Raw genomic sequence first — 498283 nt, forward strand, 5'->3', positions numbered from 1 at the left:
GATACAGCTTATGGAGCTTTAACTATGAACACTAGCTGATGAACAGAAGCTAACTTGTAGATTTAAAAAGTCTGTATCAAATCATACAGGGTATACACACACACATTGCAGAGGACATTAAATGACGCTAATTACACAGACAACATGTTTCTTCATACACATCCATATATGAATGGAACAGCAGAGTTCTAATATAACGGAATATTACAATTTCTCTTTACAGCTTGTATTCACTCATTAAATGGGTGTTTGGTAACGATTTTCTGTCGCTATAGAATCTTATGGTCAAAATATCAAATATTGCAGCTTTGCTGCTCATAGCCTAAGTGACGACTCAGGTCACAATATACTATAATACACAAGGAATACACTGTTGTTTGTACTGTATTTTGGAAAGAGACTACCCATGACTGGGCATGGGAAGCATGATATCTCAATCTGCTGATCAAACTGGAGGGATGTGGTGTGATGGGACGTGACATGTTGGTGCATTCATGATGAATGTGATGCAGAATCTGTGGTGTTGTCTGCCGCAAAGTTAGCGTGGAAAACAAAGTGCCTGCTGAATCGGTCTACAGAATGTCAGTAGTGTTGGGTGGCGCACTTCAATTACATGTAAATATCACGTTTAATATGCTTCATTGACCAGGAGATTAGAGAGGTGTTGGGTGATCATCAATTTCATGTAAATATCATGTTTCATATGCTACACTGGCATTGAAAAATGAAGAGATTCTTCAAATACATGTAACCTTCACGTTGCATTGACTGTAATACTATATCTAGATATAGAGTAAGGAATAAATACTAAATGCAAAAAGACATGAAGGAAAGCAAAAATCTCACGCAGAGTAAATGCTACTCTATGACTTACATACTGTACAACTGTGTCTTTGAATGCAACAAATTCAGAAAAATTTGAAATTACTTCAGAAAAAGAAAATAACTCCACTCAAATCATCTGACAAATAGGAACATAATTGCAATTTACAACAAGAGAGGCACAACTATTAAACAAATGGGAAACATTGTTTTATCTGTTATGTATAAAGTTAAAGTTATCATTTGAGACAAATCTATCAAAATACAGAATTGATTGATGGCTACTTTCATTCTCAGAACTTAAAACTTCAGATTTAAAGCTAATAAGAACATTAATTTTGTTTATAACAAGGAAAAAGAAAACAAATGAATTACTTCTTGTTTCGGCTACTGGGAACATTATAGGCAAGGTTTTGGTCACATGGTGATTATTAGAGCTAATCAACACGAAGTGTGGCTGGCATCCTCAACATCAGCCAATTATGATATCAAAAAGAAAAGAAACTGTGTTGGAACATCAGATAAACACAGCTGATTATCTGAATTTTGTCGCTGTGAAATTGTGCACGAGACCAAAGACAAAGAATTGAATCACAGCAACATAGGACATGCATAAGGATTCCATCACTTGCAAGATATCTGTTGTGAGTTGATACTTCACTCCTTGAAGACAGTTCATCACGGATAATAACTGATTTCACACAAAGTCCATGGCTTATTTTGATTATTCGTTTGTCACACTGTACTGAGTGTCATCATTCACACTGCTGATTCACACTGCTGATGCTCTGGCCTTGATGCTGGTTTCAATATTATCAACTACCTGCATGGCTGCCTCGGGAATACGTGTACCTGATGGATGTGAAAAGAAACAGAGGGTCAACTACAGGACGAAATTCCAATTCTGGCTTTTGTGAGTGACACACAGATACTTCAAACAGTGAGCATAAAGGCATCAAGAAAACTGATGTTATTAAGCTATATGGCTACCTGAAAAATCTGCAAGAAGAAGGTGAATATCACCCATTCTTTTGTACACATACAGCATACAGGAGCTGAAAAATGTAAAATCTGTTATTTTGATCGACAGTTTTACCTAAACTACAAATTAAGTTGAGAAAGAAAATCCTGTAAGGCATTAACAAATATTGTGTGTTTCTGTTAACATGCTCTCAGAAAATAGCGTAGGTCGGTCAGTCAGGAGCTTTTTTTACTTTTTTATTTGAGTGGGACCAATAAAAAAAATTTGGCAAATTGTGCGTGACTTGAAAATGCAAAAGACCCAAGTCATTGACAATGACATAGTCCCCCTTGTAATTGGGACTTTGTCACTGGAAGTGACTAAAAAAGTTTGACAGATATAGGTATGCCATGCCCTGGCTTTTTAAATGTCAAAATTCAAATTATATGCAAGAAACTGGTCCAGGCAAGTCTGAGTAATGGCTCTTGACATAAAAAAGTCAGAATGCCAGATGTGAACCAAAAATGTCCTCATGTTCAGTAAAGAAGAGACTTCCTATAATTAGCTATTGATACTGCTAAAATTAAAACGCCCTTCTTGACTGGTAAATCTTTGTATGATCAACATCTGTATCAAGTGTCATCAAATTTAGTGCAGTCATTCAGAATATAGATCTCTCATTACAAACATTGTTCAGCCAATCTGGGGTGCCTCCCTAATCACAAAAGGTCATTAAATAAGTCAATAAATAATTTATCAACAGGATGTCACTATTCAATTTTACACTACTGGAAGATCAATATCTGATCCATGTTTCATAAAATTTGATGCAGGATTTCTGGACGTATCACACTAATAAGGAAAAGTCATTAAATATGCAAATTAGAAATTAATTAACATGATACTGATAAATGTCCTTATACACAATTAAAGCAAGATGAGCTCAACATCTATACAAATCATAGCTGAAGAAGTATTTCTTGACGTATCAGCCTAATTATGAAAATTCATTAAATATGCAATTAATTGACATGATATGATTAATGTCTTTGCATGCTACTACAACACTTTGATATCAACATCTGTACCGAGTTTCATCAAATTTGGTGCAATATTTTTGATCATAGCACACTAATTAGGAAAGTTCATTAAATATGCAAATTAGCAATTAATTAACATGATACTGGTAAATGTCCTTACACACAGTTAACTTAAAGCAAGATGAGCTAAACATCTATATCAAGTTTCAACAAATCTGAAGAAGTATTTCTTGACGTATCAGCCTAATTGTTAAAATTCATTAAATATGCAAATACGCAATTAATTTACACGATATGATTAATGTTTTTGCATGCTGCTACAACACTTTCAAATCAACATCTGTACCGAGTTTCATCAAATTTGGTGCAATATTTCTGGACATAGTACACTACTTAGGAAAGTTCATTAAATATGCAAATTAGCAATCAATTGACTCAATACTGACATTTGTCTTTATGTGCTATTAGAGCTATGTGTGACCATCATGTGTACAAAGTTTCGTCAAACTTGGTGCAATCTTTTAAGAAACAGAGCTCTTTTTCAAAAATCACTAATTATGCAAATTAGCACTAATTATGCATGCCACGCCTGAAACAATGGACGTGCATATGTATGCCATAGTATATTATCCTTGTACCAAGTTTGAAAGGACTTGGCTCAGATATGTCTGAGATATCTGCGTGGACGGACGGACGGACAGACGGACGGACGGAACCCAAACCATACGTCGCCTCGGACTTCGTCCAGGGGGACTAACAATGTAAGGGTTGGAGAGTTTTAGCAGTTAGGTTACATAACATGTTTTTGTATGTAGCCTAAAAAACTGCTGAATCCTAATTTCAAAAGAATTTCATCTAATGAAATAGAAACCTTGTTTGCAGAGGCACTATAATGCAGTACTTTTCACATCTTGATTCTTTATACCTCGCAAATCTGGCCATTATAATCTTACCTGGTCCAAAGATACTGGAAACGCCAACATTAAAAAGGAATTCGTAATCTTGAGGTGGAATAACTCCTCCACAAATCACAACAATGTCCCTGGCAATAGAAAGTAATACATGGTCTGAGGCTATCACAAAAGTACTACAGTATGATTTTAAAGATATCATTACTTCAATGCATTATGTGTACAGTCATTCAGAACAACAGCTTTTTTCATGACCCCTGCATGACCTCACATCTCAGTAATTTTGCTGGTATCTGATATTCAAATTCAACATTGAAAGAGGCAAGTGCAAGTGAGGCATATGCATATTGGGATCAATAAAACATAGAAATACTTGGTAGAAAACTTGGAAGTGATCTACATGTGGGCTTACCCTCTACCAAGCTCTTTCAAGGCTTGGATTAACTCTGGTACCAACGTCTTGTGTCCTGCAGCCTGGGTGCTGACACCGACAGTATGTACATCGGCATCAACTGCCTGCTGGGCTACTTCCATAGGGGTCTACATTGTCACATAGAGACAAAAACCAAAGATAAACATAGGGCCAAAGTCCCTGAAGCTACTATAGACATAGATACAAAATTAAGTATTTCCTGACTGTATGAAATTATCTCACTAAGGTCATCCTAGGGACCTGTAAACCAAATATTAAAGCTGTCTGACCAGCGGTTTTGAAAAAAACAAGCGACCCAACAGTCCACAGAGCTCTACTGTGTTATGTAGAGAATAACTTTTTGTGACACATGTATTGATGAAGAAGGTGGATATCTTTGATAGCTCATTTCAGGATGGCCTGACCAAAAATGGCAAAATTAGCTGCAAAAATACAAAATTGAAGATTTCATCATAATTTCAATATATTACATTAAGATAAAGCCTAGGAACCTGTATACCATATATCAAAGCTATTAGATGAGTACTTTTGAGAAACAAATATTTTGACAAAAAATGGCAAAAATTGACCCAAAAATACAAAAATTGAAGATTTCATCAAATTTCAATGTATCACACTAAGACAACCCCTAGCAACCTGTATACCAAATATCAAAGGCATCAGACAAGCAGTTTTGGAGAAACACATTTTTTGACCAAAAATGGCGAAAATTGCACCAAAAATACAAAATAGCAGATTTCATCATATATTCAATATATCATATTTAGTTCATCTGTAGAAACCTGTATACCAAATATCAAAGCTGTCAGACGAGCGGTTTTGATGAAATAAAGTTTTGACCAAATATGACAAAAAAATTCCTTAAAAATACAGATTTGCATATTTCATCACAATTTGAAGAAATCTAAGTTGGGTTATCCCTAGGGACCTGTATACCAAATAACAAAGCTGTCTGACCAGCGGTTATGAAGAAGAAGATTTTTTACCAAAAACACCTTTTTTGCCGCTAATTTGCATATTTTCAACAATATCAAAAAATTAAAAAAGTAGTTTCTCATAATCATATTTTTCATCTACACAACAAATATCAAATCAGTAAGTACTGCGGTTCTTAAGATATTTGAGTGGACGGACGCCTCACAAACGGACATATATACATACATACATACAGACTGACGCCGGATGGATACCCATCCCAATAGCTTCTATAGAATATAGTCTATAGTAGCTAAAAATGATCATAAGAAAGGCCAAAGAAGACCTGACTTGGCTCTGATAGTAGAGTGAACATATTCTGTTTAGGTCAAAGATTAAAATTTGACACTTTCCGCAAGAAGTTGAAGGATCAAAGCTCAACGTAATTATTTTTTGATAAGTGAAGAACTATTCATTAATGGATGATCTTGGGTGCATCAGGAATTCAGTAACTATCATACATGTTGTCAGAGACAATATCTGCACTCATTCACAAGGTGTCCGCAGCACCTGTGTGGCAAAACTAACCTGGAACAGAGGTCCAATGTCCACATCAAAGCCAATGTCTGCAAAACCAGTGGCAATGACCTTGGCACCACGGTCATGGCCGTCTTGACCCATCTTTGCTACTAGGATCCTGGGCCGACGACCTTCTTCTTCCATGAATGCCTAGAAATGTTAAGTAAATACCATCAGGTATGATGAGAGCATCAAGAAAAGATATTGTGCACAAAACAACTGATGCAATTTGCAAACTTTTTCTCAAATCAAAAATGTTGACTGTTGACCATTTCTTTTTTTCAAAAACCTCTTGAAAATAAAAAACAGGGGCAACATCCTGTCAATACTTACACAGACACTCCAAGTATAAAGTCAGCATAATTTTTTCTCAACTGCAGCTTCTGATGACAGTTTTAACTTGTGATCAACTCTGACCTAAATTTGTAATCTCAAGGATACAATTGCACTTCTTCCTACTCACCTCAACTTTTTTGGTAACTCTGGACAGTTCATCTGTTTCACCAAACTCACTCTTATAGACTCCAGAAGCCATTCTGTCAGTTGCTCTGTGTCTTCCGAACACCTTTTCCATGGCATCGGTGATCTCACCAACTGAACACCTTGCCCTTGCAGCCTAAATGAATAAATCAATCAAATACACTGCTTTCAAAGAGGTGGCATTTGTGTGCTTTTGACAGGTATTGACCAACAGATCTCTGGAGGGGGTCGTCAGATGGGACTTGGAACATTTTTCTCACCTTACAGGCAAGGTTTTGGTAGGGAGATTATGCATATTCTTTTTTTAGGAATCCCTCTAATTTTTTCAGTCATGTGAAAATCAGTGTCACCTTGTAAAATTTGGTACTAGAGAAAAATTTTACCTACAATTTACTGAGATTTGAAATTCAAAATGGCCACCATCCCTGTGTTAACCCTATGACGAAAAACTAAATTTTCAATTTTCACAAAAATAAGCCAGTAAAAACTTCTTTGATAAAATCGATGCCAGGTAAAATATCTTCCTTTAATTACTTTGACCACTGAGTACTCTTCTACCTGTTTTATGCCTTTGTGGTAAGAATTCCCAACACCAACTGAATTGCCCTTAAGGGATGAATAAAGTTGAATTGATTGATTGATTGATATCTGATGTGCAACACATACCTTGATAGACAGGTCCATAAGATTACCCTCACCAGTATCACAACACCTAGTGATTGCATTCAAAGCTTCCTCTGCCTGTCAACGACAGAAAAATATCACTGAAATTTGTAGTAAATGTTGCTTTCTCTATGCAAACATTTACAGTAGAATTTTAATTAAATGATATTCCTCTATAGGCTTTACAGTACATATTGCTCAATCTACAGACTTTTATATAAAAAATGCTCCTTTTTAATTTTTTATATGATATACTGGTAATACCTTTCTTTGTATACTCACAGCTTTAGGGTCTCTAGTTTGTCTGGTATTCTTCAATCTTTCGATTTGTTCTTCTCTAACCTTTGTGTTGTCAATGGTAAGAACTTCAACACCCTCCTCCTTGTCAAGCTTGTATTTGTTGACACCAACAATCACCTCTGTAATGACAGATTCATAGAGCTGAAGCAATGAGTAAACCTACCGGTACATTATATACTGTATAATCTATACTGGTTAAAATGCAAATCAGTTTCTTTGTTGATCTTGATCATTTTCCGTTATGAATACAAATTTCATTTCCCTTTCCTTTCCTAATGAACTACTCATTTGGAGATAGATATAAGACAATGTAAACTAACATATCTGATGTTGCTAAGTTTGGAAGGCTACTGATGCAGGTGATTATCTTACTAACAACAGGGATGTTTCAACATGTAGTCACAGAGCTCTCATTTATACACAAATGGTGACCCTTAGTCTGAGATTTTAGACAAAACTCTGAGCAAATAAGAACCAAGAAAGGTGACATTATGTGATTAACAATATTTACATCACATAACTGGCTCTGATGAAAGGCTACATAATGGACAAATTTGTCAAAACCTTACTCCACAACAAAATGTGCAAGGCCATATTAAGCAGTACATGACATACAATGAGCCCTTTAAAGCCGCACTTTTCAATCCCAGGTTCTCGCATTAGTGGAGTTCTCCTCCCAGTCAAATAGTTGGCCAGTATGATGTTTGATTTCTATTACATTAATTACACAAACTGATTTCAATCTTTTATCACCTTTGGTAATCTTGCCAATAGAGCTTATATAACCGTTTGATTGACGGTCGGTTCAAATTGCCAACGGTCATTAATTTTCCCCAGCACCACACTCGAATTTCCTTGAAAAATGTCTTCCAGTCACGTTAGAAATCGAATATAACCATGATAACCACAGGGTACGATCGGCAGCAGCTTCGTGCTGACCGCTTGGCAGTCTGTCAGCATTTTTGCAGTCGGAAAAAACTAAAATGTGGCATTTTCTGGAGCCGGTGCCCTCAAGTTGCCTGTTTGGTGTCCACTTACACAATGAACGCCACCATAGGTTGGTGCCCTTTAAAAGAGAGGCTCCGCCTTTAAGATAATTCACGCCTCATTATTGAAAGACTTAAAACTTTCACCCAAATTTTCCTCACAGAAACTTTAAAACACGGAAAACCATGCCAAATTTGGTAATGGGGAAACAAACTATCCAATTTTTACCAACAATTGAAATTCAAAATGGCTGCCATGCCTGTGTTTACTCAATGGGGAAAAACAAAATTTTCAATTTTCACAAAAGTAGTAAAGTCGGTTAAAACTTTATGTTTTCCATGAGCTTCAAAACGAGTCCACACAAGTGGTAGACCAAAAAATGTATCATAAACATTTGAGAGTCTGAATATCTGTCTCCAAGGCGCAATCTAACTTAAAATAAATGTTGTTGGTTGGTATAAGCTCACCTTGTTTAGAGTCATTCTTAGTCAATTCTTGCTTGTCTCCTGGCTGCGCACTCTTCTATCTTAAGTTTAGGCATTCCCTGAATTACAGCTTCTGCCATCCCTCCAAGTTCCTCCACCTAGCAAAAATGTTCATCAATACAACCATGGTACAAACATCAATTTTGCTGTTTAATGACTATGGTGACACTTTCACTTACAACAGTACAGCTGCCACAATGTTATTCAGCAATAACATACTTTGCATGGATACCCTTGGAATTTGAAGATTAGTTGGATATGATATTTCATATGTAATGAATTGGGTTTTTCTCTACTCTGGTAGCATCAAAGTAATACGGGATCGGTTGGAACCAGCCTGCCTTTTAAACTTTCAAGATTTTTGAATATTTTTCAGTGGAATGGAATTTCCTTGCGTCAGCCCTATACAGACAAATGTAAAGTGTGAAAATTTCTTGCATCAAAGAGAATCAGTTTGACTTAACGACAAACTGCTCTGAACACAAATCACCATGTTGAAATGAAATGAAAAGGATTAATTTCTGATCAATACCCTTATCTCATAATTTGAAGTGATAAAGAAAATTTTAAAAAGATTTACAGGTCATCACATTTTGAGTGATCTATGAGTATAGTATCACTTTATAAACTCTTCTCTTATTACCTCATCAATAATTTTTTTAGCTTCATAGCAAAGTTCATCTGTTAGGCATTCCATCATGTAGGAGCCGCCCCATGGATCTGCAATCTGAAAGTTAACAAAAAAAAGTGTTGAGGAAAGCTAAGGTAAGCATTTCTATGCAGTAGTACCCTGTTGTGTTGATATCCATGTCTGCTTCAAATGCCTATCTAAATGTTTTTACTATATTGCTGCTCTGCCATCCCTTTGTATCTGAGAATTGTACACCAAAGACAGTTAATCTCGTGTGAAATATTGCATTACCATTGTACCAACAGACAACTGCATTGGTGTGTATCCTTTATAAAAGACCACATGTGGAACTGTCGGATACAATGATCTCATATACTTTTCTACAAATGTGTGTTCAACAATACTGCACATCTTTTTTTCAACACTGTCGCAGATAACTGAGAGATCAGAAAAGATACAAAATACCCAATGCCTGCTATGCACAGACAGTCTTGGCAATTTTCAAAGCCAATATTCTTTACCTTTGTAATGCCACTCTCTTCTTGGATAATGATCTGCGTGTTCCTGGCAATTCTGGCACTCTTGACCGTTGGCAGACCGAGAGCCTCGTCGAATGAATTGGTGTGCAGTGACTGTGTTCCACCGAACACGGCTGCCATGGCTTCAATTGTTGTACGAATTACATTGTTGTATGGATCCTGTCAATTTAGATGGGTTTCACAGAAGTTTAGATGTTACCAAAACATCAAGCAAAACCTAAGCGAGGGTTTTGTGTGATGGATTAGCTATGTATTTTGCAGAAATGCTAAATTTTCCTCATAAGAATCCACTCTCTTAATTGCTCTCATGACCAAAGTTTCTCTTATAACATTGGTATGACAATATTGTGGTTTGTCAAACTTTGGAAAAATTCAAATGATACCTTGCCCTCCGTATGATTCAGGAGAGCTATGAACTGCATATCTACGCGCCACAACTGTAGTCTACAAAATAACTTATTATATCAATAACTTCACGTGATATGAAAACCTAAAAGCTCATCCCATGCCCCTACTTCCCATAAAGTGATCCAACTTGGGTCTAGAAACAGTAGGGATGTGACAAAATCTGTTAGTGAAAGGAAAATCAAGTAAATTCACACATATGGTTTCCATTCTTCAATGCACATGTCAATACTGATGCTGACCCTTTTAATTCGACCGGAATCTGAGATAATAAATCTAGGTAAAAATTGAATTTTTGAAATATATTTGATCATCACAAACTGTTTATTTACACTGGTAGATCACTCTTACATGTAACATGTACTTACTTGTTCAGTTAGTGACCAACAGAGGTCTGACTGTGACACCTCAGCAACATGGACTTGCCCTTCTTTGGACTGAATTTCTCCTTGATCAGGTGGGCCCACAGTCTTCTTGCAGCTCTCAGCTTGGCTATCTCCATGTATAAGTTCATACCAATGCCCCAGAAGAAGGACAACCTTGGGGCAAACGCATCGATATCCATACCTGCTTTGATACCTGGTTGAGAATTGAAATCAGTGTCTTTGATGAAAAGGTGTCCTGTGAATTCATACAAGCCACACTGAGTTCTGTAAAGCCTTTGTATTAAAGTAACTTGGCCATTGCACACAGACCAGTATGCAGATACAAACTGAAATATTGTGTACATTACAGAGCATTTATGAACAAGTTTATCATTCAATTCTGCCCGTTTACAATGTAGCTTTAAAATAATAAACATTAAATCCTAGTTTGTGATGTTTTGATTGATGTGATGTACCTCTTGCCCCAACTTTTTTGTAATTTAGAATATAAATTTGTATCATTTTCATCAAACAAGAGACTTGTGAAACTTCCTTGGGCAATTCTAATGAAACAATAACTTGAACAGGGAAGCAAAAATTGTTGTATTATGTAGAATGAAGAGCACAGCTTTATATCATTGTTTCATAAGAAGAATAAAATTACAAAATACGTAATGTGACACATTATGGTATATTAAGGGAGAAAAAATTCACAAGTATTTGTGGTATGAATAAATCATTCTGAAAACTGTGATCTAGGTGAACAAGATCCTTCTCTGATCAAGATCTGGACAATTTGAACATCAAACTTCTGAAAACACATGCAGCTTCTCTGAGCATTCCTATCAACAAAATTAGAGAACCACAAACTCTGGACTTCACAGCTAACTCAACTATTTGCAGGTGGTATTTACCAATACACGGTAATATTAAATGCTTGGACACCACAAAGGTTGCCTCTCACCTGTTCTGCAGTACTCTATACCATCAGCAATTGTGAATGCAAGTTCCAGGACAGCATCAGCACCTGCCTCTTGCATGTGATATCCAGATATGGAAATTGAATTGTACTTGGGCATGTGCTGTTGAAAAAGAAATAACCATTCAACAGAATATGCCCGAGGGACAGATATTCAGATTCTGAAATTTTTCCAAAACTTTTTCTGATTTACCGCTTGTGGGGGCTCATTTTAGGTTCTCAGAATAAATAAAATTTCACTGTCTTTGGAAAATCAGAGATTTATTTTTCTCCATAGATTTAACACAGGGATATCAGCCATTTTGAATTTCAAATACTGTATTGGTAAATGTTGGGTAATTTGTTTCTCTAGTTCAAAACTTTGCATGGTGACCCCTGAAAGTTTGAAAGAGGGTGGTCGAGAGTTTAAGTGAGGAAAGTTTGACCAAAGTTTAAATCTCTCATTTTCGAGGCACATACTGCCTTAACTAGAAACTTCAACATTTTTCACCAGATGCTATAATGATTTTGCTGTGTGTGAAGCAAAAATAAATTACTCTGAGCTTAGAAGACCAAGGTATGATAATATTGTGTTTATCCATATTTCTAGATTTCATTAATGCCTTCGCATAAAGCTGGTCAAGAATTACTTTTAGAGTTACTGAGAATTTGAAGATAATCTTATGTAATGTGGAATTTGGATTTGGCTAATCTGCGATAGTAAAAGTTTTTGCACTTTTTATGGAATTTTACAATATTTCTATACTCAAGATGAAATGTTTGAACTCTGACCTACCTTGGAAGTGTATGCAAATATGTCAGCAATGATCTTCATGGATGGGGTTGGTGGAAAGATGTACGTATTCCTCACCATGAATTCTTTGAGAATGTCATTTTGTATTGTGCCTGTCAACTGGTCTTGAGTGGCACCCTGAAAACCAACAGACATACAAGCATTGACTATTTTGTCAGTGGAAAAATCAATGCCATAACATTCCATAGATCATCTGCATGGCAAGGCTACAGAACATAAGGATCATGCTATAGCATATTACAATCAAATACTGCATTACTGTCAATTTGTATTTTATCAAAGGCAAACCGAGTGAGCCAAACAGACTACTATCACAAAAAAAATCTGAATGCAGTATTCAGGCATTTTAGAAAGACACTGTCACAACATCTATGTGTAAATTTAGAACAGCTGTCATCACCATTGCCACTGATTCTCTAATATATATAATGTGCATTTTTCTGATTATAAACTGAAAGATATGTGGCTTGAGGTTGATCCTGGCCTTCATGAAGGGAGTGTGATGAGCATCCTCAAGTGATGGATATCACCCTAGGGTAATGATTGCCCTCATTGAAGGGCAAGTGATGAGCTCCCTCAAGTGATGGATATCACTCCAGGTAATGATTGCCCTCATTGAAGGGCAAGTGATGAGCTCCCTCAAGTGATGGATATCACCTCAGGCCACTGCTTGCCCCTCACAGAAGGGAAATTGGCAAGCTCCCTCCATATTGCTCAAGGGTACTGCTTGCCCTCATTGAAGGGAAAGTGGCGAGCTCTAATTAAAAACTAGAATGATATGAGACACTACTATATTGGAATGACGATATGGCACATACCGGTATACAGCATAAAGCATTGAAAAGCTCAACTTCACCTGTTCCTCAGCAGCAACAATGTACATTGCCATGACCGGCAATACAGCACCATTCATTGTCATGGAAACAGACATCTTGTCTAGAGGAATTCCATCAAACAGCAGCTGCCAAACAGGGGGTGAAAATGGATCATATTAATGAGTAAATTTAAATTAATTTTCATAAAACTACTATATATTAATTAACCATTGGTGTTCTCCTGAACAAATTGATAATAATATATTAATTAAGATATTGGCAATATTTCCTTATTTATGATTTTCCTTATATCATGTGGGTAATTAAAGTACTTTTTCTCTTATGAGCTAAAGGTACAGAGATGACATATTATACAACATGCCAGGTAGCATGGCTATATTGGCCAGAGTAACTGATCTAAGCAAAAATTAGGAATCTGGGGAAAGTTAGATGCAGTCTCACCTTCATATCTTCAACACTATCTATTGCTACTCCAGCCATGCCCACATCACCATGGACACGAGGGTTATCAGAATCATACCTGTGAGAATGAAAGAGATGAAAGACTTGTTGTCAATGTAATTCCAAACTTTACACCAAGTCAACGCACATGTTTCTCTTCAAAAGAAAATACCAGACTTCAAAGCAATGTTTAGGTCTTGTTTTCTGTTTGCTAGACATAGAGAACTTGAGTGACAGAATAGCAACGCTCATGACAATATGTGGATATCAGGTTTTGCCAATGAAGAGAAAGAAAGATATCAAACTTCAGTATATGTCAATGCATTTTGAAGTCTATGACCACATACCTCTCTTCTAAAGAAAACACTAGGCTGCAAAAGCTACATCTGGGTTTTGTCTTATCACTGCCAACCAAGGAGAACTTGAGTACAGCCCATGAACATGTGTGGATATTAGGTTTTGATGTTTGCATATTGTTGTTCCTGTGACTAAATTACTCATATTGTTACTGTATTATCAAGGTGATGACTATCAAAATGATTTGGTTCTTTTTTTTCAACAACTTATGACAATGTCTACATTTGACTTACCCCCTATGTGTGGCAAGATCAAAGGCAACGCTAAGTCCCTGTTGGCCAGCTTTGATGTTGTCTCTGTAAAATTTGTTACTTTCTTCAACAGTACTGAATCCAGCATACTGAAATGGATTTGAATGACATTGTGAATGCATACAGTTATGATAAATGCACTTAAATTTGACAATATGCCTTGAAATGTATGAATAAAATTTACCGAGTTTCTTTAGTGACACAATGTTATTGAACATGCTGGTGTTATGAATACTACTATTACAGAAAGATGAAAAAAATTAGTGAATGGACATTTTAACTTTATTTCATGGCAATTCTGACAAATATGTAGAAGGGCCACTTACACTTAACCTTGGCACAACTTATCAAGTACCGATCTTATTTCGAAATTTCAAATATTTTTCACGAATTATCATCTATTTTTGAATTGACATGATTAGAAAGATAAACCTAGATCTGCAAATGTCTGAAAATATCTGAAATCAGTACTACACTGGTTATCACTTATCACTTACTACTCAACATCAAACAACAGAATAAATTTGTTTCTATGCAACACAGTTTCAAGATTAGCAGTGAGTCAACTTTTGTCAATTTGGTCTCTCACAAAGTCAAAAGCACTCCCCTTGACATAAGAATCTTTTGGATGTTATTAGTGACAGTATAGTTCTCAAGAAATTTCAAGAAATGTGTGTACTGACACACAGAATTGACCAATTTTAAGGATTTGAAGGTACAATGCTGAAGAGTCTACGAAGGATGAAGCAATGTATCAATTGCTCATCTGTAAAGTTTTCATTGAATAAGCCTGTACATAACTTAAATGATTAACTCTACATGAACTGACAGCATCAACATCTACAGAAAGCATGATCAAGGAATACGAAACTGAAAACGGATATGCAAAGTTTAGAGCTTTGATACATACTTGTCTGATGGTCCATGGTCTCTGGGTGTACATGGTAGGGTAGGGTCCCCTGGTGTAAGGGTATTTGCCAGGGAGTTCCTCTGGGTGACTGACTGTATCCTGTCTCGTGTACAGAGGTTTCAGGTCTATGCCCTGAAGAATTGGAGAAAGAACAACACCGATTGAAATTTGCTTGGCAGAGTAGTGTGTACTATATCATTAGAATCATTTATTGTACATTTTTCAGACACATGTATATTTTTATACATACCATATTCTTTTATTTTGCACAGAAGCTTCTACATGTATTTTAATTCTGTGTCATGCAGAATTATGCCTTCATGACGCTTCACGAACACTGAAAAAACCATGACTTACTTCTGGTGTATGCCATGTTAATTTCTCCACAGGATCTGCTCCTTTCAGCTGTTTCTTTGCAAGCTCTCTCCATTCCGGTTGGAGAGGTTCTCTGTGTATGTGTCTGTTGGTTGCGATACCTGGAGCAACAGTCTGCAAAGGAAGACAGTTACACAAGTCAATTGAGTAAAATAGTTCAGTGTTCTAGAATTGCTATATGAACTAAACTACAGTGGATCTTACCACAGTGTTGTCACTTTGTCTAAAATATCTATATTTGTGTATATTTTGTTCCCTTTGACCCATTATTTCCTGTCATATTTTACCTTTTCCTTTCCCTGTAGATAAGTCCACCCGCCCTTTTGAAAAGACTGGGAGTGTACCAGGTCTGTTGATGAAAGAGTTGAATAACGTCTAGCAGCAGTAAACATTTCAAGGCTTATTATCCAAATTGTAAACATTTGTATGATGCACATTCATAACAGTGATCATAGCTGATGCTATGTTGTGAATTACTGGAACATTTAGTCTATACAAATACACTGCATAGAGGGCTGATGCAGATGACAGGGTCTAAAACTTCCCTCGCCTGAGTGGTGCAAAGGATGTTTCTCTGATCAGAGTTATACACAAATATAAGTTTCAGAGTGTTACATGTTTTGCACAAAAATAAATTTCAGAATGTTACGTGTCATTATAGACTTTCTTTTTTAGGGTCTATGGTGTCACCTGTTGATCATATGTGCAAGTCAGCAGTTGTATAACTGTGGCATATCCTATAGTTGCAACCATGACTGGGCATTGGGATCTACCCTTTTTAACTGGGAAATACTCTGAAGGCTACCCTTCGATATGAGTTCAATTGAATCTGAACCATAGTTCTTGGACCTATGGTTAATGCATGAGTTGAAATGGTGCTAATCAAGGCAGTCCTGGAAAAGGGCTGAACTGTCTACAGTAAATAGAATCAAACACAGCAAAGGCACACTAGACCAAAAGGGGAATTCCTCCAAATCAATAGAAAAACTGAAAGAAGCACTACAATTAGTCTTAAAACTAAGAAAAACTACAATTAAAAATAAGATCTCCCAATCAGAAGAATTTCTCCCAATATGGAGAATACTTTTGATCGAAGGTTTCTGTGCAATTTTAACCAACATTTGAGAATTTTTGAAAAGTGACCAACCCTATACCGACATGTTGATTCACAATAAAATTTGAGTGGCTTTACCATTGTTCTGAAAAAATTCACCATTTTCTTTGCATACTTTCGAATTTACTCTATAATACTGGCAGTTATATCATATGAAACCTTGAAATCTAGTTTTTGTTGTTGTTGGTATTGTTATTTATGTTTATATTAGTCATGTTGTTGTTGTTGACCAATAAAATTCAGCGAACATATTATTGTGTTGTTGTTGTTGTTGTTGTTGTTGTTTCAAACGTAAGGGACATGTCCTAAGGGACGATTCAGATTACTTCCAGGGGGGGGGGGGGGTGGGGATTTTCAGGGGGGCCACCCATTTTTCCCACGAAATTTAGGGGGGCCAGACAAAAATACCACAATCTTTTAGGGGGGGCCAAGGAAAAAAAACATCAATTCAATATTTGCCCAGAATTTCTGATCTCTACAAAAGAGAACCATAGACGCTACCTGGGTGACAGATAAACTCAACATGTTTAGTTAAACTCCTTTAGCTGCCAAATTCGGTAATATTCACAGTGGTTTTGTTTTATGCATCTACTGCAGTATCTTGTTCTCCTCCCTGAAGCGTCATGAAATGTCCAGTATTTAGCATGTCAACACAAACCATACAGTGAACAGTCAGGGTTGTTTTTGTTGAAAAGAGATCTCGGATCAAGTCCAGACTAGAATTCATTTATCAACAATAACAATGGTCATTTATGTTCACACTGGTATGTTACTAAATACAGCATTGGGTGTTCTATGTAGTGATAGAATAACAAACAAATGCTGATACACAGAGATGAACATTGAACAAATGCTAAAAATTACAGCAAATGTCTTTTTAAGGTTGGGTTTACCTTGTAGCTTGTAAAGCAGTTGAAAGTTGTATGATAAAGAAGTGTTAATTTATGCAAATGTATGCAAATCACCCGATTTCTTGGCTTCTTTTGCCTCCCAATTTCAAAATTTCCAAAGAATTTAACTCCACTCCGGCTGGGTCAAATTTTCTGAAATTTCACATTATGTTTTTTACATGCTATATAACACAACGACTATCAATTGGTTTTGTTTGGCAATAAAGCTCTTACATTTTTAATAAGAGGCATTTAAATTTTGCTGATCATGATTTTAATCAATTATTAGTGTGTCAGTCTTTAAACCCCTACAATGTTAAAATGAGGATGGATAATGCCAAATAGAATAGTTGTTTTTTGCTACATATACTCTCCTTTCAAGTGAAATATTACATTTCAGAAAATACTGTCTAGTTTTTGACTTACATTAATTTTTATCATTAATACCAAAATTGAGATTTTTTACCCCAAATATACACCCTCTTCATCCTTTGAGTAAACTACTGCTACCATACTAAACTTTAGAGTCTCTGCTTGTTGAAAATATATGGTATGAGGGGGTTTCCTTGTCATCTTTGATGAGAAATATTGCTTTGAAAAAAACTGTATTGGCAACATACAGCTCCACCTTAATTCAAAACAAAACGACTTGCTACTCTGCCACTTCTTAAAGTAACATGGTCACGTTGGTTCTCTGGGATTTTGTCAGTGTCAGTGTCTGTGTAATTATCATATTCAGAACCAACACCATCATCATCACTCTCAATGACTCCATTGACAGAGGTTTCCAATTCAGAGTCACTGCTATCTGACTCTGACTCATCTGTGACATAAGTTGTTACAATATCTTTCCCTGACAGTTTTCTTAATTGAATGAAGGTTGTGCATGTATATGTGCGGTTATAATTTGAACTTTTTCAGCTTTAAATTTTTTTGTTTTGGTAATTTATGTTTATCAAGGTATTTTTTTAATTCTTTTACGTTTAAATTTTGAAGGTTCCCACTCAAGAGCAACTTTAACCAGTCATAGTCCTCGTATTTTTTATCCTCTCTTCTTTTCTGCTCCTTTTTTCTATGTTTCATTCTCATCAATTTTACCCTTTCTAAATTTTTTAAATGTTCTACATAACTTTTTACAGTGTTTACATCTACTATAAACTTTTGAAATAAATTATGGCCGTCTCATCTTCAAGTTGCTTTTCAGCGAATAGTTTTTTAATGTTTAAAATAAAAATATTATGTATTACTGTCAAAATATATGGTGATAAATTTACAAAAGGGTTGATTTTCCAATTATCCTGTATGGACATCCAGAAGATCATGTGGCACTGCATCAATGCTATGGTGTCGGATTGTTGAAATATTGTGTACACAAGAAATTTGCTGTAGTCCAAGAAGTGATCTCAGTGTGTATGAGGCTAGGAGAAATGTGGATAGGCTCACACATTGTGTATTGATGCTAATACTTTTGTGTCCCATTCATTCTGATATGTATAATCAAAGATTTCACAGTGGCGGCTGGCAGAAAAGGCAAAAAAACAAATTAACATGTATTGTTTCGTGTCATCTGAAAACATGTGCATCATGACTATTTTAAATTAAAGTTTGTTAAAAAAATTTGAAATATGAATGCTCTGTCAATTTTGAAAAATACTGCTGACAAAATGTGAACTTTGACTTACACAGGGTAATCTGCATTTTAATATGAACATTGGATTGTGAATGGAATGAGCAGAATAACATGTGAATTCATGTTCTGGATAAGGTGTTTTGTTCAAGAAATGTTCTAAAATATTCCTCAGCAATTGTTGCTTTCAGTGGCAGCTACTTGGTCTTATGACAACCAAATTAGAAAAAAGAGAAAATTAAAAAGAAGTTGGCTTTCACCAATTTTAATTCCTAATGTTTAAAACTTTCACCGTGAGTCTGCAAATATTCAGCATCATCAAATGAAAATGTATGCTGAACGTCTGCATGTACATGTACATCTCACTTTCCAGAAATATATGGATATCTGCAAATGATGTACCATTAAACTTCAAGATATATATCACTTTGCCAATTATCTGCTCCTCTGATTTTCTGTTCACTATTTCTAACTGTCATCTTTGCTTGTCTTTGTGTGCATCATATTTATCAGTGAGACATAACGAAAAACGTATTCATATTTAGTAATTAACTTTTCTTCAGAAATTTACAACCAGATATGTTTATTGCTACCCTTTCCAAAAGTGTGCCACTTGCAGTCCCTGCAAATCATTCTTTTTATAGTCACATAACCCTGAAATGATTTGTTATATCATCGATTATATGTCCACTACAGTTCCTGCAACTTGTTAGACTGAATATGTCTATAATGTATAAGCATCCATGTATATATTAGGGGGGCCATGGAAAAAAAACAGGAAAGATGAGGGGGGGGGCCATAGATTTTTTCTATAATTTACTAGGGGGGGCCGTGGAAAAAAATCACCCAGAAAATAGAAAATCCTCCACCCTCCCCCTGGAAGTAAATTCTGAATCGTCCCTAAGAAACACTACAATTAAGAACACTATCATTATTTGATCCTGTGCAACTCTCTTCAAACGTACACACTTCATATACTTGTGTAAGTATTGAAGAGAGTGTACGTTTGGACAGTTGCATAGGGTCAAATAAAAAAGTATTTCGAGCCCTGCATATACATAAAACATTTCTGAACTTCAAAAGAAGAAGCTGTACATTGAGCCATGGAGCTCCTTTTTTGCTCCATGATTGAGCCGAGCCAGGTTTACCAGGACGTGTGAATGTTTGACAGTTCGCTCTGTAAAACGTGAACGACCGTGAGCATTTACTGTTTGATGACTTTGAACGACGTGCAAATAGCGATGATGATGTCCAAATAATAGATATACATGCCCTCGGTTTTAGCGAGATCATTGACTTTGCTAACCACAACATCCACGGTCTGCCTGACATCATGAACCACACTACCATTTCCGGTCAAACTTACGACATATAGAATATTTTTCATTGCATTACCTTAGTGAACTGTTGCAGGAGTTCTCTCCTGACAAATGGTGCTGCTCGTAACATCTTCGAACTTTAAAACGTTGCACTCGAAGGTTTATTGCCTTTCACTTTGCTTTGACCTCTTCGTGCACTTACGTGAGAAGACGATCTTCTTAGGTACCTCTAAGTTAGTGGAAAATAATCGAAAAATAAGAAATGGGTGCGAATACGTGAAAGTTTCAGAATGTTCCAAACTGTAAGGTTATTCAAATAATTCTGTTAAGGTATTTTCTAGACGCCAAAATTAATAATCCGAGCTGTTATCACTCTACCATTAAAACATTTGTAAATAGTTGGTGACATTTAGAGTCCCCAGGTTCGTCAGAATCTAATACCTGGCATTTCACTATTCTACCGCTTGCGGGCGTCAAACAAACAGGTAAACGTAGCCATACCCGGGAGTCATATCTTTCTGGAACACAGACAAGGAGCCTCAGACACTGAGATACCCGAAACCAAAGTTTCACTTCGGGAATAATTTTAACTTTCATGAGACAAACCTGTTTATTAATAGGGTGACACAACGCCACGCTCCGGGATTGCTGCAGTTCCCGGAATTTTGCGTAGAAATCGCCCAGGTAAAGCACAAGCGCTCCTCAGGCTCAGCTGGGAAGTCTGCTAATAGATCGATTTTCGGCTCGATCTATCGATCCCGTAGTCGATATGCCCGCCATTGCAACCTAAATACTCACTTAGGTTACAGTGGCGGGCATATCGACCACGGGATCGAGAGATCGAGCCGAAAATCGATCTGTTTAGCAGACTACCCAGCTAAGGAGCGCCTGTGAGGTAAAGTCATGCGCTATGGAACCATACATCCTCACACAGTCGCGTGTGATTCGATACACGGTAGCCGCTGCATGGTATGCATGATAGGAAAATGGCTAATGCATACTACACAGCGGCCGCCGTGTATCGAACTGTGCACATCCCAGCTATAGCAGCGACAAGATCAATGTGAAATTGCTTAAAGTCGTTACCGAGAACTAAAGACAGGTTGTCTGAAGTATGATTTACGTAGGTTACAGTCAACCGCATCCCCAATCTGCAACCCTCCAAGACAGACGAGCTGACCACCCTTTTCGGTTTTTGTCACACTTTGCTGCCTGCATACAATATTTCAAGCACCTTGCATTTAAATACCATGCAGGGCATAAGCTTCTTTTTGCATACACTTATTGTGTACACTTTTTTCGCCAGGTGAGCATGAGGGGAAGTCGCCTTATCCCAATTTTCTTCCAATAATCAGTTTTGTTTTTGTTTGTTTGTTTGTTTGTTTGTTTTTAAGAGAAGCGATAACAAGTGTTTTGCCACGTGAAAATACTGAAATGCACAACCAACCACCGCCTCTATGGACTGAAGACATAGTTTTTTGGGGGGAGGAGGGACTGTAAAATAACAACTTTTGAAGGTGTACTTAAAATTTTTTAGGTTGATAGGGGATTATTAAAAAATCAGAGACAATTTTCTTGAATCCCACCCAATTTCACTTGATGTCTGTGAACTCGGGCATAATACAACAGACAAAAGACTCCTAAATTTTTTTAAGCCAAAGGGGCATTTTTCCCTCCTGGAATTTCTGATGATGAATATCGTCATGGCTAATCGTCTACAACATGAATAAAAGTTATTTCAATATTTGAATTTCTAATTGCTCTGGGAGAACGCTGAGGGATCATCCAGTTTTCGAACTTTGGCAGGGGTCAGCATTGTATTGCCATGCTTTTCCCATAAAAGGAAAGGGTCAGCGACTTTTTAACGGGCGTAAGGACCAATCCCCACCCGGGGAGGGGCTCGAGAAAGTTAATCCCCTGGGCTCTTCGATTCCGAACCCCCGTAGATTTTAATGTTGTTTTCCAATGCGCATAAGTTTTAAGGGCGATGATATGAAGACGTTCGATGAAATATCCACATAGTAAATATTCAAGTAACATAAGCGACTCGGGGTTCTGTTCGTAACACTTGACTTGTATATTGTGATGTGCCGGGCTAAAAGGCAGGTAATAACAATAATGCAATAATGCAAGCGACGTCGACCAACAACGGCGTGTGGCGTTATAATGTAATGCTCCTAGGGTAGGTTATTCCTAGGGTTACGGACTGAGGAAATATCAGATATAATATAATAAATATACAGATTAATAACTCACAGTTTGCGATGAATTCAAGTTGTGTATCTGGGTAGCATTTCAAGATTCTGCGATGCTCTCCCGATGCCATGGTTGATAAAAGATGCATAATTGTTCACCACCCCACTCAAACTAAGATTTTTTACATCACGCTTATTCTCCAGTGCTATTCATATTTCTATCGTGCTCATGATAGTTTTTGAATATATCGGCTTTGCCAAGTCTAGGGAGTTTTGTGTCGATGCCTCTAAATATATTTTAGGAGCATGAAGCTACGGCTGCGAAACTGGTTGGGTATTTGTCACCGAATCAAGGCTTAAGCATCTCATAGAGGATTATTGTTTTTTATAGTGATACTCCGGGCAATTTTAATTACTGCTTTTTGTCCTTTAACCCTTTCACCACCATGGTTTGTCCCAGATCCATTGTTTTCTATGGTAAAGTTGGACCTGTATACAGGGAACTGGGGGTGAAAGGGTTAAAAGAAGGTAATCATTAATTCATGAGTATCTGAGGCTCCAATCCCGTCCTCTGGTAGTTCCGATCACTTAAAACTAAGCTAACAACTGCACAAGTCTCAAATTTGAGTCCTTAGACTTTTGAGACTTGCTGTGTCAAGCCTAACGATGAAGTGATTTTTCGGTGATCCAACATGCCCATTCCGTCCCTAGATACTCTTTGTTATGTTACAGCGTAAAATCAAAACAACGGCCAAGGGGTAGACATTCGATGTCCATGGGGGCGCTTTTAAAATAGGAGGGATTCCAAGAAGTTGCGTTTGAACAACAAATTTCAGCCGCAGAAGGAAGGAAAAGAAAAAAAGACTCAAAGCAGACACGAAAACAGAAAATGTACAAACATAATACCTTCTGTCATTTTTTAAATTTGAAACGCGCCCTTTGGAGCTCCAATTTCAAATTAATACATTTCATTGCATTTTTTCAGAAGACGTTCAGGCTCCGTTATGATAAATATTATTATTCACACTTTTCCTAGTATTCACATTTGATATTTTTATAGTCTTACTTATAGTGCTTCAGGTGCAGGCCACACCTCTTTACGGCTAATTCGTGCCCCATACATGTATGACAGCAACCGATTTCGTCTGAGGCATCGCTTCCTCAAGCATTGAGTTCTAAATTATTCATTTATAAAACTATTTGTTTCCATTGTACGAAGTAAAAATTTGTTGCTGAGCATTAAATGAAAGTAAACTTTTATCAAAAGCACTAGGAAAACTGCTGAATCAACATATTTTGCAGGCTTTATGGTACAGATAGGCCCTGCGTGAGATGCTTTGTGTTCCCGGCGTTGTACGGTCTGCCGGATACTCAAAGCATCTTACGCAGGGTTAGGTATAGATGTTATGAGTGATCTTGTAATTTTACTTCGAAATCCAGTGATTGCGCGCGTTGACACCACTTTTTGAGTGTTTTTCAAAATGACTTTTGTTTCTAAGTCTTTTGTGAAAGTGTCAAGAAGCTGTTATACTATAATTTCAAGGATGTTTTCTACGTGTAGACTTATCTTATCATATCATGTACCATCAGAGAAGAAAGCACAGGTTCCTTGCAAACTTTGACTCACAAGGCAAGCCATGAGCGCAAGTTTTATGTAGAACTAGAAGTTCCTTTATGCTAGTTCCTTTAGCTTGAAACAAAGCATAAAAAATCTTGAAAACAACAAAATGTGATCTAGCATTGGTGCACCACAGGACTAGTCCCATGAGTAGATGGGCTGTGACGTGCGAAAGTGGGTATGATAAAGTTTTTCATGAAGATGATTTTTCAGGTTCATGGGGAATTGGCGGGCCGGCCATGATAAAACGCCCCCTAACTGTCAATAGGGCTGTAGCATTTACATTGTAATTTTCGATGGTTAGAAACACGTTTACACAGTTTATACCGCGCTTGTGTTCAGTTTGTATACGTATAACGCGTGTGACGTACGCAACATTGCGTCACAGAGCTGAAGGTCTGAGGTGCTAGCTAGGTGGTTCTCGGATCTGATCATTGATAGATTGAGTCACGGTCATTTTCGGTCAGACTATGCAAATTAGATTGTCATGAATAAACCAATCCGATGTCCGTATAACCGGCGTTTTCCATTTTTGGAACTCATATGTCATAGTGTATCAGTACGCATGCGCATTATATGACCTCGGATAAAATTTCAGATCCTGCTGAAGATCACGTTCTGCGTCCTGTGCGTAAAATTACTGTAAGTTTTTACAATATTTTTCATCGATATCAATGTCTAACGATTACATCCACTCTATACTATAACTGTTGTCAAAATGTTGAGTATTTTTGGAGTCAAATATGATGTACTTTTTTGTTTAAGGCGAGAATAGTTCAGTTGCTGTCGCGTGACTGGTTAGAGTGTGGCGGTTTCGCCGGTTCCACAGCCTTGGCGTACGTGCACGTTCGTCAACCCACCTCCTTCTTTCGGGTCAGGGTCCGCTTTTTATTGTACGAACGTTTTCCTGTTCACTTGACACGCGGTCGCTTGGTATCATTCGACAATATTCAGTAAAAAATCTGTAACCACTTTTAAGGAGGATCACTGCATTTACCATACTACTGTACTACGTATCGAGCGCGAGACATGACGATCGACCCTATGGGCCTAATGTACGTGAACCTCTTTTAAGTTCTACGTCGTCGGAAACAGGTTGATGTTCTTCAACAACTTGCTCCCTTCAGTGACACATCTCTTTACATTCTTGTTTGATCCTCTACAGTTTCATTCAAACGATAGTTTTGCCATATACCGTAAAGGATTTTTTACACTTCCGTCACATGCATACATGGAAACCACATCAGCAGAATGGGGTCATGACGCGCATTGTGACGTCACAGCCATTCACACTATTCATACCGAATGTACGCGTCCAAAAATTTATCGTATAAATGTATTTGAAGGTCATTAATGATGTCAGATATTCGGAAATCACCGTGTTTCAAGGAAATTAATTCTTTTTATTGACCTTCTCGACCAACAAAGACATTCGCCATCGGATTTTATAAGCAACGCAATAGTAACTTGTATAAGAGTGGAAGGTTTCGTAACGCTGACATTTGTGAAAGTGTTGCGTAAGCCGTAGCCGGGATTAGTCTGGTCGCGCTCACACACCTCAGTCAGTCACGCACTCCACGTTGTCTCACCGTTGTCACTCGCCTTCTTCCTTTCAGATAATCATAGCAATATGGGTGACGAAGTTCCAAAGGGAGATGCCACCAAAGGCAAGAAACTTTTTATTCAGAGGTGCGAACAGTGCCATACAGTGAACAAAGGAGGTAAACACAAGACTGGGCCAAATCTCCATGGTTTATTCGGCCGGAAGACAGGCCAAGCAGCCGGTTTCTCCTATACGGATGCAAATAAGAACAAGGGTATGTATTTGTGGGTCGTCACTGAAAGATTCGTCTTGGGTGAATGCTTGTAGAGAATTAGCAACGATGTCGATGCAGAAATGTATTGTATATTGTAGTCATAATATGTTTGTTGCAAAGTAGTTAAAAATAGTAGATCAATCTCAGAAATATTTCAAGGTTGACCTAACAAGCAATGCCAAATGCAGCTAATTAATACTACATCAGACACATAAGAAGCACATTATACTGTTTGATCTTGTATATAAGTGTTGTGAGTATGTACAATTTACTCTCTCATCAGGTATCACCTGGGGTGAGGACACATTATGGATCTACCTTGAGAACCCCAAGAAGTATATCCCCGGTACGAAAATGATCTTCGCCGGTCTCAAGAAGAAGAAGGAGAGGGCGGATCTTATTGCGTACCTGAAGGAGTCTACAGCAAACTGACCAGAATTGCACCATTAGTTGTCACCAGCAGAGTTCCCTCAACCATCCCATAACCTTGGCGATTTATACAGGAACTACAGAATTTATTTTTGTGTGTGTGCAGCTGACTTAAAGACGAAGTGTTATCAAATTGCAACAATTCACAAATGTGCGTCTCATGGATACCGGTCAAATCACAAGAAATAAAAACCTCTGTTAAAAGAGTTGTTGATTTTATTGCTTTATTTTACATATTAAGTGTAAATTGGATATGTCAAGGACCCAGCAACAGTTTTATAAATCACCAAGGTTAGTATCAGCCAAAGCCAAAATTTATTTATGAATGTCTGACAAATTTTAGGTTTCAAAACAATAACATTAACCTTTTTATTTGATGTGAAAGGTAGCTGCTTAATGTGTGTCGTGTTTGTATTTATTCTTCTCAAAGCTTGTTTTTGGAAGTTGAGCCAAAAAAGAGTAAAGCATTATTTGAAAGAGAGCCAAAGAAATGGGAAAGTCCTGGGATGTACAGTTTTTAACTTCAACCCCAAATTTAAACTTTGGCATGTACAGATTGTAATCGCTAGATATGTCAGTGATGTTTATTTTTTAATCGGTGCTTTTTAGAACTTCAAGTTCTCAGGACACACATTTTGTTTCTGTACAATTCCAATAATTAATTAAATAAAGATTGACCTCAAAATGAAATACTAATGTGTTTTTCACAGTATGCCTACAATTGTTTTGTCCCTTTTATGAGTTTTACTTCTCTGAAATGTGAGTACATGAAGGTTCTCTGGAAGTCTCTTTTGTAGTGTACTCAACCTTGTCAAAGAATACCTGTTGCACATGCGTTGGAGCCTTACATTATATGCATATAAAGACTTTCAGCTATTTGTCTTTCGAGGGTAACTGCTGGCCCTACCAGTGATAAAAGTGCAAAGGTCATTTAGGTCACTCAGGGGAAAGGTCACCCACAATGGGCCATTGGCAGAAGAAACCTGTGTCACCAGCACCCTTATTCATCCACTGTACTAGGTGGAACCCTGATATGTTTCTCGCTGACGAATCCCTTAACATTTTAAATCTTCAGTTCTGTTGCAACAAGCATTCTTGGAAACTTATATATGGTAACCATTTCCTTTATTTGCAATTGTCAAGTAGTTTACAGTGATTGATTACAGTGTTAGTCTGATCATAGCCGTACTCAGACTGCAAAACCCAAAACACATCTATGTTGTCCTAATATTACTTAGCAAGAGTTTTAGATGAAAAAAGCCTTGGTCGTTGCAAACACTAATACATATATAGAAGCATAGATGGTAGAAGAAAGTCTAGTTCTTTTCTCTATTTAAGTAGTTTGGAGCGGCAGACAGGTACATATACATTTGATTATGAAAGGAAATTGATTTTCTCTTTGAATGATTTTCCAAAGCCTGTAGTATATCTGTAGTTAAATGATATGGGCCACCATTGGCATTCAACCAAGATCTTTTAGCGTCATTGCATACAACATCTGATCATTAAAAAAATACACAAGCAGGCTGACAAAGGATTTTGCCTTTGTCATGTGGCCTCCCATAAATATAACTCCCAACGCAATGTTAGTTACTAATCTAGCTGCAAGGTCATGTTGAAGGTTTAACAACAGCTACAATCAACAAAGCTGACAATACATTGTCCTGCAGTGAAATTCCATGCCTTTCATTCCAAAGGGGAAGTTCTTCACGTTTAGGATTGATTAATAAACAAATGATTTCATGACATTCTTCCAGAAGGAGATTCACAGAGAACTTCTACAACTTATCTCAAAGCTAATGCTCTAGTCACAAGTGATGTACATGTACTTCAGCATGCGGATAATATCAAGGGCATGGTAGCTGCAGTCGTAGGATTTAATACCTACAGTTGTTATCATTGCTGTTGGTTTAATTTTTTTACTCACTGTGTTTATGCAATTTAAGTACTTGCTGAGGAAGGTCCTTTAAATGGATTATTTCTAATTTCGTTGTCTTTGTTGGACTTATTCCCCGTTCGATGTTCACAAATGCAAGACATGCAATGACTTCATTGAAAACTGTGAAGCTTATCATGCAACATACCAGACATACCAACACATACTGGTATGTTCTCTTCTGTATACCATGACCCATAGACAGATCTGAGATTTGTACAGTTGCGCAAACAGACATCATCGGTCTGTGACTGTAGTTAATGGCATATTGCACTACTGCAGTCCATTGTAGGCTACTATTATGCCTTCATAAATCTACCGTCACATCTAGGGTAATAAGCAAGTGACCCATCGACAGTTTGCAGAACATCCACATGGAATATCAGGATGTCTACATATGCATTGGTGCTGATTCAATTTTGGAGACAACATTGATTTGAGAGCACATTAAACACAGACTCAGCTTTTGGCTCAATGTGTCCTTCGGCAGTATGCATTGTCTGCAGATGCCAAGATTTTCACCGTATCTATTCCCTCAATCATCAGAACAAAACACTGTACTGGCTTAGAGGATCCACCAGTCCACAGCATCGTATTACAGGTTTGATAGATTTCAGACTAGAGTGCTACTGTATGTGAGAAATGTCTCGGTGAAAACACAGTTCCATTATTTGAATGACATCCTCACCTGTATTTTAAAGGAAATTTTTCACCATAATTCTTTCAAATGTCTTAACAACCAAAATGTAAAATGATTTCAAATTGGTGTACCACTGACAGTAGTCGTGATAAACATTGTTGCTTGTTGAAATTTTAGATCCTGTGTGTCGTGTCAGATGAGAATGTGTATACAGCAAGGTCTGGCAGTTGTTATAGTGTGACAGCTGTGTCACTGACCTATGTTACAGTGGTGACCAGTAACTGATAAGCATCTTTTGCATATGTGCAATTTACATAAAATTTGTTCAAAAATGTATTATCTTCAAAAGAGAAAAAGTCTTCAACAAGTATTTTGAATGACGAGAATTCTCTACACTCATTCATAAAGTATTTGTATCCATGTGGAATTTTCCCACTCCAAACCTGGCTTTACTGGCTCCTCTGTCCTACCTTACTATAGTCTAGGATCTTGCCTTGGTTTCGGTATATGATATGCTTTTAACCAAAAACCTACCTACCTAGGTTTTGGTTGAACTATAGTTAATACTGTAACTGAGGAGAGTTCCTAGACAAACCTTACCAGTAAACACATGGACATGTAGACACATTGTAATTGCTCTGTATAATTTAGTTGATATGTAACTAATTTTTATCATACATGACCAATTTGCATTTTTTTCTATATCTGTCCTAGAGAGGACAAAGAAAGTTCACTGACCTGTTTGGAGGTTGTCAAGATGACAGATGAGGAAAGTCATGGTACACCATACATAAAACGTCTCTTCTGTGAATATTAAACACAATTTGCAGATGTGTGGCAGCAATGTGTAATTTATCTTCTATTATTTTTATTTCCTCTTACCAAAATGAGCATAGTATACCCAGAGTATACCGCTTTATAAAACCTATTTTTTCTGGACGGATGTGTTTATGCACTAACTTTGTAAAATGGTTTGAAAACAAGAGTCTTTTAAAGGATATTCCTTCTGAATCTGATCTTGACATTTAATTTGTTGTGCCCCTTGGCCGGCAAGAATGGGCATTGGTAGTATTCCTCTACTACCAAGTTATATAAAACTTGACAAGCTTGAAGTATTAAAGAATTTGAGCTTTGTATGTTATTTTTAGATTGGTGTTTGAGATATTATTTGTTCAAGAATATCAATCTAAATAAGTACTGTGATATAGCACCTATAAATGACTTGAATCTCATTTCACAACTTTGGCTTGTTGGAACTTAATTCATTCAATCAGAGTACAGTGAAACCTGTACTTAAAGACACCTCTAATCAGAACACCTCTTCATTAAGGACAGATTGATCAAAGGAAAAGCTACACTTTGAATAGAATTTCACCTTTCAATTAAGGATATCTGTATATTAAGGACACTTTTTCCTTGCCTGAAGGTGTCTTCAATAGACAGGTTTCACTGTAATTGACTTTGGAATTTGTGTCAAAGGTCGTATCACAAATCACACCCGCCAAGAATAATCATCTGGCAGTATTCAAATGTAGGTCATTTTATTGAATTGGTATTTTTTGATCTACTTTTTAATTCCACACTTGTTTTTAAAGCTTATTGCACGGGATGAAAATCTGCTTAGATACATGACGCTGTCAAACGTTGACGTTGAACGAAGACAAGGATCATAGAATTCTTAGGAATATGATAGAGCCACAATTGTCAAGATGATGGTCTTGTTCATTTTAGTTAGGGTCTTAACTGATCAACTTATGTACAAAGTAAAGAACAGCAATATGACACTATGCTACAGGTGTGAATAGAAGAGGCAAGAGGTAAAAACTGGTCATTTAAGTTATGTGACCTACTTCTTGCCCAACAGGAACTGAAACTTATTGCCACTACAGAAGTCATAAACTAATCACTGCCACATCAGTGTAGTTAAAGATTATTTCTTTATTGCTATAAAACTGTTATACATATATTACAGCCAGCCAAACATGACAATTGTGCCTGTGGACAGGCAGCCATTTGCCTTCCAATAGAGGATGTGGCAATGTGCTGCAAGATAACTCAATGCCCACGGATGGGTTATGATATATTTTTTTGCACTGTTGTTACATAGTTTCATATAGAAGTGTTGGATCCAGCTTTATTTGTCATGTTTTTATTTTCTTTCTGATCTAATGTTGAATTTTGTAGCTCTTGTATGGGAGGCAGTCCAAGGATTTGTAGTTCTGCTGTTGTCATCAGACTGGTAGCCTTGGCAACAAGTCCAGGCACAAAGTTCACAGCCACCACACACTTCCTGGATGTACATGTTCCCTGCACTGACATTGGAGGAGCACAGTTGCATGCAGCGATGAAACAAAAAAACATTTACAATCAGTTTACATCCAATGTTGTCTTTATGTTCATAGCAGCCAATTCAGCAAGTAAGTATCTGAACACGTAAGGCACTGAGATGATCTGGATGTGATCAGATGATTGGCATATCCTGCAGTACCATTGAGATGACGAATTTGAAGAACCTCCTTCAAGTATTACAGATTTCTTGTGTTGTATTATACCCTGTAGACTGCCACACTTTGTACACAGTTGGGTCTAGGGAAAGAAAAATGAGGAAGGTATGATCAAAAAGACAATTTATTGTTACAGTCCTTCTCTAAAAATTGTTTAAGATAGAATTTACCTTGGGGACAGATATTTGGACTCAAAAAATTTTACAATTTTCGGGGGGTTATGATCAGGCTCTTGAAGTACGAAAAAATTTCACCGGTTCAGTTTTTTAAGAAAAAAAATTTACTTTCCCCATAGAGTTAACCCAGTGATGGAGGCCATTTTAAATTTTAAATATTGGTAAATATTACATAATTTGTTTCTCTTGTACCAAACTTTGCCCAGTGACCCCTGATTTTTATTCTTGATTTGGTATGAGACTGGTTTGAGTTTCACGGAGAAAAGTTTGAGCAAAAGTTTAAGTCTTACATTTCAAAGTGCATACTACCCCAAGTCTCACTTTTACAAAGACAACATATAAATTATTACATATGTACCACAGATTACCAATTTGTTGGCAGCGAAATAATGTTGGTATTTTCACAGTCAGAGATAATATAGTCCCTCTATATTTTTTGCATTTTTGAAAAAACTGTGACACTTTTCTGAGTATTTTAGCTTTTGATTGAGCTAATTATCACTGCTTTAAATATTTTACTAATTGCTTGCTTTCAGCAAAGTATTTCACGTGTTCTATCAACTTCAGTGCATTTCAGAAACAGGTCACATGCCATTAAATGTTACATAGAAAACCATGGTAAGAAATTATTTCACGCCAAGGTCACCAGTACTTTTTCTCGCTTCGCTCGGAAAAGTACTGGTGGCAGAATACACCGTATCCCTCGGGAAATACCTTCGGAACTTTACAGAGTGCCCTCCAAGGCCATGGGGTTCTGTCATAATACGCAACCTATTCGGAGCCTGCTATTTGAGTAGTTCCTATTGCTGTATAGAAATATGGTGTGGGACTAACAAGACACTATTCCTCCAGGACAGAAAATGATTAAACAAACTGTCAGCTAAGAGTAACATATGAAAAAAAGTTTGGCTCTATGAGAATTTTTAATAATCATAAACAGAATATTTTTAATTCAGAATTAGCCAGCAGTAAATATAATGACACGGAAAATTTTGATATATACACAGTGTGTTCATTTTTGTCAGACAATGCATAACTTTTGTTGTTATTTTTACAGAAATTCCTTTCATTTATGATAGGGAATACATCTTTGAATTTCCCCTTTCAAATTGCCAATTTGCAACATATTTGAAAATATTTTGGCAACCATTGGTATACATCCTGAGCCTGACAAAGACACACAACAGAGACATCTTGCAAAATAAAAGAGGCCTACCACCGAGTTGTCGGAACAGTTCACAAGTCTGTCTTGCAACAGAAATGATGTGCCGTGTGAAAGAAGGGCATCACGTTCCATTTCACCGAATCGTATCCCGCCAGCTCGTTTCCTTCCTTTGACTGGCTGATGAGTCAGAATATCAATGGGACCAGTTGTACGCACCTGTGGAGAAGTAAAGAACAGCAAGGGGATGTTTTCACAAGAACATTTCAAATTAGAGAATGTCTGGTGTTGTTTGTGTGAGCTTTCCCATCCCAATAAGTACTGTTTATATCTCAATACAACAGAAATAACACCAGCTGATCACAAACTAGCTAACCATTTCTCCAAAGGGGTCCTCTGCTTCAGACTACATTTTAAATCTATGATATTACATGCAGAGTTTACACATTTCACTTGATATTTCTTATTAACACTTCATGTCTTTCAAGAGCTGTCTTCTTTTTCGGTTTTATATGATATCTCATTTAAACAATACTCACAAGATTGTAGAATATTTGATTCACTCACAGCCACATGACAAATTCAACTTTCCTTTTAGAGGATGTTCTTCCATTTATTTACAATGGAAAACACCCTGAGCATCTGATTGAGGACTACTTAACCCTTTCACCCCCATTTCCAAGTACCTAGGTCCACCTATCCTCTTGTAAACAATGGAGATGCACCAAAGGCTGATGAGGCAGGGGTTGGTGGTCAAAGATACTCACCTGAAACTTGTCTTCCACCATATGTCTGAGTCTCTGATAGTAGACAACACCAACAAAGATGTCCGCCTCTAACTCCCTACCATCAACACCACTGTACATACGTTCATTGCCGTAGTAATTGTAACCAGCTGTGGGGTGGAAATGAGTCAAATTTTAGCTTGGATGGCTTGCCAATGCAAAAAGAAAGAGAATGTGCTGTTGATGCCAGTTGTGCTATATCCTTGCGTGATCAAGTTACAGTAAAGTATTCGTTGATATTTCTGAATCAAGTTTCATGAGGAAAGAGTAACTTTTTGAGTTCAACATTTACTTTTACTGCAGGCCAAACTTGTTATTTTAAGCAAACAGAGTATATCTAAGTCCATAAATGTCAAAATTTTGCTTTCTGTTTATTAAATCTACCAGATTGACAGTCAGAGGTCTAGTAAGACATATACCACTGTGGACCTTGTGAAAATCAAATTTGTGTTCACATGCAATATTACTGTTAGGTTTGTCACTGCTAACTAGATAGACTTTTCTACAGTTGAAAACTTTTTTCCAGGCTGCATGTCTAGGGCATAACAAATTGAGCTATAAGACGTCCATCAAACCTTTGTCTTATTGCACTGACACAAAACACCACTGCACTAACCTTCCTTGAGAAGTTTACCAAAGTAGTCAATGGCAGGTCTGTCTTCAGAGAATGTAAATGGAGTACCATCATGGCGGAGACCGTGTAAAGATCCAGATTTTCCAGCCATGCTTTCAATCATCATTCCTGGAATGAAAGAATATTATAATATGCTTGGCTGGAATCCGGCAATCTGATTGGCTGGAGCCGGGGTTAATATTCTCAACAAGAAGACCTGCGCGCCGCGTAACATTTTTGAGCTCGCGCAAATTTCGAACGCCAACTTGAGAGTTCAACGCGCCGTAATGTCGAACAAGTCTATGCAGATTGTTTTTGATCGTTAAATTTTAGGCTAGTGCAGCTTGACGAACCAAAATATGAAGAGTTTCTGTAAGCAGCGGAGGCTATGTAACAACAAAATGATTTTTAAAAGTTTTTTGAGCGTTTTTTAAGTAAAATTCTTCAAGTTCGATGTCTAATCGCGATATCGATGCGTTGCGTAACCGTAGTTTATGAATGCAACTGTGCACGCGCGCGCGTTCTGAAACGTTCTTTTTTAGAGTTTGTATGAGGCTGGGCGCTCCTGAACTGTCGTTCCAACTTCGGCCCTAAATAACGAAATTGTCCACTTGTTTTTAACTTCAACATATTATAATGAGGTTATAAACGGTGCGCTCGGGTATTTGGTTGCGGATATAAGACCTCTGGGGTGAAAATTAGCATATTTGGGTGAAATAATCACCTCGCTTCGCTCGGTGATTATTTCCCGCCAAATATGCTAATTTTTACCCCAGAGGTCTTATATCCGAAACCAAATACCGTCGCTTGCCGTTTATAACCTCTAAAAAGAAAAAGGTGAGAAAGAAAAGTGTAAGTAAACAAATAACAAAAATTTGAGCTTTGTCTCAACACATCACTTTGATTGATAATGGGTTTCATCAAGTCTTATGACAGTTTTTGTCTCTTAATATCTGGAGTGTTATGACATCATACAAAATAATTATATGATTAATTAAAAAATATAATGAAGAAGAATTGGTTTGTACAATACAAGTTGAAAATAAATGTTACATTATTTGTATTTTTCCTGTCACTGTGTTATTTTCTTCACTTTCCAAAACTTTCACATGATGTCTTTGTTCAAGTGGCAGGGATACAAAATTTCAATGGAAGATGGGCGGTTGCTGGTTCTACCTACCTATTGTCATTCGTGAGGGGAAGCCGTGGGGGTTGAAGATAATATCCGGTGTCATCCCACTCTCTGTGAAAGGCATGTTTTCAGCTGGCCACAGCTGACTGCATACACCTTTCTGGCCATGTCGACTTGAGAACTTGTCACCAATGGTTGGATTTCTCTGTGAATAAAAAAAATCATACGCATACATGTCTTTTGACCCATGATACATGAATGAAGAAAGTATGTGACAACTAACCTCTTCATGGTGTAAATAAATTGAAAGCATACTATTCCTTGAAAGAAACACCCATGTCGTAAAATCTGATTGTTCTTACTAGCGTCAAATCATATCAAGAAATCTACAAAATACTAGAAGGGGCAGATATAGATTTTTTGTGTTTTTTTTCGTACCTACTTTTTGCTCTCCCTGGCCTTTCGAAATTGTTAGTAAATTTACGAATTGGGTTCAAAAAATATTAGTAAGCACAAATTATGTTATTCTGAACCCACCAATTTTCAACAAGCACTTCTGGTACTCAATAGATGATTTTAAGGGGATAAAATGATGAATGATTTCATTATAGACAAAGGAAAATGAAAAATCCCTTTTTAGTTTTTTTGACAATGAACACTCATATTTTGATACGCATTTTCAAAAGATCCATTGAATAACACAGTACATCATGGGTCATGAATGCTTGTAACATTGAAATTTCTTCCTTGTCTCAATAAAGTGTGTAATTTTGGTCAACCAGCCAATGAATGTTATTCAATTACTCGATCTTTATTACACAACATAACATTTTCAAGTATATTGTGACACAAATCATAACTCCCTTTGTGTGTGTAGTCAGTGGTTGATGATTATATATATTAATATATGAAGCGGTCATTAATATTATCAAATATTATCAGTGTTTGCACAAGTTTTAGATGCTAGAAAATCTGTCCCCTGTTTTTCATATTTGGAAAGCTCTGTTACTTTGAAAGTATGCATGTCATCCATAGGTACTAGGTGGTGCCTCTATAGCTGCAGTCATTATGCCATGTTCATCTCTAAAATTCTTTTAAAACAACCACTGATCGGAACATTTGGCAGTCTGTGGTTTTGCACAAATTTTGTCTCATCTCAATCAAATTTAAGTACGCAAACTGAGACTGTGATCCTGCTAATGTTTTCTTAGAGACAGTTACACTTTTAAAACGCTGCAGATGATCGTCATTTATTTTTTTGTCTGGATAAACTTTTTTGTCATGGGACTGTGCACAGCATTTTCTCTGGCTCATAGAAAACTATCAGTATTCATAACATTTGCTGAGACAGTTTCTTGTAAAATATTTTGAAGGAAACCTATTAAAATTGGCAAGCTGACTGAAAAATTCAATTTGCAGATCGTCAAATGACAAATCTATGACATCTAAGATTTCCGGCTCGCTTCCACCTCCATGCACAGACAAACACTTTGCAGTACATCGTTCAACCATGCGCGGTCCGGACTGCAGTTCTGCTGTAGTTCGACTATCTTTCAGGCTGACTGTTCTTGATCTCTTCTAGCTCGGCGGTTTCATTGTTTCGTATTTTTTTCATATCAGTTGCCGTTTTTATGCCCAACTTTCTTTTCCAGCTGAGGATACTATGAATTATCTAAAAGCATTTGTAACTGCCCGCTTCCCTCGATCCGCTTCAACCGTCCATTCGGAAAGTTGACAGCATGTGAGTGTTTGGGTGTCTCGAAACTACCGTAATGGGATGGTAATGCATGACACACCACTATAAGAGTACAAGACCCGGGGATCTTGAAACCTTTTCGCGCATGCTCATGTTATCACAGGTCAAAGTCCAAAGCTTAGCTATCACCATGTGTCGATGCGCCGATGATAGGGGCAGCGTAGGTTTTGAAAGACGAGATACGACAGTATTTCCCCGGAATTCACAATCTTGACCGAAAATCAGGCTTCAAAAATAACAAAATTGTTCGTAAATGGCCGATCGGGCATTCATTTTTTTTCGTAAATTTTCATTTTTGTTCGTAATTTACAAACGTTACGAGCGACAGCGAGAGCACAGCTACTTGTTATTTTACCTACATTCAAAAGTTGAAATGAAAAAATTGTTTTTTATCTTCTTTGACAGACAACTCCTTATCATGAGTTGGTGCCATGTTACTTTGCCAAAGAATGACAGAATCAACATAGTGGGTGAAATCTGGGGATAATGCTAAAAGGACAAGGAATACCAAAATATAACATTACAATGTAATTATGCAAACACCCTGATATCAGGTTATTAATGACTGACTAAACTGACCTGGATTCTGAGGATGATGTAGGCCTTCTGACATTCCTGGTTTCCGAGATCATCACCGCATAGTTTGATATTATCCACAACTGCAACTTCGTGGTGTCGGAAAGTGATCGTACGAGATTCTCCGGTCTCAATGTTTATGTATCTGGGGAAAAAAATTACACTGGTTATAAACAATGCAATTTTGAGTTAAATTTTACTGTATTAATACTTTGGATAACTCCTTATTCTGCTTAAAGACAGAGTCGCCAAGAGGTTCATAGCACATCTTCTAGTGAAAGGGAGATGCCTGTCAAAGGAGGTATGATAGTTTTTATATCTGGTAAAGATTTAGGAAATAACCGAAAGTAAGCCTATCAACATGTAATTAGTGCAAAATGTAAAATGGATGAGTATTTATTTAATATGCAAATTTTATTTATTAGCCTTGTTTTGATATTAAAATTTTAAGGTAATGATTCCTTTTTAATGACATAATGTGGAATATTCATGTATTGCGCATCTTGCATTTTATGTCCATATGGATGTCATGTACTCCAGAAATTTTGAAGGGATGTCATGTGTTCCTAGAGAGAAATTTTGAAGACAATGACAATGTGACAAGTTCACATATAGGAAATGAAAACTCTTACATGTTCTCTTAAAGGCAGGGGGAGCCTATAAATACCCCCTATCTCCCTGGGGATTCATAATCCAACATGAGTGGCACATGGTAACAACGTCAACGAATGCTCCCGAAAATCTGGATCTTTCAACAACCATGGTGTAAATTAAAGCACTGTTCCAACATATTACGCTTTGTGAATACTTGTGGCATCACCCTGTTGGCGAAATTCTCTCATTTTTTCCATTTTAAGTTGATTTTTTATGCCAAAACTGCTTCGATGCTGTGTTCGAAGCGTCCAACAAACAATAGATGAAAGCATTCAAACAGCTGCCAATCACGAGGGGACGCGGAAAGGTACAAACGATCAAACATTTGTTGTGTACATCGGATCGATTACGATGTCAACAATGAATAAACGATTCTTACCACTGAACGAAAAAACTTGACCAACGGTTACTGAACACGCGCCTCAATGAATTCAGACACAAACGGACTACTTCATGGTTTCAAGCAGATTGCCTCTCCCTTTTTGTTCGTTGATATGTGTACCTGTAGGCCTATGAATGGGTGATGTGTGTTGACCTGCAGTACGATATTTTACGATAGATCGCTTTTGGAAGTATGTTGTGGCCTAGCCCTGCGTACGATGACGTGTATTCCCGGCGTTATACGGCCTCCCACCACAGCTCTGCTGATTACCATGGACAAAACCGGCAACATGCGGATCCAATTTGGACGGAGCACGAAAAACTACTTTCTAACTGTTTTCGGCCGAAATCAACTCGATTCCGATCTACATGTATGCAGCCTACCCAAACCACTCAACCGCTCACAGACTGCGAAAAAAAATGCTCTCGTGACGTCCAAAACCGTTGTTTGCTCGCGATGCACGGTCAATGGCTCATGCAGTGGACAGGCATTGGATACGTTCATGCCACGATTACATGTATACAGGTGCCCATGAGCTTCATTATTTCCTGTCGGGTCGGGGCGATGAAACTAAATCGTGATTGATTCATCTCTGTCGGATTTGACCAAAAAGAGACACTTGCCATAGATTATAGCATCAAATGTTGACCGTTCAGACTGAAACATGATAAAAGGTCTGAAGATCGCCGTGATCGGTGATGTCTTTCTTCTCTATACGTTTTTCTGAGCTAGTTTTTTACTAATTGTTCGAGTATTAGCTGACATTTTTTTGAAAACTTAATCAATTTTTCTTTCCAACCAGGGCACAACATTACCTGTTTTACTTTCATGGTAACCTAGGATGAATTAAATCGCAGCTTAATAGACTCTTATGTTCTTCCTCGATTGTCTGTGACTGATTTTGCAGTCCCAATATCGATATTGCGTTCGCACTCGGGTGTCTTGAAACTTACGTCATTCACTGAAATAGTTTTCGGACAAACTCAAGAAATTCGACAATTACTAACGAATAGTCGGCAAAATTTACAGAGATAAGCAATAATAATTATGGTCATTTTACCGTCTTTTTTACCATTTTTGCCGTCTTTAGCTAAGCGGACTCGTTTGACGGAAGCAGTATATAACGATCTGAGTTCCCATATTTTTACCCTACCGTACGAGTGTAGTATTCGAATGAGTGAGATAATAATCTTACGCTGTTCGAGTGGTCTGGAGATTTTTATAATATACAATAAATTGACCTTATCAAAAGTACTCTGTTTTACATTGCTTGGATATTGATATTTTTTCCGTACGTTTTGACTGTTGATTTGAAGTCTTTTGATTCTCCATTGTCAGCAGCACATGTACGGTTACAACCGTCATGTGATGATCAGAGTGTGTTTGTAAAGTTGTCGAGAAGTTGTTCAGAAGAAAATCATTTTGTATTTAGAGGCTTCAGTTCGGGATTTTTCAAGATAAACAAATCATTATACATTTCCTACGTCTTTGAAACGGGGATTACGGTAATGTGATGAATGTGATGAAAATTTGTGAACGTCTTTGCAATGTGTTCCCACGATGAGTGTGAACTGATTCTTGTTAGTAAAAATCGTAAGAAATGGTCCAGTGACCGTGATAAAATAAACACAGATGCAAAACCATTGCGGAGGAAGATAGTAAGAAATTCACATTGCAATATTTGCTGTCGTATTTCTCAGCAGGAATAATAAGTTTTTACACGTTGTGTATAAGAACAGCAAGCAGGTGTTCGGCGGTCAATTGCTTCTATCATAATGATCTTGATCGCAGCTATTTGGCGAGAAGACAGCGGGTACTTATAATCTCGCAAAATTATTGATATCATGTCTTTGTGTTAAAAATTTTCGATTGGAGGCAACTCAAATCAACAGCCGTGATATATTCGGAATCGTGTTCTCACTGGACACCGAACTGCTGCTATCAACAGTACGATATGTACCATCGGCGGTAACACATTGGTCGTAATCTTGTCTAATTCTGCCCCGACGTTTGTGCCGTCCAGAAATTTCAAAGCTAGATATTTTCACCCTGACATATAATACAGCGACCTTGCACACTAATGATCATTCACTGTCTCTGTTGTGGTTTGTTGGTTTTTTAATTTGCTCCGTGGCCCCGGTAAGATTTTTTCAATGCGATACACAGTTTGAAATTTTTTCAAGGTAAATTTAGTATATTCCCAGTTTGTGGGGTAAAGTTTTCTGGAGTGAAAGTTTGAGTTGACGCTGATAGAGTAGACGTCGAGCCCGGCACAGCTGACTGGGACCCGGTCGGTTGAGGGTCGTTTAGTCCAGAAACCTGCAGCAGAGTTCTGTATGATCACCGTTCGGCACTTGGGTGATTTTTGGTCAAAGTAATGCAGTAACAATGTACGCCAGATTCTTTGTGTTGTTTTTGTCACAACCGTCATACGCGTATACGGACGGTTTTCGATTAAAAACGGTAGTAATATCCAGTGCTCGTAAATGCGTGCAAAATTTATTCAGTGACTGTTTACGCAGCAGTCGTAAATACGACTAGGATTTACCTCCACGTAACAACTGTAAACATCGCATCAACAGTCCATACAAAATTTTGTGCTGAATCGAGGGAGATAACAATTGCGGTAGAAAAGGTCAGTCCATCATCCGTCAAAGTTGTTGATCGGAAAAATCTTCACTGAGCGCCAACTACTTGAGTGGCTGTTATAGTTGTACACGTAGTTCTGTGGGCTTTCCACTGTCCCTTGTTACGAGTTATTTTCAAAGTGCGTCAAGCTACGAATATTTTCATGTACTGAGTTACAGACATCGGTGAAGTACCGGGTACATTGATTTTGTTCAAAACCACTGCCTGTTTGTTCCTCGTGTTGTTTTTTGTGTCCCTAACGTCGACTGGCTCTATGTGCGTACAAACATAGCAGTCGGGATTAAGATTTCCTGGATAAATAGATTTATTCCGCCTCTGACGCAAAGATACACACTGTTTTACATGTGCCACTCCTAGGCCCTGGGATCGATTTCCATACCTTTAAGATAGTTTGCGCCTCAAAAATCAAAGACTTAAAGTTTTGCTCAAACTGTCCTCAATCAAACTTTCAATTATTCTCTTTAAAACTCAGATAAAAATCGGGGTCACCATGCAAATTTTGGTACCAGAGAAACACATTTCCAACATTTACTGATATTTCAAATTCAAAATGGCCACCATCCCTGTGTTATCTCTATGGAAAAGAATAAAATTTCTGATTTTCACAAAACTAAGCCAGTGAAAATTTTTTATACTCCATAAGCTTCAAAATGCCCTTTTGAAGGACTTAAGAGGTCATATGAGAGTTTGCATTGTCAGATTTCCTTGACATGACCACATCATTATGAAATATACTACTACTTTGAGTACATACTGTGGCAGAAAAGCCACCTGAATTTGGGCAAACCCTGTCATGCAACTTTATTTACATTTGCGAGGCATCACACTACATACAAATGTGAAGGGAATGCAAGAAACAAACAATACAATATGACGTCTCTTACCCACACAGCGGATCATCCGGCTGCAGAACTGCTCCAACGGGAGGGAAACCATCAATGTCAAGGCGACCTTGAGTTCTTCTATCATCAGGCAGGCAACCTGAAAATGAAGTTATCAAGACCATATATTTAATAACCAGTACACTACTGGCTCATTTCGAACATCCATGTAAAACAGTAAGATCCTAAAGGTTAGCCATCTCAGAGAAAAAAGATGAGTTACAATTGTACAGAGGTACCAAGAAGATCCTAAATGACTTTTGTAAACACTCCATAAGTAAATTTTTTCCTTAGATTGAAAAATGCAACAAGTTTAAAACAAGGAAACTGTTAGAAGTAGAATTTAGAAACGGAAATTCAAACCATTGAGGATGACAAATTCAAAGATACCATTGAGATTTCTTTGACCTGTTATCAAAATGCATCAATTTGTCAAAACAACTAATTTCCTAATGAGCTTTGAACAGTTTCTGAAAATTCATCATTTGCCTTGAACAACATGTTTGCAATGAGTTTCAAAATTTTCTTGAAATTATTTATTTTGGCTAAAACACATTATTTTCTCATATCGCGTTATGTCATCACATGGAAAACCCCAGAAGTCAGCATTAAAATCTCACCAAAGACATGTGAAACCCTCTTGCTTTTATCACCAGTCATTTTCTTCAGATCCACTTCCTCCGTCTTGTAAATAGTGCCGTGTGCAAAACCTCTCTCGTAGGATGCTTTGTTGAGAATCATGGCATCTTCCATATCGTAACCCTGGAAACCAAAGCAAGCAGCAGCTATCCAATCAAGACAATATTTGTACTACGGACCAGAATTGGCTTGTGAGAAAAAGAATGGCTTGATTCATTGTGTTGGTAAACAGAAGTACTAATATATGTCAGGTGTGCGGTTATCAATGATTTCCCAGAACTATGAAATAGACAAATATGTCATATATGCTTATGGCCCAACGCTGATATGTAATCAGATGTAGAGAGGTCAGACATGCTAATGACCTGAACAAGCTGTTATAATCACTATATTTACAAATCCTCACTACAAGGGACGTCATTTCAGTAAGGAATTGCACGAGTCAATTCTGATGAAAGTCATCTAGCACACAGCATTTCTACAGTAATTGGTATTTTTACTTTATCTCATTTTTTTCACATTCTATATAACATGCCAGAGAAACTACAAACATTAAATAGTTAAATGAATGTGATGGTTTTGTTTAGCTTGGTATTCACAAAATACTTGTTCCAGTATTATGTCATACTTGCTCCAAGATTATCTCCTCTCTTAATATACACAGTGTGACCATGTCCTCAAAAATGTGATTAAATCTCAAATCTTTGACAGAAACTCACTGTGTATGAGATAACAGCAACCACAGCATTGGTCCCCACTGGGTAATGATCAAAGCTATAGTGATCATATGATTCTGTTCTCACTATGGGACTCTGTGGCGTTTGTAGTCTGTAAAGTTTATTGTCCGTTCTGTGCTGGTAAGTATATACTGGGGTACCCATTGTCTGCTTTCCCATCTGGAAAAATGTAAAAAATTTACTTGTAAAAATGTGATAAAAATGCTGCATTGAAGATTTCCAATGAAGATTGGTAAAGTTGTAAAGTACAGTCATACCATGATTGCTAATTAAATTATTTTGGCAAACTTCCAGGTTTGAGTACTGGTGCTTTTTGAAACTGGGGCCCTCTGTATTTGGGTCAAAGGTCACCTGGTATGCACGCAACTCCAACTGATTTCAGTTTTTGAGTAGCAAATGCAACATGTATAATGGCACATTTGGGCATTGTTTACTGCTGATTAGATAGATTACAGGTCACAGGTCAAGGTTATATGTATGAATTTTAGGATATGTTGGTTTTTGATGTCTGCTTCACAAGTATATTCAAACCTGTGACGCAATTGTCACACTTGAAACCATTGTAGATCTCTATTTAAAGTAGCCATTTTTCTGTGTGACAACATGCCACATGAATAAGAAATAGTAATATTGTTTATCAAGGTGTATTAGAAAAAGATTCAATTAATGATGTACTTCTACTAGTCAGTCACATAGATGCACCACATGATAAAACCTAAATGGTCTAGTTTTTGTTCACAATTATCATTTGATTTGTCTAAGTTTTTAAAATCACACAGCCAAATTATTTATTAATGTAATTTCCACTTAATTCAGCAATCTCACAATAAAGGCTATTTACCATTGTACTTGCTATGTAATGATTACTTCACAAGAAGATGAATGTCTACAGTTACCTGACACTGGTACATGTTACGTGGACTCTGATTGAAATCTGAGAACGGAGTAAGACTGGCAACAGCACTTAATAGACTGTTTTCATTCAGCTCCATGTGTGTTGTCAACTGAAAATACAAAATGTAGTCGACAGACATAGGTTAATTACACAGACAAAAGCAGCTGTAGCTTTGATAACATTTTCATTACTTTTGTTCCAGAAAAGACAAATCTTTTCTAAATTTCCCCTATTTAATTAATTGATTAACCTTGTTCAAACACCACTATATGTACACTATTGAATATCATTGTAGACAAATGAAATCTTGTCCTGACTAAAATTGATTTGGCAAAAATGAAAAATACTGAACACCATACAACAACAAGCAATATTGAAAAGTTGAACATTAAAGAGTGTTTCAACATTTTTGAGCAGCACACATCAAAATTATGGCTAATGGAACTTTTACAAAGTATATCTAACTGATTGCCACAAAAGTAATGCCCTGGAAGTATTAACCCTGTCACAACCATGGAATGACCCATTCCCATTGTTTTCCACTGCAAAGTTGGGCCTCTATACAGGGAAATTAGGGTAGAAGGGTTAAAATAGCTATATTAAATACATGAATCTCTATATTTTATTAGAAATTACCTTTTTCTCATTTCTTTTTTCTCACATTTGCATGTGATATACTTACCCCTTCATGAATCTCATGGGGATTGACTGCAATATTCATGTACACCTTTGAACAAAATGATACAAAACACCAAAAAGTCATTTGGGTTCACTTTGATTTTGAAACCATAATATATATTCAAATGCTTCACATTACCTCGTTCTGGATCACACATGATACTGACAAGTAAAACAGACATAATGTGATAAGTCATACAGATAATTTTTTCTAACCATAACAGCATGATCTGTACTCATTTGTATGGTATTAAAAAAAAAAAAGCTCCACATCAGCAAACTCTTCATGCACTTTTGTTCTGTCAATATTAAGGTAACTTCGATGCCATGAACTCGATACTTTTAGAAATTCTGGAGGTTCAAAATTTGTATTACGAATGACTGAATTGAACTACAGAACACTGTTATTAAGTCCCACTCCTTTTGGCATTTTCATGGCTCCCACACAAGCTAACACAGTGGTAATCTAGGTGACATGTATTCCTTGAAATTCAACATTTTGATGAGAGATAAATGCAAATTTTTGCATGAACTGAGTTACACTGGAAATGCCGAGTGAAGTTCACTCAATATGGTTGACTATCATAGAATTTCCAAATAAAGTAGTGAATTAAAACCAATAAAAGTATAATGATATAAGGTCAGTAAAGAGGTCAGGAAAATGGCTGATCACTAGAAAAGACCACTAACAGTAAAGGGTTTCTGCTTGAAGTTCCTCAGGAGCTTATCAGTTGAACAGCTTTCCGAAATTTCCAAATTTTCCAAGCACTTACCTGTTCAAATGTACCAATCATCTCTGTTGTGTTTGTCACTAGGTTGAGCACAGGTCTCATCAGCCTTGCCGGTGTTGTGAACAAATAAATCCCTGGATATTGACTGGCTTTACCAGTCATGGGTACTAGGATAATCTCCATTGCTGACGGTACCTGATGAAGTGGGAAAGTGTCATTCAAGGTTTCCGTACGTTATACTGGTATGTATTACAATATTAAATGTTGAGTTTGGCCAGGTTCTGTCATACATGATCTGTTGAATACAGTGTTCAAATGTGCAGACCTTGTCTTAAAATTGTCTGTTGTCTTATCTTACTATCAGTCATACTTTCGCAGAGCTATGGACCACTTGGAGACAAAAATTGAAATCTTACACAAGACTTCAATTTTCTTCACAGCAAGACAGATTTTAAAAGAAACTTAACATATATATTCTCAAAACATTTTCTCATTTGTCAGGGCACACTTGAGGCATAGAATTCTTGATTTAATAGTGTTTTTTTTGCATGAAATTCGTGTAGAAAGCAGGCATTGCCATCTTGACAAAACATCCTTCTGTGGCCACTTGACACAATCTTAGTGGTCAACTAATGGGTTTCGCAGGGTATGTGGTGAGATCCAGTTGTCAACTATAGGATTTTTCCTGTCCAACTAGTGGTCCATTCCCCATTGCCATTTCTATCCTATCCCTGCTCCTGGGATTCAACAACAAAACATCATGTACAGCGCCCTCAACAGACAATCCTTTCAATTTAGGCTCTTTCTACAATGTTTCATGAATCACTGCAAACTGAACATACTCACCCTTTGTTCACCTTTCACCTTCAACAGCCTCAATTTATCCACAAACTCTGACGCAGTCTCCTTGGAAACCCGGCCAAGGACACACCCATCCAAGACAACCTCGTAACAGAGAGAGGCACTGGTAGGTGGTGGACTTTCTAATGAGGTCATACCTAAGCTACAAAGCAGCCTATTCAAATGTGCTGTCAGCGGTTGAACATTCACCACCTGTAACAAATGTTGAACAGACCAGCAGCAAGTTTTAACTACTTTCAGAAAGGACAATCACACACTATAATAGAAAGTAATTTTCACAGTTACTTTGCACATCTAAGTGTTGGCAATGGCAGTGCATTACAGCTATTCTGTTTGGATAGTGAAAACAAACTTGATTGAAAACAATTCAAAGGAGTGTAAAGCATGTGTTTCTGTATACAGTCAGGATGTTTAGAACCTGAGTGCCACAAAATATTTCCAAGTCAACAATGCAGAAAATTGCATTTAAATTTTAAAAGACTATTGTAGTGTCTAATAAAATCAATATAGGTTTATAATCATTTGTTTTGTGGTTAAAATTTCAGAAATGGGATTTTTTATCCATATTTTTACTACCAGTCAGCGATAAACTCTCAAGCTTGACTTCATGACAGCAAGACAAACATCATTGCACTCATAATAGCCTCACCTGACAAGCAGCAGTCATGTGGTTGAGAAGCCCACACGGTGCACCATCAGGAGTGTGTACTGGACAAAGAAAACCTTCAAATATAAAAATCACATATTATTAGTATTAAAAGCAGAACAATTCTGTCAAAAAGGGACAATTGCTATAACGGACACCTGTCAATGACAATATTGCGCACTACATATAAATGGCTTGACAGTGTCAAAAAGTTGGCATTTGGACGTGGTTTTGCATGAAGAACAACACATCGTATTTTATAGACAGAACAAAGAATGGAAAAAAATACTTGAAAGACACCAAAAGTTATTGCCACTTGAGCTTCAAAGCATCTATCAGCACAGGTATTCACTAAAGAACAGTTCTTACCCCAGGCCTCGGGAAGCAGTTTCCGCACAGATGTCGTCCTCATTTCTGCAAAGAAGGCACCCCTGTGAATGCACCGGAAGTGGGACACGTAGCGCCAGAAATTGAGTTTATCAGCAACTACCGTCAGACCGGTTGCCTGAAACAAAACAAAACAAAACTTCTACATTACAAAATTTGAAAAATCTGTAATTACCATGATCATTAAAAAACTATGAATATCACTATAGGCATGACAACACACTAGGAAAAGGAATATTTTTGTAAGTTCCTATTAGTCATTTTGTCTGCTTTAATTTTTTAATCTGTATTTCTGGTGATCGTATTTTCAATCAATATCCTTCATTTCCGTGCACAATGAATTTATGATGCACAAGACATGATGATATGAAATTTTGTAAAAATCTTTCAAATTTTTTGTTTTTTGATATAGCTATTTTCTGCCATAATGAGTGACAAATGACAAAATCTCATCCACACAAGGGTCCTAAGGTATCAGATTCAGGTAAAACGTTGAGATGGGGGTTGGGGAGGTAAGCTCGTAAAATATAATCTTGAATGGACACCCTAAGTTACTGACATTTGTAAACTACTTCCAGCTTGGTTAAGTCTTCCTGATACATTTGCACAAAATATAAATTCTGATTTGCTACAGAGTAGGGTTTTAACATTTATGAGATGACTTTGTTTCCAAACTGGATATGTCAGCACCTACCTGCATGAGCCCAAGACCAGTCTTTGATTGAAGGTTACCGGTTGCTATCAGATACTCCATAGAATGTGATATGCTAATGGTCTTCCTGCTTGCTGAGTTTATGACAGCTGGTGAGGACAAAAAACAGCATCGTGAAAGACTAAAAAGTTGACAATAGCTGTACTAATAAATCATTTTTTTTTGTAAATAAAAATGTTGTTGTATGTCTCTTTTGTACCAATGACATTATGAAAATATGAAAACTCAAATTCAAAACCAATACTAACAGTAAATGTAATTTTGACCTTTCAAACATAGTCATCAATATTCAGACTACAAATATGCAATGTATGGATGACCAATCACATTCAAAGGACAAAGTCGCCCTTTTTTGGACCGTTTTGTGAAATCAAGAAAACATGGAATACTTGCATAAAGTCACTTTAGTGTACAGAATAACGATACTACATAAAACTGCAAAAGTGTCAAAAATTACCCCTTTGCTGAAAGCAAACAGGTGACCTCTAGTTCTAGGCAAAATGGATTTTTCCTATTCTGATTTGTTTTCCTATGACAAATATACATTGCTACAATGTAAGGGAAAGCTGCTTTTCTTTATTTATATGAAATGCATCACCAATTAAGATTTCATTACAAAAGCTTGAATGAGGTCCGAACTTTTGTAACAGTGTATGCTCAGCCATAGTTGTGTGTGGAACTCGATTTTTTGGTACAGACCATAAACGTTTCACTGAACGATTAATCTTGTCTGGCTGCAAGCAGAGTTGAGGTTGTGCACAGATGGCCAGTACTTCAGCATGTTTCAAGAAGTCAATTGACGCACACTACTTGTTATATCAAACAAAATTCATGAAAAAAGCTCAAAAGAGAATTACTTTGTCCGTTTCAAAGGAACCTGTGGAATGATAGTTTGACTGGAAAGTTCATTGAAAATTCAGCATGTCTGGTAACTATAAACTAGTCCCACAGTGAGGAAAAGGCTTGTATACACATAAATTTTCTAAGTATTTCAGAGGATTGTGGAAGGTTTAGCCCTTTACGGGTCAAGTTATTCAAAATCACAGTACCCAAGTGATCACTGTGACAGACACTGAAGTGATAGTGTGGGATACAGCATGGCTATCGGGTCAAATCTGTACAACTCATCAAGCTTACATATGTGGTATTGGTACAGGTCAGTGGAAATATTTATGTATTTTTACAGGTCTCAGAGTGGTCAAATCTTTTTAACAACATTATGTTGAGTTTTTTACATGTAAGCTTTTTGTACAAACTTGACCAGAATCTGAAAACAACACAGCAATGTGGTAATAAGTAGATATTATTCCGTAATAATTTTCTTCATTCAGTGAAGGAAAAAGCATGTGACGTAATGACATTGTTACCACAAGTCATAGATGAGTGGTGACACTTTCATTATGCCTCCTAACTTTTCTCATGAATTTACAATTTGTGAATTCCTGAAAGACAGGTGTTTGTCTTCACTGAGAGAAGTAGGCTGACAATGTACTAACTGAGATTTCCACATTGACAGCAAAAAAAAATACACATCAAAATTTGAATACCAACATGGAATGAGTTTTAAGTTGACCAAAGAAACTTACTGGCATTAAGTTCAAATGTTTGTGAAGCATTACTGGAAAGCCTCTCAATTATGTACCTCAACGACAACAACCAGTTTCCTAATTTTTCCTGAAATGATATGAAATAAGTTACATTCAAGCAATCTTACTTAGTAAGCATGGTTCATTTTTAGGGTGGTTGATAACAAACTATAAAACAAACACCAAGTTTCCTCTTACAAAGGAACTTTAAGAATACTGTTTTTAAGGAAATACAAGCATGATGGTAAATTGATGATATGTCATCAAAATTTATTCCTCTTTCAAAAAACTATGAAAGCAAAGCCAATCAAATCTCTAATTTTAACCCTTTGACTACTGCAATGTAGTAAAATTGCTGTACAAAACATACTGTGTATACGTACAGGATATTGCAGGAATTTTCCAGCACTAAAGGTATAGAGTAAGTCACTGGGACGCTGGAAATTACTGGCATTAGAGGTAGTCAGAAAGTTAAAATAGGTGGTTAACCCTTTTCCTGCCGAGCGCCCCTGTCCGTTATCCTGCCAAGTCGGTCAAAACCGGCCCCCTTTTCCGTGTCTACAGAAGATAGGCTCTCCTGCACGCTTTCCTGCCAGGCATTTGGCGGGAAAATACCGCATTTTCGGGTACGATTACCGACCATATACGTGTTAGACTTCAAAAATTTTTGCATGCCCGTATAGAGGGGCAACCGCTGATGAGGTTGTGTCCAGAAAATGACGAGGTCACGGGCGTTGTTTGCCCCGGGGGACGTGCACTTTTATGCCCTTTTCTAGCTTACTTTCGCGGAAGTAAAGCTCGTTCGCCGGCACGCACGGCCACACACGGGGAAACGTCACCTCTCTCGTGGGTTAGTAGAAGACCCAGGGGTTAGTGCTATGGGTGCGGCAGCACCCTCAAACCTGTCCTGTTTCCCTGGGTTGTGTCACTTGGCCACGTACTTTGAACGACTTGGAAGAGTCGCACATTGCAGTCTGCTTTGACGTAGTGTCAACGACATAGTTCCGCCATTGAAGGAAGGCGTGTACGTAGTTTGGCCAGTTCAGTGAACACTTAGCTCGTTAGTGTTACCGTTTCCTAACACGTTAGTTGTGCAGTTGTTACTAAGGTGCAGTTTGTACCACCTTAGCTCTGGACAGTGCAACTGCTCTATGCACTAACCCCAACGACAGATGGTTGGTACAACGTCTACGTCGCACGAGCACAGCCTCCGTTGGGCTGTGCCCCTCCCACGTGATACAACGCACGTTCATCCATTACTATAGCGTCCTTACGGATCTGCCAAAAACGAAAGTGGGGGTAAAAACAAAACAAACGAAAATATGCGATCATAGATAGTATTTTATTCGGGAATAATTTACATTATGCGAACAATAAATCTCGGAGTCTGTCTCGACGTCCGAGTGCATGGTCCGTGTTTCAAAATTACAATCGGGGTGGCAGATCCGTGTTTCAAAAATTATAATAGGGGGAATTGTACAAAATAATCCGTCTAAACAAAACAAACGAAAATATGCGATCCATAGATAGTATTTTATTCGGGAATAATTTACATTATGCCGAATAATAAATCTCAGAGTCTGTCTCGACGTCCGAGTGCATGGTCGTGTTACAAAGATTACAATCGGGGGATTGTACAAAATAATCCGTGTTTCAATTTACAATCAGCGGGATCGTAAAGCACAAACAAACGGCACAACCGTGCTCAAAATGTGATCATGGTCCGTGTTAAGAATACAGTCAAGCCACTGTTAGGCGAAGCTGTCCCCTGTCCGTTATTTACATCGGGTTCTCTTGCTGATGGGTGTCGTCGGGGCTGTGTGAGTAGAGGTCTGCACGCCAACGCTCCTCTTACCTCGTAGCATCATGCGATGATGAAAAGCCGCAAAACACTCGCCCTCGTGAAGATGAACCCCGCACAGACTACATCCTTGGACGTCTCAGACAGTCGTCCGCTCGCAGTGGTCTTACCCTCTCTGCTGCATACTTTACAGCATCTTCTGCCGCCCCTCCAAACGGCTGACAACGTGCATCGGCTGATTTTGTGGATTGATGTACGAGGCAAGAGAAACAGTGGCCTCGACCTCTCTCTCACTGGGCTGCGATCGCCCACAATAACCGCCAATGAGTTGTTTCCCGACACGCAGATGAAACATCTTATGGGTCAGCTTACTATCAGGGTGTACATGCTTGAAGCATATATATGCATTTACCAGGGCAACATCAATCAGGTAACATGCCAGATATGTCCACCATCTGTGGTTCTTGCGCCCAGTGTGAAAGTACTTGCGCTTCTGGTTGGCTCGGTCGACGCCTCCCATGTACCGGCGATAATTATACAGCGACAGAGGCACTTGTCGCCGCTCGTCTCCCTCCCCCACTGGCACGCACTCCAAGGGTGGATAGACCGTATTCAAGATCAGCACCTGAGCGTTACTATCCTGATAAGCAGTGATGTTAAGACGAGAGTCCGTTCTGGTCGTGGCTTTCATATCCCCAACAGACAGAGGAAGGCGCTTCCTCTTACCCGGCGGAAATTAATTGAGGGGGCATGGTGCGACGATTACGGCGGTTAAAGCTCCCGACCATGTAGATCCCGGTCTCCATCAGCTCTCTAGCAGTAACGACCGTGCTAAACAGGCTATCACAGAATAGGCTGTGATTATATCCACAGAATGGCTGGACCAGCTCCATCGTAATTCTTTTCACCACACCTCGCTCCTGCCGTCTCCCGTCAGTCCGATCCCGATATTTCACACCTAGGTACGGTGCAAAGTTAGCGATGTATGCAGTGGTGGAGTCGCACAGCTGCCATATCTTGAAACCGTCTCGATCAGGCTTATGCGGTAATCTCTGCTTAAATTTAGAACGGCCCTTAAATCGCACCATGCCCTCGTCGATGGAGATCTCTCTACCCATCTTATAATTATTTACGCACCGGTCAACTATGGGCTCCATCCATGGATTGATTTTATACAGGGGATCCTCCTGACACCGACGTCGGCGGCGTGCCTCATCAGGATCACGACGTGGATCGTTCTCTGGGTCTGCCAGATGAAAGTATCGCATAAGCTGCTGAAAGCGACTGCGGGTAATCACAGTAGAAATACCCTGGTTTCTCAGAAAGGGATCGCTAGACCAATAATCCTCCACTGATGATTTACGGTCGATACCCATACAGACTAAGACGCCAATGAACGCCTGCACCTCTCGGTAGTCAGCGTTACGCCAGTATTTATCTATTTTCCTAGCGATATGTCGCTGGTGGAATTTGGCGTATTTATTAGTCTCGTCCTTGGCCAATCTGATCAGTGTAGCTGGAATAAACTTAAAAAAGTAATCGAGCTCACGGGCGTGGCTGGGCAAGGTGAAAGTCGGTCCTCTCTCATGGTCAAAATCGGTCTCCTCAAATATATTAGCATCGGTAGTCTCCGACATACGCCAGACAGGAGGGTGTCGTCCTCCGCCAACACAGCAGCAACGTCATCATCGTCGTCAGAGCTTGCCTCACCTACATACTGCCTGTCATAAAAGTCATCGTCCTCTGCCGCATCCTCGTCAACCTCCGAGTCGGACTCAGCGGTGATATCACCGTCGTCTGGGCGTCTGGGCCTGAACTCGCCCGTAGCGGCATCAAGGATCATATCTGGCTCAAAATCAGGTGGGCTATCCTGATAACGAACCCTCCGCACTATCTTTTTCGGCGGGGACATCGCAGCACACGAAACTATGGCAGGAGCGGGCTCGGCAGCCTCTGCTGATGACGAGGACTCAAGCTCTTTCGCACTGGGCACAGGAACCTCTCCTGACGCAGGATGAGGGCTCATAGTAGCAACAGGTGGTGTCTCTCCCGGAGCAGCCGGGGGAGAACCAATGGCATCAGCCGTCTCATTACTCACTGTCTCACTAGCAGCAGCAGACGTAGTCTGTGCAGGTGAAGTATCTCCCACAAGAGCAGATGTAGTCTCTGCAGGTGAAGTAGTCTCTCCCGGAGCAGCCGGGTGAGAACCACTGGCAACCGGTGACCCGTCATCATCCTCATCGGCAGAACGATCGGTCTTACGTTTACGCTTACCACTGGGTTTTCAGCCGGAGATGGCTTCGCCTTACGGGAGCGTTTCTTGCCCGACTTCTTAGAACGTTTACTAGGGACATCACAACGATCGCTACCACTACCGCCCGGAGACTCTGCATCTTTGAGCTTCAGTCGTCTGCTCGCCTTCAGAAAACTTTTGCGGTCCGTCAAGCTCATGTCTGGAACAGTGTCGACAGACTAGCAGGTCCCTCCCTTTTAAAGCCACAGGGAAACAAAGCCCTGGACATGATTGGACGCAGGGGTGTTAATATATGCATCCACCTGTTATTATAATGGACCTACGGCAATCAGTCCACCAACCGGCGCTGACATTCCTACCCGTCATGTAAATTGCCTGTCCAGCACCATTTGATATGCTAATAATACTCATTTTGCGATGCAAATCCCTCGAGCACTTAGCATAACATAGTCAATGTCATTAGCATCTCAACTTGACATTCCGTCCAGCTGGGTACGTGGCATGGCGCACTGCCACCCAAGGACGTTGGCCCAAGCCCATGTTTAGTACGGGTGGGAAACCCGTATCTTTAACCTCATGTCCCTTCTAAGTACGCCTGCGCAGGGCGTATTGTCATCCAAGTCGGTGACAAGCCAACCCGACAGATCGCCCATTAAGCAGTAATGGACTGGCCGTCTCGTTCTTGTACGGCAACGAACAGTGCTTCAGCGGCTTGTTTAGGTCATAACCGTCGCCTGCCGAGCGGCTTACCCAACTAAGGCGGTCAAAGATGAAGGATGCCAAAATTGTCAACGGCTGTCTCGGCCTCGTCCGTTGGGCAAACATGGCTCCTTCAAATAACGTGGCCAGCACGTCTACGTCATCAGCGGTGATGACGACCCGTCATTGACGCCCGAGTGCGTAAAACTCGGAATATACCGACAGGTACCTCTACCTGAGTCGGTCATACTACGGTATAAACCAAACACAGGTCTGCCAACTCCCGTTAGACTCGGCCGTTAGCCGAACTTCACAGGGACAACATAGGCGTAACAAGTCGGTGAACAACGGTTCACGCACCTAACCGCAGCCGCCAAGCGTCGGTGAACAATGGTATCAAATTTTGAGGCCATGTTCCTGAATGGCAAGGCTGAGGCGGTGTGTTTCGTTGCACGGCTTGAACGTCTAGAGCCAAGTGCAGCCGACAACGTCCGACATCTGAGTGGGTAGTCTTTTCGAGAAGGTAACAAGTCGGTTAAAAGCGGTGGTTACCCTTCACAAATGTCGCTCAAGTCCGTTCGGATCAGTTCCATGTCAGGGACTAATCAAGCCGAGTCCGTCAAATCCGTCCGCACTTCCCGTCAATCAGGACCAAGTCCGTGATTTTCGTCTCGCACCATTGGCAAAAAATTGCACCGCCAGCTGAGGCGGTCTTAGGCGGTTGCCTTAGAGAAAGCCGAGTCCGTCAAATCCGTCCGCACTTCCCGTCAATCAGGACCAAGTCCGTGATTTTCGTCTCGCACCATTGGCAAAAAATTGCACCGCCAGCTGAGGCGGTCTTAGGCGGTTGCCTTACAGATTAGCGTTGCCGAGACGGTCAATTTCGGCCGCAATCTATGTAGTGCCTCAGAGCCAAGTTACCCCAAACTCCGCTAGAATACGTCAACGTGCTAACCTGCCAAGTACGCTACTCGTCCCCCAAAAAAAAACCAGTCCCCCACCGGGGTGGGGACTGGCTGGGTAGCTTCCGCACCTTTCCCTGTCGTTGGACTCTCTGTGAACCCATTTCGAGAGCAAACGCCGTTCCTCGCCCAAAAACCTGTCCTCGAACGACCCCTAGTGCGAGCAAGGGTTTGCTACACGTAGTTCCGTCGACTAGGCAGGAAAGGGGGTACCAAAAAGTAGCCCGATTTCCACCGCCTTGGCAGGATAACGGCCGTGGCTGCTCAGATTCTAGCTACACCGAATTTCAAGCGGATTTTCACCGACTTGGCAGGAAAGGGTAAAGATTAAACGAGACATTGCTAAGACAGTCTAGTATGAAGTTAATAAGGCGATTGTTTCTTTGCAAGGAATCCGTTACACCCTTTTTTTTTGGCCATGGAAAACGATAGGGTAGTCCCAAATATATGCTGATATGCAGTAGCTCTGAAGGTTATAGCCACTTAAGGAGTCTGAAACTATGGTTATCACGTGACTGATTAGCTGCTTGGAAAAATATTGAATAATGACAACAAGTTTAAGCCAACCAATAGGCCCAAATCTTCTGAGATATGGCACACTGCTCCATAACTTTGGTTGTGTAGGGTTTTAAAATACATTACTGTACATTGATCACGGTTGTGAAATTCAAAAATGTTACCTTTAAGTACATGAGGTACAGGTGACCTCCAAGAAGAACTTCCTGGTTCATGGGACTATCAGTGTTATCTGCTGCACATTCTCCTCTGGCAAATGAAAATAACTTGCGCACCATGGAACTGAAAGCACAATACAAACAAGTATGATAAGAGCACAGCAAAACTTGCAATAAAAATACAAATACGTAAAACTGCAAAACGCAAGGTTTGGATAATATGTTTGACAGGCCACTCAGACTATTGAGTTAAGTTGTACACATGGATAAGAATATTTTGCACTATGGCTGAATCACCAGCACAAGTGCAGATCAGTGGATCCAGACAGCATTTCACATTAATTACAAGTAACCTTGGGAGTAATTATGATTAGGGACAGAGTATATTATACAGCTAAAGGATCCTCAAGAAAACCTTTCATGTAAAAATGTATGTGTCTGCTAATTTCAAGAGTGCCAATTGACAATATATAAGAGCAGCATACTCATTTAAAGGAGATCATTTTCATAATTCTATGCCACCGTGTTTGACAAGACAATGATACTTACACTATGGTGTTGAACTTGTCAGAGTCATCACTGAGATGTGTGCAGATGCACTGTTTCATGAGATACTGTCCTGCCTCCACATCACTGTACCACTCGGCCAACCCTAACTTGACACGGAATGTCTCACCAAGAAAACGTAGGATACTGGCCCTTGAAGTGAGACCCTGGTTCTGTGCCTGACGTAACATGGCTGTGATGCATCTGTATTCAAAAATGGGTGCAAATTTGTGAAAATATTTGGAACGCACTGAACCAATAATAAAGAGAAACACTTCAATAGAACTCGTTGGACCTGCCATATTGTTGGACAGCATATCATTCCAGGCAAAACACCAGTATGTTCAATTAATTTATCATTTTCATCAAAGAACAAAAGATACAATATACTCAAGTAAGTTGAATCTTGTCAAGTCGTTGCACTGTATCAGCATGACACTTTGTAGTATCTCATTATAGAAAGTTACAACTGCATGATGGCTGAAGGTTAAATGCTGTTACAAGTTTAGATATCAAGATCTCTTTTGATATAATTTGTACTGGTTTTGACAAAGGGAGAAAAAGTGCAAGCATTTGTGACACACCTTCTGGAGAAACAAATGCTCAAGTTATTTGCAATCATGTCATACTTATTGTGATGCAATTTATCAATGAAATGTATATGGGGAAAATTTTAAATGACGGAAACCCTCATTTGACATGTTTGCTGCCACAAATGTACAAATATTGCCGCGAATATGAAATTGTTATGGACAGAGATACACTACAGACACACTGTTTGAATGTATTAAAATACTAAGATCAATTATTGATAATTGAGAACTGTAATGTTAAACCTTTATGACCTGCACTGTAAAATTACTGGTTTTGATTAATAGTCTTAAATACCAATACAGAAGATGATATGTGATGACAAGCGGACAGAAACCCTACCCCTTGTAGTATGTGTTTGTTTCTCTTCCCTTTATCAATTCTTGATAGACATACTGGTCTGTGGTATCAATCAGAGCCTGGAAGACGCATGAAATGTTTTCCTTCAACACATTGCACCAAATAAATCATGAATCAATAATTCTTGATGTTCCCTATCTACAGATGCAAAGAGAGTCACAAGTACAGCTTTCACGTTTAAAATATTGGTTGAACAGGTTATGAAATCTACTGAACTAAGAGATCAGGAAAATCAATCACTTATTGATCATGACATCCATATTTCTCATGACAAGAACATTGTATGCACTCATTTCGTCTGTGAGATTCACTGCAAACACAAGGCAAACAGCTAACACTTGAAGGATTTGTGTGATGGAACCTCTGCTATGGAGGAAGAGAAATTACGCATATAGAGCAATGATCTAGAATGTTATCTAATCAGACAGTCTCACCTTTAAGATGACTACAACTGGAATGAAAAACTGTTCTTTGCGGAATGTGAAACACAACATGGCTGTGCCGTTGCTAAGGTAATGGACCACAATGTTCTGCAAGGGAGAAATGGAAGAAGTATGAAGTGAGTTGAACATCATGGTGCTACAAATAATCATGCTGAGAATTGAGATTACACGACTTCTCTACCTATGTGAGCATCACACCAGCTTTACAGTGGCTAAGAGCTGAATAGGTAACTGTGAAAGCTACGATTTGTGAAAAAGTGGAATATTCTCTAAACATCTCACATCATGAGTTCTGTTCTGTTCTGAAGTAAAGTTTAGTGTTGGTTCTGATTGTGCAATTGCAAATTGTACAGAAGTCAGTTGTCAAAGTGGAGAAACTTCAATGGTAGCCCGGCTACAACATAACATCAAAGTAGTACACAAGAGTTTTTTAATCCAAATTCAAGGGAAGATCATAATATTGTTCAAGGCTATGATGTTATTCTCTAAAAAGGAACGATAGCCATGATATACTTACCATAGCACTTTGGTCATTCTTGACACATCTCATGGATACACCATATTCTGTGTACAGTTTTCCTCTGGATTTCCACGCTGGTCGGAATATTGCCATCGCCTTGGTGACATGGAGGGATAAATAGAATGTTGAAGGATGGTTTCCAAGTTTGGTTGTGTTTCATGTGAAAAACAATATAAATTAAATTTTGTGCGTTTTTAATATAAAATACTAATATGGAATTAATTGCGATGGTTGTGAGGGTATGGTGCTATCAGCTATGAACCAAGCTTGCTCTATCTGCTATATTGACATTTCGACAGCACCATACTGTACATGTTTACAAGGGCTTGGAAAGTCATTCTTCACAAAAACAACTGTCGCAGGCAATAAGTAAGGAGTATATGCTATGTTGAAATTGAAAATATGTGTAAATGAAACTGCTGTAAGATTTATAAACTCTATGTTGGTTGCTGAAAGTTCTCCTAGCCCTAATAACAACCTTGGTTTGGCCAAAATTCACTGTTTTTATGCTGATTGTGGATCTCTTTACATGAAATTCAAGGTGAACAGGTTCAAGTCATAAAAAACCCACATTTAGATTACAGAGTATTTTCAAGAACTAGGAAATAAACATCAACTTTGTTTTCATATTTAGGAGAGGAAAGGGACATCAAAGAGGTTCCCATTACAGTTTACAGCAAACTGGACCATTAATTATACGATGTTAATTCAGAGAGGGTAATGTAACCCTGCAAACTCCAGTGAAAGTACCTCAATCTATATTACTTACAAAATTTCTCCTGGGCAGTACAAGCATTCTGATAACTCTCTCAATACCATTCACAATAAAGTAACCTCCCATCTCTTCAGCTTCTTCATGTTTCTTAATGAGCTCAGCCGGTGACAGCTTACTAAGATTACAATGGTCACTCTATAAAAAGAAAAACAATGTCCTTTTTAAAATTACTGACACAGAAATCAAATGTGAATGCATATGATATTATGCATTTTTCAAATGTGCATTATTTGTCTCTACCGTGGAATGAACAGGGCTAGACAGCAAAATATAGTTATTGCTTTTACTTGTCTTGAAGTTTGTGATCAAAAGTTCATTCTTGTGTGTGAAAGTTGAAACAGACACAGAAAATATTAGATGCATTCAGTATTGAAACGTATCTTAAACACCTTTTTGACAACTGTAGAACTTACAAATTTCTCTTTGTATTTCTTATCCAGTTATTGATTTCTTTGATTGGCACGTACCTTGACCATGATGGGCACTTCACCAAGCTGGATGTCCAGAGTGTTGGCTGCCTGGCCGTCTAGTTTCCAGCACACATAGGCTCTCAGCTAGCTTTGTATGTACTACCTCTCTCTCTGCACTGTTCGAATAGCAGAGAAGATTCAGTGAAAGTTTTGAATACACTGATCTGACAAGCACATTTTAGTGAAACAGATGAACAGCTTTGGGTTTTGGGCATTTGATCCATGGCGCCACTCTGAACAGAGTCTCCAATATTAATTTGCCAGGAGCTTGAAATGAGGACAAGTTTGTCAGTGTTGCACATGTGGCTGTTGTGCACAGCCAAGCCATAAATATAATCTTTCAGTTTTCTTTGTAACACCTGCAGTCGTCTACCAATATGTATTTTCGTCATTCTTGCATGCATAATTTCCAAAAGCGCAAACTACAAATGTGCACAAATATTTATTTTTGCATATTAATGAGAGATAAATGACATCATTTGCAAACTGCAAAACTGTTACAACAGCTTGCACTTGTACAATACCAAGCTTCAAGGGTCAATTTCATCGACGAAGGTCGAGACATAAAGAAGAAAATCATTCCAAAAATTAACATCTGGTAGACATACCTCTGAAGGATAAACTTTTAAAGTTGAGGCATGGAGGTTGCCCTGGGCAACAGCTGGAACACCCACTGATACATCCTGTAAAAAAGTAATACGGCAGTTGTGATACAGATACATTACAATCTACCGTTGAGCTTTCATAGTATTTCTAATACGCATAATAATTACTTCCCAACCCATTATTTCATACCGCTGGATACTTTTTACCAGAGTTTTTAAGTGGTTGAAGCATCAGAAAGCCTTTCACCCTTTCATTCCCATTTCCTATATATAGAGGTCCAACTTTGGCATAGAAGATAATAGGATCAGTCCAAAATATAGGGGTGTAAAGATTGAATTTTCAGAAACTGCACAGACCTGCAGTTAAAATGGTAGCATTATGACGCACACACAAAGAGCTGATAATATCAATTCAACCAAATCTTCCTTGGTAATGCTTTGATTATGTTCATGAACAAAAACTGCAATGAAATTTTTGCACACAACACGATGACCGTGACTGAACCAGAACAAAATCTTGTACAACTTACCGTAAATGACAGAGATACTCTTTGTCCAGACTGCAGGGAAAATTCAACAGGTGGTATGTCTTGAATGGCTAGTTTCAGTCCTTCTTTCAACATGTAATTGAAGGATTCTATGTGCGGTTTGGTCAGGTTTTGAAGAGCCTGTATGTAATAGAAATTCATTCAGTCTGACAGTGTTACATTCATTTGTACAAAAGTAAACCTGACAGTATCAGGGAAGCTCAGAATCTACATAAATCAACCACATCCAGAGGGCAAGATGAGGTGACTAGCACTCTGCTTCAATTGTGAACCTTTAGCAATGCATCTCTAAAGCATGCAAAAGAGACAACTTTTGATGCATTTGAAAAACCTGTGGTACATATGAAAACTGATATTGACTGGGAACAATGATAGTTTTGCAATGAGGAAATTTTCCCACTTGCCAAAGGAGAAGATATGGAACATGACTGTGTGTCCATAAGCAACACTGCACAATTGCTTTTTATGATGGCCTATGTGTCAATCATATTTGTAGGTATGCTCAAGTGACCCTGCAGACAATTGACCTGTCATGTATTGGACAAGGTGTGACTGGGTCAGGTGTACTCCTATTTATTTGAATTGCCCAGAAACTTTCAAAGCCTTTTGTTGACAGCAAAGACTTTTTATTTTTCTGTCAATAGTACAGTAAAACAAGCTTGATCAGGCTTTGATTTTACCCCTTGTTCGTTATATGCAAATTTGCAGCCTCAAAACTCATGGCCATGACGGTGTGCTTTGAAAACTTTCCAGCTGAGAAAGGGTTATGAAATAGTCTGTAGTCTTCTACACTGTTACATAGCTGCAGCTCATATTATTGTAGTACTTTGATCGAGTTTGTTTGGTCACAGTCCCTCTATAGCTGTGGTCGACAAATAGTCAGCTCGGACTATGGGCCACCAAAATCCCTGTACACACAATGTGAAGGGACTGTAAGAGTATCTCAAACCATACACTCCGAGTTCCAAAACGAGTCGGACTTGCAAGTCCGAGTACTCGGACTTGCAAGTCCGAGTAAAACTGCTTACTCGGACTTGTATACTCCGAGTACATGGCTTACTCGGACTTGTATACTCCGAGTACATGGCCTACTCGTACTTGCCGCGCCGATACGTGTTCCTTTAATAGTGCATATTTTGCCATACCGGTCAATAAACGATCTGTCGAAAAAATGTATTTTATTACGCACGGAGTTTACGGCTAGCCCGGATCGATATGTCGAAAATCTGCTCTTTTGAAAAAAAGAATTTCATTTTCACGATGTCTTGTAATCTGTTGCGCAATGTATATATTTAACCACGGTCCCTCCACAAGGAGCGACCGTGATTTTACCATCAGAAGAAAGCTACTGCCACGGCCAGCAGCGAAGTTTTTTGAAAGATGACTTAGACATAACATTTACAAACTTCAGGCAAGTCCAGCCAGTTACTCAGTTAGATATCGCACAATCGTTTGATTAGCGAAATAAATGCATGACATCACAGGTCAAGTCAGGTCATTGTTTACGACCAAGTGGTCACTCGCACTGGGTTCATACTATACACGAGCGCACTGTGCTCATTTTATTTTGAAAAAAAATATTAGTTTAATTATTTTATCAAGACATAAATATGCCTAAAATGCTTGGGAAAGTCTATCATGGCCTCGCAACGCTAGCAAACCAAGGCCATGACGTCACAGGTCGACAGGTCATTCATATTCGATAATGGCGTCCGTGTTCTAATACATGTAATTCGCCGCGATGCATCGCGGTGATCATGAAACGTTGTTGTGCCCAATTCAAGTCATGTATCAAATCAGGATCTGATCCGGTAATGAAACGAAAAGACAAGACAAACTAATAATTTGCGTGACGGTAGCTACACTCGACAACGACAATGACTTGAGCCACGGACCGTGCTTGAGCGTGTTGTACAAGATGGTATTTTACACAGATCAGAGAGATCGCGTTAACAACTCTTTTCTTTGAGCGACTGGAAGTACATGTACTGTATACGCTGTTTGCAAATTTTTATCACAAGATCGAATATTTCCTCTGTTTTTCCAGCATTGTTTTTCTATAAGCAAGTGTAACTCGGCGTATTCAACTCCGAGTAGGCCATGCACTCGGAGTATACAAGTCCGAGTAAGCAGTTTTACTCGGAGTATGCAAGTCCGAGTACTCGGACTTGTAAGTCCGACTCGGTTTTTGAACTCGGAGTATGCTGTTGAAAGCACTCTTACATACCTCCACTGTGGGGCCATGGTTGTTGCACCTAGAAATTGTAATAGTTATCTGACTCTGATCTAAATAAAGTGAAGAGGGATGTCTCTCACTTTGGTCATTTCTAGTTGTACCACAAGTGCTATCTGTGATCACAGCGGTGCTCGTGGCACCTATTGATTGCACTTAGGTCAAGGGTCATCGCCACAGAACCGCTGCGAGCCACCTCATAGACCTTTCTGGTCAGTTTACTATGACACCGATAGGTGTGGCTGATTTAGCCACCAAAATAATGAAATAGGGTACTCTTTGAATAAATCAACCAGTGTACCTACTATATTACTGACTATCTATGACTCATCCCCTACTCCTACCAAGTATTTTGACAGTGACAACATGTGACATCTTTTGGTGAGCTGTCAACGGTTTCAGCTCGTATGTGAACTTTTGACCTCCAACATATTCAGTGCATTGAACGTGAAAGGGCAAACAGCGCCCATAAATCGTCGATGGCATACGGGAAAATCGTTGAAAATACATGTTCTTATCGTCAAGGTAGCTAGAAGGAGTAGAGAATGAGTCATAAATGGTCAATGATTATGTGAGTAAAAGTTGATTTATTCAAAGACTTGTATGTCTAATTATTTTGCGAGCTAAATCAACGACACTGATTCGTGTTGTAGTAAACTACCAAAAAAGTCTATGAGGTGGCTCGCAGCGGTTCCGTGGCGATGACCCTTAATTCGAGCATGATCGATAGACGCCACAAGCACAGCTACACAAGTGCATGAGAGACGTGACACCAGTTAGAAGTGACTATTACAGTAAAGATTATGGATTTGGCTCTGTCTCACATCTTAAAGCAGGTTGGCTATCACTGATAAAAAAAGCTACCCGACTACTAGCTCTGCTTGCACTTGTTTGTGTTGCTGGTGCTGTAATGTGCACGACTGGTGATGTACATGAATAGCTGGGAACGAAGGGTCCCCTACATCCAGAGCTACATGTAAGGGATGTAGCCTAGGGTGCAGGGCTGAGTTAGACATTGCCCTGTATAGCTCAAAGCTGTATTAACGGCCATCTTGGAAATCGCAAAGGATTATGGGGCGACCGCAGTGCTGTTGGAGGGGCAAACCCGGAAACATGTCACTCAAGCCATAGAGTTCTAGCATACACATCGTATCAGATACTCCGCTATTTCCGATCATATCGTCTGCAGAACTATTAATTAAAGTTCAGATTTAAGTTCTTTTACTTGTTTTCTGTCGAGAAAAGTATTATTATTACCGTCCAGCCGTTTTAGAAGATTTTTGAAGACCCAAACGACATCGTGTGTTGCTCCATTGCCAGGGATGCCAAGGAAAGGCGCCGACTTATTTTTTTAGTTTAATAAAATGTTCGTTTTGTTTGTGTTAGTCAATTAATCGAAATATCACGTTTCCAATTGAGTAAATCATAGACAGTCTCGATTCTTCCGTCTATCATTCGATATTGACTGACTTATTCTTTCTCTTTTTTGTGTTCGAAAAGCTTCTTGATTGGCCTACATCTCTCAACACGGGGCAATTGAAAATTCAAAGCCAAATACTTGGCCAGGTTGTATATTTTACGAGTTTGCTCTCATCAACGGTCGCGATGAAAAAAATTACAGTGTCTCTGAAGTCGGTATCATTGCTCCGTCATGTTTACTGTTGGTTGTACGACTAGTTTGACAGTCAGATATTTTCTAAACGATAAAATTTATATTGCCATTCAATATTTTACGCACGAAGTTGCATGTGCATTTAAATACGTCCATTCGGAAGCAAAAACCTTAAAATTTTACAGACTTTTGATAGTGATGACTTGCTCCAGGCTGTGAAATATCTCCAGTTGGCGTTTCCCGCTAAAAGATGCGATGTTACCAGCATTCGCGTTTAAAGGATAGATATTTAACACGACTGGAGTAATTAAAACAGAGTGATGGCATCGACCTGAAATCGACATCATTATCGAGCGTTAACCGTGAACCATTAAATAAATGTCGGCAAAATAAAACATCAAATAGCTAGACTTGTCACGAGGGAGAGGGGGTTACACAGTCGCTAAACAGATATCGAAAATGTACATGCTTTCCCGATATTTGATTAATGTGATAACGAGAGTAGAACAAAACCAAGACTGTTGAAGTTACTCTTCATATGTTTGTTTCAGAAGTTTGCTAAAGTTAGAATTATACTTACCGAAAATGGTCGCCGTAGTCTACTGTTAAAAAAATATGTTCTTCAACACCACGTTTCTTATGATCGGTGATGTCAGATTTTATTATTTTCGTAAGTACAGACTAATGCACTAAACGCCTTTGGATTCTTACCTGCTTGTCAATACTACATTATAAACAATTATATATTTCCACTTACTCGTAGTTTGAATGACAAATTTGTCGATCTCAAAAATGTTACCGTTCATGCAATAAATCTGTCATCACATAAAAAACCCATGTTTCGCTTAAATTTCATGATTATGGTCCTTTTTATTAATTTGACGATTGAATTGTTTCAGCGGTGTTAATTTCCGATTAATTAAACGATTTCAAATCGAAAATATTTTTTCTGGTGGAATTTAGAGCTGTTTTAGTAGTTCTGTAGAAGAAATGGTCGGAAATAGCGGAGTATCTGGTACGATGTGTATGCTAGAACTCTATGGCTTGAGTGACATGTTTTTTGGTTTGCCCCTCCAATAGCACTGTGGTCGCCCCATAATCCTTTGCGATTTCCAAGATGGCGGTTAATACAGCTTTTAGCTATACTATGCTGTGTGTTCCTGGCGTTACTCGCCTCAACCACAGTGACGTGGTGGAGGCGAGTAACGTCGTCGTGAACACTCAACATCGTATGCTGGGCTAAGTTTGACAGAACAGTTGGATCTCTTGATCATGGATGTAGCACACCTCCATCATTGGATTAACCCCGCCTCCTTTTTTGACATAATTCATAGGCTTTCGGGTATCTCTGTCTGTGAATGTGCTTTCTGTAGTTAAGCAGCTTAAAAACTCACCAAACAGGCTTCGTTTTCCTTTCATAATAGTCGGGCTTGGCACTGCAGTTCAGATAACGGAGTACATATTGTTTACAGTTTACATCCACACACGTGGGTGCCGACTGTGTAACTTCGTATCTATTTCACAGTCGATATTGAAATCACTGTCTCTTCACAGAACAGAGGAATACGCAAAATATCTTACATTATACCTAAATATGAGAATCACCTCACCTGGTGTTGTTTATCCGGTGGCTTTCCAAATTTTGGATCGGTCAAGTGTTTAAAGCTGGGAGCAGCCATTTTTACAAATGAACACGTGTTGAAAATGATCTCTAGAGGGCGCTGTATCGTCGACCCCTGTAAGCTTCTCGAAATGCAATGGAAATTGTGTTGGAAATGTGAAACTTGTTATCAGTATCAAAAAAAAATGAGAGCTATTTTAAACATGGTTCACTTTTTTGACGAACTGAACATTCATTCATTTTCTGAGAGATTTTACAACAGCATTGTTTATGTTTGCTTGTAAGTTTTCACAGATTACTGTTTTGAGTCCATTTCATGAAGAAATACTTTCTTTTATGAACAAAACTGTACACCCTTTATTACCAATAAAATTTCAAATTATCAATTTTATGCCTGCAATGACAGAAATAGGGGTTGCAAAGAATAGAAACATAATAGTACATAGAAATTTGAAGACACAAGCCATGTGTTGAACCACTAATATTACTTTGTTCGAGAAAATTATAGTACAAGATCACACAGTACTACAAATAAACCACATTGCTCCTTGATTTGTTCCTTTGAAAGCTGCCTGTCTGATCATTTTTTTCAGTTCTTCATATTAGCAACAATAAGCACTGCAATAATTATTGAATTATATTTGATAAATCTACATACATATACTACAATAAAGTTTCAAAATATGCTGCAAATGACCACAAAAGTCATTTTCTACAGGGACTGCAAATGCCATATATTTGGGGAAACAAGAGTTGACCAACTGAAGTGGTCTTCTGTAAGAAAAGCCAAAATATACAATTGGAAAATAATCAATATTCTTTTGTTTGACAAAACAGGACCAATTAACTAATCTTCATAGTTTTATATATGCTTCAGAGGACACCATGGTTAGAAAATTTTATACAATTGCCATCTTTCTTAATCAAAAACAAGTTTTTTTACATTATTCTAAATGGGAATTGAGATGAATGGTGCACTTAATAGGTCCCTTATTTTGCAGAATTTTAAAACCAGTCTACAACTTGTCTACACACAGGAGGCATGTAAGACTTCACTAAGAAGTCTTTGATTGTAAAATCATAATGGGATATCATTGGCACAGTGGATTAGTAAACTCTAAGTTTTGTATTTCAAGGCATAGTTTGCAAACTGAGTTAAAAAAGAAAATCAATTATAAAGAGTGTTTTCATGAGGAGTCTTTCAAATCATTGTGAAGTCCTCATGAGGGACCAATTTCATCTTGTAAGATCAAACTACACACCAAATCTGTTCTCGGCAGTAAATCATTGAGATTAAAATTATTTTCAAACCGAAATCAATACTGGATTGGACGACAAATTTCCCATGTTCTTCTGCACCCTCTGAAGTATGTTGTATCACTTTATCATTATTGTATATTTAAATGTCAACCTAAAGTTGAACTGATTCAGGGATAAAAAAAATTATGTACAAATATTCCAGATCAACAGCAGCATTCAAAGCTTTATTGTTTAGAAATGCATCATAACATTAAAGTCAAGGAGATAATAAAAGAAATTTGTATGGAAATGGAAATGAAAACAAACTATTTAACAACAAAGTTTTATATTGTACCCTATTTATTGAAAAACTGATGAGCAGACACTTGGGTAATCCATGTCAAGAAAATGCAATTGGTGATATGTCGTGCGCCATGCTAGGGAATTTCCATAAAGATGAAAAGGGGCACACAAACTATCTGTGAAAAACTGAAGAAACTTTGCAAAGAACACTACATTGATTATGTGTCACACAACTGTTCGACAGAATTCTAGAAAAGCATATAACTGATCAAGAGATATTTTTTGAGCTGGACCCTAGAGTCAATTGTCTCTTGTATGTTAAGATATTGGAATCAAAACTGAAGAGATTAATTCCATATGGAAACTTTTGATCCTCACTGCGTGAATCATTCATACTAGTCCACCCAGTTTTGACTGCAAAAAATGGTGCCCCTTCTGAAAGATAAAAAAATAGAAAGCATTTTAATACTTGGTCATAGGATTAACACACATTTAACAATTCACAGATTAATCTATCAGAGAAACTGATATAACTGGATCAGTTAAAGACAGTATTGAGCACCTGAAATAGCTTGAGATACAATCTGTGAATCCAAAAGGTGGTGGTAAAATGATGCGCATAAATTATTATTCAACACAGGACATATATAACAATTTCAGTGTTTCTGTATAATTTGGAATGAACAAATGATGTTAGGCTTACCTCGAGCTGTTTTTGCTTTTCTGCCTCTTCTGTGAGATACATATTATTTCTAAATTCTTTCCTTATATATTTTTTGTAGTAGTCCACATCGGTGTATTTCAATTTTTGTCCTTCGCGCAGTAATCTTCTGTACAAAGTGAGCACAGCAACCCTCGACCATTGGACTGTCACTGTCATTGTCTTTTGAAACAGAGGGATGAGATTGTTAAAATTATGATTCCTGAAATTCTCCCTGCAGCAGACGGTCACACAAACAGCTTATTCTGCTCCAAACATGCACATCCAATATCCTTGGGAATTCCTACTTAAGACGTCAGACTTCTTTGGCCGCTGAAAAATAAAAATTAACCCACATTACTGTTAACAAAAGAAATAAGTATCATTATAAACCACTAACTTCATGGTCTACAACGATGCAAAAGATGGTGACTGGTCACAAAACTGTTTTTTGAATTATTTTTCTCTAATACCACATCATTTAAAATTTGTCTTAAAGATCAACCCATCCAAAGGCAGGCATGATGGTGAACAGAACCCCACATTCATATCTAATGCTAACTTATGATCATGAACTTGCAAAAAGGGAACAGTTACTGCATGGTGATCTCAGACTGCTGGCTCTTTTTGAAAATCATGTTGTTTTTTTAATTCTGAAAATGTGTAAATTTTGTCATCAAAATCTAAAATTGATAGCAAATGACATACTTGTGCTTATTGATGGTATTTGCATTTGTAAAAATCAGGAACAAAAAGATATTTTCTTTTATTCAGAAACAGACATCGACAAAAGTGTCGTCATCTTCACCATTGCCATGATCCGTAATGTTCCTTTGCGATCGTATTAAAGCATACTATGATGACTATCACCAATGTACATGGCATTTATGCAAATGACATGAATTTGATGACATAGTATTAGGTCAACATCCTTTGGAGCACCTATGATTTCAACTAACAAGTGGTAATTATCTTAGTATGAAGGCAAAATGTTTTCGGTTCGTTGGATGCACTGATGAGGTGAGGAGAGGCTGGTTGTTGACCCTGCGATCACTTAAAGGAGTTGTTGCTAAAATTTACAGTTCACATGGTAGCGAAGCCAACGTCTCCTCACTATGTTTCTTGCTGTTTTGATTCTATCGCTCGAACACCCTACACATCAACATCCATCCTAGTAATAGTACTAGGCAGTAGGCTACAGTCTAGACGGTAGACCAAGTCTGGCTACAGTGTGGGTAGCAGTGTAGCTAGTGTATAGTTAGTATGGTTCATTTTGTGCCCTGTGACAATGTTTGTGAGCTGTGTCACCATGCTGCAGCAATACAGCAGCAGCACTTAATCGCACTCGTCTAATATTTTGAAGAGTATGTAATAATTTTGACTCGAAATGACCTCTTCTTTGAATACTTTGTTCTCACCTGTGGTGACTGCACAAAACGTGCAGTATCGATGTACACCTTGCCAGTCACTGCCGCACATGCAAAAGTTATACATACCGCCCCCTGTGGTCTGTAAGGGAGAGGAACAAGGTACTAAGTTTGTTCTCGTCGTTCCACGTTACTTTGTTCAAGGTCAGGAACTGTATTTTGGTCAATAAACGTGATATTTTAATTGAAAATGAGACACGTCGTACATTGAGTAGCGTTATATATCCGAGAGGATTAAATTGCAAGCCTAAATTTGACAATTTAACCGCTCATTCATGTTCTAAATGCATCGGTAGAGTCCATCAAAACCAACTCTCGGAAATCGCGTGATTGTGTGAAAGCGAGGCCATAGCAACAGATTTTGAATGTGAGCTTCGCGCAATATATGAAGGAAAATTGTTTGTGGGATGAAAATCTGTATTGATTCTGTTTGATTTTATTTTTGGTTGATCTATACTGCTATTATAAACATGTGACATAGCATAGAAGTGTGTTATATATGTATCTTTCAATCCACGCTTATCGGTGTAAGGCCTCACGACATGGTCCTTCGAGAAAGTGAGCAACAAGAAGTCCCTCCAGAATTTTGACAAGTCTAGACTTGTCGTCAGACTTTTAAACATACCCGTCGGGTAATTTGAATACCTCAAGGAACACAAACGTCGTCGTACGTACATTGTTGTGGTTAATTAGTGCAAGCCGCTAAGATGGAGCAGACGGTTGGTATGACAGTTCCAAACTACAACGTAGATGACTTCTTCGATGAGCCAGACAATGACGGTGAGTGTCTCATAGTATACTGATTCTGCATTACATTTCAAATTCAGAATGATATCTTGGCGAAAATTAAATAGCTGTAGCACTTCACCATACGGTATGCTGGAGACAACACCAACTCAACGTTTTCCGAAGTTTGATACTCTAAGAAGAGTTCAAAGGACTATTGCTCAAGCGGGAATTCTGAATTTTACAAACCACTGAACCACACAGATTCAACGGCCAGTGTCAAGCAATACTCTTATCACTGTACATTGTTAGAATGTGTTTACATTCAAGACGCCCGATGACTGACCTATAAACGACCTTGTTGTGTAACCATTATCACCTAGTACTGTCTCACATCTCATCACATTATAGTCCTAGCTCTGCATGGCAGGGCTGTGTTACCGGCGTCTTTACGGCCTCCCACCACAGGCCGTATAACGCCGCGGTGGTAACACACAGCCCTGCCATGCAGAGATAATTACAGCCCGACAGTATATGCTACTAATACTACAACTATTTTACTATAACTTAACCCTTTGAGCGCCAAAGTCAATTTTTGTCACCTAAGAAAATATACTGCAGTCAATTGTTTTCAATTTTTGTCAAAATTTTGAGAACAAACTGTAGCCAATGAAATGTGATGTCCATTTGGTCCAAAATTATCAAAAATTACAGAAAAATTCAAAAAATTTGGTTAAAATGTTGCACTAAAATTTTGATGGGAAGAATTACAGCACTCAAAGGGTTAAGTACATATGTCACCTTTCCTGTTATTAAGAAATGTGTAAATTGTGGAGATATATTTATCTACTATCTACTTCACGGATATATCAATACAACTTTATCATGTTTATTTGTACCTGTTCAACTCTAAACACTTGTTTATTTTGAGTCGTCTTTTTTTCCCCCAACTAAATCCCCAAGTTGTGATTAGCAACATCACCTTTTATTGCTCTGACCATGGAGGTACTTCTACCTCCATGCTCTGTGTGTTCACACCCTAGTGCGACCAAGTAAACAGTAATGATCAGACTGAGTGAAACTGTAAAACCACCCTTGACATTGCTAGTTTTCAAATGTTATCAACTAATCTTTAAAAATTTAATAAGAATTGAATAGCGTTGATCGCGATTTCAGGGTTGTTACTAAATATAGCTGCACGCGTGCGATTTCGGACAATGCTGCCAAACTTGTACTGCCAAAATTTTATTTCGGACAAACTTTGTTGTTGCATGCGTGGCTGTTGTTGCAGCTTGAAGTCTGAGCCATAAATTACCACAAACTAGCGTAACCATTGTAACGCTAACAGGTTTTATTTTTGTCGTTCGTGTGGAAAATGCAGACAAATATTTATTTATGCATATTAATGAGAGAGAACAGTGATGTCATTAACGATCAGTGCTATTTGACCAAAGGGGACGTACTTCAATCTTAAAGTTTAGCTTTTTAGAGGGTTTTTTTTGTCTTTTAATATGTGCATCTTCAACCAGTTATGTTGCACGCTTTGTCAAACCAAAATCACTCCCTTTGTATAGTGACCATGGTTTGACAATTGATTGATCAACTAAACCGTACCATTTGTATTTGATATTGTTTCGTAAATAATGTATTACTGTAAGATTTGCTTTCTTGTTTGAAAGTGAATGGAGAGAACTCTGATGTACCATACTTTTAAGATCATTTGATGTGTTGTGTGAGAAACTTCCTTTGTACAGTTAGTTCAGAACATTATGGGCCAAAAGCATTTTGGCCATATTTTTGCTGTACATATTCCAGTTGCAATAAGTATAGCTGCCAGTAGAGTTCTTTAATCTAATGTGTTGTAAGTCAGTATGCAATAAGTTAGTGGACAACAGTACCCTGATGATACTGTCATCTTGGTAATTGTAGATAACAAAGCAGAAGATGAAAGAGAAGGGAAAGTCAAGAGGGACCCAAAGCTGAAGTTGGACTTGTACAACTTTGAAAGCCCAGAAGCAGAGGACAGTAGATATATCTTGACAAGTCCCCGCTCTCTAGAAGCGTGTGCACGTTATGGCATCAGGGTAAGTGTAATGTAAATGGAACATGTTTGCAGAGGAAAAAGTTAATTATGTAATTATGTACAGGCAAAAGCAAGAAAGCATGTGTTGTGAAATGGAATTATTTGGTAACTATACTGTCTATGCTAATGCTAATAAAACTACCATTGGTAAAAGATTTCAGTGTATTTATACACCAAGAAAGTTTTGGTATTTCCCCTCCCTTCCCAAATTAAAAAATAGTCTTGAAGACTTTATGCGCACAGTTCTTTATAAATTCCATATTACAAATAATCAAGGAAATATTAACTTTTCTTTTCAGCCTGTTGAACTTCTACTGAAATCAATTGAAGATTTTGAAGATGAGTATGGGCCACTAGGAAAATCTCAGAAAGCAATTCGGAAGATTTATGAGGAACATGAGCAAGATAGACGGAGTAAGTTGATAATATTAGTAGTTCTAAGTTCGGCGTTCTCCAGAGTTTGAAAAATCAGGGGTAGCCAATTTACATATCACTCACAATTTGCATATCAATATGTGATTTGCATTTCTGTGAAAATGTATTGTTTTGTTTGATTATTATTATATAAATGGATTACTAAAAAACAGGGATGACACACGTACACTCCTCAAATTTCCGCATAGACAACCTCGAAACATTGTTATGCCGCATCACCTAATTGAAGCATTGTTGCTATCAGTAAATGGTTCATGATTTGTAATTTGGAATATGAAATGTTTGTTTTTAATTTTCAGCAAAGTTAAAGATATGTCGAACTGAAAGAGAAAAAATCATCCTAGAAGATGAAGACAAGGACAAAACTGGTGGTCCTACAGCGATTGATAAATACTTTAAAAAGTACCCAACAAGGACATCCTCTCCTTCAAAACCTATGTACAAAAGTAAGCAATATTCGATATCATCCCTGGTATGAATTGATTTTTTTGACCCAAGAGCTGGTGACCATTTGTCTGACATGAAGACGGCAAATTGTCTCCCATCACAAAAACCTGTAAAGCTATGTATGTACAGCCACAGTAGTCACACATTAAGAAACATGAAAATATGTATGTATTCTCTGACTCCATTTCATCACATTTATCCACATAAACAGGACAGATTTATTAATGGAATTTCATAGAATCAGAAAACACTTATTAACCCTTTTATAGCTATATTACAGCTGACACAGAAGTAGGCTAGTCCTATGGTGATCAAAGACCAATAGTAACAATAACAGATTTACAACTATTGCCGTCGTCTTACCTCATACCAAAAACATGTTTTGTTTTTATATTGAAAGTTGAATCTCTACATACAGCGCTTACAGGCAAGCCTTGCCACTTCGATGCCTGGTATGCATGTTTTTTTACACACACTAAACGTTTTCATATCATTAACAGGAAGGAACCTAATGACTGGATTGTTTGTACAGGATAAACAACAGAAAACCGACACCGAAATATATCTGACATGTAAGCCTTGAGACAGATTACTATCACCAGTCTGGGGTGCAAATTAATGTCTTTACGACCAGATGGCTATTGACTCACACACACATCCAAATATAAAATGTTGTTTATCCTGTACAAACAATCCAGTCATTAGGTTCCTTCCTATTAATGATATGAAAACGTTTAGTGTGTGTAAAAAAACATGCATACCAGGCATCGAAGTGGCAAGGCTTGCCTGTAAGTGTTGTAAGCTAAAATATATAAAGAAAGAAAGGAAAAAGAAATACTGTGTTGCCTCATCATTTTGTAATAAGACAGTTTGAAAAATAAATCTAGAAATAATTTTTTCTAGCAGTTTCATTATATGTACATGGTATTCTTCCTCTGAAAATGTTTACTATAGGTATGGAAGTCGGTGGTGGTGACACTGGCAGTCTACAAAGGAAAAGAACGGCATGGACCACGTCTATAGGACATGAAAGAGTCACACCGGAAGAACTTGATAATAGGTAATACTATCTATCAGTAACATTTGATGTTCACTGGTCCCAAATATCTAACTTTTCACACTCAAATTTCAATATTCTGATTTCACTCTTTTCCCTCTGGTATTACTATCCAGGGCTAGGGAGCTTTATGACCTTGGAAAGAAAAAAGATGATGAAGATCTCAAAGAAACTAGAAAATCCAGGTTGGTAAAATTTCTACTGGTGTGCTTGTCATCATGTTCGGATTACAATAAAATTGTCCTGAATTCATTTATGTTTGCCTTTGAAGGTAACACATGTTTATCAAACTTTGGTGGGAGAACAATGTAGAAGGGTTAGTACTCCATTTTATGGTAAAAATTATTTTTTCTTGAACAAGGTTTTGTTTTTAATTCTCATCTTCACTGAATCACCTTTTATAAGTGCAGACTTTATAAGGTAGAATGTGCCTCGAAACTTTAAGACTTAAACTTATGCTCAAACTTTTCATAAAGAAAGGTTCAACTAAATTTCTTCCAAAATTAAGAATACAAAGTAGTGGTCACCTTGCAAAATTTGGTACCATGTAGACAAATTACCTTAACATTACTGTTATTTGAAATTCAAAATGGCCACCATCCCTGTGTTAACTCTGAGGAAATTAACTTTTCAATTTAAATAAAAGTAAGATGGTGATTACTTTATCTACTTCAAGAGCTTTAAAAATGAACCCTATAAGAGGTAGAACAAAAAAGTTTTGTAAAATTTGAGAGTCTGAATATCTGTCCTGAGGTGCATTCTTCTTTGAAGTGAGAGATCTGCCACTTGAGAGCACCCTTTGCATTTCCCAGAAGAGATACACCAAGTATATCCACTTTGAACTCAAGACTCACGAGTGAAGATTCCATTGCTCTTTGGAAGGAGCAATCTCAAACATCAGCCCTTCAAGTCTACACTGCTTTAAGATCGCAACACATTGCAGTTATCCAGTAATAGTTGTTTTGCCATCAATTCTTTATTCAGGTCAAGGACAAGGTACACCAATGAGGACCCCTTTGCTGTCAGAGACAAGGGCAAATCATTTTCCAGTACATCACTCAGACCAAGTAGTGCGGCTTCATCGTTTTCAAGGAAAAACGTATCAGGAAGTAGCAGCGCATTGGAACTCGTTGGCACTGGCCTAACAGAGAAGGTAATCAGATGAATTGAAACCAGATTTAGGTGAACTTGGTAGTTCATCCTTTGGTAGAAAGTATATGTGTGCCAGGTTAATGTATGGTGTACTGTCACTGGACTGACAAGTAGGGTAGATTGGGTCAGTGGTATTTTTAACCCTTTTATCAATATGGTTTAGCCCAAACCCTGTGTTACCAATGACGAATGTGAACATTTTGACAGGGAATGGGGGTGAGCAGGCTAAAGTTTTGGCAAATGCCTGCAGAAGCCTTTTCAGTTTATGTTCTTTTACCAGTTTGTCAAAGATCATAAAACCAGCTCATTGTGAGAAAAGCTACAGAACATAGAGTGACTAGTAAAATGTATTATACATGGTATGTTTTGTAATGGAATGCAACATATTTGTGGAGCATCAGCTTTCAGATGTGCAAGTCGACAATTTTCTGAAAAGGGAATGACTTTTCAAATGCATAAAACTCCATGGCAATTTTACTGTAAGTTACCCTTTTTTCTGATATCATTACGACTCAAACCACTGAATTGCTTTGTTGGAATGTGTGTATGTATATATAGCTAGGTATCTACTTATTGTTTTATTTATTTATGTGTTTGTTTGTTTGTTTATTTATTTGTTTATTGTTCTTATTTATTATTATTTATTTATTTATTTATTTGCGCATATATGTTATTTCATTTATTCATTTCTTACTAAGGATCAAAAGATTGTCAACTTGATGAAAGCTAAACTTGCATCAGAGAGGGAACAGGATCAACAGAGGGAATTGGCAAGGCTTACTTGGGATGAAGAACATCGCACTGAAAGACAAAAGAAGCTGGAATCTGAAATTCAGAGACGCAGAAATATGGCTGAAGTACAGAGAGACAGAGAAAGGAAAAAGGTTGGTTTTAGATTTACCACCGTGTTAGCCACCACTTACCACATGAATGACATAGGTGACCATGAATAGTTTGAAAGGTTCATTGGATGTTTGTGTGAACATTTGTTGTTGATTGTGAACAAATCTCATCTCCTGGGACTTATCTAATGATCCAATCCTCAATGAGCATCTCGCAAGACAATTTTTCCAAGTTATATTTTAGATTTTTTGCACATTTTCATCTATGTTGGTTCACTTTTTCAGAGAATTGTTGAGAAACAGAGGAAACTTGCAGAACTTGAGTTGGTATCAGAAGCAAGACGGGTTGTGGAATACAAAGAAATGGAGGCTGAAAGAAATCTAGAAAGGCAAAGGCAGGTTGAGGTATGAGCAAGCAGTGTTCTTCACAGCTTGGAAAAACAGATTACTGCTAAATATTAATGCACAGTTTTCAGATTCTTTTGTTTTGGAAATGTGGTTTTTTTGTATGGTAATTAGCATATGAATAGATTGTGGAGGCCGGAAGAAATCTAGAAAGGCAAAGGCATGTTGAGGTATGAGCAAGCAGTGTTCTTCACAGCTTGGAAAAACAGATTACTGCTAAATAATAATGCATAGTTTTCATATTCTTTTGTTTTGGAAATGTGTTTTTTTGTATGGTAATCAGCTTATGAATAGATTGTGGAGACCGAAAGAAAACTAGAAAGGCAAAGGCAGGTTTGAGGTATAGCAAGCAGTATTTCTGTGTTACAGAAAAATCAACAGGTGCTATTGAAAATGAACTTACCCTTTATGGAGCTTATAGACCACAGTTCTTACGTGTACTACTACTAGACTTAAGGATGATAAATACCTTTTAGACACTTTCAGATTTTTATTTTTTCTCAATCGAACATGTCCAAACCCAATAAAGTATACATTTTCTGAAAGCCCTGATATAGAGCTATCCGACCAAGCAGAGTGCACGGTCATTATTTGCATAAGAGTCACGTGACAAGCGTTTGCTGAACCTTCCAAAAACGGTTTTCCCGGCCTTACGCGAACACGCTGCAAGATTTCCGGTTGGAATTTCTTCATTGACAAGCCTTGACAATATCCTTCAAAACCGTGTCTGCGATTTTTTCTCGGAGGCTCCATTCAAATTATATGGCGTGATAATTAAAATTCCTTGAAAAGCACCTTCGTCCAACACCTTTAAGAGCGCATTAAAAAATAACAAAGGCATATAAATGAAATCCCAGACACGGATTTTGAGTTCATTATGTTTCCAATGGACAGTGTGAATTTCAAGCAGCTAGTGTTTGTGAGCGCGAGGTGCCAAAGAAGGGTACTTCATTCACACATTGAATTCGAGAAAAACGCAAAAAACATGTTTTGATACTTCTACGCTACGGCATTTGATAATTAGACTTGCACGAGCCTCAACACGGGCATACTTTGTTACCAAGTGATGATGTCGGCCGGGAATGACAGTTGTTCAGAGAAAAAGTCCCAGGAAAATAAAATAAATCGCGGAAAACTACCAATTTTTGGAGCCTTGCGTGTCGACACATCGCCACAGCGAATGGCTTCAGTGGGAAAAACAATGACGTCAGCAGTCATTACTGATAGCGGGCGTGTCCTAAATTCATATGCAGATAAGCTTGTTTGCATTCCCCAGATCACACTCCCCTCACACGCTATATAGACATTGCAGAACCGTAGACTTGACATAGTACTATCGCACTAATTGCAAAGTTAATTCTAGGACGCGCCATTGCGCAATAAAATCTCGAATGGCCCTCATTTCTACGTTTGACGCGCCACTAAGGGCGCAACATTATATGAATGGGTCGATCACGCACAGTTCACGTAGTTCATACAGTCGCGTAGCTCCCCGAAGGTCATTACCTCAGTCATAGTGTGACATGTAAAACGATTCAGTTACCTATCAACCTTTGCAATTAAATACCCACTACAGCATATATGGTGGTACATAGGAAGCTGGGTAGAAAGGACTGATGTAGGGGCAACGGTGTTTTGGAGCCGTACGCATGTGGCATGGCCGATGGATATAAAACAATGGCACTGGAAAGCTAGTCGACACTCGGATTTTTAACGCCGGTATACAGGTGCAGCCAACGGAGCTATTCATCGAAAAAGCTATTCCAGGAGTAATTTTTGAGGGCAGGGGAAATTTTAATTTTGCTAGGGCAGGGGACATGTTTTTAGGTGGCAGGGGAGCAAATTTTAGTTTTTTTGTAGGGCAGGGCAGATATCGGTTGATTAAGGACCTTTTTAAAAGTGCATTGTTCGTTGGCTGCACCTGGGTATAGTTGATGAACCCAGGATGATCGGGCAGTCCCTTAAATTGAAGCGTTTGCAACGTCTACCGTCCATACAAACGAAACGTTGAACACTGCAAGGAAAACATCTATGATCGTTTTGAAGAGCAACACATTTTAGGTCGGACACATCTCGTTTTCCAGAGTAGCCAGGTCTTTGCATAGAACAACACCGCTGTGTAAAACCCTTTGGCCAGAATCAATGATCGTAAATTTGCTAATACATAAGAGTTATGTTTAAAAGTTGATGTATTGATCACTTTATTTAGGTCGTACGGGTTACAGTCTCGTGCTATATCAGTGTATGCGTAGCCTAATTGTCGATGCGAGCAAATCGAGGGCCACTCTCGGAGAAATCCTACCGGTGCGCTAAGCTTTGATCATGATCGTTTCCACAGTCAAAATCACAGTCCTTAGCAATTTGTACAGTCGTTCAAGTCCGACATATCAATAATTCATCACATAAGTTACGTAAACAATTGAATCAAACCAAACGGTTTGCTGTTGCATTATTGGGCCTGCTGCGTACGTACAAGGGACAACTTCGCAGTAGGCTTGGTCGGTTACAGGGGGCCCGATCTCCAGTATTCTCCTATTCTTGACTTGATAGACTATAGTATTTTCTGCAGAAAATTCAAGGTTTTTACATGTGTGATGATGATGGCCCCGATTTTCTAAAATGGCCCCCTTGGGACAGGAGTTGGGGCCAACAGTGGCCCATTGTTTTTAAATCCTAGAATGAACACTGTGTAATTGTTTATCTAACATTGCGAAAAAGACGTCAACCACCGTAAAGCGGCGTGTGCAGGCTCCGACCAACCCTAAGCAAAGAGTGATAAAACGTCGCACTGCTGAGAAATCGTCGTTGACACGATGTCGTGACCACACTAAGAAAAATGACTTGCTTTCTGGTGTAGACTATGTCTAGAACTGTACGAATACTTGTTTATTGGACTAGGCTTCGACAAACATTTAATTACAGTTTATTGTTTACAGACGGAAGTAATCCTGGTGTTTGGAGAAGTCACAGCACGTCATTATGTAAATTACTAGTGCAACGCAACGTTGTGTCACTCAAGATGGATTATGGAAATAGCAATGCAAATGTGTCCACAATGTTTACAAAAGCTCCCCGATTTAACCGGGATAGCCACGTGCATTTGTTTTGATTTTTAAAAATCGTGAATTACACTGAAACCATTCCTTATCTTGAACTGGCGACACATCTCAATTCTGGGTCTTACTTCAAGGCGTATTCTCAGAGAATTTTGAAAATTTGACAGAAAAATGAACGATTTGGTATTTATCATCCTTAAAATCTTTTGCAGTAATGGTTCTAATTTTTTTCTACAGACAAGCAAACTCTTGATGAAGAAACAGATAGACGAACAAAAGAAGAGACAACAAGTAAGAGAGAGACCATTGCTACTATCCTGATAATTTTGCAGTGCTGGAGAAATTTTGACTGGGAAAGTCAAAGAAAGCATACTTTTGAGAATTATTATCTGTATGATACAGGTGTCATCATACCAATCAATAGAATTTCATATTACTCCTTTGCCACCAAAGTTTTTTTTGCAAAAGTGTTGCTGTTGACATTAGTATGTTTAGACTTCTATGGAGAGAACAACAGATGCCATGGTTATAATATTTCCAGCAGAAGGATGTCCCCTTTACATAGAGCAGGAAGTACCTGCTTGCCCAGGCTAAGTAAATTTTTAGCAGGCAGATGAATTTTTAAGTTACCTGCCCAATGGACAGATTGAAATACTTTCCAATTTTTAATTTGCTTTTTGGGCAGGTACTATTTTACCTGGGCAAGCAACTTTTTAAACTACCGTAGTCAGCTCCATGTCGGATTCTTTCCATCAATTCACCGTTTTATTTGATAACCTTATATTTAGTACCCTATAGTTTTTTCCCACTGGTAATGCAACTATTCACACACACCAACTCATAGTAGATTCCATTGTCTCTGTTGTTAGCAACACTTGAAGACCTCCAAGGACAGGGAAGACGATGAATTCCGAGACATGGTGAAGCATCATCTGGACTACTCGCTGAGTAAAGCTGAAAGGATCAAACAGATGAAAGAGGAGGATGAGCACAGGGTAAGTTATCAGTGTACCAAGTAGATTTACAATAAGTTAGAGATAAGTTTATATATTGTGCCCAGAATGTGATATAGATGTTTTCTTGATGGTTAGAGAAAAAGTACCTGAATTTGTTTGTCTGTCCTGAGTGGATCAACACTCAAAATGAGTTGTGATGAATGAAGCAGTTTAGTTAGAATGAAATTTTCGCAATAACTAAAATGTAGCAAGCACATGATTAAGTATTCCTATCAAATGGAAGGGCAGCAGAAATTACATGATGTAGTGAGGCCATTATTGGTACCCCAATGCATGATATAAAACCCAAAATATTTAGAGAATGAAAACAGACAAGTACAATATGAAGAAAGGTATTGCCAATAATCACTGGGTTTAGTTCAGGTTGAAAGTGTGCACAAGTTTACATTGACTTTATGGGAAAGACTAGTGATATTTATTTAATGCATCATCTGGTCAATGGCCATCATCAATGGCAGCATCAATATAGATGGTATTAATTTTGACGTTTCAAATTACTCTGACTAATGGTAGCTGTTTGAACTTGAACAGTTTTAAAGATTTCTTTTACATTAAAAATCCAACGAAGACAAAGGTTAATGTTCATGAAATTTTATACTGGTAGGACAGTTTTACTGTTTAGATATGACAGCAGAAAAATTCAAAGATTGACAATGGTAATGAACATAGAAACTCTTTTTGAAAAGATTTGATGTGGACTGTAACGGTTGAAGGGTTTTTAATGTCACATCTCACTTCCTTTTCAGAGAGTACAGCTGAGAAACAAACAAGAAATGGAGAAATACAAATCAAAGAAGGCAGAATTAGAAAAACTTTCTAAGTAAGCTCTATTAGTCAATCATATTATGACTTGTGTGTAAAGGCAAAATGATAAAGCAACATTGCCTAGCTAATTATATAAGTCATGCCAGAGACTCTATTTGCCAATAGTAACAGCCGCAGATGATTATAACCATGTATTAATATTCTAAGTTGCAAACTCCACTGTTGATTTAATGTTATTATGTATTTTCAGATTATTATAGTCACAGATAATATAATAGGGATACTATCTTCTATTCACTCAATATTTAAAAAAATGTTCCCAGAATTCTTTTTCATCAAGACGTTGTACTTGTGTATGTGTTAATTGCTTGCCCTCTGTCTTGTTTCAGGGAGGAACGATTACTGTTGGCCGAGTCACTGGAAATGAAACACCACCTAGCCTCACAGAAATATGCCACTCATATACAACAGAGGGACAATGAAATCATGCTCAGCAAGTAAGTGGCACAATATGTAACATTTAATGATACAGAGATAACGGAAGCTGTTCAGTGACAGGGATGAGAAGTGGATGTACACTGTTAAGTGGTCTTGCAGCCCCCTTAGAGACCAACTATACTTGCATGAATCACCTCAGAGGGAGTTAAAATCAAATATACTTACTAAAGAAATTATAACAATTTATTTAGTGGGTTTGGACATTTAAAAAAATTCACTTGAAATTCTCATATGTTTCATTGTTCATTTGAAAGTTCTGAAAATTCTCTTGAAATGGCAATAATTATTGATAATATCTGGCTGGGCCAAGACTTGCAGCCAATATGATAATGCCCTGTATAATGGGCTAACAAACTTTTTGTAGATCATATGTCTGTGTTATGTTAATGTCTGCTTGATCTGATACCTTTATTCTGATCTATGAGTTTGAGTGTACGTTTGATGCACAATGTATGTGATGCCTTCTTTGAAGAAGTGTACGTTTATGATGACTGCGTCTCTCAAACAAGCTAAAAGTCTCTGATAGTTGTCGCAATTTCCATTACTAAATTTTAAGCAACAAGTAAATTTTAAAACAACCCAGCGGTCAAAATGGGAAATTGCAATAACTTGTAGTTACGTTTATTCCCCATAGACATTGATGGCGACATGAGCATTTGCCCATTTAGAAGCATCTCTCTCCACTTGTATGTTCTCACACTGCAGTGTCGAAGGCCCAGGTTTCATCTAGGATAGGATAGTATTCATTTACACAGTACCAGGATAATAAAACTTAGAAAATACAATGATAAAGTCCCAGCGGACCATACGGCTGAGGCCAGGGATTGGAACTAGACTATTTGGATAGTCTTCTTTGTTGACCTCAGAATTTTTTTTACCTGTTTTATAATAGTTGTATTTAAAAAACTGTTTGTCGTTTGCCGTCTAGTTGCTCATAAATCTGCAGGGTTTTTGTTCAGAGCTGTACCCTTGTATATTTTACCAGGGTTCCTCAGTCAAGTTAAAGGGATCTACATGTATGTCAATGCAATCCGAACAGGGGACAGAAATGTTACCAGGGATTCAAAATTACTTACTAGTTATTCAAACCTCTAGCAAGAACACTGAGTCAGCAAGAAATGATGAGAGACTCCAAAGATATGACGTCTGTCATTATTATACTGTTGTTGTGTGACATAGAATTCACTGTTCTTTAATAATAGGCAGTTTGGCATATCAGAACTAGAACTACATTTAGTTGTCATGGAAATGACTATGGTAACTAACTACAATAATATAAATCATAGATGGATTTCATGTTTACAATCGAAGGACAGATTGAGAACAGATAGATTTACAAACACCGTTTGTTTCAACATTTGATCTTTTTGTATGAACATTGATGTCTGTGTCCATGTAAATTATAATGTGTAGTATTCATTGTGCTCTGAAATGTAATATTCTAATTAATTGCTACATCACAGAATGAAGAAAGAGCAGCAGGTTAGGAAAAGCAAAGAATCTAAGACAGCTGCTGAACGAGAAATGGATGAATGGAGAGATGCATTGCTAGAACATCGCAAAATGGTAAGATACAAAAGCATTGTTTGTGGTTTTACAGTTCATGTATGTCGGTATACTTGTAAGAAAGAATAGAAAATATATTTGCAGTTCCTACGAATGCATTACAAATGTATTTTTATTTGCTATTTTGACTTAACATATTCTATGTTGTATTGAATGAAACCCACTTCCAAACCAATGGTTCAAGTCACAGTTAATTTATTGATCAATGAATTACTTGGAATGCAAATATGACAAAACAGTAGATCTTTCAACTAGCTAACCAGTCAGATAGTTAATTGAGCAATTAATAATTAATCAAAGAAGGCAACAAAGCCAACATTGAAAAACGGAACCATGACAATCGTTCAATAAAAAAATTAATGGCTGATTGTACCCATTCATGCAATTTTTGCATTCATGCAGATTTTGGAAAATCTTTTGCTTCCCTAAAGTTTGGAAACAGTACTTGAAGCAAGATTGTCGCATTATTTCTGCTGTCTCCTCTAATGGCTAAGGTGACCCTAAAACAACAAGATAGAAAAATTTCCCACGTAACATTTGAATGTAAATAAAGCTAAAGATTACCTTAATTCACCTGTTTTATCGGTTGAAGTTTCACTGTTCAATATTGAATATTACCACATTCATTGCAGTTGGATGACATTGCTGTCAGGAAATCAGCCAAAGTGACTGAAGAGAAAGCAATGAGGGCTCATGAAGCCAGAAGTCTCAAAGAAAAAACTCAGAAGAAAAACTTACACAGGTATGATGTAGCAATTGTTGTGAGTAAGATGGTGTTTTATGATAATACGTGTGTTTCATTGATGTTCATGTAACTTTGTATATAAAGCTACATGTAACAGTATCTAAATGTTTTTGTTTGTTTGTTTGTTTGTTTGTTTGTTTGTAGTGTGTATTGTGTGTATTTGTTGTGTAGGTGTACACATGTTTGTTAGTCTATAAGTCCTCATGTTGTTTAGAGTATAAGCATTTATGGTCTATGATATAAATGTATATTTCTGTGTGTGCTGTGGTGAGTGCGTGTATTTGTGCAATTGAGTTAGGGCCAATATGTTATTGGAATGTAGTAACCTACATCTGTGAATATAACTGATTTTTACTTGGGTAGCTCGGTAAATACAAGTGTGCTGACAACACTATACTGTTACCATGAACGAATATGGCCCACATGCATCTTTTACCATATTTGGATATATGCTGACTGTAGTGACTTCAATCCAAAATTTGCATGTTAAAAGTTTTCACTCAGGAATACAGATGTCTAATGTCAGATTTTTTTGCGCTATGTCATACAGAGTTAAGGAAGATGAGGAACGCTGGAAAAGAGACACCGAAGATTTGCTGATAATCAAGGACAGTGTGACAAAGCGTGTGGCAAGTGACCGAGAAAGATCTTTGGAGAGATCTAGATCAGCTGCTAGAGCATCAGAAGATTTGAGAAACAGAATCAGGGATGAATACGCAGGGTAGGTCTTTGTCACAACTTCTGTATCTCGCGGTTGTTTTCTTTGTATTTGAAGCTTACAATGTCAAAGTGAGAAAAGATTTGATGGTTAAACTGCCAATATATGAATGTTAAACCTGAGTGAGGCATATTCCTGATGGAATCAAGTAGATATGAACAATGTAAATTTGGAAAGGCATATACAAATCTCTAATTGTACCATGTCAAAAAAGTACATTCTTTCCAAGCACTGAAAAATAGGTGTCTGTAAGGATCTGCGGGAAAGTTATCAAGAATACTTATATTCGGTGTTCGTTGACAGACCTAGGAAAAATCAAGACATAAAGTTTGTGGCTGAAAGTTGACTTTTGCACAAGAACACATCAAGTAACAAACAAAACTGAAATGTAAAACTCTTCATTCCAACCAAAACAAGCATTTATCATATCAACCATGTAAGTACATATGAGAGGTGCCCAGAGGTGGTGAATGTTAGGGAATATGAAAAGGATGTGCTTTATCACTCATTTCTTACATTTGGTCAAAGCATAGTTCTGTGTCATGTGTTTTTTGGGTCAGGTATAAGTAAAAGTTTCATTTTTTGGTTTCTCTTTTGTTTTCCAGTGGTTTTGACAAAATGGCTGAGAAAGCCAGGCTGCAAGCTAGGATTGGTACAGGTGTACAATCAGCAACCAAGAACATGTCAACATTATCACTCGGCTGAAATTCTCCTTCCTCAAAAACTGTGCTTTCAACAATCATATGTGTCTATACAATACACTGTCTTGCCAGCATTATAATATATTGAGCAATGATTTCCAAACTGTTTTATATTTCATAACTTAAATTGCTTTGAATGAACTACCATTACCTATATCTGTATCAAATCAATCTATTAAGAATCTCTACGGAGTGATTTTACATGAGTTGAATCCATATTTTCTATTTATTGTAAATTATTTGTAGATAGTTTATTATACCTCAGTATACAGGCTACTTTCTGATTGGCTTAAAAAAATAACATGACTTTCATTAATGACATTTTCATTACATACGACCAAAGAACTTTCAATTTGTAGTATGTTATTGTTGGACATCAAAAACGTGCTTTTAAAAGATGCTTTCAGAAGATGGAGTAGGCTGTTTAAAGGATTACACTCGTAAAGCAAAAGTCTACAGGGTAATTGTAACATATCAATACAATGTTTTGATTGAAGAATATAGTGAGCCGGATATCAGATTTGTCACCAGCTTTTCATTCCTTGTGTTCAGTTGGTAGTTGATAAACAAATAGACCAAAGCTGCTGAAATTGACGAATATTGGTAAAATATGGTCAGTATTATTTTGAATTTTCCAAAAGATGGCTACTCTAGTGTTATCAATTGTACAAAAAATGACATAATATTTTGCAATAGTTTCACTATCTGAAAAAACTGCAGTGTGTGCTTCACCTTGATTAACTTTGTGCATAAAGAAAGAGAAGATGAGTGCTCCACTTGCATGTTATTTACATGCTGTATTTTGGATGTAAGCAAGAGTGAAAAGTTGCTGAAGGCCTTTTGTGACACAAACCAAAGATAGTTGATTGAACTGACACCATGAAAAAACTTATTGTATGGCTTTTTTGATCATTTTTCAGAAACAAAGTCCAGTCATTGTTGATAAGTTTTTTGATGTGAACACATTAAGTAAATAAATTTACTGATTTGTTTTAATCTTTGATCCCAGGATTTGTAAATAAATGAAGTTTGCTCTTTCTTTGTACATCATTTAGAATTTTGCCCTTGTACAAATAAAACAATTTTTTACATTTGTTTGGGTCTGAGTTACTAATGTTACTCTGCTTTGAAGGAAATGCTGTTTTTGTTGCAGTGAACTGTGCAGCAGTTCTCACCAGATGTTGGTATTTTCATCTCAGAATATCACACCTGGTGAAATTGGCACAAGAAATACGACCTTAAATAGCCAAAATCAAATCTCGTAAATGTACAGTCACTGTTGTTGATAAACTGGCTCAGGAATGCTTATGAATGAAGTTACTTCTTTCACTGCTTATGTTATGCTACTTGTAAATTTCTCTCTCTGATCCAGTCAGCTTTCATCCTAAACTCTGTGAAGCGGTTTGTAATATTTGTATGGATATTGATAATATGATAAAAGAACTTACTTCTATTTCAATCACACAAGAAAACAACTAATTTAATACTGTACCCCACAGCAACTTGTTAAGATGAAATTCCAATTAAACACTGAAGTATACAAATGGTTAGGAACTTTTTAAGCGCAACATAATCAACAGATGGCCGACATTCTTCAAACTTATAATTTCAGTGTTATCATCATCATCATGATTGTTACTAGATACGCTTTTTATAATTTGTTCACATACAATTAATTTTAACAGATTGAATTAGTTCCAAGAAAATAGAAAATTAATTCTACACTTAATTTGCCTCAGTACCTAGCTGCATGATATGTGGCCTTGATGTTATTTTATCCATAAATGAATCCACTATTGTTTGTTTTTATCCCTGAAAACTACAGTTTGTAATTATTTGACTGTAAAGGAAGTCTTGTCTCAGACCCACAAAAAGTGGAAATATCCGCTCATTAGCATTTAAAGTTTACTGACCTCTAGCTCTCAGGGCCTCAGAGGGAGTTCAAAGGTTGGTGAGTGTTCAACACCAGCTGTAATATCGCAGCGGTGCTGTGTATCGATCGCGCAAGTGTCATCGCCACATGACCCTTGACCCGAAGGCGATCGCTGTGCTATATTGCCAGACAGGATCAGGACCGCAGTTCAACGCGAGCACAGGTAACTTTCGCACAATCGTAAGCTGAATCAGCGCTCGGACGTCCAGTTTTGAAGGTCAAATATCTCTGAAGTATTTCGTGTTTAGCAGTTTCACCGCAATATTTAGCCAAAAAAGTATGGAAAGACTGAAGACGATCGCAGGACATCTGGCTTCCTCACCTGGGTCGAGCGTATCCATTCAATCCAATCCGACGAATGCGCTCTGTGCGTTGAACCAGACTGGCCCAGATGATGTGGTTGTCGTCTCGGCAAAGAGAACGCCAATCGGGAAAGCCAAGAGAGGATCTTTTAAGGTAGAATTAACAAATGTAGTCCAGCTTCCCGCTCTTACATTATAATGATACTTTGGAGATGATACTGTGAGGGTTTCTTCATAGGCTTGCAGCGGAGAGGCTGGTAGGGGTGAAACAAGGTCAGCAGTCGCCGGTAGCGTCGTCTGATACGCCGTCCAGTGCTGATTTCTCTTTCAGTTAGTTATACTGGAAAGGCGTATTGAATCAGCTTTTCATCTAGTTCCTTTTCGTAGCTTTGTATTTGGCTTTTTGTGGTAGTCTCACTGTGATTGGCGTGACCTTTTGTCACAATCAATCAATCATCAGATTACTCAAGTGCAAAATACATGAAATATTACACTCAGGGAGTGCGGTCAGCGTTTGCAAATTGCAGTTGAAGAGAAAACAAAAAGCTACTGGTCAGACCGCTCGGTCAGAAGGACCAAAAGTACTGAAACACTCCTGGTACTTCGTGAAAACTGTTCGTCCTTCAGACCACATCCATGTTCAGACTCAGATTATAGGCAAATGGGTCAAAATTTGAGTTTCCTTTCAGATCCATACATGAATGCAGGTGAACGACATAATTAATTTCCGTAACTAAGGGAAAGGTAGTAATTAGTTAGTTTTTTTTTAAATATTTGTCATGATGCAAACAGCATGAAGAGATATAAGAACAATAATTGTGTATTATATGGCCATATCACACTGTAATCACCACAATTCTTGTAATCTTGATAACAGAAACATCGGCAGAGTCATCACCGATGAAGAAGATGATGAACTTCTGGCTTTACATTTCACTTTGTTTCATCTTAATCACAATAATCACAGTAGATTAGCTGTTTGCATGCATCCTCACTTCAATGTGTCTTCCTGATACAAAAAAAACCCATTTGAACAGTAAGGGAATACCAGATGAAATCCTTTTAAGGAACTTAAAATTTTGGGAAAACATTATATGCACGTTTGGGGGAAAAAAGTAGATACCAGTACTGATTTTCTATAATGCGCAGCCTCCCTTTAAAAGGGTGCCAACTATGCCGGCGTTCATTGTGTAAGGGGACACCAAACAAGCAACACGCGGCCACACGCCCCTGAAAATGCAACTTTTTAGTTTTTTCTGGCCGCAAAAACGCAGACAGACTGCCAAGCGGTCAGCGTGAAGCTGCTGCCGATCGAACTCTATGGTTATATTCAAATTCTAACGCGACTGGAAGATGATTTTTTAGGAAATTCTAGCATTGGTGGTGGGGAATCAATGACCGTTGGCGATTTGAACCGACCGTCAATCAAACGCTTGTATAAACTCTGTTTGCAGGATTAGCAGAAGGCGCCAAAAGGTTGAGATCAGTTTGTGTAATTAATGTTATAGAAATAAAACATTGTACTGGCCAGGTGTTTGACTTGGAGGAGAACTCCACTAATGCGGCCAGGGATTGAAAATTGCGGCTTTAAGCTTCTCTTTTCCCCTTGTTAGAGCAACATGATTCCTTATACCGGTATGTTTAATGGCAAAATTTTGACACTCATATTTTGCATAGGCAGTCAATGTTGAATCTCTTAAGTTATCTAGCTGTGACTTCAATGAAACAATTCATAAAACTATTGGAGATGGGTGAGTTACTTACTAGCAAATCTTAATCATAAACAGAAATGCTCACCATCAACATTTTAAGGTAGCAATCTAGGTTGTTCATTTCAAACTGATGTTGTGGTAAAAACTCAATGCACAATTTTTCTCTCTCTTTTTGCTACACAAACTATTCCTAAATATGGAAACTTACCAGTTTGCAACAGTTGTAAGAAAAATTGAAGAACTTTCATATCATGATATCTCGGTGAAAGCGGTCATGGAGTCTGGTCAACTACTTGATTGTTGGCCATTTATCTAAAAAATGTCACATTGTATGTATTGTTTGAAATTGAGCATTAATCAAAGTATGATCTGAAATTTGTGACTGATGAGGGACATCTTCCCGAATGAGGAATACAACCAGCAGTCATCAAAGTTTTGCAATGTGGCTGGTTGTCACAGCCATTTTGAGGCACTGGAAAACAGTTGTAAGATCAGGCAAAAAAGCGGCATATTATGTGCTAGGCAGCACATAACTGCCATTTAGAATTGTGTATTTTCCATGTGGAAAAAATTCAATTGCTGAAAGTAACCTATCTAGTTGCTGGAGCAGTCAGAAAGGAAAACAAGTAAAACGCAAAAATAAATTGTCCCAAAATGATCATACCTGGCAAAATCTGTAACATTCCTTGTTGCTAAAATTTTAGGGTTTGTAGTACCTGCCAGTTTTTAGTTCGGCAACCTGAATTTCTGCCTGCAAAGAAGAGTGTATTAAACTTGAATTTTGTTTATGGTCATATTTTGGCTGAAAGCACCAGGTGGTGGTGAAATGTACCACAGACTGGCATCAGCGCAATTTCTGCCATCCAGAATGTTTTCAAGTTGGGTTAAAAAGATAAAAGTCGAGTCACACTGGTTATATTACCATAGACCCTCGAGAAGTGTTTCTAGAAGGTCTAATATGTTATTACCAAACAGTTTACAATCTTTGATCTGATAAGGTCAAATGTTTTATTTGATTTATGGTTTTCCACGCTAGTAAAGAAACAGATCCTGGCAAAATGCTGTGTTTGCAAAAAAACAGATTTTTATAAAGAAAGAAACAGTTGTTAGAGGAACAATGAAATGATCCAGTAAAATTTATTTAGTCTACGGTTTGATCTTCAGATTATAAAGGGTGTGCACTAGTATAACTTTATACTTTGATTTGGAATGTAAAATTTATTCACAAAATATTTTGCAAATTTATTGCTGGGAGACATTACAGTAATTAAATTGTGTGACTTGGTAGTGTTCTTCCAAAGGTATTGGTGACTACATGTATATACATTTTAGCAAAATCATTATAGGGATTTATTACCTTGATCATTTATTATCATTGGTAATTTAGCCTACAGAATACACTAAAATTGATTTCTATTATCTTTTCTGAAGGACACGTACTTGGATGACTTGTTAGTTGCTGCCATTAAAGGTGTCCTGGAGGAGACTAAAATAGATCCAAAGTTTATCGGTGACATCGCTGTTGGCAATGTTGGTTCTTCAGGAGCTGCTGCGTTTAGCAGAATGGCCCAGTTCAGAAGGTATACTTTTACAAAGAATTGTTTGATTATTTGAAGAGTGAAGGACCGGTTGGTGTAACTTTTGATGATTTCTTTTCCAATTTTTGTTTTTAACGTCAACTTACAGTTTTTCATTATACTCCCCAATTAAAGCACAGTGTTTCGTATGTCAACTCAGCCTGTACATGAGTATAGGCTGCATTGTTATTGGTGACCATATGGTTATTGATGCCCTGCAGTACTACTAGCTTTTAGCAATAGAATTTCCCTGAATCTTCTGATTGCATCTGCATGCTGCATACATGCATGATCAATCACCAGTTTCTGCATTCAGAAACTTTGCAATTTGTGAGTAAAGCACTCTTGACAATACACAGGACATTGAAAAGAATCTCTTAACTCTGAGAACTACAACTTGTGTAACTATGCTGAACCCCACTGCCCAATCCATACACATATATACAGTTTCTAGGGACTGTCAGCAGTGACTATAGTACACTTAAACATTTCCCGCCCAGTTTCCAATGGGAAATCAACACAGCACTCTAATTTATATTAACATACAAGAGAAGACATAAATTTATTGTTTTAACATTTATTTTTGATATTCTAATTCTAGCGGATTGCCAGAGACTGTTCCCCTACATTCAGTCAATAGGCAGTGTTCCTCAGGTCTCCAGGCTGTTATGAATATCGCCAATGGTATTAAAGTTGGTCAGTACGATGCTGGTCTTGGCTGTGGGTAAGCACTTCAACTGTACATTATACCACAACATAGTGAAGCATGTGTTTTTGTTAAAGTTTAGATATATAGGTAAAATTGGTTTGTGAGCTACCATACCATTTCTGCCATCTTCTTATAGGATTGATTTTGATATAGTGGAGGAACTCCGGTAGCTTGACCGGTAAACTCCGGTTATATAAGGGTATATGCCTTAACAAAAACACTAGAAGTAGAATGCTTTTCCGGGTTCTGTCTATCGTTTTGGTACAGACAGACCCTAGACGGGAGAGATTGACCCTGGACTGGAAAAATGCCAACTTTAGTGACATTGTTTACCTTGATCTCAGAGATCAGATATTCTCAACCAATATTGCTTTCAAAGTCAGTACAGATTTAAAATGCCATGAGAGACACCTTGCCCTCGCTATGTTTCATCACTGATATCAACATGTGCATTTCCAATTTATTTTACAAGCTGATCCGATGTATTCAGTATTCAGACAATCTCAGATCAAGTGTTTTCTGAAGTTATCGTCAAATCATCAGGATGATCAAAATGACTTGTTTCTTTTCAAACAACACCGTTGCTAATGATTTCAACTTTCAACACGTTTGGTGAAAATTACTTGTTTCATAGAATAGAAAAGATACAATTGCAGTCAAAATATGAATGGTACTTTTCTCATCTGTGCATTCCTCTGTCATCTCTTGCAGAGTTGAGTCAATGTCATTCAATAAACAAGGACAGGCCCTGCAAGAGGGCGTAAATCCAAAAAATTTTGAGAATGATCTCGCCAGAGACTGTATGATTCCAATGGGGTGAGTAAGGCTGGCTGATTGTGATCCTATTCAAACAGCTTCTCAGAAACTGCTTGATTCAATGGATATTCAGTTTGCAGGTTTCTACGAAGGCTATCGTAAAGGTTTGTTGAAATGTGATGAAATTTTTGTCAGATATTTGGTTAAAATATGGGAGCAATTGAAATGGACCAGCAGAGTAAGTGTACCAGCATAACTCATGTTAGGTTGAAAGATCTGTCACTTGAGGGCGCTCTCTAAACTCTAGGGGGGGGGGGGGCGAAGTGTAGAGAGCACCTCAAGCAACAGATCTTTCAGTCTAATCTCACATTTGAGAAGCACATCAAATCCCATTTTTGTTCGCTAAAATCAGTGATTTATGTATTTTTCTTTCCCTTTGGATGGGATTCATAATACGAAACTGGTACATTGAAATAAGAGGATATTAAAATATGCTGTTTTGTCTCACCTTTTCACAGTATAACCTCAGAAAATGTTGCTGAAAAGTATGGTGTGACTCGAGAAATGCAGGACAGAATGGGATATGAATCACAGGTCAAGTACGTAAAATTAAGGCTGTACGCACTTCAAAACTGAGAGGTTTACACTTTTGTACAAACTTTCCTCTAGGAAACTTGAACCAGTCTTGTTCAAAAGACAAGCAGTGGTACTTAAGAAATAATTCACTAAAATTTGACTGATATTATAAATTCAAAATGGTTGCCATCCCCACATTAACTCTTGTGAAAAATGAAATTTTTGATTTTCACAAAATAAGGTGTTCATTAAGGTGTTCAAAATGAGCCCACTTAGGGGGCATTGTCAGCCTATCAGTTGGGTAATGTAAACATTTGATAGCCTGAATCTTTGTCTCCTAGGTGCATTGTACCTTGAACCATTCTGTCCAAAACTCAGCAGCTTGTGCAGAGAATTCACAGAGAATTTTTACTTAGATACAATTCCAGCATAAATTGAAGTAAGGGTGACCACTGTTTACCTTTACCTTTCTGTAACCGATGAAAGGTATAAAATGCCATACAACTCAAAGCTCAGACACCACAAAGAAGTCCGCTAGTACTACCCAATATCGCAATGTATGTTGTGCCTCTAGTAATGGTAGTATTACTGCAAACAATTACAAAATGCAAAATTAAAATGGGGAAAAAGCTTGTCACATACAGTGAATTACTAAACACATTTGCATTGTCTTTTTGCACGTAAAATGTATTTCAGTTTCTACAATATTTGTTGTAGATATATTAACATGCAAATATAGTAATATTTTGCAATATGTACAGCTATTCCTCAAGTTAAACCGGTGTGCGGGGTATAAAAGGCCCCTAACTTATTGAAAATTCATAATGGCGCTTGAGTGACAACTGGCAATAGCTAGGTAGACCGCTCCGTGAAAATCGGCCTAAACGATTCTCAAACATATATTATTGGCATACCATGAACATAGACTGTTTCATAAACACCTAGGCCATACAGGTATCTGCAAAGTTTCACAAAGTTTTTTAAAACTACGACGATTAGGGGAAAAATCGCTTTCTGAACAAAGGGAATGGCCCTCAGGAGACAGTCGTTCCATGAATCAAAACAATTGTCAATCATTCGGTGACGCGCAGAGGCGTAAACTGGTCAAACATTTGCTGTGCATACGAGAACAATTACGATGTAAACAAACTATATGTAAACTTAGACTTATATCAGCGGGTGAAGGATGAAAACTTTGTGTTGCCATCAACTCTTTTGCTAGCGTTTATGGTGCAATGACATCACGAAAGTGAACCATTTTCAGACGTGACTTAGCAAGAGGACTAGTCCGTAAGCTTACCCGTAGTACGATGTTTTCTAGCGAAAAGCGCGTAAGCAGAGTCCGTAGTTTGCAATGAGAATGGCATCGAAAATAACCATCAAAACATGCGGTAGCCTCCATGATCAATTTAATTATTGTCAGTCGAAGAGATCCACGTTTTTAACAACTTGCCCCTTCCAAGTCTACGGCCGAACTTGACGGTACTGAACAGTTGTTTGGGATATATATGCTGGCCCCGAAAACGGCCGTATGTACACGTGTTTTTACACGTGGAAATGACATGTCGTGTTCGGAGCACTGGTACCAGTAAGGTTTTGACATACCGATTATCCCAGTTACATTTGGACTTCTGTGATGAGAATTTAACAAAAATTGTAAAATATTTGAACAGTTGAAACATTCAATCTTTCAGTTCAAGATGAGCAAGTAAGCACCATCAACCAATCTTGTAAACGCTTTAGGATACGCATGTCTGAGGACAGCTCATTGATTCCGCGCTACATCGTAATAATATTTCGTCAAAAGCTGGACTTTAATTCCTTCAATAACCATGGAGGTAGAAAGAAAGACGGAGAGGAACCCAGTCTGTCATTGATTCCAGTTGAAGGTTAACAAACGTTTCGAGCAAAACTTGCAATTGCTCCGAAAATAAACATAACTCGTGATAATTTTTCGATATCACCCCGCCGCCAAGCAACCAAGCAACTGACCGTGATCGCTATTACAAATATCGTGATACACGAGATTCAAGGAAGTCTCGACCCTTCCGTGAATTTCCTTTATTTTTTGCGATCGGTCATGACGTCGCCGTTTACCTATTTCCTACCATTTTCCTGACGTGTTCCTTTTCCTTCCTAGTTTTTCTTTCTTTCTTTTTTCTTTCGAGTATTGTCATGGCATAACTGAAACGAACCGGGAAACGAAGGCTGCAGTGTACGTACCCAAGCCTGAGTGTGATTGAGAGCAAACAGATTACGCAGATAATGTGAACGATCGCAACCGTTGCCAACAGACTCATTATGCAGAACCATGCCCCAAAACGCCCACCCAAACTTGGCACTAATCCTGATCCCGGTCCATTTCGAGCCGGGCTTTAAAGACACAAAGACTGGCAGCACTCCTTTAAATGTGCATCAGGAAGTTTTAAACTTACAATATGCAAGCAACTGTTACCACAGAATAACTTCTGTTTTATTGTAGAGCAAAGAGGGCAGCTGATGCTGGACATTTCAAAGATGAAATTGTTCCCGTGACAACCATGATCAAAGACAAGGATGGAAATGAACGTGAAATAACAGTAAGTTGTTGCTATAGGTACCATACCAGCAATGAATCGCAACACTTCCATGTTGGATGCCCAAAATTTAGCTTAGGTGATAGAGGTTACCTACAGAAACTGAGACTGTGTAATACCAATGATCATTCATATTGGGAGACCATCTGACCCTGAAACGTTAAACTTTCAGAAATTATATACTTCTGTAAAGGTTCATAACATGAAGAAGGCTATTCTAGTATAGTTGTTTTGGGAGGATAAATGTTTAATATTTCTCTAGACATATAAACATATACACAAAACAGTTTAAACTGATAAAATCTGTAGCCTTTAGTTCTATGAGGACCAAGTCGCAGAAAACTTCGTTGGGCTCTCTATTTTAAAGCTTTTAAGTAAGAAAGATTTTCATTGTCTTAGTTTTTGAAAATTGAAAATTTTATTTTTACACTCCCATATATGCATATGTATATATGCAAATGGGAGGTATTCGTATAAGGTGGCAAAATGGTGTCTGTACGTATGTATGTATGTATGTATGTATATATGTATGTATGTATGTATGTATGTATGTATGTATGTATGTCTGTTAGTCCGTCCACATCAAAAACTCCTAAACCGTAGCACCTACTGTCTTAGTATTTGGTGTACAGGTGCACCTAGGGGTGGAGATGTGAATTTGTTCAAATGAACATGTCAGTGCCAAAAATATGCAAATGAGGGGGAAAAAAGGAAAAATCCTGCAAATGGCTAAAACTCAGTAAGCATTGGTCAGATTTGGTTGAAACTTGGTATGCAGATTTCTTTAGGTATTCTAAATTATGTGTACAAAAATTTGGATGAAATTTGCATGTTCGTATTTTTAGGGCATTTTTTTTCGTTTTTAGTCAAAAAATCTTGTTCTCTGAAATCGCTCGTCTGATTGGTATGAAACTTAATATTCATGTTCCTCAGAATGACCTCAGTCATGCTTGTACAAATTGTATTGATATTGTCATATTTGTAATTTTGGGGCAATTTTCCAAATTTTTGATAAAAAATTTTTTAATCCAAAAACTGCTGATTTGATAGCTTTGATACATGTATTTGGTATATAGGTATCTAAGATTAATCTCAATATAATATATTGAAGGTATGTTGAAACTGGCAATTTTTTTTATTTTTGGGGCAATTTTTGCCTTTTTTTGGTCAAAAAATTTTTCTCCTAAAACTTCTGATCTGGTAGCTTTGATATCTAGTGTACAGGTTCCTAGGGTTTATGTTAATTAGATATATTTAAAATTGGGATGAAATCTGCAATTTTGTATTTTGGGGGGCAATTTTTCTCATTTTTGGTCAAAAAATTTGTTTCTCAAAATTTACCAGTCTGATTGCTTTGATATTTAGTAAATCGGTCCTTAGGGTTTTTGTTAATAAGATATATTGAAATTAAGTTGAAATCCGGAATTTTGAATTTTTGGGGCAACTTTGCGAAACTTTCAGTTTTACAGGGATATCTTTCATTTTGTATTTTTAAGATTTTTTTTTGGTAATTTTATACCTACTGGAACTAAGAGTATATAATGTGGTGATTTAGTAAGCATTTGATATGGTAAACTGTATTTGGTGTTGAAATGTGGTAAAAAAATCCTGGCAGATTTTGAAAAAATTCCAAACAAATGCCAATAAAAAATTCAGCCAGAGAAGGTTTGACAAAAAGAAAAGGTTGGAGAGTGGGGAAAAAAGAATGTACAATGGATCGGATAAAAAAGATAATGTACCTCATCGATCTTCCAGACACCATCCCTTATCAAATGGTCCACCCCGATGTATTTTTGTGCACAATTAACCATGCAGTGTATTTTAGTTTAAGATGCCAAGTTTATAGGTAAGGATTTGAAAGGAATAGTCAAGTTCACCACAGTTTAACTTTATCTCTTGTGCCATCATCCTTGTGTAATTGGTTAAGTTTGTAAGTTGTTCCAGATGTGAATGTACCAGCTGTTCTGGAAGAAAACATTGTTTACTTTTTCCTGTAGGGTTTCTGAGTTGATGATTGTATGTTGAAATTTCTCCATGTATCTGGTGTATGGGCAAAGTGTAAACATTGGTTGCATGTTATGTATTTCAGTCTATGTCAAATATTGTAAATGAAAAATCAAGAACAGTTTACTGTGTGCTTGTAAAAAATATCATATTTGTCAATACATAAACTGCCTTGCAGATTGATTGTCTAAAATATTATCACAGAAGTAGAAAAGGAAAAGAAACTAATCAAATTGCTGTAACGTATTCACTCTCAGTGCCTGTATAGGCCTATACTTAACTATTTTATCACACTCAGCTGTTTGTTATATCTTTATCACTCTCCATGGGCCAAGGCACACTTGGGGTCAATGTCATCACTCTGTGCCAGTCTGTGTATGTCAGTCTGTCTGTATGTATATCCATGTTTCATACAATTGTTGACTTGTTTTGATAACTATATGGGAGCGAACAGTGATGTTGTCACTATTTTTCTCTTTAGAGTTAGCACAGGGATGGAAGCCATTTTGAATTTCAAATATTGGTAAATGTTAGGTTATTTGTTTCTCTAGTGCCAAACTTTGAAAATAACCCCTGATTTTTATGCTTTATTTGACAAGAGAATGGTTGACGGTTCCATTGAAAAAAGTTTGAGTAAAAGTTTAAGTCTTTCACTTTCAAGGCATGTACTACCTTAATGATTTTTAAAATGTTTTACGTACAGAAACATCTCAGGGATAGGCAAATCAAATCAGTATGTATTGGGCACTAGAATGGTATCACTGTTGGTTCAGCACTCACAAAGTCCACTGTGCTAGTCTGGCATACATTCTTTCACATACTCCTTGTCCTTGTCACAGGAATTGCAAAAATTGCTTGCCACTGCGATAAAACAAAACAATTCTGTCCCTGGACCATGGGACTATTGATTTGTTCAATATAGGCATCATAATGTTTAAATTCATAGGTATTTGTCCCCACATCTTGTAAAATAATAGAATGTGACATTTTTTAAAAATCTGGTTATATTCTGCAATTTTTCCTCATGTAGATGGAACATCAGCTAACCTTTTATGCAATTAAGTCACAAAAATGACTTTGTGCTATTCAATTTTAGGTAACTAAAGATGAGGGCATTCGACCCTCCACATTGGAAGGCCTGGCAAAACTGAAGCCTGCATTTAAACAGGGAGGAACCACAACAGCAGGTAAGTGAGAAAAATACTTGGTAATCTTAATTCCAAATGATGGTATCTCATTCACAAAAACAATTTATATTATGAAGTTTATCAGAAGAGTGTCAGAAAGATTACATGTGTAAGAAGCATGAAAATTGTACTTTGTAACATTGATGTCATGACATCACTATATTCACAATGGGACTGTTCTGTACTTTAATCATTTACCTGTGACCTCTGAACTTTCTTTGCTGTACATAAACCACCAATGAACTGAATATATCCCCTTCGATCGAAAAAAAAACTAGTTTCAAAGAAAAAAAGTTTTGTACAAAAAATGGTTCTGTCAAAAGAAGTTTTATATGATATCATCCTTACAAACATGCAAACTGAATTTCAAATCTGTGAAACAGATGCTTCTTCTGAGAGAAATTGATGGTTAGACCAAAAAATGAGAAAACTACACCGAAAATTTAACATGAGCTGAAATATCTCAGTGAAGTCATCCCTGCAAACCAACATGTTAAATCAGACAAGCTGTTATAGGGAACAATACCTTTAGACCAAAAATGAGTAAATCGGATGAAAAATTGTCACGTATTTCACTTTCAAATTTTGTCAACATTTTAAAATCTTCTGAAGAGAATATATCAAGAAACCGAATAACCTAATTTTAAAGCTATTTGACATGTGTTTTCTAAGAATCAGATGTTTTTATCAAAAAAGATTGAAAAGCATCAGATTCCTGAAAATCGAATTTGTAAATTTCATAATCATTTTAAAAATGTGAATGAGGTCATCAGTAGGTATCGATAAGCCAATTTTGTCAAATAAGTAACAGTCATTTTCCAGATATCCAAAAATGTCAAAAACTCAGCAAATATGCAAATTAATACAATTTATGCAAGCCTTACCAATTAAACTCCTTCTGTCTCTCAAAATCATATCAGTAGCTACACATCTACATCAAATTTCAGCTGGATCAGTTCAAGAAATCATCTCCACAGACAGACACACATAGAAAGACAAATGTACAGACAAAAAGCCAGCAGTACAGCTTTGCTTTCTGTGTAAACACCTGAGCTTAAAATTAAGTCATTTTCTTTTCACATGGAAGGCAACTCAAGTCAGGTTAGTGATGGAGCAGCGGCAGTCTTGCTTATGAGGCGTTCTCTGGCCAACCAGCTTGGACTACCGGTCTTTGGTCGCTTCATCTCCTATGCTGTGGCTGGTGTACCACCGGATGTCATGGGTATTGGTCCTGCATTCGCAATACCACTGGCATTGGAGAAAGCTGGTGAGTACAGTACAGTTTCCATGTAAAATCATGACAGATTTAAAAAACAATTGTGATAAGTATTTCCTGTAAGATTTGTACCAAGTAATTTATACCATACAGATTATTGTATTCATTTATGTTGCATATTGTAAAAGGTACTTTGCATAGACCTAAAATTGATAAACTCTACTTTTACAGGATTGACTCTTGATGATATCGATGTCTTTGAGATCAACGAAGCATTCGCCAGTCAGGTAGGTGACATTCGCATAACTGTTTCAACTTCTTACAGCTATGGCGCTCATAATTTCAGTCTTCTCAGAAACCACCAGGAAAATTTGCAAAACAATTAGGAAAACCCTAGTTTTAGGCAATCAGATACTCTATTTTCTATTCCAATTATTTTGTAAAGAAATCGATTTACATGATTTGTAAAAAAGCCATAGATAACTAACTGTATTGACAGCATGCATGCAATACATTTATGCAATAAATTCCTGTAAGAACAAAGGAAAGGTGAAATTGTCATCAAATAATGAAGTAATTTTCTTGAACTTTAAAAAAACGACATCTTTAAACTGTAAAACTCTTTATACTGCTTATTACAATGCAATAAAGTTGCATAATAACATGATAATACTTTAGATAAAGACATTTGCTATGTAAAGAAGGCTGTTAGAGCTGTTAGTCCTCAAAAGATTCAGTTTTAGTACTGGGCTCTAATAAAACTGAGTTTTTCAGTTGTTAAGACTGACCCCACAATATTTTGGTATATGTCACAATTATTATGTAAGGAATGTCTGTCTAATGTTTTATATGATCCTAGTTTAATTCAGATATGCAAGTTTCGTTAAAAGTCTTGTGTTTTCTTGGAGAAAAATTGCACCTTTCCATTTTTTACAAATTCCAAATGAATAATCTGTTGGAGTAATAGAAGTCACGATAAATCCAGTTCCAAATGGAAGGGAATTTCACAGTGTATTTATTTGTATGATTAGACCCAGAGATTGAAAAATAAGTCTTTAATCAATATATATCCTTTTTGTCTTTCCCGTACAGGCTACATATTGTGTGAACAAACTTGGTATACCAATGGAGAAAGTGAATCCAAATGGTGGCGCTATTGCTCTGGGACATCCCCTTGGCTGTACTGGCGCCAGACAAGTAGCAACTCTGCTCTATGAACTCAAGAGGCGAGGCAAAAGGTATAATGCAAGAGCCATGAATCTTTTTAGCCAGTTATTGGCAAAATGTAGTATTCCAAGAATATGGATTTTTGTTTCACAGAAATTAACATATTGCACATATTTTAAGGCACTTATGTGATACAATCCTTTCAGTATAAAAATGTACAAAAGTGGTGATGTCAGCATGCAGTTCTGTAGAAATTCATTCAGTTTAAGAAATTTTTCTTCCAAGATGTTCTTATGAGTGGAATTAATCCTCAGATTACATTACTACATGTATTCAAGTGTGACTGCTCAGAAAACCATCGATGTACTGTTCGGTATCGTAATTACTTTCATTCCATACTCACATAAGCTTTGGATTTCATTGATTCCCACAGGTCATACGGAGTCATTTCCATGTGCATAGGCACCGGAATGGGAGCTGCTGCTGTGCTGGAATATCCAGGACCCTGAGACTGACATTCCATGGAACAGGGATCTCAGATACGGACAATCATCCCATCAAGCAATGATCAATATTGCTCTATTGTGAATGAAAAAATGCATTGGTCTCATATGAATTTGGTTAATAGAGGCAAACTACTGTGATGCTTTTGTGATTCTGTGATGCAGCATTGACGTCGGGAAATTTAAAGGGGCTGTTTGCAAATGGCGTAATTGTTCTCTCATTAGTATGCAAAAATAAACATTTGTCCACATATCTAGATTTCACCTTGGGATATTATGATGTAAGAATGATGCAATAACTTCCAAGGGGACTGCGAATGTTATGGTGGACACTAGAAAAACTAAATTAATAGCTCAGGTTATGAGCTCCAATAACAGCCAGACATGCAACACTGACGAAATTTGTCTGAATTTTTAACAACATAGTCCAATGCCATGTGCATCAAGATATATTCAGTAACAAAATTGCAATTGCAAACAACCTGATTACAATGGGTGCAATCAATTCCTGCAAATTTCACTTTGCAGCCAGAAATATCAATACATTTCATGATTGTGAATTGTATTGTCAATTTCAATACTTGACTAACTCCATCATTATTTAGGGTTAATGCCATATATAAACCAACTTGGTCATTTTTAGATACTTTTTTACAAAATCAATGCGTAAAATATCTTTCTTCCAACCATACTTCCCTACTACAATGGATTTAATTAGAAATGAAATTGATTTATTCTTCATACAACTCCTAATTTGAAAGCTACTCAGTGAGGTTCAAGATACATGTACTGGTTGATTCATAATTTTTATCTCTTTGTGAAGAAACTTAAAATGATTCTCAACTAATAGCTTCATACCAGCATAGAGTATTTCACCTGTTCAACACCATGGTTTGACCCAAATCCAATGTTATCAATGGCTATTGTAGATCTGTTTACAGGGAATTTGGGGTGACCAGATTAAGTGTACACAGGGGCAATGCAATACTGTCAGTGATACCAGTAAGAAGCTTCTAGACATGCAAAGTCACAATATTCTGAGGACCAGAGTGTGATTATTGACAAGATTTTATGATTTCTGGTTCTTTCTACAACTCTCATATGGACAATTTACAAAAGTTGTTGAAGTGCATTCAATGAAGTTACGGGTATTAGCATATGTACTCTGACTTGCATCATGCAGGCAAAGTAGAACCATCCTGACCATGATATTACACAATTTATATTAAAATTTTGAATAATTGGAAATAAATTCAGTATATTTTCAGTAACTATTGTCACATGTGTTGATACCCCATCAGTGGAAAATATTGATATTAATTATGGGTAATGATGAAAAGTTATTGTCTTTGCGTACGTTGCTGGGCATTCATTGAAACTGAAGGATTTTTGGCATTGACAATGATTTTATGCAGCTGATCACGTCCAAAGCCTTCAGTCCAGTTGATTGACACCGTTCAAAATGGAAAGTCTGGTATGAAAAGGAGTTCTCTGGAATATATTTCTTAGACAAGATATCATGCTTTGGTGAGAATCGTCTCTCTGCCAGAGTGACCAAGGAACCAACTAGCAGTATGGTCACAAAGTCTTTCATTAAATTTCAGAGTATTTTATCTGTGAAAGTGTTTACATAGAACCATACACATACAACTTCTATGAATTTGTTACTTACACGTACCTGAAGACCAGTGTGTTGGGTAATTTTGGGGAAAATGATGTTTTGAACAAAAATTAGAATATTGGCCCAAAAATTTACGTATGCAATTTCTATCATCATCCAGAAATAGTCTTGATTAGATCGTCCAAATAAACCTGCAAACCAACTTTCAGAGCTATTTTAGAAATGGTTTTAGAGAAAATTGACGTTTATCTACACTTGCTCCAAGTCTGTGGGCATATAAATATCAAAACAGAATAAATTGAAGGAATAAACTTTAGCAGACTGTCAGGCTAAGTGGTAGGCCGGTGCTTAGATTGTGGGGTGAACACCTTGCTGTGACTGCTCTGAAGAGACAAGTCAAGTGACTTGGGGTCAGTGTAACATTTATCCAGAAAAAGGGAAGACTGACTCCCAAAAAGTTGCATAGGCAAACTTTGGTATAGTCATACACATCTCAGGGAAGTGATTCCAACCAATCAATATTCAAAATTTGAAAGCCATCAGGTTTGACCAAAAATGATTAAAACTGGCCAAAAGAATTGACATTGCATTGAAAGTTTTCTGAAATTGTAACATAGAGGGCGCACCAAACTGGAATCATAATTAATAAAACACATTTCATACTGCCACATTCTGAAGCTATCATCACAGACTTCTGTGGATGCAATAATTATTTGTTCATGTGGTATTTGGAAGAAAGGATTTTTTACCCGTAGTTTTCATTTTAAGACCATGTGTAGACCTATAAGCCCAAGACTATTCATGGTTCAAAAGTGCAACACTGCTTGCACCCCCCCGGGTCGCACCCACAAAGGACCATCTCCCCTCACCTAGCACACTCATACCCTTGCCTGTTACAGTTTGGAATTCTATGGCATAATGGCCCCCTTAGCGAGTGAAAATCTCTCCTACCTTCTCTGCTGTCATTCGTGTCACTGGATAAATACAGTGCAATTTGACATCTATGGCTCCTGATTGTCCTTCGGGAATGTTTCGGAATAGATGGTCCTGAAAAGCTTTTGCTACTTATTTTTCTGGGCAATTATTGTGATTAAATCTTTTAAAATTTAATCATTATAAAACCTGTTTGTGTTAATGGTGTTGCAGTCAGAACTACAATCACTTAACAAACACCATTCTGTGCTATAACAACAAGTAAAGATTCAAAATGTCAGCAATGAACCACTCATAAAAACACCGACTGCATCATGTATCTGTCTTGTAGGCAACTACCCATGCTTTTAAGTCATTTTGAAAATTATATTCAAAAAGTGGAGTCAGTGTTCAAGATAACACGCAATCGCGAGATCATTCCTTTCTGTACAAATGAACCTGCAGGGAAATGCTTATTCAGCAGTTTTTCTTTGTGTTTTGATAAATATATTATTATTTACCGTCACTTCGTGGTCAGCAACATACTTTTTTCTTCATACAATCCCTGAAAATAATTTGTAAGGCATATTTTAGATCTCTGCCCAGCAGTCTTTAATAATACATATTTGAGGGCTAAAGTGTATCATATAGCAACGTAACTGCACAAAATCAAAGCTAGGGTACAGCGTATTTCTATATGATGTATATCAAAAAGTACAATGGGGACACTTCATTTTCTGATCATATTACTTGTCTATTCATTGTACTACAAACTATGCAATTTAAGAAAATTAAATATTGTTTACTTTTGTGTGGTCAGTAACATACCTCAAGAACAGAAAATAATCAGCCATATTCAGAGAAAAGTCCCTCCTTTATAAATTAATACGATGCTGTTCCATCCCATCCTCTCCCTTTGCCCAGAGTCCCGTCTTGGGGGTTGAATTCATGGACATGTTAAGCATGCTTGAACACAAAATATTCAGTTTATCAACAAAGCCTGTATATGTAAACACTATTGTTCTTTATGGAATTAGAGTTCAGACTTATTGAATAAAATAAAATAAAATAAAGTCATTTGTCAATGATACAAATGCAAAGTTAGGCTGTATTCACAAATACTGGCTGGGGGGGGGGCGTAGGAATCACAATTGAAATGGGTTTTTTTAAAGATCCCCCTCAAAACCCTGAAAAAAGTTCATCCCCCGCCCCGACATCTACATGATCAAAACTTTACAAGAATAAACCGAAGGTATAAACTTTAGCAGACTGTTGCATGTATCAGGGGGTGAAGTTTGGCAGCCAGTAACTGCTGCCTAGAAAAATTAAGTGACTGGGGAGGGCAGTCTAAAGTCCCTCAAAAAAGCTATCATATAGCCAAATATTTATTAGGGCTTTATGTGCAGAAAAAATGAACATGTATTCTGCAGTTCTGTGTGCCGATTTTCAACACTGTCTGTTTCTGACACACATAAATATTCTGTAGTGGTCATAGAAATGTTGTTAGCAAAGCCATATTGCTATTATCAGTGGACTGTTTGGATTTATTAGTCTAAGCTGGCTCTCAAAATGTGGATCATGAGAGAGTATGTAAATTGTGAATTTGCATAATCATTTTGCCAAGTTGTGAAAAACTGAGCAGACCTACTGAAAAAAAATTAAAGTACAAGACATATATGACCTAGATGCTACTTGTAAGTTTCACAAAATTTACACTACTAGAAGATTGAAATATTCCATCAAACAAAACTTTTAATCTCTGAAATTTTGGGCGTAATATTGATTATTTTGGTGAAAAAAAAGATTCCATTTATTCATACATTTTTCAAGAATCTTTACTGTTCAAAATTTAAATTTTGTGAATTGTTCTACATATTGATTTTGAGCAATTTTCGTGAAAAAACAGTGACTTTTCATCGTAGGTTTGTAGAAAATCAAGCATGGTGACACTATCTTTATTAATCGTGTCTTTGTTCAACTCCCCACAGCATGTTGAACTGTCCAGTATTCAGCTTGCCAACACAGCGTGTACATGTACTTTGCATTTGTATCATTGACAAATGACTGTATTATATTTTATTCAATAAATCTGAACTCTAATTCCATAATGAACAATAGTGTTTACATTTACAGGCTTTGTTGATAAACTGAATATTTTGTGTTCAAGCATGCCCCGAATTCCACTAGCCCTCCCCAGGTAATTGTGAACACAGCCTAGTACAATACGTTTGTGGTGGGTGGTGGTGGATTCGGTGCGGTGTTGTTGATTTGCCTAGTGAGCGCCCCCATACGCCCACTTACTGAATCTTCAAAAGCAGACAAGATGGCTGCCCACTGTGAGATGAGAGCCGTTTGATATCGGGAAAGGTCGATCAAAGGCTATTTTTCGGTCAAGATGGCTCTACGGAAGAAATTTCGGTCATTATTACCGGTAAGACATTAATTTTACAGACTGTAGTATACAAAAACCCTGTCTCGAATATTCTGTTAATTTTATAACGAAAACAAAGTATGATGTACACTCCCCTGTGATTGCCCCAAATGTATATTATTACATTGATACTTATTATGTCGGTAATGTGAGTGCAGTATGAAAGCTTGTCAACCTCCCGTCAATAGCTGGGAATTGTAGGATACTTCGAAATACGCTGTTACAAATCTCCTTTTGAAATTTAAAACGCTATATGTTTTGTAGTACACGTTAACAGAACAAACGATCAGTGATCTGTCGATGGCCAGTAGTTAAGTTGTACAGCCTACAGGATATCGGAGTACATCTGAACAGTGGACTTACGTCCATGTTTACAGCAATACCGATATTCAAAGTAATATTTTTTGTGTGACAATTGACTTCTTTGCCTTACCTATACTAAATTGCTTTGTAAGACGTGAATATTTTACATGTCCATTTTATTTTAGTTTTGCTTTTTCCTCAGCAGTACAGCATTTACATTATTGTCTTTTATACTGGCTTTAAGTTTAACCACTGTGGCAGCACACATCACAATCCTTGCACACTTCAGTCTCTGCTAGTGTTTGTTTAGGGGAAAAATGAGCAGAGTCACGCCATAAATTCCAACTATTGCCAGCTATTATATACAGTGCTTTAATAACTTAATATGTGAGCAAAGAAAAGACATCCACCGGCATCTGAAGTTTAAGTGAAGTAATTTTTCATTTATTGATCAATGAAATAGAGAAGAAAGATAACTTTGTACAATTTTTATTCACACATTAACTAGAGTGCTGGATCAGTGACAAGAGAAATGTTCAGGGAAAGACATTAGAGCGTAATACTACTGTATATTTAGTTACACACACCGCTTCTGGTATGCTATGAGTAGTATGCATTGTTTAGGTCAGTCGGTGAAAGGCCCAGTAACCTCACCAAGCGCTACACTCTACAATCGGTGTCAGTTTAACAAGGAAAAACTTGAAATTAGATTAGACTTGATACCTGATAATCTGGTTTTGTCTTCAAAATCTATGTTTAATTTGACCATATTATCAAATTATTTAATTCAATTCACTTGTTTCACCAACCCAAAAAATAGCTCTGTGATTATTGTATGTACATAGAAACTTCTAGTATTTGTTTTGGTTTGTATGTACTATGTAGCATCGTAGCATCACAATCTGGCATTAGTACAGGTTCTTAGTTTCACCTGTATAGCGTAGAAAGTTATTGTGTAAAGGTAACAAAGTGCCTTATCACAGAATTATTACATCTGACTGAGTAAATGGACATGCTACTTTCAACATTCACAGTTAATTATGACACACCATGAAGACCTGCCTAAATTTCACTGGTAGAGGGACCATCCAAAAATCAAAATCATTATCAGTGTAACTAATGAGTCCATGTAGTAGTAGGATTTTCAAGGTTCTGAGATCTGTTGTGATATATTAACAAACCTGATATTTGATTTTAGAAATCAAAGCAGAGAAGTTCTCAGGAGGACGAAGACATCAGTCAACATCTTGAACCTGTATACAAGTACAAGGTATGTGACCTTTGACCCCAAACACATGGGGAGGGGGGAATTGACAACATTTACACAACAGTGAGATAAAGAATAATCTCTGTGAAATACAGTTACTGTCAAGCTTAATTTAGAAGATTTTGTCTTGTCAAAGGTATCGTACTCACCAATTTTATGCAATCACTGTTTAAGTCCAGCCAATGTATGTTAACAAATATGTCTTCAATAAATTTTGTAGCTCAGACCAGTAGTTGTGGAAAATGCTGAGGATAAATCATCAATATTGACACAAAAATGCAGGAATGGTATAATTTACAGGCTAAACATGGGAATCTATTTGCCGAAGGCAGATGACCCCTTGCCCAAAGTAAGAAAGACAAATGGTTTCCTTCCACAACGCAAAGAAATCCCCATGTTGAGTGTTTATTATATTTATATCATTGCTTCTCCTCAACCCATAAAACGTTTATTTTACTTTTTAGTATGGTTTTGATTTATGAATATCTTTGCAATGGAACACAGTCATGGGCAAATAACCCATGAATTACTTTGAAATTGTTAAGGAGAGTGTCATAATTAATACATGTGCACACACTGTAATGATCCAGGGCAAATTAATTGTTTTCAGAGAGGTAAAATGTTTTTGGTTGTAATTTGAAGTGAGAGGAAAATTAATTTATTTTTTTCAGGTTGAGCATGAGCAAGTTGTAAATTCACGACACTGTAGTCCGTACAATTGTGCAACTACAAAGTTTCCATCTTTGAGAAGTCTGACAAATGTTAGTTACATTTTCTAATATTTTGAGCAACGTTATCATGTTCCATTACCTGAATGTTCAGAACAATATCGCATTTGAGCATAAATATGCTCACAGTGCATTTGGTTTGATTTCTTGTTGATGTAAAATAAAAATGAGAAAAGGTAGGTGCAGGCGATTGATGGTTTTTAAAGCCTGTTACATTAATTACGACACTTTCCCAAGAAAATAACGGAGCAATGAAGCAATTGATAAACCGGGTACATGACACGTTAAAATCACTTGTATTCTGTTTTAACTTCATTTCAGGAGGATGAACGTGAGTTTGCTAATGATCCGGCAGCAGATGCAGAAGTGAGTGTACCATTTCACAACTCAAAATCATTTTATATACTGTTAAAGTGCCAGTAGCCCTAACTTTTGGTGATTAATTTTGTTTTTATTGTCAACAACCATTTCCCTTTCTACTCCCCAAAGAATGTAGAGACACACAGTATTCAGTCTGTCAACTCTATCTGTACATGTGTAAACTGCATTATTATTGCTCTGTTTATAAGTGAATTCTTGTTTTGACAAAAATTCCAATGTAAACAGTAGGAGTGTATTCTACACATATCAACATTGTTACAAGCTTTATAGTGAGTGTTTTAGTATACTTGGGAGTAGAACAAGAACCTTCAATTGACTTTCCAACAAAAATGTGAAAAAATATCATCAAAAGTAACAGCTACTGACCCTTTACATGTGAATTAAAAAAAAAAGTGTATGTGAATGCTAGAGAAAATAGATGATGTGAGTGTGCAATATTGAGTATGGACACTGATATCATGTTTTATGATCCACCAAGAACTGACAGTATTTACTGATTCTGCTTTCTCGTATGTTTTCAAGGTCATTGCCAGCATTGAGCAAATCTATTTCAGTGATGATTCTTTTGACTCATCAAAGTATGAACTTGAGGTAAGTCCATTAGTTTCATCTTTCAAACTGTTATGCAGTGGTAACTTACAAGAGTTACTAGTATTGCTGTACCTAGGGGTTACAGCCTGAAAGTGGTAGGGATTTTTATCCCGTAAACCTTGTCTCACAAATACATTGCATTGTCATAAAACATATAGCAAGCAACCAAAACGTTATTACAGTAAGATCAACAGCAAAAAGAAATTGTGTTTCCTGTAACATCGTACAGATAATTTTTTAGCTTTTTTATTTTGTATACTTACTCTAACCTAAAGGAAATAGAAAAGTTGATAAATTTACATGTTATGTTATCCTAGAAAATACGTAAAAAATTGCTCACTCAGAAGGTTTATAACTGGATCACTAGGTTGACAGAATGCAAATGATTTTACGTATGACTCTGTGTCCAATTCAGTTTCTCTGGAGATTTACATGTATACTCAAAAGTAAAACACTAGATGATCAGTGCTTCCTGGCAAAATTACTTTAACAGTTGTTTAGAACATGTGAATGGATTCAGTGCATATCCCTATGGTGGCTGTGAGCTCTCTCTCTCCCTCTCTCTCCCCAGAAACTTTCCGCTGAATGGGATCCTGATAGAGTGGATGAAAAAAGAGACACTTTGAGAAGACAGCTGCAATCTGTAAGTGATGTTATTCTGTGTAGAAGTCATAATGGTAGTAATTTCAATTACAGTGACTAGTGTAGACCACCGAGCCACATCAGGCTTACTAGTCACCATCAAAAAATGGATAATTTTTAGGACATCTGTTCCTGGACAGTGTCATGAATAATAATTTGAGGACAACAAACATGTCTATGAAAAAATGCACTCTTTGTTCAGTTGTTGTTATAATGCAATGGTCTAACATGTGAAATCTTTTGATCAACAATGAATACTTATTACAAGTGTGTAACATTGACGTACGTACATATGATTCAATGAATACTTTCTGAAAACGAGTAAAAGCTTGATAATTATTGCTTGTTATCCCACTGAGAATTTGTAAAATTTTGTCATGGTCGACTGATAGAGATGACTTCCAGTTGTGAAAACTGACAGACGTACCGGTAAAGTGGCTCAGAATTTTGCCCAAACTTTGCCAATATGTATACACATAATGTATGAACCAGCTTCAACATAACCTGCTAACTTGTTTGTAGCATCTCTAGCATGCCATACGCATGGTGAAATGCAAAGTTAATTGCATCAGTGCAACTTGTACATCAGTCTGTATGTATCTTGTGTTCATTTCACAGGTTTCAAAGAAGGTGTCTGACTTAGTGTTGGAGAACCACTCAGCCTATGTCAAGGTAATAACAGACTTACAGACAATATGTTTATGATTGTCTGTTGAACTTGACCTGAATTCCAAGAGACCTTGAGGATGAGGATAGATATCAGTCTTCAACTGTGACATATGTGGCTGTACATGTGCATGTGGAGAGTGTCATGCTGGGTGTGCTCATCCAGGATCCAATTATACATGTGTCACTATACAAGTAGTTGGTGCAGTCATATACAAAGCTACTTTCATTACACTGCAATTTCTGAAAGGGCCAGTAGCTGTAATTTTGGTGATTTTTTCACTATTTTTGTTTTAATGTCAACTACATTGTCTCATGCTACTCCATAAAGCATGTTGAGATACACAGTCTTTAACTTGTCAACTCTGTCTGCATATGTGCAGACTGCACATAGACCCTCAAGAAATTCTCACGTGTCTATGGACTGCACTGTTATTGTTGACAAGTGAATTGCAGTCTGGACCAGAATTCAAATGTAAACAAAGATAGTGCATTGGACAGAACAGGTATAGATGCTGTGTTGGTAGGCTAAAGAGGTGTTTTAACGTGCTATCGGGAGTAGAACAAGAGGTTACAATTGATCTACAAAACAACAATAGTGAACAAAAGTCATCAAAAGTTAAAGTTACTAGCCCTTTAAGACAATGATTGAGAGAAACAGAAAAACATGGTTTGAACATCCCAATTCTGACTATTTGAAATGTTTAGATGAAATGTGACAAAGCAAGCATGGGACTGACTACATTAATGACAAGAAATCCTTTTTTCATTGGTTTGGATATAAACTGCTTTGTTTCAAATGAAAGTTGTAATGTGTGACCCAGATTATTGTAAGTAATGTGTGTGGTTCATTCTTGTTCTCAGGAATTGCAAAGAGTTATGGAACTGAAGAAAAGTTTACAGACGGCCAATGTCATATGTGCTAATGGAAGGAGGTATAACTATTGGAAATTATCAAATTGTAAACTGGATATTTTTCAACTTGTGAAATTTCAAATACGTGCAAATGGAAGGAGGTTTAAAAATTGAAAATCATGAAATTTTAAACTGGATACTTCTTAACTTATGAAATTTTAAAAATGAAGAAGTTTGTGGTGACATTTCTTACACATTTATGCATAGCCTCTGAAAAAGTAACAGCTTTTGAAGAGTTTATTATAATAGAAATCAACGCTTCAAATGTGAGTTACATATCACAGTTTACATTTAGAAAACATTTTTATGTTTGTGTTTGTAAGATATAGTTTTGCAAGAGACCAGTGAATGTTCATGAAAGTCACCACAAATTTTGACACAAAATACAAGAGAATTGGTATATCTCTCTTCTCCAATTTCATGTCATAGAGAAGTGATGTATTGCATCAATGAGAAATGTCAGACAACTTATCTCAATAGTATTTGCACTGCCAAAGCCAACAGCTAATATATTGTCTATGAACAATATTCAATAATTGAGATATGGGCAAAAGTTCACAAGATGTTGATAGTTATAAAATTTATTTGTGATTAGTAAAGAGCCTTTGTAAATTTAAATCAGGTTGTAGCATTATTATAATGGTAACACTAGAGAATATGTTTACACTTTTTTCCAACAGGCAACTCTCACAAGCCAAGACTGATTTCACAGTGGCATCTCTGAGCATCCTGGCAAAACACAGGAAGAGATTACAGCTTATAAGTCTGATGAGATCACTGCACACCATCAAGACTTTAGTAAGTGAAATAACAAAATTGGCACCCTAGAGATGTCTTATGACAAGTGCAGTAAAACAATGAATGGATGAATTTTTTAATCCTCAGATTTCATGTCTGTTCTAACAGATTAATATAAAGGATAATGGTAAAGACAATGATGTGAAAACATTTATGTACAGTCTGCATTGTTGAAGAGAGAAATCACATGAGAGAAAAGAGACGTTTTCAAACTTCATAGCTTTAGAACAAAAGATGAGAGAGGCATCATTTTGACGCATATTCCCAACTGACTTTCCGCTGTTGATTTTTCCTCCCTGTAGCAAAGAACTGATATTAGACTGCGTGAAATGATGGAGGTGAGTCTGATGAAAATATTGTCTTTTCCTAGCATGTTGAAAACTTGTCCTGTATGCAGTAAAAATTTCATAGTTTGGTTGAAATATATATGGGACCCCTAAGATTATGCTGATTCTGAAACTTTTCATGTAGGTCAAGCATTCTTCATTCTTGCCAAATTCCAAAGGTCAAAGTGTTAAAGGTCACGCAAATAACCTTTTGAATAAGAGTGATGTTTCACTTAAGTCTGACTTGATATGCGGCATTTCTTGACCCAAGGAAATGTGATAACAAATGCAAGGTATGAAATATAGTGATACTCTTGTTGTTTTGTATAACTTCTTTCACCAATGAAATTCAAATTGACATTCTTCATGTAGGAAGAAGATTATCCAGGCGCAATTCAACTATGTTTGGAATGTCAAAAAGCTGCAAGCACTTTCAAACATTTTACATGCATCAGGTTTGTACAACGTATCTTTGATATCAAGGCTGTTTGGAGTTTACATACCATTTGAATTTACATTTAAATGCCATTTGAATTTGCTTGTTTAAAAAGTTTGCATACTTGAATCTGTAGTAACTGACATCTTTTCTGTTTCCCTAATCTTAAATTTTCGTAGGATTGATCACATTCAAAAGAACACACATTACATCTAGAATATAATTACAAGCATAGATACCAATGAATAGATAATACCCGTGTGATAAAAAGAGATAGCTAATGATGATGTTTGGATAATATTGTCTGATTGTGTGTTTTGTTCTGATGTATATGAATATTTATACCAAACACAGAATATGAAATCATGTATTTTAATTTTCAACAGCATCATTGCCTTTTTCTACTCCATTATTTTCTTTTTTATTCTTCATTTCAGTGAATTGAACTCCAAACTGCAGGACACACTTGAAATGATAGAGGTAATGTGATTGTTGTTGCATTAATCGTATTCCCAGGTATCATGTTTTACTGCTAGTTTGTAGAGTTGGACAGATTTACATTGAAGTTGTGAAGTATAGCAATAAAAAACTGTAATACCATAGTAAACATTGTAATGTATCAACTCAGAAATATGAAAGTGTTTGTCTCATAATGTGTCATTTTATTTTATAAATTGCATGTACTGTCAGTTCTAATCTGATGATATTTTTGCTCTATTGACAACAGGAACAGTTGGACCATGCGCTGTGTAAGACTTGTTCCAACTTTGATACTCATCATTATGACAAAGTACAGACTGCCTATCGACTCCTAGGAAAAACTCAGGTATATTTTATCTGATTGTTGTTGAAATAAAGTCCATTATGGTAGTTTGTGCCTCAAAAATGACAGACGAGACCTTCTGCTCAAACTTTCCTCCATTTCAACCATTATCTTTCAAAATCAAGAATAAAAATCATGGGTCGCCATGCAAATTTTGGTACTAGAAAAACAAATGACCCCATATTGTACCAATATAAGTCTGTAGTTGAAGTCCTTGCAAATGCATGTGTCAAAATTGTCAATTACAATGTACATGTAATGGATGCTTAATTGAAAGTTTATGTACCGTTCTGACTTCCCAAAAACAGTCTTCTTCACACTAAAATATTACTGGAAAACTACTGAAAATGTATCTGGAAAGTTTAAGAATTTTCAGTGATTTTAGCGTAAACATCTCTCACATTTATGCGCAGGGTACCGTAGACAAAATCTTGTCAATATATGCAGGCACAGTCAGGTTCATTTGTAAATTCTTCATATATGTGGGACAGCTGTCATAAAGATCAAGTGCAAACATATTCATATACCTGACGTAGCCCTGTAATTGATGTAGGAAAAAATAAAGTCCCAACCAATCACAGGGCTTAGTGTACTTTCTCTTTATCCACTCACCTTCATCTCAGTAACCTTTGACCTTTTTTCCTTTGACCAATGACAGACTGCAATGGACCAGCTCCACATGCATTTTACCAGTGCAATACACAACACGGCATTTACCATGGTTCTAGGTTATATAGAACTTTGCTCTGGTAATGAGGGCATTAACTTCCAGAAAATGCCATACAGGGATCTATGTGGGGTAGGTATCCCTGTGTTAAGTCATCACATGTGTAAAGATTTGTCATTCAGATAGCCTGCCATTGTTGTATCCTATAAAAACTGCTACATACCACACGGAAAAGTGATATCCTTCACAAAATATTTCTACATCAATATTTTGAACTTTTAAAAGATTTACCAAAACCATGTGCCATATGATCTTATTGGTAGCTGAATTTGGCTTTCTTTGAAACTGCACAGCAGTACAAGGAAAATGGTTCTACTCCGCAATAAACAGAATGGGCTTTGTCTTACAGGTCCAGCACACCACAGAGATCACATAATTGCGGTACAGACCAAAGTGTACAAATGCGTACAGAAACACACATATTTCTGTGTGTGTTTGTGCATGTGGGTTTGTACCATAGTCCATTCGAATTCTGGGTTTGGCCCATTGATGTGCCTTTGACTGAAGAAGTTAAATGTAAAATTGTCCTCACAGAAATTCTCATGACGTGAATTGTCATGATACTATAGTAACGTGACTTCTTTGTTTGTTTCACATTTAGAATGTGACTGTTGAGATGTACATACCGTGCCTGGTTGACCTATGCAAGGCATTGTGGGAAGTCATGAAGAGCTATCACAAAACTATAGAATGGCATGAAAAATTTGACCCAGCAACGCAACCAGTCAATGCTTCTGAAACTGGTAAGTTAGGAAAAGTTTGACCCAAGCACACAACCAGTCAATTGTTACTTATCGTAAATTTCCATAGCGGAAGAGCATCTTGCCAAACTGCTTTATACATGGTAACTCCCCATAGGTCCATTCAACTATCCCTCATAGCAAGTGTCAGCAGTTTTAAGAATCTGTTAGCAGAATAGTTAGATTTTGTCCTAATGGCGACAGCAAGCTTGAGCAACTTTCTTCTGGAGTGTTTGCTCCAAATAGCCACAATAAATATCACCAGTAAATTAAGTACATCATTCAATACTCTTCTCATAGCTTACAACAGGGTAGGATGTCATGGACCACTCCATGTATCATACCTACTGACATCCTTGAATTGATAAAGGATTAGAATTGAAATGCATATCTTGGTCATCTAGTTATTCACCGTCTTTGAATCTTAATGCTGTGCAGTTTGTGAGTCAAAAAATCACAGATGTACTTTTGACAGAGTGCACACAGCCATCTTGTACTTTGGCCTAGATTTCCCACAATTTATTACAAAATTTGACAGTTGAATGACAGTATTAAATAAATACACATATTTCTTTGAGAACTATTTTTCTCACAGTGCTGATTTCATCAACTATTCACCACTATTTCCTGTAAACAGGTCCACAATCATCATTTATAAGAACGGGTTTAGGCCAAAGAATGACAATAAAGGGGTTAACTGTCAGTCAACTCACCTCACATAATTCACTTTGATTACAGAGGGAGGGTCCAGTGCCAATGTGGAGGCTAATCTTAATAGAATGTATATCAAGAAGAAGTTGGAACATGGATTGACAAGAATCTGGCAAGTAAGTTGGGCATTATTTCCACCCTTACTTGGTAATTATTAATGTCACAATAGCTGGGCTGCTTGATAAGGATATTTTGTTCATTTGTTTGTTTGTTTGTTTGTTAATCATTTCAAGATGCAAACACTTTCAGTACCAGGTAAATTGCGTCTTGAACTGTCAAAGTTCTAAAGTGTTGTCTAACTTCATAGTGTGATTTTTTTTCCCACCAAACTGCAAAGTCATGAGTGCTGCTCCACAAATGAGAGTATCCAATAGGCTCGGGAACTTTTTTTTCTAAATTTTTTTTTAAATTTTATTTAATATGCAGATCAACGGGCAAACCCACTAACAGATCTGCAAAACAAAAACATAATAGAGTCACAAGATAATATACAAGATAACTGCAAAAAATAAATGTCACCTGAAATTGAAAAAATACACAAATCAAAAAGCAGTTCATTGACTGGATAAAAAAGTTAAAACTATAGTACAGCATAGAAATAATCTCCACATTACATTTGGAAGATATTTCGTTAAAAACAGACATGCATCTGGGCACTGTTGTGAATTAGTGTCAAACTTGGCACAAAAATGTTGATTACTTCAGTAACACTTTCATATTTTTTGGATTTTTTTGCTCTGTAGGATGTACAGCAGAAAGTTAAAACCTATCTCCTTGGTACAGACCTTGCATATTTCAAGTTTGACGATTTCCTCAACGTGCTGAATCTGATCAACCGACTGATGGAGATTGGGGAGGAGTTCTGTGGCAGCAAATCTGAAGGATTGCAGGATTCAATACGACAACAAAGTGCAAACTATTTCAAGAATTATCACAGGTAGCGATGATCAAATCAAATTGTACGAAAAGAAATGGCACATTGCATTTACAGGAATGGTTGAAATTCACAACCTGTCTGTATGGTGCAGCATCTAATCTTGGACATATCATGTAATAACTCCAGGTTTTAGTAGCCACAATGATTACAATTTTCAGGTGAACATGACTCTGATCACATTTTGTTTTCAATCTGAATTCTGATTGTATGCAGAGACACAAGATAATGAATGCATGTTCTTAATTACTACATGATTGTGTAGCCTGTATGATAAGTTAAGATTCTGTACAGTTGCCATGCTTGGTGAATTTAACTTCCCAGCCCAGACCTTGCACAGAATTCAATATGGAATCACATTTCCAGAGTACCAACAGGTATAACCAGAGGACATTCAGCAAAAAGACAAGGGAAGACTTTGATTTTTGTCATTTCTATGGTTCAGACTGTGAATGCATTCTCAGATGTCGTTACCAACCATTTTGGGTTTATGCAATGATAAAGTAAAGTAAACCCCTATATTTTGACTTTTTTTGACAGAGCCCGAATGGATGAGCTGAGGATGTTTCTTGAAAATGAAGCATGGGAACTTTGTCCTGTCAGATCCAGCTTCAGCATTCTGAATTTACAGGTAAGACTGTCAAATTGGTATTAACTCCAGAGACTTTGTCCTAGAGTGAGATCATGTTTTTCTTACAACTTCCGAACTCATGTGCACTCTGGTAATCTGAACAAAGAGCTTGGATACATTAAAACATAGTCAGCCTATGGCCATTATAGAGACTTCCCCCTTGCTGTTTATAAGTTTTCTAGTATGCATCATAGACAATAGAGTCTTCCCCCTCTACTGTCTATGTATGCATCAAGTACAGGCATAAAATGCTTCCAGAGTTTGTCTCCTCAATATAGGCAACAGTGACAAATAATATTATATTATATCCTGCTACCATGCGCCGTTCCGATTGGACGAGAGCTCATTTCACCGATGCTAAAATACTGTTTTAGCACTGATAGCGGTGGTAAAACGGGCCCCTAAACCAGCATTTTCGAAAATTGCCTGATCGGTGCATTTGAACGTACATATCTAAACCATAGATCCTCGAGAAAAACCCAAATAGTCCACTTCAAAGACCGAAGACTGAATTTTGAAACACAGATAAAGTTTGGGTCTGTAACTCACCTCTTGGTGTAAATAAGTTGGGATACATGATGAAAGACATCTCTGAAGCAGCACATTCGGGGTGTGATGCACACAAATATTAGGGCGACATAGCGCACCGTGACCTTTGCTTGATATATCGGGAGTGGAGACGTGATATATCCTACTGCTCGTTCATACACAAATAAATTGACACTTCCTCACAGTAATGGTATGTCAGATATTCTTCACCAAAGTTTGGGCTGACAGTGGTCCTAACGATGTAGACCAAGAAGTTCAAAATAACAATGGGATGACTCCTGGCGACTGCGACAATATTTGACATCAAATGCAACGAGCAGTGTCAGCGTCCAGCTCTCCCTGCATCGAGCAACACACTCAGAATCTGCACAACTGTTCATCACAGTTGCAGTCATCGCAAGTCTGGATTATTTCAAAACTGCTTGTTTTCTGGTACAATTAACGTCCAAATTATCCATCAAAAATAGATCCTGTAACTTCACTGTGCCACCTCTGAATGTCGCGACGGTCAACATATACCGTATACGCGTATGCGGTACAGAATGAGACAAATCTATTTTTAGTATGCCAAAAAAGCCAGGTCTATTGTCCTTATGTAAATTTACGAAAAAAAATTGTTACTTTTTTCTTTTGATTTGAACTCTTGACCCATTTTCTGTGTGACTGCAGCAGGTATTTTTTGACAAGTATAGTGTTTGTGTTGCATGCGAATAAAATGCAATGTTGATATAACGTAAAGCGTATTTATCGTAGGATGCTGTGTGCTGTACGTAATCCCAACTTATAAAAATGCTCGGTCTCGGGCGCAGAATTTTCAACATTCGATCTCTCAGACGTCCGTTTTTAGCTCCCATATTCGCATATATGCAAATGGGAGCTATTCTTTGCATTTGGGGCTTAGAGTGATGAAAATACCCAAGTGAGACAACAAAGACTCGCAAGTTGATATAATATAATAGCAATAACCCCCTTTGTAGTCGGTATACACTTGATTTTGGTACAATTCGCTCCATATAGCACTTGCCTATCGGCTTGTGCTATGTGTCGCGCATTGTACCAAAATCTCGTGTATACCCTCCTGCGGCGGGGTTATTGCTTAATTTTAACATCTTAGCAACAAAGGTAATGTTCTCCTTTGGGCTGTAGATTTAAAATCACTCTTATTTCATGTGGGAAACATAATCTTGCAAATTTTATAATTGTTTTATAGCCAATGTAGCGCAGCATTTTCAGCCAGGACAATTTTAGTATTGTCAAGCATTGGTATTGTGAAAACATATCAACAAAATACTGACTTGTTATCGTTGACCGAATCAGTTGCAAGGAGTTTACTCACAATTATAGCATTTATCATGAAACAACTCATGGAAGATGTAATTTCCAGACATAGCATAACATTTAAAATGTTACATTGTTGTAACAGGTGATGTTCAATGGCAATGTTATTGAGTCATTAAGTGCAGGGTGTTTCACTGAATTATAACACTGAGTAAGTCGGCCAATTTTTTTGAATCAGCCATTGCCAGTCCAACTGTTGACTGTTTGTTGTCCATTTCCACCATGTCCACCACAGGAGTTCAAGTCCCTCAAAAAGTCTGCCATTCAGGTTGATGTGACCAAGGAAGAAACAAACAGTCCGTTGGACTCGCCCAAACACCAAAACCAAGAATTGGGCTATTTTGTCAAGTACGGTACTCATGGCAATCCATTTGAGGTACAGATTGAAGAGGAAGAAGGTGAAGATGTGATGGCAGCCAATGGGGTAAGACATCCAATATCCATATATGGATAATCAATGCATGTAATATGTGATGGCAGCCAATGGGGTAAGACATTCAATATCCATATATGGGTAATCAATCCATGTAATATGTGATGGCAGCCAATGGGGTAAGACATTCAATATCCATATATGGGTAATCAATCCATGTAATATGTGATGGCAACCAATGGGGTAAGACATTCATTATCCATATATGGATAATCAATCCATGTAATATGTGATGGCAGCCAATGGGGTAAGACATCCAATATCCATATATGGATAATCAATGCATGTATATGTGATGGCAGCCAATGGGGTAAGACATTCATTATCCATATATGGATAATCAATCCATGTAATATGTGATGGCAACCAATGGGGTAAGACATTCATTATCCATATATGGATAATCAATCTGTGTACTGTGATGGCAACCAATGAGGTAAGACATTCAATATGTGATGGCAATGGGGTAAGACGTCCAATATCCATATATCGATAATCAATGCATGTATATGAGATAGCAACCAATGGGGTAAGACATTAATTATACATAAATGGGTAATTATATTATATCATGCTACCATGCGCCATTCTGATTGGAAGAGAGCTCATTCCACCGATGCTAAAATACTGTTTTAGCACTGATAGCGGAGGTAAAACGGGCCCCTAAACCAGCATTTTGAAAATTGCCAGGTCGGTGCATTTGAACGTACCTATCTAAACGATAGACCCTCGAGAAAAACCGGAACAGTCCACTTTGTTTCAAAGACCGAAGACCGAATTTTGATACACAGATTAAGTGTGGGTCTGTAACTCACCTCTTGGTGTAAATAAGTTGGGATCGATGATGAAAGACATCTCTGAAGCACCACATTCAGGGTGTGATGCACACAAATATTAGGGCGATATAGTGCACCGTGAACTTTGTTATATATTGCGGGAGTCGAGACGCGATATATCCTACGGCTCTTTAAAATGAAGATAGTATTCGTTCAAACACAAACAAAATTGACACTTCCTCACAGTAACGGTATGTCAGATATTATTTACCAAAGTTTGGGCTGTAACAGACCAGGGTGTCCTAACGATGTAGACCAAGAAGTTCAAAATAACAATGGGATGACTCCTGGCGACTGCGTGGAAATTTGACATCAAATGCAACGAGCAGTGTCAGCGTCCAGCTCTCCCTGTATCGGGCAACATACTCTGCACAACTGTTCATCACAGTTGCAGTCTGCTTGTTTTCTGGTAAAATGAACGTCCAAATTATCCATCAAAAATAGATCCAGGCTGTAACTTCACTGTGCCACCTCTGAATGTTGCGACGGTCTACATATACCGTATACGCGTATGCGGTACAGAATGAGACAAATCTATTTTTAGAATGCCCAAAAGCCAGGACTATTGTTCTTGTGAAAATTTACGAAAAAAATTGTAACTTTTTTCTTTTGATTTGAACTTATGACCCATTTTCTGTGTGACTGCAGCATGTATTTTTTGACAAGTATAGTGTTCGTGTTGCATGCGAATAAAATGCAATGTCAATATGAACGTAATGTGTATTTTTCGTAGGATACTGTGTGCCTGTACGTTATTCCAACTTATAAAAATGTTCGGTCTTTGGCGCAGAATTTCCGACGTTCGATCTCTCAGACGTCCATTTTCTGCATTTGGGGCGTAGAGTTATGAAAATACCCAAGTAAGACAACAAAGACACGCAAGTTGATACAATATAATAGCAATAACCCCCTTTGCAGTCGGGTATACACCAATCTGATTAATATCCAGCTGTAGTAATGTGCTCGGTATTTTCGCCCTTACCGTTGTGGTCGTTTACTTCCGCGTAGCCTCGCCTCACTACATCTGAACGTGTGTCATAGCAAATCTCGTTGAACTCACGCACTTCAAAGTAAACTACTCAACCAATCACAACGCGGCTTGCTTATCGCTTTAGGCTACGCATTCTGTTATGGGCAATCTCACATGCGCATATCACGCAGTGGTAGTACATAAGCAAAATGGCGTTTCAGCAGTTGATGTCCACATCATCCTCAGCCGAGCAGGTATGCGCAACTGATTTGGATTTTCGGGTAAGTAGAGCTTAATTATGTTGTGAGACAGTAATTCCCAACCACAGGTTCTCGTTACATCTATTGCATAGATGTTCGAGGCGATCGCAGGTCGCCTTTGGCCGCCTCGAACGGCTGTCCGACTAACATAACAGACACTCTGATTGGATAGCTGTGAGTGCATGAGTTCAATGAGATTTGCTATGACACAGGTTCAGATGTCGTGAGGCGAGGCTACACGGAAGTAAACGACCACAACGGTAAGGGCGAAAATACCGAGCACGTCACTACAGCTGGATTTTAATCAGATTGGGTATACACTCGATTTTGGTACAATTCGCTCCATATAGCACTCGCCTATCAGCTCGTGCTATATGTCGTGCATTGTACCAAAATCTCGTGTATACCCTGCGGCGGGGTTATTGCTTAATCAATCCATGTACTATGTGATGGCAGCCAATGGGGTAAGACATTCGGTTTTCATATATGGGTAATCAACCCATGTATGTGTATTTAGCCCGTATATAGCCAACGAGTCCATGTATGGACATTTGCTGAAACATCACATGGAATATTTTATTGATAAATAATAATCCAGTTAGTATGCACATGCTGGGGAGTAGATACCTGTTGATGCAAAACCTAACATGTACATTGTAAATGTCGTCCTACTACCTTATTTTCCTTGAGTATGTTTGTCTTAATATTCAACATTTCTTGTGCTCTGTGACAAAGCTATCACTGAGTAGTAGAACTCGAAATGTTACTCCCGAGATTGTGAAGCCAATCATGGTGACAAGTATTCTCATCAGGAACTGTAAGGTGAACAATTTAGTAAACCTATCAAATGACATTGTCTAGTTCATTAAGTAGTAAAATTCAACAACATGTCTGAACTTATCATCAACATGAAGTCTCCAATCCCCATCCTCTCTCTCTTTCTAACAGTTTCCTTAAAGTTGATACATATGTGTATGTGAAAATATTTCTCAAAATCATGATACTCTTTTGCCGAGCTGAAGATGGTTAGCACCTTAAATTTTACAGACTAAAACTTGTGCTCAAACTTTCTTTAAGGAAAATTTAAAGTCTGCTTTTTCAAAATCAAGAATGAAAAACTGTGGTCATCTCGCAAATTTTGATACCTAGATTATTAAATTATGTATAATTTACTAATATCTGAATTTCAGAATGGCCACCGCCCTGTTGAAACTCTTTTGAGAAAATTTAAGCTTTTGATTTTCACAAACAAGATAATGAAAACTTGGTTTAATCCACAACCATCAAAATTGAGTTTGCACAAGCAGCATACCAACAAAGTAAGGTAAAAATTTCAAAGTCCAAACATTAGTCCCCACAGCACATTCTAGATTTGAGATACATGCACATTTATTAAGTGCATTAAGCTATCATACCCCTCTTTAGTCTTCTTTGTTTTACAAAATGTAGTGATTCACCAAATTATGTCAGAAGTTGTTGAAGTGGTGTTAGCCTCCTTAGAGAACTTACTGCTTTGAGTGTGGTCTTGCAGAACAGCTCCCTCTGTGTTCAATATGAAAAAGTTAACTAGTCTGTCATAATCTTTTGAACCATGCCCTGACACACAAAACCACCACCCTAACTCACCCTACCCCTCCAACCGGTGACCTAAGGCATCACTTTAAGATTATTTCGGAGAAGGAAGCAAATTGTCAATGCTGATAACAGAAATAGTATACTATCAGTAGAATCATGACAGACGTGAACGGATGAAATTACAAGAAAGTTCAAATTGTCAGAAACTCTGATCTAAGGTTTACGTGACAGCATTTCTGTCTTTCACTTTGAAAAAGTGAAACATTTCCTCCTCTGATATCACTGGAACCAACGTCTCAGATACATTCTTTATAATCAGTTTTCACTGATATTGAAAACTCTGCCAAAACTTCAGTAAGCTATTTTTCATTCCATTCATCCAGGAAAGTAAGTTAAACAGTGCTATGCTAAAGTCTTTTTATTAATACCTTGATAGTGTGATATTTCTGACCAAACACAGAGAATGAAGAGATGTTTACATTGAAAAAGGTAATATTGAAATATAATGTAAAAGAAAAGATCATGAAGCTTTCAAAATAACTACTAGCAATATAGAATCACTAGTCCAGCAGATTTTCTTGCATGAATATTGAAATGTACTTCGAAGTTTTGCTGCATTTTTTGTGTTGTGAAAGTGAAACAAGGTGATGATGGAAGTTATGTAGCTTGGTTTGAAAATGCTAGCAGCTTGACATGTGGTATGTAGACTTGGTTCTATACATTTGTCCAAGTGTGTCCACCATCATTAAAGGAATTTTGTTTGTTGAAACATGTCTGTGACCTATCTACTTATAAATTTTTGTTCCAAATTTCACAGGAGATGTTAACATGTGTATGTACCGGTATACGGCCAGACCTTTGTATAGTGGCCATGCAATCTGACCAAGGAAAGATGACCACTAAATGGAGGTGATTTACTATGGAGGAGTGTGTGTGGCATGAAAGATGGTGCACTGTGTGGTGAACACGGGGAAAAATTGTGCCCGATATCAAATCATATACACATAGGTTGCAACGTCAAAGCGATACCAGGCCCAGTAAAATAAAACATCTTTTGCGTTTTGACTCAATGTTTTTTGCAATTCAATCAGAAATGTTCACCATTGGTACCAAATTAGAGCACTTGCAACTGGCCACAGACTACATACGAGGGAATGGTTAAACAACCCCACCCGCCCCCATCCCACAGCTAAGTTGCTGGTTGATAATTAGAGTAATTAAATTATTATTATGAATCCAATGCTATTGTTATATCCCATTTATGTCTCAAATAAAGGGCTTTTCACAGAAAGGCATGCCAAGTGCAGAAAATATATGTCAATAGTTGAAAGGGGTGGGCTGTTAGATCTTTGGGGAGAGAGGGGGGAATGGAGTCAGAATAAGGATGTGAAATTTTTTACCATGTCAAAATATTAAATTTTATTTACAGAGTTGCCAACTCATGGATGCTTTTGTATTCCAGAACTCAAACGGATTCGGTTTTGAAGTCTTGTGAACTTTTTTTCCAAAACAATCTGCAAGGCTGCAATGTTTTAACAATTTCTGGTGTACAAGTTTCTGTGTTGGCCTTTCTCTTTGTTGTGTTCATTCTCTTCTGTTGTGGCCATTTTCTTGTTTAAGCTTTCAAGTGAAACTGTAAAAACAGCTACACTGTAGATAAAGTGTAATCAACTGATCAGCGATCAGTCTAGACAGAGTTGCCCCATGCTGGTTTTCTGTAATAAATCAATAAAACAAGCTAATCTTTTATATTGTACATACAATGTGTCTTTCTCACATACCGAGTTGTGGCATCGGCTTTAACCCACTGTAAATATCATTATATACCTACAGATTGATTTACAGAATATGCTCTTATTCTAAATCTATAACTTTTATCACTATTATTACAATACTACTGGTATGTTAATATTTCCGTTGCATTAATACCATCATCATTTAATGAAATGTAGTAGTCTGCATTGAAAAACATGCGGTCAGGTTATGTACTGGAGACTTGTGATAAGCCAAACCACAACATTGCATCCTGGAAAGCAGCCGGAATGGTTGTTTCACAGTGCAAAGTTTCACTTCATCTCCTGGTAATTTCTTGAGGGATTTCCTGAACTCAAAGAGATGTACATCCTGTGCTACTTCACTTACTATTTTCATGACCTCCTGACAAGACAGTACAATCAGCACAAGTACGGCTTTGGATGCAAGCCTTTTGCACACAAGCCAGAGGGTCTTTCCTTGGGGCCTTTGGTAATGTGCTCTATTCCCATGGTTAATAATGACTGCCCATAGTCTGACAATGCGAGAGAAAGTACCTTTCATGCCAGCAGGCAGCCAACACACACAGCCTTCAGAGAAAATTTGCAAATAGCTTTCTCTTGTTTCAGGAGTGTTTTTATTGCTCTTATGGCCTGTCAAACCTGAAGATACTGTTAATTGAGAAATGAACCATGCAGAATTATTTTCAATCACTTTTCGTGAAATCAAACTCACACTGACATGCATACTTACATCCTATGAATAATCTAATTAGTCCTTTGAGTGCTGTAATTTTTCCCAACAAAATTTTAGTGCAAATTTTACAAATTTTTATGAAGTTTTCTATAAATTTTTTGATAACTTTGGACCAAATGGGCATCTCTTTTCATTGGCTACAGTTTTTGATCAAAATTTTGAGAAAAATCTGAGAAAATGATTGTCTGCATCTGAAAAATATATTGTCTGGCGTTATATTTTATAGAGGCAACAAAAGTAGACTTTGGCACTCAAAGGGTTAATTTGTCTCAAAGTCTGAGTAAAGCTGCTTTTTGCCAAGTCATGATGGCCTTGTTTACAGCCACCACATCTCCAAAAAAGAGGACTATGGTATGCCACAGCCATCTTCATATATCAATTGTAAAATTAGTGGATATTGTTCGTAATATGCAGGAAATTGGTGCAGTGTGCAGTGTAAGAGCTTATATGTATCTGAGCGTAAGGTAGTATGCACCTCGAAAGTGAAAGACTTAAACTTTTGCTCTAACTTTCCTCAAGGGATCTTTCAATCATTCTCTTTCAAAATCAAGAATAAAAATAGGGGGTCACCGTGCAAATTTTGGTACTAGAGAAACAAATTACCCAAGATTTACCGATATTAGAAATTCAAAATGGCCGCCATCCCTGTGTTAACTCTATGGAGAAAAATAAAAATTTTCGAATATCGAAAAACTATGCCGGTGAAAATTTTTTTTTAATCAAGAGCTTTAAAATGAACCCCAACATGTGGTATATCAGAAGAGAATTGTAAAAGTTTGAGAGTCCGAATGTCTGTGCCCGAGGTGCGTTCTACCTTAAAAGCAGAATGACATTATTCAGACTTTGCAACACCACTTTTAGTAAATTAGAAGTCAGAAGATAGAATATGTTGTGATTCAATAATCTGGACCAAGAAAATGTTGCTACCTTTGGTGTAATAATGATGATGATAATCTTTATTTCTCAAAGAAAGCCTTTCATGCAAAAGCACATGTCAAGGTGCTGTACAGCACTGACGTATTTAGTAAAATAACAGTTTCTCTGAAAAAGATGTATTTTTACACAAGATTATAAAACTATTGAAATTATTACAACTTTGGAGTTCTGGTTGAAGCTGTGGGCCACAAATAGAATAAGATCTGCAACCATAAAACGCTGTACTGCCATTGGCTAAATTATGTAAACTGAGTGCACCTTCAGAAGTGGACTGAGGGGTCTAAACTAGGAGTACAATTGTTTAAGAGCTGTCTCAAATAGCATGGTGTAATATAATATAGTGAAGTAAAAACCAGTCTTACAGTTCCTGTTGCATAGAAATACCTATCAGAACACAGAAATATGCAGTCTGTCTTGTGGTAAAATTACACTGCCTGCTGTTTCTGCAGAGTCACAATGCATTCCAAGAAAAATTGCATGGTAATGTCCAGGTTCACAGCAAACCCTGTTGATCATGAAGGACCAAAATCAAACAGTAGTATCAGCCTCTTAAAGCCAGGCTATACAGTGCAACTCGTGTTTTCTCAGTTGAAAAAGAACCCTTGTGACTGAATGTAATGCATATGAATGACAAATATATGCCGAAAAATTACACAGCAGTTTAATTTTGGTTTGCACTGAAATGTCCATGTCACCGTTTCTGATGAAATTTACAAATATCATGATTTCAATCACTTTTTTGAATGTCAGTCTTTCAGGCTGTGCCATTTTAGAATGAGAATAGATAATGCAAAATAAAATTGTCATTTTTATAGTTCACATGTTGACACACGTACACGTGAGCTAATGTCGCACAATGTCTATCTGTTTGACTGTGTGTCTGTGTGTCTGTCTGTTGGCCTGATATCTCAAAAATGGCTTATCAGATCAGAATCAAATCTGGTACATAGATTCAGTTTGCAAGTGGCAAGAACTGATTTGCATTTGACAGTGTGGCGTGCATACTTTATGCTTGTTTGCATAATAATTGATTGAATTTTGTTGAAAATTGTTACAAAAGTTGATCACACTAGGATATATCAGCAGTGAAAGATATTAAGGAGTGACATGAAAGATAATTGCTAATTTGCAGGTTTAATGAACTTTCCTAATTAGGAATATATATCTGAATTGAGTAAAGTTGACGAACTCACTATATACATTGAAGATACCATGAAACAACATTAATGAAAATCATTTAGCATTTTTACTTTAGCTAATTACTAATTTGCATATTCAACAGTTTCCTAATAAGGTGTATATATATCGGAATTGACTTGATCAAAGTTTACAAAACTTGCTGTGTATATTGGAGATATTATGATATGATATTATTGAAAATCATTTTGCATTTTTACTTGGAGATATTATAACATAATATGATTGAAAATCATTTTGCATTTTTACTTGAGCTATTACTAACTTTCCTAATTGCATTTATATGTTTTGATTGTCTCAATCAAAGTTGACAAAACTTGCTATGTACATTAGAGATACTGTGATATAACATTCATGAAGGTTGTTTTAGCATTTTTAAATAACTTAATAACTGATTTGCATACTTGATGAACTTTCCTAATTAGGGATATATATCTAAATAGACTTAGTCAAAGTTGACAAAACATGAGTGGTAATATGATAAAATATTACTTAAAGTCATAAAGCATTTTTACACCAGCTTGTTACTAATTTGCATATTTAATTAACTTTCCAAACATAAGACTGGAAGGACACTTCAGAAATTTATGAAACTTACTAGGTATATTGATGAGACAATTAAATTGTGTTAGTAAATTTATAATTTGCATATCTAGTGAGTTTTCACAGTTTTGCATATATAGCTTTAAGGACTTGACCAAAGGCAATTACACTTGCCATATAAAGTGGTCATACAATGACAACATTCAAAGAAATTTAGTATTTTTATTTCAGCTTATTACCTATTTGTATACTTAATGGCCTTTTGAATTAATCTGTGGTGAATATTGTTCATGATAGTGATCATTACAGTTTCAATGAAGTTGCAAACATGTGGCAAAAGTTTCAGTTTACTGGCAACTGCAAGATATACTGAAACGTGAGCATTTTCAGTTCATATCTGGTCCTACATATACGCCAGTTTCAAATGTGATATTAAATTTCATAAAGTAGTATCAAGTTTTTGATTTAAATTAATTGTTATCATTGAAACTAAACTTAAGATTTTCTACCCAGGATATGTACCCCTTTCACCCTTCAGGTAAACTATTTCTACAATACTAATACTCTACATTTTGAAAATACATAGTATGAGGGGGTTTCATGTAATCTTTAATAAGTAAAAATTGCTTTGAAAGAAATGTGTTGGTTAAGGTAGAATGTGCCTTGAAAGTGAAGGACATAATTTTGCTTAAATTTTCATCAGGGAATCTTTCAACTATTCACTTTCAAAATCTAGAAAAAAAATAGAGGGTCACCATGCAAAGTTTGGTACAAGAGAAACAAATAGTCAAGATTTACGGATATTTGAAATTCAAAATGGCCTCCATCCCTGTGCTTACTTTATGGAGAAAGGAACAATTTTTGATTTTCGAAAAACCAAGACAGTGAAAGGTTTTCTTATTCAAAGAGCTTCAAATGAGCCCCCACAAGTGGTAGATCAGAAATGTGTTGTAAAATTTTGAAAGTCAAAATATCTGTCCCCAAAGCACATTCTACCTGAATTGCAACACCACATTAAGTCTGGTGATGAAAGGATTAACATGATTACACATCAGCAACTCTGTTCACTCTACTCTCAGACCTCAGTTCAAGTTGCAGCTTCTGCCAGAAAAGTTGCCTGCCCATTCTGTCCTCTGGCCATATAAGGTATCGTTTAGTCAACAACATGTTGCGCAGAACACGAGGCATCTTCTCATCAGGGATGTCTTCAAGGAGAATCATGACTATCACATCTCGCTTACTCTCAAACAAGTGGGTCTGTGCCATTCTCATCTCAAAGTAACACCACTCACTCTCAGCGAAGTGTGGCGAAAGTATAAGGACAGTTTTATGGCTGTTGTCTATGCTATCAAGAATGTTCTCAAAAATGTCCGTACCTGGCATGAAGTCGCGCTCATGCAAACAGAGTTTGAAATTTTGTGGATCGCCGTGCTCAAGATGGGGACGTAATTGACCCATGACCCAGTCTTCATCTTGTCTGTTATACACCACAAAGGCGTCGTATTTCTTGTTATGTTCATTGTCATGGTCAACTGCCAGCTTGTAACATCCACATCTCAGCTTTGTGAGAAATATCGCAAGTCGTAAGTACCATCGATAGCGCACAATGAGGATTATACCGATAGCTATCAGAATGATGGCGCAGGTTATTGACGCTGAAACAATCATGACTGTTTCACACTTTGTACCGAAGTCCAACATATCGAGGGTCTTTAGTCGTATTTCCAAGGGTCTCTCACAGGTAATGCCTTGTACATCTTCTATCCAGACTTTTGTGTTTGTCCTCATCCAGTGAAGAAACTCTTCAATGTTGCAGGAACAGTCTAGTGGATTGCCGCTGAACTCAAAGGTTTCCAAAGTCGGTGCAGTGTCAAGTATTCGAGTGTCAATTCCAGTCATGCCAAGTTCATGCAGAATCAGTGTCTTTAGATGCAAAAGCTTGACTTGTATGTCTGCCTTATATTTCACATCAATGTCACTGGTCTTGATAGTTATTTCTTCCAACAACGGATACTTTGCTAAATCAGCAAAGTCAATCTCAATGTCAAATCCATGGACCTCCATTATCCGCAGGATCTTTAGTGGAATGCTTTTAGGAAGGGTGATGATGTCTCGGCCTCCCTGGATATCCAAAACTTCAAGTCTAGTGAAATTGGCAATTGCAGATTCAACCTCGGGTATTACCCATGGTAGGTGGTAATCGTTACCGATTTCAAGTTCAGTGATAGTTGAAACGTAATTCAGATTTTGGACGACCGGCATGCTGTAACTGATGCTCAATTCAGTCAGGTTATTCAGGTGTCTGAACGGACCATTGATTACATCGAGAAGTAAAAGGGCATTGTTTCGAAGCTTTAAGATTCTTAACGAAGGAAGTGCTGAAAATGTACTATTGGGTATGTGTAGTATATAGTTCCTTGTCAAGTCCAATTCATTGATGTTACTCAGGCCTTGGAAGCTGTCTTGGTGAATACTCAAGATTTGATTCTTTGTCAACACAAGTTTTTCCAGCTTTGGAACGCCTTCGAAGGCAAAGGGTGATATTTCAGTCAGATTGTTGTTTCCCAGATCAAGATATTTCAAAGATTTCAGATTTTTCAGGGCTGCCTTGACGTCTTCAATGTCGGATATTTGGTTATAGCCCAACCGTAGTGCTGTCAGATTGGTCAAACTGTAAAAGGCATTTGGTGACAGTGTTCTCACCTTGCTGTCATATAGATGCAGGTATTTTAGATTATTAAGTCCTATGAACGCATTCTCAGGGAGTATGGTTAGATTATTCCTTGACAAATTCAAATCTTCCAGTTCGGTGCCATGTAACCATCTAAAAGTGGATGGCCGTAGCTTCAAGAAATATTCCCGGCATGGGCCTAATCTTTCCAGCTTCAGTGCAGATATGCTTGAATCTTCCAAGTCACGAAGCATTCTCTCCAAAGAGTCAGAAAGTAGTGGGTTGTGGCTCAAATCTAGGCTGGTAACCTGTTTGAAATTGAGTAATGCCCCTGACTCTGGAGATTCTATGTTGTTAAACGAGAGATCAACATGTCTCATCTGTTTGTTTGGCAGCCAGACTTTCCTCAGTAAGTCATCTGTGATGTCACTCCGTTGAAAGGACAAAGTTTCCAGTGTTAGAACGTGAATAAAGTTTACCTGAGTGCATTTTGAGAAGTTTAACTCGTCAAGAATGATGGTTTGTATGTTAACCAAAGGGTTGAAGTGTGTATCATCCAGACATTTTAAGTGATTGGAACCTAAATCCAAAGTACGCAAACTGATCAGATCATCAAAGACACCATTTGGAAGTCTTGATATGTTGTTACTATTGAGGTTCAATACCGACAGACTGGTCAGGCCACTGAAAGATGCTTTATAAATTGATTTAATAAAGTTGAAGTTCAAATCCAGGGATGTTAAATTTGAAAGCCCGGAGAAAATATTACCTTGGACACGGTCCAGGTTGTTACAGCAAAGATCCAGTGTTTGTAAATTGTGAAGATCTCCAAAAGCCATGCTCTCCAATGTGGATATGTTGTTGTAGCCGAGTGAAAGTACCACAAGCTCATCCAACCCGTAAAACGATTGAGACTTGAGTGTAGTGAGAAAGTTACGGATCAGTCCCAGCTCTTTCAGGTTGCCGAGTTTGGCAAAAGCTCGCGGTTCAAGCGATGATATGTCGTTTCTGAACAGTTGCAAGTGAGTTGTCCAAGACGGAAATGTCGGAGGTAGCTTTGAAAGCTTGTAACAGGTTACACGTGTGAGATGATGTACTTTGCATGTCAGTGGTAGATCAGCTGTCAACACCTGGCTTTGAAGATAGATGGTAAGATACAGAAGAACTGGACAGATTTTCTGCAAATTCATAGTCATAGCTGTCAGGGTCAGAGAAGGACAAATTTGAGTCACACACTAGTATCAACTGTGATAACTGTCTGTTCAAGGGCACCCTAAGTTGCTTCAATTTATCAGCTCTAAAGTCCTGAAAGGGCTTAGGGGGTTTCAGGCCACTCCCTTTTTTACAACTTCCTTCCATGTTTCTATTTAAGTGCTGTGGAAAGAGAAAGTGACTTTTCAAGTTGATACTGTTGAATTTCCAGATAATAAGGAAAAACATCAGCCCAAATAATGTTACAAGAGAATGGAGTTATGAAAGTAATATTGCTATCTTGAAATGGCCATAGTTATTTCAGATCAGATTGGATTACAAAAATTAGAATTGTATTAAAGCATGCTGCTGGGATAACTGCTGTTTTCCTTGAATCTTGCTCATCAAAGAGGCCATTCATGAACTTGGATCTAATTTTTCACACTTTCTTCAGTTTAAAGTAGATAGGGATGTATTTTCCTTGAAAAAGATATGATTACTTCTTGTGTTTACATACCTCCACAAGTGTCTGCAATGCATTGATTTGATGATCGAGACTCTGCAGTCAGAGATGTTGCACTATTCTCATTTAGGGGAAATAATTCTTTTTGGTGACTCTAATGCTAAAACTGGTAAGCTACAAGCTTTGGTTAAACATGATGATGTAGACTTTTGTCCAACATCTATGGGTTATGTACCTGACATGAAAAGGATTTCAATGCATAATGGGAAATCTTGTAGTAACTATTTTGGTAGACAACTTATGAATTGTGTATTCAGATCAATTTGTCAGTTTTGAATGGTAGAAGGGTCGGTGATATACATTATATGATATGATACAATGAGGACTCTAAAAATTCTGTGCATTCATTTTTACATCATTTTCAGTATGAGAGTGACGATGCCATACAAGACGATGAAAATGATAATGAAGATGACTCGGATGATAGTGACGTCCCAGAGGAGCTGAAATTAGAATACGTGGATGAGCAGACAGGAGAACAACCCACAAACAAGTAAGATAAAAAGATATCATGTTAGTAAGGGTCATCCGGAAGTGAAACAGGCAGTGGAATTTGAATTTACTGGTATTGCTTCTATTTGAAAGTTCAATATATTATTATACACCAACATCTGTAAGCTATCTCTGTATCAGTGGATGCAGAGTACAGTAGCTTTGACACAGAATCCTATAACTTTGGGTTTATTGGACACTTACCTCGAAAAAGTTTTTAACTTGTAAACACTGGGAAAACAAGACAAGATTCACTATTTTTACAAAAAAAGATACATGTAGCTATTGACAAATCATGCAGTGAGCAATGGCCAGACTAAAAGCTTTGAATTTCTGTCAAGTAATCCTGCAGAACTATAATTTTTTTTAAGTGCACCGCACTACATCATTGAATTTTCATTGTCTGTGCCGAGCAAACGTAGTGAATGCTTTCCTAGTCTGCATGCAATCCCACAATGCAGTGTACAACAGGGCATTCTGAAAACACCTTACTTAAACTTGAACAACTTTTGAAGCAATGTAACAGTATTTTTAACCGGTATGTTTTTTTACCAATTTTTTTGTTTATTTGCTTTTTCCTGTGTTGATTCGGTAAAGTTAGGTTTTTCAGAATACTTCAGAATAGAGAATAACATTGGAATTTCAAGATTTGACCTTTTTTAGTGTGTACACAATTTTGGGAAAATCATGATATTTAGCCATGTTATATTAAAAAGGCTTGACTTTTGTTCAACTTAAAATTAAAACAGCTTACTAAGAAACAGTTTTCCTTTCAAACTATAAATTATCAGCTTAATGTTTGCTTTCAATTAAAAACAAGAGGCATCCAAAAACATTACTTTGTCATGTGAGACCGATTTAAGCTTTGGCCTCCCTACTATAGGAAAGATCTGTTTTTGTCTTTGGTAGTGTTCAGTGGTCATATCTCGGTCAAATATGACCTGGTCTATTTCTGAATGCCATCAACCTTCCCTGAGGTGTGAAATCTCTCTCCATTGAGATGATCTTTCACCAAGTATGAAATAGAAATAATTGAATCATACAAACAAATGGCAGATGAAATATTGTAGCTGATTTGAAAATATGACATCCTATTTCATGATCTACAATCTGTTGATTCATTTTCAAGAACATCATTTTCTCACAGTGGATTTTGTCTTTAACATGAAAAATGCCTTCAGAACTCTATATCTGTCATATCTCCCTCTAGGTTCACCACCAGATCTAGGAAGAAATCCGACAAGCCGTACACAAAATCTCCGCCGCCCATCGTGACCAATACAACTCTTAATGTTCTCAGATTCTTTGGTAAGATTTAATAAAAACAACATTATCTGTACATAAAGATTTTCTTGACAGTTTTGTGCCTTGCCCTCATCACCTCTTGCTTTGCTGTGTAATATATAGACATTTTCTGATGATGTCCATACCACTGAATCAAGACATGCTTAATCAGTTTGTCAGAAAGGTCATCTCTTTTAGATCATTAACACTGTTTTAAATCAAAAGCTTTGATCAACATGAATCTTTCACAAAAGTTCTAGTCAGTGGCATTTTTTAGAAAATTCCTCTGTTTTAGCATCCAAATGATTACAGAATCTTGCCCAAGTCCCATAACATCATGCATTTTCATTGTTTTGTTGTTTTTTCCCCGTAGGGAAGTACATGCAGATGATGAGGGTGTTGAAATCCATAGCATTTGATGTGACTATCTGTATGTCGCAGCTCTTTGATTACTATCTCTTTGCAGTCTACTCATTCTTTGTCAGCAATTCGGTAAGTGTTGGTACTTCTAAAAGCGTCGTAATTTTGCTGGTAATTTTGATTGATGTACATGCAACCTCGACGGGAAAAGTACGTCTTAGGCAGTAATACAAATGATTGACATGTTATAATTTTGATATTTATGATTTTGCTGTGACTGGTGATTTTAACATTTCACAAGAAGAGAATGAAGTTCAACGAGTCGTAGAGAATTTCGTCAATTATCATTGAAGTTCACAGTTTTGAAATTAGGAAATCTGTGCCTAATTAATATTTTACTTGTAAAAAGTTTGTAGCAATGGTTAATTCACATCTCAAACCATCAGATTTTTTACAACATTTGAAAAATCAAACATCATATATAATGGTAATGGTCACCATTTGATGCTGCAATTGTGAAAAGAAACTGCAAAATTGAGAGGAAAAAAAGAACTGCCTTTGAGGGCAACCTTCACAATTCAGTGTTTCATGATTGTTTTGATTTTTTAGCAGACTTGTTCCAAAGGTTCTTAACATTCTGAATGTTAGCAGTCTAGGGAGTCAATAAAAAAGCAAGGCACTTAGCCTGAAAACTGAATCATTCTGTGCGTTCATCAGTTATCAAACTTTTTCACACTTGTACTCCGTAGCTAATTTTGCGAGAGTACTGTTGATGAACGTTAAATCTGTGAATCTTTGATTGATTGGGTCATTGAATTACGAAGTTCTCAAAAGTTGAACCACCTTTTTGTTAATTTTGCAAGATCTGGACAAAATTGCTTGGTCAAGCATTGGTTGTTGTGTTAAAATGATGTTTACACAATATTTCAAAAAGCCAATGCCACTTTAAAACCTATCCATCAATATTCACCGAAATTTTTACACTTCAAACTTACATTTTAAGATACAAAGGCAAGGCCTTACTCTTCCTGTTTCAACAGAATGACAACTCTACCCGTGTTCTAGGAAGTCGACTAACCACATCATTGAAGAGAATTCAAGATAATTTAATACAACAGACAGCTATACCAGGAATGCCTTCACCAACAACACCAGAAGACAAAGTAAAAATATTCTCTTTACTTAGCATACCATCCACTATTGCATCCTTTTTCCAGTTATTAATCCTTTGAGTGCTGTAATTTTTCCCACCAAAATTTCAGTGTAACACTTTACCAATTTTTATTAATTTTTCTGAAAATTTTTTCCTACTTTTTGATCAAATGGACATAATTTTTCATTGGTTACAAGTTTTTAACCCAATTTTTCTGAAAAATCTGAAGGAAAAATTGTTTAGATCTGAAAATGCAGCAAAAAATGACTTTTGCACTCTAATGTTTAAATATGTGAATATCTTTGTCAGATTAGGCAGTGCGCAACCAAAAAAGTGAAAGACCTTTTGTTCAAACTTTCCCCACTGAAACTTGCAACCAATATCTTTTAAAATCAAGAATGAAAGTCAAGAGTCACTTGGCAAATTATTGCATTATGGAAATATTACCTTAAATGTAACAATAATTGAAATTCAAAATGGCTGCCATCCCTGTGTGATATCCCTAACAAAATATTAAGTTTTTGATTTTCAAAAAAGAAGACAGGGAAAATTATATTTACTCCAAGAGTTTTAAAATGAGCACACACAAGTGATAGATCAGAATAGTATTGTTAATTTTTGAGAGTCCGAATATCTGTCCCTTAGGTGCATCCTACCTTAACACCAACAGATTGCTTCAGTAAGAAGCTAAGAAAGAATATTTAGATGTCTTTCATATTGCGGTTAGAATCTCATGAACTTCACACTTTTCATTGCTAAACTTTAGAACAAGTCCACATTGTGGACTATACAGTGAGTCAAGCTATAAACAAGGAATTTGGTTATTAAATAGTTAAAGACAAAAGTGGAAGAATTGCAAAGGATCAGTGCCCATTTTGAACGTTTGTTGTGAAATCATCAAGAAAACCAGCAGAATGACTCCCTTTTAATCATTGAATTTGGTTCATCCCCATTGAAGTCATCCATGTGGTTCAATCCATCTACAGAGAGAAAGGGATGTAAAACCACTGACTTAAATTTCCATCTCTCCTTTCAGATCAAGCTTCCCTACCCTCATCTGTCACCAGTTGTAGACATGACAGATCTGAACAGATTGTTTGGTTTATCAGAGAGAATTGTAGCCACTGAATCCCTGTAAGTAAACAGTCACTATCTTTCTATCACAAATTCTGTTTTCTCAATCTCAGTGTAAAGTTTACCAGTTTGAAATACATAGTCTTACGTTAAAGGTATACTGTCACCTGTTCCAATTTTTCCACAGTTACCATGGAAAGAGAAAATCTAACCAATCACGGATTTTAAGCAGGTGGCCACTTTTTAAAAACAGCGCCTCACATGGATATTTTGAATACCAAGAAACGCCCCTTTTACCATATATGGGCATATTTAGATTACAGGTGACTGTATACCTTTAATTGTACTACTGTAAAAATTGTAGCACACCAATCATAAATTCAATCAGACCGGTAGTATGACCACATTTACTCGTACAGAGGTTTGTGTGAAAATCAGCAAAGACTGTGTTACTGCTAAAATTAGTTTTAGAAATCATGTGCTGCTTACGTATACCATCACTGACAAGTGAGCTTTGTGATCAAAATGTACATCTTATGTCTAATGAAAGATTTTTTTATACAGAAGTCAAATTGGATATTTTTTATCAGTGTTCATCGTATTTCACAATCATTTTGATTCCAGGTTATTCCTAGCACAACAGTTTCAGTTTTTACAGCCCCACTTGGAAGCTATGATTCCGGCATCCAAGAAACCATTCCTGCAGCAGTTTTATTCCCAGGTATGACATCCACTGGATTTGAAGATAGGTCGCTAGAGGGCGCCCCTTCCTTCCATACAAAAGATGAAACCTCCCATTCCAGTCTGTACACTTGCATGCATGATGTAAACACCCAGCTCTGATTCTTGGAATGCACAAAAGAAACTTTTGTAAATATAAATTCAGGATATTTTCAAGTTCAGTGAAGTCACAGTTTCATCGATGTATTTCAAATGAGCCATTGATAAGCTTCTTCTTTCTTATCTTGTCAAATCCTGTATGTAGCACTACTTTTTCTGCAAGATTCAACTGAAGCAAGTCTGCATAAAATGTTACATGTTGTAAAGACAGTTTACACAGAATCAAAACATAAAACAATAGTAAGAAGAGTCACTGTCAAGTGTATTCTTTGATTGTTTATGAAATGTACGTTTACAAAGGAATGTGAAGTGGACCATATTCAAAAAATTGATAGTGTAAAAGTATTAAAAAAATGTTTAGTATTTGATCCTGTTCCACCCACACATCTTCCAGTCTTTGCGTCAGCGTTGTTTAGCAATTCACAAATAAAGTTCAAGGCAATGTTTGTGAAATGTTCAGTAACAAATCTTTCCCACCGATTCTAATATGTGTTCTGTACCAACATTCTGGGCAGACGATAATGGTGGCGTCTGAGTTGCGGACTCCGGTGTATCGCAGCGTGGCTACCAAAGCCATCGATTTCGAAGACATGATACAGATGATGGCCAATGTGAAATGGGATATCAAGGAAATTATGTCACAGCACAGTGCCTATGTGGACTGGTTATTGGAGGTAAGACACAACAGTGAGTTGGAGATGAAGAAATACGTACCAGAAAGGCAGCACATGGACTTCAAGGAATTTGACAAATGAAGCAAAGGCTTCCGATAAAATTCTTTAAGTTTAGTACATGACCAAGTATGCATCTTGAAGGAGAAAGTCATAAACTTTTGCTCCAACTTTCCTTGAGAAACTTTAAACCACTGTCTTTCCTAATCTGGTATAACAATCACAGTTCACTATGCCATTTTGATAGAGAAGCAAATCACAGAGAGTTCTATTAAAGTGTTAACACCATAGGGAGAAATGAGTTGACATTTTCACAAAACCTATACAGTGAAAACTGAATGAATCCACATACTCAGCTAAGTATTCAAAAAATTTAAGAGTCCAATTCTCTGTCCCCAAGTGCATTCTGTCTCAAAGTAAAGTTGAATGTCACTGTTTTTAAAAAAATCACAAGTTTCAGAGTATTCTGTTTCATACCTTAGTCACACGTGGTAATTTCCATTTTCACAGGAATTACAAGTGTTTGACCTCAGAGTGCAAGATGTGGCGAGGTAAGATTGAGACACCTGTCCATTATCTCTACTAATAACATGTCTATTCAGGGAGTCACGTCAGTTGTGTTTATAGTGTCTGTTCAGTTACATATGAAATTCAAAACCTTTTAATGACATGCACTTCATTGTAAATTTTACATGCAAGATGCTTTTTCTTTTAGTCCCCACGGACACCGTCCGGGGGACTTATAGGTTTGGTCATGTCCGTGCGTGCGTCCGTGCGTGCGTGCGTCCGTGCGTCCGTCCGTCCGTCCGTCCGTCCGTTCACGCAGATATCTCAGAGATGCAAGAAGCGATTTCATTCAAACTTGGTACAAGGATTACTTCATATGTCATACAGATGCACGTCGATTTGTTTTGGGATACGATCCAATATGGCCGCCAGGCGGCCATTTTATTACGATTTTTTTCATGTACAGAGCCATAACTCAGACATGTTTCTACCAATTTTATTCAAAGTTGGTGCAAGGACATTGACCAATGTCATAGATATGCACGTCAATTTTCTTTGTGATACGATCCAATATGGCCGCCAGGCGGCCATTTTGTTACGATTTTTTCATGTACAGAGCCATAACTCAGACATGTTTCAAGTGATTTTATTCAAAGTTGGTACAAAGACATTGACCAATGTCATAGATATGCACGTCAATTTTTTTTTGTGATACGATCCAATATGGCCGCCAGGCGGCCATTTTATTATGATTTTTTCATGCACAGAGCCACAACTCAGACATGTTTCAACCGATTTTATTCAACATTGCTACAAGGACATTGACCAATTTCATAGATATGCACATCGATTTTTTTTGTGATACAATCCAATATGGCCGCTAGGCGGCCATTTATTACAATTTTTTCATATACAGAGGCATAACTCAGGCATATCTCAACCGATTTTATTCAAATTGGTACAAGGACATTGACCAATGTCATAGATATGCATGTCAATTTCTTTTGTGATACGATCCAATATGGCTGCTGTGCGGTCATTTTGTTACGATTTTTTCATATACAGAGGCATAACTCAGGCATATCTCAACTGATTTTATTCAAAGTTGGTACAAGGACATTGACCTATGTCATACATATGTACATCGATTTTTTATGTTATACGATCCAATATGGTTGCTAGGCAGCCATTTTATTACGATGTTTTCATGTACAGAGCCATAACTCAGACATATTTCCACCAGTATCATCCAAAGTTGACATTGACCTATTTCATACATATGCTCGTCAATTTGTTTCACGTCATGTAGCAGTAACATGTCAATTATTGAAGTTTCGTAAGTAGGCTGATATGTCAAGAAATATGTACTGCATCAAATTCATGAAACTTTATACAGATGTTATCCGATGTTAAGCTCACATTGCTTTAACATTGAAAAAGACATTTATCAGTGTCATTTTAATTAATTTGTAATTGCATAAGTAATGAACTTTCCTAATTAGGGTGATATAGCCACAAATTAATACAACGTCAAATGTGATGAAACTTGATACAGATGTTGATCTCCTAGTGTTGTAAATACTGCATCAAACTTTATGAAATATGGTACCAGTGATAATCTGTTAAGTGTTAGAATTGTATGCAAAATGTTTTGCAACATCCTGTTGATTAATTCCTAGTTGACTCATTTTATGAACTTTAGGATGGTGGCCTACATTGGTTTTATGTTTTCATCACCATGGAACTCATTCTTGGCCATTGAGCGCCATCTGTATCAAAGTATTTTTATCACAGACCTAATTAATGAAGAGGACTCTATCCTCTCTGAGGACATGTAATCAAAGTACCCATTATTAACAAGTGGGGACTGTGTCATCAACGATGACTTGTTTTCAATAGATGGGTATTTTTTTATGATCAAAACATTTCTATATGTCAGTGTGCTGTACGTATTTACACACCACTGTCATAGCAACTAAAATGACTTCAATGTGTTCCCCAAAGTAACCTTATAGCCATCAGCAGTATTGGATGATAAATGGATGAAAATTGTGACATTTACATAAAACCCAAATACCTTTTTTAACCAATAACTCCGTTGACTTTGCTTTCAGGAGAGTGCCTCTACCTCAACCAGTGTACTACATCCTATGGGAGCACATCATCAGATTGTGCAATTGGACATTTGTGGAAGGGTAGGTGTATATCTTCATAAATTTTTAACAGTGACATTTTCAAAGTTCAGGAGGGGTGTAGGTAGGTAGGTATTTGCAGTTTTAGATATGCTGAAAAATGGTTTGATTGTGCTGTGCCATATTACAATTCAGCTGCGTCCTAAGGGTTCATTTCCACTCTTGTATCATTGTTCCCTAAAAGAATCAAGTATTAAACCATATTTCTCTGCAATAGCACCAATGGTCTTGAGTATGTAATTTCTTTAGAAAGTGGGATTAGTGTTTACTTAGACCCTACCCCAACATGTTTAAGAATGAAGCAGCTAGCCTATGATGAAAAATTAAGCATACTATGATCACATGGCCATCATCATGGACTTACAAACCACCAAAAAGATAGATGCCCAATTTTCGGTTGCTTCAATATTGCAACACTGGTTTAGTTGTCAACAACAAATAAATGGAGAATGAACAAGACTTTCATACAAGGTCATGGTTTCAAAGTTCTTAATTTCCCATTTCCAAAAACACCATCATGTGTGGAAAATTGGGGCGGACACTTGCCCTTACACTGTCTTGGTTTATTACTTTATCAAATGTTAGCGTTTGGCATCGGCCCAAGCATGGACGCTAACGCAGAGAAATCCTGTACCACCATAAGTACAGACGATCTCAGTGTTTTCCAGATCTGTAAATTACATATGACAGTTTGTTTCATTCTTTCATAACAGATTTGCCACTGCTAAGAAATGCAGCAATGAAGGACGAGCTCTGATGCAGCTGGACTTCCAACAGTTTCTGATGAAACTTGAGAAACTTACCGATATAAGGTGAGTGATCTAGTGTTACATACATGCATACTGTCAACTGTAAGTCCTGCAGGCAAAATATAGCATTCTTGTCATTGGAAATTCTTTTGTAGACCATTTGCAGTCAAATAATGTGGTGTTTGTATCACTGTTACAGTGTTTTGTTAAGCATTCAGAAATGTGTATGTAATACATCGGATTTAGAGTGTAGTGTATCTATTAAGGATGGTAAGCAGCTCAGTGTTTCCAGGGTTCCCAAGCCATGTTACTGACCTTCCTTGGTATATCAGTGCAATCAGATCAGGGGACAACAGAAATGTTTAACAGAGTTTCCAAATTATTTGGCAATGTTCTAGCCAAAAATACTGGGGTGGATTGTAATCCTTTCAATCAACTTGAATTTAGTTTAATTTCTCCGTTATTCCAGTGACAAAAAGATACGGCCAGTGGAGCTTTAAGCCTATAAAGATTAACTTTTGAAATTATTTGTCTGTTTGTAGACCAATACCAGACAGAGAGTATGTAGAGACATACATCAAGGCATTTTACCTGGCAGAAGATGATATGGAACAATGGATACGTGATCACAGGGTGAGTTGTATCATCATAATACCAGGTGATGGAGTTAGAAAGTCGTGGACAAATAATGTTGGGCTTTATAAAACCACTCATGTGGATAAAAAATCATAGGTAATGAGGAGGGGAGGGGGAGAGATAAGGAGGAGGGTGGACAAGTGACCAGGTCAATACGATGAAAGAAACTCGCTAGCTAAGTACAAATAGAGTTGCACAAAGTGAAGAAAAGTATGGCAGACAGATAAACTCTGATAATTGGAAAATCATGGAGGGGGATATGCTCACAAGGACCAACAGGAAAGCAGCTGGCAGGCAAATGCGTACGAGTTTCCATACAGAATAAATTCTGGTTTGTGCTCAGCCATGTCATTGTGGAACCTTCTGGTTGTTTACAGTGATGCAGATCTCCTCCTTTCCTCTGGATAATCTATCATTATTATCATCATCACATCTCTTTTGTTGTTTTCTTCGGCAGGAATATTCATCTAAGCAATTAACCAACCTGGTGCTCAGCGGAGTCGGGTCTTTGTTCCAGAAGAAGTCAAGACAGAAGCTAGTTCAAGTAATTGAGGAAATTGACAAACTGAGAAGGTGAAACGGACACATCTGAAATAAAAATTTCAAGTTTTATGTGTGTGAAGGTAGACAGAACTGAAATCTTTGTAGTTTGATCAGTTCTTGTTTTTAGTTTTGTTCATTTCAGTAGATGTGTCAATATAACTGCAGCATGTCTACTTCACCACAGCGGTGACACAATCGTAGCAATGGCATCTGCTGTATGACTTTGATTGCATCTGACCCATGCCATGGCAAATATGGCCACGGCAATGAGCCAAGACAGCACATCAGTTGCAGTGAGAACTGAATGGGGAGTTTGAAGATTGGTGGACCCAGACTGCATTTTGTATTAATCACTGGTAACCTAGGGAGTCATTAGGGTTAGGGTCAGGGATTGAGTCACGACCCCCGGGAAAGCCTTTTTAGTTTGTATCCAAACATTTGTATCAGTAATGTTCACCAGTACAACTGAGCAGAGACATTGAATATTACAGTATCGTACTACAGTAGAAACAGAAGTACATGTAGTTTACATTTATTTTGCTCATAACGAAAACTCGAATATCTTGAAAATTACAAATTTCATGTCAGAAGAAATTTGCTCTGTGCAAGTGACATACAATAAGTTTCTTTCAGAAAGAAATGGATTTTCATCATTCATTGACCTGAGAAGTTTCATGTTTCAGGAGATGAAAGAATCTTTATAGTAACTTTGTGAAAGTAACATGTATAAGTTTCATACAGTTCAATGGCGTTTGGATTTCATTGATCAAAGTCAATGTTGTTACTGTCAATGTCTCCGTGGAAATCAGAGATCACATAAATATGTATACCAGATATCAATGCCATTGAATGTTTAAAGCCGTTTCTTGATGTTATTTTTGTGTGGAGAGATTTTTACGTACAGCCACTGTACAAGTGTAGCTTTTGTATTTGTTTACTGTGTTTATATTATTGCTTCAGGACAATACGGATTTCCAGTGCCACATTGGGTACAAAACTTGTATTTGTCATGATATGAAGCCTTTGTAAGTTACATGAAAAAAATCAACAAGACATATAAATTATGCTCTCACAGTTATGCTAGTCACAGTGCAGATTTGAATCTACCAATCAAATGCCTTATACTGAGCCTAAGTACCATATGATGATACATAGCATCCTGACAGGGTTTTTAGGAGCCTTGGTATTGACCTTGAAGACTGGGTCAACTGTGACAGTATGCCGTGCAAAATCACTTCTTCATTGAGTACTGATGTTAACCATTTTATGAAAATTAAAATGTGCTTTTGTAGGACACATAATGATATCGGTCATTCCCAACTTTCTGAGATAGTAAACAGGGGGTTTTCAAACAAATTACACACTTTAAAAAAAAAACTCAGTTAGCTGTTACTCTTGATGTGTTATCCTGTATCTTTGTTCTGTTTGTAACTTAGGTACATTTTGTTTTTCTAATCACAAAGTCATGGTGATATACTACATGTTCAGTGTTCCAATACTCTTTGTATGTCTGTAATGTCCATTGTTATTCAACATACTTTAGGGAAGATAAATAGAAAGTTTACTTGTCTTTGAAAACAAAATCATGAAAATATTATCAAGTTACAGTGCATAGTTGCCCCTCCTTGTACTTACTTTATAATGTTGTAGGGTATGACTACCAATACAGGTTAACTGTATGTGAAGTCCATTGTTATGACATGGAGATATTCCTGTTTCAGCATGAAGGAGTGACCAAATTAATTTACAAAATCACACTGACATTTATGGATTGGAGTGCCTAGGGAAATCTGGTGGTCAACTACATTCCTAAAGCTGATAATTTAGTAAAGGACGTGTATCTTACAGTCAGTTGCAGCAAGAATACTTTTAGGACCAGTGTTAACAACATTGGTGGTCAAATTCATTTGCAACTAGGAAAAAGTTCTTTTCTGAATTTCTTCCTTTTAAGAAAGACTTCAGAAAGACTGTGACGTGACATTATTTGTTTGAAAGTCATGGAAACTATATTTACTGTATCTGCAAGGTGTTAAAGGCCATGGAAATCTCACATACAAGCAATTTGAGTATCAGCAATGAATTTTTTATAGATTCCCCATGACAGAAACAGCTTGATGTATTTGATTACAGAACATTTTAGAGAAATGTCAAGGTCAAAGTTACTTCATTTATTATCATGACCACAAAGTTTTGTTTTGGGCAGAAAGTGACCATTGATGCCTTGTGGGTAATCACCATGGCATCATATCCAGATCTACTGGGTAATCACCACGGACTGCACAGTTGGCTGCAACAAGGAATTACAATATGCTACTCCGGATATGAAATTCGATTATTGTAGTAATTTCTTGTTCCGACATTGAGTCGTTCAAACTCTGGGCAAGAAAGCCCAGTTTTTGTATTGCCGTGATTTGTATATTTTACGCCACTGTCTTCAGCTCTTGCAACATGAAATATAACCATAGCACAAAGATGCTGCAAAACATAAGTGCTGTCATACCTTTGCTCACAATAAGAGTGCATTTTGCAGGATTCTCTCTGGTCTGATGTTTGAACGACCAGCAATAGTAGAAATAAACCAACAGATGTAGCAATACAATTAGAGTCAACTATTTTTCCCCGTAAATAATAATTGTACATTAATGTACCTAAGATATATAAGATATTACTATTCTGTACAATTCAATGTATAGTGTGTGATCAATGCAAAAATTCAGCATGAGAAGTAATGATGATATTAAAAATGTAAAAGTGATAGGACAACATAATTAGGATTTCTTGTTGTTGGTAAGGGTGAGCTGAAGTGTTCACTGTGTATTGGACAGTATTGTAACCATGTTACAAGATTTAAATAAAACCAAAGTTACAGTGAAGTGATTGTGTCCTGTGTCAGTGTTTTCACACTTCAGCTTTACAAATGCACGTTCAGCAGCTACAAGGTGATCAGGTTTGATTTCTGGCAGAAAAATATCAAAAGGCCACTTGAAATATTCAAGTCTTCAAAGTATGGAAGCAGAAGACACAATGAACTTAACTCTTGTATTTTTTACAGCAGTAATATCTTGGCACAACTATAATTACAACTCTTGCACAAAGAGCACATACAAAGTCCCCCTGAACAAGTCCACAGTTGTACAGTACTTCTTTAGTTCCCATCTTTCATAGATAGCTCACTGTGATTGAATAGGGAAATTAAGCTTACTGCTTACTGTTATTGAATAGGGAAATTACATTTGGATCCCTGCCTTCATAGACTTTTCATTTTAAGTAATATCAACTGTTGAAAGAGCTAGAAACATTAGACTTTTTTTGAGCTAGAAACAAGACTGTTCAAGCAGGGAGGTTGATAGCGCCCTCTATAGTCACAACAGCATAAATCCTTTTGGTTTTTTAGCCTTTCACCTGTTTCCCTCTCTAGACATGAAAACAATGGAGATTGGTTCAAACCACGGCAGTGAAAGGGTGAAAATGGGCAAATTGACATTGAACACCACTAAGAAAGCAATTGTACCACTGTCATAATATCAACTTGTGCAGTGTCGGATTGCTCATTTTGAAAGATAATTTAAAGTTTTTACTTCACCTGCATTCAAAAGTGGAGGTACTCAGTTTCAAAAGGCTACACATGTATTTTTCTCCCTAGAGTTCATTGCATGCATGTATTTTTGGTTACATTTGCAGTATAAATGGCAAGTAGCTGTAACTTTGATTTTTTTTCCTTTTTGTTTTGATCTTTTATTGTCATCTAGTTTCTTGTTGTACTCCCCAAAGCATATTGGGATACAAGGTGTTCAACTTGTCAGCCTGGACGTGCACTACTGTCGTTGACGAATGCATTCTGGTCTGGACTGGAATTCAAATGTAAATGATATGTGCATTTTACACACAAACTCTGTTGACAAGAAAAAGTAAAATGTTTCAACTTTTTTGGGGAGGAGAACAATAACTTGCAATTGACATACAAAACAAAAATAACAAAAAGGTAGTAAAATGGCCATCAAAATGAGCAAAGTTAACATGTAAAAACTTTCAATGCAACGCCTTAGATTTTCTAAATTTTTTGAATTCAAGAAATGAACCGGAGTAATACAGGATGTGTAATTATAAAATATGTCGACTTATTTTCATGTGTTTGTAAAATTGTGGAATGTCTTGATGTATATGATTCTGTTTCACCAAAGTCTGGCAATCACAGATTTTGGTACAATAGCATTCAAATAAGTGATACATCCTCTGACCAAAATTTTCAGTTTCCATGGTGAAAATATCTTTTACTAGGCATCAAATACAGAAACAACATGTCCAATAATCTCAGCATGCCAATATTTTGGATCAAGAATATCCAACTTTCAATGAAGCTGACTTCAGCGTTAAACAAAGGAGACAAATCTTTACAACAAAAGCACTCTGAGACCAATGTCTTCAGTTTTATAATCTTAAAAAGATTTTATTTCTAGCAGTTCATAGTTACATAGTGATATTCATCAAGCTTGCAGCTACTGAAATTACTCAGAATGGAAAAGGGTCAATCATAACATTATGAAATTTATAGACATACTCTCTCATTCAGGCATGGTCAGTTAAAAAGTGATGGTCATTTCTTACCAGGGTATTGTCTAGTTTACTGCATGTGATCAAGACTTTCTGTAATACTGACTCTGAGTAGAAACCCCTAATGGCTTGTGGGTAAAATAATTGTTTGTGAACAAGGAAGTTAAGCACAGGCACACCGAACAACCTGCACTGTATCCCATGTAAGCCTTATATCCCTATCAGCCTGTGTGGTGTTCCTTTTCTAAACAGAGAAGTAGAGTAGTGCCAAATTTTGCTAGTCAATGCAGGAATATTCCATGGGGACAGGTGACAAGATACATACACTGGTGGAGATAGACAATGGTAGCATGGCAAATGTCAGCAGAAAATGAGGTTTACGGTTGCATCAAATATTACAGTCCTTGTTTCTGTTAAACTGCAGCCCATCACTGTTTCAATGATGTCACCGGAGTTACACTGATGGAAAAGAATCTTAATTTTGATTGACACTTCAGAAGAAAATTTGTCATAGTGACACAGATGTCTCTCCCAACCCCCTCAACGTATGGTATCTTGACAAAGTTTATCTGGTCTACTGCGTTCATAAATGTTCAAGAATAGATGAAGATTGCGGAGATGAGAAATAGCTCTATGACTTGGTCACTGACTCCTGTCCTTCAAAACGTGGATATTTATTCGTCACTTCCTCCCATGTGATCCGTCCTGTGGCCAAGTCACTGACCACACCTGGTAACTCTGATAGCTGCAAGGGACAAATAAGGCGGTTATCGCATTTCTCAACTGTTTGGTTTAACATTTGATAGTAAGTATATTACATGTATAAAGAAGTATGAATCAATTTGCCATGATATTTACTACAAACTTTTTCTACAATTTACCACATTACTTTTTTCGCGAAAAGTTAGTTAACTTTACGACATTTCCACCCTCATCTAACAAGTTACCTTTGCTTGTCACATGACTATTACAACACAGAAAGGTAGAAATGGTAGCAAGATTAGTGTTAGCTCATGTCGTTTAATCTATCAGCTGCAGCTAAACACTGTTATGTATTGCCATGTAGTAGGCGAAGCAAACCATGAAGTCCTGACGTACTTTTGCACAAACTGGAAAAAAATCCAAATTTGAGTTCTCAATTTACTTTTTTGCTCCCTTCCACGTTTTTCAATCACAGCATCTTTATTAAATTGTGGTTTCTACAGACTGGTGTCTTAACAGAGACAATCACCACAGCCTGATAGATCATACAACCAAAACCAAGTTCAATTGTCACAGCTACTCACTGGAGCCCGTATCTGATCCATACTGTCCCTTTCTCGAAGTGTAGCTGTGTTTGGTTCTTTCAGACTGTCAAAGTCAATAGTCACACCAAATGGTATGGCTATTTCATCAGTTCTTGCATAGCGACGGCCGATAGATCCTGAACTGTCATCAACCCTGTGAGAGATTCCTGCTTTTGACATTTCAGACGCTGTGAAGATGAACAAGCAGAAATTATTGTTACGGCCATTCGACTAAGTATTCATATATCATACCAATACTTTAAATAATTTAATTATTCAACTGTTATTCTCAAATTTACAAAGCAGCAGACAAACTTGCGGAATTAAGATTTCAACTTGAAGACCAGTCAACTTTTAGTAGCTATGAGACTATTGTATACTAGTTCTGGTGCACTCACCATAACAGCTGGGAATGTATTGATATTCGTGTGTGATTACTATAAGTATCACCAGGTACAAACTACATGATCATTACTAGAATAATATATTCTGTGTGGTCAAGGCTACTCTCGCTCAATGATAGAAATGAACACTTTAACCCTTTCACCCCCAGTTCCCTGTGTACAGGTCCAACTTTACCATAGAAAACAATGGATTTGGGACAAACCATGGTGGTGAAGGGTTAAAGGTGAGATCTCAGCTGGAAGTTTGAAATACTGAGAGAAAGACATCTCTATTGGTATACAGGGTCTGCTGACAGAGGTACTAACTTTGCTCAGTGATGTCAATTGCTAGGTAACTTTGAGAGTAACAACAACACTCTTAGCCGTTTCTCTTTGCTGGAACTTGGGTTTACCATCAATTATCATATTGGTTGTACAAGGGGACAGACACTAGAAGCACTGCAAAGTGTCAGAAAAGAATCAACTTACCTAGCTTCTGTACAAATGGCCTGAATTGTTCATTGTTACTCAATGGTAGAATTGAACACTTGAGAGGTGAGATCTCAGCTGGAAGCTTGAAATACTGAAATACAATACATTTCCATTGTTAATTAACAATGCCTGTGTTTTTTTAGCAAACATATTGACCATATAATGCTTGATTTCCCAAATATATACATTAATTTATGAAGAGTGTATTACAGAGCTGCAAGGAAGAATAATTGATATTTGCTTGTTTCCAGACATCATGCTGTCTATTTTATTGTTCTGGACTATAAAATGTTGCTGCCAACTGCATAAAGTTTATGATTTAGGTACGAAGTACCCAACCTAATCTAGCAATTACTCTACATGCGGGAGTATCTTGTCAAACTCTTTCTTTGCCACTCTGTAATGTGGATTTGTTGAATGTACAAATCAACTTATAATGAGTCATTATCAATGGTGAATATTCATTGGACTCAAGTCCTGTATTTAACACAGATATCGAAAGAGTACAAATACTGCACACAAACACTACTTGCAAATGAATAGATGTTGGTTTTGTTGAAGTTATTGGTAATGAAGGTGCCACTCTGAACAAGATTAGTCACCCTGCATTTTCTTTTATTTGATTGTACAAGTCAAATCGATCTTTCTATTCTTCATGCATTGTTGTGCCAGGGTATGACTATGACCTTGTTGTTGACCAAAAGGGGGTATCGCCAATTCATCAACACATCATCAAAACACAATTAACCCACTCTGGGGTACTAATTTATCAACAATTGAGTAACATAAAGGGTCCTGTATAGAAATCTGGGAATCACAACCAAGTTAATATATAGGTCCATGCATCAAAATCTAATGTCAGTTGAAGGGTCCTTAAAATAGCACCAATGTTAAGTTGATTGGATAATGAATCAGATAGGTTCAGTTGAGTTGTGCCAGGTTCCATGCATCCAAACCTGTGTTGTTAAGTGGCCTACACATGCAAACTTAGGTTAAAAGCTGAGGGGTCCCATGCGTTGAAATCCACATACCCTAACACTTACTCATCTTTGGTCATCACTTTCCCTCACTACATAGTTGTGTTAAGTTAAGTGGCCTACACATGCAAACTTACATTAAGCTGAGGGGTCCCACCATTGAAATCCACATAACCTAAACGCTTACCCCTCTTTGGTCATCACTTTCCCTCACTACATAGTTGTGTTAAGTTAAGTGGCCTACACATGCACACTTACATTAAGCTGAGAGGTCCACACATTGAAATCCACATAACTTAAACGCTTACCCCTCTTTGGTCATCACCTTCCCTCACTGCATAGTTGTGTTAAGTTAAGTGGCCTACACATGCACACTTACATTAAGCTGAGGGGTCCCACACATTGAAATTCACATAACCTAACCGCTTACCCCTCTTTGGTCATCACCTTCCCTCACTGCATAGTTGTGTTAAGTTAAGTGGCCTACACCTGCACACTTACATTAAGCTGAGGGGTCCCACACATTGAAATCCACATAACTTAAACGCTTACCCCTCTTTGGTCATCACCTTCCCTCACTACATAGTTGTGTTAAGTTAAGTGGCCTACACATGCACACTTACATTCAGCTGAAGGGTCCCACACATTAAATCCACATAACCTAAACGCTTACCCTCTTTGGTCATCACCTTCCCTCACTGCATAGTTGTGTTAAGTTAAGTGGCCTACACATGCACACTTACAATAAGCTGAGAGGTCCCACACATTGAAATCCACATAACTTAAACGCTTACCCCTCTTTGGTCATCACCTTCCCTCACTGCATAGTTGTGTTAAGTTAAGTGGCCTACACATGCACACTTACATTAAGCTGAGGGGTCCCACACATTGAAATTCACATAACCTAACCGCTTACCCCTCTTTGGTCATCACCTTCCCTCACTGCATAGTTGTGTTAAGTTAAGTGGCCTACACATGCACACTTACATTAAGCTGAGGGGTCCCACACATTGAAATCCACATAACCTAAACGCTTACCCCTCTTTGGTCATCACCTTCCCTCACTGCATAGTTGTGTTTAAGTTAAGTGGCCTACACCTGCACACTTACATTAAGCTGAGGGGTCCCACACATTGAAATCCACATAACCTAAACGCTTACCCCTCTTTGGTCATCACCTTCCCTCACTGCATAGTTGTGTTAAGTTAAGTGGCCGACACATGCACACTTACATTAAGCTGAGGGGCCCACACATTGAAATCCACATAACTTAAACGCTTACCCCTCTTTGGTCATCACCTTCCCTCACTGCATAGTTGTGTTAAAGGTCTGGTGAAATGGTCCCGTTCGTGTGACAGAATATCTGCCAGGGGTCAATACTATTACACTCGCAACAGAATTGCAACCTAAAAGTACGCGCAAGTGTTAATTTTTTTATATTTCTATGCGCGGCTTTCATGGGGTCATTTTGCGACACTCAGGTCACGCCCACAGCGAGGATCATGGTTGGCCATCGCGGTCCTCGTGGTCCGGTATTTTACCCGTTGTTCTTCAATTGAATCGCCGTCCCAACGACGCGTTCCGTGTTGCTGTCGATTTGTATCATGGAGGACTCTACCTCCCGGGCTCTACCTCCATGATTGTATCGCGATCTCTACGTTCCGTGTTGTTGTTCGTTTTAATGGAAGTCTCAACGTTCAGTGTAGCTGTTCATGAAACTGATTTGCATCACGGTCCCCAACCTTCCGTGTGCATTTTAATCACGGTCCCATTTACGTTTTAAGTTACTGTGGATTTGCATTGCGGTCCCGTTGTTGTAGACTAGTGCATTTTAATTAATTAATGGCAGTCACAACGTTCAGTGTTGGTGTTCATGCAGTTGACTTGCATTGCGGTCCCACCTTTTGTGTAGCGAGTAGCGAGGCAGGCTCAGCCGAGGGACTGTGGCCGATCGTACGAACCAGAAGAGACAAGCACATTACAACACGACGGGAACTTGAAAGATTACAGTTGAGCCGTTCATGTTCTTGCCGCTGTCACAGCCACCAAAAGAACAACGTCTTCCCATAGTGAAGGAGGACACTGTCCTGATCATGTAAGCGGAAACCCTAGAAGTTACCCCCCGTGGGGAGCTTACGGAGGTGTGAAATACTTTACTTCCCGTTATGAGATACGGCGTCGGGCAAACTTTGGAAAGCCGAAAAAAGTCGACTGGAGAGGCTCGGGGGACACGCCCACATTGCATTTTTCTTTTCCATATTTCATAATCACGCGCTAAACGAAAAAAGAAATGAACGTAACTGTCTTGTAGACCATCAACTGTATTTCTGTCATTTTGCTACATGGCATTTCACAGACCTTTAAGTTAAGTGCCTACACATGCACACTTACATTAAGCTGAGGGGTCCCACACATTGAAATCCACATAACCTAAACGCTTACCCCTCTTTGGTCATCACCTTCCCTCACTGCATAGTTGTGTTCCAAGACAGAATACATCAAACGACCGATTCCAAACGACGGCTCTATGACTGACGGCGTGATTTCTTCAACTGCAGAATAAAAAAAGGTAAATTTGTAAATAGACTCCATCACTTTAATTTCTTCAGGGAAGAGATAGGGAAAGGATGTAAAGACTTGAAAACTCTCCCGCTTTGGAGTGGTAAAGAGCACAGGAATCATCAGTCAAAACTTCATATATCATTTCACAAATTCCTCACATCATATTGTTTTTCAAATAAAACAAGTGTCCTATAAAATGACTCACGCAATGTGTTTACAAGAACATTTCAGGAGCAGACTACAGCTAGCATCCAACCGGTATAGAAAGCATACACTGACAAAATCTGGCAAAGAACATTTGCTGTTCTCCTTTTTTCAAGATAGGAAAGACACAAGTACATTTGTTCTTGACAAGACTAAATTCAGAAAGTTCTATTTTAATGGGATCAAAGTCTACCTTACCATGTATTTTCTTGTCATATCTCTTGATATTCACCATGTCAGGTTTGATTGAAACTGACTTGCCGTCAATTTTGTAACTCATCTCCCTGTGTGTCCATAGAAACATGATCAATTAGTCATTAACCTGTACATCTAAGTAGATAAGATGCTGTTCAGAAACAACCACATCTTGATGTTGCCTGAAATTATGATCAAATTGCTGACTGAAATGTTCTATAGAACAACTTATTATAATTTAGATTTCCAGAGTTGTGGGAGAGATGTGGGAACTAAACTGTCAATTTAGAGTTGATCAAATGATGTAAAGTTGCATTTATTGATCAAAATCAGAGCAACTTAACTGCCATGAATTTTTTTCTAAGCTTTAGAACAATGTTTTGTCATGGAATATTCCAGAATTCCAATTAACAATTTACAGTTGGATGTGGTAACCTGTCAATTTGCTCTGCTGCCTGATAGTCAAATATTTCTACCAAGATTAGCAGAGAAAAGTGATTGTTATAGCCTTGTAGTGAGGAGATTGATATCATATCAATGATGACATCATCTGTGACGATAAAGGCATATCATATCAATGATTTGTGATGATCAACACATTTTTTCCATCAAGTCATGTGACTATGACATCATGTAATATCAATAACAACAATGATGACATCATCCATAACAATCATGATATCAATGACATCATTGACACATCAATAACATCTGTGATGATTTAAGTGTATCCAAAAATGACATTTGTAGCATCTGAAACACGAGAATACACATCCTTTGGGTTTCACAGCACATGTTACGTTCACTTTTCTATTGTGTACAGAGTGTTGTGATCAAAACTTCATGATAGCGATGGTAATAATGCTGGCCACTACTGGCAAAGTAAAATCAAGACATATATGCCACACCATGTCGTTGGAAACTTGAAATGTGTAAAAATTTTCCTTCATAAGAAATGTATTAAAATGTTCAATCCCCTTGAAAGATTTTTCGTTGAAGTTGAGTAATACGTAGTTATGGTATTTTCCTATGTGGACATGTACAATATAGTACAGTATACGAGATCAGCCTGCACAGGCATAGGTGTAGGTAAGTTAAGGCATCATACTGACTTCATTGATTTTTCCATGTTGCATACTTTAGTTTTGAGGGGAAGGGATGGGTCTCGACCGAAATGAAGGAATTACGTCAGCTAAAATTATCGACAGTTTCTGACAAAACAGATTCCTAAACTGGTTTTCTATTTCCAGTGAAGAGAACTCCACACAGTAGTGCTGATACCACAATTGGTGTATGGAACAAAATCAGCAAAATGATCTCACCCATTTGCATTCAATGCAGATTCTAACTCTTGCACATCACATTCATTAAAATTGGAGAGGAATTCCATGATGGCCTTGGCGTCCTTCTTGAATTCCTTCCCTATGATGTTCTTCTGTGGTTGTGCCTCGACGACCTCAACTACTTTGTGTGCAAACTAAGGAAACTATACCACATAGATTGTGAAAAGCAACATACTGTAACAACATGCTACCTATCTTACACGACCTGGTGAAAAAATTATGTGGGTCTAACTCTCTTAAAGATCCATTAGCTGTAACTTTGGTCATTTTTTAAATTTTGTTTGTTCTGTGTATCATCTGCAGTTTCTGGTTTGAATCCCTGAACCATGGAGAAATTCCTAATATTTAGCTCATAAATATACCCTATATGAGTATAATCTGCAGGTCCAGACCAGAATACATTTATCAACAATAACAATGTCCATTTCACATATACAGGCCGTGTTGGCAAGCAGGATACCGGGCATTGGTCATGATGATCGGATTATAGTAAAATTCTGTAGTTGATACATTGAAACAGAGTAGTGAAAATTTAGTCAAAAGTTACAGCTAATGTCCCTTTAATTGGTCATGTTAATTCTATTGTTACCATGAAAGTCAGATCTTACTTGATATTTTTCATGTCCTTTGCTCTCCTGCTCACAAAGTTACACAAACCTGTGAGCTGAGTAGAGTAAAGTTTCAATCTAGCCTCATTGATGAAAAGATTGATATCATACGAGTCAATGATATCATCTGTGCGTAAGGCTGCGATTTAAACATAGCATCTGAAAACAGTATTTTTGACATCAAATGATCTAAAGTTTCTGAAAGCTAAGTATAAGTCTACTTTCTTGCTGTTTGATTTGTAAAGAAAACACTTACTGATGCTTCTTAACAGCCTGAAGATTAAGTCAAATCCTGACGAATGAAAACCAGGTCAGAGAACACAGATAGGTACTAGGCTTTGAAATCTGAATTAATCCTCTTTCTCTCAAGTGTAATTTATTTCTATGGTTTGTCTATGGAGAACCCCCTTCACTATCAAATTATGGTACAACCCTATTGCTTTCTGTGGAATAGTTGACCCTTTACACTTTGAAATGGGGGATGAGGTGGTTCAACTGCACTGAAAATATTACATGAAATAGAATAAGGAAACACAAATGACAACTGGAAAGGATATAGGTTCTGGAAGTCTCTTCTCTGCTACAAGTGGTACTTTGGTAGACTTGGTATGCTGCTTGAGATCATAACATGAACGATCTGCACATCCAACACACTCTATCCAACCCTGCAGTAAACGAAAATTTTGGAGAATTGACCAACACAGTTACAAATCCCCTGCAAAACTTCACAGTACTGAGATTTGAATAATATGCAACATCCATCAGTACATGTTAGTGACAACATACAACATTTTCACTGTATTTGTCATTGAACTGTATGTATATAGACATGGATATTGATTTTGTATAATTATCTAGGAAATGGCTTTCTTCCGTTTTGTACCTAATTATATCAACATGTGAAAGTTTCTATGAAACTAATCTGATGAAATGTTCTGTACCACTTTGGCCACACACTCATTGAAATTTTGAATACCTTTTGTCCCCAAATGTAATGGCTTCAGAGACTCCAACATGACTGACAGCCTATCAGACAGCACAGAATTTGAAATTTCTCATTTACGGCTAATCACACATATTGTGATTCATTTCATACTTCCCATGTGACAACCAGTCAGGCTGATTCACATGACGATAGATCAGAAAGATTTCTACTCACGTAAGATGTCTTGCATTCAGCGTCCCAGCAATCACAAGCATAGTGAGCCATCTCATTTTCCAGATGCTGACGGAATCTAAACTTTTCATGTCTAACTCCAATTTTCATGCAGAATAGATAAATACGCCCCATGAAGTATCCAAGAACATTGTTGGCAATTATGCCCTGCAAATAAAAGTTGACATTTTTTAAGTTAACCATTTAAAGATTTCAGTGGCATTAACCACTGGAAGACAATAATTCTGTAAACAAGAAAACGGGTCTTAAATATCTGCTCTCTCTTTCTTCATGGTGCATTTTGATTTCTCCGCAAAAAGTCAACTAAAAGAATCGTATACAAACGTTCAGATCACAGAACAAAATCATCAATTTACTGATAGTTGAAGTTTAAAAAGACCTTTGCAGCCCAGCTCATTTGCATAACAATGTACAGTGGAGACCAGAACTCCCCACTCAAAAATTAAAATATTCTGTAATCATTAACAGTGTATTGTTTATTCCAAATTTGTAAAAAAGTGGCTCAAAACTGACTACAGCAACCTGAAATTATTTTAAAGCTTATAAAATTTCCTTTCCAATGATATATTGCTTATGGGGAATTCAAGAAAATTTCTTGACACTTTTCCTCATCAAATGAAGCTGGCAGCTGATTTATTGCGCAGTTTTACACTTTCCTTTTCAGGTAAGAAGTCCCAGATGAAATAAAAATAAACAAAACACATAATTGAGTGTTTCTTCTTTTTTTTACATGATGTTATTTTGAAAATCAATGTTTTTCTAATTTTGCAATTGTTGTAGCATCATAGAGACGAGAATTTGCCGTACATATTATTATATATCATCAACCAGCTTGTGCAAATTTCATGGCACATTGAGGAAATGTTTGCATCATTTTTAAACGTATTATAAAGTAAAAGTAATATCGAACACAAAATTATCAAATTTACAACAAAATAAAAGTATTTATTTATAAAGTGTCTTTAATTCAAAAAAATGAGGGTACGATAGTTCTCTTTTTGGCGCCTGTACCGTGTACGTCCGCCTTTCTTTCCAATAAATTCTGGGGATCGAAGCTCAGACAGTATCCGCTAAGGGGACAAGTAAGCATCTAAACTTTGAAATACTACTTGACTGGCTTGGCTTGCATGTACTGCATCATATGGCCTTTGAATTTTATTATAGCCTAATCAATCGACAGCTGGCGAAATGACCGTAATTTGCGGGAAAAGAAAATTGAACGTCTGAGGTCAAGATGAGGTCGAACTTTGAACGTACGATCATGCACGGTTGAGGTCACCGGCGGGCACATCGAGTTCATTATCATTGACATGAAAATACTTCTGATATCGGTTTTTGGCATTACTTTTGCGATCCCCGGTACTTGTAATCTGTCCTCTGTTGACCAGTAGTCATTTACATCTGGCATGGTGTGAATTTCGATCAAATATTTTGCTATGAATGCCCGCATCTCATCAACCTTCGTCTCATACCAGTACTGGTTTACGTCGGCGCCGGGCCATCGACACAGAGTCGCGTAGTGGTTGATTTCATCAACAACTTGTTGGCGGAAAGGTGGCGGAATTAACAAAAAAAATAATCTAACAGCTGAGCTCCGATGCCTAAACTATGATAAGAAACAGATTCAGCGACCAGAAAATTCAGAAGATCGAAATTTTGTACCACGAGGCGACCCTTGAGATCTCACACTATTTATCGGGCGCTTCCGGTTATAGTTTGCATGCAGCATGTACTTGCCGTAGCGCTGCATCGATCTCACCTACGTCAATGTCACTCACTGTTTCTACGTTTTGAAAACGGATGAGCTCCGACACCTAAACGATGCTAAGGGCCAGATTCAGCGACCAGAAAATTCGGAAGATCGAAATTTTATACCATGGGACGACGATGGATCTCACGCAAGATATCGGGCGCTTCCGGTTACAGTTTGAAGTCCTAAAACTGGAGTATTTGCCGTAGCGCTGCATCGATCTCGCCAACGTCTATGTCACTCACTGTGTCTACGTCTGAAAAGCCTTCAAATTCCTCCTTTTCGTCATTGTCAAGGAAAATTCTCATGATTTAGGTATTCGAGCGACCGACATCCGCGATTTTTCAGTGAGGGTTGACGCTACGGCAGGACGTAAACAAAAATTTAAAATTCAAACTTAGCGACGCGTCTGAGAAAACATCGATCGATTTTGTGCAAAAACTTTTAATGGCAACCTGTATATTTATGAGCGGGAAAATGTAGCCTAACATGTGCTTAGTACGTCATCAGAAAATGATGATACGTTCATCACGGAAAACCGTTACGTTTCCCGCATTTTCAAATCGACCCGGAAGTCTGGAATGTTCGGGCGCTTTCGGGCGCTTTGGCCGCACCCCCATAGGGCGTTTGAGGGCGCTCTGGACTGCAAAGGGTTAAAAAGACCTAACCAGTTAAAATTGCGCACACTTGGTTGGACGATTTTATATAACAAGATATTACAAGGAATCAGCATATGCAGTTCTATTCTTTCTGTTTCTATAAAATTACTCATCATAGATTGCCCACTTGCAGAAAATGGATAGACCTCAAGACTTCTCACATCTGATCACTTAAAATCTGTGAGATGCATTCTGTGTCAGAGCTGCCAAAGTTAATCAGAGTACTCTGAGTGTGAGTGTGCCCCATCCACCACAGAAAGGCAAATAAGCTGAGATTTTCCAAACATCTATCCCCTTTATACAGCTAACCCCAAAAAGTTACAAACAAAAGCTGATACTGACACAAACAGTGGCAATGAACTTGAATCCAACCTCACCTGTGAAACAGCCTCTCCTAGTGTCATTTCCTTTGCTCCTTCACCTGCCATCTGTCCACGGGATGAGTACAAACTAACTTTGACGTCTGCAACATCACTAAACTTTGGATGGTTCTTTTCATTGGGATCTACAAAATGTTCAATTTCTGCCATTGCAAACTCCCTAGGTATAGGAACATTAATCAACAGTTAAGTGACTCCCCAGGACATACATAAAGATAGTACCAATTGACCGTACATACCCATCGTTCAGATTGGTGTAAAACCAGTAGACTAGGGGAATGTTTTCAGGAGCATGAAGTTATATGGCAAATTATATTAATGGCTTTGGTAGCTGATCGTAATATAAAAATTTATACTTTTCACTATTACATACATAGTTGCCAACAATATCAGTCGGCAACTCATTTAACTCTTATATTGCCAAGTTCGTTGTTCACCATCAGGTCAAGTTGGTTAAAACTTGTGAAACAAAACATGTACCATATGCTGTATTTTAACAAAACAAATGAGCATTTGAAGGCTCCTGAAAACACGGATACTGTACACACGATTTTCCCGGACTGAAGCTGCTATAATAGACCAAGCCAAGTAGGTGAAATACTTTAGGTTTTGGCTCAATACTGCTTTTTACTGACTTTGCAGATGGGCAAGTGATACTGTCTGGCAAGAAAAGCATTAAGACGGTGGTAATAATAATATTTACTCCTGTGCAAACGGGGATATTTGCACAAAAATCATTCTGATCAGTATACCCTGAAAGAGGTAGCAGGACATTTGACCCATCCCTGACTTTTTGTGTTAACTTTGACTCTGTATAATGCTACATTATTTATGTGTATTGATATTGGACACACAGAAATTTCACAATATTCCTAAACTGACTCAGAGAGTTTAGAAATCTCAAAAGTTAGACAGTAAACTCTACAGGTACTACATATGAAAGACTTTAAAAAGTTTTACTTTCAATTACTATCCATCTTTTCATTCAGGATATTGCTTACCCACCTTACTCTTATAAGTCCGGATCTCGGGGAGATTTCATTACGGAATGCATTCCCAATCTGTGCGGAGGCAAAGGGAAGCTTCCCTTGGTTGAATTCCAGGAGTCGCTTGAAATTGACGAAGATGCCTTGTGCCGTTTCCGGTCTTAAAAACCTGGATGGGTTACAAAAAGAAAGGGACATCATGTTCCTGGTTTTGTATTTCTTTCGTAGGACATCTCTCTCAATTCAATTCTTTTCAAATCAATGTTAAATATCAGATACTTGGTTAAAATGACAAAAAGTAATCACTCCAAATCTTGCTAATTTTTGCAAATAATTCTCACCTAAAAGATATGTAAAATCACATCTTTCAGGTACAGCCTTTTAACCAACAACTGACAAAACACTGAAATTGACCTATGACCTTAGTCCTGCAGGTCAATTCACCCTGATTTTCCACTCTGCAGAGATATCTGTGATTTTCAACCTACTCACCCTGGAATATTTCCTGCTGGGCCGATCGATGTACTGAACATCAAATTGAACTCTATTGGGTCACTGAGGTCATTGCCAGTAACTGGGGACTTGACATCGTACAGCTTGAACTTTTGACCCAACTCTTCCTGGCTGAAATTATCGGCTTCCCTGATCACTTGTTCGCACTCCTGCCTCTTCTCTGGCGTGATTTTCTTATCCATGAGTAGCTTTTCCATGTGAGCTGAATAAAACGAAGTCATTCATTTTCAAAGTGGCGTAGTAAGATGTGCAAGACTTTTTGTAACATCTCATTCTAATGCAAATATCAGCTTTTGATTCAGAAATTATATAGGAATTTCAAAACTCGATGGGTCTTGAAATATAATATAATGCAGTCATCATCTGTTTTTCTTAAAATTTAGTAAAATTAATGCATAATTACAGGTCAAATATTGATAATACAAGAGAGATGAACATAAGAATTGATGCACGTCTTATCACACTTCAGCAATTATGCTGTCAAGCTATTGGGCTGAAGATTGATTGACAACTGACTACAGATGATTGACAGCCACTTCCTCATGAAAATACTCACCTTCAAGAAGATGGTCAGCCCTAAAGCACTCTCCTGTCTTCACATCTTTGACCATAAAATCAGCAAATCTTTCAACATGTCCAGAAGCTCTGAACAGAAATATAGATACAAGATAGCATTAAAATCACATGGACAATTACACACATTATTTTTTAATCTTGCATGTTTGTAAACTTGACACATCCGGCATCAATTTCAGAATACAAATTGTAGTTTACAGACACAGACATTACAGGATGGGCACAAGTTGAAATGGAACAGACTGTAACTACCATGACTTTTGAAGAATTTCGGTTATATCTTGTGTGTGATAATTACTAGCAGATACAGATTCTGTACAAAGAACAGACTTTAACAGAACAGTACACAATTTACAGAGTGCACTGCCTTTAACCCTTTCACCAGCATGGTTTAGCCCAAACCTATTCCTCATCAAAGTTGAAAGTGGACCTGTTTATTGGGTATTGAGGATGAACAGGTTAGTGCAACACTGGTAATAAAGCATTCACAATGTCAGAAGGCAAAGATCTGAAGAAGTACAGTTCCTTTACCATTTCTTTAAATCACCCTGGCTGATTGTTCTTTTTAACTAAGAAAGTTCAATATACATAGAAGATAGCTGGAAGTGGGTGCAAGAATTGTAGGAAACTACTGAAGATTTATTTCTTCATTCTCACCTGAGTACTGGTTCTGGAGTCAACATGGCACAGTCTACTTCCAGCATACCCTCTTCAATAATAAAGTGCTTCCTCCACAAGTTCAGTATATTTGTTTTCATTGCACAGCCCATGGGACCAAAATCAAACAGGCCAGTAACACCTTCATGGTTCAAAAAATATTAAAGTACATGATTAGGTAAGTAAGTAACTGTTCTAAATTCTGTTACATTCAACGACAAAGAGATGCACACAAATTTTGATAAAAACAGTCAAGAGAAACTGCAAACCTATGGGAGTTTTTGCCCAAAACGGGACGTTATATATCTAGACTGTGTGTAGTATTCCCTAACTTTGACTCGGTCATCACCAAGTTTATGGAAGGAAACATTGTGTGTAGTAGCTGGTGACATCCTACAATAAAGTACCGTACCTCATTTGCATTTCAAAGAGTGAAATAACCATTTGCTCAGCAAAAGTATATTTGCTAAGAAATACTTTTCAAAGCACTTTACAAGATATCAACTTTCTAATGCAATGTCACTACTAACACCTGCTATTCAAATGAGTTGATAAAATGATGCCAATGGTAGATTGATTGATTCTCACAGTTTTCAAATTTTTTCCACCATCACCAAGCTCAATAATGCTAGTATGATTCATCTACTCATTTGCTTTACCTCCATATATTGCAAAAGAGTTGTCATAAAAAAATCTCCTTTTCAGCAAGTCCTCCATTTTCAGCCGATCAAATTTCTCTTCTTTGGCTTGAAAGGCCAGTTCCTTAATGCCATAAGAAAGGAAAAAGAAAGGATGTCATTTTCATAAGAAATTATTGACATCTATTTCTAACAAACTAGCGTATGTTGAATTCTTTATTCAATATGTGATGTGTAATTCTAAACCCAATACTAATTTTCCTACGATAAAAAGTTTGAAATAGAACTACTGTAACCTACAGATGTCCAGCTTAAAGGTTTGTTTGTTGTCACTAGTACGACTTCTGCAATACACATACTCTATACTGACAAATATCCACAGGAGATATATTCCTGTTTAAGGTAGTTTCCTGCTCGAAAATGAAAGCTTTAAACTTTTATCAAGCAAACCTACAACAATTCTCTTTCAAAATCAAGAATTGAGAATTGAGGGCCATCGTGTAGATTTTGGTACTAGTGAAACATACTACTTACTGTTTACGGACATTTAAAATTGAAAATGGCAGCATCCCTGTGTTAACTCTATCCGGCAAAATAAAATTCCCGATTTTCACAAATCAAGTCAGTGAAAAATTTCTTCAAAGTTCAATCCATACACTTCAAAATGAGAAGCCATGTGACAAGCAAAAATAATATTGTAAAAGTTATAGAGTCCATATATCTGTCCCCGAGGCCCATCGACGTTAAGGCTTTCATCTATAAATATTTAACAGACGACTACAAACTCACTTAGTCCATCTCTACCAGCTTCTATTAATTCTCTGCAAAAACAACAAAAACAGAAGTTACTACCTTATCTTCCAATGCTTTCCTTCTGGCTTTCAATTCAACCACTGCTTTTTTGATGTCAACTTCAGCAGCTTTTTCTTCCTTCATTTTACGAACAAGGTTGCCCTGGAGTACGAAAAAAATAGTTTATCATCTACATGAATGCTAAGTACCTCTTCTTGTTAAATTACTACATGATGATTTTCATAACTACTGTAATTATTTTTTGGACAATGTCATCATGGGTGACCAAATCTGTGGTTTGCGCCCTCAGTTTTATTCACAAATGCATGTGTGCCATAAAGAATGCATGATGGAAATAGGAAACACAACTGCAGGAGAATTGGACTCATGATGATATTGGTAAATAAACTATCAAATACTGAGTGGCTTTGCTTTGCCCTGTTACATTTGTCTTGGCTGAAAGTCAAGGGTGGGGGGGGGGGGGACTCTTGAAAAAGTCTGAACTTACTGTATCAAGGTCTACTGGGATTGTCCTACAGAAACTTAGAAGTTTGTTCAAAGCCCAGGAAAAGCAAGTTTTTCAAAATTTCAGAAAAAGCAATCGCTCCTTATTTAAAGCTATCTAGGCAGAATTTACTCTGTATCTAATCCATGGTTTTTGTAGGAAGAGAGGTATAAGTATTCCATGACAATTAAACCTTTTCCTGCCGGGTGTGTTCCATATCATTCCTGCCAAGATGAAGAAAGACAGCACTGACTTTCACCTACATGGCAGTGTCTCATAACAAGACTGTGTAATGTGCTTGTGCTGAGCTTGGTAGTTTGACTCTTAACAAAATCCAGCCAAACATGGCGCGTATCACTAAACTTGGCTGCCTGTTATTTTGACTGACACTTTTGAATTCCATTGACTTGGCAGGATAACAACCCTTGAATGCCAGCTACTAGGCACTCTGGAAATCAGTGCAATTTCCGCTGACTTTGAAGGATTAGGGTTTTAGTGCTCAAGAACACTGTGCTCTAAATTATCCTGATATTCAATGATACACACATTCTGTGTGCCTTGAGAAAATTTTACATACATCAAGATGAAAAATCACTGATATTAGGAAAACTTAAAATTTTATATAATTCCTCAGCTGTCAGATCAAAATAGTTTGGTTAAGTTTTAATGCGAGTGGTACACTGTTCAATTTCAAGATTTGGCAGGAATACACCTGGTACCATAGAGCTCCATGTTGGTACACATTACCTCAATTAAAGCAATACACAGAGGAACTTTGGGTGAAGAATGAAGAGACGAATCATCTGCTAGGCCTGAACAGCCAGACATTACTGTAAAAGGGATGAGTTGCATCAAGAATTCAGATCATGACACATGTCAAATTTCGACAAATGTAATCTCCATCAATTGATGGTGCTAAGGTTAACTTACATGTAAGTGAAGGTGAAAATGACATTGGGTGTGGAGGTCCCGACCCGGTCGCGCAATTTGTTTGCACTTGACGTCATCATTGCATGTGAATATTACTGTAGTTGAACTCTCTCACACGAAAATGTAGCAGAAAATGTTACCGGCGTTATACGACCCCCCACCGTATAACGCCGGTATCACACAGCCCTGTCAAGCAGAGCTATAAACGAAAATGTAGCCCTGCGAGTATGGCGAGAATGTCCGGCTTGACTACGCCGCGGAGTTGGGAGGCGGCGTAGCCAAAGCTGGACACTCTCGCCATACTCAGGGCTAACGGAAAATTGGGAAATGGAGCGCAAAATCATGTACAACATTATAATAAGAGTGTCTTTCGTGTGTAAACAACGGGATGTGACTACAACCATGGAGGTGACACCTCAATGGTGCGGCAAAATTTTACAAATGTAGGTAAATAATGGATAATTGACAGATGGGACATCCGTGCTGTACACCATATACACATGGAACTTCAGTTCAACCATACGGTCAATCAGCAATGAAGCCCTTCGACCTCCCTAGATGGACATGCGTCGTGCGCACACACATGCTCGTTAACGAAAGCAAAAGACGGAATTATGCAATTAAATGAACCAATAAAATACACCAAAAGATCAGAAGTTACAGCCATAATCACATACTTGCTCTTGGACCGCCACCCTCAAGGGGGCCAGGATTTCTTCCACGTTTGCAGCGTCGACTCCAGACATCTTCAAATAGTCGTCCCCGTACCGTATTTTCAACGTCCTCAGCCTCTCTCTGGCCTTTTTTGAACCCCAATGTGAAGGTAACTTGGTCCCCTGATATGCAGTATTACTGAATTGTCGATGTGTCAATCGTCTTGATACTACACACAGGATTTCTGATGCAATAAGGGCTACACGCATATCATTTCCATAGCCTTGCTGTCCATATGTTGAACCCGGCAAAATCCCACATGGCGACCTAGCTGTTTTTTTATCCTCTTTCAACAATAATTATTTTCCTCATTTATATGGATGCATAACTTCCTTCAATTTCATAATCTGCAAAATTTGGATACGGATTACTGAAATAATCGAATGTTTTATTCTAAATGAAACCAAGACTGCTGTGAATAAGGCATATTCTACATACACCAAATATTTTTTTAGAACGAGCCTAATTAACTTGACTATCTCTTTTCCCTTCCTGCGAGTTTCAATGCGCCACCTACGGTAAGGTGTAAAATTTGAGACGTGGCAATACGTGGCAAGCAGGATGTAGATGAACCTATTGTCTCCCTCACTGGTATTGTTCGCTTTTTTGTAGGAAATAACTCATCTTCTTTCCAGAGCATGCAAGAACCCACGACCATGCTAATTTAAGGTCGTTAACCCTAAACTTCGCCAGAAACTTCATAAAATAAGTTTATCGAGATTGCCTATAAGCTTACTGTCGCCATTTTCTTCAGACATACAAGCATAGGGTATTAAGTAGTCATTAATGATAATAAAGATATATGAAAATATTATTATTGTTTATTATAAAGAAATGTGGGAAATATGAAAATTATAGTTGTTGTTATTATTTTTATTATTATCATTATCATTATAAAGCACCATTGGCAATGTTGAATTCCTACCTAAGTTCGCCAGCCTAGCGAAAAGTACTCTATCTACATACACTCGATAGAGTACTTTTCGCTGGGCAGGTGAACTTTGGTAGTTCAACATTGCCAATAGTGCTTCATAATGGTGATGATGATGATAATAATGAAAATAACAACAATAACAATGACATATTTTTCATATTTCTTCAATAATTTTCATATTTTCCATATTTCTTCATAACAACAACAACAACAACAACAATAATAATAATAATAATAATAATAACAACAACAATAATAATAATAATTGTATATTTCTTTATTATCATTAATGACTACTGAATACCCTATGATAGAAGATTACAACGTGATGTTGTGGCGCTGTGCAATGGCAGCAAAAATTGTAAATTAAAGATAAGATTTCTTGTTTACTTTTTTGTTTTCCTTTATCTAGAATATCTGTTCATTTTTTCTCGTAACTACACGGCAACCAATTACTGCTAGTGACTTTAGGGCCTAAATCCAATATAACTCTGTAATATTCAACATTATATAGCTTAGTCAATACCAGAGAAATTTGTGACGTCATCCCCAATTATTACTGATAATGTATCTAGTATAGTGGCTAAAGATGTGTTCTACATCGACAAATTCCCCGGTATTGCCAAAACTATAAATAATATCTCTAATGTAGACCATCCCCGCCCATAATGGACTCGAGCAAACTTTGCACTCCATAATGTACTTGGCTTTGCCACGCACATGATGACTTTGTTTTGCAAAGTTTCCTTTCGTCCATTATGGACCGGGAGGGAGTACAGTACATTATTGTGTTATTCTACCTCAGACCTAATAACAACTTTTTAAAGAACAAAAATCTGAGAAAATGAGCAAGGCTATGTCTGTTGTCAAACAATGTACAGAATAGAATTGGAGATCATGTCGACTTCCCTGATAATGTTTTTGAAGAATGGACTCTGAAGGAATATCACGTTGCTGAAAAACAAAAGGCCTGACTGTAATGAAACATAGGGCCAAAGTCCCTGAAGTTACTATAGACATGGATGCAAAATTAAGTATTTCCTGACTGTATGAAATTATCTCACTAGGGTCATCCTAGGGACCTGTAAACCAAATATTAAAGCTGTCTGACCAGGGGTTTTGAAAAAACAAGCGACCCAACAGTTGACAGAGCTCTGCTGTGTTATGTAGAGAAGGTGGATATCTTTGATAGCTCATTTCAGGATGGCCTGACCAAAAATGGCAAATATAGCTGCAAAAATACAAAATTGATGATTTTATCATAATTTCAATATATTACATTAAGATAAAGCCTAGGAACCTATATACCAAATATCAAAGCTATCAGATGAGTAACTTTTGAGAAACAAATATTTTGACCAAAAATGACAAAAATTGACCCAAAAATACAAAAATTGAAGATTTCATCAAATTTCAATATATCACACTAAGACAACCCCTAGGAACCTGTATACCAAATATCAAAGTCATCAGACAAGTAGTTTTTGAGAAACACATTTTTTGACATACATACATACATACATACATACATACATACATACATACATACATACATACATACATACATACATACATACATACATACATACATACATACAGACTGACGACGGGACGCCGGACGGATACCCATCCCAATAGCTTCTATAGTCTATAGTAGCTAAAACAACTCTTGAGGAACGTTTAGGCAATATTCAAAATATCAATTAAAAGTTCTGTGTAAAACATTTCCAAGATTCCCCCCCCTAAAACAAAGCGATCACTCCCCTAGCAAGGAAAGCCTCGTATAAAATAGTCTGAAATCGTCATGATTTCATGAGTTAAACTCTTTCGCCTCTCCTTCCATATCTCACTCTGTATATCACTATTTCTACATACCAGCTGTGGAATGGTAGCAGAGTCACGCCCTTCTCACGATTTCGGATTATATGCAAGTGATATCTTGCGTTCCTTGTATGGTCGAGGCTAAAGAAATCTCTTATATCAACTTGCTTTGTTGCATATTTTACACTTGAATCTGGTTGTAAGCTTTTATGTTTACAGACGCTACATTCCATTAGGCACGATGAGAGTGTTGAATGATGTATTGTTTTAATACTACATCCCTCAACAGCGGTTCTTCAACTTATTGAACATACTATCCAGCACCAAAGTACACGTACATTTATATGATGTACATTTAATACTGATTGTCGCACGGGTCCTTCTCTCTACCTTCCACTGAATAAATGCACGTTGAATGCAAGCGAACTAAGCTGCGCCCTCACAGTCCACAGTACCAGTCTCTTTTCACATTCTGATACAAAAAAGATGATTCATCGTCGTAAACCACGCCCTCTTCGGCGAGTCTTATCACCCAACGCTTGATTTTTGCGAAGGTCACCGGAGCGGAAATTATTGCTCTGGCCTGCGAGAATGAGATGATTGTGCCAACCGCCCATGTGTATCCTCTCATATCCAATAGCTCAGCCAAATTGCAAATCATAGCGCATGTCACATTTTATTTCTACATTTCAAACCCTGGTAGCGTCATGTTTCATTTTCCATTTAAGTTGTCTTTATAGCCCCATTAGCCGTAAGTTTTATATATTTTCCAGTAGCTTTGTAATGTTTGTTAAGTAAATGCAATTTCTTGTGTTATGCTCCCAAAATCACGGTGAAATGCGTGGTGATATACTCATCACTGCAGTCTGCCTGAGTATTATATATATATATATATATATATATATTATATATATATACACACGCACATAACACACGCGTGTTGTGAGTGCGTTATGTATAAAAGCCTCCATGTCCCCAGTAAAAGAGAGGTACAAATATCTCGTCGCTCCCATTCACTTAAGAAAATAGGGTTTCGAACGTGAAATATTAAAAATCACGTCAAGAAATACTGAAGCTCTGGATTTAATGGGTGGAATTTTATCTACGAATCACGGTAAAATAATGTGAAATAAATTGAAATGCCGAAGAAAGTTTTACATGATACGATATCAATAGAAAGAAATCAAAGTGCCGTGTCGAGCATTTAATGTTACAAAATGTCTCTCTTGTTCAGCCTTCCTCTCTGTTTTCACCAATTCCGACAATCGCTGTAACGGATATTATATTTTACTCTCTCTCGCCAGTCTACAGTGCAATATAGAGAGAGAGGAAAGATACGTTTCGTTCGAACGAACATATGCATGAGGCAACCCTATGATCAACTTGCTTACATTTGCAAATGTGTTATTTTTACTCGCTAGTTAGCATAAGCTGGTATAACCCTGCATGATTTCTGGATCTCCATTACTAATCTAATATCCGAAGATGGATGGTAAGGAATGTAACATTGGGCAATATAGGCGAACTTTACAGCAACGATTATGCAATTTCGCCTTGTTTCATCCCATTGTACCATCCATAAGTTTGAGCATTGAGGTTTGGCTTTGTTTCCAAGTTGACGGTACGAAAGTTTCTTTTCATAATTATCAACGGGTTTACTTAGAAATGGTATTTTTACGACTCGCGAAATCAACTTCGCATCAAAGTTCACGTATTTTTTTAGAGTGCAGGTTTTTTCCTAAACAAAAATTCACTGAACTTTTGACGATTATCCGTCGTGAGTTCAACTGTCTGTAAATCATCACAATTTAAACTCCATAAATAGAACTAGCTAAGTTAATGGAACTATTCGATAGCCAAAAGGAAGAAACATTTAATTACTTCCTTTACATTTTACATCCAAAAAATTAGAGCTAATGAGATTCAAGCTGTTCATACAGCGCCTTAGTTACAAGATCGGAAGTTGACTATGAGGAAGAAGTGACAGTATTTGTGAATGAACCCTGTCTTTGTACTACGAAATACCGCTATCCTTGATATGACGCAAAACTTCGCAATTTGCGTTATACTGTTTCTAAAGTGGCCCTCAAGGAATACACTTTGTCATGGCGTGACACGTACGGAATGTGCGAATGACGACCACTAATTTACGTGAAAAAAGTACAGTTACAACGTCATCAGCTTGTACGTGTTTTCCCCGATGACGGCCCGGGGTCGAAATGATCTATATACGTGTGATTCCGACTCTCTTTCAAAATGTTATGACGTTTTGACGGCAAAGCATTGAAATCCATTGAAATCAGTAAAAATCACTTTGGAAAAAACATTGCCCCTACCTATGATTTTGAGCATCAATTAAGTTTGTTCCGTCCATATTACAATGTTGTGTCTGGTTTTACTCCCATTATGAATGTTGATCCACTTTCAACTTGTAAACCTCTGTTTGTGTGTTTTGTTTAATGTTATTGTTGACAGCTGAATTCAAATCCCAATTAGAATCAGTAATAACAATAATTATCAACAATAACGTTACATATTGTACACAAGATGAGCTGCGTTTAAGGTGCCGCTGCACGTAACACAGCATATTTTGTTCAAAATCACTTTTTTAAAGATTCATTGCATTTTAAGTAATTGTCGAACCGAGAATAAAATGTTGGTTGGGTACGTTTATCTTTTAGCTTGTCAAACAGTCGTAATTTAGGTGAGAAAGATGTGTTAATATATGCAAATCACCCGATTTTCTCGCTTCTCTTTTCTCCCAATTTCTTTCCAGAGAATTTAACTCCGCTCTGCCTCGGTCAAATTTTCCAAAATTTGCACATTATTTTCTTTAAATACTATTTAACAAAACGACTATTTTGTTTGGCAATAAAGTTCTTAACTTTTGAATAAGAGCCATATAATTTTACTTATCATGATTTTAATCACATTTTTTGAGTATCAGTCTTTCAACCCTGCCATTTTAGAATGAGGATAGACAATGCAAAATAAAATAGATTATTTTTTATCGTTAATACCAAAATTGAGGTCTTTTACCCCAAATATACATCCCTTCATCCTTCGAGTAAACTATTGCTACTATACTAAACTTTAGATTCTCTGCTTTTTGAAAAGATATAGTATGAAGGGGTTTCCTTGATGAAAAATACTCCTTTGAAAAAAACTTTGTTGGATAGAACAGTTATTTTTTACTATGGTAGAGGGACCTGAAAAAGCTATGGTTGATGTATGGATCCTAATATATATTCACTGAAACAAAACAAAAAGCCCCCAAAACAACAACAACAACACCAACAACACCACCACCAACAACAACAACACAACAACAACAACAACAACAATAACAACAATCCCCGAAAAACACACATTAATGTAGAATGCGCCTCGAGGACAGATATGCGTACTCTCAATACTTTTCTGGCCTACAGATTGCTGGTCCTCATTTTGAAGGGCTCGGGGTAAGTAAAGTTAACACCATGTTATTTAGTTTTTTGAAAATCGAAAATTGAATTTTCCCCATTAAGAATTAACATAGGTACTGGATAGCGGCCATTTTTAACTATCACTAAAATTTGCAAGGTGACCCATGATTTTTATTCTTGATTTGTTGAGAGTATGGTTGAAAGTTTGACAGAATTCGTGGTCGGTCTATGTTTTTGGCGACGTCAATATGGCATTATTTGGCCTATTGCTTTAGTTCATATGTGCATTGGACCAATAGTGTACGTTGGTAAGTGCTAGGCGAATCCTCAACTGTCAAAAACGTTCTTTCATATTCAGGCATATACACCTAAACCATACATATAAGCACCCTGACAGGACAGGACAGACTATATTTAATTCCAGTTTAATTCGCGTCTCTGACGCGATCAAACATTGTCCAAGGAAAGCCTTTAATTCTTTCAAAATCAATAATACTATTTTGTGGTCGTCATACGCTCTTTTTACCGTTCTGAGAAAAACAAATTACCCAAATTTACCGATATTTAAATTTCAAAATGACCGCTATAACTATGTTAATCTACGGGGGAACATTAATTTTTTTCTATTTTCACGAACTTCATTTACTCAAAAAGCTTAAAAATGAGTTGGCCCAAGCATCATGCCAGCAAAAGAGTCTGAATATCAGTTCCAGAGGTGCATTCGTTAATTGGCAAAACTGGCCGAGAGTTAATTTTCTCTTTGCCACCTTTGTTTTTTATCGAGTTGCTTCTGTTGCAAAGCTTCCGTTTGTTCCACTTTACATGTAATTAATCATGTTTTCAAAACTTTTTATGATTTCTGGTTTGCCAATTTCCTGAAATTGATCGATAAGCTTATTATTCGGCTGTAACTCTTAGTTGAAATATATTACTACGTTCTATATACTACTGAAATCTAATAAAAATTAAAAAAGAAATAAAAAGCAGGGTTAGTTAAAATATATTACTACGTTCCTTATACTACTGAAATCTAATAAAAATTAAAAAAAGAAATAAAAAGCAGGGTTCCCAAATGGCATTTAAATACAGTCGACAGATACCAACTTCAGACAAGTGAAAATAGTCTCTGTACTGTACATGTCTTTTGCTTAATTTTCTTGTCGATGACTTATGGTCATGTGTTCCTTGACAAGAAAACGAACTGCATTGTATAATACCAGATATCGCGGTGAGAATTCACACATCCTCAGAGTGCGTCACTTTTCGCTCCTTACATTCGAAAGTGTGAGACGATCTGTCACGACATTTGCGACAGATGACGCATAATTGCGGTGAAGCGACAACTCTGCAGGGAATTGAAAAAAATGAAACCAGTTCAATCCCGAAACTTTGGGAGCCTGTAGTATCATCGAATTGCTCAGCAGTGTTATCTCTGCAATCTTCGAACATTTAAATCATCTATGCCTTTGAAATAGGGATCGTATCGATTTTTATTTAGGAGATATAGTAATATGCCCCCTCCGGACCGGACCTCCTGGACGACAGCCAACTTTGCACAACATAATCCACGAGGCGCGACGAAGCCGAGCACATCACGGAGAGCAAATTTAAAGTTTGCTTGAGTCCATTATGGGCCGGTAGGGATACATTATTGGTATTATTTTATGGTTTTGGCAATGCCAGTGAATTTGTTGATATAGAAAACTTCTGGGGCCACAATACTTGATAATTAGACACATTATCATCAATAATCTTAGGGATGACGTCACAAATTTCACTGGTATTGACAGAGCCATAATATATTAAAATTTAGCCTCAGTATGACGACAGTGCCATAGCAGTATACAAAGTTGTGACTGTATATATGACATGTTGTCATACATTAGCGGGCTCGATTAGTCAGTAAGGTTCACGCTATTAGTATAATGATATAAAGTACGTTTTATATTTTTAAAAATTGAACAAAATGGCATGATATAAACTTCGCTTAGTTTAGCACTGAAATTGTGCCCTATTTTGGACTAAAACCAAATAACTAATTTGTGTTATAACTTTTATATTTTACCGCCAGTATTTTTATTTGTTTAACGTATTTGTTTTCCACCATGCCCAATACTATAGCAAAGACGAAAATGAAACGAAATATTGTGTGCGAATATGGAGAGTCTCAAGGGAGACATTGGTTCCTGGTATACAATATTCATTTATAATCATCATCATTGAGATTATGAAATATCGATATATTTGGCATGATAAAACTAAAAGTAATATACATTTGCAACCTATTTACGGCTTGATGACACGCCCTTACTTTATGATGGTACCCATACAAGTGCAATATTATTCCAATACGTGCAATACGTTGAAATAATAAACGTATTCATATCGCGATCATACCCACCCGCGTTCTGAAACATCCGTTTACTCTGTGATGGTACATGTTCTCATCGTGATAGTACCATATGCATTTGCTGCGGTTCCGTAGCTCTACCACTCCCTTTGCTGGTTGTGTTGGGGGAGTGGGGCAACCAGCAAAGGGAGTGGTAGGGCTACGGAACCCCAGCAACATATACATATACCTTTCGATGGTATCCATGCAGATATTGCAGTGGTATACACTGTGCCTGTATACATTGCCATGATACCAATTTAGTTCTACTCCGTTTACACCCACTATCAAACACAGAGATGTTAGATTGCTTTGATACCCACTGCACGACATCGTGATCTTACACGGTGATGATAACAACAGTCACTCGTGAGCTATTCAGCTCTGGGACTATTCGCCCCATAGACGTGTGTACATAAGCGAGAAAAAAAACCCGCTTGTGTACACACGTCTATGGGGCGAATAGTCCCAGAGCTGAATAGCTCACCAGTGACTGTGATGATAACAATTCACATTGTGACGTTAAATCGCGATGATATCCATTTACTCTGTGAGGTCACATCCCGATGACAAATGTGATATCTCGTGATAATACCCATTTACATTGTGACGTCACATCGTGATGATATCACATCGTGATAATACCCATTTGTCTGACATCGTGATGATATCCACTGACATTGTGACGTCACATCGTGATGATATCACATCGTGATAATACCCATTTGTCTGACATCGTGATGATATCCACTGACATTGTGACGTCACATCCTGTTGATACCCAATATAATACATTGCGATGTCTGTCTCTTAGGCCATAGTACTCATTTACTTTCAGTGATGCTCCTTTTCCAGATGCTATCCTGTCGCATCGTTATGATCAGAGAATTTACTTTGACGAGTTGCATAGTTTCCGTGCACCGTACCTCAGTGACACATGTTCAGATCTCTTGAATTTTTCAAATAACTTTCTGATCTACAATTTTGTAGCTCTTGGAGAAAGTAAAGTTGATCAGCTTAATTTTGATGAAAATCGAAAGTATAATTTTCCCCGTAAAGTTAACACAAGGATGGTGGCCATTTTGAATTTCAAATATCAGTAAAATATCGGATGATTTGCTTCTCTAGTACCATAATTTGCACAGTGACCCCTGACCTATTTGTTATTTTGAAAGAGAGTGGTTTCTTCAAGGCAAGTTTCAGCAAAAGTTTAAGTCTTTCACTTCCGATACTCATATTACCTTAATACCCCCCGTACATTTCATCAAGCAAGTATATCGTGTTGAGTTCATTCGTGCTTGACTTTTGAGTAAAATAGATGTAATTTGTAAAGATTCAAGACGCAGCAAAGTAATTCATAATCATTTTCGTGACGACATACGAAGATCCTGTACCGTGAACTTAAAACTTGAAAATGAGAGATGTGAACTTTCTCTTATTCTTTAACTTTGACCCATTCACCTCATAATCAACAGTACAAAATCCTGGATGCACATTTTGATTTAGAGAGAAGCGTGTGTAAATTGAATTTTACGGACATTTTAAAAATCTAACGGCGCCAGTCTCTGTTATAGGAAATATCCCACCCCCAATCCATTGACAACTTTCTCTTTTCAACAATGCTTGACATACGGTCCCAAATATGAAGCATTTGCGAGGAATTATACGATTTTGAAAGTGTGAAAATTAGTCATCCAAGGGCATGCATTTCCATGAAGAGAGACAACTTCCCATTCATGTTCTAATCCATTATTGACATGAAGACCTTTCAATCGACGATGTGGATCTTATCCTCGAATATATGAATTATGACGATTGATATACTAGTACAATGACAGAGACACGCATAGACACGATGTATTCCGGTGATGGTATTGACATCGGAACTTGTTCGACCATTTCTCTAATGTGTGGACCATTTGATATCGTCGGGAGGGGGGAGGCTTGGAAGATTAAAAAAATATTTCGAGAGGTTGCCTTGTAAATAATCTAGCCAAGGACTATACAGAAAAACAAAAAAACGAAGAAAGATTGCCAGCAGACATAAAAAAACAAATAATGCATCGACAGTTCATCTTTAATTTTCTGCGTGCCCCTCTGGCACATCATATTTACATATCTTTTAATCTTGTTTTACATGTACTCAGTGTTTCAATTTGAAACGTTTAGTAGCATGATCAGTTGATGTAATTCTGCTACAGTTTCTCATCCTTACACCTGGAAACATCTTGAATACTCAATTCAACTTGTCCACATAGCCTTGCCGGATATACCTTGTGTCCATCGTTGCTCTTATCCGTACAATCGTACAAAAGTCGTACATAAAGTGGTTCCCGACCTCACCTCACTGTTGAATGTTCCCAGAATTTTCCTTTTTCAGAGTCCAGAAACTTTAAGTATTTTTGCAATGCAAGGTGACGAGGGTTGTGATTTATCGATGTTATAGGATACACCAGTTAATATCTTCAAGTAGAAGCTGCATTCCAAAATGAGTAGCCATACCCTAAATTTGAACCAAGGTATCACACAAACTTCTGGAACAGAAATCTCAATCGCTACTGTATCATACGTATGCAGAAGCTATACGTTTTTATTTCTTTGCATTGATTTGCAATGCTTTGCATAAGATTGTGAAAAGAAAATGGAATTTTTTTCTATGGGGATATTCATTTGTCTCTGTTGATAAGGTGATAATGGGAAATCGTTTTGTGTCTACATGTTTTGAGTCTTCACACTCTGTTAAAAACACTCAAAATGGCAACCTATAAATAACCCCATTTCAATAAGTAAAATTCAAAATTTTCTGTATCAGGATTTGGACATCCACTCCTAACCACCCTAAGTAATTGGACTTAAACGTGTCATTTCAGTATTCCACCAACTCTATGTATTTAGAGTCTTCCAAGAAATCTTTAGTCGGTTTGTGCCACATGCTTTTAGCCTACTACCTAGAACAAATTTATCACTACTAGGGCAATGGTAGTGGTTTTCTTAGGGCTCTGTCACACCCTGGACGATTTAGCCAGCGTATGCCGACGTATAAAAAAATTCTCTAAAACGCTGGCTAACGATGTATTTTTCAATTTGTGGCGTATACATAGCGTATTCATAACGTACTCACAGGTTGAAATCCGTTTTGGGTGAGATAGACAATTATCTCGACGCATAATATGAGCCCGAATATGAGCAACTTTAAATAACGTGTGTGAACGTGTGCCAACGAGCGCATAACCTATCTACAACCTATGGCTCTCGTGTGCGGGACACATGAGCAATACGCTGGCATAAGTCGAAAAGTTTTGTGCAATGGCATGCACAAAATACCAGCGTGCTTCAGCGTGCTCTTAACTTATGCAAATCCTAACCATAATGTATTCGACTTACGCCCAGCATACGCTGGCAAAATCGTCAGGGTGTGACAGGGCCATTACAGATTGCGACCTGGTACCTCGACGACTTTGTATTTGTCTCCATCACTAATTTTGCTGCAGTAAAGTCTGCGTCTATTTTCTTTCCAACTTTCCATATTCCTGAAACAGATGTTGTTTACCCAAAGTCTAGTTCCACATAAACTTTGTACTAGCCTGCTCTACACTTATTTCCTTATTTTGTCCTGTAATGTGAAGAAAAGAACGGTGAATGTTGGCATTTCAGCGCGCGTAGAAAAAGGGAGATTCGTTTCAGAGCTGAAGTGAGGGTTGGCGGGATTCGAATTCATACATCTGAAAAAAGTCATTCCAGTTGAAGCTCGGAGAAAAAAATAACGTTCCAAAGTCAATCTTTCAAGACCCCTCCACCAATATTATACCGTCCATCCCTAAATAATTGATTTTCATCTAGCTCCTTTGCATCTCTCCTAGCTGTTCTGAGTTTAACTGATACCGAGTACCAATGGGATAAAAAGTGTATTATTTCTCCATTATTACACATCTTCCATAGCAACATCTATATGGTCCATTTTCCAGTTATTGGCTGGAATCAGCCTTTCGAGGAGACAGCTCTTCCAACCACTGAATCGTGGGTATAGCGTGCGATGGGCACTGCAAGACGCCCTCATCGCGCTAGTCATGTTCGGAATGTAAATCAACACTTTTGCGAGATTGATCAAGATAGCAACTACGATAGTTGCAGCATCCGGTAGTAGTATGCGCAGACAACAGTGTGACAACCGGAACTAATTTACGAGAACATGAGTGAACATTTCAAATTTTATTTAATTGCTGTTCAACTGTCGAGCCAACAATAGGTCAAACCGTCGCGGTGTCTCCCTCGTTCCATACATCAGAAGGCAATGCATAGATATGAGGTCGTACTTCCGGATCAGTGCGTAATAATGACCATTCTCTATTATCTTCGCTTGATTACAATCTCGTTTACATATGATTAGCTCTTAGGAATTGGTTTATCTTGTTGTAGAAGCTCTATCCAGGATCGCATTTTATTGAATATCTTCTTTACCGTACCCGTACCGCCCGTAGTTTTAGGTATCTATCTTTCAATTATTAGAGCTCTATTAACTGTAACTTTTTTGTATTTCCCATCGTTTCCTCTGTAACATGATCATGTCTGAGAGATTAAGTTTTTTGATCAGATTGGTCGGAAGGATATATCCATATTTAGAACATTCTTCTGACTTGGGCCTACTTTTTCAGATATTTGAAGAGCGTTTGAATTTCTATTTTCACGCTTTTGAATATTGTCTTTGTAAAAACAGCAAGGTGAGAATTTTTTTCTGGTTTTTGATATATGCGTTTTATTTAAAGCGGCAGTCCTAAATCCCTGGTTCTCACATAAGTCGTTATTGACATTCAATATTTACATGGTGTTAGCTCTTTATTTTCCCTTGAAATATTTATCAAGTCGGTCAATTCGCTTTTGATAAAGTTGATAAATTTTATACCTGCCCCGTCAAAAAAATAAAAAAAATAAAAAAATTGATCACCGACCTAAAGAGTTATAATAAATAACTTATGCATAGTTGGTTTGTAAAGAAATTATCGGAGAGGTTATAAAACCACGTGCTAAAATTTCCCCTTCTTAAAATGTCATCGTTAATTTTTCCCTTGACGTAAGCCATTTATGTACTTTGAGGTTTTGAAGTTGATGGCTTTCGAATTACACTTTCTGTGACTAAGGATCCTAAATTTGTGGTTGGCAAAGTCCGACGGTTGCCTGGCCTTTCTGTTTGTGTAGTTTAGGCTACTCATAGTCGTCCTATAAGTCCGGCACTTGTACTCGTGCTTACCAAGCCCTCATCGGTTAGCATCGGTTAGAAATGGTCAAGTGAGGAATTTGTTTATTGAATACATTTTTTGATGTTGTTTTTATTTTCAAAACCAAATACACAGACAGCATGAGAAGAACTGAACGAAGTTTAATCAAGAATGGCTTTTACAACAATTTGAAGCAATTAAAAGTATATTAAAGCAGCAGCTATGTAGTGAAGTAGGCCTACATAAAATTACATCTTTCAGTCTCCATTTCGCGATATGAATTTCCATCTTGCTACTACTTTTTGCAATACCTTTCTCCACATCCCGTATTTGTTTCAACATTGTCCCAAATCTCGGAAAATACAGGTAAACAGTTCTGCATTTTCCATCGATACAAATGTCGTTTCCGGTCCCAACGATCAAAAGATGTTTGTAAAATCGAAGGAACCAGAATTAGCCTGGGCTATGTGCTGAAGAGTTGGAACACTCTGAACAGCCTATTGCTGTAATTAGAATATTTTGAAACATGGTACAAAGTAAATGAAACTGGCGTAGAAACAAATTGTCTAATTTACCGTGGCAGAGACCGGAAGAAGCTACTCGAGGGATATTATTTTATATTATTTTTGCTGTAATATAAATAGACTAGCACATATCCGAGCGGGCGCCGTCCGCTGAGAAAGTGCCAGTGACGGCGCTGTGCGTAGGAATATAATCATGAGTAAGTAAAGCGGTTAGTAGGCGGGAACTGGCGATGAAATGCGATCACTGCATTGTGATGGAAACGATAACGTAGATCATCCTTCGTGACCTTGAAATTACCACATAAGCTGCGGGAAATCTCACTTTTCCTTCTCTTGCCGCACTATCTATCTAGCTTTGCCGTAGACCGAGCTTAGCGGTGCTCTGCGGTGCCGCGATTTGCCAAATTATCAGTTGTTGCAACGCGCACGTGTGATTTGTTTACGTTGCAGTGTCACTTCATAGTACTCTAGTCACTGCAGTCAGTTCGGGTTCGTGTGATTGAACGCCCAACTTCCCGATCTTCCATTCTCCGCTGCTGGCTGTCAACTGCACTTAGTTATATACTGTGGATTTCACTTCCTGCGTGTCTTATAATTCTAGTATGCAGAAGGATAGTATAGAAGCAAGGAAACATGGCCCGATTCTTACGGATTCCGGCAAAATCCAGAAGGTAAAAAGTTAAATGGAGTGTTCGCCGTACACATAGATATAGATATGTTGTGAAGTTGTGACAGCTAGACCTGAATCGCCTGGGCTTTGTTATGTTGCCGGGTCCATTTTATGGCCTATATACACTTTGCGAAACCCGGAACCGGTCAACGCGTTCGTTCTACGTTGTTAAGAGCTTAGGAGACCGATATTTTTTCACCATCTCTGTCACGATCATGTTTTTCTCTCCGTCAGGGCGGCGAAGACAAGACAGAAGAGAACGTGAACGTAAAAGTGAACGGGTTGAAAGCCGAGTCGCATACGCCATCCGAGCGGACCAACGCCGAAACTAGCAAGGAAGATACACAAAACGAAAACCAAACAAACAACAACAATGTTAGTGACACTAATGCCGACTACGATCAAGAATCCGGGAATAAGTACAAGAAAAGTAGCGAAAGAAACGAGAAAAAGGTAAATTTTGCGAGTGTGGGCGTTGAGTTGGGGCTGAACACAAGCCTAGGGGTGTACTGAAAGGCCTCCTTAGAGTGGTGCGAAATTCACACAGGGAAGTGGGGCAAAAAGGGGTTTTCGGTTCCGCGCAAATCTGTATAAATATTACAATATAAAGCAGACGAGATTTCATTTGCGACCGATGACTAGGGTCAGCCCAGGGCGAACCAAATACAAGTGCACATATCAAGATAAAGTGTGAATTTTGTGTACAAGTTAAGTACATAGGGGCTTTGTTTTCCTCTGAAAAGGCATCACTTTGAATGAATGAAGGTACGAATGAATGAAGTATGTTGCAGATGGCAGTGCGATTCAAAAAGCAATGCATACTGTGCCTTTGTCCTGCCTGACTGTCACATACCCCTGCCATTGTCTACAGCAGTTGCGTTTCCTCTTTCAATTGGGGCGCTAAATAGAATAAGAATGCCCTTGTTCTAATTTAACTGATGCTAAATGGCAAGCAATTTTAATTTCTAAAGTCACCATTTACACACTGTATGAGGATGGTGCAAATCAATAGAAGGACAGCAATTTATAATTATACTTAGAAACCGAAATTGAAACTGCGCACACATGCACATTTTGTATATTTTTTAACTGCCTTTAAAAACCTCAAACATCTTTAAATTCTTTCTCTCCCAGCGTCTCTAGTTTTAATATGCATTTTCTAGACCAATGAAGGTGATAGCAAACTTCTTAGTTTTCTCCAAACAAATACTAGTAACTAGAACTCTGTTCTGTTCTGCTGGCATTTATTTTTGCTGGTATGAGAATTTTTCCCATGAATTTTATGTATAAAGTGATTCATTCTGCATGCTGGCAGCAGGGCTGCGGAAACTTTAACGAAAACTTTGCATAACATGCAGTACAGCTCTAGACATGCTCAGCCTCACACACTGTCAAAGTCTTGCAGGTGTATGTCAATATACTCCATTGTTATCAATTGTAAAGGCAGGCTTGGCTGTAGAGTTGCGCTGGTCCCAGAGATTCTGCTGTTTTTGCTCAACATTGTGCAAGAGAAACATTATTGTAACAATTTGTCTAAAGGGAAGGTATACATTTTGAACATAAAATTAAATTGCTTTAAATCTGATGCTTCCTGATGCATCACCAGCAAAAAAACAAAGTAGGTAAAAATGGCATACATTCTCAAGTGGCACTTCAAAAGTTCAAATATAGTCTAGGGTGATGACACAAATTATCAATGCAGCACAAATCAAGACATTTACCCTTCATCGTAAGCCAGCTCATGCTTATCACTTATGGCTCTGTGTGAAGTGTCAGAAATGTCTGGAAAACCATACATTTGGAGCAGCCAATAGGCGCTGTTGAATCCACCTGTCAGGGTGCATTTTGTCCTGTGATTGGCACACGTGTTTGATCATTGATAACCGTGTAATGAAACCGATCATTCAGACCAGCCCTCTCATGTTTACATGAGTTCTGACAAAACTGCATAGATATAATGTCAGGATTTTGTTATCAGAAAGTATAATGCCATAAAGCTGAAATCAAACTGTAGGCTTTCAGGAAGTGTATTTTTGTTATCATTTTGCAGCTTTTACGTCCTTAAAAATTATTTTAAAGCCATTGTTGCCATATAATTATTCATTCCAGGTTCATTGGAGGAGACTAGACTAGACATGCTGGTAGCAAGGAATATTGTAACAAACAAAGTAATAGGAATACAAAATTACTGAATTTAAATTATTCTTATATTTTGTTTAAAAAAAATCGAGATAATGGAATTAATACAAAACAAGGGCGGAAGTTATGTCTGTGTTTGAAATCTTTTGGACAATGAAATCGTAGTAACTTCAAGATAAGCAATCTTTGCTGCACCAAATTCATTCATTTTTCATAAATAATCATTTAAATTTTAATAACATGTATCGAGGTATAAGAAAGATTGTATGGGGGATTCAGGGATAATACTTCATTACACAAAGTTATGTAAAGAGGTCGCAGTGTATTACTATTAGCATATAGATGTCAAAAGAAGTTTGTGTTCTCAGGTATTTTTTTTTACAATGGACCCTGATTCAAGTCTGTACGCCTGAATGAATTTGACTCTTTTGTTTCTTAACATGACATAAGTACATACAGTGAGTGGGTGGGGGTTTGGGAATGCAGTAACAATTGCCAACATTCCATTTGAAAATATCAAACTAGAATACCATGTTGCCTGGGTGGAGATACTTGAAAGATCTCATTCATGCTACCTTTAAAAAATATATGACCTTGAAAGATCTTCTTTTTGGCATGATGCACTTTGGTGGCGGGATTTAGTTCACTATTTACTGTAAATATTTTGTTTTTAATATCGGAGCAGTTTCTCAATATCCACTATGGAAGATTGATGAATCTGTAGATGTGTAGACCTCACTTCTCTCTACTCTAGTTCATTTTATTGATATGGCATCATGTGATATCTACAATACTCAATCCCAGAATGCAACAGGGGAATGATACTTACTTACCGGGTACTAAATGATATACTTTGGGAAGGGGGGGGGGGGGGTGTTGCCTTGTTGGACTGTATGTCCGTGATATATATGTCAGTGATATTAGATATGATTACTTGGAACATTGTACCAGACTTCAGACAACACCTTACCACAGTGATCTGTGGCATATTTATAGTATTTAACCCTTGTCCGATTATCTATATACTGACATATTTGCAAATATCCGCAATGAATGAAGGAATCAAAGGATTATCCCACGGTGGGAAAAGTCAACCACTTTCCATCAGCAAATCAGTGGAATATCACACAGAACACCCGTGTTTCAGCAGTGTTTGTTTATTTCTGAAACCTGTGAATGAAATATCTGATTTCTCTTAAATATACAATAAAAGGAAGTGCTGGGGGGATACTCACCAGAAGGGAAAACTCAAGAGTTTCGTAATCTGTGAAATTAGTTCTGTGATGTACAGTCTAAGACTCTTGGATACGATGTAGTTCTAAAAGTTCAGTGTTTATTTTGCCAAACACCATAAGTTGTTAACTACAAATGAACATGAGCATTTTAATTACTGTTCACACATTTCCCATATGACTGCTTGAATTTTAGGGATTTGAAACTGTTTAAATACTGTTGAATTTGTTTGTAGGTGTAAGGTTAAAGGGACAAAGTTGGCCATGTTTCATGAATTTTGTTTGATACGAGATACTACTCATATTGTTTGACACATTGAAAGATTATGAATGAGTGGCCATGCATATATTCAATCCTGGTTTTAGACACGATATGTGAAACCATGGCGAAATTAATGGTCATGACCATTAATTCATTTTTGCAATGGTTTCATTTAATTTATTTAAAACCAGGTTCGAATATATGCATGGTCACCCATTCATTCAGTGTCTTTCAACATGTCAAACAATATTATAAGTACTATCGTGTATCAAACAAATCTTGAAAAATGTCCGACTTTGTCCCTTCAATGGGATATGTCAATATGTGAATCGGTAGTGTCACTGTCAGAAGACATTTTTTTTCATTTACATATTTCATTGCCAGGGCTGGTTGCTAAGCACCAGAGGTTAGTACTGGTATCACAAATTGTCGGTTGACATTGTCAATTATTGCCGTATCGATGCTGTGACATTGATTTTTGTGTGTTGCTGCTTGCTTTACAGCTGTTTGTCATGCACTAGGCAAACATGAGACATATTGTACTGTACAGATAACAACGAATGACTTGTCGGCGGTCCAAAAATTGATCTAGAGGAGGAAGGGAAAGGGGTTTTAAGAGGGGAGACAGAATGGTGTGTTTTAATTTGCCCTTAGTGGAAGTTATCATTCAGTAAATCTAAGAATGACATTGATGTAAGGAAATTTTATTCTTCCCTTCGCCGCCATCTCTTTATTTAAATCTTTTTGTTGATAAGTTGAAGCTTAATGCCATTAATGAGCCATTTTCATTGCAAAATGGACAAAGCTTGATTGTCATGGCAGGACAGTTTTATGCACCTGAGTTTAATATCACTGTAATTTAAATCACTAGACAAGGTCCATAACCCTCTCACAATGATAGTGTTAAGAGTCTAGCCATTTAATTCAGGACTCTGCAAACTGCAAAGCACAGCAGAGGCCCAAATTAACTGGTTTGATTCTAGGCTGTTTGTTTAATGCAACAAGGTAAACTATGCCAAACTATGCATCACTATTGAAAATGATGGATTCGTTGCAACACTTTCTCAAATGCAGAGATTTGAATAATGTATTTCAGATGAACTAATACATATCACAAACAATCTAGACAGTTTCTGAATTGCCATATTGTAATGTTGAATGAGGTTTTTTTTCACCCTTGATTTTTTAGTTTGCTTTATGTACGGTGTGTAAAGCACAGTAGAAAGTCTTATTGTGTCAAAACTGGGAACAGTGGAATGCCTGGCTGTTATCCTGAAGAGGGCATGTTTTATGGTATCTGTCAGTCAGTTGAACTTGACAGTCCATGGCCAGACCTTTGTTGCATCCACTGTTACTCTCTCACAAGCAAAGTCAAATTCTGAAGGGTGAAAAGTGCAGAGTCAGCAGTATTCGCAAATCCGATTTCTGGATTGAGTTGTTCACATGCGAATGTTAATTTTAGCAGGATGTTAAAATTGTAATGCTAGCCTCTATCCTGTCTCAATTCAGAGGAAGTACAATTCTAGGAACTGGGAAGCCAGGGATCATGCCCTGACATTCCTGAAGTCTCACAATGCCTTTGAGGCCCATGGATCCAATTTCCATGTCTCTCAGACCCCTTGGGTGGGCCTTTTTTTTGAGGTGTAATTGTAGCGCCTGTGCATATCTGAGTAAGGGCAGCTCCTGTGAGCCTAAAATGCGAGCTGGGATTAACGCCTGTCAGTGTTAACTTTGTCACCCATGTCTTTTCTACATGTCAGAATACATTGCTGTGTCATGGAGGTCAGTGTGTGAATCCAGGGGTTTGTAATCTTTGTGAAGTCGGAAATTCCCTACTTTCTCCTGTCCTTGCAGTTTATGCAACCTATTTCCCACCCTTGTGTGTAGATTGAAATGCCCCCCCCATGGCCATTACCATGGTCGCTTTATGAAAAACAGTACTTGGTTAACTACTTGTTTGAGAATTTTATCCCTGTGTTAGGAAGACAATTGATGCACTGGAAAACACAAGCTCTCCAGTGTGACCTGAAAATTGACTGGTGTAGGCTTTGAAATCCCTATACATCTCAAAGCAGATTAAGACAACCCGCTGTGTACAACCAGCTAATTGTTCTTTGTTGGCAATTACGGTGACCACTGGAATTCCCAATCATGGCCAAAGAAAGCAAATTGTCATTTTTTTAATGCATGATTAGGCAGAGGTGAAAGGTTAGAGGGTAGGTTGGGGTCAGTTTAATGGAGTTCTGCATAACTTCTGCAATTGGTACTGGGTTGACTTTCAGAAGTGATCAGTTCTGTATTATACTGAACACACAGTATGACATGTATGACATGTCCAAAAGTAAACCAGTAGCAAAACAATACCTGGCATGGAATAAAGGTCCACTTCCCCCCTCACCACATTATGCATATTTCTCCCCCACCCCCTTCTCATGATACATGCTGCAATGTGGCAGTTAATCCATCGGTCAGATTGCACAATCATTTTCAGCAAGCCCTACAGCAATTAGGTCTCATTTCAATGCATATCCTGCCCTTTTGCTCAACCTATACTGAGGCTAGAACTTCCCTACAAAGAACAGAAAGTTGTGATTGTTTCAAGCAGCCTTTGAACCAAGATTCGATTTAGATTTCCATTCACTGTTATCCGATTCTGACTTTGTCATATCACCATCACCAAATGCCATTTGCGTCTTGTCTTTTTGCAATCTGGAAAAATCTGCTTTGCTAATGTAAGAGTGTCACTGCCAGTATGGTTGGGATACGATTGCTTCATTGAAAATCAAATGAATGCCAGTGAGTATGATAAATTTGTGAATCTTGTGCTGAAGTCAATAGAGTGTGTATAGCATTGTTGTATTCCAGATGTGAGTGTAAACATGGAGGGGCATCCACTTATTGGTTGAGACTGGTGAACTTGAAACTGAAGTCGCCGATCAGTGGAGCTGTATACATGTGATAAAATAATATACAGTGACATCAACCCTATTGCAAAACCACTAGACCATACACAGTTTTGGGAGATCACCAAAGTCACATGAGGAATTTGCCAGCTTTTTTTAAAAGATTCTACAAAGTATTTTAAGGAAGAGCTTCTCAGTGAGATTCACAACTATGGAGGTGTCCAGACTGAATTTTAGATTGATGGGGGAGTCAGCCATAATCTTCCTGTACATCTGTCTCCCACACTCAATGTGAATCTCATATAAGCATGACTGAAAATTTTTACTTTCCTGTTAAACCTAGATTGAATTTGCACCATTAAATTGATTATGAAATAGTGTTGATATTTAAGTTCTAGATTCAGACCTAAAAAGTGTTTGAGTTGAAAAACACTACCACAATGAGACAATTTCAAATGAAGTAAGGGAGTGTTAATATATCGGAAGATGATCGCCATGTTTGCGTTTCACTTTGAACAGGAAAATTCAGTGAGATTGTAGAAATCTGATACGCCTACAACACAAAGGGATATCCTGAAATTTAAAGCTAATATGCCATGTCAGGAAAAAGAATTGCGCTTTTTATCATGGGGGGGAACATATAAAATCTTTACGTAACATCATCTTACTATTGTGTCAGAATTGTACGCTGTGCAAGAACACAGGGAGTCAAGTACGATGGGCAGGTGAGCAGGCACTTTGCCCTGATGCATAGGATGGTGAAAATGACAGTTATAGATGACTTGAAAATTCTGAGTCCAGATGTGACAAGGTTTTGCATTATACAATTCACATTGAACACCTCCCTCCCTAGCCCAGACAAAGGAAGTCCCAAATCTTTCATCAACAGAGTGAGACTCTTGAATTCATCCAGTACGGCTGATATGTACTGATAATTTTAGTATCTGATATATGAAAACGTAAGGGGGAACATTCACGTTTTATATAGTTCTCAGTACAGCTTAATGTCGTTTCCAATAAACCAGTAATGTGGCGCAGAATGAAATGTTTTCTTTACCAGACTCATGGCATTTGCTTTGAATCGAATACTTCCTATTTATCATGATATTCCCATTCAAATGCAAAGTTTTAATTTCTTCTGTGTATGTTGTTTCAAAAATAAATGTTTTTTCTTCATTAAAATTTTAAGAAGTCGAGTGGACAAATCGGCATATATTAGGTAAATATTTCATTAATATGCAAAATTTTCATGTCGGTACGTCTTCTAAAGGTAAATGTTCGCTTGTTTTTAAGAAAGGAATCCAGCAGACATAATAATTAAGAAAGTGTGTCATTGAAACCCATTTGACAATAAATATAGACAACTGCATGTTTTGAAATACCCTGAAGAAATGACTTATGTTGGTGTTTAATTTGAACTTTCAGTTGTTGTTTGTGCATAATCCAGGCATCCATTTAATGTGTAAATCAATTTCACTTGGCATTCCTGTTGGGCCTGTGTTGTAATTTAAGAGTGTAGGTTTGCGTATGGTGACATTGATGTGGAATTGAAGAAATTCATCACTGTATCTGTGAACCCTTCTGGAGTGTATTGAGCGGTGGGAAAAATTGCGAGACGTTTTTCAGTGAGTCACTTTGAGTGATGTGTTTTTTGTGTAAGCGCTCCTACATAATCATGTGATTTTCAGTTTAGACTACAGCTGTCAGACAAAGTGATCGCTCTGGTAGGCTAGTTTTTCACTCTTTTAATAATAAAAATCTTGACTTTTTCTCAATGAATACATTACTGATACTTCAGAAGCTGTGCAAAATGAAATGTAGTGGGGAGTTTTGACACAGCTTTCAAATTGTAAGTTACAGTATGTGTTACGTAAGAAAATTTTTGATTTGTTGAAAATGTCCTCCTGCCATATTATGCACAAACTGAATCATCTAGTTTGTCTCTGTGGTTTCACGGATCACATTTGTTCTTGAATGAACCGATTCTTCCACTTCGACACATCAGAGAAGAGTTCTTTCAGAAAATTACAGGAACAAATCCAGTGTGTCTGAATAAAAGTTTTAGAATAAAAGTTGACATTCTCAGCGTGGGTATGTCATGATAAAAACTTGATCTCTTCCTTTTGTATTATGGTTTTTGTTCATCTGAAAGGTAAGGCTTATCAGTGATAAGACAAAACCGGGAAAATTTTTTTTTTGGAATGAAGTCTGAAAGTGTGTATTGGCTTAGAGTAGATTTACCTCCAAGGTTGCGATTTTCTATGAATCACAATACGGACGCAGTATCAGGATTATGCTAGTTCTGGCATGTTATGCACCCACAGTTCACAATCCTGAGTTCATCTTTTGAAGTGAATTGAGAAAGATTGCATAAGGAAAGTATCCTAACTAGTGTCTTCCGGCCCAGGTTCAATACATGTACGCCAAGTCTGCAGGCTTCCTCAAGATAATTTCAAAGTTATATTCAAGACAATTGTTTATCATTTTTTCCGTTCTGAAACACTTAATTTCCATAGTTTTGAATACCCTTCTGTACTATAAGTGCAAAAGCTCTTTTTGATGAAAAATTCCTTATTTCAGCTTCTGAGAACCTCCTCCCCACCCACTCACACCCACACCAACAATTATTTGCTTTGCTGTTTCAATTGTGAAAGTGTCCATCTCACTCCTGTATAGATGATAAGATTTATGCAATGCAGCATGTACAATGTACAATATTTAGCATAGACAAATTACAATGTACAGTATATAGCATGGACAAATTAATTTTAGTATTGGCTAAAATTCTGTCAGTGTACATAAACATAGGACATTTCATTCATACAGGCTTTGGTGTTGAACACCAGGCGTTTTGATTTGATTTTCAAAGCAGAACAAGAAACTGTCGTACCGACTGAACTGAATAAATGGTGACAGCTTATATTGAGCTTGAAGCGGAGAAATCAAACAGGCAACGTGTAATTGAGAACAGCGTTATCTTCACAATGTGAGAATTCAGTAATTTATGTCAACAGGGAGGCATTTGTTTATAATTCTTCAAGTGTCTCTGATAGGATTTTGGCAAATTCTCCCTTCTCACAAAGGCATACTGACCTCAGGACTCACTCATCAAACGTAAAAAATATAAATTCTGAAAAGTTGGGGAGATTGTACGATAACCGAAGGGATAGAGTTGCTGTACCAATATCAGATGATGTGTGAAAATAATCCTTGGGCGTTATATTGTCTTCCATATGTTTGTACTCAAAAGAAGTCATTTGTGGTACAGCCCGACGTTTTGTGTTGAAACATTGCATACATGAAATTAACTACCATACTTTTGTAATCTGAAAGTTGTAGGATTCCTTTGAAATTTTTTCGTCAAATTAAAAGAAAAGAAAAACAAGTCAGCGACTGGCGCGCTACTTGAGCTTGTTGCAAATCAATGATGCCCCTCACAAGCGCAAGTAATTAACACATACTGTATCTATCTCATGGGAATATTTGCTCTCTGTACATAGCCAATCACAGCATGGATACTTCAAAGAATTGGGTCACGTTGCTTCTTCACATACAGTGATTTTGCTCAGGCCAGGGAACACAGATATGTAGTTTGTGGGAACGACAACAATTGGTCTGGCATCTACTAGCGCTGCATTTCTTTACCATTGAAAACCCAGGCAAATATCTGGACATACTCAGTAAAAATCTCTGGCTCGTTTCCCAGGGTTCTCCATAAAAGATTTTGAGTGATTGCTTTGTTTTCAAGCAGTTTTGCCATGAATTGTCTTATGTACAAATTGATTGAGCACCCATCTCTTTTCCAACCTGTCGAGAACACTGCTGCCGTCATCAAAGTCATTGCCAATGAATAGCATGATTTCTTCCTTTGTTGAAAAGATGCAATTTCTTACATTTTGGTAGGGGAGCTGATCCATTGATACTCTTGGATTGAATGAAATTATCCATTTTGTTCAACAAGTTATCGCCTATAAACAGAGCAATGTGTGAAAACCCTCATCAGGTAGCATGACTTTCTCTACAATGTGAGGGATACAGATGATGCCGCAAACTCAGTTATCAATGCAAAAAAGAAGAAAAAAACAAAAAAACAAACCCCAATAATAGTGTGGTTATGGTTTGCTGAAGTTGAGAGCATCTTATTTACTCGTGTACTGTACAGGGATGAATTTGAGCTGCATATTTTCTGCATACGTCAGCATTTTGTTGGACATCAAAAATAATTTATGAGTTGTCTTGTGTGAACAGTTCTAAAAGTTCACAACGTTACATATCAGGTATTCCATGGATATACTTGTACACTGTACTTCAGCACTAATGTAATGATGGAACGCGTCCCGATTGCTCATCTTGGTTACAAATTAATAACCCCTTCCCTCAGTCAATATCCACAAGTTCTCTTGTCAGCTCTGTTCTGTCTGAATTTTTAATACAGTGGTAATGTGACAGACAATATATACTATACATTGTTGGGATTGTATTCGCCATCTTTTCTTTGAGAATTTGTGTTTGAAGCCACCTAAATTTGCATTTTGAAAAGAAAGTATGTAACCTCAAATAGTACGGTAAGGTAAGGTAGATATTGTAAAATTTGTTCCAAACAAAAGTGTCACTGCCGATGTACATGTAAAGGACTGCATGGGTCAGCTTGATGTATTAGCTCCAGTCTATGGAAATATCTATATTCTATTTGTTATTACATATGTGTAAACCAATTCAAAATTATCCTTTGGTTAAAGGCCCACCAGGCAGGAAGACGACAGTGAGACTTACCTCTTCAAGGCAAATTTTAAGAAAATGTGGGCATGAAATTTTATCAAAAGCTAGAAAGTTTAATGCTGAAACTTTGAAACCCACCAGTAATCTAGTTTATATGCAGGTTGCATTCATACAGCAGCGAGTGGACTTCATTTGACATTTTCCTTTTGTGTATACACAAAGTTTGTAGATTTTTTGTTTCACTCCTGTAATTTTCTGTGTGTATGACAGATGTGTGGGCTGTGCAGACAATAAATTATCCAGTGGCAACATTATGACACCCCTGTACCCATCATTGTTTAGTTTGCTGTTGTGTGCGATAGTTTGATGGGACCTCTGTACACTGTAGCCTTGGTTGCACAAAAATGACTTCATGTCAGATTCTGAACTACCAAGATTTTAAACCCTCTTTCACTTGATCTTGAGATCTGATCAAGTTCACTTGTGTAATCAATCATTGGCTTGATTTTAAGTCAGTCACACAAATTTTTGCACTGTCTGGGGTCTTGTGGATGTTAGACCAGTCTTGGATATTTATAAATGTACTTTGCACTGTCACAAGCTACCAGTGCTGGGTAGAATTATTGGTGTCTAAATATGCATCTGTTGACTATATCATGTATTAAAAATTTACAGTTTCGAAGCAGTACTGAGGAGAGAAGAGTGTAGAGTGCAGTTGTGTGATGGCAAATTATATTCAAGATTTCCATCACCTATGTATGCATTCAGTGGTGTGTGAAGAAAAGAATTTAGAATGTGTTGTTGATATTGTGGAAAATAAGTAAGCGCGGCATCATATTCTTTGTGTAAGGCCTATAGGTAGAAAGTATGAATTGCTGTTCATACTGAATCCAAGAGGTATTAAGCTGCAAGGAATAAATGCTCTCAAACAATAAAAATTTATGATGTCTTCCATGGTTTCATGATTATATAACAACCGACACATGGCATGTATTTTAGTAGATTCAAGGCTTGGGAAGTCTGAACGAATTGAACTAACGCTGAGGTGAAATTTTCTTTACATCACCAAGATCTGTACATTTATATATATGGTAGTTAGAGATTTATCGAGCTTAGATTTGCAGGGATGGGCAGTCTCTTTGATCAGTCCTCGGTCCTCGGGGAAAATCGCCAGGCTGCTGTTTGACGTTTTCTTCTAGACTGTCTGTCAAATCCCTGTGCTGAACTTTGTAGCCTTTTGTCAGAATAATTTATCAAATACAAAATGATACTTAACTACGGCTGATCCCTAATGACGGCAGACTTCTTTCATTAACATACAAAAATGAAATGTTTGCTCGATCAGTTCGGTGAGACCATCGGAAATTGTGCACACAGGATTTACGATTTGATTCTATGTGACTGCAGATGTTACTATTTAAATTGTTAAAATCACGAGTCAAAAGATTCAGCCACAAGCTGCAGCAGTAAATGTAGCAGCAAACACTAAAAATTTATCTAATTTCTGTTGGTGGCAGCCAGTGTTGCATGTGCGCGCTATATTTAGTAACAAGCCTACAAATCGCGATCAGTGCTTTCGGTCTCCACCGGACTAAATTGAATGACTTCTCAAAAGGAGTAGACTCTTAGACTTTCTTCTGTGAGTAACACACCATGTTGTGTGCTAACACATATTAACTGTCTCAACTAAAATAGCATCTCGTATGTGCCATGAGGAAACTGAAAATGTCAGATGTGCGATATTTGTACACAGAAGAGGTGGAAGATAAATACAAAATACAATACAGCCAAAGAAAGCAACATTAACACAGTATCAGTGTCCCTCCTGTTTACTAATTGGGTCGTAGATTTAAATATCGTGTTCTACATATATTGTAAATTTAAGGAATGTTTATTCAAAGGATTTGCACCTGACAGAATGACCTACACAAGTTGTGCGGTATGTACATGTAATGCATGTTTGAAGAGTGTGTCCTAAATTTTGTCACAGATTTTGCAGTGGCAAGTTGTGCTAAATTTCTGGTTTTCTGCAGATATTTAATGCTTCATATGTCTGAGAGGTAGTTGTGAATAGTCGGTATAAACAAGTGAAAGTTTATACTTTTGTAAATATTTGTTGAATAAATCTTTCAAATGGAAAGTCACCCTTTCATTTACATTTATACCTTCAATGAATGTAGCCCTACAAATTAATGTTTCAAGGTAGTCTTGGATAGGCTATTAAGGTAGTATGTGCCTCAAAAGTCAGACTTAAACTTTTTCATTATCTTTCCTCAATGAAACGTCCAGCCATTTCTCTTACAAAATCAGGAATAAAAATCAGGGGTCACCATGCAAAGTTTAGTACAACTAGAGAAACAAATTAACATTCACTGATATTTGAATTTCAAAATGGCTGCCATCCTTTTGTTTGTTCTATGGGGAAAAATAAAGTTTTTGTATTTCGAAAAACTATGACAGTAAAATTTTTTCTTTCTTCAAGAGCTTTATAATATCTTAGCTTCCACAAGTGGTAGATCAGAAAAGAATTGTATAAATTTGAGTCTGAATATCTTTGCCTGAGGTGCATTCTACCTTAAAAGACCAGTGAGTTTTCTTTCAGTCCTCAACATATGTGTACAGTATCCTTTCTGAGAAAAAGTCGTTTTTCATTTGCATGATTCCAAATATGTAAGGACTCTTTACAGCTGCTAGATAGGGCAGCGAAAGTCTGTCCTGTTAAGAAGACAGACACGGCCTTACTACATATGCATGGAGTTTTTCGAGGACCCTTGTTCCCCCATGGCCAACAGAAGGCCAAAACTCACGCTGTTTGTTTTATATAAGAGCTTTCACTGTCTGCTGAGGTTCCCATGTCCCCTAGCTGATATGTGTTTGAATGCACTTGGCAAAACACAAATTTAGTCATGATTTCAGTCTGTCCGTTTGTACAAGCATAAAGCAAACAGCTTCCTGATAGCCCTTTCTGAGGACATGCGTTCAGAATATTGATCTCAGAGCTAGACTTGTAATGCCTTCTTATTAACCACACACAATTTTAAAAGGACAACTTGTCGTGTTTTGAGTACTTTGTCTTTTGGAATCTAATTGTGCAAACAAAGCGGTGATGAATTGACTCCTCAATCTTGCAGAAACATGATTCTATTCTAGTTTGTTCGATCCTCATCATGTTCCAGCTACTCTAGAAAATAAAAAAAACAGAATTATAGTAAATGAGCCTACCAAAATGTGAATTTCTGTTCCCATTGATCTATGCACAGTGGATGTAGTTTCTAGCAGGTGTGTACCCAAGGACTGTACTAAGACTGGGTCAAGCAACTTGTGGGCTGTTTTAAGGATTTCCGAATCAAAATCAGGGATGTAATGATGTTAAAGATGCATTGCATTGTACTACAAGTGATTTTTGTGTCTTGCCTATTAGTTTGTCTGGTCATAAACAACCTTTTCTAGTGCAATTCTGTGACTATATATATTGCTTATGCCTTTTGTTTCAAGTGTAGATCTTCTGGTGTATCAGGAAAATGGAAAGTTTTCACAAAGTACAGCTGTGACTGATTTAATTCTAAGTTTTAGTAACGCGGTAAATTTTGTATGTCAAATGAATAAAGAAAAAAATTGACAAACAAACAACCATCATTAACAAAAAAAAATAAACATTTTGTATTTACTGATGTCTAACTCCTCAGTTAACTTTTCCTAAGCATTACCAATCATAGTCTGTTTGAAAGATTTTCTGTGTTATGTGTACCTGACATCAGTGTACATGCAAAGTATACAAAGGTCATGTTTTGTGGGTATATAGAGCAGCATGAAAGGAGACTGTGAGGGGACAATAGCTGTAACTTTGGTTGATTTTATGATATTCTTTTAAATGTCAACCATAATTTCATGTTCTACTCCCCAAAGCATGTTGAGATGCACGGTAGTCAGCTTTTGTCAACTCAGCCTGTACATGTGTAGAATGCGTCTTAAGTTATGAGACATGAATTCTGGTCCGGACTAGAATTCAAATGTAAACAATAACAGTGCATTTTACATGTATAGACACTGTATTGACAAGCTAAATACTAGTAGTAGGTGTTTTAACATGCTTAAGAACTTGAAGTTGACATTCAAAACAAAAACCTGTGGAAAAACCCCTCAACAGTAAAAGCAACTGGCTGTGTCATTTCCAGATTTTCGTTCCATAAAAGAAATGCACTTTCTCATTCCTCTACCGAAAGGATGTTGAATACTAAGTGTTTAGCCATTTGAGCAAAAATTCATTGAATGCTTGTACTTTGTTATGATAATGATAAGTGAATTCTAGCCTTGGCAAAAGCCAGTTGTCAACAAAACAGTGGACATAACACAGGCAGAAACACTCGGTATTCCAATGTGATTTTTGGAAGTAGAACAAGAAATTATTCAAAGACAGAACAAAAAGACTTGAAAATAAATCAAACGTTGCAGCTAACGGAGCTTGAATATAAAAGACCTGTTTTGTTTGCAAGTTTTCCCAAATATTATCCGCAATAACTGGTGGAATACGTGCAAATATTTATTTCTTTGCCACTCGGTCATTCATTTTAACTTTCTCTTGCCTAGGGATGTCTCTTATTGATGTGGAAGTAAACACTGCGGTTAGCAGGACATTCCATTGGCTTGATGGGCCTGAAGTGACACGATTTGCTCAAAAGGAAAAGCCGTCGTTAAGTTCTGCCCAGTAAGGGCTCTTTGAAAAGGATGTGGTTTTTTCCAAAATGACTGTTGCTGTTTAAGAACAGGCCTCTGATCTTCTTTTCAGGAAATTGATACATGACTTATAGTCGATTCTCTTCCACAGAAAAAAAGAGAGATTCACTATCTCCCATTCTTCATAAAGTAGTACATTTCTTGTTTGTTATCTGGCCAAGTGAACGAATCTGTGTTCGTAGCATTGACGGCCAATTCACAGGTGATCGTATGGAAACATGTTGACACACTAGTGAATAGAACGTTCTGTGGTTAGCTGATACAATGGTGTGTACACACATAAAGAAAAGACACTCCGAGTATGCAGTGCCCCTATTGTCAGCTTGGTGTATTCATGCGGAAAAGCAAACTTGGCTTGATAGTATTCAGAATAGGAGTCGTCCAAGAGCTGTCTTCCATGTTGTACTGTCTTCAGTGTAAGTTCTTAATCCAAGGGCTTGAAATGTGCTACCAATGCACCTCTCAGATGACAACCAGTGTTGAGACAGTGTCCAAAGTGCAACATCTAGGGTAAAATTTCTGAGACGTAATCATGCATCGTGGGATTGTCCTGCTCTTTTTGCTACGAGGAGATATCTAGAGAATATGAGGAGGAAATGGTTAATATACCAACCTACCAGGGTTTCATATTGCTATTATCAATAAATAAAATGATTGATCGATCAATAGAATAATTTATACATGCTTTCATATTTCATTAAATAGATAAAAGTTTGAGGAATGTCATGAAAGTCTTTTGGTATTTCAGAAAAATAATGGATGTTAAGATCCAACCCCATTGCATTACTCCCCACTGCTTTAAGAAAAACGCACAGGGGAAAAATTGCTTATTTGCATATCAATGTATAGTTTGCATGTTCTTTTGTTGTGAAAATATGTTCTTTTCACATATGTATAATTTGCCCAACAAACGGCGGTGGGGGTGTGGGGGTGGGGGGAGGGGTTTGCCCACCACACAAAATACCTTGTTTTGAGGGAGCCTTTGCTCAGTATATTAGTACTCTTGGCAGGTGTAAGAAAAAAACAACTGTCAAATACTTTTTATGTCAAGTTTGAATAAATTTTTTATCAATTTTCACTAACAACAGAAGCATCTGTATATATTTTTTCATTGATAATGACCTAAGTTAACGTGTATGGCAAGTAGATGTGGTATTATACCGGTATGACAATGCAATTTTTCTCTCCATTTTCCTTTTCACTTCAAATTACCAAACTGCAAATTACAGTTTCTTTAAAGGAAAAAGCAATTTTGTAGTGGATCTAAATTGGATTGGAATTATGTCAAGAAATCTGGGGGAGATGAATGTCATTATACAGGGAATGAAATTTTTTTTGCTGAAATTGTAGAATATTATTTGCAGTTCATTAGATAATTGTATACTGGTATTAAAATATTATGAGATCTCCCTGAGTTGTTGTGAATATCGCTGCAAGGACAATTCTAGAATATCTGTATGTGCCTACATACACTGAGTGTTGTGCATACACAACAAACACTGGATTTAGAAAGCCATGAAAAAAAGCAACTTGTATGGCAACAGTGAACCATACCAAAAGGGTGCTGCTTCCAATGGTTGGATTGACATGGAACAAACATTTTTATTTGGAAAAAGTACACCTGTTTTTGTAAGAAACTTTTGAAAAATACACTATTGAGTATTCTCTGTCAGAATGGATGGATTATTCTGGAATAGCACAGGAATCTTTGTTTATTTGGAAACAATTTCAGCGCTGTTTTTGAACTTTCAGATTGCCTGTCAAAGAAGTGTGTTTAATATCAGGCACAGCTTGTGTGTAGGTGTACACCGGGAATGTCTATTGTGGATGTGGCAAATTACAACGGCTGTGACTGATAGGGCCAGAAGCTGTAACTTTTCATGATTTTTGTTTTTTTGAATGTCAATAACAGTTTCCTGTGCTACTCCCCAAAGCATATTGAGATACAAGGTATTTGGCATGTAGGTGTAGCCTGGACATGTGTAAACTGCGTTGTTTTTGCTCCGGACTAGAATTGAAATGTTAACAGGGCATTCTACAGACTTAGATGCTGTATTGGCAAGCTGAATTATAGGCAGTGTAGTAACATGCTTTGGAGAGTAGATAGAACAAGAACTGGCTACTAAAATAAAAAAGATAGTAAGTAAAAAAAAATCATCGAAAGTTACAACTACTGGCCCAGTAAATAAATGATGAAATGTGCATTGAATGAAAGATATTGGGGAAATGTTTCATTTCCAGAGTGGGTGTTTCATGGAATTTCAGGAAATGTTGCAATGACGTTGCTGTCAGAAACCACATGCCACTTCTCAGAAGTAGTTTGCTATTGCATGTTAAAAAAGGTTTCATTAAGTGATTTCCATCGTTGGTAAACTTCTGCAAGGTTGGAATGAATCCCCTGGTGTCTTTGACCACCCAACAATTTGATTGATTAATTGGTTTTTTTTGGACAAAAGTCATAACTGGTTAGTTTGTGGTTAATTTGATGTGCATAGGTAAGGATAGATCTTGCTCGTTTGCACGTAAAATAGTGTCTGACATCGTTTTACTGGCTGCGCAAGTTGGAACTGATGCAATTTCACCAGGTAGAAGTGGCGTATGTGGTATGCACCAGACAAAAATAGTATGCTTCACTGTCTACAGCTCAAAATGCCAGTGTTTGTCTACAGCATTGTAAATTGGAACACCCTTAACTCAACTGATAATTTACTGATCTGCTTCAGTAAAGTTGAAGTTTTCAAGCTTGCTAATGCCAGTGGGTTTTTACACAAATTACCACTCATGATTTGCTTCTGCATATTTGATAAATTACATAACTCAATGAAAAATAGTATTCATGACTGAAGAATGATTTGTGAACGAACACACTAGACAGATTGCACTGTCATCTATGCGTATTGTACATGCCTAAAGAATGTCAATTTTTGTCTTTCGCATTGTAAATGTAAGTGTAAATTCAATTGACGATTTATGGATCTGTCGTAGTAAAAATGAAGTTTTTATGTTGCTGAATGCCGTTTTGTTCTACTCCAACTATTTCCCATGTTTCACTTCAGCATGGTCGACTGGACACATGGACTCCATGATAATTTTTTGTTTTTGAATAATCATTCATGGATACTCGGGACAGCCTTCACTGTGATCTGTTCACATAGCCCCCAGAGCTTGAAAGCCTATCAGGTTTCTCGTAGTGCAGCGTGGACATGTCACCGACAGTGGAACAGTAACCCGGCATATTATCAGGTTCAAAGGGGTCAGTGCTTGATTCCCATTAAAATTCAAAAGTCTTAATCAAGTTGAAACAGTTGATATATTTCCCTGGCTCGTTGCTCTTGTCATGGTTTACTTGCTCACGGCGGTTCACTTTTAGATTGCAAACACATTTTGTAATGTAGTTGCAGTTGGTTGACCTCTAACATTGGATGAAAAGCTTAGACTGTCCTGTTTCGGATGACCTTGCTGCACTTGATACAGGCTGTGGCCACTATTCTTTTCAAAATGTTCGATTTACACAGTGTAGACAAATTGTTGAAATGTATTTAATGGTTCCCTGAGGAGCCGATAACAAATGTAACCCTTCCCTGCAACTGAATTTGGAGCTATTATGAAGTTATGCTTGTAAATATGGGAAAAAAGTATAATTCATCTGAAAAACCCTTCGCTTTTATGATACCCTGTTTAATGTCAATTTTAGATCATCAAATCAAATTCTGTTTTGTGATTATTTCTGCTCAATGTAACTACTGGCGCATTGAATCTAGTTATTATGTAACATCTTCCGGAAAGAATGACTCCAGTTTATATAGCGCAGCAACTTGTGTGTCTTCCGTGTCAATCTCAGAGTATATTCGTACACATCAGGTGATCCTCCACTTAAATGACCATCAGTGGAGCCAGGAGTTGACATGCTGTATCAGTACCCAGCCATTGACTTACCAACAACTGGCTTACTAACAACCAAGTGATCTTTTGGCCAAAGACATCTGTTTTGGACTCTATAGTCAAACCTTATATGCAAGGCAGTTGATATATAGCATAATCTGGAGGGCGTCCAAGAGAGCATGTTCCTCCCAGATAGCAACAATTAGGAGGAGAGCCTGGTGTCCACCCCTGACCTCCTCTCATTCAGAGCAAATATTAAAACTTGTAGAAACCAATCATTCATAGCATATAACTGGAATCTCCATTAATTCACCTTGCGCCCACCTCTCCCAGGTCTGTCAAAATGTGCACTCCCCTCTCCATCTATTCCCGCACCCATCATTTCCTCTATCCCTGCACTCATCTTGCTACATGAATGTGTCCCTACATCCACCTATCTCTCTTTCTCTCTATCCTAATTGCACCCACCTTTTCCTGTTTTCCTGCACCCACCCCTCCATTTGTCCCTTACCCACCTCTCTCCATCCCAGCACCCACCTCTCTCTCCTAGAAACCACCTCTTCATGTGCCCCTGCACCCACCTCTTCCTCAGCTGTCCTGACACCCACATCTCCTGTGTCTCTGCACCCACCTCTCTCTGTCCCTACACCCACATCTCCCTCTGTCCCTGCACCCACCTGTCTGTCTGTCTGTACATCATCTCTCCCTCATTTCTCTCAGCATCCAAGTCATCCAGTATCCAATATAAGATAAGAATGGATTATACTTCTAAAAAAACTGATCGGAAGCAACTACTTGTGATTTTGTTATGTAAAGAAACAATTAACTGAGCTGGGATTGTACACATACATTACACCTAGAAATAGAAGAACCCATGAAAATCATGTCAATTGACTGCAGTATCACATGAGATTGATTCAAGGGAAATCTTAGCATATAGCACGTTGTGCATAAGGTGAACTATGCCCTAGTCATGTTTCAAAATTAACCTTAAATAATCAGCTGCGGGATGTGTAAATACCATGGCAACTATCCATTAGATGATGAGGTTCTGGAGTTGTCTCTAATAGTTGACAAATAAAGTGCTAATATTAGATGATCAATGTATAGATCTAGAAAGATTTGCAAGTCTCTTTCATTAATAGCTGCAGTCTTTTTTTAATGAAATTAAGGCGATACTGAATGCAGGTATGGTTAAATAGCATATTTCGTTGTAAAATATATTTGATTAGCACTGTGGTACTGTAGCAGATGCGGTTTGTATACATTTCCCTCTCCGGTAACTATGTATTTGCCATGTGATATTGAGGTCAAATTATTCCTTGCTCATGTTTTATAAGCGGTTTTAAAAGGAAATCGATGTTCTGATACGGTATTTTGTGTAAACTATTTGCTCTGTAAATTTGTATAAAAACCTGCGACATAAAAAAGATCAAATAGAGCTGGCCTCAAAATATTTTTATTGAGCGTTGTAGTGAAGAGTCAAGATTTTTTCACCTCAGATTGTCTGTCGGTCACTGTTAGTTTGTCAATTGTGAATGAAACAAGCAGGGGAAATATTTACTGCTGGGTGTATCAAATGTTCTCTCTCTTTACTGTTAGAATGTTATTATATTACTTCCAGATCAGGGTTCTATGCTTGTCACCTTTCAACTTTGACCTCTCACCCCAAAATTGATAATAATCTGAAGTGAAGGTACAGAGATAACTCTTACATCTCATAAGGGAGATTATTTTCCCATGAACTGCTTATCAACAGTGCCATGCCACCATCTTAGATTTTTTTGTCTTGAGAATATCTTGTGATTTCATTCAACTTTTTGTTTACTGTTATCAGTAAAAGCTTGTGTCATAGTTCAGCATGTAGAATTACTACCGGTAATCCCCTCAATAAGATATTATAAAAAATGAAGTACAATGTTCAGTTTGATTGACCTAATTATTAATATGATTATGCTTATGGGAAATTTCTGCCATGATAATGTTGTGTTTTGTATGGAATGATGCTGAGACGAGGATGTAACTCATGATGTTAACAGTGAATAATTGAGGCAGGAAATCTTGTTGCAAAAGTTTGCAATAGAATCTGTTTGATCCGAAAAAAATGTCACAAAATTTTACACTGTGCATTTGCACTTAAAGGAAACCAAATGTCATCCTGAATTTCGATAAGCAAGATAGTCTTGTGCAGCCAGTATTGGAGCTTGCATTTGGTCTTGGGCAGCTGTGATGTCAGAGATCCCTGTACTGTGCTGCCTGATCCTGATAGCTGAAAAATGTACAGATGGTGGGGCTGGCTATGCTGACAGTACTATCACTGCTGGCCAGCTGATATGTTCAGTAAAAAGTCATGAATTTTTGGCGGAGAGCATATCTGCAAACTGCCCTCCCCTTTCACCTTCCAATCATTGTGGTTAAATACATGTTGACAATTTATTATCTGGTAATTGCTCCTTGTACTAAACTCTTTGATTGGAGATAATAGTCAGCATTGTAATACTTTGACTCACTTTTCAAAGTGAGCATACAGACTATTTTGTGTTTGTCAGTGTTCAACATCTTCACAAATTATAGCCATTGTGTGGGCAAGCCCTTATATCCTGCTATGCATGTGTATATAGTTGATGATAACCTGCAGGAGAGTAAGTGAATTTCAAATATTGTGTGAAAATTGCAGTGGCCTGCATTCAGTATATGAAGCCATTCATGATGGACACAGCTGAATGCCATGTCCACACACCAATCATTATCGGCATGCATGGACAAGTAAGAAATGAAAGCTTGTCACACAGAGATCATGTTTGTGGCATGCCAGGGATTATGAAGTGTTCTTTGTATGTTTCATTCCTTTGCCTGGGGTATCATTCCACCCTTCTGGAGGGAATTCTTCATTAGAACCTTTACAGGTACACATTGGATTTGGATAACTTTTCCATTGTTCTGCTTCTCCTATCCCAATAAAAATACCAAATATTCCTTAACGAAGCAGAAGATATTTCATAAAACGTGAATCTCCATATTAAATTATGCATTTTCTGTACACCATGTGAATTCAGTAGCTGTTGTGAATACAATATTCCAATGATGTTTTTGGTATTTACTGTTTATCTCCCTGACCTCATTAAATTATTGCACTCAGAATGAACCGAAATGAATGAAATGGTCCGGCCTTAATCCCACCATTTTCTGCGGAGAGGGTCATCCATAAAAGATGGCGAGCAATATTGGAGTATGGGAGGAGTTTGAAGTGTACATGTCATGCATTGTGTTAAACTGATAGCGGTGAATTAGGATGCGTCTTGTATGTAGATACTTGTCCGAGGTATGTGAAGGGGTCATTTGTTTGACCGAGATAGACCTCAGTTCGTTGGAGAAGTAAACACTGGAATTCCTCAGCCTCATAATTTATTGCCTGACCTCAGGTTATAGTTCCATATGCCAGCTGAAAGCCACACATCAGTCTAATTCTTCATCACAGCGAGCGCCAGTATGGTTGTGAAAGCCATTTTGTGTCTTCATCCTTCCCTCCTAATTGTCGGCGAGCTTCTTCCCAAACACTTTCCTGATTGATTTTGTTTCCATGGTTACCACATCATCTTCATCCTCTGTGTCAGATATGACTGCTGAAGGTCCCCCTTTGTCAAGTCTTGATTGAAGTTTCTAATTGTATCCGACTCTCATAATTCTAAGAAACAAAAGAGACAGAATTTTGAAAACAAAGAATGAATCGTGAAATCCTCATCACCACGCATAATTAAAATACAAGCATGATGAGGTTTAGTATGGCCTTTATGTGAGAGTGAAAGAGTGCACCCAAGTGTAGGCCTCAGTTCCATTGACGTACACACATTCAAGATGTTAGAAGGACGTATATCACAGGGCTAGCTCCACCCCCAAGAGCTCCTTATCACTGTCTTCCCCCATTTTTTTCCACCGATTGCCGTGCGTTATTTTGGCCTGCTGACCGTGGTCTGTGTGGGACATGGAACAACAGGTACTCCACATACTCGTCTTTCATTGTGTCATGCGTCCGTTTTCAAATCCGGCCAAACAAACCACCATAATACCGAGTGCACTGACTCTTTGCATTAATATTATAAGAATTGTGCCAGCTGTAATGCAATGGCCTCTGTGTTATACATACACACACCCATTGCTATGTTTGTGAACGTTTGATTTTCAACAGTGAAGTTCATTTCCAGGATCCTCTGATCAACAGGAGCTGATGAACCATGTCATTCATTGTTATACCTGAGGACTCTCTGTCTGTTGTTGACTCAAAGATTATAGTGTGACCTATATTGCATTGATTGCAGCTGAGAGTCAATTTTAAATGAAGGCTATGATGCATAACAAATGTGTTGGTAGATCATGTACTGTATAGGGAACATCCCATGTAAATATGTGTGTCAGATATCCCACAATTCAGTACTGTGGAACAGTTGTGATTAAATTGCTGAGTGTATAGTGTTTGAGCAAGAAGGTCTAAAACACTTTATATTAAAATGATTCCCCCAGTGTTGCATATGTGACATCAATATGTCAGTGAGCGTCAACAACTGATCTTTGTTTTTGGACAGCTGACACAAAATACCCCATAATTTTTTAGGGCGGTCGGGTCATCTGAATAAATATTGCTGCAGTCTTTCTCTGCCCCGAGCTGACCCAGATTTCAGTGTGCATGTAGGTCAGGGTAGTATTAATGCGATTGGTCAGCCGTCATGAAAGAAGTGAATTGTATGGAACTCCCTATGCTATGCATCTTTCGGATAATCCTTTAATACATGGGTGCAAAAATTTTAGATATTTTGACCTGATGGACTCTCCAACTCTACATGGATACTTTGCCGCGACGATACCATGAGAAATAAACATTGTGGGTCAAATCTTTTGTGATGTGGAGATTAATGTGTAAACGTCATGATCCTGAAACCAACATGGGAATTATCTGTAATTTTTTTTTCGTTTTTCACAACGCCCAAATTATACTTCGTACATATGATGAAAGACTGTATATATTGGAAATTTTTGTTGTTGCAACACTGCTCTACTTTGTCCAATACTTGATACATCTGCTATGATAATCCAATACCCAAGTTACGACTATTTTTAATTTAGAATTTCTATACTTAGTTGTCTCTGTAGGTTCTATATTTAGCTTGGAGTCCATCGCCCTTCTCATTTCTCAAAGTGTAGGTTTGATGATTTGCCGAGTGCAACATCCATACATGTACATTTCAAGATAAGAGTGGGGATTTTTTATCCTTTCAGGTATTAGTTAATAAACCACTGTATATAGAAATTCAAATCAATACATTCTGATTGAATAATTAATGTATAATTAACTGAATTAACAAAAGCAAAAAAAATAAATAGGTGTCCTGAAGACAATCTTTCGAATTTTAGATTTCTAGGAAGTCAATTCACGATGTTCCATTGTTAATCTTTAGTATTCTGATACTGTCTTCATAAATATGTTCAAAAAATTTTTGGGTGTGCTTTTAATTTAATTTTATTCTGATGTGATTCAAGTCTGTACACAGAGTTCACGTCTGTTTTGCCAGACCGATTTCAAAAATATCCCTGTAATTTGTAACTGTAATGTCGGTAATCGTATATGTAATGCATGCAATCTGCTGGCAATTTATACAAAAGCTCAAGCCCTTACAGCCGATTTCAAAAGAATTTGATTTATTCAAAAGTCCTCTGTGCTCAGCAGGTCTATTTTTGGCAAGGATTATGTCTTGTCTTTGTAAAAAAAAAAGAGAGACTACAACGCTAGCTTTGTGGATGTTTTGTCAGCAAATTTTAGTCAGAGGGAATCATATTACATTAAAAGCAGGGTTGCATAGACCTGATTAAAGGTTAGAATTTATAATTGAGAGTTGACATTTCGTTTGGATGTCATGGGAAATTTTCCTCTGAATATTAAATGTACTGAATTTCAGCGTGGGAATCTGAATAAAAATAATCTTGAAACTGTCTTCTCGCCATATGCTGAATGTATATATTTTCACCTTGGGCAAAAGTGCTGTGACCGAATATTTGACAGATTTAATCAAAATTTTCATAAAACCTGCAGGTCAATTGAAGTATGAGGAAAGTGTATTCTTTGTTGCTGTGTTGTGTATCTTAGAATTCTAACATCAGTGGTCATCGTGTTCAAACAAGAATTCTACACATTTTCATTGGTGGAGCCCGTATGGTGAATTTTTGGGGTGATTCCATTTTGGCACAATTAATATCACTGACTTTCTCTTGTTGGGGATCAGGACTACACACATTCCTGAGATGTACAGAAGTCACTTTTAATTGTCCGACATTCCACAGAAAATCTGTATTTGATCGCGTCTGAGGGCACCAGTTCACCATGTACAAGCTGGGCTGACTGAAATTGGCCTTGCAGGGTTATCAGGTACCAATGGTCCTTGACTGGTGATCTTAGAACAGGTCATATCAACTTTTGCAATGGCTTGTCATATACTATGGTTGGTTCTTTTTGTGCTCTCGTGAACATCTGAATATACAAAAAATGGATGTACTAATTTCTAATGTATTTGAAAAATTTCTAATGATACTTTTTCTGTCTGAAATATCAGGACTCTAAAACTGAAAGGAGAATAATTCATGTTCAAGTGAAATTTTGATGTTGCAGCATTCATTGATATATATTTATTGCTCACTAGACAGCATATAAGTTTTGCAGTGTTAATGTTTTGATTAGTCTCAAAGTAATGGATGTTTTTTTGAAAGTAAATTTTTTCTGGATTGACACCCATTTCATTGTCTAGGTACAAGAACTCATCAGATTGTAGGTTGTATTTTCTAGAAATTTCTGGCACAGTCCATCTTTCAAAGAAGCTATTCAAACACAGTTGTTTAAATGTCTGTAGGTCTCAACAGATGATGTTCTCACAAATAATCTGATGGTAGAACATGTTATTTTTTGTGAAAATTGTTCTCGTCTCAGAAAAACTCAGACACCTAATTTAGATTTGTTCAAATTATGATGAAAATCTTGTCAAAAATGTTTTAGCTTACAAAAAATGTCACTGGTTCTATATGTCTGATTGCATCAATATTTTTGATAGGTTGAAAATGTTGGTAATTTATGGTAGTCATTCTGATGCTGAGTTGATGCCTCCCTTGTGATGTTCCTCACTCAGAATTATCTATAGTGTGTGGGATGTTCTAAATTGTGCGGAAGGAAATTCAAAGGTTGGTGATTCTGTTATGTCAATATTACAAAATTGACATGATAACCTGGTGTGAATATAGAATCCCGATGCTGTGACGGTAAAATGCTTTCTGTTCAAAATAATCCTTAAATAGCAGTCAAGAAATCGCAAGGCTTTTAATACATGGCAGACAAAATGTACAGTAAGGCAAAAAGTGCTATTAAAACTTAAAAAAAAATGGAACTGCATTAAATCTGTCATTAAATATTATGATGGTACTGTGGCATTTTATTTTTTTTTCGGCCCAGTGGGCCACACCCAACTGTGTGTGAATTCTTTAACAAGAACCAGACTGGTGAAATAACATAGCATGATTGCGTTACTCAAGCTTGTCGGAAAAACAACCTTTAAAAAGAGATTCTTGAAAGCCATGTAAAACTTAAACCATGGTGAATAACCCAAGTGGTACGTAACCACTTAGATAGGTAACTGTATACCTGTATTTTGCAATCTTTCTCATCACTGGCTCATTGAAGTTAGGCAAACCAAGGTGACTGCAAAGTGCGGGAAAAAAAAGGCAGCTATATTGTATCATGGGTCAAGTTGCAGAGTGTAAAACTACCTGAAATATAACGCAGTACAGAAATCTGTACATAAGTCTATGTGTTAAACATTGTCCCACAAACACCTAATACATCTTGATCCATCGTAATTTTTGGCGAACAAGGGGGACTTCGATGCTTCATCATTGTTTGATTTGTATTGTTGTCAGACACCTGTTGCAGTAAATGTTCAAAAAAATGAAAAGGCTTTCAGTGAATTTTATTGCAGAAACACTTCTTTGGATGCTGTCACACTGCAACACAGTCAGCCTGGTGTATTCTTCCTTTGACAGCCTTTGACTTTTTAAATGTGATTTTACAATGACCCCCTGACCTCTGCAAAGCATGCTGGGAAGAACTGTGACATCACATGCATGCCAGAGTTTGATACAACCATTGAAAAAGAAGCCGCCTGTGTGTTGAAAAAATATCACTGTGACATCCTGCAGGTACAGATTCTGAAGTGAAATTTAAAAATGAAAAACAGGTCAAATTGTAAGTTTTAAATTAATGTTTCCACAGGAGATTTTATTTCTCTGCAATGGGTTTGTGTTCTGGTCATCTCCAAAACTCTTACTATTCTCCACATCCCCTTATGATACCAGAATTCAGGTAGTTTTGAGCCTCGAAATTGATAGATGTAAACTTTTGCTCGAACTCTCCTCAAAAAAATTTACCCCATTCTTATTCAAAATCACGAACAAAAGTCGGGGCTCAAAATGCGAAGTTTGATTGTACGGAAACAAATTACCTTAAATTTACTGATATTTGAAATTCGAAATTGCTACCATCTGTGTAGTAACTGTATGGAGGAACAGGAAATTTTTGAATTTCGCAAAAATATGCAGGTGAAAACTTAACTTACTCCACAAGTTTCAAAATGAGGCCCCAAAAGTGGTAGACACAAGAGGTTGAATATCTATCCCTGGGGAAAATTCTACTTAAATCAGAAAAATGTATTAATGAATAAACATACACATGTCACCCAGGAACATAAAACAAAAATACAATTTTATTACACAACTGCAGGGTAAAAGCATGGTGCAGATGCTTATTAATTGATCCATATAGAATTGTTTTACATGATTTACCGTAATTTCCGAAGGCCTGCATGCAAATGAACAATTTTATGACAGGGACTGTCCAGATAGGTCAAAGCTCCACAAGCTGTAACTGTTGATGTATTTTCCATTATGTTTATTCTGTTTGTAAAATACAGTTTCATGTGCAACGCCCAAAGTCATATCAAAATACCAAGTATTCGACTTGTAAACACATCCATCTAACTCCTCACCTCTCTTTGGATCATAATAGTGGATTTGTCATGGTCCGCCAGTTGCATGCTACAGAAGATTTTCTCGAGCATTCCGAGGTATTTGACTTGAAACATTTGCTAAATACTGGCCATTACAAATGTTTAACTCAGAGTTGATGATACAAAGAGAACTCGTACAGTGACCTCGGTCAGGTCACTGATAACCAATGTGTCTGAACATAACCAGATTACAGTGTTTCCCCTGGGTTCCAAAATCTTGTAGCAAATTTGGCTAGAAGCCCTAAAAAATTATTCGCCAAACGAGATTTCAATTAGCCAAGCCGATACCACTGATCACAAATGACGTCATTTCTTTCTCATTAATATGCAAAAATAAATATTTGTCTGCATTTTCCGTAAGAATGACCGAAATAAACCCTGTTAGTGCTACTATGGATACTAAAAGTAACACCAATTTATGGTTCAGATTACAAGGTGCCAACATCATCCACGCATACAACATAAAATTTGTCCGAATTTCAAGCGACATCACGCGAGCGACACTTGTCCAAAGTTAGGCGTATGCAACTATATTCAGTAACAAACCTGAAATCGCTATCGTGCGATACTGTACATATCGCTACAGACAACGGCACGAAACCTGGTTCAGCATACTAGTTTTTTCAAACGAATCTGATATCCATTCTCGTAGCAGTTCGAAAGTAAAATACTCTCAGACTTGAGAAATATGTGCATTTTTTTAGACTTCCAATACATTTGCTTTACGCTTGAAGTTTAGCAAGCGAAGCTCGGCGCTCGGACAGCGCACAGCGTATCGATGGCGCTCGGGTCAGGGGTCATCATCAAAGACGTCAGTGTGTATTCACAGCAAGCTTGCCATGGATCGCGGAAATCACGGATCATAAATCCAAATGTTCACGTCTCTATTATGTAAATAGAACCGTAAAATATCAAATATATACCATTTTGATATGGAGGAACATCTTTTTGTTTCACTGACGATCAAGTTAAATGCTCAAATATCGCGACAAGACTTAGCGTATTTGCACGATGTGAATGCGGAACTAGGCGACTCAGCGGACGAGCGAGCGCCTTCTCTGAAAGTCCGATGTCACGTCACAATACACCACGGTCCGTGATACACTGAAAATTGTTGCGAATTTATATTTAAGGAAGCCAATTCACACAAGTTTCTAACGCCAGTAAAGGTATTTTCTTGTTGGCAGCAATACACCACGAACAGTTTCGCTATTCAGGTGTGCCTTACTCGCTCTACGTTCTAAAAAATGCCATGTGTATGCATGCCGTTACCTTCCTTTCCAAATTCACGGTCGACTTTCGTACATTGATCATAATCTTTCTTTCCATTTCATAGCTTTACTTGCGCGGAGAATGTGTGTTGTAGGGTGGTTCCCCCATATTGGTGGAGCAGCCAAAGTCAAAAAGGAAAGTTTGCCGTTTTTGCTTAGTTTCACAGTCACTACGATCCTTCAGTGTTGACGATGACATGGCTGTCACTGCACGGAGTTATCACACATTGCGCGTAGTCAAACCCAAAACTTCGCAACATTTTAGTCAACTAGTCATGATATACATGCGGTACTATTAATTTGTGAGTTATTTCGTTACAATTTATTCATACTGTATGTGTTACAAATAGGATCTCCTGACGCATAAGGTCGGGGATGTAGAGAGATAAAGCATGACGTCTCAAGTTGAATGCAGGACATCGATGTGCGCGCGGACAGACAAAGTGATGACATCATAGTGCAATTTTCGATTCGCAAGTTTGGCTAACTTTTGCCAAAATCTTCTCGCCAAACGCTACTTTTTTCTCGCATTTGCGATTTGGCGAGTGGGCAGCGGAAACACTGGATTATCCTTTATTACCCTATTTTCAGATCAGATCTATCTCTTACTGTGACCAGAACATTCAGAAAGTGCTGAAAAGTGATCGATATCGAGATACTGATGTCAAGAACCTTACTGTTAAGGCGTCAGTGGGATGTTGTCTGACCTAATCTTATGCACTGATACCATTCTCAACTGACAAAAATTTTCATCACTGCATGTATGAAAAAGCTTGTTGAGCTCCTGTCTGGCAAAACATACCTATTCAAACTATTTTAAGTCAGTCAAAGACCATATAACATGAAATGTCTTTTGCAAAACCCTTGGGTCTAATGATTTTGCCAATGCAACATAGAGTGTCACGTAATCTCATCATCACCAGAGATAATGTCACTGAATATTGCCAGGTGAGATTAGAATATACTCACGTATCAGTAGTTTTTCAGTGTGACACTGACAGTAGTGAAATGAGACTTTTGACAAGGATTACGCCAGAGAATGTACATGATCATTAGTCATCCCTGGTTGATAAAACAGGTGAAGTGAAATTTGATCATCATGTGTATCTTCTGCACATATCTGGGCTATTAACTTTCAATATTTGTAATTACAGTCATCAAAAAATTCCAGTTGCTGAACCTATCAGTGAATATGTTATGTCCTAAAGGTTACACAAATTCAGATAATCACGTCTGTTGATGTAGCAATCGGTCTAATATTTCACCAATTTTGTACATTTGAGAACATATGCACTGGGGTTTTCTATGTTGAGGTAACCAATTTGCATAAAATACTCATTGTCACATGACTGTCACATGACTTATTTGCATGTGTCAAATGGTCGTACACTGTAGGAATACATATCCTCTGTAGGATAATTGCATGGAAGATTCGCTCTGCAGTACCATGGTGAAAAGATTTGAGGTGATTAGCTCGCTTGGTTCCCCTCAGAACAAATTTAGCGTCCCTACCTCTATTACATGCTAGCTATCAGTCACAAATTTTTTTTATTTATTTATTGTTTATCTTTTGTATGAATTCCATCTTTATTATCCGTTTACTTCTTTTATTTTGTAGCGGCTGACCACTGCTAGTAAAGTTGCTCCATCTCCCAGCAAGTATATGTACAGGTCTTCCTCTTATGCTTGCTCTTATCCTACTTCAAAGCAGGTATAGTGTCGTCTTTACTGTTTGCCTGCTTTCTGCCATGCCTGTACACATGCCACCGTAAATTAATCCAACGTAATATAATTTATTAAACACAATCACCACTAATCATATGCATGATACCTTTGACCTTTCATGTAACAATATTTGAAGAACACAGACTTTGCTAAATGTAGACATAGACTTGGACATTAAGATTAAAAAGTTATTAAAATTAATTATTAAAAAAATGAGATTAAAAAATGAGTTTTTTGAAATCAGATGTTAAATAACTCTGGCTGCTTGTACAAGGGTAATGATCAATTCATTGTACAAAAGACATTTAATCAATGACCCATAACCTAAGGTTTGTGTGTTTGTTAAGTATTACCTTCCCACTCTCTTTCATGTAAAGCTCTTCATGCTCTCGAGACTGAAACCGTTTCATATTCGCCCTCTTCCCAACAAGGAGGCACATTCCTCACTGACACTTGGCATTGCCTTCAATAAAAGATACCTGTTATGTTTTACACACAAGTATATGTTTTGGGTTGATTTGATAAGTTGTAAACCTGTTATTGCAAGAAGATATGTTGAGAAATGTTGTTCATCAATGGCATTATTAAGGCCAAAAGATCTTTATGTGTCCGTAAGTGAAAGTAAAAATTCAAAGAAAGATGTAATCTGTACAAAAGATACCATTCAGGCCATTTAACAATTTCACAAGTATTGAAAACTAAAAATGTTTGACAGGAATGTGATATTACATTTGTACTTTCTGTACCTTATGTTTTACAGGAGAATGCAGAAAAATGAAAAAGCTGTTGTTGTTTCCGTATTTCAATTTTTACAAAGAGTTTACATATTCAGATAAAATCTCAGGGTATGCTTAAATTCACTGCATGAAGTAGTATCAGTGACATTTATTGTTTCTGAATAACTGGTCAATACTTGCTTGCCCTGTTGAATATCTTTTTCATTGATTATGCTTTCCTTCTCAAACACTGCTACTCAGAGTGTCTGCTGGTCTCATCTGTCGATATCGTATGCACTTGTTCCAATCAATCATGCGAGTTGAGAAACTTCCTTGTATTTCTGATTGAGGGTTAAAAATTGTTCCTTGTAGTCTGCTTTGACAATTATCAATTTCCGTTTCAATACTCGATGTACATGCATTTAAAAAGCATGAGAACAGTGTCACGCGGTGGTGTACAATTTCATTTCCTCTTAAAAAACGCCAGGACCAGACAATTCATGTTTCCTCATAAAAGTGAGCTATATGCTGAATTTAAAGCCAGGGTGTGCTGGTCAGATTATGACTTGCACACAGAGAACTCGGCATTACCAAAGGATGGATTTTTTGTTTGAAGTTTAGAAGGGTTTGGAAGGGAAGAATGTATGATATGAACGCTAAATAAAACCTTCCTTCACAATTATCAACATTCCATGAGGTAATTCCATGTAAATTAAAGATACTGAGGAAAGGTCTGAGTGTGTATGTGTGCAAGCCAGAGGGAGCCGTGATGGTATTGTTTTTTTCTCCTTCTGTACATCACAAGAGTATCCGGAAATATTTGGAGTTCCACCCAACCCCAGTGGTACGTCCCCTTTGTTTAACTTCTGTGCAAGTGTTTACAAAGAAAGCCTTCAAGATTCCTGGAGCGGAACATTTCCATTGCCGGTATTGGCAGAATATCAAGGGATAGGGCATTGGGAATTAGAGTAGGAGAGAGGAAAAGGCAGATCTCTAAGGCTGTGGTTTACTATAACATTAGTACCTGTGGTGTTGGTTTTCAAGGTTCCAACTCCCAGTCTCTATACATGAACAGATAAAATTTTGCCTCAGAAAAACCAAAAACAGAACCAAAAAAGCTAACAAAATTATATACATCCCACCTGCACCATCAAAATACTCCCAAACCAACACATACCCTAATTTTTTAACCACCATTTTACTCTGTAGAGGTCCTTTTCTGTTAAAAACAAGAGATTTGGGCCAAACCATGGGAGTGAAAGGGTTAAATTTATTGGTATTGGCTAGATTTCTAAGTGCACACATTTTTTATCACACCCCTTTGAATTGATGTTTCATTTACAAAAACCATTAATGGCGAAGTTTTTAAGAAATCTGGTCACGAGTACTCAACCATACAAAGATTGATTCAGTGCGGTGTCATGGCAGCCAATATAAGTTCATGCTGCCAATATTGACAACTGTATTTCTATATTTCAAAGTAATTAATCCGGGAGAAATAACCCTGACCTGTGATTGGTTCAATCTTTTTGTCCAATTTCAATTTTTCCCTCAACTGCACACCAGTATTGAAAATAAATACAATTTTCAAGGCTTGAAAGAGACCCATCAACTTCCCTGGTAATTTGCATATTCATGTCCGGTCGACCCTGAATGGTCCAATTGCAATTTTGTACCTGGTACAAGCCTCATCCAGGCAGAGAAATGAGAGTGCCCGGAGGTAAATATGCTAACAAACCAAATTAGGACCTACAAAATAGAAAAAACACAATAGACATACAGATACATACAATGCGTCTAGATTTCAATTGGGGCAAGTTGATTAGATTATGTTCTCTTTGGCATTCAAAACATGTTCTGCAATGAATGGTTCTACAAGCCCCAGAAGATGTACAGCCGGGTTTTGACAATTTATCTACAGGCAGCCATTTATGAAAAAAAAAAATTAAAACTCAATCATCCGTTCACAAAAATTTCAGTACAGACTTTGGTTGTGCACACCTTTACGGAAACATCGTCAAGGTGGTCCAAAGTTCAAGAGAGGTAAAAAGAATTTGACCTGCATTCCTCGGTCATAAAATGTTATGGTGCTGGTTGATTCACATAGAGATAACAGGCAACAAGTGTAGACATGCTAAATACCAAATTTTGTGACACTAAATGAAACCGTTTGATTGACTCACACTCTCTAGTAAAGTCTACCACTTGTATGGGCTTTATTTTAAATCTTATGAAGTATTAAAAGCCTTCAGGGACTTATTTTGGTGAAAATTAAAACTCTATAGGGGGAAAAACAATTTTCCCTATAGAGTTAACACAGGGATGGGGCCATTTTGAATTTTAAATATTGGCAAATATTGGACAATTTGTTTTTTCATATATGCAAATTTTGCATGATGATTTTATACTTGATTTCCAAAGGGAATGGTTCAAACTTGCCTTATCAAAAGTGAAGTTGTTCAAATTTGAGGCATGTACTACCAGATACAGTGACCATTGATACAGTTCTCCCAAACTGTAAGAATCACCTTTTACAGATTCATATCCACTTTGTATCCACCATTCAGTGTTGTACAACCTTCAACATTACATTCATTGGTCTTCCAAATTTGGACTCTGTGGTGGAAAATGGCTGAAGGTACTTATATGTGCGTACGGAATTTGTTGGGTACTGATTGACACCATTTACTTATATGTACACAGCTTTGCTTTCAGTACAAGTGTCTTATTCTTCATTCTACGTTTTTCAGTCATGTTTCATCCTTTCTCGGTAAAGTGGTCCAAAGTAAAACTTTCTGCAGAACAAAAATTGTTTTACCATTTGCTTCAGGTTTTATAAGGAAAGTCACCTGTTGCTAAGTGACATGAAGTCTCAGCTCTCCATAAGTCTGTAACTCACCTAAAGAGAGGACAAGTAATAACATGTAGATTGACTACACCCACTTTGAAACTTTTGAAAGTAAGTGACCCAGCAAGGGGTCAAAGCTGTTGAACTATGACCTTTTTAAATGGCGGGTTTCTTCTCTTATCTTACCAATAGCATTTGCGAGTCAAATGAACTAAATTACATCTAAATATAATTATTATTTTGCAACTTTATTTTCTGGAGAGAAGACGAAGTTTTGACCAGTCATTATTACTCTAATTGGATCCTTGAAATTTGAAGACTTTTGGTGAAAACTGCAGAAAGCAATCTCAGCCATCTTCCGGCCAAAATATAAATTCTTTATTTTCCATCGAAAATCCAGTTAGGGTGCTCCAAAAATGTATTAGTTTGATAGTGATTTTGTTTTTAGCTCACATTTTTTATTTACTTTAATCCACAAGAAACATTAAAAGTGACAGTTATTTGTAAAATTAAAAAAAGTTTATGGACTGGTTTTAGTGGAGTGTGTAGGTTTAGATACTGAGAACATATTTTTTCTCGATCTTTGCAAACACCACAGATAGCCAAAAAAGAGCCATATGAAATAGGTTGTCAAATGTTCAGAAAATGAAGTTTAATAGCTTTGTCAGTTTTTATAGCTCTTCCACTTTTTCACCAACTTTCTACTGTTCCCTTGGTGTGAATTTTGCCCGATAGTTGGAAATACCTACAAATTTCAGTATTTCTTGGTCTGTTGAACCCTTACACCCATAACTCAATTTATTTTTGTCGATAAGTTCACAGTTGTCAGTGATTGCGTAGAGGAATACTTCTCGTTTTTGTGTTGCTCTTAAGTATTTTCCTGTTCTGCAAAACATTTTGCAGTGTCCACATAAATTATTGCATGTGGAAGAAATTGAAAGTAACTGTCTTAAAATTTTTCAGAATCTCTTACTCTTTACTCTTCCAGAAAAATTTCCAGTATTTTTGTAGTTGTAATTTGAACGAGTTCATTGAAGTGGAGTAACTTTTTCTTTGTTCATAGCAGAGAAAATTAAATGCAACATTTTTTATGCCTTTTGGGCCAGACCCTTGAGATTACGACTAAAGTGCTGCTCCCAAATTGTTTGATCTCTACTTCAAAAATCAGAGAATCATTGAGCCCCCTGCGTTGTGTTATGTCTTTGCTGTTCAATCCCCCCTAGGCATTTGCACGAGGTCACATAGCCTTTGGAGAGTTAATCCAGTTTGAAAAGAGGAGACAAAAATGTCAATGATCAGGTATTTTGCAAATTTCTCCTCTCCCTGGGGCTGAATATAGAGTAAGAAATTCATGCACTACATGGTGAATGCCAACGGTACCATGTTACTGGTACAGCCTACGATGCATTAGCTGCTCAGGGGTTTTGCAGTTATTCTGGAATGCTCTAGCTTTGGGAATAGAGAACAATAGAAACTATGAAAAGGTCATGGCCAAACTTTGAATCATTGACCCGCATTCTGAACCACAAGAACAAAACTCTTGAATTCTTTCTCTATAAATAGTACATTTAAAGCTATTGTGAAACTCCGGTAAGTAAATATGGTTGGAGTGGTCAACTGTAGTTTGCCGTTGTTCACCTCTAGAGTTTAATACCCTGTAAAATGTTCTGTCCCTGAAAAAGTGACAGTACAATATCTATCGTTAATCATGTAAACTTCTGATTCCCAGCATAGGAGTGCAATTTATCCCTTTCAATGCCATTTCCCTACACAGTGGTCAAAAATGGAATCGAACCAAAATCATGTCAAGAAAGCTACCAAGGAATAGAATTCCAAAATCTCGTAAAGATTTTCTCAAACTCCAAAGTTTATGACCTGATCACAGATTTATATGGAGTTTTTAAAATCCCGAAGACAAAGCAAGTGTTGATGTCTCATTATTCACAAAAATCACCAAATTTAAATCATCGCCCTACAAAGTTGAGAGTGGCAGCCATTTTGAATTTCATGCTAGTATATTTGGATTTCATGGCAACTGTGAAGAAAGGATTGTAAAATTTTGTGTAAATTTGTATTCTTGGTGTTGGTTCTCTTTAAATGTGTAAGTGTGTGCTCTGTACATCTGGCTGGGTAATCAACCAAGCTGAACAAAGATGGGTCATACCCATTCATTTTGTCATTCCCTTTTGATCATGTGATTAAGAAGTCTATGATCATGTGATCTTGCATCCTTCTACCCATAAAACTGACACAAAAGTTCATCATAAACTTGCATTCCATGCTACCCAGTTCAGCCGCAGCCTTTCATTCAAGCTCACCTCCTCATTCAGCTTGGTGTCTTTCAAGGACGATTGTGTTTAATCAGCAATCTACAGTTCAGTTGAGAGAAAAAATCCACATAAAAGGGCCTTCTAACCAACGCCTATGAAAATTTATGGTGTTACATGTAAAACTTTGGATTGGTTTACACCTGTCAAGCCTTATCATGTAGACTATTGCAAAGGTCACTTCAGGTCATCTGGCATATCAGCAAAATCTCTTCAGCAATTATATCCAAATCTACCATATCATTATCTCCTTATAGAAGTGCTAATTTCAATATATCTTTCCGTCCATATTTTGTTCTAAGTGTACTTCATCATTTGTTGGTGCAGGGTATATTGTGATAGCAGGCAGTTCGAAAGAGCATCCCAGACTTTTAGTACATGAGTGTCCATATTTTGATAAGTTGAAGTGTGGTGCAGTTTTCATTCCAGAAATCCACAGCCCTGTGGTTTCCTGGTAAACATTACCCCGGAAATGTAAGGACAAGTGGACTTCCTGCAGTCAGAGTGTGTGTAATGTCACAAAAATGTTGGCTGAGAGGATTTAGAAAGCTTTGATATCTGCCAGCTTCAGATCCTCACCTGCACAACTAGTTTGTATTTGACCTTTTAATGGTTTTGAACTTCTTCGGTCAATTGTAGGAATCCCTTTAAATTTCATGAGCCAGTCTGACAACGAATATACGTATGATGTTTAAGTTTGTTCGGAATAAAAGCAATACTTTTTGAGTCGGTAGGGGATTGAATTGGCTTTGCACACTTTACATTGCTTTTGCTCACAGCATCATGTTAAACATCAGTAAAATTTCACCATTTTCTTGCTTTTTTCTGCATCCTCTTTACAGCCTCAACAGAGTCAACAGAGGGCCTCATATGCAAGCAGTAAACGTAACATGTCACCACAGGCACCACCGTCGGCTTGGCAAACCCATCCAACCACCGCTGGGGGATGGGCTCAGCTGGGCTTCCCAGCGCGCCCGGCTCCCCCATCAGCACGTTATCCGAGTCCACATCAACCAGGGCCTGCGCCTGCCTATGGTGCTTATACTCAGACTACAGTAAGTGGCACCTCTCACACACACACACACACACAAATGTGCATCATTTCTACTTGCGGTGTTCATGCAAGCTCATCCTTATCACCCCTATGGCAGAGCAACTCACTTTCAGCCGTTCATTCACCCCTATCTCCCTGTATGTTGGTCCAGCCATGCCATTGAAAACTTTGTACCAAAGTTCAACATAATAAAGGGTCAAGGCAAGCTAGAGAAATTCAATGCATAATCAGTGAGAATTCGATTGCTCATGGTGAAATCATTGGCCTTCTCTTGACAAATGATCCAAATCTAACAAAATAATTTGCCCCAAGAGTACTAATTGTAAACTGCTTCTTTCATAATTCACCTGTCTAATTAGGTAAATTTCATGTTTGCAGGGTAAAATTAACAAGTCAAACCCATCATTGACTTTATAGACTTTGTGTGAACCTGTGGATGGTGCTCCTGGTAAAAGAAGTTCACGCATTTCCCTACAAGGGTGCTTGGCCACCCATTGGGTGAAATTGGCCATTCTTTTGTCAATCCGAGCAGTGGGACCCCTCCGCACAATTGAAGTGCGCATTGTCCTGAAATAATGCTTGAACATAGCCTGTATTGTCATTCACACAGCATGCAAGGTCATGTGTCTATAGGGAAGCTATTACCGAGGCGCTACAGAATGAAAGAAAGGAATTTCTCGGTCTGAATTCTCCCCTCCCCATTTCTTTCATGCTTATATCATGCCAATTACTCTTAATGTTCCCAAGGATAAATCAGAACACTTTATGCTGGAATTACCCTTCTGGTGAGGTGATTCAGCGAAGTAAAATTGTCTTATTGAGCAGTTACGTGTCTTCACTGACTTTGTTTGAACTTCTGCATGATGTTTGAATGCTGCTGGTGCTAATTGGCAATCAAGACTTCACAAACACACTGAAGGAACAGATCTGTCCATTCTATAGTGTTTTGCAGCATCCGTGGCTTATGCTCATGGCAAGAAATAAGTACATTATCTAAACTTTCACACTGTGTATATTCAAGAACCAACAGGATTTGATAATTCACAGCGTGTACACACAGAAACGATGCTTGCTGTGAAACGCCAACCAAGGCTTCTGGTATGTTTTGTGGGGAATGAAGGTGTTTTGAGTGAAATCTAATGACGCCATGCCAATTTTTGCTTCTTCTATTTTACAGCTTTCTAGTGATTGAAAGCTGACCCAATGCAACTTTTCAGTAATATTTTAATCATTAGTAGGAATACTGTGGCATATAAATCATTCATATGAGAGTATTTATAGAAGACCTCATTTTTGCCGTGAGCAATTACATCACTTGCAGTATTATCAGGTCACTTGTATATCAAGAATTTTCAGTAAAACTGACAGCTTAGAAATAATCTGACCGGTTCAAAAATATCTGTAATTACAACCAAGCTTTCAAATTCAGATTTCATCGATGATAATATTTTATCAGCTCAGAAGTAACAGAAAGTGAGTGGACCTCACTCATGTTATAAAGACTTAAAAACATTCTTCCACTGGATTAATTTTAGAAAAAAGAGACAAAAGGACTGTGAAACATCCTTTATGAAAATTAATCGGACCGATCACTTTTGTATTGTATTTGTTACCCATCCATATGGAACAGACGTGGCTTTTACTAAAGGTAGTATGCGCCTCGAAAATGAAAGACTTAAACTTTTGCTCAAATTTTCCACAAGGAATCTTTTAACCTTTCTCTTTCAAAATCAAGAATAAAAATTGGGGGTCACCAACAAATTTTGGTACTAGAGAAACAAATAACTGTAGATTTACCAATATTTAAAATTCAAAATGGCTGCCATCCCCATGTTAACTCTATGGAGAAAATAAAATTTTTGAACTTTGAAAAAATAAGCCAGCAAAAAGTTTTCTTTCACCAAAAGCTTTAAAATGAACCTCCACAAATGGTATATCGGGAAAAAATTGTAAAAACTTGAGAGTCCGAATATCTGTCCCCGAGGCGCGTTCTACCTTAATACCAAACATGCAAATGATTGATACATCCTGTATGTGAAAATATGTGCGTAGAAGTAAATTTCTGTCCAAACATTTTTCTTTTTATGTAATTATGAAACTTTTATGCTTTCAATTCAAGGTACATCATTTCATTACCATGCCACTCACACTCAAGTGACAGGATTTAGAATGTAATGTTGAACACTTTTATAAAAATATTGGTGAAAATATCATCAAAAATTTTCTGTTCTTCTTTCGTTCTGGAATCAGCAATGCTGTGAATTTTGCTAACATTCAAAAATGAAACTGATTGCAAAGTAGTGCCCTCATCACCCTTGAAATCATTAAATTTGCCGGAAACAAAAAAATGCAAAGAGTTAAGGTAAGAAATTAACAATTTTGTGGCAAGAGTCTAGCCTCCTTGAACTTTACTTATGACATAATTATTTGAGGACAAGTTTGCCAAGGCCAGCTGTTAAGTTTCTTACGTCCTTGGAAGTTTTGTGGAGTGATGCTGATATTTCCAACTGTTAAATTGTGCCTTCTGTTTGAGTTGATCTGTGTTGAAAGAGACTGTCAATCACAAATGAGCGTTTCCATTAAAGTACAAGATACTTCTTTTATCAACGACTTGCATTAACTCCAGTCATGGCTAAACTGTATTCATCACTTGTAGAAATGCCCTTCAAATGGAATTAAAAGTTCAAATTGTCTCTTTTCTTGAAGTTTTCTAGTAAGTAGCAGTGATTGTCGATCAGTGACAGAAGTAAGTGTAAAGCATGTCAGTGATGGTATCAAAAGACAGCATAAATGTCAACCTGCGTGATTGTAGATATTGGTGGTAATTTAACTGAACCAAGCCAGGACAAAGTGACATTGAGCGAACACCCGGGTAGCTGAAACCCCTTTCACTGCTTTACTGAAGAGCGCCTATCAAGGGTCCAGTTGTTCTTATTTTCCAGGGTTACTGGAATTTGAAGAGGTTAAGGTTCTGCCCTAACCTGCCCCCGGAATGAAAAATGAACCTCTGCTTGTGCCTTGAAGTAGAACAGTGACTTAAAATCAAGATACTGACTCAAAGTTTACTGCGTAAGCTGTAAAATTTAACCTGACGTTATGAGCGCCTCTTTCACAAAACTAACTGCTTTATGCTCTGGTATGTTGGGACATTACTTCTACTGAGGTTTACCTTTGACCTGCAGTTTGTATACAGAGGTAGCCAAGTACCAGGTATTTCAAGTCAATATTCAGGGACTGCATTTGTTCTCAGATGTTACTTGATCTTTTTAATGTTTTGTTCGGAAAGAATTAGAATGATTTTAATTACTAACTTCACGGTAAATGATAAATCTGATTGAAATTAACCCTTTGAGCACCAAAGTCAATTTTTGCCACAATTTTTTCGAATTTTTCCCAAAATTTTGATCAAAAACAATAGCCAATGAAAAGTAAGGTCCATTTGGTCCAAAATTGTCAAAAAATTACAAAAAAATCACTAAATTTTGCACAAAAAATTTGTTGGGAAAATTTACAGCACTCAAAGGGTTAAGGTAGTTCTATGACTCAGGGATCATAATCTGAAGTAGCTTGGTTTCAGAGTATTGTGTCTCAAGTTAAACTTTATAAAAAGGTTCAATAAATCACCATCACAGATGTGACCTTGTTTTCTAAAAATGGCCAAGATCAATCAGCAGTCAGTCGTTGCCATTGTTAGTACCAGCATTGTAAATATCAGAAGTATTTGATGGCTATTAATTTTATAAATTGCCATGGCTGGAGAAAAAAGAAAGAGTTTTGCCTTGTCCAGAAATCAGTCCATGTGACAAGTGAGTAGTTCAGCCTTCACACCCTGAATTACACAGTATTGTGTAGTGTATTGTGCATTTGACAAGGCCCAGTTTACTATACCTGAGTGTTTAACATGTATTGCTGAATAGTGTGGCAGTGCATTGTCACATTCACCTGTCTTTTGGCACTCCCTACGACTGACCTAGTTTAACTCTTATAGGTGCTCTTTACTAGTGACAGAATTTCAATTCGGGCTTTATGTTTTGCTGCGTTCACTCTTTTGTTATGTCAAAGACATGAATATTGTTGGCAGGTTAACCAACGAGTACCGATATTCTAGTAATATTGGTCAAGAGCAGTCGACAGAATGTTGTCATGGCAAGAGATTAACAAGTTTGGTTTCTGATCAGGAAAGAGCAGTAGGGAAAAAATAAATACACTTTCAGTTTACTCTTTCGGAAGGGAATTTCCTGTTGTAATGCCAAGGGGTTTGTTATATTTGGCAACCGACTCTGGCCTGAATGCGCCATTGTCCGAAGCTGTGTATTTTAGGACTGACTGCAGGAATTAACTTTTGTAGTGGATTCACTGTGGTGGAGCAAGCTGCCACCAGATGTGCACACTTGTGGCACAGACTATGAATAAATCCTACAGGGAAAAATATGCTTCTGATATGAATGACAAGAGGGATTTGTCAAAAGTGAATGTCCTAAAGAGAGTCAGTTCAAAAATTGCGCTAGCGATGACAAGTGTTTAATACTTGTTAACCATATCTTCTCTGTTTTCCATTAGGGTCAAGTTCACTGTCGTGATAAGGGTCAGAAAGAACTGCCAAGGGAAATTGGGTTTAATGTGCGCTATCGCATAAGCAGTTGCCAGAATGGAGGAATGATATTTCTGTGGAATTTGAAACTTCAGAAAGTGGCACAGGTCGAAAAACCAACTGATTGTTGCTAAAGGCCTTTCTTTTAACAGCTCCTTTGTGCCTGGGTTTATGTCGCTCTCGATGTTCTTAGAAGTGTTAGGTTTCAGAGATTGTGGAGATAGGCGCACACCTATAATGGTAGGCTCTTTGCAGGCAAAGTTACACCAGTGGACATCCCTTGTCGAAAAGAGGTCGGCTTTCATTCTGAATAACGAAGATAAATAAACAAACAGCAAAGGCTTACTTTTCCTGCTTTGATGCTAAATATACATTGCCACCAAACTCTGACAGTCAACCGAGCATTCAAAAAACTGTAGAACATAAGTTTTGGTGATGCAGGCTACCATGACGCTTTGCGGGGAAAAGACAGTGTAGTAGTTCTGATTTGTGAATTTTAAGTTTGATGTAGACAACAATTTATGATTTTCATGACTATTTCATGCAAATTTCTTAACATATTTGTGTCTGTTGAAGTGGAACTCACATTCCTGTTTTGGTTGTGACTTTAGTGAAAAAATTAATTTGCACACCGGCAAAGACCACAAAATTTATTTGTATATATAGAAAAAGACATGTTTGTGCCATTAAGGCCAAAGTACTTGTTGTAATTGGTCAATTAGACATAACTGATGCTTGAAAGTAAACTGTTATGAATACAGATTATGCACACGAAGTACAGAGAATGTCAGACAGAATCTCGGCTTTTAGAGCTTGTTACATTGTGAGTTGGCATTTGGCAAAACTTTCAATGGTAGTTGACCTTGAGAAAGACCTTAAATTGAGGTCTATAAAATAAGCAGGAGTCTTTCCTAAGTTTAGTATCCAGGTAGGCTGGGCAAAGAGGGCAGTCCTATTGTGATGTAAACGGTAATGGCGTGGCCAAATTGTCAAGGGCGTGCTCTTTTTCTTCAGAACACCCTCGATCGATAGATTTCAAAGAAGAGCAAATTTTTGATAAGGTCTGAAGAATAGGATTCTAGGCTACCGGTAGGTAGGAACACAATCATGTCAGTTATTGGTCGTCAACAGCAAACTTAGTGACCTGAAACTTATTCGGCATTTTCAGATGAAGAATAAGAACGTACCCCATCAGAACGCAGTCAACTAGAAATGGCCAAACGAGGTTTGAATCCAAATCAACCCGTTGATCTCCACTAGAAATGGCCAAACGAGGTTTGAATCCAAATCAACCCGTTGATCTCCACTTTGTGCGTCAAAGCCCTTCCCAAAGTACCAATATACCTCTGTAAGGTTTACTGAGCATGTTTTATTTTGTGATTGACGCACATTTTGCTTCATGCTGTGGTTGTGTGTTGATCATTGACTCCCTTCTTTTAATCAGTCTTAGGCCCCTCTTCCAGGTTCCCTGGTTCGGTAATGGGATAGCCATCTTACTGAAAGATAATAAGTGAACTACAATGGGGTGAGTGGTAAAGTGGTGACTTGTAAGAATACCAGTGATGAACCACTGTACTTTGAAAAACGCCAACCATGCACACAGACAACTAAACCGTCAATGACCCATTAAAAGTGCAGAGCATATTTGACTATTCCCTTCCGGGTACATGAAGTACAGTGTTGTCAGTATCCAAGGAATCAATCATTTGGAATGAAATCATGCGTTTATTCACAAAATTCAAACTTAATCATCATTTATCGTTGAATTAGCAATATGTTACTGGTATGTCGTGGTTTTCGAAAAATGTGGAATTGATTAACGTCGCCGAAGTAGAACCAAAGCAATATTTTAGAGAAGTGAGCACTGGAATCTGTGCCATACCCAAAGTAGACAGCAACATGAAAGGCTGGGTTTGAACAACTCTTTGTTATATAATCATGTTGAAAAGGCTCCCAGCGACAAGTTGTCACAACTTGCATGAAATTATAATATGACACAGAACAAAAAGTAAACAGTTTGTCTTGTTTCTAACAGAGCTGCATTGGCTTTGATAGACATGTTGTGCAACTGCCATGAGATGTGTGTTGTTAAGCATCCGTTTCCTGAGGGATGATGGCGTGTTTTTTCTCTTTGACTGTCCAGCTGATGTTAATTCCATACTTGGGTTTACAGTATGGTTATTAACTTGAGGTCATTCAAGTAGCAACAAGTTACTAATAAAAAAAGGGAGAATGTGTAGCATCTCGGAAGCTGTTATCCAGTTGGTTGGCTGAGTCTTACTCCTGTAATTGAATTATACAAAGAGACTCCCTAAGTTGCTGTGAATAGTGAAAATCGACCAATCAGATATAACCTTCCAAGCCAGCTGCACATCAGCAGAAAAAACCCTAAATAATATTTTTTTTCTTGTTCAATTACAAATCAAACAGAAGTATTGCAACAAATGAGGAAGCTGCTGCTCTGGGCTGTGCTGATTTCTATTATGGTATCGATAGTTTAATCATCAGGTGCCTCACACTGTATTGAGTTGACACTTAATTCAGACAGAGGAAGTCAGGGCTCAGTTTTGCTTCTTCCCTATTCTAATAAACTACTCGGTGCTTATTTCGTACAATGTGTGGATTTGTAGTTTTACCTTGGAACTATCTGTCAAAAAGGTGGCGGAAGAATTTTGGCAGCAACACCAGGAATATTAATTGGGATCTGTCTCAGTGCTTTTGTAAAGACTGACACCAACGTAAATTATAGCAAAGTTCCCCATTCATGTTGTCAGGGCACCCCATTATAATGATACTGTCATATCGGGGGAAAACAGAAATGGTACCAGATTCCCCAAAGCATTTATCTATGAACCCAAAATTTAGCAAAAATACTGAATCCATTCTGCAAATTTCTGCCTGTAGGAAGAAATCCCCCGAAAATTGTATACTGTTAGGTAATGTCAAGTAACAATGTGTTTTGAAAGTGCTCATTGTCTCATTTGGCAGAAGTATGGCTGTAGCACTGCTCCCACACTCTTTGTATAGGTAAAACAGTGTCACATGGCCCAGGATCTGCCCTATAGAAAATCTGTCAATACTTCAAATTTGTCTCATCTTTATTAACTTGTCCAGTTCACGTAGAAGGCATATCACATTGCCCGGTCAGATGGAATCATTTTTGCTGCACGTTAGTGTACTGAGAAGGGTTTTGCATAGCTCTGTCAGGTGGAATCATTTTTGCTGCACGTTAGTGTAGAAGGCTTTTGCATAGCTCTGTCAGGTGGAATCATTTTTGCTGCACGTTAGTGTACTGAGAAGGCTTTTGCATAGCTCTGTCAGATGGAATCATTTTTGCTGCACGTTAGTGTACTGAGAAGGGTTTTGCATAGCTCTGTCAGGTGGAATCATTTTTGCTGCACGTTAGTGTACTGAGAAGGCTTTTGCATAGCTCTGTCAGATGGAATCATTTTTGCTGCACGTTAGTGTTGAAGGCTTTTGCATAGCTCTGTCAGATGAAATCATATTTGCTGCACGTTAGTGTTGAAGGCTTTTGCATAGCTCTGTCAGGTGGAATCATTTTTGCTGCACGTTAGTGTACTGAGAAGGGTTTTGCATAGCTCTGTCAGGTGGAATCATTTTTGCTGCACGTTAGTGTAGAAGGCTTTTGCATAGCTCTGTCAGATGGAATCATTTTTGTTGGACATCACTCCCATGGATCCTAGACAAGTCTGTTTGTGGCAACTGTATCACTCTGGCCTGATGTGGAATCTTAGAGAAGCTTGCAGCCAGCGTAGAAAACAGGAATGGCACACATCACGTGTTGTACACACTCATGGTACTTTCATGCTCTAGAAAAGTTACAATTTATTTCTTTTCATCTTTCTCAAGACTCCTCTCTTGCGTATAACCCAAACTTGATCTAAATAAATCTTTCAATATTTACCTTTATTTTGTATAATGAAAATGAGTACAAGGTTAAAGAAAGTGATATTGTTTTCATTGAAAATAAAAACTTCCTGCGAAAACAAAAAAGTTGACTTGTAGTGAAATAGATAAGATGAACAGAAGGGGAAAGGTGAAGCCCTGTGTTATATTGGGATTTCTTAAATGTTTAATCTTGTGGGAATAAGATTGCTTTGTCTATCTCCAATGTGTCAAAGACCATCTACATTCTGGAGTTGTGTTTCAGAAAATGTGATAAACTTATAGAGGCACCGTGGTTAGATACTCTTTCTCAGTGGTCATGTATCATACCGTTGCACTGAAATAGCATAGGTATTACTCTGTTCTCGTTGTCGTTCTCATGATAATAGGATTGTTCTATTTGCTCAGGTGGGGGGATGATGTGCATATTAATGCCGGCCCCTGGGCCTCTTTCAATTCTTTCGAAGTTACCTGTCCGGGCAGGATGTGAAAAATTCCAGGCAAAATAAATAGCAAAAGGTTGATTGAGCGTGAAATATGCTAATTTTGTATGCAGGACTGATGATTGATGGAGATGTTGGTTCTGAATGTAGCTGATTGATGGATATGCAAATGTGTGGATATGCAAATTTGCATCACATGACATGTTGTAGATGGTGCTGTTAATTAGTAAATTACAGAGTGAAATCTTGATAGCTAGATACACAGATATACTAGAAGTGTGCAAATTGACCTGCAGATGATTGATGGCAGTGTTGAATTGTTAAAGAAGCTGATTGGTAGATATGCAAATGTTCTTGGAATATGCAAATTGTATTGTTAACAGAACGTGATACATGGATGCATGTGCGAATCCCTAATTGAAGATGATAGGTGAATATGTAAATTTACCAGGGAATATGCAAACATCATTTGAATTGATATTGTGAGTGCATAACAGTCAGTGTCTTGCATCTGCCAAAGAATGCAAAATCAGGATATTTTCTGACTGAAAATGGCATTCTTTTTAGTTGACACTGTGATGAAAAAGCTGTAGTTGTGTACAGAATATGATTAAAATCAGTCTGAGGTTTTCCGATCTAATCTGATGGTCTGTGCTGTCCTAGGTATTCTACCAGCTCAGCAGTTGGTCTGGATCAGGCACAGTGAAATATGATCATAGTATGAAACTAGGAAATAGTGAATTACAAAACACCATGTGATAACGATTATAGATTACTCCTAATGCAATCTGTATAGTATTACTTTTTACCCGTGATGTTATAGGATGTTTTTCATGTCATGTATATAATCTAGTTCACTTGGCAGATATTACTTGCAATTATTTGATTCTAGACAGTTTGTCTATCAGGAATTGCACCAGTGATCACCACTGGCGAGCCCCTAAAATGAGGAATGGATGGTAGAAAATTCTGTTGTTTGTATTGAAATGAGTTTAAACCCTCCCTATAATGTTGAAAAGAAAGAGTCAATCAAAAGTATGTAGCAGAGGCAGCAAAATGTAGTTCTGTGGTATTTATTAATGGTTCTGACTTTTTAAGAATGATGCCAGTTTTGCCCTCTCGCTTTTTAGCTATCCAGTCAATTTAAAAAATGAGCACTTTGAAATTTGACACCAAATTAGCTATGAATTGACATTTTTAATCTCTTTCAAAGAGAATGATTCATGAAGATGAATCTACTTCTGTTTTTCATCAGATTAACGTATCACTTAGTTTATCATGAACTTCCTACATGTATGCGATAATTTCAGGCTGTAAATTACATACTGTAAGAACACCCAACCCCAACTCCCAAAGGTGGTGATAATTGCAGTTTTTCAGTGTAGGCCAAGCGGAACAAAATATTCTTGTTCTTTTGTGCGCAGCTGAATGTCTCATTCACGAGTGATTTTTGCAAGAATTTGGCGTGTTACTTCATTGACAGGGTATGTTTAGCAGTTATAGCACTTGTCAGGATTTTATAGACTGGTTTTGTCAGCCAGTGCCAAGATCATCAATTCTCTGATGCAGCAATGCAAGCTATCATCACCTGTCTGCACAAATTGTAGCATAATAATCAAGATGTATGGAGGACAAAGTTGACTTTTCCAGATGACATGCATTTCAGTTGGTTTTTAGGCCATTGCAGTCAAGACCATGACCGATATGGCCTGTGTATTTATATCTCAAGAGCGCCTCCTATTGCCCATAGAGAGAGAATAACTCCTGATTGGCTATGGAAAATCCCATATTAGGTAATTTGCTGATGGAATTGTTCAGAAAAGAAGAAATACCATGCTATTCTTTTTAAAGCAGTCAGCAAAAAGGGAAAGGGTATGAGAAGTATTTACACCCACACATCATGCATAATAATAGATAGCAACCAACATTTTGTCAGAAATTTTATTTTCTAGACTGACTTTCGCTCATCTGACAGGTTGGATCCTCTCAGTGCTTTTCACAGGCCTGCACTGAGATTTTCTCAGAGGTAAGATCAGTGGCTAAGTTTCAACATTCTTGTAACCACTACACTGGTGCCAAAACTTGAAAAACTGTGAGCATTTTCCTAGTGTTAGTTGGTGTTCTTTGCTGATTGATGACATAAAAAAGGGCATATTTCATACAAACTAAATCATCTGCTTTTGTATAGATGCTACAATATGGTTTAATGTAAAATCAAACTTACGGTCAGCACTGCGATGAGAACACTAGTCTTTTCATGTCTAAGGGAGAGTGACCGTACAACGATGTCTTGCCTTGTGCTGTGCGAAGGTATTCAAACACAAAAGTGAATGAATAAATGTGAAACTGCTGGTTTTGTTGATATGGAATGTGTGTGAGTAAAGTGTGTTCAACGATATCGCTGCTAATTGTAGCATTCCAGGTCGTAGGACAAAAGTTCGTTGACCTTGTGACATCATTACACCTGAAAAGCTTCTTAGAGTGTACACACCTGTCGGCATGCGTATCTTTTTTCAACTGATGTCTCTTTCTTAACTTTCCTTTATCACGTCAGGCAGGTCTGAAAAAAACCTGATGAGTGGGAGTTCAGAACAAGATCCATACAGATTTTCTACAATACCAAGAATTTGGATTTAACTTTTGTATATTGTCTCTGTTATGCGAGTGAATGAAATGTATTATCATATCTTGTGAGTGTTTGTAAGACCATGGTTCTGCAGGCGCAGTAGTCAAGCCGTGGCATTATCATGGCATAATCTGGTTAGTAGCTGTCAAACTCTCTGCGACTCTGCAAAGAGACTTTGCTCAAATAGAAGGACAGAAAATGGAGTTAGACTGGCATACATGTATTTGAAGATCAAAATGTTGGAGTCTCCAAAAAGGGGGGGATAAAATAATGATGCCTTTTAGCAAGCAGGAAATTGCTCTTCAAATCACTTATTAAACACGCTTTGCAATCCCATAACATGGGTGGAAGATTACTTGTGAAGTAGGAATGTCATTGACAAGTCACGGAATTCTACAGCACACGTAGGACATTATCTTTAATCCAGAGAGAAAATTATATGTCATATACTCCCCTATGATATTCTGTAGCGTGGTATTGTTCATTTCTGTGTGTGGGAGGAAAAGGAATTGAATCAGGTGCAGAGGGAAGTAAATACCCGCATTGCCTTGTGTTGAGTTAAAGCCTGAAATTTTCCAATGGCATTTTGGCAGCCATATTGGAGTGGAAATACAATTCAGACTGCATGTTCGGAAGTTAACCATGGTTGGATTTTGATTGTGTCTTATTGCTCAGAAAGTCAAAATTAACATGACAAATTCAATAAAAAAGTGCTTGATAGAAGATTTTCAGCACCTACTTTAATTTGCCATGTTAACGATAAGTAGACATGGTATACTTATCAAATTGTTGAGGAAAAAATATTGGTAAGTTCTTAAATATACAATACAAGGTTGACATAAATCTACTGAGGCATTTAATGTTTGCATTATCAAGAATAAAAGTGATCAAAAATATTACCAGCCGCTTCAATTTATGTACGCTGAATAACTTGAAGATTGTTTTGTCAACATTCTTTCATGCAGAGTTTGGCAAATGTAGAGGTGCCCAAAACTCTCCTACAGTATTGAGCTTGTGTACCCTTAGAACTTTCCAGACTTGTTGGTCTTTATTTCATCAGAAAGTTTTCGTAATCTAAGTGAACCACAGCATGCAACTTTTCCACTTGCAAATTACATGTTTTGTACGTTTTCTGTGATGTGTACTGCCCAGCTCACTTGTTTTTGCAACCTGTTGTTATGGTAACAGGCAGCTGCTAGTCAGACCTCATTAGACAGGCTTTAAGATTGAAATGTAAACCTGTGGTTAAAAAATCCCCTCAACATGCATTCTCGCAGGCCAGAGCAATAATTTCCGCTCCGCTGACCTTCGCAAAAATCAAGCTCTGGCAGATAACGCCGGGAAACTGCGGAAGTATGAATGGGGGTTAATTAATTATTCATGAGAACATATCATCAGAATTAGCCAATCACGAATACGTTTTACAAAGTCATGTCGGGTCGTAAGCTCCTCATTGTCTGTGTGTACACAATCGAGCTTTCAGGGCCTGAGATCCTCTGGTTCTGTTGCACCTCTTCCGATATATGTTGCATTAAATCCGACAGCTTTCAAAATTTTGACTGTTTTTCTGTCATGATCGAGAGCAACTGCGACACCATGTGAATACTATGGCTTCGATAGGTACACAGACTACGGCCATCAACGAACCCTACCCGGTCCCAGTGCAAGGTCGTCCCGGTACACTCAGTGTGACTATTTTCGGACGATCTCGGTTCGGACATTCAAAGACATGCTGTTCGTTGTACTCACTTTGCTCCGTATTGATAGCGTTTTACAATTCATGATACCGCATATTAAGTCAGGTGACGCTGCTGTCCCGTTTTGAATAGTTAGTTTTTTCGGTAGAAGCTATTTCGGGCGCTATAAAACTTCGCGAAGTTAACACACCGTACGATCTAAAGCAACACACAGAGACAGCCCATATCCGATGTAAGCACCATACACGTCGAAATATAGTTGCGTCGTCCATGGGTTGAACGTAACTAATTTATCACAAAATCTTTACAAACAGTTTTCTCAACACATCGAAATTGAAAAACGAGGGTTTGAAGTTTCAAAATATCAATATTTAGCCCCTATAATCACATTCCAAATACGACGTCTGATTACTACGCACTCACTATGGAGTCAACAATTTGGCAACTTTGACCCCCCAAATACCACTTCCGTCCTGTTAACAGTTTTAGGATAAACACAATAAAGTTTCGAAGGGTATGGTAATAAGATTTCGTACTGCTCGTTATTTGTGAAACGGCTTTGGGCGAAATTCACTATACCCTGTCCGAAAATTGTCACCAGGTCACACTGAGCGAGTGTACGCATAAGCTTATACGTGTTCGTACCCCGCTGAACTGCAAACCCATGGAACAGACTAAACCTCTCTTGATTTGATTCCGTTGTAAGCGTAACTTTTGTGATGAATTAATGAAACATAATCGGACTTGAACAACTACGCAATTTCCCGAGATCTGTGATTTCGGCAGTGTTGAGACGATCGGGAGCCTAGCGTACATTTGTGATTTGTATCGCGGAGCACCAGCTCGAATGAAAGGGCCCAATATACCATTCATACGTTTCTAGCTCCATGTATACCCACAGCACGATAAGAAAGCTTTCAGTGTGAACCTTAATGAAGAGATCGATACATAAACGTTTATACATAACTTGTGGTAAAGTAAATTTATGATCAATAGTTTTGACCAACGGGTTTTACACAGCGGTGTTGTTCTACGTCTGGGTCGGACACTGTGCATAGCGAGGCGTGGGGCCAGCTGCTCCAGTTATGCGATACCCTTCGATATAACGCCCGTGAAACACGATGGGCCGGACGGCCTGCCATGCCTGGTAGCATACAGACTTGCCACCGCTGGTCCTTGTGCAAAGAAACCCATCTTTTCCTTGTAAAATAATTATCAATGGCGTCTTTTTGGTGTGAATGGAGCGGTTGAGTCCAAAAACATTAAACATTTACACATTGCGCGCTCTTCGTTCGACAGTGAACGCTGTGTGGTGGTAAGCACCAAGATCAGCTCTGTAACGGGCAATGTGATTGGCTCGTAGGTTTTTCCTCGACTATCATAGAGCCTTGCAGCAATGCGTGAACGCTAAACATGGCCAGTGATACCACGGCCTTTTCGGCGTTGGGTGATAAGACTCGCCGAAGAGGGCGTGGTGTACGACGATGCTCAACATGATGCACAACATGTTCTTTAGTTCAAACATTATGAAATTAAGTTTCTCTGTGGCCTAGTGATTGGTTTCAGTTGTACATTTGCTCTGCATACTCACTCTTCTGTTGAGAAACCGTTATCTTGTCAAGTGCTTTTCATTCATAAACAGCGCATCTTGTGTTTGATTTTAGTTTTGTTTAGCTGTGAGTGGATCGTTTTCGCAAAGTAGACGCTGTGGTCATATCAACATGCCTGTCATAAATCTTCAGTTCTGTTCCATGTTGGCAGGTTTGAGTTGTACACTAGCTTACCGGAGCTGAGTCATCAGTTTCTGAAAGAGCTGCACCTTAAATTTTATAGATTCAAAAGTCCAGAATGTGAGTTCTGATTGGTTGGAAATGTGCAAGCTTACAGATTTGTTGGGGCTGGTTTCTTTATACAGTTTGTAGCAATTTACAGGCCTCTTGAAGTTACATAGGTCAATGAAGGACAGCGTAATAAACATCAAGTAGTAAGGAGTTGTTCAAATTTTCTCATGCTGCTTCCAATTTTTTTAAGGGAATCCTGCCAGGTTAAGAAAGAATTCCAAAAAGTAAAAACAGAACGTACAATGATAAAGTGAAAATGCTAACGTTACCTTTCGTGATATAACGTAGCAACTTAAATCTGCCTGCAGACATTATGAATAATTTACTATGATTATGATATTTATAAAGAGATAACATTAGCATGGAGGATTTGCACTAAGCTTGGAGATAGATAATTTTATCTCTTTAGCTGTCCGTAGGGAACACCCCACATTTACATGGACATATTATAAAAAGGATTTGAAAACGTCGGTCACACAACATTCTGGGATTTTAGGTTTCAAGAACTTCTATATTTTCACTTAAAAAAAATACAAACATTTTAGGAGACTTTTGTTAACAGAATCCCATGTTAAAAACTTGACAATATTGAAATTCATCAACATTTAATTCACAAAGACATCAAGTGACCATGCTGTCGAAAGTTCTTCAGAGCAGAAGATAATTTTCAATGCATGTAATAATGTTACAAATATTCATGACTTTGTAAATAATGAATATTCAAATTTCTGTGTGCTAGCTACTTAATATTCATAACCAACTTGTAACCTACCTGAATATGTGTATTATCACCTCTTGAATTTGAACATTTTGTTATAATTTAATAACACCAGTAACTACACAGTAAAGAAAGCATAATGTAGATCTGTGATATTCAGCATACATGTTTTGTTCTGGCCAGGAAGTTGTCAAATGTATCATTAGCATTTGCATAACACCCTTCCCATGTTCTGCTGATCATTTACAGACTCAGTGCTTACTATCAGAATACTCTTATCAGACACTTGATTACGATTGATAATTTCATGTATCCACTGTGTACATAAGTTTCCTATTTGAGTAGCTACTCAAAGCTCTGTTCATGTTTAACATCAGTCAGCATGGAATCTCTAGGATGAGACATATCTGCATCTAGCACATTTGACCTGCTTTGCAAATGCTGGTTTCTGTTCCTCAAAATGTACATGATGATGACAAATGCAGTATCTTAAAGGGCAAGCAACGCTAACTTTTGATGAATTTTTCGTTATTTCTGTTTTTACTGTTAACCATAATTTCTCGGTCTACTCCCCAAAGCCTGTGGAAATACACAGTATTCAGATTGTCAACTCCGCAGCATGCACATATACAGACTGCATTGTTATTGTTGACAAGTGAATTCTGGTCTTGACTAGAATTCAAATGTAAACAATAACAGTGCATTTTAACTTATAGACGCTATGTTGACAAGCTGAATTGTGGATGTTTCAACATTCTTTTGGGAGTAGAACAAGAACTTGCAATTGACGTACAAAATAAAAATTATGAAAAAATCATTAACAGTCAGAGTTACTGGCCATTTAACGATTGAATCAAAGGACTTTGTATAGTCCAGCTAGTTTATTTGCTTCCTGCACAGATATGGATAGAGAGCTTGCACAGAGAATACGAATGACGAAAATGTTTTCAATAACTTTGCAGATTTTGTGTCAATTTTAGCAGATTTAGTGTTCTTTGATGTGATATGTGTAATTATATTATCCCTCACTGCAGTTCTCACTATAGTCATATATGCAGCCTTCATGAAATTTGTGTGAATTTGTGTTGCCATTCCATTTTAAACATTTCTGGCAATATTAACTAGTGCTCTGTATTTGAGCACACGGAACAAGTGAGACACACATTAACTTCATAAAAATCATCAGTTTTGTAGTCATCTTACGTTATAAACTTGTGTGTCAAAGTTGCAAATTTAAAGGTCTGTTCTATCATTTAATTTTGTTCATGATGAGTCTGTCTCTCTTTTTTTTCATTTGCATAAAACTTGGTAACAATAATTATGCAGGCCAGATGACTTTGCCAGCATAAATAAATAGTCAAAAAAGTTTGTACAAGAAATGTTTCAGGTTATATGGCTTTGTATTTTGAGAACGAAAGTACAAATCTTAATTGCAGAGAAATACTGAATAAAATTAATTTAGTTGTATGGATGCCATTCATGTAATGTTGGATGCATTTTACATTTTTAAAAAGTGTTTGTTTTGGCTAATCTATAGATTTGATTCCAATTCTGCCTTTTCTTTTCACAACACTGTCACCACTCTGATCAGAGGTAGATTTAAATGATGTTCCCCAAGTTTTTCTGTGTTCATGTGTTCATGTGTCATAGTTAATGTTTCAACATACTTTTGGCAGTAGAACAAGAAATTATAGTTAATATTACAAACAAAATAGGTGAAAAAATCATCAAAATTTACAGCTACACGTACTGGTTGTCTAACAAGAAAATGTAAAACTGTCGTACAAGCATATTATGGTGGGTTGTATGGAGGGAGAGAAAGCATGAAAATTAAAGGGTAGACGCCTATGCAATGCTATGATATGGGATCAAAGGATGGTTCATTCATCTGCAAATGTGTTGTCACAAAGATGGCTGTTGCTGCTGTCGGTGACATGAATCAAATATCTTAAGTACGCCCACCTTGTCAGGCCTTGAAGTGATGCAAGGAAGTCAAATAACGGAGGGAGGCTTATATTATGTCTTGCTGTTCTTTAATTTGTCCAAGTTGCCACCGGAAACTATGATAAGCTGCAGGTTGATAAATTGAAGTTAATAATTGGTTCGCTGAGTAGGCGTTCTGACTCTGCATTTTCTGCGGCATATTCAATAAGAAATTCTGTCATATCGTTTTTCCACACTTTGTTGGTCTCTGACACTGTCTGTGTAATAATTGCCTTCAACCTACAACATCCTAGGACATAATGAAAAAGCTGTCAAATTTTGCTGTGGTAATTTTCTTTTGTTCAAGAGGCCAAAACATGTTGGCCAGTATCTATCTAACTTATTGTTTAAGTTTAATTAAAAGTTAAAACTTTGAAGTTTGAAAGAACTTGGTGTAGATAATTTTTTAGACTAAAAATAATAAATTTCATTAAAACCCTTTGAGTGCTGTAATTTTTCCCACCAAAATTTTAGCACAACATTATAGTACTTTTTACAAACTTTTCGGTAATTTTTAAAAATAATTTTAGACCAAATGGACAGGACTTCTTATTGGCTACACTTCTTGACCAAAATTTCTGAAAGTATCAGAAAATTATTGTCCAGGTCATATTTTATAAAGGTGGGAAAAATTGACTTAATGGCATTCAGTTGGTAATATATTTGTGTCTTGAGTGGCTGCTAAACAGAGTGATCTAAATACTGAATTTGGCAAGTACATTCTTTTGGTATGTATGAATGTTAATAAGAACGCGAAAAAAATCCCAATATGAAAAATGAAATAATCTGGTGAATTGTGGGATTTCAATGGATTTGCTGGTATCTGAATAATTTGTCCATGGTCACACTTTGTTGAAAGAGCGGGCCACTGTGTTCTGAAATCATGGTTTTGGCAGAGCCAAACAAGGACACTGAGTACAGTTAGGTTAACTGTTTGTATATTTGTTTAGCACCTCCTTGTCATTTCTAACTAATAAAGATCAACCTTTGCTTGTTGTGGCTAAAATAGACCAATTTTGAAGTAGTACTTTTGCTGTCCGGAAACTGACAAATTTTTGCCGTCCTGAAAGGTAAACCCGGTCAAAGTTGAGAAGAAATATTTTGTGTCTTCAGCGTTTGACCGCAAAATTGTGTTCTGTTTACGTCGGCATTTGTGTGGACTTGAAAGCAAGGCAATTGATCTCCCCCAGATAGAGGTGGCTATTGTTCTAAATAATATCCCCCAATCAACGCAATCAATAGATCCCATCGCAAAGTATGCAGAATGTAGGCCAGTGTTGACAGAAGGGGGTGGCCAGACAGCAGCTGGAAGAGCCACTTCAACCGCAAGCAATACCAACAGTGAACTATGGTAGCTCACTCCCAACGCAGTGGACAGCAGCAGTGCCCGAAAAAAGAAAATATGTAAAAACCAAAGGCAAAGCACTGCTAGCTTGTAATGCCGAGGGAAACAGAGAGATAGAGTGACTGAAATAGTGTATCACTTAATGTGCCCCAGTTGAAAGAGAAGCAGGCTGTCAAAGGGTAACTTGAGAGCCGGAGAATGCCAGAGAAAATGTTCTCAATGAATGTCGGACAGCAAAAATCACACCAGCATCAGCAGGTATGGTCATGGCTATAGCATACTTCAAATATTTCACATGATTTTGTCAATACACAAGCGCTTGTCGCGATACACTCTGTGCTAACATGCTCTTTACTCAGTTATTTTCAGTATGTCTTTTGATATACAGAGTGCGCTTGGCAAGTGAGCTTCGAACCGAGTGATATGACAGATAACACGTAGGCCATTTTCATGCTATCGGCCGATTCCGGAGGATTGTCTTCAGTTTGGTAAAGGCATGCAGTAGAGTCAGTACAAACAAACCTTTTGAAATAAAAAGAAGTTCAGATACTGTATTTTTGAGGCCTATACATTTGTAAATGGTGATGTTTTGCTCGCGGAGTGTAAAATTTTTGAGAAACAAATCCTTTATCAATTCGTTAAGACTATGTGGCAGTACTGTTGACATATTGAGGTAGGGGATATGTACCGTGTGATCTGAAGGTTGGTATTTAAATGCAATCTATGACCCAGAATGTTATCTGTCAGAATGAGAAAGCGCAGGGATGTGGGGAGTTTTGGTAAAATCTTCTCAGAGGCTAGCCTAGCCTTGGGCCATCTTGTGTGTTCATGGGATTAACTTTTGGCCAGTGTCTTTACACATTTAGAGAGGCTGAAGTGCACGGCAAGTATGTTTTTGGAAAGATGATGTCAAGTGTGAAGAAATCAGAACAGAGTCGCATTGTTTGTTATTTTGTAGTCTGGTTTTCTTTTCTGCCTGTTTGCTCACCAATTGGCTTTCCTGGGTTTGAATTGACCGCAATGCCGATTGATTATTTTAAATGAGGTGAAAAAGTTTGTTTACATATATATAGATTGTAAATTTTTTTTACTGTTTTGTTTCAAGTAGACCACCCACCCTTTTTCTCTTGGCGCTGAAGAATCTTTTCAACTAGGAGTGTTTCAGGGGAGAATGCTGAATATTTTGTTTATCGGTTGGAAATTGTAACTTACCTTGCTTGTCGCATAGCTTTGCTCTATCAGATTGTCATGGTAGTCATCGTCGCTCAGTCCATCCTGCTTCCGAGGGTGTTCTTGAATGGGATCATCCATGAAATGTTCGGGGGGGAAAGGGGAGGGTGGACATGTAAAATGATGACCCCAATGCAAGGGGTTGTCATCTGTAGTGGTTATTAAGTGAACAGGATCCAAGACATTCAGTTACAAATAAATATTTGGGAGTAAAGTAAACAACACATGCATAATATTTCAGGGCATATGTTTGAAAGAGATGCAGTAGTCAGGGCCTCGCACACAAGAGATCAGTAACTTTGCCAATCAGAAGGTAGAATTAGTGCTGCATTTCACATGCCACTAGGCGCGATATTAAGAGATAAAGAGATTTGTCGGTAAGAATGACTTGATCACCATGAAGTAACATGTCCTTCGTCATACTTGTAGCCGGAGGAAAACATTGTGGACAATGTACATCAAAATTTTGCTTATTTTGGAAAATGTTCTCTTGGAAGTTTTTGAATCCTGGAGGATTTTCTTCAAGGGGTGTTTTACGTTGCAAAGGTGGTAATGTAATTGTCTCCTGTGAATTGGGTTATCAGGTTTTTGTGCAGGAATGTGACAGATAGTTGGATTGTCATGGCGACGGGAAGATACGGAGCACTGATAGAAACTCTATCATGATAGTAGCCCTGAGCTGTGAAGTGACCCAATGACTGTCTAACAGGTCACACATTGCTACTGCATCAAGTTGCTGTGAGCTGCGTGGATGCTGGTTGGAAAAGAAACAAGTTTATTATATAATCGCTAGGCTTGTTCCTCTGGAAATGCAAATTATATGAGATTTAATCATCTGTAGCTGATATGGCGGCAATGTTTACAGTCGGTGGTACTAGATTGTGTTAGGCTCAGTCAACATAGCTCTTGTCTAAATGTTAATAGGACAGTGGTTTCTTATTCCCACCATAATCATAACTTAATTTCAGTTGATCTAGAGTGTATAAAGGATTTCCTTCCACAAGAGTATGATAATCACATAAATTGATTTCTCTGGAAGTTGGGATATCGCTGTATGGAAACTTACAAGAACATAACAACACAAGGATTTTCTATAGTGTTGTGTATTTCTTGGTATGTCTTTTTCAACAGTTCTTTTGGCCAGCGACTGTTTCCATCAGCTGTGCATTTGACAGTTCTTTGTTCAGCATCTGAAATTTCTTCAGCGGATGGTGAAGAAATATAAACGCTATAATGATTTGGTTCAGTCAAGATAGGCAAAATAATTTACCTAAGGATTGTAACAGTGAATCTTAAATATATGATTTCCATCTTTCTTATCAAATAGTATTATGTGGTAAATAAATTGATAAATAAATAAATAATTAAATAAAACATATGAATAAATTAATGGATTAATGGAACAATTGAAAAACCATCCTTGAAAGTGTAACAATGGCACTGTTGTCTATAGGATCACAGATCCTGTTCTTTGATACTGCTACAGTACCCTCATTCCCCACCTAACTGTCATAAAGACTTTAACCAAATAAATCACTTATCCTAACATGGTAAGGTCAGATGTTTGACAGAGATAAAATTGAGAATCGGTCGTGGTTACTTTGACGATGGCCTTTTGACTGATCATTTTAAGAGTCAAATGTAGATTTGGTTGGGCTTTTTTTTCCGTCCTTTCTCAGGATGACTTCTTTAATAGGGAAAGCACGTACTGCTCAACAGTTGGCCATTGTTGATTCATAGCCTCTCGATAACAATTCCACAGTCGTTGTAATCTTTCACCTTGTTGCCCTACTTTTCTGACCAAGCCTATTTTGGTTTCATGTGCAACACCTGTTTAGCACCTGTTGGCGTTGTACTCAATGTTATTTTCCAATTTAGAACCGGTGTGAACGTATGCATACATCAACTGCATCTCAAACTGAATGTCCTTGTAAATTTTTCCCAAATGTAAGAAGTTTAACACTTCTCTGAATTAACAAGTTTAAATGAGGTAATAAAACTGAGTTCATACTTGTAGAAAAATCACCAACCTATGTATTAAGGTTACAGGTGCATAAAGTTTTGCTCTAACTCTCAATCCAGTAAACTTTAAACCACTCTCTTTCTTCAGAAAGAAAAAAAAGGGGGTCACAGTGCAAACTTTGGGATTACGCAATATTTTTAAATTATTATGGCTCCCATGCCTAACCGTTAACTCATTGGGAAAAATCAATTTTTCAATGTTCACATAAAAAAGGGGTCGAAACTTAATTTATTCGATGCAGGCTTCAAAATCAGTCCACACTAGCATGAGACCAGATTGTAATTTGTACTGTACAAAAAACCTTGTCCCTCAGGGCCATTCTGCCTCAAGGCATATGCATAGGTAAGAATGCTTCCTATCCAAGAGAATGGAGCTGTGGTTGTACTGGTACCCCAGTAATGAACAGAGCAGTGTCCCCGATGTGCACCAGTCAGTTGCTACTTAGATACTGTATTTGTGGTATATAGTTACCAGTAGATTGTGGTTCACAAACTGGTCGCTCCCGTTCCAATGTTAGTAAGTGTCAACCAAGGCCAATCCCATAAAATTTTAAGTCTGACAATATTGATGACCACCCGTGACCAATTGGTTTTTATAGGCTCTAATTCTTGTTGTGATTTCTTTGACAAAGTTTTGTTGTATATCTTCAGGAGGTTACCCTCACTGACCCAACAGTAGGATGTTCACCATACCTGGCCCCTACCAACCACCATGGCAATGACTTGCCTTGGTTTGAATTTCCTTCTGTGAGTACAGCATGTTGAGTTCGTCCATAAAACTGTGAAAAATTGTTCAGTATTTTATATGCAATTGTTAAAAGGATTCCATCTGATATCAGATGCACACAGCGTAGTGTTATTTAAAGTTTTCAGATGCCAGACCCTCGGTACTGGAGGGTTAGGTCACAGGATGTTGAATTGCATTGTGGGTATGAAGTCAAGAATTTGGTTTGTGTTGTTTTCAACTTCTGCCAGTTAGGAATCATTGTAGATGTGGTCTACAATTCATATTTCAGGAATTAGGTTTACTTTCAAGTAAATAATGCCTCCAAAATCAGAAACTTTTCTCCGATCGAAAACTTCACTTCAATAAAGAATTTCAGTAGCACACTACTTCACGATCACCTACTGGTCAAGGGAACCTGCAGTAGAGGAAACCTGTTGAAAGATATGGTTCCGTCGCAATAGATAAAAGATTTTTACATTTTACGAATTTTCTGATTGGTCTAACAAAGAAATATACTGCACTATACAAACACAGACAACTTTGTGATACCACTGTGTTTACATGAGTATATATTTGAAATGAACGTCAGCTTGCCACAAAATATATATGTAGAGAGAGAGAGAGAGAGAGAGAGAGAGAGAGAGAGAGAGAGAGAGAGAGAGAGAGAGAGAGAGAGATAGATAGATATACACACATATAAGTATATACACACACACACGTACACATACCCACACACTCATTCAAACAAACAAACAAACACACACACACAATCACACATACATACACACACATACACACACACTCACACACACACACACACACACACAAAGGTGAACAAATAATTTTGAGATCCGCTTGAAATTGCTGAAAAGAGATCACTTGCCAAGCCTTAGTTTCTACTTGCCTACCAGTCAATATTTTTATTTTCCAGCTGAATAAAGTGCCAGTCTTTTGGGATAGAAGAAACAAAAAATTCTACAAATCAAGTTGTAAGAACTACTAACCTACAAATTTTAAGTCAAAGTTAGTGGTTTGTGAGAAACTCTAATTGCTATGGTCAGTGTGGTGTGTTCAGTGCTGTTTGTATAGGCAGTTAATGTGTATTTGAAGGCATGGAAACCAATGTTTGAGTAACGGTGTAATGAACACACTGTGTTTGCTATGGTTTTATGTGTTTGGCTGTCCCTGTAAGCGTATTGCATTTTAAGTTGACATGGCACTTTATGTGAATATAAAGTAAGAAATGTGTCATGTGTTAAACTTATCTCTAATTTTCAATAAGATTGTTTAACCTTTAAAGTGCCAAAGGTCAAGTTTTCTCACCATATGGAATATAACACCAACAAGTTTTTTCAAATCTAGACGATTTTTTTTCAAATTTTCCCCAAATTTTGGTCAAAGATTGTAGCCAATGTTAAGTTACGTTGATTTGGTCAAAAACTATCAAAACAATTACAGAAAAGTTCATTCAATTGGTTAAATGTTACACTGAAATTTTTTGGGGAAAAATACAGCACTCAAAGGGTTAAGAGTAAGGGCCGCAGATAAAACACCATAACATTGACTACACAAAAATTCTGTTGGCATACCAAGGCCATATATTTGATATGTGAACCTGGGCTAAAATGTGTCCAGCTCTGAATATATCACCACCAGCTGTAGGCATTCCAGAAAATTGAAATGAGCCACTATTGTCTAACTGTTTTTATGATACATTGTCTTATGAGAACCTTTCACATTCGCTATAACCATCGATTGGTGAATAGAGATTAAAGTTCAATTTTGCAAGCCAGACAGAATTATTTTTGGATTCAAACACAGAGCATGTACATGCAAGTTGTGAATTTCAAACAAGGAAATTTATTAATTCAATTCGTAAAGGCAAGGGCATCATCACTGAGGAAGCGATTGTTCTGAAAATCTTTAGTTGCACCGAGAATGACAAACCAAACGGACACGTCATAGCATTCTTTTAGCTATTGACATTTTAATGACATTTAGGAATTGTACCAGATGTATACATATAAATCACATGTAAGTCGATGGGTTTTTGTCTTTTTATCATAATGATTTGGTATTTTGATATGCAAAGAAGGAAGTGATCTCCTCGTGTCATGTCTTTTGTTTGTGTTTCTGGGGTCAGAGATATGGGATGTCATGCATACTTGCTTTGCCTAGGTTTGCTGTCGTGCATGATATTTGATCGAGTGTTTTATATTTGTTCAGAAATATTTTTGGCACATTACACAGTCAATCTTTATACAGGTACTATTTGCTATTCTTTGAAATAGAGAAATGGTGAGAAAAAAATCGTCTTACATTCGTGTTGAAAAATTATTCAAAATGGACAAGTTCAAATTCATTACATAATAGGGTGAGGTACTCAACATTGTTGTCGGAAAGGAAAAGAATTTAGTTGAAAAAAAGGGCATAGAAATCTTATTCACTATTAGAACTATAATAAAGCTGTAGTATCCTGTAGCTACTTATTTAATGGGTCAAAAGTCACGAAATTTTGTGTATTCGTTCCCTCTGACAGTAGTTGCTTGGTAATGTTGGACACTTTTCATGCATTTTGTTGTCAGCTGCCTATATTTTACTTCCAAGATGTTTGTACGTGTAAGTCCGATGCACATTTTCACTAGAAGACTTTTATATTTTATAATTAATTATTTTTTCTTGATAATTTTTAACAATGGATGTATTAAGATGAATTCATAAATTCATGTCCTGAGAAAGTATCTATTATTTGAAAATTTTAGCATTATTAGGGCCATGGATACAATCGTACATCAACCATACATATATGTCCATCTGTGATCAGTACAGCACCTTTGTAATTTGGACATATCAACATAGCACCTTTGTAATCTGAACATATTAGGACAGCACCTTTGTAATCTGAACATATCAGCACAGCACCTTTGTAATCTGGACATATCAACATAGCACCTTTGTAATCTGAACATATTAGGACAGCACCTTTGTAATCTGAACATATCAGCACAGCACCCTTGTAATCTTGTCATATCAGCGCCTAGGTTTCTCTCAGCTATTATGATCCATTTTAGACAGGTGTTATCGCTTACCAGACCTGTAGAGTTTAAAGAAAATACGTTCTTTTACTTCTTGTTAGCATGTCTGTCGACGTGAACTGTTGCCATCCTACCTCTTGCTTAACTTATGAACTGAAAGTGCAAAAATGGTGTCAGGAAAAGTATGTTTATCACCAAAACAGCATTGCAGGTCCCAGGACACTTTCACACGTTTTAGACTGGTTCTGAAATGCAACCATTAATTTCAGTGTAGATTTTGTGCCAAAGTATTCACTGGTAATGGTTGGTTTGGTAGGTGTATGAGAACCTCTGGGCAAGTTTGTTAGCATTACCTTGTTATAACCATGTGGAGAAAGAAAGAGACCCCCAAAAAATTGCTGGATTGCACGTAATAGACTGGAAAATGCAGTAGTTCAAGCGTCTGGACGCATAGAACTTGCCCTGCACTGTGACAAATGAATTTGCCTTTCCGGTATTTCCAGGAAAGTAATTTGGCATAGGGGAGGATTGCCAAACAATGCTTGAAGGACCCCACCTCATACTAGTCCAGTGCTGCCTTCAGATTTCTGAACTTTTTCAATCAATTCAAGAGTTGCGCGAAATTTTCCTGAAACGTGCACCGCTAGGCTAATAGTACATGTGCTATGTAAAATTTTTGTTCAGTCATTGAGAACTGTGACTCTTTGAGTTTGTGGTGCACCAAACTGGTCCTTGGACCTCCAGAAAGCTGGATGGAATTGCTTAGCCCTCCTTGCCATATAGGAAGGCAGTGCCAGTCCATTGCTCACTCACTGTACAATCACATGCAGAATCTGTGGTTCACTACGGTACATGCACGTTGAAGGACGGGGATTAGGCTGCTGGTCATTATGCAATACATTATTATTCAGTGCAATATGCGTTTTGAACGTTTCACTTTGTTTCAAAGTGGAGACATCCGTCTGTGACAGGACACGTGACTTGACAATCCCTTAACACCCGTCTCTTCCCATTCCATAGCTATACTCCCCCTGAATGGAATTAATGAAGCTACTCCATATCCAGAAACAATCGGCGTGTATTTTAGGACAAATACATGCAGAAACTAATAGCCTGTACCAAGTACTTGACAGCACACAACTGTTCAGTGCAGAGTCTGCTAAATATAGCGATGCAATCAGCTCCTCAGTGCCCGAGGGAGACTTATTGTCTTGTGTTATGTAACCAATAAGTGATGGAAAAGGTAGGCTGTGTGAGTTTGCATGTGTCTTGCATTACATAAGGTGGCTCTTTTTGTAAAGGTTTGCCTTAGTATGTGAGTACAGTGTATTCAGAAACAGTTAAATGGTAATAATGATTTGAGAGTCTCCTCTGTTAAAGAAGATTCTATCATGTGATTGGTCCATCTCTTCACGCTGTACCCCTTCTCAGTGCTTGTAGGCCTTAAGCAGTCTTGCAATGGACATGCATTGCTGTCCTTTAAAGGGGAACAGTCATTCCTTTTTGAGCTTTTTGTCATGCATTTTGTTTTGATATGAAAATTAGTTCGCTTGGTTTGACTTCTTGAAACATGCTGAAATACTGGCCATCCGTGCACAGCCTCAACTCTACTTGCAGCCAGACAATCCAGTCAGTGAAACGTTTTACAGTCATTTGTAAAAAAATAAAATTCAAAAATTTAAGTGCACAACCGTCACCATGCATGGCTGAGCATATTACACTGTTACAAAGTTTAGCCCTCATGTAAGATTTTGAAATGAAATCTCTATTGGCAGTGCCTTTCATATAAATAAGGATAGCAGCTTTCCCTGACATTGTGGCAATATATACGGCAAGGCAGAATAGGAAAAATCTATTTTGTCTGGAGGTCACAAACAAAATCATGTTTGCATTCAGCAAATGGGTAATTTTTGACACTGTTGCAGTTATGTACTGTTGTCAGTACACAACTGCAGGTATTTATGTATCCATGTTTTCTTGATATCACAAAAAAGTGAAAAAAAGTAACTTTGTCCCTTTAAGGTCATATGCCCCTTCGGGACAGATATTTTGTCTTTCTTAAAATCAGAATTTTGAAAAATTTCCCCATGAAGTGGCATAGTAGATAGCGGCCATTTTGAAATGCAAATATCAGTAAGGTTTCAGTAAATTCTTTCCTCAGTTCCAAATTTTGCACTACTACCCTTAACTTTTATTGTTGATTATGAGAAAGAATGCTGTAGAGCTACCTTAGGGAGGTTTAAGTGAAAGTTGAAATCTTTTTAACTTTGAAAGGTAAGCTATTTGAAAAAAAGATATCAAGCATGTTACTTCTCATTGCATAGAATCTTCAGTGGCCACTTGCATAAAAAAGACTGACAAGTACTGACATGAGTACAAGACAGACTGGCACTGGAGACATTGTAAACCTGTCCATGTACATCTACTCTGCATCGGTCATTTTACTTAATTATCAAATTTGTGATTCCTGATGAAAATATCAGTTTGCCATCCATATGAGTGCTTTGTTGTTAAAATTTAGCATGGCTAGTACATATAGCTATATTCCTTTGAAAAAAATTGTACCCATAAGGAGAATTTCACAAATGTTAATTTGATGTTCTGTGACAATATTTTAGCAGGTATGTTCTATGCTCATTCTTATCTAAATTACATTGCCGCCCACTCCCATACCTTTGGTTTTGTCAAGATGCTTGTCGCCCACACATAATCCACGCCCTCACCGTATCAAGTGATCAGCAGTAAGGCATCAGTGCTTTTTGTAGAGGTGGAAAATGGCGGTGTAGGTTCTCGTATTGTTCTGTTGTTTAAGTTGCCATTACAACAATATGACCTGCTAGGAGCTAGACAACGAATTGTCTTAAAATATGTTGGCAACATTGGCATAAATAAGGTTTCCATAATTGAGTTTCCTGATCAGGTCCGAGAGATACCTGTATGACTTTGTCTGATTTGTATTGTCATTTATTGTGTTTAATGTTGCAGGGAATATTTCATCTCAGCAGTTGTCAAAAAATCAACCTACATTGTGTGTAGTCATATTAAAAAAAAATTTAACCAAATCTCTGATATAATTGTATCATGGTAGGGTATGACTTGTGTCGCACCTAATTATTGTTTAGGTAGATGACAAGTTTTCCATTATATTTTTGAAAACAATGCTTAATAGTATTGACTAAACTACAGAACCTCCGTGACATTTTACTGAATTCAAGCGGTAGTTTGCTTTTAAGCAGGTAGTAAACTTTGTTAAAAATTCTGTGAAGATAATTTCAAAAAATGAAATTCCTGTAATTTTTAACTTTCTTATCTTACACAAAAATTAACCATGTAATTTCAGACAAACTTTTTTTTCAAATTTACCAAATATCCATATTTCAATCATTTCATCAAAACTAGTTTCAGTGTATTGTCTTTGAAGAGTACTTCAACTGAGGTATTTCCGTGAGTCAGCATTGTCTGTAACATTTACAGTGTTTAAATACACTTTAAGTGCAGCCTGACCTGCCTCTTCCCTTTGACCCTGCAATTACGGGATTCAGTGGAGATACATCCATAAAAGAAAAACACCACCACAAGCCACAAAATAGGTTACCTTTGAGGAAAAGGTGTTATGTAATGGTGGATTGTGTGTTGGCTCCCAGTTGTAGTGGTTTTTACTTCATTGTGGAGCAAAATCAATACTGATACTTGTTCAACAGCTTCAATCAATATTGACCTGTATACATTAAAATTGTATCACTTGTATGATAAACATGCATCTTTGCTACCAGTAGACTTTCTGTTTGTGTATTTTGTGGAGCCTGGAGTCCTCCCGGTGTCCACGGTACTCAAGGCTTGGATTGACTGGTTCTCGTGAAGTCAGTACACATATCACTTTCGGCAAACTGCTATTTCTGTTTGCTCGAAGGCCTTTCAGTTTCACCAAGCTTGCCCCTAGCCTCATTTTTCTGCAATGGACAATTCTGAACAGACTGTCATGTCATGTCATCATGGTTTGGGATGGCAGTCTTCTGTAAGACATTGTGCTGACTGAGTCTTCATCAGACGGCAGGACATCATTACAAAGCATACCTGCCTGTCACATGTTCCACTTGTAAAGCAGTAATTCCAGCTAATTTATTAGGAATTTTATTCTGGTATAAGACAGTGCAACTGGCAAGGCTGTCTAGGGGGCTTGGAGTTGTGGTAAACTTCTAAAGAAGCTAATTGAACTCCAGTCTTGTGTAGTGTAGGTATGTTTATAGACCTATACCTGTACCTCCCGTGGTCAAACCCATTTCCTTGGGACATGAATTCTCGGAGGACATTTTGGGACATGGTAGAGGTATGCAAGCTGATCCAGCATTACTATTTTTGATATTTAAAAATTACAACTTAGGTGTTTCTGTTACAATTTGAATGTTTATCATTGTAAAGTGCCATATTTTTATGCATTTCAAAAAGACAATCATAATTGAATTTTAATGAATGTCAGAAATTAGTGCTTAACCCTTTGAGTGCCAAAATCAATTTTTTCTTTGTGCGTATAATACATAATCCAGACATTTTTTGTCAGATTTTTCAAAAACTTTTATCAAAATTTGTAGCCAATGGAAAGTGATGTCCATCTGGTCCAAAATTATACAAAAATTACAGAAAAAATAAAAAAAAATTTGGTAAAATTTTACACTGAAATTTTGGTGGGAAAAAATTACAACACTCTTAGGGTTAAGTGTAAGCAAAAAATTTTTTTCATGACGTGCTAACAAATACGTCAAAAAAATAGTTTTCTATAATAAAAATTTTCAAAATGATATTAGTCACCATTTCTAGCTAAGGCTATGTAACACTTTCCAGGTATTAGAACTGACAGGCAAATACGAAAAAGACACTTGACATACTACAAGGTTATGCATTGGAAAAATTGGATCTAAACCAAGAACTCCAGTGTCGTAGTCATGTGCCTTGTGACATCACTGATAACCAAAATATTTCAATGTGGACCAACCCAGGTCACGAGTTAACTTTGGTGAGACCTTGCCAACATTCCTACAGTCATACTTTTTTTTTGTTTTACTCAGATGTTGCATTTTGTGTTTAGTTACCTTGATATAATGGAGATATGCAATACTGAGCTGTCTCTCTTACACTGTTGTAAATTGACCTGGTGAATTATAGCCAGGTGGGCAGGCAGCCAAAAAACAGGCAGTGCATGCTCCGCCCATCTTGCCTGTCCCAATCCCTAAGGATTTCAATTTTCTCATGGCTTTTTTAGGCATTATCTTTCCCCATTGACCTCATTTTAATTCTTTTGATATGACTTGAGTACGTAACGTAAAAGAATTATAAAATAAAAAATTAAATATTTAGACTTTTAGAGGGTCACTTTCTTTCAGCACCACTTGGTGCTAACTTATTTCTATGTTCTTGTGATACTGTTATCAGATTATAAATAAATTTAACTGTAATTAGACTTTAGAGTGCTTCAGTTTTTTCAACAGCATTTTATAGAAAAAAAAGATATATGTGTACATACTGCTTGAATTGTGTACGTGCTGACATGCAGGGCAGAACGTTATCTGAAGATGACAGAGATTACAATGAGAAAAAAAATCAATTCGGCATTCCAACCATCTTGTGGTTACTGAAAAGCAAACTGGGTGAACTTGGGCAAAGAATGCCACTTCCCATTGGCACACCTTACGGAATATTTCACATGCTATGTACACAAAGGTGACAGAGGTACGGGAGTGCTGATTGATGATGCGAGGGACCAGAGGCCACATATTTTGGATGATTCATGTTGAGGAGACATCGGTAGCATAGCAACCTTGACTGATATTCTTTGCTTTAATGTGATAGCTAAAGTATTTTCAGAGAACCTCTACTACTAAATAGGTGGACTCTGATAATTGCATAGTCCCTCTGGCCGTGAGGCTGCGTCCCCTACCTGTGAAAGTGTTGCGACCCAGCTGTAAACACAAGAAGATAAGGTCGGCCAATAAGCCATGCTAGCCACCGAATTCCGGCTTTGTTATGGTGATTTCAGACCACCCAATACCCCTTGCTTTGCCAGTGGGATTTACGAACTTTGTAGTTGGTATTGTTGTGCAAATATACCCGGCCAGAAGTAGTACAATTTCGCAAGGGTCTTGGTATTGCCCCTAAGCGAAGTGTACACACGGCATATTCTGGCCTTAAGAGTTGGGCAGTGTGCGGGCCCAACGGAATGGCAACCACCTTAGCCAGGAGACCCGATGTTATTCCGGCCACATCTAATGTAACTTCATCTGGTAAACCAGTAAGTGTGTTTGTTTTGCTTTTGTTTTGGTTTCTGTGCACACACACTACATGTGCGTACATGACAGTGGCCGTCATCATGAATTTGTCGTGGGAGAAGTAGGGTGTAGGCTTGTTACTGTGTGTGTATATGTTGGCAGGGAGATTGTGGCAGGTGTGAACAAAATACACACATCAAGCTTGTCACAGTAGATTTGTGTCGTAGATCTGTTGTTGACATTGTGGATTCTTCAAATGGGACTGCCTTGACCTGCCCAAAAAATTAGGGAAATTGTCAAGCATGGCAGGCTGTTAATGTATGGAAACGAATTACAGTAATACCTGACTATGACTGATTCCAAAATATTTAATTACTGTCTGGTTATCTTTTCATTAAATTTAACTGTCTTCCATGATTAGAACCAAATATCAGCTAAATCCAATATGCATAACTCAGAACACATAGATATCAGTGTGTTGTCAAAGTCGCCCTATGGCACTGACAGAAATGGGCCATACACACACAGCTGACAGCTTGTCTTATGAACCCCTCACTCTGTCAAGACCTTGCCTCCCCCGTTTCTTAGCAGAGACTAGTCCAATGAGCAGTGTTCTTTAGCTTGTTGGTGGATCTCTGCACTCCAGAGCCGGGGATGAACAGTTGACAAACTGGTTGGCCCTGGTTAAATTTAGGTCATGTGAGATAATGCGGTTTCATTGGGCGATTATAGAACCTTGTTGGTCATTAAGTTACTCAGTGTTAGTTACCGAGTAATGAATTCACATGACAAGTCAGCCAATATGTTGGGGAGCATAACTGGTGTTATCTTACCTTGTTTTAAAAGTCACCTTTAAAGTCACGTCTATGATAGCAGCTGCAACTGCTGGCCTGAAATGAGTGCTCGGTAAATGAAGTATACTTTTGAACGTTGGTTTTAACATTTAGAGGGCTATGAGTTTTGTCTAGAAAGCACAGTATACTATTATCAAAACATGTATTTTCGATGTGTAAAGTAACCAATGTTTTGCTGTTGTCTTAGGATCTTAAAATATCAAGAGTGTATTGAATTATTTAGGAAACTGTCATTCATAAGGTCTTGAACCCACAAGGAGACAGTCAGAGCTTTGATATGCTAATGATGTGTTATGTCATGCAAAGTGGAATAATTTATGAATGAATATGTATATTTCATTTGTTTCATTCAGTTCATAAAATCAGCTATTTCTCGTGGGTATTGAATAATACCTCGGGGTACTTTTGTCTGGAATGAGGTCAAAAATCTACATGGGAGTCTGCTGGTACCAGGTAGATTGTGAATAAAAGTTTGCTAAAGTATTTCTCTCACAGTGCACCCCTGAAGTGTGAATTATTAGCGAGAAAATTTAATAGTCAGGTTATGTTGATAAATTTCTCCGAGGGAGGCAACTGGGTATGATATTCCCAAGGTAGAATTTGAAATTTGATGACAAGCATCTATGTAGAGTCCCTCAGGCAAGTATATGCAATCGGCCGCATTAAATCAACAAGCGGCCACCACCCCATTCAGGCATGTGTTTGAACATGGTTTACATACAAGGGCTGGACCGCTACTTGTACAGCAGTATTCACACCTTACTGGATGCACGCACACATCGTTCGGCCAAGGTCAAGAGCACTTGGCAGGTCTCACATTACAATGATAGATCTCACTTTCGAGCATTTAACATGCTAAAACTTGTAAAAACCCACTTCATGCATCCCCATGCAATGTATGATAAAATAAAATCGTGCTGGTATCCATTGTGAATTTAAAAAAAAAAGGAAAAAAAAAATAACTTCAATACCATTTATAGTTACCAAATGTTTTAATGTGGATGTTGATATGGATATGATATGGATAATCATTAATAATAATGAAGTCATGTTAACATGTGTTAAAAATTGAAAAAAAATTGGGCCATGGCTATTCAACAGTCCAAAGATTGTGACTGATGTGTCATGGGAAATATGCCCCATTATTTTACTTTGACCTCAATTCAGGACCATGCAAAATGTTTTATGACATTTACAATAAATGAAGAGCAGCTATTTAAAGAGGTTTCATATTGAGTATAACATTTACATTGTTGACATGATATAGATGAATGTAAAGTGTGCTTTTTGTAATTTTAAACATACATACTTTAATTACAGTTTGCAAGTTTTCTTTATTCATTTTGTCCTGTACAAAGTTTTGGTCTGTCTCTTTCGGTGAAACCATGTAGAGATAGTTTTCGTCAACATTCTGAAGTATACTGTGGTGATACTGTGTTGGGTGAACTTAAATTTTGATGTTCTTGTCCTCCATATTTACTCTTTCATTTCACTTTTGTCGTTCACTGTCCATTTTCGGATTCCTTTACATCATATAGATACTACCACAAATATCTTGGGATGCTTTTGTTTGTTACTGAATATGGCAGATCATGCACTTCACAGCCCAGATGATGGACAAATGTAATTCCTGATGCTTGCACATTTTGTGTCAGTCACCTCAATCGGTAGCCAGTTCTGTCAAAGCTAGGTTTCTTTCAGTGTCCATGTTCTTAATCTGAACATAGCTATAAGATCTGTTGGGACTGATTCGCATAATACATTAATGTTTCCAACGGATATGCACAACAGTTTAGATTGTACAAACTTGCCCCTCTCTAGAACTTTTGAAGGGCCAGCAGCTCTAACTTTTAATGTTTTTTCCCCCACAAATTTTGTTTTTAATGTCAACCATAGTTTCTTGTTCTACTCCCAAAGCATGTTGGGATGCGCTGCATCCAACCAGTCAACTTAGTCTGTACATGTGTAAAACACATTGTTATTGTTTTTGTTGACCAGTGAATTTTTGTCCAGACTAGAAAAAAATGTAAACAATAACAAAGCATTGAGCACGTATAGTCACTGTGTAAGTTAGTGTTTCAACATATTTTTTGGAGTGGAACAATAACGTGCAACTGACATGTGAAACAAAAATAGTGGAAAAAAGCATCAAAAGTTACAGCGTACTGCTACTGGTCGTTCAATGAGATTCATGTTAAGTTTGAAGTGTTCAGGTAACGTGGAAACAATGCTGTTGTTCCAAGTAGTTGTGCTTTCATTTCATGGCAGCAGTGAAAGCATGGTTGATACATTCCTATTGTAGTATTCAGCTTGAGAACGTCTCACAATCGTGCCTGTCATCACGTACACAAACAAAAATGACACGCAAAGACCGGTGGCAAACTCTATGTTTCTTTTAGACATTCTAGTTGCCGAGAGGAATAACAAATGTGAACTTTGTGCATGATTTGTAAATCCTAGCTTATTGCTGTTATGTCTTTCAGATGATTTACATTATTTACCTGTATTTTGCCCATATCCACGTTTTCTGTTTTGTTTTGTTTTTTTCAAGTTTTAGTGATGTTTTTGAACACGGTTGCTGGTCTGTTTATCACAGTTTGTATCTTGAATATCTAAGCTTCTGGTTTGCGAGTGGTATTTCTGTTTGAGCCGTCATGCCTTAATGACAGCCAGCTGTCAGTAGTGAAGCCCTGCTTGTTTGCTTATTCAGGTCACAGTGATCAGAAATGGGGGTCTGCTTTGGTAGCTAGCAACCGTGGGAGTCCACTTGGCCAGATTGTCTTTCTGTAGCTACGGGTATTGCTAGCATTGTTCCTAGTGTCACAGTGGTTTGCAGCAGTACCTGTTTTGCTTTCAATTTATGTCAGCACTCAGGCCGGTCTAAAACCTGGTTAGTGATTTCATAGGATGCATCTTAGGGACAGATATTCAGACTCTTAGCATTCTTTTCTTATCTATCACTTGTTGGAGCTCATTTTAAAGCTCTTGGAGTAAGAAAAATTTTCAGAGCCGTAGTATTTTCTAAATTGCAAATTTTTTTTCCCCCATAGAGTTAACACAGGGATGGCGGCCATTTTGAATTTCGAATATTGGTAAATGTAAGGTAATTTGTTTCTCTTGCACCAAACTTTGCATAATGACCGATGAGTTTTTTCCTCAATTTAGTAAAAGTGTGGTTGAAAGTTTCATCAAGGTAAGTTTGAGAAAAGTTTAAGTCTTTCACTTTTGAGGCACTGCTACCTTATGGCCTGGGTAATCCATCACAGAGCCACGAACATAGCCTGTTATATTCTGGAGGGTCAATGCCAGCTGTAGTGTCTGTATGGAGTGTCCACATCATTGATAGCATAATACATCTACTAGCATCAGTGTCAGTAATAGAATCACCTAGGTATTGGAATAGCCATGTGCCATGACAATAACCGTGATTGTGAAGCACTGTATGTGTAAAAAAAAATTTCTGTCATGCCTTGTACAGTTCTCTGAAAGTCCGAAGAAGTTATATCCATTCTGTTCACAAAGGAAGACTTTTTCAGTAGCACACAATACATTGTCATGGACTACCAGCCACACAAAAGAGGCGGAAACCCGATCCCAGTTTAACTTCTATTTGGGTCATGAACAATGACAGAGAGTTAGAGACGTGTGTGTGAATGTGCCATGGTCGGTGACACTGACAGAGGAAATGGTAAATTGAGAAGGAGGTTGAACTGCGGTAGAAAGAGACACTTAGGCCATATGCAGAACACCATGACAGTGGTTAATATTGTTGAATCGTGTGGTCAAATAGCGTTAAAACCTGGAGAATCAAATTAGCAGAAGACGAAATAAGGATCAAGACATGGTCAGACATGCATGTAGCAGAAGCAAAAAAGCCTGTTGATGAGAAGAAAACAGAAAAAATTTACCTGATTAATAGCACAAGTAAACATTACAGACGAAACGTACAGCTTTAAAGTTTCTTAATAAAACACCCATAGCAATCTATTTGCGTTAAGTCCAGTAGTGACAGGCTATTCAATTATGGAATGTAGGTCACCTTTAAATGCTTTGCGAGTGAAGAAAGCTTTTCACTTTTTTTTGTGCCGGCCATTCAAGACATTTTTAATGGCTCTGTAAAGCTTCAACAATCTGCAGGGTCAGAGGTCGCATAACTCCTAAGTCTTTAAACAGTGTTCGGTTCGGCCAATACAGATATATGCATGTTTATACGGGACGTGTTTCCATTCTGGAATTTCATTAGGGTGAGCCTTACATAAGGCAGGCTGATGTAGATTCGGTGCCTGGTGACAGTGCGATAGGTTTGTTGACTAAAGATGCAAACTGCACCAGGAGTACAAACTTGTGTTTGCCATAGGGGTTGGTACCGATACCCGTTTTGATCAACCGTATCTTTAGATCACAGAAAGTTAACCACAAACTGTATTCTGTAACAAATCTTCTCATGAATTAAGCTTTGCAAATGTAAGCTGTGAAAGTGGAAAATTCTGTGCAAGAATTATTTGCCATACAATTTCATTAATGTATAATAAAAACACTTAGTGTGTTGCTATAGCAGTGTCAGCTATATCACCCATCATAAACAAAAATTTTTTCTGCTGATTTTGATAAAGAAAGTGGTTGATTTTTAGCTACTATAGACTATAGTCTATAGAAGCTATTGGGATGGGTATCCGTCCGGCGTCCGTCGTCAGTCTGTATGTATGTATGTATGTATGTATGTATGTCCGTTTGTGAGGCGTCCGTCCACTCAAATATCTTGAGAACCGCAGTACTTACTGATTTGATATTTGTTGTGTAGATGAAAAATACGATTTTGAGAAACTATTTTTTTTAATTTTTTGATATTGTTGAAAATAGGCAAATTAATGCCAAAAAAGGTGTTTTTGGTAAAAAATCTTCTTCTTCATAACCGCTGGTCAGACAGCTTTGTTATTTGGTATACAGGTCCCTAGGGGTAACCCAACTTAGACTTGTTCAAATTGTGATGAAATATGCAAATCTGTATTTTAAGGAATTTTTTTGTCATTTTTGGTCAAAATTTGACTCACATTGTATGTAATTCTTGTACTGTATAAACCCTATCAATTCACCCAGAAAAAAATAATTAATATGATTTTAAATAATTGAATTAATTAGGAAATCATCAAAGCCAAAATAATTTTAGTGTAGAATTATCAGAAAGTTCAACTTTTTTTGACAGTTCATAGTGAAATGCTTACCATCTTGGAGGATTAAAACATGTAGAGGCAACTTTCCTGAATCCCAACTTTGACATATTCTGAACCGTCATTTATTGTGCCCTGTATGTTATCTAAAAGAAATTGCTCAAAATAGTCAATAGAGATAGAGATAGAGATAGAGAAAGTTCTAATTTCCATTTATGGTTGACTTGGTAAGGATAAAATAAAATACTTTTTGAGGAAAAAAATAGAGTGGTCAATTAAAAGAGTGGTCAAAGTGATAGGGTTTTTATGGTAAAGCTGGCTGTATAAAGATTCCTCATGTGCTATTTATAGCAATTATGCAATCTGTGTAAACAGTGCAATTAAAGTGTAACATGATTCCTTATAATGCTTTTGATGACCTTGAACTTCTTAAGTTTCAAACCTTTGTCTCTTCAGTGTGCTTTCTCTGAGTACGTACAGTCTCAACTTATTAAACAGAACTCACAATGTTAATCAAAGATATCCACCTTCTTCATCAATACATGTGTCACAAAAGGTTATTCTCTACATAACTCAACAGAGCTCTGTCAACTGTTGAGTTGCTTGTTCTTTCAAAACCGCTGGTCAGACAGCTTTAATATTTAGTTTACTTGTCCGTAGGATGACCTTAGTGAGATAATTTCATACAGTAAGGAAATACTTAATTTTGTATCCATGTCTATAGTAGCTTCAGGGACTTTGGCCCTATTTTTATAATAGTTGGCCATAGTATTTTAAAATTTGTACCTGTTAAATTCTGATGGAAACTGCACTGTGTCCACCAAAGCAGAGAATAAGTATGTGCAAATTACACATCAGAACTTTATGGAGAATTCTTGTATTTGTTGAAATTTGCATTTCTCTGTGAGATAAGCCAACCGTATGCCATTGAATCTCTTGATTGATAACTTAACAGCCAATCATAACTCACCATAGAAACTGATAACGCTTCCTTCCTCACATCTGCCGGTTGGTTGAATTAGAAATGGAAATAGGTCAATTGTTGTGGTGGGTATTACTGTGACAGTAGTTCCAGTGTTCTGTACACCATCCAAGCACCAACACATAGTTCAATTGCCAGGCACCTGAAGGGGCGTCAGTGTTATAGTTTGTGATCTCCATCCTGATAGCATTGCTAAAAGTTGTAAATCTCCCATGTTAATGGTCCTGGTAGGCAGCTTCGAACTTGAGGCTGACAGATAAATATATTGAGATTTTTTTCACCTCACAGCATATGATAGGAAGTTTTATCTTTAGCAATCATTAACACATGATATTGATTAACTGTGATAAATGCTTTGCAAAATATTACAAAAGAATTTAGTCTAAAAGACTCGTTCCTGTTCCTTCTTCTCTTCAATATATTTGTAAGTTATCCTTGCAAGCCACAGCTTGGCTTAATTTCTCATCGGAAAAAGTTTTCATCTGAGTCAGACTTTACTGAAATATATGAAACATGGTTATTCTTACTCCTTGTCTAGACTTGACACATTTCAAAATATTGATGTTTATATGATGTTCACGCATACATAGCAACAATAGCTATGCTACACACACTTGGTAAAACATTTACCACAAGGTAGCTTGTATGAATCGAAAAAGTTATCCAACCAGCCGGACAAAGATTTGTGAGAATTTGAATCCGAATCCTAGTCTTAATCTTCAAATGGTGAAAATTTGCCATGGTAACAGCCAATCACCAGCTGATTACATGAGAATTACGGTAGTACGGTGAAATGGACAAGACATTGCTGTGCTAGGCTTTAGTTTCAGTAAATTAAACTTTTTAATAGTAAAAAAGCATTCACAGATATTATTTCCAGAGTTCATATCAAGTGGAAAGGTCATGTTGATATCGGTTTGAAGGGAAGATATTTACTATAACAGAAATCCCAGTTGATTTATTCCTGCAGAGGAAGTATCCAAATGTTGAAAATAATGTGTTCCATGAGGAAGTGTTTGATCACCCTGTTTGTAATTTGGTAGACGTTCAGGTCCATTGGAGTCACTGACATTTTTATCAATAGTCAGTATAATGGATGATTTGCAATAATTGGTCTGTGTGAATAGCTGTATTGATTGATTAATTGACAATTCGCAACTGGGGCGGATGTTTGGTTGACATTTCGGGGGGAAAGTGTCATGGTCAATTTCAGTACTGGAGCTGTTTTGCAAATTGTAGGTCAGTCTGATAATGTGCATCATGAATTTTGGTTGATTTTCACACTGATATAGATGTATGAGTGTACGCTGCAAAAGCGCTGATCGCAATTGACGTCATTTTTCTCTCATTAATATGCATAAATAAATACTTGTCTGCATTTTCTGCATAAATGACCAAAATAAAACCTGATAGTGCTACAATCACTACTTAAAGTCACACTAATTCATATAAATTTATGGCTCAGACTACAAGCTGCAACAACAGTCGCGCATTCAACAACAAAATTTGTCTGAATTTAGGCAGCGTTGTCAGAAGTTACACGTGTGCAGCTATATTTAGTAACAAACCCGAAATCGCGATCAATGCTATTACTTCATATTTGCATAAAAATGATGATATTACTGGAATATCCAATTGGAATGATTCAGTTCGATGGAAAAATGCAATCAAAGTTTGACAGTTTTCAGAGTAATATATTATGGGCATTCATGTGAGTAAGCATTGACATATTAGCGGAGGGATGAGATCTTTATATTCTTTGAAAATGCTTGCGGACATGTTGGAGGAACCATAGGCATTGACAGCAAAGTGGGATGGATCTTTTGGGACTCTAAACACAATGATAAACACTGTTACAGAAAGATGAACTGGTTCAGTGTCAGGGATGGCCAGAGGTCACTGAAGAGTACGCCAACAGCAGCCTTGGAACAGTGGCAGCAGTGAGAAAAAAGCGACACAAAATAATATCATTCTGTCTGAAAGAGCCAGTGATGGATTTTTCACTTTTTGGCTTTAATTTCTACAGTTTCTTATTGTACGGTATTCCCAAACATGTGTCGAGATACATAGTATTCAGCCTGTCAACTCAGTCTGTACATGTGTAAACTGCATTGGTATTGTCTACAAGTGAATTCTGGTCCGGACTAGAATTCAAATGTAAGCAATAACTGCATTTTAAACGCACTGACACTGAGTTCACAAGCTAAATATGTGGGTGATGCAGCTTTGCTCTTTGGAGTAGAACGAGAACTTGCATTTGAAATATGAAATGAAAAAATCGTGAAAAAATCATCAAAAGTTAACAGCTTTAATACTGGCCCTTCAGCCTTTCAGAGATTTTATTTAGGATTGTGACAGAAAGTTGGCACAACTGTTGGCTCACTTAGTCTAAAGAATCAAACAAAGATGAATTGCATTGTTTGTTGTATCAATCAATAAATAGAACTTCTCATATCAGTGACAGTTCCCAGGTAAAGGTAACCTAGAGTGGTCTTCACAAGTAAAGGTTGACTTTAGACATAATATACGAGAAGCTCGTTTATAACTTCAGCTTTCTGTAGTATCCTTTCTTTCGGTGGATTACTAACTTGCTCTGACTCCTTGAACAGACCAAAGGTCCTTGCAATCTTTCTAGGACAGAGAAACCTCCCTACGGGGCTGTGAGATTGATGTACTAAATATGCCACAAATCCTGGTTTACTCTCTCTCTCTCTCCTGTTGTTTGTTCACTTGATGCCAAAGTGCCACTCTTCAGCCATTTCCCCCTCTGGTGGGAAAGTTTGTAGTACGCTTCAGTTGGCTCCAGTTATGCCAGCAACTTTTTAACCGCAACTTTTCACCAGCACGATGAAAGCAATACATACTGAGCTATGTAATAACATTTTAGAGTCTATGAAAGCAATAACTTTTTAAGCTCTGCGAGAGTGCTCCAAGCACACACACCAACTAGCGAAAAGGTTACGTTGCACAACAGATGTTGGAATTTCCAGCATGTCAGGTTCTCTCTACAGTCACCTTGTCAAGTTACAGACTGTTTATTGAAACCTGGTCAATAAGACTGATTCCTGATGATGTCACAGGGTCAGAGTTCTTGTCATGTGTGGAATAATACATATTTTTCTGAAAAATTTCAGGGAGACTTTCATAAACTACTCTTATGGGAAAGGTGGAATTTGTGATTAAAAGTATAAAAATCACAAATGCTCTGGAAAGTGAGTCAATATATGTACAATGACCAATTTGGGCATAGAGACAGGCATTTCTAGTGTGTGTGGAGAGAACACACTGATTTATGTCTTCATGGCATTATTTTGCAACGAAAACTGGTGCAAAACATCGCCAAAAAGTAGGCAAAGCTCTAGGAGCCATTGGTGACATGATTGAATAGTTTAGTCACTAAATTGAAAGCTGGCAATTTTTGTTGCAACAAAAACGGGCAAATGTAAAGCACTGTCTGTTGTAATATTTACTATGCTATGTTTTGTCATCACCCAATAAACAACATCAATAGTTATGGTGAAACCATATAATAGTACTGGGTATGTTCCTCAAGTGTTTTTGATGAATTTTGCAGAAGTATTCCAACACTGATCAACAATACATTTTACTGTGTTATAGTGTGTTGTTTTGATTCAGCTCAGTTAATATGGCATAAATTAAACTCTGTAGTACTTTAATGTGTTATATATTTATTATACTCTGTCACCTTGTAATTTCCTTGCCCCCACAACTAGTTTCAGCTGCTTGGAAACAGATTGCACACAGCTAATGGCAGACCATCTTCCAGAGCTTTGTGTGAGCAGAGATGACAAAAATTGACCAGAAATGCTCCTGATTTGAGCAGATCCTTCAACTTTTAGCTTTTCTGCCTGATCTTTGTCAACATCCATGCTTACAACCAGTACAATGACTCGTCTTAATGTAACACATACTTTGAGGGAGTTAGGGGAGGTAGCTATAATGGCCGATGGCCTCGGGTTTTCAAGTTGTACTGGTATCAGGAGTTGCTTTTGTGTCTCAAGCCTTGAGAAATGTCTCTACTGTAACATCTCACAGGGTGTGAAAAATTGTTAATCTGCACTTATATGTAGATTAACATCTTCAAGAAATTTGAAATAGGGAATTTTTTTTTGTCAGTTGTGATAAGGATTTTTTTTGTCAGGTGTGGTAGGGTACCTTGCTTTTCGTAGGAGGGACTGCGATCTCCACAGTGCTTACACAGGGAGAGAGATCGGTGAAAGCATTTACAATAGTGTTGGAATGGTGACTGTTTAAGTTGACTGGAATGTTGTTTGATAATAGCAGGGAGGGTTTTTTTTGTGATTCGGCTATTGTACAGCAGGTGCAAATTAGGGGGAAATTACAGCAGGGGCAGTATGCCAGTCCCACTGTCCAAACTTTGCAGAGTTTGGATAGTGAATATAAACTGCTTTGATTTGCCATAGAGATGTATGCCATGTACAAAGTGTGGTCGGTCATTGTCATCTGTCCGACAATCAATGGCAGGAGGTACAGGTAAATCTTACTGGAAAGGCCGATAATCTCACATGGCTTGGCTGTTGTAGTCAAACTGAATAATGGGCATAAGAGGTGTATAAGTAGGAGAATCTTTGTTGGTGGAGGGGATCAAAAGGAGGAGGGGTTTGAAATATGTGGGGATATCGAAGGCTACTGGAGGGAAAACGTTTCTTCATACTTCTCACACTAATTGGTAGTGTTATCCCTTTGGTAAATAGATGAGTATTGGATGAAGAATGGAGGCCATCACTTTGGCCATCGGTGTGTGTGTGTGTGTGTGTGTGTGTGTGTGTAGTGATAGGCTTTTTGGCTGTACAGGGGTCAAGCAGGCTGCCTCAAGGACAGACAACACTATTTTGATACAAGTCAGGCTCTTGTCAGGGAGAGAGAAGCTGAAAAAGGGGAAGAAATTAGCTTTTGTCATCACTGGAGAGATTATATAAGGCAGAATTTCCACTATAATGGTTTGTCAATGAAGGCATGTTTGTGTTTCTATTGTAGTGGGCCAGTACCTTTGTATTGGAGAAATGCATTAGAGTTCTCTGAACAATGTAGCAGGGGTTTATTTTTAGATGACAGGGGTCAGCAGTTAATCACAATATCAATCAGAAATATTTATGAATACTTTTGAGCTTATTATGTTTTGTATAAATGGACGCTATTGACTACATAATACTATGTACAATATTAAACTCGGAAGTCTTTGTATATTTTGGCTCAATTGCAAATGAAATGGCTAAGTTGACTGACTATATAGGAAGTTGTTGATTTTTTTAACACAAACATGCCTACGCTCCTATACGAGTAAAAGTTGCAGTTTACAAAATGCAATCTTTATGGAAGCATAATGATAATTAACTTTGGACTTTAGAGTCCAAATCAAGTCTTTTGACATTATAGGGAAATTTTCACATGTTGTTTGACCTGAATTAAGTAATTTTAATTCTTAGTTGCTATCAGGATGATGTAAATTAGATGCCTGCCATGTTTTAAAGTCAGGCCAGGTGCAGGTTTACCTATACTGTAGAGGCTTTCATACATCTTTGGATAAGGTTGAATGAGGCAACCATACTCAAGATAGTCTGTCATTTCTTTCCTCCACTGAGCTCACATCTCCCCCTGACACAGTGGCAACGCTTAATGAGAGGAAGGCAGTGGGAAGGTCACATAAAGGTCAAACAGTTCCTCTTCCACTGCGACATATCCCAGATAAGATAAATCCGTTTGGGTGCTTTAGATGCTTGATTGAGGTGAAACCGCAAAATTTTTAACACAAAAAGGTCAACCTCTAATGAAAACGGCCATGAGAGATACACATTTCACATTTTAGCTAGGGATAAAAATGGAAGATTTAAACTATGCTGTGAATTGTGTTATCTTTATGAGGTTTTATGGCAGGAACTCCCTGCATCGGTTGTCAATATTTTCAATCTATTTGCAATGGACTTCGGGACTGAAGTGGATCCATAGAATAGCTTATATTTTGGTATCAAGAACTGCAGTATTTGACCACATTTATCAATAAATATCTGAACAGTGAATACATGAACTTCCCAGTCAGCAACTGAAAATGAGGAAGAAATTTTTGTTTAAAAAAAAAGAAGTGAATGCTCAAAAACTGATGACCCTGGAAGAGGCAAATTAAATATTGACATTAAAAAAACCGAAATGTGAGGGAAAAAGAAAAACTGTAATACCCGATATTTGTGTGATTGTGATTGTTTTTTTACACAATAATTATACATAAGTTTGATCAAATGACAAAATGTTGAGATTTAATGGACACTTTACAAAGGGCATGTTGCATTAATCACCAGTAAGTTAGGGTAGCCATCAAGGGTTAGGGTAGACAGAGGCCCCCCAAAAAGACGTCAGTTCTTGTCAAGGTATGTTTGTCCAATGATCTTTAGTCAGCTTTAAGAAGTCAAATTTATCAATTTTGAAGTCTGGAAGTGTATTTTGATTTCAAAGATATATTTGATTTGAATCAAACCCTTGATTCATTTGTCTTTAACTTTTAATAATTATCAATAAATAGGATAGCATGGGTGTGAACGGGGTACTTTAATATGCTGTGGCAAATAAAACCAATGTGTTTTTGTGAAAATAGCATTGCAAAGCATAGGCTTAGGGGTTCTAGCTGTGAGAAAATGTATGCACCGAAGTAGAGGGAAATTTGCCATACAATTGCATGCACAAGACGGGGAAAAAATCTAGCTGTTGTTTTGCATGCTGTGTGCCACCTTATCATGATCCGTACCGGATTTGCTGTTTAATGAGACGTGGTTCTCACCAGGAAATAAATAATTAGGGAAAGAAAGGAAAGCCGACAACGAAACAAAAGGCAGGTTGTCATGGTGATATGCAGAACGTTTAGCAAAAGAGATGGCAAGCATTTAAAATATGTGAAGGTAGTTGCAACACCGCATTAGTGGGAGTGGTTCTAACAGAATGAGCTTTAACTTTTTTCTGTGAAGTGGAAAATGATAGGAGTGGTTTGGAATTCGCTAGGGATTGCAGTTTGCTTTGATGTTGAGCAGTGTCAGTGCTCTTGTGGTCATTGATCTAGACGACTGGGTCATAATGGGAATTACAGAGACTTGACAATTCACTGCGTCATCTTGTTCTCACACGGGACGATCTCATTGAGGTCTCCTCTTCTTCTTTGTGTGTATGCCCATCACATCATTGCTCTGGGGAATATGTATGTGTCTTGTTCAAAATTGGGTGGGACACGCTTTGAAGTTAAAACTATACATGTGCTTTGTATTTAGAAAGATTTGGCACCGGAGGAAGGAAATGGATTATGTGTAATTCAGGGGGATTTATATTTCAAAGTCGAAATTTGCCAACCTGGCTTTACAGAGTGTAACAGTTTCACAGAATATTCAAATAATGTCATGACTTCAGGTTTCGATTTCTGCATGGTCAGTGACATATTACCAAATATTGTCACTCGAAACTAAATAAATCTTACATGGCTTTAAATTCTATCAGTTAATGTCTACAGTGTCTCAGTCGTTGAGATAACGATGCAAAGATAGTATATGCGCAATGCTCATATTTTCACAGTTTTCATTGTATATTGTATCTTATCGCCAGACATCTCTGTTTCGCAGCTTTAGAATTGAATCGAGTTTTGAGATTTCAACGTCATATTTTTTATAATCATAAGTGCTCAGGAACTGAAATATATAGTTTATAGTTTGAACTTTGAGAAGGAAACTGAAACTATGATTATTCTTGTGGTAAATAATATATGCGATCAGTGTTTGAATGCCACATGCTGGTTTTAGATAGACACAAGTGAGTATGGCAAAAGTTAATGGTTTCTAGCAGTGAATATGTTGAGAAGAACATTGAGAAAGAGAGAGAGAGAGAGAGAGAGAGAGAGAGAGAGAGAGAGAGAGAGAGAGAGAGACAAACTGTCATAACCTGGTGGAATACCAAAGTAGAGTCCTTAGTTATAATAATGATTTTGAGTACAAGTATTTGAATTTGTAGGATAATGAGTTGACAACGAACATAATTTCTGTTCATGAGTATTCAAAATTGGCACGCATTCCTAAAGCAGACAATCTTTTATTTCCTATTCTTGAATATTTATGTAATTTTATTATAATGTCCTCTCTATTATATAGTGGAGTTTCTGCGATTTCAAACAAGAAGCTCTGTCTCTTGTATTCATACGACCAAAAAAGTTACAGATATTGTAGTGTCTGGCAAATGCTTTTATTGGATTATATTGTTCCCATGACAAGGGAATGCCATTCCGAAGAGTCTGCTGCCATGGTAACCGCGGTCAGCCATGTTCTTTTTTAGGGCAGGAGGTAGCTTATTAGTCCCCACGGACACCGTCCGGGGGGACTTATAGGTTTGGTCATGTCCGTGCGTGCGTCCGTGCGTGCGTGCGTGCGTGCGTGTGTGCGTCCGTCCGTGCGTCCGTCCGTTCACGCAGATATCTCAGAGATGCAAGGAGCGATTTCATTCAAACTTGGTACAAGGATTACTTCATATGTCATACAGATGCACGTCGATTTGTTTTGTGATAAGATCCAATATGGCCGCCAGGCGGCCATTTTATTACGATATTTTCATGTACAGAGCCATAACTCAGACATGTTTCAACCGATTTTATTCAAAGTTGGTACAAGGACTTTGACCAATGTCATAGATATGCATGTCGATTTGTTTTGTGATACAATCCAATATGGCCGCCAGGCGGCCATTTTATTACAATTTTTTCATGTATAGAGCCAAAACTCAGGCATATCTCAACCGATTTTATTCCAAGTTGGTACAAGGACATTGACCTATGTCACACATATGTACGTCTATTTGTTATGTGACACGATCCAATATGGCCGCTAGGCAGCCATTTATTACGATGTTTTCATGTACAGAGCCATAATACTCAGACATGTATCAAGCGAATTTATTCAAAGTTGGTACAAGGACATTGACCTATGTCACACATATGTACGTCTATTTGTTATGTGATACGATCCAATATGGCCGCTAGGCAGCCATTTTATTACGATGTTTTCATGTACAGAGCCATAATACTCAGACATGTATCAAGCGAATTTATTCAAAGTTGGTACAAGGAGATTGACTACTGTCATACATATGCATGTCAATTTGTTATGTGATACGATCCAATATGGCTGCCGTGCGGCCATTTTGTTACGATTTTTCATGTACAGAGCCATAATACCAGTATTGTCCTTAGAAGCCGGGTGCCGGGTAAATAACCCGGCTGTTTTGCATTTTTTCCCGGCTACTTTTAACGTAATTAGATTATTTTTATAGACCTGTAATTTCGGGATTGCACTGCCAGCTGTTAGACGGCACACGTACGATTAGCAGTTTCGCGATCCCTTTCCCCGCATGGAACTGCACAAACATAAAACAGTTTCTAAATACCAGTTTGTGACTTTTTGAGCCCGATCTTTTATTTGTTAAATAGTGTGATTGGCTGATGGACGCACCTATGGTGTTGTCTTTGTTACGAGCAGTGTGTGAAGGTCATCTTAGGTCATATTTAACGATGGCGTGAAAAAAGAGAAATGTGGCGTCGACCACTGGCACCTTGCCGATGGAATATTTTTTCCCGAATAAAGCCCGTTCGAAAGGTATACTTGATTCCAACAATATATTTAGTTTATGTGTGAAAAACTTCAATTTCGCTGAATTTGTGAGAGAAAAGGGCCGAAAAGATGTGATTTTGATCGACGATTCGAAGTTCATGAGACAGTGCAGCTAGAATTCCGCCGCCGCGCTGGCTGCCAACGTCACTTCGAGCTTCCAGTATGATCTTCTCAACAAATCAAGTTATTGTCAGAGCAATACCAACGTATTGTCTAGATTTAAAAACAACGAGCTAGAACTGATTAGTTTAAGAACAAACTGTTTATTTGAATGGGTATTTTTTTCATTGATTACTTTTACGTACAAGAATCCACGGTCACAGGCATGTGTGTTGCCAACCGGCGCATCATCGGCTTCACAGTGGCGCTGATCTCCTGTTGTTATACGTCGTGCATTCCGGCATGGGTTCAATTTCACTGCACCTCTCTAGCTCTATGTTCTCCATGTTGGGTTGCCGGATAGTGTCTTTCGATGGATCCTCTGCATTATTTTTTTTCACGGACTCGTGGAGCAAATTTGAAAGAAAATAGAGTTGTTTCCTTCCGACGCCATGCTGCATATCTGCTTTGAACAAATTTGGGGACAGCGAGACGCGATGATCGCGCACGGTTTGCATTTAATTTGTTGCAACATTTCTGTTAATCACTCACTTTGTGTCATAAGTTTCAGAAACTATCGCTCGTCATAACAATGAAAAAATGCGTAGAGACTCAATCCAATGCGTAAATATTATTACGTATTGGATCGTCTGTCTACGCATTTTTTCATTGTTATGAGTTTTCTATGTACGCATTTTTTTTTTGCGTAAATGCGAACACTGTTACAGTGAATTATCTTACCAATGTTTTTTAACGAAAGCGAATGTGTTTTTATTAGAATACTGTCGGTATTTTGAATTTTCCATCCTGATTTTGGGAAATGAGCAATGAAATGAGCAGACTGCAGGTGATTTAAGATTAAATGTTAAATCTTCAATGCAAATAAAGCCATAAGTGTGTCATAAATAATACAAACAAAACAAAATCATGTTTGTTTGTTTTGTTGTATGTGAGCCACGTCTAAGACACACAACAAAAGTACTGTTTCAGTCTCAGCTAAATGTCACTTCAGATGCCACCAGAGAACACCATTTCCACTCCAAAATTTCATTTTTCTCCTTCGCGAGAGGGGGACACCCCCCTCTCGCGCTCTTCCCCCCTCGTTCGCTACGCTCACTCGCTGCTCGCGTCGCTTCGCTCCCTCGCAGTCAACCCGTCTACTTTCTTTATTACCCGGCTACTTTTAAATATAAGGACAACACTGTAATACTCAGGCATATCTCAACCGATTTTATTCAAAGTTGGTACAAGGACATTAACCTATGTCATACATATGTAGGTCTTTCTTGTATGTAGGTCATTCTTGGCCATTGAGCGCTATCTGTATCAAAGTATTTTTATCACAGACCTAATTAATGAAGAGGACTCTATCCTCTCTGAGGACATGTAATCAAAGTACCCATTAACAAGTGGGGACTGTGTCATCAACGATGACTTATTTCCCAGAAGGAGTTGAATGAAAAAAAAAGAACCTGATAAGACTGCTATTTGGATTTTGATCTCTGAGAGTGTCCCACCTATAAGTGCGTGTTTTAGGATTGTCAAAATATTTTGATCTGCAGAAAATAAAAAGGTTGTGGGGAAAAAAGTTTCAATATTTAGGGTGAGTGCATACTTTTTGATGAATCGATATCGTAAAAATAAAGAATCTGGCATGAGACCCACACAATGTGCCTTTGAGGTGCTGTTGTAGCCACTGTGGGTGTTCGTTTGATCTTTGTATGTCACCGTGAAGTAAGCTCAAACGTTAAAACTTGCTGAGTGTCATTTACAGATCAAGCAGATACTGCAAACAAATGTACTGTTGGTTTTCTCCTATCTTTTTAAAAGCAGTTGGAAAGTTGAACATTTCTGGAAGTAACATGTTGCTACCTGCTACCGACCTTGTACAAATGTACAGCCAATGAGGAGACTTGTTTCATGGGGGGATTGTGTTCATGTAGATGTGAAAATCACTGATTGGCTGGCTGTCAAAATGCTACATCCAATGAAAATTGCTATTGGTTATAGGTTGTTTTATAGTCACATGAGAATAGTCTTAGGTCTGCTATCAAATGGGCTCTAGGTATGAATAGAAGGTATGTTTTGAAAAAAATAGATTATGACATTATTCATATAGCAGACGCATCATTGTCTGAGAAACTAGAAATACACAAAAAGATATGAAAATGAATTTGATGTAATATGTTTAAGATTTATAAAAAGTATACTCACACCAAATCGTTCCAGCAATTGAAAGAATATAAAATTTCCATTCTATGACTCATTTATAGAGAATTTATTCAGTGTTCTTTAAGTCAGCCACCTACATTTTTTCATGTATACATGTTACCGTGAGTCGTGGTTTTGGTGAAGCAACTTTGTCCAGTAATGTGGAAATACTCACTTTACGTTAGCTGAATCTTTTTTCATTGTCTTTGTGAGTTGCTGATATACCATTGGCATGTTAGGCACACGGCAAGCCAGACAGAAGCCAAGGGAATTGATTCCCTTTAATCTCCCAATCCATTTGTAATGATTGACCCAACATGGGTTGGCCTGTTAAGGTCAAAGGTTAAGCAGTAAATTCTGGAAGTGAGGGAGGAAAATAAGATTTATAAGATCAAAAGAATGATATCTGTAAGTCAGTGAATTGACTTCTCTTTATTTAAATCAAATCGCAGGGATGACAGTCTGGTCGGAGTGGGCTGGTCAGTCAACTCCGGAGTCTGGTACTCATTCCAGAATGTCAATTGAAGAACAGATCATTTGAGATACATAAAGGTTTAGTCATTAAGACCTTATCTGTTACAATGTTGCTGGACAGGAAATGTCACTTCATACGGTCAATTGCATGGATGAGGTCACTTGCCTCTTCTAATCTTGACCAGCTCATCAAAGAGTGAAATTTTTAGTCATGTCTGATGTACTCTGACCCAAAGTTCAAGAAAGACACTGTGAAGGCAGCTAGGATAGATCAACAGAGGATGTTCAACTTGAGTAGAGACATTGATGAATTGGGGACAATCAGCGCCAAATCCGAGCTGACTGATTGGAAATATATGTCATGGTGATAGCTCTATCTGCAGAGCAGTCTCAGTGATTGTGGAAGTAGGTATGAGTGATTACACACCACAGATAGCCAGCAATGACAGATATTTTAAAAGATTCCGTGTCAGAACATCTTTTCTCTGCTAACCTATGTATTATCATATTATGGTTCAAGTCCTGATAGGCTGAAAATTAGGGTTTGATTTTGTGTAATACTGTCATTTGATTTTGTCGCACCGAATCAAGAACCAGATTATGCAAAAGCTGTATTTGTAAAAAATATACGGTACATTTCCGTAAAAATTCGAGCTTTTTCGGGACTATGACATCAATGATTTCTACTTTGGATATTCTATCATTATCATAAAAATTTTAAATTGACAAGTTCCGTTGCTGACACAAAAAACTCAAAGAAACTATTCACTAAAAAAATGAAGTTATTTCTTTGGGGGTGCAGCCTGCGTATTGTAAGGACCCGGGTCAAAGGTCTGGGTCAACATACTGTGAGAGACACTGTTGCTATTGACTAAAACTTATTAGGTACACATTTGACACATTCCACAGACCTTAGTGGCCTGGACATCTGGGGACAAGGTCTCATCTGAAGTCTGTGATAAAATAATAAGTGGTCTCAAGTCGTTGTGTTTCAGACATGTAGAAACACAACCTTGTCACCATTTAGAAGAAGGGCGTGCAGAAAGTTTTGTAAATTTTTTTGTGACTTTCATTTCAATGTTCAGACTTGCATTTCTCAGGGTAGATGAATTATCAAGTACCCAACAATAAGTATTTGCCCTTTGGTTTTAGGTGATACTACTACTCACATGTTCAACTTACACTGATATTTGGGGGGTGGGGTGGAGGGTGGGGGTGGGGGTGGGGGAGAGAAGACTATGCCTGTGATGTGAACCTGGCCAATTTGTCAAACTGGTGGAAACAGTGCAAGGGTCTTGACGTGCATTATGTGTGTTCCTGTGTAGTATCACATAGTAGCTGCTTCCCAGGTCAGATAGTGTGGTCTCTTGAATGGCACCGCAAACTTTGGGGGCAGGGTGGATCCAATGGGATGCATGTGTATAGTTTGAACTTTGGTAGCCTCATTTCTATGAAAGGTATGCTGGTAGCAGGGTAATGGCCATTTAAACCCACATCCCGGATGAGCTTGTGGTTTCTTGTTGACCACAAGCCTGGCAGAGGATATGTATGGGCCGTATACATGTAGTACAGTATAAACCCATGTTCAATGAAGGATCATCATGGATCATAGTGGATATATCCGGTGATGAAGATAGAATCCACTTAGTCAGGTCAACTGGAAACATGACTGAGTATCACTGAAGCTGACAGCAATAAATCCGCAGAGTAGAATCCCAATTTGTTTGGTTTCCGTCATCGTTAAATGTCAAACAATCAAGACTGAAATGCAAGAGTAATTATTGCACATCTCTTTCCTGTCCCCGGCTTGTTTCAAGTCATGCTATGAATTTTCTGTTTCATCGAAGATCAAGGTGAACCTCGGTGAACACTAAGCAAAAACGTGCATTTTTCAAAATTTTCGATGCTGTACAATATCCTACTGCGTCACCCAATTGCTGACAGGGCATTCGTGGTTGCCATGGCTACGAATGATGACATTTCCATGGGAATGCTATCCACTTCAGGTTCTTTTCTAGATTTCACGCTTCTGGACACTCTTCTCGCACGAGTCTGATTGGTGCTGGCATGAACAGGATCTTGAAGGGAACAAGTACCGACATGAAAGCAAAGCAGCGCTGTATGAATTAATGACAGTGCACTGCCTGACATTGCAGATATATATTACATGTTGAAAATCACTGATAACGAAATCACCAGTCCAAGATCCTAGGCCACTGATCTATGTACTCAGATTTGCTGCACTGTCAGTCCCTGCAGACCAGTGTAGTTGGTAATATCCTGCGTATGCACCATCAAATAGGATCTAGGACATGACTTAAAGATTAAAGGGCCATTACCTGGAATGTTTGACGATATTCTCATTGTCTTTCTGTTTAATAAAACACAAAGTTTCTCAAGTATGTTGAAATGCAAAGTGTTAGCCATTTCAACATGGCAAATTGTGAAAAATATGCAAGTTAATGTTCACAAATGAATTCTAGTCCAGACAATTAAAATCATTCTCCATAATAACACTGGACTTTACACATACGAAGGCAGTATAACAAGGTGAAAACACTTTTCCGCAAGATTTTACAAGTAGAACAAGAAACTGTATTTTGCTAACAAGAAACCAAATATTGGGAAATAACCTAAAAACAAATGTTCGGCTTCAATATGAAGCTTTAATTAAACATTGCAATAGAGATTGGTTAATGCAATCAGATTGTAGATGGACTTGCCCAACGATGTATTGCAAGTATTTCTGTTGTATAATACCACTTTCATGTTTTTATTAGAGCTCACAAGCGTTCAGATCAAAACAGAAACATTGACAGTAGGCAGCATGTGGTCAAAGTGTGAAAGAGTTTCTATGGCTTCCCTGTTGTATCACTACACTCAGCTGATTTGGCTTATGTAATGTGTATCCACACTGGGTTTTTCTACTGGCGGATAGCTTACATAACCATCCTATTGCCGTGCTATCATCACAAAGAGCTTTCCATGGTTCGTTTTTTTCCTCCAGCAAGAGGAAGGAACATGAAAGAAGAAACACCCATTTGTCAGTGTCGTGTAAAGACGGACCATCAAATTAACTTCTTCAGGTTTCTGTGCATCATTTAATGTACCAGCACAACATAGAAATGTTTGAAATGCAGGGCTACGCTTATTTTGTTTCATGCTCATCTAGTGTCAATGGTATATTGTAATTTTGTGGACAGCTGGTCTCCCATAGGAAGTTTTGATGATGGCGTTCACAGTGTTTGCTACAGCCATCATGCTGATATGTGAAAATTACACAGAAAAACGTTAAAATTTCCCATCAGTATTTTTATTTTCAGTGTTTATACAAACATAGCTCATACAAGGCTAAAGTATCTCTTATTGTATCATTTATCTCTATTACAGACATATATACCATCTCGCAGTATGCCTCCTCCTAGCCCTAGTGCCGGCAGTAGTGGGTCTAGCTCCCAGCATTCTACTGGTGATCAACTTAGTAAAACTAATCTATATATCAGAAGATTATCTCCAAATACCACAGATCAAGATCTTTATAATATGTGCTTGCCGTAAGTATCTACAGTTTTATCAATTGGACACACTCACGACTGTTATCTGTCTGTCTTGTCACAATTCTGATTCACCAGGATTTACCAATGCAAGTTTTCCATCTATTATGTTCCTTTGGCTATCTGTCTTCCTTTCACGAACATTATCTGAAAATTGTCACATTCACATTACCATTTATGAATGCTAAATAGTTCATTAGCATAAGTAAAGGGTCATAAGTGAAAGGTCATTCATTAGCCCTTTCACCTTTGCACTACATGATTTAGATGGTTTCAATTGACCTTTTTACATCATAGGGAGAATGTCAGTTCCTTTTTTTCGAGTTCAGTTCTGTTCAATCAAAGAAGGTGCAGTGTGCATGATTTTCAAGGGTGAATTCTGACCATAAATGAAAGAAAAGCAGACATGGAGAATGTGCCTGCATTGATAAATATAAAGTAGGTTCAACCGAAGTTAACAGTGGCTGTATGCAATGATTGCAGTCATCTGCCGTCTTTAAATTCTGTCTTTTAATATCCCACCAATGCAAAGGAAGATCACTCTGTGTAGAGTACAAGCAGCCTCTCGGAGATTTTTTTCTCAAATTGATCTGGTTGAAAAGTACAGTTGAGGTCATATGAACAATGAAAGACACAACTACTAGATGTGTAACACTTGCTGTTACCCCCATGGGATTTGATACAGACACTCTAAAGCTGTTGATGTTCAAAGTGAACAAATTTCAAGTCTGCTGATTTCAAAAGGCTGTCGAGATAGTCAAATCTAGGGTTGTCTTACACGAATCAGAAAATACGGATCAAAATATATTAAATATTTACACAGATCACAGACAGCAAACATGAAAGAAAAAGAAATTAAACTCTGTTGATTTATCCAGAAGACGTTTGATAGACATGTAACTTTGACCGACTAAGATTAGATCACAGATAAGGAAAGGAAACTGAGAACAAGTGTTCATAATTCATTTCTTTCTCAGTTTTTATACCTCCCTTCAGGTTACTGTTAACCTCAATACTGTAGGATTTGGCATGGTGCTACTTTTTGCTGTACGGTTGTCATGTCAGTTGTTCAAAATCAGACTCCCAGTCTGAATCATATTCATGGAACTTTTATATTTGACAACAAAAAGTTTAAATTTGAAATATTTTAATCCTTTGGTGCTGTAATTTTTCCCACCAGAATGTGTTAAAACATTTTACCAATTTTCATGAATTCTTCTGTAATTTTTTGAAAATTTTGGACCAAATGGAGATCACATAGTTTTTTATCAAAATTTTGGCCAAAATCTAAAAAGAATTGACTAGGGGGTATTTTATAAAATCAGCAAAAAATGACGTTGGTGCTCAAAGGGTTAATATAATGCCAGGTATTTCCAAATGAAAAAAAGTAATTACATAGGCTTGGACTGCTTTACCGCTGATTTGTTGCCATAGATACGGAAGTCCTGCCCCGCCTTAATCTACTCCACAGGAGCAACATACATCTGTTACTTTGATATGCTCTGTGACCAAACCACTTACAAAAGAAAAAAGTGCTGTGGCCTGCTGAAAACTAAATTAAATCCCAGAACGTTAGCTTCAAAAGCACTCGGTAACAAAGGTCGCCAAAGTTTTATTTTGATAGAGCACGTTACCTAAGCTCATTGCTTGCATTGGGAAAAAAAGCAGTAAATCCATACATGTCAATAGGGAATGGCATTTGCAGTATGTTTAAACACAATCAGGGGTATTGTGTCCTACGTTGAATGAAACGGACATGGATTGGCCCTGTAATCGGCTGTTGAAATGAACAGCACTCGATACTTTTCACAGTTGAGAGGAAGAGTTCACGCAACTTTAAGATGCTGAATGTATCAAATGCAAGTTAAGCAAATATTGCAATCTAAACTGAGCCCGGTTTTTTCGCAAAAGTCTGTTTCATATCGGCAAACACCTTCCAACAGAAGTGGCAGTTGGTTGTGAAAACTGTGACCAACAAGATTATATGAATGGGAAGATTTTATATTTACTTTTGTTGTTTTATTGTCAACAATAAGGACAAAAAATGACGGGGCTTTGTTTTTGTTTTGAAACAAAAATGCCGCTTTATTGCCAAATTTTTTGTAGGGTATGAGTATCTCAACAGTGCATGGACTGAAAAGTAAAAATATACATATTTAGAGAGACAAGCGCATGTATGTCAATAATGAGATATAGACATTGAGAGATTCGTACACTAACAGATATGTGTCAAGATAGAACTATCTAGAGGTTCATAGATATTCTATGAAAGACGAAGGTATAGATACTGACACACACACACACACACACACACACTCACTGAGGGCAAATTCAGCAATCTTAACATGTTCAGTGACATTGTACATGTTACATGAAAACACTGGATGTACATTGCATAGGCAATCTAATCCAAAACCAATTTGTGTCCATACATCCTGTCATCTGACCTGTGACCTGAAAGTGATCTGAGAGGAGCCATGACCCCAGTGCTCTGATTATCCCGCCAATACTGCAAAGAATGGTCTTTGGTCATTGTCATGACCTTGGTATGAAAAGGTCGGAGCCTGGGTTATCCAAATTCCACTTCAAGGTGGTCCACAATCATTTCACATTCAAGGACTTACAGGCACTGGGAATGTCCCCGGTAGTGTGTCTTGCAGGTACACCCCTTAGGTTACCATGGATTATCAGGAATTGGATATTTGAAGTAGCGATTCAAAACTCAGGTGATGTACTTTTTCTTTTAAAAACCATGATAATTGTAAATTTTCAATGTAGAAATGGCTAATTTTTTTCTAATAAACATGGATGAAAATAAGGGTGGGACTTTCTTTCAAGGGAGATTGGCACCAAGCTGTCTGATACGGACTACAAAATAAACCCAACATGGAATTGGTACATAAAAGAATAACTCTTGATCTGAAAGGAATTCTGCCCCCTTTTCCGAGCTAAAAACAAAAAGGTTTCCAGTCGGCAAATATGTCTCTGATTTGATATCACAATGCATTTAGCAAGCTCTAAATCAGGAATCTACATGAACGCGCAGCCGGACTGCTTTTTGTTGTGCTTTTGTTACTGTAAATTTGTGAATTATGGCGAGTGACACAATATGTTGAATGACTTTCGATGTCAGTAAATCAGTGATCGATGACACGATGATAAATGGTTGTTCTCATTCCCATGTATTCTCTTGCTTTGTGTTGATGGGCACCACACCCTCCAGGGGTGCATGTTCTGTCTTTGATCCACATTCCCCGACTGCGTCGGCCGGCCCAAAAGTCACTGACATTACATGCTATACTGCAGTGTGTACATGTTATGAATGAAAATGTCTTGTCATTGTTATTGTTGTTTAAGTGACAGAGTCACTGGTGCAAGTTTCCCAAGATTTAGTTTATATCGAACCATCTTCAAATCGTGATGATAAATACTTGGTTTTCATAAGTTATCCATTAAAAACTTTCTTTTAAAACTTAGAATCAAAATGAATTACAATTTTGCAAGTTGTAAACGTGAACTTTAGCAATTCCTGAATTCCGGACACAATGTGCAAATGCCTTTGCGTGTACAGAGACTTCAATTGATTTGATGGTTTCTGATACAGTTTATTCTTGCAATTCAAGAAATGAAATGGTCACTTCTAAAAATCATTATTTCAAGTGTTTTGGACGACAGACTGAGAAAAAAATCAAAGAAAGCCGACCCAAAGTACCCGGAGGGATTCAATGTTTGCTAGATATAGCTACTTTTATGATCATTCAAATTCCCTGTTCTGAAATTAAAATTTACATTGGCACATATAAACTTTCAGTCTCTGGTTGTTCGTCCTCCTTAGAATTTTTTTCACCTTTTTTTGATCAAGCTAAACCATCCGCACCCCCGTCCCACATATTTCAGTCAAATCATGTTCTCAGGTCACTTCAAGTGATTGCACACACATGGAGTCCAATGCTATAAAGAAAATTAAGACAAACAATCTTATGGGGCATTAGCTTGTACTGTAATGTGTAACTTGAAATCAGAACAATGGCTGTCCAAGCAATGCACAGGCTTTACTTCCTAGAGCCATTCAAAATTAAATTAGTCTGGAATCTACAACTCATTGAGAAGGGCATGGGTTTTCTTAAACTCTGTCTCGCCACATCAGTCAGTAAATGTTACTCCGAGACTTTCATTTCCTGGGGAGGATGCAGAGAACAGCCGACCGATCCTTTGAAGACTAGACTTATGGCGCTTTTTATTCACTGTTGCACTGTGTCTCTCTTGATAGGAACTGATATTTTTACTATCAGTTTTGCTGCATGCTCATTGGTTGCAATAAGTTGTTTTTATATCTGAATATCCAACCACATGATCTAACCGTAGTTTAGCCTTGGTTCTATCAGGATTGCCTGGATGTAACATGTTCAGCATTTAGTTTGGTCAGTCATTCATCTTGATTTGTTCATGTTACACTGTATAGATCCATGGTTCGTTGTACGTGGCCAGTTGAAATTGCATATTCTCCAGAGAATGTTAGGTTAACCATGGGTTTGTTCTCTGTCTCAGTCTATATGTACTTAGCATGTAGTTGTATCCTGATTATTTCTGGTTTCCTTTAAAAGGATTTGTATTTGGTCCTGATTGGCCTTTGCCCTGCTCTTCATTATGTGCCAGGTTCTGATTGGCAGGTCATAATAGATATTACTCCGTCCTTATTGGCTTGTTCTGAGCACTGTTGTTATTTATCTACGTTGATTTTGTTTATTTCATTGGCTCTCCTCGTTGGTTCTCTATGTTGATTGGTTCAATATCCTCATCCTGATTAGCGTATTCCATACAATATCTACATCCTGCATCCTGATGAGACATGACATTTTCAGTAAGCCAATCACAAACCCCTTACTTCACGTAAGTCCCAGGATTAACACGATTCACTTAAACAGAGGTATGTACACCTGAACATATGCCAAGAGATGTCTGCATTCTAAAATCACAAATGAACGCACTGGTCATCAGTCTTGTGGGGTTTCACTCTGCCTACTCCCCCCTAGGGCTCTACCCAGACACTCTCAAAACATACTTAGAGCATTAGTTTATTGAGTCAAGTACCTTGTGTCTGTGCTGTGATACTTATCGACACAGCATTCAACATAAATTACTCATAGGGAGTTGACCTATAGGAAAACGCTTGAAGTGGTGGTGGAGAGGTGGATGTATTTAGAAATAGCATGTACGGGTGTTGACCTCCATGTCTCTCTGGACTTTTGAAGGGCAAGGAACAAATAAAATATGTTTGATTGATTGATTGATTGATTTACAGAGAGAGAGTCAGAGAGAGACAGAGACACAGAGCTGCCATATCTCCTACATCATATGCTTTAATTTGGCTGATGTGCAGCATCTTGGAAGCTGATATCCAATTGGTTGACTGAATCTTACTGTTATAATTAAATAATACAAAAAGACTCCCTAAGTTGCTGTGAATAGTGACAATCGACAGATATAACCTTCCGAGCACGCTGCACATCATGTGCTTTAATTAGGCTAAATCATTCCTCTCCCTAAATCATTTGCCAACCTGGTGACAACACTGCAACACTGCCTGTGACCTCAGCTACATGCTGGTAATAAAATGTGTAAGTCTCAGTGCGGGGTGTGTTCAGCGATGTTATCTGCAGTTAGACTACCTCCATACCACCTTGACAAACAGGGACAAAAAGTCAAGTTTCAGTCTCAGTAATGAATGAATTTGGAGCCAGGGTTGGTCCCCAGTTTTCACATTGCATCAGACTGCAATTTCAATAGAGACTTGTAGATGATTTTTGGGGATCACTATACATAATTTATTGTTTGGACCACCATTGTTTATAGATTGGTTGTTACCAACTCATCTCCGGCTATTGAGCTATGATGTCAAAGGATGTCTTCAATTCAATTTTTACTGAGACCAAAAAGATAAATCCATTTCATCACTTATAAAAATTCTTGTACTGACTTTAATTAATAGTACTCTTTGGCTGTGACAGCTTTCAAAACAACATTTTTTACTGGTGTAAATTTTCACTGTCGCTTTTAACATTTTTGTTCTCACCATGTTGTGATTGTAACTCTTCTTTTACACAAAGTCATTCTTTTTCTGGTATGTATGTTATTGTTTATAAGTACACGGATCCTAGGTGGAGTTTGATATGTTTTGGGCCCCACCCTCCCCATTGACTTGCCTCACCCATTGTGTTACAGCAAGCAAGTGTAACGTCCTTTTCAACCCTTTTTTCTTTTTTTTCCAGATTTGGTAAAATAGTATCAGTGAAAGCAATATTGGACAAAGCAACAAATAAATGTAAAGGTAAGAACAGCGTGATGAAAAAAGCGATTCAAAAATATCGCATTATCAATCGAGAAGTCTGTTTGAAGTGTTCTCTGTTGTCGTTTTTGATCTGTGAAACACTGTAGGAGCCATGGCTTTGATACGCAATCTAAAAACTCCAAGTGAAGTGATTGTATTTTAGAGGCCCTCTACTGCTGTCTTCATCACACAGAATGGCACTTCACTGACAGCCAGACTGTTCTTCAACCAGTCAACAACCAGAAATTTTGCGGTTCTGGCATGCCAAATTCTCCTCACATGTGATATAAATAAAAAAGTAGCCAACAATTCCCCATTTAATGTCAGAAAGTCTCATCTCTTTCATTCAGAAAGCACAAAAATTTGAACCATGCCCCCTTTGTCATCGATCTCATCTCTCTTGATAAAATGTATGAAGCTGTTTAAGCATTGTCCTGTCAGTTATGGATGTAGATCCCTCATTAGCTCCTCTGACGAGGCAGGATTTGAATGCCACAGGGCTCTTAGGGGTTCAAAAGTTAACATGTATGGTACCCAACTAAATTTTTTTTCAAACATGCTTTGTACTCAGGTTCTCACAACAAAAAAGTTACCCTAAGTATTTTGTCATGGCAGCTAGCGACACACAATGCAAAATGATTGATTATTTTTCAAAAACTGAAACAGTTCCAAGGAGTATGTACTTTAGAACACTGTCACTCTCAAGAAATGCTTATGGATCCAAAAACAAAAATTACAATAACAGTAAAGAAGTCTGACAATTGTGATGGATAGTTTTTGATGATCTCAGAGCCATCTGCCAAGTTCTAATTGCTCACATTGTTGGCCAATGAGCAGCATACATACATGTCATGTGATCAGTTATCGCAATTCATCTGTTTAGAGAGGGCAGTATTAACTCTGTTTCATCCATCATGGAGCATGCAACTTTGAAGGAAAAAAGCGCAGTTGACGTGTGTTCCATGTTGAGCCAAACAGTAAAACACGAATGCAGTTTTGCAGAGAAGAAATGACCAAGATTTGTGTATATAATTTCATAATTAATTGTCTCTCGTCCGTTTTTCACAGGTTATGGTTTCGTAGATTTTGATAGTCCCGGTGCTGCACAGAAAGCTGTCAGTACCCTTCAACAACAAGGTATAGAAGCACAGATGGCAAAGGTACGTTCTGTTCTTTTTTAGTAGGTTTCATGTGTTTCAAAGTGTCATTTTTAGGCATTATATTTTGCACAATTGATTGTGGATATTGCCAAGCTTGTTTGATTCCTGATATGAATATTCATTCTGAGACCACAAAAGGTTTGCAGGGACCAGTGAACTTTGCGTGTCCACTGATGCAACATACCAGTGAATAAAAATACACTTGTATGCAGGACTAGCAAACTAGACTTCAGGACTAGCAAACTAGATTGCAGGACTTTCAGGACTCAGCAAACTAGAGTTCAGGACTAGAAAAATAGACTACAGGCTTTAGCAAACTAGACTACAGGACTAGCAACCTAGACTACAGGAGTTGCAAATAGACTGCACTATTAGCAAACTAGACTACAGGACTGGCAAACTAGACTACAGGAGTTGCAAATAGACTGCACTATTAGCAAACTATCCTACAGGACTAGCAACCTAGACTACAGGAGTTGCAAATAGACTGCACTATTAGCAAACTAGACTACAGGACTGGCAAACTAGAGTACAGAACTAGCAAACTAGACTGCACTATTAGCAAACTAGACTACAGGACTGGCAAACTAGAGTACAGAACTAGCAAACTAGACAGCAAGGACTAGTGAAGTACACTGCAGGACTAGCAAACTAGACTACAGGATGAGCTACTTAGAGTGAAGGACTAGCAAACTAGACTACAGGACTAGCAAACTAGACTGCAGGATGAGCTAATTAGACTTCAGGACTAGCAAACTAGACTTCAGCACTAGGAAACTAGACTTCAGCACTAGGAAACCAGACTCTTGGGATGTTTGGACCTACATTGATATGAGTGTTAAGACCAACAAATACTGCTGGAACTGGCTCACCTCTGATAATCGTTTCTCTTGCCACATATAATGTCAAATGGCAGTATATCAGATTTCAGCATCATGTGACATTGCATCACCATATTGCATTGCAAAATACCACCTAATATTAATGTACTTACCACAACTACATGATGTTTCAATGCATATCACAGTACCGCACTGTACATCTCACTGTACAACATTGGTAGTAGACTGTTACGTCTATAGCTCATTTGTTTGTACACAAAATCGCAAACTTGCCCTATCAAACATAGTGCCACAGTCAACATTAGTAGTATCCAAAACAATGTCTGCTGATTCTACACTCACAGCAGCTATTGCGGATGTTTCATCATCGTCTAGAAAAACTCTCTGTAACTGCTCCTTCTGCTTTTCCCACAGCAACAAGAACAAGATCCTACCAACCTGTATTTATCTAATCTACCAATTCACATGGATGAGAGAGACTTAGAAGGTTTACTGGCGCCGTACGGACAAGTCATTAGCACCAGAATTTTACGGGACAGTCAAACTAACATGAGTAGAGGAGTTGGTTTTGCCAGGTATGTAAGACCAACACTAATATCATAGAACTTAATCTTAGTTTTGAGGACAGATGCTAATGCGCTTTTAGGTTTTACCTACAACCAAAAACTTACGACTCTGTAAAGAATTTGATCACAGTTTTGAGCTGGTTTAATGTAGAATGGGCCTCTAGGACAGTTTCCCTCACTCACATTTTTACAGTTGTTTTCTTGGGCTGCTGGTTGTTTACACTCATTTTGAAGCCCTTTGGAGTTGATAAAGTTTTGAAAGTCTTGTTTTTTTTGTGTGAAAATTGTTAAGTTAATTTTTGTCCATAGAGTTAACACAGAGTTTAGCAACCATTGTTAAATTGTACTGCTGTACGGTCACCTGTCATGCAATTATGATATTCCCAGTTCCATTTACAATTATTTCTTCAGATGTTACATGTATTTTCTGTGTCACCAACAATGTGTTTGTACCAGCAATGCCTGTGTTTTTCTTTGTGCAAATTCTTTGTGCAAATTGATATTTTTCTGTCATGTTTCTCAAAACAACAGCTTGCATACTTTACTGTGAATCCAACAAGCCTTGGCAGCATGGTGTTTTGATTTCTGCTCCGATGTTATGTGAATTGGTGACCACATGTCCCAGTATGCAATAACTCTGCCCCTGTCCACGCATTGTATTTTTTCTGTCAAACTCGCTTCTGTTACTTTCCAGCCCATGGTGTCACTTCAACCACTTCAAACTGTCGGCCGTATATTTTCTTGAGTCTGGTTCACAGTCTGATGTACTTCAGTGGACTTGGCTTATCAGTGAACGGAAACGTTTTGATTAATTCTACAATTTATATGCTCTCCTTGGGTTGGGTCTAGAAGTGGCTTAAGAATGTTAAGGCCAGAGACTTGTACATTTGTGTAATGTTTTATGTCAACATGCCACTGATTGATAGCCCCTCATCATGAGGCTGTAACCCCCTCCTCAGACTACTTTGGTATAACCCCATTGTTCTTACCGATATGGATGGACATATACTAGGGGAGCCTGTGGTGGAAAGGGGTTGGAGCTTTGGCTTATACAGTGAAACAAAATTCGACATAATGGTTACAACAAAATTATTGTAAGGAATATCACAGAATATTGATATAACTGAAAAGTTGTAATGTGGCAAAATTACTGTCAGAGATACCACAGACAAAAAAGTTAAGTAGGTGACAGTAAGGGGGATGTTATCTTGATAAGTAATTTAAGATTTCACAGTAATAAATCTTTCTGCCACAATCTGCAATTACTTTGTATTGACCGTAACCTTTCCTGTTTCCTTGTATAGAGTTCCAGTTTTGTTATCGGAAAAAACATAGGATGAGGCCAAACCACGGTGGTTCAAGGGTGTGATATGTGCTAATGGAAGAAACCATTGTCGTAGTAGTTACAAAGGTTGATGTGGAAATGTTAACCTCAAGTTCATATGTGACTTCATTTTTGATTTTCTCTCTCTTTCCCAGAATGGAGTCAAAAGAAAAATGTGAAAACATTATAGCCAAATTTAATGGAAAATATCTACCAGGTGAGAGTCGCGTTCATGTCTCTTGTTTTCATGTCTGTTGGTTTTAAAAACATCTACTCTATTCCTCTCCCATAGAATGGAATCCACTGAAACTTGTGAATCCGTAATAGCTCAGTTTAATGGGATGCTATTCCGAGGTGAGACGACTTGTATGTTAATCTGATGTGGACAGCTTTCTGTCTTGGTACCATTGGCTTACCTGTACTAACATCGGTGGCTGTCTATGTATGAACAAATTAGAGCATGAATCTCTGCTAATATAACTTTTTTTGCAGTTAAGTAGTTTGAACATTCTGAAAAATTACTTGGGAGTTGATTTCTCTGTTCTGTCCTTGGATAACTAATGGCAGAGACAGGGTTTTATCTGCACCGTGGTATGCCCCCCAGCTGCACACATTCACGATCCTTTACTCAACACTGATCTAACCTTCCCTAATGTGTGGTTTATTTCATCAGCGCATCCTTGTTTTGAAGCTTCAGTTTTGCTTGAGTATGATTTTTGTGACCCAATCACTCCATGTGTTCAAAAATGACATCATTCATCATTTTCTGAACTCTGATGTTGCTCACTGCACACCAACTTCTCAGAGAAGGCAAGACTGATTCACATGAATAAGTGTCATCACAAGGGGGCGCTGTTCATTACCTTTGACCTACACAGCTTTCAAAACAAACAATTAAAAACAATTCCAGAAGGTTCAAGTGTGATGTGGGTCCTGATTAGATATAGATATTCTCCATAGACACAACATGCTATGTCTTCCAGTGTTGACCTCTGACATACATTAAAGAAAGGGTCATTGACTTTTGCCATGAATATCTCTAACTGATTGTGAAAAGTGAGTAGTTTGCCTTCAAATATCAATAATTGTAACTTAAAACCAGAGTTCTATCAATGAGATAGACATTCATAAGATAGACACTTATAGAAAAATAGGGTTTCTGGATGTAACAGAGATTAATCAGTAATGCTGCAGACTTCAGTATGCAGAGAAAGAGCCCGGAAATTTTCAGAATGCTGAAGGTTAATTATAAGTTCTCCTCAGAGAGAGAGTTTGTGGAAGTGACTTCCAAAAGGTTTGGGGGCTGCTATTGGTTAAACCAAGACTTGTCTTGAATTCAAATTAATGTATCTGGGCATATGGACATGATAAAGACACACCTTTTGCCATACACAATTGTAGTTGCGTTTTAATTAAGTTAATTGAGAAAAGTTATAACAGGAAATGTGTAAGTCTCAATATATTCAGTAGTTTAAGTTTAACATTAGACTGCATGGGAGTGATTCTAGTAATAAATATAGTAAGTGTGGGTTTGTTAAATTGATAAATGTTAATTAGAATTATTTTTAATACTTTTAAAGTATTTTGTAACTTCTCCAGTGCTAATGTGTGATTGGTATCTGATCAGAAGATTCAGAGAGTGTGATAATGCATGGTGTGTGCTTCTCAAAGTTCCGATGTACAATATATACAATTTTTTTTCAGAGTGCATCAGACATTTTTAGTCTTACTAATTCTCAGGGATAACCAATTAGATAACTTAAATTGCAAAGTATCCAGGAAAGAGTACATCACACCACAGTGATGCAATACAAACCTAAATGCTCTGTAAATATGTCACTTTCTATGCTGAATACCATACATCAAATCCAACACATATGTGAAAACCAGTGTATTGTAAAAATTGAAAACCCACCCACACCCCTCCCCCATTACTACCAATCTCTGTTTATATTTATACCCTCATTATGGCCAACAGATACCTGTATGTGAGTAGATGAGAGTGATATGCGTGAATCCATTCCTCAGATGTCCGCGTAGCACCATCCCAGCATGTTGCATGTTTTGTGCATTGTCAGGATAGGCTATGAGAAGATCAAGAACACAAAAATGGCATGATTTCGAGAAAATTCTGAGGTTTAAAAGGGAGCTAGGACAAAACAAATTCTTGTGTCCTTTGTTCGACTCATTCTATGATACACACCTTTACTATTATATTGACCTGTGTTTACTTCCTGTGAGAACTAAGTATCGAACTGCAATTTGGAACAGAAAGTTGGCAAAATTTGTTTTTGTGACTCTTTAGCAAGCTTTCCACCATTCCAAAGAACAAGAGATACCACCCAGAATATAGCCTAGAATAGAGAAATCAGTCAGATTACTTAGTAACAGCATCACATGCCATAGTCTTGCATGTCACTGGAAATTTTGCTTGAACAACACTGTAAGTCTGTGCTAGCAAATTCCACCATGGTTCTGATAAGATGTTGTTCCTTTTTGCCTTGTAGGACAATTAGAACCTCTTCTTTGTAAATTTGCCGACGGCGGCGTCAAGAAACGGAACCAGTATAACAAACAGCAACAGGAGATGAGACAATGGCAACGAGAGGGAGAGTCTGCAGTAGCACTTTACGACCAAAATACAATGCCACAAAATGGGTAAGTCTCATGGCTTGATTTTCTGTCCCTCTCTGGCAAGATAAAGATGGCTTAATAACAATTATGTTATAGTTTTGGCAATACCAGTGAATTTGTGATGTCATACCCTCAGATTTTTATTGATAATGTATCCGATTATCAAGCATAGTGGCTCCAGATGGTTTCTACATCTACAAATTCACTGGCATCTTCAAATCTATTACATAATATCAATAATGTACCCCCTCCCCGCCTGTAATAGATTCAAGCAAACTTAGCACTCCATAATGTACTCGGCTTCGACTCGTACATTATGTCGTGCAAAGATTGCTTTCATCCATCACGAGCTGGTAGGACATACATTATTGTTTAATTATAATAAAAGTGAACTGTATCTTGGCCTTTTTGCTGCTTATGTTAATATTTATGTCCATGCGTATATGTGTGTCATCTTTTGTGAATATTTGATACAGAACCAATGGCCGGCAGGTGGTTCTGCCTGCATCAGATTGCCAAACATGTTAGGGGCATACCATTAGGTCTTGGTGTGGGGTAATTCAAATTTTGCAAAAAATAGGCTTAGTAAAAAATTGCGGCAATTTTTTTAGAAATCTCTCTGCTGTCAGTCACAAAAATATGTAACCTGAATTGGTTTGTGGCAAAACGTGTGCATGCTCAGCCCAAGTTCTAAGGAAAAGATGCGTCATAACTTGAAGACAAAAAGATTGCACATACCTGTTCTGAAGATGCCCCGATGAGATCTAATAGTGCATCACTCAGACAAAAACATTACCATGGAAACTGATTGATGAGTTTTAGTGTTTGCATAAAGTGTTAAATGTTTAAAAAAAATTATTGACTAAATTGTTATCAATAATCATGATTACAACTCTTTAAGCTATTTAATCTCAATGTAATTGACATTTAATACTGTAACTCTTCAACTTTCTCTCCGTCTATTAATACTTAAGCTATAGTTAACTGCTTTAACCAGGTGTGCTGTGCTAAAACTGACCAATCTCCTTTCTTTATCAGTTATCCTTTCCATTCTAGCGTTCCAACCAACCGAGTGGTGCATCCAGGTCTGATGACGACACCACCATACTCCATGTCGGTGCCGACCTCACAAGTCAATAGTTATCCAGTGCACACCGCGACCAGTGGTTGGTCTGTTCATCCGCAGTACGTCATGCAGCCGCCTATGTCACCAGTAAGTGTACAACAGCCATAGAGAGCCAGGATAGCTCTTTCAAAATCAGGGTTATACCGTGTTGCTTTAAATGATCTATACTGTTGATTTTTGTCTTCCTCTCTTGGGTGTCTCCTCAGACTCAAGGGAAAAGTTTCTTCAAATTCAGCAAAACTTTCTGCACTATGGCTGTATATCCATGTTAATTTGTTTTGCAGTCCAATCCAATATGGCTGCTCTGTCCCCACTTTGAAGCAGCTACGTATCTTTTCACTTAATGAAGGAGGGTGGAATTAAGGCTGCTGATAGAGTATTAAAATGAGTTTCGTTTACATAATTGGAGCATTGATATTGATTAGCAAAGAATAAAAAAAATTTGCTTGAGTGAAACAACAATGTTATGATTACTCTATTATGTATGCACATGGTGTAACTAACATTAGCTGTTATGCAAATTCTATTGTATGTATGAAAAGCCCTCAAAAAAGTACTTTTGTATTGCCAGGGAACCGTCATGACTCCAGTGGACCATAGCATGACCATGCATACAAATTTAATGCCTCAAATAACCAACCAAATGAGTCAACTACAGTTATCGGGAGCTTCAGCAGCTTACATACCGCAGAACCAGTATGCTACGATGGCACCTGGACATCATTATCAACAAATGATGCACACTGTCCCTATAGAGGTAAGTCTGATACACACCAAGGTACTTTTATGGGAATGAGCAAATCTTGTGTTCCTATGCCATTTCAAAAATGTTCCCGTACATGAATCTTATTGGATTATCATGCCGTATGTAAGAGTCATTGATATTCTGGAAGATTCTCTGGTCATAGATTTGCAAAATTTACAGGATTTCAATCAAATGTTCACACCTTGGACTCCCCAAATTTTTTTTACGATCCTATCTGTCATTGTTGACCTTTGAACTGCAATTCACATGTAAAACAGGGCAATCCAATAATGAGTGTGTATTTCATGTAATTTCCTTTGAGGTCAAAGGTCATGCCAAACAGCGCACACAAAACAATGCAAAAGAGCCTTTTTACAGCCTGCAACTCCAAAATGTTCATTACAGTTCAAAGGTCAATCATAAACAACCACGCCAGTGTGTGTTGGACCATAAAATGTTTGTAAATTTTGGGATAAATTTGAGTTGATAAATCAGTCTGTTTGTGCCTCACCAATCAGGATCACACAGGACAGCCCCAGCAAGCCAGCATACAGACGGCAGGCCCCGGATCAAGTGCCTCACCGGGCATAACTGACGACCAACAGCCTCCAGCGCCTCAGCAACAATATTACGCCAAGTGAAAATAAAGACAAAATGAAAAAAGTCACATGAATGGATTTATAGTAAGTGTTGTGTCTCATTTCCCAGACCATTGCACCTGCCAAATGAGAGACATACTTTGTCATTTGCTTGTTGTTTGGCCAGTGTCATGCAGCTGGGCTGTTAGTGACTCACATCAGACACTGCACCTGCTTATGGTGGCACACTTGTAAAGGGTTATTAAGACAGCTGTACTAACTAAATTTTCATGAAACATTTATAATAGGTTTTCTTATAGGAAAAAACTTGCAGCTTAGCTCTTCAAGTCATCCATGAATACACCACAGGGCCCAGTAAAATTTTATTCAATAACCTTATGTTTTAGTTTTATTTCATCTCAATATATTATGAACCAAACTGAATTAGTTAGTATGATCCAGTTCCAATTCGTAGAGTGACATATTGACGCTTTGTGTATTTGTAACATCAATTCTTGTCAATATGGCTTTGTATTTTGAACATAACATATAAAAAAGTACAGCCTTTCTTTTAAACAAATTAGGTTTTAAAAAACATAGCACTGGCAGCATGACATAATTGTATTCTTTTATGCATTTTTAATGCTTAAAGCGCCGCGTCGGTTTATAAACCGACACGGCATTCTCGCTCTCAGCGCCACGTCGGTATATAAACCGACAGTGGTTGCGTTGTATGCTTATGCCTAACTTAGCTTTGCATTGCCGAACTCAGCCAGAAGAAGGGTATTCCTGACCCTTTGAACCCAGTTTAGTACCATATAAGGACTAAAATAATGACATCATGCAGCCTAACAATTGAAAATTCCAGTAATTTATGCGAACTTTCTTTAAAAGAGGTCAGCGGTTTTCATGAATATTTAATCAGGTCTGCAGTTTCACCCGTACGCGGATACGGCCACAGTGCATTGAACGAAACACGTACGTACGTTTTGAAAGCTTTACCATGCCGTAGACACGGAAGACAACTATATTATGCCAAGCTACTGCCCCCTGGGTGATAGAAATGACAGATTTTACAGTTTTTTTGAGAGTATTTTACGAAAAAATGACGCGATTTGCTGACCAAATTGATCGCGATAGTGAACTTCGAACGTATCGGCGGCCAAGATGGCGGCACTGTGTGATGCCGAACTCTCGACATGGAACCCGAGGTTGAGGTTTTCGAAGCCCAAAACTAATACAAGATCGAGAAATTTGTAAGGATTTGGTTAAATTGAAGTGTATTTTGTCGATTTTCAAGCGTTGGACTGCCAATAAGCTCCTTTAAAACTGTTGATTTGACCTCCTTTGTATATTTGACCTCCGGCCGGCCTGGAGCGAGACGGCCATGACAGTCAACCTGGTTTGTAAATGAAATGTAGTTGTTCCGAACTGTTGACATTGCGAGACATTTCCTACGTGTTACGCATTTTTTGAACTGAAATAAACCGGACATGAATCTTTTTTCTCGATACTTAGTGGTTTCATTCCATTTCGTGGCGGATTTTGTGGCATGCTTGTCAAAATACGTGATCAAACTTGGCAAACGGATTGACTAGTATTGTATGATAGTATGAGTCTGTGACTCGATAAGCCACAGATAGTTACACATGCGTACGTGAATTAAACTAATGTAAGTTAGGTCAAACACCAAATTAATCGATAAAAAGGTCAGTGAAATGTGTTTTTGTCTTCAACTCTTCATTATAATTATACTGGCGTTTGAAACTATACAGAGTCAGTTGAATATGCCCTATAGTTGTGTGCATGTGTTGCACAATAGTTACCCCTCCATGTACAATATGGAACCTTGGTGTCTCTGTGTATGCAATTAATTGTTTGTGTTTACAGGCAAACAAATTGATTTCTTCTAACTTTGAAGACAGATTTTAAATAACAACAACAAGAAATCATATGATAGATGGTAAACTGTTGACAAAGTGGATATGTACAATGAATTTTTCTCTGGAAAATCATTTCCACTCGAAGAAATAAAATATGTAAACAAGCAAGCAAACAAACAAACAAACAAACAAATACAATAGACAAGTAAAAGACAATGCTTAGGCAATGCAATCATGCCGTTGCTCCATACACAGTAGCTGTCAATCTACATTTAGTGTACTGCATGTAAATATTTGTATTTTGTAGAGATGCATTTGCACAGGAAGCATTTGTATTATTTTGAAAGACACTAATTGTTTGTTTGTTTTTGTTTATTATTTACGTATGATGTTACATGATGCTGAAATCGTGTACCTGAATATATATGTGTCTTTCGATAACATGAAAATTCTATTCAAGTTTGAAGGCCGTTGATGAATTTTATACATTTTTAGAAACTTTTTATCATTTTCAGTGAATTTTGAACAAAAAACGAGCATTTTAGCCCAATTTACACCTTCAGCGTGTAATTTGAAACTTTTCATTGTCATAGAGAGCTTCTTCATATCCTGCGCTTTGGAAATAATAATGGGTTGTTAGGGTTTCTCATCACAGAAAATGAACTGCACCAGTCTGAAAAAAGCGTAACATGTTGAGAAGTTGGGTTCAAAAAGTCCTTGGCCTGGCAGTTGCATTGCATAGAAAGTCTATGGCACTTTAAGGGTTAATATTTCAAGTACTGTTCTGAGCATGTGAATCAAGTTGTAATGACTCGGCAATAATTATAAATTTTCACAAATTTTGGGAAAACAAAGCATGACCTGAAAAGGTCACAGAGCGGGGATGAAACATGACCCAAAAAGGTCACAGAGGCCGAGGGAAAAAATAAAGTTCTGTGTTCTTTTTTTCCCACCTTGCAGAAGAGGATGGATGAAGAACGAAGGTAAAAGGGAGACAGAATGGAGGCTGACGAACATTGTGTGCAATTGAAAAGTAGAGAACCTGTACAGTGAGAAAAAACAAACAACCAGACAACCTCAGTAGGGTCAAAGGTTAACTGCAGAAAAAATCATGTAGGCTTTCAGATGTTTTTAAAAGAAAATGAGAGAAAAACAAATTATGTGTTATTTTTTTGCTGCAAATGATCTAGAATGATACATCGTGATTTAAAAAGATGAATTAAAAGAGAAAATTACTATAGTATATTTTCTTATTTGAAGAGAGCTATTTTTGAGGTTTTTCAGTCTATGTCTGTGACTTAAAAAAAAAATTTAAGTTCTTGAAATTGTCAAGTGAATTACATGTGATTTATTTGTAGCAGAGCAACTTGTCAAGGTTTTGTTTGGGGAAAAAATGAAAGAGAAAAAAAAAAGAAAAAAAAATTGGTTTATCGTTGTCATTGGAGGGTAGATGATGTAAACTTCTTTTGTCAAATTTTTATAGTGAAATTTTTGAGAAATGACAGCTTTTCATGGATGACTGCTGCAGAGGTGTCGATGCAAAAGGTGGTCGAATTCTTCCTTTTTTTTTAGTCGATGGCAAATTTGCCAAACAAGGCAGCTGGTATGTTTGTTTGTTTGTTGTAGTTTAAACAAACAGTGACAGATATTTGTATTTATAAAATAGAGAAACTTCCATTTTCAATTTGCGGGTTGCAGCACCTGACGTTTCTGGAAAATTTACTCAGTTATTAGGCAAATATGAGCTCTATCCTCAACACATCAACTTTCCTGACAGACACAGACGTACACCAACACTCACACGCACACACATTCACACACCTAATGAACTCCTGTTAGAAATAATACTTATACTCTAAAATTATCCTCGATCGTGTACGCACATCATTGTCTTTTGAAATGATTAAAATAATCTACAGACTCAGAATGGAATGTAGGATATACCTTTTCCATGTCAGGCAGTCCTCATGCTATTGGTGAGCTTCATTTGTTTGCTACTGTTCGTATGAGACACTGTTTAAAACTCTCTGTTTTGGTTTATTGATATTTATTGAAATCAAAATCGCTGTGAGACATTTTTGCCCTGAAATTAAAAGACAATATCAGTAGCGTTTTTTTCCCTTATCAGTGGCCATATTTTTTTTTCTGCTGACCAAAGACTCCTCAGGTTTTGCATGACCGTAGCAATCACGCTACGGTCGCGACCAATACTGAAATACTAATAATATCATTTAACCCGCCACTAAAATGTCACTCATTTTTTGTAAGTGTTCTTATGAAATCTGTCTGTTTTAAGACTGGGAATTTCATCTTTTGTTTTCCAACTTGCTCCTTCTTTCTTCCAAATGAGTACCCCTTCACCACAATGGTTTGGTCGAAACCCATTGTTATCAGTGGTTAGTGTGGACCTGTTCACAGGGAACTGGGATGAACAGGATCAAAAATGCAATTGTGTTTCATTGTACAGTCCACCGGAAAGCCCCAAAATACGTAAATCTGTTCCTGTCTAAATATATTCCTTATTTTGCAGGTCAAAGCTGATATCATAATCAGCAGATGAAAACATTAACCAACCTTGTCTGTATTCACATTTTTGTTGAGCTCAGTTGATACAAAATGGTATTAATTCAAGTTAACACTATTTAAGTATATCAAAATTTTTTATCGATTAAATTAAAACATTTTTGATTTTCTAAAATTTAGCATTTTAAAAAAAGATTACAAGATGTCTTCCAAGGGGACAAGAGAATTGTGAAGTGAAAGAAGTAAAGTAAGAAAGCGACCAACCTTTTGCATCGGTCTTTTAAGCAGTTTTAATTCTGGTTAGTAATAGAATGTCTGTCATAATTGGAATTTGTTTACAGGTGAATCAGTTTTAGAAAAAGAAAATTTTGAGTTTCTTTTACAGTGTGGATCTTGATGAGTGAGTGTTCCAAAAAAAAAAAAAATTTAAAAGTGAACTTCGTAGGATTACTTTATTCATTTTCAAAGCTGTAATGAAATGAGTGTTTGAAGAATGAGGGTGAATTATGAGAAAAAAAAACAGGTGTAATGTGTGTGTGATAACTTTTACATTTTGAGTTTAAAAAACGTAGATGTTTTAGTGAAATTTTAAAACTTTCCTGTTTTTTTAAAGGCAAACATTGTGACGTTATGTCGATGTAGGTCAAAGGTTTTAATTCTAAAATGTAGATGCAGAAATGAAGTTACTTTTTTCAGTGTAAATTCTTTTTTAACAGTTGTGTTTTTTCCCAGTTTTCTGTCTTTTTGTTTTCGTTAACGACTAAGTTAAAGAAATTTAAAGACATTGTAATTTTTTTGAGAGACTGAGAATTCTTTACAAAAAAATCCCTTGGACTTGTGCATGGATATTTCTGTCTTTTCTGTCAGATATACAAAGATTTTTTATCCATTTTCTTTTCATTCAGTATTCTGTACAATTCATGGGTTGTTTCCCCACCGGTCTTGCTTGTGTGTTTGATTTGTAAATAGAGAAAGTTAGCCAGTGTGTAGTGCTTCCATTCTGTTCACCAGCTTGTCAGGCTGTCTCTGGCCCAATCGGTATGTGCCTAGCCTTCCTGGCTACATCATTACATTTTGTCCTGTTGGTCTGAACAGCGCCCTCATCAGACTGATTTCATATCATCATCATGCAGTCTGTGTGAATTTTTATCCAATGTCACAGCCATGCCTCATACAAGGCTGTGTTTTAAATCAGTTGCTTGATTTTTAAAAAAATACAGATATAAGGTAATCTGCTTGCATTTCTCCAAGTCTCATTTTTTTCCACGGGGAATAAAGGAGGCATTTTCTTTCTCTTTCAAAACATCTAAAAAAGTTCAAAAGGTGCTGTAGAAGAGTTTATTTTGGTTCTATCATGATGCGGCAACAGTGGTGACCACTCACAGTCCAGCAAACGTTGCCAAAATGAAGGATACTGCACACCGATTGGCTGGCTGTCAACTGCCATTACACATCTACTTAGCCCTGTCCCACTTCTAGTACACCATGTGTCACCGCAGTATAGAACATACACAGTCTGCAGTAGTCATATTGTAAATTTTTAAAAGAAAAGAAACAGCATTTTTGGACAGGTGTCTGTTTATATTGAAACGATGGAATTGTAGTGATATGTGTATGTGTCAAGAGTAATTTCATGTACTGCCTTTGTACAGGTGGAAGATGCCTGCCTTGACCTTCGTCCATGGAGGAGAAAGAGTCACCCTGGTGGTTTTTGTGATTGAGTCACTAACTCTTAACAGCAGTAGAGCAAACCCATTGACTCAGCAGTCTTGTATTACATCTGAAAAGTTCTTTGCCATAGTATTGCAAAAGCGCTGTAACAGAGACATAATTAGAAAGTCTTGCCTTATTATAAAGTATGTTGGATCATTCCAAAATAGAAAAAAACTCAAACTGTCAGTATTTAGGGGCCTTATTGAAATTTTATGCCTTTTTTGCCAAATTTAATGAACAATCTAGTGTTGCCTAATTTGTGTCTAGATGTGTAGTATTTATTGTCAAAATGTCCACTGCTGTTGAGAGCTAGAGATGACAATTACCGCCACAAGGGTGACTTGATGCTGAATTTTATTTCAAGCATTTTGCAATGGTGAAATATGGCAAGCCCTTTGGTTTCCGACTGTACAATGGCAGACCATAGGCACTGGAAATAATGGGGTCTAGACCCAAATTGAGTGAGAAAAGGCAGGTCCTGAGACCACTCCTACCCATAGATCAGTGGCAGAAATATTTTTTGAAAACATGTTGATGCTTAAAAAGATGTGATGAACAACAATTTTTTGAGCTGTTTCACGTTGTTCCTGCTAAAAGACAAGCAGGCTGTATTTAAAACTAAACTTCCAGTCAATACTGAACTGAATTTGTTGGCAGACCTGCGTGGAACTCGGATGTGTTTGGCCGACAGACTTCCTGTTTGTCATGCAAAAGAATAAAGTCAATGGATAACCGCTTACATCTGTGAAACTGTCAAAAGACAACTTACTGATGGTTTTATGTTGTTTGTGAAAAGGAGTTTTTTTTAAATCATGCCATGATATATGTGTAGGATGATGATAACATCACATCTTTTCTCTGCCATCTTAAACATGAAGTGGATGTCAAAGGTCACAATGTGAGGGTCATAGGTTGCTGGTAGGCTCACAGATATGTGTGTGACCCATGCCCAGTGACCTCAGTGACCCGAGTTCAGGAGGTGACATCCAAGAAGCACAACTTATGGTCACATAAACCTGAATATAAACATGGAAATCCGTAAGCAGCTTACGTACATTATGCTAAAATGAGAGATGGAAGTGATGTTTTTTTGTTTGTCTGGTTACTATGGTTACTGTAAATACACCATTATAATGTATTTATATAAACCTGGTCATGTGATACACATTAATTTCCTACCACTGGCCTGTAGATTGTATACGAGATGTACAAAAAAAGATATTAAAAATACTCAGTAGTGTTGATTTATTATACATCAATAGATTATTGAATCTTATCCTAAAGGATTGTATGTGTTCGGATTTTAATGGTTGACTGTATTTGCATTACTGTTTTGAAGAAATTATTTTCCTATGGAATTATGGGTAAAAGACGGTATTGACGAGGAGATATCTATAAATTATTACTGAGGGAATTTTTTCAACAGAGACTAATTTATTTTTTCACCAGTGTACAGTTTTGACCAGAGTCAGGAAGTATCATGCATAAGTTCACGTCACATTTTCTTTGAAAAGTTGTGAAAAAAAAAATTGAAGATGGAGTCCAGTGTCTTTTTTGCGAGTAATTTTCAAAATTTTTTCCTGTGTTTCCTTTTCATTTTCTTTGTTGAATTTTTTCTTTTCAGTTTTTTTGTACAGAGTTTTTTCAGGTTTAGCGGTAGAGAATTTTTAGAGTAGCTTAGCGCACAGTGTTTCTTTTTTTGTAGGCTGTAGAATTTAGAATGAGGAAAAAAAAACAGACGAAATAAATTGGTACAAATCGATGAATATTGTTTGTTTGCTGGTATTTTTATGATCCTGCATAAACGCAAACGTTTATTACTGTCACTTGCTGCTGAGAAGTTGCGTAATATTGTGATTGAACTTGATTGTGTGAGTGCAGTGTGTTTGTCAAGGGTAGTGGTAGCTTAAGACCCTTTCGCTGGTCACAATCTCTGTATAGAACGCTTACCTGCTAGGCAAAGTTCATAGAGCAAGCTTGGTATTGTGTGATTAAAATGTCTTGCTGGCTAGACCACCTGACTGAGCTTAAAGCTATGCTAAGCGTAATGCTTGACAGTGGGTGCACGGGGACAGATTCAAGGATGGGGCCATATAGCCTAACCAACAAATTTCCTCGAGAGAGTCTGAAGGTAGTGTGGGTCTGAAGAGTGCAAGGCTTAAACTTTTGCTCAAACTCATCACCAGGCAACCATTCTCTCAGAAAATCACAAAGTTGGCACCGAAAAATCACCTTTTATCAATATTTGAATTTCAAAATTGCCGCAGTTCCTGTGCCAACTCTACAGGAAAAATGGGGAAAATTTAAATTTTTGATTTTCACACAAATAAGATGGTGAAAAAAATATTGACTCCAAAAGCTTCAAAATGAGCCCTCACAGTGGTAGATCAGAAATGTGTTGTAAAAGTTTCAGAGTCCAAATAGCTGTGCCTGATGCGCTTTCAACCTTTAATCAGCAAATTTATGTCACTGCAGTTCCTTAGATGTTTCACTTCCATATGTAGATTATGCAGCCATATCAGTGACAGCAGACATCAGTCTGTGCCAATTCTGGTTCATCTATCAGAATGGATAAATCTGTGAAGATGGATTGATATGCATGTTTCTGTATTGATATTTATGCGTGTTTGTGTTTTGTACTGTGTAAAGCATATATGTATGAACGTATGTGTGAGTAAGTATGTATCTGTGTATATGTATGTCTTTAGGGAGCATTCAGTTATTATGGCCGGGGGTGGGCCAGCAAATTCTTCCTACCCATCAGTTAAAATAAGTGAACCCCCCTACCCATTGCACCAAAAAATTGATGACCTCCCCCTTTAAGATGACAAAAATTTCATGACCCCCCCACATTGCTTGAGTAAAGCTGCATACACAAACACTTCTGGGGGGTGGGGTGGGCGATAGAATCCAAAAAAAATGATTCTCAGATTTTTAGCTCATATTTGGTATGAATATAAATACCAAAAAGAGCTTATATGATGAGTTGGTGGCGTCTGTATGTCTGTATATTTGTGGGTATGTATGTGCAGATGTATGTCCGTCACACACAAAGGCTCCCATACCGCCAAAGCTACCATCTCAGTATTTGGTGTACAGGTAGATGCAGGGGTTGAGATGTGAATTTGTTCAAATGAACACGTCAGTGTCAAAAATGTGCAAATGAGGTAAGAAAAAGGGAAATCCCGCAAATGTGCAGGAATGATGGCATGCCAGTGACACAGGCCAACTCCACTGACTTGAGTCATTTCCTGTCATTGTTTATGAACTGTTAAATATTAACAGACCTGCTCAAACCATAGACAGTAGAGGGGAGGAAGACCGTCTATGGTCAAACTAAGAGGGGCTAGCTGCCTTTCTGCTATGCATGTTGCTAAAGTTGACCTCCAGTACCTAAAGTTTCAGACCTTAATTACTTTTTTCATTCTTGTTTTTCTGGTTTAAATATTTCTTGTTGTTTTCCTGGTTGTACTGTGCAGAAATCATTTCCATAACATCAACGTAGAATTTTCCTGCACTGAACAGATAGAAACAACATTTATTGTTGATCTCTGGTACCCATACTGGTATGTACCAATTCTGATCAAATTTGAGCGACATCGTATAATTGCGGTATTTTTTCAAATGATCCTCCTTACAAACTCATGAGGTGTTAATGTTCAAATTTCCCCTTCTGACTTGCTATAATTTTGAAATTACCATTCAAAGGGATTGGACAGAAATTACAGGTGGATCGCAATATTTTTGTGCAAGTGTGTGCGTTCAAAATTTTGATGTTTTGATTTAATTGATAATCAGCTGTTGATACATGGTAGTCTATGAGAAAACTATGTAATACTTTTCCAATACAAAAATTTATCTATGCAGTTATAGATATTTGATAATGGACATAAATATACTTAATTAGAATAGGGTTGTTACAACGTGTATGTGGACAAAAAATTTGACTTTAGAATTTCACCAAAAATGTTCATCCACTATACATGGGAGTCTATGATAAAATAGTGAATAATTTTTTTCAAATGAAAACCTTGCTATAGTTGTGCATATACAGATGTTGAATAATTAATATACTTGTACTTGAGTAGAATATGCTGGTTAAAAATGCATGTTATGTGTACAAGAAATCTGATTTTGGAATTTCACTGAAAATGTTCATCCTCTGTACATGGGAATCTATAATTTTTTTCCAATACAAAAATAGGTAAATCTCTGTACTTATGTACTCTCAATTATAAATATTAATGTACTTGATGTACTTAATGTCTAGGGTGGTAACAAGTTGATGTGTTTGCCAGAAATTGGATTTTGGAATTTCACTGAAATGTAGATTCACTGTACATGGTAGTCTATGAGGAAACTATGAATAATTTTTTTCCAGTACAAAAATAGGTAAATCTGTGTTTTTATTTACTCTCGATTATTAATATTAATGTACTTGATTAGATTAGGGTTGTTACAAATGGATATTTGTACAAGAAATTGGATTTTAGAATTTCACCAAAATGTTGATTCACTATACATTGGAGTCTAATAGAAAACTATGAACAATTTTTTTTACAATGCTAACTAAATTAATTTAGGCTTTTATAGGTGTTTGATGATTGATACAAATGTACTTGATTCAAATAGGGTATTCGAAAGTTCAGATGTTGACAACAATTATGATATTGGAATTTCACGTAAAAGTATAATATCTCTTTCCATGGTACTAGTAGTCTAGTCTATAGGTAACTGTTAAATAATTTCCTTGACAAAACTTGCTATATCTCTAATATATAAGTAATAGGAATTGTTCATTGCCCTCAGTGAGCTTGATTTACAATATAAAGACAAGCCTCAGAGTTGCCAAGTGAAGATGTTCATGTGACAGATATTATACTTTTGTTCAGATTTACAGTTAAATGACTTCAGAGAATGAAATCATGCAGCGAATCATTTTATCTCCCTGAATATTTCTTAACACTTAAACTGCTTTTTGACAGGACGGATACTTATGAAAATTAAGTGACCCCCCTCTGAGCTGTTTGAAAAATACATGACCCCCCCCCCCCCCTTTTGCAGTTTTCAAATTTAAGGTGACTCCCTCCCTGGATTTTGCCGACCCACCCCTAGCCGTAATAACTAAACGCTCCCTTACATGTATATTGTGTATATGTTTTGTCATCTTTCATGCCAAGGTGTGGGTTTTCAAAGTAACAGTGCATATGAATTACATTGTAAACAAGAGACTCGCACAGGCTTAGTACTGACAACCATTTCCCTTAATCTTTAATTATGTTGTACTTTTCTCAATAACATCATACTTTTGAATAATGACGGTGCACCGTTATATTTCTTCAAGTGTGTTAGTGAAGGTTGGTGCACCTCTGTTTGTTTCACATCAATGTTTATGGTTGATTTCAAGTCTTGCATCCGCTGTGGATTTTCAATGGTTGGCAAATTTCTTGCCCTATGAGGGACATTTTATGTAAAATCTGGGGTGGTATTCGGTAGTACATGCAGACAATTTAATAAGCAGAGGGAAGAGAGCAGAAACATAGGTTTTCACACAAGGAATTCATGAGTTTGTCCAGGTCATCATCGGCTCAGTAGCGGAACGGGGGGGGGGGGGGGGGGGGGGGGTGAAAAACGAGAAGTGTAACTCTGCGGCCACTGAGGGCGCTCACTATCCCCCGACTACCGAGAAGGGCTTGGGGCTGTTGGAAACTTGAAAATATCGTATCGATATCGGTTTGTCAAGCACACTGGTGCAAGTGTAAAATGGGGACAATCTGAAGGATTGATTACGAGTGCGATATTCGCCAATGGTTAAAACTATTATTTGCTATATTCAGTTTTAACAGAAAAACTGATGTTAGTCCTGAGATGCTTGCAGACTCGACGTCGACATCACGACCTTCCTCCAGCTCCCTTAAACTTACTGTTGCCATCTGCTCATACTCGCCAACATGCATGTCAATTTTACATATTCTAACTCCGATATTAATAATATGACTAGCTTAAGGTAATATGCACCTCGAAAGTGAAAGACTTAAACCTTTGCTCATATTTTCCTCAGTGAAACTTTCAACGCATTCTCTTACCAAAGCAAGAATAAAAATCAGGGGTCACCGTGCAAACTTTGGTACTAGAGAGACAAATATCTTGCGATTTCTCGATATTTGAAATTCAAAATGGCCGCCATCCCTGTGTAAACTCTATGGGAAAAAATAAAATTTTCGATTTTCAAAAAACTAAGACGGTGAAAACTTTTCTTTCGCCAAGAGCTTCAAAATGAGCCCCCACAAGTGGTAGGTCAGAAGAAAATTGAAAAAATTTGAAGGCCCGAATTTCTGTCCCCGAGGTGCGTTCTACCTTAACGCTCAACTACAACATTTACTGGGTTAAAGAACAAATTTCTCCATTCGTCCATTTTCCGTATCTCTTCTTCCCAAACTGTCAATGTCTAAGCTTATCTATTTCTTCTTCCATCCATCCATAAAGTTGTAAAGTTTCCCGGTTGGAAAGATATTAAATTAAGTTACACTAAACCGTTTATTAAATTCGTGTAAGTCCAGAATGTTTGCGATGTATTGCAAGTATCTTTTAACTCATGGACAAAGATTTCTTTGACTCAAAATTTTATAGTCCTTCGGCTGGCTAGTGCAACATGTCGTATTTTAAGCTTACTTGCGCTAGCATTGGGAGGCAATTTTTGTCAAATATCCGTCCGTTTGATGTATTTACTCCTTCATATCCACAAATGTTTATCTCCCCATTTGTTATATTCATTCTTGATAACGAAAGACAGTTTTAAAGTTTCGTTGTGAAACAGTTTAAAAACTTTCACTTTCGATGTGCGAAGAGCGCAAAGGGCACAGAATAATGATTTTTCTGTCTTTATTAGTAATAAAACGAAGAGTACATGTAATTCTTACAAGGAGGGGCCCCTTACCATTGTATTTCGTTCTCGTAAGCTTCAGGGAAAATGTACTGTAACAATTCGTTGTTTAAAATCACCATAGCCAAATGATAGGCCCACAAGTTTGTGGCTTTTTTACGCTATTTTGCCTCAATATAACAGAACGTTCCACACTTCCCGTTTATCGCATAGAATGCTGTGTTAAAAACCTTTATGATAACTATTTCTTGGTTTGGATTTATCAAGACATGGGGGATATTTGGAACTTTTTTACGGGGTGTTCAGCTATGATCCATCACATCAACACTAAGCTGCAGTACAGTAGCTCGAGGTTTTGCCGGGGTATTTGGGTCGGACGGGGTTTGGGTCTAGTTTTGCCGTCCGACCCAAATACCCAGGCAAAACCATACTGCAGCCAATCAACACCGTGCGTGTACAGACTGGCAGCAAGCCTGTGCATCACCACAGCGTTAAAAAGTGACACCGCGGTTTACATTCAGCTCCCTTGTATAAAAAGACCAATTGTTTGCCTTCACAAACACAATGCCGGTAGCATAAGTAATCGATGTGGGCTGGTATGTAAATGTGCATTGAACTTTCAATGGGAAGTGAAAGGGCAATTCTCGCCGTAAATGGCCTTGCCTACGTCGAAACATATTACCGGAATACCAGTAACAGTCATTGCTCAACATAATCTGCAGACGACAGGAGTACGTACGAATCATATGACACAGAAAGCGCTCAGAGGATTGAAAGAACCGGGCCCGGGGCACCGAGAGACGTTTACGTACGTGAGGTGAAGTATTCACTCGTTCCCAAGGCTCCCATGAAACACGAATGTTACTGTACATACAGGCATTTGTGGTATTTGTACCGTTCAGTTGGCGCAGCTTGCATACGGTGACCTAGAGATCAAGTTCACTGCGAGTTGTAATTAGGGCCTATAGTCCGTGACATTGTTTCCCCATGGCGAAGGAAACATTTTGACGATGCCGGTCAGTTTCACATTGAAGAATGCCGTCTTTTATCAGACGTTTGCTTCGGAGCAGGCTCTTCGGGAGTTCGGTCTTCATGGGAAGCATATTTATGGCGTCGGAACTGACCCAACAGGTCATGAAAAGAAAAACATTGGACGTGAAGCAGATAGCTCGAATGGGTATCTACGGGTTTGTTTTCAACGGTCCCTGGAATTTCTGCTGGTTTAAAGTACTCGATACCTTTGTGGGCGGTGATCGGTTGAAAAAATCGACGGCCTTCTGCAAAGTACTCTTGGACATATCGATATCTGGACCCGTCACTGTTTCAGGCTTTTACACCGGTAATTTTTGTCTACTGTGCTATTCATACATCTTACATTAATTATGTGGAGCAGTTTTATGCAGCCGCCTGGTGGCGACATTATCATCCGAAGCGAAGAGCGAGTTGTCCTTGAGAAACACGACGACGGTCAAGCCCTTGAGGCCAAAGGTCATTTGCAAATCTCAGTAAATTCCCCATTTCAGGTTCTGCTTCGACCTTTAGCACTACAATATCTAAAATACGGTCATTGACCGCCTCTCAGGCTCTTTTCAAGGTCAGATGATACCTGCACTTTCACTAAACAACGGCTATTGTTAAACCATGGGAGTTGTCTCCATGCATGATTGTACATGGTAGAAACAGACAGCACACCGGCTTGAAAAGCATTGCAGACACTTCACTGGGTCGGGAATACTTCAACGGGCATAGCATAGGGCTATTGCAAATGCGAATTATAACCTGTTCCGTTTCTTTAAATAAACTTTACCATGGCAAAAGAGGTAAAAGAAATAATTAGGCCCTAATATTTATTTTTTGTTTAAAGCCCCCACTCAATTATCAGATTTATCTAATATAAATATTATTTCCTTGATAAAATATTCAATGGAAAACAAAAGAATGACAAACTGTTAATGGGCTGTTGACACATTCGCTAATGTGAGAACCAGGGATTGAGAAGGCCGCCTTTAAATCAATTGATTCTTACTGAAAACTCCATGACAACGTGTATCAGACATGCAATTATAATTTTCATCATGTTCCCCTGTCATTCGTTGTCTTTCTGGTTTTTCAGAATCGGGATAGTTTCCTTGATTTATGCAGTCACTTCCTATATCGTAAGTAAGTTTGCCATCCATCCCACCCCTGTTTTTATAAAGAAAGATGGTCTCAGATTAAGCGATGCCGAATCAAGGTTCATTAGAAAAATACAATTACGTGGACATTTTCAAAGAGGATCGAAAATAGCTGTGAGTTGTGAAACTTAATATAACCAGTAGTGTATTACTAAGTGATATCCATAGCTAAAATACAACCGAAAAGGTTGCACTGGCAAGACCTTTAAGTTTAAATGCGCTCGATAATCGTACCCCAGGGACCCATAAAGCTTCAATCAACGACCGACTTTACCAATACGGTAAAGTAGCAAAGAACGAGCCTATATCTTTGCTACATATATTATTATATATTCCACTACCACGACTGGGCCATATGGACGTACAAGTAAAGTTTCAGCAATTACGAAAGGGGGTTTCAACTGATAAAGCTTGTATTTATAAATATACAATTACAATTATACAATTACAAATATAAAATACAGTTTCCGTGTATAAAAAAGTTGTAAAAATGTGACTCTACGTGACCACTTGAAATTTCTACGTGCGCATACATGTGGTTAGCCTGGGTATTTGTGTCGGACGACAAAACCATCCGGTTTTTCCGTCCGACCCAAATACGTAGGCAAAACCTCGAGCTACTGTACTGCAGCTAGCATGTGGTACACAGTTGAGGGTTTACCGGTATAGGGATTCTCCACCAATCTGCGCGTAATGAAAAGTTGTCTTCTCAAAAGAAGTTTATACGATGTGCGTCACGTTCCTAATATTTCTTTCGTTCCGTTTACGTAAAGTTTCTACACCGGGAACATTGCAATGTCTTTGTAGAAAACTCCGGTAAAAACCTGAGTCATGTGTTAATCCACTCTGGCGAGCTACGGAAGAGCTCATTTGACGAACCCATGCAAAAATGTTGATGGTAATGCATGTAGTCGTTGTCGTGAATAGTCCCGGGCTTTACGACGTTTAAATCAAGAATTCAACAAATTCAAAATAATCATGTTGTCAAACCAAATCTTCCCTTGGATCGTCAGTTTGATTTACAACATTTGTTTTTATCACAAGCGAGGTTGGGTTCACGGTTGTAATAAACATCGAAAGGCTAGGTCGGTCGTAAATATAGAGGTCGCCAATAGAAGTAATTAAACCTTTAAGGTTTAAACACTTTATAAGCGCTATAACATATAGCAAGTCCATTTTCCTTAAATTTCCTCCGATTTTCGATTTTCCATCATGTTTCTTAAAGGGACATAAGCTGTAACTTATGGCAAGTTTTTCAGTATTCTGCTTCTGTACATCAACAATCGTGTCTGACCCTAATCCGTTTGTCATGCTGAAATTTCGAGTATTCTTTTTGTCAACACAGCTTGTATGTGTGTAGTGATCATCTTTTATTGTTTACAAATGAATTCTAGTCCGGACTTGAATAAAATTTTCAACAATAACAATGTGGATTATACTCATATAGATTGTGTAGATTGAGTGTAGGGAAACCACAAAACAAAAGTTCTGAAAAAATAGCCAAAAGATACAGTTTATGGAGCTTTAAATTAGAATTTAACGAAAAACGGAGTCCAGGGCTGTGCATGATGGCTATTGTGCACTTTCTAGGTCGATCCTTGTGGTATGTTAAAGCAGTCATAGCATAAAACTGACTTCGTCGGAATTCAAGAGGTGGAAATAAAGAGGGCTGTCCCAGATTAATATGTACGGTGTCTTTGCCTTTTCCTATTTCAGGACTAGGTCTCCTAGAAGGTAAGCGCCATGATGATATTTTAACCGAGGTCAAACAAAAGTTCACTCGAACCTATCTCACGGGCGTTGCCTACTGGATTCCTGTACAGGTATGTTACTTCTGACATGTTACGAGTTTACTCTGTCTGTCTGTCTGTCTGTGTCTGTCTCTGTCTGTCTCTCTCTCTCTCTCTCTCTCTCTCTCTCTCTCTCTCTCTCTCTCTCTCTCTCTCTCTCTCTCTCTCTCTCTGACATTGTGCTACCGTTTGGTATATCTCTCTGGGTGTGTCTCTCTCCCTTTCTAAATAATCTGAGACGGGTGGTTTCAAGAATAATATTTGAAGGAGATACATGAGTAAACTGCCGAACTATAGCATTACCTTTAACTTCAGGGATGGGGAGGGGTGGGGTGGGTAAAAGTTGAAACTAAGGTCCCGTGAAGTAGGTAGTATTGCTTAAGGATTGGCAAGCTATTATCCATATACTGCAATAGTCTTTTGATGACGTGCAGATTTAATGAAAAATTTGCCTCTTTCTTTTGCAGACGGTAAATTTCCTACTGGTTCTACCTCAACACAGAGTTTTATTTGTAGGAACTGCAGTCTTTATATGGAGTAACTTTCTTTGCTATATGAAACAAAAGGTATGGCAAGGCAGTCTTCAAGAAAGTCACATAAACATGTATTGAAAGTGGTATATTTTTTCTCATATTATTTGCACTCTATCCACTAACGAAGCCTTTGGGGTGGTAAATTTAACAGTCTTCGCTTCTGGGAAACAGAATACATTGTCCAAGTGGAGGCCATTCACTTCCATATTTTCCACTGGATAAGACTTTTGTTTTCTCTAAGGTTTCTGACGTACATGAAACTGTGTCCATCGGTTTCTTTTTGCGTATTAATGGCAGCCATATTGGAGTTGGGCACCTGTTTATTATCGTGTTTTAAACTTTGACATGGAGTTCCTATCCGTGGTTAATGATACTTGACACACTTCCTTCAACAGGTATATTTACATGAGCTAATTTGATTTTAAATGTAAAATAAAGCAAAGAAGTAAGTGACAACGGTTTCGGCTGATGAGCCTGTAAAGGGTGATTTTCACGAGTTGGTCTAACATTCCTCTAACACAGGGATTTTCTCCTGTGCTGCTCTATGTATTAGTTTTTAAGGACATTGAATATTTTACCATTGCTGTCGGTACATACATAAAATCACCACATCAGCGTTCATTGGAGATACTTTTGCTCTTTCAGAAAATACCGTAGCTTGATGGAACTGAAATACACCTACAAGTGATAGATGATGTCTTTCATTATGTGACAGAGGTTTGGAAAGCTCTGCACTGCTGACCTGACAGAGTAATCAGAACCAGCACTACTGAATAGACTTGAGCACTGCATTTTGAAATAAATGCATCCCCAACCAATACAAAGATCATCTGCCCAAACATTGTGGCATATAAAGAACTAACACGATTGGAACTAATAATTTGGGATAATTGGATGGTGTAGTAATGTCGGTGTAATATGGAAATGTAAGCTCATCTGCTTTTCTTTTTAGGTTATACGCTTGTTTTAGGAGTAACTTGTAATATTGGCACATTCAGCTATAGGGCACCTAACACTTTTGAGAAATTTGAATAACATGAGAATCCAATTATCCCAAACTAGTTCCAATCGTGTTAACTATGAAAGCTGGCACCATCTTCTGATCAACAACTCAGGAAAAAAACAGGTCAGAAATAAATACATTCCGGGTCTTATCTGTGAAATATTCCAGCTTTGAAAAATCAGGATCTTGATGGTAATTGGCACACGATAACTGCTTGTTGATATTCAGTTGCTACAAACATACATTCAGATTTTTATTTTTTTCTCAATTGAACACGTCCCAAACCCCAATAAATGTCTGGGATTTTTTTATATGCCTTGTTTTTTTTTAATGCGCCTTAAAGGTCTTAGATGAAGGTGCTTTTCAAGCAATTTTAATTATCACGCCATATAATTTGAATGGAGCCTCCGGGAAAAAATCGCAGACACGGTTTTGAAGGATATTGTCAAGGCTTGTCAATGAAGAAATTCTAACCGGAAATCTTGCAGCCTGTTTGCATAAGGCGGGAAAAACCGGTTTTTTGAAGCTTCAGCAAAACGCTTGTCACGTGACTCTTATGCAAATAATGACCGTGTACTGTGCTTAATCGGATAGCTCTATATCAGGGCTTTCAGAAAATGTATACTTTATTGGGGTTTGGGACGTGTTCAATTGAGAAAAAAATAAAAATCTGAAAGTGTCTAAAAGGTATGTAGCTACCTTAACTAAGAGAAGAAACCAAATTTGATGACCAATTATTTTTAGGCAAATTGACAAAAGGTTTGTGAGTTTATTGGTTAACATTACTTCTTCATGTTTAGTAGATTTGATATGAAACCCATGGCTATATGCTGTGGTTTATAAAGCAAATGAAATTACACATTTTTGGATTACTGGAAAAACAGCCTGGTGACTACAGCTCAAATATTGGTATAATTGTTGTATATTTAATAATGTATTCAAGGTAAATGAATGATTTGCCAGGTCCAGTAAACAAATAAAAATGCTAATAAAAAAAGGCACCTTGAACCACTGCTCAGTGGTGATATAAAACTCAGCTTATAGTGTTTGTGACATTTCAATCTCAGGATGACAGCAGCTCAACAGTTTTCATCTTGTATTGTATTCATGATGTACAGCAATAGAATATGTTTTTATTATTTGCAAAAAATGCAGAAACAATGGATGTATCATTCTAGACTGTCGACAGTCCCTTATGCCTTATCTGTCTCTTATTGGTGTAGTCTCTCCCAGATACGATGGTGGAGGAATCGCAAGCGAAAGCATACTCGTGCCTCCGGCACTCGCAACTGCTTTAGGAATGCCCAGCTCGCGCCTTTGGCATTATGCTTGCAATTCCCCACATCGTCGTATCTGAAAGAGACCACCAATATTAAAAGGCACAAGGGACTGTCAACAGTCTAGTATCATTCCGGTACACAAATTACTTGTAACACTGTATGTCTTTCTGGTCAGTGTTCCTAAAGCTGGGTAGACATTCTGATCTACCGGCGAGGAAGTATGCTGTTGTTGTTTGGGTGTCAATGTTTGATGGTTGTCAATTACAACCTTCAAAAGCCAACTGATGGGCTGTCATGTAATTTAAAACATGTTGCACACCAGTTTAATTTCTAATATCAATTGATGTGTCAGTGACCAGCGAACAGTCTCTCTGATGTGAGAAAATTTTAAATCTTACAAACACTGATATAGATTTGATAGGAAGAAAATTTGACTCAGAGGGTTTGTGAGTCAAAGGACACCATGTTGAGCTCACTTTTTTATTCAATTATGTGGTGCTGCTTGAATTGCTTGAAGACATTTAAACACATTAACACTCAAGATTGTCACTTTTTCGTTTTTTATTTATTTTGCAACAAAATTTTTGCAATGCCAAATTTATATGGAGGTAAATTTTTGCCTCGTTATGTTTTGCTCTACCTGTAAGCTGACATCATGTAAAGGTGTGTTTTGGTCTTTCCTAAATTAAAAGAAAATGACATTTACAGATTATTGATTCAAGCCACTGTTTTTAATTGTATAATGGTACAGGAATTTCAGCACGCAATAAATAAAGCTAGAAACTACTGCTTACTATATCAAGCTGACCAGGGTTTGTCATTCACTACTGTATTTCTCTCTTGTTTCCTTCCTCAAAATCTTTAAACAATACCACATGCACACATTTTAAAATAATTCATAATTTTCAATACAATGTGATTTCCATGGGTGAAAATCCTACCACTGTTGATGCTGTATGCTACTCTTGCTTTTGCTCCATCAAGACTGAAAATAAAAATACTCATGCCAAAAAAATTTTGGAAATGCAATAAATGTGCAAATGAAAAATGCAGTGGAAAGATGTCATATTGGGCCCTGTGATGTGTTGCAAGTGATAGTCATATAACATATTACATAAAAACTTGAAATTAATGTTTAATTAAAGTTACCAAATTGCAAATATGCACAATGGAATATGCATTGCTCTTACTTTGCTAAAATTCCTTTACTATTTGACAGATACAATGTAGAACACTGCACACTTGCCACATAATTTTAAAGATACAATGTAGCATACTGCACACTTGCCACATAATTTAAAGATACAATGTAGCAAGATTGTAAAGCACATAGCTGTCATGGTTCTACATTCTCACTATGAAGCCTATTTATGCTTGATACATGTAAGTACTAACTTGTTACGATGTAGCAAAACTATAAACCTTGCTAGCTATATAGCCTAAATAGTCTGGCAACCAGCAATCTTGCTCCAATCTCATAGCTACTATCTGACAATCATATAACTTCTGCTTGTGTTCTTGATGTGATTGAATGGATATGTAACAAAGACAAATGTTACATAAGTGCTACATTGTCACAAAAAATTACAGAAAGCTTACAGCAATGCAGTTGGAATGCTAAACTATAGTGACTATATGTCTTGGATATTTGCAGCATTGCTACAAAAGATACAATTTGTTTCTTGTAAATGTATCTCGAATAATGAACAAAATCTTGCCCTCTCAAAAAGATCAAACAGAAAGTCAACTGTCTTCAAATGCACAAAACTGAATAAAATCTACATTGTTTGTCAATTTATACATGTTTTGAAAATCAGAGATTCATGTATTCTATGCAGGCTAACTTGCAAAGATGACTGTCCCAATTAACAGTCCAACAGAAAAACTGAATATTTCTGTAAGTAGACACACTGAAACAAGACACTCTTTTAGAAAAGACACAACTCACCGACATCATCAACCACCACTCATTCTGTCAAATCTGTCCATATTACATGCATTTTCAAACAATACATAAATAACCACCAAACTTTGGGAAAAAAATGAAGCATTATGCAGATGCTTGTTCAAAATATAAATATACCTTCAATTGAATGCAATAGCCCAACAAAAAGCAGCTGAAAATGTCATTGAATCATAAACTGGCAAGGGCCTGGTTTTCCTGAATTGCATGAATACTAGGTGTATGCTGTTAATCCCTTTACTTTGTAGTTCTTTTGAATACAAGAATGAACTGTTGATGTCAGCTCATGTGACTCTGATGTTATTTTCACAAATCTTTGCACACTTTATCACCACTTTTTCCTGCATGATCATAGTCAAGTTGTTGAGTGACAGTGGCCCAACACAAAGAAAATTGCTGTCACTCTTGAAATACCTCTGATCAGATTTGGTCTGAAAATAGTGAGTAAAGTAAGTGGTGAATTATCAGACCTAGGAAGAGATCTGAATGGGCATACACAAAATTTGCTTGCCTCCCAATGTTTGACATGAATTTTTTTACAGCAGCAGCCAACACATTAATACATTTTTAAAGATTTCCCTGATATTTTTTACTTCCCAGTCATGTGAAGTTTTGCAATAGCAGCTGGTCTGAAGCTTTTCACAGCAACTTTTCAGTCTGTATATTTTCCATTTTTTAAGTGTCCCCTTCTAAGATCTGGTGGTCCAACCCTTATCAAAACCATACTTCTAAACTGTGACGTGCCAACATACACAGTACTCTACCATAAACACAGTCAGAATGTTACAATATGTACTGCTACTGTTGACATGAGCAATTAAGGGAAGATTTCAGTGAATTTTGGCAATACTTGACCATGTAAATCACAACTTGCACTCTAGGGTGTGCCTATGGTAACACGCTGTGTTGACCCTTTCCCACCATGGTTTGACCCAAAACCATTGTTATAGAATGGTGATTGTGGACCTGTCTACAGGGAATAAGAGTTGAACAGCTGAAATAAGCTATCAGAAAGTTGGAAAACAAAACACGTCGCTTGTGTTAGGTCATCGTACGTCGCCTACTTTTCATGCCTGTCAGATAGATTGACAAACTTGGTCTTGAGAGAAACCTAGAGCCCAGTGACAAAATAAATCCAGAGATAAGAAAAACATTAAAATAATGACTTCAAAATCACTGAAGAACTGACCATCTTTACCCTGTGAATTGACGAGCTTCAGGGGATTCAGGTTGGAGTATTGCACATATAACATGGAGTGTGTGCATGTGTACCCTCTCAATTGAATACAAACTCTTTAAAACAGTGAATTATGACACTGGGTTTTCATGAAAACTTTTCTTTCTTATATGATGAAAATGATACCACTTCTGATCCTTAATTGAATGAAATTTTGTACAAAATTTAAAAAGTAAAATTTACAACCAAAATGACTCATGAACTTCAACATATAATCTTATGTATTAAATTATGCCCAAAAAATCGTTTCACATGACACTGAATTTTGGTTTTGATTTAAAATGATTTTCATGCCTGTTCTAAGTACACATGACTTGATGCCGACGGTAGATACAACAAAATTGGGGTCAATGCCCTTGTAACAAATTTGAGACTTGTGGATGTCTCAGAATCTCTGAAAGTAACTGATGAAATTTTGGTCATGACCAGTGCACTTTTCCTTGCTTGTAAGCTACATGTTTACTCTGTGTTAGAACTACACACGCATTCCAGCTTTCTTTCAGTTGGCATTTTCCATTCAAATTCTTGGTCGATTTTGGCAATCAAGCAAAGCTTGGCTTTTTTCACTGATTTTTTTTTTTCCAACAAAGTCAGGCTGAAAGTTACAAGAAGAACAATGAAAGATACTATTGGCACACAAATGAGAAGTCTGTAAAAAGGAAAAAAACCATGAAACCAAAAAACCAAAATCAAAACAAAACATGTTATTGCATGATTACACTGACGGAAAGTTTTGAATGGACATGTAAGTTCATGTGCCTTCTTCTTTTGTGAAAAGTATGGACTTATTTGTCTGCTACTACTACAACAACTAATGTCAATATTTTGATACTGGCAAAAGCTGACATCTGAGAAGACAAAAATCCTTCACAGTAGCCTGAGACAAATGCTACGTTCAGTGCAAGGAAAAATCTGCCATGTTTCATTATGTAATTCACTATCTTGAAAAAAAAAAAATATTGTTAAATTTTTGTGGCACCAATTACTTTTACGTCTCAAGGTAAAACATTGTTACTCAAATGTATTCATCCTGACTTTACTATGGTACATTTTGTACTTCCATATGAATCTGTGCATGTCAGACCAATTTACAATTTATAGTCACAAGTCAGAATGCAACAAAGGTGTGCAAGACAAGAGAATTTCACTTTGAAAGAACACGCAACTCAATCGTATACACAGGTTGTTTCATAAAATGGACATAGTATTTTAAACCTCGTGTGCAGGAAATCACTGTTTAATGCTGTTTGAGGAGTTCCTGATTCCTGGTCCTTAAATAACAGAATATACAAAATACAAGACGGCATATCATCATAAACTCCATACACATCTATGACAGATACTGTGGTATGTATTTGGTTTTGTAAATCAGGAACAACAGTCAATGTTTTAACTTTTGCCAATACTAGTAACAGCCCACATTACAACCTTGCTTTCTTGTAGTCCACTCAAATATGTTGGCATACAAATGAAGTACACATGTTACCAGATGTGGAAGTCAGTAACATGCAAATTTATCCACATTACGACCTCATTCTTGTAGTCCACTCAAATATGTTGGCATACAAATGAAGTACACATGTTACCAGATGTGGAAGTCAGTAACATGCAAATTTGTCCTTTTTACTCCCATTGACTACTGAATGAAATTTACGTTCGTTTTTGCTGCAAAGAAATTGACATGTACCGTACATGGCAATGTAAAAAATACTTCCTTTCATATGCCAGCCCTTGAGAGTGCTGTGTCCACTTTTTCAAAATAGAAGCTGCATGTGTTTGGTAACTCTCTTCACCCCTGGATTGTCTTTTTTAGGTCTTTTCTGTTGAGGAATCGGTCGCTTTCTTGGTGGGCACAACTTCTGAGAGACTCTCACTGATGCTGACATTGTGTGGACAGAGTTGAAAGTCAACTGTGACAAGATAGCGAACCAGTGCCATCTTTGAAATACACTGAGGTGACATGTCTGACTTGGCAGCTGACATCTTATGAAGTGCACACACATTGTATAGTATATAGGGTCTTCTTTTTAGAATAAAAATAATCATACCATTCACGACAATACCGACTACATCTGTTCATTCATAGAATGTTACAGGATTTGTCCTGAAAAAGAATAAAAATATGAATTACACACCTTCACATATATTCTATGTACAGTATGTTGATTACGTTGTAATATCTTAAAATCCTTGACTTCCATACCAAGCCCTTGCTATTAAATATCAAACAAAAGAGTTTGTTAAGGGATGCAACCACATTCAGACCAGGGTTGGGGCAGAATTATTTTAGCTGCCCTGTACATCCCATGCCAGAATGACATGAGGTTTTGCAAGGAGCAAAGACGAAGCAAAAACACCCTTTAGATGGCACAGGAATTTTCTGGCAGTCAAGTATACAGTGATTCATTATGGCGCTGAAGATTTCCAGTGTTCAATGTACTCAAGGGGTTAGTTAACACAGATTTATAGACTTATTCACTGGGACCAATTTTCACCCTACCATGTGTGATATTTTGAGCTGTGGATGAGCATAAATGTGCATGAGCATTGCTCCGTCTTTATCCCAACAGAGTGAAAGAAAAACATTGGGTAAAAATTCTCTATTGCATAAGATTCTTGTTTCAGTTTATGCAAATGGGAGCAGCCACTTTTTTGTATGGGCTCAAACTGTCCAACATGTAATTTACTAAAGGTTGGAGAGTAGTGTCATGGGTCAAACTTGGTTATGTACATGGCTCAACAATTTCTCATGATATCTTTGAATGTAATATTGCATACAGAAGAGCCCTCTTAAACGTTACAAATTATATTGGGCCCCAAAGAACCTTTGTATAAATATTTTCACAGGTGCACCAGAGCAACAAAATGACCTCAGCTGTAGGAGCAGAACATAATTTACTGAGATGAAAAACCACGGTAGAGTTGGATGATATTCTCTGTGACCCTGATGTAACTTTTGATGCGATGTTTACAAAACTAGATCTGGAATTGGATGCATTCATCCAAAAATGGTAAACAGGGCCAGGTCATGATACAGAAAAATACTGCACAGATGTGAGGGCACTTACTGTCATGGCATGACATTTGGATGTAAATGGAGGCATATGATAATACAATTTATTGCCCTGAATACTAGTGTGATATTAATACTGTTGAATTAAGACACAATAATATTTACATTATGAGGCTGTTCTTGAGAGTGTGATACTGGTCTTCTCCGACTGGCTGGTTGTTGGTAAGAATGCTGCTGTTGCTGATGATGATGCTGTTGGTGATGATGTTGCTGGGGTTGCTGAACCTGTTGCTGTTGCCAAGCTGCAGCTTGCTGGGCCTGCGCCGCTCTCAGGTTTTCCTCTTCTTGAAGTTGCATTGCGAGGTCGTGACTGCAGAGAGAGGATGAAAAGTTTCAGAACATGTGTCAAAAGTTATCCTGACAACCGAAACTACTTCCTGAAGCTTTCAGACTTGCTTTTTTTATAATAGCTTTTTTTTACCTCCAGAAACACAAATGTATTCAGATTCTTTCTGAATCAGTGGATTTTATTGACATTCGACCAGATTCTAATTTAGCTACATGCTACATCTGGGGATCCACAGTTCTCTTACAATCTTGTGTGTGATTGGTCCATGTCTTTAGAACAATCTATGAATTTGTTTACGTAACCAATGACATTACATTTTCTGAGGAGTACAGGTCATGTTCTCCTAACTAGTTATGATAGTTATGATTTGCTGGGGTTTTTGTTTCTGTCCATTGCCAAAGTTTATCTGCTGTGCTATTTCCATCTCCTATAACGGTCATAGACAACACTCCGGAAGCGGGTTTCAAAAAACTATTACATTTCTGCTTTTGTCCTATAATTTTACATCTCTCATAATTTTAGTATTCACAAAAATGCTCAAAATACATGACTGACAACTGGCAGTGCATGACTGTGATACTTGATTTGACCGAAGCATGTGAGAAACAGAATTTCTTGTAATACTGCACAGGACTGAATCTGAGGCTAGCATGCATTCTTAGGAGTTAGAAACCCTTGAGGTCATTTAAACTCAGTCCCAATTCAGTATCATCAGTAAGTGTGGAAACATCTACCTACGGATATAAAGATACTGTCACTGATGATGAATTTTCATTCAGTGACAATTATATGTACGTAAAATTCACATTAAGCTACATGCGTTTGTAAAAGTATTGTTAAATACTGTTGTTCATTTCCTTAGTTTTTGCTCCCCCCAAAAATTGTTTGCCTTTATGAACAAAACAAAAATTCAACTTTGTAATAGCTTGTTATACTTGAAAAAAATGCTGTCATATGGAAATACAAAGTTGTTAAGGATCCCCTGATATCAAGTATCGCCCCTTGGTGTGTGTAAGACAGTTAGAAGAAGCGTAAATTACCACTAAGCACATCATTTGAATAATAACACCTCAGAGTGCTATGCTGTGCAGGAAAAGTGATGCTATGCTATATGACCTTTGAACTCTGACTGATAGAATTCAGCTGAAAAAGTTTACGGATGTAGTTTCAAAGACAGCAGTGGGCTCAGACTGACTCTTATAACTTCCTCAACACTGTTTTACTTTTGAGCTGAAATTGCTGAGTTATATACATATGAATCTACGTGAAACTTCTCTTTCCTTTAATACCTTCATTCTCCCTATAAGTTAATTGACTGCTTACCTGACTAACCATTAAATGTTAACTCAGCAGAGAAGTACAAACTACTAGTAACCTGGTCTGCATGTCACTTTAGTTAATTGGTAAGATCTCTTCCCTGTCCTAGTATTGGTAATATGGATGCCTTCATCATAATCGTACATGGAAAGAATAAGGTAGCCGGTGGACTTTACTATAAACTGATTGTCTATCCATAATCAAACTGATTATGGCTGAAATCTGATTATCTTTATTTGGACAACAAAGAGCTAAAACATGTAATTATAAATACTTGAAGGACAAATATCTCACTTCTTGATTGTGCACTGATTGATAGGTGAAGTTCCTGATAGCTGATACTGATGCTACAAAGTTTTGATTATCAAATATTTCTTCAGTATCTGCTACAAATGTTGGATGTGGCTGTAGGTATATTGGTGTGTATTTATATTGGTCTACACATGTGATGGTATGGGTAGTTTATACTCATGAGTGAGGGTATGCTTTATCTGGCTGGGAGCAAAATGCATTTCAAGGACAGAGTTCAACTTGTTCACCCCAATGCCCTGTATAAAACAGATCCTTAATTACCATGGATAACAATGGACTGGCTTTGGCCAAACCACGGTCAGGCAAAAGGTTAAAACTAAGGGTAAAAATCTTGCAATGCTCTGCCCATCTACAGCTTGTGCTGTGTGGACTCATTTTCAAAACTTGTCAGGACAATTAAAGGGACATATTAAGCTGTAACTAGTGGCAAGTTTTGCAGTATTCTGCTTCTGTATATCAACTACCGTGTCTGACCCTAATCCGTTTGTCATGCTGAAATTTCAAGTATTCTTTTTGTCAACACAGCTTGTATGTGTGTAGTGATCATTGTTTATTGTTTATAAATGAATTCTAGTCCGGACTTGAATACAATTTTCAACAATAACAATGTTGATTATATTCATATAGGTTGTGTTGATATGCTAAATACTTGGCATTCAATCACAGTTTAGAGATTCAATGCAGAAAGTGTAGGGAAACCATAAAAAAGTTCTGAAAAAATAGCCAAAAGATATAGCTTATGGAGCTTTAAGTATCCACTATCTTGCTTTTGTCGAAATTAAAATATATTTGTTTTCCCCACTTTGTCCTCCATAAGCAAATTGGCAATGTGGATTTCAAATATTTGGTAAATTGATGTAATTTGCTTCTCAAATCCAAAAAATTTCCATGTAGACCAGCAATTTTTATTCTTGGTTCTAAAAAATCGTAGCTTCCTTAAACATATACTGGGCAAAAGTTTTAAACTTTTCTTTCCTTGGTGCATATTATCTTGAAATGAGTTCAACTAATTTGAAGACATAAGATATTCTCACTGATGTATTCCTTTCCTAGATATGCTTCAGAGAAAGACTAAAATGATGTGAAAACGATTAGTACCTAATGACAATTAAATTACTGATATGCTATGCATGTACTTCATGCATGTTTAACATTACTTGCATTGTTTTGCCCACTTTTCCTACAAAATCTGACCTACTGCTTGCTGCTTCACATGATGGTGGCGAAACAAACGCTCTCACTGACGGCAGAAGGACTGGAAAGACTGCCATAGTCAACTGTGATCCCTGCTGTGACCTTCACTTCTAAATTTTTTGCGTAGAGCAGTAATTACCACAAAACTTTCATAACATCATGGATAAATAGCTTCAAGAAATGACTATGGATACCTTAAATAGATGATGAACTGAAAAGCTGACATCCTAGTAATTAAATTTACAGATATAAAAGAGCTGAAATATGTGATTTAAATGGTGCATTGTTGAGACATACAGTGAAATGTGTAACTTAATTATATCATATTTACCAAGTGAATGTATATGGATACACAAACACAATCTAAATATGTTTGAGTTATCAAGTGTCTTTTAATGAAGCTTTTCCAAATGAAAAGATTCTAACAATAAAAAAAGGTGGTTATCCTAGGAAGACAAATGTGAAAACTATTGCATATATATATCAGATTAATCAGCTGCTTTCTGCATGAAGGGATCTTCCATTGGATTATCAAGCTGTATCATCAGCATTGTCGAGGATTTGTCAAGAGATGCCATCTTCAGCCTCTCAGCAAACATGTGGGCATGACATACTAGATGTTCAGATAGCATGTGACCAGCAGCTTGGTAGACCTACAGTTCTGAATATCTCGCTTCAAGTGGATGAATTGAGAGAGTGGAGTGGACAGACATAGACGATGTAATTTTTGAAGTGACTCACTCTGACAGGGGAACATCTACAGGTGGTTGTTGAGGTTCTCCTTGGGAGGGCGCCCCCGCTGCCACTTCACTGTCTGCCGCCGGTTGCTGCTCCTCTTGAAGAGACAGTGCCACAAGGTAACTGAAAATTATAGATAAATATTTGTATGTTTATTTCCCCTTTACCTGCTTTATCGCCGAGCTTCCCCTTGCTTGTCATTGTATAATTAGGTGATAAACTACACCCAGCCACTGGTGTACTACAAGGTTTTGACCAGTTCATGACATATATGAACCAGCAATAGCAATAGCATATATGTCATAAACTGTTAAAAACTGAGTGGTTTGTCCATTGCTGAGGTGGTTTATTACTATAAAATAATAACATCATGTTGAAATTCAGTGGCAAACATCAAAAAAGGAATTCTTCTGTAGCAGAGAGCTCGTGTGTGTTCAAACCATGCCATATCAAGAATGTAGGATGGTTATTTTTATGTCTCCATCAATAAGATTGCTGTATTGCACTTTCAACATAATTGGATGAAATAATCACTATAACTTGGAATATTAGTTTTTACATTTGTGAATCCAATTTAGATTTTGTGTGTGAATATGTGTGCATGCGTGCATGCATGCACTTCATAGTGTATCACACTTCATTCAATCACTTGTTAACCTGCTCTTCAGTGAGCAGACATACACCTTGACAATATCAATGACAAAATGAGTTGACATAAAGGAGCAAATGAATGTAACAATCACTGATCCAACAGCTTTTTATGTTCAATCACAGACTATATTTAAAAAAAATGGTTATATTTGGGCAGTCATGAGACTTATCACATGACAGTAATATGACAAGCCTAGATATACCGGTATACAAAGTGTTGTACTCACTCTTGGTTGATCTGCTGCTCCGTGGTGATATCCTTGACTGGAGGTATGGTGTCAGATGGAGGTGTGGTATGGAAGTCTCCATCTACAAAATAGCTGTCCCCCTCTGTGTTGGCTAAGGTCTCCCACACTACCCCGTTCTCTGTTAGGAAACCTTGATCTGTGACCAGTAGGAAGAGTTCATCCTGTGTGGATAGTGGAAGAGTTGAGGTGATGAGAATCAATTGAGATTTGCATCTATTGCTTGCTTGCTTCACTGAGTGATATGTTACAATATCTCAGTCACAAATGATCAAACTGCCTTCCTAATACAACTTATAATTCTCTTTTCTTCTCATTATATCTACTGCGTCAGTCTTAAATACTTCCATTACTTCATATAAACTACAAATAACCTTCAGCAATAAATTTCAGTATATTTGTATTGTAGCAATGCCTATTAATAAATCATGTACGATATGAACTATTCACAACAAAAATGCATAGCTATATAGTGGGATGTTGTGACCCAATTATGGTTTTTGCTGGTATCTATAAATTAACAGCTTCTTTGACTGATTTGCACTATACCTGCAAATTGCAACTATCTATTCATCAGATTGTCTGGTGGAATTGCTCACAGTATGTGATACTGGCCGCAATCTTAGGTCCAAATCTAATGGTGTGACTATTTTGCATCAGCCAGTGTGCAAGACTGCTTTTTATGGCGATAAGAGTCTTTTCTGTATATGCTCCTAGTTTGTTGAATGCTTTATGATCTTTACTAAGGTTGGCTAATGCTTGTGAAAATTTTAGAAGTCAGCTAAAAACGTACCTTTCTATGTCATTTTATTTGTAGACTGGCAATTTTTTTATTCTGTTTTTTGTACATCTCGCCTGTCTTTTATATGCTACCCCTTTACTGTTTTTTTATACAATTTTACTAAATATTGTATTTTTTTATTTTTAAATGTGGTGTAAAGCATGTTGACATTTGTAAAAATGCAATGCACTGTGTAAGAAACAAATATTATTATTATTATTGTACTTGGGCCTCAGCCCAAGTACATTTGTTTTCATTCCGTGGAAAAAACTCTGTAAGGTATAACCATTTCTGGCTGAGACCAGGGAGGGCAAAATGTCTTGGCTTCATCTTTCTTGGCATAATAAATGGCGTAATGATGTTAACTGAATGGAAGTGCTGCTCTCAGCCAGTCTTGAATAAGTGAGATGTGAATATTAATGCTTCTCTATCTGAGTTTTTGCCACAAAATCTTCTGAATATAATCAAAATGTGCATCGAAATGCAACAATTAATACACCCTCCGTTTCCTAGGCGATGGCACGACCCTTGCTACACCCACTGGACGAGCCAAAGTGGGAGGGGTAATTTCAGTTTGGTTGAACAGGAGGGCTCGAGACCAGAATTTAACTTTTAAACTTGAAACATGTTTAATCGCTGACAAGATGTGGATTAGTGTTAATCAAAGTGAAAGAGTGAAAAGGAAAGGTTTTATATCCCGGACACAATGAAAAACATTATGACTGGAAACTGCACCCCCAGTTAAGAATAGTAATGCCCACAGCGATGGAGAACACTTATCCTTGAGCTGAGAAAACCAGAACATCATTTCGAATAGAGCTGCAGATTCGAGAAGCTTGTCAAAATAGCTAGGTACACCCTATAAAAGGGGTGGTTTCGAGTTTTGAGGGCAAATTTCGCCTCCTTTATATAGAAATCGTACGTTTGTTTTTCCAGGAGAACACACCATTTGACACAAAATTTGCATGTAAAGGGGTCGCCAGTAAGCACGTGGTCAAATCTGGCATGAGAAACAATATGAAATGTTGGGTAAAGCCAGTCCAAAATAAACTGATTTGAACTTTTGTGTTTTGTAATTTATACCACTGCAGTAACATTACCTCTTTTGACAACATCACACAATGTAATACGTTTTGAAACTGAATACTCCGACGTATTCTGTGTCTCCTTTGCTAAAAAATACGGTATGCCGATTACCATGTAAGGAGATGATGACGTCAAGACGTCTTTGCAGTGCGTTTGGTCCTGGATGGTGCACGAAGTTTTGTCAAGGTGGCTTGTGTATTTATTTCCTAAATGGGAGAGATTAGGGTCGATCTAAACGAAGGCCGAAGAATGTTATGATACTCTAAGGGAGCTGAACTCTAACGCGAATGGTTGGATAATTTGGAGGATGTCTAGAATGATCTCGTCTCATTAAGATTATTTAGCGGTCAGTATTGAATTTCAACTGCGTCACAAGTTTGCGAAATGAGTATTCCGTCGAACGGTCAACGAACGATATTTTAGAAATCTGGAGACATGGCACATCGCATTTTTATTTTAGTATTTTATATTTTACAAAAGATTTAAGAAGCAATGATTTTGTCGAAATTCTGAAAAAAATATATGAAAATTTGATCGCGAACACATTTTCACGTTGGGGTCAACTAGCCCTGCGTACGATGCTGTGTGTTCCGCTACAGCTAATTGCCCTGCTCACCACAGCCCTGCAAAGACCTGTACGTAGGTCGGTGACTTCAAATCCATTTGGGACTTGACGTAAAAGCCAAATTACTGCCGAAATTCAGCGTTCTTGGGCCCAAGTCGTATCACCCTACCTCAGCTACTCGATCGCTTCCAAAAACGACAGTCTTTTATTCACTTCTCGTAAATAACCGTCGATGTCGGCAACTCTCTCGCTAGCCCTGCGTACGATGCTGTGTGTTAGCTGTAGCACATAGCATCGTACGCAGGGCTAGGGGTCAACATGGGGTCGCAGCCATGTTGCCTCAAGACTTATTTCTGTCTGCACTCAAAACTCAAAAATGTCGGATATGAACCTGAAAAATCGATGCAATTTTGTCAAACTTCGGCGAAATTTCAGCCTATAGACAAAATTTCATCCAGGTAAGTAAATTTACTGAAATTTGATCGACAAATAATCCTGAGCTTGAACGTGACAGCTCGCCTTCACCGGAAAGTCAAGCATCCAGCTAGCTGCACATACACAGTTGCCCATATGCATATGGCCAGGTTTATGAGATTGTTTTCAAGCGACGGCGGCAGACCGTACGGGGCTCTGGATATGAAACTACCGCCATGCAGTGTAGCTGTAATAACTGTTGCGTTGTTTTTAGTGCCCACGGACGAAGTCCTGGGGGAGTTATAGGTTTGTTCATGGTCAATGTCTTTCAAACTTTGCACGAGAATAGTACCCCCAACCCCATACAGATGCACGTCGATTTGTTTCACAATGCGATCGAATTTGGCCGTGTTAGAGGTCTTTTTGGTTTACACCTCCATAGACTCCCAATGTCCCATGTATAAGGCCAAGAAAAATAAAAATTTAGTTTCTCATCGTATTCATACTGCCTAAAGGATGCAGTGACACAGTTTTTGTCCCCACCGATAAAGTCAAGGGGGCTTATAGATTGGGTCATATCCGTCAGTGAGTCCATCGGTTCATGCAGATATCTCAGACATTTTGACAAAATATCATGTGACCTTGGTGACCTTTGACCTCAAATATACATTATTGTCCATAACTCAGTAACCACAAGTGCTAAACCTTCATATTTGGTATGATGGGACACCTTATGACGCCACATATTGTACCCCACTAATTATGCACATATCTTATTTTGAGCGAGCCATAGAGCTGGAGGTCTGATTTTTGGTATATAGGGATAACTTAGCAATATAATTTGTTTGACAAAACGTTACGTGACCTCAATGACCTTTTACCTCAAATATACATATTTGTCCACAACTCAGTACATCTACCATCGAGAACAAAAGAAATTTGCTGTAATTTGAATATTTAAGGAGTTTAAGCAATTTCCACTATAAATAAAGAACCCCTGCCTCAAACTCCACAAAAGTTGCTAGACATATTTTGCCGTTGTCATGCCATTGCTTCGTTTAATAACCAGTTAATCAAATGCCTAATTGACAGGAGGAAATTCAAGACCATATTTGAATAGTAGTATATATTGTCCTCAAAATTACTCTATCACGGCCCAAGTACTCATTGCCTTCAGCAATACTGCCTTGTTATTATTATTATTGTACTTGGGCCTCAGCCCAAGTACATTTGTTTTCATTCCGTGGGAAAAAACTGTAAGGTATAACCATTCCTGGCTGAGACCAGGGAGGGCAAAATGTCTTGGCTTCATCTTTCTTGGCATAATAAATGGCGTAATGATGTTAACTGAATGGAAGTGCTGCTCTCAGCCAGTCTTGAATAAGTGAGATGTGAATATTAATGCTTCTCTATCTGAGTTTTTGCCACAAAATCTTCTGAATATAATCAAAATGTGCATCGAAATGCAACAATTAATGCACCCTCCGTTTCCTAGGCGATGGCACGACCCTTGCTACACCCACTGGACGAGCCAAAGTGGGAGGGGTAATTTCAGTTTGGTCGAACAAGAGGGCTCGAGACCAGAATTTAACATTTAAACTTGAAACATGTTTAATCGCTGACAAGATGTGGACTAGTGTTAATCGAAGTAAAATTGTGAAAAGGAAAGGTTTTATATCCCGGACACAATGAAAAACATTACGACTGGAAGCTGTACCCCCAGTTGAGAATAGTAATGCCCACAGCGATGGAGAACACTTATCCTTGAGCTGAGAAAACCAGACCATCATTTCGAAATAGAGCTGCAGATTCGAGAAGCTCGTTCAAAATAGCTAGGTACACCCATGAAGGGGTGGTTTCGAGTTTTGAGGGCAAATTTCGCCTCCTTCATATAGAAATCGTACGTTTGTTTTTCCAGGAGAACACACCATTTGACACAAAATTTGCATGTAAAGGGGTCGCCAGTAAGCACGTGGTCAAATCTGGCATAAGAAACAATATGAAATGTTGGGTTAAAGCCAGTCCAAATAAACTGATTTGAACTTTTGTGTTTTGTAATTTATACCACTGCAGTAACATTACCTTTTTTTGACAACATCACACAATGTAATACGTTTTGAAACTGAATACTCCGACGTATTCTGTGTCTCCTTTGCTAAAAAATACGGTATGCCGATTACCATGTAAGGAGATGATGACGTCAAGACAGATTTGTAGTGTGTTTGGTCCTGGATGGTGCACGAAGTTTTGTCAAGGTAGCTTGTGTATTTATTTCCTAAATGGGAGAGATTAGGGTCGATCTAAACGAAGGCCGAAGAATGTTATGATCCTCTAAGCGAGCTGAACTCTAACGCGAATGGTTGGATAATTTGGAGGATGTCTAGAATGATCTCGTCTCATTAAGATTATTTGGCGGTCAGTATTGAATTTCAACTGCGTCACAAGTTTGCGAAATGAGTATTCCGTCGAACGGTCAACGTACGATATTTTAGAAATCTGGAGACATGGCACATCGCATTTTTATTTTAATATTTTATATTTTACAAAAGATGTAAGAAGCAATGATTTTGTCGAAAATTCTGAAAAAAAATATAGGAAGATTTGATCGCGAACACATTTTCACTTGGGGTCAACTAGCTCTGCGTACGATGCTGTGTGTTCCGCTACAGCTAATCGCCCGCTCACCACAGCCCTGCAAAGACCCGTACGCGTACGTAGGGTCGGTGACTTCAAATCCATTTTGGGACTTGACATAAAAAGCCAAATTACTGCCGAAATTCAGCGTTCTTGGGCCCAAGTCGTATCCCACCCTACCTCAGCTACTCGATCGCTTCCAAAAATGACAGTCTTTTATTCACTTCTCGTAAATAACCGTCGGTGTCGGCAACTCTCTCGCTAGCCCTGCGTACGTTGCTGTGTGTTAGCTGTAGCACATAGCATCGTACGCAGGGCTAGGGGTCAACATGGGGTCGCAGCCATGTTGCCTCAAAACTTATTTCTGTCTGCACTCAAAACTCAAAAATGTCGGATATGAACCTGAAAAATCGATGCAATTTTGTCAAACTTCGGCGAAATTTCAGCATATAGACAAAATTTCATCTAGGTAGGATAAATTTACTGAAATTTGATCGACAAATAATCCTGAGCTTGAAGGTGACAGCTCGCCTCTCCGGGAAGTCAATCATCCAGCTGTTCATACACAGTTGCCCATATGGCCAGGTTTATGAGATTGTTTTCAAGCGACGGCGGCAGACCGTACGGGGCTCTGGATATGAACCTACCGCCGGTGTAGCTGTAATAACTGTTGCGTTGTTTTTAGTGCCCACGGACGAAGTCCTGGGGGAGTTATAGGTTTGGTCATGTCAGTCCGTCCGTCCGTCCGTTCACGCAGATATCTCAGACATGCCCTGGTCAATTTCTTTCAAACTTTGCACAAGAATAGTACCCAACCCATACAGATGCACGTCGATTTGTTTCACAATGCGATCGAATTTGGCCGTGTTAGAGGATTTTTTGGTTTACACCTCCATAGACTCCCATGTATAAGGCAGTTCTCCATAGACTTTCATGTATAAGGCCAAGAAAAATAAAAATTTAGTTTCTCATCGTATTCATATTGCCTAAAGGATGCAGTGACACAGTTTTTTGTCCCCACGGATAAAGTCCAGGGGGCTTATAGATTGGGTCATATCCGTCCGTGAGTCCATTAGTGAGTCCATCGGTTCATGCAGATATCTCAGATATTTTGACAAAATATCATGTGACCTTGGTGACCTTTGACCTCAAATATACATTATTGTCCATAACTCAGTAACCACAAGTGCTAAACCTTTCATATTTGGTATGATGGGACACCTTATGACGCCACATATTGTACCTCATTAATTATGTGCATATCTAATTTTGAGCGAGCCAATAGAGCTAGAGGTCTGATTTTTGGTATATAGGGATAAGTTAACAATATAATTGTTTGACAAAACGTCACGTGACCTCAATGACCTTTGACATCAAATATACATATTTGTCCACAACTCAGTAACCACAAGTGCTACACCCTTCATATTTGGTATGATAGGACACCTTATGACACCATATATTGTACCTCATTAATTATGCGCATATCTTATTTTGAGCGAGCCAATAGAGCTAGAGGTCTGATTTTTGGTATATAGGAATAACTTAGCAATACAATTATTATGACAAAATGTGACGTGACCTCAATGACCTTTGACCTCAAATATATATATTTGTCCACAACTCAGTAACCACAAGTGCTACATCCTTCATATTTGGTATGATAAGACACCTAACGACGCCACATATTGTACCTTATTAATTATGCACATATCTAATTTTGAGCGAGCCAATAGAGCTAGAGGTCTGATTTTTGGTATATAGGAATACTTAGCAATACAATTATTTTGACAAAATGTCACGTGATCTCAATGACCTTTGACCTCAAATATATATATTTGTCCACAACTTAGTAACCACAAGTGCTACACCCTTCATATTTGGTATGATGGGACACCTTATGACACCACATATTGTACCTCATTAATTATTTGCATATCTAATTCTGAGCAAGCCAATAGAGCTGGATGTCCGATATATAGGGATAACTATAGGGTAGAAATCTAAATATGCCCATCTAAATATTAGACATCTACCATCGAGAACAAAAGAAATTTGCTGTAATTTGAATATTTAAGGAGTTTAAGCAATTTCACTATAAATAAAGAACCCCTGCCTCAAACTCCACAAAAGTTGCTAGACATATTTTGCCGTTGTCATGCCATTGCTTCGTTTAATAACCAGTTAATCAAATGCCTAATTGACAGGAGGAAATTCAAGACCATATTTGAATAGTAGTATATATTGTCCTCAAAATTACTCTATCTCGGCCCAAGTACTCATTGCCTTCAGCAATACTGCCTTGTTATTATTATTATCATCATCATCATCATCAGACCATACCATTCTATGTATACTATGACTTCCCTGTATAACTGTATCATGTCCATGTTCCAAAAGGAGATGGAATACATACATGGAATAAAATATTAATCAACAAACCCCGATGCATTCTTCATGTCAAAAAAATTCATTTTGAAAGACTTTTTCTATCCTTTGTTGAATCACTGTATATTAATTATGAAAAAAACCATATGAAGTTTAACAAGTCTAAAAACCTTTGAAATATGAAATGACATTGATACGTTTGGCGATGGCACAGTTGACGCTGCCCAATATACAGGATAAGAACTTACATATTAGAATAACTTTATTGGTATGACACCATACTGGCAAGTCAAGGGACAACAGCTGTTACTTTTGATTTTTTCTTTCATTCTGTTCTATTTTCGTCACCTGACTCTTCTATAAAAGCATGTTGAACTAACATGTCTTGCCTTGCACATACAACCCATTCTGTATATCATGCAAGGTTAGTTTTGAACAATAAATTCTGATCCAAACTGAAATTCAGCCGTCAACAATAAAATCAGACATGACATGCATACAGGTCATGCTGCATGTTGAACAATGCACATTTGGTATTTGGTATGTATGATTTTGGGAGAAGAACAATGAAAGTATTTCAGTAGAAGAACAGAAATAATCACCTGAAAAGGACATCAATAGTTCTATTTCACAGTGTTGACAATCCCATACGAGGGCAGTAATACTCCCCAACTAGACCCTTCTCTAAAATGGGAGTCCTATTTGTAATTCTGCAATATGGCTGTGGCGCAATGACACTACACCCTGTGAAATGTAAACTTTCTGCTTACCTTGTGTTTATATATGGTACTAAAATGGTTGTTTCTGAAGAAGACACATAACTGTTCTTCTTTCACAGTAGAGTTCAGCTCACAAAGACCGTGGTAAGTCAGCTGGGCAGCTGAATTCTCCAAGAATTGTTCCGCGACTAACCCTGAAATGATTTGGGGGGGAAGGTGATAGATGACAGTAATAATAAATGCTTTGGATTACTGGTATATTGTAATTGGCATGGACATAATTAACCTGTCATCAATTCTATTTTGTAAAATTCAAAAAAATCATTGCTGCTTGTACAAGGTACATGTAATAATCATATTTTCCATCAGTAAAGCTCAAATTCAAACCTTCTCTTTAATAGGCAACAAAATTTTACTGATTCAAATGTAAAATCTTTCTAGGAGAGAATTTTTTGAATAAATAAATAAATAAATGATAAATAAATGATTAAATAGTTTTTCCTTTGTCGTTTACATAGAAAAAAACTACAAAGTTAGTTTCTTAGCTTAAGTTCAAAATGTATGTATTAGGTTTGTGATACTGGTGACCTCCATATTTTTCTGCTGTGTCCTATAAAATTATTACATGTTACATATAATGATATTTAATTTTTTATGAGCTTCTAAATAGGCTCCAGAAACTATTTACAGTTGCCTCTAAATTTTGATTTTGAGCACAATGCCTGGCGTTGAAAATGTTAACTTAAATGCATATATATACCATTAATCTACGACGATGAAATTTTATTTCCCATAATGTAGAAAAAACTTCACTGCTCTTTCTGGCAGAATGCTCCTATAGGAATGGATTTCATAGTTTAAAAGTCTTTCAACGTTTTCTGGTCTACAGCTTGTGAGGAAGCATTTCAAAACACTTTGAGAAAATTGAACTTCTTGCATCATGCTTTGTGACCATCAAACTTAGAATTTTCCCCCATGGATTTGACACACAGAATGGCAGCCATTTTGAATTTTCAGTCGATTTGAGATAAATTGTTGAAATCTTTTTGATGTTAAATTCCTGATTTTTCTTTATCATTGCAAAAATCACATTTTGAGGTTTCTGTATGCCAAATTTCAACAAGTTAAACAATTTCATTTCAAGTTTTGCGTTATCTTTCCCTGTCAATCAAATTGATGTAGTTCACAAACAAACTTAAAATTCAGCATGAACACTTTGCAGCCAGGTGATATGGTAAAACTTTTCATGTAGAATGGGTTAAAGGTCATTGTAAATTTGCATATATCCATATATGGTAAAAAGGGTGTATCTGTTTTGCTTAATTATACCAGTTGATAGCACTATGGAGTTTCTGATGGCACACTTTGGCATTGTCCTGATTGAAAACCAGTCATTGATTAACAATAAAATACTGGTGACCGAATTCCTTCAAATGTTGCTCCCGCCTACCTGCTTGTATTGTGGCATCCTCCTTGGCACTTTTACTGGCGATGATCTTCTCAACAAGCTGGTTATAGCTGCAGTTGTCTATTGCATTGACAGTCTCTCGGTTCTGTGGGTCAACCAGCCAGCCGTGGAACAGCCCAATATTCAACAAGTCAAAGACTATAAGCTCCGGGGTGTATTCAAATTCTGAAACCCTGAAAGACCAACGACAACAATGGAAAAAAAGGAGTGACCGACAAAGATGTCATTGTCAAAGAATAATATATACCTGCAAATGGGCAAATTCAACCGTTTTAGTGACTAATTTTGTTTGACCAGGTTTCAGGTGAAAATAAATAAACAGCTGCCTCCTCATGGCTGAGTTAACATTATTGTAGGTGTTCTACAAAGACAGTCAGAATAGTTCTGTGAGCACGAGGTTGCAAAATGGTTGCACTAGGGAGGTTTTCTCTCCATTTCTTTCCCTTTCCAATACAAGGCAATCTGTTGAAGATCAGTTTCATTGCTTTGTGATGATCTTGAACTTGAATTAGGTATAGCCCTTCCCTCACCAATTTCAATAATGTGAAAGTTGTTGTTAAGGGAGCTAGATCTTTTTGTAGTAAAGCCGCGCATAGCTAATTAATGGCTTTTATGTTGTGTAGGCGTAAAAACTGTCACCTGTAAATTTGCTGTTAGGGGTTGACACAGGAGTGAGACGTTGTAAGTAAGCTAATCTTATAAGTTGTAACCTGAATGCCAACATGACGGTAAAATAAACTGACATTTGACATGGCTTCGTCTAGACACTGGATATCGCTCAGCCGACTACATTTGAACAGTGAAAACCCTGTCCCTTTTCGATGCGTGTTTATATTCTGGCTTGTTAATTTCACTCAGAAATGTCAGAAGGCCTGCTCACAAAGGAGATGAAACCAACCATGGGCGCAAATTGTTGTGTTTTTAACCTTCCCGCCAGCCATTGTTGATTTCACAAATGCACATGGTGGGTCTAGCGGTTGGGGCCTCTCCTTGGCTGCAGCCAGTACATGCAACCAAAATCAAGCCTTGCCTCACTCTTGTCAAACCAGGCTCTAAACCCCAGCCTGCATATGCCTAGGACACAATACCCAACAGAACATTACGCAGCAAACTCTAGCATGTCTATACGCTTGCACACAAGTCTGAGACAGAACTCCTACAGCTCCAAGGCCTTTTGGGGTTCTTCTTTATCTGTGGCCTTTCATGAGATAATCCGCCTCAGGGGAGCAGTCTTTAGTGAATCGACAGAGGGAAGATTGTACAAGACCATTCATCTCTTGCAACTTCTGATAATTTATGACAAGGAATTCAAAACATGTCTCACATAAAATTACAATCGCTATAAGAAATGCCTCATAAAATTCATTAATTCATCTAATCATATAAACAAATTTAGTTAATTCAGGTAATATATCATTGACTTGTATATCAAATGTGTCTTGCAAAGTGTCAATTGTAATATTGGCATTATGCTATTAAAATGACAAGGAGTGATTTTTAATATCTGTTTTGCATGGAAATATTCACATTATGCATACATTTTTATCTTGTCCTGAATTTATAATTATTATCACTCTTATTTCTTTCTGTGCAGAACATGCAATATATGTTTTGCTTAGGAGTTGTCAAGTACACACTGAGTGGGAATGTAATCATAATAGATGTAATTACATGGGTCAAACCAAAATTTCTCACTTTTATCGTGCAAATTTTTCTTGAACATGTCCATGAATCCTAATTACAGTGTCATTAACTCTTTCACCATCATGGTTTGGCCCAAACCCATTGTTATCAACGGTGGTTGTGGATCTGTTTACAGGAAATTAGGGGTGAACAGGAATTTGGGGTGAAAGTTCAACCCTATTGTTTTCAAAGCTCAGGTTGAGTTTTGGCACTATGTATAAGTTGCACCTGAAGCACACTGGCCAAAATCTTCCCTATGCAAACAGTTGGGTGTTCCTAGGGGCCCTTCCATAGCTTTGTGAAGTGACTGGACCCCCTAGAATTATGCCGATTTGTAAAGTTGTTCAGTGTGGGTCCAGTATGCTGCAGTCTTGACACAGGTTAGCAACCGTGTTGTGTTTGAACATCACTCAGTATTGCCGGCAGATCGTCCATGTAGCCGACACGAACACGAAGTGTCTGTTACCGGCTACGAAAAACTATCAAAAATAGTAAAGAATGAGCAACAAAATCACTATCAGTTTTAAGTTGAAGGTAGAATAAGTCTGTACCTTTGTATAAAATACTATAAAAATAGTAGAAAGTGAGCAACCAGCTGAAAGTTAGTCGAGGAGACCTTAACCGCATATCATTTGCATCTCATTGTCGGCTACATGGACTGTGTGCCGTATTGCCCTGTATCTTCTACTATTCAGTGCGCTCAGGCGTAAAACAGAACAAACAAGGATACAGATAGATTTGGTTGTTTTTCATATTATGTCAAAACTGATGCTAAGAGCATGTTTGAGCTTTGCAAGACCGACCCTTACCCTGTGAATTTGACATTGACGTCAAGTCCAGTTTGAAGTTTATGAAATACCGCCATGGCATCATGCATATTCTGCTCATAGTTCAGCTGGGCAGCTTCTGATATGTTCTGGTGAGGGCAGAAAGAATGGCAAAAAAGGAATTATTTACTGTCTATGTTATGGGGCCAGCAGTTATATCTTTGGATGATTTTTTCACTACTTGTTTGAATATCAATTGCAATTTCTTGTTATACTCCCAAAGCTTACTAAAAACATAAGCTCTTTAGCTTGTCAACACAGTGTCAACAACATGTACAAAATACATTGATATTGTTTGCATTTGAATTGTAGTCCCAATTAAAATTCAATTGTCAACATAACAATGCAGTTTACACATGTACAGGTTGAGTTGACAAGCTGAACATTGTTTATATCTCAAACTCAATATGCCTTGGGGAGTAGAACAGGAAACTGTAGTTGATATTAAAAACAAACGTTGTAAAAGAAATCATCAAAATTTACAGATACTGGCCCTATAATCAATGAACACAGAGTTTCTAGCTCTCTAATCATATTTCTATATTATAATATTGTGGTCTAATTTCATTATTAACCATTTCTAAGTCCAACCATTCAAAACAATACCTAAAAGGTCAGTGTGATACACATTGCTGTATATTCTAGAGAGGAAAGTCAGCATGTTTTTTTCTTGTCAGTGATCTTCAATGGTCAATTTTGGTAAAATATATGTTATGTGGGTCACATTTCACTGTACTGCTTGATCTAATAGTGACATATGAACCTGACAGGAAAAGCCAGATAACTTGCTCCAAATAATGACTCTTATCCTGCTAAGTTCATATGTAACTTTTGATGATTTTTCACTATTTTAGATATGTACATCAACTGCACATTTTTTCTACACCCAACAGCATGTTGAAATACCCACTATTCAGCTTGTCAACACAGCGTGTATACGACTAAAGTGTGTGCTGTTGTTTATATTTGAATTTTAATCCTAACTAAAACAACAATTGTCAAAAATGACAATGAAGTACTAGTGTATACATGTACAGGCTGAGTTGACAAGCTGAATACTGTGTATCTCAATATGCTTTGGGGAGTAGAAAAAAGAAACTGTGGTTGACATTAGAAACAAAAAGAGCGAAAAAACACATAAATTCAGCTACTGTCCCTTTACAAATTCTGAACATGAAAGGTTAAAATTTTAACCAATCATAACAGACAGTGATATCATTTTCCTTTGCTTAGCGGTGTAACAAACAAAAATATTTCAAACTATCAGATAAGACTAGAGCCAGATGGGAATGACACATAAGCTTATGGACTAAGCTGTCTCTATCTGCAGAGTATGGCAGAGACTTTCTTTACATTATTATCCTTGAAATGGGATTTTGAATGCGGGATTAACACCAGGTTCGGCATTGAAACAATGCTAATATACATGTACAGATATTATTCGCTTTCAGAGATTATGATGCCATGCAGAAATGTATAGTAGTGGTTGATCAAGAGGTTGACCGCAGTTTTTTTCAGAAGGTGGTATTTTTGATGTTTACATCATGAATATCAACCACCAACAGATGAAATGCTTCATTGTATACAAACATTAACATGTAAAGCACTGCTATTCAACATCCTTTATATTATTGATAATTACAAGTGTTTGAGATGGATGTATCATTGTTAGATATGTTTATGTGATCCCAGGTAGTGCAACAAAATTTATTGGGAAGTCCTGCGATACAAGAATTGGCTTATGGAACCACAGACAACCTTCCCCATCTACTGTCTATGACGGAACATAGATTTGGAAGGTGTCCTGTCAATTCACTTACAAGTAGGGATAGGAATAAATGTAGGAAAGGCAATAAAATGCTGTGAATATGTTGTACACTTTTGATATCTATTTGGTAGATTTGTGATGGAACAGGGCATTAGGAAAACCTGGCAGGCAGTTACATCGATAGGGAAACATGATTTGCTGATGCTGGACATTGCATTGTATGTGGCAATACTGATTGGTTGAAGGCGAGTTATATTTTGCATTTCGCTACAGTTACTGGCTGGCGCAAATTTGCATTTTGTGGAATACACTGATTGGCTAAAGTAAACGTTGTTAATTCTGTTTGGGGATACCAACTGGCTATGGGAAACTAAAATTAGCATTTGGAAATTGTAATTGGTCAGAGCAAATTTGTAGTTCTTACGTCAGTGGCTATTGTATTACCTTTTGTGTTGAGATAATGATTTGAGAGGGAATTTTTCACAAATGTTAATTATTTTCTGAAAAATTCATGAGCCTTTCAAATTGAACAGAATGGCCTGTTGTTGTTTTTCTCCGTAGAACGAGCACACAACACTTGTTGGGAAGAGTATTGATTTTTTGATGGATGCAGCAAAGAATCAACATATATCACTTAGGTACCCATTACTTACTTTTGGTGTCTGTGCTAACATACAGTCCCCAAGGTATTCCATTAGTTGACCTGATGTGATTATTTCCACCATATCCGGTAAAACTATTAGTCCTTTTAAGATTAAAACATTTATTATTGCAATAAGAGGACACGGTCCATTCTCATTTTGTGTCACTATTGGCATGTTCCGACCTTTGAACTTTATCCATTTTACATGGTAGACTGACTGAGATGTACCACCGCCGGCTTGTGAGGTTTCAGGTTTTTCATCAAGTTCTTCACTGCTGGGTTCACCTTGAACAATTTGATTTCCTTCAGCCTTAGCTTGAGACGAGGATGGGTCTGGGTAAATAAAAAAAGGAGAGAATATGTAAAAATAATGACAATAGATCATGTTATGAGTGCATACACTGGTTGACATCCACCTTCCTCTGCCTTGATTTGATTTGATAACATTGTGGTTGATGGTGAGGCTGGACCTGTATCCAGAAAAATGGGAAACGTTACATCTATTTTTGAAATAATGTTGTCTTGTTACCACTCTACCCCTTCACACCAATCACTTCCCTTCTGTAAGTTGACACTTGCATATTCTTGCAATAGGTGCTTATTATAACAATTACAGCAGTAGAATCGTGCCAAACTGACTGACACAGTATTAACCCTCTGAGTGCTGTAATTTATCCAATCAAAATTTTAGTGCAACATTTTACCAATTTCTATGAATTTTTCTATAATTTTTGTGACAATTTTGGACCAAGTGGAAATCAGATTTCATTAGCTACAGTTTCTTATCAAAATTTCGGCAAAAATCTTTAAAAAAATTGACTAGGGTACATTTTATAAAGGCGGCAAACATTGACTTTGGCGCTCAAAGGGTTAATCTCAAAGCCAACAACAGATAACGCTACTCTCTCAACAGGGAAGGAACATTATATGATTCTTTGTTGAAGAAACAAAGCGCAAGATATTTATAAAGTCAAATATCTGGTTAAATGTCTGAACTCCTGGAAAACTATTCCATATAATCAATCAATCATCGCAAGGGCTGTGGTCATTTTCTCAATAATTCTAACAACATTCGTGACATGAATAAATTAATTAATAAAGTATTAGTACTTTATTTATTTTTAAAAACCAATGAATAAAAAATGAGGAATCACTTTGATGATACCAAGTTTATCATTTTATGTCCCATAATCCCTTCTGGTGATAGCATCTGGCAATTTTGATGATGTGAAGCCAGCATACTATGATGTATTATATCTATTTTGGTTTGTCTAAGAATTTTTTGTGAAGATAGTTCTGCTTCTATATTCTGTACAATTTGAATTTATGGAGATTTTTCATATGTTGAGACTGCATTTGGTTAAACAGAAACAGTTGTACGTCAGTTGTAAGTCACTCACCCTTCTCAGACATATTAAAGCTGTATAATAAACTTTTAGCACGTTCATGTAAATCTCAGGAGGTAAAAACTACCGTAACATTAACACATAGCATTAACACATCAACTGCATGCTGTCATTTTCAGTCACCATTTTAGTACGTAATATGGAAAACATATATTATTCAAGTATCTAATATTCCATACAATATCATATCTTGATTGATCATGTTTGTTGGTATTTTACCTTGTTACAGCTATTGTAAATAAAATATAACAGAACAAAGGTCAGGCTATTTGTTAGATCATTTGTTCTGTGTCACTGCCTTTCGTCATTTTGAAAAGTGGATGTGAAATTCTAAAGCGCATGCCATGTTGTTTATGGTACATGGATATGGCACCTGGTACAAAACAGGACAGGACGAGAAGAGCACTTGGTTCGCCCTAAGCTTTTGCAAAATACAATAACACTATTATCTTCTGAGTATGCCTTCATTCATTCATATTGAAACACACTCTAAGACAAGAACATCACTACAATGAGGAAGATGGTCCCACTTTTCTTCAGATGTACACTGCTCTGAAATGAGAAGTATATTGTGATATTGAATAATAATTACCAATAGCCATTTAGTCGGTAGCATTTAGTACATTTCTCTGAAATGGGAAGTGTATTTTGGATATTGAATAAGAATTACCAGTAGCCATTTTGTCGGTAGCATTCAGATTACAAACTCAAAATCACCTGCAAATATTAGACCTATAGTGACGTCACGATTTTACAGTCATTGTGTATATTATTTGAAGCATCTTTGCTAGTATTATAATGTTTGACTTCATTATGGGATGCAGTTTCAAGTTCGCTTATTGGCACTTTGACAAACAGCAGTGAACTGGTAAAACTCCTTCAGCTGGAACTTTTGATGTGCTTTCCGTTGTTCATTTTGTATTACATGTTTAGTTTGACTGTTTCTTGTTATACTCTCGCAATTATATCAAAATGACTGGTGCTCAACTTGCGTACACAGCTTTCATGTGTGTATGATATATCTGTTTCCACTGACAACTGAATAACACTTACACTCCGGACTAGAATTCATTTGTCAACAATAACATGGCATATTGCATGCTGTGTGTACTTTGCATTTCATCATACTTTAGGAAGACGAATGAGAAAATGCTGGTAACATTCAGCCAACCAATTGGATAACAGCTTCCAAGAAGCTGCACATTAGCCCAGAAAATGTACTTGTTTGCTTGCTTGCACAAAAATGATGACAGTATCATAAAAAATTACTGCTACTGTCACAATATGATCTTACCAACACAGGAGACTTCCATTGCTTATTTGCAGTTCTTTTAAACAAGAGGTTTGATAAAATCAGCGTGATTTTGTTTTACAGGAACCGTGTCTTAATTTAGCAAGACTACAGATTAGTGGACACAGAAATTTTGTTTGAATTGTTAGTCACCTAGGGATCCACTCATTCCATCATTTATTTATTAGCCCCAAAGTAAATGCCTTTCAGTTCCCAACTAATGGTGTGTCCACTAATCTTAAGTCATCCCACCAACTATTATACGTCGAATAGCCAAGCCGAGTTACTGTACCATGAGATTCAAAGAATTGACCACTTGACATGTTGGTGGCACGATAAAAAAACTTACATAAAGCCATTGCTTCTCGTATTTCGGTGTCATTGTGTCCAATTTTTAAGGATAATGTTTTCGCTTCTATTTGTCAGTTTCACTCACCAGTTTCATCGACTTTTGTATCAAATTCTTCGGTCATCCCTTGTTTACTTGGTGGCGTACGATCGGCAGAGTACGGCTCTTCACCGGGACTTGTTTGGGTTTCGTCTGCGCTCGCGTCGTCTTCAACAAGCTGAAGGCTACCACGAATATCGAACTTTTCGACTTCGCTACCGGTATCCATAGCCCCTTCTGATTGTGTGTCATCATCATCTGGACTTGATTTTCCGCCGGTCGATTCATTGGGCAGTTCTTGCCCGTCTGCGTCGCTCTGGTTGGTTTCAACAGCAGGGCTTCCTCCTGCTTCTTTGAATTGGTTCGGCGAAGTCGTCCCATCTTCGCCATCCGGATGGGACTGCACCGATATAGATGGTTCAGACATTGGCAATAACACAGTTCTAAGGTATCACACTAAACTTTCCCCTTATCAGGTTCTGTAATTTGGAAATTTAAGCTTGCTTAACCCTGGCCGTTAGATGATCAAAACATAGAAGGTTTTTGCGTTCGCCATATTGTGATGACATCATGTGGGTTTTACTATATTTCGAAGGCGTGCAAAGTTTGAGATTGTTTAAGTTAATATCTTTCGAAACTTGTATAAGTATTGTTTTTGAGACTTGACGACTTTTTAGACTCTATAACATTATTTGGATCTCCAAACGAGAGAAAGTATTTCGTCAGAAAAAGTACTGAGCGTTAAGAGTTTCTTTCTTCACCCTGTTTAAACAGTACAAAAAATAATAGAATCGTCCAAACACTTAAATTTACGCATGCGTATTTGGTAGGTATTTCTACCATTTTGAATCTGTCTTGAGAATCTTTGTTGGAAACTTTGTTGTGTTTCTTCTTTTGACGTTGTTGCAGGAATTTCGAACGCAATCGCAGTTTTGGACATTGCAGCGTCTCAAACGTTGATCAGTGGAGTGCCTTAGTTTCAGGATACGCAAATTACCGGGAAAGTAACCCGTTGCTGTCTCGACGTCTCTTTGGATCGCGAGTGTTGACTGGTTGTGAGTGAATGTTGGGTTCATTTTCTGGTGATCCACGGATTCAGATGGACACTCCTTTTAAAAAGTTTTACGCAACACATCGAGGTCGCTTGAGCAACAGTTCTATTACTTACAACTTCAGACAGTATCGGATCATTCGCCGAAATAGTTATCGGGTGGAATCGTAAAAATCGAGTTACAGGGAACGCCTTACTTTGAAAGAAGACCCTCTCTACCTAGTTTCGTTCGAGCCAGCAGTACCGTAAGTATTATCACACAGAGCAGTGCGACCATGTCGCGTCATTCAAATATGCTTGCCTTTCATTGTGTCATTTGGGTGCACCTATAATATTCATGACTACCAGGTCATGCCCATATGCGCCAATTTTGTGTTCGGTCATGAATTTCAACTTGAGCAGTTTGGCCAAAGGAAAATGTTACTTTTGAACAATATCAATATTAACTTTTAAAAAAATGTAGTAGAATTTTAATGCAACATTTTGGAACGCATGACATTTTTTGATTTAAGTCGGTCGCGTGAATGTGAAAATGCTTTCATAAGTCAGACAGAATTTCATCCACAAGAAACCAACAAATGTTTTGACCCAGTTTTTTTTGAAATACCAGACGAAATGTTTTGATCAGTTAGATGCGGGACGTCACAATATTTTAGCATGGTTTATGGGACACCGACGACGATATGCGATGTGGTATCGATAGCGTTTTTTCTCCTGTTCAAATAAAACTCAAAAGTTACTTTTTAAAAAATGTTAGCCATGTAAACGTAAGATTACTATCATTGCATCTCGTAAATGTGCTGCTGTATTTTATGTTTAATGTATGATCATTTATCCAACCTGCCACCCCTATTAGCAAAAATAATAAAATCCGGAAAACCCGTCAGATTTTCCCATACATTTCTCTGTAGCGTCTGTAAATGGCTGTTCCGCACAATACGTCTGGCTCCCTTGTAATTTGGTAATGTAATACCCGTGTGACCCAATTGTGTCCTTTAAAGCCAAATTGTTATTGTTGCTATGCCTGTCGAATTTTGACATGTTTTTGCCAAAGAGAAACTTAGTTTTCTTCGGAACTAAGAGTGAATCGCGATGAAGTACGCGATCGCAACATTTAATCCGAACAATAATGTGCAGGAGTGAGACTGCAAGATAGAACAGCGTCGGCCTGTGAAAACACATATGCAATTTTCCCACGGTTCTTTGTATGTAACACGACGTTGGATCAACTCCTAGCACGTTTCCTTTCCGTCTCTATTATTAGAAAAAAGTCTCTATTCTCACGCGAATTGTAATATCCTAATCGACGTGTCAAAATTTTATGTGTACGTCGATTTTTACCTCAGAAAAAATTGGCGAATGTTGGGCTGTGATCATTTCTCTAAGTTGTGAAGTGAACTACTGGTGAAGACCACTGAACTCTACCACAGTGTACAGTACCATAAACAATGAACGAATTAGTGAGGCGATACACACAGGTAAACCCAATTCAGATGAATTTTTAAAGTTGCATGAAAGTTATTTTATTTTATCAACTGAGGTATTTATTACATGTTCGCCGATTTTTTTTTATCCGTGAAATATCTTCCCTCCCAAATTTTGCATGTGGTGCGTATTATATTTGTGCAGTGGAAACTCACTGGGCCTTGCTGGAGTGAGACCAGTTCTTTGTTCCTCAAGTTGACACACACTCCACTGGCGGCCGGGCAGGGATCTACAAAGAATATAACAGAACTCAAATTAAATTACTGTAAAATCCAGCATTCTATGGTAGAGAAGCTATACAATAAGTTTCATTTCTCCCCTCCCTGTTACTAAAAACTGTTGTGAACTACTGATTTTGAGTATTTGTGTTATTTTGTAGGGTTTTGTGTTAAATTTTAAGTAGAGCTAAATCTGAATGCTTTCTTGTCGGGTACCTCTAAGTTATGATAATTTATTACACTTACAGACCAAACACAAAGAGGCACCAGCGTTGTCCACCTGCACCATACACATCTCAGCCCTGTTAAAATATTTTGTTTTGTGATAAATGTTATCAAAAGACCCATTTGAAATCATAATTTAACTTGGCCGTCTTCTCAATTTTTACAGTACATGTGATTTTATTTTTGTGATTTACAAATTGATAAACAAATGGCAAGCCCTGAGATTTCAAAAAAGTTTACTTAGAGCTACTACTCAAGCATTTCTCGTGTTCTTTTTTTCCCCCTTTGTCTTTTCAAGTGTAATTTTTGCGTTTTCTTTGTTCAGGATTTGTGTTAATTTTAAAACTCCTTATCAAATTTTAATCTCTGTTCAATGAATATTACAAGGTGTAGGTATGGTTTTTATTATTCAGTTGCAAAGGGTGTTTTAGCCACTTGCTGCAATGTCAACAGACAAGAACAAATATAGTTCCTCTTTAAATCTAGCTGCTAAAATCATGGAAGAAGTCCACCCTACATTTTTTAAAAACTCAACAGCGCTTTTACAAGTCTACATGCCCATTATTTTTCTGTGCTGAATTACATTGCATGTTTTCTGACCTGTATATTCATTCATTGACATTCTGGTCTGAATCACACATGTCCACAGTAGACCAGCCAGACCGTTTGACCACAGGATGAACTGGGCTTGGTTCCTTTGACTTCCTTCACAAAGGTGAAGTGGTGACACAGGGGGTGGGGGATGAAATTCCTCTCCAATAGGATAGAGTGTAGGCTGTTCTGCTGTGGCCCTGCCCATTTGCAAGTAATTTTTAAGGTCTTCACACCTCCTTCTTGACATACAGTTCAAACCAGGGCAAACCACATTGTCGTGGTCAGTAGAACTTGCCTTTATGATTCTGAAATTTTATTGTAAAGTAGTAACCCACACATCACAAGTTTTAATCTGACAGGCATTTGCTGTCATTTTTTGGTTGTGAAAGGATGTGGGTGGGTTGACCATGATTTCAAATTGAAGTGGAAAATGTTTGATAACAGTTGAACTCCATATTCTCATATAAAATCACTTATATGGTAACTTTTTCTCAACACTGATTATGTATGGCCGCAAGTTTTGTGCCATTTTAATGTACACACAACACATATATATATATATATATATATATATATATATATATATATATATATATTAGTGAATTCTGGTCCAGGCTAGAATTCAAATGTATCCGATAATAACGTGGATTTTAATTTTACGAGACATGTAGATACTGTGTCATCAGTCTAGATACTTGGTGTTTCAACATGCTTTTGGGGAGTAGAATTGCAATTGATATATAGACCAAAAATACTGAAAAGTTATATCAAAATATCAAATGTTACATCTGCGTGTACTACTGGCCGTTTTTAGTGGGGTGATGGTGGACGAACGAAATCACACTCTTGAAACCATGAGTTAATCCTTGTAAATATCACAAGTACGCTGTTGAGGCCATTGGCTGGCTGCTTCAGCTGCAACAGGTGAGGTAACCTGTACAGTATGTATGTTATCACATTGTGTGTGAAACAAAGCTGAATAGAATACCATGGGCAATCACATGGACTGTGGTGAAATTCTTATGGAGCTTCTTTAAATTAAGTTTGTCTGCTCTATTTCCTACACTGGTCTTTTAAGAATAGTGAATTAACAGGTTCTCTTTTGTTGAAGTGTAAAGATTGAAATGAGGTCAAAGGTTATCATACCTTCAGACAGTTCACAAGCATATATGAAACACTGTCAACTTGATTGTAACATAGTTCCATGATTGTAATTGGAGACACTTTTTTTGATCCACTTGTTTTTATGCTAATTGTTGGAGGTGTCAAAGTGGTTATTTTTTATGTGATTTTATTCTACATAAATTATAGGATATTGCCAACAAATCAAACAGAACCCTGTTAACACCTATTGAATAAAGAAAACAAAAGCTCAATGCAAATATACAAATTAGTCTCAAGATGGTCATCTGAGTTGAGCTGGCTGTCAATTTATTTCTGCTTCCTGACATGTCAGTGACAGCTTACTTCTATATCCGAGACTTCCCGCTCTGCAGCATGCATGGATGCACGTATACATTTCCGAAATATTATTGAAGTGGAACTATAATCTCAATAAAAGCTTGTAATTTACCAGTTATTGTGTATAAATCACTGTCACCTTTTACTACTTTGACAGAAGTCTGACAAGCTCTGAGACTTTCAATCTTCCAGTCAACTCACTCATCTGTGCATAGCTTAGTTGATCAGATGGGAGTTTAACTTAACCCAGTTGTAAATGCCCCAGTACATCCCTTTTATGTTTGCAACGTAAACTGGAATGGTGTAAAACATGTGCTTTTTGCAGAAATTGCGGAAAAATCACATCTATTGACTGATGACTTTGTCACAATATATATATTTGAGTCGACACATTTGTAGTTTGAGTTCATGGATTGTCAAAGCTGAATATACCAGTGATTAAAACTGATGTGTATAACATCATTTGGCAATTTCAGCCTGATACTCCAATTTGGTTATGGTGGTGCTACATTTACAAGAAATGTATATAATACAATTTGTAAAGCACTGAAATGGAATAATAATGTTGAGTTATGAAGTATTATAACTATAACTGAAGCACTGTGTGTGACATCATGTTGCAGCTCCATGAGTTAAGAAAAACAAACAATCTAATAGCCTTAGTATACATTGATTTTTGCCTGTGTTGACTTGTAGTTGAATTTATGTGTGTGTTGTTGACATTGCAATTAATTTCAACACCAGTGGCCTGTATCTTATAAGTCAATAAAGTTCTCTGCATCAATCCTGTTAAAAGTAATCATTTTCCTCAGGGATAACAGTTATAAGATTGAATTTCATGAAAATCTCAATTTTTGATGAAGTTACAGATCAAACTCTCTTTTCCTGGATACTGTTTGATTTGATAATCCTTCTGTTCCGTTCCCATAGACTGCCTGACTTTGGTAGTTGTTTTTAAGTTTGAAGATCTCACATGGGTGTAAAAATGTTCAGCAAACTTAAAGCCCCCACTCAATTATCAGATTTATCTAATATAAATATTATTTTCTTGATAAAATATTCAATGGAAAACAAAAGAATGACAAACTGTTAATGGGCTGCTGACACATTTGCTAATGCGAGAACCTGGGATTGAGAAGGGCGCCTTTAAACAGCTTGTCTAAAGAGGATTAACTTGCCTATGACAGTGGATTTGGATAACGTGATTAGAAGCAGCTTTGATCAGAAATAAGTTAATATCGACATTAATACTTCGTTCATACAGGCAAAAATTGAAACGTTTCAGCGACTTTATTTGTGATTTGTAAACACAGGGGATTAATAGTTTGGGTCCGCTCGTGTCCATACTCACAAAATTAAGCCATTGTTTTGATATTTAAGACGTCTTAATGCGCCCTCTCGAGTTCAAAAGGTGTGTATGGCCAAGCATACTGCATAACAAGATGGCTGAAACGAACGACGTCGTACTGGCTGTAAAGAATATGAAAGAGGCTCCCCACCGAACTATCCAAAATGTTTTTGTGTCGAGTTTGTGTTTTATTCGTTTCTAAATTGTGTTCCTACATTCTTATCCGATTGTTTGTGTTAATAAAAATGTTTGTTTCGCCTCGCCATAAGCTTTCCTCACACAAACAAAACATTACCGTCCACACTAATCCAAACTTCCCTACAAATATCCGAGGCGAAACAAACATTTTTATTAACACAAACAATCGGATAAGAATGTAGGAACACATTTTAAAACGTATCAAACACAAACTTAATGACTCAATCGAATATTTTTGTTCCCAATTAATAAATCATATAGACAATCTCAATTCTCGGTTTATGGCAATTTTTGTCGACTGATAAAAGTCTTTTCATCTTCAACATTCCATTCTAATTTCACCTACGGTAGGCCTATATAATATCCTAACCTCCTGTGACTTTCCTTCTAAACGTTGATTTGCCTTGTGCACCAAAGAGATGCTGTATTTTATGCCAAACGATGAAAAAAATATGTGAAGAAATAACCATGTATCAGTCAGTACGGCAGGCGAAACCCGGACGGCCATACCGATTGGAGACAGAGCAGAGTAGATCGAAACGCAAACGGGGTGTTATTATAGGAAAGGCGGTGACTTATTTTACAGCTGAATAAAATGCTGTCTCTGGTTGTGTAAGTCTGTTGATCGAAATATATATTTTGTTCCCAGTTGATTAATCATGGGGGATGGCAGTCTCGATCTCCCCTTTATGGTTCGATATTTACTGACTCGTTCCCTCTCATTTTTGTCAATCAATGAAAGCATTTTCGTCTTCCATATTCAATATTACTTTGACCGATGTTACATCCTGACCTATACTGTCATTAGTTTTGACCAACGTACAAAGATATTGCCCATGCGTCCGGCTGATGAGATGTTTTGCAAAACGGTGAAGAAATGGGGGCCCGGGAGACATCGATGTCAGTCTTTCCGGACTGTTTACATGTAGCTAATAGGGGATATCAAAGGAGATGAATCAGTTAGTTGAATAAAACATAACTTTCGGACTTATTTTATGTCAATTTTGTCAATGTCGGACTTTTGATTCAAGAGAAACCAGAATCACCCACAGAGATGTCTGTATTAAACACGACGCACAATTGGGAATAGTTTGTTATGCTACTGTCGGTCTCAGTCGTGGTGTCTCTCCCATAAAATTTCGAAGCTATAGGTCTACACTTGTCGTTTCGATTCACAGGTAGCGGTACACCGATGACCAGATATTGTACTGTTCTTAAAACTAGTCTAAGCAATTTTACGACACTGCACTATTTGCCATCGTGTCTCCCCGTGAACGTCCTTGAATCTATGGACGTGACCATTGTAACAGTTTTACTGCGCCCATTAGAGTGTAAACCCCTGTTCGTTACCAGCAGAATACTTTTTAAAGTTCTGTACATCAGTGTACACTGTGTGTATAAGCCCTAAACCTAGTTTAATTCAATTATGGAAAGGTATTAAAGAATAAAGGGTCGTTACAGTTGCTAAAATTGCGAGAAAAACGGCACTTTTTACTCAAATAGTCCTATTCACAAGCTCTATTGTTTTAAATCACGTCCATGGTGTGCTGTTGATTTTCATTCTTTCGTGCAATTTCATTCGCTTGAAGCAATTATCCTTTCATTTGACTGCTCTGTGGGACTCTTCTGAATATGTGTTTTGGATAAAAAGAACTCTACAGTGAAAGACATAAACTTCGACGGTGATAGGTATACAATATCGGTTCTCGACGGTGATAGGTATACAATATCGGTTCGATGTGTGAAAATATACAGATTACAAGTTATTTTAGAAGTTCTCAAAACCAGTAAAAATAATTCTGCGCTCCACTTATTGATAATTTCTTCTTGTAAACGTCCTTGAATCCGTGACCGCGACCATTGTTTTCGAAGTGTTCGACGGTGGATGATCGGTAGATTAATGAAGATATATGTTACTGAACTATCGTGTGATTGTTTAATAGCATGGTTAGGTAATAGACGGTGTAGTCTGTAGAGGCGGTACGGCGAAATTCCACGGCCCAAGGGAGCGTACATCGCATGGTTTCTTACAACGAACCATAGACAGAGCCGTCGGTTTCCATAGCTACTACGTGAAATCCGGCCTCACCGATGTCCCGGGCCGATGTCCCTGTCCTGATTCGGAGAACAACTTTCAAGCTGCGTGTTGAGGTTCAGATGTCCGATTTTTTCATATTCAAAAGGCTTATTGATTTACAGAGAACGCCCGTCTTGTTTTTAGCTTTAACTTAGCGCAAGATGGCAATTGAAAATTCAAAGCCAAATAGCCAGTGGGAAAAAAATAGACGACTCGCTCTCACCAGCGGTCGAGGTCGCAATGAAAAAAAAATCGAAGTCTCTGAAATCGGTATCATTGCTCCGCCATGTTTATTAATGGTTGTACGGCCAGTTTAAAGTCACAGACTTTCTTCAAGGTAAAGTTCATATAATTGCCATACCACGAAGTTCCCTGTGCATTTCAATATGTCTATTTGGAAGCAAAAGCGCCACGGACATTCGATCGATGGTGATGAACTTTCTCCAGGGCGTGACATGTCACCAGTTACGAACTTTACCGGTTTTCGATACGAAATATGCAATATATTATCAGCGTTGTTCACGTTGTGTTTTGAGTTTGATATGGAATATAACAGGAAAACACTAACAATTAGAGTGACGATAGAGACCATGCCCGATACGAAAAATTGACATCAACTACTTGCAATGAGCAGTGACCTGAAACTTCAGACTGATATATAAATGTCGACAATATAAAACATTGAAATGCCGGAGAGAGAGAGGGAGAGAGAGGTTTACGTGGTCGCGAACTGATTATACTCTTTCGGATATGACTTCGGTGTAGACGATACACAGACATCGAAAATGTACACCTACTTTCCAGAAATTCGACTAATCTTATAATAAAGAGTGGAACAAATCCAAAAGTGTTGGTGGAAGTAAATCTTCAGATGTTGGTTTTCTAAAGTTAGATAATACTTACAGAAATATGGTCGTCATAGTCTTCTTTTAAAAACTATTATCTTCAACACCACGTTTCTTATGATCGGTGATGTCATTTTTATTATTTTTACAAACTTTCAATGCATCAAACGCTATAAGACTATCTCATCTGCCTGTCAAGGAGTTACAATATATTTCCAAGGGCTGGCACACGATGTCAACTTACGTGTCGTCCGTCGAGCGGCCGGTGGCAGTCTCACAGATTGTTCCGTTTGTAATCGCGGCCACTTTGATTTTGATGTGACACCAACGTGCGTTAGAGGTTTTTTTGTTACGAAATTTGTCGACCTCACAAAATTTCACAGTCCATGCTTTGAAGCAGTCTCAACATGGCAAACATGTCTCGCTTAAATTTCATCCTCGTCGTTCCAAATTAAATTCGACCACTAAATTATTTCGGCAGTTTAATTTCCTATTAATTCGACGTTTTTCAAATCGTAATGAATTTTTTCTGGTCGAATTGATAGGGTTTTTGGTAGCAAGCTTATCTCTTCGTCGGACCAGTATACAGCGAGATGTAGTACTGTGTTCGGCAGCCATGGCGAAAGTGAATATTGTATATTGGTTGTTGTTTGTTTTATGTTACAAATACCTGTCGCGTGAGGGCGTTTGAAACGCTTCTGAAGCGGCTCAGTCTGTCCACACAGCGATTTGCGGATAGAGTTAATCCCTACAACGGCTCTGGTCGGGCCGACTAAACCGTCTCAAATCTGAAACGCTTCAGAACCACTTCGGAGTGTCCACACATAACTTTCTGTGTCAGTATTGGCCCAGAACCGTTTCAGAGACGTTTCAATGGCCTGTGTATGAACGGCATATAAAATATCATGTACCTGAGATAATACATTTTTGCACAGACCGTAGATTTTTTATATGATTTCCCTGACGCTGGTTGGCTTTTTCTTTTACCTGCATTGATAAAAGTTACTTACTTGTTTTTATGGTGTCAGCGGATGATATGGTGTCCAGGACCCTACAACTGCTTCTAGTCCATATAGCTTGGGCCTCAAAAATGAAATTCTTAAACTTTTGCTCAAATTTTCCTCACGTAAACTTTCAACCATTCTCTTTCAAAATCAAGAATGAAAATCGGAGGTCACTGCGCAAAATTTGGTACCAGAGAAACAAATTATCCAATATTTACCTATTTGAAATTCAAAATGGCCGCCACACCCATGTTATCTCAGCGTTGTGGACGCCAATCCTCACAACTTTCCATAAGCTTCAAAATGTGCCCCACAAGTGGTAGGCCAAAAGGTTTGTCTGACCCTGATTTGTAAACTGTGATGTGAATCTGCATTGGGTAAATACGACTGGTGTGGTGAAAATTCACCCTTTTCTGTAGAGAAAATGGGGGGTTGTCCCTGTTTACCCTCGACCTTACAACATGTTTTGAACTGTGGAATTTCTCTGAATCTGCCCTTCGTCAGTTCATGCAAAACTTAACATTTGCCTTTGAGTCAGAAAGACCTTTATTGAATAAGTGATGTGTCAATTTGACCTAAAAGGAACACTTTGGACTTTAGTATTAGTAATAAAAGAACCAATAATGTGGTTTAAATGTTCCAAAATGTTCAAAACAGGATAAAAATGACACAAAAAATAATTCAGATTGGAACATGATTTCAAACTTCATGGCCATTCTGATTGCAATTGTGCAAGCTAAGAATTTCTTTAGTGAAGTTGACTCTTAAATATAATGTCAATTGTTGCTACAGAAAGCTTTACACAAATCATATGAAGTGTAAGTTGTATCAATTATGACAGATCCAAGAATTGACATTGATGGTATTTCATTGGATACTTACATTTATGTAGTTGATGACAGGTATCTGCTATATAAGTTGACCTTGCATGTTTGATAGTCGAATCAGTCATGTCTGTTATGAAGTGAAATTGCTCCAGGGTGCAGAGGATTAAGTTTCTCATTTTTTTGTGAATTTGTTGAAAATTAAACATCAAGAAAAAAAAGTCTTGAAGTCCATCATAAAGTTTACTACTACTGCTGTGGTGAAGTAAGGTTACATGATGCAATTTGTGAACTTGTTGTTGATTATTTCCTCTTTATAATGATGGATGTTATACAAAAAGTAATTGATTTAGTTTAGTTGCCTATATCCAAAAACACACTAGACTTCTCTGTGAAGTGTGTTGGCCCATACTGATAAGACCATATCGGGGAACCAGTGCATTGGGATGAAAGTCAGTCCATCAGTTTTCATTGTGAATGGATACAATGCCTGCTTATCAAGTCAAATACACTGGGTAAGCTTATATGGAGAGTGCTTGTCAATACCCAACAATGCGCATACAAATTACAAATGCAACAGACAGGGTTCCAGATCACAGAAACAATTGTCATACATTGCTGAAATAGTTGCTGTTCTTCAATCTCAAATTTCAGATTTTGTGGTTTGTTTTTGTTATACCCAATGATACAAGTTCTTAACCGTCCAGAGAGAAGTTGCCTATGCTTTAGGATTTGGTTTCTTTGAATAGGAGTTTAAATGTATTCTATATAAGTTTACTTTTTTTATGAAATAAATTATTGCAAAGTAAAACTCATGTTTCACTTTGAAGGAAGCTTGCTTTTCTGTGACAGTGTGGGCATAATCAAGGTGTTTATCCTGTACAGCATTGTGGATGACTATCCATGGGATGTGCATATTGTGATGTATGGTAGCCGCTCAGTGGACACGCATGTACACACCAGGCACAGCAGTGGAGTAGAAGTTTTGACCCAGAATGAGTGCACTTAAAAATGTCCAAATTAGAATAATCACAATGACAAACAAACTAAGTCCTCTATGGGATTACAAGACTCTCTTGAATTGTCTTGTCTGATGGGCGGCGGCTAATGAAGTATTGAGGAATCTATTGTGCTGTTGAGGATGACACGTTAGAGAGCCATCATAATCAACTGGTTTGACATAAGTCACTAGATGTGTCATTGTTAGAGGTACATACAGACAGACACACACTCACAAAAAAAGCACTGCCTCGGCTATTGTCAATCACAAGGCTGGAGCCACTAATCTGTTACAACATTTTTAGGTGCTAATACCTGCAGCTAATCCATGGCTAGTAAGTGGTTCTGAGTGGTGGCAAACTGTACGGAAAAAGAAGGGGGAAAAAGAGCCTGCAGCGTTTTTCCAACTTCCTGAGTGCCACTTTGATGACAGGTATTCTAATAGCCACCAAAACAGTGGACATTGATTTGTACCCGTAAACAGCCATGAAAATTGTGGAACTTTAAAAATCTTACCTCAAGTGAGACAAAAGTTTATAGGTCCTGTCAAAAGCAAAAGGTTTTGACCTTCATTCTGCTACGATACTATGGACGTTCAAGTTTTTAACTAACTACAGTAAGATCATGTGGATGGCTTCTCTTCCTGACTGTCCAAGCCTTGTAAAATTGAAATTAACTTGTTAAACTGTGGTTGCAAAGTAACTGTTTCATTCAAATCCACTGCAACTTTAAGTATTTAACTGTGGACATGCTGTCCCATAAAATGGCATCGTTTAAGAGTTGAAAACTCAAACGTTGGTGTTTTAAACTGCACCTTCAACATCAAAGGTGGCCTGCCATGGCAAGTGTATGCAACCATTATTTCTGGATTTGGTGGGACTTTTAGGTATCCCATTGTGTTGTGCATAGCGTTGCAAACCACCATCGGTGGGATATTGTGTGTGTCTATTGTGAGTGGTTTTCATTGAATGTTTGTAACACAAGCACCCAGTGTGAATTATTTGAATTACTGTTGCTGTAGCCATCCTTGTGAGATCCCTCTCAAATTCTCTCTCTCAAGTCATCTGATGCAATGCCAGCATTAATGTGCAGTCACCAGCTTACAGATGTAACAACCGTAGTCGTCAGTATAGCAGCTCAGTTTCAATACAAAGTATGATGCTCACATGTGTATTAGCCCCCAAATCACAATGTTGTAGCTCCAGGACAGCGCATGCTATAGTTCACGATATTTTAAACAATAATCAATAATGTTGCATCTGCAGAGGTTAGTTACCAATGCAGTTTTGTATCAAATTAGCTTATTTGTTCCTTAATTCTGCAATCCTCTGTAACGGATCAGGGTTACGACGCAAGATTTTGAACCCAACTTGCAGGTACCGCATGTTGATGGAGTCAAGGGTGGCCTGTTGAAGCCATTGTCAGTGTAGCCCGCATCAGAAAGATGACCTTTAATATTTAAAACTGGCTTCTCCCTCCTGAGTATGAAGTCTCCACAGTTCTGAGAACACCATATCGTACAGGGCAGAAGCAGCACTTTGCCCTGTGATCGTTCTTTTTGTGTTTCATGTCCACATTCAGGGTCAACTCTCTAAATGGTACATGAAGTTTCAATTTTGTACCACACAGGCTTGAAACTGTTGATATTTATCATCAACATACGCTGACCTGAGTTTTATTTCACAACCCAGTCACTTCCATCAAGGGCAGGAAATATTCCAGAAAACCAGCAGGAAATATTCCAGAATACCAATCTTTTCCCTCTTCAGCATCTCACTGCACTATATCAGAGCTCGTTTCCATCATAAACTTCTGAAGTTTGTGATAAAAGGTCCTTCTTTACATGTACCGGTACATGGAAGTGTGTCTGTAAAGGCATTCAGCCTATGCAACTGTTGCATAAGTGATTTCTGTAGTATCTGTACCCACTTTCCCACCAACTGCCCGTTTAATGTATGAACTGTTAGTTTTAGGATTCATTGAAGGTTTGCACCACTTTGTAAATACTCTGATCTCCACCACAAGTCCATGCTTTCACTCCACACTATCATGACACAATTTAAATTCCTTGCACATGTTTGTATCAGGGAGACCTTTAAATCTTAACACCATGTCACTGTTGACTTCCTCACTCAAATGCCTGCCGAGTATCTCAGGTCAGATGAAGTTAATCATGCAGATTCTTTCTTTACTTGATTAAAATGAACGTCTGTACTTATTTTGTATTTTTGTTGAATTTTCACAGGTTGATTCCGACACCAACAACTATCATGGTTTACTAGTGCCTTTGCCGCATCACCCACTCCACAGAGAGAGCGATAATTCAAGAAATCTTCCGATTGATCAGTTATCCAGCAATATCAACTATGCCAATGAGCGCCTTCCCAAGATGAATGAGATGACGACAAACAAGACGACGGCTAATGGACAGTCCAACGCTGGCGAAACCAGTAGCCGTGCCAGTTCCGCTCTGAATGGGCATTCAACATCAGACTACCACAGTAGAAATTCCTACATCACAACAACATCATCAGGTGGTGGAGCGAGGCTTGGGTCAACAGCTACATCCAACACAAGTAAGTGTGGGTTACTAACGCTATTTTATTTTCAAGAAATCACATTTCTGGTATAGTTTTCTTAGATTTGATCATTGTCAGATTTCATCCTCAAGTTTGTTTATTTGGCTGCCATCGCTTGACCCAAACTCATTGTTGTCAATAGATCAGTGTGGAGCTGTTTGTACGGAATCTTGGATGACCAGGTTATAATTTTGACAGCTATTAGATTACCTGTACATGTATCTCAACTCTTTGCGACAACTGCTTATAAGTGAGAAAAACTACCTTGCATGAAGTTCAAAATGTTTGAAAAATTCAAAACATGGGACCTTTCAATTCAAAGGTGAACTTGAAACTGAACTGGGAAGTCAGAATTTATATGCTCATTAGATGATGCATGAAACAGTTGGCTTTAAATAGTAACTACTGAACTTGACAATGAGCCTACTGATTATGTCTCCCAATGCCAATGTCACCCAGGATAAAATCTGTTGTTCATCAGACGAAGTGTGAAAACAGGGTGGCTCCTACTGAGTATGTCTGCAAGCAGCTTGTCAGACATGCCAGAACTGATTTGCTTCAAACTTGACACAGTTGCTTCATTGCATATGACACCAATTGCCAATTAACTATCTTCACATTAGTTAAATTTAGTGTAAAAGGCCTTTAGTTATGGTAGTGGGAAAAATAGACCAACAAGTTGAATGTGAGAAAACTAACACCCGTTTGAAAGTTACAGGGGTTAAAAAACCTTGTACTTAACTTCACCTCAAATATTTTGTCATGTCTGTTCATAAAATCAATGTGTGTTTTGCAACAGCGGTTCAGCGTTAACAAACTCCTGGTTGTTGTCCTCACACTCCAAACAATACCAATGAGTTTGTTTTAGAAGCGATGAGTAGTGGTCTGTGAACCGTGCCTTCTTCTTGTCAGTGGTAAAATATTTGTGTATGTTGACATGGAGGTCTTCACCTGTGATATATCAGGCAGGTCATGTCATTTGGTGCAGCCTTATTATGTTTCACTCGACAGACTTAATCAAGAATACATGAGGTGCTGATTTCAGCATGCCATGCCTAAGAAACTCCACTGAAACGTGGCCTTTTTATCGGTCCAGATACTCTCAGTATTTTCAATAGTCGGTGAAAAAAAAATTAAGGCATGATTTTATTTGATTGGGAATGCTTAGTGATAATCTTTGGGAATATATCGTGATGACTTGCAGGAGAGTGAGTTTTGTCCCGGGACTTTGTAACGATAGGCTCTTCATTCCATGAATATGTCAGCAAGTACACTCTCTCATGCATGGATAATTTCATGGGAGTGTGACAATCATAACTTACTCTCAAAATGATCATGAAATGCTTGTGACAAGGGGGGGTCATGTTGCAGGTCTATTTGCAAAACAACTAACTGGGAGGCAGGGATAAGAGTGTTCTCTCTTTATTCTGTTGTGAATTACTTGGCAAAAAATTCTGGGTGAATTCCTGCTGAGGAGAGCGTTTACACAGGCAAATCACTGGATACTTTTAGAAATTGTCTCAGTTTACTTTGTAACAGAAGTTCAAGTTGAAGTTCACGCTTGTGTGTCAGCATGGGTGTATCTGATTTCTGACCGGGTATACACATGTAATACACTGGGGACCATGAGAGTGTTGGGGACCATGCTAGTACAGCTGACGTTGCAGGCCATTTCTCACCATTGGAATGACCTTTCACAGGTTTTATAAGGACACGGCTAGGTAAACATTCCCTTTCTCTCTGGTAAATATTTATGTAGGTCTTACGCTTCCCTGTATGGGAAAGTCCGCAATGTTTGGGTTTCGGGTTGAACACTTAATTCAGATCAGTTAAAGCAATACAGAATGGGAAAGTCTTCTTCCAAAATTTTAGCTGGGTGATTGGAAGCATCCTTCAGTATTTATTTTCGTAATTATTTATTGTTCCACAAGTTTTGTATCAAAGATTGCTACTCTATTTGTCTTGTTACTCCTTATTAGTTAATAAGTTTGCCCATAAATCTGTCTACAAAGTTGTCTGATTGATATTACGGTATGATTGAAAAGCAGTAAACTTTGTCTTGAGCACAGTCCCTTTATCCAGTAGGGACTGTGTTCTTCAGATATACATGCATGTACACTTCTATCAAAGTCATAATTTTCTTTAAGGTGGTATGCGCCTCAAAGTGAAAGTCTTAAACTTTTGTTCAAACTTTCCCCAATGAAACTTTCAACCATTGTTTACCAAATCAAGATTGAAAATCAGGAGTCAATGTGCAAAGTTTTATACTGGAGAAACAAATTACTTAACATTTACCAATTTAAATTCAAAATGGCTGCCAATTCCTGTGTTTACTCTATGGGGAAGAGTATATTTTTCGATTTTCAAAGAAATAGGACAGAAATTTTGTCTGACTCCAAGGGCTTTAAAATGAGCCCCAACAAGTGGTAGATAAGAAAAGAATTGTAAAAATTTGAGAGTCCGACAATCTGTCCCTAAGGCACATTCTGCCTTTAAAAGGCCCTTAGCAACTGTGATTCAAACACAATTTTTTCAAACTTTCCTGGTCTACTCTCTACAGCATGCAGAAATAGTCAGCATTGACCAAGTTAACTTGTTTATCCTGTGGGTGCATTGATATTGTTAACAGTTGAATTTCTGTCCAGTCTTGAATTCAATTTTGAACTCCAAGATTGCAAGGAACATGTACATGCTCTGTTTACTGGTCGGATACCAAGTATGTTAATATGCTTTGGGGAGTATACCAAGAAATTGAATGGATAAACAAAAATACAGAGAAAATGTCAGAAGTCATAGTTACCTGGGCTTTTAGTGAAAGCTGTTGTTCAGAACAAGTTATATTGCACCTTTCACATAGGTGTAATGATACTTTTACTTGATATGTTCCTGTTCCATTTTGTATTCCTCAGTTTTTGTGCCTGTAATTCACTGTCCAAACTTGAGAAAAATTAAACTGATGAAATTGAAATGAATGTGATACATCAATGATAACTTCATGTTTCACTTTTTTATGGAAAGTGATGTGTAATGTACCAAACAGGTTTATCAGAGAGGAATTGTTTCACTTTTTTCAATATCAGTGACTAGAAGTCATTTAAAGTGATATTGACAAAAACAGTTGACTCTGCTGCATTGAATATTGCCACACCCAGACTCATAGGAGAGTTTTTCATCACTAGTGGGTTGCCCGTTACTTATAACCCAATATAAAGTGGTTGCCGGGCAATATCTTCATCGTTTTCCTTTCAAGTGCAGCCATTAATGTTGATGTTGCTGCCACAAAACAGTGGTGAATTTTAGAGACTTGCTTGAGTACTAAGTACTCCAAGCCATTATCTTTCTTGCAATTACATGTCCGATCACCGCCACCTTCAAATGAGATCTTTGAAGTTGAAATATGATATAAGAAAAACATTTTAATTGAATTATATTGGCCCAAAAGTAAAATTTATGTATTATATTTTGTTACTACATATCTGTTTAGTATCATACATGAATAATGTGTGGGAAATAACGTAAATAGTCTAAAAATTACCATACTTGGAAAAGTACATATAGTTCTTTTCTCATATTATTGTCAGTATAATGTTAGGCTGACCTGGATATCAAAAAGTTCTGAAGATTTGTAATAAACTTATAACATTAAACATTGAAAATCGGAAAGGCTGCAATTTATCCCTCTTTTGAATTTGTCTATTCCGAGAAAGTTAAAGCTATTATTTGCTAAGTGTTCCCAAGAATGGGAACAAATCTGACAGCCCATGTATAAACACATCTGCAGTTTTAGATAGCATTATAGCATACAAAGAAATTTTGATGGTACGGCATTTCAAAGCACTTCAACTTTACAAAGCCCAGAAGGCTGCCAATTACTGTAAGAAATCTATATTCGAATCACAGAAAATATCAACTCTTCATATGTGGTTTGAAAAAAATGTAATCTTTTGTGCAATACACAATGTGAGTCTCTTTGTCAGATCTGAGGTTCCTGTCGTGAAAAAAAAAACTGGCTTAATGGAAACGTCAGGTTTATGACAGTCACTGGAGGTAGACGGCCGAAACCTAATCAATAAAATCTAGGGACATGAGGTGTGCTCGGAGGAAATCAGCCAATTACAACATAGTCTTCATGAATAATAAAGTAGAAACACAGAAAACACAGCTGACAATGTTTGTTGATGCATAAATAAAAGGTAATTGACAATTCATCAGTCGACTTACCGTACCTTGCTGCAGAAATCAATATGAAATTGATAAAGCCCTCATTCAATTTATTGGAGGCCATTGTGTGTATTCTTGTTCTGGGGCCTTGCATCTCCCATTGAAGGATTAGGCTCAGCTTTTAGGGGAACCCTGGAACTTGAATTAATGTAAATCAGATACCATGGGAGAAAAGTTGTTGGGAACAGGTGTACAGTGGCAAACATTTTATCTCTCCCAACCAATATAAAAGCCTTAAGCATATTGTTTCAGCGTCAAACCCACAGTGAAAATTGGAAATTTCTGGAAATTTTGAATCAGAAACAGCCGTAAATGGCTCACCCAAACATGGATTTCTCACTCGAGGACTACGCAGTACCGTTTCTTGGCGAAGGTAAAAGCGTTTCTTCTGTGTTTCCGTGATTGAGGTCTGGATTTGAGTGAGGAAAAAAGGGATCGACACCGGGTGTGTGTTATTGAACTGTTTCTATTCCCGGGCATTCACTGCTGGAAACCCCCTGGAAAGGCGTTGTCTAGTTTTTAGGTGAAGACGCAGGAAAATCTTTGTCAAATCATGACTGCTATTGAAATCAATGATCAGGATATCTCCACTGGTAAATAAGTGATTGCAGGGAGCTCACAAGTGGTAATAATTGACAAGCTGTACTGACTTCATGTTATGGGTCTATATTAGGTGGCGGTTTCCCACATGGTGTTGATTCCCTTGTGAAAGTACCTGGCTTTTTCCCCACACTTATTGAATCTCTTTATCCTCATTGATTTTCCTCAGAACTTTTATTACTTTTCCGTCAAATTAGAACACAGTAGGTGTGAATTGTTTTACTTCCTCTTGGCTGACATGAAGAAGTCGATTTTCACAACTGAGACAATGGAATTTTTTTTAAGAGTCAGGCTTCAGTGAATGTTTGAAAATATGTCAGACATTTATGTAAATCTAGTCCTTCTCATTCTCTTATGCAGTGTCATTGTCATTGATCCATTTTCAGAACTGAAAAGACTGTTCATTTTCATCTGACGTTCTCTAAACAGCCTCTTACAAGTGTATTCCATATAATGTACAATATGGTGCCCCAAACATTATGTGGTATATGTTGCCTGATTACATAAAAATCACAGAATTTTCAAGTTCTTTTTTTCCATCGTTTTGTCAAATGTCTTTTTTTTTTGAATAGAGAGAGTTAAGTGCCACCATTTCTTAATAACGAAAATATGATGACATAATTACATCAAGATTACAGATGAATATACTGGTATAATGTTGCAGAGTTTTTATTCAAAAACAGTAGACATATTTTCAAACTGGAAAACAAGACTTTATGACGTATCTGATTTAAGCACTTTGGCATACAATTTTAGACAGAATTTTCTAAGGTTAATGTAATGAGCTTTCATGAAAATATTTGAGATGACAACTTTTATTTTCTTTACCAAAAAATTGCATATCTTTCTAATCTTCCAAAAACTAATGGAAAATCTGACACACTGTAAAGATAGTTAAACGAATGACCAAGGTAATTAAACAAAATAATCAGAATTTGTTTTCCCAAATACCACTTGCAGCTGTCTGTTTGAAACATGAAAATATTATTCATCATTTCCTTACCTAAGCAAAGTTCCAAGAATATTCAGATGAATATGAATATACATGTACGTTGTGCCAAGCCTTTTGGATTGTCGTTTTTAGCATGTGAATTCTTTCAATGTATGTAATTCATGAATATAACAAATTCATTTCCAAAATCTTATGATAGACTGCAGAAAACAAGTTCTCTTCTTGTTGAGCATGTAATACTAGTAATTCTTCAGGAAGAAAAAGGAAGTGAAAGTACCATCCTTTCCTGGCTTACAAACTTTAAATTTTATAACAGCGCTTGATAAGTATAAGAAGTAACAATCAGCAAATACTTTCAGGGAAAGGCATAGCCCCAAATAAAGTAAACAGAAAAGAAAATTGTTTCAGCTGATTTCAAAAATTCAAAAGAACACAAACACAAGCAAAGGGAAATTTAGTGTGTGAGTATTAAAGAACAGTTGGTAAACCATAATGAAATGAAATGTATTGAAAATAATAATGTAATGAAAATGGCATCTTTCAAGTTTCAGGTAGTTGATTCGAGTGACGGTGATACATATTTAAACAGTAAGCCTTCATTGTATGTAGAGTGTGGGCTTAGATCATATCTACCGGTTAGTACCGGTAGTACATGGATAAGGGGAATCAACTTCTGCATCCTGTCAACCAAAAATTAACTATGGTATGCCGCGCCACCAGACAGACACAGTACATTTCTCACCCACTGTGGGATTCAGACCTGCAGTTTGGGAATAAAAAATCACCAACCATGGTTTTCAGAAGTGTTTGTTGCTCGATTCAGCCTGCGTTGGTGGACTGGTGGACGCAAACAGCTGTTTGACAAGATTATCAGATAACGTGTTTGTACCACCTGGTGTCAGTTTCTCCAACAAAATTATTTCTGAGAAGACCAGTCTGTCAAAAAAATGTGTAGGTGGTTTTGACACAAAGTTTTGTTCCTGTAATAAATGATACGTAGTGTCTGATATGTTTGTTTGCTAAATAGAACTGTATAATCAGTCTGTTTGCATCATTGTGTCTCTAAAGGTACGTGCATGTACCGATATCTGTATCACTTTGTCTGAAGAATGATACATGTACCTTTGGTTGTTTGGAATGGTGACAGCACTCGTTGTTACATTTGTGTGTTGTAAAGTTTAATAGTAAACTTACAAAAATGAGAGATGAACTGTTTTATTTTACAGTAAGGGTAAATTGTGGGAAAAAATGCATTTACCATGCAAACATTGTAGATTTTCAGATCAAGGATAGCAACTCTCTGATTCTCCACCATGACAACTTTGACATTGCAGAAAATTGTAGCTCTGTGGCCATTCAATACATCGCCAATACTGAATAGCAAACTCAGAAAAGTACTTGTAGTTTTGACAAACATGAAACAGATTGTACAATGTAAGTAAAAGAATTCATTGCAGAGTAACAGAGTCAAAGTTAAAGAAGACATTTTCACAAACTGAGAACACTGAATTTTCGCATCAAAGTAAATGTAGGTGACTGCCATTACATGTATACGTAACTACACACAAAACAAGAAGACAAAATTTGGAATACTAAAATATTTTTGGAGCAGTAATTTTTACACTTCTTATCAAGTGGTACATTCAATGTGGAATTCTTTGTTAATGCAAGCTTTCTGTTTTGACCGGAGAAAAGCCTTCGTTAGAGGATGATTGTGTTTTAAAATAGAAAGTTAGAAATTTTAGGTGGCAGATTCCACAAGGAACCTTTTAACCGGTGTCTTTCATGATCAATAGTGAAAATTCAGGGGTCACTGTGCAAAGTTTGGGATGAAGAGCAAAAATTGCCTAATATTTTCTGATTTTAAAAATTCAAAATGACCATTGTCTAGTGTACCCTGTGCTGACCTTATGGGAAAAAAAATCAAATTTCTGATTTTCACAGAAAAAACACAAAGACACTGAAAACTTTTACTCCATACATGTAGGAATCAAAATGAATCCACTCAAGTGGCAGACCAGAAAAGTATTGGAAAAAAATTTGAGTCCAAACATCTGTCACTGAGGCGCATTGTACAGAAAATTTACTCTTAGTTTTTTTCTTTCACAAATACTTTGGACACATCATCTTGAAACTATACCACTTCAAGAGCTTGACTCCAGATAAATCCTTTTGTTTGTAGTGGTTGGCTGGATCTTTATTCATGGAAAAATAGTTTATGCCTGGATGTGGTATGGATATTCCAGGGCAGGTGGCTTTTTTGTCAGTGATGAGAACACTGAGGTTCCATATTTGGCATGCAATATTTTTATGATGTGCCACTTGACTGATAAAAAGGTTGCTTTGTGAAAGTCGGTACTCTTCAATTACCCTGTTATCTTTATCACTGCTAGTCAACCATGCAGTATGGATGCATACATTGGTCAATAGATGAACACAAAAAGTGTTCTGATGTGATTGAATTGTGAGCTTGTGGAGGCTTTTTGGATGATTATCAGACCGCAAACATGGTAACAATCAGCTGTGTCACATTCTGACTACAAAGGTTTGGGTGTAGAAGTTGTAAATCTTTTTTATCGACATGGTTTTCTAACCCAGAGTTTCATTGCAGATTGAGACACATGTAGCACTAACTTGTGACTATCACCACCCTTGCTGTCCATTATGGCTGAAAAAAAGTTTTCAAATACAACAGCATTTTATAAATCGTTTGAGTCAGTTTCATGCTCATGACAACTCCAAAAACCTTACAAATTCAAATCAACTAGCAATAGTGAGTAATTTTTTCAACAAGCTACTATAGACTATAGTCTATAGAAGCTATTGGGATAGGTATCCGTCCGGCGTCCGGCGTCAGTCTGTATGTATGTATGTATGTATGTATGTATGTATGTCCGTTTGTGAGGCGTCCGTCCACTCAAATATCTTGAGAACCGCAGTACTTACTGATTTGATATTTGTTGTGTAGATGAAAAATATGATTTGAGAAACTATTTTTTTTAATTTTTTGATATTGTTGAAAATAGGCAAATTAATGCCAAAAAAGGTGTTTTTGGTAAAAATTTTCTTCTTCATAACCGCTGGTCAGACAGCTTTGTTATTTGGTATACAGGTCCTAGGGATAACCCAACTTAGATTTGTTCAAATTGTAATGAAATATGCAAATGTGTATTTTTAAGGAATTTTTTGTCATTTTTGGTCAAAATTTGACTTACATTGTAATTCTTGTACTGTATAAACCCTATCAATTGACCCAGAAAAAAAATAATTAATATGATTTTAAATAATTGAATTAATCATCAAAGCCAAAATAATTTTAGTGTGGAATTATCAGAAAGTTCACCTTTTTTTGACAGTTCATAGTGAAATGCTTACCATCTTGGAGGATTAAAACATGTAAAGGCAACTTTCCTGAATCCCAACTTTGATATATTCTGAACCACCATTTATGTTATCTAAAAGAAATTGCTCATAATAGTTTGTCATGATAGGTGGTCAAATAAATAGAGATAGAGAAAGTTCTAATTTCCATTTATGGTTGACTTGGTAAGGATAAAATAAGATTACTTTTTGAGGAAAAAATAGAGTGGTCAATTAAAAGAGTGGTCAAAGTGATAGGGTTTTATGGTAAAGCTGGGCTGTAAGATTCCTTGTGCTATTTATAGCAATTATGCAATCTGTGTAAACAGTGCAATGAAAGTGTAACATGATTCCTTATAATGCTTTTGATGACCTTGAACTTCTTAAGTTACAAACATTTGTCTCTTCAGTGTGCTTTCTCTGAGTATGTACAGTCTCAACTTATTCAACAGAACTTACTTACAATGTTAATTTCAAAGTTAAAATGTGCTTGGTTAATAGGATGAAAATAAAAGATAACCAGCTCAAGATTCTTATAACCTGACAGATATGCTGTTTTATTATGACCTAAATCTTGATTTAAGCAAGTCTTGTTTACTTAATTAGAATGTAATTTACTCTCGTTTATTTGCTATTATAGACTAATATAGTCTGATGAAATATGCAAATCTGTATTTTTACAGAATTTTTTTCCATTTTTGGTCAGGCCATCCTGAAATGAGCTATCAAAGATATCCACCTTCATCAATACATGTGTCACAAAAGGTTATTCTCTACATAACACAGCAGAGCTCTGTCAACTGTTGAGTCGCTTGTTTTTTCAAAACCGCTGGTCAGACAGCTTTAATATTTGGTTTACAAGTCCCTAGGATGACCTTAGTGAGATAATTTCATACAGTCAGGAAATACTTAATTTTGTATCCATGTCTATAGTAGCTTCAGGAACTTTGGCCCTATGTTTTTAACAAGCCTGAGTCAGACTGGCGATGATCAGTGAACGTCAGAGTGACCATTTTTCAGAAAACTTTGGAGCTGACAAGTTCATACAAATTTCAAATTAAGCAGAATGTCAACCAAATACCCTAAGGGTAACCTTTCTGATCCTTTGAAGATGTAGGAAAGACTAGACACGACATCATATTATTTTCTTCATAAGACCAAATGTGATGAAATGGTATCTTTCTGGCTAGCTCAAAGCATCACTTCTTCAAACATGGTGAATAGCAGAGGTCTTAAACTGTTTTCGATATTTTGTGATTAAATTTTTAATTTTAAGCTACATTTGTCTTGAAAGAAAAAAATGCAGTACACTCATACTATATAAGAGAACAAGCAGGTTTTCATCAAATCTGTTTCCTAATGTAATTTTCAAAATAACTTCTCTAGAAGTACGATAGTTAGCAAAGAATTTCGAGGTCATGAAAAATTCACATTTCTAGAAAGTTTCTATTGAAATGCAATTTGCTTGAACCTCTTGATCTCCTCAGTTCTGAAAAATCAGATGGGAAGGCTGTAATTTGCCCTTTCCCATGATGAAAATTATTTTGTTGATGTTATAAAGTGTGCATGAACAACCCTGTTTTCCCACCTCCATAAGTACTTGCTGCTCCTTGATTCGTCATGCAGAATGAAGAAAACCAGACAAAACAGGTGCCATTGGTCATTAGTGCATCTTAAATACCCGTGTGAATGTAGCTTGGTCTTAGGAAAAAATAATTATTGACTGCTCGAGACAGACATGGGAAAAGAAATTTGAAAGACATTTTTGACCTTCTTTGGGTTCTCTCCTGCAGCATAAACAATGTAGACATTTTATTTCACAGATCCAACTACTCACATACTGTCAGGTGCATTGACTCCTCCAGATAAAGTCATCACCGGTGATCTTGTGTCCATGGCGACCACCAGCCCACTGAGCATCAATACCATGGCGACATCAGTACACACGCCGCCGAGTCCAGTTCCCACACCATCACCTCCAACGGGAGGCATGTCACCCCCAAGGCCAGATGAAAATGGTTTGCTCCACACAAGGTAAATTATTCATAATGAGAGTTATTCATACATAAGGGTGAATTTACATTCTAGTGTTTTCCCTTAATACATTTTATTGATCGTCATATATCTTTCAAGAGGCAGTACATACTTATGTGAGATGCCGGAGAGTTTGATGGATTTCTGTAATTAATAATGTCTGAACTCGTCATACATTTAGAGTAGAAAAGCAGTCACTAAATAAAGAGAAAAGAGATTTGAGAACCGGTTACTTTTATTTCTGTGCTATGTAATCTCTGTGGATTTTCAAAAACTGAAGAGCTTTTTTAAGTGTGAAGGAAAATCAAAAATTTCAAAACAAGGTATCATGATATAGTATCACTGTCCCAGTGGTTTGGCGTGTCATTCGTGCTGACAAAGGGTAACCAGATGAACCTGAAAGTAGAAATTTCGGCTTTTAAGTATAAAAGAGTAATGTGTTCCCCGATGATATTTGCCTAGCTATCTGTACAGTCAAAACTACAACACTACGATCTGATCAAATTATTATGTTTGGCTTTACCAAACTCTTGAAAAATCATATTTCTACAAGGCTGAAAAGAGAATCAGATTTAATTTGTAGCTTGCTGACAGGCCTATAGGTTAGCCAATACTTTTCTCTCAATTAGTGGTCTGGATATTTTGGCTTAGGTCCAGAATTCATGCAAATTTGGCACTTGGTGTCTGTACATTTGACAAATTGCCAAGTGTTCTGACACTGACGAAAGTTCACAGAGGTTGTATGATACGAAATAACCCCCAAAATATTGCAAAAGTTACCAACATGCTGACTTTTTTGGAAGACGATGAAAAATGAAATAAAAACGTCTACCAGAAAATCTTGGTTTTAAAATTTAATGAATACAGTTTTCATTGTGAATTCAAGTGCATTAAACTATTCAGGATTTGGTTCTTGAAGCTGACCACAGAAGTTAACATAACGACAAGAAGGTCATTTCCCATCAAAATAAAAAATGAGTGCCTACTTGTATTCTGAAAATTTCATTATTTTCACTCATTTGAAAGTTTTGTATAAGTCTGACATAATCCTAAGAAACTGTAGCATTGAGTACATGTATGTTTGTGAAGTTTCCTTTTGTCTCCACAATTCTCAACTGTGGCTTTTGGCCATTGCTTGTCCTCAAGGGTTAGACTACTGCTGGTCAAGCGACGGATGGTCAGGCCACTGCAGTCCTTCAGGCTATTTGTCACAATTTAAAATATTGCTTCAGAAATTCTTTGTGAGTTATTCTTGTTGAAGCTGCCGCCGTGATGAAATACCCATTATCTCATTCCGATAGGGTATCAATTGTAACAGGTTCACCTCTGACACGCTCCGTGCAAACCACGACTTCGGTTGAAGCCCAGCAAGTGCACATTTTCTGTCAGTTGCCGAGTATCATTTTGTGTGATCAGAATAACAGTGGATCCCAATTAGTGAACATCAAGAATTTCTGTGCTATATATGGTAAACCTTTTATCGACTCCCCATCTAGAATTTTGCAAAGACTGTCTTGTGCAAGCTTGATTGTGTTCTTTTTGAAATGAAAGATCATTATCTTGCAAATAATATGTTCGTTGAAATTTAACTTTTAAAGGGGACGTGTTTTTTAATCAGTTTTATGTCTGAGCAAATTGACTAACTGTGCACAACTTTCAAAGGAGAATAAAGGACTAGAATCGTGTGAACCGTCAATATCAACAGCCAGTAATGCGAAAACCAGGGATTGAGGATGGCTGCTTTAATTCCAAAGTAGTGTTTTGCATGCAGAAGTTGAAAGTTGCTTTATAGCAGAAAACCTTTGCTGTCACAAAAATGCATTATTTTGAAAGATGTGTCTTTTCGTAACATTAGCATTTGTTGTTCATAGTAATTTTTCACGAGGAACATAATGATTTATTTCTGTCTTTTCTTTTGGGTCCAAATCATGCTTGATTTCTCCTACTCTGAAAAAAAAACGTGGCAATCATAGACGTCACACTGACAAGAGACTAACCAAAGAAGCAATGAGGAACTATCTTCGTGACCGGCAGGACATGACATTGGTCATTCTCCATGCAAAGGTTGCACAAAAGTCGTATGGTAATGAGAAAAGGTGGGTGCCGATGCAATGAATGCAAAATTTTCAACCAAGTGGTCTGAACTTTCCATGTACACTGTGGTTGCTATTGAGCGCTGTGTGATTTATTGCATCGTGCAGCAATCGTTACAGTTTCAAGATAAAGAATCCCAGCTTTCTGTCATTCAAGCAAAATTTCATGGAAAAAATACCAGGTTGTTACTCTCAGTGAAGAGGTATATTGTATTTGCTCAGCTGCAGTCTTTGGAGAAAACAGTTTACAAAACAGACCACTTGGCTGTCTGTATCTAACACTTCATCACCCCAACCTCCCCTTGATCAACCTCCCCTTCTGAAATAGAGCACTAAAGTAAAGGCGAAGAAAATTATTAATTCTACCAAGCCAGATTAATTTCGGTCAATATAATCCACAGGGAAAGAAAGTTGGGTGCACAGGGTTGTTTCTGTTGTTCTGTCTGTGACTTGGCCAGTTTCAAGGTCAATAGCCAAATAAACAATTTAACAGCTTTCGACTCCAATTTCGCTCTATCAAAACATTACTATTTAATTTGTCAATAGCAGATTCGCATAGTGTATAAATCTATTGAATTCGACCAATTGTGTGGCAGATGAGAGTATTAAAGAAGGTAAAATATGATGTAAAGAGTCTTTCAAGGGTTGATTTCTCTGTCTATGGAAAAAATCCTATTCCTGTCAGTTTTGAGAAGATTTATTTTACTGTTTTGTATGTGATTACAAAGTCTATAAAACAGTCATGTAAGCTTTAAACAACATCTACAGAATCACAACAAAACATTTTACCTGACCGATCATGCCCATTTTTGTCGGTGACACACACACACACACACACACACACACACACACGTGTGCACACGTCACAAAACCCATCTTTTCTCTATATGCCTTGCAGGTTTTTTTGCCCACCACCGTGTATATATCTGCTAGGGCCTGGATGGAAAGCCAAGAAAGAACAGATGGAACAGGACTGTGAGAATGAAACTGGATCACAAGTGTGTGCCTTCATGGGCATCGGTAACAGTGATCAAGATATGCAACAGTTAAATCTTGAAGGAAAGGTATAATGGGATTTTGTAACTCTCAATAAAATCTGATGCATGCCACAATTGTTATGAGGCCAGAAAAAGCAAACGCTTTAAAAATTAATCCATATTCAGGGACTCATATATTGTGTTCTTCTGTACATGCTAATGAGATCTTTAATCTTTGTAAATCAAATTGTTCTTGGAAGCTTTTGTGGTTTATAACCTAATGCAGTCAGCAAAAATGTAAATTCCCGGATCCTGTTCAAAGTGATTGTCCATCATCCATCATTGTAATTTTCATAGTTTTATAGAACTTGCCAGTAATTTTTGCAGACAGATCACCATAGAGCAGAAGTTTGGAGAGCACAGTAGCACTGCAGTCGGTCCTGAGATAGTGAGTTGTTTGAAGTATGAAAATGTCAGGGAGATAGAGAGAAACCCCTCCCAATGCCCACCAACTTCAAATGCATGATAAATTTTGACTAGTAACATGCCTAGCACTAAAAATGGAGCAGTCCATTTCACAAAATGAAATGTCTTCCACAGTAGCCTGATGAATTTCGTCTAGTCAACATACTTTGATACTACTTATATTTCTCCTTTCCGTTCACAGAATTACTGTGCTGCAAAAACGTTATACATATCAGATTCTGACAAAAGGAAACACTTCTTTCTGTCGGTCAAGATGTTTTACGGAAACGGGGAAGACATCGGTGTTTTTAATAGTAAAAGAATTAAAGTTATTTCAAAACCCTCCAAGAAGAAACAATCCTTGAAAAATGCAGACTGTAAGTATTCTCTGCAAACATAGAAACAAAGTTTTATTTTGATTTTGATTTTGCTAAATAAAGAAAAAAAAAAGTTTTTCATGATTACAATCTCACTAATTGCCAATTTATTCAGTTCCTTTGATTGGATAAAATATGGTTGCATGATTCAGACATGGTGCACCAGAAAAAACAGTGGGTGAAATCATCTTTATGGAAACAATCAGGCCTTCCTAGGAGGTTCTCCCATAGTCAGTAAAAATAGAATCCCTGGGATTATGTTGATTTGTAAAATTACTCAGTCTGGACCCAGTGTTCTACAGTCTTGTCCACGAGGTGACCTGTGAGTTGTTATCATGATTCTTGCCCATTGTGATATTTTTGTATACCTTTATGGTTCCAATGGCTGCATCTATGCCTATGTGTACTTTGTGTTCTGTGTACTTTGTGCACTGTCTAACAAGCAGCCTGGTTTCAGGTCAGTGCTTCTGTTTACCAAGTGATATGGCCTTGGACTTGGTCAATGATGAGCAAACTTGGCTGTTAATTCTGTTCTCTTTACAACTTGACATAATTTTCATCGTCTGTTTCTACAAGCGGACACAGATAAAACACATTCTATAATGCTTATCTTCAAGAATGAGTGCAATTTCCTCTTGTTTGCTATTTGCTAGATTAAGATGCTACTTTTTTCCCTCATTGATGCGTAAGTGGTTATGATTATTTTATCTGTTTTGCAGTGTGCATCCAGTCGGGTTCTACCGTAGCATTATTTAACCGCCTTAGGTCACAGACAGTGAGTACCAGATACCTTCATGTGGACAATGGAAATTTTCACGCCAGTTCTCAGCAGTGGGGTGCATTTACGATTCATCTGTGTAAGTCCAGCCACTTTTTTTGTGTGTATTGCCTCGATATGGCCATATTTTTTTCACACTAAGGTATCTTTGTCATGTTAATTTGAAAGAGGAAAAACACATTAGGTGTAACGTGGAAACTGCACATGAATGGCTGAGTGTAACCTGTATGGCAGGGTGAAGCGTCTGCCGGTCATTAGACGATGATGAACTGCCTTTTTGGCCACTGGCACTTATAAATCATGCACGTGTCAGTTCAGGTAGAAAATTAAACAACTTTCAAATCTTCCCCACCCCTTTCTTGAAATGCTTCACAGAGTAAAATATCACATTCTTGCCAGCTCTACGGAGTGCAAAGGGGCTCAGGACTACCAGGAATTTGTTGTAGACATGGTCTTTCACCTCTGACATCAGAATTCTTATCCTGTGTATCTGTAGCTGTGTGTTTCACACTGTTTTCATAATTAGAGTAACCAATATAGGCCTTCTCATTTATTTTGCCAATCAATTCTTGCTCGCATGCTCATCACCATGCTTGTACCAAAGGTGGTGTATTCAGAGGATAGTGAGTTTGAGACCCAGTAAGTCCAGAGTAACGGACTCACTGTGGGAGGATTGTGAGTTCGAGACTCCAGCATGGTGTTTTGCCCTTGAACAAGGCACTGTACTCCTCATTGCTCACTTGGGCAGTGGGTAATGGGTACCTCATCCTATAGTTGGGCAATGCCTGTAAGATGATGGATTGAATGAAATAAAAAAATTAAATGGTGTTAGAGCCCAACCTTTTTCTACAAGATGGTCGCCAGTGTACGACTTGATAGAAACCAAACATGTCATATGTATGTTGATTGAAACAACAGTTACAGTAATAAACTGCAATAAACTGGGTCTTTCTGCACTCCTCCCTAACAAACAATGCAAGGAAGTTTGCTAGTTTGAAAATAATCACACCACAAAGCATAGTAATTTTCAAACTGGCCAGTGGAAGACAGCAGTGAAAAGTGTAATCAGGGGTTGAAAGTACTTTACACTTGCTGATAAAGTAACTTCAGGATGTCATGTCAAAACTGATACAATTTATGTTGTCTTGTACAATTAAAATAGTAATTAATGGATGTGAAAGTAAAATTTGATGGTATCTTGTTAAAAAGTATAGTCATGAACATGTGAGCAAGTATAGATGGGCAAACTGTTTAAAGTGAATACACTTTTTCATTGATTGTCAATATTGGTCTTTATCTTGCTTTACACAGTGGATGATGACGAGTCAGAATCGGAAGAGTTCACAGTGCGTGATGGTTACATTCACTATGGTTCAACAGTCAAATTGGTGTGTTCTGTCACTGGTATGGCGTTACCAAGACTGGTATGTAGACTTTATCAAAGTGAAATCATATGACAAGTAGAAATGGAAATACAGTACTGTCATTTCCGTTTCCCTTGAGTATTTGTATTTTTATTCTTTTTTCCCTCCTTCTGAAACCCCTTACACTTGGTTGTGCCCCATTGTTTTCAATGGTGTGGTTGGAACCATGAACATCACAATAGGGATGGAAGACTGAACAGTGTAAAAACACATGAACAAAAAGCACTTAAGTTTCTTGTTAGGTGAATGCATTAAAAAATTAAACAATACAGCAATAATTTGTGATGAATGATCAAAATATTTCAATCGGTAACATTTTCCTCTTGCAGAAATAAATACGATGCTTTTTTCAAACCGTTAAGAAAATGACAGAAATATTTTGCAATGTATCAACAGTTCAGGCTTTGTTATGTTAAGCTTTATTACAGAACAGAGTCTGAAGAGATCTTTTATTTCATAGCCTACAGATCAACTCACAGTCCAGATGAAAGATGAATAAAGTAGTGAAGTAAATTGACACATATACATTTTTCAGCACTGAGCTTTAAATCGTTGTTTTCTTTTACAGATAATCCGCAAGGTAGACAAACAGACGGCGCTGCTTGATGCTGATGACCCAGTTTCACAGTTACACAAGTGTGCATTTTATATGAAAGATACAGAAAGAATGTACCTCTGTCTGTCACAGGAAAGGATCATTCAGTTTCAGGTAAGTTAGGTTTTACCATAAAGAATGATCATGAAGTTGAAAGATACACTCATTTCCATATATTTAGTACCTTGATTGGATGCTGGATGGCAGATTTGTGTATGAAATTATTGCAACTGTAAAAGTGTACAATCCTTTGTTTACATTAAAGGTATACAGTCAGCTGTAATCTAAATATGCCCATATATTGTCAAAGGGGTGTTCCCTGGTATTCAAAATGCCCATGTGAGGGCGCTGTTTTTAAAAGCGGCCACCCACTTAAAATCTGTGATTGGTTAGATTTTCTCTTTCCATCGTAACTGTGGCAATATTGGAAGAGGTAACAGTATACCTTTAAGGAATCTGAGAAGTTATTTCAAACACAGATCACATTTGGAAACATACTAATATATCTCACTCTTTACAATATACTTGTGCATTTTCTGCAATTCAGGCAACACCTTGCCCCAAGGAACCCCACAAAGAGATGATCAATGACGGTGCTTCATGGACGATTATAAGCACGGATAAAGCAGAGTATACTTTCTTTGAGGGCATGGGGTCAGTGAAGGCGTCCGTAACTCCGGTACCCGTGGTACACAGTCTGCAGTTGAACGGTGGCGGTGATGTGGCCATGCTGGAACTCACGGGGGAGAATTTCTTTCCCAACCTCAGAGTGTGGTTTGGTGATGTTGAGGCTGAAACAATGTTCAGGTAAGGTTACATTCAAGAATAGCAGCATATGTGATGTATGAAATCAGTAAAAGGAAAAGGGCATGAAAGAAAAAAAAGAGCTACTGCGTCTCGTCTTCAATGTAAATGAACTTTCATCTCTTCCTGCCTTTTTAAACTTTGTGTTTCATCATACCCTTGTGTTTAAGTGATAAATAACAAAATTATGCTACAAATGAAGAACTCTACCTGAAGACAAAATATTCAGTCTGTGAGGTTGCCATGACAACATGGCCCGACTGATCTCATTTAAGTGATGTAAAATTATTAAGTTGCAACTTACTGAGTAGTGAAACTTATCACATGTAAAAGTTCAAAGTGAAATTTTTATTCTAATAATCTATGTCTCATCTCCCCCTTTCTCATTCATAAACCAGATGTGCAGAAAGCATCATTTGCGTGGTGCCTGACATTTCAGCATTTCGCGGCGGCTGGCGCTGGGTACGCCAACCAACTCAAGTGCCGGTGAGTCTGGTGAGAAACGATGGCATTATCTACCCAACAGGATTGACATTTACTTACACACCTGAACCAGGTCCAAGACAACATTGTAGTACTACAGAAAGTATTCTCAGAGGTATGTTTTGGTTTATGTCTGTAGTACAGTTATTGCTTGTCTCTGTGTAGCACAGGTATTGGCCATCTCTGTAGTACAGTTATTGCTTGTCTCTGTAGCACAGGTATTGGCCATCTATGTAGTACAGTTATTGCTTATCTCTGTAGCACAGGTATTGGCCATCTATGTAGTACAGTTATTGCTTGTCTCTGTGTAGCACAGGTATTGGCCATCTCTGTAGTACAGTTATTGCTTGTCTCTGTAGCACGGGTATTGGCCATCTATGTAGTACACTTATTGCTTGTCTCTGTAGCACAGGTATTGGCCATCTCTGTAGTACAGGTATTGCTCATATCTGTGGCACAGGTTTAGACTTATAGACAGGCAAACAGATTTTTTTTAAAGTAAACATGCACAAGTATAATTAGATCATTGAAATGTCTATGTCACCAGACTAATATCAATAGATTGCTGCATTCCGTAAGATGATTTTGATTTCTTGGTTTGTTTTGTTTTTTTCAGAGGAAATGACATTGAAGGCCTTCTAAAGAAAAGGTGTCTTGACACCAAGAAGCAGGAATGAGATCTGAAACATCATTTATCATGGCACTGTCTGTGTGGAAGCTTCATTGGGCTTGTGACAGAACTCATAGCCAACATTGTCAGTAGCTGTGTAGACTGTTCATGGTTTTGTGCAAGACTGACGTTTTGACAAGGCACGATTCCTAGTCACTAACTGTAAATCATGTGATTGGAATCAATGGACGCGATTGGACAAAAATTTCACTGCAAATCATGTGATCAGATTCATGGGAGATGATTGGATGGATTGCATTTGCCAATCACAAACGGATAGTGTGAAAACGGTTTGATATATTTCACCTCAAGTCATGTGATCGCAATCATGGCAGGTGACTGGATGGACCGCTCTTCAAAGACTTTTTGATTGTGGGTGGTAATGGATGGTTTTAACTGGAAATCAGAAATCAAGGAGATAATTTGGAAGTGGTGATTTTCAAAAATAATTACAGTAACTTACAACGACAGTTTATCTTAAAATGGACAACAGTTCAGACAACTTAAAAAGACAGATTGACGGTTCACTTGATGTGATCTTTACACAGTTATCCTGAAATCCTATGATTGAAATTGTCAACATTGTTAAACTGTAGCGAAATCATTATAAAAATTTTATATTAAACCCAAACACTTATGAAGTAGAAGTTCAACACACACAGGAATGTATTGTATTGTGTACAGTTTAGAAGTAAAAAAAACATACCCCGACACCACCAAATATTGGTTTTGAATTCACATCCTCCCAAAGTCATGAACCTTGTCTAATGCTCATAAGATACATTATATACTGTGACATGTGAATTATTTGTTAGTTATTTTGACACCTATATACCATCACTATGAAGTAGATATTCATTTATTATGTATCTGCATTGTACTGAGGAGTTTGTCTGTCAAAGTGGTCTGCATGACTTACCTGGTTGCACTCTCACAGATCCGTTCACCTTGACAGCTCTTTTGTGGACCTTGTAGCACATGAAAGAGCCCACTTTGTGAACTGCTGACTCTAGGGGGCAGTATTCACTGATTGGCCCGTCTGTTTTTTACTGGGAGCTGGGCTGCACAGTGGCCATCCCTCAACACACACTGGGAAGTCAAACAGACTGCTTTTGACATCTTTTATTTGATAAAGTATCAGAGAAAATCACAGGAGAAGTGTAAAAAATTATGTCTTATGTCCAAGACCACAACCAATCATTACCCTAGCTCAACAAAACTGGCATATACACAGTCTGCATGGTCTACATCTATGACTCGTATCCATGTCATGTCTTTGCTGAGGATTGACGTCTGGTAAATACTAAGAGGTTCCCTTGAATTACTATGCTTAGTATGCCCTTCGGTATCCCAAAGCAATCAATGGAGGGGACAGGACTGAGTGATATTGAAATTTAGAAATACTTAGTAAAAACAGCAGATGCAAAGTCAAAGAGGAGGGATGTGTACTCACAGAGTTGCCTATGCCAACATCAAATAAAGAGCAGTGGGGCATTCCAAAATCATGTTGTAAATTAATTTTCCCGATTACAATAATCTTTTAGGGTAGACGACCAGATTAAAGGTATACAGTCACCTGATCTAAATATGCCCATATATGGTCAAAGGGGCGTTCCTTGGTATTCAAAATGCCCATGTGAGGGCGCTGTTTTTAAAAAGCGGCCACCCGCTTAAAATCTTTGATTGGTTAGATTTTCTCTTTCCATGGTAACTGTGCAAAATTGGAACAGGTGACAGTATACCTTTAGGACTACAGACAGGCTTCTTAGTTTCATCCTCAACTTCATTCTCTCTGTCCGCAACGTTGAAACAAAATTTTCACACACAACTTCACTTCATTTTCCCAGCGCTGGTTTTGTAGAGTTGGGGTAAATTACAACTGATTTGTGCCAACCTATGTAGACACATTGAACCATTTTACAAACATGTACATAAAAGTCCAAGTATACTTATTATCTCAGTTATTCTTATCATATCATTATCATGATACAAAATTACTCAATGTTTAATTTTTTTTTTAAATTTTTTAAAAAAACTTTTTGTTGAAGATAATGTCTAGGTATGTGATGTGTTTTTTCCAATTTGGAAGTATTTATAAGCACAGTGAGAAATAGCTGCATCGAAGACATGTTCCTCTCTCCCTGGAGAGCATTATAGAGTCATATATTTTGTAAATAGTTACCAAAACCTGAAAAAAATCTGTTGACTTTGGTTTTTAACATCTATTTAATATACCTTCATCTCATTGTTTTCCCTGTGGTAGCATTTAGTTCCCTAGTTTCATCTCGTAAGTGCCAGTTCCGGAACAGTGTATGGAAAGTGACCAGGAAGTAAAAATTTGGGATGAATATATAATGGATATTTGCAGCCCAAGTTCATTGGGTGAAAATGGAAATGGGATTATTTACAAATAATGGTCAGTTTAAGTTCACAACAGTTCCAATGTTTCTCCTGGTGTGCCTACCTACCCCCCCCCCCCCAAATGTTTACATTTATTGAACAGTTTAGCTGAGGTGAATGATACTTAAAAACCCTAAGATAAAGATTGACGGCTTTGTTCAACCTGTTCCCCCGTAATTCCCTTTAAACAGGTCCTCAGACACCATTTATAACAATTGGTTTTGGGGCACACCATGGTGATGAAAGGGTTAATAATTATCATTTCTGGGAATTTGTTTGTTGGCTGTTAATATTTTTGCTTACAGTCTTCTAAATGAAGGTTGATTCTGTCAATCAGATCTCCAATGGGGGAATATGTGTCGCAGGGTAGATGCTAGTATTAAAGAAAAGTAAGTTAAAAAGTCTTTAGATGTTAAAACCAGTTTTGTATGTGTAAACCAAGGGTGATGATGCACTCTTCAGAAGAAATGAAAACATCTAATCAAATTTGTAGTTTTCTGAAAAACTCACATCCATCAGTAGTCACAGTACACTGCATGCAAGTGATGAGCAGAAACTAATGATCTATGCAAACTACTCAACAGCTCTCCTGTTTTCATCTCCTGAAATACTTCCTTTCCAAAATTAAAGGCACAACATTTTGTGTGAGTTTTTAAAGTTCTTGAGAAATTGATGAAAAACAGCAGCGAAGAGAATCCAATAAATACTCGATTGGGAAGGATCGGGATGGGACAGGAGCTTTTCCTTTGTCGAATCACTGGTAAACATTTCTACAAATGTCTGCATAGTGCTGTTGATACAAAACTACATCTACATGTCTGTATTTTAACCAAAGCTCACAGACTGTTGAATCATTACATGAAAAGAAGACTGATTTGCTTAAACATGTACTTATCAAACCACATGATACATGTCTGTAACATATGCAACAAACCTTGTTCCAACCAGTTCCTCAAAAGTTTTTTTTGTAGGAAAAAGAAGTCACCGAATAAATTATATTGAGTTTAGCATAATGGCTGTGATTGCTTGATTTTGTTGGTACAAGAGGTAATTACCTCTCAGCCATGTTTGTTTGCACTGCCCCTCCATAATGAAGGGACAGTTGGTTGATGTGCAGATTGATCAGAGCAATTGTCCCTCCATACTGGAGGGACAATTGGTCGATATGAAGGATTGTTCAGAGCACTGCCCCTCCATCATGGAGGGACAATTGGTCAATATGCACATTGGTCAGAGCACTGCCCCTCCATTATGAAGGGTCGTTGGTCGATATGCAGGATTGTTCAGGGCACTGTCCCTCCATAACGGGGGGGGATAATGGGTCGATATGCAGATTGGTCAGAGCACTGCCCCTCCATGTCTGAGGGACAGTTGATCATTATACCAATTGGTCAGCCCTTCAATAACTGAAGTATAAAATATACCAAGTGGTTACAGGTGATTTTCAAAAAATATTCTTCCAATGATTGCATCTGACACAATATCACAATGGTTACCCCGTTGAGATCTACAGATTTCCCATCCACCATTGGGGCCTAGGGTTAGGAACAGGGCTAGGGTCATTGCCATAATCAACAGACCTCTTTACACCAACAGCTATGTGCTATGCGTTGGTATAAGAGTCTGGTGAAAGGAAGAGGTGAAAAATTGTCTTTCATCTGGTCAATTGCCCAATGTCAGAGATTTATTATTCATCTGGTCAATTGCCCAATGTCAGAGATTTATTATATATCCAGTAGGTCAGCTTACAAGGAAAATGTAGTCATTGACAGAGACAAGAAATACCCATGAGGCAGGAGACCATTTGCTGTCCTGACATATTAGGCAAATGGTCACATGCCATTGGCCACATAGTTACAATGTTTGGGCCACAGTTTATACGTGTGGTTCGTTACATAGCGGTCGCCGCATGGTATGCATAGAAAAAGTATATACCACACGGCGGCCGCTATGTATCGAACCACATGTAACTCTGGTTTGGGCTATCATATCATACCAGTATTTTGATGGTGCAAATACAGCGATCTGATTGGTTGAGCCGCGAAAAGAACCGTGGTATATTGGCGATATACCACGGCAAGCATGTGCACTAGCTCTCGGCTTGAGGTAAAGTCCTTTTATGACGTTCCATGCCAGAATTTCAATACACTATTATGATATAATAGCAATAAATCACACCCAGTGACGGTATACCACTCGATTTTGACCATTTCACTACATATATGCACTCGCTATCGCTCGTGCATATATGTCGTGAACTGGTCAAAATCTCGTGGTATACCATCGCTGGGTGTGCTTTATTGCTTAAATATGCATATTCCCTGTCACAAGATACCAACTTTTACACTCACTGGCCGCATTCAATTTCATCAGCACTGTAAGCTGTGTCAGTGTTGACTTGCCTGCTTAACACTGACCTGAGAGTCACATGAAAAATTCAGGACAAATTGAAATTCTGATAGCCATACTACAAGTGATCCCATTTGAACTTCTTCGCTGTAATTACGTAATAGCTGCCTAGAACAATAAACTTTATTTCAGAGTTGGTATAGTGAATAAAGAAGGATCTTGTTACACAGAGTTGGCATGTATAAATGTCTGGATTTTAAGTGAAGCTGAGTATAAGTGGCCATATTCTTCTTTCCTTCATTCAAATTTAGCCATACATTACTTTCACAAAAAGTACAACTTCATGACACAAGTAGATTGAAAATAAAATCATGACTATTCTATGGAAATGTTGAGGCTTAAAAAGAAGTATTTTTATTATAATTTGTTGGGTAAGTCACAAGATTGCACGACGAAAAAGTCGTTGAATTTCTTGATAGGCCTAATTCCCAGTCCCTTCACACACTCTCTTAACAGAGGAAATAACAAAAGAGTACACCACAATGTATGTTGAGGGCGCTAGATCTCACGACGGAAATGGAAAGTAGTAGGTCATTTGGGTCACAGACGACGCCAGTCGACGATTTCTGATGAAAGGACAAGCTGACAGTTGCGTGGGAACACAGGCAAACAGTGACACATTCGCTAGCATTTTAGGAAACCCGGAAGCGTATTTAACATCAGACACAATAACAGACGAGCTGGATCTAACAGCACTGTCTCTTCAGGTAAAACACAGTTACCGTTGGCAACTGTAAAGATTGATGTCAATGTCACCTGTCATGGACAAGATCACGTGAAATTGACGAATAAGAACTACTACCGCTTCTCCGATTATTGAACTCAGCATTTTGAATGTTTTCCAAGCTTATCAGGATATACAGTACCCTGTATGACTTTCAAATCGGTGTCATCGTGGCATGGCGTCGAGTACTTGCTTACGAGGAATTTTCGATATCGAAAAGGGACACTTCGATGTTACCCTCGACCGGGAGACTGTAAAGTGGACTCCAATCAGTCCACAGCAAGGTAAGGAATTCGTCATGTTCGTTGTGAAATTTATCGATGATATTAATAATATAATTGTCACCCAGAGACAGAGGAACTTGTGCAGGTGCCGACATGCCGATTTGTATGAGCTGTGCAAATTCTGTCGTTGGAATGCTGCTTCAAGTGCTTCAAGATACATGTCTGTACTCACAGTCCCTCCACAAAAGTGGAGGGACTGTGCTGTACTGCAGTGCAACCATATGCTGTCAGTAGAGATATGGGCCACGGTTCAAGCATACAGTGGATGCTACCTAAATGAGTAGACCCAGCCGGGAAGGTAGACTTTTTTCTAGAGTCTGTGGTTCAAGCTTTATACCTGTCGGAAATGTGCGCTACTGTCACTGACACTGGCACTGTGGCAGAGGCAGTGTCCATAATGCACGAACTGTTCACAACATTTTCGGGGAGTTGATGGCCCCATGAGATTTAACAATACACAACACAATGCTATCTATCATATACAAACTTGTACCCCTCCTTGTTCCTCCTTTGATCCCTCCCTCCCTCCATCTCCTCCTGCTCCTCATCATTGATACAGAAATGAGGCTTTACTCACTTTAGGTAGTATGTGCCTTGAAACTGAAAGACTTAGCTTTTGCTCAAACTTTCCAAAAGGAAACCATTCCCTTTTGAAATCAAAAATAAAAATAAGGGGTCACCATGCAAATTTGGTACAAGAGAATAATAGAATCCCACACCCCAATGGGTTGGGATGGAATGTCTCACACGAGTTGGGGAATTCTGTCTCACACGAGCCGAAGGCGAGTGTGAGACAGAATTCCCCAACGAGTGTGAGACATTCCATCCCAACCCGTTGGGGTGTGGGATTATTTTTCTCACGTCCCTCCAATATCTTTAGAAAATTGCATTTTATTGTGGTAGGTTTATACTATCAAAATCCAGCACCCGATTGCACTTGTTTCATTTGTATCGTTCCGCAAAGAAAAATGAAGTTCCGTTCATTGATGAGCATATCAAACACGTTAACATGTATATTACCGATATGGCAATTTTGTTTTGTTGGTCAGCTACAAAATTCTCTAGGTCATCTGAGGAAAATGTTGCGAAACAGCTCTGGTGGCCATCTGTTGATGACATTGTGTGAAAGCTGTCGTCTGCTACAGCCTCGTGTGCAAATGGCTCGCTCATCGAAGTCTTTCGCTAACTGTATCGCTGTCAAGTCAGTTCTTCTCCAGAAAATATGTCGACGAGCGTAAATAGCCGATAGGTTTGTAATGGCTTGAATTCCCGTTACAACATAAAAGCGGTCATCCTCCGTGTATTTGTTGCCGACGCCGCGCTGACCGTACTCAAATCTAGAACAACCTGTTCACTCTGCAGTTCAGTCGTCTGTCCCCTATAGTGCCAGTTGTACATTACGCGATGTTCTATTCGTCAAATAATTCGTACAGAGAACTGAGCGCTGAGCAGATTTGACCAATCAACATACGTTTCACATACTAGGTGTTCGGTCGCGCAACAATACAGAGTGTGAGAACAAATTGTTCTCACACTGTGTTCTCACACTCCCAGCGCACTGGGGACGTGAGAAACAAATTTCCCAATATTTACTGATACCTGAAATTCAGGATGGCTGTCATCCCCATGTTAACTCTATTGGGAAAAACTAAATTTTCCATTTTCACAAAAATAATGAAAAATAGTGAAAATTTTATTCACTCCAAGGTCATCAAAATATCCCCCAAAAGTGGTAGATCAAAGAAGTATTCTATCTTGAACAAAAGGTCACATGATTATGCAATACTGACCAAGGCCTTGACCTTTGACTCTTTACTCCCTTTCACTGCATGTAAAAGAAAAACTTATGTGTTTTATGATTACTTTTGATCACATGAATCACAGCATGTCCAAAACATATGGTATTTATTAATTCATACTTAAATGCACCAAATGAAGATTAACTATGATTTCCATACTGCAATAAAATAAAGCATTATGCGCATCACGATTGTTTAATGAGTCAGTAATTATTTATGTTTGTATTTTTTACAGCAAAACTCGGGAAGTCACCAAATGAGATAAAACTGAAGGATGTCTATGCTGTAAAGATAAAACGACGCATAAAGGCAGGCAACAAAGGCGGCTATCCTTTAGGTTTCACCATCTTCCATCGAAAACCAGATCCTGAGTACGGCTTTGTGCGACAAGAAACTACTCTTGCGTGTGTCGAAGAACGGCTCTGCCAACTGTGGATGACATCGATAAGGAAAATCATCGAAGGTATGGTTTCTGAGTATGTTGTCCTTTGTTCATTTTTATGGCTACATATTCATCTAAAACAGTTTGCTGAAGATTAAAGAAGTAATAAATTATTTCTTCTGTAATCTTTGGCAGACTGTGTTGATTACCGACCCTGATGGTTTCTATGGAGAGGTCAATTAGGATTTTGTCACCCAAAGTGTGTCTTTGTGTCAGTTGTTCTTGAGAACAATGAAACTAACCATACGACTTTGTGGCAGTAAAATATTAGAGAGGTCAAAATATTTTGATGCTAGTGTTTGAAATCACTGCCATATGCTATGATTCTTCTCTGCAAGATCAACAGATTTTGTTATTTCATCAACTCTAGCTATTAAACACTCAACAAAAGACCTTGTTTGTTTTGAAATCCATTGATCGATCGTTCCAACTCAATTTTTAGCGCACAATATTTTATTGACCTTCTTTCCTAGTATTGTCCTTCAAGGCAATTTGATCTTCTGCTTATTCCCGCCTTCTCAAGACGCCACAGGTTAACAAAAAAAACTTTCGGAGAATGATCTTTCTCCTACTTAGGTCCTCCTTCTTAGAACAATCTCCAAGTTAATCTTCAACACTTCCAATCAATCCTGATCTGTCCAGATGCCAGTTTACTTTCATCAACTATCGTACAGCACCTCAAGCTCTGAGATTTGGCACTTTACATATCTCCTTTACTATTACTATTATTATCAACTGTCCTTATCCAGTATATTTTTCTAACTTTTACAGCGTATCCAGAGAGACCAAGAAAACTAATTGTTCTTTTAAATTCTGAGACCAGTCAAAGAAACAGCATCTACCGAAGAAAAGTCCAATATCTATTTGACTATGCAAATGTCAGTCTCAAAGAACATGGTGAGTACCGAGCATCTGAAGATTTACACTTCATAGGGACTGAACAGTTTTATCCAGTATGTGGCAATTATTGATTTTTGTAAGTCTTATATCAACATTGATTTTATAATCTTATGTCAAAATTACAATAGAGTTTCATAAATCAATTGATAGAGAGATATCTGCGATTGAATGATATGAACAAACAATTGTTCTCAGTTTAACTCTTAATATCATCACCATGGTTTGGTCCACACCCAATGTTATCAATAGTGATCATGAACAGATTGACTATAATCTTTTGGTGCATGTTCCAGCACTTTTGTTCTGTCTGTATAGATAAGTTTCTTGTTCTTCTCCCTAAATCATGTTGTAATGCATACGCAGTCTTCAACTTGTCCACACAGCCTGTATGAGTGTACTATCCTGTGTTGTTATTGACAACTGAATTTTAGTCCAAAGTAAAATTCATTTCTCAACAATAACATAGAATATATTACCCACAATGCAGTGTTGGCAAGGCTACTACTTTGCATATAAACATACACTTCAGGCAGAAGAATAAGAATATGTTTTTTTAATGGAAACAAAAATTCAAATTACAAATTATAAACTGCCGCAATATCAAACCTGTCACAATTAATGTTTCAGGACAAGTATTGGGCCCTTCCAATCAATGAATTCTCTAAAAAAACTGAGCTTGCATCCCAATTAAAAATTCTGTTTTCTGAAGGCCTAGATATTTGGCAAATGCACAGATTTGTATTGTGTGATCATTCTTTGCATAAGGATCACATGACAGTAAATTTGTAAAACCTCTGAGTCTCAAAAATGGTGTTTTTCTTCCTCTGTACAAACGCTGCAGTGTTTCTGGTTGAAATTTACCAGACTAAAAGCTATGATGTCAATGTCAATCTTATGAAGTGTTTCTGCAATGTTTGTTTGTGAGGCTGTAGATCATTTTCTATGGCGTGGCAATGTTCCAGCTGGTGATTGATTCCTATGTTAATATCTTTAACAGTCAGTAACGAAAAAAACTAGGACAGTTTAAAAAAATCCGAGAGGCTCACTTTTCAAGTTCATTATGCTGTCAGTCACATGACCCTTATTACAAAATGCCAATTACAGCATTTGCCAATATCTTGGTATTCAAAAATGTATATACTTAAAATGGGGTTACGAACTCAGTTTATGGCAGAGAATTCATTGCTTGGAAGGGCCTAATACTTGTCCTGCACACTTAACAAAGCAATACCCTGAAACTTGTTCAAACAAGTTTGTTGTTTGACAGGGTCAAATAATGTCATAATACCTTTGATGGATTGTCCGAAGGTAGAGCTATAAAGTTGTACCTTGGACTGCTATGGAATTTTCTTGACAAGGACAGTGTAATCTGACTTTATTTGCATCTTTTTAATCAGGATATTTTTCTTCTACAGGCACATATTTTAAAATAAAGGTTGAAAATGAACCTTACCTGTCTGTCAGGACACACTTTTATTCAGGTTGTTTGTTTTCCCTAAAATGCATTTCAAGGTCTATATCAGAAAAGAGGCCATGAAATAAATATTTTAATGTCCACAAACTCGATAATATATGAATATTTCAAGGCAGACATTCCTCAATTGTAAAGTGATTAATTAGAAGATTAGAAGCATCTGATCACCAGTTCACTGAGACAGAAATTTTACATTTTTGTCATTTTTTTCACCTATTCATTAAACTATGTTTGTAAAAAAGTGATGTTGTGAAAAGTTTAATATTACTAAGCTGTCAGCTACAATAAAACATCAAACTTACAAATGGAGCTCTTGTAATCAGGATATTGATAATTTAGAAAAGTGCAATTTTGTGCAATTTGCCAATGGCATTTTTATCTCAATTATTTATTATTTAGAAATATTTCCTGCTTTGTAAGATGCCTCTTTGAACAAAAATTGCAGACAAACTTGTCTCAGTGAGAACAACTGAGTCTGCTTCAAAGTTCAAATTTTCTGTTCGACCTGTCTTTACACAGAAGAGCAGTGATTTGTGTCACTTCCGCCACCTTTCAATTCTGTTTGCATTGTTAGCTGCAGTTGTTTGATTCAAATATTTGGCCTGTTGTGTTTTGTAAATTTTATCAAAACAATTCAGGTCGATATTTAGCATAGCCGAATTTTCTCGGCCCAAAAGATTGAGATAAGTGATCTATAGCTGTAATTTATGACCCTTAATACTATTGAGAAAGAAAGAAAATCAAAAAATTGGAAAATTTCTGAGTCATACTGAAGACAGACAATGAATAGAGAGTTTTGTTCTGTAAACAATGACAGACGTGTGTAAATATTTAATATGTAAACTTCAAAATGTCATGTATAGAAAAATTACTGAATTCGAGAATACATGAAAGGGTATTAATTATTCATTGGGATTTAATTTCCCTTTTTTCACTGACAGATGAAATCCGCTAAATAATTAATTGCAAAAATTTTATATAACAATGGATTGTTTTCTTTTACTGGCAAACTCAGTGAATTTAAACTCTTGTGAAAATGTGTCAAACATCATCAAGTAGTGAAATTGAATCACAAAGAAAATTAATGCTTTTACAACAAATGGCCCACTCATGGCCCTGTCATATTGATGTTAAATGTATTTTCTGTCCAAAAATTTGAAAGGTAGGTATAAAATTTGCTGGGAATGATATTACAGGAACTGCATGGATGGTAAACATGTTCCCTATTAACAGATTTTGTATTTGCATATGGAAGTTTCCATTGATTTCTAGTAGTGATTAATCTTTGAGTAATCAGTGTTGCGCCATCATGTTATCAAACATAGTGAAGTGACAGAACATGCTGACCAAGCTAGCCTCTAATAAAATCTTTCCGTTAAGGTAGAATGTGCATAGGGGACAGATATTCAAACTCTCAAACTGAAACACTATTTGGTCTGCCGTTTGTTTAGCTTCATTTTTAGGCTTTTGGAATCATGACAGTTTTTACTGGTGTATTTTTTGAAAATCTAAAATTTTATTTTATAGCATAGAGGTAACACAAGGATGGCAGCCATTTTGAATCGTTTGGAAATAGTTGTTTGCAATGTGTTTCCTAGTACAAAATTTTGCAAGGTGACCCCTGATTTTTAGTATCAATTTCCAAAAGGAATTCTTAAAGTTTTCTTACGGAAAGTGTGAGTGAAAGTTGTAGTCTTTCAATTTCAAGGTGTTTACTACCTTAATTATATTTTGATTTCAAAGTTACTGATCAAGAGAAAGTGGCTCATCTGATACAAGAAATGGAATTTACTGAGATAGATGGGTAAGTACTTTTAATTATTTGGCATACTACATGTTATCTGCAATTCACAAGAATTTTTTTGGTGTTCTTTTTTGATGTGTGTGAGAGTGTTAGGGCTTGTATGAATAAACAGTGAAACCTGAATCAGAGTGGAATTAAACTGCCATTAGAAATCACATAGGCTGACATGGTACCAATCTCAGACAAAATTAATTCCAATTTTCCTACTTTTAATGCTTATTCCACTATTTTTGTTCCTTTTTTGAAAACTGTTTATTGCTGTACTGTCAAAACCTTGTGATAAGTGCCAACTTTCATATTTGTCAAAGCTGTCTGTATTTGCCTAATGTGTTATTGTTTACTTTTGAACTTTGGTCAGGGCTAGAATTTCTTTGTTAACAATAACATTGCATATTGTCCAATATGCATCATGTTTTCACATTTAATACTTGATATTTCAACACATTTTAGGGTAGAAAAATAAGCAAATCTGTTTGTTTGGTAGAAATTCAATAATGAAAATAGCAGAAATAAAGCTATTTTCCGTTTAACTGGGACATAGTCATGGTCCTACAAAATTACCATACATAATAATAGACCCTTAATGCTGTAATGTCATTTCCAAGTGTCAATTTAGAACTCTGTATGTTTTTAATACAGGAAATGAATTCTTATTAAAGTTAGTAATTATTTGATAAAAACCTAGCATGACATAAAAAAAAATCACATCATCCTGGGCCCATCTATGTTCAAATGAATTGATTCACTAAATCACGTACAGTAAAATACAATACAATCTAAGTGAATGAAGAACCTTCAGTTTTGGTTTTACAGTCCTTTTGAATTGCTTTGGTGTATTGAAATCTATTATTGAATTTATTGTTGAAGAACAATAAAAAAACGGTCATTCAAATCAAGGGTTAGATTGTGTAGTAAAAATCATGTTCCTTCAGGATAATGTCTTCTTGTCCTCAACCTTTTACCCTCTACTTCATTGTCTTCCTTGTGCCTGTACTTCTTTTTGGCCATTCAGTTCCCTTATCATGGACTAAGTCTCCCTTGTATGTGCATCATCTATATTCCATTGAACAGCAAATACCCTATAGCGTTCCACTGAAAACATTGATTAATAAAGCATTATGTGTTAGCCCATTCAGCAGCGTTAGAAGATATCAGAGAAACTTCATATTTTAATAAGACTGATTACATGCAAGCAGAATATGGAAATTCCTCATGGCAAAGATTTCTGTCAGAAAACATAATGAGATTTGCCTATGGTCATTGCCTGCAGTTTCAAGCCTGCCTAATATGTCTTTATTTGCCTTTGTTTGTGTGTTCAACAAAATCCTCGCCACAGGGTTCCTCAACAATCAGCTAACACATGAATTCGGTGATGATTCATAACTTTGCATCAGTATTGAAAATAAATAGACTGTATGTGGAGCCTCCTTCCAATCACACCCAAGAAATGCAAAATAGGAAGAGAAACAATTTTGCCATCTGTGAAAAGAAAAAGAATTGCCCTGATAATCCCATACTGTAGTGGTTAAATAGGGGAGAAAGAGAAACAAGAAAATGGCATCAGCATTTCACTTTTGCCAATTTTAAGGACCAGAAATAAATCTTTTTTTTTTCTTGAACTTAAGAAAGTACAGCCATTCACTAGTAAGGACCAGAATTTTATTAATGACTGAATAAATTTTCACTATGTTTTGTTTCTTTATTACGTAGTATTGTTTGTGTTGGAGGAGATAGCTTTATCAATGAAGTCATCAATGCATTGTTGCTGAGAACTCAGAAAGATGCACACATCGATACCAGCAGTTATTTCACACCTGCCAGGTGTATGCTACCACTAGGAATTATCTCAGTTGGTGAGTTTTTTCACAATTTTTATTTTACCTTCAGTTAAAGGTTTCTTGAAAACTCTGTGACTTGTTATCGGTATAATCTGTCAAGCAGACCAAGGGTAAAAGCCGGAATTCCTATCGACCGTGGTGCAAACAAAAACATGTGCAGAAACACACATAGAAATATGAGTATTTGCTTGCGTACATCTACTGCTAATACATGCAGTCTTCAGTGTCAGTTTGCCATAGAACACTGAATAAGTTAGCTTGCGACTATTCATCGTCTGGTCGATCCATTTAGTTCACAGACTAGTTTCTGAAAGTTGATTTGTGTAGCTATTCCAACAATTCATTGTTTTCCATTTGATTTTCTATTTTTGTCTTCATTGGAATTTTTGCATTGGATAATGAACCTGTAACTTAATCATTTTTGAAGTTTTAGTATCAATACCTGCTGATGATACAGAAATACTTTTAAAATTAAAGTTAAACTATGTATATTCATGAAATGCACACAGTATATTTATGTAAAAAACCAGCTATGTTGTGGCTGTGTGCTGATAAAACTCGATCAAATTTATAAGTAATGGCCTTAGATAGTCCTGTGTCATTAGACTTCTCCTTGTTTCACCCATAGCTCCCTGTTTCTAATAATTTTTCCCTAGGGCTGTCACTGTTACAAGTAAGTATCTTGGGCTTGTGAACTTAATTCTCAGTAGTTTCATTGGCTGCTGGCTGCAATGTGATAATCTCGGACATGTGATATCCTCTTGAATATTCTCATGTTTTTTTTATTGTTTTGTGACAAGGTGAGCCTTGAATATTGACATGCTGTAGAAGTTCAATACTAAACATTATGATGTTTTATTTTATCAGGTCCACTGGACTTGCTTTCGTACTCCGTCCATAAAACAAATGATCCAGTGGTTGCAGCTTTGCATGTCATATACGGTAAGTAAATTCAGCTGGCCATCTACATGACCCTCATTTGACCTTACATAATCAGTGTGTTGGTAAATTTGCCAACACAAAATTAAACTTTTATTATTTTGCTTCACAAAAAAATACAAGCATTATGTCTGCAGTGGAATATTAAGTTATTTCCATCAAATTAAATTAGTACAACTAATGAGATATTGGGGCAAACAGGGCTAAAGAAAATGGCCCACCGTGATTATTGTAATAAACAAAAAATGTTACTTTACTGGAAATCTGAACTGTTTTTCACTTCATTTCAATAGAATAAAACAAGTCATTACATTTGTTTATTGATTTAACATGTTTTGAATGAATTAAAATTGGAACTGAAGTAAAACAAATAAGAAAAGTTAGTTGGTTAGTCAATAATTCTATTCTAAGAAGTGTGTTTTTTTTCCCTGATATACAATATTTAACCTTTGTAAATATGAGACTACAAACATGTACTCTCATTTCAGTCCCTAGGCCAGTCTAGTTAGTGTCTGATCATTTGGTTTATCAGATTTTTTTTCACATTTTAATGGAATATACATGTGTCTTTATTTAAATGTTACCTTTAATTCTGTAAGGCAGCTATATGCACATTACCCAAGCACATGAATCACAGGTCTGATTTGCATTTTACATGTCACCATAAAGCTCATCAAAGTTTCATCATCAAACGCAGTCTGAATATTTTCTCTGAAAGCTCGCTGACAATCATCAGTAATCACAAAGTTCTTTTCTCTGACCACCTTTCACAGGGGACATCCAACCCGTTGATGTGTGCACCATGTACCAAGATCAAAGTTTCCAGCAGTTTGGATTCACTGCCATGTACGGCTTCACCAGTGATTTCATCAAGAAAGCCAAGAAAAAACAGTGGCTGGGACCACTGAAAGGAAAATATGCAATGGCAAAGTCATTGGTTAACGTCCAGTGAGTTCCTCTTGTCATTTGTTCTAAGCATTTGTACTTCACTGAAAGGTGTTTTGAAAGTCAAAGTGTTAACATTCGGTCATACATAGCTGAAGAAACTTTAAACTACTCTTTTGGAAAGAAACTTAAATATTCTGTTTTCATAATTAGATGAAAATCAGGTATCACTCTGCAAAATTTTGATCACAGAAGCTAAATATCTGCAAGTTTAATGTCAAGTCAATTCCACTCTACCTTCTTTGTTTGCATTTTTTATTTTCACATAAAAGATCACATAAACAGGTTTTTCTTTTTAGGATTCAAATCAGTTGACACAAGCTGAAGACTAGTAAAGAATTATGAGTGTTCAAAAATTTGTCCACTTGGCTCATTCTGTCATACATTTCCTACTTGACGTAACCATCATCTTGGAATTTTGATTATTTGTTTTATCAATATATGATAATTTACTAAATTAAGAAATATTGCAAAGGCCACAAGCCAAAACTTTAAAACTCTTCTGGCTGTATGAAACACTTCACCCTATGCTGATCCAGAGGTCAGAGGTCAATTTGATGTATCCTTTTGTTTTTTTCCAGGCCATATCACTGCAGCATAGAGTACTTACCACATGACAAAAGTGAGCTGAGGCATGCTTGCCAACCTGCGTAAGTGTCTATCATACTGCATATCTATAATTATGTTGAGTTTGGCAGATAGCTACATGTATGTCCTAAAGAACTGGATGTATTTTCAAGATATGCGTAGACTACTAGAAGTTAGTTTTCAGCAAGCAGTCCAACATATATCGTAGGAATATAAAATCATAAAGGATCACAGGAGCAACAATTCTGTTGATAGAAAAAAGAAGGTTTACATTTTGTATCAGCAAAATCGAAACTGACCTACTCTGTTTACAAACCCTGACAGCCACTTTAAAACTCGGGGTGCAAAACAACTGAACCTTAAATTTCATAACATGTTGTGATTGCAACCTTCATAGTGTTGTCAAATACTTATTGTAGTTCCAAGTCAGGTTCTTTGGACTTGTCATCTCAACCCTAATTTTGTCTTCATCCACTGACAGCTGTAAAGAATGTGAAAAAGCAGAAGACTTCAAAGTTCTGAGTCACAGCAAATTTACTATCATTCAAGAGTTCAACCAGTCCGTTGATGTACCACATGTAAATGTATCTGTGGCATCTGACCTACGACCCAATGTCATCCAGGTCAGGAGTCTCACACCTGACCCTTCACACTTGACAATGACCGATAGGCTAGGGGTGCCAGCTGAGATTCCCAGGACCAGAAGTTTTCCTGGCCTTACAGGGACTGACACAGGCATTGACATGGCCAGTCCACATTGGCCGGCATCAGACCCGGCAACATCTCCAAAATTAAGCCTGTATGGAATTGCCACAATTTCAGATGACTCTATTGATTTTGGTGAGTTGCAAAATTTTCTGTTTCAAATAGGAATTAAGAAAGTAGTTTTAAAAGAGTTTTATCCCCCTAAAATACAAACTGAATGTATAAACAAACCAGCAAACACACAAAACAAATAAAGAAATAAATCAGTAAACAATCAAGCAATGATTTTAATCTTTTAGTTTGTTGGTTCCTAGTCAATCAATGATTTCCTATGCTGATAACATCTGATAATTAAGCAAAGTTGGTAAATTAAATTCATACATATGGCATTTCCCCTATTCCCCTAGATTAGAAACAGCTGGGAATGTGTTTACTCAACTCATATTTTGTCTATGTTAGCAGAAACAAAACCCTTAAAATCTGTTGTCATAGACAAAGTTTTTTCCTGGTTTACATTGTATTGAGATGTGTTCTAAGAAAAAAACTAGTGCTAAAAGTAGCAGGAAGCGTTTTATATCTTCATGTATAACATGTTAACCCTTTGAGCGCTGTAATATTTACCACCAAAATTTTAGTGCAACATTTTACCATTTTTTGTAAATTTTTCTGTAATTGTTTTGATAATTTTGGACCAAACAGACATCACATTTCATTGGCTTCAGATTTTCATCATAATTTTGGCAAAATCTGAAAAAAATTGACTGGGGTTACATCTTAGAAAGGCAACAAAAATTGGTGCTCAAAGGTTAATGATTTCTATCACATTGATTTTGAAAAAAAAAATAACTTCAATATAGTGATCTTCATACAGATTACTGATATTGGATTCTGAAATATTTACAAAAATTCTTGTCACTGATTGTTCTTTCTCTTTATTTCTGCAGACGATTATTTAAGCAATGACAAATGGAAGACTGTTTCTGACTCCTACTTGAACCTTGGCATTCTGAGCAATTCAGGTGCCTGCAGTATGGTGCAGCACCATGGTCTATCGCCGTACACACACCTCAGCGATGGGGCTGCACATCTCATCCTGGTGCAGAACACTTCAAAGAAAAACTTCCTGCAGCATCTCAGGAGATATGGTACAAGTAAAGACCCGGTGAGTAGGCATTGTGAAAATTTGCATTTGTGACAAGTAGTTGTGAAAAGTCTTAGCAAGCATTGCTGACAGTAAACCCAGATAGTAGTGGTTGTCAATGTCACCAATGGAAGATGTCAATGTCAGGATTACCATTAGGGACAGCTGATAATTAATCCTCTTTCTCCAAAGTGGTATTTATTTCTATGGTTTGTCTATGGAGTCTAGAGGAAAGAGGATAAAAATGTGCATAATGCAAAAAAAATTCATTGCGTTTGACCTCAAACCCATTCCCTCCTCCCTAGTACAAAAGTTCGGAAGTTCTTCCTTCTACCCGGTTGTTTCCCATTACAGTTGAAATTTTTACCAAACTTAATCTGGGAAAGAAGTAGTACCATTGCCGTAAGCTGATGGCAGTCTGTACCCTATGTGATTATACCATCTGTTGACTTGAAGTTGTCAAAATTCAAAGGTCAAATTTTAGTGGGAAGGTACACACTGCACCCCCTCCCCTAGACACAGTGGTTTTCATTTGTCATGCACCTGCACCTGTTTTATTTATCAATACTCCAAACCTCTCCCCCACCCCCACCCTAGCTGTAACACTAACATAATCCTGCAGTGGAACCGCTGGAATCAGCTGGAATATAAAGAAGAAAATTAAAATGATGAAATGTTCTCTAGATTCTTACACTAACTACTCATTTTTAATTTTCTGTTTCACAGTTTGACTTTTCATTCACCACCATGTTGAAAGTGAAAGCAGTGCGCGTCAGCTGTCCCAATGACGGTAGCAACACCAGCAGGTCTTCACTTCTCGAAGATGACTCCTCATACAACGTGGCTCAGTCATCTCAATGGAATATTGATGGAAATGCGATACACGGATACAACCTGGAAATAAGGTAAGAAAACGTTCACTTGTTATTCTTTTCTTCCCAGGCTAAGTTGAATCTTTAGGCCAAACAAAATAAATTGTGCTGTTCGGATAACCCGACCTACCCTATTTTATTGACCTGCCAACCCTAAACTTTGTAGAGCTAAGTAAACACGGAAGTAAAAAAAAAAGAAAGAAAAAACTCGTAAATCACGCGTTCGTCTTTTTATTTTTGTTTGAATGAGGATGTCTTTTGTTTTTATTCCTTTATATGTATGATACATTTTTCTGGAAACGTTGAGGCCAGTGTTTGACTGCCCTGAACCCCTGAAAAATGCATATTTAATAATGACAATATTTTGGAATAAAAAATTCCTGCTGACCTACCTACCCTATTTTTGACAACCATGTTACCGGAACAGCACAATTTTTTTTTTGGGGGGGCCTTATAACTGCCTTTTTCCTTGCCCTGACATGGGAAAAATGTGTGACATACTCAAGTCCATGTTCAAATGATGCCATGTATTTTATAAGATACAAAGTTTTTGTCAATTTATATGATGTTAAGGGTTACGTGCATAGTTGAGAAACTTGTGACTTGCTGAAAGAGCAGTAAATAACATGTATCATCAACCTATTATAAAAAAAAATAATTACGATCAAAGAAAAAGATGAAAAGTTTCAAGTATGTGATTGAAGTATACATGCAAATGAGTAAATATGTCTGTTCCTACAAACTACCAAACTAAGCAAATGGTACTGTCATACATAAATCTGTTGCTGCATTTCTCATGTTTTCATTTCATTTCTATATTTTGTGCTTTGCCTGCAGGGTCCATCATCAGTTACTGGCCATATTCAGCGGTAATTGGAACATGCCAAGTCAAGAGACTCCTGACAAATTTAACTGCATTCCGTCCTAATGAAATACTACACCCACTTCCCCTGGTCATTCAGTGGACAGTTGAAGTGAATTCCAAGATTTTTGAGTAAATTATTTTCACAGAAACAAAGCTTACCCCGTCCAATTGATTTATGGTTTTAATTTGCTGTCTTTTTATTGTAAATTATGAAAATATTTATGTATGCGTCATGCCAAACAGCACATTTTGGACAAATTTTCATGTCTGTTAACAATCCGATCCATGCTTTTATTACTGCTTGCAATAATCTGAAAATCAAAAGAGGTTTCCAGTGTGATTTCTTGTTAAAGTCAACAATTACGTGTCATTTTATATCATATTCAGAGAAGGGCAGCCATTTTGAAAATCAAATATCCACACATTTCAGTTGTTTTTGCTGCCTCACACATACTTCCACAGTCAACATAGTTTTGCAGCGCTTCTCTTTCATTTACAGCTAATGAATATTACCCTTTCATCACCATGGTTTGTCCCAAATCCATTGTTTTCTATGGTAAAGTTGGACCTGTATGCAGGGAACTGGGGGTGAAAGGGTTAAGTATTTGGTAAGTTTATCTTTTTAAGTGATATATTCTGTTGCTGTTAAATGCTTAACCAGATTCGGATAAAATTGTTTTATGGAATTGTGTAAAGAAAATTATGTTTACAAGAAAACTTGTAGAAGAGGAATTAGTCACTTCTTGATTCATACTGTGTAGGGAGCTGAAAACTTCTCACTATCAGTTAGAAAGAAAGAGTTCAGTTCATTCCAGCTGACATTACAATTCCAAATTGGCCGGGCGTGCCCCTTTCTGAACGTTCTAACCAGACGGTTCAGTCTAAAAACTACTGATATCATTGCTTGAAATCTGACCATACATTCCTTACAAATTATGAACATGACTGTACTTTGCTTAAACCTCAAGTGAGGGTTCTTTCAAATTCAAGAACATTATTAACCATCCATGTACGATGGAAGAGAATCATTTTGGACTGATATTGATCAGAAATCCATGGATAATCACCATAGACAAATCCTCTGTTCATGTAAATAGACTACCATTTCAAAGAAACATTTGCAATATTCTCATGCAATAGAAAATATATATATGATTACATACAGCATGTACCTTGTAAGTCACCTTGTAAATACTTAGCTTTCTTCCTTGCAGGCTGTTATATATTTACTTGATACTTATGTTTATCTTTATTCCAACTGTTTAGATGTAACTTTGACCTATTCTATCACCTAGCAGCTACCTTTTACATTTTAAAATTTTTCAACTTGCGTAATGCTTACATTTTTTCTTTGTATGTAATAACTCTTTTGAAATATTTTTGTTTACCATTGAAAAAGTCTTTGCTTTACTTGCTGCAATTTAAATTGTTTGAAACATTCATTTAAATTCCATGGTCGAATGTCAATCATTCCACATCATGTGATCAGAACTAGCCAATCACACCACAAAATGAATTATGGCAAGAAGGTTCTTCAGATATTGTTGACCTTTGATTTCACTCATTGTCACAGAGTGCAAATGAGGTTCTTAATTTCAGGGTCAAGGTCAGTGTTGTTGACCTGTGTTGGATTACACTCCTATTCTATGAGGACATATTATTCACCTAGTTGTTAGTCCCCACGGACACCGTCCGGGGGGACTTATAGGTTTGGTCATGTCCGTGCGTGCGTCCGTGCGTGCGTGCGTGCGTGTGTGCGTGCGTCCGTCCGTTCACACAGATATCTCAGAGATGCAACAAGCGATTTCATTCAAACTTGGTACAAGGATTACTTCATATGTCATACAGATGCACGTCGATTTGTTTTGGGATACGATCCAATATGGCCGCCAGGCGGCCATTTTATTACGATTTTTTCATGTACAGAGCCATAACTCAGACATGTTTCAACCAATTTTATTCAAAGTTGGTACAAGGACATTGACCAATGTCATAGATATGCACGTCAATTTTTTTTGTGATACAATCCAATATGGCCGCCAGGCGGCCATTTTATTACGATTTTTTCATGTACAGAGCCATAACTCAGACATGTTTCAACCAATTTTATACAAAGTTGGTACAAGGACATTGACCAATGTCATAGATATGCACGTCGATTTGTTTTGTGATACGATCCAATATGGCCGCCAGGCGGCCATTTTATTACGATTTTTTCATGTACAGAGCCATAACTCAGACATGTTTCAACCAATTTTATTCAAAGTTGGTACAAGGACATTGACCAATGTCATAGATATGCACGTCGATTTGTTTTGTGATACGATCCAATATGGCCGCCAGGCGGCCATTTTATTACGATTTTTTCATGTACAGAGCCACAACTCAGACATGTTTCAACCGATTTTATTCAACGTTGGTACAAGGACATTGACCAATTTCATAGATATGCACGTCGATTTGTTTTGTGATACAATCCAATATGGCCGCTAGGCGGCCATTTTTTACAATTTTTCATATGCAGAGGCATAACTCAGGCATATCTCAACCGATTTTATTCAAGTTGGTACAAGGACATTGACCAATGTCATAGATATGCACGTCAATTTGTTTGTGATACAATCCAATATGGCTGCTGTGTGGCCATTTTGTTACGATTTTTTCATATACAGAGGATAACTCAGGCATATCTCAACCGATTTTATTCAAAGTTGGTACAAGGACATTGACCTATGTCATACATACATGTATGTACGTCGATTTTTTATGTGATACGATCCAATATGGTCTCTAGGCAGCCATTTTATTACGAGTTTTCATGTACAGAGCCATAACTCAGACATATTTCCACCAGTATCATTCAAAGTTGACATTGACCTATTTCATACATATGCTCGTCAATTTGTTTCACGTCATGTAGCAGTAACATGTCAATTACTGAAGTTTCGTAAGTAGGCTGATATGTCACGAAATATGTACTGCATCAAATTCATGAAACTTTACAGATGTTAACCGATGTTAAGCTCACATTGCTTTAACATTGAAAAAGACATTTATCAGTGTCATTTTAATTAATTTGTAATTGCATAAGTAATGAACTTTCCTAATTAGGGTGATATAGCCACAAATTAATACAATGTCAAATGTGATGAAACTTGATACAGATGTTGATCTCATAGTGTTGTAAATACTGCATCAAACTTTATGAAATATGGTACCAGTGATAATCTGTTAAGTGTTAGAATTGTATGCAAAAATGTTTTGCAACATCCAGTTGATTAATTCCTAGTTGACTCATTTATGAACTTTAGGATGGTAGCCTACATTGGTTTTATGTTTTCATCACCATGGAACTCATTCTTGGCCATTGAGCGCCATCTGTATCAAAGTATTTTTATCACAGACCTAACTAATGAAGAGGACTCTATCCTCTCTGAGGACATGTAATCAAAGTACCCATTATTAACAAGTGGGGACTGTGTCATCAACGATGACTTGTTTTTGTCAAATTGCCTTTTAACTGAATTTGTCCATAACAATGAGAACTGTGTTATATTGTATGCTGTGTATTTTAAATATATGAAAAAGGTATATTTCTAGATTTATTTGAAATTATTTATATATGTGAGGTGGATTAATATTTTCACGTTGTGAGTTTGTAATTGTGGGACGACGTCCAATGTGACCTGTAGTGATGTTTCCATTTATTGGTCAATACTTCTGTGTGGTCTCATGTAAGCTTCTGATGTCAACCATTCAACATCATGTGATCAGAACTAGCCAATCACGCCACAAAATGAATTATGGCATGAAGGTTCTTCTGACCAATGACAAAACATGGCATACTTCATGTGGATGCAAAATGTTGCAAAAATCATCGTGTTGTGGTAATTATGGCCTTGTGTTGGTGAGCATCTTGGGAGAGACAAGATGACCATGTTTGTGTTCCAGAATACACTTATTGATCTCTCACACTGTCTGAATGGACATGCTTTTGTCCATTTGTGAAGTACTAGATGTGTTATCTCTTCCTCTATGATCTCAAGGTATGTTGATTAACCCTTCCCTCCCTGCTTCCAGATTTACAGATTCAGTATAACCATTAAAAAACAATTGGATTGTACCACAATTTAATTATGACAGAGAGTGACACTCTCAATATCTGTTGATTACTTTCTCTGTGAAAAATTCCATTAAGTGTAGTCTTCGTCAAGTACATTGTTTCTCAATCACATTTCTCCGTCTTAATATTTGCTTGAACACAATCAATGTCATCTTTTTTAATTTCACAGTAAAACACTTGCTCTTTTGTGATGGTTTTAACAAGTAAGATTTTAAAAAATTCTACAATTTTATACCAACTTGTCTTATGAACTTAATTCTCAATGTAAATGATCCATCAACAGCAATGGTCAACATTTTACATAAACAAGCTTGGTTTGAAGACTTGCTCTTAGCATTCGATGACATTTCTTCTTAAAATATTTCGACACAGCGCGCTTCGTCTTCCGACAAACACATCACCTTTCACAAGCCAACAAGCTGTAACACAATTATACATTTCAAGTTTATTTCAAGCCCGCGGCAATAAGACTATATAATGATAAGGATTATCATAATATTATGAAGAATAATTTTCAAATATACAATTTGAAGAAAAGTTACAAATACACAAAGAATCCCAAAACCTGCATACAGTGTAAGACGCCTTTGTATACTTTCGAAAACCATATTGTGGAGCAATTTTTAAAAAAATGCACACTGAATCTAATATGGGAGAACAAAGGAACAAAAGGATTTGCTCTCAGTATTAACTGCAGTTTCTTTCACTTTCTTTCAGGGTTTTCTTAAAATACACATTCTTTGAAATAGCTTTGAAATAGCTGTGGAAAAGTCTCTATCACGAACGCTTGCGCTGTAATACGTTTGCACCGACAATTTTTATTCAAACGTTCACACATGAATCTGTCTTGGATGTTTTGTATTTTTATGAATATGAGCTATCCCTAGAAAATGACTGTAAATGACATAATCCTTTTCATGATAAACACTTACAGTATTGTAAGCTGTATATATGTTTAGGATTGTTCTTGGATAGACAATGGATCTTACGGGCGAATATATATGTTTATTACTGATTTTTTTATTTTATCATGAACTAATAAACTGGCCAGTAATGTTATGTGGTTAGTGCTTGGCCGAGTATGCAGATATCACGGGATTAAATGACAACTATACATAATGTCGAATAAGGTCACTGATTATATTACCGGCAAGTAAGTAAGTAAGTAAGTAAGTAAGTAAGTAAGTAAGTAAGTAAGTAAGTAAGTAAGTAGTATTTGCGATTGATCTGGCGTAATCTTTAAAGTAAGAAAGCTTAAAATATCATTATAATTACGCCGTGGTTCCGAGGAACAATTCGTACACAATATTGTTGCTGGTACATGTAGCTGTCATTTATGAATAACAATCATTAGTGTTATGATTCTGGTTATAAACAGCTACTTAAAATGATGTTATTCGATACATGATGCAGCAAATTGTATTAGGTCTAGCTGTTGTACGAAGCTAAGCCCACTCGTATAATTGAGCATATTGATAGAAATACCATTTCCTTAACAAAGAACATATTTTCTATCATATTACCATACAGAATTGTAATTGCTTTGCTCTGCAATCTTTTCTATATTTTGACTAATGATAATTGGCAATTAGTAGCCGTTTATGATTTTACACTTCGCTGTGAAGCATTGTGTACTCTGAATACGATAATGGTTGAAGAGTTTGGTAGTTTTGAGGAGTATCTTCACCGATGAGCTCTGTCTGCGGCCCTGACGATTGCTCTGTACTTCGGATCGTCTCTTCTCCTGAGCGAAGATCCACCGTTTCATAAACACTGATTGGCTGCGGCTTTAATGTTGTGTAGTTCGATGGAGTCACTTCATAGTCTGTAGATCTCACGGTAATGGGTACTTTGTCTTCTCTAGTAGCTTGATCCTTTCTGTTGCTGGGCTCGTTATTCTCTGATGTGACGATGGACTGAGAAAACAGACGATAAAACCAATCGAGTGGCGATTTGATTCCGAAGCAAAATGTACTTCTGCTATTGAAATACATTTCGTCACCAAGATCTTATCATTATTTCATATCCCTTAATTCAGTGTCAAGTTATATCACCACTATTTACTTTGTTTCTTAGGAGGTAGTGGATAATGTCACCATGGCAGATACATTTGAGGAGTGAAAATAATCACGTCAACATGCGCAACCCTCCGTTTGCACATCTGACATACAAAATTTTTTTATCAAAACGGTTACTATTAATCTTGACTGCTTCAAGTTAGAACCAAAGCTCATTAACTTGCATTAACTAAAACCAACTAACTAACATTAACTCGCTAACACCGGCTATCATGCCAACAACTTCAATCTTTTTCAGTAAAATGGTTATCAATTTATTCAGTATGCTCACCACAGTCCGTCCTCAGAATATGGTGTTGCGGTATACTACGGTTTTCAAGTTGAATGTTCATCTTATCAGTCTTTTGTACAATTACATTTCATAATGACGTGTGTTGGTTAATATACAAAGAAGTCATGAAGCTGTGACAATGAAGCTAACCTGTATACTTGCTATGTGAAGAGTACTGTACTCTGGTTGTTTTAATGGCTGAAGTGTTTGGTAGTGTTGAGGGGGTTCCCCAGACGACAACTCGTTGAGTGATCCTTCAGTTTGCTCTGTTCCGGGAACAGTAGTCCGCTCAGCTGGCTGACGATGCATTTTTTCATACACATTGTCCTGTTTTGGTTGCAGTGTCATGTACTGAGAAGGAATTTGTTCATATTCGTATATACGGAAGGATGATATAACCTCTTTCAGTATTGCGGCATGATTTTCCTTTTTGAAGTGTTCATTCTTTTCCAATGCATCGGCGACCTTTAAATGCAAACAAGAGAATCGAATTTGACAAGGATCTAGAATCTCTTAAATGCCACACGAATTTCTGAATGTTTTGCATGGCAAACTTGTTGTCGTTTAGTTTTTAGTAAATATGCTAAATATTAACTTATTGATCCGAGCATACTCAACATACTGTCTCCAGTCAACCTTTGAAGAGGATATATTAATAGAACGTTCATCTACATTCAGTTTTATAGCGTCCTGTTGCAACCGAGACGAATTCCTTATAGAAGTAAGATAAATCGAGGGGTATCAGACAATGCAAAGGATCCTGCATTTTATGAAAACTAAATACAATTAGCCCAAACGATTACGTATAAGTATACAGATGTCCTCGTTGGAAATTACAGTGCTGGATGCGAAAAGTAGAGTGTTATAAATAACAATAACACAAATGACTTCAAGTATACAAATAATATCTGTTACTTACGTTTCACGCATCCTGCAATATTCATGCATTAAACGTAAGTAACAGATATATATATATATATATATATATTATATATATATATATATATATATATATTACAATTGACGAAACAATGACAATAAATTGCAATATGATGCATTGATAGTACACATCTGGTCGTGACAATCGAAAGTTAACTTACCTGATCTTTGCATGGAATCACATACTTTAGCAGTTCACACAAAAAACTATTTCTGTCAAATTTGTGTTCAAGATCCTATAAGAAAACCAAATTCATAATCGTCATTAACTCCACACTGTAAATCTAAGAATGTGGATTTGTAATGTCATAGAGATATAGGTACAGTTTGGTGATCTTTTACGTTGGCGAGTATAGTGTTCGAATGATGAGACGTTGTCACACATATGTTAGGATCATCTTGACTAGGCGCATGTATATTTATTTGTAAAGATGGCATTTTCATTCGATACAGCTGATAGTAAGAAGAGCTACAATAGACTTTATAAACGATTCACCGCTCAGTAATGTGTGAAAAGAAGGACGACCAGGTGATCGGCCTTCCATGCGTATACCCGTTCATTCAAATGATAATCTGCATACCCTCGGCATGTCACGATGTTACACGATACTTAAAATGTCAGCTTGAAACCACACTTCATAGCGGACAGATATAATTGTAAAAACGAATTATATTTTATTTTATTCTGAAGTACTTTCAAACCACTTATACCTACTACTGACCAGCACAGGAAATTTAAATGCTCTTGTTACTAGTAGATTAGCGCCACTGTCATTATTTAAACGTTAACACCAGTCGAACAAGACATGTAGTTGAATCATCAGACCAAATTGAAGGTAGCGTATAGTAAAAATACTAAGAATGTCGAATATTTTATAATGATAAACTTGCAGAGTGACCCTCTGTTAAACACCAAAACCGAACTTAACTCTTGTACTCACCTGGTAGTTGGATTTCAAGAATTTTCCGAATGCAAATTCATCGATATTTGGTAAGCATTTGACATCCTCAAAATAAGTGAGCAAGATGGGTCTGAACATCAAGGTATGTTCTTTATTTTCGTCTTCGAGTGATTTCTGAAAAAAAATACAATACACGACAACCCAGATATACATAGATCCGGACATACATCTAGTCCTTCCTACCTAACTACCTACCTACCCGCCTACCTGCCTACCTACCTACCTACCTACCTACCTACCTACCAACCTACCTACCTACCTACCTACATTTTGACCTTTATTTGCCTTCAAATGAGTTCCAATGAACGTCATCTCTGGACAAATATAAGGCTGTTTTTATACAAATAAGGTTAAACGAGCGACTGTTTCAAGGATTACGACGACGGTGGGTGTCTGTCAGTCTGTCTATCTGTCTGTCTGTTTCTGTCTGTCTGTCTGTGTTTGTGTGTCGCCATTAAGCGTGTCGCCATTGATATGTCTACACCAGGAACTGCCTATATACCTTTGTTGTAGAGCAGATCTCAGTAAACATCGTTGCTGCTACATCAAGAGTCGCAAGCACTTCCTCCGACAGATTGACGTCAAGCACGTATTGTGGACATCGTATCATTTTACCCCAAAGTGCAGACAATAAACTGTTAAAATAAGAACATGAGAAGTTCGTGAGAACAAGACAAAATCTATGTTGCACATAAATAAGGTTATTGATATACTACACGTGCGTTTTATGTAAAATCACCGAAAATTCATTGACATTTCTTCTAAACATTCATTGCAGGTAACAGTGGTAGAGCAATGGATTGCCATGCCTTATTAATTTATCCTAGAATCTAATTTCAAATGTCAAAGAAATCAGATAGATCATGAAATAAATAGAATCCCGGGTGCATGACCGAATGTCGTCTAATGAAATATGACTTTGCGTATTCACACGTATCTGCAAACGTTTTTCATACTCGTCGATTGTCTGAGGTTTTTCGCCTTCCCAAACAAGTGTAGATATCGTACTTGTATGTAGAGCTCTGATATACGAACATTTTAAATTGTCAAAACATCATTTAAGAACAGATCCTGTTAAAACGACTTTAAACGCCCATCGCCCTACAAATGACTCACCTGTTCATTTATTGTGCCCGTGTTGAAGATTTTCTTCAGTAAAGGGTGATTTTCAGACTCTTATTTCCTAAATACCGAAAAGCAAAATGATATTCCTACGTACCTGCCTGCTTTCCATGTAAAAAACTCCTTTGGATCACCTCTGCCATAACCCTCGGCCAGGGAATCCAAATAATCAAACATATATTTAATTGGTGGAGGAAACAGATAATGTTGTTGTCGCTCCATCGTCAGTAACTCCGTGAAGAGACGGTTAAGGTTATCTTGGACTTCACCATGTGCACAGAAACAAAAGTTGTTATATTTAAAATATTGAGAGAGCAATTAGATAGCTGCCTACTTCCATAAAAGAATGCAGGTGACTCATTTTCGAACATCAAACAGTAAAATCGCTGATCAAATAAATGAAGATTACCGTTTCTGCATAATTTACAAAATTGAACTGATGAAACGATACAATTACTTATCATTAAGATGATGCACAACGTCCAAGTCTACAACTTTAGCGTTCTGGTTGATTTCATGCTGTATCGACGTAACAAGCCTAAGAAGGTGCTTCCGGATGACGAACTGAAATCATACATCATAAATTGTAATGAACTTTCCGATGGCAAGACATAAACGACAAATGATGTATTAATATATCAAATAACACAGACATTGCAATGTCTGAAAACTTGAATTCATGAGATAACAAAATGCTTCTCCTTTATTGATTTACATTAATGAAATATAGCTGCATACCCATTTATTTCAGTTATTTATATTTATAAGACGACACTAACTTTCTTGAAACTGGCAAATCATGTGTGTTCACTAAAATTAGCATATATAAAACAGCCAATGATGTGAATTTTATATTGTTATATACAATTTGAGCATCAATTATCGAGTGTCAGAGTCTCATAACATATTGATTTAAGTTAACTAAAGATACTCAGTCGATAGTTTATAAGAACATACAGGAAGATCATTCGAGAAAACTATATACACACCTTTATAAATGTGTAAAGTGTCAGGGAAAACCAGTTGAAGACCAATTTCTCCGTGATCACATTGTTTCTGCGGAGACAATGGAGAGAAAATATATTGGTAATGCCTGTGTATTTCGTCGACAATTAATTACAGCACGGAATAGTTAACACTTTGGGTATTCTGTCGGTTATACCACAACATGTATTCATACAGTTTTTAGTTCACACTAACATCCATTTCAATCGAGAATAATCGAGCAAAATCATAAACCTTTCGATTTTACCTTTGCAAAAGTGGACCGTGTCTTTTTTCACTTGCTGTGTTCCTGACGGCTTCAGCAAGTAAAACCTTCAATACCCTGGAACATATCGATATTAAAAGTTTTTTTAGTTATCTTGTATATGTCTGTGGCTTCCGAACAAGTGAAAGGTACAGGCAAGACACAATGGACAGTTTTCATTTCTCCATTTACTCTGAACGATAGAAATGCTATTGTTTTGCATTGGTGGCGATGTACTCACTCTGTGAAATGCATAAGATGATCTTCCTCATGAAGTACAACGGTCAGAAAGGAAGCGATCAGTGACCTGGAAAGTAAAGCAATATTGTATTTATTTTATTTTATTTGATACACAGATCAACGGGCAAACCCACTAACAGATCTGCGAAACAAAAAGTCACACAATCACAAATCATACAAGCAATATTGTACCAGAAGATGTGGTGATAAATGGTGAAATAAATCGTTTGTTTAGGTCACCTGTTATGCCTTAGAGGTCATCTAAATGTTGAAGAAGTCCAGACGCAAGAGGAATTGCTTGTATTTACCAAACTCATCAATTGTAGACAGCAATAAACGCCATAAAGTAATGAAGACTGAGATTCTAGCGTGTGCTGCGTATTAACCGATGACCATGGGTCGTACCGATGTTGAAAGGTTATTTCATTATCCAAAGAAGCAGTGCTTTTTTCTTCTTCCATTGTACTTGATGAGCTACATAAGCTTATAATCATGTCAAACAAAAATCATCCAGGAAAGCAAAATTGGATTTTGGTTCAATTTTAGTCATCTTTCCACATTTATTTATCTAAAATAATGAAGACATGGAGTAACCACTGTCACACAGCAGCCATACTACGAATCTAGCGATTAATTATCATATATCTTCTTACCCGTCCTCAGGTGTAATGTCATCCCGATCTTCCAAGGTACGTATTAACTCAACACAGAACAACTTGTCTTTAAGCAAGGACCTAAAGTCTTCAAGACATTTGCTGTCGTCAGGTGTTTGCTGGATTATCAAGTAACAAATATGTTTTATGTGTTCAAATTATTTTAATTGATAAATTATGTAAAAGGTAATATTTGATTTATTGTTTACCCCATGACCTATCATTAAAAGGTGCCGCCAATATCAATCAAAGTTCATCATAGTTTTACCACTATTGAAATATTTCTCAATCGTTGTATTTGCAATCAGAGACTCTAATTTAGGGTAAATACCATATTTCAATTTAAATTCTGTAGCTGGCACAGGTTCGTTCAGCACAATTCTGAAAAGTTAGCTCTCGTGTTTAAAGGTAGCTTCAATAAATCTTGTTTAAGTGGTGACTGAATAAATACTTTTTTCAGTGATCACTTCCGTGCGATGTGTGATAGTGAGCGTATGTGCGTGGGCGCTTCACGAACTCTACAACGTGTGGAGCGGTCGCAGTCAGAAAAATGTAACAACTTAGCCGGTTATTGAACCACTCATTTTGAGAGAGGGGATTTAGCCGTGCGGTTCTGTCTGCTGCCTCTCCGCTAGGCGACTGATGCCGTATGTTGTGGGTTCGAACCCGATTGAAAACTAGCCGTATTCCCTAATATTAAGTTTGAAAATCAGTGGTCTCGCATTTAAATTTCACGGCACTTTGTACATGTGTATGTTTGATTGAGCAAGTGTAATTGTTTTACAGGTGCATTTGGCGGCTTTTCACAGCGAACAGTACGTAGACGTTTTTATTTGGTTGCATCAGGAAGGAAGATGGTTAGAATGGGTCATTACCCCTTACAATGTAAAAAACATAACAAACCTGTATTTTGCCATTTAAAACTCTGTTGTAGTTCTTTCCTTCAAACAGCATATAGGCAGCGTAATCACCGTAAGACAGCAGTTGAAAGCGTTTGTCTGAAAGAGTGAATATGAGAAACAAAGTGATGAGCTTCAGCTCTCTATGAATTTGAAGTTGACACCATCCTTTCAGAACTAGAGACGACGTTTTGCAGACTTACCACTCCTCCTTTCTTTCATTTCCATCGTTTTTATAATACCCTTCGCAAGATCCTCTCGCCTGTCCAGGTATTTGATTCTATTTCTGAATATGACACCTAAACCTATGGCAGCAACAATACCCAGAAACAGAAAAATTATAGAGACTACAACGATGGCGGTATACGTTTGTGAATGCCCTGTATCTGCTTTCGGATATCTTAAGTAACCGATGTAGAACGACAGGTATCCAACTTCCACCTGGAACAGAGCAAACACGCAAAATCATTGTTTACTGGCTGTAATAAGTTGAAAATGAAAGTATCAACGATAAATATGGCAGTTACAAAAGCATTTTCACGAAGCATTTAGAAATATAAAATGTAAGCACGATACAAAATGCCTTCATCCTAATGTTATGTAAAATGTGTTTCATGGTTTTGGTGTAACTACATCTAGTGATGATCCTTGGAAGTCCAAATCTCTTTGTTGTTTTTTCAAATAGTGAGAGACGAAACCCTAGCTTTACAATCTCTTTCTAATTTTGCTTTAATATTTTGCGCATTTGAGCCATCATTATGTCTCTTCATGTGCTATACGACTATCAAATGTTCACTTACTCTTACTTCAGGATAGCCATTTCTCGTCGGACTTCCCGTTTTATTGACCGCTGCAGGTTCTTCCTCTGGCGGAACACAATTCAGCTGGACGTCGGACAAACTTTCGACTACACACTCATCTTGTCCAACGGTGACATAGACTTCTTCTGATGTACAGGCTAGATCTAAATCACTTCCCTATGGAATAATTTAATAGAATCTTTCTTGCACAGAACTAATAAAAGCTGAAGTGTAAAGCTCTCAGTGTGCTTGAAAATGGGAAGACAAAATTGAGCTCTGCTGGATGTGTAGACTTTCGACAGTCCTTTGTGCCTTTTCTGTTTATTATTGGTGTAGTCTCTCGCAATAACACACACCCCCCACACACACGCATACCCACACACACACACACACACACACACACACACACACACACACACATATATATATATATATATATATATATATATATATATATATATAATCATCATCATCATCATCATCATCAAGCAGTAAGCATTGAACATTATAACATTAAGCGTTCTTGATATTATAATAATTGTAGTGAAGATTTAGAAGCAAAAAAATGGTAAGTATAATCAATTTCTAGAAAGCACATCTCAAACAGTTCGACCATGGATATATAAATGATAGTAGGGATTACATCACATTTTGTATTTTTTTCAGCCTCGTTTACTAAACCGTGATTAAAGATTTATTTTATCTACCCATACCCTGATATTCAGTTGTTTTCCATGTTGCTCTTTAATATTACCCTCTTCAGAAACTCAAAGTAGACGGGATCACTGACAACTGTAAAGTCGAGATCAAGTTGCAAGAGATCCTCCACTGCGTCCATTAGAAATCCAACAGTCATGTCGTATTCTGCACCAGCTAAGTCCCCTGAGTAAACAGCTGGCGAAAGGCACTGCATGGAACTCTGTGAATACACTTGGCACGGTTGCTGTAACATAATACGAAACAAATACGCACGGAAGGAAAAAAAAGGCGAAACTAAGCGTCAAGGGATTAAACGATAGAGTTATATGAAGTTGCATGTTCATTGCACCTAAAACGATGCATTAAGTGACGTACGCGTCGTGCCAGGTGGAGATGGTTTACATGGCTAACATTAAGTGCTATTCAAACCTAATCAAACTTATTTGATGCATCAAAGCATATACCTAAGTTTGTGAAAAACTAGTTTACTCACACCAACAAAAATCTCATCTTCACAGCTGAGTACCATCCTCGGCTCCAATACGGAGGTAAACATCGTTCCTGTGACATTAAATTGTCGTCCACCACTGCAATAGAAAAGGGAGTGAAATATGTGTTAGCATATTGTTACACACGTGTTAGTGTTAGCCATGGACCGTGACGTAATAGAAATGCAATTGAGTCTAGGAAGATTTCGAATGCCTTCAGTGACTCCACATTCACCTATAAAAATGTGAAGGTAGAGTAGTTTGTATATAAAATGCTCCTCTATGTGCTGATTACGACAACAGTTTCAGTAGACGCGTTTTAGAATACAAAGATATTTACAATTAAAAAAAATCGCAGACTAAATAATCTTAACTCTCAAAAACGTTTATAGAAGCAAGCAGGTACCGGTGCGTTCCTGAAGAGGCTCCTGGAGATACTCGGGTTTTACCGCCTACGAACATATTTTACCGACACCCTTGTGCTCTTCTGTGATTTGAAGTATTCTTTTACAATCCCAGAGGGGAATTTCTTATTGCACTGTACCAACATTTCGGAGGACGACCCGGTGTATGGTTACGGCAGTAAAGTTGTCACCTCAACTCACAACGGGCACGTAGGCCTTGGTCATCGTTTCCGTATCATAACTGTTTTGGTTTATTCCCCTACGTCTAAAAAGCCTTTGGCTTTCTAGCCGTCTAACATTTTTATTCTGGTACGGTAACTTTTGATTTAACGCTGTACTCGACACTCGTTTACTTCAGTATTTTGTTCATCAGCATCATCATGAACACCAGCATCATCATGGGCTGTCGGCATTATATAATCTTGTTATTGTTCTCCAGTCTAATTTTATGCATTGGAGATGTGAAAACAGCTGCTGGAAGTCCCATTACCTACACCTGGCCTCGTGCAGCCAAATTTTCCAAGTCCAGAATTGTTTACTATAGTAACCACATCGCAACATATAATATTATTTTGCAAAGCAAAATCACACCAATACACGTGGAATTTTCGAATCTGCTTCTGTCTGGAGACATCCATGTTAACCCTGGACCACCTAAATTTCCTTGCGGTGCTTGCAATAAACCAGTGCGTAAAAATCAGTACGGGTTGAAATGTTCTACATGTGAGTACTGGTTTCATACGAGGTGCGAAAGAATCACCGATTCGGATTACTCAAGGCTATGGGATGCATTTCAGGAAGATTGGAACTGCACAAAGTGTTCGTTACCTATCCCATCAGACTCTTTCTACAGCGATCCTGGTTCTGATCTGCATTCAATACAAGGTAACACAGACGATTCGCTACTAACAAATACGCAAGTGGCTGAAAACAGAACTGGTGAAGGTGTTATCTCTCATGATTTTGTCAGATTGTATTATCAGAATACTCGGAGTATTTGTAACAAGCTTGATTCGTTCAACATGTTTTTCAGTGATGGCGCTTTTGACTTAATTGCCATCACCGAAACTTGGTTACATAGTGGTGTTAATGACTCAGAAATTTTACATGATAATTACATCATTTACCGCAAAGATAGAGACAGACATGCACATGTCACTTCTAAATCTCGGGGCGGTGGCGTGCTGTTAGCTGTTAACAAATGTTTGCCTAGTATCCACAAACCTGATTTGGAAACTGATGAGTTAGAAATTCTGTGGTTAATGCTACCTTTCCGTCGTTACAGTGTTTTTGTTGGTGTTGTTTATATTCCACCTGATGCAACGTCTGATTTGCTTGACAAACTGGAGATGTCAATCTCTCGTGTCATCAGCGTTGCTAAACAGCATGATTTTATTTATCTCTGTGGAGACTTTAATCTCCCAGATATCATTTGGCGTCAACACGACGGAAATGTTGCTGAACCGGTCACTTGGAATTCCATTAAATCAGATAAATTTATTGAAACCCTTTCTGAGCACAGTCTTTTCCAATTAAATTATCATTGTACTAGAAATTCCAATATTCTTGACCTGATTTGCGCTAATGACACAGGCGTGTCAGTCAGCGTGTGTGAGGCGGCTGTGCAATCAGATCATCTGCCGCTAGAATGCCATCTCTCATGTAAAGTTGACAAAGGTGTAAAGTCTGCTGATAATTTGTCTTTAATTATAGAAAGGCTGATTTTGATCATCTTAGAAAGCAGCTGCAATTGATTCCCTGGAATATCTTAAATTCATTCGAGGTAGAAGACTGCGTGCAGATCTTCTATGATTTTCTGTACGCAGCAATCAAAGATAGCGTTCCTATCTCCAGAATTCGTTCACGTAAATACCCACAATGGTACACGACTGATATGATTCTCTTGCTGCGCGAGAAAAGTAAAGCTCATTCCCGTTTTAAACGTACAGGCAAGCATTCTGACTACCTGACCTTTTCTCGTTTACGTGCCCAATTCAAAGATCTACAGCGTGCTACTTATGCTGAGTTTATCAACAACATTCAGGTGTCGATTATCGATAATTCTAAACGCTTTTGGTCATTTGTTAAATGCAAACGTAAATGTTCTTCTTTCCCCTCAACTTTATGTTACAACGGTTCTCAATGTTCGACCATCGATGATATCACGGATATGTTCCGTTGTTATTTTTGAGTACATATTGTGCAGATTCTGATCTTACCGATGTCCCATCTTGTCAGGTTTTCAAAAATGACACTTTTAGTAATTTGCACTTTCAGTTGACGAAGTTTCTAGGGCTCTGAAGACGGTCGATTGTAGTAAGGCATGCGGCCCAGACAAAATTCCGCCCACAATTTTATTACAGTGCACAGATGAGTTAAGTGTCCCGCTCTGCATTATTTTTAATAAGTCTCTCAATGCTGGCTATTTTCCGTCAGCCTTTAAAATCGCGAATGTTGTTCCGATTTTTAAGTCTGGTGCTAGAAACGATGTCACAAACTATAGACCTATATCTCTTTTGCCACTTTTTAGCAAGATTTTTGAGGGTTTAGTTCATAAGTATATTTACAATCACGTTAAAAGTACTATTCACGATTCTCAGCATGGGTTTCTTCCGCGCAGATCAACAGCCACTAATCTTCTGTCATACAACAAGTTTATTACTGAGGCTGTTTCCACTGGTCTTCAAGTAGATACCATTTACACCGATTTTTCAAAGCTTTCGATTCAGTTAATCATCAGCTTTTGGTTCACAATTAAATTATTACGGCATACATGGAAACCTACTCTCTTGGTTTTATTCGTACCTAGAGGGTAGGAGACAAAGGGTTGTCATCGGTGGGCACGAGTCTGCGGAGATGTGTGTTCCCTCTGGTGTTCCTCAAGGCTCACTACTGGGTCCGCTTTTATTTATTTTATATATCAATGACCTGCCCATGTCTATCCATCATTCGACCATGTTTCTGTATGCCGATGATTCGAAATTTTCTCGGATCATCAAAACTGAATCGGATTGCAGACTATTGCAATCAGATATCTCTCTTGTTGGTAATTGGTGCAAAGCATGGAAAGTTAAACTAAATCTTAAAAAATGTTGTGTTATTTCATTCTCCAACAAGCGTATTCCAGTTCATTCCAATTATAAGCTTTATAAGCAATCAATCACACGTGTTGATGTCATCAAGGATCTTGGTGTTTATTTCTCCAAAAATCTAAGCTTTGTACATCACATCAATTGCACAATCAAAAGAGCACATCAATTGGTCGGTTTTATTAAACGGACTTGCTGCGACTTCACTAATACCACTGCCATCAAAGTATTTACATTGCACTTGTTAGGAGTATCCTTGAGTATTGTTCAGTAGTGTGGTCTCCACACCAGAAGTCGTACATTGACAAAATTGAACGAGTTCAGAAGAAATTTATTAAATTTCTTTGTTTTAAGGAGGGTGTGGAGTATAATGTTGATAATTATTTTACATTATGTTCTTATTTTAAACTTTCGCCTCTTTTTATTCGTCGTCAAGTTTTAGATCTTTGTTTTATTCACAAGTGTGTCAATTTCATTACCGATTGTCCAGATATTAATAGCTCCTTCACTTTCTTTGTGCCCCCAAGGCGTCTCAGGTCTTCTGACCTTTTCCGGATTCCAAATCACCGCGTTAACCTGTCTAAATATTGTTTTTCGTCTCGGGCAATGTCACTTTTAAATAGTGTCTATCGTTTTGATATTGATTTGTTTACCAGTCTTAGTGCTTTTAAAACACAAGTGTCATCTGTTTTATTATCTCTTGCTGATAGTCATTTTACTACCGAGAGTTTTGATGTTTGTCAGTCTCTGTTGTTACTTGTTTAGTGCCTTTTTTAAATTAGTTTCTGCATGTTGTAATTTGTCTTTTTCATATGTTAATTTTTCTCTGTTTGCATCCAGTTATTGGGCTATGCCTGTTGGATGTCAGAATGAATAAATAAATAAATAAAAAGTTTAATTATGCAGAATGCTGCGTGAACCGCAAAAAATCATTTGCAGATCGCACTTTTGAACAGTGACACTAGAGGTACTACGAATCTTTATCACGTTTAAAGTATGTGGAATTGCTATCACATAGTAGTATTACTATGCTTTGCCATTTTAGAATTTCAACCAAATCGAAAATTTGCCAAGTTCTCATGTTGTTTAGCATGCCTTTGAAGTATTAGCGAGAGCCACCTGTCAACCACATATGTCACCAGTTTTGAGTCGTTTCTCCGCTGGGGAACCAATAAGGTTGCTTATAAAAATCTGCTCATTGATTCATTTGCGAACACCATTTGATAGATGAAGTTCGAGAAAATCAACATCGAGTATACTGTTGAGCAAACCCTAAAAGGTGCTGGTGTTATAGACTCTTCTCCATTTTCACAAAGGTCAATGACCAGGTTAAGAATTCTGAAAGATTTACATTAGTGATACCGACAGTGAGTAATGCTTAATTGGCAAGCACGAATGTCTGTCCCGCGTAATCGATTCCTTTATGGTGGTAGCCATTGGTGGGAACCTTGACTAATAACACTAATTATGAGATGAAGGAGTGTTGTGTTACTAACGCTTTAATTCCAGGAGATGTCGTGATGATTTTGCATTTATGCAGATAGCCACCAAATGCATATATATATGACACAGTAGGAATCTTTTACCTCTAACTTATATTTATTGCATTATTAAAGGGGCATTAGCTGTAACTTTTGACTAATTTTTCACTACTCTGTTTCAATGTATTAACTACAGAATTTTACTATAATCCGATCATCATGGCCAATGCCTGGTGTCCTTCTTGCCAACACAGCCTGTATATGTGAAATGACCATTGTCATTGTTGATAAATGTATTCTAGTCCGGACCTGAATACAAAATTTAAACAATAACAATGCAGATTATACTCATGTAGGGTATATTTATGAGCTAAATATTACGAATTTCTCCATGGTTCAGGAATTCAAACCAGAAACTGCAGATGATACACAGAGCAAACAAAGTAAAAAAAATGGCGAAAATTACAGCTAATGGATCTTTAAGGCATATTTAAAACCGCATGCTTCAACAATATTACAATGACAGACGAACGACGATTCCAGCCGTATATCTCTTTACCAGGACATACAGAGACATGGGAGAAGGTTGGGCAATGGTTATTGTAAATTGAAATGAATACTTTACAGTACCGATGAACTCTAAATGTCTCATACTCGCAATACTTTAAAGGTTTTGAGTGCCTCTGAGCAAGTCAAACGAGTAATCCCCAAGACGAAGGAGAAGCCAGTTTATAATAATGGCGCCAGCAGATTAGACAATTAGCAGGTGCTTCAAAGGCAATTTAGGAGTTTGTATGGTGAATTACTAACTGATAATAACCAAAGTGCGTGGTTGTAGTAGAATAATTATACACAGTAGCATAGAAAAATAGTCTTGAAATATTTTCTTTTGGATAGAATAGTAGAAATACCAACAAAATGCCATCGTAGCGCTTCTCTAGGCATATAAACTATGGACTCGGATGTAAAACGTCGCGAAAAGGCGATTATTTTAACATTGCAACCTATCAAATCGCCTTCTTTTACGACATACCTCTGCATACTTCTCGATGGGTTTATGGATTTCACTGTTGGGTCTTCCGTGTAGTTGAATACCTTGCCGTCGGGAGCGAAGCGTCTGGTTCCATCAAAATGCATGCGCAGTTTTGCTAATTGCGTCGTATCAACCGACGAAGTCTTGCATCGTACCGTAGTTTCATTCCACACATCTTGCTCTCTTCGATAATAAAATATGAAAATTTAGATTGTACTGTTGTAGAAAAATAATATCGCAAGTATTCTGTTGAAATAAGATTATCCTGAGATTCATTTGTTGAAGTGATTCAATTCTGATGAATCTCCATGTTTTAACGTAATGAGCGCATTCATCAATTCTCGAACGTAAAGGATTCGCCAGCAATTATCAGCTTGCAAGCAAGAATCATGCAAAACGCACTGTGTCCATACCTCCTCACCAAGCAAGGAAATCCGTCAAAGTCGGCGGTAATGTTTCTGCCCGCATCGATAAACTCGCCTGTTATGGTTACGGTTGTGCCGCCTGATTTGGGTCCGACTTTTGGCGTAAAGTCATGGATGGTTGGATCCTGAAATTGCAGAAACAGGTACATCTTAGAAAACTTAGCAACTCCTTTCTTTGTCCCTAATAATGAATTCCCTTCATACGATTTAAAGAGGTTTAAAGACCAACGTTAGGATTGATATGTTGACAGTCAAATAGAATGATACACATTGATTAGACGTATAAATAGTCTGATTTACCATTTATATGAATCATAAGAAGCAAACAGAAAAGATAAATGTTGTATATAATTCTACGATTCTGGACAGGCATTTTCATATTAAATAAGTGCTTGGCAAACCTTACGAACAAATGGTCATATCCTATGGCGGCATAAATCATTTCTTGCCTAAGAGATCTTTATTAGTGAATAAATACAAAAATACCCCAAGTCAGTGTTACTCTGTTCTTGGGCGTACATGGGAGTAATAATCTACAGTGTCGCCAACATTGTTAGTAAATATAAATGATAACTATGTTGCACATGTAACTCGACTTGAATGTTTGCAATAATCGAGTTTTGGTGCCGATACATTCCCCAAGGTGATTGCAGTGTGCAATCAACTTAACTTTTTTATATATTGACCAAGCAAGATGTCCCTACAGATTCCACATGTCCGCCTACCGGTAATAAGACATTCTTCATTCGCATTTACATTTAGTTCTTAGTAGCTCATTAGACATTATAGTGTATCTGTTGAACGGCTGGTAACTGGAGTCTGTAAATCCTAAACGATTGGCGTAGATTGGCGTATTATCTGATTATTAAATCCTCTGAAATAGAAATATGCTTGTTATTCAAGTGTTTGATTCCTTACCCTATACGTAAAATCTTGAGAACTTCTTGCTGACTTTGCCTGGATAATGTGTACGACAACATGCCCTGACACATTCGGCCTTTCGCTTCTCGTAGTTGTACACATCACACTGGAAAACAGATTTAACCGTTGCATTTAAAATTGACGTTTGATGATTATGGTATCTGATCGACATTGTGATTGTCGGTTGAGAAAATAGAAAATATGAGAGCACTACCAATGCTACCTACCTACCTACCTATCCACCCACCCACCCATAATATGATATTTAGAGGTTATTACCCAATATCGCCCGTTCCTGTGTCGTATCAGCATGAGTGTCATTTGTGCAGTCAGACACGTGACGATAACCGATTTATCATATACCCATGCCCATAATTTTACTGATAGTACGAAAAACATCAAATTTTTAGGCTTTACTTTATTACGCCTTGCGCATAAATATCGTTATATTTATGTGAACAGGCTTCATTCATAAAGTATACGACGAAGTCAACATCATGCGCGACATCGCTGCAAGTCCTCCATATCTCAGTGAACCCCAAAAAGGAAGACACCGGGATTCAAAAATCGTCATACAGGAGGAACATTTGAAGGTGAAATATGCCATTACGATTGTAACCGATCAAAAACTTCAAATCTATCCTGATTTCGATCGCGCTCGATTGTCGTGCGGCACGGAGCTCGCGCGGAGAGGGGCCGCCATTTTGTTTGTTTACCCTGAGAGTTGCCATGTCAACAGTCGTCGCGCGCGCGACATCGCTGTCAAGCCACGCGCTCACTACCTGGCACAAGCCCACTAAGATAGTTTGGAAGAAAAATAGTGCAGACCTTGAAGGTTTGATATCTGTATGGATTATTGTTCAGTTTGAACTTTAACGTCAAGAATTTTTGTAAAGATATTTTTCTGCCTGAATCAAAGTGCAGACTGTTGTGAATGATGGCTGAAGTATTTGGTGGTAATATGAGGAGCTCTAGGGCTAATAGAAATCATAACAATAAGCCTGAATTTTGTCAAAAACACCACTGAGGGCGCTATTTTCATCGCTATCTCAAAATTCCCGTGGACTTGCCAACACGAAAAATTAATCAGCAGTCAAGCTGACATTGACCTCACACCTGGTAAGAGGATTCGTGCCGCTGAATGTTTTAAAATAGGAAAATCGAGCTCAACGCTACTGTGGTGGCCTATGGGAAATTAATTAGTGGTCTTGTGCCACCTGTTCTGGGGTAGACCTTGCACAGTGCCGGCGCCGTGCGAACGGCAGAATGTTTGCTACAGCTTGGCCAAAAAATACGACAACTTTAACAGGAAAACATTACAAGGCTCAACATGTTATTTCGGATTTGACAACCAGAAATACCCGTGTTCCTCGAAGCACTTCCATTTTTTACGTCAGCGACATCGCTTCGCAGGCCGGGAGCGGCAGCCATTTTGCTTGTTTACGTTGTTTACCAGCAAACTGCTAATGTAGTTCGGGAGAACTCCAAAACCAATGACGTTTATCGTGCATATCTTGACATTTACCGTGAAATATCACGGCTGATATTTTACTGTGAACGTCACTAGGATGAAGCAATATGGGCATTGGTATATGATATATAAATATATATATATATATATATATATATATATATATATATATATATATATATATATATATATATACCATTAATCTATCCAATTCATCGACATGATCACAGCTATTTCTAGAAAAACAGAATGTCTAGAATTTTTCAATGTCAGCACCTTTCAGAGACAGAGTATGCTGCCTCGATCAGTGTACACGGTAAAGCACCAACTTCGATTCCCTCAATATCGGAAAACCTTTTTCCCAAATTATTTCCTCTGACCAGTAAATCGGTGTTTCCTTCATAGGGCCCAGACAAAGGCCAAACCTGTGATATTGAAAAAATGAAATATGTTAAAAACTGTAATCCGGCAGTCAAAGTCATAATCTTAAGGTAAATAATTCATTAATCTCACATCAGCATATGCGTAAACGTTCGTCTTTTTATATGCAGATATGAGACTTTTATGTATGTTGACTGTTTAAGTTAAACATGTATAATCGGCCCGATCACTTTGTGTTTCATAGTTACTGTTTTTATGCATACGATACAAAAAGAACGTCACTGACAGGAGCAAAGTCACCCGAGGAAACATTCTAAGTTACTCAACATTTTCAAATCAAGCAACAAATTAACTATCAAACCAATCCAATCCATGATATTAAATCGTATTGTCCTAACGGAATGCTCACGAGAAAAAGAAACTGTTTTACAAGCACATAACACAATAAACACTCAAAGCAAACGTTCACAACTCTAGTTAAAACTCAAGATCAAATCTATGAAAAACGGTCAATGAAAATTACATGTATGGAGTATCACGCTAGGCGACTGATGCCGTATGTTATGGGTTCGAACCCGATTGAAAACTAGCCGTATTTTCTACCCTGGGTTGGTAACTCTGCTTGTGGACAGAATTGTCCCCGAGGTTATCGTTCGCTCAGTTAAAGCGATGAATTCGTTTCTTCGCTTCGATAAAGTTTGTATGTGCGATGTGTGATAGTGAGCATGCGTGCGTGAGTGCTTCACAAACTCTACAACGTGTGGAGTGGTCTCAGTCAGAAAAATGTAACAACTTAGCCGGCTATTGAACCACTCTTTTTTGGGAGTGGAGATTTAGCCGAGCGGTTATCTCTGTGGCCTCTCCGCTAGGCGACTGATGCCGTATGTTGTGGGTTCGAACCCGATTGAAAACTAGCCGTATTGTACCTCTGTTATGACAGGGTCATCACAACTCTCTGTTGTTTCGTAGGGAAGCCATTCATCGTTCGTACAAAGCTCCTGAACTTCACAAGTACCACTTCCTTTACACCATCCACATTGGAGTGGCAATCTCGTAGTCAGTTCAGACAGACAGTGGCTGCAATCACGACGGTCGATGGAACAATCGTACAGCGTCACTGTAAAATGAAATAAACGCCATATGTAATTGCACAGAAGAAGCACGCGCAAATGTTTTCCTCAAGCAATGGAAATAATCAGAAAACGGAGATCTCCCTGTAAATACAGACTAACTGTAATGAACATGCTAACTCGACAAGAGACCGAAGAGCATTGCATCTCATACAGATATTATTTAGAAAGAGACGCTTTCTTGGTATTGGGTATGGGAAATTTGTAGTGTCGCCTAGACGTCATCATAGGAAGGAGACATTGACTTGCAAACATTCTTACCTTTATATCCATAAATGTCGTCGATATAATTTCCATTCATTTTGAGGGACAAAGGGACGATCATTTCCTGTACTGAAGCATCATAGTGATACTGTAGAAGGATAACATTATCAGTGCGATTGATTAAGTAAACTCTAGAACCAAAGAATTGTAGACTTCTAGTGATCACTTTACGATGGTTTTGAAATGGTAAATTAAGAGCAGATCAGAGATATTTGAACCTATACGAATTCAACATTCTATGACCTCCTAATTGATCAGCAGAATAATGACTTCAAATTAACGCATGTGAGACTAAACTATAACAGCTATGTCGAAATACCTTTCTCATATTGCATATGACCAATGATTCATTTATTCTTGTGGCAGGACTGCTCTGTAGAATACCCTCCACGGTGAGTATGCATTCGTAATACGATTGTTCGTCCTAGAAATAGTGGTATGCAATGTATAAATAACACCGATAATGGCGTGACGGTCTTTCGCAGGATACAAACACAAAGAAAAGAAGTAGTGAACTTATTTGTGTATCCAAGAGTTGTGCATTTCAAAGTAAATCTTTTACGATGCAAAACAGTCAATAAATGTCCAAATTAATCGTAGGAGTCACAGATGTAAGTATACTTGGAATTTAATGGCTGATTTGTTGGTACGTAACAAGTATGCCAGTCATTTACACAATATTTACGGCGCTTTTCATGTAAATATATGTATGTCAATTTGTTTGATCACACTGCGAAGAATTTACCCTTTGTGAAAAAAGAAGCATTTTCACATTGCTCTTGATTTTAAATCCGTTGAATACGTTAATGTCATTTTGTGAAATGTTCTTGTCAAACCTTATAGTACACATTCAGAGTTTTGATGTGAATTTCCCTTTCAACTTTCGCTGGTATCAACACCTCGCTATCTTGTCTATCTAGCTGAGGGCAGAAAGATTGTCCTTTGATGTCGCTATGGTTAAAGCGATTCTGAAAGAAAAAATACAAACATCGATGATTTATCAAAAAATTACGTGAATATTTTTAATGCGTTGATATTCCATGAATGATGACACTATGCGATGCTAAGCATAGTTCTTTAAAAGACATTACACTCTTTTAAAATGTTCATTCCCGTTAGTTCGGGACATAACTATGAATGCGACCAACAAACGTTCCTACAAGAACTTTCTATAAACTCTATCACAGTGAAATGGGAAGGAGAACACTGTTGTAATGTCACGGTATATTGAATCTCCTTGGTGCGCCCTCTATCTTAATATGCATACGTTTAGAAACAAATACATTTTACCGATGATTCCAGCTTCACCGCACCCCTGCCCTCGAAATCACACGATAACATTACCAAGTGTAAAACAGCTTTCGGGAAAACTTGTTTATTCTTTGATGTTTGCCTTTCTTTTTCATTTTAATTGGTTTGATGACCAATCACTTACCTTGAAAGTGTTTTTATTTATTAATTATTAGTTAGTGAACCTACGTTAGTTCCAATCACGATAGATGTTTGGTCATCCTCAGGACAACTCTGTTGGTAATGAGTACATCTGTTTTCATAGACGCACCAATTACAGGCCCAATCGCTCGTCACACAATCAGAGCACCTACATTAATGTGAAAAAGGAGCCAGAAAAGTGCGATACAGGCTGTTCCACGAACATTCACTATATGAATAACTCAATAAATAAATAAAATATTTTCATTATACAAATGTAAAATTGAAGATTTAACTTTCATTGAATTGAACTTCACCGAAAGATTTAAGCTAACCAAATACTTTGAAATTGTGGTGTATTATATATCAATCAGGTAAATAACGGCAAGGTTTAGAAATGAAATACACAAAAATACAAACACTACAAAAACAAAAAATATCAAACAACTAGAAAGCATTTGCAAGCAAAAGCGAAGTTCCAGAGATCAGAGCAGCGGAAGAAAAGAGAATGTGTAACGAAGACTGGTGCAGAATGAAAGAGTGCTTGGGATTTTAATATGCAAGCACGTACCTATAGTGAGGGCTGATAGCGGTAACAACAGAATACAACTAAAAACAAGGCAGTCCAGGGAATTACAGTACACAGATTACAAATGCCTACATGTACGGTAAAAACGCGATGCATACGGAGGCGACAACGCACGGAAATGTATATCAGACGAGAGGAGACATCGGACCTAGGCCGTTGAACTTGAAAACCGAGGCCACATGCATTTTCATTTGAATAAAAGCAATTAACACTTCATCTGTTAAGAGTTTTTACCACTGACTAAAACAACTTTCATTGCTATGTCGCTGTTTTCACAAGATACTGACCGTTTGAGCTTGGAAAGTTGAGTTGCTTTTACTTGCAGCCAACGCATGCCGGTGCGGTGACAGACAGTTCACTATGCTATACCTAGCTCTACATGGCAGGGCTGTGTGTTACCGGCGTTAAACGCTGGTGGCTCCTCAGAAATACGGCGGGCAGTTTCTCCGCCGAAAACAGCCGATTTTGAATCCAAAACTTGCATTGATCTTCGTTTTCGAGCACACCCACCTCGCCTAGGTACACGATGTGCCCAGCCGCGCTTGTAAACTTATGCAAAGCCTACTTTTCTCTCTCTCTATGCAAGGGAAGCGTTCGTATCCGCCGCCATTGTTAATCTCATTCAACCCATGAGCACTCGGGCGAAACCCAGCGTGAGTCTAAACCGTATGGAAGGCGTATGACGTAAAAGTACAGCGCAACGTACGGCGAGTATTTAGAGAAAAATAAAAAGCAAAAAGCAACAAAAAACAAAGCTAAAGAAAGCTAGAATTATTAATAGCTGAACGCAATATGATAGTTAACGTTGAACAATGCACAATAAAAAATAAATAAATAAACAAACAAGAAATGCCCGTGAAACCCGTCCGAGCTGAGCGCTGACGTCATAAGCGTGTCGCAATGCATTCTGGGTAATGGAGGTAAAATTTGTGTATAGCATGTTCTATGGTAGTAATACCGGAAATAGAGAAAGAAAGAAAGAAGGAAAGCGAGCAAAAACTAACAGTTCCAGAGCTGGTCTCTGGAACTAATTAACTTACAAGGGTATGAAGAGAAGAGGAGTTTCGTCAATGACGGGTCACATTCCATAAATTATGTCTACATGTAGTTCTGTACATACAATTGCATAGCAAACTTACGAACTATGTGATGAGCAGTTGTAAAAATAAAAGTCACTTTGCACAAACTTTGTGTCCGTCTCCGTGCTTTCCACGTACAAGGGTACCTTTACATGATCTGAAAAAGATCGTTTGAAAACACTTGATGCCGACTTTCTTTAAATCGGTTGATACGGTGAAAAAGTAACTTTAATGGTGACTGGTGAATAGTATAAGTAATTGGAATTGAATTGCACTTTATGACTATATTGTCTATATGGAAGATATTTTGTGATTTGCAGTACATAAATCAGTAAATTCGTTTGATAGCTTTCATTTTCAAATTTCTCATGATATGAGTATACGCATCTTAAATACAATCAATTTAGATGTCATACTTGGTAAGATAATTCACGCCTGTTTCTTGGCCTAAGAGTGGGCAAAGTTTGAATCGGGTGGAAAGAATAATAAAATTTACCTGCACCCTCGGGGATATCTGGTCTTTGGTCGATATGTGGTGTATCACATGTTAATTCCGAACCATATTTCTCTGCAACAGTCATAAAACTATCACCAAATACGCATTTGTACTGATAATGGTTCAATAGGCTCGGCAGTTCCACGACAGTCAGCGTGATCTTTGAAAAGAATATCGCATGGATAATTGGCCCTTTTAAAATCATTCAAAAGATTTACATGTTCCTGCAGAGGTATCGCGTTATAGCTATATCGAGTTAAATCGAATTAATCTTTCCAAGGTGTTTAGAGTATGGTATTTTCAAGTTGACATAAGTCAATAAAGCCATAAGTCAAAGTGGATTTATATTTCCTTTGTGAAGATAGCAACATTTCGAATATTTCTGTAATGTCTTTCTAGGGAATCAAAAGCTTTGCAAAATCTAACAATAACATTAAAGATTAACCCAACAGCCTCGTTATTAAACACCACTGACATGCTGATAATATTTCCTCAATAATTATTTGTACTTGTCACTTTGACACTCGAAACACGCTGCATTCAAATTATGCCAATATCAACAATCGTGCGATACTGTCGCAGTTTCCTGCACTTAAACTTACACTTGGCCTAAACGCAAAAATTTACAAAACTACAGTAACATATGAGGAAAGCACCAAGTATAAAGGGAAAGTGTCATACCTTTTGTCTAACTGTTATTGGGATGCTGTTTTCTGGATCAATATTAGAAATGCTTACACAGGAGGAATTTGAAAACACGTCGAGCCATCTTGATGTTTTATTTGAACGCGGGCAGTCCGAATACATTGAACACCTACAAAAGAACAGTCGTGAAAGGGAGACAATTTTGCAAAATATTGGTTATATTTTCTATTTTGATAGTTGAAGCATTAAAATTCGTATGTCTTAAACTCGGTTGTCTCTTCTTTCATATAGAATTATCTGGTTGATATGATCATTTTGGCAGATAATGCTAATAGACAACTATCTGGAGAAGTACGGCGTCTTTATTATAAGTTGTCGCGTATCCTTTGGCGCTAAACACAGTGTGGATTCTCGTAAATTGAGAAGTCTGGCATAATCACACTGATCCTGAATCGCAAAGGCTGTATCCAAGCTCTCACCTTTCAGAAATGTTTTTTGTTGAAACCAAATGCATAATGTTTGCTCGATTAAAAATGCAATGCGAAATGTAAGGCGATTCACAAGCAATTTTTTTCTGCCTAATAGTAGGACAATGCGACCGTATATGTAACAGCAAGCAGTGTTATGTGATTAGTGAATTTGTAAAAACTGTGCAACATAACTATGTTTAACTGCTGAATGATTAGTGAACTCGCAAATAATCTAACAGTAGATTGTCCTTGCTTTATTTGTTTACCTTCTTTCCAGCGTACACCATCCACAATATGGATCCAATGACCCAAAATATTCAGTGCAGCTTTCATATTGACTGCAATCTTCAACTCTCATCTTTAAAACCTAAATGTGAAATCGAATGTGTTTTAATAATTTGTTAGAGTAAGACCTGGAAGATAAATCCTAATAATTCAATATGATAACGCATTCAACAAAACTGTTATACGTCAGTTCTTCATGGGCGCACCACTTTCTGTGTTCAAATCAATGATTTCAACACCACAAACTATATTATTATGATACTTTTGGATTTTAAAGGAAAGTCTTGGTAAACTCGTGTATGTCTTGGGCGACTTTTCATATTGCTATAACAGAAATGAAAGTTGTCGGTTTATGCAAGCCGTTATGCAATATTCAGAATGGTTCATTTTCATAATAGTCACCGCTTGAAGACTAGGCTTAGTATATCACTAGTTATGGAACGATATCGGAAAATTGCCATAGCGTTAGCAAATTGTTCTTGCTGCTTCTCTCAGTTAAAAACATCAATGGAACGGAAAGAAATATCTCGGGCAGGCAAGTAGCCCAGAGCATGTACCACTGGCACTTGTGCTCATCAGCACTCACAAAATAATATCAGTTCAATCTTGTCCGTGATAAGCTGTGTTCCATTAAGCCTCGTGAAAGCGTTCTTTTTTACATTCCGTTGTGAAAAAGGTTTAAGAACATTTTGTCATCTGAAGTTGCTCGCTATCTCTAATCTCTCCTAAAATTCTCACCTCTTTGGCTGTTGGCACATAAACGTGTCTATGAGTTGGATCAAACTCCATGTCGGACAAAATGCTACCACCACCCACAGCAACGGATAGTTCTTCATAGATATTTGATTGCGTACTTGATGTAATATGTACCTGAAAAATAGCGTTGATCGCGATTTCAGGTTTGTTACTAAATATAGCTGCTCGCGCGCGACTTTCAGACAACACTGCCTAAAATTCGGACAAACTTTGTTGTTGCATGCGCGGCTGTTGTTGCAGCTTGCAGTCTGAGCCATAAAATACCACGAACTAGTGTGACTTTTTTTGACGTTTATGCGGAAAATGCAGACAAATATTTATTTATGCATATTAATGAGAGGAAAACATGACGTCATTTGCAATCAGCGCTATTCAAACTTCCCATTTTCAATCAAGTAAAGACAACACTTTAGGCGAGAAATTTCATGTAGATATGGAATCTAGCATTCGCGATGCTCATGAATAATACTCCGAAATCTGATCGTAAATGATGATCTCATGCCGGAAAAATTACCCTACAGTATCATCTACAAGGGGTGTGATGACTTGACTGTGCAAAGATTGTATATAGTGCAAAGTTGAGTCATAGGTGTATAAACGTCATACATCTTAAAACTTGCCCAAAGACTGAGAAAACAAAACATCCTCACGATAGGTTGCATTCTACAATTACGTTTATTTCAGTCTATCTGGCAGATAGCGATGCGGGAGTCTGGAAGTAATCATGCTCCGACAGGGAGTCCGTTACACTGGACTTGCCAGTATCCAACTCACCATCCTACGGTAGGGAGTCCTTTATCCTAACCAACTATGGAATCTCCTTTTATTTTGAGGGATTATGTTCCCTATAATTATATGTTTTTGAAATTTGTAGTTTTTCCCTGTTGAATTGAAAATGAGAATGGATTCCATTTTAAATGTTGAATAAACGTTTCTTTCATTCAAATGAAACACGTCCATTGTTTCAAACCCGTCGCTTACCTTCATCAAGCGTCCATCGTTTGTCCCAAGGAATGCAACTGTATGTCTTTCAATGATGGTAACTGCTATTGACATCACAAGCGTGTCGGTGTGTAGCACCAAAGCATCAGAGGACATAGGTGAATCGTCATTTGCATATTTATAAAAATCATGTGCGTAGCAATCAAGGAATTCAGAATACTGAAAGAAGTAGAACTCGCAATATTAGCTGTAAGCGCGTATCAGCTAAGATATTATACTGTTAACGTTGATTCGACATCCTTGCACTACTCGCTGTTTGAATGTGCATTAATAGTAGAGTAACACGAATTCATAAAGAAAATTGAAAGAGATATAAATCAGAGCTTTTAGGCCAGTGGTAATCCCCATTTAATATTGAACAACAGAATTAGCAATATTCGTCTTGGAATCCCGTAACAAATGATTGAGTGCTAGTGTTTTCTATACATGTTCATTGAAAGGGGCACTTTCTGCCCCATTCATTAAAATTAGGGGCAGACTTGACATTTTTGGGGCAGTCACTTTTAGTGTTCATTTTGTCTTCCTAGGAAGGGCTTCCTCGATATCGATTCTATCGTCACCCAGTCAGTTGCGTTTACATCGCATGCAGCACCCGCACTAATATTGATATCATCTTGTGATGTGCTCGGCTGCTCTCGATCTTTCGTCCATTTGTCATCCGCAAGTTTCCCCGACTCAAAATTTAACATATTTGTTACCTTGGACACGTTTAGGTCCGAATTTGGACGTTTGAATCCATGAAAATATGCACCGATACCCGCGCGCCGATCAACCGATTGTTTGCATTGCGATACGCGTGCCTACATAATGCTAAAGCCGGAATTTCCCCAAATCCCATCATTGATGCACACAGTTCGCTACACTATGCGCTTGGGTCACCCTCGTATATCAGTATATGTGGACGTCTTTGCTTGCTGTGTTTTGTGCGCGATTTCCGCACTGTCAGTAACTTTTTCAAGGTAGACGATATAGAAATGCACAATTTGCGCAATCGCGCAGTCTACAGAAAACCCTGGAGTGCACTCGTCATTTTTAGCATTTTAACTCACTTCATCAACAATCATTTGTTTGCCTGAATTGTTCTTTGTTTCCTACAAATGTATATTTTTTCTTCGATTTAGTTCAGTCTATCATCTTTTTTAAAGTACGTTCAAAAACTTGCCTGATAAATTCGTATGTACATTTTTTCACTTTAAATCAACTATTTCCTCTCATTATAATAATCATAGCCTATTAGATTTCCAGAGGAGCTATGCTTAAGGCTAAATCCTGCACTTATCAATTCATCTCACATGTTTCAGTTCATATATCCGTAAAACTTACCCGAAAAGAAGAGCCACAAGTTCCGTCGAGATAATAGACAGTGTGATATCCTTCGTCATTTTCCACACATTTTTCTACGGCCTCTGAGAATGCTGTTAAGATGTTTTCCATTTTATACATGCAAATCACAGATGAGGACTCCTCATTCGTATATACCGTGAACAGAATCTCGTCTTCATCATCGAGTGATAGTTCATTGATTAAATCCGATCCCGGTCTTGAAAGATAAGCAGCTTGTATGACATATCCGTCATTATTGGTGCATTTTAATCTTATTTCAGTAAACGATTCGTAATAGGACGAACTTCTATCGTGACAAACTCGAGCTATTTTCGACACGCGTTCTGAATAAGGATTTGACGGGTCTACTTGCTGTGTATTGACGAAGTAAGTAAAATGTCCATGCGGAAATGTGAACAAATATTTGATTCTAAAGTCATGGTGAACTCTATCATGTGAAATATGTATTTCCGTTTGAAAATCGAACGATCTGAATAAATTTGAACTATCAAGTTGCCTCCCACTGACAAGGGGTCGACCAATACCAAGTCCCGTACTGGTTGTTCCGACGTAAAGCATCTGTTCGTCATCATAGCCAGGTGCCACTATGCCTTCAGTGGAATCGTCGGCAGTTTGTGCTGCAACATATGTATCTGAGGATTCTACGAACGATAGGTCTTCTGCACGACGATGTTCACAAACACCTAGGTAACTTCCACACACCACTAAATTTTCGGCAACGAAATTGATGGCAAGAATCTTGTTATGGTTATCGCTTACACCATCAATTGGTCCTGTTGATCGGTTGTAGAGCAGCTTCAAATCACTGTTCAGTTTGTAGACACTGTTCACACCGCCGACGTAAACATCGCCATTAATATGAATAGCCATATGCTCAAATCCCTTCGAATGGGCATCTGTGAAGTTGCCAACCTTGTACTGGTCAAAACAGTGACTTGCACAGACAACCATAAATAGCACAATCAGTGTCGTAGATGGCCTCATGATGGACTACGTATTAGTCTGAGAAGTCAATGGAGAATTGTTGTAATAAGATAAGTGTTTTCACAGGTACATTTTTGTGTTGCCATAGTATCTCAATAGTTAAGCTATAGTTGGCCTACTTGGTGTAACTAAAGGCTTACAAGCTTTCACTGTTTATGGAGATCAAGAGCTCGTTCGATTTTGCGTTCGAACACGACCAACAACAATCATGATAGACAATCATACCAAGCATGAACCATGACAGCGATTAACGTGATTACAATGAGAGAGTCCCTAACAGAACATCTTGTGGTCAAGGAGTAGATTAATCTGCACAAGCACGTATGTTATCTTTCTTCGGCGCCTCTGTACATTTATTCACAAATTGCATTTAATTCAGAGAACAAGAAGGATAAGAACAAAAAGTTCAATAACTATTCACATCAAAATTGAACGGGCGTATATCAGTCAACGTCGATATATAATCGTATGTATTTGAGGCTTTACACCCTATGAAAAAACGATACAGCGATTTGCGTGACATTTTTATGCAATATAGGAATGAAAATAATATAAAAAACAGGCAAAGTAATTAGTGAAGGCTTTATTCCTATATCAACGGGAGACAATATCACTGTTGATGTCAAACCTCTCGAAATAAAAAAGAAGCAAATTAACGCGTGGACTAGCATAACAAAATTTAGGAGATTGCCCCTTCTGTCGAGCAGCCAAGCGTACGACCGTTGGTGACCTTGAGGTAAGGTCACACAATTACCTTGAGTACAGATCTATCCTGCGAGGCCAAAAGTTTGGGAAAAGAGCAGAATTCCCCGGAATTAGGGTTAGGATGGAATCCAAGGCCCAACCGAAGGAAGAATAACTGAGGTGAAACCCCTGTCCTTAGAGAGAGACGGATAGTGTTGAATTGAGTAAGACCTCTGAAGCTTTGGCTTATGTTCAGGACGTGTTCATACTACTTTTTTGAATTGATAATCGGCTCTCGCTGCAGAGTAAAAAACTATTTAATTTGATTGGGATTTAGTCTTGAACTTAAGTCGCGTAGGATGGATGTGTTGATCATTGTCGTCAACACTTTGAATCGGATCTTACCTTTGTTGGGCGAAATTTGAAAGATAGTTAGTGTACATACATTACCTTTAAAAGTACAAGCCCGTGAGACGCAGATCATATCAATCCGAAGAACTCTCTAAAACAATAACGCACTATGGTGGTTTTCAAAAGAGTAACGAAACAGGAAGCAGATAATAGCTGCTGCGCTGGAGAACAGATATGATAACGTCGTACAGGTTTGTACCAGCAAGTCGCTGTTTATTTTATATAATGTAAACACGATTGGAACTAATTTGGGATAATTGGATGGTGAAGTAATGCCGATTTAATCTACAAATGCAATCTAATCTGCTTTTCTTTTACATTACACGCTTGTTTTTATGAGTAATTTTCAGTATTGCAACATTCAGCTAAATTGCACTTAACGCTTTTGAGAAACTTGAAAAATCTGAAAATTCAATTATCCCAAATTAGTTCAAATCGTGTTTGTATCAGTCACAGTATATGCATGTTGCTATTGACGAATTTGCTTTAGATAAGGAACTTTATTTGATGATGCAGAACCACTGGTCCTCTATCAAAAAGTAACGATTGCTTATCAGCTTTTCAATTATTATTAAACTCTCATTATTTAGCTAACTAAGGGGCCGTTCGCCGTTAGTCGTAACACTCGAACCAAGGGTTACTGTTGGGCTAATTGGAATTATATCTGATGATATTTGCTGATATTGGGAAAGGATTCTAGATTATTGATATTTTAACTTTGCCGATTCAGTGCAGCTATATAAAAGGAATCCGTGACAAATTGCGGCCAACCTGTTTCAACATGTACAGCGAGACTTCAATAAAGGAACTTGAAAATAGATTTTTTTTGTTAATTTTTGTGGTAAGCTAAAATCTGTCGCATATTGAAATATACCCGAATTTCTATTTTCCATTTCCAATAGAAATTTGTCATTTCGAACTAAGCATAAAGGTGCTGCTGCGTGGCAGAAATCGGGCAAGCGCTCTGCCCAATTTATTTATCAGGCTGACGTAAATTGAACATAGGAAATACTGGCTATTTCCTATAATTTTCAATGTGGTGCAGACATGCGCAATGACATGTACCGCCGCCATTCCAGACAGCAAAGGGAGTCCGACGTAGTCAATAAAGATTACATTGTAACAAAATGTATCAAAAATTGTCCCGCGAATTGAACATACTTTGAAGTTAAGATACACTGACCGTTGTTTAAATTGACACATGCTGGCGTAATTAGCTTGAAACGAGAGAAGGCAGATCGTAAATGTCAGCCGTTATTCTAGCCCTGCCACAGGGACACAAAGCATTATCAGTAGTAGCAAGAGTGTAAAAAAATAATAAATTTATGTTTATGAATACTGTTTATAAAATTAAATATTTGTCATTATTGTATTCTTACAAAAGTGCCCTACAGCATTCAAATTCTGAATGGTGATCAGTTTTTATGCCACATTCGCGCAGTTGTACTTCAGACCCTGTTATTAATAAATTTACGAGTATGGATATTCTAATAAAAAAATTCTGTCATTATTGTATACTTACAAAAGAAGCCTACAACATGACACACTGAGATGATATGTTAAATTCTAGTATTGAAATAGAACAACAATCATGAAAATATGCCCATTGACATTACAAATAATACTGAGACTCTTATGCAAAACAACTTAAACTAGCAAAGCTAAAGAGTTACCAGTTGGCACTTGGTTTTATGCTGGCAAAGTTTCACAGTCCGATCAGCAACTGTAAGCACTTAGTGTTCTGTTCTAGCTGATTAGTGTCCGTTATCCGATCAGCCAGTCAAACGTTACTGATGCACACGGGACAGCCTTGTACACTCTTCACTTGAACCTTCTTCGAAATGAAGTTATTCTCCACATGCGGCAGCAGAACATCCTACAGTTTCATCCTACTGTGGTTTACAACCTACAACCCTTCTTGCTTCGCTGTTTTGGAATACATAGAGTCCATATAAACAAACTATGTATGGCCACTTCTACAGTTTACGACGCTCCCTTGAAATGTACTGAGCGTTTACATGTTTTGTACTTTCACAAACACTTGAAACAGTTTCTGATTACTCAAACTTTAACAGTCATAGTTCTAGTGCGGCAAACAGTAACCTGGTGGTATGAATCTCAGCCAATTCGCTTATGAGTGTCAATTACGCTCTGAGTTACTTGAATCAAAACGAGTCGAATTGTGGAGCCTCTATCCTTATACTTCAGCTTTTAACACGGATCGCCTTATATGTGAACTGCCTATAGATGTATGTATATTTGATAACAGCTGACTGTCTCTAAATACAAGTGTTTGTGAATCAAGGAAACGATCGCATGCTAAACACAGCTACTGTGGGCGCCGTAGACAGTACACGTGGTTTTTTAGCCTCGCCTTAGCTAAAATCGAATGAAACGACAGTGAACTGTATTGGGTATCTCATGTGTGAATCTTTGAAAAAAACGGGGTTAATAGGTATAACAACAGAGACTGAGGCCAAAAAAATCAGCAACAAAAGTAATAAAATCTAGTGTAAGGATAAGTTCATAGTAATTAAGATGACGAATTTGTACACCAAGCTATGGAAATCTGAATGAAATAAATGTTAAAAGTAGTAATTGAAGCTAAGATAGGAAGAAACTGAAAGTACTGCTAAAAGACTGATAAGTACTATAGAAAATTAAGTTTGAAATTCTAGCTAAAGTATAACTACCGTTAACAAGTCATTGACAATGAAATAGTCTCGCTTGTAATCGGAAATTTGTCAGTAGAAGTCAATGGCTTGTTTACAGTAGTTATACTTTAGCTGGAACTTCATTTTCACTTTTGGTAGTATTTTGTGGTCGCTTTCTCAAAGCTTTTAGCTGTACTTTCAGTTTATTGCTATCTTAGCTTCAATTACTACTTTCAGTCTTTATTTCATTCAGATTTCCTTAGCTTGGTGTTGTCAAATTTATCATCTTAATTTTCCTTTTCACCTTATTCGATTTGCCCTCATTATATGCAAAAATCGTAGCAATTTCTCTAATACTTTCACTTTTTCCACAAAAATATCCAATATGCCTTGCTTTTCGGAAAAGGGGAAGTCGTTTTCGTTGCGTTTGGTGTAAGAGCCATGCATTGCTTGCATAGAAAATTGTCTATGGAGCATTTGTCCCTAACCCTTGACGACAATAGCCACACCTCGTAAGTGAAAGAGGCGCATTCTTGGAAGCAACGAGTCTTTCAAAAAGCCTCATTCAGCATGCTAACTGAGTGACAAATGATTTATTCACAATCAAAGGAAAGGGGAAGTATTTTTCGTTGTTTTTGGTGTAAGAGTCATGCATTGCTTGCATACAGAAATGCCCAACAGTTCCTATTAACTAACCCTTGACGACTATAAGTACGTTTGGCGCATTCTTCGAAGCAACGAGTCATTCAAAAGCCTCCTTTAGCATGCTAACTGAGTGACAGAGTCCATCCACGAGTACGCTGAAGTGCCTGGGGGTCAAATGTACCTACCAGAACGTAACACCCTGTCCTCGTCAGAAGGGTTGCGTGCATTTCAATTCCGAATAAAATGCATAACTTTACTGATATTAGTATTAAGACATGAGGGGAAATCCAACTAAGACAACATCGCTGCAACTGTTGGTATCACATGTATGAAGTGATATATATTTATTCCTGAATTGTATGATATCCCCTATTTTCAAGCCAACCCCTTATCATGATGGTCGTTTCTTTTAATTGGACGGTTGCTATTCCTTACAAACCTGCGGGGGGCATCGTAAATTTTTCCACCTATAAGGTCTTACATACACTGGAGATCCGCATTCTTGGTAACTGGACTGACAAACAGTACGTCTTGAAAGAGAGCGTTCCCGTGAGATTGTAATCCTTTAGTTCTTGAGAACTGACCCTGTTTTCTCAGTTGGTAATCCGGGCAAGTCAATTTTCTGTTTGAAGTTTGATGGTCTATATCACTACACAAGTTGTCAATAGAAGAGCGTATACCTCTATACACTTTCTGTTGAATTAAAGATGTCAAGCTTACAGTAGGATGATCTGGCTATCTGAAACCTGACTGATCGTTTACAAGTGAGTGATAACTGCGATTATGATTATTTTATTCGTACAGCAAAGACTTGTACAATACATTTTCAATCATATTCGTCAAATTTTCCCTGCTTGGCTCACAGATTCCTTTGTAAGGTAATGAAATCGGCATATTATGGGACGTCTAAAAATATATTTTCAGAGACAACCTGACTAGCACGGCCACTCGTAGATGCTTCATAGATAGTCACTCTCGGAGATGATGGTGAAAAACCCGCTAGCTCGAGTTTAACCAAATTTTTGAAGGACTTAGCTTGGGCTTAGGTTATGATTTAACAGGCGAAATTACCCATTTCACACCCTAAATTCATCATATTCTCTCGACCATCTCACTGAATGTTCTCCACACCTTTCACCATATATATTGAATTATAATTAATATTAAATTTAAATAGGCTTTAAATGGTAGAAGTATGTGTTGCTATCTTAATAATTAAAGTGTTCGCTCTTAAAGTCTCACAAAACCCCTTCTACAAGGTGAAATGGCCAAACTGCGTAATAATATTTAAAAGTGAAACTGTTTCCATTACACCTTAAACGGGAAGTTACATGACCGTCGGCGCACAATAGGAGGATTACTGATGACGCAGCCATTTGCATACACTGGGCGGAACCTTTTTAATTCTCATGTATACGATGGTTTATCCACAGGTCACAGCAGTCAGTCGCCGTGGGTCGGTGGGGTTCTTTGTGCAATGGTTTGTTTAATCTAATTTATTAATTTTGACTGTGATATTTCAAATAAAGTTTTCAAGTCCAAACCGTGTGACTGCTTTCTTTATTAGCCCTTATTAGTCCTTATCTCCTCTCCAACCTGTGCACATACCGCTTTAATTGCTCCTCAAACATTGCAAACTTGCTAATCGGCTGTCGTATCAGCGGATTAATTGATTAAGTCAACACACAGCCGTCCCACATTTTAGTGAAACAAGATAATGGGTGAAGATCACAGACATGGTACAAAAAAAGCAAATCTAAGCAAATATAGAAGTCAATCGAAAAATAAGACTATCGAAAGCATTACTGTATTACTATACTAATGAACTGCTACATGTCAATTTACGCCGTCTAAATTGTTGTCTTGGGCCAGAAAACCAACCTATATTATTGAGTCGGCCGTGGTCCGATGTCGTTCGTCAGGGCTGAAGTCGTGAGTAGAACGTAGAACCTTTTAACCTCAAAACTGTTATTTCCAGTGCATTTCAAATCAATAAGTAAATATATTTCCCATAATGCTTTAGATGTTCTACAAGATCAATGTTCGAACTTTAGGCCCAAATGAGCCAACGTTTAAGAGCACGCTGCACGTCCGGTTACAATCAATTCCACAAATCAAAAAAAGATTCAATTTGTATCCTTTTTGTAACAAACGATGAATTCGAGTAAATCCTGTACAGGAAGAGCTTGAACGGCACGGTATCACGTTTCCTGGCTAAGCAGCTACAGACTTCCTTAGTCAATCGAGATGGTAGCTTCAGTGAAACTGGGACAGCATAAACCGAACAAACACCGCAGCAGGCAGCTCAATATAGAATGCTGCCAACCTGTTTGCCAGTATTATACACCTTATCCATGTTATTCGATGCCACCGTCATCACTATAGGGAAAAAGTGCGTGACTAGAGCGAGAAACTGACGCTTTCTCGCAATCGGTGAGAATCTGTTCTTATTCTCACTGCTGTTGGTGAGAAAATTTTAATCTCCACTGGAGATTGGTGAGAAATGCATTTCTTGGCGAGAATCAAGTGTGAGAACAAATTCTCACCGGTGAGAATGGAAATTCGCACTAAGTACAGCGAGAATTAAAATTCACTGTCGAGAATCATCAAGACTCGCCTTTCAGAGTCTTTATGATTCTCGCCAATGAACGGCGAGTCTTGATGATTCTCGCCAGTGAATTTCAATTCTCGCTGTACTTAGTGAGAATTTCCATTCTCACCGGTGAGAATTTGTTCTCACACTTGATTCTCGCCAAGAAATGCATTTCTCACCAATCTCCAGTGGAGATTAAAATTTTCTCACTGACAGCAGTGAGAATAAGAACAGATTCTCACCGATTGCGAGAAAGCGTCAGTTTCTCGCCCTAGTCACGCACTTTTTCCCTATAGTGACCGTCATCACTGTACGTCTATTATAAACGTACAGATGAAATTCCGACGACACCGTCATCGACTGTGCCCGACTTGTCTGCTCCTTCCCCGCCAAACACCACAGCTGTACCATATGGCCGATTTGATCTCCTATCCCGGGTAGGCAAAGCACGGTGAAATTTTGGGGGCAAACTTTGATTAGGCTTGGAATATCGGTGAATATTCTTCCTCGTTGGTGTCATTCAAGGCGAAAGCGACAACTTCACAGGAATTTGTGCTCATTATTGAGCAGAAGCGGAGGCAAATTCAACTCGCTTTTCCATGTGGACACAGTAGACAAATTTCGAGGATAGAGGTTTGCGACATTGGCACCTTAGGCATTATAGGATAATATTATCAAAGTTCTCTCAGTTAGGGGCTAATATTAGAGATTGGGAAAGTGGCTGATGCCAGAAATACTGTTTATTTTATCGGATATTTTTGGATAAAATAGATAATATCGTCTAATATCTAAGTTTTGGCAGCGTAGATGGTAAGGATGAATGCAAACCAACATCAAGTACCTACCGCGAACGCCCGAGGAAGGTCAAGCTACCTGTTGATTAGTCTAGTATTATATAAGTGGTTTTGTCGAGCTCCTTGCAAGATTTTCAAGCCGTTTTCGCTCACGAATATTTTAAAAACTCAGCTTGTTTAAATGTTAAATGAATACAGCAATACTTCAATCAATTTTCAAAAAAAATATTTTGTATGAAAAACGTTGAAACCCTTGCTAATTTTCGGCGAAAATGATATTAAATAAATGCTTCCTTAATAAAGTCACTCAGGTTTATTCATATTCTATTCAATAGCAAGTACACCCTCTTTGCTTTCCCGCTCTGCTAAGCGATCTGTATAAATATTATGTGTGGAGATTCCTTGATCGTGTAGACACAAAATCAAGTAACTAATTGATTATATTCTTGTGTTTCCGATGTAAAATTATACATAATTATGATCAACTAATATATCAGAAATAACGCGCTGCCAGACCTTCTGTTCTTCATCTTTGTACCAATACCCACCAAAGACCAGGTCAGCAGCAAAAGTTTCGTTCAACTGAAAAAAAAGTCAAAATTTTTTTGCAGCTGCTGTACACTAAATTTAAATAACATCGAACAGAAACTTGTATCACTCCAAAGGTGCCTGGACGAAGAGTGCCTGGACGAAGAGTTGATGCCCCGCAGCTTACAGATAAATTTACGGGCAAAATGCCAGTTTCTTCAACAAGTGGCGAGAGGTTCGTCGGTACCTACAATTGCTAATCGGTTCATCGAAACGAAAACGAGCAGAAAATAGACCGATATATTTCAGTCCATTAATCAAGCGACACAAACGAGGGGAAAAGAGTTAAACTTCTCGTTAATGAGTTCGTTGAAATAGGAACAGGAACATGAACAAGGCAAATCGCTACCACAAACACGTTAATGAGCTTCAAAACCACTGACCAAACTGTCCTTTTCAGGGGCACAACATACTTCAAAAAGAGAACACTGAAAAGCAATACAAATGACAGAGAACAGAACACAGAAATAGGGAACGAAAACTCAACAAATCATTAAAACACACAAATGAAAAAAATCCGGAACACCAAAACAAATACAATGCACTTAGGAAATATCAGCCGTCACTGAAGGAGAAGCTTACAAAACACGATTTCATCAAAAAACGTACCGTTAGAAATACTGACCAACAATGAAGTAACAGAGCTTGCAAACGGCAAAGGCATAAAACGTATTCCAATACCAAAACAAACCCTAAACAGAAAATAACTACTTTGTGATTTCAACAAATACAGTCAAAAGTAGAAAATCATAACAGCACCCATTCAAATCAAAATCAAAATGGACTCCCCCAACAACAGAAAACGCAAAACTTGAAAGGTATCTTGGTGCGACTACACCCAAGTTAGGTGCGGAATTGTGTCTATGTCCCTGTTCAAAACTCTGTGTATTTTCAATGGCAACTAAGTAAGGTAAACACGAAAAGACACAGTTAGACACAGTTAAATTACGATATTTAGCCCGATCTAAATAGCATTCTAAACTTTCTATTTTAGCTGGAGTTTAGATTGCCTCTGAGGTGTTAAAAATAATTTATTCCAGCGATATGTCCGATAATTATGATATTTAGCCCGATATAAATAGCGTTCTAAATTTTCGAATTTACCTGGAGTTAAGATCGGCTCTGAGGGGCTAATTTTTCCCCCAACGATATATCCGAATAATTACACATGTAGTTCTCTTTATCACATGCACAAGCCAAGTTTGTCGTCTCCGAACAAAAAATACGGGATTTATTCTCTGGTCGTTTACGTCACGACAACCCGCGTCTATGTCATCAATTTTGGTGCGTCAGACCTTTTTTTTGTCGATCTTCGGTGTGCTCGTAAATATGTAAACAAACAAACATTGCGGCCGATGTTTCTCCCACGATCAAAAGTCATGTAATGAAATCGATATTTTCAAAGACTACGACATTAATAATCCTAACAATGTAAACACAAGAGTGTACCGCCTGTATATTCCGAAGGAATTACGTGAATAATTTGCGGCAACAACGAACTCGAAGCTGGTCGCGTATACCGTGGGTTCTGTACGCATTGCAAACAGGGTCTGGCGCGACGTTTACAGTCTTCGCGCCGTCGAGATTCAGTCGATATTTGTTCCCGAAAAATAGCGTATCTTCGTCTGTGATCAATTTCTAGGACTATGCTATCTTTGAAATAGAGTATAACTTTACGGAAGGTAGCCTACATGTATACCGTGAGCTGTCATTTGCTCCACATACGAACGAACGCGAGCGCTAACGGCGTAACGCACACGACGGACGACTGGAAATGATTGACAACTTGTGCACCGCGTACTGATATTTATTCCTAAAGTAGTTCAAAAGTTTAAACGCGGAATCGTCATGGGAAAACTTATTTTATTTTGCAAAAAATAACGAATTCTTGGCTTGTGCATGTGATAAGTACATTATTCCCTAATATTTTTCTTCGTTCAGCTCGGAAAATACTCGTGACGTAATGACCGTGTCACCACTCGTCTTCGACTCGTGGTGACACGGTCATTACGTCACGAGTATTTTCCTTCGCTGAACGAAGAAAAATATTGGGGAATAATATCTAATTGTCGACTTGTTCTGTGATGTGAGACATTGTAACGCGTATTTCAAAATACGTTAGGTTCGAAGACGACATATTGTAGAACTAAGAAAATTATGTTAAATACTAGAAGGGCAATTAAATTTTGACTTAAATTTAAAAACTAAGAAATGCGACCTACAGTCTTCAAGGGTCTCTGATCTCTCGCGAGTAGTGTGGTCGTACATAGCTGTATGGGCGTGCCAAATGACAATAATTTGGCAATCGTCAGTCATAATGGAAGAATAAACCAAAGACCCTCATTTTTACCAGGATGACTTTGAACAAACTAATGGAAATGCGTTTTTCTATCTTAATCGCTCACAAACCATAGTAAAAAATAACTTCTCAAAGAAAAACAAATACTCGAGTAAGATTTACTAAAGGTGACAAAGACTACGCTTCGCCATAAGCTACTCGAAGAGCAATGTTTACGGCAATTAAACGATGCACGCATCACACATAAAATAACTATGGTCGTTGCGGTAACAACCCAGAGAGTGACCGTGGATAAAACCAATTCAGAAAAACAAAATATACGATGCAACGCGAAATCAAAGTTTGCATTGAAAAGAACAGAAGGAACGTGAACGTTCAAGTCGCCACTGGCAGCCCCCTCCCACCCATGTCCACATACTTTTTGTCTACCGCTACCTTTCATCATAGTTTTAGAGCATGGGCGTGTTTGGGTGTCTCGAAACTACAGTAATACACGACCCAGGGATCTTGAAACCTTTTCGCGCATGGTCATTTTGGTTCTGGTCAAAGTCCAACTCTATCACCAGACAGTTGCATGCCCTGGCCAAAACTTTGCTGTCAACCAATTGCCGACGACAAGAACAGGATGGTATTTAAAAGACGAGATATGACAGACTGTTTCCCAAGAATACATATTATACATATTTCTAACCGAAAATCGTCGTTAAAAATTAACAAAAACGTTTTTAAATATCCGAACATGCTTTCAATAGTTTTCGTAATTTTTCATTTTTGTCATAATTTATGAATGTTAGCGAGAGGATATGGTGGTTAATGTTCACATAAGCATATGTGTTGTCTATTGGTTAGTTGCTCTCGCCACAGATTGGGGACTGAAAACCCTTTGTGCTGATCATAGTCGCATTGTACCTTTATGGCTATCATAACTTGAAGTGTATTTTTCTAAAGTAACATGATTGGAACTAATTCGGGATAATCGGATGTTCATTTTTTCAAATTTACAAAGCTGAATTTTTCAATATTACAAATTACTCATTAAAAAACATGTATAACTTGGAGAGAAAAGCAGATGAACTTACACTTGCACAGTCACCTGTAATCTAAATATGCCCATATATGGTCAAAGGGGCGTTCCTTGTATTCAAAATGCATATGTGAGGGCGCTATTTTTAAAAAGCGGCCACCCGCTTAAATTTGTGATTGGTTAGTTTCTCTTTCCATGGTAACTGTGGCAAAATTGGAACAGGTGACAGTATACCTTACTTCACTATCCAATTATCCTACGGTAGTTCCAATGGTGTTAAGTCTAAATTTTCTGGCTATGTATTTATTCACTTTGTTGGTCACCTAATGAAAAACATTTTTATCATGTCAACTTTTGCAAAAGTTTATTGCTTTCGTATACAATAATTGTTCTTTTTCTCTTTCTTACTTTTGTGACAGTGATCAAGATATATACATTGCTGCGTTTACGGACAAAATATGAGGTAGACAATCTTAGTTTCTATTGAGTATTCAAACAGAGATAAGGAGGAAGCTCGATTACATGAAGTTGTATCTCTTGGTACTAATGGCAGGTTGTGCCAGTTTCGTCAGCGATGTTTTTCAGTAAACTCTGACATACGATGGAATTTACGTGAATCTGATTTTTATTTTTTCTGGTTCATGTATTTATCTATTTTCGTTATCATATAATTGTAATTTCATTTAGAGTCAAATATACACTGGTGCTGCTGATAGCTTTCGGAGTGTGCATGAACGATTGCCAAGCATTTAACTGTAAGTTAATCAATATTCACTTTGAGATCTCCAGCTGATACCGACACATTGTTGTGTGTGACTGTGTGTGTGTGTGTGTGTGTGTGTGTGTGTGTGTGTGTGTGGAGAGGAGATGAGAGAGAGAGAGAGAGAGAGAGAGAGAGAGAGAGAGAGAGAGAGAGAGAGAGAGAGAGAGAGAGAGAGATTAAGCTTTTATTTCATTCAGGCATTCACAAAAATTGGGGCGAGGGCTGGAGGAATCGCCATTTTAACTCCCTCTCGCTAACCTAATTTGAAATCCGATCCCTCTCCATGATTAAAATTATTCAAGTCCCGCTCTAAGTAAACAGTATTAAACTTAAGCTTTTGATATCTTTTTACAGTAGTTTTAGTCTTTGTATCTCCACACTTTGGTTTACGACCGATCTCCCATGTTTAAATATTCACGGTTCAGCTTATCGATACGATATGTACACATGTTATTGACATTTTTGTTGCTAGCAGTTGCATAACAGTGCAGCCAGAAATTGAAATGTTAATATGCTGTATATTCATACTCAAGTAGTGTTAACAAGCTACATGTTATTTTTAAAATGTTACAAAGAAAAAATTACGTTGATACATACAATAAAACTGTTGAGAAAAATATCAAGTTTCGTGTAGCTACTGATCATTCACATCCTATTAACTTGTTATGGCTAATGTATTTATTCCAAAATTAAAACTGATTTCCTAATCATTTCCAATCTACCATCAGTATGTAAAATCGCTAAATTGGACATCCATATTTCAGAAAGTGTGATTCGTATTCCGTTTTTTCGAGGCATTAAGTTGTGGTTTCAGTCATGGTTTAGTTTCTTCTGTTATTATGGTTAAGATGCTTGTTCTGTGTAACAATTAATAGATGTTCAAAAGACAAAAACTTTAAAAAGACGGTGAAACCTCTTTCAGAGAGCATTTTAATTATTAGTCAGAGTGCTCGTGGCATTGTTTAGTTTGGATATTAAGCGTTTGGTAAATTTGATAGATAGATAGATAGATAGATAGATAGATAGATAGATAGATAGATAGATAGATAGATAGATAGATAGATAGATAGATAGATAGATAGATAGATAGGAAAAAACTAAGTAAAAGTAATAAATCTCCGTCATTTACCTTGTGGAGGCCCTGACACAGCCCTGTGATACTGGTCTGTGTCAACAGAGACGCATATATATGCACTTCAATCACAGTGTATACAGTGCTCTGTGCTAAAGGTATGTCACTGGGCCTGGGACGACTACTGTGATGTTGTAGTACCTTTAGAACATGACTATAAATACAGAACTTCCAATACACGACAGATTTCAAACAATTTATTTTGTTCTGTTCTGTATATAACGCATTACTGTAAGAGTTAAAGGGATATGTCAGGGCTACAGATTCAATTTTTGATTTTTCACCAACAGTTGGAATGAATGGTTAACATTACCAGTGAGGTTCTGTGATCTACCACGCAATGCACAGTTGTTGTGTAAATTGGGGTACACTGATAATTGTTTGATATTAAAAAGTTAACTGACAAAAATCTTGCGTTTCAATTACTTACATACTGAGACAATGTAAAAGTGGCTGTTCTGTCAGTGTTATTATTACTACTCTTTCATCATTCCAGTGGCATGTCTGGTGGAAGTGACTTAACTTGGATATCATTGGCAGTATTTTTGCCAAGTATATAAATCAGGTTCTTGTTCTTATTGCTGAAGGATCATGAATTGTCCTGAATTCAGCTTGCCAACACAGCATGTACAAATGAATATCGTCTGGAATCTAACATCAACAATAGTTTAAACATGTGTAGGCTTTGTTGACGAGTTGAATTTTGTGTTTCAGCATGCTCTAGGGAGATAACATGAAACTGCGGTTGATAAATTGAAAGATTGAAAAAAATTATTAACATTTATAGACCTACTTGTTGTTTTTCTTATGCAAATTCAATGGTATTAATATTGTCTTAGTTTTTTTTTTAATCGAAGTCATTAAATGCAAAATATGATTCCAGAATGTGTTTAACTAGTATTGATATTAGAGCAATCACATAACATTACAATGATATTTGTATTGGATCACCAAAATGGTGGAATCTGAATATGAAAAAACAGGGAACTACAATGTTTTTGATGCCATTGTATACCAAATGCAGAAGTTTCACACTTCCCTCTACTACATCCAGAACTTTGAAGTCCCGGCTAGAATTCCTCCAACCCCTCCCAGTATTTGTGAATGCAGCCTCATATTACCATACACCCTCGAGGGGATATGATTGTATATGCAATTTTCCCAACAGGGGTTGCAATGCTCTCGCAAAATCGGTGTCTTAGTTTCTCCGCTTAGCAAGCATGATGATATCGCACGGTAAATGTCAGCAATTATAATACACAGACAGCATGCAGAAATCTATAAAGCTGTGAATCAGTATTTGTGGCCCACTTGCCATGTTCGCATGGCCATTGGAAATCATTGTCGCGAGCCAGTGCATTATTTCTTCACCGCCAACCTATGCAAAATTTAAGCTTTTTTTAAAGGTAACCTGTGCCTGTGTTGCCTTAAAATGGCCGGGGTTCCGACGACGTCGAAAACTTGAGATGATCTCCTTTGTTTTACCATCACATATAGTTATAACGGCTTTAGATGTCCTATACAAGATCACAAAGTTTGCCGTAGAAGGTATAAATGCAGGCGTGACCGTCGTTTCTGAAATCGAGAATTTCTACGACGAAGCGGTAAGCATTTTAGAAGATGGTCAGACTCAGACTAAGACGGCATCGACCGATTATACTGCCATTCCGTATGTGTTCCTAACCAACGCCGAAGAATTTGAAAATGCAACTTATAAATCAGATCGCATGCCATTGGTGTTGAACAAAACTGTTGACGTTTGGCCAAACGCAACAACGTCCATCAGCGGATCTATACAGCTGACACCTGAATTATGTAGTGGCACGTCACACTACACACATATTTGTGTGATATATCGGACGACAGACGCTGAGGACAAGTTGGATAATGATGCCTGCACACCGTTTGACGGCTGCACCACCTCAGGTGAGGTTGACAAGAATTTTTCACCGAATGAGGAATCTCTTTATTTCAGACACGTCACGGTCGTTTGTTTGTTATCCGTTTACTCAAATTAATGACGCAATTGACGAAATATCTCAATGATCGAGCCTAAAATATTATTTTAAGGATATTTCAGATGTAGCACCAATTTGAAATGCTGTCACAATCCTGAAAAAAATGATTAAGCATCAACTTGTTCCGTGTAAAATTATCTAACAGATTTATTTCTGTAACGGTAGCTTCGTATTCGCTCCTGGCCACTTGCATACCAAATCGGCGTTTTGCATTTTACGTCTGATGTTACAGAGATATTTGTGCATGTGTCAGTAAATCCCGGCGCGTGTAGAGCGTACTGTCAGCTTAATCGTCATCAAAATCATCATTCCATGAAAATCATTACTAATTAAAGAAAACAAATCGCAGTATTCGAAATTCTCTTCAAGCAGGTTAACAATTCCAATATTAATCACATCTGAATAACTACGGTTATATCATCGTTTCCCATAACTTCTGATTAATCATAATCAAAATATAATCAAACTCATAATATCAAACAGAAACATTGATACGAAGTCAAATAAGATGACTGGGTAGTATTATCTTACTCTGAACACGATCCAATGAATATTTAGGGTTATTTAATCTCTTCTCAATCGCCTATCCCCTTGTTCATTTAGGTGCCACTTCAGCCAATATCGTTGGATGGTACGTGATGATTCCATTGACGATTGCAGCCGCCGTAGGATGGTTCGTCCAGTAACGACGCTCGTATGATATCAGTCAAGGAGCAGTTTCCTATTTCCCCACGTTCGTTTAGTTCGTGTCCACTCGCGCGTGATGTTATACTCTAGTATTCAAATGTCTTTTACTCGTGAACTTCTGAATGGAATTTAAGAAATCCGCATGCATACAATTCTTTTATTTTCATATAGTACATTTTATTTCTTTCTTTCATAGTTCAGCCAACTGAGAAGTTTCGAACTAAGTTCATTCACTCACGTAATCAAGCTTTATGTAGCGTGAATATCGAAAGGGGTATAGACAGATTTTCCATCCCTATTGCAAAATTTCGACAGGTTAACTCCTATACTAACAGTATTGTTCTTAAAACAGTGCTTTCTGTCTTTAATGGTCTAACCGAGGAGCGTCTCGAACTAAGGTCACTCACTCAAGTCCACTCTGGAGAGAAAGTTAAACACAAAAGAGTTATAAGTGTTGCAAAGTACATGTATAAAGCCTTTTGCTCTTACATAGAAAATGTTTAACACCGGAAAAACTCTCAGAATACTGTGACATTATTTTTCCTCAGAAGCCCTCTTGAACTTGAAAAAATCAATGCATATTCAGTGACATGACTGTACGAGATTTTGAAACTTTCTTCATCTTCGGTAAATTTCAACGAAAAGGACATTATAGGACATTTTCCAAAAATTATCGACAAAGAAACGTAAATCTCAGTTGGATTTAAAAGAATAAACTCTTTAAAATTAAGGTTTTACACGTTCTCTTTGATTTTCCAATAAAGCCATTCTGATGTATTTCTCATGTCTTGTTGAGTAATGCCATTGGTAGTTCAGCTTTTGAAATTAACGGACGTGAGTCGTGGTTTTTCACATACTTGCCAAATGTTGAACAAATGTCAAGAAGCTACAGACACGAACAAGTGTGTCTGTATGACCAAAATGTTGAAATTTACCAATGAAGAAGTTTTGTGCATTCACAATATTCAACCCCAACAAAAGATCAACACATGACCAAGGCAACTTGAATTTCACCCCCTCATTTCCGATTTTATCAGAAAACTATCAATAAGTGATACAGTTTTCTTGTTGTTAGGTTTAAAAAACTCTTACGACGGAAAAGAATTTGTTCAAGAAACATAATATATCATTTGATTCATTTTATCCTGCAAGCTCAGACCTGCGTTTACGGTATCATCAAATGTGAGATACCTTAGAAGAGACAAAGGGTGATTCATGTTCAGAACGAAAGCACAAAGCAAGCAAAACTCGACCCTGCATTTGCCATGTGCCCGAAGTGCGCCATAGGTGGCAAAACCACGAGCTTCAAGCGCAACCTATATTTACTAGCAGTCGCTTGTGGCGCACTTCGCGTGCTGAGCAGAGAAGCAGATTACGGGGTCTGGCAGGCGAGACCAGCCAGCTCTTGGCTCTTGCGCAAGTATTTTGACATGACGTAACTCGTAAATAGCAATATCGACCGTCTATAACATGTTTCGATAGTCATACGTTGCTTGATTTCAAAGACGATACAGTGTTCGTTATTGGCATATGGCACGATAGTACGTATGTGAAGACCTCAAAGTGGTCCCTGACTTCAAAGTGGTCCCCATCCTAAATGTCCGGTAAGATAGGGGGTTAAACTCAAGTCTGACGACATCTACCGCATAATGGACGCTTTTGTTGTCACACGGACGTTTCCGATGTAATATCAGCTGCTATTTTAGTATTTAATACCTAGAGTTGGGAAAAATGTACAAAATAAGGGCTGAGCACAGAATTAACAATGGGGAGGGCTAGTGTCTATATCAATCATGACTTATCTATAAATGACTCATTTGAAGTCATATCTATATTTGGAAGTCATTCTTATCGCTGCTCGTAAATACATAAACGGATATGAAATACAATTTGCAGCATTGCTGTGGCGTATCAATCGCACTTGCGGGTCAAAAATTCATCGCCACAAGCCAGCCCATAGACATTTTTGGTAGTTTACTTCGACCGGTACTATAACACTGGTCAGTTCACGACCCGTTGTCTACTTCTGCTAGCTATCTCAATAATATAAACATGTATTTTCAACCGTTTTCCCGTGAGCCGACGTCCACGAATTCTGCAACGTTTGCCCTCTCGCGTAATTGAATACTTTGGGTCTGTCAAAAGTTCAGAACCGAGCAGAAACAGTCGACGGCTCGTAAAAAAGCTGAACTTATAGATGTTTCACATTCAACATAATTAACGGAAGTAGGAGATGAGTCATAGATAGTCAGAGATAAAGTAGGTAAATGTTCATTTATTCAAAGACTAAGCTATTTCATTATTTTGCGAGGTAAATAAAAAAACCGATTGGTGTCGCAGTAAACTACAGAAAAGGTCTATGTTCTGAAGCGATATCCCATGACACGAATGCAATCTATAGGCCTCAGCATTATGCTACGAATGCACAGAAGTAAAATACACCAGAATAGGGCTCGAGGCCAATATTTTAGGGGGATTTTTTACAAAGATATCAATACCTACCATAGAAAGTGACGCGATTGAAGTAATACATTACCTAAAAGAAGTTGAATATAGCAGGCGGAGCGTAAAATTACACGAATTTTCACGGGACACCTTTGAAGTCAAGAGGACGCTTTTGAAGTCAAACTGATTTCTTTATTCTTTACTAAAAGTTTGAAAAAACAGGAAGTGTAATGTTGTCTTATTTATACCTGATACTTAACAGGTCGCATATTCAATTCTAAAATCAAAACATTCTTTAAACGATATTGAATACAGCACAGAGAGCGTAAAATCATCACAAGTCTTTGGGGACCACCTTGAGGTCAAAGGGACACTTTGAAGTCAAACTGATTTTCTTTATTCAATACCAAAAGTTGGACAAAATCAAAGAAGTGTACTATAGTTTTATTAATACTTGATACTTCACAGGTCGCATGTTACATTTTTCAAGTACACATTCTTTCTTTAACATAAACGATGTTGAATACAGCAGAGAGACCGTACAAACATCCCAAGTTTTCGGGGACCACTTTGAAGTCAAAAGGACACTTTTGGAGTCAAACTGATTTTCTTTAAGCAATACTAAAAGTTGACAAAAATCCAAGGAAGTGTACTATAGTCCTATTAATAACTGATACTTCATAGGTCGCATGTTACATTTTTCAAGTTAGAACATTGCTTCAATTACGCAAAAGAAGTTGAATAAAGCAGACAGAGTGTACAATCATTCGATTTTCCCGGCGGGGACCACTTTGAAGTCTAAAGGACACTTTTGGAGCCAAACTGATTTTCCTTATGCAATATTAAAAGTTGGACAAAAAAAGAAAGTGTACTATAGTTTTATTAACACCTGATACCTCACAGGTCGCATGTTTCATTTTTCAAGTTAGAACATTGCTTCAATTACGCAAAAGAAGTTGAATAAAGCAGACAGAGTGTACAATCATTCGATTTTCCCGGGGACCACTTTGAAGTCAAAAGGACACTTTTGGAGTCAAACTGATTTTCCTTATTCAATACTAAAAGTTGACAAATATCCAAGGAAGTGTGCTATAGTCCTACTAATACCTGATACCTCACAGGTCGCATGTTACATTTTTCAAGTCAACACATTCTGTCTTTAACTTAAACGATGTGGAATACAGCAGAGAGATCGTAAAATCATCCCAAGTTTTCGGGGACCACTTTGAAGTCAAAAGGACACTTTTGGAGCCAAACTGATTTTCCTTATGCAATATTAAAAGTTGGACAAAAAAAGGAAGTGTACTATAGTTTTATTAATACCTGATACTTCACAGGTCGCATGTTATATTTTTCAAGTAAACACATTCTGTCTTTAAAGCGCAGTGGTCGTCGCGCCGCGCTTGCGTGGTTTTTTTGTTGATAAACATAAATTTTTGTAAACATAAGTCTTCTCAACTTCATAGGAGTGAGATGGGAGCAGTCCCCCACTTTGTTAAGGCCTTTGTAAGACTCAACATCATGCAATAGTAAAATATTAAGATCGGAAACGAACTTCAGTGGTATAAACTCGTGTAGAGCTACGAACATTGGGACACTACACTCAGCACATTATGTCGCTGAGTTCACTGTACGCAGACACAGTGAAAGCTTTGATCGCGCGCCATCACGCTGGTTATACACAATGCTATGTACAGTACAGTGAAAATACATAACTAAAATGATCAACATTGCCTATGTAGACCAGCAACAAGCACAATGCCTAACACAAAAATTACACTCAAGACCATGATCGGCTAGCCTGAGCAGGACACGGGAGATGTTGTTGGGAGACGGTCACCGCGTGACGTACACGGATATAGAGAATCCGGTCCCACAACGTACCGGCCGGCCCGCGACGACTTGGCCCACAACCAACTGTTGATCACCATGTCTTACTTCTCCTAGTATTACGTGGTAAGAAATAGTAATGTCAGGAAACAATAGACAAAACGAGCGGTTTTTCGCGGCATTTGGCAGGAAAATTGCACGGCTACACCGTGCATAGACGTATCGAGAGATCCTGTGCCCCGGGCCTGTGCACGGTCATGGCAGTGATCCAACCGCTAGCTGGTGTAGGCCTACCGGTGCTGGGCAAACTTCGTTGTTGTACCTCCTGATTGCCGGGTAGGTCTGAATCCTCTTTCAAGTGAGATAACCCCCCACATAACAAGAAGACCTATGGAAGGTCCTTCGCTTGACTTGATACCTGTACTCAGAATTCTCGTTTGCACCCCAAAACGGGGTAAACTTTGTTGTAGTTTAGTTGGATTCTCCACAGCCGAGTGTAGCGCGCCATATACCCGGTTTGACACGGACGTTCATACAGACCACGGAACGGAACAGATGCAGAGATGCTTCTTGCTGCAGCGGGCATTGCTCTGCGAGCTGTAGATTTCTGTAGTTTGAGTTGTTGTCTTTGTACAACTTGTTGTACTCCTGTCGGGCCTCTTGAAATGAAAGCTCTCGTCCTTGCTAGCGATGTCGAAAACTAGAGCCCCGTCGTTGATAGTCTGTTGGCGTATACATGCGTACATGCGTACGTCTAGCTCTATGGCTCGAGCGATAACAGTAGCCGAGCCCCATTCAACTGATTCAAGAAAATCATGAGCAAATGTGATCTCAATCCAGCGTGCAATTATTGTTCAATATTCAGCAGATATTTAACTTAGATTAATTGACCTTTTATTGCGTGTTACATTTGGTTAGTTGGTATGCTTGTGACAGATCAGCTGCCATTTAACAAGCGGCAATATCGCAAACATTACAATCAACCGGTAACATGTGCGGCGTTCTTGGATTTGTTTACAACAGAGGGGGGACCCCCTCAGGAGGATGCGCAGCGCGACGACCACTGCGCTTTAACTTAAACGATGTGGAATACAGCAGAGAGACCGTAAAATCATCCCAAGTTTTCGGGGACCACTTTGAAGTCAAAAGGACACTTTTGGAGTCAAACTGATTTTCTTTATTCAATACTAAAAGTTGACAAATATCCAAGGAAGTGTGCTATAGTCCTACTAATACTTGATACCTCATAGGTCGCATGTTCCATTTTTCAAGTTAGAACATTGCTTCAATTACGCAAAAGAAGTTTAATACAGCAGACAGAGTGTACAATCATTCGATTTTCCCGGGGACCACTTTGAAGTCAAAAGGACACTTTTGGAGTCAAACTGATTTTCTTTATTCAATACTAAAAGTTGACAAATATCCAAGGAAGTGTGCTATAGTCCTACTAATACCTGATACCTCACAGGTCGCATGTTACATTTTTCAAGTTAGAACATTGCTTCAATTACGCAAAAGAAGTTTAATACAGCAGACAGAGTGTACAATCATTCGATTTTCCCGGGGACCACTTTGAAGTCAAAAGGACACTTTTGGAGCTAAACTGGTTTTCCTTATGCAATATTAAAAGTTGGACAAAAAAGGAAAGTGTACTATAGTTTTATTAACACCTGATACCTCACAGGTCGCATGTTACATTTTTCAAGTCAACACATTCTGTCTTTAACTTAAACGATGTGGAATACAGCAGAGAGACCGTAAAATCATCCCAAGTTTTCGGGGACCACTTTCAAGTCAAAAGGACACTTTTGGAGCCAAATTGATTACTTTTATTCAATACTAAAGTTGACAAATATCCAAGGAAGTGTGCTATAGTCCTACTAATACTTGATACCTCATAGGTCGCATGTTCCATTTTTCAAGTTAGAACATTGCTTCAATTACGCAAAAGAAGTTGAATACAGCAGACAGAGTGTACAATCATTCGATTTTCCGGGGACCACTTTGAAGTCAAAAGGACACTTTTGGAGTCAAACTGATTTTCCTTATTCAATACTAAAAGTTGACAAATATCCAAGGAAGTGTGCTATAGTCCTACTTATACCTGATACCTCACAGGTCGCATGTTACATTTTTCAAGTCAACACATTCTGTCTTTAACTTAAACGATGTGGAATACAGCAGAGAGACCGTAAAATCATCCCAAGTTTTCGGGGACCACTTTGAAGTCAAAAGGACACTTTTGGAGCCAAATTGATTTTCTTTATTCAATACTAAAAGTTGACAAATATCCAAGGAAGTGTGCTATAGTCCTACTAATACCTGATACCTCACAGGTCGCATGTTACATTTTTCAAGTCAACACATTCTGTCTTTAACTTAAACGATGTGGAATACAGCAGAGAGATCGTAAAATCATCCCAAGTTTTCGGGGACCACTTTGAAGTCAAAAGGACACTTTTGGAGCCAAACTGATTTTCCTTATGCAATATTAAAAGTTGGACAAAAAAAGGAAGTGTACTATAGTTTTATTAATACCTGATACTTCACAGGTCGCATGTTATATTTTTCAAGTAAACACATTCTGTCTTTAACTTAAACGATGTGGAATACAGCAGAGAGACCGTAAAATCATCCCAAGTTTTCGGTGACCACTTTGAAGTCAAAAGGACACTTTTGGAGTCAAACTGATTTTCTTTATTCAATACTAAAAGTTGACAAATATCCAAGGAAGTGTGCTATAGTCCTACTAATACCTGATACCTCATAGGTCGCATGTTCCATTTTTCAAGTTAGAACATTGCTTCAATTACGCAAAAGAAGTTTAATACAGCAGACAGAGTGTACAATCATTCGATTTTCCGGGGACCACTTTGAAGTCAAAAGGACACTTTTGGAGTCAAACTGATTTTCTTTATTCAATACTAAAAGTTGACAAATATCCAAGGAAGTGTGCTATAGTCCTACTAATACCTGATACCTCACAGGTCGCATGTTACATTTTCAAGTTAGAACATTGCTTCAATTACGCAAAAGAAGTTTAATACAGCAGACAGAGTGTACAATCATTCGGTTTTCCCGGGGACCACTTTGAAGTCAAAAGGACACTTTTGGAGCTAAACTGGTTTCCTTATGCAATATTAAAAGTTGGACAAAAAAGGAAAGTGTACTATAGTTTTATTAACACCTGATACCTCACAGGTCGCATGTTACATTTTTCAAGTCAACACATTCTGTCTTTAACTTAAACGATGTGGAATACAGCAGAGAGACCGTAAAATCATCCCAAGTTTTCGGGGACCACTTTCAAGTCAAAAGGACACTTTTGGAGCCAAATTGATTACCTTTATTCAATACTAAAAGTTGACAAATATCCAAGGAAGTGTGCTATAGTCCTACTAATACTTGATACCTCATAGGTCGCATGTTCCATTTTTCAAGTTAGAACATTGCTTCAATTACGCAAAAGAAGTTTAATACAGCAGACAGAGTGTACAATCATTCGATTTTCCCGGGGACCACTTTGAAGTCAAAAGGACACTTTTGGAGTCAAACTGATTTTCCTTATTCAATACTAAAAGTTGACAAATATCCAAGGAAGTGTGCTATAGTCCTACTAATACCTGATACCTCACAGGTCGCATGTTACATTTTTCAAGTCAACACATTCTGTCTTTAACTTAAACGATGTGGAATACAGCAGAGAGACCGTAAAATCATCCCAAGTTTTCGGGGACCACTTTCAAGTCAAAAGGACACTTTTGGAGCCAAATTGATTACCTTTATTCAATACTAAAAGTTGACAAATATCCAAGGAAGTGTGCTATAGTCCTACTAATACTTGATACCTCATAGGTCGTCATGTCGCATGTTCCATTTTTCAAGTTAGAACATTGCTTCAATTACGCAAAAGAAGTTTAATACAGCAGACAGAGTGTACAATCATTCGATTTTCCCGGGGACCACTTTGAAGTCAAAAGGACACTTTTGGAGTCAAACTGATTTTCCTTATTCAATACTAAAAGTTGACAAATATCCAAGGAAGTGTGCTATAGTCCTACTAATACCTGATACCTCACAGGTCGCATGTTACATTTTTTCAAGTCAACACATTCTGTCTTTAACTTAAACGATGTGGAATACAGCAGAGAGACCGTAAAATCATCCCAAGTTTTCGGGGACCACTTTGAAGTCAAAAGGACACTTTTGGAGCCAAATTGATTACCTTTATTCAATACTAAAAGTTGACAAATATCCAAGGAAGTGTGCTATAGTCCTACTAATACTTGATACCTCATAGGTCGCATGTTCCATTTTTCATGTTTGAACATTGCTTCAATTACCCAAAAGAAATTGAATAAAGCAGACAGAGTGTACAATCATTCGATTTTCCCGGGGACCACTTTGAAGTCAAAAGGACACTTTTGGAGTCAAACTGATTTTCCTTATTCAATACTAAAAGTTGACAAATATCCAAGGAAGTGTGCTATAGTCCTACTAATACCTGATACCTCACAGGTCGCATGTTACATTTTTCAAGTCAACACATTCTGTCTTTAACTTAAACGATGTGGAATACAGCAGAGAGACCGTAAAATCATCCCAAGTTTTCGGGGACCACTTTGAAGTCAAAAGGACACTTTTGGAGCCAAATTGATTACCTTTATTCAATACTAAAAGTTGACAAATATCCAAGGAAGTGTGCTATAGTCCTACTAATACTTGATACCTCATAGGTCGCATGTTCCATTTTTCAAGTTAGAACATTGCTTCAATTACGCAAAAGAAGTTTAATACAGCAGACAGAGTGTACAATCATTCGAATTTCCCGGGGACCACTTTGAAGTCAAAAGGACACTTTTGGAGTCAAACTGATTTTCCTTATTCAATACTAAAAGTTGACAAATATCCAAGGAAGTGTGCTATAGTCCTACTAATACCTGATACCTCACAGGTCGTATGTTACATTTTTCAAGTCAACACATTCTGTCTTTAACTTAAACGATGTTGAATACAGCAGAGAGACCGTAAAATCATCCCAAGTTTTCGGGGACCACTTTGAAGTCAAAAGGACACTTTTGGAGTCAAACTGATTTTCTTTATTCAATACTAAAAGTTGACAAATATCCAAGGAAGTGTACTATAGACCTACTAATACCTGATACCTCACAGGTCGCATGTACCATTTTTCAAGTTAGAACATTGCTTCAATTACGCAAAAGAAGTTGAATAAAGCAGACAGAGTGTACAATCATTCGAATTTCCCGGGGACCACTTTGAAGTCAAAAGGACACTTTTGGAGCCAAACTGATTTTCCTTATGCAATATTAAAAGTTGGACAAAAAAGGAAAGTGTACTATAGTTTTATTAACACCTGATACCTCACAGGTAGCATGTTACATTCTTCAAGTCAACACATTCTGTCTTTAACTTAAACGATGTTGAATACAGCAGAGAGACCGTAAAATCATCCCAAGTTTTCGGGGACCACTTCGAAGTCAAAAGGACACTTTTGGAGCCAAATTGATTTTCTATATTCAATACTAAAAGTTGACAAATATCCAAGGAAGTGTACTATAGGCCTATTATACCTGATACTTCACAGCTGGCATGTTACATTTTTCAAGTCAACAATTCTTTTTAATTTTCCCTAAAAGAAGCTGAACATAGCAGACGGAGCATGTAATCAAGTGGAATTTCGGTGGACACCTTTACGGACATTTTGGTGTCATATGTATTTTTTCAATACAATACCAAATGTGTGATAAATCAGTAGAAATGTAGAATAATCCTACAAGTAACTCTGTCTTATAAACTCAATCCCATACACACATACAAATGGACGTTGAGCATTATTTAGCCAAAAAATCTTTATTTAACTGTACATAAATTTTAACAGTAGAGTAAAGCACAAGAGCAGTATTTCTCTATAAAGTAAAATAACTACTTTCAACAACCGGAAAAATGAGATAAAGGGCATCAATTTCACAAAAATAAAAGCACATTACCTAAAGGCCAGTACAGTCCTGTTGTGCTATGTAGAGAATAGCTTTTTGTGACACATATGTTATATATGGGAGTCTATGGAGAGCTGCCTTATACATGGGAGTCTATGGAGGTGTAAACTAAAAAGTCCTCTAACACGGCCAAATTTGATCACATTGTGAAACAAATTGACGTGCATCTGTATGAGGTAGGGTATTATCCTTGTATCAAGTTTGAACAAAATCGCTCCAGGCGTCTCTGAGATATCTGTGTGAATGGACGGACGGACACACGCACGGACGGACGGACGGACGGACATGACCAAATCTAAGTTGGGTTATCCCAAGGGACCTGTATACAAAATAACAAAGCTGTCTGACCAGCGATTATGAAGAAGATTTTTTACCCAAAACGCCTTTTTTGGCGCTAATTTGCATATTTTCAACAATATCAAAAAACACCGTCAAGGACAGTGTGCTCACATTCGGTTTGAATTGGTAAATTCAAGAAATATTTAAACCAGAAAAACAAGAATGACAAAAGCAAATAAGGTCTGCAACTTAGGTACTGGAGGTCGTCTTTGGGAACATGCATATCATCTTCTATAGCAACGGGACAAGCAGATCCTACATACAGAAAGCAACATCAACAAAAAAATTAGCCAGAGAAGCTTGACAAAAAGAAAAGGTGGGAGAGTGGGAAAAAATGTACAAGGGATCTGGTAAAAAGTAATGCTACCTCATCAATCTTCTAGCCCCTACCCCCTCCTGAATATCAAATGTTCCACCCTTACATAAAACCAGCTGACAGGAAATGTATTTACAACCTTGGGGATGTTTTAATTAATGCTATGAGTGCTATCATTCAAATGTAAACAACACGTAAATCAGTTACAGATAGTGAAATGCCTTCCACTGTGGGGGGGGGGGGGGATTACAACATCTGGAATTATCCTGGATCCTAATTTCTCATCAGTTCTTATGTGTCTTAACATGCAAAAGTTGCAAAAATTGGTTTGCAATGAAAATATTTACTTCAACTTTGTTTTCTGGATCAAATTTTACTACAAATTGATATTAAATATGACAAAATTATGTTCACAGCCTTCGAAACTCTCTCACAACATATCCTGGGTTGGTGTAGGTCATTTAAGGTCACAAACTGAGAAAATTACCAAAAATATAAAAATTGGGGGTTCCCAACACTTTGAGCAGAAAATTTATCAAATAACATCCCTCGGGACTTTGTACCAAATTAGAAAGCTATCAGACAAGTAATTTTGAGAACAAGTTGTCTGTCCAAAAAGAAAATATTTTTCAAGATTTTTTGACCAAAAATGACAAAAATTGCCCCAAAACAGTAATATTTCCAATTTTGTCGTAACTTCAACGATTAGAAGGGTAACACTCTTGTAAACATCCAATCCAAATTTGAGAGCAATTGGGCTAGCGGTTTCTGAAAAGAAGAAATTTTACTTAAAATGAGAAAAATAACCAAAAAATTCAGCAAAAATACAAAATTTGAGATATCTTCACAATATTCATAAAACTGATTTTCATCAACCTGAGGAACCTGTATACCAAATATCAAAGCTATCAGATTTGTTGTTTTTGAATAAAAAAAATTTTGACCAAAAATTCGGAAAATTGCCCTAAAATTACAAATATGAAAATTTCAATTCAATTTGTATAAACTTGACTGAGGTCATCCTGAGGAACATGTATACCAACTTTCAAAATAATCAGATGAGTGGTTTCAGAAAAAATACCGCAATTATACGGTGTCGCTCAAATTTGATCAGAATTGGTATATACCAGTATGGGTTACCAATGATCAACAATAAATGTTGTTTCTATCTGTTCAGTGGAGGAAAATTCTACGTTGATGTTATGGCAATGATTTCTGCACAGTACAACCAGAAAAAACAACAAGAACTATTTAAACCAGAAAAACAAGAATGACAAAAGTAATTAAGGTCTAACTTTTGGTACTGGAGGTCAACTTTAGCAACATGCATAGCAGAAACAAGCCCCTCTTAGTTTAGTATAAACAGTCTTCCCCCATCTACTGTCTATGGTTGCAGCTGGTCTCTTAATATGTAACAGTTCATAAACAATGACAGGAAATGAGTCAAGATCAGTGGAGTTTGCCTGTGTCTCACTGGCATGCCTCCTGCACATTTGCTGGATTTCACTTTTTCTTACCTCATTTGCACATTTTTGACACTGATGTGTTCATTTGAACAAATTCACATCTCAACCCCTGCATCTACCTGTACACCAAATACTGAGATGGTAGCTTTGGCGGTATGGGAGCCTTTGTGTGTGACGGACATACATCTGCACATACCCACAAATATACAGACATACAGACATGCAAATCAGATGCAAATGAACTGATTCAGCTTATACGATAACCTCACATTGGTACACCAAATGTGAGCTAAAAAACATTTTTTTACTAAAAACTGAAAAAATTACCCAAAAAATGGAAACATGCAAATTTCATCCCAAATTTGAAAGAACTAATTTAGAATACCTAAAGGAACCTGCACACCAAGTTTCAACCCAATCTAACCAACGTTTACAGAGTTTTAGCAATTTGCAGTGTTTTTTCTTTTTTCCCCTCATTTGCATATTTTTGACACTGACAAGTTCATTTGAACAAATTCTCATCTTTATGGTTAGGTGCACCTGTACACTAAATACTAAGACAGTAGGTGCTGTGGTTTAGGTGTTTTTGATGTGGACGGACATACATACATACATACGTACATACATACATACATACATACATACATACAGACATGCAAATCGGATGCAAATGAACTGATTCAGCTAATATGATAACCTCACATTGGTATACCAAATGTGAGCTAAAAATTAAAAAAATATATTCTCAAATCATATTTTTCATCTACGCAACAAATAGCAAATCAGTAAGTACTGCGGTTATCAAGATATTTGAGTGACTGAACGCCTCACAAACGGACGGACATACATCCTGACAACGGATGCCGGACAGATACCCATCCCAATAGCTTCAAAAGACTATCGTATAGTAGTAGCTAAAAATGAAAATTTCACCACAATACTAACGAAAATCACCATAAACATCCCGCATACAGAGTTTCAACAAAATCTAGACTGCCGTTACAGAGTTTAAGCGTTTGCTGGATTTTCTCTGTTTTCTACCACATTTCTTTTTTTTACCTCATCATCATATTTTGAAGACTGACACTTTCATTTGAACAAATTCACATCTCCACCCCCAGGTGCACCAGTACACCAAATACTACAATGGTAGTGCTGCGGTTTTTGAGTTTTCGATGTGCACGAAGATAGCATGCACACATACTAACATACATAAATGTAGACACCGCTGACGTACCATAAAAACTCTTTTTGGTATAATATACATACATGTATACATGTATACATGTATGTATGAGCTAACAATTGTCCTGAAAATAGAAAACTGTGGATTTATCAAAATTTGAATATTTCACAATTTGATCATCCCTATCCCCATGACAAATATGTATATTTGAGGTCAAAGGTCAGCAAGGTCACATGACATAACAAATATCAGTGCTGTCAGACAAGGGGTTTTGGTGTAAAAAATTCTATTTTGTTTCAGCCAAACCTTAAAGCCCCATACAGCAGCAAATGTGTTGTAAACCAATCTCAAATTATCCTCAGTTTTCTAAGGGTTTTCTTCAAGTAAGACACATTAAAGACCAAAAAAGTGTACAACACTGTCGATAGCCTAAGAAGTAGCATTTAAATTCAAACCTTTAACATGATTTTAGATTTTCTGAGAATTTCAAAAAACAAGTCATTGACAATGACATAGTCCCCACTTGTAATAGGAGTATTAGTTTTGATGGGGCAGGGAAATGTGGTCATTAAGAAGTATCACTGGAGTGTATATGTTCAGATCTATGGGCACATAGGTCTATGTCATTGTTCCCAATTTGAAACAAGAGGCATGTCTAAGTTATGGTTCTAAATCGGGAAAAAAAGATCAGACCTCTAGCTGTATTGGCCAGCCAAGAAATACATATGTGCATAATAAATGAGGTACAAGATGTGACATCTTAAGGTCTATTATCCTATCAAAATTGAAGCGTAAAGAACTTGTGGTTACTGAGTTGTGCATATATATGTATAATCAAGGTCAAAGGTCATCAAGGTCACGTGACATTTTGTCAAAAAAAAAATTGTATTGCTAAGTTATCCCTATATACCAAAATCAGACCTCTAGCTCTATTGGCTCGCTCAAAATTAGATATGCACATAATTAATGAGGTACAATATGTGGCGTCATAAGGTGTCCCATCATACCAAATATGAAGGGTGTAGCACTTGTGGTTACTGAGTTATGGACAAATATGTATATTTGAGGTCAAAGGTCAGCAAGGTCACATGACATTTTGTCAAAAAAATTGTATTGCTAAGTTATCCCTATATACCAAAAATCAGACCTCTAGCTCTATTGGCTCGCTCAAAATTAAATATGCACATAATTAATGAGGTACAATATGTGGAGTCATAAGGCGTCCTATCATACCATATATGAAAGGTTTAGCACTTGTGGTTACCGAGTTATGGACAAATATGTATATTTGACGTCAAAGGTCACCAAGGTCACGTGACATTTTGTCAAAGTGTCTGAGATATCTGCGTGAACGGATGGGTGAACGGATGGACTCACGGACGGATATGTCCCAATCTATAAGCCCCTTTGACTTTATCTGTGGGGACTAAAAACTGTGTCACTGCATCCTTTTTGCAATATGAATACGATGAGAAACTAAATTTTATTTTTCTTGGCCTTATACATGGGAGTCTATGGAGAGCTGCCTTATACATGGGAGTCTATGGAGGTGTAAACTAAAAAGTCCTCTAACACATTGATCACATTGTGAAACAAATTGACGTGCATCTGTATGAGGTAGGGTACTATCCTTGTACCAAGTTTGAACAAAATCGCTCCAGGCGTCTCTGAGATATCTGCATGAATGGACGGACGGACACACGCACGCACGGACAAACGGACGGACGCACGGACATGACCAAACCTATAAGTCCCCGGACAGTGTCCTTGGGGACTAATAATCATATGACAGGAAAATAAAGGTTACAACAAATAGTTGGCATTGGTGTGTTGTGCATTAAGTAAATGGCATCATGCTTGTTTCTGGTATATTATCATGGTGTGTATGTGCGGGGAAATACTGTTTGTTTTTTACTTTCTGTTGGTCGCCAATTTTTGAGTACGTCACCAGTTTATTATTCAGCCTGTTAAAACGTGTAGGCATGGTCCAAATCAGCAAGCAGTGATAACTCTGATCTTTCCACTTCATTTCCAAGAACTCTGTTTTCTGGAGAGATTAAAATTGAAAAATTTATTACCAGTAAGCAAATCAATCCAGTCATCAAGATAAAATGTATGCAAATTAAGAAAGAAACACAAATATAATCTCTTTTTGGTATTTATACACACCAAATATGAGCTAAAAACCGACTCAAAGCAGGTCTGTTCATTATAAGCACATATGTAAAATTATGACTACGGTAAGTATTGAAATGGAGACATAACAAAATACATAAATGAGTACACTATAGGTGTAACCGTAAAGACTCAAATTGTGTGCTGAACACACATGAGGCTTTCATCTATGGCTTCTGCGCTAGCTGGTGACTGGTGCTATACGTTGTGAGTTCAAATCCGACTGAAACCACAATATATTACAAAAGTGTATGAACACAAATTCCATGAGCACAATCATATTGTATTCAGTTTAGATTGTCAGCTTGAATTTACAGCTAGACATCAGTTAAGACTGATGACACAGTCCTTGACGTAAAAGAACTTTGTCATTCAAAGTCACTGAAATGTACGTTGTACCAATGATGTGAAATGACCTAAGTTACAATGAAATCAATGTCAAGGCATGTAGAGTACAAACTCAACACATGGAAACTAGACAATATGGCTGCCTCAAAGTGCTAAATTTGCTTTCCTGTGCGTGCATGATACAGCCTTGGGGCTTAGTGGGCCAGGGTCGGATGTTGGAGTATATTTCTATTCTTTCAAGTATCATCAAAAATATACTGACAAACTGTGTTAAAAACCCTTTCCCCAAAATACCACAGACAGGTAAAAAAATCTAAGTTGGCAAAGAGCAGTCGGGGGGGGGGGGGGGGCGTCACTTCTATTACTTGCCAATATGTATATGCGCCGCCCAATGGGGTGGGTATTTCAGCAATTTCGTCCCAAATGGGGTGGGGGTCAATTCCACTGTAAACCATGGTCTAAAATGGGGTTGAAGTTTGAGTGCCACACAAGAACAAATTTCAACAGTCTGTTCCCATCTCGCTAGCAGGGTTCTGAGCTGCACTCAATAAGCATGGATATCTTTTCTGTGGCAGGGGAACCATTACAGAGACCCCCTGGCTTAAAGTAAATATGGACTTTGTTTTAAAACATTGTCACTGATTTGTCAGAACTCTACATATGGCAGATTTTTGCCAAATAGAAAATACCCAAACAAAGTGGCTCTACTGCTCCTAGTATTATTCAGGTCGACCATGGCCATATGAAGTAGTATTGCTTTACAGACAAACAGCGAGGTTTGTTGTGAATTGTAATTTTAAAAAAACACCACTCAGACTGTAACTGCAGATAACTGATAATTTGCAGAAGCTGGACCAAAATTTGGTATTTTATTTCACAAAATTTGTTAGTATTTCCTCATGATTTTTCGGAATCATGGCTTGGCCAGCAACAAAATAACTCTAAACGCAGTATAAGCTTACAGTGGTAGGCTTTGCCGGGGCAAATACTTGCTTTTTCCGTTTAAAAAATGTTGACGCTATGACTGTTGACCTGGGTCAAAGGTCATAAAGGTCTAAAATGGGGTCCTAAAACAACGAGATTTTAGGTCTAAAATGGGCCCTGGGTTTTATACCTGCGGCCGCACACCTCTACCACTTCTCTGAACAAGTACTCCCCCCTCCCCCGAGAGAGGTACAGCAGTTCTAGCTCTGCATTATATAACGCCGAAAACACACAGCATCGTACGCAGGGCCATCATTCATTGTGCGATGTTTCTGTGTAAGTTCACAGTGTAATTTGATTTTGGACGAAGACTATCAGCACTCGCACACAGGCGTTCTGTTTACTGGATAGTTTGTATAAGTGTAGTTTATGCTACGTTCCGATGTTCTGTTCCGTAAAAGTCTACGGAACAAAACGTCGGAACCATGGTCGGAACGTAGCATAAACAAAACTACCCAGTATTAATAGCTCTGCATGTCCATTGCAGGGCTGTGTGTTAGCGGCGCGGCGTTATACGACCTCCCAACACATGTGGTGGGAGGCCGTATAACGCCGGTAACACACAGCCCTGCCATGCAGAGCTACCCAGTAAGCAGAACGCTGTATGCGAGTATGAAATATAACGTCGAGCAACAAGATTGAAATTAATGACTGTTTTTGAGCTGGTACTCACTCAGTAAACTGCTAGGCCATATGGACATCCGCATATCCATACAGTGATCGGTGGGTCGCTGGTCTCGACCGTGCCGTGTGCAGCGCAATCTCCCATGATGCTAATATGAGACACCCTAACCAGGTGAAAAATTGGACGCGCAGTTTGGGCTGGTTCGCAGTGTAAAATGCATCGGAATTTGAAAAAGTAATAAAAGTGAGCGCATATATCAAAAAGGACCAAAATAACAGATTAGTATTGGCAATGTTACAAAGTTTAACAACTTTATGCAAATATAGGAATGGAAAAATCCCTGGACTGCGTAAAATTTCAGTTCAATTACAACTACGGGGACACTTTGAAGTCAGGGACCACTTAGAGGTCTTCACATCTTCACACACGTAGTCAAAAGCTGCGAGCTGCAAAAAATCAACTTTATTTTTAGAATTCCATTACGTATGCATTTATCCATTCACTGAGTACATGGCGTGTTTAATCAGCATGATGGTTATCATGATCATTATCACAGATAAGTGTATGTGTGCAGAGTAACTCCAATTGGTCGACGTGTTCTCTGTATGTCACGGTGTCAATTTGAAACGCTCGTTTAGAAAATGGTCAACCGGCATCATGATACAATACTTACATCACTGTGGAAATTTAGCAGTGAGTCGTCAAACATTCCCTTCTCTTCCAATTTAGCACGGATATCGCCAACAACATCATCCATGATGGTGACTTGACCTGACAATATCAAAATTCATCGAGTTAGTTCGCTCTGATTTTGATCAAGCTGCATATATTCTCAGTGTTCTACCGTACTCCTTTCATAACCAAATTTCAACCCCGCATTCTACGTCCAGCGATATGCGATGTTCGTACAGCTGGATCACATAACATGTGTTATTCTTATTTTTAAACGGTCAATAGGTTAAGACAACTAGCTTCATCACCTGAGTAATTCCTTCTGGCAAAATCTAACAAGGAGTCTGCATAGAAATCTGCCAATTTCGACGGTTTCTGGAAAAATGAAGGGGAGTAAACGAAGATGCACATATATTTACTTTCCGTTGCCTAATTACTCATCAGACGTATGAATACGAGAGAGAGAGAGAGAGAGAGAGAGAGAGAGAGAGAGAGAGAGAGAGAGAGAGAGAGAGAGAGAGAGAGAGAGAGAGAGAGAGAGAGACAGACAGACAGACAGACAGACAGACAGACAGACAGACAGAGACAGACAGACAGACAGACGATGACATTGGCGGATGGAATGTAAAAACTATCGATAGACATATGGAGGGGTAGACAAATAAAGACGGACACACTGACAATTGGATAGCAAGCATCTAAGATAGATATATAGACAGACGAGACAGACAGATAGATTGACAGACAGACGGGCGGACCAGACGGACGGACGGACCAGACAAATAGATAGATAGATAGATAGATAGATAGATAGATAGATAGATACTAGATAGATACTAGATAGATAGATAGATAGATAGATAGATAGATAGATAGATAGATAGATAGATAGATAGATAGATAGATAGATAGATAGATAGAAGGTTTTGCATATCGTGTCGATAATATTTGACTCCTCTGATGTTTGAGTGGAAAATTCTGGATAAATAGAATCGTGTATATGTGGTGAACAAAACGCAGCCAATGTTGGAAAAAAACTCTCAAGCCAATGTATTTTTTGAAAATGGACGTAACGAGCCATGTATGTATTAACTTTACAGTCCAGCAATTAAAATGATATGGTCATGTCTTGACGTATAAACCGGACTGTATTATCAAGGTGGTATTTGGTTTGGTAGTCAATGCTCAAAATGGACACAACAAAGGGAACAAACATTTCTCATACGAAGAGAACTGACGCGTGGTCTTTAAAATTTGTTAGCAACTTTGGGTGTCAAGAAGTACTGACTTACTCAAACCTGACACCAATGCTTCGTATAAGAAATAGTATAACTTAATGTTAATACCTTTTTCCGAAAATGTTGCTGTTTATTCTCTGGATGGAACAAATGTCAGAAAGCAATGTCCGAAGCCATTTTGAAACAAAAAGCATTTCTGAAGTTAAGCATATGCCGTAGCTGTGTCGACGTATGCAGCAATCAAATTACATTAGGCCAAGAAAAATAAAAAGTTTGTTTCTCATCCTAGACATATTCCAAAATGATGCAGTGACGCGGGTTATTTTTTCTTCTCGTTTTTTTATTCTTCAACCAACAAGAACGTGCAAAAAACCACGCAAACGACATAGGAATGCACGCCGATATAAATACACAGCAGTGTTGCTTTAGTGTACAGCAACAGTTCTGCGGTTTGACTTTTAGTACAGCAATGCACATGCAGCTTAATATGACAGTGACATATGTGTACAGTTCTGAATGGAATGTTAGTGTCCGTTATTTAGTTTACAGTTCTGTTTTATACAGCACTGTGTTATGCACTATCGTCGCGTATTTTTGTGATTTTTTTTTCATTATTTCCTGATGAGCAGAAAAAAGGTTGACGTTGTGGGTCTGATTGACGCGCGTGAGGATGAGAAACGAACTTTTTATTTTTCTTGGCCTTAGCTCGACATCTACAAGACTTAGTACGACGCATATTTAAATGATCGCTATTAAAATTTTTTTGTAAGTCTATGTAATTTTTGTAAACCATGTAAAGGATAACATTTATTTGAAAGTTTGTGTCCACTTCTTCCCTAAAACCAATATTCTAAACTTTGTCTCTATTTCGAGAACATCGACATACACAACGAAAGTCTCAGTGTTCGGTTCTCAAGTTAAGAAAGGGTAGAAAAGTCGCGGCACTTAATTTGAAAAAATTGAGCATTTCAGTGCAGTGTTTATGTCAAAATACAGTCTAGTAATGTAAGATTGGACCGGTTCATTCGCTGGTTTATTTATATGATCACCATGCATTTTACAAATATCTTAATTCGAGGAGTATATTAAATATTCTATCTTTGTGAACATCGCTTCTTCGCCAAAATACCGTAAACCGTCGTTCTTTGACTTGAAAAACTAGTTAGAGAAACCTACTCATTTATAGTTATCACTTTTATCTTACTATGCTATATCGCTAGCGGTGCAACTTTCTGTTTTACTAAAAGTCATTAGACCTGTAGAATATAATTGTGCCTTCCTGCGATGAGTGAATGTGCGGATGACCTAATTGGCGATTTCAAATATAAACACGATTGGAACTAATTTGGGATAATTGGATTTTCATATTTTGACAATTTTCAAAAGTGTTAGGTGCCATACAGCTGAATGTTGCAATGTCGCTAATTACTCATAAAAACAAGCGTAATGTAAAGAGAAAAGCAGATGAGATTACATTTGTAGATTAAATCGACATTACTTCACCATCCAATTATCCCAAATTAGTTCCAATCGTGTTCAAATATACGCGATACCTATAGTTACTCCTGCGCGCTCTCTTGTCAGTGTAAAGACGGGCGGTTTACCACAAGTGGTCGCATACATGCGTAGAACCAATTATTACAATACTTTCAAATCATAAAAACATTATGGGAAATCGAATCCGTATTGCACACGAAATCAATAACGGCAATTCTAAGTAAACACACATCGAATGCAATTCCTAGTATTGAGGCTGTAAAAGCGAAAGTAGTAAAAATGCAGAAAACAAACAACAGGACCGCAATGAACGTGTTCGACATCCGGTTTTCGTAAAGCATATAGTAATGTTGAAGTAAAACAAATTGTCAAGCAATATTGAACCGTGAGTTTAAAAGGAACTCGCACTGCGGAGATGAATATGGGAAAGGATCTATAAAACGGAGTTGAGGAGACCAATAAACATAAACATATCATTTTACCTTGTCAATGTACGTTCATGGCATTACGTTTCTGGCTATACGAAAGGGCAGCGGTAAACTATTTTCTGAGCAAGACGAGACATTGCCATGACAAGAAACCGTAAAAACACGATACAGACGGATGAATGGCAATGTATTCAGTATGCTTGATCGTTCTATACGTATGTGTTTGAACAGACGTTAAGCGTCGATCCACGTTCGACCGATATAAAATTGGCGTAAGGGGGTTTCTATACAATACATCTCATCTCAGTCAACTGTGTCTATTGTCTGTGTAAGGGACCGTCTCAGATTATCACATAAGTTCAAGAAACGAAATTCCTTCGTTTAGGCTACGTTCACAAAAACGGTTAGGGGGCTGGAGGAATTCAGGGGAGAATTCGAAAATTTTGGGGGGTAGAAGAGGGGGGACTTGAAAATTTTGCTCTGCCTGAGTAGGGGGGACTGGAAACTGTTTGGTTCCCTTTTACGTGGTACATTTTCCAATTCCAAGTTTTTGTAGGTAATTCAATGAAAAATGAATACCATTTTTATGTCATCCAATTGTTGTTTGTAATTCTTTATCAAAATGTAGAACCATTTTGTCACATTTCATAACTTTTATCTTGAAAAAATCTAAACATGTAGATTGGTCGTAAAAAATCAAACTGGAGCCTAGTAACAGGGCAGAAGCTGCAACTGTTGATGATTTTTGCAATATTTCTGTGCAATATATCAACAACAGTTTCTTGCTGTTTCCCTACAGCATGCTCAAACACACAATATTCAGTTTGTAGACAAAGCCTGTATATATAAATATGTATTTGGTGATAATTTATTTAGAGTCCAGACTGACAGTCATTTGTCAATGATACAAATGCATGTACACTTACACAGGCTGTGTTAGCAGCTGAATACTGGACAGTTCAACATGCTGTAGGGAGTAAAACACAGTTGTGTAAACTGAACAAAAATATTGTCGAAATTATCAAAGTTAATACTGGAGCTACTCCCTACGGGTAGTGTCACTATCAGGTACCGCCCTGCTACTGCAGTGTCACTGTCACTGCATACCTGAGCAGTTATAGAGATAGCTCTGACTCTGATGTACATGGTAGTTGAAGAAGAGTTTGGGCCAATGACGCTCATGACAGTAAAACATACTTGTACACAAGATCAGGCCAGAAAGCATCACATTGAAGACCAGGAGACTTAAGTGTATAAGTTATCGAGGATTTTTGAATTCTGGCATATGAGAATAATCAAATATTAAAGACAAAAGGATAGGGTCACCATAACTTGATTTTCTAAATTTTCACATTCTCATCATAAAAAAATACAAAAGTAAACTTTGAACAGTAAAGACTATATGTGACTAAATTGAATTATTTATTTTTTAACCAAATTTGCCATTATTACACCCAAATTTCAGAGATTAAAACACTTATTTGATGGAATATTTTAACCTTCCAGTATTATTAATTTTGAGTAGCATCTATTGATATATATCTTGTACTTTTGAAACAAATTTTAGTAGGTCACTGTGCTCAGTTTTTTTACGATATGACAATTGGCCAGAATTCACAATTTGCCTACTCTCTCATGGTCGTCATTTTGTGTGCTCTTCGGCAGGAGCAATTGACCTGGCCAGAGTTGGATTAACTCAAGTTCACTTAGACTGATAAATTCAAGACGTTCACTGATGCGTTTAAAATGAATCAATTTAAGAACATGCCTAGAAATATGACTGCTAATATCAAGCAGTGCTGAACATCTGCGAGGGGAATGGCGCGATACGTTTTTATTTTTTCTGCATGCACATCCTTTACTGATATACGGGCTTGTGATAGTTTGGGGACTTGAAAAATTTTATCATATAGAGGGGGAATTGAAATTTTTTTAGGGTATTGAGGGGGGATCTCAAAATAAATAAGATTTCAAGCGATTCCGGCCAGCCCCCTAATCGTTACTTGTGAACGCAGCCTTACGTCAAAAACCCCTCCCCCTCCCCTAAACGAAAGTTAAAAGGTGCGAAATGTTGATGTCTGCCTGAGAGCTAATGTAGCATTTTGATATCACTTCTGAAGAATATGTATCCCTTGACCAAGTTACATGGTCAAGCAAATAATCGGTCAGATTTGAGTACTAACCATAGCTTGACATGTATGAGTTGGAAAAAATTACAGCAAGATTTGTTGGTAAGAGAGTGCAGGTTTTGTATATTTTTACACATAATGAAAAGAGAACTTGTAATCACAAAATAAAAGTGCGAAAGTGAAGTTCACTATGAATGGAGGTCAAACCCCCTCCCCTCGTAAAACGAATTAATTTCGTTTTTTGAACTTCTGCGACAATCTGAGATGGTCCCTAAGGCATCACACAGAGTGCTAATATGCGTACCTTCTTGACGACGCACGTTACCATTTATTTTCATTCAGTGACAAATATGCACGAAATGTATACTACACAGCACACAACATATTCTTTAAGCCATGAGTGTCATCGTATTCTTTCGGAAGAGGTCGAGCTTGGCAGCTTGTCATTTTTGGTGGCACAACCAAAAAACCTTGGCGAAACGATAACGGCATCCATGAATGATGATTGCGATGATGAATTGAATAAACCACTGGCAGTTGAGTTCCCTACTATCAAAACAACACAGTACCTATTAAAACACCTCTTTTACCAGAGAAAGATGGGGACTCTTAATCGTACTTCGCCCGGGGTACCATTTCAGGGTTTTGATCTGCCTCATAATTGTGACTGAAAATAAAAAAAAACTATTCTCGACCGCGGAGTGACGTCAACAGGTGGAACGCATGCGAGCGAGGCCTAGTGAATGAGAGATCAGACGATACAGAAGAGCGAATGATACAGAAATTGTGTTGATAAGCAGAACTAAAAGTTATGTCATTTATGTATATTGAAACTTTGAATATTGCTTTGGTGGTTGAAAAATCCGAACTTCAATTATATGCTTTCACGGCGTTGTGACGCAAAAATGATGTAAGAACCCGCAACTACGGCCCGCGCCCGCGGTCCAGAATAAATACTGCGTCGTGTTTCTTGCGCGCTGCGATATTGCAATCGGGTTCTGCCAGTGATGACGTTGGTGGCGCACGCTTTATGTGGAAGATTCACTGTGCGTCGATGCTTGCAGTCCGAATACTTGTTCGCGCGGTTTCGCAGGAGGTACTTTGTAGATACGATTACAACTTTTATCGGAAACGTGTGGAAAGCAGTGGAAATTGAAGCTTGTCGGTCCCGCATCTTGAAATCTTGTAAACTCACAGAGCGATCAGCAGGGATCGAGCGAGCTAAGTACATCATCTACATGACCCTTGGCAGTCGCATGACCCGCCAGCTGGCACAATAGACGTGTCATGTGACACATACAGTAAAGTTCAGAGTGTGACAGCACCTGATCGGAGTTGTGCTGCGTACGTGCGTTTTCTCTAGTTTCACTCTGATATTGCGGGTTTTCTTCCCCAAAACCTACACAGTACACAGTCATGGAAAAAGAGGAGACGTCACAGGTTTCTAAGAAGCTGAAGACTGGGGAAGGGGCCGTCTCGGTGTGGCCGAAGTACAGCGAACGAATCGACGAAAACAAGGAAAAACAATTCTTCGACGACAAAGGTTATGTGAAGGTTGGTGTGCTCGTGTTTTTTTTCAATCGTTTCGAGTGCAAACAGACATATACTTGTAGTTGTCTCTAACTGTGACCCCGGGCTAAGGACCTCATTCCCTGGTTCTGTGAGGTGACGGAACATGCAGTGATCAACTGTGAAGTTTGTCGTAAATATTATGAAGGTGTTGCGCACCAACTAACACAGGTCAGAATCAGATGCCTAATACATGTAATAGTGTACAGATTTTAAACACTGTTGGCTTTCGTGTATATATAAAAATACCCTTGTTATATACATAATATATATGGAACTACAAAAGGGGTACGAAATTTTACATAGATTTACACATGATTTTGTTCATCATATTGATAAGTTGTGCTAGCTATACCTCTATGGTCATGTGATATACTGTATATTTATGAAAGACTGAACAGTGAATCAGTGAAAAACGAGAGGACCTACTCGCCTGCTGGGTGTACCTATATCAACACAATTCAAGATATCAGAGAGAAGGTTATTTATCGAGCAATTCAAATAGACGGTTTGATTCCTAAAATTCTGAATTTTTCTTATATTTTTGAAATTATAACATGTTCCTAGAGGCAAAGTGAAATAAACCAGAATGCAAAATTGTGTCACATGAGAATCACATGATCTGTTATGATGGGGTGGGGGATTTAAAATACATGTATAGCACCTGGCCACAGAAACTGTAGTCTAAAACCTTGACTCCATCATTTGGCCTTCGTATAGTATGGATGTAGGCTAGAAGACAGAGGCGAGGTTCTATACTACAGAAACTGATGCATGTCATGGATTTGAATCATCCGGCCTCTGACAACTCTAAAGAAATAACCTTTATAACTTTATAGGGAGGTGATTCTTTACCTTAAGAATGCGATAATTTGTTATGGTATAAGGTGTGATATTAATAGAAAAAATGTTTGTTCCTTTCCATTTATATACAGCCATTTCATTAAAAATTTGGGATATCTTTTGTTTTTCATGTTATTGGTGGAAATGCGATTTAACTTTTTGAATTTGTTCTATATTTTGTATTGGTGTAACAGCAATATTTTTGTGATTTTGATGCAAAGTGCAAAACCGCCACAGTAGTTTATTTATCTTCTGTTTCTAGTTGGTTGACTTCCTGTCAGAGGATGAAGTGTCCGCCATTGATCGTGAGCTGGCACGATACAGGCGGGATGTCATACCCACAATACCATCCAATCTGTACTTCTATGAAGAGAAAGGAAACGAAAACACAATCATAAGACTGGAAAAGATGCTGGAACATGATGCGTTCTTCAAGGTAAGCTACCAATGCCGTATGATGTCAAACTGTGCGTGGTTGCATGAACTTAGACCTGCTGTTGTGTTAGCCTTTTATATCTGCTGAATTGTTTTGCAAAATAGATATTAAATATTTTTTTTGTTGTTTCGTGAAAACTTATCCTTCAAAATATCATGTCATATGACATGTTTATATTTGGATGTCTGTGAATACGAAGATCGTATAAGTGTACCAATACCGCAAGTCCTACCTTCTCCCATATGCATTGTTTCAGACCATACGTTTACAGGGATAAAATTAAACACTGAAAATAAAATTGCAATTTTCAATGACGTCTAAGAAGGACATTGTCATGTTTTGTTTTAATGTTCTCTCTACTTCCACTCAGGATCTTGCAGAATCACCAGCGTTCAACGGCCTTGCTGACGTACTCCTTGGAATGGAGTGTGAAGCTAACAATGTGCAGTTCTTTTCCAAGCCACCAGGAGCCAAGGCAACGCCTCCGCATCAAGATGGCAAATACTTCATGCATGAGAGAGGTACTCACAGCATATTTTTACATCTGCTTTTATACTGTTTTTACAGCAATATCAGAGTAACACTTTCACACCCATTTCCCTGTGCATAGGTCCAACCTCCCCATTTTAAGCAGTGGTGTTATACCAACATTTACGAATGAAAGGGTTTTACTGCTGCGTGTAGTTGTTAGCTAGCTCACAGGTTAAATCACACAGCAATTGGTATAAACCAAAGTGTAATCTGTATCCTGTAAAGCAGTCAGATGTGCCACAGACACAATTATCTGCTTTTATGCAAGAAAATATTGATATACTGCATGCATAGGTATCGGTATAAATCTGAAATATACAGTATGTGCCTGTGCGTGTAGAACTGAACTAGAAATTCCTTATTTGACTCTTGGAAGTTATGTAAAATGCAATATACACTTTTAGAAAGTCAGGAGGTTTTGACATGTATCTTTATCTTTTTAGTCCCCACGGACACTGTCCGGGGGGACTTATAGGTTGGTCATGTCCGTGCGTGCGTCCGTGCGTGCGTGCCTCCGTCCGTCTGTCCGTTCACGCAGATATCTCTGAGATGCCTGGAGTGATTTCATCCAAACTTGGTACAAGGATTACTTCATATGTCATACAGATGCACGTCAATTTGTTTTGTGATACGATCCAATATGGCCGCCAGGCGGCCATTTTATTACGATTTTTTCATGTACAGAGCCATAACTCAGGCATGTTCCAACCGATTTATTCAAAGTTAGTACAAGGATATCGACCAATGTCATAGATATGCACGTCAATTTGTTTTGTGATACGATCCAATATGGCCGCCAGCCGGCCATTTTATTACGATTTTTTCATGTACAGAGGCATAACTCAGGCATGTTCCAACCGGTTTTATTCAAAGTTGGTACAAGGACATCGACCAATGTCATAGATATGCACGTCAATTTGTTTTGTGATACGATCCAATATGGCCGCCAGGCGGCCATTTTATTACGATTTTTTCATGTACAGAGCCATAACTCAGGCATATCTCAATCGATTTTATTCAAAGTTGGTACAAGGACATTGACCTATGTCATACATATGCACATCAATCTGTTTTGTGATACGATCCAATATGGCCGCCAGGCGGCCATTTTATTACGATTTTTTCATGTACAAAGCCATAACTCAGGCATATCTCAACCGATTTTATTCAAAGTTGGAACAAGGACATTGACCTATGTCATAGGTATGCACATCAATTTGTTTTGTGATGCAATCCAATATGGCCACTGTGCGACCATTTTGTTACAATTTTTTCATGTCCTGAACCATAACTCAGACATGTATCAAGCGAATTCATTCAAAAGTATTTTTATCACAGACCTAATGAAGAGGACTCTATCCTCTCTGAGGCCCTGTAATCAAAATACCCATTAACAAGTGGGGACTGTGTCATCAACGATGACTTGTTTTGTAAGGGGTGGGGGAGATACTGAATTGATCCTTGAATTTCTTGACAAGGCAACAAGTTGGCAAGTAAGGTTTTCCTATTAGGCATTGAATGCCTCGTCATTGCAAATTATTGATTATTGATTTGAGACATACACTAAATTTTACAATGTTATCAAACAAGCATGAATTCTGGCAAAAATTAACAACCTAGAATAAATCAACTTGAAAGTATTGGCAGCTAATTTTATGGCAGTTTTAATTTTCAACTAAATTTTTCAGTAAAATTTTGCCAAAGTTTCTGATTTACAGTTATAATAAATGGAAGTTGTATGTATTGAGAACAAAGCAACATGCAAAGCAGTCATACCACTGTCATAAACAAAAGCCTCTGATGAGTGACAAAGAGGTATGCTGTTTCTAGCACTATGTTCAGCATTATTTGTTCATATGTTGTGAAGGTTTTCATGGCCAACTCAATGGTAACATTCAAATTTCTGCAAAGTTCAAAGGTCATGCATTGGACTTTCACAACCTACTTTACTCTGTCAGTGTTGTAGGCAATAAAATTCTGTTTCGTCAGTTAAATAAAGATCATGAACAGTCAACAAAACACTTTTCTCATCTTAAAAACTCATCTTGTTAAACATGAGAACACAATGAAAAAGTTCAGAAATGGAAAACTGTTGCTTAACAGGTACAGCTAAAGGTATGAGCGTATAAAGTAAATACATGTAACCAAGATCTTGTCCATTTCAAAATGTTATTACAGTCCATATAACAGTTGAGTCCATTGTTGTTGTATTCCACAAGTCCTCCATTATCATGATCATATTACAAAGAGGCTAGCATTAATGTTTCATATCAAATAATTCACTTATTTCATTAGATATGTTTCCAGGGTCTATGCTTTCACTTTGTGTTCCACTGCCAGTACTGAGATGTAACCCTTGGTTAGGGCGCCCTCTAGCAAGAAGTAGGTCATTGGTGAATCCCTTTGTTTCCACTGTATGCCCTAAAATAGGATTTACTCTCAAAGATAAAATTTTACTCTGGAAGAGTGGTGTAGTCATTATGGCATCACACAGTAAGCTTGATTTCTAGCTAAGGACATATGGAAAAGATGGCTCAATGTTCTGGCCAATGGTTATTGAAAGAAGTGAATGAGTGAATATCAAATTTTGTGACATCATCTCTGTATTGTGTGTACTCAAATTTTGTGACATCGTCTCTGTATGTGTGAACTCAAATTTTGTGACATCATCTACATGTATGTGTGAACTCAAATTTTGTGACATTATCTCTGTATGTGGTAACTCCATTGCTTATGCTATGTTGAGGTAAGGGACTTGCAGAGTAAACCATGGAAGTCAAAATTAACAAGACAGTTTATCTGTCATGATAACTGTACTATACCTACATATATACATACAATGTAGGTAATAAAACTTTTTGCATATAGGGAAGAATACATGAACTGTATATCATATGTTTCGAGAAGACATTTACACTTTATGTTTGGAATAAGGTTGAAAAATTTTTGTCACTTATATTCCAAAGAAGAGAATGCATCAGCTTTGAACTTTTTTCCAGTGGAATTAATAAAAAAATTTACCACAGTAAAATATGGAAATTTGACTAACTGCTGTCTTGGTAACATCAATGGAGCTTGGGTGATATTTTGGTAATGTTAGTTTCACATAAATATTATTCTGAATTGTTTTAGGATGTTATAGGGCACTACAGTTAGTTTGCTTCATACATGCTTTCGAACCTAGCCACAAAATGTCTTTGTTTAAGGGAGAATGCTCCAGACTCAGATTTTTACAATTCCTTTTTTGATCTACGGCATGTTGGAGCTCATTCTGAAGCCCCTGAAGTAATAAACATTATCAACATGTTAGTTTTTCGAAAATCAAAAATGCTATATTTCCCAGGGATGACAGCCATTTTTAATATCAAATATCAATAAATGTTAGGTAATTTGTTTCTCCAATGCCAAAATTTGCATGGTGACCCCTGAATTTTTTTCTTGATTTGGTAAGATAATGGTTGAAGGTTTCATTGAGAAAAATTAACAAAAGTTGTACACTTTTGAGGTTCATTGTTATAGTACTGGTAGATGTGTGTGGAAACAGCTGAGATGAGCAAATCGTGCATTTATGGGTTTAGTGCTTTTAATTGTAAACTTGTAAACTTTTCTAATCAAATCCTTCAGGCTATTGTCAAATGAATTTGATACGTATTGCTGTATTTCTGTGGCAGGTCTTACCTTCTGGCTAGCCCTGGATGATGCTGATGAAGAGAATGGTTGCATGTTTTACGTCCCAAAGTCACAAAAACAGGGCCTGATTGAACACGAGAAGACTGATATGCTGGGCTTCAGCCAGGAGTTGACTGAGTTCACCCAGGAAATGAAAGACACTGAAGTCAAGGCTGATGCTAAGAAAGGTAAAGTCAAGTTTTAAGGTGATAGATTTGCATTTTAAGGTAAAATGCACCTCAGGGACAGATACTTTGACTCTCAAAATTTTATAATTCTTTTCTGATCTACCACTTGTGAGGTTCAAAGCTCTTGGTGTAGGAAAACTTATCTCTGTCTTAGTTTTTTGAAAATCAAAAATTTTATTTTTTTTCATAGAATTAACACAGGGATGGTGGCCATTTTGAATTTCAAATATTGATAAATCTTGGGTTATTTGTTTCTCTAGTACCAAAATTGATGCGGTAACCCCAATTTCATTCTTGATTTTAAAGAGAATGGTTGAAATATTTCTTCATGAAAGTTTGAGCAAAAGTTTCATTCTTTCAATTTCGAGGCGCATACTACATGTACCATAACAGCCGTCACTTGATGTACCTGTGTAGTGATGACTACTTCAAGACGGAGTGAGTAGGTCATTGCATCAACATAAGCAAAAGTGTTCTATTCAGGAATGTTGTGACATTAACAGAGTTGTAGCTCATCCTAAAATTGGACAAAATTAGTCGGAGGTAGAAATGGTAGTGGAGTAAAGTTCACTCATTTTGCAACTTAATTGAAGCTAAAAATATTGATAGAAAAGGAAAAAAATAACTAGCAGCTAGCAGCTAGGTTTTTTTTAATCAGCTTCCCTTTTCATCAGTGCTACATTCATTGCTGAATATTGGTTCATTGTACTGTAAAGTTTGTGTTGTATGTGCTCTTCCAGTAACCTTGCTGTTTCAGTGCTTGTACATGTACATTTAGCTCTGATGCAAAAACAGTCAAAGGTTACCGTACTTGAGACTACATATTGCCATCTTGATAGGCAACAGATGCATTACGTCTATTGCCTTTCGCAAGGAACAGAAACTGTATTCATGATCATTTTAATGTCCAGAGTCTTTATTGGATGTGTTGAAACTTCTGATACCGAAAAATGGCAAAATTTCAGGGTTTTGATCGTATGTAATGGCACTTGATATCGATGCTGATCCAGATCGTTGCAGGAAATCCTTTAGATCAACAGTTCAGCATTTATTTCAACAAAAATTGTGAGCTACAATTACCCGCCTCGCTACCACTGAAAATAAGATGTGACATCTCATGGATGTGTGCCCTGTGATTGTTACATGTAGCTCCCAGTTGACCTGGCTAGTCTGACAAGGGTTTAATTTTCACGTTGTGTCACAGAACCTCTTTTATGTCTGAATAATTTATCTGTACACTACTACATGACCTGTCCTTGACCTTGCTAAAGTCTAGGAAGTCACTAAAGACAATTCCATGTTACCTCATGAGGGAGCCCTTTCACCCCACCTCTTCAAAGTGTATAGATTCACCTATTGAACCTTCTGAATTCAGGTATTAAACACAACTGTAATGTTCCGAAGTATTGTGTTGAATAAGAATTTGTGAAATATTTAAATGCTCCACATCTTGGGCTTCATCACAGTTCTTAGGAATGACACTTAGAGAGCAACCATTCAAGCCTAGCCCTTGCACCAGGCATCAGTCTTTCACCAGTTTAAATTGAAAAGTTTTAACTGAGTTTACCTATTTAAACATCCACATTTAGATGTTTGTTTTTTTTCTTTAGAAGAATGTTTGATCCCTTCTGTCATGAATCATTTTCATCAACATGAATATTCATGCAAGCTGCCCTTGACTGTTGGTAGAAAAATGTCCAGCGCAGAACCTTGTGCAGGTTTTTGATAATCATGTTAAATGGTCAAACATATTGCACAGGTATTTCAGAGAACCTACTCACGGTGAAAATATCAGCACAGAATGTTTGGAAGATACAGATTTTACAATGATGTGCATGTCGTTCATTTAGAATGATATTTTGAAAATTCCTTTCATGAGCATAAGACACTGAAGACACTTAATTTCAGCTTTTGTTCACAGATCATGAAATTTCATAATGAAAATATGGCTTCAGGTCAAAAATGATATTCAGCTGTTATTACTGAATGTGTCATATTCACCGGGGCGTCTATTGGTCTGTCTTTTTGATTTATGTCTCATTAATTAAGACCAACTACCTTGAAAGAATTACTCAGCATCACTTAATTTGAGTAAAAATACCCTTTTTTTGCTGTCAATTAGTGGGCAAAGCTGATGTTGTAGTCTGAACGCTGTCAGGGTCTTCAGCTCATGAAGAGCTTTGTGAAGGGTTCATAAATTTGAAGGGGACTATTATCTCGTGTGTGCTTTCCTTTATGAATTTTCATACTGTTCTCAAAATGTTTCACACGCACGTACAGGTACATAATTGGGTTTTACATCAAACAGCTCAAAGTGGAGAAAATTAGTAGGAAATAAATTGCAAACTAATCAGATAAAGCTGCCATATTTATGATGATAAAATTGAGTCATGCAAGGCAGACCTACAGTCTCCGCACCAGAAAGCTTATTTCCTAAAGGAAGATAAATTACAGCTTGTACAAAATGGTGGCCAAGCAGTACTCAGACTAATTTTAGTACACGCATTTTCTCTTTCCCATAAAAAACCCCAGAAATATTGTCATAAACAATAAGCATTGTTGACATTTTGTTGATAAACTCAAGCCAGGTCTGCCATATTACTGCAACATAATCTTTTAATGTACAGGCAATAGATACACCAAAAGAGTAATGTAAGATAGACAGTGTTTACAAAACAAATATGTAATATGAACGTACATGTATCGTTTGGAGACCCAGAAAACATTCTGGCATGTGCATGTATCATTACCCTGATTGAAATTTGAGTCAATCTTTGCAAGGGTTCTCCTCCTTTATGACATTTGAGGCATGTTTCAAAAAACAAATCAAAATTTCCCCTTGGTGAAAAGCTTTGTCCAGTTAGAGTATGTTGCACAGATGTTGATGAAGAAAATTTTAGTGTGTGGAAGGCAAGAACTTTGTCCTGCACTGTCATTTGACTGGTTTCTCCTCTGTTTCTTCATTTCAGGAACTCTTCTTGGACATCATCCATACATGGTACACAGAGCTGGCAATAACAGGTTAGAAAAAAAATAAACGTTTGAGTGCCATAGTTATTAGAACATCCAGAATAGTATTGTGATTTTCCACAAAGTATTATGGACCTAAATTCTATTGTGAAGGTTTCTAAATGATGTGCGATGGAAATATTCATTGACGCGCTGAGATGTCAAGTCACTCAGTGCAGTAATATCACAGGGGGCTCTTTCTCCTTGTTTACTTGTGTCTGTGTTTGTTTGTTTGTTTGTTTGTTTGTGTTTGTGTTTGTTTATTTGTTATGTTTAATAAAATAACAGCGAAAAGCTGTTTTGTTAATATTTGTCAATAAAGAGCAGTTTATTTATTTATTTATTTGTTTGTTTGTTTGTTTATATTAATTACCGATGGTTAGGGTTAGGGTCAGGGTTAGGTTAGGGTTAGGGTTAGGGTTAGGTTAGGGTTAGGGTTAGGTTAGGGTTAGGGTTAGGGTTAGGCTTATTCACTCCCTCTATATACTCAGACAAGGGGAGCAAGTGGGATTCCAACATCTGTATTTTCAAGTCAAGAAAAACACACCAAATAAATGCCGGACAATTGAAATATTGGGTTTGTGGCAGCATCATGTCCTGTACTTATCACACCTATCCTTTAATTCGATGGAAAGGGCAAAAATCGGCGATATTTAGCATCTTTCTCCTTTGATTCGTACAGTTTGTACGGCAAAACGTAAGTGTCACACTTTGGCGGGTTAGTACGTCAGTGAAATTCAAATCGGACCAATCAGATAGCTTGTTAGCCTGCCTTGGCCCGAACTGGAGACGTTACCGTTGTGGGGCTCGAACCAGGATGATTTTATTTCGGCGCATTTTGCCATGTTCATTTCCCTTTACGAATCGTCGACAACTTTGTATGCCGCAACATTCACGTTGGTCTTATGAGAAGAAGGTTCCACTAGAGTACTTCAACTATACATCTGTGCGAAACGCACTCATTTCCAATCAGTTCGTGAGATATACAAGCCTAAATGGAAAAAAAAAACATGAGCGTAAACCCGGAAGTAAACAAATGCAGAGAGACCGTCGCCACGCCACGGTTGAATTTCCGCGGCTGGAAAAGTTGTTCTTGGTATTGGTTCAATTCTAATAGTTTTCTAGCTATCGAAAGGAAACTACGGGCAGTAACCTTCCAACTACGAACAATACCGTACTCGTCCGAGTATACTATAAGCCCCGGTTCGGCAACACTGAACGGTGGTAAAAACTGTGGAGGGGCTCGAGCATCCCATTTTTTTCTGCCACGGTCGCTTAACTTATGCTAATTTTATGCACGATTTTTTCAACTCCTCTGGATGTGTCTATCGCTTTCCAAATCAACTTTATCCAAAGGTATTGATTACACAATCTCTGAATACAGAAGTGACATTTTGGTAAAATTTCAGCGTCGAAAAAAACCCCAAACTTGAAACAAAGACGTCATGTACATGTAGTATGCTGCTGATCTGAGTGTATGTGAACTGGCATGGCATGCGTATTGCCTACACGGAAAGGCAACTCAATATTCCTGTATCAAACCGTATACATCTTGTGAAACAACACATAGCAGTGATTGTAATAGTCACCAGGAAAAAAAGCTTCACAAATGAAAGGATAATTGCTTCAAACAAAAGCAACTGCATGTTCAGAACATGAAAACAGAAATCGCGGCCGTCAATGAAAATAAACCATGGCAGACGTGTGTGAGACTATTCTATTTAGGCGATGGGGTGAGCAGGGTCAAAGAATCAAGAAAGTACTGGAAAAACGTGTCATTTTCCTTACGTTGCTGTCAAGGGAACTCGAGTTTCCCATTGTTTTTACATCTTTTAATGGTTACTTTATTATTTTAAAGTATGATCCGTTGTCATGAACAGTGAATCAACGACCTTTTTTGCTGCATTCTCGATATCTGCGAACACGTATTAGTCACAGGCACGACTGCATCTTGCTGTGGTATAGTCGCTTGAAAACTGGCGTTCTCGTATACTGCTGTGAGTCTAACAAGCTGCCTGATTGGTCAGATTTGAATTTCTCTGACGTACTAACCCGCCAAAGTGTGACACTTACGTTTTGCCGTACAAACTGTACGAATCAAAGGAGAAAGATGCTAAATATCGCCGATTTTTGCCCTTTCCATCGAATTAAAGGATATGTGTGGTAAGTACAGGACATGATGCTGCCACAAACCCAATATTTCAATTGTCCGGCATTTATTTGGTGTGTTTTTCTTGACTTGAAAATACAGATGTTGGAATCCCACTTGCTCCCCTTGTCTGAGTATATAGAGGGAGTGAATAAGCCTAACCCTAACCCTAACCCTAACCCTAACTTAAGCCTAACCCTAACCCTAACCCTAACTTAAGCCTAACCCTAACCCTAACCATCGGAAATACGTATCAACAAACAAACAAACAAACAAACAAATAAATAAATAAACAAACAAATAAACAAATAAACTGCTCTTTATTGACAAATATTAACAAAACAGCTATCGCTGTTATTTTACTAAAAATAACAAATAAACAAACACAAACATACACACAAACAAACAGACACAAATAAACAACAAGCCCGTGTACCCTGTGGTAATATTAGCATGTAACTGAGACTGCCCTCTGCTAGAATTACGAGTGTGCGCTGTGAGTTCTGCGCAACATCCAGGTTTGGCACTTGTGTATAACCTTGATACCCAACGGGCATTGGGATGGTTGATTGTTTTGGTGTATACGTCAATGAGAAAGCAAGCAAGTGATAAATCTGGAAATTACATGGCAATTGGAAGAGTTTTAATATTTTGAAACATTCTATTGATAAAATGCATTGCTTGGCTGTTTATACGGGGATTTGTGATTTTTGATATTCTGTTTGTAATAGTGGCCTTATACCCAGTTGTGAACCTGGCTTGAAATGTTGATAAATGTCAGAAAACACTAAAACATTAAAGAGTCAAAGCAAAACAAGATCTGTCTTCCATTGTCTTGAGTTTGACGCCGGAGGAAATTCTGGTGTAGACAGATATCAGTTTTGATGTGATTTGATATCATGCCAAATGTCTAGTAACAACAGCTGCAGCCAACTGAAGATCTGTATTCTCAAAATACATCTGACTGCGTCATGGTGTGTCATTGAGTAAATTGAGGAAATCTTTGAGGAAGTAATGAATCAGTGGCCGAAAAAATAGTTGGTTTTTTGTGCATCCTGAGAAATGCTAAAATTAAAAGCGGTCATTTCACCAACAAATTTATGAATTTAGAAAAAAGGCTCCTAAAAGATATTGTACGAATAATCTTTTTTTACCAAGTTGAAGTATACCGGTAAGTTGTTTTTTTGGCCATGATATCTCTTGAAATATGAGAAATTGAAATTTGAAATAGTTGTTGATAGCCTCATTGTAGTTATAATATTTTAGAAATTAACACCTGTATTTAGATTATTGTATACGATTAGTGGAACTTATGGATTAACCCCCTAGGAGAGAAGATTTAAATACCAATTGATGGAAATGCTCTCTGGAATAGTGTCTTGAAAATGCATGTGTTTGTTTTTGAACCTGAGCAGATGCTAGCATAGAATGATTTGAATTGTACCCGGCATAAGTGAGAGTGAGATTGCGTATGTGCTATTAAAATGAAAAAATGTACTTAAACTTTCCCCGGGGGAAACTTTCAAGCATTCTCTTTCAGAAGAATAAAAAGTATTGGTCATTGTGCAATCTGGTACCAGAGAAATAATTTACCGAACCTTGACTGAAACTTAAATTTCAAAATGGCTGCCATTCCTGTTGATGGCTCTGTGGGCAAAACTTAAATGTTCTAATTTCACAAAAAAAAAGCTAGTGCAAATTTCATGTAATCCAGAGCTTCAAAATGTGACCAACAAAGCTGAAGACCTGAAAAGTATTGCAAAAATTGGAGGGCCCTTATATCGGTCCCTGAGGCACATTCTACCGTAATTGAAAATGCAGTCATGAAACACTAACAAGTCTGACTCAATGTTTTAACACATTTGAATTAAAAACCATCAATGTGTAAAAGCTTGGCACCATCGTTTTACCCGTCTGTTGCTATGAGCGTCGGTAAATTTTTATAGCACCCAGACATCAAACGAATACACCGAGCTTCTGTCGGTTTTCATTCTGAGTGTAAATTACTGTGTGAGAAGTCGGGGCCATTCCTGTAAATCATCTCCCTGACAGATTACACCCACTCACCACCTTTGGCAGTCATCTGCAATTGGCAGTCCACCGTTCATTGGAGATCCAGGGCTTTAGTTGCTATGCAACAGAGACTATCCTGAGTTGTTGTGAAATAGATGATAACTTATGACTTTCAGGTTTTTTTCTCTCTTTGAATTCTTCATGAAGAGTAATCATCCATTTAAGTCTCCAAAGCAACATGTACTGCTTGCTTCTGATTTTAAAGAAGTAGAATTGTCACCATGGCAACATTGAAAATGTTTCAGTGCCTCAGGCTCCATTGCGCTAGCATGAAAAAATGAGAATGTTTCAGTGCCTCGGGGCTAGTGTGAAAAAATAAGAACTGGGAGTAATACCAGATTTTATAGAAATGAAAATTCTTTCATCATTGCTTACACACTGTACCTCTGTGAATTCCAAAGCCTATATGAATTCTCTCACTGGACTTTCTGTAAAGCTGCATTGGCAGTAAACTTTTGATGCACATTGTGTAATTTTCCATTATTTCATGTCTTTAAAATGTAGTTTCTTGTTCTGCTCCCAAAAAGCTTGCCAGAACATTCAGTGTTCAAATTTTAGACACAGCCTGTATGTGTGCAATGAGCAATGTTATTGTCAACAACTAAATTTATCAGACAAGGCCTGACTAGAATTCATTTGTTTACACGTAACATCATGTGATCTACATAATGCATTATATATACATGTAGAAGGGGTCTATACTTTTGATTTAACATACCCCCAGGAGAACAATAAGAAAATGTGCCTGTTTTACATGACAAATATAAGGAAAGTATAATGTAATCAGACATAACAGCTATTGCCCCTTTCAGGAATATCAAGTTTCCAATCTCTGATAAAATGGATCTCTTGATGTTTCTGTTCAATGACAGATCTGACGTACGATGGCGACCAGCCATTGGGCTCACCTACTGGGCCAAGAGCTGCAAAGACGACAAGGAGCTGCACAAAAGGAGGGAGGAGTATCACAAGAACTTGTACAAGGAGCTGGAAGACGCTGGCAAAATATAATCCAGCCTGGAGGGAACGCGAATAGGTGTCAGATAAGTGAGATGGATGAGGCTGGAAAACAGTAAAGACGAGAAGAGGACAGAAACATCATAAACCTAATTTTAAATGGTGTACAGAATCCTTAAAATGATCTTTAAAAAAATATTTTACAAATTTCAAATGATTTACATCAAATAATACTTTTAGCCGGAATAGGAAGATATATTTTAATGCACTTTTATCTGCTAGAGAGTATTCAGAAGTCCGTTGCAATTTGTTTAACATTGAGTGTCTGGTATGTTTTTTCATACACATACACATGTATTCAAAAGTACTACACAGATAATCACCCATTATTTTATCAAATACCAAGATATATGTCTTCACTGCGCAATCTCATAGGCATTTACATAGTATAAGCGTACAGAGCTATTCTTACTCATTGCTTTAAAGTATTGTTTAAGTATACATGCAATATAGATTTAGCAATAGTATAAGAAGCTCAGTATATGATCAGTTTTGCTGAAAATGCAGGACAATGCATGCTTTAAACCCTCACATTTTGTTATCCGTTCCTTTGTGACTGTATTATCAGAAATTTATTCTCTTTGTTTCTCCATACAATTTGCCCCATCACAGGGCTAGCATACTCCTCTCACTTCAAGACACTTAAGTTCATAAATTCAGTGGTAATGAATGTGGGATTCAACCCGTTCACTAGTATTTCGCTGTTTTTGCGATATTTGGTCCAATCATCCTGTTGAAAACAATGATGCTTGACCAAACACTTGTGATAAAAAAAGGCTTAAAGATATGAAGATCTGATTTTAATGTTCCGGTCTTGCTATGTGAATTCTGTTCAATTCTTGTCATTCAGATGAAACCAACCAGGAATAAAAAAACTATCAAATGTATAGGCTCATAGATAATGCAGTTACCTTTAATGTGAATCGATCTGTGATTCAGGGAATGATATTCCCAAATGATGCTGTGCAATAGTGAAGCTATTGCATACCTCTTATCTGGTTTCAGGATCCATCTAATTGATAATTTAGAAGCTATCATTCACGATAACGTACCAATTCTGAAGTTATTTAGCTTCTCATATGACTTAAAAATAAGCCACTTTCATGACTTCGTCATGCCTGTTTGGTATTTTGTTAGCGTGAATCAGCTGCTCAGATTTAAAATGTAACAGCCAACCGTGTTCCTTAAATTCTGTGAGGAACTGCCCCGTCACTCAATTTCATGTGAAAAGTTCATTTTTCTGGCATAACAATAAAGTGCTGAATTTGAATGCCATACTCTTTTTAAAATACCAGGATGTCAGGTCATGTAGGGGTCATGAACGTGACCTATTTGCAAGATGTCTCCTGGCAACGGTCAGCTCAGTGTCAATATATCAATGTGACATGTTGCTTAGGAAATGGAGCAAACCATGATTTCCGTACCAGATGTTTTCTACAGAAGTACAATACTTTCAAATAATTTGTGATTGCAAGGAATCAGAATGTTATCTTGCACTGTCTTTTTGATATCGTAGATGGACTGGTTATCTTTGACAGTTTATGTTGTTTGTATATCTTATCACTAACGTATTCTAAAATTTTCTTCAATTCAGGCATTTCATTTCATTTCTTTATTACTTCTTTCTTTTTTCTTAAGTCACCACTCCGAAGCCTGTGTTAATATTATAGTCCTGTAGGATTGTTATTACGTTAGTTATCTTGTTTTTTGCATTAAATGCCTAGTTTTGTGTCATTCAAAAGAAAACTCAGTTTAAGGTAGTATGTGCCTCAAAAGTGTTAGACTTACACTTTTACCAAGACTTTCGTCAGTGAAACTTTCAGCCATTCTAGTACCAAATGAAAAATAAGAATATAAGAAATGTAAATATAAAAAATAAGAAATAAGAATTATTAAGAGTCACCATGCAAACTTTGGTACTGGAGAAAAAAATCATCTGATACGGTATTCAATAATGTTTGATATTCAGAATGGCTGCCATCCCTGTGTCAACTGGAAAAGAAAATTTTTGATTTTCGAAAAACTGAGACGGAGGAAAGTTTTCTTGCTTCAAGAACTGTAAAATGAACCCCCACAAGCAGTAGACCAGGAAAGTGTTAAAAAATTGGAGAGTCCAAATATCTGTCCTTGAGGCGCATTCTACCTTAAACAACTCACTATGCACGTCCTTGCCCTTGCTATGTGTATTTGCTCTGTCTATGAGGCAGACTATGTAGTCTTTTTTGTCAGTGTGTGTGTGTATGCATTGCTCTTTGAATATTGAAAACTTATTATTTTCCTCATTATACAAACATTTAACGTTTACTGTGAGAGAGTGAAATTGATAATGTTTGTTGGAAAATAAAAATTGTGCACACACCATAGTTTCAGCTCTTCCCTTGAAATGGCAGTTTTCCTATCCATGATGTGTCTCGGTGCATTTTAAGAAGTTCATATACCCTGGTACTGGGTATCTGGTGTGCATATCTAGTTCACGCTCTAGGTTGTGTACATTTCTGTTTGCTGTTGTAAATAATTGCCAAGGAGGGCTGTCATGTGTTTGTTGATACCAAAGAGTGACAGTTAATGGTATGAATTAGGCCAACAGTAAGTTCTTGGTTTCACAGCCACTCAAAATTCCCAAATTGTAGGGGTTTAAATGGTTAAAAACAAAAAAACAATTTAATACAAAATCAATTTGCTTTTATTACGCAGTACTTGTTCTCCAACTAAATGCATCTAGCATATCTACATCACTACATTGCACAGTGGTTGTAACGTGACTGCTGAATGATGTAAAGGCCATGGCTTTGTTTTGTCACAGAATATCTCGTACAATGGAACAATTCTGCAAGAAATATAGAGTTCCCCAGCCCCAGGATGCAAAACAAAGAATTTATTTACTTCGTCCTTCTCTGAAGTGGTAAAGCACTATAGGTTTTTCGCACTGTAAAGTGGATGCATCGTGATTGTTTAACCCGTTCACCCCCAATTCCCTGTGAACAGGTCCAAGATCACCATTGATAACGATGGGTTTGGATAAAACCATAGTGGTGAAAGGGTTAAGCTGATTCACCCCATTTAAAACAGGTCCAAGATCACCATTGATAACAATGGGTTTGGATAAAACCATGGTGGTGAAAGGGTTAAGCTGATCCACCCCATTTAAAACCATGGTGGTGAAAGGGTTAAGCCGATTCGCCCCATTTCCCAGGGTATAGGTTCACCAATTCCCCAAAACAGAAGGGCTTCTCCAAAGTCTGGCGGTAAAAGCGTTGTACTCTGCCACTGTCCTTCAAGTTTTGCATCAACCATGGTTAATGACTACCTCAAACCTTGCAACATTTAATCATAGCTGATATATGTCCTGTTGGACTGCATTCAAGTATGTATGATGCATACAGTTCGCCTTTGAACTGTGAACTTTGACCTGTATATTTTAATATAAATTATGAAGCTGAAGCATATCACTTACCATGCATACCAGAAGTATATTACATACATATCCTGCTTTGATAGTCAAATGATACAAGATACCAATTGTGCTCTCTTTTAATTTGGTAGTAAATCGGATTGATATTCAATTTGGCCTTAGAAAGTTTGCAAACAATTTTTGCTGCAAACTTTATCCCCACGTTTAGCCATCTCGATCTCTCAAGGGAGTGGAGACACCCGCGGTGCTGTAATCTTTACCAGGAAGAGGTTACATATGAAAGGAAATAGCTTAGGAGTGTGCAACATGATTTGTGTATAATTACTGATTGTTCTGGAATAGCGGTTGTAATTAGCATAGAGTCATTGTCCAACTTGACAATACTCGATAGGTCTCCAGCGCATCTCGAAGTCAGGAAATGACATGCCTTGATTCACAAGACTTAGACTAAAGTAGTAAACTTATAATCACTGCATGATGCATCGCTTTCATTCCTTAGTTTCAACACGCACACATTTTCTATTCCAGACTTCCAGACTTCTATTTCTGGGGTGGGTGTTTACAGAGTTTTGCCTTGAAACAACCATCGTTTACAATTTGTTGATCTCTTAATCTGACAAAGTGACCGTTTGTTTGTAATGATAAAAAAGTTGAACTTTTGACTAAAACCTTATATCAAGGCCTTTCGTGAAGATGTTCTGTCACTTCGGACTCAAACGTTTTTACTATTGTAGACTATAGTTGATAGAAACTATTGGGATCATATGGATAGCTGTCGGAGTCTTGCGTCAGTCTGTCTGTCTATCTCTGCCGGTCGTATGTATGTATGTATGTATGTGTATGTACGTATGTATTTATATATGTATGTATATATGTAATTAACACAGTGCGATAAAATAGAATATTATCATATTTAATTTTAATAGTTATGAAATACTCTCGGAACTAATGAATCTCCGTTCTTCCTGTACATACACATATTTCGTACTGGCTGATATTGACCTGACCGATTTCCTCGCTAGATTGTTTGCATACGTACTTGTAATATTAAATTAATAATACTTATTCCCTTACTTTAACACTTACTAGCTAGCTTACAAACTTTGGCCCGTTTTATGACTATAATTTTAATATTTTCATAAATAATTAATATAAGAAATGTTTTGTTTTTTGCTACACTATTAATGGCCGTTGCCTGGACATTTTATGTTGCGGACAGCTGTTCTAGAATCATCAATAACTGCATGGGTAGCTAGATCGGAGGGGGTTACACTAGTTCTTCTCGAAAATACATGTATTTACATATATACTCCTGGTTTCATGGAACGGCAGGAACCGCTTTCAACTGAACAGAACACCATAAGTATCACTGGCACGTGTGGATGATAGCTAGCTGAGAAATCATTCCTAAATTATTTAATATCCTTTCGCAACGCCCACCCGGTTAAAACTGACCAGGATATTCTCGGTCGCGGGTTTGTTCATATATTAAAGACATATCGTCCCTAAATAAAAAAAAGTTGCCGAATCCTGGGCTGTACTACATAGTTTGAGAGTGCAAAGACAATGTTATTATAGACTTTGCAAATTCGTTTTTCTGATCTCAACTTCTTGGTAGTTTCTTTATAGAAGCACGTACGCCAATCAAATATCATGAGATGCTGTAGTGGAACCGCATGTTGACATTGGTGCTTCCAGTTTAGGTTTATCTGCGAAATGTGTTGTGATCTGACTTTAACAAGGAACGGCACATCTACAACGTATCATCCTTCTGAACAACTGCAGTTTTGTTTTGTTTATCATTATCTCCTTTTTTTAATTTATCTTGTTCCGTTGTCGCGTTTAATCCGGCCAAGATACTATTGTGAAAGTTGAGAGTACTTTTGACTTTAATTTCGTCATTGTGTGAGACTTAGTTCAGAGCTCAAGCTCAGTCCGCATGGCTTCAAACTGGAACGGTGTAAATTTAAAGAAAGTCATCATTCGATGTTACCGTTTACCCGAGAGGTATGGATCAAAAAAATCGAGGGGACAGCCGCCTTTCCCACCCTGCTGACCTCTCCCCTACAAATTACAACAAAGGGGTATTTCAAATATAACATCTCTTTACTTATTTTGCGCCCTTTATCGTTTACTGATTTATTCGTGCATATTATGAGGTGTACGTGGTTTCGAAATAATGTTTTTGGCATGAATTCTAGGACTCTCAGCATTATGTAAAAAGACATCATTTTGAGTTATGTACAGGTCTTCCCCCCTCTACTGTCTATGGTTACTCTACTAGTTTTAAAATGTGACATTAAATGACGACGACGATGATGATGATGATGATGATGAAGAGCGTCATTTTTTTGAATAAAACATTGGCGAGAAGCTTAGCGTATACAAGTCTGTAATGTTGTGACATGTTTTCAGCGTCATGTTTTCCTTCCAAAGTTGTCACAGCTCACATATTACCTGATTGAATTTAGTTGAAAGTTTGTTCTATTTTCGATGTACATGTTCACCCATACAGTCTCCCATGAAGTCTGTTCGATTTAATAAACCATGTTCCCTGCCAGTAAACAGTGTGAATTGAGATATATCAATCCTCAATGTCATAACCTGTTTTGAAAATGGATTTCTAATATTTTTTGGAGATGAACAGGAAACGGATATTCGACGAAATTCAACCTGGTAGATGAGGGTTGTCATTAGCACAGAAAGAAGTAATTTCTTGCCTGTGTCATGAATTTTTTCTCTCGAATTTTATCAAGAAAAAAGTGCCTCTGATAATACCTCTTGACACAGGGATGGAGGCTAGTTTTAATTTCAAATCTCGTGCATTGTTTCCGTAGTACCAAACTTTGCACTGTAACACTCGATTTTTGTTCTTGAAGAAACAGAATGGTTTAAAGTTTCGTTGAGGAAAGTGTGAACAAAGGTTTAAGTCTTTCGATGTAGAAGCACGTCATATCAGATATGTTCTATGACGTTAGTTTATTCAGCCATGTTTTACCTTGGAACAAATGCTATTTACATTTTATCGACCTATTAAGTGTGACAAAGCCATCATTTGTTTATAATGATAAAAAAGTTCGAATGTTGACTAAACCTTGTTCAAGGCCTTTCATGAAGAAGTTCTATCATTTTGGCCCCTTTTTTGACGCAAACCGATTTTGTTCTCTGAAGATGCATCTACTGATGTTCATTTCGAATAGAAGTCTGGCAACCCTGGCTGTTGGTGGTAGGCATCTTGAAGTTATTTTTTGAAACTTTCTCCAGTACCTAAACTTTTCAGGGCGTCTCTAATGATCAAAAATGGAAAAGAGATGTTACCTTGGAGATCTTTACATTATTTACAGAAGCAAATTACTGAAGTTTATCGCCGTTTGGAATTCAAAATTTTCTGTGGTAACACGGAGAAAAACTATCTCTAGACATTCACAAAGGTAAGACGGCGGAAGAAAAGTTACTTTCGCACTGTGCATTTCAAAATAAATGACACAATCTGTTTACAAGCAAAAAAATGTATTTTACCGTACCCATATAACTATGTTTAAAATATTCTTCAATGTTTTGAGAAAAAATGCCTCATGTATTGCTTCTCAGAATGTATGACAGAAGTGTGGCGTGAAGTCCTTAACCATATATACGATCGCCATGTTCCACTTTTCTATCCTGAATTTAGTGAGGACGTGACAATGCTGTTTTTCTCAATGTTCTGTAGCATACTAGACCTGGTCGTCCTGAGTTGCTTCAGGCTGTTTTGATATCAAGTTATGAATGCAATACACATTTTCCAGGCACCAAATCGTTTAAGAGTCGACGAGGTCTCCTTAATCATGGTAGTAATTTTGGATGAAGAATATATTACATAAATCGTATTTCAGAAATATTTCCCTGAAATTAATCGTTTAGCAAGCATCCACAACAGTGAATAGAAATCTCTCCCAACTACATGTAATTTCCATGTCAATGTGGAATATAATTAATTGTTTTTTTCATCAAGCCAGCTCAGGTCTAGAATTCTAGAATACGTGGATGTTAAAATTTGATTGATAGCAACAACCATGCTAAATAAATACGTTATTTTCAGCGTTGAAAAATGGAGCGCAGTGTGGCCAAATGTTCGATTAGCCGTAACGAAAATTGTAGACGTATATAGAGCAGTACCTTAAAAAATTGTAGATCTATTTTGACGATTACTCACAAACATTATATGACCGTAGTGCAAATACTTGGGGCAAATATATCTCACAGACAACGAGGCATAATAAACCTTGCATTTAAAGTTTTGTCATTTCTTCAAAATTTTCAATTTCAAGCTTTTTTTCAATGTATCGTTCCCGATTTAATACATCTTCCAACACCTGCTTCACCCTTGTATGCCTGATGATATTTCAAGATGTGTACTTTCCCAGCATTATATCGCTGAAAATGTAGATATGGACTATTAGACTTGTATTTAACTATTGAGAGGCAATATTTCACATCCTTTCCCTAATGCATCATCAGGTTGACTATGATCTGGCGGCAAAGAATTATTCGTATACCTGGATTATGACTGAAACGTTTCCGGGCATAATATTCCCGGAATGTTAACCCAATATGTTGGAACATCTTTACACCAAAACAATCAATGCTGCGAATAACAAAGCCTATGACGGTTCCTAATTGAGATGGCTGAAAAAAATTATCTGGAGAGGGAAAAACTGGTGAAGCAGGAACAAGGAAGACATGAGATTAAAGTTTTTATTATTCCTGATTTTCCGCTTGCAGGTAAGTTATACAGAATAAGGGAAAACTTTGCTAGTTAGGATAACAGCTGTACAGGATTGAAAAGAAAAACACTGTGGAAGTCTAGACTGACGTGTCAGCATCAGAGTGAGTCTGATTGCAAAACATCAACGCTACTTCAATATGAAAAGATTTGAATAATGGTTACGCCAAGGTGGTGATGATGAAGACGGCTGTCATAAAAATGGACGATTTGGATAAATAGTATACAAAGAGTTTCCACCCTACCCTTGTATTTGCATTATCGTTTGAGACCTGAAACTCAACAACGCCGTAATGTAGCGAATATGATGAAATTTCATATATATTGTCCCGGCCGAGAGGAAGACAAATTTTCCTAGAAATCTGATATGGTTATGTACATACTAAATGAAAAATCACATCATGGTCATTAGCTGTGAAATAGTGTCCAGTACAGTAATTTGAACAGTTTAATATGGTTGCATGGAAAGACCGTGATTGGAGCCATATTTTTCCTGCATTTTTTCAATTGATCAATTGTTTAAAGATGTTGTGACCATGTGATGAATATTGAGGTAGTGACGGCGACCCTGGGATCACGGTCCCTCCACAAAAGGACCGTGCTTTGATATGCTGTTGGAAAAAAAGTTTTTATATGTCTTGTCATGGTTTTTCCTTGTGCTCGACTGTGTTGAAGATTCTCAAAACGTTGACATTTGGCACCTGTTTTGGCGCTGGAAGTGAAATTGTATAAACAATGATCGATTCGTTTGTGGATGGCAATGTCAAAGATAACGAAAATGTGATAAAACGCTTCAGAATCGGAATTAAAAGAAGCATGAAATGCTTTGGTACTGTTGATAGTATTATGTAAAAACAGCTTGAAGGTAAGAGGAATTTCCTGAAGGTTTTTGGAAGTGTTCTATCTTAATCCAACACTGCGATCCAACATCAAGGCCTGCCGTCTATATGGAGCGCGTGTAATATAACGACAAAGATGGCATTGCACAGTCCATGCTAGAAAAATGAATATAGTGCGATGACGGTTATCAAATTATGAATCTCTATACGCTATTGAGAGAATCGAGAGTGATAAGCTTACTTTCAATTGCGTCTTCGTCGTTGCAAGGGACTCTGTTCATAGCTGTAGCTTATCCAGATCGCTCTGAACAGTAACTGGACAAATTTAAAGAAAGTGCAGGCCGTTTATCCGCGTGTTAATCGAGCGGGCAACCGCTCTCACCGCAAGAGCTATGGCCAATGTTATTGCCACTGTAACTGCTGCTCACTCATTTAGCCGAAAACGAAGTAATCACATTCTTTGCTTTGCGCGAATATAGTTTTGGAGGTTTTCACGAAAAAAAACCCACCGTGTACATCTGAATTGAACTTTACCGCCTAGCCCTTATGCCTACAAAACTTTGTATACAAGTTTATTGAAATGTATGTACACGTAAAACACCTGTATATATACAAGTGGTAGTTATGAAGATGTTAAAGAAGCTCCTGGCACTCATATTACATCAAGCAATTGTTGTAAAACTTGAGAGTGTAAAATTTTCTGTGCGTGTTTTTGAACCGCTTACCAGCTTACCTTTCCAAATTTTGAGTGGGCGCAAAACAAACAAATCAATTTAATAGCTCTGGCCTATATACATGCTTACTTTCTTGGAGGTCGTATCGACACAGTAAATTTTGTGTAAATAAATAGGCAAACCGTAAAACATAGAAGAAACTTATACACGTTTTTGTAAGAACGCATTTTATGGGTGAATTCTTGAGTAGGAGTATTTCGGATTTTGTTTTCAAATTATTCTTTTGCGAACACTGCATGACAAACGTTAAAATGGTAAGGGCAGGATGACCTCCAGTCAATGAAAAGAGTGTCAATAAATTTTTGAAATGCAACGGTGAAAACTTTCAATAAGCGTACGGTTTACAGTAGCCTAGAATCCTATTCGTCCGCTTGCCTCCGTACCTCCACCCACTCGACTGGGTCGGAGGTACGGAGGCAAACGGACGAATAGGATTGTAGGCTAGGTTTACAGCAATTGGATACGATTGAATTATACATTAAAAATTACTGAAACCATTGATAAATCTAAAAAAAATCACTTTTTTGCTGTCAGGAAAGGTCGCAAGAGATGTGTTGCGATATATACTTCATAAACCGCCTTAGAAACATTCGATCCGAAAAAGGGTGTCTATTAAAAAAATAAAAACAATACCTTAATTTTGAGCGCAATGCGTCAAGTGTTCGTGAAGTGTCTGCACAAATAATTGACCTTAAACAAATAAATAAATAAACAAATAAATAAATAAACAAAATTTTCTCCATAAATGACATTTATTAAAAAACATGAGGGTTGTTTTTTTTTCTGAGAGGGAGCCTGCCGAGTTTCAATGGCGGGTGCAGAGTAATTACTTTCCTTTGTAAGGCAAATGATGTGTTATGACCATTCTCTGACAAAAAATGAATAAGATAGCTTCTTCCTTGCTACCAATCAAATCAAATTACTTTTCAAATGATTTCTTGTTGTTAATTAACGTACGATGTCAAGTGATGACATTAGCAGCCAACATCCAACTATGTGCAGGATTTTTGTGCATCCAGCACTCTGATATCGATTTTCACAGCGTGTAGATTTTGCGGTTTCCGTCACTTCAAGTGACAGCCTTACAATAAGACTACCGGCCCTTCCCACCCATAAGGCTTGAAGTTTTCCTTATTGGGCGTAAGGTTAACATTAGCGATGATGAGAGCATTCATAAATAGCTTTGCATATCAAAATTTTAAATGCAAAGCTATTTATGGCGAGCGCATTCAAAAAAACTATAAACTTCAGGACAGATGATCGAAACATTCTACGACACATAGTTGCACGGTAAATCTCGGGTTGAGGCAACTCTTGTCGAAAGACCCCCTCTCATGCCCCTTTCGACACAGTCAAAACACAATAACAAAACAAAACAAAAACACATAACTTCTTATTTCGTCGACTCTGGTCCACAATAATTAGATGTGACTGCGAAAGGGTTTTTATTAAGTTCTGAGATTACTTTTGATAATTTACTACTACTTATTTATTTCTATAACTTCTAATTTCGTCGATTCTGGCTCACAATTAGGCCTACTTATATGTGACTGATTATGAACTTTATGAAGGTTTGAGCTAATGTTATCTCTTAAGCGATATGAAGTATTTCCAAAATAGGCCTAAAGGAAAGGTTTAGGTGAAATGAAGATATGTGCCATTCCATAATTTACAAAAACATTCTGAATAGCTTATTTAACAAATCGATGGGAGTATGGCCCTGAAGAGCATTTTATTGAACATAATTCTTCAAGATGATTGTTTTATCAGGCTAGCCTAGATCTCTAATAATTGGGTCCAGGAAAGCTAGCACGAGCTGCAGCGATATTTCAAAAACATTTTTGAATTCTTCAGACTTTTTAAACAGAATTAAAATAGTTGCGTCTAAAAGAATGACAACAACATTCGGTTCACTATTAACAAAAAGAACTGTGGGCAGTGAGAAATAAGCGTATTTATCTTTGCAACTGTGCTAATTAGGCCTAGTAGCTGAACTTTAGAAACATGAACACCCGCCTAT

At 37.5% G+C, this 498283-nt stretch overlaps 17 protein-coding genes and 1 long non-coding RNA gene across 33 annotated transcripts; 10 read left to right on the forward strand and 8 right to left on the reverse strand.

Annotated features, from left to right (window-relative positions):
* Positions 1 to 1553: 1553 nt before the first annotated feature.
* On the reverse strand, positions 1554 to 20642 carry LOC139140075 (methylmalonyl-CoA mutase, mitochondrial-like). The gene is given in 20 exon segments (XM_070709082.1): positions 1554 to 1674; positions 3777 to 3865; positions 4147 to 4274; positions 5671 to 5811; positions 6125 to 6277; positions 6808 to 6882; positions 7087 to 7226; positions 8572 to 8674; positions 9220 to 9303; positions 9729 to 9905; positions 10520 to 10539; positions 10542 to 10730; positions 11481 to 11598; positions 12271 to 12405; positions 13145 to 13249; positions 13566 to 13644; positions 14156 to 14262; positions 15084 to 15215; positions 15441 to 15572; positions 20485 to 20642. Coding segments are annotated over 20 exon segments (2241 nt in total). The 5' UTR covers positions 20539 to 20642; the 3' UTR covers positions 1554 to 1594.
* A 4131-nt stretch (positions 20643 to 24773) lies between these two features.
* LOC139140076 (cytochrome c) lies at positions 24774 to 27157 on the forward strand. Its single transcript, XM_070709083.1, has 3 exons — positions 24774 to 24863; positions 25838 to 26038; positions 26322 to 27157. The coding sequence occupies exons 2-3, from the start codon at positions 25852 to 25854 to the stop codon at positions 26468 to 26470; spliced, it is 336 nt and encodes a 111-aa protein (XP_070565184.1). The 5' UTR covers positions 24774 to 24863; positions 25838 to 25851; the 3' UTR covers positions 26471 to 27157.
* A 3804-nt stretch (positions 27158 to 30961) lies between these two features.
* On the reverse strand, positions 30962 to 66990 carry LOC139140077 (DNA-directed RNA polymerase I subunit RPA2-like). The gene is given in 28 exon segments (XM_070709084.1): positions 30962 to 31629; positions 32940 to 33104; positions 33653 to 33780; positions 34287 to 34412; positions 35464 to 35620; positions 37751 to 37892; positions 42317 to 42413; positions 42934 to 43075; positions 43672 to 43848; positions 44586 to 44693; positions 45267 to 45311; positions 46036 to 46188; positions 46840 to 47046; positions 47504 to 47577; positions 47870 to 48005; positions 48582 to 48688; positions 50186 to 50273; positions 56582 to 56699; positions 57125 to 57325; positions 58055 to 58131; positions 58507 to 58602; positions 59033 to 59131; positions 59805 to 59945; positions 60278 to 60366; positions 60369 to 60396; positions 60889 to 60963; positions 61416 to 61553; positions 66889 to 66990. Coding segments are annotated over 28 exon segments (3402 nt in total). The 5' UTR covers positions 66958 to 66990; the 3' UTR covers positions 30962 to 31410.
* Positions 66991 to 68484: 1494 nt separating this feature from the next.
* LOC139140079 (uncharacterized) lies at positions 68485 to 70638 on the reverse strand. Its single transcript, XR_011553942.1, has 3 exons — positions 70560 to 70638; positions 69145 to 69474; positions 68485 to 68876 (listed from the first exon to the last, which is right to left on the reverse strand). It is a non-coding gene; the product is annotated as an uncharacterized lncRNA (long non-coding RNA).
* Positions 70639 to 70901: 263 nt separating this feature from the next.
* On the forward strand, positions 70902 to 87868 carry LOC139140080 (coiled-coil domain-containing protein 177-like). Its single transcript, XM_070709085.1, has 17 exons — positions 70902 to 71348; positions 73224 to 73378; positions 73677 to 73791; positions 74112 to 74258; positions 75214 to 75319; positions 75433 to 75501; positions 76301 to 76469; positions 77167 to 77352; positions 77596 to 77715; positions 81009 to 81062; positions 81641 to 81766; positions 82534 to 82607; positions 82942 to 83049; positions 84514 to 84616; positions 85249 to 85358; positions 85912 to 86082; positions 86685 to 87868. The coding sequence occupies exons 1-17, from the start codon at positions 71276 to 71278 to the stop codon at positions 86782 to 86784; spliced, it is 1986 nt and encodes a 661-aa protein (XP_070565186.1). The 5' UTR covers positions 70902 to 71275; the 3' UTR covers positions 86785 to 87868.
* An 866-nt stretch (positions 87869 to 88734) lies between these two features.
* LOC139140081 (3-ketoacyl-CoA thiolase B, peroxisomal-like) lies at positions 88735 to 104269 on the forward strand. Its single transcript, XM_070709086.1, has 11 exons — positions 88735 to 89169; positions 92159 to 92307; positions 92906 to 93028; positions 93725 to 93829; positions 94288 to 94368; positions 96828 to 96924; positions 100022 to 100112; positions 101200 to 101379; positions 101560 to 101615; positions 102421 to 102566; positions 102929 to 104269. The coding sequence occupies exons 1-11, from the start codon at positions 88993 to 88995 to the stop codon at positions 103002 to 103004; spliced, it is 1281 nt and encodes a 426-aa protein (XP_070565187.1). The 5' UTR covers positions 88735 to 88992; the 3' UTR covers positions 103005 to 104269.
* Positions 104270 to 107818: 3549 nt separating this feature from the next.
* Positions 107819 to 146579, forward strand: LOC139140082 (syndetin-like). The gene is made up of 30 exons (XM_070709088.1): positions 107819 to 107962; positions 109464 to 109535; positions 110582 to 110626; positions 111164 to 111232; positions 111804 to 111875; positions 112493 to 112546; positions 113405 to 113475; positions 114136 to 114253; positions 114556 to 114591; positions 114952 to 115034; positions 115453 to 115495; positions 115743 to 115841; positions 116497 to 116637; positions 117167 to 117308; positions 118044 to 118132; positions 118760 to 118953; positions 119491 to 119581; positions 121704 to 121892; positions 135477 to 135604; positions 136814 to 136911; positions 137261 to 137379; positions 138288 to 138410; positions 139437 to 139534; positions 140099 to 140195; positions 140830 to 140988; positions 141496 to 141536; positions 143607 to 143687; positions 144398 to 144496; positions 144976 to 145066; positions 145527 to 146579. Exons 1-30 carry the CDS (start codon positions 107927 to 107929, stop codon positions 145644 to 145646), a joined length of 2898 nt encoding a protein of 965 aa, XP_070565189.1. The 5' UTR covers positions 107819 to 107926; the 3' UTR covers positions 145647 to 146579.
* Positions 146580 to 150033: 3454 nt separating this feature from the next.
* Positions 150034 to 168763, reverse strand: LOC139140083 (glycine--tRNA ligase-like). The gene is made up of 16 exons (XM_070709089.1): positions 168454 to 168763; positions 166402 to 166503; positions 165571 to 165673; positions 164912 to 165053; positions 164235 to 164323; positions 163658 to 163880; positions 163185 to 163334; positions 162177 to 162339; positions 159373 to 159537; positions 158771 to 158878; positions 157585 to 157730; positions 156266 to 156351; positions 155744 to 155853; positions 152322 to 152415; positions 151450 to 151637; positions 150034 to 150908 (listed from the first exon to the last, which is right to left on the reverse strand). Exons 1-16 carry the CDS (start codon positions 168697 to 168699, stop codon positions 150795 to 150797), a joined length of 2229 nt encoding a protein of 742 aa, XP_070565190.1. The 5' UTR covers positions 168700 to 168763; the 3' UTR covers positions 150034 to 150794.
* A 14229-nt stretch (positions 168764 to 182992) lies between these two features.
* Positions 182993 to 300995, forward strand: LOC139140086 (RNA-binding motif, single-stranded-interacting protein 1-like). Of its 8 annotated transcripts, none has more exons than XM_070709095.1 (14): positions 183011 to 183467; positions 183701 to 183919; positions 215322 to 215414; positions 222162 to 222374; positions 277644 to 277807; positions 284077 to 284135; positions 285204 to 285295; positions 286552 to 286712; positions 288320 to 288381; positions 290535 to 290685; positions 291718 to 291874; positions 292359 to 292544; positions 293051 to 293215; positions 295954 to 300995. In XM_070709095.1, the coding sequence occupies exons 1-13, from the start codon at positions 183399 to 183401 to the stop codon at positions 293171 to 293173; spliced, it is 1749 nt and encodes a 582-aa protein (XP_070565196.1). In that variant the 5' UTR covers positions 183011 to 183398; the 3' UTR covers positions 293174 to 293215; positions 295954 to 300995. The 8 variants fall into 8 exon arrangements, with proteins under 8 accessions (XP_070565197.1, XP_070565196.1, XP_070565193.1 ...); XM_070709092.1 differs by lacking the exon at positions 288320 to 288381 and adding an exon at positions 288183 to 288244 and having other exon boundaries at positions 183036 to 183467; positions 291700 to 291874; XM_070709094.1 differs by lacking the exon at positions 288320 to 288381 and adding an exon at positions 288183 to 288244 and having other exon boundaries at positions 183040 to 183467.
* A 5756-nt stretch (positions 300996 to 306751) lies between these two features.
* Positions 306752 to 312639, forward strand: LOC139140094 (mpv17-like protein). The gene is made up of 4 exons (XM_070709112.1): positions 306752 to 307451; positions 310003 to 310109; positions 310544 to 310642; positions 311255 to 312639. The coding sequence occupies exons 1-4, from the start codon at positions 307148 to 307150 to the stop codon at positions 311264 to 311266; spliced, it is 522 nt and encodes a 173-aa protein (XP_070565213.1). The 5' UTR covers positions 306752 to 307147; the 3' UTR covers positions 311267 to 312639.
* Positions 312640 to 313435: 796 nt separating this feature from the next.
* On the reverse strand, positions 313436 to 342553 carry LOC139140089 (ubiquitin carboxyl-terminal hydrolase MINDY-2-like). The gene is made up of 9 exons (XM_070709110.1): positions 342021 to 342553; positions 338898 to 339220; positions 336459 to 336565; positions 333949 to 334139; positions 332550 to 332692; positions 323894 to 324075; positions 323019 to 323138; positions 319271 to 319475; positions 313436 to 318196 (listed from the first exon to the last, which is right to left on the reverse strand). The coding sequence occupies exons 1-9, from the start codon at positions 342397 to 342399 to the stop codon at positions 318173 to 318175; spliced, it is 1674 nt and encodes a 557-aa protein (XP_070565211.1). The 5' UTR covers positions 342400 to 342553; the 3' UTR covers positions 313436 to 318172.
* Positions 342554 to 342804: 251 nt separating this feature from the next.
* On the forward strand, positions 342805 to 380126 carry LOC139140088 (recombining binding protein suppressor of hairless-like). Of its 9 annotated transcripts, none has more exons than XM_070709104.1 (13): positions 342805 to 343268; positions 344370 to 344501; positions 356547 to 356877; positions 367837 to 368047; positions 370021 to 370143; positions 371039 to 371204; positions 371785 to 371959; positions 372679 to 372816; positions 374049 to 374161; positions 374730 to 374870; positions 375304 to 375563; positions 375959 to 376158; positions 376660 to 380126. In XM_070709104.1, the coding sequence occupies exons 2-13, from the start codon at positions 344472 to 344474 to the stop codon at positions 376683 to 376685; spliced, it is 1914 nt and encodes a 637-aa protein (XP_070565205.1). In that variant the 5' UTR covers positions 342805 to 343268; positions 344370 to 344471; the 3' UTR covers positions 376686 to 380126. The 9 variants fall into 9 exon arrangements, with proteins under 9 accessions (XP_070565205.1, XP_070565207.1, XP_070565206.1 ...); XM_070709106.1 differs by having other exon boundaries at positions 342821 to 343268; positions 367879 to 368047; XM_070709105.1 differs by lacking the exon at positions 342805 to 343268 and having other exon boundaries at positions 344210 to 344501; positions 367879 to 368047.
* A 1913-nt stretch (positions 380127 to 382039) lies between these two features.
* On the forward strand, positions 382040 to 401301 carry LOC139140084 (ceramide kinase-like protein). Its single transcript, XM_070709090.1, has 12 exons — positions 382040 to 382530; positions 384565 to 384792; positions 385543 to 385668; positions 388889 to 388949; positions 390660 to 390802; positions 391655 to 391729; positions 392500 to 392674; positions 393253 to 393321; positions 393741 to 394099; positions 394909 to 395126; positions 395832 to 396010; positions 396815 to 401301. Exons 1-12 carry the CDS (start codon positions 382422 to 382424, stop codon positions 396903 to 396905), a joined length of 1833 nt encoding a protein of 610 aa, XP_070565191.1. The 5' UTR covers positions 382040 to 382421; the 3' UTR covers positions 396906 to 401301.
* A 102-nt stretch (positions 401302 to 401403) lies between these two features.
* Positions 401404 to 406714, reverse strand: LOC139140085 (uncharacterized). Its single transcript, XM_070709091.1, has 6 exons — positions 406435 to 406714; positions 405718 to 405850; positions 405195 to 405329; positions 404415 to 404489; positions 403465 to 403779; positions 401404 to 402881 (listed from the first exon to the last, which is right to left on the reverse strand). The coding sequence occupies exons 1-6, from the start codon at positions 406557 to 406559 to the stop codon at positions 402573 to 402575; spliced, it is 1092 nt and encodes a 363-aa protein (XP_070565192.1). The 5' UTR covers positions 406560 to 406714; the 3' UTR covers positions 401404 to 402572.
* Positions 406715 to 407943: 1229 nt separating this feature from the next.
* LOC139141178 (plexin-B-like) lies at positions 407944 to 410551 on the reverse strand. The gene is made up of 6 exons (XM_070710801.1): positions 410546 to 410551; positions 410179 to 410355; positions 409582 to 409819; positions 409383 to 409477; positions 408480 to 408598; positions 407944 to 407968 (listed from the first exon to the last, which is right to left on the reverse strand). Exons 1-6 carry the CDS (start codon positions 410549 to 410551, stop codon positions 407944 to 407946), a joined length of 660 nt encoding a protein of 219 aa, XP_070566902.1.
* On the reverse strand, positions 409610 to 428880 carry LOC139141179 (plexin-A4-like). Its single transcript, XM_070710803.1, has 19 exons — positions 428697 to 428880; positions 427698 to 427829; positions 426941 to 427041; positions 426241 to 426373; positions 425560 to 425719; positions 425105 to 425126; positions 423444 to 423564; positions 422801 to 422932; positions 422284 to 422388; positions 421962 to 422052; positions 421497 to 421687; positions 420466 to 420614; positions 418716 to 418824; positions 417786 to 417922; positions 417373 to 417555; positions 411371 to 411464; positions 410892 to 411121; positions 410179 to 410355; positions 409610 to 409819 (listed from the first exon to the last, which is right to left on the reverse strand). Exons 1-17 carry the CDS (start codon positions 428811 to 428813, stop codon positions 410900 to 410902), a joined length of 2199 nt encoding a protein of 732 aa, XP_070566904.1. The 5' UTR covers positions 428814 to 428880; the 3' UTR covers positions 409610 to 409819; positions 410179 to 410355; positions 410892 to 410899.
* A 7027-nt stretch (positions 428881 to 435907) lies between these two features.
* LOC139140093 (uncharacterized) lies at positions 435908 to 448885 on the forward strand. The gene is made up of 5 exons (XM_070709111.1): positions 435908 to 436048; positions 443157 to 443200; positions 443425 to 443492; positions 446130 to 446558; positions 447254 to 448885. The coding sequence occupies exons 2-5, from the start codon at positions 443196 to 443198 to the stop codon at positions 447334 to 447336; spliced, it is 585 nt and encodes a 194-aa protein (XP_070565212.1). The 5' UTR covers positions 435908 to 436048; positions 443157 to 443195; the 3' UTR covers positions 447337 to 448885.
* A 23159-nt stretch (positions 448886 to 472044) lies between these two features.
* LOC139140095 (probable alpha-ketoglutarate-dependent hypophosphite dioxygenase) lies at positions 472045 to 488879 on the forward strand. Its single transcript, XM_070709113.1, has 6 exons — positions 472045 to 472586; positions 473707 to 473880; positions 474251 to 474401; positions 478083 to 478268; positions 481238 to 481289; positions 486372 to 488879. Exons 1-6 carry the CDS (start codon positions 472449 to 472451, stop codon positions 486508 to 486510), a joined length of 840 nt encoding a protein of 279 aa, XP_070565214.1. The 5' UTR covers positions 472045 to 472448; the 3' UTR covers positions 486511 to 488879.
* Positions 488880 to 498283: the final 9404 nt, after the last annotated feature.

Source organism: Ptychodera flava, chromosome 9 (genome assembly GCF_041260155.1).
Source record: "Ptychodera flava strain L36383 chromosome 9, AS_Pfla_20210202, whole genome shotgun sequence".
NCBI lineage: Eukaryota > Metazoa > Hemichordata > Enteropneusta > Ptychoderidae > Ptychodera > Ptychodera flava.

What these genes read in the sequence shown, in the direction of transcription:
- LOC139140076 (XM_070709083.1), top strand. Translation starts at nt 25,852, where the DNA reads ATGGGTGACGAAGTTCCAAAGGGAGATGCCACCAAAGGCAAGAAACTT. An exon ending in GGATGCAAATAAGAACAAGG is followed by an intron (nt 26,039 to 26,321) that starts GTATGTATTTGT and finishes CTCTCTCATCAG; the next exon opens with GTATCACCTGGGGTGAGGAC.
- LOC139140080 (XM_070709085.1), top strand. Translation starts at nt 71,276, where the DNA reads ATGGAGCAGACGGTTGGTATGACAGTTCCAAACTACAACGTAGATGAC. An exon ending in AAGAGGAGGATGAGCACAGG is followed by an intron (nt 81,767 to 82,533) that starts GTAAGTTATCAG and finishes CTTCCTTTTCAG; the next exon opens with AGAGTACAGCTGAGAAACAA. An exon ending in ATCAGGGATGAATACGCAGG is followed by an intron (nt 86,083 to 86,684) that starts GTAGGTCTTTGT and finishes TTTGTTTTCCAG; the next exon opens with TGGTTTTGACAAAATGGCTG.
- LOC139140081 (XM_070709086.1), top strand. Translation starts at nt 88,993, where the DNA reads ATGGAAAGACTGAAGACGATCGCAGGACATCTGGCTTCCTCACCTGGG. An exon ending in CCAAGAGAGGATCTTTTAAG is followed by an intron (nt 89,170 to 92,158) that starts GTAGAATTAACA and finishes TCTTTTCTGAAG; the next exon opens with GACACGTACTTGGATGACTT. An exon ending in AGAATGGCCCAGTTCAGAAG is followed by an intron (nt 92,308 to 92,905) that starts GTATACTTTTAC and finishes TTCTAATTCTAG; the next exon opens with CGGATTGCCAGAGACTGTTC.
- LOC139140082 (XM_070709088.1), top strand. Translation starts at nt 107,927, where the DNA reads ATGGCTCTACGGAAGAAATTTCGGTCATTATTACCG. An exon ending in ATATGTGCTAATGGAAGGAG is followed by an intron (nt 113,476 to 114,135) that starts GTATAACTATTG and finishes TTTTTCCAACAG; the next exon opens with GCAACTCTCACAAGCCAAGA. An exon ending in ATGTGGACTGGTTATTGGAG is followed by an intron (nt 140,989 to 141,495) that starts GTAAGACACAAC and finishes CCATTTTCACAG; the next exon opens with GAATTACAAGTGTTTGACCT.
- LOC139140083 (XM_070709089.1), bottom strand. Translation starts at nt 168,699, where the DNA reads ATGCGTGTAGCCCTTATTGCATCAGAAATCCTGTGTGTAGTATCAAGA. An exon ending in CTCTTTTGCAATATATGGAG is followed by an intron (nt 165,054 to 165,570) that starts GTAAAGCAAATG and finishes TGAACCATGAAG; the next exon opens with GTGTTACTGGCCTGTTTGAT. An exon ending in TCCGGACTTATAAGAGTAAG is followed by an intron (nt 162,340 to 163,184) that starts GTGGGTAAGCAA and finishes TCCTATACCTAG; the next exon opens with GGAGTTTGCAATGGCAGAAA.
- LOC139140086 (XM_070709092.1), top strand. Translation starts at nt 183,399, where the DNA reads ATGCAGAAGGATAGTATAGAAGCAAGGAAACATGGCCCGATTCTTACG. An exon ending in GCGAAAGAAACGAGAAAAAG is followed by an intron (nt 183,920 to 215,321) that starts GTAAATTTTGCG and finishes TTTATTTTGTAG; the next exon opens with CGGCTGACCACTGCTAGTAA. An exon ending in AGCAACAAATAAATGTAAAG is followed by an intron (nt 284,136 to 285,203) that starts GTAAGAACAGCG and finishes CGTTTTTCACAG; the next exon opens with GTTATGGTTTCGTAGATTTT.
- LOC139140094 (XM_070709112.1), top strand. Translation starts at nt 307,148, where the DNA reads ATGCCGTCTTTTATCAGACGTTTGCTTCGGAGCAGGCTCTTCGGGAGT. An exon ending in TGTTTCAGGCTTTTACACCG is followed by an intron (nt 307,452 to 310,002) that starts GTAATTTTTGTC and finishes TTCCTATTTCAG; the next exon opens with GACTAGGTCTCCTAGAAGGT. An exon ending in CCTACTGGATTCCTGTACAG is followed by an intron (nt 310,110 to 310,543) that starts GTATGTTACTTC and finishes TTTCTTTTGCAG; the next exon opens with ACGGTAAATTTCCTACTGGT.
- LOC139140089 (XM_070709110.1), bottom strand. Translation starts at nt 342,399, where the DNA reads ATGTCTGAACCATCTATATCGGTGCAGTCCCATCCGGATGGCGAAGAT. An exon ending in TGTTAGCACAGACACCAAAA is followed by an intron (nt 336,566 to 338,897) that starts GTAAGTAATGGG and finishes TGCCCTCACCAG; the next exon opens with AACATATCAGAAGCTGCCCA. An exon ending in GTAGATGTTCCCCTGTCAGA is followed by an intron (nt 319,476 to 323,018) that starts GTGAGTCACTTC and finishes CTCTCTCTGCAG; the next exon opens with TCACGACCTCGCAATGCAAC.
- LOC139140088 (XM_070709100.1), top strand. Translation starts at nt 355,374, where the DNA reads ATGCCAGCATTAATGTGCAGTCACCAGCTTACAGATGTAACAACCGTA. An exon ending in AATGGTTTGCTCCACACAAG is followed by an intron (nt 368,048 to 370,020) that starts GTAAATTATTCA and finishes TGGCAATCATAG; the next exon opens with ACGTCACACTGACAAGAGAC. An exon ending in ATCCTTGAAAAATGCAGACT is followed by an intron (nt 371,960 to 372,678) that starts GTAAGTATTCTC and finishes TCTGTTTTGCAG; the next exon opens with TGTGCATCCAGTCGGGTTCT.
- LOC139140084 (XM_070709090.1), top strand. Translation starts at nt 382,422, where the DNA reads ATGGCGTCGAGTACTTGCTTACGAGGAATTTTCGATATCGAAAAGGGA. An exon ending in TGTCAGTCTCAAAGAACATG is followed by an intron (nt 385,669 to 388,888) that starts GTGAGTACCGAG and finishes TTGATTTCAAAG; the next exon opens with TTACTGATCAAGAGAAAGTG. An exon ending in GGATACAACCTGGAAATAAG is followed by an intron (nt 396,011 to 396,814) that starts GTAAGAAAACGT and finishes CTTTGCCTGCAG; the next exon opens with GGTCCATCATCAGTTACTGG.
- LOC139140085 (XM_070709091.1), bottom strand. Translation starts at nt 406,559, where the DNA reads ATGGAGCGACAACAACATTATCTGTTTCCTCCACCAATTAAATATATG. An exon ending in TCTTGAAATCCAACTACCAG is followed by an intron (nt 404,490 to 405,194) that starts GTGAGTACAAGA and finishes GTTTTCTTATAG; the next exon opens with GATCTTGAACACAAATTTGA. An exon ending in TGATTCCATGCAAAGATCAG is followed by an intron (nt 403,780 to 404,414) that starts GTAAGTTAACTT and finishes TTGCATTTAAAG; the next exon opens with GTCGCCGATGCATTGGAAAA.
- LOC139141178 (XM_070710801.1), bottom strand. An exon ending in ATGGCTATCCTGAAGTAAGA is followed by an intron (nt 409,820 to 410,178) that starts GTAAGTGAACAT and finishes GCTCTGTTCCAG; the next exon opens with GTGGAAGTTGGATACCTGTC. An exon ending in AATGAAAGAAAGGAGGAGTG is followed by an intron (nt 409,478 to 409,581) that starts GTAAGTCTGCAA and finishes TCACTCTTTCAG; the next exon opens with ACAAACGCTTTCAACTGCTG.
- LOC139141179 (XM_070710803.1), bottom strand. Translation starts at nt 428,813, where the DNA reads ATGTCCTCTGATGCTTTGGTGCTACACACCGACACGCTTGTGATGTCA. An exon ending in CGTAAGTTTGCTATGCAATT is followed by an intron (nt 423,565 to 425,104) that starts GTATGTACAGAA and finishes ACATTAATGTAG; the next exon opens with GTGCTCTGATTGTGTGACGA. An exon ending in CTCTGAATGTGTACTATAAG is followed by an intron (nt 422,389 to 422,800) that starts GTTTGACAAGAA and finishes CACTATTTCTAG; the next exon opens with GACGAACAATCGTATTACGA.
- LOC139140093 (XM_070709111.1), top strand. An exon ending in CGATTGCCAAGCATTTAACT is followed by an intron (nt 443,493 to 446,129) that starts GTAAGTTAATCA and finishes CATCACATATAG; the next exon opens with TTATAACGGCTTTAGATGTC. An exon ending in TGACGGCTGCACCACCTCAG is followed by an intron (nt 446,559 to 447,253) that starts GTGAGGTTGACA and finishes TTGTTCATTTAG; the next exon opens with GTGCCACTTCAGCCAATATC.
- LOC139140095 (XM_070709113.1), top strand. Translation starts at nt 472,449, where the DNA reads ATGGAAAAAGAGGAGACGTCACAGGTTTCTAAGAAGCTGAAGACTGGG. An exon ending in AACATGATGCGTTCTTCAAG is followed by an intron (nt 473,881 to 474,250) that starts GTAAGCTACCAA and finishes ACTTCCACTCAG; the next exon opens with GATCTTGCAGAATCACCAGC. An exon ending in CAAGGCTGATGCTAAGAAAG is followed by an intron (nt 478,269 to 481,237) that starts GTAAAGTCAAGT and finishes TCTTCATTTCAG; the next exon opens with GAACTCTTCTTGGACATCAT.